Source organism: Poromitra crassiceps, assembly GCF_964638095.1.
Source record: "Poromitra crassiceps genome assembly, chromosome: 9".
NCBI classification, from domain to species: Eukaryota; Metazoa; Chordata; class Actinopteri; order Beryciformes; family Melamphaidae; genus Poromitra; species Poromitra crassiceps.
Window position 1 is genome coordinate 1 of NC_139630.1, and position 515,000 is coordinate 515,000.

General features: G+C 44.2%; 1 long non-coding RNA gene and 1 pseudogene across 2 annotated transcripts; both read left to right on the forward strand.

The window, feature by feature from the left end:
• The first annotated feature begins 2,882 nt into the window (after positions 1-2,882).
• LOC310782962 (GTPase IMAP family member 7 pseudogene) lies at positions 2,883-365,163 on the forward strand (annotated as a pseudogene). Its single transcript has 4 exons — positions 2,883-2,939; positions 74,239-74,291; positions 363,800-364,469; positions 365,115-365,163. The product of its transcript is annotated as a GTPase IMAP family member 7 pseudogene (transcript).
• Positions 365,164-416,334: 51,171 nt separating this feature from the next.
• On the forward strand, positions 416,335-417,943 carry LOC310782037. The gene is made up of 3 exons (XR_014553012.1): positions 416,335-416,464; positions 417,413-417,461; positions 417,890-417,943. It is a non-coding gene; the product is annotated as an uncharacterized lncRNA (long non-coding RNA).
• Positions 417,944-515,000: the final 97,057 nt, after the last annotated feature.

Sequence of the window (515,000 nt, forward strand, 5' to 3'; positions counted from 1 at the left end):
AGAGGAGGGCGACTACACAGGCCCTTGGGACTGGCAAACAACAGATCCCTGTCATTTCCCCAACTCAGACCAGCACCAGGCGCCCGAGCAGCGGCAAGACAGGCCTGGTAGCGTAGGTAATAGTGGGGACATTAAGGAGGAGTGGTCCGACCCAGAACATGGGACTAAAGCAAAAGTGATGCTAAAAATTATAAAGGCAGCTCACCATTTAGCCTACGTCACTCAGGACACTCCTCCACCAGGGATAAGCAAAATTACAAGAACCCTCCTAGAGTCTATCAGACCATCTGGTCCCACCCCAGAGTTGAACCAGATTCTAGAGGGACATGCGAGAAACTGGGAAATGGCCACCATAAGGAGTCTGCAGAGTCACTATTTGACAAGGATGCAGGCTGAGATTAACACCATGCCACAGATGACCGTTTCAGAATGGCATGGGCCTTTTCAGACAGCAACAAATTGGGCAAAAAGAGCTATGACCTCATTGCAGTTTCACACCATTAAAACAGCAGAGGCCATGATAGAGGCAAAGGTCAGGAGTGCAATAACCACAGTGTCATCCGTGGGAGAGGCATTGCCCCCACAACAGGTAGCAGAATCGTGCAAGCCTACAAGAGCCATTATGCTTAATGTCAGGGATGAAGCCCCAGTAGAGAACATCCACACTGACTATGACACACCCTCGTCCGAATATGACAGCTCTGCAGCATTTAACCAGAGACTGGAAGTAGGATCAGGGCCTTCGGCCTCGCTTGTACACAGAGCAGAGGTCAGACACACCTGCTCAGTCAGGTGGCGCACAGACCAGACTAACAGTCAAAGGCCCACCAGGCATGCCTCCACACCTAACAAGTACAGGGACTGGACTCTAACCACCAATGCAGAGTGGTTACTCCTAGGGGACTCTAACTTAAAAAACATACACAAGTTTAGATGCCCCAAGCTACAAATTGATAGCTTCCCTGGTGCCCACTTTGGCCACGTCCCAGCCCTCATGACCCATACAACTGTCTGTACAGAGGTCACAAAGGTCATCCTGGCCATGGGAATCAACTGCCATGCCTGGATAGACAGACCCACCCTGTACAGACAGATGATAGAAGCGGTCAAAGCTCTACAAGAGAGATTCCCCCTGGCAAAAATATGGGTGCCAATGGTAAGCTATTCACAGCACCTGCCACATCAGTCTGCAGAGATGCTGGAATACCTTAACCACATCATAACAGAGAGACTGAGAGCCATACCCCTGCTGCCATCTCAGCAATTTTCGACACAGGGAGATCATGTCCACTGGACCAAAGGCACAGCTCAAAGAATGTTAGAGCATTGGCTTAGACACATTCAATAAGAAGGATATTCATCCACTTATTAAAAGGATATACATCCACAAAAAGCCAACACAATGCTCTCATTCTTTCTCTACCTCTCGGGCACAACACACACAATCTGTGTGTTGGAGTCACTCACAGGCCTCCAATTAAGAAACAGCCAAGCACTATAAAGCCAAGCACTATAATTTGTTTCTTAGAGGGCATTACTTACTGGTATACACCAGAGTCATTAGCCGTAGTACTACGATGTAACTAAAATGGAACAGGGGGTCCCATTCTCACTTCAACTCAGTAAAAAGTAGACGTCTCAAGGAACATGTATAGGGAACAGGGACCTAGTGATGGGACACTCAGGGCAGTGTTGTCGTGAGTGTGCACGTAGTCTGGCAACAGACTGCCGCGGTCGAGGCCTTTAGCTTCAACTGCAAATCTTCCCCCATACCTAACCCTAACCCTAACCCTAACCCTAACCCTAACCCTAACCCTAACCCTAACCCTAACCCTCGTGACAACCCATCCACTCTGCTTTCCTGTTGGCTGTTTACCCAGATAAATTACACTATAGAGTCACCTCCTGTGTCTTTGTGACATGGGCATTGCCTGCCACAACGCTCCCTTTGTATACGGCGTCAATGGAATTTAGGAGACCAGAAGAGTACCATTTCATACTATTGGCAGAGCCTGGAATGTATTTAGTCCATTAATCTCTAGTTTAACTCACTTGAGCCCTGTTCGAAACATTCCCTATTACAGAAATAGTCGACTATAGTGTGTTTGGCATGTTTTACTAGTGTCTGAATTTTCAACTTTGCCATGCATCGCCATAGCCACGCTGTTCGTAACTGAATATTGACTGTGATGTCTTCAGGGCCGGACTCTCATCAAGCATGTGAAGTTTGAGGCAGATTTGACCATGTAGCCTACCCCCGGGTTACAAACCACTTTCTGTGTTGCAAGCAGGGGTACTATATCTATGTGCGTGTCAAAATTGCACCAAATTTGCCACTGCACTAAATACGTGTGTGTGTGTGTGTGTGTGCACGTGTGTGTGTGTGCGAAGGTGTGTTTGTTTGTGTGTGTGTGTGTAGGTTTGCGTGTGTGTGTGCGTGTTTGTGTGTGTGTGTTTGCGTTCATGCTAACTGCCAAAGAGCCCCTGGCACAGATACCTACCACCTCACCCCACCCCCTGCGCTAGCACAACAGCACATTTTGCAACAGGCACAGGCACGTATACACAATATCAACTCAGGATACACACAGTCAAAGCCAACAGGGGAAGGAAGGGGGGGGGGTGGAGTGTGGTAGAGGCAGAGGGAGAGTCGGGCGGGTCTTGCCCCTGCCATCCTGCATTTCAGAAGTGGTGGTGTCTGTGTGCATGTGTGTGTGCGTGTGTGTGTGTGTGTGTGTGTGCGTGTGTATTTTGGTCCGCTTGGTCCTCCTACTGGTGTGGTTACAGGGGCGTGTTTTAAGGGAGAGCTAGGAGGTTATAAAAAAAAGGGATACAGTGAACTGAAAATTAAACTATTCAGGAGAAAGACATCGACACTGACACATCACAGATCAACTGCCTTTACAAGACAAACATGGCCAGCAAACATTCTCATCCTCGTAAGTTTATTTGGGTGATTATTTGATTTTGGGCACTTTCATGTCTGATTTTTTTTCCATGTTGTTTTTGTTATACTTGCTTAGTGTGTTTTATTACTCGGCTAGACTTTATTATTCTCTTGGATTTTTTTTATCTACTTTTATATCAGAACAAGAATCAGTTTTACTGGCCAAGAATGTACACATACAAGGGATTTGACTCTGTTTTGCTTTGCTTTCAAAGTACCATACAAAAAGAAAGGTATGCATATTTTAAAAACGGCAAGGCAAAAGGGTATATTTAGACATTAGCAAAAATGTAAAGTAACAACCATCTACAGTAAGTGTGATGTAAAGTGTCTATTTTTTATTATGGATGAAACAATGTACATGTACAGTAAATGTATAAATAAGCTACACAGGATTGTAAAGGCTTACCCAGATGTTTCAAGATATTGCATGGTTTCATGACATTCAACGTTTAAAAAAGTGAACTTTGCTTAAATGGGACCTGCTCCATCTAAATGAGCTAATGTGTTTCTCTTGAAACGCGATTTTACGAGGAAATGTTTATTTTGGCCGTTTTGGCCGTTTTTGTTTTACCTGATTCTAGTCAAATAAAGCCTTGGCTTTCATTCTGTGTAAAGATTATTCTGAAATAATAAATATAGTTTTTAGGCTCTTAAAAGGAGGAGTGAGAATGTGAAAGTATACTGTTCTGCCCTGCTCTCTGCTGCCTCAGTTGCCAGTTGCCAGATAAAGTGGGTTATAAGTACTTGTCAATGGTAGGCTTACTACTACTGCAGGATTTAAAACGCTGGTTATGAAGTTAGTCAGGGTTGTATTGTGGAGTTTTGTTATTGGTTTGTTATTTTAGACTAGTTTGAGCAGTTTGTGTAACGTTAAACCTATTCAAAATCTGCCGCCGTGTGGACTATTCTGAAACGGCCTGGCAACCCGTCTCCCTCATGCCTCTGTCTCTCCCTCCTTCTCCCTCCCTCTCCTATACACCTTCGTCCACTAACATGATTGATGAACATGTTCTCTGTGTAACAACAGGACCAGCTGTTATCATGTCCATGTATGTACTGTATGGATTTCCCTCTGGCAATTTCCCTCTGGCGTGTTTTAGAAAAAGAAAAAAGAAGCGAATAGAAAACGGAGAAAAGGAGAAAAGGCGAGTGTTTGTCATCTCATCTGTCAGTTTTGGCAGGCTGTGAAGTCCAGCGACAGGTGACTGATAAATTAACCATGAAGTTGCGCGATGAAGACATTACTCATCTTTTAAATTCAATTCCTGTTAGAGGAGCAACCACACAGCAATTGGACAGCTATAATTTCAGATTATTTCACCACTTCGTTAGCTGCTGATGATGAGGGAGAGGTGACTGGTGCGCGACTCTGACAGCGGCTCCATCTCGCAGTCGGGCTGTCCGGGGGCGAGCTCTGATGATCGTGGTGATGATGATGAGAGCGGGGAGGAAGATACCACTCGTTTCTGACCTGATGGCGACATGCAATATGTCAGATTACACTGAGACAGCATGGGAGTAGCCTACAAATGTGACTGCAAACTTTAGGCTACAGCAGCAGTCTTGTTACAAGTGCTTCACCCCGGACAAGATGGTGAGAAGAGCAACCAAATTAAAGAAATTAGTAATGCTATAGACTACATGATCTAATTAATTGATTAATTAATTAATGTATTTATTTGTTTGTTTCTAAAGCATACATACGGCAACATACGGCCGTATGCGGCCCGCGGGCGCCCCCTGGGTGGCCCGCGATGGAATTGCAAAAAAAAAAAAAAAAAAAAAAAAAATTACAGTGCACCTATACGCAACATGCAAGATACCCGCTGAATAAGTGTCCAAATGTTCATGTCATTCTGGCCAATACTCTTTATGTTATAGCATTTCAGTCTGGAATATGGAATATCTTTCAATAATAACTTTTAATAACTTTTGACTCTGAGGAAGACAGACTTGTCTGTCGAAACGTCAGTCAGCCCCTTCTATTAAAACGTGCAGACGGAAAAGAGTGTTCCGGTGTCTTTACTTCCGGTAGTCTGTGTGAAGTGCGCAGGTAAAACATTACTTTATCTTTCAATAATATTTATGACTAAAAGGCTAAAAGTAATCTAATGTGTAAAAAATGACTGTTCTACATTGAAGTAGAAATTTAAATAATTAACTTGTTGGTTTTGGATTTATTTAGCTTCAAGAGTGCATTTTTGTTCTTGTGTGACCCTCAACACAGGCTTTTTAGAATCCCGGGTCACTTATGCTTAAATTAACCCACTCATATTCTGGTTTATTTCAAGAAAAACATTTTGGCTAGTGGAAATTCTAATTGGCTGGTAACTTTAAAATCTAGCAGCCATATTGGCAGGTGGTGAAAAAAGTTAATTTCAAGCCCTGCAGGGAGAGCAGGTGGTGACATAGGAGTGAGTGAGAAAAGGATCAAATATTGGTGGAGTGCCAATGACATCTAAAGACGTCAATTCAAATAGTAACGTAGAGTGCCAATGACGTCTAAAGACGTCAATTGCGTTTTTTGACGGTGGGACGTGGATCAAAGCCTGATGCATCTCCTGTAAAAATATGGTGGATGTTGAAGGTGTACAAGCTATTTTACGGACCCATTAGGTGGCAACAGTGCTCTCCAGATTTGAGAAAGGTGAGGAAAAACAGCAGAAGAAGCCCCGTGATGAAACGGAAACCGACCGATGCATTCTGGAGCCAGAGCCGTATAGATTGCTCTGGCTGGAGCTAACGTTAGCTGCGAACAGCAGCCAATCCGTTCCCACAACTGAGCCCCTCTGTCTCTGCTGCATAGTTTCTCCACACGATTAGCCGCCAGAAAAGCAGCACCCGACGCCGAAGGGCCAAACCATTCTCAGCAGTCCGGTTTGGCTTTTCGGTGTCGCGCTGGGAGCCGGCGCACAAAAACGGAGCGCTCCGAAAATAGACGCTGGGTGCGTTAGGCTGTGTGTTAGTGTGGGGATGAGATTCTCCCAGCTCCGCCGGCATGCAGGCTGTGTGTTGGTGTGGGGGTGAGTTTCTCCCAGCTCCGGCATGCAAGCTGTGTGTTGGTGTGGGGATGAGTTTATCCCAGCTCCATGCAGAGACGCAGGTAGCAGAGATTCGAGCAGAGCCACCAGAGACACTCCCACGGAGGAGGAGTTTGCAGTTGAGGGGGGTGGGGCACGCAGGGCAACACACAACTACACCACGTCACTACATCAGAAAATATTAGCTTCAGAGTCAGTGATGTGCTTGAAATGCTTCATTTCCCAAAAGGCTCATTATCTCAGCTTCTAGTTTAAAATGTCTGTTTTTAGTGAAAACAACCTATCTTCTCCGGCTGATAACTAAGGAACGGAAAATGATATCAATAAACTTTTTTTTGCTGATGATACAATAGAGTCTCATCGTTCTTTGGGCGTGTTCAGTGTTTACATAGTAATATCGCACAATATTCTGTGGGCCTCGAGAAATCACTGAAAACGCTCTGAAAGGGCTGGCACTGGGGGCATCCGTTTTCCAAAAGTGGCTGGCACTCAATGAGTTAAGACTGAATAATGACATCACAACTGTTAATTTAAAATGAGTTATTCCTCTAAACCTGGCTTCAAATGCCCAACATTTTTCGTGCTGGCGCCGTTCAGCCCTCAGCAAAAACTGGTAGCGAGGACATTTTTTGTGGCCCTCTCTATCATCAAAGTTGCCCATCGATGGGTTATGGCATGACAATATTTGTTCGGCCCCCGGCAACAATCTGGGTTTCTCATATGGCCCCCCATGAAAAATAGTTGCCCACCCCTGTTCTAAAGGCTATAATAGGCATAGTGTGTTTTCTTGATAATCAATGGACATGTGTTTATGAGCATCTTTGAGAGACAATGTGAGAAAAATTGTTTAATAGCAAAATAGCCTATAATATTGTTATAGAGAGAGACAGAGAGAGAGAGAGAGAAAGAGAGAGAGAGAGGGAGGTACAGGAGATTATAAGACAGGTGGTTTTGTGTGTGTGTGCATGTGTGTGTGTGTGTGTGTGTGTGAGTGAGAGAGAGAGAGAGCATCTGAGACATAAACATGTGAGGAATTAATTTCTTAGCTAAACAAAATAATAGCCTAGAGTCTAATGAACGTTTGTAGGGTTGTAAATCAATTGGTACCACATGGTGAATGTTATGTTCTGAACATGGGTATATCATATATCATATATATCATAATGGTATGTCATTTTGTATCTGACAAATATCTGGTTCTGCAGTTTGGATCAGCTCCCATATTAACGTGACCCTCCCCCCGGATCATAACACCACCTTACAGATTTTTAGCCCAATCTGACCTGGGGAGGTGTTTCCAGGACTTCCAGGAATTCCTGATAACCACCTTTACCTTCCAAGACCTTTCCCAGATCATAACACACTGCCATACACATTTTCAGCCCATTCAGACCTGGGGGAGTGGTTTCAAAGACTTTCAAGGTGGTTTCCAGGATCTTCCAGGAAACCACCTGGAATGTCCTGGAAACCAACTGGATCTTCCCATGACATTCCCCAGATCATAACACACAGCTATTTAAAAAAAAAACAGCCCAATCCAACCTTGGGAGGTGGTTTCCAGGACTTTCAAGGAAACCACCTGGAAAGTCCTGAAGACCATCTGGACCTTCCATGACCTTCCCCGGATCATAACACACTGCCATACAAATTGTCAGGCTAATCCAACCTGGGGAGGTAGTTTCCAAGACTTTCCAGGAAACTACCTGGAAAGTCCTGGAAACCAACTGGACTTTCCCATGACCTTCCCCGGATCATAACACACAGTCATACACATTTTCAGCCCAATCCTACCTGAGGTGTGGGCGTAGTAGTAGTAGCAGTAGAACTGATGAAATCACGCGAAGTTTGCAGACGACACAGCAGTCGTGGGGCTGATCTCAGGGGGCGACGAGACGGCCTACAGAGAGGAGGTGGGGGCCCTGGAACAATAGACCCTTCTCACGGGAGCCATTTTGTGTCGAGAAGCCAGGGTAAACACAGGTGCAAGCAAAACACTAATGAGGGTTTCCAAATCCCAATCATGGAAGTTGGAAACCCTCATTATTGTTTTGCTTGCACCTGTGTTTACCCTGGCTTCTCGACACAAAATGGCCCCCGTGAGAAGGGTCTATGGTGCCAGGACAACCACCTCTCTCTGAATGTCTCCAAGACCAACAAGATCATTGTAGACTACAGGAGGGGGGGGGGCGCGCACACCCCCCAATCACCATCAACGGCACAGTGGTGGAAAGGGTGGAGAGCTTCAAGTACCTGGGAGTCAACATCCACCAGGACCTGACTTGGGCCGGTCACACCGAGACTGTTGTCAAAAAGGCCCAACAGCGACTACACGGACTCAGGCGCCTGAAGAAATTTGGGCTAAGGCCAGAAATCCTTAGGGACTTCTACAGAGGCACCATTGAAAGCCTGCTGACTGGCTGCTTCAGCACCTGGTACGGGAACTGTACCACCATGGACCGCAGGGCGATACGAAGAGTGAGACGCGCGGCCCAGCACGTAACAGGATGTGAGTTGCCAGAACTGCATGAATTGTATAACCAGCAGTGCCTCAGGAGGTCCCTGAAGATCATCAAAGACACAAACCATCCCCACAACAGCCTGTTCTCCCTGTTACCCTCAGGGAGGAGATACAGGGTTCCAAAAGCACGCACAAATCGCTTGAGGGACAGTTTCTTCCCGCAGGCCACGAGACTCCTTAACATACACAAATAGTGTAGTAGCTGTACTGTACCGTACTGTAGCTGCTACCATTATGTATGTCTAATGTTTTTTTGTATGTTTAATTAGCTATAAGCTATTTGCACCTGTATGTCAAATACGTCAAATTTAAAATGTTTAAGCACGTCCAAAGTATGCACATGACATGTGCACCTATGTGCAGTGAATATGCCACTGTCTCTGACTTGTCTTATCACTCTACTGCCTTATTGCTTGTTGTGTCTCTTGTTGTTTTTGCACTCATATGCCCTGTTATATTTGTACTATGCTGTAAACGGAGTCCACAGCACAATAATTTCACACGTGATACTTGTACCACGGAGTGACAATAAAAATCTTGAATCTTGAATCTTGAACTCACAGATGACATCACAATTGCTTGAGTGACATCACTGATGACAACATTATTGATTGTTTGAGTGACATCACTGGTGACATCACCAATCACCAGCAGTATTAGCAGGAGTAGTAGTGGTGGTAGTGACAACTCAGAAAATATGTTATGTTTGAATGATTTCTCTAATAAATGTTTCAGAATTGATGTCAAACTTTGAGGCCGTTTTTTCTCAAAAACCGTTTGGAAACAGTCAAGACATAAACGGTTGTATCTCACTCACTCTTTGGAGGACAAATATACTTTTTATTTTCCCAGAAAGCTTACATTCTCCTCATCCCAACAGTGTATTAAACTCAAAATGTGTTTCGGGGTCAATGTGACTCAAAAAATGATGGAGCAGGTCAAATATAGTTACACTACAGCAGATAAGTTCCCATTAATACAAGAATTGTGCACTTTCTGAAAGAAACATGAACTTTCTCACATAATGAGTGAATACCATAAGGTTTACTTTCAGATGTGGATGGAAAAACCTAGCCTGACTCCACCAGACGGGGGCGGCATTGTTCCACAAATTCACAATCCACCTCAGTCTGGCCCTGGCCTCAGATAGGCGTTCAAACCGGCCGCCAGCCAGGCAAACCAATCAGCGTGAGCTATGGGGCGGGCTTTAGGCAAGACCGGGTGTGACGCCACCGAGACGCGCCTGTGCCTTGTAGTCTTTCACTCTGCAACATGGCCGCGGCGATGAACACCACCAAGGATAGCATAGATGAAGCAATAACAACAGTTATTTCTCAACTGGACATTATTTCTTCATTGAAAGACGAGCAAAGTACGGCACTGAAGGCTTTTCTGGGTGGAAAATATGTTTTCGCTCTCCTCCCGACTGGCTTCGGCAAGAGTTTGATTTACCAACTAGCTCCACTGGTAGTGAAAGAAATGAGGACGAAGCCCAATCCTATATTGATTATCGGGTCTCCGTTGGTTGCCCTTATAGCAGATCAAATCAAAGAGGCTATGAAGCTGGGACTCACTGCTATGCAACTCGGAGATAGTGACGGTCACGCCGATATCTCACGCCGATATCCTCCACGGGCGATGTCAGCTGGTGTTTGGTAGCCCTGAATCTTGGTTACTTAACGAGAAATGGCGGAATATGCTTTCCTCAGAAGTGTACCGTGAAAACTTAGTTGGCATTGTCGTCGACGAAGTTCACGTCACATACAAATGGTAAGTTAAACACCATTAGCTAATGGCTGTATAATGTTAAACTGTAAAACAGAACGCTGAAGCTAACAACTAGCGTTAGCTAACTACTACCAGCTTGTTCATAAATCAGGCTTACAGTATCATAGCTCAATGTAGCCCCATAACGTGACGTCCCTTTATACTGTACAGTAAGTACAGTCTAAAGCGGCGTCACGTTATGGGGCTAAGCTCAAAGATGAAGTGTTCTAACAATTATGTTGTAGCTATGTTGGGGTCAAACATTATATTCAAAACAATAAGTAAACATACACGTTTAACACTTGTTCTTACAGTGAGTATGATACTGTAATCGTATTGCTGTAACGTTATCAACTGTGACCGTTGTTAGTAAACTTAGTTATCAAGACTCATTGTAGGATCTAATTTTCTTTCAACCAGGGAAGAGGCAGCAAAAGGGGAGCCCGCCTTCAGAGAAAGCTTTGCCAGGCTTGGAGAACTTTGATCCATTGCCAAAGAAGGTGAGTTTTGAAATCCAACAACGCTACGTGATTAAGTACATGACTAATTTATAGTAATTCAGAAAAGGGGCATTGTTTGGGTGTGGAAGGGGGGCTGCATTGTGGTTAATCCTGCTGCCTTGCAAGGTTATGGGGAGGGCTGTATACAGTAGAACACAGACATTGAAATGATCGTTATGCTGGGGGGGGAGGGAGGGTTACTGTGTGTGGAAGCAGGGCTGCATTGTGCTGGCAACCTAGAACCCAGACATTGAAATTATCGTTATGTTGGGGGGAGGGGGGGGGGGGGGTTACTGTGTGTGGAAGCAGGGCTGCATTGTGCTGGCAACCTAGGACACAGACATTGAAATTATCGTTATGTTGGGGGGGGGGGGGTTACTGTGTGTGGAAGCAGGGCTGCATTGTGCTGGCAACCTAGTACACAGACATTGAAATGATCGTTATGTTGGGGGGGGGGTTACTGTGTGTGGAAGCAGGGCTGCATTGTGCTGGCAACCTGGGGAGGGTATTCCAGCTGCCTTGCAAGGTTGGGGGGGAGGGGTGTATACAGTAGAACAAAGGTAGTCCAATGATGGTTATATTGAGGGTGGGGGTGTTATTAGAAAAAACAGGTACCGTTTTAAGGCAGTTAGTGTCGTCAAAGTTGATGAATACAATTATTTGCATATGCTTTGTTTAAAGAAAATATATCTGGAAATACAGCATTCTTGACCTGAAGCTGCCAGATATCATACATCACCTAATTGTTGTCCTTTTCTCCATTTAGAATGATTATCTATTAATGACTGGTTGCTGATACATGTGTGAATTTATTTGTCTTTCAGGTGTACCTGTGTTAGCGTTGACAGCATCTGCTGATAACAAGAACAGAGGCCGTGTGACCAAGCTGCTGAATATGGAGACGGCAACTCAAGTGACTGTTAGCCCAAACAGGAAAAACATCAGGCTCGGACTGAGTCGGGTTCCTGCCGATAACTTGAACTGTATGGACTGGGTAGTGAAGGAGGTCAAACATAAGGGTCTATCAATGTCTCCCATCATAATCTATTGCAGATCACTTAAGGCAGTTGGAAAAGTGTTCTGCTATCTTAAAGCTGAACTGGGAGAAGATGGTTGGGTTGACAGAGACCAGGATCATAAAGCGGAGAACCTTCTGATAGGAATGTTCCACAGTAAGACAGGGGCAGTGGTGGCCCAATGGTTAGAGAAGCGAGCTTGTGACCGGAAGGTCGTCGGTTCAATCCCCGGGACCGGCAGGATAAATCTTGGTGGGGAAAGTGAAAAGGCAGCGCTTGCCCCTCCCTCATTACCACCACTGAGGTGCCCTTGAGCAAGGCCCTTAACCCCAACCGCTCCAGTGGAGCTGATCAGCGGCCAGCAGATCAGACTGTGGTTGTACTGGTCAGTTTCCAGGTATGAATGGGTGTGTGAATGTGAACAGGGCACTCCTGAAAAAGAGAGCATTGCTCTCAGTGAGACTTCCCCTGTATAAAAAAAAAAAAAAAAAAAAAAAAAACACTCCCACAGTACAAAAACCGAGTGTTGGCATCCTTTAACTGGGGAGCTGCAGAGTGGTTGTTGCAACAACAGCTCTTGGGATGGGCTTGAATTTCCCAAATGTTTCACATGTTGTCATGTATGGCTTGCCAGAGGATGTTGAAGATATTGTTCAACAGGTTGGAAGGGCTGGCAGAAATGGGTTGCAGTCACGTGCAGTTTTGTATGCCATAAAACAAACTTCAAGGGCTGATCCTGAAGTTAAAGGACTGATACACACAGCAACTAAGAGCTGCTTTAGAAAAGTCATTTTGAAAACCAGCCAACAAGTGTAGAGCCAGGACATGTATGCTGCAGCTATTGCCACTCTGTATGTGCATGTGCCTCTGCTGTTTGTGCAGAGCCTATCCCCAAACATGAGTCCATAGAACAAGATGTTACCATTCAAAGGAAATGTAGAGTTGTAACACAGGAGGAGAAATCTATGATCCGGGACATGTTAGAGGAATACATGAGCTGTCTAGCTAAAGACACTGCACATATCTACACTAGCAAGTCTCTATGCACTGGATTTGGGGCTGAACTTATTGATGCAGTTGTAGAACACAGCACACACATATTTGACTTGGCTTACATTGTCAGCAACCTTCCAGTATTCAGATTACAACATGCAAGAGAAATTCTGCAAATTATCAGTGAAGTATTTGGTGATATTGAGGATATAGAGCCTACTTCCCAAGAGGATAGCTTCACTGAGCCAGACATGGATTGTATGGGCTATTTTGATGAGGAAGACGAGGACTTTGAAATAGGATCACAGCAGAGCAGCTCAGACTCATATGACCATTAAGCAGGAGGCCATTATAGGCTCTTACAACACTCCTGAGTGGTGTCAACGCAAGCTGTGGACTGTCTTGTTCAGTTGACTTTGTTTAGCTGAATGAATGCTCATCATTAAAATGGTTTTGGTATGTAACTTGAACATAAGCGAGTGATTAAAGGTTAGTGTCGCTCAAAACTGTCTGTTTTTTTTTCTTCCAGGGATGCAAATTCATCACCTTTAGGTGACACTCACCTTTTTCATCCCCAAAAAAGTGAATTATTTGAGTGGTTTAGGTCACCCTTTTCACCATCCATGACTCTGCACCCCTGCTTTTCACCTGTTCAAAGGGATTGTTTCAAATCATTACGCTAGAAGCATTGATCAGAGTTTGCCATTTTACTTTGAGGACACATGGAATCCAACTTCCAGATGATGTACAAACATAACTTGTTCTGTAGAGTTACAAGCAAAAAACTAATGAAAACAAATTTGAAGTAAATCCAAGTAGTTACATATAAATACAAAAGTAAATCGGAAAGTCAATTAAGTAAATGCAAACAGAAATATTTACAGGCCTTCAAACTTCTGAATCTGAATAACTTGGCTGCCTTGCAAGGTTAGCATTATTGATCCCTGGGGTGAATATGAGTCATGCTACAGGTGCTCACACTCAGGTAGGGACAAATATAAACATCAAAAAAGAGTTATAGGAATAGACTTAAAAAAAAAACAAGTGGCAGAGCCTATATACATTGCATATGCATTCTACAATCCTTTTCAAGTACTCTGAATGCGAGGTACATAATATTTTCATATATACAGCAGTGTGAGTGAAAGTAATAATGATCATTAAGATGCATTTGGTTCAGTCATTAATGAACAGTAAGTGTAGATTGTTGATTGAAGCACAAATTGGAGTATTTACCAGTTATTGCACATTGAGTTTTACTGCACAATCAGATATACATTATCAAAAGTGTATTGTGGAAAGAGTCCAAGGCTATATTTTTGACCGACTCAGAGTGTCTTACGCTCTGAGAGAGGTGAGTTTGATGGCCACAGGCAGGAATGACTTCCTGCGATGCTCTGTTGTGCATCTGGCTGGGACCAGGTCTTGCACTGAACGTACTCCTGTGTTCGACCAGCTCATCATGGATTGGGTGGGAGAGTATGTAGTCATACCAAGGACTAACATTTTTTCACAATTAAAATCCACAGGATTAAATACAAATTGTTTAAAAATATAAATACAAAACTGAATGGGGAAAAAAATATAGGAAGTAAATACAAATAGAGATACATATTTATAGTTAAAGCCCCCCACACTTATGTTGCAAAAAGTAGACCGGGACACGCACATCCACACTGGGCCAGGGTGCTGGATCAAAAGGTAAACTTACAGTGAAAAAACGGTCTGCATACCAAGAGAGCTCCCGTTGGACACTTATGTTGTCTTATGTAAGTAAGTCTGAGTCTGTGAAACTTATGTAGTCCCTTTTTTAAATTGGGACACCCCTCCACTCCTTCAACTTGGACCTCATCCAGCCCCACAACTATCTGTCCTTCAGTTTTGAAATCAGGTTTCGGTTGAAGTGGGGGAAGGCTGTGAACTGTCTGCCTGGTTGGTCTTTGAACAGCTCGGCCTCTCTGACAACCTCAACAAGTGCTAGAATGTCCTCAGTCTGGTGACCTGCATGATGGATGCCACTGGACTTCGATATGCCCAGCTCAGTGTCTGTGATGTCCATCATGTCCTTTAGGACACCAATGGACTTGCTGATCCTGTCTGCTGCTTGCTCAGTCATGTTTGGGCCTGTGCGCTTCAGGAAGGATTTCAAAAAGTTGTTGAGGTGTTCCAGATGCAAATCTAAGGGGATATTCTTCCCCTTCCCTCCCCTCCCATTCCAGAACCTGTTCCAGGTGAGACTGTGTGCCAAGCGAGGGGAAAGAGTGGCATTGACCTGCAAGCTCAGCAGGAGTGTACTGTAGGCATATTGGCCCCTATCGTTGCATCGGCGCAGTTTCTAGGCCGAGCGGCAGGCGCAGATCAAAGCAGTGGGCGTGGAAAGGCGCACTTGATATCGTCGTGCTGGCGCTAGATGCAGCCCAAAGCATTACAACCACGCCTTTTAGGCGTAAAATTATGCACCGTCATGCTCATTGGATAAGTGCAATAAACGAATCGCACGCTTGCCTTTTTAGCTCCAATTCCAGTGATCCCGCAAAACCAGACGAAAGCCAAACGCTCTGCCCCCCCCCCTCCCTTCATCCAGCCTGTCTGTCTGCATTATAGGCTATTATTCCATATTATTATGCTTCTCAAACCAATCTAACTGCAGTTTCAATACTGCAAGCATGTAAATACGCTACACTATAGCAAGATCAAAGTGAAAATAATGTTCTATGCATCAGCTAGAAAAATATAGCCTATTAGATTGGTGAAAGTTTGTCCAGAAAGATATCATTTTCTCTCGCCTGCTGCAGGAAGGATGATGCACATAAATATACCCTACATTATGTCAAGTCATTGCATAAATGTGTTTTTATTGTAAAACTAAATGTGAAATAGGGCCAAGTTATTGGAGAGACATCACAGTATAGCAGATGCCATTAGAAGCGCGTTCCGAAGCGCGTTCCGCTGTTACTTCTCTAAATCACGTTAACTCGACAAGGGGTATATATAGGCCCAGGAGGACATATATGTTTCACATAGGGTGGTGTTTTCATTTCGAGGTTTTATTTGGTCCAATATTGAAATGTTGACAATGGCAGGCTGTGTTACCATTACACATTCATTTAGAACTACCTTTTATATCTATTTTGGCTCATTTGGTGGCTATTTAGTAGCGAAATGAAGAAACACAATGCATGCTGGGAACTCAGAGAGAGAGAGAGAGAAGGGTGACAGAGAAGAAGCAGTGAAGGCAGAGAATAGGCCTGCTTTTCAAAAGCGCAAAGCGCTAAATGTAGGCCAGCTCCCAAGATATGACTAGGCTGGTATTTAGCGCCGACACGCCCACTTTGGGACTGCGCCACGCCCATTCGGCCTAAAGCGCATTTGGCAGCCTAAAGCCTATTGCTATCTTGCCGAAACAGGCGCAAGGCACGTTTTTTTGCGGTTAAGGCCCGTAATAGCGCCGATGGCCTGTGGGAGAATAGAGCCCATTGTGTATGGCCGTAGGCCTTGTAGAATAACATTGCTACTGAATACAACCTCAGCAACCTCTCTCCATCTCCCTCCTTCACTGCATCCTGCATGTTGGACAGGAACAAGCCAAAGCTGAGTAACTAGGCCTGGCTGTATCAGGCACACCCATGGGAGGTACTGTTAAGCCATGTTGTTTTAGCTCATGGTTCTCCCTAGCCTTGCTGTACTTGTAGGTGACGGGACAACCTGGCATGAGGCATGGGAGGTTCTTATCCTGTAGAGGATGGTCGCTGGCACTATCTCTGACCCTGGTTACAATGTCTGAGATGTCATTGAGGGGGCGGCTTTAGCTCAGGAGGTAGAGCGGGTCGGCAAATGACGCAAGGGTTGGCGGTTCGATCCCCGCTCCCTCCCAGCTGCTGTCGTTGTGTCCTTGGGCAAGACACTTAACCCTCCTTGCTCCCGATGGTGTGTAGGCACCCTGCGTGGTAGCCTGCCGCCATTGGTGTATGAATGGGTGAATGTAGACTATCTACTGATTGTAAAGCGCTTTGGATAAAAGCGCTATATAAATGCAGGCCACTTACCAGGCCATTTCATTGAACATAACAAACCGGTTCACAATTTGAGACACAGCTTCATGCAGCCAGTGCCTTTTCACATCTGGTGAACCAGTCCTGATGTGGTCGGGGATGAAGCCCTCCGGGACATCTGTTGAGACATTTTTTAAAAAGCGATAATTACAATAACATCATTATTATGGAAGCAATAGACACAACAGAAGAGCCATGACACTTAAACAATTCAAAAATAATAATTTAGATGCTTATTAGGGCATAGATTCCAGATACAAAGTAATGATTTACTATAGAGCGGCTGGCAAATTAGCAGATTTATGTCATCATAAAAAGAAAAAGAAATCCTAGTAAAATGTTTGGAAATTGATAATGTCAATGTTTAGAAAGACTATATAGTGGAGTATGTGACCATAATTGAACTTTACTGTTTTGGTAATGACAATCAATTGTGTACCTGCGACTCGTTCAGTCCAAAATGTTCCATTGTGGCAGCCAGAAAGAGAGCAGCCGTGTCCTTTTGCACAATCTCTTTATATGGGTTGAATGCAGCATGTGGACCTTTTTTGGCATTGCTGCACCTGTAGGAAGATGAGAATAGGATGAAAAATAAGAAGCCAAAGAAGAATTTGAAGATGATGGCATGACCATCAGACTTATGCCAAATTCATGGTGGCAAGAGTTTGTTAATCGGACGCGGCGAGTGACATATATAGTAATAATAACTAATAATAACAATATTATGATAATAATCACTACAATAATAACTTATAGCGCTTCTCAAGAATTAAGTGCTCTTTCAAATTTATCGGGCCAAAAATTGGAACATGTTGCCCCTCCACTTAAAGTGTACAAGCAGCCAAGGTGTTTTCAAGAAGAAGGTCAAATTGTGGCTTCTTGAACAAGTCCTTGTCTAAGCTCTGATGTACAGCTTCTTTTGTGTATTTTGATATGTATGTTTCTCATCTCTCATTGCATAAATCATACTGTATGGAATGCTTCTGTTAATTATTTTATGTTTATATTGTTGTTGTTGTTGTTGTTGTTGTTGTTGTTGTTGTTGTTTTTTTATCTACCTGTTTTAGACAAAGGACCACAATGGAAATAAGTCTTGACTTTATTGTGCTTTATCCTTGATGTTATTCTTTGAGATCCGTGTCTGTACCTTGTTTAGTACACTGTATTTCAATTTGTAACCGTTAAATCAAATCAAATCATTTTCGCGTTGCAGATTATATCCTAACAAGGCAATCGTTACTATTATTACTACAATATTACGGTGATGGTGTTCAGACTCGCTTTCATGCATAGTGTGACTTATCTCGTGTAATAATAATCCCGGCTTCACGGTCGGCGTTTTACTGTGAGTGTGAGCTGCCTTTACAACAGCCTATTGTCGCTGGTGTCGAGGCCAGCCCCAGAACGGGCGCTTCTTGACAGGCATAGCTGCAAATTTAGGGCGCGGGCGGAGGGAGCAGACCCCACAGCTTGGCCAAAAGCATGCAACAAACGTCTCTGCATATTGTAACCACAAAGTTATTCACGCAGTTTTAACAAATATCGATTCCTCAGAATTTGCTTGCCAAAGCCTCCCGTTTTAAGATAACATTACTTCAGTAATCACGCGCACGCAACCGATTGCACCATGCCAAATATAATCAATAATATAATATAATACAGTGAAAGCAAGCCTATATTTCATAATGCTCAGCGAAATAGCCAAAATATCGCTATAACATATTTCATATCAGTCAATATTGACAAATATCACTCCTAACACAGAGATGTAACAAATTTAGGCCTTTAGGTAACAATTGCCTTTTTGATCCCCAGAGTGAATGAGGCTGAATGGCTCTGCCTCAGCTGAGCAGCCCGCATTTTACAGCATCACCGCATAGTTCACAGCACTTTTAGCCTGTTTTATCGCCTCATCTGGCGATATATATTCATTCCACTATTACTATCTTATCAAACTAGTCGTCATATTTGTACAAAAGGTTTATTTATATATATTTATATATTTGTAAGATCTTACCATAGATAGTAGATTTTATTTAAACATATCACTCTTGTTTAGAAAAATCCCCGGGGGATCCCCATGCATCTTTTTCACTCTAACTTGGCCATTTTCTTTAACAAGCAAAACTCGGGCATCTTGACCCAAAAAATTCAACAAACACTGTTGTTCTTAGACTATACACGCATTTTAACATTTTAACTTCTCATTTCCTGCCTGGCCCGGGCTGCTTTACTTGAGTATCCACTATTCAACCAAAAATGCTTCAATTTAACGTCAGCTTTCCATATTTAAATGGCCCAAATTTAGTCAATCAAACAAATCCTTCTGTTTAAAGCAAGCTTCTCATCTCCCACATCAACGCAGTAATTTATTAGCGCGTTTTCATCCAATCTGTCTTACAGGCCCTCTGAGAAACACACATTGATGCCAGGGTCCTCGCATTGTCCTGATGAAAACACAGGCCTAATCACACTACTTTGTGTGTTTTAAACAACTAAATAATTCTCTACCTTCTCATTCCCTTTTAGACCAGGCATGCTACAGGCTATTCCAATCACAGCCAAATTTCACAATCAGTATTACAATAGACAACCTGACTTACAGTATTAACTCACATTTTTTTGTCATAAAGTATATACTAAAAGCTACTTTCAACATGTGCTTTAAAACAACTCAACAATTATCTCTCTCATCTGGGTCCAATAAGCCTTTAAACCACTTTAGTTACCCCTGGGGGACTCCCCCCTTTAAAAAGTTTTAACATCCCCACTAGTGGCACAATTTGACAGTGTCAGACTAATGTCATCACTCCCAATCTGACGTTACCTGTAGTAACGTTCAGAATGTTGCTGTCATTGTGTAATGTCAATAGTCTGTCTTTATATCCACAGATTGGACTCTCCATTTGAGAGACTCAATGGCCGTTATTAATATCAGTCATTTCTGTGCCAGCCATTTTCTAAAAAATTAACACCCCCATATGTCTCAAATTTAAACCAGAGCCCACCAAAACATCCCGAAACTCAGCTCACCCCGCAAAAAGGCACTTTTCAGGTGGACCAGCACAGCGGGAAAAACCCACAGACTCACAGCGCCCTGTTCAAATGAGGTAACTCACCTCTGGGCCCTTGAAGCGGGTGCAGCGACCCAGGAGAGCCCCCCGCTGCATCGCGCATTTCCAGTCTGAGTTTGTGATCGCCATAATGTAGTTAATTCAGCTGAGTCTTGGAATGGAATGATGAGATCGGCAATACCACGCTTTTGAACATAAGCACTTTATTCAAGTACAGCCAATGGTATTTACAGGTGCCTGCAGTGCGCCTGGAGAACGGAGCAGCCAAATGTCGTTCTGCTTTATTGAACAAAGGACATAGGGTTTTATAGCTGATTTGCCACCAAATGTGATGTCACCACTAATCCTGCGCATACTAGTAACCTAATTACCCATTCAACTAGACAGACCTATGCATCCCATACGTCTGGCCCCTGGCTCCCTTCTTGACAGCACTTTTCCTGTCATCAATTCTCGATAGCATCCTGCCAGGCCTTCATAACCACATCAAGACCTCATCAACACACAAAGGACCCTTGCTTCCAACCCCCATAACTTCCTGCCATAGCTTCCTGAGAGAGCCATGTCCTCTGGCCGGCATTCATCAAAGAGTCCTATATGTGTGTGGTATTTCACAGTTAAATGCTATAAGGGTTTATCCATAGTTTAATACACTGTAACACAGTAAGTAAAAAAAATACTGCAGGTGCAAAGCAACTAAGCTAGCTAATACACGACCCCGGCCAGGGAACGAGTTTAGCTTAGGCTATCATAACTCAACAGCTAATACCTAGCTACAGGCTGGCTAGCAAGAGAGACTACCAAGATAGCAGTTTAAGCACGAGAGAAAAACTCTTAGCTTTTTGCAGTGGGTCCCGCCGTTTCTGGCGAAGAGGGCCAGTTTGACAAAGTCGCGCAGTCCTCGTCCGCCGCTCCTGTTGGGGTTGATGGAACACAAGGACACGGGTGTCACTACTGGCTAAGAGCTAACCGCAAGCTAGCGAGGGTTAAGAGAAGAACAGACATGTCGGTATGGCTGCTGGACCAAAGCAGAGTGACAATCTAGGCAAGATGGCGCGGACGTAACGTGGTGGTCACGGGGCGGAGCGGGTGGCAGCGCCATAGCCAGATGCCAATGACGTCTTCAGGCGCAATCGGTGGTTTTATAGGTGTCCATTTTTGAGAAAATAGACATCGTCCAGTTGGTGCGCTGCACGGAGCAGCTTGGCATAGTGTGAGAGTCCGAAGTTCGAAACAAAGTAAAACCCCACTGCGCCTGAACGCACGCAGTATTCTCCATGCAATGCAGGGAAACTCCTACATACATGGCATGGATGTCCATCTCTTTCCAAAACCTTGCGCGCGCACACACTCTCCCCTCTTCAGAATGCCACATTGATTTTCAACTATAGCCTACATTGCAGAAAACACACACACCTGATTTAAAAATGAGAATTATTTTGTCATGGTTTTACATTATTTACATAATTCCCGACCCTACAGGTCTGTGGTGTTAGGTGTATAACAGTAGATTACTTTTGAGAAAGTGCCGACCAGTAACCTCTTTACCTGCAATTGCACGCATGGAAAACCATGCTTCTCCACAGCGAGGATGGCATGACCACAGTCAATAGCTTAACCCGAGTGGACAATTCTGATATAGGCTATTGAAATAGGCTATAATTAAAATCTCACACATCCCTACCCTATTAAAGAAACTGATATTTTTATGTTATAGCCTATATCAGGGTTACTCAATTAAAATTCAAAGAGGTCCAGATAGAGAAAATGTCTTCAAGCGAAGGTCCAGAACAATGTAACGTAGCTTGTGTTATGATTCAGTGCAATTGAACTTATGCTACTTCAATGATTGCAGTAGCCTAATTGTACAATGTCTGTATGTAGACTGACTGTTAAATCACAGTAAACATCAACAATGTTTATTTACAGTTTTCATATTTAACTAGATTAATTATAAATAACTAGCATATTATAATAATAAATACATGTTATTTTCTCATTTCAAGTAAAATAATGGCTGCATTTAAAAAATAACATACAACAGAGTGCTTTGGAAAAATGTGCATCTTAAAATTAAGTGCTTTAATTTGAGAAAAATAAGTTCCCCATTTTCTTCCTTTTTTTAACTCCATTTCACATTTTATCAGTCAGTCTCTCAGCCAACAAACCTCCCTTTCTCTTGATAGAAGTGAGCTCCCACTCTGTCCGTCTGTCTATCTGCCTGCCTGTCTGTCTGTCTTTCTATCTACATGTATCTATCTATCGATCAGTTCGCAATGCAAACTTTGCATGCCGTTGGGCAGTGAATGTGTGTGTGCCCTCAGTCTGAATTTGAGTGTGTGTGTTGCATGTGTGGCGCTTCCATAGACAGCTGGTCAGATGAGCTGGTTTGGAACTGCTCATGAGACCAATGAATGAACATGAGTCTGTCTGCTCTGGATTAAAACTAAAGCTTTGTTTTCTTTTGAGCACGTGATGTGAAATTACTTCTATCTCTCGCATTTCTTGCCTCTCCTCTGTCCGTGTGTCACTCTCCCGCAGCAGCAGCAGCACAGCCTAGGGACGCAACAGGCAGAATCGATTCGCTTGTTGATTGGCTGAGTAGCGTGTGATGTTATGTCAATGACTGTCAATGATTTAAAGAGCATGCATTGGTCTGTGAGCTTCCTGGCAGATAAACGAGTACGGGTGGTGTGCGTAAAGGCTAGAAAAGCATGTGCCGGTTAAAATAGAAATGCTCCGTGAAAATGTAACTATTCAATGATTTGTAGGTTATAGGGCTTGGTCCGGATAGGACGGCGTCTGGGTCCGGATGCGGACCGGAATCCGGACTTTGAGGATCGCTGGCCTATATGAATGAAATGTCTAATTACAGTAAGCGCAGGCTTTGGGACATATATAACACCATGGGGATATCCAGTGCTAAGTACGCGGCACGGCAGCCCTTTGATGTGTTTCAAATGGAATATCGTTACATCACCACCAATTTTCGTTATCACAAGTTTTTTTTATTCATTTCTAATACTGTATCTATATTGAATTTGAACTTCTTCATCTGTCCCTTCGTCGCACCCGTACTTGTAGTCAACCCGTTCGGTTTCCTGTCTCCTGCTTGTGCAGGAGGCATGGAAGAGAACGACAGCAATACGCTTTTAAATGGCTCGTTTTACTTTAAAAGAACTCCCCAAATGGCACAGTGGACAAGTCAAGAGCCGTAGTTTGCACCTTGTGTAAAACGGAATTAAAATATCACCGAAGTACATCGAGTTTGAGGCGAGCAATCACCTAAAAGTAGCTAGCGGCGAGCTAGCAGCCAGCCAGCTAGCGCGAGACTCATCACTCATTCTGCCTTCAGAGTCGCGGATGCGCGGGTCCTCTAACCACTGGGAGGTCGGCTCCAATGGCTTCACGCAATATACCAACACGTTCTCATTCCGAGTGCGTAGCATATTGACGCTTTGTCCCGGTCCCTTGTGCGTTGCTTGTTACTAACACGGTACCCTTGAGCGACCAATGAAACAACTTGGGCTTTCCGACTAAACTCCAATGTAAACCCATGGAAGTCATCTTTGATGCTCATGGCAAGTGCTCCCCCATTAGTCAACTGCTCCCCCATTAGGGTCTGGGGGGAGGTTAGGTTTAGGCGTGGGGGGTGGGAGAGGTTAGGTTTAGGGTTAGGGTCTGGGGGAGGTTAGGTTTAGTCATGGGGGGTGGGAGAGGTTAGGTTTAGGGTTAGAGTCTGGGGGAGGTTAGGGTTAGGGTCTGGGGGAGGTTAGGTTTAGGCGTGGGGGCTGGGAGAGGTTAGCTCTTCCCCCCAGACCCTAACCCCTCCTTGCGATGTGATAAAAGTTTCTCAGTGAATTATAGTTGATTGCCTCACCGAATAATCTGCTGGTTACCCAATTGGCAGAATTTAATGTCCTGGGGTGGCTCGTCCATGCGTAATGATGTTTCTGCTCTGCACCGCATGGAGATTATGGTGCGATCAAGCGCAGCAAGTGTTTTAGTGCCTAAGAGGTGCTTTTCAAAGCTCTTAGTGCAAAGTAATTGTGCACTGCTGACTATAGGATAATGCCATCTATCCCCACATTTTAGCGCTGAAACATATGAAACATGTAGCACGCCTATTATGCCCAGTAGGATAACAGGCAGGCTTGTGCCCGCCCCCAATTTGCACTGGTGTGGCGTTAAACGAGCGCAAACGCTAAATTACCGCTTTTGCAAAGATAGGGCCCTTGGAGATGAAGCATTCTACCCTTAACACTAGGGCTGCCAGGTTTTCAACACCCCCTCTGCCCGTAGTAGTTGCCAGCCCGACCGCTGTGTAAAATGCATCTTAACAATAAAAAAAAATGACGCCCCCAATCCTCACTCTCTGACGAGAAGGGGCACACCTAAAATGTCCGCACTCAATTGTCACTCTCTGACGAGAAGGGGCACCTTTCTCTTCTGAAAGTGACGACTAGGGGTATGGGCATAACGTCGGACGCTTGACGACTTCGGAGTGAGAATTTGTTTCAACGACAGATAAAGAAAAGAATGAGAGAGAGGGGAGAGAGAGAGGGAGGCTCTGTGCACTGCAGACAGAGAGGGGGAGAGAGAGGGATTCTCCATATGGGCAGAGAGAGGCGGAGAGAGAGAGGGATTCTCTGTGCGAGCAGAGAGAGGGGGAGAGAGAGAGGGATCCGCTCCATGCCGCCAGAGGGGGAGAAAGCGAGAGGGAGGCTCCGTGCAGGCAGACAGAGGGGGATAGAGAGAGACACAGAGAAAGAGAGACAGAGAAGGAAAAGGAGAACGAGAGAGAGGGGAGAGAGACATGCTGCTGCTCTGCACTGCAATATACACTATAACACTGTCCAATCACAAACTGCACTGGTCTCTGTGACCGCGCTGGCCTTCCAAGGATTAAATTATTATGACTCTCTTACCTTTCATGACACAACTTTCAAACTTAGATAGATGGGGGCATGGTAAGTGCTGTCGCCTCACAGCTAGAAGGTTGTGGGTTCGATTCCCACCTGGGACGCTGTGAGCGCTGAAGGAGTGTGTCTCCGTCTGCATATCCTCGAGTGCGGGTGGGGTTGTCAAAAGGGCCTTTCTGTGTGGAGTTTGCATGTTCTCCCCATGCACCCTGGGTGTTTCCTTTCAGATAGGAACCCCACACCAAAACATGCGATATCCTGGTCGCTGATGTGGTGCCTCCTCTGGTCGTTCGGGGCGGCTGTTTGGAGGGGGGGGAACCCATTGGAATAGCGTGATCCTCCCACATGCTATGTCCTACCGGTGAAGCGTCCCCTGTCAGGTGAAAAGAAGTGGCTGGCTACTGCCCATGTCTCGGAGGGAGCATGGAGCCAGTCCCGCCCCCCCCCCCCCCCAATTGGCAGAGGGTGGAGCAGCAACCAGGATAAATAAATTAAAATTAGCACTAACGGGGGATAAAAACAGGCAGGGTCATATCTTTTATGGAGGTTGCTGCTCATTGAATCTGTTTCCATATTTCCCAGACTGATCTGTTGATTGCTACGTTGTTGTTATCCCCCCAGACCCTAATGGGGGAGCAGTTGACTAATGGGGGAGCACTTGCCATGAGCGTCAAAGATGACTTCCATGGGTTTACATTTAATCTGTTTCCCAGACTGATCTGTTGATTGCTACCTTGTTGTTATCCTGTTAATTGTTATTCATATCTGTTGCTCGTTGTTGTCTTGTTTTCTGTTGTACTCACACTGTTCGCATCTTTGGGTCCTTGAAAAGCACTATATAAAATAAATGAATTATTATTATTATTATTAATATTAGATGGAGAGAGCTTGTCTGGAGAGAGCTTGTCGACAGATGGTGTGTGGTGCCCCAACGACCTTCTGGGTTATGGGATAGGTGAAGGTGAATACTGCCCCCAATTTGCATTGTGTGCAGCCTTAAACAAGCGCAAAACAAGCGCAAATGCAAAATTACCGCTTTTGCGACGATAGGGCCCAATGTTGTCAGTCGCCCGATGTTGTCAGTCTGGTAACTCATATTTGGATGTGAACATTGTGACAACTCTTACAACAATAATGTGCTTATACAATTCTCCAACAGAGGAACAACAATCAAACAAAGCAGAACTGCGAATTGTGCTTGTTGGGAAGACTGGAGTTGGGAAGAGTGCATCTGGAAATACCATCTTGCAAAGGAAAAATGCTTTCATGTCTAGGCTGTCCCCTTCTTCGATAACAACAGAGTGCCAAAAGGAAACAGGAGAGTTGGAGGGACAATGTCTGGCTGTTGTTGATACTCCTGGTGTGATGGATACACAAACGTCAAAAAATGATGTGGTTAAAGAAATCGGAAAATGCATCTCCTATGCTTCTCCTGGTCCTCATGCGTTCCTGGTTGTGATCGCATTGGGCAGATTCACAGAAGAAGAACGGGAATCAGTCAAAATCATTCAGACCACCTTTGGTAAGGAGGCACAAGATTATACTCTGGCCTTGTTCACCCGTGGAGATGATCTGGTGTCTGAGGGACTTTCCATTGAGAGTGTAATTGGTGAAAGTGTCCCTCTTAAAGATGTTGTCAATGCTTGCCGTGGGGGATACCATGTTTTTGACAATAAAAATAAAGATCCCTCTCAAGTCACTGACCTACTCCAGAAGATTGACAAGATGCTTAAGATAAATGGAGGAAGCCACTACACCACTGACATGTTCCAAAGCGTGGAGAAAAGCATAAGAGAAGAAAAGCTACGCCTTCTGGCAGAAGATGATAAGTTGACAGAAGAAGAAGCAAGAAAAATAGCTGAGAAAGACAATCCATTCACCAAGAAATTGGTTGCTTGTTTGATGACTGGAGCAGGAGTTGCAGCTCTTGGAGGGGTACTTGGAGGTGCAATAGCTGGAGCTGAAGTTGGAGCTTTAGTTGGAACTCTTGGTGGTCCAGCGGGAACTATAGTGGGAGCTGTATTGGGGATTGCGGTAGGAGGAGCTCTTGGTGCAGCAGGATTTAAAGTTCATGATAAATGCATTACACAGTGAATGTGACCTGCTCTGACAAAATCAGTCACATTGACCCTGAAACACATTTTTAGTTTTATACACTGTCGGAAAGAGCAGAATGTAATATTTCTGGTGATATCAAAATGATCTTTGTATTCAAAGATTGAGTGAGATGCATTGCTTTGTCAATTTCAACACCCTCAAAGTTGGACAAAGTAAGCTAGTTCTGGCTTGTCACCCTAACTTTATGAGCTTCAAAACTATATTTAGCATTTCAATTTCACAATTATCTTTATGGTCCGTGTATCATCCGGTCAATAATTTAGTCCAGTGCATCCTGGTAGCTCACCTGGTAGCTCAGCCCTTCGCGCGGCCGACCCGGGTTCAAATCCAACCTGTGGTCCTTTGCCGCATGCCATCCCCTTTCTCTCTCCCCACTTGTCCTGTCTGCCTACTGTCCTATCTAAAATTAATAAAAATAAAGGCGAAATGCCCAAAAAATAATAATAAAAAAAACATTTATTGCAGACAGACCCTTTACACAGAATGAAAGCCAATGCTTTATGTTGCTAAAATCTGATGAAACCCCAAAACAGCCTAAATCAATATATTATCATACAATCATGTTTCTACACAAAAGGGCCTGTGCTATATACTGATTTAGTCTGACCAGGTCACATATTTCGAGGCTGAATAATTAGGCCAATACTTAAAACTGAAGAGGAAAATCTTGATAGTAGTTTTATTTTATTTTATTTTAATGTACTTTCTTTTGTTTGGCTTGATTTGTTCCTTTTCACAGACAATATTTTAAAATAGCCTGTTGGTTAAAACCCCTGTTCACATTGCCAGTGAATTGGTTGATGGGTATCAATATCCCCCCCCCCCATCTTTATTCAAGAGTGCAGTCTATCAATTTGACAGCATGATTTTATTGATTTCATGTTCAGTTTTTGTAAGGCTTTCCATCAAAACCCTGCATTCGCACTCAAATAGCCAAACTTAGCCAATTTAGATTTGCTCTGCTTCTGCTCACACTCTGTGCTTGCACTTATTGTTGCTTGGACATATTTCCTGCCCTCATAGTCAAAGTGCTTCTGTGTGCTTGTGAAACTTCTGCTCTTGGATTTCTTCTCTGTGCTTGGATTTTTTGCAAGCATAGAGTTTGAGCACAAGCAGAGCAAATCTAAGGGCTTAAAAAAGGGGGAGGGCATTTCGATTTTATTTTGAGTACTATGGAGGACAGGTATTTTATTTTGAGATAGGGAGTGCATATAATGTTTTTTTCCTTTCTGTTTTGCATTAGTTTGCATTGTGTTCACTATAGCCTATGTTTTATATCCACCCACCCCCCACGCAAATGGCTTCTCCCTATTTGGTCCTAATTCAATGTGTGCTGCTGGTTGCAGCTGAAGAGGCACACTTGCCTGGACTCTGGAGGACATCAATCCACAATAGCCTACCCACACGGGTAGGCTGTTGTTTTTTTGTTTTTTTTTTATTCTTCTTCTCCGCTAAAACTGTATGTACAGCAGAAACTGTAATGCGCAGCATAGCCAGACTGGGCACATAGATTGGAAATGTGACTCACTACTCAGAAACAAAAAATGACCCATATTGGCCAGATGGTGGCGCCATTTTGCGTTATGGTCCATATATTCTGAACCGTGAGGGCTATACTCAAAATTCCACTTCTCAGGGATTCCTTGGATCAAGATGCATCTATTCATATAGGCCACGCCCATTTGCATGTGCAAATTATTTTGCACAGATTTTCCGCCATTTTGAATTTGATCAAAAACCTACTTTTGCGAACTCCTCCAAGACCGTTTGGCCAAATCACACGGAATTTCTTCAGGGTCATCTACCCCGACCAAAAGTTATCAAAGGATTTTGGATACGTGAAACGGTTTTTAAATGATAAATGTCTAAACTTTTGCATATTTGCTTTTGTTCTTTTCCTGCCCTAAAAGTGTGTGGATCTCAGAAACCATACGCCCCCCATCACCCAAACTTTCCACACAGGTTCAGGACATCACCCACTACTCAGAGTAAAAAAATCACACCAATCCACCAGATGCTGATGCTATAACAGCCAATTTCAAGTTTTTCGGTCCATAACTTCTGAACCACGAACCGTAGAATCAAAATTCCACATCTATTGGTTTCTCTGGAGCATCCTGCATCCAACCTATTAGGCCACGCTCATTTCTGCCTGGTACATTTTCAGCCATTTTGAATTTGATCAAAAACCTACTTTTGCAAACTCCTCCTAGACCGTCTCGCCAAATCATACGATTTTTTTTCTGGGTCATCTATGGACTACCCCAACCTAAAGTTATCAAATGATTTTGGATACGTCAAACCGTTTTGAAATGATAAATGGCTAAACTTTTAATGAAACACACCCTGACATTAAATTGCGAACAACTCATTAACCAGTCAATTACAACTACTGCTGCTACTACTGCTACCACTCCCACTACTACTCTAGTACTTATATTACTACTACTGCTACTACTACTACTACTACTGCTTGGAAACCGTCAGGTCACCGGATCTCAACCACACTTTGTTTACTTGTGCACAGACCAACTCTGAATAAATGTGCACTATTCAGTGTCTATATTATCTGACATATACCCCCCAAGTCATCAGAAGCTTAGACCCCGCATCGCCGCTTGCGGCTATATTTTATTTGTATACTAATTTTTTTTCATTTCCCCTATTTACTTGAGGGGACAACATATTGAACTATGAACAGTGCGTTTGGGGTGGTGATAAGGGCACAAGCTACCATGCTGATATTGTGGTCAGTCATAATTGGGACTGTTTGGTGACTGTTATGTTTGTGTGGTACCCTGTCTTTGGGCGTCAGCGTGGGGGAGGGAGGCTGTTGCGGTTGTTGTTGTCTTTGTTGTCATTGTTTGCTTGTTTCTTGTTTTGTTTTTGTTTTTTAGTAACAGGGTCTCATAGAAATTGTATACTCTAAGCCAGCTCACACTGTTCTCTCTATGTCAGACTAATTTAAATGTGTTACATTGAACGTTCAAGGGATTGGTCATGTAATTAAGAGGGAAAAAATTATAATGTTTAAAAAAAAACAGAAAGTGGCTTTTGCTTTACTTCAGGAAACGCAACTGTCTAGTGAAGAGCATTTAAAACTTAAAACAGATTGGGTCGGCTAAATCTATTTTTCTTCTTATAACTCAAATAAAAGAGGCACTGCAATCGTTATAAATAAGAATATTCCATTTATACTTGAAAAAGAAGAGCATGATCCAGAAGGTAGATTCATTTTGATTACAGGCTCTATTCTTGGCCAGCATATTACTATCTTAAATGTATATGCTCCAAATGTGGACTCTCCTCAATTTATGTCACATATGGTATTGCTCTTTAATCAACATTGTAAAGGTCTTGGCCTCTTAGCTGGCGATTTTAATTGTATAATGAACATCAATCTAGCCAAGTCCTCCACCACACCTTTGACCAACTCAAGATCTTCTCGTACTCTGAAAAATATGTGCAAATACACAGGCCTATTAGACCTCTCTCCTGTATGGAGAGAGTTGCATCCCACAGTCAGGGACTATACATTTTACTCTAATCCTCATAAATCTTATTCCAGACTGGATTATTTTTTTATTCCCAGTAATTATATACACACAGTGAGCTCCTGTCAGATAGGCTCTATTGTGTTATCCGATCACTCTTGGGATCACAATTCCCAGATCTTCACATTGGAAATTTAACTCCTCGCTCCTGAATAATGTTGCCTTTTGTTCATTTGTCAGAGAAAAACTTTCACATTTCTGGGCAAGACAATCAATTCTCACCTGTCTCTCCTGCAACTATGTGGGATGCAGCTAAAGCCACTTTACGTGGTCATCTTATTTCTTATACATCCCTACAGAAAAAAATCTTAGCAAAAAAATGGAAGGATCTTGAGGAGGAGGTGATGTATTTAGAACAGCTACATAAAAGGTCTCCAACCGAAAGTAATTGGAATTTATTGATTAATGCAAAAACAAGGCTCAATTTAGATCATACTGGATTTGTACCTATCCAACTCTCTCCTGCGGTCTCCTTCAAGCCACGCCCCCTTACACCCTGTTCCCACAGAGGGATAGGTGTTACGTCACAACGCGCCTTTAGCATACTGCGCGTGATCTCTCTCACACAAGCTACCTGCGCCATTTTGTCTATTGTTTGCCATAGCAAGCTGTTTCAGCCCGAGATTCATCATGACCTGTTGGTCTGTGCTAACCATTTCAGCCCAGAATGTTTCAACAATCTGGGGCAGTACAATCAAGGTTTAGCCACAAAATTAACACTTCTAGCTGGAGCGACGCCAACCGTACGTGATCCAGCAACTGCAGAGGTGAATTCGGTAAGTCTAGGCATTTTGAGATGTCCTGTTTAGCGTAGCAACCGCTAAGTTAGCGATAGCTCGTTGCTAACGTTAGTTGTGGACACAACCTAGCATGCTGGTCCACGGACACTAATCTGATTGGCCGCTGCTAGCGTGCTGGTCCACAGACGCTAATCTGATTGGCCGTCGGGAGCCTGGGGCGGGCTCTCCCCCAGCGGCCAATGGGAACTGTTAGTCCTGAGAAACAGACCATTCCTGGGAAGCGACGAGATGAGGAAGTGAGAACTCCATCAGAACGAACGGGGTTGCTATATTTTCGACAAATTAATCCAGAATAATGTTTTATGGACCAGAGACACACGTTTTTAAGAGGTTACAGCTGCACGAATTGGGACCTTTAAAAAAGAATGTAATGATCGGGCGATAAAATCTGCTAGGACAACTCAGTGTTTGCTCACTTGTGACCCTCTTCTGATAAATAACACCTTCAGGGACTTTTACAAGACTCTTTACACTTCTCAGTGCACGGGTTCACTCTCTGACATTAGCTCCTACCTACATAGAATCACTCTGCCTACTGACACAGAGGAGGATCCTTAATTTATGAATGTGTCTTTTAGTCAAGAAAAGGTATGGGAAACTATTCAATCTATGCCCTCAAAGCACCAGGCCTTGATGGGTATTCGCTTGAGTTTTACAAGGCATTTTGGCCTGCGATTTGTCCGATCTTGATGCCTGTACTTGAAAACCTGTCTGATGGAATTCTGCCAGAAACATGGAAGATGGCTTCTATTAGTTTAATTTTAAAGAAAGATAAAAATCCTCTTGATTGCTCGCTCATATTTCCACCCAATTAGTTTACTTAATGTGGACTTTAAAATAGTAGCCAACTACTAGCTCGCAGATTAGAAAGATTACTTCCTCACCTTATTAAACTAGACCAGACAGGTTTTGTCGAGTCCAGATATGGTGCTGATAATCTGAGGCGAGTTTTTAACATTGTACACCATCTCAATACTCTTAAAACACCCAGCTTTGATTGTTTCCCTTGATGCAGAAAAAGCATTTGATCAAGTAGAGTGGCCGTTTTTATTTGCTGTTTTGGAAAAGTTTAATCTGGGCTCCAACTTAATTTCCTTAGTTAAACTCCTATACTCCGATCCATTGGCAGCTGTTAACACAAATTGACTGTTGTCTGAGAAATTCTCAGTAGACAGGGGGTGCAGACAGGGATGTCCTCTATCCCCTCTTTTATTTTCATTAGTTATTGAACCCCTAGCAGAGTCCCTCAGATCCAATAACAATTTTTGTGGTGTAAGAGGCGAGGTAGAGCACTGTATCCCGTTATACGCTGACGATGTTCTCTTATACTTGACCAATCCTGAGACCTTGATCCCAATAGTTCTGGATCCATTGCTTGTTATAGTAAGCTATCAGGCTATACAATTAATTTAGATAAATCAAAGGCAATGCCTTTAAACATTCCCTCTAAGGCCGACATGTTTGTGCCTTTTCCTTTTCACTGGTCAGAGAAAGGTTTTAAATATTTGGGTATTTCAGTTACTCCTGACCTCACAGATCTATTCAATGCTAATTATCCACCTCTGATTAAGAAAATTAAAGAAGACTTGGTTAAATGGTCGACTTTACCAACTTCCTTTTTTGGGAGAATCAATGTCATAAGGATGAACATTCTCCCCTGTCTGAACTACTTGTTCCAGAGCCTTCCCTGTTTTTTGTCTTCTACCTTTTTTTAAAGACTTAATCATCATATTTCTAAATATATATGGAAATACAAAAAGCAGAGAATTAAGTTTTCTACGCCTACTAAATCAAAAGACCTGGGCAGAGCTTCACTGCCAAATCTCCAGCTTTATTACTGGTCAGCTCAAATTAAAAACATGTCAAACTGGTTTTCGGACATGCATGACTCTTTATGGACTAGTATTGAATCATATGGTTGCCATCCAAAACTGCTTAAAGGAACACTCCGCCCATTTTCAAATTAATAACTCATTAACTCAAATCAACTCTCAATAACTGTCAAACTATTCATCATTCATCTAGTTTGACAGTTATTGAGAGTTGATTTGCGTTAATGAGTTATTAATTTGAGTTAGTTTGGACCAGTGTTGTCACTTGTCCACACTTTAACACTCAATAACTGTCAAATTAAATGACAGACTTCAAAACCGTTTACAGTTTTCTGATATACTACTGATGTTCTAAAGATACAAAGCTGGTTGAAAATGGGTGGAGTGTTCCTTTAAGTCACTCCCTTTTATTTATAATTTCGATCAGGTGGAGTCTCTATCAAGTAATATGATTGTATATAACACACTTTTAGTTTGGAGGGATGTGAGAAAATACTTAAATATTCCTAAATGTATTTCTATTTGGTCCCCTATTGCTCTCAACCCTGACAAACCCCCACAAATTGGAAATATTGGCCTCTTGACTTGGCTCCCAAAAGCCCTCTTTGATTTTTCTGGTCTTTTTTCACAGAACAATATAAAATTGTTTGAACAGATTAGAAATGGTTTTGATTTACCCAATAGGGATCGTTATACATTTTTACAAATAAGACACTTTACACAGTATCTCCTGAGGGAAGAAAAATTACGTCTGGAATTGTCAGAGATTGAGCTGATGAAAGGCAAAATTTCATATATATATGCTCTTCTGTCGATGGCCAGCTCATCTTCGTTTGACACTTTGAAGTCTGTCTGGGAACATGATCTTGGGGCCACGTTCAGTACAGAGAGCTGGTCAGCAATCTGCAATAAGATATTTCCTAAATGCACTCCTTTTAGTGTATCTGAACAAAATTATACATTTTTTAACAGAATCTATCTCACCCCTGTTCGCCTCCAGAAAATGTTCCCAGACACTTCCAATTTGTGTTTTAAATGTAAAGCTCATCCAGGAACTCTTATTCATTTATTTTGGTCTTGTGACAATATCCAAAATTACTAGAGAGATGTCCACTCTACTATTCAAAACATTATAGGAAAACAATTTACTATGCGTTCAGTCTTGTATCTTTTGAATTATGACCCAGTTATGAATTTTGACAAAGATACAGTCTCTTTTAAATGTTTTATTTTATTTAGCAATATCATTATTATGTTCTACTCCTCAAGTACCCTCTGTAAACATGTGGCTGTCACAGGTCTCAATATTCTTACCTCTAGAACAGTGGTTCTCAACTGGTGTAGCCTCAGGACCCACTATTTTCCTTGTCATGAAGTCGCAACCCAAATTTCAGATTTTTTTTTAAACCACTCAAATTTATTGCACAAAAAATTGTGTATTAAATTAATACACAATTCCTTCATGCACTGTTATAAACCTCAAATGAACAAAAAAGTGTAACAGAAGTGCAACTAGGGCTAAAAACCAATTGATATAAGGCAGACTTGAATTACAGGCCTATATGTTTTTAAATTTAAACAAGTCAAACTGGTCATGCTCAGAAAGTCTTATTTGAACTGTATGAAATATGAAATAAAAGGCAGACTTATCTTGAATTACATGCCTATATGTTTTTAAACAAGTTAATAATAATGATAATAATAATAAAACAAGTTAACCTGGTCATGCTAATCCAGTTTCAATAGTCTGAATTTAACTAATATGAAATAAAAAGGAATCACAGGCAAGCTATATGCTTTTTAGTTAAGCTGGTCATACATTTTAATTAAACTGGGGCCATGCTAATCCAGTTTCAATCATCTGAATTTAACTAAAAATTAAATATGAAATGAAAAGGCAGACTTCTCTTGAATTACAGGCAGAGCATATGCTTCGGCTTGTTAAACAAGTAAAACTGGTCAGGCTAATCCAGTTTCAATAATCTGAATTTAACTCAAATTAAATATGGAAAATGGTGGCCAATGTCCGCGACCCAATCAAAACGGCCCGGCGACCCACCTTTGAGAAATGCTGCTCTAGAAAAACTGACTTATGACCCACATCAGAAATCTGACACTTTTCAGAGAATATGGTCACCCCTGTGTTCATATCTAGAGAGATTCTGACTGAGACACCTTTACCTTTGTACTTGACCCTGTATACTATACTCTGTTCATTTAGTCAGTTTTATCATTTGTGTGTGTTTTTGTGTGTGAGAGAGAAAGATAGTTTTTTCTTTCTATTTGCTCTTGTCTATCATAGCGGAGCCGGGTCGACCGTTAAAGGCACTGTCACGTGCCCCAGTCATGTGTAACATATAACTTGGTTTCTGTTGTCAGCTCACTTTCCTTTCGCTGTTGATGTCACTTGTTTCATGTGGTTGTTTTGTCTTGTATCCTTTTTATTCAAAATAAAAAAATGTTAATGAGAAAAATAAAAAAAGCCTGATGTTTTTTTTTTAACATCTGCAGTGGGAGGGCAGAGAGAAAACTAGAACGACTGCAACGCAGACTTATGCCTCCGCCATTAGTTCATTCTTGAGTCCAAATTGCCATTTGAGGCAAATTGGAAGAAATTCCGTCAAGGCACTCCTGTGATGTTACGTTACAGAGCTTGGAAATTGGGTGTGTGAGGTCACAGTGACCTTGAACTTTGATCACCAAAATGAAATCACTTCATCCTTAAGTCCAAGTGGACGCTTGAGGCAAATTTGAAGAAATTCCATCAAGACATTCCTGAGATATCGCGTGAACAAGCTTGATAATGGCATTCGAGGTCACAGTGACCTTGACCTCTGAGAAACCAAAATGGAATCAGTTTATCCTTGCGTCCAAGTCGATGTTTGAGCCAAATCAGAAGAAATTCTATCAAGCCGTTAATGAGATATTGCGTTAACCAACTTGGGAATGGCGTCTGTGAGGTCACAGTGACCTTGAAGTTTGAACACCAAAATGTAATCAGTTCATCCTTGAGGCCAAGTTAATGTTTGAGGCAAATTTGATGAAATTCCATCAAGGCATTCCTGAGATATAGCGTTAACAAGCTTGAAAATTGCATTGGAGAGGTCACAGTGACCTTGACCTTTGATCACCAAAATGTAATCCTTTCATCCTTGCGCCCAAGTCGACGTTTGAGCCAAATTGGCAGAAATTCTATCAAGCCGTTCTTGAGATATCGCTTTAACGAACTTGGGAATGGCATTCATGAGGTCACAGTGACCTTGACCTTTGACCACGAAAATATAATCAGTTCATCCTTGAGTCCAAGTCGATGTTTGAGGCAAATTTGATGAAACTCTGTCAAGGCATTTCTGAGATGTTGTGCTAACAAGCTTGAAAATGGGGTTTGAGAGGTCACAGTGACCTCGGCCTTTGACCTTTGACCACAAAAAACGAATCAGTTCATCCTTGAGTCCAAGTCGATGTTTGAGGCAAATTTGATGAAACTCCGCCAAGGCATTTCTGAGATGTTGCGCTAAAAAGCTTGAAACTGGGGTTTGAGAGGTCACAGTGACCTTGGCCTTTGACCTTTGACCACCAAAATCTAATCAGTTTATCCTTGAGTCCAAGTCGATGTTTGAGGCAAATTTGATGAAAATTTGTGAGATATCGCGTTGACAAGATGGAAAATGGCGTTTGAGAGGTCACATTGACCTTGACCTTTGACCTTTGACCACCAAAATCTAATCAGTTCATCCTTGAGTCCAAGTCGATGTTTGAGACAAGTTTGATTAAATTCCGTCAAGGCATTCCTGAGATATCGCATTAACAAGCTTGAAAATGAAGTTTGAGAGGTCACAGTGACCATGATCTTTGACCACCAAAATCTAATCAGATCATCCTTGAGTCTAAGTCGATGTTTGAGGCTAATTTGATTAAATCCCGTAAATGCATTCGTGAGATATTGCGTTAAAAAGCTGGAAAATAGCATTTGAGTGGTCACAGTGACCTTGACCTTTGCCCTTTGACCACCAAAATCTAATCAGATCATCCTTGAGTCTAAGTCGATGTTTGAAGCAAGTTTGATGAAATTCCGTCAAGGCGTTCCTCAGATATCGCGTTACCAAATATCGGACGGACGGACGGACGGACAACCCGGATCCATAATGCCTCCGGCCTGGCTATCGCCGGCGGAGGCATAATAATATAAATGTCAGGGAGGACAGTTGATTATTTTAACGGTAGATCATATTTTACCCCACACCACATAAATAACGGACAGTCCCTAATTAGCTGTAATACAAATGAAAAATACTTGAGAACTTACCCCTGTCCCCAATGATCAAAGCAGCCTTGTTTTTGAGATGTTTATTCCTGATATCTTTATAAAGGTTTTGTAGAGAACTGAGATTTTTGGATTTTTTTTATATATATTTTAACACATTCAGTGCAAACAGTTTTTTTTTTACTGTAGGTAGCTTCTGCCAAGTTTTTTTTTTGAGGATTCTGGCTCATCTTTTAAGAGCCGAGGATTATTTTCTGCTAGGATTTTGTGAACACAAAATATCTCAAAAGAACTAATAGAATGTGTGCTTTCTCTGTCTAAAAGAGTTAGTTTGTAGAGTTAGTAGTTATGTAGGCATTAGCAGTTGAATACAGCATGGTTTCAGCATCTGAAAATTTAAGCTGAGATAAATGCCTTTTTGTGAAATTCGATAGAACAGTCACTTAAGCCATTTATTTTTGGCATCAGTAAGACGTCAGACATCTAAACAATAGTTTTGAACAGTAATTTCCTCCATAGCAGCACCCTCACCCCCCTCTCCTTCAAACTCCTCCCTCCGTGTGTGTTCTCCTCCTCCCTCCGTGGCTGCAGCGGGTGTGTCACAAGCGAGTTTCTGCTGTCTGTGCTGCCTGGCTGCCCCTCGTCGGGCGAGTCTGGATGGGCTCGCTCGTTTCTTGGGGTTTCGGTTGAGAGCTTTGATGAAGCTTTTGCGATTCTGGGCTTATTTATGCTGCGTGTTTCAAAGTGTGTTGCACCCAGTCTATTTTTGGAACCCCCCACCGTTGTACGCCACTGTTGTGAGCCAGCGCGAAAGCGTTTTCGCCAAACCATTCTACAGTATGAGAATGGTTTCCTCGCGCTTTCCCCTGCAGTTTTGGCTCGGCTTTTTCTAGTCTGGAGAGCACTGTCGCCACTTAGTGGATCGGTGGAATGGGTTGTACACGTTCGGTGGCTCCCATATTTGTATAGGAGATGTAAAAGGGTTGGATCCACGTCCCACCGTCAATTTTTTTTTTTTTTTTGACGAGTTGACTCGTCCACGGCAGTCAAGCGTTGGTTTCTGCTTGACGAGTTGACTTGTCCACGGCAGTGCACGTGTTAAATGTGTCAATCTGGTGCACTCTGAGAGCAAAAGGAAGAGGCTAGTAGATCTGTGATGAACTACACACATCACATTAACATCCTCTTCACTATGCTTCACTAGGCTTTAGAATTATGAAAAAATAATTGTCTCCTTATATTTTCTGCATGAATCACTATATAGCCACTTTCAGATATGGACTCAGGGTAGCTCAGGAAAATCATTCCATGGGCATTACCTCAAATTACCCTTTCAGACAAGAGGCATTTTTGCTTTCACACATGAGGAACACCTCTGGTGTAGAGTAGAGAATAGTGATTGTGGTAATGTTAAACGTTGGAAAAGGCGATCATACAGCTAGTTTGACAATCTCTCAAATACAAGACATATGGCTGGCCTTTGTACTGACTTGACGAGAGTTGGTGACACTGACCCGAAATGACGAAATTAGATCCCTGTTAAGACTGCTGGAAATAGCCCGGGGGAGATTGGCAGTCTGATCTTTCTTTAGGGATCATATAATGATGATATGGGTCGAAAACGGGAATAAAACTGTCTATTTACATAGAGGAACAGCACGCTGCCATGTGGCCCCGACGGAGCTCAATTCTAGGACTGGCTTGGACACTATTGATCTCCAAATAATGCCTAGGAGGCACAAAAATGCTGCGGAGAACACTGGGTGAGTCGTCAGTTAATAATTAATGTGAGGAGAGGGCTCCAGGTTAAAAAAGAAAACGACATTCACTGGTAGGATGATGCACATAAATGTAGCCTACATTATGTAAAGTCATTGCAGAAATGTGTTTTCATTGTAAAACTAAATGTGAAGTAGGGCCAATTTATTGGAGCAGACATCACAGTATAGCACATGACAGTAGAAGCGCGTTACGCTGTCACTTATCTAAATCACGTTGCATCGACGAGGGATATATATATAGGCCCAGGATCACATATATGTTTCACATAGGGTTGTGTTTGGATTTCACGATTTTATTTTGTCCAATATTGAAATGTTCTACAATACCATGTTGTGGGAACTTTACACATTATTTAGATCTATTTCGATGTACCTTTCTATCTATTTAGGCTAATTTCGATGCAATTTATTATGGAAATGGATTAGCCCAATGCATGCTGGGAGATTTCACATGTCTGGCCCAGAATCATCTCGTTTTCACTCGCCTTCACTGCACAGGTAGGATGATGCAATAGCCTCTGAATGTGGGCTCAGAACTGTCATGTTAGAAAAAACTGTTATGTTGTTAAAATATGTATGCAACTTATTTTTTCTGAGAGAGAGAGAGAGAGAGAGAGAGAGAACCGGCTAACCTTTTTTCAAGGAGTCCGTATTGTGCCTGTCAGATTGATGAGTAAGAGAGAGGGAGTGACACAGAGAGAAGGGACAGAGGAAAGGGCAGAGGAGTGCTCCGCGCAACCAGCGCACTGAATAGGCCTGGTTTTCAAAAGCGCAAAGCGCTAAATTTACGTCAGGTGGGAAGATATCATTAGGCCGGTATTTAAGGCCGAAACGCCCATTCTCGCCCATTCTGGGACTGCGCCATGCCCATTCCGCCTAAAGCGCATTTGGCGGCCTAAAGCCATGTTGATATCCACCCGAGGCAGGCGCAAGGCACGTTTTTTTGCGTTTAAGGCCCGTTTTAGCACTGAAGGCCTGTGGGAGAATAGGGCCCTATATGACACAACATGCCACCACATTTTCACAGCCGTGCTGGAACTATTATTAAATAGAGGGTGCTGTAAGGAATGTCAAAGAAAATGTTATGTTTTTTTTACTTTTATCCATATTTAGAAGAATATTTAATTTTAAATTAACATTAGGATTATACTGTTGTGATGTAATTATTCAGTATCTTCTCCTTTTCTCACTCACTTTCATGTAACCACCTGCTCTCCCTTTAGTCGTTTTACACTACCACTTGACGGATAGTGCAGCTACTGTAGGAGTTGTTTGTGATAGCCTATATCTAAAATAAATGTGTTTGTGCTCCTACAGCTAAATGACAATCTTACCTGCTGAAAAATTACTATAACATGCTACCTCACCTGTGCCTAATGCTCCCTGCATCACACAGCCTGCGCTTCATATCATTCTCACAACCAATCTATTATCTGACTGATCATGATCTTCAATAACAGTCATAACAAATTATCAGAGTTCATTATCAGACAGTCATGTTACTCTCACAGGCGGCAGCGGCATTAATAATGTTGCCTAAATGATCGATCACTGAAAAAAATCCTGTAGGTATTGATGATTTCACTGTAGAAACTTGGAAACGGCATGGCTGCGCTGGTCCCATTTCCACTTGGATGCGCGCGTGGAGAGACAGGGCGGTGAGAGCGCACAGCGCAGACCTTGCCGGTTTGTGATTTAATACACACACTGTTTACACTATCGTTTGTTTGTTTGTTTCTCTGTCTCACTGTGATTGTATCCCACTGTGATTGTCCCACTGTGATGTCATAAATCCCACTGTGACATCATCCGTGATGTCATAAATCCCACTGTGACATCATCCGTGATTTCATAATCCCCACTGTTGACATCATTAGTGATGTCATAAATCTGGGGCCTGTACTACGAATGTTCTATAAGAAGATCCAGGATCTGTCCCTTGATCTGGTTTGTCTAAACCAGATCAGCTCGATTGTAGTTAACTTGTACTACGGACCTCGTTTGCCAGTCGTTAACTCGAACCAGGTTTTTCTAATCAAGTTGACTGCGTGTGCACATGAAAATGCCCATGCACATGAGCTTGTGCCCGCAAAAGAGGCGTGGTTTTTAACAACTAGCCAATCACAATGCAATATGGACCGCTCAGCTCAGAACCGTAGCTTTTACAGCGCCAGACACGCCTATTTCCTAATTCATCAAAGCCATCTACTACTGTGTCAGAATTAAAATCCGCATTGGATATTATTAGTCTGTTCCCGAATGACTGTCTAAAGTTACCACTTTTATTCACATCAGTCATTTATTTGAAGAGCGGTCTCAATAAACTGCGAGTGGAAGCAATGTGTAATGTCTCAGTCCAAAATCCGTATGTATAGACCATTTAGGCTCAACGAATAATAATGATGTCATGATGTATTTAGTCGCACTGATTGAATAATTCCTATAGGCTATCAATAAAAAAAAGAATGATAATAAAATTAAAAGAGGCTTATGAACTGAATCGACACCGTACGTGCGGGCATAGATTTCATTTATAAAAAATAGCCTATTTTGTGGTCACATATATTGTCAGCAGAGTCGCATATCTCCATATTTCATATAATGATGCTGGAAATATGAAGTTCAATCACATCATACAGGCCAAAAGCAACACAGTTGCAGCTGCAAAATGCAGCAGTAGCCTAGATATGAATCATCTTAATATGGGATCGCCTGTGTGCAGGTGATCCCATATTAAATTGCTTAGATGTAGTAGGCTATTCCAGCATGTAGGCTATGACCATTTCAATTCCAACCCAACGTCAGTCTCAGCTCCGTTGCGCACACGGCACCGTGCGCTTTGGATACGTTTATGTAACCTTTTTATTCTGGTTTAGTGATATTTCTCTACTCACTATTCAGCTGCAATCGATCAGCGTGGTCAAACAACGTATATAGGCTACTTGAGAGCACAAAAATGAATATATAAAAACATATTCCAAAGTGGTAAGTAGGGCTTAATTAAAATAGCCAACAAGTGCAAGGCTTTAGTCCTTGATTAATTCAACAATACAATTTGTGCTCCTTCCTAGATGGGAAACTCGTCCAGAAAGGGGTTGGCCATTTTTCCAAACTGCTGATTCGATTGGTTCGTGGGTGGTGTATTTAAGGTATAATCTTATCCTTGCAACTTAACCTGCTGCGGACCAGGTTAAGTGTGAAGCATAAGTTGCTATGGAAATATATGTCGGTAAGAAGTTGACTCATTCATGGCCAGTTTAGGACTGCCAATATTTAGCTCAGGCCAAAGATTTTCATAATTGTTGGTCATCATTCAAGACCCACAATAAATTATCTATTAGCACCAAAGTGATTTGCAATACCTCAAAATGAAGATGTACGTCTCTGGGTTCACCAGAAAAAAAAGTGAGCTTTTAGCATGTTCTGTACTCAACTTATAGCCATTTATATACACCCTATTTTCACCAAAAAGGTCTCTCTGAGAACAGAAATGGGAGAAAAAGGCATTTTTGTAAAGGACACAATCTCAGGCAGAACTCGCTCTCAATTCTTTTATTTTGAACTGTATTGACATCAGACATGTAAATAGTATTAGTTATGACACAAATGACAAAATATATATATATATATATATATATATATACATGAAGTGCTTTTTTTACATTCAACAATACAGTTTACTCAGTGTGAATGTGTGTCTCTTTACATTACATTACGTCATTTAGCAGACACAGCAGTAGAGTAACAACACACACACACACACACACACACACACAGAGAGAGAGAGTTCTGTCCACAGCTGTGCTGGATCGCACTTCCTTCCCAGGGAACACTATTGATGTCCCCGCAAATTAGCATAGGAGGAGAACACCAAACTGATCAGCGTCTAGCCTCCTCTGCCTCTGCATCGTAACAAAATGTGTGGCGAGGCTGCCAAGCTTTACGGGCTAACCGAACTACAATTTTGTGTGATCTGTGTTTGAAAGAGCCTATAGTCACTTTCAATGTAATCCCGGCGGGTTGATGCACGGCGCAAATGCACTGTGAAAAATGGCTCCTGTCTGTTGGCTGTGGTTTCCTCATTCTCCTCCTCCTCCTCCTCTTGTTCCGCCTGCGACACAGGAACCGGGTCCGGCTTGGGTTTGGGACCAGGTGCTGGAACCGGATCGATCATGTTGGTCACGGGTTTGACTACCGCGAACAACTCATCCAGGTTCGCTGCCCTGCAGCAAGGCGACCAGCGCAGCACGCAGAGGGGCGTTTCAATGGCGTTTCTCCTACTCTGCAACAGGCAGCGTTTCTCCGCAACATCCTCCTCCCCCATTTCAAAACAATAGCTGCGTAGTTGTTTGTTCACGTGTTGTCAGCTTGTCTTTGAGGCCAGGGACCTGATACCATGTCACAGGCTGGGGAAGTCTTTGAACTACGCGCTGCACTAATAAAAACAAAAACACGTCAAACACGTCCTTGGCTGGGAGGCACATTCCTGATGAGACGTTAAAGACGTATTTGGCCATGAATGAGTTAACTTGCTTTGTAGTATGGCTAAACCAGGTTTAAACCCAAACTTAGCAGGATCAACCTAAATCTTGCTTTGTAGTACAGGGTCCAGATCAGCTCGATTGTAGTTAACTTGTACTACAAACCTTGTTTGCCACTAGTTTAGTGGAACCAGGTTTTTCTAATCGAGCCTAGAGCTCATGCACATGAAAATGCCCGTGCACATGAGCTTGTACTCATAAAAAGGGCGTTCTCTCCGACGTCTGACCAATCACAACATGGAGACGCCAAACACGTCATCGGCTGCATCTGGCAGCAGCAGCAGCAGCAGCAGAGCTGCATATTTCTCGCTTGAGGATATCTTTTATAAAGATCTAATAAAAACAAAGGGCAACACTGTTGCACATAATAAGCGGCGAAAGGAGGGCTGGCAAAAAATTGCAGATTGTCTAAATGCGTAAGTTATTCAGCTTGCTTGATTTCGCCACCAAAGCGCCAGACACGTCTATTTCCTCATTGAATGAATCCGCAAATAATTGGATATTCTTAGTCTGTTCCCGAATGACTGTCTAAAGTGATCACTTTTATCCACACCAGTAATTTCTTTGAAGAGCGGTTTCTACCTAATAATAGTAATCTATCTCAGTCCAAAATCCGTATGTATAGACCATTTAGGCTCAATGAATAATAATGATCTCATGATGTGTTTAGTCGCACTGACTGAATAATTCCTATAAGCTAATCAATAAAAAAAAGAATGATAATAAAATATAAAAATGCTTCTGAACTGAATTGACACGGTACGTGCAGGCATAGATTTCATTTATAAAAAATAACCTATTTTGTGGTCACATATAGGCTATAGGCTATTGTCAGCAGAGTCGCATATCTCCATAGACAATTGTCTATTATGTTGTGCTAGCAGGAGCGGGTTTGGTTATGAAATATGATTATTAATAATTATGAATTATCAATATTCATAAATTTATTAGATTTGACAGATAATATTGTATTCTCTGTAAGATTTGGGGCACCACTGTAGTTAGGGCTACACTAAAAGTCAAGTTATGACTATTTCAGACACCAAACCAAATTGTCATATCAGTCTCATAATTGTTGTGGAATGGTTTACCGGAGGAGTTAAAGGAAAGTAAAAATATTGTTCATTTTAAGAGAAAGTTGAAACACTTTATACTGGAGAAATATAGAACTGATGGTTAACTGTCTTTCGATGATGTATAGTTCAAATGCTAAAAATGTATATATGACGTATAGATCAAATGTAAAAAAAAAAAAAAAAAAAAAAAATTGCTTGCTGTTTTTGTTAACTCATTCTCTGCCAAAGACGTACCCGGACATACTTTTAACAATGGCGTTCTGTGCCAAAGACGTACTCGGATGTACTTTCATGTTTTGGCTGTTTACATTACATCAGCCTGTGACATTGTTTCAAGTCAAACTGATAAAAGGAACGCGCTAGTTTAGTATTTATGGGTGGAGCCTGTGGTCGAAACAGAGTCCGATCCAGAGTTCTCGGCTGGCGACGATGGCGAGGAAGACGCCAGCGTTTTTGTTATTGCTCCACGACGGAGCGCCATGGCGACGAAGGCTCCCCTTCACAGCGTTTCCTCTTGCCAGCTCTCCCTCTCAAGGGAGAGTTCTGTCACACTCAAGGGAGGGGGAATCACATGGATACGTCAAACCGCGTCCACACACCCGTCCCCAGCAACCAAGGCGAAACATGTGTCACATAAACATTTCAAAGTTTACAGCACTAACGTAGCTATTGTGTGATCTTCTGTGCTAACGTTAGTTATGAGAGGTAACGTGACAGCAGGTCACGTTACAGCACTCGTTATTCCTGTGTGTGTGTGTGTGTGTGTGAGAGAGAGAGAGAGAGTGTGTGAGTGTGACCACATAAGGGTTCGTTCCATTTGTTTATGCTTCTATCAAGCTAAGCTAAAAATCCACATGGCAACTGTAAAATACATTCTATTATTTTTTATTTTTTATTTATTTATTTGGGAAAACAAATACTGTATATGTCTGATGTGTCACTGAGGCAAAAAATAAAAGGCTCAAAAGAGAGTTCTGCTTGAAATGGTGTCCTTCACTAAAAACCTCTTTATCTCATATTTCTGTCCGAAGGAGGGCATTTTTAGTGAAAACAAGCTAACTTCCACTGCTTGTAACTAAACAAGGAAACATGGGAGTTTTTTACAAGGGGTAAGAAGAGAGTCTCTGCTTTATTGTGAGATATGTTGTGTAATTTTATTCCTAGCACAGAATATTCTGTGGGTCCTGGAAGATCAGGAAATATGCTCAAAATCCTGGCACTGGGAGCACACAGACCGAAATGACCCTGGCAGATAATTAGTTAATTTGTTCGTTTGTTTTTTTGTAATTAGACCATTTGGAAACTTTGTAATTTATAAGATGAACTGGGTTAGGGCATTTACAAGCTTATAGCTTCAGCCCTAACCTTTTCGGCCAGCATCGTATGTTTGTTTTGTTTTGCATGTTTGTTTTTTGTGATGTGGCGCGAAATAAACTTTATTCATTCATTCATTCATTCATTCATTCATTCATTCATAATGATATAATTGAAGTTAATTGAAGGGTCAAATTCCGTAAGCTTCTGTCACAGATTTCCACAGATAAAATACCTCATGAATAACAACCAAGATTCATAGAATTATGTAATAAAAAGATTTAATAAATCACAATATCAATTGACATTAACTCATTCACCGCCAAAGACGTCTTTGACGTGTTATCAGAAATAGCCATCCACGCCAAAGACGTGTTTGACGTGTTTTTGTTTTTATTAGTGCAGCGCGTAGTTCAAACACTTCCCCAGCCTGTGACATGTTTTCAGGTCCCTAGCCTTAAAGTCAAGCCGACAGCACGTTATCAAACACATACCGCAGCTGTTGTTTGAAATGAGGAAGAAGGAGGTAAGGAGGAAAAACAGAGAAACGCGCTTCCTTGTAGAGAGGAGAAACGCCATTGAAACGCCCCTCGGCGCGCTGCACTGCTCGCCTTGCTGCAGGGCGAACCTGGATTGCCTAGTCAAACCCGTGACGAACATGATCGATCCGGTTCCAGCAGCGCCTGGTCCCAAGGCCAAGCTGGACCCGTTCCTGTGTCGTGTCGCAGCATTCGTCCCAGCCCGAACGAGAGGAGGAAAACGAGCAGAGGCAGAGGAGGCTAGACGCTGATCTCAAACCAGTTAGGTGTTCCCCTCCTATGCTAATTTGCGGGGGAAGGAGGTGCGATCCAGCAGCAGCTGTGGACAGAACTCTCTCTCTGTGTGTGTGTGTGTGTGTGTGTGTGTGTCTGTGTCTGTGTCTGTGTGTCTGTCTGTCTGTCTGTCTGTCTGTCTGTCTGCACACTCACTCACACTGAGTAAACTGTATTGTTGAATGTAAAAAAAGCACTTCATATATATATATATATATATATATATATATATATATATATATTGTCATTTGTGTCATAATTAATAATATTTACATGTCTGATGTCAATACAGTTCAAAATAAAAGAATTGAGAGCAAGTTCTGCCTGAGATTGTCTCTTTTACAAAAATTGCCTTTTCTGCTGTTTCTCTTCTCCGAGAGACCTTTTTGGTGAAAACAGGGTGTATATAAATGGCTCTAAGTAGAGTACAGAACATGCTAAAAGCTCACTTTTTTTTCCTGGTGAACCCAGAGACGTACATCTTCATTTTGAGGTATTGCAAATAACTTTGGTGCTAATAGATAATTTACTGTGGGTCTTGAAAGATGACCAACAATTATGAAAATCTTTGGCCTGTGCTAAATATTGGCAGTCCTAAACTGGCCATGAATGAGTTAACATAATGATTAAAATATCAGTTCATCACATCTACTTCTACGACTAATAATCTACCACATCTATAGCTAATAACTAATATGAATAAACATAATATGAGTTGTGTGTGTGTGTGTGTGCAGTGATTTAAGTCTGCAGGTCTGGCGAGAGCAGGCTTGAATGTGTGTGTGTGTGTGTGTGTGTAAGTATGTGGGTGTTAATTTGCATTTGTGTGTGTGTGTGTGTGTGTGTGTGAGAGAGAGAGAGATAGAGCAGAGAGCTCTTGTGGAGTCTCCTATGTCACCTCAGGATTGGCTGAGGGGCGGGCTGATCGTGTGAAGACAGCCTCTTTTTTCAAAATGGCGGTTTTGCCAATTTTGGTGAAGAAGAGACAGGGAGATCGAGAGAGAGAGAGAGAGAGAGAGAGCAAGGGAGAGAGAGAACACGCTGATGGCATCAAATTCTCACAGATCGCTAACAGTTACATACATGATAACCGTAATCAACATACATGATAATGCATTTTAACCTAACTGCCCAGAACCATTAAACCATGAACTCTCACGCGGGTTGGTTAGGGAGAGTTGCTCTGCACGCGCCTCTGGGGTTGCCGTGGAGCGGATGGCATTGGTTTGTGGGAGCGATGGCCTGCAGCGCCGTTCACCCTGGCCTGGGAAAGCGTGCAGCGGACGTCTGATGGGGGTTGCAGAGCAGTGGTTGGTTCTCTGCAGCAGTGAGTTGGCTCTGCTTCGGTGCGCTCTTGTGGCCGGTTCTGCGGTCCTGCTGGGCTTATCTGAGCTAGGAGAGCGGCTGCTCTACGCACGAGTTTGAACGCACAGGAAGGGCTTTCCTTGCGACTTATAACACTAACCCGACTTAAATTAACTGAGATTAAGTAGATCTATCTCAGTTACGCATGCTATTTCTTATAGACTCAGGCTTTTCAGCCTATTTCTGCCTCTGGTGTTGCTGTCCTGAGGCCTGGTTCCTCTGGGCTTGGTCGCCTGCAGGGGGTGCAGAGATGGGGGGAGGGGACGTGCTGCTTCTGGGCACCTCCACCCCCTTCCCACATCAAGGTCTGACGGAATCAAAAGCTTACTGCGACTGCCTGCAAACAGTTTTTAAGGAGGTCACATATTAAAATAAGCATGCATGGTGGGCCAATCACAGCGTTCTGTGAGCTGGAACGTGCCCACCCACTATCGAGTTTGAGTTCAAAGGGTGTTGTCCCTTTTAGCTGCGGGGGAACCATTGTCTTTGATTAGGTTGAGAGATAAAACAATGGCAAACCCTTTGAGGGTCTGTGTCCAGCTGTGCTGGTATCTGTCACCCACTTGTGGGAGGTCTAGGTTGTGCTCTAGCCATCATTGTCTTTTCATGTGAGGTTACATTCAAATGTAGGTTCCATACACTCAAATGTCTTACGTTCAAATATATAAGTAATACAGTACAGTCCATAATGTGTGCATCACAACAATTACCTCTAGAATATTCGAGATAAATTAAATTAACACTAATTTGTATTTATTTATTTATTTATTTATTTATATTAGGCTATATTAAAAAAATCCCATTGGTCAAATCTAAACAGTAGTGGCTAAACTGAAAGTATGGGTTGGATGTCTTTTGGTGTTTTCTTCACAAAAGTGGAGAAGGAGGCAAAACAGCACTAGCACTGCAGCAGGTGCTCCTGCAGACCTGGAGGTGGTGTTGAACTTATCAGAATCAGGAACCTTCAGGTAGGCTACAATTCCAGGGCATAAAGTGAAACATGTAGGCTATATGCCTATTGCTTTCACATTAATGTCCTTCATGGGATTATCAGTAGGACTGCACAATACAGTTTAAAGTGGAGATGAAGCAGTTTGATTTTTTTGTATTTGCATTTAACCTCAGACAAGTCAAGACAGGACTCTTCCTTAAAGGCCCATTCCGTCGGTTCTGGCGAGAAATAAATGTGCACAAAGTGTTTTTTATTGGCAATGAGTGAATGCGCCTTGATGTAACTTAAAAATGGCGACCAGGGGCGTTTCTCTCCGACCAGCCGTTCAGAAGATACACGGAAATACTGCAGTTTCGAAGGGGTTAGCATTTCCTGCCACAGCTAGAGGATGTGACGTCTGCACGTTCTCGAGGCTCCCTCTTGCCCTGGCTCCGGCGTAAACGAAGAAGACGGCTAACAGGAAATAACTAGCGTTATGTTCGTCGCTAGCTGCTAGCAAAATGAAACAACACAGACTCTAGAAAAAGTCCACACTAAATAAATAAATAAATATTTATCTAATGAAGCCCGTCTGGCCAGACAGCAGCAATGTGACCGACATCGGGGGGAAATTAGAGTCAGGACTGTGTTTTCGGTTCATGAAGGAAACTTGCTGCTTGTAGTTACTGTAATGTGGTTTTGACCAGATAACGTTAGCTGCTTGCTAATGGATTTTCAAGATTCAAGATTTTTACTGTCACTCCGTAGTACAAGTATCTGACCACCTGGTCAGAAACTCTGCTAACATTACCGTCTTGTGTGAAGTAATGCAACCCTAATGTTACTACCGTTATGCTTATGGTCATGGAACATTATTGTTTGACTGCAGTTAGCTGCGGTGGTGAGTCTGCCTATTAGAACGATAACGTTAGCTTGATGCTATACGCTAACGTAGATGCTAACTAATAGATTTAGCTATATTTATAGAAATTACCACCAGCCCCACTAATAACGTTACTGTCTTGTGTTGATAATGAATCAACACAAGTCGGAAATATGCCTTACGTTAGCCTACTGTCTGTTATGCTTACGGTACATTGTTTGACTGTTCAGTTTGGTCAAGACGTACCAGGGAGAAGGCTCTGACTGCAGTTAGCTGCAGTGGGACTGCACATAGTAACGTTAGCTTGATGCTAATCGCGGCTAACTAATATTAATTTACATTTATAGAAATTACCACCGAGTTCCACTAATAACGTTACCGTCTTGTGAGGATAATGAATGTAACAGTCGTAAATACACCTAACGTTACTGTTATGCTTATGAAACATTGTTTGATTGTTCAGTTTGGTCAACTCCAGGCATTAGACGGTACTGTACATACAGGGGAAGCAGGGTAGTTCCTGGCTCACGGTAACGTGAATATCATATCCATTTCCCAGCAGCCAATGTAAGCCAAAACACGGCCAAACATGCCACAATAACGTTCGATAATTCATCCAGAAACCTTCCTGGGCATTTCGAGGGTGATCTGACCGATACATTGTCCAGGTTGCCGTTTTCAAGTGACTTTTATGAGTTAACGTTACAAAGCAAGCAACACCTCTGCTGTTGCCAGGTAAACTGCTTGTGCGCGTGCGAGTATGGTGCCCGCATGTCAGCTCGTTCAACGCTGCCTGCAGTTACACTAACGGCCACCGGTGTCAGTAATAGTGACAATTGACGGAATGGGCCTTTAAATTAAAGTCCCTGGAAACCAGAAATATTTCATTATTATTTAGCATTTTGAGTTCATCACATCACAGGAATCTATGTTAATAAGCCACCAGCCAAATTTGAACGATGATGAACGTCGCAAAGTATATAAATTTAGGTTTGACAGTCATGGCAAAAGTAATGAGAATCAATTATATTTTAGAGTGTATTTTCTCCCGCGGACTGTGTGGGCGTGTCCCGTCTGCAGCAGGGAAATGTCCCTCTCTCAGAGAAGGAAATAGAGATTGTGTGTGTGTGTGTGTGTGTGTCAGTGTGTGTGTGTGTGTGTGTGTGTGTGTGTTCGCGCGTTGCTCCGCGCATAGCGTACTGACTGACGGTCATCTGTCTATCTGTCTGCACGGGCGCACACACACACACTGACACACACACAGCAGCGCTGTGCACTCGCAGGCAGAGCAGAGAGCTCTCCCTCTCAAGGTTCCTACACACCGCCGACGAGTCTAAGCCATAAACTCGCAGATAGACAGATAGACAGATAGATAGATAGACAGATGATAGATAGATAGATAGATGTTGGTTCTTAAAAGAGCCTTTGTGTTGACGCAATGCATAGTTAGCTAGCTGCAAAAAGGTGTGGGACCACTAGAACTCTGAAGAGAGATGGAGGCAGAATGTGCGGGACTGCGGGTTGCGCGCGTGTACAAAGGTTATATAGAGCTTATGACGTCATAAGATTTTGCATTTGGGCACCTTGCGCACTGCTATCTTCAATGAGGAAGTACCGTGTAGAATCTTGTAGAAAAGTGTTGATTTTAAGGCTTTGGGTTGAAAGTAATGCATAATAATTTTGGAGGCACACAATTACTAACATAAGACCCTAAATAACATAGTTAGAACGTTTTTGTGGATTTTGGTTCCCAGGGACTTTAAGTTTGCTGTGAATCTTTTGTACAGAGGCATGTTTTTGTTTTTACGTCTTCATATTATCCTTGCAATGTTGAATTATATTAGTGAACAAATATGTAACATGTTGCAGGTAACATGTTAGCATTATAATCACCAAATCCCACTTCAAACTGCTCAAATTCTTTGCCGGCATGTGTGTCCGCGTGTGTTGGCCTGGTCTGCATGGTATCTAATGCCTGGCCTGAATTATGGTCCCAGTACGCCCCTGCATGCATACACACAACCACACAAAGTCCCAGTGATGATGTCATCAGTGAAATTGTATCGTCATAAATTGTAAAGCAGCTACGAGCAAGATTTTCGATTGTTATTAAACAGTATAATTACAATATTGATGCATCACATCTTACCTATAATAAGATGTGATCAAACCAGACCAAAGCCGTGTGAATCGGAGATTGCTCTGTTGATGATTATAGAGTCTGTGTCTGTCTAACCTTGCATCACTAGGGGGCTCTGTCTCTATCTGTCTACTGGCCGGAGTATCTGGACGAGTATCTGGCCGGATAAACCCGGAAGTGAAACGAAACGGTTCACGGCAGCTCCCTGCCTTCCGCATTTTTGCTCTGCCTAGCAACAGACCATAAACAAGGAACACGCCATGCAGGGGCTAGCTACTCTCGCGAACATCTCTTGTTATATTCTAACAGGTTTTTTGGAAGTTATTTTGTGGTTATGGCCGAAGTAGCGGCTCTAAACCATTTTATTTGATCTGCCCTGGCCACAGACTAACACTGGCTGATTCCCTCTGGGTTCAAGCGAGACTACTCAGCGTTGGTCTCGTCTACTATTACAGGATTCAAGATTCAAGATTCAAGATTTTTATTGTCACTCCATGGTACAGGTATCACGTGTGAAATTCTTGTGCTGTGGATTCCGTTTACAACATAGTACAAATATAACAGGGCATATGAGTGCAAAAACAACAAGAGAGACAACAAGCGATAAGGCAGTATAGTGATAAGACAAGTCAGAGACAGTGGCATATTCACTGCACATAGGTGCACATGTCATGTGCATACTTTAGACGTGCTTAAACATTTTAAATTTGGCGTATTTGACATACAGGTGCAAATAGCATATTCCTTATTAAACATACAATTAAACATTAGACATACGTAATGGTAGCAGCTACAGTATGGTACAGTACGGCTACTACACTATTTGTGTATGTTAAGGAGTCTCGTGGCCTGCGGGAAGAAACTGTTCCTCAAGCGATTTGTGCGTGCTTTTGGAACCATGTATCTCCTCCCTGAGGGTAACAGGGAGAACAGGCTGTTGTGGGGATGGTTTGTGTTTTTGATGATCTTCAGGGACCTCCTGAGGCACCGCTGTTTATACATTTCATGCAGTTCTGGCAACTCACATCCTGTTACGTGCTGGGCCGCGCGTCTCACTCTCCGTAGCGCCCTGCGGTCCATGGTGGTACAGTTCCCGTACCAGGTGGTGAAGCAGCCAGTCAGCAGGCTTTCAATGGTGCCTCTGTAGAAGTCCCTAAGGATTTCTGGCCTTAGCCCAAATTTCTTCAGGCGCCTGAGTCCGTGTATTTGCTGTTGGGCCTTTTTGACAACAGTGGCGGTGTGGCTGGCCCAAGTCAGGTCCTGGTGGATGTTGACTCCCAGGTACTTGAAGCTGTCCACCCTTTCCACCACTGTGCCGTTGATGGTGATTGGGGGGTGTGCGCCCCCCTTCCCCCCCTCCTGTAGTCTACAATTATCTCCTTGGTCTTGGAGACGTTCAGAGAGAGGTGGTTGTCCTGGCATCATTGTTCCAGGGCCCCCACCTCCTCTCTGTAGGCCGTCTCGTCGCCCCCCGAGATCAGCCCCATGACTGCTGTGTCGTCTGCAAACTTCACGATGGTGTTCGAAGTTTGAGTCGCCACGCAGTCGTGGGTGTAGAGGTCGTACCAGAAGGGGCTGGAGACGCACCCCTGGGGCGCTCCTATGCTGATGGTCAGTGGGGACCATCAGCCTGAGAACACCTGAAAACATTTATGATCTTTTAGTGATGAATTGAAGAATGAACAGTATACAGATAAATTAATTGAAAATGGGGGACCCTGATGTAAACAAGACAAACGTCTTTCTCTGGTCTGCATCCCCTTAACAATTGTGTGTAATGAGCCGTACTGTATTGTACCCATTCTGCAATCTATTAAATAAAGTTTTCATTCATTCATTCATTCATGTTGGTAGACACACGTAACAGTATCCTATAGATCCCCGTTATGAGGTCTGTTGATCAAAAGATCACCAAACGCTATATCGAAATCGGGTCTGAGCGGACGGGCAGCGACCATACAAAGGACAGCTTGTACAAGCTGGGGCTTCTCATCACCTGGACACATTTTATGGCAAAATTATCTGATAAACTGGCTGCGCATAACATTACTTATTTGCGGGAGTGCACGTACCACATACCTCAGTCAGACTCTGGCAAATCCAAATGACTAATAATATAAAACGTAGTAGTTACTGTATGTTACACGTGGCTAACGTTAGCTAGCTTCTGACATGTTTTTCTAGAATTCATTAGATCGTTAAATGCTCCCGTAATCTAGCTAACGTTACCTCGCTAACCCACTACAGCCGATGAGGAAAAGTCAGTCATTTATCGAATGTCTTTCTTACCAAACACAATTACGCTAGTTTCTGAGATAATATATAGTGTGGCATATACCTGTGAATAACATATTCTTACCTGGAAAGCGCTCTGGCAGAGGGGTCGAACCTGGCGTAGAACGCGTTGAGTTCGTCTGGCAGGGTGGGTGACGCGTTGGCGTTTTGCTGTCTTTCCCCTTTGAAGTCTGTGGCAGCATGGAGTCCTCTCCACAGGTGTCTGGGGTTGTTGGAGTCCAGTTTTGCCTCCAGCTGCCTTCCATATTCTCTCCGCGCTTTTTTTATTGTAGCTCGGAGGGCGTATTTCGTCTGCTTGTATTGTTCTGGCCTCCCGGACTTGAAGGCAGTGGTCTGGGCGTGTGCAGGTAAGATGTGATGCATCAATATTAAATTTAGACTGTTTAATAACAATCGAAAATCTTGCTCGTAGCTGCTTTAACATCATCAGTGATGTCAGGCATTGTGACATCATCAGTGATGTCATAAGAGTCCCACTGATGATGTCATAAGAGCAAAATCAAGTCCCAGGGGCAGACACTGAAATAAATCGGGATTTTGGCTTCAGACCCCCATCTTCAGCCATGAACAGCTGTATGTTACCAGCTCCAGGACAAGTGATCCAGCATCCCTGAAGTATGCCATCAAGGAGCAGCCAGGGCGATGCCACGCAGCTGCGTATGCGAGTTGCAGGGTGGGCGAGCCTGCGCAGTGGGCAAGCCTAGGCATCGAGCGGGCATAGCGCGCAAGATCGATGCCTAGTATCCAAAAACTAAACAGTTTTGCAGTCATTCAATTTGTTGAAAATCAGCGGAGTGTTCCTTTAATTCTTCATTATGATGTCTCCACTTAGCGCATTATTAGAAATAGGCATCGATTCCACCCTGCCGCTCGCATACGCAGCTCGGCCCCTGTGCAGGCTCAGTTGCTCCCTCGCCCACCCTACAGCTCGTCCGCTATGCGGGCTTATTGCTCTTATGGCATCACTGATGATGTCACAAACTGATAATGTCACAACTTTGCATCACTGATGGCATCACAATTGATCTTATCACATCACTGATGATGTCACAATGCCTATGACATCACCAGTGATGTCACAATGTACAATGCTCAAGTGACATCACTGATGACATAATTTCCAGGACAAAATTGAAACGGAGAGAGACAGAGGAGATGACATGCAGCAAAGCACCTCCGGTCGGATTCAAATCCATGTCGGCCACACGAAGGACCGAGCCTCCGTGGTTCACACGCGCCAGGTGAGCCACCAGGAAATAAAAGGAAAAGTAACCACATCAAAATCTGTGGTGAGGTGCCGACGACTGGCAGCAATAAGTTGAAAAAAGTGTTGCACACTGCATTTCTTTAAAGGATGATTTTACCAGTAAACAACCGACTTTTTATCATATATAATCTCGGTATCATAAGCACATGGGCAGTGTTTTGCCTTCTCTCTCTGTTTACCTAATTTGCACTTGTAGTCCCTGAGCAGGAGACAATCAAAAGGTACATTAAAAATAATTCATACAAAACACAAAATATCACACATCATACAAACAATATACAAGTACAACTGGTGAAATCACACTGCATTATTAACATACAACCACAACTCCTGGACAGTGGACAGCTAATCCATTTGTATGTGCCCTATGTTTAAATCCACCTAGAGATCCACCCTATTTGTGCATACATGTTTGTTTAGATTTTAAGTAATATTTCAATTTAATTTTAAAAGTATGGTAATTAGCACAATTCCTAATGGCTATAGGGAGGCTATTCCAGGTTTTTAAAGCTCTCACTGAAAATGCAGACTTTGCAAATGAACTGTGTCTGCGTGGAATAACACAGTCTCCTCTTGTAACTGACCTTGTTACTCTGGAGTCATTGTTCTTGATTTTGATGTATGCATTTAGAGGGGGAGGAGCTAATCCATTAAGGATTCTAAACACAAGGCACATATCTGTATACAGTTTAAAGCTGTCCATATTAAATAAATTGTACTTAGTAATAATATTAATATTACCATTGGGTTTTCTGTCCAGGACTTTCAGTGATTGCTTGTAAAGTGCTTCAACTGGTCGTAAGATAGTAACTCCAGTTTGAGACCAGCTGGTTAGACAGTAATTAAAATGAGAGAGTATCATGCATTATACATGCATGTATAATTTGGCTGCCTGCAGCGAGATATAAGGTCTTAAGTCAAGTCAAGTCAAGTCAAGTTTATTTATATAGCCCTAATTCACAAGCATGTCTCAGAGGGCTTCACAGAAAGTATGTCTAGCTGATTCTAGCTAACACAACAGTAACAAGAATATACAGAATAAAGATAACATTTGAACAATTGATAAAATAGAAAATATAGAAATGAAGAGAGAGCAGAGGAGAGAGCAGGATAAGGGGGAAGAGCAGGGGGAATGTGAGAGAGTGATGGGGTGGGGAGGGAATGGGAGATGTTGGAGGGTATAGGAGGTGGGGAAGGAGCAAGAGGAGAGAGCAGGAGAGGGGAAGGGGGAGGGGTGTGGGGGAGAAGAGAGCAGGGGGAGGGAGGAGGTGGGGAGAGAATGAGAAATATAGACGCACATCTTGCAAACGGACATATGTCAATTTCTAAGCAACCAAACTATGCCTAATTTAATTGGCTGCAAGCCTTTAGTAGTGAGTCCTTTTGTCAAATAAGCACATGTTCACATATAGAGCTTATGGGTGCCTTGCTTTAGGGAAGAGTGGGTGCCATGCTTTGAATAGTGGCAAAATACTAAGAGCATGGGTGCCATGATTTAAATAGTGGCAGAATATTGCCATGCTATGCCATGCTTTAAATAGTGGCGTAATATTGGAGGGGATAGAGTGGGTGCCATGCTTTGGAGTAAAATGTGTACTATGCTTTAGAGTAGTGGGGGAAGGGGGGAAGAGGAAGAACACCGGGAAGAGGAGAAAGCAGGAGAGTGGAGGAGGGAGGGAGAGCGGGGGGATGTGAGGGAGGAGAGGGGGGAGGTGGGGAGAAAATAGGAAATGTGGAGGAGGAGAGAACAGAGGAGGAGAGATGAGGGTGCAGGGGAGGGAGAGCCAGGGTAGAGGTAGGGTCTAGGGTTGGGGGAGGGGAGGGGAGGGAGTATGATACGGGCCCGGATTAGGGCGAGGGTGGGGAGAAATGGGAAATGTGGAGGAGGAGAGAACAGAGAAGGAGAGGTGGGAGGGTGCAGGGGAGGGAGAGCAGGGGGAATGTGAGAGGGAGGAGAGGACAGAGAGGAGGAGAGAACAGAGAAGGAGAGGTGGGAGGGTGCAGGGGAAGGAGAGCAGGGGGAATGTAAGAGAGGGGAGAGGACAGAGAGGAGGAGAGAACAGAGAAGGAGAGGTGGAAGGGTACAGGGGAGGCAGAGCAGGGGGAATGTGAGAGGGAGGAGGTGGGGAGGAAATGGGAAATGTGGAGGAGGAGGGAACAGAGAAGGAGAGATGGGAGGGTGCAGGGGAGGGAGAGCCAGGGTAGAGGTAGGGTCTAGGGTTGGGGGAGGGGGTAGGATACGGGCCCGGATTAGGGCGAGGGTGGGGAGAAAATGGGAAATGTGGAGGAGGAGAGAACAGAGAAGGAGAGGTGGGAGGGTGCAGGGGAAGGAGAGCAGGGGGAATGTGAGAGAGGGGAGAGGACAGAGAGGAGGAGAGAACAGAGAAGGAGAGGTGGGAGGGTGCAGGGGAAGGAGAGCAGGGGGAATGTAAGAGAGGGGAGAGGACAGAGAGGAGAGAACAGAGAAGGAGAGGTGGGAGGGTGCAGGGGAGGGAGAGAAGGGGGAATGTGAGAGGGAGGAGGTGGGGAGAAAATGGGAAATGTGGAGGAGGAGGGAACAGAGGAGAGGAGGGAGGGTGCAGGGGAGGGAGAGCCAGGGTAGAGGTAGGGTAGGTCTAGGGTGGAGGGAGTGAGTAGGATAAGGGCCCGGATTAGGGCGAGGATGGGGAGAAAATGGGAAATGTGGAGGAGGAGAGAACAGAGAAGGAGAGGTGGGAGGGTGCAGGGGAAGGAGAGCAGGGGGAATGTGAGAGAGGGGAGAGGACAGAGAGGAGGAGAGAGGCAGAGAAGGAGAGGTGGAAGGGTACAGGGGAGGCAGAGCAGGGGGAATGTGAGAGGGAGGTGGGGAGGAAATGGAAAATGTGGAGGAGGAGGGAACAGAGAAGGAGAGATGGGAGGGTGCAGGGGAGGGAGAGCCAGGGTAGAGGTAGGGTCTAGGGTTGGGGGAGGGGAGGGGGTAGGATACGGGCCCGGATTAGGGCGAGGGTGGGGAGAAAATGGGAAATGTGGAGGAGGAGAGAACAGAGAAGGAGAGGTGGGAGGGTGCAGGGGAAGGAGAGCAGGGGGAATGTGAGAGAGGGGAGAGGACAGAGAGGAGGAGAGAACAGAGAAGGAGAGGTGGGAGGGTGCAGGGGAAGGAGAGCAGGGGGAATGTAAGAGAGGGGAGAGGACAGAGAGGAGGAGAGAACAGAGAAGGAGAGGTGGGAGGGTGCAGGGGAGGGAGAGCAGGGGGAATGTGAGAGGGAGGAGCTGGGGAGAAAATGGGAAATGTGGAGGAGGAGGGAACAGAGAAGGAGAGGTGGGAGGGTGCAGGGGAGGGAGAGCCAGGGTAGAGGTAGGGTCTAGGGTGGAGGGAGGGAGTAGGATACGGGCCCGGATTAGGGCGAGGGTGGGGAGAAAATGGGAAATGTGGAGGAGGAGAGAACAGAGAAGGAGAGGTGGGGGGGTGCAGGGGAAGGAGAGCAGGGGGAATGTGAGAGAGGGGAGAGGACAGAGAGGAGGAGAGAGGCAGAGAAGGACAGGTGGGAGGGTGCAGGGGAAGGAGAGCAGGGGGAATGTGAGAGCGGGGAGAGCAGGAAGTGGCAGGGATTCAGGAAAATAGGGGAGAAGAGGAGAAGGAGCAGAGGGGGGAGAAGGAGGAGAGAGCAGGAGAAGGGAGGGGGGCGGTGGGATGTGGGGGAGGAAAGAGCATGGAAAGAGAGGAGAACAGGATGGGGGAAGAAGGGAAGAAGCGGGGGAAGGGGGAAAGAGAGAGGGGGGGAGAAGATCAGACAACTGACTACTCTAAGCATTAACCAGAGCTAACTGGGACATAGTATCTAGCAAATCTACAGCCTAATCTGGCCTATCCTTTTATAAGTTTAGACTGATACTGCTGGCTTGTGATAGCCCGCTCAGCAGTTCAGGACTAAATTTATTCACCAGCTATTAGATTTTCTATCTGAGCTACTGGATCGGCTGATGCCATATTATTAAATTAGGTCAAGTCTAAGTTTATACTGATACTGCTGGCTTGAGATAGCCCGCTCAGCAGTTCAGGACTAAGTTTATTCACCAGCTATTTGATTTTTATATCTGAGCTACTGGGTCGGCTGATGCCATATTATTAAATTAGGTCAAGTCTAAGTTTATACTGATAAAATTTTAGGATCTTATGATCCTAAAATTGGATAATCCAAATTTAACTGTTTTAACAACTTTGTTCACTTGTTTTTTTATGTTAGATGAGAATCCAAAATTATACCAAGGTACTTAAAATTATCCACAATTTTTATGTTTTCCATATTTATAGTCACATCTGGGTGTGCAGTACTATTGGACCTCTTAGAAAAGTTCATGCATACAGTTTTACTAGTGTTCAGGTGCAAACAAGAGTCAGCCAGCCACCCGGAAACACTGGTCATAGCCTTTGTTAATTTCTGAGCCACTTCCAGCCTGCTTTTCCCATGAACATACAACACCGTATCATCTGCATACATTTGAATATCCACCTCTGGACAGATAAGCGGCAGATCATTAATGTAAACACTAAACAAAAGAGGTCCTAATATTGATCCTTGGGGAACTCCAAAATTGTTATATAAAAAGTCAGACAGACTGTCCCCTATATTAACTTTTTGGCCTCTATGAGTTAAGTAAGATTGCATCCAGTTGATTGCTTCACTAGAGACATTATACATGGACAGCTTAGTCAAGAGCACATTATGTTTTACCGTATCAAAGGCTTTTTTAAGATCCAGAAATACTGCACCAACTTCACCTTTAAAGTCCAGTTGCGATTTAATACGCTCAATGAGACTGCAGATTGCTGTTTCAGTTGAATGGTTATTCCGAAATCCAAATTGCATCTGATAGAGCATGTTGCTCTTGTTAAAATGAGAAGTTAAATGCTCAGCAACCCATTTTTCAGCAACTTTAGAAATAGCAGGATAGTTATGGGTCGATAATTATTAGCATCTCTTGGATCTCCTGCTTTGAATATGGGAATAACCCTAGCACTCTTCCAAGCAGTGGGGAAAATTCCACTTTTAAATGATAAATTCAAAAAGTGAGTAATTGGGACAATCAAAGCTTCTTTGTGTTTCTTCAAACAAGGCCAGGTCAAAACCTGGCATAGGGCCGGTGTGCTCAGTAAAGTGCAGAACTCTGCCAAGGTGTATTGAGTCATTTGTGTTCAGTCTAAAATTTTGGCCCCTTGACACCAGATTAGAGGACCATTTACATTAAGATTAGACTGTTTTTCAGTCTTAACCATCAATTTGCTGAGTGAGTGGCACTGCTCTTGCCCAGATGTAGCTATATAGGTAAAACACTAATATTTTCTGACTCACCTCCACCACCACCTGCTGATGTCTATATTATTTAACCATCTCATTCTCTTTAACAGTCCAACATAAAATCTATCAAATAAAATTAAAGCAAGAGCTTGTCCTCAAATAAAATGAATGATCTGATCGGCCTTTTGAATGACGACGAGACCAGTTATAGAGCTGTGATTGACCACTTCTATAACTGGTGCTCAGATAACTCACTGATTTTAAACACAAAAAAGACCAAAGAAATGGTATTTGATTTTAGACGAAACCCGGTTTCTCTGTCCCCCGTGTCTATAAATAATTTACCAATTGAAATAGTACAGGAGTACAAATACCTGGGCACTATTATTGATAGTAAACTCACATGGAATGCCAACACCAATGCCAGGTCTGCAAAGGCCCAACAACGTCTCTACTTCCTAAGGAAACTTAGAAGTTTTAAAGTGGACAGAACCTTGCAGATACTGTTCTATAAGACCTGCATCCAGAGTGTTCTGACTTTCTGTATTCAGTGTTGGGGTGGAGCACTAAGTGTACAGAACAAAAATAAATTAGACAGGGTCGCTAAACTAGGAGGTAAGATAACTGGTGAACCAATGTGCAATATTACCATCATGTCAGATCAGAACACCAGGAAATTGGCGGAAAAGATCATAGGTGATCCACTGCACCCCCTATGGTCTGAGTATGCACTCTTACCTTCAGGGCGAAGGTACTGTATGCCCAGGATGAAAACCAAACGAGGCATTACATCCATCGTCCCACGCAGCATTCAGCTGCTTAACAAGCTTTAGCTCATAGCTGATTTCTTAGCACTTTGAATTTGCACCTTGCACCTTGTGCCTTATTGATCATGCAATTTTATGCTTTTTTATGATGTATGTATTCTATGCTTATATATTTTTATTTTTATATGTTGTGCTTTATGTGTGCCTGTGTTCTTTTTGGGCTCTCCCTGTGCATAACAAATTCCCTGAGGGGCAATAAAGGTTTCATTCATTCATTCATTCATTCATTCATTCAATATAGTGGAATTCAAAATAAAATAGTAGAATAAATTAAATTCAAGTCACTTTCAGGAGGAATACCAAAAACCTTGTGCAATGTCAACTGAGTTTAGCAGCAGTCCAACATAAAATCATCATCTTAACAGTACAATGATGTGCAATTTTCAGTAACAGTGCTCTTAATTTTGGAGAAAGACAAAATGCTCCATGTAAGATGGTCACACACATGGACTGTACACACATCATCCAGACACAAGACTGTTAGTAGCATTCACACCCAACATGGGTCCATGTGAAAGCGAATGCCCACTGGAATCGACTGGAATGAGGCACGCGACCTGTTTGGAAGAGTGTGCTGATGTCAAATGACGCTCCGCTGATGGGTAATGTGGCTAATATGTTAGCGGCTAACTGTTACTTGTCGTTACTTTACATGGCAGTAAAACGCCACCAAATGACCAAATTGATTTAACTGTTAACCATTTCGATTTCCACTTTCCATACGGACCGCCAGCATTGGTTAGTTTATAACGTGACTATATTTATAATGTTTATAACGTGCTCCAGCTTCCGGTTTATACTATCAGTCTGAATACAGCCAGGGGTTGGAGCTATTGCGCAACACCGCAAACCGGTCGGAGTACGTTATAAACGTTATAAATTGTCACAACGTTAACAACTAACCAATGCTGGCGGTCCGTATGGAAAGTGGAAATCGAAATGGTTAAAAGTTAAATCAATTTGGTCATTCAGTGGCATTTTACTGCCATGTAAAGTAATGACAAGAAACAGTTAGCCGCTAACATAAGCTACACATTTTTTGTTTTGTGACGATTGGGGCGCGTCGAGGCACGTAGCGACGTCATCGATTACGTCGACTCGCCGGGACAGTCTAGTCCGAGGAGCAAACGATTATTCCCATTCACAGCTGCTTTACATTAGGACAAAAAAGCCGATACATGTCAACTCCTCAAAAATCGAATCAATAAATTCCTAGTCGGATCGAGAGAGGCACCAGACGGTGAAATGTCTGACGACCGGCTCTTGTGGAACTCTCTGAACGAGCTAGCCACAATATTAGCCAGAGGTGCATTACCGCAACCTATTGGACTGGAGTGTGGAAAGACATTTCCTCGCCCTGAATCTGTGCTCAAATGCGGCGAGCCGGCGACAGAGTGGAATGTAAGGGCCCTGCTGTGCATGCTGCACACCGGCCCCAAAAAGCAGTATCTAGGCCATGTACATCTTTAGCTTTTGAGTTATTTGAAGAAGTAATGATGTTGTTAACTTCAGATAATGATATTTCTTGAATTCTAAATATTGGTTTAGAAAAGGAAGATCTCCATGCGGTAAACACTGTGCATGTGCTTATATTACCAAGATTATGAATGATACAAAGTGGGTTGATTACCGGTAAAGCCATCCTTTAAGTCAGATGCTATTTGCAGGTTATGATGAAGTTCATTCAGGAGCTTTATACATAAAATATGTCCAGATTAAGAATTTATGCAACATAAAAAAAAAATAACACAGTAACCCATCCGGGACTTGAACCCAGGTCTCTAGCATGGAAGCGCAACATTTTACCACATAAGCAGTGGCATGCTATAATAATAATAATAATAAACATGGGTTTTATATAGCGCTTTCCTAGGACTCAAAGACGCTTTACAAAAAAGAAACACTAAAGGGGCGGGGACGACGTAAGTGCAACAGACAATGGACAAACACGACCCAGTCACACAGGGATAGGCAGGGGGAGCTAAGAGAAGGCAGAGAAGAGATGGGTTTTGAGGCGGGATTGGAAGACAGTGAGGGAGTCTGATTCTCTAATGTCCGGGGGGAGAGAGTTCCAGAGCTTGGGAGCTGCCCTGGAGAAAGGTCTATCGCCAAAACTGCGGAGGTTGGATTTGGGGGTGGAGAGAGGCAGAGGTGGATCGGAGGGAACGGGAGGTAGGGGGAGAGGAGGTTGGTGAGATATGGGGGGGGGGGGCAGTTGGTGGAGAGCTTTGTAAGTGATGACGAGGATTTTGTAGGTGATCCGGGAGGAGATGGGAAGCCAGTGGAGTTGTTAAAGGACTGGGGTGATGTGGTGCCAGGATTTGGTGTGGGTGAGGAGACGGGCAGCTACGTTTTGGACCAGTTGGAGTCTATTGATGAGGGTGGAGTTGCTGCCGTAGAGGAGTGAGTTGCAGTAGTCCAGACGGGAGGAGATGAAGGCGTGAATGAGTGTTTCAGCAGCAGGGTGTGAGAGGGAGGACCAGATCTTGGCGATGTTGCGGAGATGGTAGAAGGAGGTTTTGACAATATGGCGGATGTGGGGCTCAAGGGAGAGGGTGGGGTCAAACATTACACCAAGGTTGCGTGCCTGAGGAGATGGGGAAATGGTGGTGCAGTGGCTGGTGAGTGAGGGCTTGTTGAGTTTGCTGAGGGTGGATTTGGAGCCGATGAGGAGGAGTTCAGTTTTATTGCTGTTTAGTTGAAGGAAGTTGTGTTGCATCCAGACTTTTATTGCAGACAGGCAGGAGTTGATATGGGAGAGGGGTGGGTTCTGAGGGGATTTAGTGCTGAAGTAGATGTGGGTGTCGTCGGCATAGCAGTGGAAGTTGAAGTGGCGGAGGATCTTACCAAGGGGGAGGATGTAGATGAGGAAGAGGAGTGGACCGAGAACGGAGCCTTGGGGGACACCGTGTGAGGCTGTGGAGGGGGCGGAGGAGTGGTTGAACTATATGAGCGGGGAACGTTCACAGACATAATTTATTTCATTCAAACCTTAATCCCGAAGAATCATTGATGTTTCTCTAACATTTTGCAAGTATAGTAGCGTGAGGAGGACATGTAAAGAGGGAAGGAGCGAGGGAGAGAGAACCAGATCTCAAAAGCAAGTTGGATGAACATAACTAACCTTTTTTTTTCTTTTTTTTTCTTTTACCTTTATTTAACCAGTTAACACATTCACTGCCAGCCTTTTTTTTTTTTCTGTAGGTAGGTTCTGCCAGAGGGTTTTTTTGAGGATTCTGGCTCATTTTACAAGAGCCGAGGATTATTTTCTGCTTGGACTTTGTGAACACAAAGTTCACAAAAGTACTAATAGAATGTGTGCTTTCTCTGTCTAAAAGAGTTAGTTTGTAGAGTTAGTAGTTATGTAGATATTAGCCGTTGAGTACAGCATGGTTTCAGCGTCTGAGACTGAAAGCTGAGATAATCGCAGTTTTGTGAAATTCAATCAAACAGGCAGAACAGTCACTTTAACCATTTATTTTTGGCATCAGTGAGAGATCAGACATCTAAACAATATAGTTCTGAACGCCCTCTCCTTCAAACTCCTCCCTCCGTGGGCGTGTCTGGTGGCTTTGAGCAGCGTTTGTCACAAGCGAGTGTTCTGCTGCTGCTGCTGCTGCTGCGAGTTTGAGCAGCCTCCCTCCCTGGCAGCGAGTGTGGATAGGGCTCACTCGTTTCTTGGGTTTGAGAGCTTTGATGAAGCTTTGTGCGATTCTAGGCTTTATGCTGCGTGTTTCAAAGTGTGTTTTCCACCCAGTCTATTTTTGGAATGCCCCAACGCCAGCTCCCAGCACGATAATGCGCGAAAGTGAAAGTGTTTTCGCCAATCCATTTTACAGTAGAGAATGGTTTCCTCGCGCGTTCCCCTACAGTTTTGGCTCTGCTTTGCTTTTAGTGTGGAGAGCACTGTCGCCACTTAGTGGGTCCGTGGAATGGGTTGTACACGTTCGCTGACTCCAATATTTTTATAGGAGACGTGGGGAGCGTTGATCCACGTCCCACCGTCAATTTTTTTTTTTTTTTTTAAGCCGAGATATCTCGTCATTGGCAGTGAACCGTTGGATTCTGTAAGCCGAGATATCTCGTCAATGGCAGTGAAGGTGTTAAGTCATTAACTCATTCCTGGCCATATACATCTTTAACGTCTTATCAGGAGTGTGCCTCCCAGCCAAATACGTGTTTGACGTGTTTTTGTTTTTATTAGAGCTTAGCGTAGTTCAAAGACTTCCCCAGCCTGTGACATGGTATCAGGTCCCTGGCCTCAAAGTCAAGCCGACAACACGTGAACAAACAACTACGCAGCTGTTGTTTTGAAATGGGGGAGGAGGAAATAACAGAAAACGGAGAAACGCTGCCTGTTGCAGAGTAGGAGAAACGCCATTGAAACGCCCCTCGGCGCGCTGCACGAGCTGGTCGCCTTGCTGCAGGGCAGCGAACCTGGATGAGTTGTTCGCGGTAGTCAAACCCGTGACCAACATGATCGATCCGGTTCCAGCGCCTGGTCCTAAACCCAAGCCGGACCCCGTTCCTGTGTCCCAGCCCGAACGAGAGAAGGAGGAGGAGAACAAGGACAACGCAGCAACAGACAGGAGCCATTTTTCAGAGCGCATTTGCGCCGTGCAAACCCGCCGGGATTACATTGAAAGTGACTATAGGCTCTTTCAAACACAGATCACGCAAAATTGTAGTTCGGGAAGCCCGTAAAGCTTGGCAGCCTCGCCACACATTTTGTTGTTGATATATATGCATTGCCAACGATGCAGAGGCAGAGGAGGCTAGACGCTGATCTCAGACCAGTTTGGTGTTCTCCTCCTATGCTAATTTGTGGGGAGATCAATAGTGTTCCCTGGGAAGGAGGTGCGATCCAGCAGCAGCTGTGGACAGAACTCTCTCTCTCTGTGTGTGTGTGTGTGTGTGTGTGTGTGTGTTGATGTTACTCTACTGCTGCAAGGCTGCTTTGGATAACAGTGTCTGCTAAATGACGAAATGTAATGTAATGTAAAGAGACACACATGGGCCCCGCGCACACACACACATTCACACTCACTCACACTGAGTAAACTGTATTGTTGAATGTAAAAAAAGCACTTCATGTATATATATATATATATTTTTTTTTGGTCATTTGTGTCATAACGAATAATATTTACATGTCTGATGTCAATACAGTTCCAAATAAAAGAATTGAGAGCGAGTTCTGCCTGAGATTGTGTCCTTTACAAAAATGCCTTTTTCTCCAATTTCTCTTCTCAGAGAGACCTTTTTGGTGAAAACAGGGTGTATATAAATGGCTATAAGTAGAGTACAGAACATGCTAAAAGCTCACTTTTTTCCCCCTGGTGAACCCAGAGACGTACATCTTCATTTTGAGGTATTGCAAATCACTTTGGTGCTAATAGATAATTTACTGTGGGTCTTGAAAGATGACCAACAATTATGAAAATCTTTGGCCTGAGCTAAATATTGGCAGTCCTAAACTGGCCATGAATGAGTTAAGAACAAATTCTTATTTACAATGGCGACCTGGCAGAAGGCACAAACTTTTGAGGGCTAGGGGGTAGGGGATAAAATAAATACAAAGTTGGTTTGAACAAATTAAAACACAAGTTAAAACACAGTTAAAACATGGCAAGACAAACAGAGCAAACAAAACAAACAGTCAGAGCAGACAGGCAGGGGATAACTACTAGCTCAGGAAGCAGTTGCAGGTGTCAGTGATAATGTCCATGATCATCATCATCAGGTCGAGTGGGTTCCTCGGGCAATGATGGATCTCCATTGTTCCCCCACCTGCATACACGTTCCAATTTCTCCTGCAGTCAGCCTGGTGTCCCGCCTTAAAGTGTCGACATATGTTAGTTGCTGTCTTCCCCTTCTTTTAGTTCTGTGTGTCGGCTCCCACAGTACCAGCTTCTGTGCTGCTAGCTCTGGATGTCTATAACAGTGAACAGCAAGCCTCAGCCGCCTGCATTGTATCTTCTCACTTAGCTTAGGCAGCTCTTGGTAAAGATCTACATTTGTGATATGGGTGCCAGGGTCGATGTTGAGGGCATACTTAAGCACCCGCGTGTAGCATCCGTTTAGTCTGTTGTCCCTCTGTTGACTCAAGGTCCATGTTTCAGAGCCATAGATCAACACTGACTCCACGGATGCAATGAACAGGGCAAGTTTGATTTTTCTAGAAAGGCATGTCCTCCTATGTTATGCAGTGAGTGGGGAGCTTTCCAGGCCAGGCCCTTCCTGACCCTGAGGTCCTTTTCTGTACTAGCCACCCATAGGTACTTAAAGTCATCCACCTTCTCCAGTGGATCCCCTGACAGAGTAGTAATGGGATTATCATCTCTGCTGTATTGAGTACAGTGCACTCGGTTCAAGAGTTCCTGGGCTTCTTTGATTTAATTTGATATTAACGCGAAATCAAGATCGGTTAGTACTTGGGCCTGCCTACTCTAACGTGGCTTGATGGTAAATCCAAGTTCATTCCCCTTGTCTCCAATGTCGTTCCTTAGTGCATAGTCCAGCACTATTATAAACAGATATGCTGCCAGTGTGTCTCCCTGTAGCACAGCTGTCTTAATTTGGAATTCTTCCATTAATCCGTCCGGAGTTTGCACTCTTGCTCTGGTATTCATGTACATGTCAGATATCACCTGAACTATTCGGGTAGGAATTCCGTAGGCAGTCAAGATTTTAATCATTTTCTGCCTGTTGTGTTGAAGGCCTTTTTGAACCCCATGACAGAGGGCAAGTTGTTCTTCCTGACCTCCTGAATGATTCTGCGGAGGGCAAGAACTTGGGCGCAGTTGTAGTCCTTTTGGGTCAGAACCCATTTTGATTATATCTCATCTTTCATGATATATAATCAAGCGCAGGGCATATTCTGTTTAGGATTAGTCTGTTATATAGCTTCGCAATGACTGGTGCTAGACTAATTCATCTATAGTTGTTAGGGTCAAGCATGTTACCAGACTTGAAGACAGGAATTATATTCATCAATGACCATGTCCCTGTCCATGAGCGAGGAATTGCACGTGTCCAGCAGAATGTCATCCAGGCTGCATAGTTCTGGTGGGATCAGATCTGGTCCTGCACTTTTCCCCACTTTTAGTTACTGTTTGGCCCTATTGAATTCTTTCGTGGTAAATGGACCATCGTAGATATTTAAATCTTCAAGGAACTATTCCTATTGTCCTCAGCCTCATCTCCCAGTAGATTTTTAAAGTGAACATACCAGTTTTCCAGCCTTTCTTCCTGGGTGTTGCCATGAATCTTTGCCACATTCCTCGTCCGTCTACCAGACACTTCATGAATTAGCTTCCATGCCTCACGATGCTGCTGATCGCCCCATGATCTTTGCACTCCCCCAATTTGTTCCTGCTAGGTATTTTTTCCTGAAGCTGGTTGTATTTTGAGTGCAGTACCTGCTTGGCTGAGTTCAATTTGTGTCTGTTGTTCTCATGAAGTGCATCGCTATGAAGATTTTGTATGCTTTTTCCACTTCCTCTCTAGCTCGAATTACATCTGGGTGTTTGGAGAATCTCCGCCTCTGTCTTTGTACCTACTTCGGTACAACTTCTGAAATCTCGGCCCGAGCCCTCCCCGACCCGTGACATGCAGACCCGTGCCCGAGCCGGCCCGGATGAATTAGTAAATGAATTGGCCCGAGCCCATTGCGAGGCCCGAAGCCAATATTATGATATAATGACACATCTCTCCCTCTCTCTGTCCGCTGCTGTACGGACGCACACAAGGCTTGTTTCTCTCTCTCTCTCTCTCTCTCTCTCTTTCTCTCTCTCTGTTCGGGAGCAGTCCGCTGCTGTACACCGACGGACACGCGGCACACACGCTTGTTTCGTTGTTTTTTACATACTGACAGCACGCTGTCTGTTGCTGACTGAGCGGAAAGCTACATGTCATGACATGAGTCCTGGCAGACTAACGTCACGTGAGGGTCTGTGTGTGACTGTGTGGCTGGGGGAGTGTATGTGCACTCCTCTTTGTCTGACTGCTCTGCTGTGTCAAATCAAGCGAGTAATACAACGTTCATTTATTTAATCATTGAAACGGCCCGGCCCTGGCCCGGCCCGGCCGAGACCTATTGATTAAAAAAAATAAAAAAACGAGGCAGGCCTCGGCCCCTATTGGCAGGCCCGAGGGCCCCGCGAGGGTACCCTCGGGTTTGCAGCTCTCTACTTCACAGTCACCAGGTTTTTATCCACCTTAAGGGCTTCAAACCTGTTGCATAATGTGAGAGTGTATTGATCCTGCAGTTCACATCTTTCGGAGAATGCCCTCCAGTCGTACTCAGTCCTGGCAGGTGTTTTAGACTTTGGTGCTCTGGGACTATCTTACCACCGGCTGTATTTTTGCGTTAGCGTCCGTTTTGCGCTGGAATAGCCATCTCACGCCATCTCGGCGCACATGTATGTATAGGCGTGTTTATGCCGAAAAGCATTGTGGAGGTGTGGTCATGCCCATAAAACCACAGCGTCACGTCAGCAGCTTCCTCCTTCACTGAGAGGGACTAGAGTGAGAGAGAGAAAGAGGGGGAGAGAAAAGATAGCCTAGATGGGGAGAGGGAGAGAGAGAGATATGTGAGGCTGCAGTAATATACTGCAGCGTACTGAGAGCTGTGTGATGCTGCTCTATTTGAAGAATTTGAATTTCGTTCCACCAGCACACATTTTATTAATCAGCTATTTTCTATTTGTTTCTATTAATATAATTTGTGCAGGCGCGAGTAGAGAGTGACATCCATGCCGTGCGTAAATGGATCCAAGCAAGGATTTCCTGCACTGCACGGAGATGTGGAGGCTGTCTGCACTCAGGCGTACGTCTGCACTAAGACTAGCTATTTCCTGGCGTTAAAATTGAGAGCACCCAAGGCGATTTTTTCTCACACATTGCGCTGGAACGCCTATTTTGAAATGGCAACTCCCAAACCTCTCTTTGCGCTCAGGCACATACCGACGGTATCTTCCCCACAGCACTAAATGACACTTGCGCAAGACACGTGATAGGCTAGAGTCCCACCAACACACCTGGGCCACCCCTACACCTGTGTCATCACAGCGCAAAACTGGACGGTGGAGGCAGACGATAGCTTAGATGCTGGGAAGATAGCAATAAGGGGCGCGCAAACGCAGCGCAAATGATAGCGCCGTACAACGATAGGGCCCTTACGCCTACATTCCACTAGGTCCGTGTTCGGTCCGTCTGCGCTGCGTCTGCGCAGCCGATACGTTTCCACTCTAATCATTGTGTCAACTCCCACCTACTCTGCTGCCTTGCGTGTCTACTCCGTCCCAGCTCCGACGATCCGGAGCTCTCTGAAAAAGATATGCAAGGCTTCTATTTTTCGCGGATGACGGAGCAAAGCTGCAGCAAGTTGGGCGGAGCCAGGAATGAAATCAACCGGGCAGAGGTGTTTACAGCATTCAATATCAAGCCAGAGGACAAACATGGATGAGGAAAAGTTAATACTTGAAGTGGAAAACCACAAAATAATATATGACACGACACATCCTTTTACAAGGACAACACCAAGCAAGTCCACCCCTCCTCTGCTTCTCCAGTTGGGAACAATGATATTCTGCCTGTTTGTTGTTGTATTTATCCCACATACAAATTGTCTCGCGCAATTTCACAGTGAGAACTTGTCGGTCTCGTCACTCCAGCTGTCTGGCGGAGCGGAGCCGTGACGTGCTCTGCACGCAGCCGGTTAGTGTTGGCGGAGCACAGAGCACGGAGTAAAACCGGAGCTCAGCCGCAACGCAGCGCAAATGCAACCAGTGCAATCCCGGCGTTAGTCTTACTTCCATGGTTACTATTCTATGGTCTGATCCTATTGAAAACGTGTTGTATGCTTCACTGTTCATTACGCTACTCTTCCACTTTTTACAGACTAGGTCGGATGTAGTCAACTAAATACTTTTCACCTGATGGACTCATCCAGGTCCATTTCTTACCACTTTTCTCCTGGAACTGTGTATTTGTTATGACCAACTCCTTTTCCTTTGCAAATTCTGCCAGGAACTCTCCATTCCTGTAAGTGATCTTATGGTAGGGATGCAGGGCATCACTCTCCTCTAGACTAGCGTTGAAGTCACCAGTGACAGACAATAAATTGTGCGGTGGTACACTGTCCACAGCTGTTCGGAGTTCGTCATATAACCTCTCAATGTCTTCCACTGGGCTTATATTGGTTGGTGAGTATGCAACTATGATTGTTGTGGCTGGGTTGCCCTGAAATGTGGCACTTAGAACTCTCTTGCTGTATGATTTTACACTTGTAAGTAGTTTTGCCACCAGCTCAGTGGCCTTGTGGTCTGAGTGTACCCGCTGAGACTGGGAAAGTCAAATAATGTGAGTTCGATCCCCGGCTGAGTCATACCAAAGACTATAAAAATGGGACCAGGGGTGAAAGTGCTTTGAATTTCTTACAGGAACTATACTACCCTTAACCTTCATCGTTTCATAATGTCCTCCTCCCGCCCCCAGCTTCATGCATCCCTGAACACACACATCCATTTTTTGAATGCCTGTATGGTGTAGAAATTAGAAACACTTGACAATATGTATAGTGAATTATTTAGGCCTGTTTAAACATGACAACAACAGACTCTCCTATGTGGACTATCATATCCTTTTTGACCAAAACATTTACCACACACTGAACAATTAAATTGTTTCGCTCCTGTGTGAAATATTATGAATAACCGCGGTAGGCTACATTGTATGCTTTGGTGCAATGTAGGATGATTTTGTCTTTCAATAATAATATCCTCATTGCAGCCTTGCTGTAGTTGTTGGTGTTGTTGCGGTTATTTGACTTTCTGACCACCCGCCTCAGTGCTTATTATGAGGCCAGAATAACAGATGCTGCCCTTGGCCATTGGGAAGGCTAACCATTTACTTTTGGCTTCATTGATTGTGTATGATTCAACTTTGTATCTATGATTTTATATTATTGCATGTTTTTGTAGATTGTTGGGACTTCACTGGCCTGGATCACACTGCTGGACTGGGGGGAATCAATAGCTGTGCCAAAAAAAGAAGAAGCTAGGCCTATGTGCTGTAGCCTATTGTATTTTTAATTTTACATTTTTTATATTTTTCATTTGCAAGTTCAACTGTCAGCTGAGCTCTTTTATTGAAGCTTTGGCTAAAGCCCTGAATTTTACAATGATGTTTTGAAATAAATATGTTTAAAAATCGTTTGTGTGTTAAAAGCTTGTGTTACGTTTTCATTAGCGTTAATATATTACAGTAACTTATTTTCAATGTCTGCTATCAAGAGCAATTTGGTTAGGCTTAATCCCTTAGTAGTCTCTGGCGTGCAAGATCCACCGGCGTGTGGAAATGCTCTGGTGCCTAGACAAATTCCCCGGGAACTATCCCGCAAAATAGTACTCAACTATGAGTTGAATAGCAAAATAGCCTTGGTGTTAGGCTATGGCTAAATAGCCTGCTGTCTTGTTCATATAAAATAAAACATATACTGTATGTATGTATAGTTATTATTCATATATAGTTTTATATGTATTAACCATATATGCCTGTATAGTGTCAATGCATACAAATGTACATATAAATAATTGTCATATGTGTCCATATACAATCTATTCATGTATGCACATATATGATTATATAGGACAAACATATATGGACCATATATGAAACGTTCCAATTCCATACATGTTCATATATTGTGATATATATGCACATATATGCACATCTATCCTGGATATAGGTGGATATATGTCAAATACAGATAAATACATACAGTTATACACAGGTAATAGTCATATATGTTCATATAAAATAAAACATATATGTATGTATAGTTATTATTCATATATAGTTTTATATGTATTAACCATATATGTCCATATAGTGTCAATGCATACACATGTACATATAATTAATTGCCATATGTGTCCATATACAATCTATACATGTATGCACATATATAATTATATAGGACAAACATATATGGACCATATATGAAACGTTCCAATTCCATATATGTTCATATATTGTGATACATATGCACATATATGCACATATATCCTGGATATATATGTGGATATATGTCGAATACTTATATAAACATATACTACATATATGTTTACTACATATATGTGCATATATGCCTCTTCCGTATTGTTTCTCTATTTTTTTAATGAAATGTTTTAACATATTGATTTTAAAATTATCTATTTTTCCTTGAGGGTTAGTGGCAATCGAAGTAAGGCTGGAAATAATTACATTGAATCAGCACTTCCTCCCTTCCTTCAAAATAAAATCATGTATTTCTCCCCACCCAGAGTGCTTCCTGTGCCTTCAGTGAAAATGGGAAATATCAAATCCAGAACGAAAAGTAAGTGTGTGTGTGTGCATGTGTTCAATGAAGGTAAGACTTGTCAGCTACAGTCACTTAACGTTGCCCCCTATAGGTGAAATGAACACCCCCCCTTTCAGCTCAGAGTACATCGCTGCACACCTGTACCAAGATTGGTCAGCATCGGCCAATGTGTTCCCTAGTTATGGCGATTTTTGTGAAATAGGCCTGAACGACAGAACTTTGGAAGTCAATTATATAATGGTGCCGTCTTTGACAACACCGCAAAATCGTCCACACATGTCTGTTTTAGTTTGGTGAAGATTGGACAAAATTTGGAGGAATTGCAAAAAATAATAATATTATTAACTCATTGAGTGCCAGCCACTTTTGGAGAACGGACGCTCCCAGTGCCAGAGTTTCAGAGCGTTTTCAGTGATTTCTCGAGGCCCACAGAATATTGTGTGATATTACTATGTAAACACCGAACACGCACAAAGAACGAGGAGACTCTCTTCTATCATCTGCAAAAAAAAGTTTATTGATCCCATTTTCCGTTCTTTAGTTATGAGCCGGAGAAGATAGCTTGATTTAACCAAAAACAGCCATTTTTTTCTAGAAGCTGAGATAATGAGCCTTTTGTGAAATTAAACATTTCAAGCACATCACTGACTCTGAAGCTAATATTTTCTAATGTAGTCACACCTCAAAAATAATTTCCTTCAATAAAACAGTGAAGGCCAGGGAATTTGTTTGGCAGAATCATATTTTTTAGCTGCAACCAGCAGCTGGCCCCTGCATGCGTTGCTGGTTGCAGCTTCTTGCTGGTCTTGATTTGCTGCTGGTGGGCATCGGATATTCTGGCTTGCGTTTGCCAATCCTGTCCTGCTGTCTGGGTCTGTCTGGGTGTTGTGTGCTGCTCTGGGTGACCCACCCCCCCACCCCCCCCCCCCCGCCTCAACTGCAAACCCCTCGTAGTGGGAGTGTCTCTGGTGGCTTTCTGCTGCTGTGCACAGTGAAGGGTGCTTTTTGTGCGCCACCTCCCAGGCAGCGCGACAAGGAAATGCCAACCCGGACTGCAGGGAAAGGTTTGGCTTTTCAGTGTCGGCTGCTGCTTTTCTAGTGGCTAATCGTGTGAAGAAACTATGCAGACAGACAGACAGAGGCAGAGGAGCTCAGTTGTGTGCGCGGATTAACTGCTGTTGGCAGGCACCGTCAGTTGCAGCCAGAACAATCTACATGGCTCTGGGCTGCAGCATGAGCGGTTTCTCTTTGAATCTCTTTGATTCAGGCTGTTTTCCAGACCTTTCTCTAATCTGGAGAGCACTGTCGCCACCTGATGAGTCCGTAAAATAGGTTATACAGCTTCAATAGCTACAATATTTGTACAGGACATACATTAGGCTTTGATCGACGTCCCACCGTCAAAAAAGGCAATTGACGACAGCTATCGTCAATGGCACTCTACGTTACTATTTACTTCGACGACAGGCGTCGTCATTGGCACTCAATGAGTTAATAATAATGATACAAAATAATAAGGTTATATCAATAAGCGTTAATTAATAGCTAATATGTCTCTTATAAGTGTTTATAAAGTGCTTATTAACATTATTATAAGTTTAATAAGACTATATAACTGTAAATAATAGTATCATAAACATCTTTATTGGTAGCTTATTAGACATTTCTAATTGCACATTTACAAGCCTTCTTTTGTTGCTTCATTAAGGTTAATAAATAGTTTATTAATTTATTAGCAGTTAAGCACAAATACACACATTAAGATGGCTCTTTAAAAACTTGTATTTTATTTCCAAATAGTGCAATAATGTAACATGAAAACTTAAGTAGGTTTAAAAATATATATATAAATGAAATAGTCTTTGTAGGAAATACATTAATTATTTGGTAAAAACTAACAAATCATAAAATCTACCATTTCCACCATTATTCTGATTAGTGGTGGGACTCGATTATAAAGAATAATCTAATTAAAGGCCGGCTTTACTGATTTTCAACCAGATTTGTGTCATCACAATGTCAGTAGTATGATTAGATAAGCAGCCTTTACCTCCCCTCACTCAACCCTCTTGGCTGTTGTCCCTTATCTTTCACATATTTAGTACACCGCTCTGACACGTTTTACGTTTTTACTTTTGTGTGTGCCGCCATGGTCCCGCCTCTAGGCGTCCTCCACGCCCCTCCACAGCTCCAAAACCAAAACAGTAGGCAGCCATCTTTTTCCACCGCATAGCCTGCTACGCTAGCTAACGTTAGCTAGCTAGCTCCTAAGAACCATGGCTGAAGGAAATATTTCTGGTGAAATTGAAGAGTTTGATATGGATGAAGACGCCGTGCGGGGACAAGTTCTGCCTCGTGCCGCTGCCGATGGATCGCTCTGCTACAGCAAAAGGCCAATTTCTTCTTGAAGAAGTCACTGTGTAAGGTGTGTAAGGTTGCATAAAAGTTTTGGACCATAGATCGTTGGGTTTTAGAGACTAATTTTACATGAAATTACAATAAAAAAGTTGAACCAAAGATGTATCTGTTATCGCTATTATAACGTACTAAGCATATAAGCATATAGTGGGCAATTGCAGAATTATGGCCAGATATTAGCTACTGTGAAACAACAATGTATAGCCACCCCATTATGTAACTTTTTCATGTCAATCCCTGAAGCATACTTTATTTGTACTCCTACAGCAACGTTTATCTTGGGTGATGTTGGCACTGGCATGCTGGAAGGTCTTGTGGATCTCCTTCAGGTGGACTGGTCTTCAGTCTCTCGTCCAGCAGCAGCAGATGTCATCGACGTCATCACCATCATCAAAGTCATTATCCACGTTATCGATGATTATTTATAAAAAATCTCATTGTGTAAATATTTTGTGAAAGCACCAATAGTTAGAGAAGGAAACCTCTCTTTGCATTTTATTTTGGTTGGTGTTTTAATAAAAGTACTTGTGCTCACATGTGGCTTTGATTTACCATTACAAATTTAGCCCAATTTGTAGAAAATTCAGATTTGAACAGGTCTAATGGCAAATATGGAATATCACCCAAGGAAATACCACGGTTTAATGCCAACAGACAAACCATACAGATTTGTTGTAATTGTCAACACAAAAAAGGAGCAGAGACACAGTATAACACAATGTACAACTTTTAGTCAAAGACAGGATTGAAAAATATAGTTCACTTGCATTCACCTCAGACAAGACTGGACACTACGTTTAAGTCTGAAATGTACCTAGATTTACTAGAAGAATTGACATTTCAGCTTGTCACCTGATGTCAGTACAGTACTAGGAGTACATTAACGTTAATATTTATTTTATCGTTAGGTCAAACACACCTTAACGTTATGAGTGCGGCCGTTTGTCCATGATCAAGTCTAGCATTTGGGTATATTCAGTGTGTGTGGAAAGGATAGATAGGCAATAGGCTAGCATTATTAGCACAGATATGTATGTAAAATGCTATTTACAGTCCATGGTCAAATGTTAGCAGTGACCACTGACAATTTCATTCACTCACCAAAAAAAGCAGAAACCACCCTTCTTTGAGGTACGGTTAATACAGCCAACTGCATCGCAAGAAGGCATATTTACTGTCCAATATTGACTAAAAGCCACTGTTAGGCATGCTGTGAGACTGGTGGATTTACGTGCGGATACTTAATGTCCAAGACACACTTGGTAAACTGAAGTCTCGATAACTAGGAACGCTGTAGCACTTGATAGCTGAGTCTGCAAAGTTCGAAGATGGGAACTGTGCAGAAGGTTGCCGTGAGGTTAGTCTATGAACAACTACAGAGGACCTGCAGAGCACACCCTTATAGTTCCCGGCTATGACATCACACTGCGTAGTGACAACATCAGTAAGGCCATCAGAGACATGATTTAAGACACTTATGAATCATGACATCATCACCGTCTGCGACATCATCAGAGTTCTATGACATCATAGTAGGAATGATGACATCATCCCAAACATCCCAACGCCAATACAACAACACAATAGCCTAACGTTAGCAGACACCGCAAACAGCCCCCTTGAAACAGGCTGAGCCAGTCTCGTTCTGGAGGGAACCCAACTGGATTCACGTTGGATTATGATATCAAGCCTTGATCCATTTTTATTTTACTTCTTAGCAGTGTGGATCGTACAGATATAGTCCTCCTCTTTGAAATGGCGACTGCAAACACCCAGATCGAAGCAAGCTTGGTAATGTAGCCGTTCTGTAGCTATGCTAATGTTAGCTATCCAGAGTAGCCAAGCAAAATGCCTTCTTCTTCTTCTTTGAGTTTTATGGCGGTATATATGTGCATTACCGCCACCTACTGGAGTTTGATATCATCCAAATGCCTGAGGGGTGGGCGTGGACTTAGAAAACCACGAGTCCAGTGCATTCTGGGAAGTGGAGGATTTCTGCACCCTGCACCTGCCCATTCCACCCCCCCCCCACCCCACAGAGTATATTTTCTTTGATTTATCAGGCTATGAACAACCGATTCAAAAAAATTCAACGGATTCCAACTCCATAGGTGCGTCACATTTAATAAATCTTCATATTCACCACGGTAAAGCCATCCTTTAATTAGTGGCTTTGTAATTAATTGAAATTAATCGCATTTTAATCGCATATGAATATTTGACATTTTTCAATTCAAATGGATTTTGGTATCAAAGTCAAAGGTCAAAGGTCGTTATATTGTTCCATTGCAGGGAAATTGGTTTGCAGCCAGGTAATATAAAACACACACATCATATAAAACATACAAATGTATAAAAAAAGAAGATAAAGGACAGAAGCCTAAAAACCTAAAAACAGGGCCATAGAGGCAGAGATACTTTAAAAAGTACAACAGGTAGCAGCATTGGCAAAAGTGCATAAGTGGGCAGTCTGTGCAAAAGGGCTGAACCAGAGAAATAAAGTGCTATCTGCTGTTCATCAGCTGAATCACAGCTGTGACAAAGGCGAGTTTGGTCCTCGTTGCGGGCACCCTCAACTGATGACCTGAGGGGAACAGCTCAAACGTTAAACGAAGGGGGTGATCTGGGCCCTCCAGGAGGGAAGTGGCTTTCCTCAGCAGCACCTGCCTCTCATACAGGTCTATGAGCTGGGCTTGGGTACTCCCAGAAATCTTGCTGGCCACTCTGACAAGGCTACGGAGCCTGTTCTCATTAGCCAGGGTCATGTTGCCAAACCAGGCCACAATACAGAACATAAGAACAGATTCAATAAAACTTCTATAGAAAAGGGCCATCATTACAGAAGAGACATTAAAGGAACACATTTTACTTAGGAAAAAAAGCCGCTACTGGACTTTTATGTGGCAGCAACATGAGAATCAAAACACAGTTTGTTGTCAAGAACAACACCCAGGTATTTATAGCTGTCCACAAGCTTGATGTCTGTGCCTTTGATGCAAGTAGGAGTAGGAATAGGAGGAGTCTTTCTAAAGCTGATGATCATGTCTTTAGTATAGACACATTTAGCTCTAATGGTGAAAACACACCGCACGCGACTCCTGCACGTAAGCTGAGCGGCGCGACCATTCGCGACCTTGTGCGCAGCCAGTTTTCATTAGGACACCATGTTAACAGATCTGTCAGTCCACACCGAATTGCGCGCAGCACGCAGCTCTGCTCAGCTCAGCGGACGCTCAGGGCGTGCAACTCAGCCTGGATTTCTATTTTCCTACACGGCCGTCTGCGCCTGTGAGCGACTCTGTCAAGCAGAACAGATCAGATCAGGGCAGAGAGTAACTCTGAAACCGTACATTTGTACGTCATAAAACAAATTTCAAAGTGAAATAATGTTTATTTACATTACATTACATTACGTCATTTGGCAGACGCTTTTATCCAAAGCGACTTACAATAACACATTTTTTGTCAGCAATAGAGCAATCAACTATGGAGCACAGTCTATGACAACTACAACTTCTGAAGGAACAGTGGTACAAGTTTAGGTTAGTGGTACAAGGTAGGTTAGAGAGAGAACGAAGTTAGATCAAGAAGGGCCCAGATGGAGCCTGAAAAGGTGTGTCTTTAGTCTTTTCCGAAAGATCGGCAGTGATTCAGCAGTCCTGACCGAAGGTGGAAGCTCGTTCCACCATTGAGGTGCCAGGGACGAGAAGAGTCGAGATCGGGATGAACGACTTTTGAGCCCCCGTAGCGAAGGAGGGGCGAGGCGACCTGCACTGGTGGAGGAGCGAAGGGAGCGCTGAGAGGTTTGGAACCTGACCATGGATTGCAGGTACAGGGGAGCTGACTGGTGTACTGCCCTGTAGGCCAGTACCAGTGTCTTGAATTTGATGCGGGCCGAGATGGGAAGCCAGTGGAGCTCCTGGAAGAGGGGAGTGACGTGAGAGAATTTGGGTTGGTTGAATACCAGACGGGCTGCAGCATTCTGAATGAGCTGAAGCGGTCGGATGTCGGTGGCAGGTAGGCCGGCCAGGAGCACGTTGCAGTAGTCCAGGCGGGAGGAGACAAGAGACTGGACCAGGAGTTGAGTCGCTTCTCTTGTGAGAAAGGGACGGATTTTGCGGATGTTGTAGAGAGAGAACATACAGGAGCGTGCTGTAGCAGCTATGTTGGCAGAGCAAGACAGCTGGTTGTCAAGGATCACCCCAAGGTTCTTAGCTGTTTGGGAGGGAAGTACAGTGGTGTTGTCAATGGAGATGGAGAGATCTGCGAGAGGGCAGTATTTTCCTGGGAGGAAGAGTAGCTCTGTCTTACCAAGGTTGAGCTTGAGGTGGTGGGCAGACATCCAGTCGCCAATGTCTTTGAGGCATGCAGAGATGCAAGCCTCGATTTGAGTGTCGGAGGGGGGGAAGGAAAGGAAAAGCTGGGTGTCATCAGCATAGCAGTGATAAGAAAAGCCATGAGAAGAGATCACATAGGCAAGAGATCTGATATAGAGAAGGAAAAGTAAGGGGCCCAGGACTGAGCCCTGGGGGACACCGGTGGTAAGAGGACAGGATCTGGAGAGGGACCCTCTCCATGTGACCTGGTATGAGCGGTTCGAGAGGTAGGAAGCAAACCAGGAGAGTGCAGAACCTGAAATGCCGAGGTCAGACAGAGTGGAAAGAAGGATTTGGTGGTTGACTGTATCGAAGGCAGCAGACAGGTCAAGGAGGACAAGAACAGAAGAGAGGGATGAGGCCTTAGCAGTGTGAAGGGCCTCTGTGACAGCAAGAAGAGCTGTCTCAGTGGAGTGAGATGCCTTGAAACCGGACTGCAGAGGGTCCAGGAGGTCATTTTGGGAGAGATAGAGAGAAAGTTGTTCGGACGCTGCTCGTTCGATGGTTTTGGAAAGGAATGAGAGAAGAGAGACAGGTCTGTAGTTGTGAATAGCAGTAGGGTCAAGGGAGGGTTTCTTAAGCAGAGGCTTGACTCTTGCAGTCTTTAGAGCAGGCGGAACAAGACCACAGGACAGAGAGGAGTTAATGAAGGTATTGAGGAAGGGAGATATGTTAGGTGAGATGGTTTGGGGGAGAGAGGAAGGGATAGGATCGAGGGGGCAGTAAGTGGCTTGGTTCGAGCTGATGAGTTTAAGCACTTCATCAGGAGAGAGGGGAGAGAAGGAAGGAAATCCAGGGACAGGGGGCCGAGGAGCAGGATTGGAGTCAGGAGTGTTAGTGAGGGTGCCTGGAGGATGGAAGGAGGAGCTGATGTCATCCACCTTTTTAGTAAAGAAGGTTAGAAAATCATCAGCAGAGAGGAAGGAGGGAGGGGGAGGGGAGGGAGGGTTGAGGAGTGTGGAGAAGGTGGAGAACAGTTTACTGGGATTGGATGCAGAGGACTGGATTTCAGAGATGAAGAAGGAGGTTTTTGCTTTAGAGACAGCATCAGTGAAGTTTGAGTGGATAAGGTGGTAGGAAGAGAGATCTTCAGGGAGATGTGATTTTCTCCATTTTCTCTCAGCTGCCCGAAGCTCAGTTCGATACGTTTGCAGAGATTCAGTCAGCCAAGGAGAAGGGGGAGAAGATCGGGCAGGCTTAGTGGTGAGTGGGCAAAGAGAATCAAGAGCGGAGGAGAGAGAGGAGAGAAGAGTGGTGGAAGCCTCGTCGGTGGACAGGAGAGCAAATTGCTCGGCAGGGGGAAGTAGGGAGAGGACGGTAGAAGAGAGGGAGTCGGGTGAGAGAGTTTTTAGGTTGCGTCGGGTGGTGGTAGAGTGAGGGGGAGATGGGTGGGAGGAGGGGAGCAGGATGGGAAGGGAGAAGGTGATAAAGTGGTGGTCGGATACAGGAAGAGGAGTCACAGTGAGATTAGAGGTGGAGCAGGATCTGGTGAAGACCAGGTCAAGCACATTCCCTGCTTTGTGAGTAGGAGGAGATTGAGAGAGGTAAAGGTCAAAGGATGAGAAGAAGTTAAGGAAAGACATAGATTGTAAGGTTACTGGCTGGATGTTGAAGTCTCCCAGAAGGATGAGTGGAGTACCATCCTCAGGAAAGACGGAGAGGAGGGTGTCCAGCTCGTCCAGAAAGTGACCAAGCGGACCAGGCGGGCGGTAGATTACCACAATGTTGAGCTTGATGGGTAGGGATACGGCAACTGCATGGGACTCAAAAGATGAGATAGACAGATGAGAGAGAGAGGTGACAGTGTAGGTCCATTTGGGAGAGATGAGGATACCAGTGCCTCTGCCACGGCCAGAGGTGTGCGAGAAGGAATAGGCGCTGCAGGAGTAGCAGTATTTTCAGGAATGATCCAGGTCTCTGTGAGAGCTAGAAAGTGGAGGGTTTGAGATAGAGCATGAGCCGAGATGGTCTCAGTTTTCTTAACAGCCGACTGACAGTTCCAGAGACCTCCGGCAATAGTAAAATGACTGTTTGCGCGTTTAGGGTGGGAGAGATTACCGGAGTTACTACACCTGAAGCAGCCGTGTCTACGGCGTCTGTGGGCTGAGGTTACAACAGGGATGGGAAGAAAACACATAGTTAGGTAGATGAGTAGGTAGAATAAGAGAGGTAGCAAAAAACCCTATTCTATGGCCTCTCTTGTCTTTGTGCCCGAGTCTTCGTGCCGTGAGGCTACGTGCCGCTTACCGCTGCCGCTGTAGACTGACAGTGTTCAGAAATACTGCTTCAACAGGGCTATAAGCCACGCCTATCTAATCAGCCCCCGTCATTCCCAGGTGGGTGATTGGCCTGGTGTCAGCTGAGAGCTATCAACCAGCTATCAACCAGCTGAGCCACAGGTTCACTCAGAGACAAAAACTAGCCTAAAAAACTACTACTTTTAGAATAAGGAGATAGCAGACACAAATAACACAGCCTAAGCACTTACCCACTGGAGCCAAAGTTAAATCACAGAGAGAGGTATCCACAGAAGAGCAGTTCTATGTCAGACAACTAAAATGTGCAAACTGACAAGACCTTTCTGCAGCAACACTTATATGCAGCCTATAAGCCACGCCTATCTAATCAGCCCCCTTCGTTCCCAGGTGGGTGATTGGCCTGGTGTCAGCTGAGAGCTATCAACCAGCTATCAACCAGCTGAGCCACAGGTTCACTCAGAGACAAAAACTCGCCTAAAAAACTACTACTTTTAGAATAAGGAGATAGCAGACACAAATAACACAGCCTAAGCACTTACCCACTGGAGCCAAAGTTAAATCACAGAGAGAGGTATCCACAGAAGAGCAGTTCTATGTCAGACAACTAAAATGTGCAAACTGACAAGACCTTTCTGCAGCAACACTTATATGGAGCCTATAAGCCACGCCTATCTAATCAGCCCCCGTCGTTCCCAGGTGGGTGATTGGCCTGGTGTCAGCTGAGAGCTATCAACCAGCTGAGCCACAGGTTCACTCAGAGACAAAAACTAGCCTAAAAAACTACTACTTTTCGAATAAGGAGATAGCAGACACAAATAACACAGCCTAAGCACTTACCCACTGGAGCCAAAGTCAAATCACAGAGAGAGGTATCCACAGAAGAGCAGTTATATGTCAGACAACTAAAATGTGCAAACTGACAAGACCTTTCTGCAGCAACACTTATATGCAGCCTATAAGCCACGCCTATCTAATCAGCCCCCTTCGTTCCCAGGTGGGTGATTGGCCTGGTGTCAGCTGAGAGCTCTCAACCAGCTATCAACCAGCTGAGCCACAGGTTCACTCAGAGACAAAAACTCGCCTAAAAAACTACTACTTTTAGAATAAGGAGATAGCAGACACAAATAACACAGCCTAAGCACTTACCCACTGGAGCCAAAGTTAAATCACAGAGAGAGGTATCCACAGAAGAGCAGTTCTATGTCAGACAACTAAAATGTGCAAACTGACAAGACCTTTCTGCAGCAACACTTATATGGAGCCTATAAGCCACGCCTATCTAATCAGCCCCCGTCATTCCCAGGTGGGTGATTGGCCTGGTGTCAGCTGAGAGCTATCAACCAGCTATCAACCAGCTGAGCCACAGGTTCACTCAGAGACAAAAACTAGCCTAAAAAACTACTACTTTTAGAATAAGGAGATAGCAGACACAAATAACACAGCCTAAGCACTTACCCACTGGAGCCAAAGTTAAATCACAGAGAGAGGTATCCACAGAAGAGCAGTTCTATGTCAGACAACTAAAATGTGCAAACTGACAAGACCTTTCTGCAGCAACACTTATATGGAGCCTATAAGCCACGCCTATCTAATCAGCCCCCGTCGTTCCCAGGTGGGTGATTGGCCTGGTGTCAGCTGAGAGCTATCAACCAGCTGAGCCACAGGTTCACTCAGAGACAAAAACTAGCCTAAAAAACTACTACTTTTCGAATAAGGAGATAGCAGACACAAATAACACAGCCTAAGCACTTACCCACTGGAGCCAAAGTTAAATCACAGAGAGAGGTATCCACAGAAGAGCAGTTCTATGTCAGACAACTAAAATGTGCAAACTGACAAGACCTTTCTGCAGCAACACTTATATGCAGCCTATAAGCCACGCCTATCTAATCAGCCCCCGTCGTTCCCAGGTGGGTGATTGGCCTGGTGTCAGCTGAGAGCTATCAACCAGCTATCAACCAGCTGAGCCACAGGTTCACTCAGAGACAAAAACTCGCCTAAAAAACTACTACTTTTAGAATAAGGAGATAGCAGACACAAATAACACAGCCTAAGCACTTACCCACTAGAGCCAAAGTTAAATCACAGAGAGAGGTATCCACAGAAGAGCAGTTCTATTTCAGACAACTAAAATGTGCAAACTGACAAGACCTTTCTGCAGCAACACTTATATGGAGCCTATAAGCCACGCCTATCTAATCAGCCCCCGTCGTTCCCAGGTGGGTGATTGGCCTGGTGTCAGCTGAGAGCTATCAACCAGCTATCAACCAGCTGTTCACTCAGAGACAAAAACTAGCCTAAAAAACTACTACTTTTAGAATAAGGAGATAGCAGACACAAATAACACAGCCTAAGCACTTACCCACTGGAGCCAAAGTTAAATCACAGAGAGAGGTATCCACAGAAGAGCAGTTCTATGTCAGACAACTAAAATGTGCAAACTGACAAGACCTTTCTGCAGCAACACTTATATGGAGCCTATAAGCCACGCCTATCTAATCAGCCCCCGTCGTTCCCAGGTGGGTGATTGGCCTGGTGTCAGCTGAGAGCTATCAACCAGCTATCAACCAGCTGAGCCACAGGTTCACTCAGAGACAAAAACTCGCCTAAAAAACTACTACTTTTAGAATAAGGAGATAGCAGACACAAATAACACAGCCTAAGCACTTACCCACTGGAGCCAAAGTTAAATCACAGAGAGAGGTATCCACAGAAGAGCAGTTCTATGTCAGACAACTAAAATGTGCAAACTGACAAGACCTTTCTGCAGCAACACTTATATGGAGCCTATAAGCCACGCCTATCTAATCAGCCCCCATTGTTCCCAGGTGGGTGATTGGCCTGGTGTCAGCTGAGAGCTATCAACCAGCTATCAACCAGCTGAGCCACAGGTTCACTCAGAGACAAAAACTAGCCTAAAAAACTACTACTTTTAGAATAAGGAGATAGCAGACACAAATAACACAGCCTAAGCACTTACCCACTGGAGCCAAAGTTAAATCACCGAGAGAGGTATCCACAGAAGAGCAGTTCTATGTCAGACAACTAAAATGTGCAAACTGACAAGACCTTTCTGCAGCAACACTTATATGCAGCCTATAAGCCACGCCTATCTAATCAGCCCCCGTCGTTCCCAGGTGGGTGATTGGCCTGGTGTCAGCTGAGAGCTATCAACCAGCTATCAACCAGCTGAGCCACAGGTTCACTCGGAGACAAAAACTCGCCTAAAAAACTACTACTTTTAGAATAAGGAGATAGCAGACACAAATAACACAGCCTAAGCACTTACCCACTAGAGCCAAAGTTAAATCACAGAGAGAGGTATCCACAGAAGAGCAGTTCTATGTCAGACAACTAAAATGTGCAAACTGACAAGACCTTTCTGCAGCAACACTTATATGGAGCCTATAAGCCACGCCTATCTAATCAGCCCCCGTCGTTCCCAGGTGGGTGATTGGCCTGGTGTCAGCTGAGAGCTATCAACCAGCTATCAACCAGCTGTTCACTCAGAGACAAAAACTAGCCTAAAAAACTACTACTTTTAGAATAAGGAGATAGCAGACACAAATAACACAGCCTAAGCACTTACCCACTGGAGCCAAAGTTAAATCACAGAGAGAGGTATCCACAGAAGAGCAGTTCTATGTCAGACAACTAAAATGTACAAACTGACAAGACCTTTCTGCAGCAACACTTATATGGAGCCTATAAGCCACGCCTATCTAATCAGCCCCCGTCGTTCCCAGGTGGGTGATTGGCCTGGTGTCAGCTGAGAGCTATCAACCAGCTATCAACCAGCTGAGCCACAGGTTCACTCAGAGACAAAAACTCGCCTAAAAAACTACTACTTTTAGAATAAGGAGATAGCAGACACAAATAACACAGCCTAAGCACTTACCCACTGGAGCCAAAGTTAAATCACAGAGAGAGGTATCCACAGAAGAGCAGTTCTATGTCAGACAACTAAAATGTGCAAACTGACAAGACCTTTCTGCAGCAACACTTATATGGAGCCTATAAGCCACGCCTATCTAATCAGCCCCCGTTGTTCCCAGGTGGGTGATTGGCCTGGTGTCAGCTGAGAGCTATCAACCAGCTATCAACCAGCTGAGCCACAGGTTCACTCAGAGACAAAAACTAGCCTAAAAAACTACTACTTTTAGAATAAGGAGATAGCAGACACAAATAACACAGCCTAAGCACTTACCCACTGGAGCCAAAGTTAAATCACAGAGAGAGGTATCCACAGAAGAGCAGTTCTATGTCAGACAACTAAAATGTGCAAACTGACAAGACCTTTCTGCAGCAACACTTATATGGAGCCTATAAGCCACGCCTATCTAATCAGCCCCCGTCGTTCCCAGGTGGGTGATTGGCCTGGTGTCAGCTGAGAGCTATCAACCAGCTATCAACCAGCTGAGCCACAGGTTCACTCAGAGACAAAAACTAGCCTAAAAAACTACTACTTTTAGAATAAGGAGATGGCAGACACAAATAACACAGCCTAAGCACTTACCCACTGGAGCCAAAGTTAAATCACAGAGAGAGGTATCCACAGAAGAGCAGTTCTATGTCAGACAACTAAAATGTGCAAACTGACAAGACCTTTCTGCAGCAACACTTATATGGAGCCTATAAGCCACGCCTATCTAATCAGCCCACGTCGTTCCCAGGTGGGTGATTGGCCTGTTGTCAGCTGAGAGCTATCAACCAGCTATCAACCAGCTGAGCCACAGGTTCACTCAGAGACAAAAACTTGCCTAAAAAACTACTTCTTTTAGAATAAGGAGATAGCAGACACAAATAACACAGCCTAAGCACTTACCCACTGGAGCCAAAGTTAAATCACAGAGAGAGGAATCCACAGAAGAGCAGTTCTATGTCAGACAACTAAAATGTGCAAACTGACAAGACCTTTCTGCAGCAACACTTATATGGAGCCTATAAGCCACGCCTATCTAATCAGCCCCCGTCGTTCCCAGGTGGGTGATTGGCCTGGTGTCAGCTGAGAGCTATCAACCAGCTATCAACCAGCTGAGCCACAGGTTCACTCAGAGACAAAAACTAGCCTAAAAAACTACTACTTTTAGAATAAGGAGATAGCAGACACAAATAACACAGCCTAAGCACTTACCCACTGGAGCCAAAGTTAAATCACAGAGAGAGGTATCCACAGAAGAGCAGTTATATGTCAGACAACTAAAATGTGCAAACTGACAAGACCTTTCTGCAGCAACACTTATATGGAGCCTATAAGCCACGCCTATCTAATCAGCCCCCGTCGTTCCCAGGTGGGTGATTGGCCTGGTGTCAGCTGAGAGCTATCAACCAGCTATCAACCAGCTGAGCCACAGGTTCACTCAGAGACAAAAACTTGCCTAAAAAACTACTACTTTTAGAATAAGGAGATAGCAGACACAAATAACACAGCCTAAGCACTTACCCACTGGAGCCAAAGTTAAATCACAGAGAGAGGTATCCACAGAAGAGCAGTTCTATGTCAGACAACTAAAATGTGCAAACTGACAAGACCTTTCTGCAGCAACACTTATATGGAGCCTATAAGCCACACCTATCTAATCAGCCCCCGTCGTTCCCAGGTGGGTGATTGGCCTGGTGTCAGCTGAGAGCTATCAACCAGCTGAGCCACAGGTTCACTCAGAGACAAAAACTAGCCTAAAAAACTACTACTTTTCGAATAAGGAGATAGCAGACACAAATAACACAGCCTAAGCACTTACCCACTGGAGCCAAAGTTAAATCACAGAGAGAGGTATCCACAGAAGAGCAGTTCTATGTCAGACAACTAAAATGTGCAAACTGACAAGACCTTTCTGCAGCAACACTTATATGGAGCCTATAAGCCACACCTATCTAATCAGCCCACGTCGTTCCCAGGTGGGTGATTGGCCTGTTGTCAGCTGAGAGCTATCAACCAGCTATCAACCAGCTGAGCCACAGGTTCACTCAGAGACAAAAACTTGCCTAAAAAACTACTACTTTTAGAATAAGGAGATAGCAGACACAAATAACACAGCCTAAGCACTTACCCACTGGAGCCAAAGTTAAATCACAGAGAGAGGAATCCACAGAAGAGCAGTTCTATGTCAGACAACTAAAATGTGCAAACTGACAAGACCTTTCTGCAGCAACACTTATATGGAGCCTATAAGCCACGCCTATCTAATCAGCCCCCGTCGTTCCCAGGTGGGTGATTGGCCTGGTGTCAGCTGAGAGCTATCAACCAGCTATCAACCAGCTGAGCCACAGGTTCACTCAGAGACAAAAACTAGCCTAAAAAACTACTACTTTTAGAATAAGGAGATAGCAGACACAAATAACACAGCCTAAGCACTTACCCACTGGAGCCAAAGTTAAATCACAGAGAGAGGTATCCACAGAAGAGCAGTTATATGTCAGACAACTAAAATGTGCAAACTGACAAGACCTTTCTGCAGCAACACTTATATGGAGCCTATAAGCCACGCCTATCTAATCAGCCCCCGTCGTTCCCAGGTGGGTGATTGGCCTGGTGCCAGCTGAGAGCTATCAACCAGCTATCAACCAGCTGAGCCACAGGTTCACTCAGAGACAAAAACTTGCCTAAAAAACTACTACTTTTAGAATAAGGAGATAGCAGACACAAATAACACAGCCTAAGCACTTACCCACTGGAGCCAAAGTTAAATCACAGAGAGAGGTATCCACAGAAGAGCAGTTCTATGTCAGACAACTAAAATGTGCAAACTGACAAGACCTTTCTGCAGCAACACTTATATGGAGCCTATAAGCCACACCTATCTAATCAGCCCCCGTCGTTCCCAGGTGGGTGATTGGCCTGGTGTCAGCTGAGAGCTATCAACCAGCTGAGCCACAGGTTCACTCAGAGACAAAAACTAGCCTAAAAAACTACTACTTTTCGAATAAGGAGATAGCAGACACAAATAACACAGCCTAAGCACTTACCCACTGGAGCCAAAGTTAAATCACAGAGAGAGGTATCCACATAAGAGCAGTTCTATGTCAGACAACTAAAATGTGCAAACTGACAAGACCTTTCTGCAGCAACACTTATATGGAGCCTATAAGCCACGCCTATCTAATCAGCCCCCGTCGTTCCCAGGTGGGTGATTGGCCTGGTGTCAGCTGAGAGCTATCAACCAGCTATCAACCAGCTGAGCCACAGGTTCACTCAGAGACAAAAACTAGCCTAAAAAACTACTACTTTTAGAATAAGGAGATAGCAGACACAAATAACACAGCCTAAGCACTTACCCACTGGAGCCAAAGTTAAATCACAGAGAGAGGTATCCACAGAAGAGCAGTTCTATGTCAGACAACTAAAATGTGCAAACTGACAAGACCTTTCTGCAGCAACACTTATATGCAGCCTATAAGCCACGCCTATCTAATCAGCCCCCGTCGTTCCCAGGTGGGTGATTGGCCTGGTGTCAGCTGAGAGCTATCAACCAGCTATCAACCAGCTATCAACCAGCTGTTCACTCAGAGACAAAAACTAGCCTAAAAAACTACTACTTTTAGAATAAGGAGATAGCAGACACAAATAACACAGCCTAAGCACTTACCCACTGGAGCCAAAGTTAAATCACAGAGAGAGGTATCCACAGAAGAGCAGTTCTATGTCAGACAACTAAAATGTGCAAACTGACAAGACCTTTCTGCAGCAACACTTATATGCAGCCTATAAGCCACGCCTATCTAATCAGCCCCCGTCTTTCCCAGGTGGGTGATTGGCCTGGTGTCAGCTGAGAGCTATCAACCAGCTATCAACCAGCTGAGCCACAGGTTCACTCAGAGACAAAAACTTGCCTAAAAAACTACTACTTTTAGAATAAGGAGATAGCAGACACAAATAACACAGCCTAAGCACTTACCCACTGGAGCCAAAGTTAAATCACAGAGAGAGGAATCCACAGAAGAGCAGTTCTATGTCAGACAACTAAAATGTGCAAACTGACAAGACCTTTCTGCAGCAACACTTATATGGAGCCTATAAGCCACGCCTATCTAATCAGCCCCCGTCGTTCCCAGGTGGGTGATTGGCCTGGTGTCAGCTGAGAGCTATCAACCAGCTATCAACCAGCTGAGCCACAGGTTCACTCAGAGACAAAAACTAGCCTAAAAAACTACTACTTTTAGAATAAGGAGATAGCAGACACAAATAACACAGCCTAAGCACTTACCCACTGGAGCCAAAGTTAAATCACAGAGAGGTATCCACAGAAGAGCAGTTCTATGTCAGACAACTAAAATGTGCAAACTGACAAGACCTTTCTGCAGCAACACTTATATGGAGCCTATAAGCCACGCCTATCTAATCAGCCCCCGTCGTTCCCAGGTGGGTGATTGGCCTAATGTGTCAGCTGAGAGCTATCAACCAGCTATCAACCAGCTGAGCCACAGGTTCACTCAGAGACAAAAACTCGCCTAAAAAACTACTACTTTTAGAATAAGGAGATAGCAGACACAAATAACACAGCCTAAGCACTTACCCACTGGAGCCAAAGTTAAATCACAGAGAGAGGTATCCACAGAAGAGCAGTTCTATGTCAGACAACTAAAATGTGCAAACTGACAAGACCTTTCTGCAGCAACACTTATATGGAGCCTATAAGCCACGCCTATCTAATCAGCCCCCGTTGTTCCCAGGTGGGTGATTGGCCTGGTGTCAGCTGAGAGCTATCAACCAGCTATCAACCAGCTGAGCCACAGGTTCACTCAGAGACAAAAACTAGCCTAAAAAACTACTACTTTTAGAATAAGGAGATAGCAGACACAAATAACACAGCCTAAGCACTTACCCACTGGAGCCAAAGTTAAATCACAGAGAGAGGTATCCACAGAAGAGCAGTTCTATGTCAGACAACTAAAATGTGCAAACTGACAAGACCTTTCTGCAGCAACACTTATATGGAGCCTATAAGCCACGCCTATCTAATCAGCCCCCGTCGTTCACAGGTGGGTGATTGGCCTGTTGTCAGCTGAGAGCTATCAACCAGCTATCAACCAGCTGAGCCACAGGTTCACTCAGAGACAAAAACTTGCCTAAAAAACTACTACTTTTAGAATAAGGAGATAGCAGACACAAATAACACAGCCTAAGCACTTACCCACTGGAGCCAAAGTTAAATCACAGAGAGAGGAATCCACAGAAGAGCAGTTCTATGTCAGACAACTAAAATGTGCAAACTGACAAGACCTTTCTGCAGCAACACTTATATGGAGCCTATAAGCCACGCCTATCTAATCAGCCCCCGTCGTTCCCAGGTGGGTGATTGGCCTGGTGTCAGCTGAGAGCTATCAACCAGCTATCAACCAGCTGAGCCACAGGTTCACTCAGAGACAAAAACTCGCCTAAAAAACTACTACTTTTAGAATAAGGAGATAGCAGACACAAATAACACAGCCTAAGCACTTACCCACTGGAGCCAAAGTTAAATCACAGAGAGAGGTATCCACAGAAGAGCAGTTCTATGTCAGACAACTAAAATGTGCAAACTGACAAGACCTTTCTGCAGCAACACTTATATGGAGCCTATAAGCCACGCCTATCTAATCAGCCCCCGTTGTTCCCAGGTGGGTGATTGGCCTGGTGTCAGCTGAGAGCTATCAACCAGCTATCAACCAGCTGAGCCACAGGTTCACTCAGAGACAAAAACTAGCCTAAAAAACTACTACTTTTAGAATAAGGAGATAGCAGACACAAATAACACAGCCTAAGCACTTACCCACTGGAGCCAAAGTTAAATCACAGAGAGAGGTATCCACAGAAGAGCAGTTCTATGTCAGACAACTAAAATGTGCAAACTGACAAGACCTTTCTGCAGCAACACTTATATGGAGCCTATAAGCCACGCCTATCTAATCAGCCCCCGTCGTTCCCAGGTGGGTGATTGGCCTGGTGTCAGCTGAGAGCTATCAACCAGCTATCAACCAGCTGAGCCACAGGTTCACTCAGAGACAAAAACTAGCCTAAAAAACTACTACTTTTAGAATAAGGAGATAGCAGACACAAATAACACAGCCTAAGCACTTACCCACTGGAGCCAAAGTTAAATCACAGAGAGAGGTATCCACAGAAGAGCAGTTCTATGTCAGACAACTAAAATGTGCAAACTGACAAGACCTTTCTGCAGCAACACTTATATGGAGCCTATAAGCCACGCCTATCTAATCAGCCCACGTCGTTCCCAGGTGGGTGATTGGCCTGTTGTCAGCTGAGAGCTATCAACCAGCTATCAACCAGCTGAGCCACAGGTTCACTCAGAGACAAAAACTTGCCTAAAAAACTACTTCTTTTAGAATAAGGAGATAGCAGACACAAATAACACAGCCTAAGCACTTACCCACTGGAGCCAAAGTTAAATCACAGAGAGAGGAATCCACAGAAGAGCAGTTCTATGTCAGACAACTAAAATGTGCAAACTGACAAGACCTTTCTGCAGCAACACTTATATGGAGCCTATAAGCCACGCCTATCTAATCAGCCCCCGTCGTTCCCAGGTGGGTGATTGGCCTGGTGTCAGCTGAGAGCTATCAACCAGCTATCAACCAGCTGAGCCACAGGTTCACTCAGAGACAAAAACTAGCCTAAAAAACTACTACTTTTAGAATAAGGAGATAGCAGACACAAATAACACAGCCTAAGCACTTACCCACTGGAGCCAAAGTTAAATCACAGAGAGAGGTATCCACAGAAGAGCAGTTATATGTCAGACAACTAAAATGTGCAAACTGACAAGACCTTTCTGCAGCAACACTTATATGGAGCCTATAAGCCACGCCTATCTAATCAGCCCCCGTCGTTCCCAGGTGGGTGATTGGCCTGGTGTCAGCTGAGAGCTATCAACCAGCTATCAACCAGCTGAGCCACAGGTTCACTCAGAGACAAAAACTTGCCTAAAAAACTACTACTTTTAGAATAAGGAGATAGCAGACACAAATAACACAGCCTAAGCACTTACCCACTGGAGCCAAAGTTAAATCACAGAGAGAGGTATCCACAGAAGAGCAGTTCTATGTCAGACAACTAAAATGTGCAAACTGACAAGACCTTTCTGCAGCAACACTTATATGGAGCCTATAAGCCACACCTATCTAATCAGCCCCCGTCGTTCCCAGGTGGGTGATTGGCCTGGTGTCAGCTGAGAGCTATCAACCAGCTGAGCCACAGGTTCACTCAGAGACAAAAACTAGCCTAAAAAACTACTACTTTTCGAATAAGGAGATAGCAGACACAAATAACACAGCCTAAGCACTTACCCACTGGAGCCAAAGTTAAATCACAGAGAGAGGTATCCACAGAAGAGCAGTTCTATGTCAGACAACTAAAATGTGCAAACTGACAAGACCTTTCTGCAGCAACACTTATATGGAGCCTATAAGCCACACCTATCTAATCAGCCCACGTCGTTCCCAGGTGGGTGATTGGCCTGTTGTCAGCTGAGAGCTATCAACCAGCTATCAACCAGCTGAGCCACAGGTTCACTCAGAGACAAAAACTTGCCTAAAAAACTACTACTTTTAGAATAAGGAGATAGCAGACACAAATAACACAGCCTAAGCACTTACCCACTGGAGCCAAAGTTAAATCACAGAGAGAGGAATCCACAGAAGAGCAGTTCTATGTCAGACAACTAAAATGTGCAAACTGACAAGACCTTTCTGCAGCAACACTTATATGGAGCCTATAAGCCACGCCTATCTAATCAGCCCCCGTCGTTCCCAGGTGGGTGATTGGCCTGGTGTCAGCTGAGAGCTATCAACCAGCTATCAACCAGCTGAGCCACAGGTTCACTCAGAGACAAAAACTAGCCTAAAAAACTACTACTTTTAGAATAAGGAGATAGCAGACACAAATAACACAGCCTAAGCACTTACCCACTGGAGCCAAAGTTAAATCACAGAGAGAGGTATCCACAGAAGAGCAGTTATATGTCAGACAACTAAAATGTGCAAACTGACAAGACCTTTCTGCAGCAACACTTATATGGAGCCTATAAGCCACGCCTATCTAATCAGCCCCCGTCGTTCCCAGGTGGGTGATTGGCCTGGTGTCAGCTGAGAGCTATCAACCAGCTATCAACCAGCTGAGCCACAGGTTCACTCAGAGACAAAAACTTGCCTAAAAAACTACTACTTTTAGAATAAGGAGATAGCAGACACAAATAACACAGCCTAAGCACTTACCCACTGGAGCCAAAGTTAAATCACAGAGAGAGGTATCCACAGAAGAGCAGTTCTATGTCAGACAACTAAAATGTGCAAACTGACAAGACCTTTCTGCAGCAACACTTATATGGAGCCTATAAGCCACACCTATCTAATCAGCCCCCGTCGTTCCCAGGTGGGTGATTGGCCTGGTGTCAGCTGAGAGCTATCAACCAGCTGAGCCACAGGTTCACTCAGAGACAAAAACTAGCCTAAAAAACTACTACTTTTCGAATAAGGAGATAGCAGACACAAATAACACAGCCTAAGCACTTACCCACTGGAGCCAAAGTTAAATCACAGAGAGAGGTATCCACAGAAGAGCAGTTCTATGTCAGACAACTAAAATGTGCAAACTGACAAGACCTTTCTGCAGCAACACTTATATGGAGCCTATAAGCCACGCCTATCTAATCAGCCCCCGTCGTTCCCAGGTGGGTGATTGGCCTGGTGTCAGCTGAGAGCTATCAACCAGCTATCAACCAGCTGAGCCACAGGTTCACTCAGAGACAAAAACTAGCCTAAAAAACTACTACTTTTAGAATAAGGAGATAGCAGACACAAATAACACAGCCTAAGCACTTACCCACTGGAGCCAAAGTTAAATCACAGAGAGAGGTATCCACAGAAGAGCAGTTCTATGTCAGACAACTAAAATGTGCAAACTGACAAGACCTTTCTGCAGCAACACTTATATGCAGCCTATAAGCCACGCCTATCTAATCAGCCCCCATCGTTCCCAGGTGGGTGATTGGCCTGGTGTCAGCTGAGAGCTATCAACCAGCTATCAACCAGCTATCAACCAGCTGTTCACTCAGAGACAAAAACTAGCCTAAAAAACTACTACTTTTAGAATAAGGAGATAGCAGACACAAATAACACAGCCTAAGCACTTACCCACTGGAGCCAAAGTTAAATCACAGAGAGAGGTATCCACAGAAGAGCAGTTCTATGTCAGACAACTAAAATGTGCAAACTGACAAGACCTTTCTGCAGCAACACTTATATGCAGCCTATAAGCCACGCCTATCTAATCAGCCCCCGTCTTTCCCAGGTGGGTGATTGGCCTGGTGTCAGCTGAGAGCTATCAACCAGCTATCAACCAGCTGAGCCACAGGTTCACTCAGAGACAAAAACTTGCCTAAAAAACTACTACTTTTAGAATAAGGAGATAGCAGACACAAATAACACAGCCTAAGCACTTACCCACTGGAGCCAAAGTTAAATCACAGAGAGAGGAATCCACAGAAGAGCAGTTCTATGTCAGACAACTAAAATGTGCAAACTGACAAGACCTTTCTGCAGCAACACTTATATGGAGCCTATAAGCCACGCCTATCTAATCAGCCCCCGTCGTTCCCAGGTGGGTGATTGGCCTGGTGTCAGCTGAGAGCTATCAACCAGCTATCAACCAGCTGAGCCACAGGTTCACTCAGAGACAAAAACTAGCCTAAAAAACTACTACTTTTAGAATAAGGAGATAGCAGACACAAATAACACAGCCTAAGCACTTACCCACTGGAGCCAAAGTTAAATCACAGAGAGGTATCCACAGAAGAGCAGTTCTATGTCAGACAACTAAAATGTGCAAACTGACAAGACCTTTCTGCAGCAACACTTATATGGAGCCTATAAGCCACGCCTATCTAATCAGCCCCCGTCGTTCCCAGGTGGGTGATTGGCCTAATGTGTCAGCTGAGAGCTATCAACCAGCTATCAACCAGCTGAGCCACAGGTTCACTCAGAGACAAAAACTCGCCTAAAAAACTACTACCTTTAGAATAAGGAGATAGCAGACACAAATAACACAGCCTAAGCACTTACCCACTGGAGCCAAAGTTAAATCACAGAGAGAGGTATCCACAGAAGAGCAGTTCTATGTCAGACAACTAAAATGTGCAAACTGACAAGACCTTTCTGCAGCAACACTTATATGGAGCCTATAAGCCACGCCTATCTAATCAGCCCCCGTTGTTCCCAGGTGGGTGATTGGCCTGGTGTCAGCTGAGAGCTATCAACCAGCTATCAACCAGCTGAGCCACAGGTTCACTCAGAGACAAAAACTAGCCTAAAAAACTACTACTTTTAGAATAAGGAGATAGCAGACACAAATAACACAGCCTAAGCACTTACCCACTGGAGCCAAAGTTAAATCACAGAGAGAGGTATCCACAGAAGAGCAGTTCTATGTCAGACAACTAAAATGTGCAAACTGACAAGACCTTTCTGCAGCAACACTTATATGGAGCCTATAAGCCACGCCTATCTAATCAGCCCCCGTCGTTCACAGGTGGGTGATTGGCCTGTTGTCAGCTGAGAGCTATCAACCAGCTATCAACCAGCTGAGCCACAGGTTCACTCAGAGACAAAAACTTGCCTAAAAAACTACTACTTTTAGAATAAGGAGATAGCAGACACAAATAACACAGCCTAAGCACTTACCCACTGGAGCCAAAGTTAAATCACAGAGAGAGGAATCCACAGAAGAGCAGTTCTATGTCAGACAACTAAAATGTGCAAACTGACAAGACCTTTCTGCAGCAACACTTATATGGAGCCTATAAGCCACGCCTATCTAATCAGCCCCCGTCGTTCCCAGGTGGGTGATTGGCCTCGTGTCAGCTGAGAGCTATCAACCAGCTATCAACCAGCTGAGCCACAGGTTCACTCAGAGACAAAAACTAGCCTAAAAAACTACTACTTTTAGAATAAGGAGATAGCAGACACAAATAACACAGCCTAAGCACTTACCCACTGGAGCCAAAGTTAAATCACAGAGAGAGGTATCCACAGAAGAGCAGTTCTATGTCAGACAACTAAAATGTGCAAACTGACAAGACCTTTCTGCAGCAACACTTATATGGAGCCTATAAGCCACGCCTATCTAATCAGCCCCCGTTGTTCCCAGGTGGGTGATTGGCCTGTTGTCAGCTGAGAGCTATCAACCAGCTATCAACCAGCTGAGCCACAGGTTCACTCAGAGACAAAAACTAGCCTAAAAAACTACTACTTTTAGAATAAGGAGATAGCAGACACAAATAACACAGCCTAAGCACTTACCCACTGGAGCCAAAGTTAAATCACAGAGAGAGGTATCCACAGAAGAGCAGTTCTATGTCAGACAACTAAAATGTGCAAACTGACAAGACCTTTCTGCAGCAACACTTATATGGAGCCTATAAGCCACGCCTATCTAATCAGCCCCCGTTGTTCCCAGGTGGGTGATTGGCCTGTTGTCAGCTGAGAGCTATCAACCAGCTATCAACCAGCTGAGCCACAGGTTCACTCAGAGACAAAAACTAGCCTAAAAAACTACTACTTTTAGAATAAGGAGATAGCAGACACAAATAACACAGCCTAAGCACTTACCCACTGGAGCCAAAGTTAAATCACAGAGAGAGGTATCCACAGAAGAGCAGTTCTATGTCAGACAACTAAAATGTGCAAACTGACAAGACCTTTCTGCAGCAACACTTATATGGAGCCTATAAGCCACGCCTATCTAATCAGCCCCCGTCGTTCCCAGGTGGGTGATTGGCCTGGTGTCAGCTGAGAGCTATCAACCAGCTGAGCCACAGGTTCACTCAGAGACAAAAACTAGCCTAAAAAACTACTACTTTTAGAATAAGGAGATAGCAGACACAAATAACACAGCCTAAGCACTTACCCACTGGAGCCAAAGTTAAATCACAGAGAGAGGTATCCACAGAAGAGCAGTTCTATGTCAGACAACTAAAATGTGCAAACTGACAAGACCTTTCTGCAGCAACACCTATATGGAGCCTATAAGCCACGCCTATCTAATCAGCCCCCGTCGTTCCCAGGTGGGTGATTGGCCTGGTGTCAGCTGAGAGCTATCAACCAGCTATCAATCAGCTGAGCCACAGGTTCACTCAGAGACAAAAACTAGCCTAAAAAACTACTACTTTTAGAATAAGGAGATAGCAGACACAAATAACACAGCCTAAGCACTTACCCACTGGAGCCAAAGTTAAATCACAGAGAGAGGTATCCACAGAAGAGCAGTTCTATGTCAGACAACTAAAATGTGCAAACTGACAAGACCTTTCTGCAGCAACACTTATATGGAGCCTATAAGCCACGCCTATCTAATCAGCCCCCGTCGTTCCCAGGTGGGTGATTGGCCTGGTGTCAGCTGAGAGCTATCAACCAGCTGAGCCACAGGTTCACTCAGAGACAAAGACTAGCCTAAAAAACTACTACTTTTCGAATAAGGAGATAGCAGACACAAATAACACAGCCTAAGCACTTACCCACTGGAGCCAAAGTTAAATCACAGAGAGAGGTATCCACAGAAGAGCAGTTCTATGTCAGACAACTAAAATGTGCAAACTGACAAGACCTTTCTGCAGCAACACTTATATGCAGCCTATAAGCCACGCCTATCTAATCAGCCCCCGTCGTTCCCAGGTGGGTGATTGGCCTGGTGTCAGCTGAGAGCTATCAACCAGCTATCAACCAGCTGAGCCACAGGTTCACTCAGAGACAAAAACTTGCCTAAAAAACTACTACTTTTAGAATAAGGAGATAGCAGACACAAATAACACAGCCTAAGCACTTACCCACTAGAGCCAAAGTTAAATCACAGAGAGAGGTATCCACAGAAGAGCAGTTCTATGTCAGACAACTAAAATGTGCAAACTGACAAGACCTTTCTGCAGCAACACTTATATGGAGCCTATAAGCCACGCCTATCTAATCAGCCCCCGTCGTTCCCAGGTGGGTGATTGGCCTGGTGTCAGCTGAGAGCTATCAACCAGCTATCAACCAGCTGTTCACTCAGAGACAAAAACTAGCCTAAAAAACTACTACTTTTAGAATAAGGAGATAGCAGACACAAATAACACAGCCTAAGCACTTACCCACTGGAGCCAAAGTTAAATCACAGAGAGAGGTATCCACAGAAGAGCAGTTCTATGTCAGACAACTAAAATGTGCAAACTGACAAGACCTTTCTGCAGCAACACTTATATGCAGCCTATAAGCCACGCCTATCTAATCAGCCCCCGTCTTTCCCAGGTGGGTGATTGGCCTGGTGTCAGCTGAGAGCTATCAACCAGCTATCAACCAGCTGAGCCACAGGTTCACTCAGAGACAAAAACTTGCCTAAAAAACTACTACTTTTAGAATAAGGAGATAGCAGACACAAATAACACAGCCTAAGCACTTACCCACTGGAGCCAAAGTTAAATCACAGAGAGAGGAATCCACAGAAGAGCAGTTCTATGTCAGACAACTAAAATGTGCAAACTGACAAGACCTTTCTGCAGCAACACTTATATGGAGCCTATAAGCCACGCCTATCTAATCAGCCCCCGTCGTTCCCAGGTGGGTGATTGGCCTGGTGTCAGCTGAGAGCTATCAACCAGCTATCAACCAGCTGAGCCACAGGTTCACTCAGAGACAAAAACTAGCCTAAACAACTACTACTTTTAGAATAAGGAGATAGCAGACACAAATAACACAGCCTAAGCACTTACCCACTGGAGCCAAAGTTAAATCACAGAGAGAGGTATCCACAGAAGAGCAGTTCTATGTCAGACAACTAAAATGTGCAAACTGACAAGACCTTTCTGCAGCAACACTTATATGGAGCCTATAAGCCACGCCTATCTAATCAGCCCCCGTCGTTCCCAGGTGGGTGATTGGCCTGGTGTCAGCTGAGAGCTATCAACCAGCTATCAACCAGCTGAGCCACAGGTTCACTCAGAGACAAAAACTCGCCTAAAATACTACTACTTTTAGAATAAGGAGATAGCAGACACAAATAACACAGCCTAAGCACTTACCCACTGGAGCCAAAGTTAAATCACAGAGAGAGGTATCCACAGAAGAGCAGTTCTATGTCAGACAACTAAAATGTGCAAACTGACAAGACCTTTCTGCAGCAACACTTATATGCAGCCTATAAGCCACGCCTATCTAATCAGCCCCCGTCGTTCCCAGGTGGGTGATTGGCCTGGTGTCAGCTGAGAGCTATCAACCAGCTATCAACCAGCTGAGCCACAGGTTCACTCAGAGACAAAAACTTGCCTAAAAAACTACTACTTTTAGAATAAGGAGATAGCAGACACAAATAACACAGCCTAAGCACTTACCCACTAGAGCCAAAGTTAAATCACAGAGAGAGGTATCCACAGAAGAGCAGTTCTATGTCAGACAACTAAAATGTGCAAACTGACAAGACCTTTCTGCAGCAACACTTATATGGAGCCTATAAGCCACGCCTATCTAATCAGCCCCCGTCGTTCCCAGGTGGGTGATTGGCCTGGTGTCAGCTGAGAGCTATCAACCAGCTATCAACCAGCTGTTCACTCAGAGACAAAAACTAGCCTAAAAAACTACTACTTTTAGAATAAGGAGATAGCAGACACAAATAACACAGCCTAAGCACTTACCCACTGGAGCCAAAGTTAAATCACAGAGAGAGGTATCCACAGAAGAGCAGTTCTATGTCAGACAACTAAAATGTGCAAACTGACAAGACCTTTCTGCAGCAACACTTATATGCAGCCTATAAGCCACGCCTATCTAATCAGCCCCCGTCTTTCCCAGGTGGGTGATTGGCCTGGTGTCAGCTGAGAGCTATCAACCAGCTATCAACCAGCTGAGCCACAGGTTCACTCAGAGACAAAAACTTGCCTAAAAAACTACTACTTTTAGAATAAGGAGATAGCAGACACAAATAACACAGCCTAAGCACTTACCCACTGGAGCCAAAGTTAAATCACAGAGAGAGGAATCCACAGAAGAGCAGTTCTATGTCAGACAACTAAAATGTGCAAACTGACAAGACCTTTCTGCAGCAACACTTATATGGAGCCTATAAGCCACGCCTATCTAATCAGCCCCCGTCGTTCCCAGGTGGGTGATTGGCCTGGTGTCAGCTGAGAGCTATCAACCAGCTATCAACCAGCTGAGCCACAGGTTCACTCAGAGACAAAAACTAGCCTAAAAAACTACTACTTTTAGAATAAGGAGATAGCAGACACAAATAACACAGCCTAAGCACTTACCCACTGGAGCCAAAGTTAAATCACAGAGAGAGGTATCCACAGAAGAGCAGTTCTATGTCAGACAACTAAAATGTGCAAACTGACAAGACCTTTCTGCAGCAACACTTATATGGAGCCTATAAGCCACGCCTATCTAATCAGCCCCCGTCGTTCCCAGGTGGGTGATTGGCCTGGTGTCAGCTGAGAGCTATCAACCAGCTATCAACCAGCTGAGCCACAGGTTCACTCAGAGACAAAAACTCGCCTAAAAAACTACTACTTTTAGAATAAGGAGATAGCAGACACAAATAACACAGCCTAAGCACTTACCCACTGGAGCCAAAGTTAAATCACAGAGAGAGGTATCCACAGAAGAGCAGTTCTATGTCAGACAACTAAAATGTGCAAACTGACAAGACCTTTCTGCAGCAACACTTATATGGAGCCTATAAGCCACGCCTATCTAATCAGCCCCCGTTGTTCCCAGGTGGGTGATTGGCCTGGTGTCAGCTGAGAGCTATCAACCAGCTATCAACCAGCTGAGCCACAGGTTCACTCAGAGACAAAAACTAGCCTAAAAAACTACTACTTTTAGAATAAGGAGATAGCAGACACAAATAACACAGCCTAAGCACTTACCCACTGGAGCCAAAGTTAAATCACAGAGAGAGGTATCCACAGAAGAGCAGTTCTATGTCAGACAACTAAAATGTGCAAACTGACAAGACCTTTCTGCAGCAACACTTATATGGAGCCTATAAGCCACGCCTATCTAATCAGCCCCCGTCGTTCCCAGGTGGGTGATTGGCCTGGTGTCAGCTGAGAGCTATCAACCAGCTATCAACCAGCTGTTCACTCAGAGACAAAAACTAGCCTAAAAAACTACTACTTTTAGAATAAGGAGATAGCAGACACAAATAACACAGCCTAAGCACTTACCCACTGGAGCCAAAGTTAAATCACAGAGAGAGGTATCCACAGAAGAGCAGTTCTATGTCAGACAACTAAAATGTGCAAACTGACAAGACCTTTCTGCAGCAACACTTATATGCAGCCTATAAGCCACGCCTATCTAATCAGCCCCCGTCTTTCCCAGGTGGGTGATTGGCCTGGTGTCAGCTGAGAGCTATCAACCAGCTATCAACCAGCTGAGCCACAGGTTCACTCAGAGACAAAAACTTGCCTAAAAAACTACTACTTTTAGAATAAGGAGATAGCAGACACAAATAACACAGCCTAAGCACTTACCCACTGGAGCCAAAGTTAAATCACAGAGAGAGGAATCCACAGAAGAGCAGTTCTATGTCAGACAACTAAAATGTGCAAACTGACAAGACCTTTCTGCAGCAACACTTATATGGAGCCTATAAGCCACGCCTATCTAATCAGCCCCCGTCGTTCCCAGGTGGGTGATTGGCCTGGTGTCAGCTGAGAGCTATCAACCAGCTATCAACCAGCTGAGCCACAGGTTCACTCAGAGACAAAAACTAGCCTAAAAAACTACTACTTTTAGAATAAGGAGATAGCAGACACAAATAACACAGCCTAAGCACTTACCCACTGAAGCCAAAGTTAAATCACAGAGAGAGGTATCCACAGAAGAGCAGTTCTATGTCAGACAACTAAAATGTGCAAACTGACAAGACCTTTCTGCAGCAACACTTATATGGAGCCTATAAGCCACGCCTATCTAATCAGCCCCCGTCGTTCCCAGGTGGGTGATTGGCCTGGTGTCAGCTGAGAGCTATCAACCAGCTATCAACCAGCTGAGCCACAGGTTCACTCAGAGACAAAAACTCGCCTAAAAAACTACTACTTTTAGAATAAGGAGATAGCAGACACAAATAACACAGCCTAAGCACTTACCCACTGGAGCCAAAGTTAAATCACAGAGAGAGGTATCCACAGAAGAGCAGTTCTATGTCAGACAACTAAAATGTGCAAACTGACAAGACCTTTCTGCAGCAACACTTATATGGAGCCTATAAGCCACGCCTATCTAATCAGCCCCCGTTGTTCCCAGGTGGGTGATTGGCCTGGTGTCAGCTGAGAGCTATCAACCAGCTATCAACCAGCTGAGCCACAGGTTCACTCAGAGACAAAAACTAGCCTAAAAAACTACTACTTTTAGAATAAGGAGATAGCAGACACAAATAACACAGCCTAAGCACTTACCCACTGGAGCCAAAGTTAAATCACAGAGAGAGGTATCCACAGAAGAGCAGTTCTATGTCAGACAACTAAAATGTGCAAACTGACAAGACCTTTCTGCAGCAACACTTATATGGAGCCTATAAGCCACGCCTATCTAATCAGCCCCCGTCGTTCCCAGGTGGGTGATTGGCCTGGTGTCAGCTGAGAGCTATCAACCAGCTGAGCCACAGGTTCACTCAGAGACAAAGACTAGCCTAAAAAACTACTACTTTTCGAATAAGGAGATAGCAGACACAAATAACACAGCCTAAGCACTTACCCACTGGAGCCAAAGTTAAATCACAGAGAGAGGTATCCACAGAAGAGCAGTTCTATGTCAGACAACTAAAATGTGCAAACTGACAAGACCTTTCTGCAGCAACACTTATATGCAGCCTATAAGCCACGCCTATCTAATCAGCCCCCGTCGTTCCCAGGTGGGTGATTGGCCTGGTGTCAGCTGAGAGCTATCAACCAGCTATCAACCAGCTGAGCCACAGGTTCACTCAGAGACAAAAACTTGCCTAAAAAACTACTACTTTTAGAATAAGGAGATAGCAGACACAAATAACACAGCCTAAGCACTTACCCACTAGAGCCAAAGTTAAATCACAGAGAGAGGTATCCACAGAAGAGCAGTTCTATGTCAGACAACTAAAATGTGCAAACTGACAAGACCTTTCTGCAGCAACACTTATATGGAGCCTATAAGCCACGCCTATCTAATCAGCCCCCGTCGTTCCCAGGTGGGTGATTGGCCTGGTGTCAGCTGAGAGCTATCAACCAGCTATCAACCAGCTGTTCACTCAGAGACAAAAACTAGCCTAAAAAACTACTACTTTTAGAATAAGGAGATAGCAGACACAAATAACACAGCCTAAGCACTTACCCACTGGAGCCAAAGTTAAATCACAGAGAGAGGTATCCACAGAAGAGCAGTTCTATGTCAGACAACTAAAATGTGCAAACTGACAAGACCTTTCTGCAGCAACACTTATATGCAGCCTATAAGCCACGCCTATCTAATCAGCCCCCGTCTTTCCCAGGTGGGTGATTGGCCTGGTGTCAGCTGAGAGCTATCAACCAGCTATCAACCAGCTGAGCCACAGGTTCACTCAGAGACAAAAACTTGCCTAAAAAACTACTACTTTTAGAATAAGGAGATAGCAGACACAAATAACACAGCCTAAGCACTTACCCACTGGAGCCAAAGTTAAATCACAGAGAGAGGAATCCACAGAAGAGCAGTTCTATGTCAGACAACTAAAATGTGCAAACTGACAAGACCTTTCTGCAGCAACACTTATATGGAGCCTATAAGCCACGCCTATCTAATCAGCCCCCGTCGTTCCCAGGTGGGTGATTGGCCTGGTGTCAGCTGAGAGCTATCAACCAGCTATCAACCAGCTGAGCCACAGGTTCACTCAGAGACAAAAACTAGCCTAAACAACTACTACTTTTAGAATAAGGAGATAGCAGACACAAATAACACAGCCTAAGCACTTACCCACTGGAGCCAAAGTTAAATCACAGAGAGAGGTATCCACAGAAGAGCAGTTCTATGTCAGACAACTAAAATGTGCAAACTGACAAGACCTTTCTGCAGCAACACTTATATGGAGCCTATAAGCCACGCCTATCTAATCAGCCCCCGTCGTTCCCAGGTGGGTGATTGGCCTGGTGTCAGCTGAGAGCTATCAACCAGCTATCAACCAGCTGAGCCACAGGTTCACTCAGAGACAAAAACTCGCCTAAAATACTACTACTTTTAGAATAAGGAGATAGCAGACACAAATAACACAGCCTAAGCACTTACCCACTGGAGCCAAAGTTAAATCACAGAGAGAGGTATCCACAGAAGAGCAGTTCTATGTCAGACAACTAAAATGTGCAAACTGACAAGACCTTTCTGCAGCAACACTTATATGCAGCCTATAAGCCACGCCTATCTAATCAGCCCCCGTCGTTCCCAGGTGGGTGATTGGCCTGGTGTCAGCTGAGAGCTATCAACCAGCTATCAACCAGCTGAGCCACAGGTTCACTCAGAGACAAAAACTTGCCTAAAAAACTACTACTTTTAGAATAAGGAGATAGCAGACACAAATAACACAGCCTAAGCACTTACCCACTAGAGCCAAAGTTAAATCACAGAGAGAGGTATCCACAGAAGAGCAGTTCTATGTCAGACAACTAAAATGTGCAAACTGACAAGACCTTTCTGCAGCAACACTTATATGGAGCCTATAAGCCACGCCTATCTAATCAGCCCCCGTCGTTCCCAGGTGGGTGATTGGCCTGGTGTCAGCTGAGAGCTATCAACCAGCTATCAACCAGCTGTTCACTCAGAGACAAAAACTAGCCTAAAAAACTACTACTTTTAGAATAAGGAGATAGCAGACACAAATAACACAGCCTAAGCACTTACCCACTGGAGCCAAAGTTAAATCACAGAGAGAGGTATCCACAGAAGAGCAGTTCTATGTCAGACAACTAAAATGTGCAAACTGACAAGACCTTTCTGCAGCAACACTTATATGCAGCCTATAAGCCACGCCTATCTAATCAGCCCCCGTCTTTCCCAGGTGGGTGATTGGCCTGGTGTCAGCTGAGAGCTATCAACCAGCTATCAACCAGCTGAGCCACAGGTTCACTCAGAGACAAAAACTTGCCTAAAAAACTACTACTTTTAGAATAAGGAGATAGCAGACACAAATAACACAGCCTAAGCACTTACCCACTGGAGCCAAAGTTAAATCACAGAGAGAGGAATCCACAGAAGAGCAGTTCTATGTCAGACAACTAAAATGTGCAAACTGACAAGACCTTTCTGCAGCAACACTTATATGGAGCCTATAAGCCACGCCTATCTAATCAGCCCCCGTCGTTCCCAGGTGGGTGATTGGCCTGGTGTCAGCTGAGAGCTATCAACCAGCTATCAACCAGCTGAGCCACAGGTTCACTCAGAGACAAAAACTAGCCTAAAAAACTACTACTTTTAGAATAAGGAGATAGCAGACACAAATAACACAGCCTAAGCACTTACCCACTGGAGCCAAAGTTAAATCACAGAGAGAGGTATCCACAGAAGAGCAGTTCTATGTCAGACAACTAAAATGTGCAAACTGACAAGACCTTTCTGCAGCAACACTTATATGGAGCCTATAAGCCACGCCTATCTAATCAGCCCCCGTCGTTCCCAGGTGGGTGATTGGCCTGGTGTCAGCTGAGAGCTATCAACCAGCTATCAACCAGCTGAGCCACAGGTTCACTCAGAGACAAAAACTCGCCTAAAAAACTACTACTTTTAGAATAAGGAGATAGCAGACACAAATAACACAGCCTAAGCACTTACCCACTGGAGCCAAAGTTAAATCACAGAGAGAGGTATCCACAGAAGAGCAGTTCTATGTCAGACAACTAAAATGTGCAAACTGACAAGACCTTTCTGCAGCAACACTTATATGGAGCCTATAAGCCACGCCTATCTAATCAGCCCCCGTTGTTCCCAGGTGGGTGATTGGCCTGGTGTCAGCTGAGAGCTATCAACCAGCTATCAACCAGCTGAGCCACAGGTTCACTCAGAGACAAAAACTAGCCTAAAAAACTACTACTTTTAGAATAAGGAGATAGCAGACACAAATAACACAGCCTAAGCACTTACCCACTGGAGCCAAAGTTAAATCACAGAGAGAGGTATCCACAGAAGAGCAGTTCTATGTCAGACAACTAAAATGTGCAAACTGACAAGACCTTTCTGCAGCAACACTTATATGGAGCCTATAAGCCACGCCTATCTAATCAGCCCCCGTCGTTCCCAGGTGGGTGATTGGCCTGGTGTCAGCTGAGAGCTATCAACCAGCTATCAACCAGCTGTTCACTCAGAGACAAAAACTAGCCTAAAAAACTACTACTTTTAGAATAAGGAGATAGCAGACACAAATAACACAGCCTAAGCACTTACCCACTGGAGCCAAAGTTAAATCACAGAGAGAGGTATCCACAGAAGAGCAGTTCTATGTCAGACAACTAAAATGTGCAAACTGACAAGACCTTTCTGCAGCAACACTTATATGCAGCCTATAAGCCACGCCTATCTAATCAGCCCCCGTCTTTCCCAGGTGGGTGATTGGCCTGGTGTCAGCTGAGAGCTATCAACCAGCTATCAACCAGCTGAGCCACAGGTTCACTCAGAGACAAAAACTTGCCTAAAAAACTACTACTTTTAGAATAAGGAGATAGCAGACACAAATAACACAGCCTAAGCACTTACCCACTGGAGCCAAAGTTAAATCACAGAGAGAGGAATCCACAGAAGAGCAGTTCTATGTCAGACAACTAAAATGTGCAAACTGACAAGACCTTTCTGCAGCAACACTTATATGGAGCCTATAAGCCACGCCTATCTAATCAGCCCCCGTCGTTCCCAGGTGGGTGATTGGCCTGGTGTCAGCTGAGAGCTATCAACCAGCTATCAACCAGCTGAGCCACAGGTTCACTCAGAGACAAAAACTAGCCTAAAAAACTACTACTTTTAGAATAAGGAGATAGCAGACACAAATAACACAGCCTAAGCACTTACCCACTGAAGCCAAAGTTAAATCACAGAGAGAGGTATCCACAGAAGAGCAGTTCTATGTCAGACAACTAAAATGTGCAAACTGACAAGACCTTTCTGCAGCAACACTTATATGGAGCCTATAAGCCACGCCTATCTAATCAGCCCCCGTCGTTCCCAGGTGGGTGATTGGCCTGGTGTCAGCTGAGAGCTATCAACCAGCTATCAACCAGCTGAGCCACAGGTTCACTCAGAGACAAAAACTCGCCTAAAAAACTACTACTTTTAGAATAAGGAGATAGCAGACACAAATAACACAGCCTAAGCACTTACCCACTGGAGCCAAAGTTAAATCACAGAGAGAGGTATCCACAGAAGAGCAGTTCTATGTCAGACAACTAAAATGTGCAAACTGACAAGACCTTTCTGCAGCAACACTTATATGGAGCCTATAAGCCACGCCTATCTAATCAGCCCCCGTTGTTCCCAGGTGGGTGATTGGCCTGGTGTCAGCTGAGAGCTATCAACCAGCTATCAACCAGCTGAGCCACAGGTTCACTCAGAGACAAAAACTAGCCTAAAAAACTACTACTTTTAGAATAAGGAGATAGCAGACACAAATAACACAGCCTAAGCACTTACCCACTGGAGCCAAAGTTAAATCACAGAGAGAGGTATCCACAGAAGAGCAGTTCTATGTCAGACAACTAAAATGTGCAAACTGACAAGACCTTTCTGCAGCAACACTTATATGGAGCCTATAAGCCACGCCTATCTAATCAGCCCCCGTCGTTCCCAGGTGGGTGATTGGCCTGGTGTCAGCTGAGAGCTATCAACCAGCTATCAACCAGCTGAGCCACAGGTTCACTCAGAGACAAAAACTAGCCTAAAAAACTACTACTTTTAGAATAAGGAGATAGCAGACACAAATAACACAGCCTAAGCACTTACCCACTGGAGCCAAAGTTAAATCACAGAGAGAGGTATCCACAGAAGAGCAGTTCTATGTCAGACAACTAAAATGTGCAAACTGACAAGACCTTTCTGCAGCAACACTTATATGGAGCCTATAAGCCACGCCTATCTAATCAGCCCCCGTTGTTCCCAGGTGGGTGATTGGCCTGGTGTCAGCTGAGAGCTATCAACCAGCTATCAACCAGCTGAGCCACAGGTTCACTCAGAGACAAAAACTAGCCTAAAAAACTACTACTTTTAGAATAAGGAGATAGCAGACACAAATAACACAGCCTAAGCACTTACCCACTGGAGCCAAAGTTAAATCACAGAGAGAGGTATCCACAGAAGAGCAGTTCTATGTCAGACAACTAAAATGTGCAAACTGACAAGACCTTTCTGCAGCAACACTTATATGGAGCCTATAAGCCACGCCTATCTAATCAGCCCCCGTCGTTCACAGGTGGGTGATTGGCCTGTTGTCAGCTGAGAGCTATCAACCAGCTATCAACCAGCTGAGCCACAGGTTCACTCAGAGACAAAAACTTGCCTAAAAAACTACTACTTTTAGAATAAGGAGATAGCAGACACAAATAACACAGCCTAAGCACTTACCCACTGGAGCCAAAGTTAAATCACAGAGAGAGGAATCCACAGAAGAGCAGTTCTATGTCAGACAACTAAAATGTGCAAACTGACAAGACCTTTCTGCAGCAACACTTATATGGAGCCTATAAGCCACGCCTATCTAATCAGCCCCCGTCGTTCCCAGGTGGGTGATTGGCCTCGTGTCAGCTGAGAGCTATCAACCAGCTATCAACCAGCTGAGCCACAGGTTCACTCAGAGACAAAAACTAGCCTAAAAAACTACTACTTTTAGAATAAGGAGATAGCAGACACAAATAACACAGCCTAAGCACTTACCCACTGGAGCCAAAGTTAAATCACAGAGAGAGGTATCCACAGAAGAGCAGTTCTATGTCAGACAACTAAAATGTGCAAACTGACAAGACCTTTCTGCAGCAACACTTATATGGAGCCTATAAGCCACGCCTATCTAATCAGCCCCCGTTGTTCCCAGGTGGGTGATTGGCCTGGTGTCAGCTGAGAGCTATCAACCAGCTATCAACCAGCTGAGCCACAGGTTCACTCAGAGACAAAAACTAGCCTAAAAAACTACTACTTTTAGAATAAGGAGATAGCAGACACAAATAACACAGCCTAAGCACTTACCCACTGGAGCCAAAGTTAAATCACAGAGAGAGGTATCCACAGAAGAGCAGTTCTATGTCAGACAACTAAAATGTGCAAACTGACAAGACCTTTCTGCAGCAACACTTATATGGAGCCTATAAGCCACGCCTATCTAATCAGCCCCCGTCGTTCCCAGGTGGGTGATTGGCCTGGTGTCAGCTGAGAGCTATCAACCAGCTGAGCCACAGGTTCACTCAGAGACAAAAACTAGCCTAAAAAACTACTACTTTTAGAATAAGGAGATAGCAGACACAAATAACACAGCCTAAGCACTTACCCACTGGAGCCAAAGTTAAATCACAGAGAGAGGTATCCACAGAAGAGCAGTTCTATGTCAGACAACTAAAATGTGCAAACTGACAAGACCTTTCTGCAGCAACACCTATATGGAGCCTATAAGCCACGCCTATCTAATCAGCCCCCGTCGTTCCCAGGTGGGTGATTGGCCTGGTGTCAGCTGAGAGCTATCAACCAGCTATCAATCAGCTGAGCCACAGGTTCACTCAGAGACAAAAACTAGCCTAAAAAACTACTACTTTTAGAATAAGGAGATAGCAGACACAAATAACACAGCCTAAGCACTTACCCACTGGAGCCAAAGTTAAATCACAGAGAGAGGTATCCACAGAAGAGCAGTTCTATGTCAGACAACTAAAATGTGCAAACTGACAAGACCTTTCTGCAGCAACACTTATATGGAGCCTATAAGCCACGCCTATCTAATCAGCCCCCGTCGTTCCCAGGTGGGTGATTGGCCTGGTGTCAGCTGAGAGCTATCAACCAGCTGAGCCACAGGTTCACTCAGAGACAAAGACTAGCCTAAAAAACTACTACTTTTCGAATAAGGAGATAGCAGACACAAATAACACAGCCTAAGCACTTACCCACTGGAGCCAAAGTTAAATCACAGAGAGAGGTATCCACAGAAGAGCAGTTCTATGTCAGACAACTAAAATGTGCAAACTGACAAGACCTTTCTGCAGCAACACTTATATGCAGCCTATAAGCCACGCCTATCTAATCAGCCCCCGTCGTTCCCAGGTGGGTGATTGGCCTGGTGTCAGCTGAGAGCTATCAACCAGCTATCAACCAGCTGAGCCACAGGTTCACTCAGAGACAAAAACTAGCCTAAAAAACTACTACTTTTAGAATAAGGAGATAGCAGACACAAATAACACAGCCTAAGCACTTACCCACTGGAGCCAAAGTTAAATCACAGAGAGAGGTATCCACAGAAGAGCAGTTCTATGTCAGACAACTAAAATGTGCAAACTGACAAGACCTTTCTGCAGCAACACTTATATGCAGCCTATAAGCCACGCCTATCTAATCAGCCCCCGTCTTTCCCAGGTGGGTGATTGGCCTGGTGTCAGCTGAGAGCTATCAACCAGCTATCAACCAGCTGAGCCACAGGTTCACTCAGACAAAAACTTGCCTAAAAAACTACTACTTTTAGAATAAGGAGATAGCAGACACAAATAACACAGCCTAAGCACTTACCCACTGGAGCCAAAGTTAAATCACAGAGAGAGGAATCCACAGAAGAGCAGTTCTATGTCAGACAACTAAAATGTGCAAACTGACAAGACCTTTCTGCAGCAACACTTATATGGAGCCTATAAGCCACGCCTATCTAATCAGCCCCCGTCGTTCCCAGGTGGGTGATTGGCCTGGTGTCAGCTGAGAGCTATCAACCAGCTATCAACCAGCTGAGCCACAGGTTCACTCAGAGACAAAAACTAGCCTAAACAACTACTACTTTTAGAATAAGGAGATAGCAGACACAAATAACACAGCCTAAGCACTTACCCACTGGAGCCAAAGTTAAATCACAGAGAGAGGTATCCACAGAAGAGCAGTTCTATGTCAGACAACTAAAATGTGCAAACTGACAAGACCTTTCTGCAGCAACACTTATATGGAGCCTATAAGCCACGCCTATCTAATCAGCCCCCGTCGTTCCCAGGTGGGTGATTGGCCTGGTGTCAGCTGAGAGCTATCAACCAGCTATCAACCAGCTGAGCCACAGGTTCACTCAGAGACAAAAACTCGCCTAAAATACTACTACTTTTAGAATAAGGAGATAGCAGACACAAATAACACAGCCTAAGCACTTACCCACTGGAGCCAAAGTTAAATCACAGAGAGAGGTATCCACAGAAGAGCAGTTCTATGTCAGACAACTAAAATGTGCAAACTGACAAGACCTTTCTGCAGCAACACTTATATGCAGCCTATAAGCCACGCCTATCTAATCAGCCCCCGTCGTTCCCAGGTGGGTGATTGGCCTGGTGTCAGCTGAGAGCTATCAACCAGCTATCAACCAGCTGAGCCACAGGTTCACTCAGAGACAAAAACTTGCCTAAAAAACTACTACTTTTAGAATAAGGAGATAGCAGACACAAATAACACAGCCTAAGCACTTACCCACTAGAGCCAAAGTTAAATCACAGAGAGAGGTATCCACAGAAGAGCAGTTCTATGTCAGACAACTAAAATGTGCAAACTGACAAGACCTTTCTGCAGCAACACTTATATGGAGCCTATAAGCCACGCCTATCTAATCAGCCCCCGTCGTTCCCAGGTGGGTGATTGGCCTGGTGTCAGCTGAGAGCTATCAACCAGCTATCAACCAGCTGTTCACTCAGAGACAAAAACTAGCCTAAAAAACTACTACTTTTAGAATAAGGAGATAGCAGACACAAATAACACAGCCTAAGCACTTACCCACTGGAGCCAAAGTTAAATCACAGAGAGAGGTATCCACAGAAGAGCAGTTCTATGTCAGACAACTAAAATGTGCAAACTGACAAGACCTTTCTGCAGCAACACTTATATGCAGCCTATAAGCCACGCCTATCTAATCAGCCCCCGTCTTTCCCAGGTGGGTGATTGGCCTGGTGTCAGCTGAGAGCTATCAACCAGCTATCAACCAGCTGAGCCACAGGTTCACTCAGAGACAAAAACTTGCCTAAAAAACTACTACTTTTAGAATAAGGAGATAGCAGACACAAATAACACAGCCTAAGCACTTACCCACTGGAGCCAAAGTTAAATCACAGAGAGAGGAATCCACAGAAGAGCAGTTCTATGTCAGACAACTAAAATGTGCAAACTGACAAGACCTTTCTGCAGCAACACTTATATGGAGCCTATAAGCCACGCCTATCTAATCAGCCCCCGTCGTTCCCAGGTGGGTGATTGGCCTGGTGTCAGCTGAGAGCTATCAACCAGCTATCAACCAGCTGAGCCACAGGTTCACTCAGAGACAAAAACTAGCTTAAAAAACTACTACTTTTAGAATAAGGAGATAGCAGACACAAATAACACAGCCTAAGCACTTACCCACTGGAGCCAAAGTTAAATCACAGAGAGAGGTATCCACAGAAGAGCAGTTCTATGTCAGACAACTAAAATGTGCAAACTGACAAGACCTTTCTGCAGCAACACTTATATGGAGCCTATAAGCCACGCCTATCTAATCAGCCCCCGTCGTTCCCAGGTGGGTGATTGGCCTGGTGTCAGCTGAGAGCTATCAACCAGCTATCAACCAGCTGAGCCACAGGTTCACTCAGAGACAAAAACTCGCCTAAAAAACTACTACTTTTAGAATAAGGAGATAGCAGACACAAATACCACAGCCTAAGCACTTACCCACTGGAGCCAAAGTTAAATCACAGAGAGAGGTATCCACAGAAGAGCAGTTCTATGTCAGACAACTAAAATGTGCAAACTGACAAGACCTTTCTGCAGCAACACTTATATGGAGCCTATAAGCCACGCCTATCTAATCAGCCCCCGTTGTTCCCAGGTGGGTGATTGGCCTGGTGTCAGCTGAGAGCTATCAACCAGCTATCAACCAGCTGAGCCACAGGTTCACTCAGAGACAAAAACTAGCCTAAAAAACTACTACTTTTAGAATAAGGAGATAGCAGACACAAATAACACAGCCTAAGCACTTACCCACTGGAGCCAAAGTTAAATCACAGAGAGAGGTATCCACAGAAGAGCAGTTCTATGTCAGACAACTAAAATGTGCAAACTGACAAGACCTTTCTGCAGCAACACTTATATGGAGCCTATAAGCCACGCCTATCTAATCAGCCCCCGTCGTTCCCAGGTGGGTGATTGGCCTGGTGTCAGCTGAGAGCTATCAACCAGCTATCAACCAGCTGAGCCACAGGTTCACTCAGAGACAAAAACTCGCCTAAAATACTACTACTTTTAGAATAAGGAGATAGCAGACACAAATAACACAGCCTAAGCACTTACCCACTGGAGCCAAAGTTAAATCACAGAGAGAGGTATCCACAGAAGAGCAGTTCTATGTCAGACAACTAAAATGTGCAAACTGACAAGACCTTTCTGCAGCAACACTTATATGCAGCCTATAAGCCACGCCTATCTAATCAGCCCCCGTCGTTCCCAGGTGGGTGATTGGCCTGGTGTCAGCTGAGAGCTATCAACCAGCTATCAACCAGCTGAGCCACAGGTTCACTCAGAGACAAAAACTTGCCTAAAAAACTACTACTTTTAGAATAAGGAGATAGCAGACACAAATAACACAGCCTAAGCACTTACCCACTAGAGCCAAAGTTAAATCACAGACAGAGGTATCCACAGAAGAGCAGTTCTATGTCAGACAACTAAAATGTGCAAACTGACAAGACCTTTCTGCAGCAACACTTATATGGAGCCTATAAGCCACGCCTATCTAATCAGCCCCCGTCGTTCCCAGGTGGGTGATTGGCCTGGTGTCAGCTGAGAGCTATCAACCAGCTATCAACCAGCTGTTCACTCAGAGACAAAAACTAGCCTAAAAAACTACTACTTTTAGAATAAGGAGATAGCAGACACAAATAACACAGCCTAAGCACTTACCCACTGGAGCCAAAGTTAAATCACAGAGAGAGGTATCCACAGAAGAGCAGTTCTATGTCAGACAACTAAAATGTGCAAACTGACAAGACCTTTCTGCAGCAACACTTATATGCAGCCTATAAGCCACGCCTATCTAATCAGCCCCCGTCTTTCCCAGGTGGGTGATTGGCCTGGTGTCAGCTGAGAGCTATCAACCAGCTATCAACCAGCTGAGCCACAGGTTCACTCAGAGACAAAAACTTGCCTAAAAAACTACTACTTTTAGAATAAGGAGATAGCAGACACAAATAACACAGCCTAAGCACTTACCCACTGGAGCCAAAGTTAAATCACAGAGAGAGGAATCCACAGAAGAGCAGTTCTATGTCAGACAACTAAAATGTGCAAACTGACAAGACCTTTCTGCAGCAACACTTATATGGAGCCTATAAGCCACGCCTATCTAATCAGCCCCCGTTGTTCCCAGGTGGGTGATTGGCCTGGTGTCAGCTGAGAGCTATCAACCAGCTATCAACCAGCTGAGCCACAGGTTCACTCAGAGACAAAAACTAGCCTAAAAAACTACTACTTTTAGAATAAGGAGATAGCAGACACAAATAACACAGCCTAAGCACTTACCCACTGGAGCCAAAGTTAAATCACAGAGAGAGGTATCCACAGAAGAGCAGTTCTATGTCAGACAACTAAAATGTGCAAACTGACAAGACCTTTCTGCAGCAACACTTATATGGAGCCTATAAGCCACGCCTATCTAATCAGCCCCCGTCGTTCCCAGGTGGGTGATTGGCCTGGTGTCAGCTGAGAGCTATCAACCAGCTATCAACCAGCTGAGCCACAGGTTCACTCAGAGACAAAAACTAGCCTAAAAAACTACTACTTTTAGAATAAGGAGATAGCAGACACAAATAACACAGCCTAAGCACTTACCCACTGGAGCCAAAGTTAAATCACAGAGAGAGGTATCCACAGAAGAGCAGTTCTATGTCAGACAACTAAAATGTGCAAACTGACAAGACCTTTCTGCAGCAACACTTATATGGAGCCTATAAGCCACGCCTATCTAATCAGCCCCCGTCGTTCCCAGGTGGGTGATTGGCCTGGTGTCAGCTGAGAGCTATCAACCAGCTATCAACCAGCTGAGCCACAAGTTCACTCAGAGACAAAAACTAGCCTAAAAAACTACTACTTTTAGAATAAGGAGATAGCAGACACAAATAACACAGCCTAAGCACTTACCCACTGGAGCCAAAGTTAAATCACAGAGAGAGGTATCCACAGAAGAGCAGTTCTATGTCAGACAACTAAAATGTGCAAACTGACAAGACCTTTCTGCAGCAACACTTATATGGAGCCTATAAGCCACACCTATCTAATCAGCCCCCGTCGTTCCCAGGTGGGTGATTGGCCTGGTGTCAGCTGAGAGCTATCAACCAGCTATCAACCAGCTGAGCCACAGGTTCACTCAGAGACAAAAACTAGCCTAAAAAACTACTACTTTTAGAATAAGGAGATAGCAGACACAAATAACACAGCCTAAGCACTTACCCACTGGAGCCAAAGTTAAATCACAGAGAGAGGTATCCACAGAAGAGCAGTTCTATGTCAGACAACTAAAATGTGCAAACTGACAAGACCTTTCTGCAGCAACACTTATATGGAGCCTATAAGCCACGCCTATCTAATCAGCCCCCGTCGTTCCCAGGTGGGTGATTGGCCTGGTGTCAGCTGAGAGCTATCAACCAGCTGAGCCACAGGTTCACTCGGAGACAAAAACTAGCCTAAAAAACTACTACTTTTAGAATAAGGAGATAGCAGACACAAATAACACAGCCTAAGCACTTACCCACTGGAGCCAAAGTTAAATCACAGAGAGAGGTATCCACAGAAGAGCAGTTCTATGTCAGACAACTAAAATGTGCAAACTGACAAGACCTTTCTGCAGCAACACCTATATGGAGCCTATAAGCCACGCCTATCTAATCAGCCCCCGTCGTTCCCAGGTGGGTGATTGGCCTGGTGTCAGCTGAGAGCTATCAACCAGCTATCAACCAGCTGAGCCACAGGTTCACTCAGAGACAAAAACTAGCCTAAAAAACTACTACTTTTAGAATAAGGAGATAGCAGACACAAATAACACAGCCTAAGCACTTACCCACTGGAGCCAAAGTTAAATCACAGAGAGAGGTATCCACAGAAGAGCAGTTCTATGTCAGACAACTAAAATGTGCAAACTGACAAGACCTTTCTGCACCAACACTTATATGGAGCCTATAAGCCACGCCTATCTAATCAGCCCCCGTCGTTCCCAGGTGGGTGATTGGCCTGGTGTCAGCTGAGAGCTATCAACCAGCTATCAACCAGCTGAGCCACAGGTTCACTCAGAGACAAAAACTAGCCTAAAAAACTACTACTTTTAGAATAAGGAGATAGCAGACACAAATAACACAGCCTAAGCACTTACCCACTGGAGCCAAAGTTAAATCACAGAGAGAGGTATCCACAGAAGAGCAGTTCTATGTCAGACAACTAAAATGTGCAAACTGACAAGACCTTTCTGCAGCAACACTTATATGGAGCCTATAAGGCACGCCTATCTAATCAGCCCCCGTCGTTCCCAGGTGGGTGATTGGCCTGGTGTCAGCTGAGAGCTATCAACCAGCTATCAACCAGCTGAGCCACAGGTTCACTCAGAGACAAAAACTTGCCTAAAAAACTACTACTTTTAGAATAAGGAGATAGCAGACACAAATAACACAGCCTAAGCACTTACCCACTGGAGCCAAAGTTAAATCACAGAGAGAGGTATCCACAGAAGAGCAGTTCTATGTCAGACAACTAAAATGTGCAAACTGACAAGACCTTTCTGCAGCAACACTTATATGGAGCCTATAAGCCACGCCTATCTAATCAGCCCCCGTCGTTCCCAGGTGGGTGATTGGCCTGGTGTCAGCTGAGAGCTATCAACCAGCTATCAACCAGCTGTTCACTCAGAGACAAAAACTAGCCTAAAAAACTACTACTTTTAGAATAAGGAGATAGCAGACACAAATAACACAGCCTAAGCACTTACCCACTGGAGCCAAAGTTAAATCACAGAGAGAGGTATCCACAGAAGAGCAGTTCTATGTCAGACAACTAAAATGTGCAAACTGACAAGACCTTTCTGCAGCAACACTTATATGGAGCCTATAAGCCACGCCTATCTAATCAGCCCCCGTCGTTCCCAGGTGGGTGATTGGCCTGGTGTCAGCTGAGAGCTATCAACCAGCTATCAACCAGCTGAGCCACAGGTTCACTCAGAGACAAAAACTCGCCTAAAAAACTACTACTTTTAGAATAAGGAGATAGTAGACACAAATAACACAGCCTAAGCACTTACCCACTGGAGCCAAAGTTAAATCACAGAGAGAGGTATCCACAGAAGAGCAGTTCTATGTCAGACAACTAAAATGTGCAAACTGACAAGACCTTTCTGCAGCAACACTTATATGGAGCCTATAAGCCACGCCTATCTAATCAGCCCCCGTCGTTCCCAGGTGGGTGATTGGCCTGGTGTCAGCTGAGAGCTATCAACCAGCTATCAACCAGCTGAGCCACAGGTTCACTCAGAGACAAAAACTCGCCTAAAAAACTACTACTTTTAGAATAAGGAGATAGCAGACACAAATAACACAGCCTAAGCACTTACCCACTGGAGCCAAAGTTAAATCACAGAGAGAGGTATCCACAGAAGAGCAGTTCTATGTCAGACAACTAAAATGTGCAAACTGACAAGACCTTTCTGCAGCAACACTTATATGGAGCCTATAAGCCACGCCTATCTAATCAGCCCCCGTCGTTCCCAGGTGGGTGATTGGCCTGGTGTCAGCTGAGAGCTATCAACCAGCTATCAACCAGCTGAGCCACAGGTTCACTCAGAGACAAAAACTCGCCTAAAAAACTACTACTTTTAGAATAAGGAGATAGCAGACACAAATTACACAGCCTAAGCACTTACCCACTGGAGCCAAAGTTAAATCACAGAGAGAGGTATCCACAGAAGAGCAGTTATATGTCAGACAACTAAAATGTGCAAACTGACAAGACCTTTCTGCAGCAACACTTATATGGAGCCTATAAGCCACGCCTATCTAATCAGCCCCCGTTGTTCCCAGGTGGGTGATTGGCCTGGTGTCAGCTGAGAGCTATCAACCAGCTATCAACCAGCTGAGCCACAGGTTCACTCAGAGACAAAAACTAGCCTAAAAAACTACTACTTTTAGAATAAGGAGATAGCAGACACAAATAACACAGCCTAAGCACTTACCCACTGGAGCCAAAGTTAAATCACAGAGAGAGGTATCCACAGAAGAGCAGTTCTATGTCAGACAACTAAAATGTGCAAACTGACAAGACCTTTCTGCAGCAACACCTATATGGAGCCTATAAGCCACGCCTATCTAATCAGCCCCCGTCGTTCCCAGGTGGGTGATTGGCCTGGTGTCAGCTGAGAGCTATCAACCAGCTATCAACCAGCTGAGCCACAGGTTCACTCAGAGACAAAAACTAGCCTAAAAAACTACTACTTTTAGAATAAGGAGATAGCAGACACAAATAACACAGCCTAAGCACTTACCCACTGGAGCCAAAGTTAAATCACAGAGAGAGGTATCCACAGAAGAGCAGTTCTATGTCAGACAACTAAAATGTGCAAACTGACAAGACCTTTCTGCACCAACACTTATATGGAGCCTATAAGCCACGCCTATCTAATCAGCCCCCGTCGTTCCCAGGTGGGTGATTGGCCTGGTGTCAGCTGAGAGCTATCAACCAGCTATCAACCAGCTGAGCCACAGGTTCACTCAGAGACAAAAACTCGCCTAAAATACTACTACTTTTAGAATAAGGAGATAGCAGACACAAATAACACAGCCTAAGCACTTACCCACTGGAGCCAAAGTTAAATCACAGAGAGAGGTATCCACAGAAGAGCAGTTCTATGTCAGACAACTAAAATGTGCAAACTGACAAGACCTTTCTGTAGCAACACTTATATGCAGCCTATAAGCCACGCCTATCTAATCAGCCCCCGTCGTTCCCAGGTGGGTGATTGGCCTGGTGTCAGCTGAGAGCTATCAACCAGCTATCAACCAGCTGAGCCACAGGTTCACTCAGAGACAAAAACTTGCCTAAAAAACTACTACTTTTAGAATAAGGAGATAGCAGACACAAATAACACAGCCTAAGCACTTACCCACTAGAGCCAAAGTTAAATCACAGAGAGAGGTATCCACAGAAGAGCAGTTCTATGTCAGACAACTAAAATGTGCAAACTGACAAGACCTTTCTGCAGCAACACTTATATGGAGCCTATAAGCCACGCCTATCTAATCAGCCCCCGTCGTTCCCAGGTGGGTGATTGGCCTGGTGTCAGCTGAGAGCTATCAACCAGCTATCAACCAGCTGTTCACTCAGAGACAAAAACTAGCCTAAAAAACTACTACTTTTAGAATAAGGAGATAGCAGACACAAATAACACAGCCTAAGCACTGGAGCCAAAGTTAAATCACAGAGAGAGGTATCCACAGAAGAGCAGTTCTATGTCAGACAACTAAAATGTGCAAACTGACAAGACCTTTCTGCAGCAACACTTATATGCAGCCTATAAGCCACGCCTATCTAATCAGCCCCCGTCTTTCCCAGGTGGGTGATTGGCCTGGTGTCAGCTGAGAGCTATCAACCAGCTATCAACCAGCTGAGCCACAGGTTCACTCAGAGACAAAAACTTGCCTAAAAAACTACTACTTTTAGAATAAGGAGATAGCAGACACAAATAACACAGCCTAAGCACTTACCCACTGGAGCCAAAGTTAAATCACAGAGAGAGGAATCCACAGAAGAGCAGTTCTATGTCAGACAACTAAAATGTGCAAACTGACAAGACCTTTCTGCAGCAACACTTTTATGGAGCCTATAAGCCACGCCTATCTAATCAGCCCCCGTCGTTCCCAGGTGGGTGATTGGCCTGGTGTCAGCTGAGAGCTATCAACCAGCTATCAACCAGCTGAGCCACAGGTTCACTCAGAGACAAAAACTAGCCTAAAAAACTACTACTTTTAGAATAAGGAGATAGCAGACACAAATAACACAGCCTAAGCACTTACCCACTGGAGCCAAAGTTAAATCACAGAGAGAGGTATCCACAGAAGAGCAGTTCTATGTCAGACAACTAAAATGTGCAAACTGACAAGACCTTTCTGCAGCAACACTTATATGGAGCCTATAAGCCACGCCTATCTAATCAGCCCCCGTCGTTCCCAGGTGGGTGATTGGCCTGGTGTCAGCTGAGAGCTATCAACCAGCTATCAACCAGCTGAGCCACAGGTTCACTCAGAGACAAAAACTCGCCTAAAAAACTACTACTTTTAGAATAAGGAGATAGCAGACACAAATAACACAGCCTAAGCACTTACCCACTGGAGCCAAAGTTAAATCACAGAGAGAGGTATCCACAGAAGAGCAGTTCTATGTCAGACAACTAAAATGTGCAAACTGACAAGACCTTTCTGCAGCAACACTTATATGGAGCCTATAAGCCACGCCTATCTAATCAGCCCCCGTTGTTCCCAGGTGGGTGATTGGCCTGGTGTCAGCTGAGAGCTATCAACCAGCTATCAACCAGCTGAGCCACAGGTTCACTCAGAGACAAAAACTAGCCTAAAAAACTACTACTTTTAGAATAAGGAGATAGCAGACACAAATAACACAGCCTAAGCACTTACCCACTGGAGCCAAAGTTAAATCACAGAGAGAGGTATCCACAGAAGAGCAGTTCTATGTCAGACAACTAAAATGTGCAAACTGACAAGACCTTTCTGCAGCAACACTTATATGGAGCCTATAAGCCACGCCTATCTAATCAGCCCCCGTCGTTCCCAGGTGGGTGATTGGCCTGGTCTCAGCTGAGAGCTATCAACCAGCTATCAACCAGCTGAGCCACAGGTTCACTCAGAGACAAAAACTAGCCTAAAAAACTACTACTTTTAGAATAAGGAGATAGCAGACACAAATAACACAGCCTAAGCACTTACCCACTGGAGCCAAAGTTAAATCACAGAGAGAGGTATCCACAGAAGAGCAGTTCTATGTCAGACAACTAAAATGTGCAAACTGACAAGACCTTTCTGCAGCAACACTTATATGGAGCCTATAAGCCACGCCTATCTAATCAGCCCCCGTCGTTCCCAGGTGGGTGATTGGCCTGGTGTCAGCTGAGAGCTATCAACCAGCTATCAACCAGCTGAGCCACAAGTTCACTCAGAGACAAAAACTAGCCTAAAAAACTACTACTTTTAGAATAAGGAGATAGCAGACACAAATAACACAGCCTAAGCACTTACCCACTGGAGCCAAAGTTAAATCACAGAGAGAGGTATCCACAGAAGAGCAGTTCTATGTCAGACAACTAAAATGTGCAAACTGACAAGACCTTTCTGCAGCAACACTTATATGGAGCCTATAAGCCACACCTATCTAATCAGCCCCCGTCGTTCCCAGGTGGGTGATTGGCCTGGTGTCAGCTGAGAGCTATCAACCAGCTATCAACCAGCTGAGCCACAGGTTCACTCAGAGACAAAAACTAGCCTAAAAAACTACTACTTTTAGAATAAGGAGATAGCAGACACAAATAACACAGCCTAAGCACTTACCCACTGGAGCCAAAGTTAAATCACAGAGAGAGGTATCCACAGAAGAGCAGTTCTATGTCAGACAACTAAAATGTGCAAACTGACAAGACCTTTCTGCAGCAACACTTATATGGAGCCTATAAGCCACGCCTATCTAATCAGCCCCCGTCGTTCCCAGGTGGGTGATTGGCCTGGTGTCAGCTGAGAGCTATCAACCAGCTGAGCCACAGGTTCACTCGGAGACAAAAACTAGCCTAAAAAACTACTACTTTTAGAATAAGGAGATAGCAGACACAAATAACACAGCCTAAGCACTTACCCACTGGAGCCAAAGTTAAATCACAGAGAGAGGTATCCACAGAAGAGCAGTTCTATGTCAGACAACTAAAATGTGCAAACTGACAAGACCTTTCTGCAGCAACACCTATATGGAGCCTATAAGCCACGCCTATCTAATCAGCCCCCGTCGTTCCCAGGTGGGTGATTGGCCTGGTGTCAGCTGAGAGCTATCAACCAGCTATCAACCAGCTGAGCCACAGGTTCACTCAGAGACAAAAACTAGCCTAAAAAACTACTACTTTTAGAATAAGGAGATAGCAGACACAAATAACACAGCCTAAGCACTTACCCACTGGAGCCAAAGTTAAATCACAGAGAGAGGTATCCACAGAAGAGCAGTTCTATGTCAGACAACTAAAATGTGCAAACTGACAAGACCTTTCTGCACCAACACTTATATGGAGCCTATAAGCCACGCCTATCTAATCAGCCCCCGTCGTTCCCAGGTGGGTGATTGGCCTGGTGTCAGCTGAGAGCTATCAACCAGCTATCAACCAGCTGAGCCACAGGTTCACTCAGAGACAAAAACTAGCCTAAAAAACTACTACTTTTAGAATAAGGAGATAGCAGACACAAATAACACAGCCTAAGCACTTACCCACTGGAGCCAAAGTTAAATCACAGAGAGAGGTATCCACAGAAGAGCAGTTCTATGTCAGACAACTAAAATGTGCAAACTGACAAGACCTTTCTGCAGCAACACTTATATGGAGCCTATAAGGCACGCCTATCTAATCAGCCCCCGTCGTTCCCAGGTGGGTGATTGGCCTGGTGTCAGCTGAGAGCTATCAACCAGCTATCAACCAGCTGAGCCACAGGTTCACTCAGAGACAAAAACTTGCCTAAAAAACTACTACTTTTAGAATAAGGAGATAGCAGACACAAATAACACAGCCTAAGCACTTACCCACTGGAGCCAAAGTTAAATCACAGAGAGAGGTATCCACAGAAGAGCAGTTCTATGTCAGACAACTAAAATGTGCAAACTGACAAGACCTTTCTGCAGCAACACTTATATGGAGCCTATAAGCCACGCCTATCTAATCAGCCCCCGTCGTTCCCAGGTGGGTGATTGGCCTGGTGTCAGCTGAGAGCTATCAACCAGCTATCAACCAGCTGTTCACTCAGAGACAAAAACTAGCCTAAAAAACTACTACTTTTAGAATAAGGAGATAGCAGACACAAATAACACAGCCTAAGCACTTACCCACTGGAGCCAAAGTTAAATCACAGAGAGAGGTATCCACAGAAGAGCAGTTCTATGTCAGACAACTAAAATGTGCAAACTGACAAGACCTTTCTGCAGCAACACTTATATGGAGCCTATAAGCCACGCCTATCTAATCAGCCCCCGTCGTTCCCAGGTGGGTGATTGGCCTGGTGTCAGCTGAGAGCTATCAACCAGCTATCAACCAGCTGAGCCACAGGTTCACTCAGAGACAAAAACTCGCCTAAAAAACTACTACTTTTAGAATAAGGAGATAGTAGACACAAATAACACAGCCTAAGCACTTACCCACTGGAGCCAAAGTTAAATCACAGAGAGAGGTATCCACAGAAGAGCAGTTCTATGTCAGACAACTAAAATGTGCAAACTGACAAGACCTTTCTGCAGCAACACTTATATGGAGCCTATAAGCCACGCCTATCTAATCTGCCCCCGTCGTTCCCAGGTGGGTGATTGGCCTGGTGTCAGCTGAGAGCTATCAACCAGCTATCAACCAGCTGAGCCACAGGTTCACTCAGAGACAAAAACTCGCCTAAAAAACTACTACTTTTAGAATAAGGAGATAGCAGACACAAATAACACAGCCTAAGCACTTACCCACTGGAGCCAAAGTTAAATCACAGAGAGAGGTATCCACAGAAGAGCAGTTCTATGTCAGACAACTAAAATGTGCAAACTGACAAGACCTTTCTGCAGCAACACTTATATGGAGCCTATAAGCCACGCCTATCTAATCAGCCCCCGTCGTTCCCAGGTGGGTGATTGGCCTGGTGTCAGCTGAGAGCTATCAACCAGCTATCAACCAGCTGAGCCACAGGTTCACTCAGAGACAAAAACTCGCCTAAAAAACTACTACTTTTAGAATAAGGAGATAGCAGACACAAATTACACAGCCTAAGCACTTACCCACTGGAGCCAAAGTTAAATCACAGAGAGAGGTATCCACAGAAGAGCAGTTATATGTCAGACAACTAAAATGTGCAAACTGACAAGACCTTTCTGCAGCAACACTTATATGGAGCCTATAAGCCACGCCTATCTAATCAGCCCCCGTTGTTCCCAGGTGGGTGATTGGCCTGGTGTCAGCTGAGAGCTATCAACCAGCTATCAACCAGCTGAGCCACAGGTTCACTCAGAGACAAAAACTAGCCTAAAAAACTACTACTTTTAGAATAAGGAGATAGCAGACACAAATAACACAGCCTAAGCACTTACCCACTGGAGCCAAAGTTAAATCACAGAGAGAGGTATCCACAGAAGAGCAGTTCTATGTCAGACAACTAAAATGTGCAAACTGACAAGACCTTTCTGCAGCAACACCTATATGGAGCCTATAAGCCACGCCTATCTAATCAGCCCCCGTCGTTCCCAGGTGGGTGATTGGCCTGGTGTCAGCTGAGAGCTATCAACCAGCTATCAACCAGCTGAGCCACAGGTTCACTCAGAGACAAAAACTAGCCTAAAAAACTACTACTTTTAGAATAAGGAGATAGCAGACACAAATAACACAGCCTAAGCACTTACCCACTGGAGCCAAAGTTAAATCACAGAGAGAGGTATCCACAGAAGAGCAGTTCTATGTCAGACAACTAAAATGTGCAAACTGACAAGACCTTTCTGCACCAACACTTATATGGAGCCTATAAGCCACGCCTATCTAATCAGCCCCCGTCGTTCCCAGGTGGGTGATTGGCCTGGTGTCAGCTGAGAGCTATCAACCAGCTATCAACCAGCTGAGCCACAGGTTCACTCAGAGACAAAAACTAGCCTAAAAAACTACTACTTTTAGAATAAGGAGATAGCAGACACAAATAACACAGCCTAAGCACTTACCCACTGGAGCCAAAGTTAAATCACAGAGAGAGGTATCCACAGAAGAGCAGTTCTATGTCAGACAACTAAAATGTGCAAACTGACAAGACCTTTCTGCAGCAACACTTATATGGAGCCTATAAGGCACGCCTATCTAATCAGCCCCCGTCGTTCCCAGGTGGGTGATTGGCCTGGTGTCAGCTGAGAGCTATCAACCAGGTATCAACCAGCTGAGCCACAGGTTCACTCAGAGACAAAAACTTGCCTAAAAAACTACTACTTTTAGAATAAGGAGATAGCAGACACAAATAACACAGCCTAAGCACTTACCCACTGGAGCCAAAGTTAAATCACAGAGAGAGGTATCCACAGAAGAGCAGTTCTATGTCAGACAACTAAAATGTGCAAACTGACAAGACCTTTCTGCAGCAACACTTATATGGAGCCTATAAGCCACGCCTATCTAATCAGCCCCCGTCGTTCCCAGGTGGGTGATTGGCCTGGTGTCAGCTGAGAGCTATCAACCAGCTATCAACCAGCTGTTCACTCAGAGACAAAAACTAGCCTAAAAAACTACTACTTTTAGAATAAGGAGATAGCAGACACAAATAACACAGCCTAAGCACTTACCCACTGGAGCCAAAGTTAAATCACAGAGAGAGGTATCCACAGAAGAGCAGTTCTATGTCAGACAACTAAAATGTGCAAACTGACAAGACCTTTCTGCAGCAACACTTATATGGAGCCTATAAGCCACGCCTATCTAATCAGCCCCCGTCGTTCCCAGGTGGGTGATTGGCCTGGTGTCAGCTGAGAGCTATCAACCAGCTATCAACCAGCTGAGCCACAGGTTCACTCAGAGACAAAAACTCGCCTAAAAAACTACTACTTTTAGAATAAGGAGATAGTAGACACAAATAACACAGCCTAAGCACTTACCCACTGGAGCCAAAGTTAAATCACAGAGAGAGGTATCCACAGAAGAGCAGTTCTATGTCAGACAACTAAAATGTGCAAACTGACAAGACCTTTCTGCAGCAACACTTATATGGAGCCTATAAGCCACGCCTATCTAATCTGCCCCCGTCGTTCCCAGGTGGGTGATTGGCCTGGTGTCAGCTGAGAGCTATCAACCAGCTATCAACCAGCTGAGCCACAGGTTCACTCAGAGACAAAAACTCGCCTAAAAAACTACTACTTTTAGAATAAGGAGATAGCAGACACAAATAACACAGCCTAAGCACTTACCCACTGGAGCCAAAGTTAAATCACAGAGAGAGGTATCCACAGAAGAGCAGTTCTATGTCAGACAACTAAAATGTGCAAACTGACAAGACCTTTCTGCAGCAACACTTATATGGAGCCTATAAGCCACGCCTATCTAATCAGCCCCCGTCGTTCCCAGGTGGGTGATTGGCCTGGTGTCAGCTGAGAGCTATCAACCAGCTATCAACCAGCTGAGCCACAGGTTCACTCAGAGACAAAAACTCGCCTAAAAAACTACTACTTTTAGAATAAGGAGATAGCAGACACAAATTACACAGCCTAAGCACTTACCCACTGGAGCCAAAGTTAAATCACAGAGAGAGGTATCCACAGAAGAGCAGTTATATGTCAGACAACTAAAATGTGCAAACTGACAAGACCTTTCTGCAGCAACACTTATATGGAGCCTATAAGCCACGCCTATCTAATCAGCCCCCGTTGTTCCCAGGTGGGTGATTGGCCTGGTGTCAGCTGAGAGCTATCAACCAGCTATCAACCAGCTGAGCCACAGGTTCACTCAGAGACAAAAACTAGCCTAAAAAACTACTACTTTTAGAATAAGGAGATAGCAGACACAAATAACACAGCCTAAGCACTTACCCACTGGAGCCAAAGTTAAATCACAGAGAGAGGTATCCACAGAAGAGCAGTTCTATGTCAGACAACTAAAATGTGCAAACTGACAAGACCTTTCTGCAGCAACACCTATATGGAGCCTATAAGCCACGCCTATCTAATCAGCCCCCGTCGTTCCCAGGTGGGTGATTGGCCTGGTGTCAGCTGAGAGCTATCAACCAGCTATCAACCAGCTGAGCCACAGGTTCACTCAGAGACAAAAACTAGCCTAAAAAACTACTACTTTTAGAATAAGGAGATAGCAGACACAAATAACACAGCCTAAGCACTTACCCACTGGAGCCAAAGTTAAATCACAGAGAGAGGTATCCACAGAAGAGCAGTTCTATGTCAGACAACTAAAATGTGCAAACTGACAAGACCTTTCTGCACCAACACTTATATGGAGCCTATAAGCCACGCCTATCTAATCAGCCCCCGTCGTTCCCAGGTGGGTGATTGGCCTGGTGTCAGCTGAGAGCTATCAACCAGCTATCAACCAGCTGAGCCACAGGTTCACTCAGAGACAAAAACTAGCCTAAAAAACTACTACTTTTAGAATAAGGAGATAGCAGACACAAATAACACAGCCTAAGCACTTACCCACTGGAGCCAAAGTTAAATCACAGAGAGAGGTATCCACAGAAGAGCAGTTCTATGTCAGACAACTAAAATGTGCAAACTGACAAGACCTTTCTGCAGCAACACTTATATGGAGCCTATAAGGCACGCCTATCTAATCAGCCCCCGTCGTTCCCAGGTGGGTGATTGGCCTGGTGTCAGCTGAGAGCTATCAACCAGGTATCAACCAGCTGAGCCACAGGTTCACTCAGAGACAAAAACTTGCCTAAAAAACTACTACTTTTAGAATAAGGAGATAGCAGACACAAATAACACAGCCTAAGCACTTACCCACTGGAGCCAAAGTTAAATCACAGAGAGAGGTATCCACAGAAGAGCAGTTCTATGTCAGACAACTAAAATGTGCAAACTGACAAGACCTTTCTGCAGCAACACTTATATGGAGCCTATAAGCCACGCCTATCTAATCAGCCCCCGTCGTTCCCAGGTGGGTGATTGGCCTGGTGTCAGCTGAGAGCTATCAACCAGCTGAGCCACAGGTTCACTCGGAGACAAAAACTAGCCTAAAAAACTACTACTTTTAGAATAAGGAGATAGCAGACACAAATAACACAGCCTAAGCACTTACCCACTGGAGCCAAAGTTAAATCACAGAGAGAGGTATCCACAGAAGAGCAGTTCTATGTCAGACAACTAAAATGTGCAAACTGACAAGACCTTTCTGCAGCAACACTTATATGGAGCCTATAAGCCACGCCTATCTAATCTGCCCCCGTCGTTCCCAGGTGGGTGATTGGCCTGGTGTCAGCTGAGAGCTATCAACCAGCTATCAACCAGCTGAGCCACAGGTTCACTCAGAGACAAAAACTCGCCTAAAAAACTACTACTTTTAGAATAAGGAGATAGCAGACACAAATAACACAGCCTAAGCACTTACCCACTGGAGCCAAAGTTAAATCACAGAGAGAGGTATCCACAGAAGAGCAGTTCTATGTCAGACAACTAAAATGTGCAAACTGACAAGACCTTTCTGCAGCAACACTTATATGGAGCCTATAAGCCACGCCTATCTAATCAGCCCCCGTCGTTCCCAGGTGGGTGATTGGCCTGGTGTCAGCTGAGAGCTATCAACCAGCTATCAACCAGCTGAGCCACAGGTTCACTCAGAGACAAAAACTCGCCTAAAAAACTACTACTTTTAGAATAAGGAGATAGCAGACACAAATTACACAGCCTAAGCACTTACCCACTGGAGCCAAAGTTAAATCACAGAGAGAGGTATCCACAGAAGAGCAGTTATATGTCAGACAACTAAAATGTGCAAACTGACAAGACCTTTCTGCAGCAACACTTATATGGAGCCTATAAGCCACGCCTATCTAATCAGCCCCCGTTGTTCCCAGGTGGGTGATTGGCCTGGTGTCAGCTGAGAGCTATCAACCAGCTATCAACCAGCTGAGCCACAGGTTCACTCAGAGACAAAAACTAGCCTAAAAAACTACTACTTTTAGAATAAGGAGATAGCAGACACAAATAACACAGCCTAAGCACTTACCCACTGGAGCCAAAGTTAAATCACAGAGAGAGGTATCCACAGAAGAGCAGTTCTATGTCAGACAACTAAAATGTGCAAACTGACAAGACCTTTCTGCAGCAACACCTATATGGAGCCTATAAGCCACGCCTATCTAATCAGCCCCCGTCGTTCCCAGGTGGGTGATTGGCCTGGTGTCAGCTGAGAGCTATCAACCAGCTATCAACCAGCTGAGCCACAGGTTCACTCAGAGACAAAAACTAGCCTAAAAAACTACTACTTTTAGAATAAGGAGATAGCAGACACAAATAACACAGCCTAAGCACTTACCCACTGGAGCCAAAGTTAAATCACAGAGAGAGGTATCCACAGAAGAGCAGTTCTATGTCAGACAACTAAAATGTGCAAACTGACAAGACCTTTCTGCACCAACACTTATATGGAGCCTATAAGCCACGCCTATCTAATCAGCCCCCGTCGTTCCCAGGTGGGTGATTGGCCTGGTGTCAGCTGAGAGCTATCAACCAGCTATCAACCAGCTGAGCCACAGGTTCACTCAGAGACAAAAACTAGCCTAAAAAACTACTACTTTTAGAATAAGGAGATAGCAGACACAAATAACACAGCCTAAGCACTTACCCACTGGAGCCAAAGTTAAATCACAGAGAGAGGTATCCACAGAAGAGCAGTTCTATGTCAGACAACTAAAATGTGCAAACTGACAAGACCTTTCTGCAGCAACACTTATATGGAGCCTATAAGGCACGCCTATCTAATCAGCCCCCGTCGTTCCCAGGTGGGTGATTGGCCTGGTGTCAGCTGAGAGCTATCAACCAGCTATCAACCAGCTGAGCCACAGGTTCACTCAGAGACAAAAACTTGCCTAAAAAACTACTACTTTTAGAATAAGGAGATAGCAGACACAAATAACACAGCCTAAGCACTTACCCACTGGAGCCAAAGTTAAATCACAGAGAGAGGTATCCACAGAAGAGCAGTTCTATGTCAGACAACTAAAATGTGCAAACTGACAAGACCTTTCTGCAGCAACACTTATATGGAGCCTATAAGCCACGCCTATCTAATCAGCCCCCGTCGTTCCCAGGTGGGTGATTGGCCTGGTGTCAGCTGAGAGCTATCAACCAGCTGAGCCACAGGTTCACTCGGAGACAAAAACTAGCCTAAAAAACTACTACTTTTAGAATAAGGAGATAGCAGACACAAATAACACAGCCTAAGCACTTACCCACTGGAGCCAAAGTTAAATCACAGAGAGAGGTATCCACAGAAGAGCAGTTCTATGTCAGACAACTAAAATGTGCAAACTGACAAGACCTTTCTGCAGCAACACCTATATGGAGCCTATAAGCCACGCCTATCTAATCAGCCCCCGTCGTTCCCAGGTGGGTGATTGGCCTGGTGTCAGCTGAGAGCTATCAACCAGCTATCAACCAGCTGAGCCACAGGTTCACTCAGAGACAAAAACTAGCCTAAAAAACTACTACTTTTAGAATAAGGAGATAGCAGACACAAATAACACAGCCTAAGCACTTACCCACTGGAGCCAAAGTTAAATCACAGAGAGAGGTATCCACAGAAGAGCAGTTCTATGTCAGACAACTAAAATGTGCAAACTGACAAGACCTTTCTGCACCAACACTTATATGGAGCCTATAAGCCACGCCTATCTAATCAGCCCCCGTCGTTCCCAGGTGGGTGATTGGCCTGGTGTCAGCTGAGAGCTATCAACCAGCTATCAACCAGCTGAGCCACAGGTTCACTCAGAGACAAAAACTAGCCTAAAAAACTACTACTTTTAGAATAAGGAGATAGCAGACACAAATAACACAGCCTAAGCACTTACCCACTGGAGCCAAAGTTAAATCACAGAGAGAGGTATCCACAGAAGAGCAGTTCTATGTCAGACAACTAAAATGTGCAAACTGACAAGACCTTTCTGCAGCAACACTTATATGGAGCCTATAAGGCACGCCTATCTAATCAGCCCCCGTCGTTCCCAGGTGGGTGATTGGCCTGGTGTCAGCTGAGAGCTATCAACCAGCTATCAACCAGCTGAGCCACAGGTTCACTCAGAGACAAAAACTTGCCTAAAAAACTACTACTTTTAGAATAAGGAGATAGCAGACACAAATAACACAGCCTAAGCACTTACCCACTGGAGCCAAAGTTAAATCACAGAGAGAGGTATCCACAGAAGAGCAGTTCTATGTCAGACAACTAAAATGTGCAAACTGACAAGACCTTTCTGCAGCAACACTTATATGGAGCCTATAAGCCACGCCTATCTAATCAGCCCCCGTCGTTCCCAGGTGGGTGATTGGCCTGGTGTCAGCTGAGAGCTATCAACCAGCTATCAACCAGCTGTTCACTCAGAGACAAAAACTAGCCTAAAAAACTACTACTTTTAGAATAAGGAGATAGCAGACACAAATAACACAGCCTAAGCACTTACCCACTGGAGCCAAAGTTAAATCACAGAGAGAGGTATCCACAGAAGAGCAGTTCTATGTCAGACAACTAAAATGTGCAAACTGACAAGACCTTTCTGCAGCAACACTTATATGGAGCCTATAAGCCACGCCTATCTAATCAGCCCCCGTCGTTCCCAGGTGGGTGATTGGCCTGGTGTCAGCTGAGAGCTATCAACCAGCTATCAACCAGCTGAGCCACAGGTTCACTCAGAGACAAAAACTCGCCTAAAAAACTACTACTTTTAGAATAAGGAGATAGTAGACACAAATAACACAGCCTAAGCACTTACCCACTGGAGCCAAAGTTAAATCACAGAGAGAGGTATCCACAGAAGAGCAGTTCTATGTCAGACAACTAAAATGTGCAAACTGACAAGACCTTTCTGCAGCAACACTTATATGGAGCCTATAAGCCACGCCTATCTAATCAGCCCCCGTCGTTCCCAGGTGGGTGATTGGCCTGGTGTCAGCTGAGAGCTATCAACCAGCTATCAACCAGCTGAGCCACAGGTTCACTCAGAGACAAAAACTCGCCTAAAAAACTACTACTTTTAGAATAAGGAGATAGCAGACACAAATAACACAGCCTAAGCACTTACCCACTGGAGCCAAAGTTAAATCACAGAGAGAGGTATCCACAGAAGAGCAGTTCTATGTCAGACAACTAAAATGTGCAAACTGACAAGACCTTTCTGCAGCAACACTTATATGGAGCCTATAAGCCACGCCTATCTAATCAGCCCCCGTCGTTCCCAGGTGGGTGATTGGCCTGGTGTCAGCTGAGAGCTATCAACCAGCTATCAACCAGCTGAGCCACAGGTTCACTCAGAGACAAAAACTCGCCTAAAAAACTACTACTTTTAGAATAAGGAGATAGCAGACACAAATTACACAGCCTAAGCACTTACCCACTGGAGCCAAAGTTAAATCACAGAGAGAGGTATCCACAGAAGAGCAGTTATATGTCAGACAACTAAAATGTGCAAACTGACAAGACCTTTCTGCAGCAACACTTATATGGAGCCTATAAGCCACGCCTATCTAATCAGCCCCCGTTGTTCCCAGGTGGGTGATTGGCCTGGTGTCAGCTGAGAGCTATCAACCAGCTATCAACCAGCTGAGCCACAGGTTCACTCAGAGACAAAAACTAGCCTAAAAAACTACTACTTTTAGAATAAGGAGATAGCAGACACAAATAACACAGCCTAAGCACTTACCCACTGGAGCCAAAGTTAAATCACAGAGAGAGGTATCCACAGAAGAGCAGTTCTATGTCAGACAACTAAAATGTGCAAACTGACAAGACCTTTCTGCAGCAACACCTATATGGAGCCTATAAGCCACGCCTATCTAATCAGCCCCCGTCGTTCCCAGGTGGGTGATTGGCCTGGTGTCAGCTGAGAGCTATCAACCAGCTATCAACCAGCTGAGCCACAGGTTCACTCAGAGACAAAAACTAGCCTAAAAAACTACTACTTTTAAAATAAGGAGATAGCAGACACAAATAACACAGCCTAAGCACTTACCCACTGGAGCCAAAGTTAAATCACAGAGAGAGGTATCCACAGAAGAGCAGTTCTATGTCAGACAACTAAAATGTGCAAACTGACAAGACCTTTCTGCACCAACACTTATATGGAGCCTATAAGCCACGCCTATCTAATCAGCCCCCGTCGTTCCCAGGTGGGTGATTGGCCTGGTGTCAGCTGAGAGCTATCAACCAGCTATCAACCAGCTGAGCCACAGGTTCACTCAGAGACAAAAACTAGCCTAAAAAACTACTACTTTTAGAATAAGGAGATAGCAGACACAAATAACACAGCCTAAGCACTTACCCACTGGAGCCAAAGTTAAATCACAGAGAGAGGTATCCACAGAAGAGCAGTTCTATGTCAGACAACTAAAATGTGCAAACTGACAAGACCTTTCTGCAGCAACACTTATATGGAGCCTATAAGGCACGCCTATCTAATCAGCCCCCGTCGTTCCCAGGTGGGTGATTGGCCTGGTGTCAGCTGAGAGCTATCAACCAGGTATCAACCAGCTGAGCCACAGGTTCACTCAGAGACAAAAACTTGCCTAAAAAACTACTACTTTTAGAATAAGGAGATAGCAGACACAAATAACACAGCCTAAGCACTTACCCACTGGAGCCAAAGTTAAATCACAGAGAGAGGTATCCACAGAAGAGCAGTTCTATGTCAGACAACTAAAATGTGCAAACTGACAAGACCTTTCTGCAGCAACACTTATATGGAGCCTATAAGCCACGCCTATCTAATCAGCCCCCGTCGTTCCCAGGTGGGTGATTGGCCTGGTGTCAGCTGAGAGCTATCAACCAGCTATCAACCAGCTGTTCACTCAGAGACAAAAACTAGCCTAAAAAACTACTACTTTTAGAATAAGGAGATAGCAGACACAAATAACACAGCCTAAGCACTTACCCACTGGAGCCAAAGTTAAATCACAGAGAGAGGTATCCACAGAAGAGCAGTTCTATGTCAGACAACTAAAATGTGCAAACTGACAAGACCTTTCTGCAGCAACACTTATATGGAGCCTATAAGCCACGCCTATCTAATCAGCCCCCGTCGTTCCCAGGTGGGTGATTGGCCTGGTGTCAGCTGAGAGCTATCAACCAGCTATCAACCAGCTGAGCCACAGGTTCACTCAGAGACAAAAACTCGCCTAAAAAACTACTACTTTTAGAATAAGGAGATAGTAGACACAAATAACACAGCCTAAGCACTTACCCACTGGAGCCAAAGTTAAATCACAGAGAGAGGTATCCACAGAAGAGCAGTTCTATGTCAGACAACTAAAATGTGCAAACTGACAAGACCTTTCTGCAGCAACACTTATATGGAGCCTATAAGCCACGCCTATCTAATCTGCCCCCGTCGTTCCCAGGTGGGTGATTGGCCTGGTGTCAGCTGAGAGCTATCAACCAGCTATCAACCAGCTGAGCCACAGGTTCACTCAGAGACAAAAACTCGCCTAAAAAACTACTACTTTTAGAATAAGGAGATAGCAGACACAAATAACACAGCCTAAGCACTTACCCACTGGAGCCAAAGTTAAATCACAGAGAGAGGTATCCACAGAAGAGCAGTTCTATGTCAGACAACTAAAATGTGCAAACTGACAAGACCTTTCTGCAGCAACACTTATATGGAGCCTATAAGCCACGCCTATCTAATCAGCCCCCGTCGTTCCCAGGTGGGTGATTGGCCTGGTGTCAGCTGAGAGCTATCAACCAGCTATCAACCAGCTGAGCCACAGGTTCACTCAGAGACAAAAACTCGCCTAAAAAACTACTACTTTTAGAATAAGGAGATAGCAGACACAAATTACACAGCCTAAGCACTTACCCACTGGAGCCAAAGTTAAATCACAGAGAGAGGTATCCACAGAAGAGCAGTTATATGTCAGACAACTAAAATGTGCAAACTGACAAGACCTTTCTGCAGCAACACTTATATGGAGCCTATAAGCCACGCCTATCTAATCAGCCCCCGTTGTTCCCAGGTGGGTGATTGGCCTGGTGTCAGCTGAGAGCTATCAACCAGCTATCAACCAGCTGAGCCACAGGTTCACTCAGAGACAAAAACTAGCCTAAAAAACTACTACTTTTAGAATAAGGAGATAGCAGACACAAATAACACAGCCTAAGCACTTACCCACTGGAGCCAAAGTTAAATCACAGAGAGAGGTATCCACAGAAGAGCAGTTCTATGTCAGACAACTAAAATGTGCAAACTGACAAGACCTTTCTGCAGCAACACCTATATGGAGCCTATAAGCCACGCCTATCTAATCAGCCCCCGTCGTTCCCAGGTGGGTGATTGGCCTGGTGTCAGCTGAGAGCTATCAACCAGCTATCAACCAGCTGAGCCACAGGTTCACTCAGAGACAAAAACTAGCCTAAAAAACTACTACTTTTAGAATAAGGAGATAGCAGACACAAATAACACAGCCTAAGCACTTACCCACTGGAGCCAAAGTTAAATCACAGAGAGAGGTATCCACAGAAGAGCAGTTCTATGTCAGACAACTAAAATGTGCAAACTGACAAGACCTTTCTGCACCAACACTTATATGGAGCCTATAAGCCACGCCTATCTAATCAGCCCCCGTCGTTCCCAGGTGGGTGATTGGCCTGGTGTCAGCTGAGAGCTATCAACCAGCTATCAACCAGCTGAGCCACAGGTTCACTCAGAGACAAAAACTAGCCTAAAAAACTACTACTTTTAGAATAAGGAGATAGCAGACACAAATAACACAGCCTAAGCACTTACCCACTGGAGCCAAAGTTAAATCACAGAGAGAGGTATCCACAGAAGAGCAGTTCTATGTCAGACAACTAAAATGTGCAAACTGACAAGACCTTTCTGCAGCAACACTTATATGGAGCCTATAAGGCACGCCTATCTAATCAGCCCCCGTCGTTCCCAGGTGGGTGATTGGCCTGGTGTCAGCTGAGAGCTATCAACCAGGTATCAACCAGCTGAGCCACAGGTTCACTCAGAGACAAAAACTTGCCTAAAAAACTACTACTTTTAGAATAAGGAGATAGCAGACACAAATAACACAGCCTAAGCACTTACCCACTGGAGCCAAAGTTAAATCACAGAGAGAGGTATCCACAGAAGAGCAGTTCTATGTCAGACAACTAAAATGTGCAAACTGACAAGACCTTTCTGCAGCAACACTTATATGGAGCCTATAAGCCACGCCTATCTAATCAGCCCCCGTCGTTCCCAGGTGGGTGATTGGCCTGGTGTCAGCTGAGAGCTATCAACCAGCTGAGCCACAGGTTCACTCGGAGACAAAAACTAGCCTAAAAAACTACTACTTTTAGAATAAGGAGATAGCAGACACAAATAACACAGCCTAAGCACTTACCCACTGGAGCCAAAGTTAAATCACAGAGAGAGGTATCCACAGAAGAGCAGTTCTATGTCAGACAACTAAAATGTGCAAACTGACAAGACCTTTCTGCAGCAACACTTATATGGAGCCTATAAGCCACGCCTATCTAATCTGCCCCCGTCGTTTCCAGGTGGGTGATTGGCCTGGTGTCAGCTGAGAGCTATCAACCAGCTATCAACCAGCTGAGCCACAGGTTCACTCAGAGACAAAAACTCGCCTAAAAAACTACTACTTTTAGAATAAGGAGATAGCAGACACAAATAACACAGCCTAAGCACTTACCCACTGGAGCCAAAGTTAAATCACAGAGAGAGGTATCCACAGAAGAGCAGTTCTATGTCAGACAACTAAAATGTGCAAACTGACAAGACCTTTCTGCAGCAACACTTATATGGAGCCTATAAGCCACGCCTATCTAATCAGCCCCCGTCGTTCCCAGGTGGGTGATTGGCCTGGTGTCAGCTGAGAGCTATCAACCAGCTATCAACCAGCTGAGCCACAGGTTCACTCAGAGACAAAAACTCGCCTAAAAAACTACTACTTTTAGAATAAGGAGATAGCAGACACAAATTACACAGCCTAAGCACTTACCCACTGGAGCCAAAGTTAAATCACAGAGAGAGGTATCCACAGAAGAGCAGTTATATGTCAGACAACTAAAATGTGCAAACTGACAAGACCTTTCTGCAGCAACACTTATATGGAGCCTATAAGCCACGCCTATCTAATCAGCCCCCGTTGTTCCCAGGTGGGTGATTGGCCTGGTGTCAGCTGAGAGCTATCAACCAGCTATCAACCAGCTGAGCCACAGGTTCACTCAGAGACAAAAACTAGCCTAAAAAACTACTACTTTTAGAATAAGGAGATAGCAGACACAAATAACACAGCCTAAGCACTTACCCACTGGAGCCAAAGTTAAATCACAGAGAGAGGTATCCACAGAAGAGCAGTTCTATGTCAGACAACTAAAATGTGCAAACTGACAAGACCTTTCTGCAGCAACACCTATATGGAGCCTATAAGCCACGCCTATCTAATCAGCCCCCGTCGTTCCCAGGTGGGTGATTGGCCTGGTGTCAGCTGAGAGCTATCAACCAGCTATCAACCAGCTGAGCCACAGGTTCACTCAGAGACAAAAACTAGCCTAAAAAACTACTACTTTTAGAATAAGGAGATAGCAGACACAAATAACACAGCCTAAGCACTTACCCACTGGAGCCAAAGTTAAATCACAGAGAGAGGTATCCACAGAAGAGCAGTTCTATGTCAGACAACTAAAATGTGCAAACTGACAAGACCTTTCTGCACCAACACTTATATGGAGCCTATAAGCCACGCCTATCTAATCAGCCCCCGTCGTTCCCAGGTGGGTGATTGGCCTGGTGTCAGCTGAGAGCTATCAACCAGCTATCAACCAGCTGAGCCACAGGTTCACTCAGAGACAAAAACTAGCCTAAAAAACTACTACTTTTAGAATAAGGAGATAGCAGACACAAATAACACAGCCTAAGCACTTACCCACTGGAGTTAAAGTTAAATCACAGAGAGAGGTATCCACAGAAGAGCAGTTCTATGTCAGACAACTAAAATGTGCAAACTGACAAGACCTTTCTGCAGCAACACTTATATGGAGCCTATAAGGCACGCCTATCTAATCAGCCCCCGTCGTTCCCAGGTGGGTGATTGGCCTGGTGTCAGCTGAGAGCTATCAACCAGCTATCAACCAGCTGAGCCACAGGTTCACTCAGAGACAAAAACTTGCCTAAAAAACTACTACTTTTAGAATAAGGAGATAGCAGACACAAATAACACAGCCTAAGCACTTACCCACTGGAGCCAAAGTTAAATCACAGAGAGAGGTATCCACAGAAGAGCAGTTCTATGTCAGACAACTAAAATGTGCAAACTGACAAGACCTTTCTGCAGCAACACTTATATGGAGCCTATAAGCCACGCCTATCTAATCAGCCCCCGTCGTTCCCAGGTGGGTGATTGGCCTGGTGTCAGCTGAGAGCTATCAACCAGCTGAGCCACAGGTTCACTCGGAGACAAAAACTAGCCTAAAAAACTACTACTTTTAGAATAAGGAGATAGCAGACACAAATAACACAGCCTAAGCACTTACCCACTGGAGCCAAAGTTAAATCACAGAGAGAGGTATCCACAGAAGAGCAGTTCTATGTCAGACAACTAAAATGTGCAAACTGACAAGACCTTTCTGCAGCAACACCTATATGGAGCCTATAAGCCACGCCTATCTAATCAGCCCCCGTCGTTCCCAGGTGGGTGATTGGCCTGGTGTCAGCTGAGAGCTATCAACCAGCTATCAACCAGCTGAGCCACAGGTTCACTCAGAGACAAAAACTAGCCTAAAAAACTACTACTTTTAGAATAAGGAGATAGCAGACACAAATAACACAGCCTAAGCACTTACCCACTGGAGCCAAAGTTAAATCACAGAGAGAGGTATCCACAGAAGAGCAGTTCTATGTCAGACAACTAAAATGTGCAAACTGACAAGACCTTTCTGCACCAACACTTATATGGAGCCTATAAGCCACGCCTATCTAATCAGCCCCCGTCGTTCCCAGGTGGGTGATTGGCCTGGTGTCAGCTGAGAGCTATCAACCAGCTATCAACCAGCTGAGCCACAGGTTCACTCAGAGACAAAAACTAGCCTAAAAAACTACTACTTTTAGAATAAGGAGATAGCAGACACAAATAACACAGCCTAAGCACTTACCCACTGGAGCCAAAGTTAAATCACAGAGAGAGGTATCCACAGAAGAGCAGTTCTATGTCAGACAACTAAAATGTGCAAACTGACAAGACCTTTCTGCAGCAACACTTATATGGAGCCTATAAGGCACGCCTATCTAATCAGCCCCCGTCGTTCCCAGGTGGGTGATTGGCCTGGTGTCAGCTGAGAGCTATCAACCAGCTATCAACCAGCTGAGCCACAGGTTCACTCAGAGACAAAAACTTGCCTAAAAAACTACTACTTTTAGAATAAGGAGATAGCAGACACAAATAACACAGCCTAAGCACTTACCCACTGGAGCCAAAGTTAAATCACAGAGAGAGGTATCCACAGAAGAGCAGTTCTATGTCAGACAACTAAAATGTGCAAACTGACAAGACCTTTCTGCAGCAACACTTATATGGAGCCTATAAGCCACGCCTATCTAATCAGCCCCCGTCGTTCCCAGGTGGGTGATTGGCCTGGTGTCAGCTGAGAGCTATCAACCAGCTATCAACCAGCTGTTCACTCAGAGACAAAAACTAGCCTAAAAAACTACTACTTTTAGAATAAGGAGATAGCAGACACAAATAACACAGCCTAAGCACTTACCCACTGGAGCCAAAGTTAAATCACAGAGAGAGGTATCCACAGAAGAGCAGTTCTATGTCAGACAACTAAAATGTGCAAACTGACAAGACCTTTCTGCAGCAACACTTATATGGAGCCTATAAGCCACGCCTATCTAATCAGCCCCCGTCGTTCCCAGGTGGGTGATTGGCCTGGTGTCAGCTGAGAGCTATCAACCAGCTATCAACCAGCTGAGCCACAGGTTCACTCAGAGACAAAAACTCGCCTAAAAAACTACTACTTTTAGAATAAGGAGATAGTAGACACAAATAACACAGCCTAAGCACTTACCCACTGGAGCCAAAGTTAAATCACAGAGAGAGGTATCCACAGAAGAGCAGTTCTATGTCAGACAACTAAAATGTGCAAACTGACAAGACCTTTCTGCAGCAACACTTATATGGAGCCTATAAGCCACGCCTATCTAATCAGCCCCCGTCGTTCCCAGGTGGGTGATTGGCCTGGTGTCAGCTGAGAGCTATCAACCAGCTATCAACCAGCTGAGCCACAGGTTCACTCAGAGACAAAAACTCGCCTAAAAAACTACTACTTTTAGAATAAGGAGATAGCAGACACAAATAACACAGCCTAAGCACTTACCCACTGGAGCCAAAGTTAAATCACAGAGAGAGGTATCCACAGAAGAGCAGTTCTATGTCAGACAACTAAAATGTGCAAACTGACAAGACCTTTCTGCAGCAACACTTATATGGAGCCTATAAGCCACGCCTATCTAATCAGCCCCCGTCGTTCCCAGGTGGGTGATTGGCCTGGTGTCAGCTGAGAGCTATCAACCAGCTATCAACCAGCTGAGCCACAGGTTCACTCAGAGACAAAAACTCGCCTAAAAAACTACTACTTTTAGAATAAGGAGATAGCAGACACAAATTACACAGCCTAAGCACTTACCCACTGGAGCCAAAGTTAAATCACAGAGAGAGGTATCCACAGAAGAGCAGTTATATGTCAGACAACTAAAATGTGCAAACTGACAAGACCTTTCTGCAGCAACACTTATATGGAGCCTATAAGCCACGCCTATCTAATCAGCCCCCGTTGTTCCCAGGTGGGTGATTGGCCTGGTGTCAGCTGAGAGCTATCAACCAGCTATCAACCAGCTGAGCCACAGGTTCACTCAGAGACAAAAACTAGCCTAAAAAACTACTACTTTTAGAATAAGGAGATAGCAGACACAAATAACACAGCCTAAGCACTTACCCACTGGAGCCAAAGTTAAATCACAGAGAGAGGTATCCACAGAAGAGCAGTTCTATGTCAGACAACTAAAATGTGCAAACTGACAAGACCTTTCTGCAGCAACACCTATATGGAGCCTATAAGCCACGCCTATCTAATCAGCCCCCGTCGTTCCCAGGTGGGTGATTGGCCTGGTGTCAGCTGAGAGCTATCAACCAGCTATCAACCAGCTGAGCCACAGGTTCACTCAGAGACAAAAACTAGCCTAAAAAACTACTACTTTTAAAATAAGGAGATAGCAGACACAAATAACACAGCCTAAGCACTTACCCACTGGAGCCAAAGTTAAATCACAGAGAGAGGTATCCACAGAAGAGCAGTTCTATGTCAGACAACTAAAATGTGCAAACTGACAAGACCTTTCTGCACCAACACTTATATGGAGCCTATAAGCCACGCCTATCTAATCAGCCCCCGTCGTTCCCAGGTGGGTGATTGGCCTGGTGTCAGCTGAGAGCTATCAACCAGCTATCAACCAGCTGAGCCACAGGTTCACTCAGAGACAAAAACTCGCCTAAAAAACTACTACTTTTAGAATAAGGAGATAGTAGACACAAATAACACAGCCTAAGCACTTACCCACTGGAGCCAAAGTTAAATCACAGAGAGAGGTATCCACAGAAGAGCAGTTCTATGTCAGACAACTAAAATGTGCAAACTGACAAGACCTTTCTGCAGCAACACTTATATGGAGCCTATAAGCCACGCCTATCTAATCTGCCCCCGTCGTTCCCAGGTGGGTGATTGGCCTGGTGTCAGCTGAGAGCTATCAACCAGCTATCAACCAGCTGAGCCACAGGTTCACTCAGAGACAAAAACTCGCCTAAAAAACTACTACTTTTAGAATAAGGAGATAGCAGACACAAATAACACAGCCTAAGCACTTACCCACTGGAGCCAAAGTTAAATCACAGAGAGAGGTATCCACAGAAGAGCAGTTCTATGTCAGACAACTAAAATGTGCAAACTGACAAGACCTTTCTGCAGCAACACTTATATGGAGCCTATAAGCCACGCCTATCTAATCAGCCCCCGTCGTTCCCAGGTGGGTGATTGGCCTGGTGTCAGCTGAGAGCTATCAACCAGCTATCAACCAGCTGAGCCACAGGTTCACTCAGAGACAAAAACTCGCCTAAAAAACTACTACTTTTAGAATAAGGAGATAGCAGACACAAATTACACAGCCTAAGCACTTACCCACTGGAGCCAAAGTTAAATCACAGAGAGAGGTATCCACAGAAGAGCAGTTATATGTCAGACAACTAAAATGTGCAAACTGACAAGACCTTTCTGCAGCAACACTTATATGGAGCCTATAAGCCACGCCTATCTAATCAGCCCCCGTTGTTCCCAGGTGGGTGATTGGCCTGGTGTCAGCTGAGAGCTATCAACCAGCTATCAACCAGCTGAGCCACAGGTTCACTCAGAGACAAAAACTAGCCTAAAAAACTACTACTTTTAGAATAAGGAGATAGCAGACACAAATAACACAGCCTAAGCACTTACCCACTGGAGCCAAAGTTAAATCACAGAGAGAGGTATCCACAGAAGAGCAGTTCTATGTCAGACAACTAAAATGTGCAAACTGACAAGACCTTTCTGCAGCAACACCTATATGGAGCCTATAAGCCACGCCTATCTAATCAGCCCCCGTCGTTCCCAGGTGGGTGATTGGCCTGGTGTCAGCTGAGAGCTATCAACCAGCTATCAACCAGCTGAGCCACAGGTTCACTCAGAGACAAAAACTAGCCTAAAAAACTACTACTTTTAGAATAAGGAGATAGCAGACACAAATAACACAGCCTAAGCACTTACCCACTGGAGCCAAAGTTAAATCACAGAGAGAGGTATCCACAGAAGAGCAGTTCTATGTCAGACAACTAAAATGTGCAAACTGACAAGACCTTTCTGCACCAACACTTATATGGAGCCTATAAGCCACGCCTATCTAATCAGCCCCCGTCGTTCCCAGGTGGGTGATTGGCCTGGTGTCAGCTGAGAGCTATCAACCAGCTATCAACCAGCTGAGCCACAGGTTCACTCAGAGACAAAAACTAGCCTAAAAAACTACTACTTTTAGAATAAGGAGATAGCAGACACAAATAACACAGCCTAAGCACTTACCCACTGGAGCCAAAGTTAAATCTCAGAGAGAGGTATCCACAGAAGAGCAGTTCTATGTCAGACAACTAAAATGTGCAAACTGACAAGACCTTTCTGCAGCAACACTTATATGGAGCCTATAAGGCACGCCTATCTAATCAGCCCCCGTCGTTCCCAGGTGGGTGATTGGCCTGGTGTCAGCTGAGAGCTATCAACCAGCTATCAACCAGCTGAGCCACAGGTTCACTCAGAGACAAAAACTTGCCTAAAAAACTACTACTTTTAGAATAAGGAGATAGCAGACACAAATAACACAGCCTAAGCACTTACCCACTGGAGCCAAAGTTAAATCACAGAGAGAGGTATCCACAGAAGAGCAGTTCTATGTCAGACAACTAAAATGTGCAAACTGACAAGACCTTTCTGCAGCAACACTTATATGGAGCCTATAAGCCACGCCTATCTAATCAGCCCCCGTCGTTCCCAGGTGGGTGATTGGCCTGGTGTCAGCTGAGAGCTATCAACCAGCTATCAACCAGCTGTTCACTCAGAGACAAAAACTAGCCTAAAAAACTACTACTTTTAGAATAAGGAGATAGCAGACACAAATAACACAGCCTAAGCACTTACCCACTGGAGCCAAAGTTAAATCACAGAGAGAGGTATCCACAGAAGAGCAGTTCTATGTCAGACAACTAAAATGTGCAAACTGACAAGACCTTTCTGCAGCAACACTTATATGGAGCCTATAAGCCACGCCTATCTAATCAGCCCCCGTCGTTCCCAGGTGGGTGATTGGCCTGGTGTCAGCTGAGAGCTATCAACCAGCTATCAACCAGCTGAGCCACAGGTTCACTCAGAGACAAAAACTCGCCTAAAAAACTACTACTTTTAGAATAAGGAGATAGTAGACACAAATAACACAGCCTAAGCACTTACCCACTGGAGCCAAAGTTAAATCACAGAGAGAGGTATCCACAGAAGAGCAGTTCTATGTCAGACAACTAAAATGTGCAAACTGACAAGACCTTTCTGCAGCAACACTTATATGGAGCCTATAAGCCACGCCTATCTAATCAGCCCCCGTCGTTCCCAGGTGGGTGATTGGCCTGGTGTCAGCTGAGAGCTATAAACCAGCTATCAACCAGCTGAGCCACAGGTTCACTCAGAGACAAAAACTCGCCTAAAAAACTACTACTTTTAGAATAAGGAGATAGCAGACACAAATTACACAGCCTAAGCACTTACCCACTGGAGCCAAAGTTAAATCACAGAGAGAGGTATCCACAGAAGAGCAGTTATATGTCAGACAACTAAAATGTGCAAACTGACAAGACCTTTCTGCAGCAACACTTATATGGAGCCTATAAGCCACGCCTATCTAATCAGCCCCCGTTGTTCCCAGGTGGGTGATTGGCCTGGTGTCAGCTGAGAGCTATCAACCAGCTATCAACCAGCTGAGCCACAGGTTCACTCAGAGACAAAAACTAGCCTAAAAAACTACTACTTTTAAAATAAGGAGATAGCAGACACAAATAACACAGCCTAAGCACTTACCCACTGGAGCCAAAGTTAAATCACAGAGAGAGGTATCCACAGAAGAGCAGTTCTATGTCAGACAACTAAAATGTGCAAACTGACAAGACCTTTCTGCACCAACACTTATATGGAGCCTATAAGCCACGCCTATCTAATCAGCCCCCGTCGTTCCCAGGTGGGTGATTGGCCTGGTGTCAGCTGAGAGCTATCAACCAGCTATCAACCAGCTGAGCCACAGGTTCACTCAGAGACAAAAACTCGCCTAAAAAACTACTACTTTTAGAATAAGGAGATAGTAGACACAAATAACACAGCCTAAGCACTTACCCACTGGAGCCAAAGTTAAATCACAGAGAGAGGTATCCACAGAAGAGCAGTTCTATGTCAGACAACTAAAATGTGCAAACTGACAAGACCTTTCTGCAGCAACACTTATATGGAGCCTATAAGCCACGCCTATCTAATCTGCCCCCGTCGTTCCCAGGTGGGTGATTGGCCTGGTGTCAGCTGAGAGCTATCAACCAGCTATCAACCAGCTGAGCCACAGGTTCACTCAGAGACAAAAACTCGCCTAAAAAACTACTACTTTTAGAATAAGGAGATAGCAGACACAAATAACACAGCCTAAGCACTTACCCACTGGAGCCAAAGTTAAATCACAGAGAGAGGTATCCACAGAAGAGCAGTTCTATGTCAGACAACTAAAATGTGCAAACTGACAAGACCTTTCTGCAGCAACACTTATATGGAGCCTATAAGCCACGCCTATCTAATCAGCCCCCGTCGTTCCCAGGTGGGTGATTGGCCTGGTGTCAGCTGAGAGCTATCAACCAGCTATCAACCAGCTGAGCCACAGGTTCACTCAGAGACAAAAACTCGCCTAAAAAACTACTACTTTTAGAATAAGGAGATAGCAGACACAAATTACACAGCCTAAGCACTTACCCACTGGAGCCAAAGTTAAATCACAGAGAGAGGTATCCACAGAAGAGCAGTTATATGTCAGACAACTAAAATGTGCAAACTGACAAGACCTTTCTGCAGCAACACTTATATGGAGCCTATAAGCCACGCCTATCTAATCAGCCCCCGTTGTTCCCAGGTGGGTGATTGGCCTGGTGTCAGCTGAGAGCTATCAACCAGCTATCAACCAGCTGAGCCACAGGTTCACTCAGAGACAAAAACTAGCCTAAAAAACTACTACTTTTAGAATAAGGAGATAGCAGACACAAATAACACAGCCTAAGCACTTACCCACTGGAGCCAAAGTTAAATCACAGAGAGAGGTATCCACAGAAGAGCAGTTCTATGTCAGACAACTAAAATGTGCAAACTGACAAGACCTTTCTGCAGCAACACCTATATGGAGCCTATAAGCCACGCCTATCTAATCAGCCCCCGTCGTTCCCAGGTGGGTGATTGGCCTGGTGTCAGCTGAGAGCTATCAACCAGCTATCAACCAGCTGAGCCACAGGTTCACTCAGAGACAAAAACTAGCCTAAAAAACTACTACTTTTAGAATAAGGAGATAGCAGACACAAATAACACAGCCTAAGCACTTACCCACTGGAGCCAAAGTTAAATCACAGAGAGAGGTATCCACAGAAGAGCAGTTCTATGTCAGACAACTAAAATGTGCAAACTGACAAGACCTTTCTGCACCAACACTTATATGGAGCCTATAAGCCACGCCTATCTAATCAGCCCCCGTCGTTCCCAGGTGGGTGATTGGCCTGGTGTCAGCTGAGAGCTATCAACCAGCTATCAACCAGCTGAGCCACAGGTTCACTCAGAGACAAAAACTAGCCTAAAAAACTACTACTTTTAGAATAAGGAGATAGCAGACACAAATAACACAGCCTAAGCACTTACCCACTGGAGCCAAAGTTAAATCACAGAGAGAGGTATCCACAGAAGAGCAGTTCTATGTCAGACAACTAAAATGTGCAAACTGACAAGACCTTTCTGCAGCAACACTTATATGGAGCCTATAAGCCACGCCTATCTAATCAGCCCCCGTCGTTCCCAGGTGGGTGATTGGCCTGGTGTCAGCTGAGAGCTATCAACCAGCTATCAACCAGCTGAGCCACAGGTTCACTCAGAGACAAAAACTCGCCTAAAAAACTACTACTTTTAGAATAAGGAGATAGCAGACACAAATAACACAGCCTAAGCACTTACCCACTGGAGCCAAAGTTAAATCACAGAGAGAGGTATCCACAGAAGAGCAGTTCTATGTCAGACAACTAAAATGTGCAAACTGACAAGACCTTTCTGCAGCAACACTTATATGGAGCCTATAAGCCACGCCTATCTAATCAGCCCCCGTCGTTCCCAGGTGGGTGATTGGCCTGGTGTCAGCTGAGAGCTATCAACCAGCTATCAACCAGCTGAGCCACAGGTTCACTCAGAGACAAAAACTCGCCTAAAAAACTACTACTTTTAGAATAAGGAGATAGCAGACACAAATTACACAGCCTAAGCACTTACCCACTGGAGCCAAAGTTAAATCACAGAGAGAGGTATCCACAGAAGAGCAGTTATATGTCAGACAACTAAAATGTGCAAACTGACAAGACCTTTCTGCAGCAACACTTATATGGAGCCTATAAGCCACGCCTATCTAATCAGCCCCCGTTGTTCCCAGGTGGGTGATTGGCCTGGTGTCAGCTGAGAGCTATCAACCAGCTATCAACCAGCTGAGCCACAGGTTCACTCAGAGACAAAAACTAGCCTAAAAAACTACTACTTTTAGAATAAGGAGATAGCAGACACAAATAACACAGCCTAAGCACTTACCCACTGGAGCCAAAGTTAAATCACAGAGAGAGGTATCCACAGAAGAGCAGTTCTATGTCAGACAACTAAAATGTGCAAACTGACAAGACCTTTCTGCAGCAACACCTATATGGAGCCTATAAGCCACGCCTATCTAATCAGCCCCCGTCGTTCCCAGGTGGGTGATTGGCCTGGTGTCAGCTGAGAGCTATCAACCAGCTATCAACCAGCTGAGCCACAGGTTCACTCAGAGACAAAAACTAGCCTAAAAAACTACTACTTTTAGAATAAGGAGATAGCAGACACAAATAACACAGCCTAAGCACTTACCCACTGGAGCCAAAGTTAAATCACAGAGAGAGGTATCCACAGAAGAGCAGTTCTATGTCAGACAACTAAAATGTGCAAACTGACAAGACCTTTCTGCACCAACACTTATATGGAGCCTATAAGCCACGCCTATCTAATCAGCCCCCGTCGTTCCCAGGTGGGTGATTGGCCTGGTGTCAGCTGAGAGCTATCAACCAGCTATCAACCAGCTGAGCCACAGGTTCACTCAGAGACAAAAACTCGCCTAAAATACTACTACTTTTAGAATAAGGAGATAGCAGACACAAATAACACAGCCTAAGCACTTACCCACTGGAGCCAAAGTTAAATCACAGAGAGAGGTATCCACAGAAGAGCAGTTCTATGTCAGACAACTAAAATGTGCAAACTGACAAGACCTTTCTGCAGCAACACTTATATGCAGCCTATAAGCCACGCCTATCTAATCAGCCCCCGTCGTTCCCAGGTGGGTGATTGGCCTGGTGTCAGCTGAGAGCTATCAACCAGCTATCAACCAGCTGAGCCACAGGTTCACTCAGAGACAAAAACTTGCCTAAAAAACTACTACTTTTAGAATAAGGAGATAGCAGACACAAATAACACAGCCTAAGCACTTACCCACTAGAGCCAAAGTTAAATCACAGAGAGAGGTATCCACAGAAGAGCAGTTCTATGTCAGACAACTAAAATGTGCAAACTGACAAGACCTTTCTGCAGCAACACTTATATGGAGCCTATAAGCCACGCCTATCTAATCAGCCCCCGTCGTTCCCAGGTGGGTGATTGGCCTGGTGTCAGCTGAGAGCTATCAACCAGCTATCAACCAGCTGAGCCACAGGTTCACTCAGAGACAAAAACTCGCCTAAAAAACTACTACTTTTAGAATAAGGAGATAGCAGACACAAATTACACAGCCTAAGCACTTACCCACTGGAGCCAAAGTTAAATCACAGAGAGAGGTATCCACAGAAGAGCAGTTATATGTCAGACAACTAAAATGTGCAAACTGACAAGACCTTTCTGCAGCAACACTTATATGGAGCCTATAAGCCACGCCTATCTAATCAGCCCCCGTTGTTCCCAGGTGGGTGATTGGCCTGGTGTCAGCTGAGAGCTATCAACCAGCTATCAACCAGCTGAGCCACAGGTTCACTCAGAGACAAAAACTAGCCTAAAAAACTACTACTTTTAGAATAAGGAGATAGCAGACACAAATAACACAGCCTAAGCACTTACCCACTGGAGCCAAAGTTAAATCACAGAGAGAGGTATCCACAGAAGAGCAGTTCTATGTCAGACAACTAAAATGTGCAAACTGACAAGACCTTTCTGCAGCAACACCTATATGGAGCCTATAAGCCACGCCTATCTAATCAGCCCCCGTCGTTCCCAGGTGGGTGATTGGCCTGGTGTCAGCTGAGAGCTATCAACCAGCTATCAACCAGCTGAGCCACAGGTTCACTCAGAGACAAAAACTAGCCTAAAAAACTACTACTTTTAGAATAAGGAGATAGCAGACACAAATAACACAGCCTAAGCACTTACCCACTGGAGCCAAAGTTAAATCACAGAGAGAGGTATCCACAGAAGAGCAGTTCTATGTCAGACAACTAAAATGTGCAAACTGACAAGACCTTTCTGCACCAACACTTATATGGAGCCTATAAGCCACGCCTATCTAATCAGCCCCCGTCGTTCCCAGGTGGGTGATTGGCCTGGTGTCAGCTGAGAGCTATCAACCAGCTATCAACCAGCTGAGCCACAGGTTCACTCAGAGACAAAAACTAGCCTAAAAAACTACTACTTTTAGAATAAGGAGATAGCAGACACAAATAACACAGCCTAAGCACTTACCCACTGGAGCCAAAGTTAAATCACAGAGAGAGGTATCCACAGAAGAGCAGTTCTATGTCAGACAACTAAAATGTGCAAACTGACAAGACCTTTCTGCAGCAACACTTATATGGAGCCTATAAGGCACGCCTATCTAATCAGCCCCCGTCGTTCCCAGGTGGGTGATTGGCCTGGTGTCAGCTGAGAGCTATCAACCAGCTATCAACCAGCTGAGCCACAGGTTCACTCAGAGACAAAAACTTGCCTAAAAAACTACTACTTTTAGAATAAGGAGATAGCAGACACAAATAACACAGCCTAAGCACTTACCCACTGGAGCCAAAGTTAAATCACAGAGAGAGGTATCCACAGAAGAGCAGTTCTATGTCAGACAACTAAAATGTGCAAACTGACAAGACCTTTCTGCAGCAACACTTATATGGAGCCTATAAGCCACGCCTATCTAATCAGCCCCCGTCGTTCCCAGGTGGGTGATTGGCCTGGTGTCAGCTGAGAGCTATCAACCAGCTATCAACCAGCTGTTCACTCAGAGACAAAAACTAGCCTAAAAAACTACTACTTTTAGAATAAGGAGATAGCAGACACAAATAACACAGCCTAAGCACTTACCCACTGGAGCCAAAGTTAAATCACAGAGAGAGGTATCCACAGAAGAGCAGTTCTATGTCAGACAACTAAAATGTGCAAACTGACAAGACCTTTCTGCAGCAACACTTATATGGAGCCTATAAGCCACGCCTATCTAATCAGCCCCCGTCGTTCCCAGGTGGGTGATTGGCCTGGTGTCAGCTGAGAGCTATCAACCAGCTATCAACCAGCTGAGCCACAGGTTCACTCAGAGACAAAAACTCGCCTAAAAAACTACTACTTTTAGAATAAGGAGATAGCAGACACAAATAACACAGCCTAAGCACTTACCCACTGGAGCCAAAGTTAAATCACAGAGAGAGGAATCCACAGAAGAGCAGTTATATGTCAGACAACTAAAATGTGCAAACTGACAAGACCTTTCTGCAGCAACACTTATATGGAGCCTATAAGCCACGCCTATCTAATCAGCCCCCGTCGTTCCCAGGTGGGTGATTGGCCTGGTGTCAGCTGAGAGCTATTAACCAGCTATCAATCAGCTGAGCCACAGGTTCACTCAGAGACAAAAACTAGCCTAAAAAACTACTACTTTTAGAATAAGGAGATAGCAGACACAAATAACACAGCCTAAGCACTTACCCACTGGAGCCAAAGTTAAATCACAGAGAGAGGTATCCACAGAAGAGCAGTTCTATGTCAGACAACTAAAATGTGCAAACTGACAAGACCTTTCTGCAGCAACACTTATATGGAGCCTATAAGCCACGCCTATCTAATCAGCCCCCGTCGTTCCCAGGTGGGTGATTGGCCTGGTGTCAGCTGAGAGCTATCAACCAGCTATCAACCAGCTGAGCCACAGGTTCACCTAGAGACAAAAACTAGCCTAAAAAACTACTACTTTTAGAATAAGGAGATAGCAGACACAAATAACACAGCCTAAGCACTTACCCACTGGAGCCAAAGTTAAATCACAGAGAGAGGTATCCACAGAAGAGCAGTTCTATGTCAGACAACTAAAATGTGCAAACTGACAAGACCTTTCTGCAGCAACACTTATATGGAGCCTATAAGCCACGCCTATCTAATCAGCCCCCGTCGTTCCCAGGTGGGTGATTGGCCTGGTGTCAGCTGAGAGCTATCAACCAGCTGAGCCACAGGTTCACTCAGAGACAAAAACTAGCCTAAAAAACTACTACTTTTAGAATAAGGAGATAGCAGACACAAATAACACAGCCTAAGCACTTACCCACTGGAGCCAAAGTTAAATCACAGAGAGAGGTATCCACAGAAGAGCAGTTCTATGTCAGACAACTAAAATGTGCAAACTGACAAGACCTTTCTGCAGCAACACTTATATGGAGCCTATAAGCCACGCCTATCTAATCAGCCCCCGTCGTTCCCAGGTGGGAGATTGGCCTGGTGTCAGCTGAGAGCTATCAACCAGCTATCAACCAGCTGAGCCACAGGTTCACTCAGAGACAAAAACTAGCCTAAAAAACTACTACTTTTAGAATAAGGAGATAGCAGACACAAATAACACAGCCTAAGCACTTACCCACTGGAGCCAAAGTTAAATCACAGAGAGAGGTATCCACAGAAGAGCAGTTCTATGTCAGACAACTAAAATGTGCAAACTGACAAGACCTTTCTGCAGCAACACTTATATGGAGCCTATAAGCCACGCCTATCTAATCAGCCCCCGTCGTTCCCAGGTGGGTGATTGGCCTGGTGTCAGCTGAGAGCTATCAACCAGCTATCAACCAGCTGAGCCACAGGTTCACTCAGAGACAAAAACTAGCCTAAAAAACTACTACTTTTAGAATAAGGAGATAGCAGACACAAATAACACAGCCTAAGCACTTACCCACTGGAGCCAAAGTTAAATCACAGAGAGAGGTATCCACAGAAGAGCAGTTCTATGTCAGACAACTAAAATGTGCAAACTGACAAGACCTTTCTGCAGCAACACTTATATGGAGCCTATAAGCCACGCCTATCTAATCAGCCCCCGTCGTTCCCAGGTGGGTGATTGGCCTGGTGTCAGCTGAGAGCTATCAACCAGCTATCAACCAGCTGAGCCACAGGTTCACTCAGAGACAAAAACTTGCCTAAAAAACTACTACTTTTAGAATAAGGAGATAGCAGACACAAATAACACAGCCTAAGCACTTACCCACTGGAGCCAAAGTTAAATCACAGAGAGAGGTATCCACAGAAGAGCAGTTCTATGTCAGACAACTAAAATGTGCAAACTGACAAGACCTTTCTGCAGCAACACTTATATGGAGCCTATAAGCCACGCCTATCTAATCAGCCCCCGTCGTTCCCAGGTGGGTGATTGGCCTGGTGTCAGCTGAGAGCTATCAACCAGCTATCAACCAGCTGTTCACTCAGAGACAAAAACTAGCCTAAAAAACTACTACTTTTAGAATAAGGAGATAGCAGACACAAATAACACAGCCTAAGCACTTACCCACTGGAGCCAAAGTTAAATCACAGAGAGAGGTATCCACAGAAGAGCAGTTCTATGTCAGACAACTAAAATGTGCAAACTGACAAGACCTTTCTGCAGCAACACTTATATGGAGCCTATAAGCCACGCCTATCTAATCAGCCCCCGTCGTTCCCAGGTGGGTGATTGGCCTGGTGTCAGCTGAGAGCTATCAACCAGCTATCAACCAGCTGAGCCACAGGTTCACTCAGAGACAAAAACTCGCCTAAAAAACTACTACTTTTAGAATAAGGAGATAGTAGACACAAATAACACAGCCTAAGCACTTACCCACTGGAGCCAAAGTTAAATCACAGAGAGAGGTATCCACAGAAGAGCAGTTCTATGTCAGACAACTAAAATGTGCAAACTGACAAGACCTTTCTGCAGCAACACTTATATGGAGCCTATAAGCCACGCCTATCTAATCAGCCCCCGTCGTTCCCAGGTGGGTGATTGGCCTGGTGTCAGCTGAGAGCTATCAACCAGCTATCAACCAGCTGAGCCACAGGTTCACTCAGAGACAAAAACTCGCCTAAAAAACTACTACTTTTAGAATAAGGAGATAGCAGACACAAATAACACAGCCTAAGCACTTACCCACTGGAGCCAAAGTTAAATCACAGAGAGAGGTATCCACAGAAGAGCAGTTCTATGTCAGACAACTAAAATGTGCAAACTGACAAGACCTTTCTGCACCAACACTTATATGGAGCCTATAAGCCACGCCTATCTAATCAGCCCCCGTCGTTCCCAGGTGGGTGATTGGCCTGGTGTCAGCTGAGAGCTATCAACCAGCTATCAACCAGCTGAGCCACAGGTTCACTCAGAGACAAAAACTCGCCTAAAAAACTACTACTTTTAGAATAAGGAGATAGCAGACACAAATTACACAGCCTAAGCACTTACCCACTGGAGCCAAAGTTAAATCACAGAGAGAGGTATCCACAGAAGAGCAGTTATATGTCAGACAACTAAAATGTGCAAACTGACAAGACCTTTCTGCAGCAACACTTATATGGAGCCTATAAGCCACGCCTATCTAATCAGCCCCCGTTGTTCCCAGGTGGGTGATTGGCCTGGTGTCAGCTGAGAGCTATCAACCAGCTATCAACCAGCTGAGCCACAGGTTCACTCAGAGACAAAAACTAGCCTAAAAAACTACTACTTTTAGAATAAGGAGATAGCAGACACAAATAACACAGCCTAAGCACTTACCCACTGGAGCCAAAGTTAAATCACAGAGAGAGGTATCCACAGAAGAGCAGTTCTATGTCAGACAACTAAAATGTGCAAACTGACAAGACCTTTCTGCAGCAACACCTATATGGAGCCTATAAGCCACGCCTATCTAATCAGCCCCCGTCGTTCCCAGGTGGGTGATTGGCCTGGTGTCAGCTGAGAGCTATCAACCAGCTATCAACCAGCTGAGCCACAGGTTCACTCAGAGACAAAAACTAGCCTAAAAAACTACTACTTTTAGAATAAGGAGATAGCAGACACAAATAACACAGCCTAAGCACTTACCCACTGGAGCCAAAGTTAAATCACAGAGAGAGGTATCCACAGAAGAGCAGTTCTATGTCAGACAACTAAAATGTGCAAACTGACAAGACCTTTCTGCACCAACACTTATATGGAGCCTATAAGCCACGCCTATCTAATCAGCCCCCGTCGTTCCCAGGTGGGTGATTGGCCTGGTGTCAGCTGAGAGCTATCAACCAGCTATCAACCAGCTGAGCCACAGGTTCACTCAGAGACAAAAACTAGCCTAAAAAACTACTACTTTTAGAATAAGGAGATAGCAGACACAAATAACACAGCCTAAGCACTTACCCACTGGAGCCAAAGTTAAATCACAGAGAGAGGTATCCACAGAAGAGCAGTTCTATGTCAGACAACTAAAATGTGCAAACTGACAAGACCTTTCTGCAGCAACACTTATATGGAGCCTATAAGGCACGCCTATCTAATCAGCCCCCGTCGTTCCCAGGTGGGTGATTGGCCTGGTGTCAGCTGAGAGCTATCAACCAGCTATCAACCAGCTGAGCCACAGGTTCACTCAGAGACAAAAACTTGCCTAAAAAACTACTACTTTTAGAATAAGGAGATAGCAGACACAAATAACACAGCCTAAGCACTTACCCACTGGAGCCAAAGTTAAATCACAGAGAGAGGTATCCACAGAAGAGCAGTTCTATGTCAGACAACTAAAATGTGCAAACTGACAAGACCTTTCTGCAGCAACACTTATATGGAGCCTATAAGCCACGCCTATCTAATCAGCCCCCGTCGTTCCCAGGTGGGTGATTGGCCTGGTGTCAGCTGAGAGCTATCAACCAGCTATCAACCAGCTGTTCACTCAGAGACAAAAACTAGCCTAAAAAACTACTACTTTTAGAATAAGGAGATAGCAGACACAAATAACACAGCCTAAGCACTTACCCACTGGAGCCAAAGTTAAATCACAGAGAGAGGTATCCACAGAAGAGCAGTTCTATGTCAGACAACTAAAATGTGCAAACTGACAAGACCTTTCTGCAGCAACACTTATATGGAGCCTATAAGCCACGCCTATCTAATCAGCCCCCGTCGTTCCCAGGTGGGTGATTGGCCTGGTGTCAGCTGAGAGCTATCAACCAGCTATCAACCAGCTGAGCCACAGGTTCACTCAGAGACAAAAACTCGCCTAAAAAACTACTACTTTTAGAATAAGGAGATAGCAGACACAAATAACACAGCCTAAGCACTTACCCACTGGAGCCAAAGTTAAATCACAGAGAGAGGAATCCACAGAAGAGCAGTTATATGTCAGACAACTAAAATGTGCAAACTGACAAGACCTTTCTGCAGCAACACTTATATGGAGCCTATAAGCCACGCCTATCTAATCAGCCCCCGTCGTTCCCAGGTGGGTGATTGGCCTGGTGTCAGCTGAGAGCTATTAACCAGCTATCAATCAGCTGAGCCACAGGTTCACTCAGAGACAAAAACTAGCCTAAAAAACTACTACTTTTAGAATAAGGAGATAGCAGACACAAATAACACAGCCTAAGCACTTACCCACTGGAGCCAAAGTTAAATCACAGAGAGAGGTATCCACAGAAGAGCAGTTCTATGTCAGACAACTAAAATGTGCAAACTGACAAGACCTTTCTGCAGCAACACTTATATGGAGCCTATAAGCCACGCCTATCTAATCAGCCCCCGTCGTTCCCAGGTGGGTGATTGGCCTGGTGTCAGCTGAGAGCTATCAACCAGCTATCAACCAGCTGAGCCACAGGTTCACTCAGAGACAAAAACTCGCCTAAAAAACTACTACTTTTAGAATAAGGAGATAGCAGACACAAATAACACAGCCTAAGCACTTACCCACTGGAGCCAAAGTTAAATCACAGAGAGAGGTATCCACAGAAGAGCAGTTCTATGTCAGACAACTAAAATGTGCAAACTGACAAGACCTTTCTGCAGCAACACTTATATGGAGCCTATAAGCCACGCCTATCTAATCAGCCCCCGTCGTTCCCAGGTGGGTGATTGGCCTGGTGTCAGCTGAGAGCTATCAACCAGCTATCAACCAGCTGAGCCACAGGTTCACTCAGAGACAAAAACTAGCCTAAAAAACTACTACTTTTAGAATAAGGAGATAGCAGACACAAATAACACAGCCTAAGCACTTACCCACTGGAGCCAAAGTTAAATCACAGAGAGAGGTATCCACAGAAGAGCAGTTCTATGTCAGACAACTAAAATGTGCAAACTGACAAGACCTTTCTGCAGCAACACTTATATGGAGCCTATAAGCCACGCCTATCTAATCAGCCCCCGTCGTTCCCAGGTGGGTGATTGGCCTGGTGTCAGCTGAGAGCTATCAACCAGCTATCAACCAGCTGAGCCACAGGTTCACTCAGAGACAAAAACTCGCCTAAAAAACTACTACTTTTAGAATAAGGAGATAGCAGACACAAATAACACAGCCTAAGCACTTACCCACTGGAGCCAAAGTTAAATCACAGAGAGAGGTATCCACAGAAGAGCAGTTCTATGTCAGACAACTAAAATGTGCAAACTGACAAGACCTTTCTGCAGCAACACTTATATGGAGCCTATAAGCCACGCCTATCTAATCAGCCCCCGTCGTTCCCAGGTGGGTGATTGGCCTGGTGTCAGCTGAGAGCTATCAACCAGCTATCAACCAGCTGAGCCACAGGTTCACTCAGAGACAAAAACTCGCCTAAAAAACTACTACTTTTAGAATAAGGAGATAGCAGACACAAATAACACAGCCTAAGCACTTACCCACTGGAGCCAAAGTTAAATGACAGAGAGAGGTATCCACAGAAGAGCAGTTCTATGTCAGACAACTAAAATGTGCAAACTGACAAGACCTTTCTGCAGCAACACTTATATGGAGCCTATAAGCCACGCCTATCTAATCAGCCCCCGTCGTTCCCAGGTGGGTGATTGGCCTGGTGTCAGCTGAGAGCTATCAACCAGCTATCAACCAGCTGAGCCACAGGTTCACTCAGAGACAAAAACTAGCCTAAAAAACTACTACTTTTAGAATAAGGAGATAGCAGACACAAATAACACAGCCTAAGCACTTACCCACTGGAGCCAAAGTTAAATCACAGAGAGAGGTATCCACAGAAGAGCAGTTCTATGTCAGACAACTAAAATGTGCAAACTGACAAGACCTTTCTGCAGCAACACTTATATGGAGCCTATAAGCCACGCCTATCTAATCAGCCCCCGTCGTTCCCAGGTGGGTGATTGGCCTGGTGTCAGCTGAGAGCTATCAACCAGCTATCAACCAGCTGAGCCACAAGTTCACTCAGAGACAAAAACTAGCCTAAAAAACTACTACTTTTAGAATAAGGAGATAGCAGACACAAATAACACAGCCTAAGCACTTACCCACTGGAGCCAAAGTTAAATCACAGAGAGAGGTATCCACAGAAGAGCAGTTCTATGTCAGACAACTAAAATGTGCAAACTGACAAGACCTTTCTGCAGCAACACTTATATGGAGCCTATAAGCCACGCCTATCTAATCAGCCCCCGTCGTTCCCAGGTGGGTGATTGGCCTGGTGTCAGCTGAGAGCTATCAACCAGCTATCAACCAGCTGAGCCACAGGTTCACTCAGAGACAAAAACTCGCCTAAAAAACTACTACTTTTAGAATAAGGAGATAGCAGACACAAATAACACAGCCTAAGCACTTACCCACTGGAGCCAAAGTTAAATCACAGAGAGAGGTATCCACAGAAGAGCAGTTCTATGTCAGACAACTAAAATGTGCAAACTGACAAGACCTTTCTGCAGCAACACTTATATGGAGCCTATAAGCCACGCCTATCTAATCAGCCCCCGTCGTTCCCAGGTGGGTGATTGGCCTGGTGTCAGCTGAGAGCTATCAACCAGCTGAGCCACAGGTTCACTCGGAGACAAAAACTAGCCTAAAAAACTACTACTTTTAGAATAAGGAGATAGCAGACACAAATAACACAGCCTAAGCACTTACCCACTGGAGCCAAAGTTAAATCACAGAGAGAGGTATCCACAGAAGAGCAGTTCTATGTCAGACAACTAAAATGTGCAAACTGACAAGACCTTTCTGCAGCAACACCTATATGGAGCCTATAAGCCACGCCTATCTAATCAGCCCCCGTCGTTCCCAGGTGGGTGATTGGCCTGGTGTCAGCTGAGAGCTATCAACCAGCTATCAACCAGCTGAGCCACAGGTTCACTCAGAGACAAAAACTAGCCTAAAAAACTACTACTTTTAGAATAAGGAGATAGCAGACACAAATAACACAGCCTAAGCACTTACCCACTGGAGCCAAAGTTAAATCACAGAGAGAGGTATCCACAGAAGAGCAGTTCTATGTCAGACAACTAAAATGTGCAAACTGACAAGACCTTTCTGCAGCAACACTTATATGGAGCCTATAAGCCACGCCTATCTAATCAGCCCCCGTCGTTCCCAGGTGGGTGATTGGCCTGGTGTCAGCTGAGAGCTATCAACCAGCTATCAACCAGCTGAGCCACAAGTTCACTCAGAGACAAAAACTAGCCTAAAAAACTACTACTTTTAGAATAAGGAGATAGCAGACACAAATAACACAGCCTAAGCACTTACCCACTGGAGCCAAAGTTAAATCACAGAGAGAGGTATCCACAGAAGAGCAGTTCTATGTCAGACAACTAAAATGTGCAAACTGACAAGACCTTTCTGCAGCAACACTTATATGGAGCCTATAAGCCACGCCTATCTAATCAGCCCCCGTCGTTCCCAGGTGGGTGATTGGCCTGGTGTCAGCTGAGAGCTATCAACCAGCTATCAACCAGCTGAGCCACAGGTTCACTCAGAGACAAAAACTCGCCTAAAAAACTACTACTTTTAGAATAAGGAGATAGCAGACACAAATAACACAGCCTAAGCACTTACCCACTGGAGCCAAAGTTAAATCACAGAGAGAGGTATCCACAGAAGAGCAGTTCTATGTCAGACAACTAAAATGTGCAAACTGACAAGACCTTTCTGCAGCAACACTTATATGGAGCCTATAAGCCACGCCTATCTAATCAGCCCCCGTCGTTCCCAGGTGGGTGATTGGCCTGGTGTCAGCTGAGAGCTATCAACCAGCTGAGCCACAGGTTCACTCGGAGACAAAAACTAGCCTAAAAAACTACTACTTTTAGAATAAGGAGATAGCAGACACAAATAACACAGCCTAAGCACTTACCCACTGGAGCCAAAGTTAAGGGACGGCTTTAGCTCAGGAGGTAGAGCGGGTCGGCCAATGACGCAAGGGTTGGCGGTTCGATCCCCGCTCCCTCCCAGCTGCTGTCGTTGTGTCCTTGGGCAAGACACTTAACCCCAAATTGCTCCCGATGGTGTGTAGGCACCCTGCGTGGCAGCCTGCCGCCATTGGTGTATGAATGGGTGAATGTAGACTATCTACTCATTGTAAAGCGCTTTGGATAAAAGCGCTATATAAATGCAGACCATTTACCATTTACCATTTACCATTTAAATCACAGAGAGAGGTATCCACAGAAGAGCAGTTCTATGTCAGACAACTAAAATGTGCAAACTGACAAGACCTTTCTGCAGCAACACCTATATGGAGCCTATAAGCCACGCCTATCTAATCAGCCCCCGTCGTTCCCAGGTGGGAGATTGGCCTGGTGTCAGCTGAGAGCTATCAACCAGCTATCAACCAGCTGAGCCACAGGTTCACTCAGAGACAAAAACTAGCCTAAAAAACTACTACTTTTAGAATAAGGAGATAGCAGACACAAATAACACAGCCTAAGCACTTACCCACTGGAGCCAAAGTTAAATCACAGAGAGAGGTATCCACAGAAGAGCAGTTCTATGTCAGACAACTAAAATGTGCAAACTGACAAGACCTTTCTGCAGCAACACTTATATGGAGCCTATAAGCCACGCCTATCTAATCAGCCCCCGTCGTTCCCAGGTGGGTGATTGGCCTGGTGTCAGCTGAGAGCTATCAACCAGCTATCAACCAGCTGAGCCACAGGTTCACTCAGAGACAAAAACTAGCCTAAAAAACTACTACTTTTAGAATAAGGAGATAGCAGACACAAATAACACAGCCTAAGCACTTACCCACTGGAGCCAAAGTTAAATCACAGAGAGAGGTATCCACAGAAGAGCAGTTCTATGTCAGACAACTAAAATGTGCAAACTGACAAGACCTTTCTGCAGCAACACTTATATGGAGCCTATAAGCCACGCCTATCTAATCAGCCCCCGTCGTTCCCAGGTGGGTGATTGGCCTGGTGTCAGCTGAGAGCTATCAACCAGCTATCAACCAGCTGAGCCACAGGTTCACTCAGAGACAAAAACTTGCCTAAAAAACTACTACTTTTAGAATAAGGAGATAGCAGACACAAATAACACAGCCTAAGCACTTACCCACTGGAGCCAAAGTTAAATCACAGAGAGAGGTATCCACAGAAGAGCAGTTCTATGTCAGACAACTAAAATGTGCAAACTGACAAGACCTTTCTGCAGCAACACTTATATGGAGCCTATAAGCCACGCCTATCTAATCAGCCCCCGTCGTTCCCAGGTGGGTGATTGGCCTGGTGTCAGCTGAGAGCTATCAACCAGCTATCAACCAGCTGTTCACTCAGAGACAAAAACTAGCCTAAAAAACTACTACTTTTAGAATAAGGAGATAGCAGACACAAATAACACAGCCTAAGCACTTACCCACTGGAGCCAAAGTTAAATCACAGAGAGAGGTATCCACAGAAGAGCAGTTCTATGTCAGACAACTAAAATGTGCAAACTGACAAGACCTTTCTGCAGCAACACTTATATGGAGCCTATAAGCCACGCCTATCTAATCAGCCCCCGTCGTTCCCAGGTGGGTGATTGGCCTGGTGTCAGCTGAGAGCTATCAACCAGCTATCAACCAGCTGAGCCACAGGTTCACTCAGAGACAAAAACTCGCCTAAAAAACTACTACTTTTAGAATAAGGAGATAGTAGACACAAATAACACAGCCTAAGCACTTACCCACTGGAGCCAAAGTTAAATCACAGAGAGAGGTATCCACAGAAGAGCAGTTCTATGTCAGACAACTAAAATGTGCAAACTGACAAGACCTTTCTGCAGCAACACTTATATGGAGCCTATAAGCCACGCCTATCTAATCAGCCCCCGTCGTTCCCAGGTGGGTGATTGGCCTGGTGTCAGCTGAGAGCTATCAACCAGCTATCAACCAGCTGAGCCACAGGTTCACTCAGAGACAAAAACTCGCCTAAAAAACTACTACTTTTAGAATAAGGAGATAGCAGACACAAATAACACAGCCTAAGCACTTACCCACTGGAGCCAAAGTTAAATCACAGAGAGAGGTATCCACAGAAGAGCAGTTCTATGTCAGACAACTAAAATGTGCAAACTGACAAGACCTTTCTGCACCAACACTTATATGGAGCCTATAAGCCACGCCTATCTAATCAGCCCCCGTCGTTCCCAGGTGGGTGATTGGCCTGGTGTCAGCTGAGAGCTATCAACCAGCTATCAACCAGCTGAGCCACAGGTTCACTCAGAGACAAAAACTCGCCTAAAAAACTACTACTTTTAGAATAAGGAGATAGCAGACACAAATTACACAGCCTAAGCACTTACCCACTGGAGCCAAAGTTAAATCACAGAGAGAGGTATCCACAGAAGAGCAGTTATATGTCAGACAACTAAAATGTGCAAACTGACAAGACCTTTCTGCAGCAACACTTATATGGAGCCTATAAGCCACGCCTATCTAATCAGCCCCCGTTGTTCCCAGGTGGGTGATTGGCCTGGTGTCAGCTGAGAGCTATCAACCAGCTATCAACCAGCTGAGCCACAGGTTCACTCAGAGACAAAAACTAGCCTAAAAAACTACTACTTTTAGAATAAGGAGATAGCAGACACAAATAACACAGCCTAAGCACTTACCCACTGGAGCCAAAGTTAAATCACAGAGAGAGGTATCCACAGAAGAGCAGTTCTATGTCAGACAACTAAAATGTGCAAACTGACAAGACCTTTCTGCAGCAACACCTATATGGAGCCTATAAGCCACGCCTATCTAATCAGCCCCCGTCGTTCCCAGGTGGGTGATTGGCCTGGTGTCAGCTGAGAGCTATCAACCAGCTATCAACCAGCTGAGCCACAGGTTCACTCAGAGACAAAAACTAGCCTAAAAAACTACTACTTTTAGAATAAGGAGATAGCAGACACAAATAACACAGCCTAAGCACTTACCCACTGGAGCCAAAGTTAAATCACAGAGAGAGGTATCCACAGAAGAGCAGTTCTATGTCAGACAACTAAAATGTGCAAACTGACAAGACCTTTCTGCACCAACACTTATATGGAGCCTATAAGCCACGCCTATCTAATCAGCCCCCGTCGTTCCCAGGTGGGTGATTGGCCTGGTGTCAGCTGAGAGCTATCAACCAGCTATCAACCAGCTGAGCCACAGGTTCACTCAGAGACAAAAACTAGCCTAAAAAACTACTACTTTTAGAATAAGGAGATAGCAGACACAAATAACACAGCCTAAGCACTTACCCACTGGAGCCAAAGTTAAATCACAGAGAGAGGTATCCACAGAAGAGCAGTTCTATGTCAGACAACTAAAATGTGCAAACTGACAAGACCTTTCTGCAGCAACACTTATATGGAGCCTATAAGGCACGCCTATCTAATCAGCCCCCGTCGTTCCCAGGTGGGTGATTGGCCTGGTGTCAGCTGAGAGCTATCAACCAGCTATCAACCAGCTGAGCCACAGGTTCACTCAGAGACAAAAACTTGCCTAAAAAACTACTACTTTTAGAATAAGGAGATAGCAGACACAAATAACACAGCCTAAGCACTTACCCACTGGAGCCAAAGTTAAATCACAGAGAGAGGTATCCACAGAAGAGCAGTTCTATGTCAGACAACTAAAATGTGCAAACTGACAAGACCTTTCTGCAGCAACACTTATATGGAGCCTATAAGCCACGCCTATCTAATCAGCCCCCGTCGTTCCCAGGTGGGTGATTGGCCTGGTGTCAGCTGAGAGCTATCAACCAGCTATCAACCAGCTGTTCACTCAGAGACAAAAACTAGCCTAAAAAACTACTACTTTTAGAATAAGGAGATAGCAGACACAAATAACACAGCCTAAGCACTTACCCACTGGAGCCAAAGTTAAATCACAGAGAGAGGTATCCACAGAAGAGCAGTTCTATGTCAGACAACTAAAATGTGCAAACTGACAAGACCTTTCTGCAGCAACACTTATATGGAGCCTATAAGCCACGCCTATCTAATCAGCCCCCGTCGTTCCCAGGTGGGTGATTGGCCTGGTGTCAGCTGAGAGCTATCAACCAGCTATCAACCAGCTGAGCCACAGGTTCACTCAGAGACAAAAACTCGCCTAAAAAACTACTACTTTTAGAATAAGGAGATAGCAGACACAAATAACACAGCCTAAGCACTTACCCACTGGAGCCAAAGTTAAATCACAGAGAGAGGAATCCACAGAAGAGCAGTTATATGTCAGACAACTAAAATGTGCAAACTGACAAGACCTTTCTGCAGCAACACTTATATGGAGCCTATAAGCCACGCCTATCTAATCAGCCCCCGTCGTTCCCAGGTGGGTGATTGGCCTGGTGTCAGCTGAGAGCTATTAACCAGCTATCAATCAGCTGAGCCACAGGTTCACTCAGAGACAAAAACTAGCCTAAAAAACTACTACTTTTAGAATAAGGAGATAGCAGACACAAATAACACAGCCTAAGCACTTACCCACTGGAGCCAAAGTTAAATCACAGAGAGAGGTATCCACAGAAGAGCAGTTCTATGTCAGACAACTAAAATGTGCAAACTGACAAGACCTTTCTGCAGCAACACTTATATGGAGCCTATAAGCCACGCCTATCTAATCAGCCCCCGTCGTTCCCAGGTGGGTGATTGGCCTGGTGTCAGCTGAGAGCTATCAACCAGCTATCAACCAGCTGAGCCACAGGTTCACTCAGAGACAAAAACTCGCCTAAAAAACTACTACTTTTAGAATAAGGAGATAGCAGACACAAATAACACAGCCTAAGCACTTACCCACTGGAGCCAAAGTTAAATCACAGAGAGAGGTATCCACAGAAGAGCAGTTCTATGTCAGACAACTAAAATGTGCAAACTGACAAGACCTTTCTGCAGCAACACTTATATGGAGCCTATAAGCCACGCCTATCTAATCAGCCCCCGTCGTTCCCAGGTGGGTGATTGGCCTGGTGTCAGCTGAGAGCTATCAACCAGCTATCAACCAGCTGAGCCACAGGTTCACTCAGAGACAAAAACTAGCCTAAAAAACTACTACTTTTAGAATAAGGAGATAGCAGACACAAATAACACAGCCTAAGCACTTACCCACTGGAGCCAAAGTTAAATCACAGAGAGAGGTATCCACAGAAGAGCAGTTCTATGTCAGACAACTAAAATGTGCAAACTGACAAGACCTTTCTGCAGCAACACTTATATGGAGCCTATAAGCCACGCCTATCTAATCAGCCCCCGTCGTTCCCAGGTGGGTGATTGGCCTGGTGTCAGCTGAGAGCTATCAACCAGCTATCAACCAGCTGAGCCACAGGTTCACTCAGAGACAAAAACTCGCCTAAAAAACTACTACTTTTAGAATAAGGAGATAGCAGACACAAATAACACAGCCTAAGCACTTACCCACTGGAGCCAAAGTTAAATCACAGAGAGAGGTATCCACAGAAGAGCAGTTCTATGTCAGACAACTAAAATGTGCAAACTGACAAGACCTTTCTGCAGCAACACTTATATGGAGCCTATAAGCCACGCCTATCTAATCAGCCCCCGTCGTTCCCAGGTGGGTGATTGGCCTGGTGTCAGCTGAGAGCTATCAACCAGCTATCAACCAGCTGAGCCACAGGTTCACTCAGAGACAAAAACTCGCCTAAAAAACTACTACTTTTAGAATAAGGAGATAGCAGACACAAATAACACAGCCTAAGCACTTACCCACTGGAGCCAAAGTTAAATGACAGAGAGAGGTATCCACAGAAGAGCAGTTCTATGTCAGACAACTAAAATGTGCAAACTGACAAGACCTTTCTGCAGCAACACTTATATGGAGCCTATAAGCCACGCCTATCTAATCAGCCCCCGTCGTTCCCAGGTGGGTGATTGGCCTGGTGTCAGCTGAGAGCTATCAACCAGCTATCAACCAGCTGAGCCACAGGTTCACTCAGAGACAAAAACTAGCCTAAAAAACTACTACTTTTAGAATAAGGAGATAGCAGACACAAATAACACAGCCTAAGCACTTACCCACTGGAGCCAAAGTTAAATCACAGAGAGAGGTATCCACAGAAGAGCAGTTCTATGTCAGACAACTAAAATGTGCAAACTGACAAGACCTTTCTGCAGCAACACTTATATGGAGCCTATAAGCCACGCCTATCTAATCAGCCCCCGTCGTTCCCAGGTGGGTGATTGGCCTGGTGTCAGCTGAGAGCTATCAACCAGCTATCAACCAGCTGAGCCACAAGTTCACTCAGAGACAAAAACTAGCCTAAAAAACTACTACTTTTAGAATAAGGAGATAGCAGACACAAATAACACAGCCTAAGCACTTACCCACTGGAGCCAAAGTTAAATCACAGAGAGAGGTATCCACAGAAGAGCAGTTCTATGTCAGACAACTAAAATGTGCAAACTGACAAGACCTTTCTGCAGCAACACTTATATGGAGCCTATAAGCCACGCCTATCTAATCAGCCCCCGTCGTTCCCAGGTGGGTGATTGGCCTGGTGTCAGCTGAGAGCTATCAACCAGCTATCAACCAGCTGAGCCACAGGTTCACTCAGAGACAAAAACTCGCCTAAAAAACTACTACTTTTAGAATAAGGAGATAGCAGACACAAATAACACAGCCTAAGCACTTACCCACTGGAGCCAAAGTTAAATCACAGAGAGAGGTATCCACAGAAGAGCAGTTCTATGTCAGACAACTAAAATGTGCAAACTGACAAGACCTTTCTGCAGCAACACTTATATGGAGCCTATAAGCCACGCCTATCTAATCAGCCCCCGTCGTTCCCAGGTGGGTGATTGGCCTGGTGTCAGCTGAGAGCTATCAACCAGCTGAGCCACAGGTTCACTCGGAGACAAAAACTAGCCTAAAAAACTACTACTTTTAGAATAAGGAGATAGCAGACACAAATAACACAGCCTAAGCACTTACCCACTGGAGCCAAAGTTAAATCACAGAGAGAGGTATCCACAGAAGAGCAGTTCTATGTCAGACAACTAAAATGTGCAAACTGACAAGACCTTTCTGCAGCAACACCTATATGGAGCCTATAAGCCACGCCTATCTAATCAGCCCCCGTCGTTCCCAGGTGGGTGATTGGCCTGGTGTCAGCTGAGAGCTATCAACCAGCTATCAACCAGCTGAGCCACAGGTTCACTCAGAGACAAAAACTAGCCTAAAAAACTACTACTTTTAGAATAAGGAGATAGCAGACACAAATAACACAGCCTAAGCACTTACCCACTGGAGCCAAAGTTAAATCACAGAGAGAGGTATCCACAGAAGAGCAGTTCTATGTCAGACAACTAAAATGTGCAAACTGACAAGACCTTTCTGCAGCAACACTTATATGGAGCCTATAAGCCACGCCTATCTAATCAGCCCCCGTCGTTCCCAGGTGGGTGATTGGCCTGGTGTCAGCTGAGAGCTATCAACCAGCTATCAACCAGCTGAGCCACAAGTTCACTCAGAGACAAAAACTAGCCTAAAAAACTACTACTTTTAGAATAAGGAGATAGCAGACACAAATAACACAGCCTAAGCACTTACCCACTGGAGCCAAAGTTAAATCACAGAGAGAGGTATCCACAGAAGAGCAGTTCTATGTCAGACAACTAAAATGTGCAAACTGACAAGACCTTTCTGCAGCAACACTTATATGGAGCCTATAAGCCACGCCTATCTAATCAGCCCCCGTCGTTCCCAGGTGGGTGATTGGCCTGGTGTCAGCTGAGAGCTATCAACCAGCTATCAACCAGCTGAGCCACAGGTTCACTCAGAGACAAAAACTCGCCTAAAAAACTACTACTTTTAGAATAAGGAGATAGCAGACACAAATAACACAGCCTAAGCACTTACCCACTGGAGCCAAAGTTAAATCACAGAGAGAGGTATCCACAGAAGAGCAGTTCTATGTCAGACAACTAAAATGTGCAAACTGACAAGACCTTTCTGCAGCAACACTTATATGGAGCCTATAAGCCACGCCTATCTAATCAGCCCCCGTCGTTCCCAGGTGGGTGATTGGCCTGGTGTCAGCTGAGAGCTATCAACCAGCTGAGCCACAGGTTCACTCGGAGACAAAAACTAGCCTAAAAAACTACTACTTTTAGAATAAGGAGATAGCAGACACAAATAACACAGCCTAAGCACTTACCCACTGGAGCCAAAGTTAAGGGACGGCTTTAGCTCAGGAGGTAGAGCGGGTCGGCCAATGACGCAAGGGTTGGCGGTTCGATCCCCGCTCCCTCCCAGCTGCTGTCGTTGTGTCCTTGGGCAAGACACTTAACCCCAAATTGCTCCCGATGGTGTGTAGGCACCCTGCGTGGCAGCCTGCCGCCATTGGTGTATGAATGGGTGAATGTAGACTATCTACTCATTGTAAAGCGCTTTGGATAAAAGCGCTATATAAATGCAGACCATTTACCATTTACCATTTACCATTTAAATCACAGAGAGAGGTATCCACAGAAGAGCAGTTCTATGTCAGACAACTAAAATGTGCAAACTGACAAGACCTTTCTGCAGCAACACCTATATGGAGCCTATAAGCCACGCCTATCTAATCAGCCCCCGTCGTTCCCAGGTGGGTGATTGGCCTGGTGTCAGCTGAGAGCTATCAACCAGCTATCAACCAGCTGAGCCACAGGTTCACTCAGAGACAAAAACTAGCCTAAAAAACTACTACTTTTAGAATAAGGAGATAGCAGACACAAATAACACAGCCTAAGCACTTACCCACTGGAGCCAAAGTTAAATCACAGAGAGAGGTATCCACAGAAGAGCAGTTATATGTCAGACAACTAAAATGTGCAAACTGACAAGACCTTTCTGCACCAACACTTATATGGAGCCTATAAGCCACGCCTATCTAATCAGCCCCCGTCGTTCCAGGTGGGTGATTGGCCTGGTGTCAGCTGAGAGCTATCAACCAGCTATCAACCAGCTGAGCCACAGGTTCACTCAGAGACAAAAACTAGCCTAAAAAACTACTACTTTTAGAATAAGGAGATAGCAGACACAAATAACACAGCCTAAGCACTTACCCACTGGAGCCAAAGTTAAATCACAGAGAGAGGTATCCACAGAAGAGCAGTTCTATGTCAGACAACTAAAATGTGCAAACTGACAAGACCTTTCTGCAGCAACACTTATATGGAGCCTATAAGGCACGCCTATCTAATCAGCCCCCGTCGTTCCCAGGTGGGTGATTGGCCTGGTGTCAGCTGAGAGCTATCAACCAGCTATCAACCAGCTGAGCCACAGGTTCACTCAGAGACAAAAACTAGCCTAAAAAACTACTACTTTTAGAATAAGGAGATAGCAGACACAAATAACACAGCCTAAGCACTTACCCACTGGAGCCAAAGTTAAATCACAGAGAGAGGTATCCACAGAAGAGCAGTTCTATGTCAGACAACTAAAATGTGCAAACTGACAAGACCTTTCTGCAGCAACACTTATATGGAGCCTATAAGGCACGCCTATCTAATCAGCCCCCGTCGTTCCCAGGTGGGTGATTGGCCTGGTGTCAGCTGAGAGCTATCAACCAGCTATCAACCAGCTGAGCCACAGGTTCACTCAGAGACAAAAACTTGCCTAAAAAACTACTACTTTTAGAATAAGGAGATAGCAGACACAAATAACACAGCCTAAGCACTTACCCACTGGAGCCAAAGTTAAATCACAGAGAGAGGTATCCACAGAAGAGCAGTTCTATGTCAGACAACTAAAATGTGCAAACTGACAAGACCTTTCTGCAGCAACACTTATATGGAGCCTATAAGCCACGCCTATCTAATCAGCCCCCGTCGTTCCCAGGTGGGTGATTGGCCTGGTGTCAGCTGAGAGCTATCAACCAGCTATCAACCAGCTGTTCACTCAGAGACAAAAACTAGCCTAAAAAACTACTACTTTTAGAATAAGGAGATAGCAGACACAAATAACACAGCCTAAGCACTTACCCACTGGAGCCAAAGTTAAATCACAGAGAGAGGTATCCACAGAAGAGCAGTTCTATGTCAGACAACTAAAATGTGCAAACTGACAAGACCTTTCTGCAGCAACACTTATATGGAGCCTATAAGCCACGCCTATCTAATCAGCCCCCGTCGTTCCCAGGTGGGTGATTGGCCTGGTGTCAGCTGAGAGCTATCAACCAGCTATCAACCAGCTGAGCCACAGGTTCACTCAGAGACAAAAACTCGCCTAAAAAACTACTACTTTTAGAATAAGGAGATAGCAGACACAAATAACACAGCCTAAGCACTTACCCACTGGAGCCAAAGTTAAATCACAGAGAGAGGTATCCACAGAAGAGCAGTTCTATGTCAGACAACTAAAATGTGCAAACTGACAAGACCTTTCTGCAGCAACACTTATATGGAGCCTATAAGCCACGCCTATCTAATCAGCCCCCGTCGTTCCCAGGTGGGTGATTGGCCTGGTGTCAGCTGAGAGCTATCAACCAGCTATCAACCAGCTGAGCCACAGGTTCACTCAGAGACAAAAACTAGCCTAAAAAACTACTACTTTTAGAATAAGGAGATAGCAGACACAAATAACACAGCCTAAGCACTTACCCACTGGAGCCAAAGTTAAATCACAGAGAGAGGTATCCACAGAAGAGCAGTTCTATGTCAGACAACTAAAATGTGCAAACTGACAAGACCTTTCTGCAGCAACACTTATATGGAGCCTATAAGCCACGCCTATCTAATCAGCCCCCGTCGTTCCCAGGTGGGTGATTGGCCTGGTGTCAGCTGAGAGCTATCAACCAGCTATCAACCAGCTGAGCCACAGGTTCACTCAGAGACAAAAACTCGCCTAAAAAACTACTACTTTTAGAATAAGGAGATAGCAGACACAAATAACACAGCCTAAGCACTTACCCACTGGAGCCAAAGTTAAATCACAGAGAGAGGTATCCACAGAAGAGCAGTTCTATGTCAGACAACTAAAATGTGCAAACTGACAAGACCTTTCTGCAGCAACACTTATATGGAGCCTATAAGCCACGCCTATCTAATCAGCCCCCGTTGTTCCCAGGTGGGTGATGGGCCTGGTGTCAGCTGAGAGCTATCAACCAGCTATCAACCAGCTGAGCCACAGGTTCACTCAGAGACAAAAACTAGCCTAAAAAACTACTACTTTTAGAATAAGGAGATAGCAGACACAAATAACACAGCCTAAGCACTTACCCACTGGAGCCAAAGTTAAATCACAGAGAGAGGTATCCACAGAAGAGCAGTTCTATGTCAGACAACTAAAATGTGCAAACTGACAAGACCTTTCTGCAGCAACACTTATATGGAGCCTATAAGCCACGCCTATCTAATCAGCCCCCGTCGTTCCCAGGTGGGTGATTGGCCTGGTGTCAGCTGAGAGCTATCAACCAGCTATCAACCAGCTGAGCCACAGGTTCACTCAGAGACAAAAACTAGCCTAAAAAACTACTACTTTTAGAATAAGGAGATAGCAGACACAAATAACACAGCCTAAGCACTTACCCACTGGAGCCAAAGTTAAATCACAGAGAGAGGTATCCACAGAAGAGCAGTTCTATGTCAGACAACTAAAATGTGCAAACTGACAAGACCTTTCTGCAGCAACACTTATATGGAGCCTATAAGGCACGCCTATCTAATCAGCCCCCGTCGTTCCCAGGTGGGTGATTGGCCTGGTGTCAGCTGAGAGCTATCAACCAGCTATCAACCAGCTGAGCCACAGGTTCACTCAGAGACAAAAACTTGCCTAAAAAAACTACTACTTTTAGAATAAGGAGATAGCAGACACAAATAACACAGCCTAAGCACTTACCCACTGGAGCCAAAGTTAAATCACAGAGAGAGGTATCCACAGAAGAGCAGTTCTATGTCAGACAACTAAAATGTGCAAACTGACAAGACCTTTCTGCAGCAACACTTATATGGAGCCTATAAGCCACGCCTATCTAATCAGCCCCCGTCGTTCCCAGGTGGGTGATTGGCCTGGTGTCAGCTGAGAGCTATCAACCAGCTATCAACCAGCTGTTCACTCAGAGACAAAAACTAGCCTAAAAAACTACTACTTTTAGAATAAGGAGATAGCAGACACAAATAACACAGCCTAAGCACTTACCCACTGGAGCCAAAGTTAAATCACAGAGAGAGGTATCCACAGAAGAGCAGTTCTATGTCAGACAACTAAAATGTGCAAACTGACAAGACCTTTCTGCAGCAACACTTATTTGGAGCCTATAAGCCACGCCTATCTAATCAGCCCCCGTCGTTCCCAGGTGGGTGATTGGCCTGGTGTCAGCTGAGAGCTATCAACCAGCTATCAACCAGCTGAGCCACAGGTTCACTCAGAGACAAAAACTCGCCTAAAAAACTACTACTTTTAGAATAAGGAGATAGCAGACACAAATAACACAGCCTAAGCACTTACCCACTGGAGCCAAAGTTAAATCACAGAGAGGTATCCACAGAAGAGCAGTTCTATGTCAGACAACTAAAATGTGCAAACTGACAAGACCTTTCTGCAGCAACACTTATATGGAGCCTATAAGCCACGCCTATCTAATCAGCCCCCGTCGTTCCCAGGTGGGTGATTGGCCTGGTGTCAGCTGAGAGCTATCAACCAGCTATCAACCAGCTGAGCCACAGGTTCACTCAGAGACAAAAACTAGCCTAAAAAACTACTACTTTTAGAATAAGGAGATAGCAGACACAAATAACACAGCCTAAGCACTTACCCACTGGAGCCAAAGTTAAATCACAGAGAGAGGTATCCACAGAAGAGCAGTTATATGTCAGACAACTAAAATGTGCAAACTGACAAGACCTCTCTGCAGCAACACTTATATGGAGCCTATAAGCCACACCTATCTAATCAGCCCCCGTCGTTCCCAGGTGGGTGATTGGCCTGGTGTCAGCTGAGAGCTATCAACCAGCTATCAACCAGCTGAGCCACAAGTTCACTCAGAGACAAAAACTAGCCTAAAAAACTACTACTTTTAGAATAAGGAGATAGCAGACACAAATAACACAGCCTAAGCACTTACCCACTGGAGCCAAAGTTAAATCACAGAGAGAGGTATCCACAGAAGAGCAGTTCTATGTCAGACAACTAAAATGTGCAAACTGACAAGACCTTTCTGCAGCAACACTTATATGGAGCCTATAAGCCACGCCTATCTAATCAGCCCCCGTCGTTCCCAGGTGGGTGATTGGCCTGGTGTCAGCTGAGAGCTATCAACCAGCTATCAACCAGCTGAGCCACAGGTTCACTCAGAGACAAAAACTCACCTAAAAAACTACTACTTTTAGAATAAGGAGATAGCAGACACAAATAACACAGCCTAAGCACTTACCCACTGGAGCCAAAGTTAAATCACAGAGAGAGGTATCCACAGAAGAGCAGTTCTATGTCAGACAACTAAAATGTGCAAACTGACAAGACCTTTCTGCAGCAACACTTATATGGAGCCTATAAGCCACGCCTATCTAATCAGCCCCCGTCGTTCCCAGGTGGGTGATTGGCCTGGTGTCAGCTGAGAGCTATCAACCAGCTATCAACCAGCTGAGCCACAGGTTCACTCAGAGACAAAAACTCACCTAAAAAACTACTACTTTTAGAATAAGGAGATAGCAGACACAAATAACACAGCCTAAGCACTTACCCACTGGAGCCAAAGTTAAATCACAGAGAGAGGTATCCACAGAAGAGCAGTTCTATGTCAGACAACTAAAATGTGCAAACTGACAAGACCTTTCTGCAGCAACACTTATATGGAGCCTATAAGCCATGCCTATCTAATCAGCCCCCGTTGTTCCCAGGTGGGTGATTGGCCTGGTGTCAGCTGAGAGCTATCAACCAGCTATCAACCAGCTGAGCCACAGGTTCACTCAGAGACAAAAACTAGCCTAAAAAACTACTACTTTTAGAATAAGGAGATAGCAGACACAAATAACACAGCCTAAGCACTTACCCACTGGAGCCAAAGTTAAATCACAGAGAGGTATCCACAGAAGAGCAGTTCTATGTCAGACAACTAAAATGTGCAAACTGACAAGACCTTTCTGCAGCAACACTTATATGGAGCCTATAAGCCACGCCTAACTAATCAGCCCCCGTCGTTCCCAGGTGGGTGATTGGCCTGGTGTCAGCTGAGAGCTATCAACCAGCTATCAACCAGCTGAGCCACAGGTTCACTCAGAGACAAAAACTCACCTAAAAAACTACTACTTTTAGAATAAGGAGATAGCAGACACAAATAACACAGCCTAAGCACTTACCCACTGGAGCCAAAGTTAAATCACAGAGAGAGGTATCCACAGAAGAGCAGTTCTATGTCAGACAACTAAAATGTGCAAACTGACAAGACCTTTATGCAGCAACACTTATATGGAGCCTATAAGCCACGCCTATCTAATCAGCCCCCGTTGTTCCCAGGTGGGTGATTGGCCTGGTGACAGCTGAGAGCTATCAACCAGCTATCAACCAGCTGAGCCACAGGTTCACTCAGAGACAAAAACTAGCCTAAAAAACTACTAATTTTAGAATAAGGAGATAGCAGACACAAATAACACAGCCTAAGCACTTACCCACTGGAGCCAAAGTTAAATCACAGAGAGAGGTATCCACAGAAGAGCAGTTCTATGTCAGACAACTAAAATGTGCAAACTGACAAGACCTTTCTGCAGCAACACTTATATGGAGCCTATAAGCCACGCCTATCTAATCAGCCCCCGTCGTTCCCAGGTGGGTGATTGGCCTGGTGTCAGCTGAGAGCTATCAACCAGCTGAGCCACAGGTTCACTCAGAGACAAAAACTAGCCTAAAAAACTACTACTTTTAGAATAAGGAGATAGCAGACACAAATAACACAGCCTAAGCACTTACCCACTGGAGCCAAAGTTAAATCACAGAGAGAGGTATCCACAGAAGAGCAGTTCTATGTCAGACAACTATAATGTGCAAACTGACAAGACCTTTCTGCAGCAACACTTATATGGAGCCTATAAGCCACGCCTATCTAATCAGCCCCCGTCGTTCCCAGGTGGGTGATTGGCCTGGTGTCAGCTGAGAGCTATCAACCAGCTATCAACCAGCTGTTCACTCAGAGACAAAAACTAGCCTAAAAAACTACTACTTTTAGAATAAGGAGATAGCAGACACAAATAACACAGCCTAAGCACTTACCCACTGGAGCCAAAGTTAAATCACAGAGAGAGGTATCCACAGAAGAGCAGTTCTATGTCAGACAACTAAAATGTGCAAACTGACAAGACCTTTCTGCAGCAACACTTATATGGAGCCTATAAGCCACGCCTATCTAATCAGCCCCCGTCGTTCCCAGGTGGGTGATTGGCCTGGTGTCAGCTGAGAGCTATCAACCAGCTATCAACCAGCTGAGCCACAGGTTCACTCAGAGACAAAAACTCGCCTAAAAAACTACTACTTTTAGAATAAGGAGATAGCAGACACAAATAACACAGCCTAAGCACTTACCCACTGGAGCCAAAGTTAAATCACAGAGAGAGGTATCCACAGAAGAGCAGTTCTATGTCAGACAACTAAAATGTGCAAACTGACAAGACCTTTCTGCAGCAACACTTATATGGAGCCTATAAGCCACGCCTATCTAATCAGCCCCCGTCGTTCCCAGGTGGGTGATTGGCCTGGTGTCAGCTGAGAGCTATCAACCAGCTATCAACCAGCTGAGCCACAGGTTCACTCAGAGACAAAAACTAGCCTAAAAAACTACTACTTTTAGAATAAGGAGATAGCAGACACAAATAACACAGCCTAAGCACTTACCCACTGGAGCCAAAGTTAAATCACAGAGAGAGGTATCCACAGAAGAGCAGTTCTATGTCAGACAACTAAAATGTGCAAACTGACAAGACCTTTCTGCAGCAACACTTATATGGAGCCTATAAGCCACGCCTATCTAATCAGCCCCCGTCGTTCCCAGGTGGGTGATTGGCCTGGTGTCAGCTGAGAGCTATCAACCAGCTATCAACCAGCTGAGCCACAGGTTCACTCAGAGACAAAAACTCGCCTAAAAAACTACTACTTTTAGAATAAGGAGATAGCAGACACAAATAACACAGCCTAAGCACTTACCCACTGGAGCCAAAGTTAAATCACAGAGAGAGGTATCCACAGAAGAGCAGTTCTATGTCAGACAACTAAAATGTGCAAACTGACAAGACCTTTCTGCAGCAACACTTATATGGAGCCTATAAGCCACGCCTATCTAATCAGCCCCCGTTGTTCCCAGGTGGGTGATGGGCCTGGTGTCAGCTGAGAGCTATCAACCAGCTATCAACCAGCTGAGCCACAGGTTCACTCAGAGACAAAAACTAGCCTAAAAAACTACTACTTTTAGAATAAGGAGATAGCAGACACAAATAACACAGCCTAAGCACTTACCCACTGGAGCCAAAGTTAAATCACAGAGAGAGGTATCCACAGAAGAGCAGTTCTATGTCAGACAACTAAAATGTGCAAACTGACAAGACCTTTCTGCAGCAACACTTATATGGAGCCTATAAGCCACGCCTATCTAATCAGCCCCCGTCGTTCCCAGGTGGGTGATTGGCCTGGTGTCAGCTGAGAGCTATCAACCAGCTATCAACCAGCTGAGCCACAGGTTCACTCAGAGACAAAAACTAGCCTAAAAAACTACTACTTTTAGAATAAGGAGATAGCAGACACAAATAACACAGCCTAAGCACTTACCCACTGGAGCCAAAGTTAAATCACAGAGAGAGGTATCCACAGAAGAGCAGTTCTATGTCAGACAACTAAAATGTGCAAACTGACAAGACCTTTCTGCAGCAACACTTATATGGAGCCTATAAGGCACGCCTATCTAATCAGCCCCCGTCGTTCCCAGGTGGGTGATTGGCCTGGTGTCAGCTGAGAGCTATCAACCAGCTATCAACCAGCTGAGCCACAGGTTCACTCAGAGACAAAAACTTGCCTAAAAAAACTACTACTTTTAGAATAAGGAGATAGCAGACACAAATAACACAGCCTAAGCACTTACCCACTGGAGCCAAAGTTAAATCACAGAGAGAGGTATCCACAGAAGAGCAGTTCTATGTCAGACAACTAAAATGTGCAAACTGACAAGACCTTTCTGCAGCAACACTTATATGGAGCCTATAAGCCACGCCTATCTAATCAGCCCCCGTCGTTCCCAGGTGGGTGATTGGCCTGGTGTCAGCTGAGAGCTATCAACCAGCTATCAACCAGCTGTTCACTCAGAGACAAAAACTAGCCTAAAAAACTACTACTTTTAGAATAAGGAGATAGCAGACACAAATAACACAGCCTAAGCACTTACCCACTGGAGCCAAAGTTAAATCACAGAGAGAGGTATCCACAGAAGAGCAGTTCTATGTCAGACAACTAAAATGTGCAAACTGACAATACCTTTCTGCAGCAACACTTATTTGGAGCCTATAAGCCACGCCTATCTAATCAGCCCCCGTCGTTCCCAGGTGGGTGATTGGCCTGGTGTCAGCTGAGAGCTATCAACCAGCTATCAACCAGCTGAGCCACAGGTTCACTCAGAGACAAAAACTCGCCTAAAAAACTACTACTTTTAGAATAAGGAGATAGCAGACACAAATAACACAGCCTAAGCACTTACCCACTGGAGCCAAAGTTAAATCACAGAGAGGTATCCACAGAAGAGCAGTTCTATGTCAGACAACTAAAATGTGCAAACTGACAAGACCTTTCTGCAGCAACACTTATATGGAGCCTATAAGCCACGCCTATCTAATCAGCCCCCGTCGTTCCCAGGTGGGTGATTGGCCTGGTGTCAGCTGAGAGCTATCAACCAGCTATCAACCAGCTGAGCCACAGGTTCACTCAGAGACAAAAACTAGCCTAAAAAACTACTACTTTTAGAATAAGGAGATAGCAGACACAAATAACACAGCCTAAGCACTTACCCACTGGAGCCAAAGTTAAATCACAGAGAGAGGTATCCACAGAAGAGCAGTTATATGTCAGACAACTAAAATGTGCAAACTGACAAGACCTCTCTGCAGCAACACTTATATGGAGCCTATAAGCCACACCTATCTAATCAGCCTCCGTCGTTCCCAGGTGGGTGATTGGCCTGGTGTCAGCTGAGAGCTATCAACCAGCTATCAACCAGCTGAGCCACAAGTTCACTCAGAGACAAAAACTAGCCTAAAAAACTACTACTTTTAGAATAAGGAGATAGCAGACACAAATAACACAGCCTAAGCACTTACCCACTGGAGCCAAAGTTAAATCACAGAGAGAGGTATCCACAGAAGAGCAGTTCTATGTCAGACAACTAAAATGTGCAAACTGACAAGACCTTTCTGCAGCAACACTTATATGGAGCCTATAAGCCACGCCTATCTAATCAGCCCCCGTCGTTCCCAGGTGGGTGATTGGCCTGGTGTCAGCTGAGAGCTATCAACCAGCTATCAACCAGCTGAGCCACAGGTTCACTCAGAGACAAAAACTCACCTAAAAAACTACTACTTTTAGAATAAGGAGATAGCAGACACAAATAACACAGCCTAAGCACTTACCCACTGGAGCCAAAGTTAAATCACAGAGAGAGGTATCCACAGAAGAGCAGTTCTATGTCAGACAACTAAAATGTGCAAACTGACAAGACCTTTCTGCAGCAACACTTATATGGAGCCTATAAGCCACGCCTATCTAATCAGCCCCCGTCGTTCCCAGGTGGGTGATTGGCCTGGTGTCAGCTGAGAGCTATCAACCAGCTATCAACCAGCTGAGCCACAGGTTCACTCAGAGACAAAAACTCACCTAAAAAACTACTACTTTTAGAATAAGGAGATAGCAGACACAAATAACACAGCCTAAGCACTTACCCACTGGAGCCAAAGTTAAATCACAGAGAGAGGTATCCACAGAAGAGCAGTTCTATGTCAGACAACTAAAATGTGCAAACTGACAAGACCTTTCTGCAGCAACACTTATATGGAGCCTATAAGCCATGCCTATCTAATCAGCCCCCGTTGTTCCCAGGTGGGTGATTGGCCTGGTGTCAGCTGAGAGCTATCAACCAGCTATCAACCAGCTGAGCCACAGGTTCACTCAGAGACAAAAACTAGCCTAAAAAACTACTACTTTTAGAATAAGGAGATAGCAGACACAAATAACACAGCCTAAGCACTTACCCACTGGAGCCAAAGTTAAATCACAGAGAGGTATCCACAGAAGAGCAGTTCTATGTCAGACAACTAAAATGTGCAAACTGACAAGACCTTTCTGCAGCAACACTTATATGGAGCCTATAAGCCACGCCTAACTAATCAGCCCCCGTCGTTCCCAGGTGGGTGATTGGCCTGGTGTCAGCTGAGAGCTATCAACCAGCTATCAACCAGCTGAGCCACAGGTTCACTCAGAGACAAAAACTCACCTAAAAAACTACTACTTTTAGAATAAGGAGATAGCAGACACAAATAACACAGCCTAAGCACTTACCCACTGGAGCCAAAGTTAAATCACAGAGAGAGGTATCCACAGAAGAGCAGTTCTATGTCAGACAACTAAAATGTGCAAACTGACAAGACCTTTATGCAGCAACACTTATATGGAGCCTATAAGCCACGCCTATCTAATCAGCCCCCGTTGTTCCCAGGTGGGTGATTGGCCTGGTGTCAGCTGAGAGCTATCAACCAGCTATCAACCAGCTGAGCCACAGGTTCACTCAGAGACAAAAACTAGCCTAAAAAACTACTAATTTTAGAATAAGGAGATAGCAGACACAAATAACACAGCCTAAGCACTTACCCACTGGAGCCAAAGTTAAATCACAGAGAGAGGTATCCACAGAAGAGCAGTTCTATGTCAGACAACTAAAATGTGCAAACTGACAAGACCTTTCTGCAGCAACACTTATATGGAGCCTATAAGCCACGCCTATCTAATCAGCCCCCGTCGTTCCCAGGTGGGTGATTGGCCTGGTGTCAGCTGAGAGCTATCAACCAGCTGAGCCACAGGTTCACTCAGAGACAAAAACTAGCCTAAAAAACTACTACTTTTAGAATAAGGAGATAGCAGACACAAATAACACAGCCTAAGCACTTACCCACTGGAGCCAAAGTTAAATCACAGAGAGAGGTATCCACAGAAGAGCAGTTCTATGTCAGACAACTAAAATGTGCAAACTGACAAGACCTTTCTGCAGCAACACCTATATGGAGCCTATAAGCCACGCCTATCTAATCAGCCCCCGTCGTTCCCAGGTGGGTGATTGGCCTGGTGTCAGCTGAGAGCTATCAACCAGCTATCAACCAGCTGAGCCACAGGTTCACTCAGAGACAAAAACTAGCCTAAAAAACTACTACTTTTAGAATAAGGAGATAGCAGACACAAATAACACAGCCTAAGCACTTACCCACTGGAGCCAAAGTTAAATCACAGAGAGAGGTATCCACAGAAGAGCAGTTCTATGTCAGACAACTAAAATGTGCAAACTGACAAGACCTTTCTGCACCAACACTTATATGGAGCCTATAAGCCACGCCTATCTAATCAGCCCCCGTCGTTCCCAGGTGGGTGATTGGCCTGGTGTCAGCTGAGAGCTATCAACCAGCTATCAACCAGCTGAGCCACAGGTTCACTCAGAGACAAAAACTAGCCTAAAAAACTACTACTTTTAGAATAAGGAGATAGCAGACACAAATAACACAGCCTAAGCACTTACCCACTGGAGCCAAAGTTAAATCACAGAGAGAGGTATCCACAGAAGAGCAGTTCTATGTCAGACAACTAAAATGTGCAAACTGACAAGACCTTTCTGCAGCAACACTTATATGGAGCCTATAAGCCACGCCTATCTAATCAGCCCCCGTTGTTCCCAGGTGGGTGATTGGCCTGGTGTCAGCTGAGAGCTATCAACCAGCTATCAACCAGCTGAGCCACAGGTTCACTCAGAGACAAAAACTAGCCTAAAAAACTACTAATTTTAGAATAAGGAGATAGCAGACACAAATAACACAGCCTAAGCACTTACCCACTGGAGCCAAAGTTAAATCACAGAGAGAGGTATCCACAGAAGAGCAGTTCTATGTCAGACAACTAAAATGTGCAAACTGACAAGACCTTTCTGCAGCAACACTTATATGGAGCCTATAAGCCACGCCTATCTAATCAGCCCCCGTCGTTCCCAGGTGGGTGATTGGCCTGGTGTCAGCTGAGAGCTATCAACCAGCTGAGCCACAGGTTCACTCGGAGACAAAAACTAGCCTAAAAAACTACTACTTTTAGAATAAGGAGATAGCAGACACAAATAACACAGCCTAAGCACTTACCCACTGGAGCCAAAGTTAAATCACAGAGAGAGGTATCCACAGAAGAGCAGTTCTATGTCAGACAACTAAAATGTGCAAACTGACAAGACCTTTCTGCAGCAACACCTATATGGAGCCTATAAGCCACGCCTATCTAATCAGCCCCCGTCGTTCCCAGGTGGGTGATTGGCCTGGTGTCAGCTGAGAGCTATCAACCAGCTATCAACCAGCTGAGCCACAGGTTCACTCAGAGACAAAAACTAGCCTAAAAAACTACTACTTTTAGAATAAGGAGATAGCAGACACAAATAACACAGCCTAAGCACTTACCCACTGGAGCCAAAGTTAAATCACAGAGAGAGGTATCCACAGAAGAGCAGTTCTATGTCAGACAACTAAAATGTGCAAACTGACAAGACCTTTCTGCACCAACACTTATATGGAGCCTATAAGCCACGCCTATCTAATCAGCCCCCGTCGTTCCCAGGTGGGTGATTGGCCTGGTGTCAGCTGAGAGCTATCAACCAGCTATCAACCAGCTGAGCCACAGGTTCACTCAGAGACAAAAACTAGCCTAAAAAACTACTACTTTTAGAATAAGGAGATAGCAGACACAAATAACACAGCCTAAGCACTTACCCACTGGAGCCAAAGTTAAATCACAGAGAGAGGTATCCACAGAAGAGCAGTTCTATGTCAGACAACTAAAATGTGCAAACTGACAAGACCTTTCTGCAGCAACACTTATATGGAGCCTATAAGCCACGCCTATCTAATCAGCCCCCGTCGTTCCCAGGTGGGTGATTGGCCTGGTGTCAGCTGAGAGCTATCAACCAGCTATCAACCAGCTGAGCCACAGGTTCACTCAGAGACAAAAACTCGCCTAAAAAACTACTACTTTTAGAATAAGGAGATAGCAGACACAAATAACACAGCCTAAGCACTTACCCACTGGAGCCAAAGTTAAATCACAGAGAGAGGTATCCACAGAAGAGCAGTTCTATGTCAGACAACTAAAATGTGCAAACTGACAAGACCTTTCTGCAGCAACACTTATATGGAGCCTATAAGCCACGCCTATCTAATCAGCCCCCGTCGTTCCCAGGTGGGTGATTGGCCTGGTGTCAGCTGAGAGCTATCAACCAGCTGAGCCACAGGTTCACTCGGAGACAAAAACTAGCCTAAAAAACTACTACTTTTAGAATAAGGAGATAGCAGACACAAATAACACAGCCTAAGCACTTACCCACTGGAGCCAAAGTTAAATCACAGAGAGAGGTATCCACAGAAGAGCAGTTCTATGTCAGACAACTAAAATGTGCAAACTGACAAGACCTTTCTGCAGCAACACCTATATGGAGCCTATAAGCCACGCCTATCTAATCAGCCCCCGTCGTTCCCAGGTGGGTGATTGGCCTGGTGTCAGCTGAGAGCTATCAACCAGCTATCAACCAGCTGAGCCACAGGTTCACTCAGAGACAAAAACTAGCCTAAAAAACTACTACTTTTAGAATAAGGAGATAGCAGACACAAATAACACAGCCTAAGCACTTACCCACTGGAGCCAAAGTTAAATCACAGAGAGAGGTATCCACAGAAGAGCAGTTCTATGTCAGACAACTAAAATGTGCAAACTGACAAGACCTTTCTGCACCAACACTTATATGGAGCCTATAAGCCACGCCTATCTAATCAGCCCCCGTCGTTCCAGGTGGGTGATTGGCCTGGTGTCAGCTGAGAGCTATCAACCAGCTATCAACCAGCTGAGCCACAGGTTCACTCAGAGACAAAAACTAGCCTAAAAAACTACTACTTTTAGAATAAGGAGATAGCAGACACAAATAACACAGCCTAAGCACTTACCCACTGGAGCCAAAGTTAAATCACAGAGAGAGGTATCCACAGAAGAGCAGTTCTATGTCAGACAACTAAAATGTGCAAACTGACAAGACCTTTCTGCAGCAACACTTATATGGAGCCTATAAGGCACGCCTATCTAATCAGCCCCCGTCGTTCCCAGGTGGGTGATTGGCCTGGTGTCAGCTGAGAGCTATCAACCAGCTATCAACCAGCTGAGCCACAGGTTCACTCAGAGACAAAAACTTGCCTAAAAAACTACTACTTTTAGAATAAGGAGATAGCAGACACAAATAACACAGCCTAAGCACTTACCCACTGGAGCCAAAGTTAAATCACAGAGAGAGGTATCCACAGAAGAGCAGTTCTATGTCAGACAACTAAAATGTGCAAACTGACAAGACCTTTCTGCAGCAACACTTATATGGAGCCTATAAGCCACGCCTATCTAATCAGCCCCCGTCGTTCCCAGGTGGGTGATTGGCCTGGTGTCAGCTGAGAGCTATCAACCAGCTATCAACCAGCTGTTCACTCAGAGACAAAAACTAGCCTAAAAAACTACTACTTTTAGAATAAGGAGATAGCAGACACAAATAACACAGCCTAAGCACTTACCCACTGGAGCCAAAGTTAAATCACAGAGAGAGGTATCCACAGAAGAGCAGTTCTATGTCAGACAACTAAAATGTGCAAACTGACAAGACCTTTCTGCAGCAACACTTATATGGAGCCTATAAGCCACGCCTATCTAATCAGCCCCCGTCGTTCCCAGGTGGGTGATTGGCCTGGTGTCAGCTGAGAGCTATCAACCAGCTATCAACCAGCTGAGCCACAGGTTCACTCAGAGACAAAAACTCGCCTAAAAAACTACTACTTTTAGAATAAGGAGATAGCAGACACAAATAACACAGCCTAAGCACTTACCCACTGGAGCCAAAGTTAAATCACAGAGAGAGGTATCCACAGAAGAGCAGTTCTATGTCAGACAACTAAAATGTGCAAACTGACAAGACCTTTCTGCAGCAACACTTATATGGAGCCTATAAGCCACGCCTATCTAATCAGCCCCCGTCGTTCCCAGGTGGGTGATTGGCCTGGTGTCAGCTGAGAGCTATCAACCAGCTATCAACCAGCTGAGCCACAGGTTCACTCAGAGACAAAAACTAGCCTAAAAAACTACTACTTTTAGAATAAGGAGATAGCAGACACAAATAACACAGCCTAAGCACTTACCCACTGGAGCCAAAGTTAAATCACAGAGAGAGGTATCCACAGAAGAGCAGTTATATGTCAGACAACTAAAATGTGCAAACTGACAAGACCTTTCTGCAGCAACACTTATATGGAGCCTATAAGCCACGCCTATCTAATCAGCCCCCGTCGTTCCCAGGTGGGTGATTGGCCTGGTGTCAGCTGAGAGCTATCAACCAGCTATCAACCAGCTGAGCCACAGGTTCACTCAGAGACAAAAACTCGCCTAAAAAACTACTACTTTTAGAATAAGGAGATAGCAGACACAAATAACACAGCCTAAGCACTTACCCACTGGAGCCAAAGTTAAATCACAGAGAGAGGTATCCACAGAAGAGCAGTTCTATGTCAGACAACTAAAATGTGCAAACTGACAAGACCTTTCTGCAGCAACACTTATATGGAGCCTATAAGCCACGCCTATCTAATCAGCCCCCGTTGTTCCCAGGTGGGTGATGGGCCTGGTGTCAGCTGAGAGCTATCAACCAGCTATCAACCAGCTGAGCCACAGGTTCACTCAGAGACAAAAACTAGCCTAAAAAACTACTACTTTTAGAATAAGGAGATAGCAGACACAAATAACACAGCCTAAGCACTTACCCACTGGAGCCAAAGTTAAATCACAGAGAGAGGTATCCACAGAAGAGCAGTTCTATGTCAGACAACTAAAATGTGCAAACTGACAAGACCTTTCTGCAGCAACACTTATATGGAGCCTATAAGCCACGCCTATCTAATCAGCCCCCGTCGTTCCCAGGTGGGTGATTGGCCTGGTGTCAGCTGAGAGCTATCAACCAGCTATCAACCAGCTGAGCCACAGGTTCACTCAGAGACAAAAACTAGCCTAAAAAACTACTACTTTTAGAATAAGGAGATAGCAGACACAAATAACACAGCCTAAGCACTTACCCACTGGAGCCAAAGTTAAATCACAGAGAGAGGTATCCACAGAAGAGCAGTTCTATGTCAGACAACTAAAATGTGCAAACTGACAAGACCTTTCTGCAGCAACACTTATATGGAGCCTATAAGGCACGCCTATCTAATCAGCCCCCGTCGTTCCCAGGTGGGTGATTGGCCTGGTGTCAGCTGAGAGCTATCAACCAGCTATCAACCAGCTGAGCCACAGGTTCACTCAGAGACAAAAACTTGCCTAAAAAACTACTACTTTTAGAATAAGGAGATAGCAGACACAAATAACACAGCCTAAGCACTTACCCACTGGAGCCAAAGTTAAATCACAGAGAGAGGTATCCACAGAAGAGCAGTTCTATGTCAGACAACTAAAATGTGCAAACTGACAAGACCTTTCTGCAGCAACACTTATATGGAGCCTATAAGCCACGCCTATCTAATCAGCCCCCGTCGTTCCCAGGTGGGTGATTGGCCTGGTGTCAGCTGAGAGCTATCAACCAGCTATCAACCAGCTGTTCACTCAGAGACAAAAACTAGCCTAAAAAACTACTACTTTTAGAATAAGGAGATAGCAGACACAAATAACACAGCCTAAGCACTTACCCACTGGAGCCAAAGTTAAATCACAGAGAGAGGTATCCACAGAAGAGCAGTTCTATGTCAGACAACTAAAATGTGCAAACTGACAAGACCTTTCTGCAGCAACACTTATTTGGAGCCTATAAGCCACGCCTATCTAATCAGCCCCCGTCGTTCCCAGGTGGGTGATTGGCCTGGTGTCAGCTGAGAGCTATCAACCAGCTATCAACCAGCTGAGCCACAGGTTCACTCAGAGACAAAAACTCGCCTAAAAAACTACTACTTTTAGAATAAGGAGATAGCAGACACAAATAACACAGCCTAAGCACTTACCCACTGGAGCCAAAGTTAAATCACAGAGAGAGGTATCCACAGAAGAGCAGTTCTATGTCAGACAACTAAAATGTGCAAACTGACAAGACCTTTCTGCAGCAACACTTATATGGAGCCTATAAGCCACGCCTATCTAATCAGCCCCCGTCGTTCCCAGGTGGGTGATTGGCCTGGTGTCAGCTGAGAGCTATCAACCAGCTATCAACCAGCTGAGCCACAGGTTCACTCAGAGACAAAAACTAGCCTAAAAAACTACTACTTTTAGAATAAGGAGATAGCAGACACAAATAACACAGCCTAAGCACTTACCCACTGGAGCCAAAGTTAAATCACAGAGAGAGGTATCCACAGAAGAGCAGTTATATGTCAGACAACTAAAATGTGCAAACTGACAAGACCTTTCTGCAGCAACACTTATATGGAGCCTATAAGCCACACCTATCTAATCAGCCCCCGTCGTTCCCAGGTGGGTGATTGGCCTGGTGTCAGCTGAGAGCTATCAACCAGCTATCAACCAGCTGAGCCACAAGTTCACTCAGAGACAAAAACTAGCCTAAAAAACTACTACTTTTAGAATAAGGAGATAGCAGACACAAATAACACAGCCTAAGCACTTACCCACTGGAGCCAAAGTTAAATCACAGAGAGAGGTATCCACAGAAGAGCAGTTCTATGTCAGACAACTAAAATGTGCAAACTGACAAGACCTTTCTGCAGCAACACTTATATGGAGCCTATAAGCCACGCCTATCTAATCAGCCCCCGTCGTTCCCAGGTGGGTGATTGGCCTGGTGTCAGCTGAGAGCTATCAACCAGCTATCAACCAGCTGAGCCACAGGTTCACTCAGAGACAAAAACTCACCTAAAAAACTACTACTTTTAGAATAAGGAGATAGCAGACACAAATAACACAGCCTAAGCACTTACCCACTGGAGCCAAAGTTAAATCACAGAGAGAGGTATCCACAGAAGAGCAGTTCTATGTCAGACAACTAAAATGTGCAAACTGACAAGACCTTTCTGCAGCAACACTTATATGGAGCCTATAAGCCACGCCTATCTAATCAGCCCCCGTCGTTCCCAGGTGGGTGATTGGCCTGGTGTCAGCTGAGAGCTATCAACCAGCTATCAACCAGCTGAGCCACAGGTTCACTCAGAGACAAAAACTCACCTAAAAAACTACTACTTTTAGAATAAGGAGATAGCAGACACAAATAACACAGCCTAAGCACTTACCCACTGGAGCCAAAGTTAAATCACAGAGAGAGGTATCCACAGAAGAGCAGTTCTATGTCAGACAACTAAAATGTGCAAACTGACAAGACCTTTCTGCAGCAACACTTATATGGAGCCTATAAGCCATGCCTATCTAATCAGCCCCCGTTGTTCCCAGGTGGGTGATTGGCCTGGTGTCAGCTGAGAGCTATCAACCAGCTATCAACCAGCTGAGCCACAGGTTCACTCAGAGACAAAAACTAGCCTAAAAAACTACTACTTTTAGAATAAGGAGATAGCAGACACAAATAACACAGCCTAAGCACTTACCCACTGGAGCCAAAGTTAAATCACAGAGAGGTATCCACAGAAGAGCAGTTCTATGTCAGACAACTAAAATGTGCAAACTGACAAGACCTTTCTGCAGCAACACTTATATGGAGCCTATAAGCCACGCCTAACTAATCAGCCCCCGTCGTTCCCAGGTGGGTGATTGGCCTGGTGTCAGCTGAGAGCTATCAACCAGCTATCAACCAGCTGAGCCACAGGTTCACTCAGAGACAAAAACTCACCTAAAAAACTACTACTTTTAGAATAAGGAGATAGCAGACACAAATAACACAGCCTAAGCACTTACCCACTGGAGCCAAAGTTAAATCACAGAGAGAGGTATCCACAGAAGAGCCGTTCTATGTCAGACAACTAAAATGTGCAAACTGACAAGACCTTTATGCAGCAACACTTATATGGAGCCTATAAGCCACGCCTATCTAATCAGCCCCCGTTGTTCCCAGGTGGGTGATTGGCCTGGTGTCAGCTGAGAGCTATCAACCAGCTATCAACCAGCTGAGCCACAGGTTCACTCAGAGACAAAAACTAGCCTAAAAAACTACTAATTTTAGAATAAGGAGATAGCAGACACAAATAACACAGCCTAAGCACTTACCCACTGGAGCCAAAGTTAAATCACAGAGAGAGGTATCCACAGAAGAGCAGTTCTATGTCAGACAACTAAAATGTGCAAACTGACAAGACCTTTCTGCAGCAACACTTATATGGAGCCTATAAGCCACGCCTATCTAATCAGCCCCCGTCGTTCCCAGGTGGGTGATTGGCCTGGTGTCAGCTGAGAGCTATCAACCAGCTGAGCCACAGGTTCACTCAGAGACAAAAACTAGCCTAAAAAACTACTACTTTTAGAATAAGGAGATAGCAGACACAAATAACACAGCCTAAGCACTTACCCACTGGAGCCAAAGTTAAATCACAGAGAGAGGTATCCACAGAAGAGCAGTTCTATGTCAGACAACTAAAATGTGCAAACTGACAAGACCTTTCTGCAGCAACACCTATATGGAGCCTATAAGCCACGCCTATCTAATCAGCCCCCGTCGTTCCCAGGTGGGTGATTGGCCTGGTGTCAGCTGAGAGCTATCAACCAGCTATCAACCAGCTGAGCCACAGGTTCACTCAGAGACAAAAACTAGCCTAAAAAACTACTACTTTTAGAATAAGGAGATAGCAGACACAAATAACACAGCCTAAGCACTTACCCACTGGAGCCAAAGTTAAATCACAGAGAGAGGTATCCACAGAAGAGCAGTTCTATGTCAGACAACTAAAATGTGCAAACTGACAAGACCTTTCTGCACCAACACTTATATGGAGCCTATAAGCCACGCCTATCTAATCAGCCCCCGTCGTTCCCAGGTGGGTGATTGGCCTGGTGTCAGCTGAGAGCTATCAACCAGCTATCAACCAGCTGAGCCACAGGTTCACTCAGAGACAAAAACTAGCCTAAAAAACTACTACTTTTAGAATAAGGAGATAGCAGACACAAATAACACAGCCTAAGCACTTACCCACTGGAGCCAAAGTTAAATCACAGAGAGAGGTATCCACAGAAGAGCAGTTCTATGTCAGACAACTAAAATGTGCAAACTGACAAGACCTTTCTGCAGCAACACTTATATGGAGCCTATAAGACACGCCTATCTAATCAGCCCCCGTCGTTCCCAGGTGGGTGATTGGCCTGGTGTCAGCTGAGAGCTATCAACCAGCTATCAACCAGCTGAGCCACAGGTTCACTCAGAGACAAAAACTCGCCTAAAAAACTACTACTTTTAGAATAAGGAGATAGCAGACACAAATAACACAGCCTAAGCACTTACCCACTGGAGCCAAAGTTAAATCACAGAGAGAGGTATCCACAGAAGAGCAGTTCTATGTCAGACAACTAAAATGTGCAAACTGACAAGACCTTTCTGCAGCAACACTTATATGGAGCCTATAAGCCACGCCTATCTAATCAGCCCCTGTCGTTCCCAGGTGGGTGATTGGCCTGGTGTCAGCTGAGAGCTATCAACCAGCTATCAACCAGCTGTTCACTCAGAGACAAAAACTAGCCTAAAAAACTACTACTTTTAGAATAAGGAGATAGCAGACACAAATAACACAGCCTAAGCACTTACCCACTGGAGCCAAAGTTAAATCACAGAGAGAGGTATCCACAGAAGAGCAGTTCTATGTCAGACAACTAAAATGTGCAAACTGACAAGACCTTTCTGCAGCAACACTTATATGCAGCCTATAAGCCACGCCTATCTAATCAGCCCCCGTCTTTCCCAGGTGGGTGATTGGCCTGGTGTCAGCTGAGAGCTATCAACCAGCTATCAACCAGCTGAGCCACAGGTTCACTCAGAGACAAAAACTTGCCTAAAAAACTACTACTTTTAGAATAAGGAGATAGCAGACACAAATAACACAGCCTAAGCACTTACCCACTGGAGCCAAAGTTAAATCACAGAGAGAGGATTCCACAGAAGAGCAGTTCTATGTCAGACAACTAAAATGTGCAAACTGACAAGACCTTTCTGCAGCAACACTTATATGGAGCCTATAAGCCACGCCTATCTAATCAGCCCCCGTCGTTCCCAGGTGGGTGATTGGCCTGGTGTCAGCTGAGTGCTATCAACCAGCTATCAACCAGCTGAGCCACAGGTTCACTCAGAGACAAAAACTAGCCTAAAAAACTACTACTTTTAGAATAAGGAGATAGCAGACACAAATAACACAGCCTAAGCACTTACCCACTGGAGCCAAAGTTAAATCACAGAGAGAGGTATCCACAGAAGAGCAGTTCTATGTCAGACAACTAAAATGTGCAAACTGACAAGACCTTTCTGCAGCAACACTTATATGGAGCCTATAAGCCACGCCTATCTAATCAGCCCCCGTCGTTCCCAGGTGGGTGATTGGCCTGGTGTCAGCTGAGAGCTATCAACCAGCTGAGCCACAGGTTCACTCAGAGACAAAAACTAGCCTAAAAAACTACTACTTTTAGAATAAGGAGATAGCAGACACAAATAACACAGCCTAAGCACTTACCCACTGGAGCCAAAGTTAAATCACAGAGAGAGGTATCCACAGAAGAGCAGTTCTATGTCAGACAACTAAAATGTGCAAACTGACAAGACCTTTCTGCAGCAACACCTATATGGAGCCTATAAGCCACGCCTATCTAATCTGCCCCCGTCGTTCCCAGGTGGGTGATTGGCCTGGTGTCAGCTGAGAGCTATCAACCAGCTATCAACCAGCTGAGCCACAGGTTCACTCAGAGACAAAAACTAGCCTAAAAAACTACTACTTTTAGAATAAGGAGATAGCAGACACAAATAACACAGCCTAAGCACTTACCCACTGGAGCCAAAGTTAAATCACAGAGAGAGGTATCCACAGAAGAGCAGTTCTATGTCAGACAACTAAAATGTGCAAACTGACAAGACCTTTCTGCACCAACACTTATATGGAGCCTATAAGCCACGCCTATCTAATCAGCCCCCGTCGTTCCCAGGTGGGTGATTGGCCTGGTGTCAGCTGAGAGCTATCAACCAGCTATCAACCAGCTGAGCCACAGGTTCACTCAGAGACAAAAACTAGCCTAAAAAACTACTACTTTTAGAATAAGGAGATAGCAGACACAAATAACACAGCCTAAGCACTTACCCACTGGAGCCAAAGTTAAATCACAGAGAGAGGTATCCACAGAAGAGCAGTTCTATGTCAGACAACTAAAATGTGCAAACTGACAAGACCTTTCTGCAGCAACACTTATATGGAGCCTATAAGCCACGCCTATCTAATCAGCCCCCGTTGTTCCCAGGTGGGTGATTGGCCTGGTGTCAGCTGAGAGCTATCAACCAGCTATCAACCAGCTGAGCCACAGGTTCACTCAGAGACAAAAACTAGCCTAAAAAACTACTAATTTTAGAATAAGGAGATAGCAGACACAAATAACACAGCCTAAGCACTTACCCACTGGAGCCAAAGTTAAATCACAGAGAGAGGTATCCACAGAAGAGCAGTTCTATGTCAGACAACTAAAATGTGCAAACTGACAAGACCTTTCTGCAGCAACACTTATATGGAGCCTATAAGCCACGCCTATCTAATCAGCCCCCGTCGTTCCCAGGTGGGTGATTGGCCTGGTGTCAGCTGAGAGCTATCAACCAGCTGAGCCACAGGTTCACTCAGAGACAAAAACTAGCCTAAAAAACTACTACTTTTAGAATAAGGAGATAGCAGACACAAATAACACAGCCTAAGCACTTACCCACTGGAGCCAAAGTTAAATCACAGAGAGAGGTATCCACAGAAGAGCAGTTCTATGTCAGACAACTAAAATGTGCAAACTGACAAGACCTTTCTGCAGCAACACCTATATGGAGCCTATAAGCCACGCCTATCTAATCAGCCCCCGTCGTTCCCAGGTGGGTGATTGGCCTGGTGTCAGCTGAGAGCTATCAACCAGCTATCAACCAGCTGAGCCACAGGTTCACTCAGAGACAAAAACTAGCCTAAAAAACTACTACTTTTAGAATAAGGAGATAGCAGACACAAATAACACAGCCTAAGCACTTACCCACTGGAGCCAAAGTTAAATCACAGAGAGAGGTATCCACAGAAGAGCAGTTCTATGTCAGACAACTAAAATGTGCAAACTGACAAGACCTTTCTGCACCAACACTTATATGGAGCCTATAAGCCACGCCTATCTAATCAGCCCCCGTCGTTCCCAGGTGGGTGATTGGCCTGGTGTCAGCTGAGAGCTATCAACCAGCTATCAACCAGCTGAGCCACAGGTTCACTCAGAGACAAAAACTAGCCTAAAAAACTACTACTTTTAGAATAAGGAGATAGCAGACACAAATAACACAGCCTAAGCACTTACCCACTGGAGCCAAAGTTAAATCACAGAGAGAGGTATCCACAGAAGAGCAGTTCTATGTCAGACAACTAAAATGTGCAAACTGACAAGACCTTTCTGCAGCAACACTTATATGGAGCCTATAAGCCACGCCTATCTAATCAGCCCCTGTCGTTCCCAGGTGGGTGATTGGCCTGGTGTCAGCTGAGAGCTATCAACCAGCTATCAACCAGCTGTTCACTCAGAGACAAAAACTAGCCTAAAAAACTACTACTTTTAGAATAAGGAGATAGCAGACACAAATAACACAGCCTAAGCACTTACCCACTGGAGCCAAAGTTAAATCACAGAGAGAGGTATCCACAGAAGAGCAGTTCTATGTCAGACAACTAAAATGTGCAAACTGACAAGACCTTTCTGCAGCAACACTTATATGCAGCCTATAAGCCACGCCTATCTAATCAGCCCCCGTCTTTCCCAGGTGGGTGATTGGCCTGGTGTCAGCTGAGAGCTATCAACCAGCTATCAACCAGCTGAGCCACAGGTTCACTCAGAGACAAAAACTTGCCTATAAAACTACTACTTTTAGAATAAGGAGATAGCAGACACAAATAACACAGCCTAAGCACTTACCCACTGGAGCCAAAGTTAAATCACAGAGAGAGGAATCCACAGAAGAGCAGTTCTATGTCAGACAACTAAAATGTGCAAACTGACAAGACCTTTCTGCAGCAACACTTATATGGAGCCTATAAGCCACGCCTATCTAATCAGCCCCCGTCGTTCCCAGGTGGGTGATTGGCCTGGTGTCAGCTGAGTGCTATCAACCAGCTATCAACCAGCTGAGCCACAGGTTCACTCAGAGACAAAAACTAGCCTAAAAAACTACTACTTTTAGAATAAGGAGATAGCAGACACAAATAACACAGCCTAAGCACTTACCCACTGGAGCCAAAGTTAAATCACAGAGAGAGGTATCCACAGAAGAGCAGTTCTATGTCAGACAACTAAAATGTGCAAACTGACAAGACCTTTCTGCAGCAACACTTATATGGAGCCTATAAGGCACGCCTATCTAATCAGCCCCCGTCGTTCCCAGGTGGGTGATTGGCCTGGTGTCAGCTGAGAGCTATCAACCAGCTATCAACCAGCTGAGCCACAGGTTCACTCAGAGACAAAAACTTGCCTAAAAAACTACTACTTTTAGAATAAGGAGATAGCAGACACAAATAACACAGCCTAAGCACTTACCCACTGGAGCCAAAGTTAAATCACAGAGAGAGGTATCCACAGAAGAGCAGTTCTATGTCAGACAACTAAAATGTGCAAACTGACAAGACCTTTCTGCAGCAACACTTATATGGAGCCTATAAGCCACGCCTATCTAATCAGCCCCCGTCGTTCCCAGGTGGGTGATTGGCCTGGTGTCAGCTGAGAGCTATCAACCAGCTATCAACCAGCTGTTCACTCAGAGACAAAAACTAGCCTAAAAAACTACTACTTTTAGAATAAGGAGATAGCAGACACAAATAACACAGCCTAAGCACTTACCCACTGGAGCCAAAGTTAAATCACAGAGAGAGGTATCCACAGAAGAGCAGTTCTATGTCAGACAACTAAAATGTGCAAACTGACAAGACCTTTCTGCAGCAACACTTATATGCAGCCTATAAGCCACGCCTATCTAATCAGCCCCCGTCTTTCCCAGGTGGGTGATTGGCCTGGTGTCAGCTGAGAGCTATCAACCAGCTATCAACCAGCTGAGCCACAGGTTCACTCAGAGACAAAAACTTGCCTAAAAAACTACTACTTTTAGAATAAGGAGATAGCAGACACAAATAACACAGCCTAAGCACTTACCCACTGGAGCCAAAGTTAAATCACAGAGAGAGGAATCCACAGAAGAGCAGTTCTATGTCAGACAACTAAAATGTGCAAACTGACAAGACCTTTCTGCAGCAACACTTATATGGAGCCTATAAGCCACGCCTATCTAATCAGCCCCTGTCGTTCCCAGGTGGGTGATTGGCCTGGTGTCAGCTGAGAGCTATCAACCAGCTATCAACCAGCTGAGCCACAGGTTCACTCAGAGACAAAAACTAGCCTAAAAAACTACTACTTTTAGAATAAGGAGATAGCAGACACAAATAACACAGCCTAAGCACTTACCCACTGGAGCCAAAGTTAAATCACAGAGAGAGGTATCCACAGAAGAGCAGTTCTATGTCAGACAACTAAAATGTGCAAACTGACAAGACCTTTCTGCAGCAACACTTATATGGAGCCTATAAGCCACGCCTATCTAATCAGCCCCCGTCGTTCCCAGGTGGGTGATTGGCCTGGTGTCAGCTGAGAGCTATCAACCAGCTATCAACCAGCTGAGCCACAGGTTCACACAGAGACAAAAACTTGCCTAAAAAACTACTACTTTTAGAATAAGGAGATAGCAGACACAAATAACACAGCCTAAGCACTTACCCACTGGAGCCAAAGTTAAATCACAGAGAGAGGTATCCACAGAAGAGCAGTTCTATGTCAGACAACTAAAATGTGCAAACTGACAAGACCTTTCTGCAGCAACACTTATATGGAGCCTATAAGCCACGCCTATCTAATCAGCCCCCGTTGTTCCCAGGTGGGTGATTGGCCTGGTGTCAGCTGAGAGCTATCAACCAGGTATCAACCAGCTGAGCCACAGGTTCACTCAGAGACAAAAACTAGCCTAAAAAACTACTACTTTTAGAATAAGGAGATAGCAGACACAAATAACACAGCCTAAGCACTTACCCACTGGAGCCAAAGTTAAATCACAGAGAGAGGTATCCACAGAAGAGCAGTTCTATGTCAGACAACTAAAATGTGCAAACTGACAAGACCTTTCTGCAGCAACACTTATATGGAGCCTATAAGCCACGCCTATCTAATCAGCCCCCGTCGTTCCCAGGTGGGTGATTGGCCTGGTGTCAGCTGAGAGCTATCAACCAGCTGAGCCACAGGTTCACTCAGAGACAAAAACTAGCCTAAAAAACTACTACTTTTAGAATAAGGAGATAGCAGACACAAATACCACAGCCTAAGCACTTACCCACTGGAGCCAAAGTTAAATCACAGAGAGAGGTATCCACAGAAGAGCAGTTCTATGTCAGACAACTAAAATGTGCAAATTGACAAGACCTTTCTGCAGCAACACCTATATGGAGCCTATAAGCCACGCCTATCTAATCAGCCCCTGTCGTTCCCAGGTGGGTGATTGGCCTGGTGTCAGCTGAGAGCTATCAACCAGCTATCAACCAGCTGAGCCACAGGTTCACTCAGAGACAAAAAGTAGCCTAAAAAACTACTACTTTTAGAATAAGGAGATAGCAGACACAAATAACACAGCCTAAGCACTTACCCACTGGAGCCAAAGTTAAATCACAGAGAGAGGTATCCACAGAAGAGCAGTTCTATGTCAGACAACTAAAATGTGCAAACTGACAAGACCTTTCTGCAGCAACACTTATATGGAGCCTATAAGCCACGCCTATCTAATCAGCCCCCGTCGTTCCCAGGTGGGTGATTGGCCTGGTGTCAGCTGAGAGCTATCAACCAGCTATCAACCAGCTGAGCCACAGGTTCACTCAGAGACAAAAACTCGCCTAAAAAACTACTACTTTTAGAATAAGGAGATAGCAGACACAAATAACACAGCCTAAGCACTTACCCACTGGAGCCAAAGTTAAATCACAGAGAGAGGTATCCACAGAAGAGCAGTTCTATGTCAGACAACTAAAATATGCAAACTGACAAGACCTTTCTGCAGCAACACTTATATGGAGCCTATAAGCCACGCCTATCTAATCCGCCCCCGTCGTTCCCAGGTGGGTGATTGGCCTGGTGTCAGCTGAGAGCTATCAACCAGCTATCAACCAGCTGAGCCACAGGTTCACTCAGAGACAAAAACTCGCCTAAAAAACTACTACTTTTAGAATAAGGAGATAGCAGACACAAATAACACAGCCTAAGCACTTACCCACTGGAGCCAAAGTTAAATCACAGAGAGAGGTATCCACATAAGAGCAGTTCTATGTCAGACAACTAAAATGTCCAAACTGACAAGACCTTTCTGCAGCAACACTTATATGCAGCCTATAAGCCACGCCTATCTAATCAGCCCCTGTCGTTCCCAGGTGGGTGATTGGCCTGGTGTCAGCTGAGAGCTATCAACCAGCTATCAACCAGCTGAGCCACAGGTTCACTCAGAGACAAAAACTCGCCTAAAAAACTACTACTTTTAGAATAAGGAGATAGCAGACACAAATAACACAGCCTAAGCACTTACCCACTGGAGCCAAAGTTAAATCACAGAGAGAGGTATCCACAGAAGAGCAGTTCTATGTCAGACAACTAAAATATGCAAACTGACAAGACCTTTCTGCAGCAAAACTTATATGGAGCCTATAAGCCAGGCCTATCTAATCAGCCCCCGTCGTTCCCAGGTGGGTGATTGGCCTGGTGTCAGCTGAGAGCTATCAACCAGCTATCAACCAGCTGAGCCACAGGTTCACTCAGAGACAAAAACTAGCCTAAAAAACTACTACTTTTAGAATAAGGAGATAGCAGACACAAATAACACAGCCTAAGCACTTACCCACTGAAGCCAAAGTTAAATCACAGAGAGAGGTATCCACAGAAGAGCAGTTCTATGTCAGACAACTAAAATGTGCAAACTGACAAGACCTTTCTGCAGCAACACTTATATGCAGCCTATAAGCCACGCCTATCTAATCAGCCCCCGTCGTTCCCAGGTGGGTGATTGGCCTGGTGTCAGCTGAGAGCTATCAACCAGCTATCAACCAGCTGAGACACAGGTTCACTCAGAGACAAAAACTTGCCTAAAAAACTACTACTTTTAGAATAAGGAGATAGCAGACACAAATAACACAGCCTAAGCACTTACCCACTGGAGCCAAAGTTAAATCACAGAGAGAGGTATCCACAGAAGAGCAGATCTATGTCAGACAACTAAAATGTGCAAACTGACAAGACCTTTCTGCAGCAACATTTATATGGAGCCTATAAGCCACGCCTATCTAATCAGCCCCCGTCATTCCCAGGTGGGTGATTGGCCTGGTGTCAGCTGAGAGCTATCAACCAGCTATCAACCAGCTGAGCCACACGTTCACTCAGCGACAAAAACTAGCCTAAAAAACTACTACTTTTAGAATAAGGAGATAGCAGACACAAATAACACAGCCTAAGCACTTACCCACTGGAGCCAAAGTTAAATCACAGAGAGAGGTATCCACAGAAGAGCAGTTCTATGTCAGACAACTAAAATGTGCAAACTGACAAGACCTTTCTGCAGCAACACCTATAAGCCACGCCTATCTAATCAGCCCCCGTCGTTCCCAGGTGGGTGATTGGCCTGGTGTCAGCTGAGAGCTATCAACCAGCTATCAACCAGCTGAGCCACAGGTTCACTCAGAGACAAAAACTAGCCTAAAACACTACTACTTTTAGAATAAGGAGATAGCAGACACAAATAACACAGCCTAAGCACTTACCCACTGGAGCCAAAGTTAAATCACAGAGAGAGGTATCCACAGAAGAGCAGTTCTATGTCAGACAACTAAAATGTGCAAACTGACAAGACCTTTCTGCAGCAACACTTATATGGAGCCTATAAGCCACGCCTATCTAATCAGCCCCCGTCGTTCCCAGGTGGGTGATTGGCCTGGTGTCAGCTGAGAGCTATCAACCAGCTATCAACCAGCTGAGCCACAGGTTCACTCAGAGACAAAAACTCGCCTAAAAAACTACTACTTTTAGAATAAGGAGATAGCAGACACAAATAACACAGCCTAAGCACTTACCCACTGGAGCCAAAGTTAAATCACAGAGAGAGGTATCCACAGAAGAGCAGTTCTATGTCAGACAACTAAAATGTGCAAACTGACAAGACCTTTCTGCAGCAACACTTATATGGAGCCTATAAGCCACGCCTATCTAATCAGCCCCCGTCGTTCCCAGGTGGGTGATTGGCCTGGTGTCAGCTGAGAGCTATCAACCAGCTATCAACCAGCTGAGCCACAGGTTCACTCAGAGACAAAAACTTGCCTAAAAAACTACTACTTTTAGAATAAGGAGATAGCAGACACAAATAACACAGCCTAAGCACTTACCCACTGGAGCCAAAGTTAAATCACAGAGAGAGGTATCCACAGAAGAGCAGATCTATGTCAGACAACTAAAATGTGCAAACTGACAAGACCTTTCTGCAGCAACACCTATATGGAGCCTATAAGCCACGCCTATCTAATCAGCCCCCGTCGTTCCCAGGTGGGTGATTGGCCTGGTGTCAGCTGAGAGCTATCAACCAGCTATCAACCAGCTGAGCCACAGGTTCACTCAGAGACAAAAACTAGCCTAAAAAACTACTACTTTTAGAATAAGGAGATAGCAGACACAAATAACACAGCCTAAGCACTTACCCACTGGAGCCAAAGTTAAATCACAGAGAGAGGTATCCACAGAAGAGCAGTTCTATGTCAGACAACTAAAATGTGCAAACTGACAAGACCTTTCTGCACCAACACTTATATGGAGCCTATAAGCCACGCCTATCTAATCAGCCCCCGTCGTTCCCAGGTGGGTGATTGGCCTGGTGTCAGCTGAGAGCTATCAACCAGCTATCAACCAGCTGAGCCACAGGTTCACTCAGAGACAAAAACTAGCCTAAAAAACTACTACTTTTAGAATAAGGAGATAGCAGACACAAATAACACAGCCTAAGCACTTACCCACTGGAGCCAAAGTTAAATCACAGAGAGAGGTATCCACAGAAGAGCAGTTCTATGTCAGACAACTAAAATGTGCAAACTGACAAGACCTTTCTGCAGCAACACTTATATGGAGCCTATAAGGCACGCCTATCTAATCAGCCCCCGTCGTTCCCAGGTGGGTGATTGGCCTGGTGTCAGCTGAGAGCTATCAACCAGCTATCAACCAGCTGAGCCACAGGTTCACTCAGAGACAAAAACTTGCCTAAAAAACTACTACTTTTAGAATAAGGAGATAGCAGACACAAATAACACAGCCTAAGCACTTACCCACTGGAGCCAAAGTTAAATCACAGAGAGAGGTATCCACAGAAGAGCAGTTCTATGTCAGACAACTAAAATGTGCAAACTGACAAGACCTTTCTGCAGCAACACTTATATGGAGCCTATAAGCCACGCCTATCTAATCAGCCCCCGTCGTTCCCAGGTGGGTGATTGGCCTGGTGTCAGCTGAGAGCTATCAACCAGCTATCAACCAGCTGAGCCACAGGTTCACTCAGAGACAAAAACTAGCCTAAAAAACTACTACTTTTAGAATAAGGAGATAGCAGACACAAATAACACAGCCTAAGCACTTACCCACTGGAGCCAAAGTTAAATCACAGAGAGAGGTATCCACAGAAGAGCAGTTCTATGTCAGACAACTAAAATGTGCAAACTGACAAGACCTTTCTGCAGCAACACTTATATGGATCCTATAAGCCACGCCTATCTAATCAGCCCCCGTCGTTCCCAGGTGGGTGATTGGCCTGGTGTCAGCTGAGAGCTATCAACCAGCTATCAACCAGCTGAGCCACAGGTTCACTCAGAGACAAAAACTAGCCTAAAAAACTACTACTTTTAGAATAAGGAGATAGCAGACACAAATAACACAGCCTAAGCACTTACCCACTGGAGCCAAAGTTAAATCACAGAGAGAGGTATCCACAGAAGAGCAGTTCTATGTCAGACAACTAAAATGTGCAAACTGACAAGACCTTTCTGCAGCAACACTTATATGGAGCCTATAAGCCACGCCTATCTAATCAGCCCCCGTCGTTCCCAGGTGGGTGATTGGCCTGGTGTCAGCTGAGAGCTATCAACCAGCTATCAACCAGCTGAGCCACAGGTTCACTCAGAGACAAAAACTTGCCTAAAAAACTACTACTTTTAGAATAAGGAGATAGCAGACACAAATAACACAGCCTAATCACTTACCCACTGGAGCCAAAGTTAAATCACAGAGAGAGGTATCCACAGAAGAGCAGATCTATGTCAGACAACTAAAATGTGCAAACTGACAAGACCTTTCTGCAGCAACACCTATATGGAGCCTATAAGCCACGCCTATCTAATCAGCCCCCGTCGTTCCCAGGTGGGTGATTGGCCTGGTGTCAGCTGAGAGCTATCAACCAGCTATCAACCAGCTGAGCCACAGGTTCACTCAGAGACAAAAACTAGCCTAAAAAACTACTACTTTTAGAATAAGGAGATAGCAGACACAAATAACACAGCCTAAGCACTTACCCACTGGAGCCAAAGTTAAATCACAGAGAGAGGTATCCACAGAAGAGCAGTTCTATGTCAGACAACTAAAATGTGCAAACTGACAAGACCTTTCTGCACCAACACTTATATGGAGCCTATAAGCCACGCCTATCTAATCAGCCCCCGTCGTTCCCAGGTGGGTGATTGGCCTGGTGTCAGCTGAGAGCTATCAACCAGCTATCAACCAGCTGAGCCACAGGTTCACTCAGAGACAAAAACTAGCCTAAAAAACTACTACTTTTAGAATAAGGAGATAGCAGACACAAATAACACAGCCTAAGCACTTACCCACTGGAGCCAAAGTTAAATCACAGAGAGAGGTATCCACAGAAGAGCAGTTCTATGTCAGACAACTAAAATGTGCAAACTGACAAGACCTTTCTGCAGCAACACTTATATGGAGCCTATAAGGCACGCCTATCTAATCAGCCCCCGTCGTTCCCAGGTGGGTGATTGGCCTGGTGTCAGCTGAGAGCTATCAACCAGCTATCAACCAGCTGAGCCACAGGTTCACTCAGAGACAAAAACTAGCCTAAAAAACTACTACTTTTAGAATAAGGAGATAGCAGACACAAATAACACAGCCTAAGCACTTACCCACTGGAGCCAAAGTTAAATCACAGAGAGAGGTATCCACAGAAGAGCAGTTCTATGTCAGACAACTAAAATGTGCAAACTGACAAGACCTTTCTGCAGCAACACTTATATGGAGCCTATAAGCCACGCCTATCTAATCAGCCCCCGTCGTTCCCAGGTGGGTGATTGGCCTGGTGTCAGCTGAGAGCTATCAACCAGCTATCAACCAGCTGAGCCACAGGTTCACTCAGAGACAAAAACTCACCTAAAAAACTACTACTTTTAGAATAAGGAGATAGCAGACACAAATAACACAGCCTAAGCACTTACCCACTGGAGCCAAAGTTAAATCACAGAGAGAGGTATCCACAGAAGAGCAGTTCTATGTCAGACAACTAAAATGTGCAAACTGACAAGACCTTTCTGCAGCAACACTTATATGGAGCCTATAAGCCACGCCTATCTAATCAGCCCCCGTCGTTCCCAGGTGGGTGATTGGCCTGGTGTCAGCTGAGAGCTATCAACCAGCTATCAACCAGCTGAGCCACAGGTTCACTCAGAGACAAAAACTAGCCTAAAAAACTACTACTTTTAGAATAAGGAGATAGCAGACACAAATAACACAGCCTAAGCACTTACCCACTGGAGCCAAAGTTAAATCACAGAGAGAGGTATCCACAGAAGAGCAGTTCTATGTCAGACAACTAAAATGTGCAAACTGACAAGACCTTTCTGCAGCAACACTTATATGGAGCCTATAAGCCACGCCTATCTAATCAGCCCCCGTCGTTCCCAGGTGGGTGATTGGCCTGGTGTCAGCTGAGAGCTATCAACCAGCTATCAACCAGCTGAGCCACAAGTTCACTCAGAGACAAAAACTACCCTAAAAAACTACTACTTTTAGAATAAGGAGATAGCAGACACAAATAACACAGCCTAAGCACTTACCCACTGGAGCCAAAGTTAAATCACAGAGAGAGGTATCCACAGAAGAGCAGTTCTATGTCAGACAACTAAAATGTGCAAACTGACAAGACCTTTCTGCAGCAACACTTATATGGAGCCTATAAGCCACGCCTATCTAATCAGCCCCCGTCGTTCCCAGGTGGGTGATTGGCCTGGTGTCAGCTGAGAGCTATCAACCAGCTATCAACCAGCTGAGCCACAGGTTCACTCAGAGACAAAAACTCACCTAAAAAACTACTACTTTTAGAATAAGGAGATAGCAGACACAAATAACACAGCCTAAGCACTTACCCACTGGAGCCAAAGTTAAATCACAGAGAGAGGTATCCACAGAAGAGCAGTTCTATGTCAGACAACTAAAATGTGCAAACTGACAAGACCTTTCTGCAGCAACACTTATATGGAGCCTATAAGCCACGCCTATCTAATCAGCCCCCGTCGTTCCCAGGTGGGTGATTGGCCTGGTGTCAGCTGAGAGCTATCAACCAGCTATCAACCAGCTGAGCCACAGGTTCACTCAGAGACAAAAACTCACCTAAAAAACTACTACTTTTAGAATAAGGAGATAGCAGACACAAATAACACAGCCTAAGCACTTACCCACTGGAGCCAAAGTTAAATCACAGAGAGAGGTATCCACAGAAGAGCAGTTCTATGTCAGACAACTAAAATGTGCAAACTGACAAGACCTTTCTGCAGCAACACTTATATGGAGCCTATAAGCCACGCCTATCTAATCAGCCCCCGTTGTTCCCAGGTGGGTGATTGGCCTGGTGTCAGCTGAGAGCTATCAACCAGCTATCAACCAGCTGAGCCACAGGTTCACTCAGAGACAAAAACTAGCCTAAAAAACTACTACTTTTAGAATAAGGAGATAGCAGACACAAATAACACAGCCTAAGCACTTACCCACTGGAGCCAAAGTTAAATCACAGAGAGAGGTATCCACAGAAGAGCAGTTCTATGTCAGACAACTAAAATGTGCAAACTGACAAGACCTTTCTGCAGCAACACTTATATGGAGCCTATAAGCCACGCCTATCTAATCAGCCCCCGTCGTTCCCAGGTGGGTGATTGGCCTGGTGTCAGCTGAGAGCTATCAACCAGCTATCAACCAGCTGAGCCACAGGTTCACTCAGAGACAAAAACTCACCTAAAAAACTACTACTTTTAGAATAAGGAGATAGCAGACACAAATAACACAGCCTAAGCACTTACCCACTGGAGCCAAAGTTAAATCACAGAGAGAGGTATCCACAGAAGAGCAGTTCTATGTCAGACAACTAAAATGTGCAAACTGACAAGACCTTTCTGCAGCAACACTTATATGGAGCCTATAAGCCACGCCTATCTAATCAGCCCCCGTTGTTCCCAGGTGGGTGATTGGCCTGGTGTCAGCTGAGAGCTATCAACCAGCTATCAACCAGCTGAGCCACAGGTTCACTCAGAGACAAAAACTAGCCTAAAAAACTACTACTTTTAGAATAAGGAGATAGCAGACACAAATAACACAGCCTAAGCACTTACCCACTGGAGCCAAAGTTAAATCACAGAGAGAGGTATCCACAGAAGAGCAGTTCTATGTCAGACAACTAAAATGTGCAAACTGACAAGACCTTTCTGCAGCAACACTTATATGGAGCCTATAAGCCACGCCTATCTAATCAGCCCCCGTCGTTCCCAGGTTGGTGATTGGCCTGGTGTCAGCTGAGAGCTATCAACCAGCTGAGCCACAGGTTCACTCAGAGACAAAAACTAGCCTAAAAAACTACTACTTTTAGAATAAGGAGATAGCAGACACAAATAACACAGCCTAAGCACTTACCCACTGGAGCCAAAGTTAAATCACAGAGAGAGGTATCCACAGAAGAGCAGTTCTATGTCAGACAACTAAAATGTGCAAACTGACAAGACCTTTCTGCAGCAACACCTATATGGAGCCTATAAGCCACGCCTATCTAATCAGCCCCCGTCGTTCCCAGGTGGGTGATTGGCCTGGTGTCAGCTGAGAGCTATCAACCAGCTATCAACCAGCTGAGCCACAGGTTCACTCAGAGACAAAAACTAGCCTAAAAAACTACTACTTTTAGAATAAGGAGATCGCAGACACAAATAACACAGCCTAAGCACTTACCCACTGGAGCCAAAGTTAAATCACAGAGAGAGGTATCCACAGAAGAGCAGTTCTATGTCAGACAACTAAAATGTGCAAACTGACAAGACCTTTCTGCAGCAACACTTATATGGAGCCTATAAGCCACGCCTATCTAATCAGCCCCCGTCGTTCCCAGGTGGGTGATTGGCCTGGTGTCAGCTGAGAGCTATCAACCAGCTATCAACCAGCTGAGCCACAGGTTCACTCAGAGACAAAAACTCACCTAAAAAACTACTACTTTTAGAATAAGGAGATAGCAGACACAAATAACACAGCCTAAGCACTTACCCACTGGAGCCAAAGTTAAATCACAGAGAGAGGTATCCACAGAAGAGCAGTTCTATGTCAGACAACTAAAATGTGCAAACTGACAAGACCTTTCTGCAGCAACACTTATATGGAGCCTATAAGCCACGCCTATCTAATCAGCCCCCGTTGTTCCCAGGTGGGTGATTGGCCTGGTGTCAGCTGAGAGCTATCAACCAGCTATCAACCAGCTGAGCCACAGGTTCACTCAGAGACAAAAACTAGCCTAAAAAACTACTACTTTTAGAATAAGGAGATAGCAGACACAAATAACACAGCCTAAGCACTTACCCACTGGAGCCAAAGTTAAATCACAGAGAGAGGTATCCACAGAAGAGCAGTTCTATGTCAGACAACTAAAATGTGCAAACTGACAAGACCTTTCTGCAGCAACACTTATATGGAGCCTATAAGCCACGCCTATCTAATCAGCCCCCGTCGTTCCCAGGTGGGTGATTGGCCTGGTGTCAGCTGAGAGCTATCAACCAGCTATCAACCAGCTGAGCCACAGGTTCACTCAGAGACAAAAACTCACCTAAAAAACTACTACTTTTAGAATAAGGAGATAGCAGACACAAATAACACAGCCTAAGCACTTACCCACTGGAGCCAAAGTTAAATCACAGAGAGAGGTATCCACAGAAGAGCAGTTCTATGTCAGACAACTAAAATGTGCAAACTGACAAGACCTTTCTGCAGCAACACTTATATGGAGCCTATAAGCCACGCCTATCTAATCAGCCCCCGTTGTTCCCAGGTGGGTGATTGGCCTGGTGTCAGCTGAGAGCTATCAACCAGCTATCAACCAGCTGAGCCACAGGTTCACTCAGAGACAAAAACTAGCCTAAAAAACTACTACTTTTAGAATAAGGAGATAGCAGACACAAATAACACAGCCTAAGCACTTACCCACTGGAGCCAAAGTTAAATCACAGAGAGAGGTATCCACAGAAGAGCAGTTCTATGTCAGACAACTAAAATGTGCAAACTGACAAGACCTTTCTGCAGCAACACTTATATGGAGCCTATAAGCCACGCCTATCTAATCAGCCCCCGTCGTTCCCAGGTTGGTGATTGGCCTGGTGTCAGCTGAGAGCTATCAACCAGCTGAGCCACAGGTTCACTCAGAGACAAAAACTAGCCTAAAAAACTACTACTTTTAGAATAAGGAGATAGCAGACACAAATAACACAGCCTAAGCACTTACCCACTGGAGCCAAAGTTAAATCACAGAGAGAGGTATCCACAGAAGAGCAGTTCTATGTCAGACAACTAAAATGTGCAAACTGACAAGACCTTTCTGCAGCAACACCTATATGGAGCCTATAAGCCACGCCTATCTAATCAGCCCCCGTCGTTCCCAGGTGGGTGATTGGCCTGGTGTCAGCTGAGAGCTATCAACCAGCTATCAACCAGCTGAGCCACAGGTTCACTCAGAGACAAAAACTAGCCTAAAAAACTACTACTTTTAGAATAAGGAGATCGCAGACACAAATAACACAGCCTAAGCACTTACCCACTGGAGCCAAAGTTAAATCACAGAGAGAGGTATCCACAGAAGAGCAGTTCTATGTCAGACAACTAAAATGTGCAAACTGACAAGACCTTTCTGCAGCAACACTTATATGGAGCCTATAAGCCACGCCTATCTAATCAGCCCCCGTCGTTCCCAGGTGGGTGATTGGCCTGGTGTCAGCTGAGAGCTATCAACCAGCTATCAACCAGCTGAGCCACAGGTTCACTCAGAGACAAAAACTAGCCTAAAAAACTACTACTTTTAGAATAAGGAGATAGCAGACACAAATAACACAGCCTAAGCACTTACCCACTGGAGCCAAAGTTAAATCACAGAGAGAGGTATCCACAGAAGAGCAGTTCTATGTCAGACAACTAAAATGTGCAAACTGACAAGACCTTTCTGCAGCAACACCTATATGGAGCCTATAAGCCACGCCTATCTAATCAGCCCCCGTCGTTCCCAGGTGGGTGATTGGCCTGGTGTCAGCTGAGAGCTATCAACCAGCTATCAACCAGCTGAGCCACAGGTTCACTCAGAGACAAAAACTAGCCTAAAAAACTTCTACTTTTAGAATAAGGAGATAGCAGACACAAATAACACAGCCTAAGCACTTACCCACTGGAGCCAAAGTTAAATCACAGAGAGAGGTATCCACAGAAGAGCAGTTCTATGTCAGACAACTAAAATGTGCAAACTGACAAGACCTTTCTGCAGCAACACTTATATGGAGCCTATAAGGCACGCCTATCTAATCAGCCCCCGTCGTTCCCAGGTGGGTGATTGGCCTGGTGTCAGCTGAGAGCTATCAACCAGCTATCAACCAGCTGAGCCACAGGTTCACTCAGAGACAAAAACTCGCCTAAAAAACTACTACTTTTAGAATAAGGAGATAGCAGACACAAATAACACAGCCTAAGCACTTACCCACTGGAGCCAAAGTTAAATCACAGAGAGAGGTATCCACAGAAGAGCAGTTCTATGTCAGACAACTAAAATGTGCAAACTGACAAGACCTTTCTGCACCAACACTTATATGGAGCCTATAAGCCACGCCTATCTAATCAGCCCCCGTCGTTCCCAGGTGGGTGATTGGCCTGGTGTCAGCTGAGAGCTATCAACCAGCTATCAACCAGCTGAGCCACAGGTTCACTCAGAGACAAAAACTAGCCTAAAAAACTACTACTTTTAGAATAAGGAGATAGCAGACACAAATAACACAGCCTAAGCACTTACCCACTGGAGCCAAAGTTAAATCACAGAGAGAGGTATCCACAGAAGAGCAGTTCTATGTCAGACAACTAAAATGTGCAAACTGACAAGACCTTTCTGCAGCAACACTTATATGGAGCCTATAAGGCACGCCTATCTAATCAGCCCCCGTCGTTCCCAGGTGGGTGATTGGCCTGGTGTCAGCTGAGAGCTATCAACCAGCTATCAACCAGCTGAGCCACAGGTTCACTCAGAGACAAAAACTAGCCTAAAAAACTACTACTTTTAGAATAAGGAGATAGCAGACACAAATAACACAGCCTAAGCACTTACCCACTGGAGCCAAAGTTAAATCACAGAGAGAGGTATCCACAGAAGAGCAGTTCTATGTCAGACAACTAAAATGTGCAAACTGACAAGACCTTTCTGCAGCAACACTTATATGGAGCCTATAAGCCACGCCTATCTAATCAGCCCCCGTCGTTCCCAGGTGGGTGATTGGCCTGGTGTCAGCTGAGAGCTATCAACCAGCTATCAACCAGCTGAGCCACAGGTTCACTCAGAGACAAAAACTCACCTAAAAAACTACTACTTTTAGAATAAGGAGATAGCAGACACAAATAACACAGCCTAAGCACTTACCCACTGGAGCCAAAGTTAAATCACAGAGAGGTATCCACAGAAGAGCAGTTCTATGTCAGACAACTAAAATGTGCAAACTGACAAGACCTTTCTGCAGCAACACTTATATGGAGCCTATAAGCCACGCCTATCTAATCAGCCCCCGTCGTTCCCAGGTGGGTGATTGGCCTGGTGTCAGCTGAGAGCTATCAACCAGCTATCAACCAGCTGAGCCACAGGTTCACTCAGAGACAAAAACTAGCCTAAAAAACTACTACTTTTAGAATAAGGAGATAGCAGACACAAATAACACAGCCTAAGCACTTACCCACTGGAGCCAAAGTTAAATCACAGAGAGAGGTATCCACAGAAGAGCAGTTCTATGTCAGACAACTAAAATGTGCAAACTGACAAGACCTTTCTGCAGCAACACTTATATGGAGCCTATAAGCCACGCCTATCTAATCAGCCCCCGTCGTTCCCAGGTGGGTGATTGGCCTGGTGTCAGCTGAGAGCTATCAACCAGCTATCAACCAGCTGAGCCACAAGTTCACTCAGAGACAAAAACTAGCCTAAAAAACTACTACTTTTAGAATAAGGAGATAGCAGACACAAATAACACAGCCTAAGCACTTACCCACTGGAGCCAAAGTTAAATCACAGAGAGAGGTATCCACAGAAGAGCAGTTCTATGTCAGACAACTAAAATGTGCAAACTGACAAGACCTTTCTGCAGCAACACTTATATGGAGCCTATAAGCCACGCCTATCTAATCAGCCCCCGTCGTTCCCAGGTGGGTGATTGGCCTGGTGTCAGCTGAGAGCTATCAACCAGCTATCAACCAGCTGAGCCACAAGTTCACTCAGAGACAAAAACTAGCCTAAAAAACTACTACTTTTAGAATAAGGAGATAGCAGACACAAATAACACAGCCTAAGCACTTACCCACTGGAGCCAAAGTTAAATCACAGAGAGAGGTATCCACAGAAGAGCAGTTCTATGTCAGACAACTAAAATGTGCAAACTGACAAGACCTTTCTGCAGCAACACTTATATGGAGCCTATAAGCCACGCCTATCTAATCAGCCCCCGTCGTTCCCAGGTGGGTGATTGGCCTGGTGTCAGCTGAGAGCTATCAACCAGCTATCAACCAGCTGAGCCACAGGTTCACTCAGAGACAAAAACTCACCTAAAAAACTACTACTTTTAGAATAAGGAGATAGCAGACACAAATAACACAGCCTAAGCACTTACCCACTGGAGCCAAAGTTAAATCACAGAGAGAGGTATCCACAGAAGAGCAGTTCTATGTCAGACAACTAAAATGTGCAAACTGACAAGACCTTTCTGCAGCAACACTTATATGGAGCCTATAAGCCACGCCTATCTAATCAGCCCCCGTCGTTCCCAGGTGGGTGATTGGCCTGGTGTCAGCTGAGAGCTATCAACCAGCTATCAACCAGCTGAGCCACAGGTTCACTCAGAGACAAAAACTCACCTAAAAAACTACTACTTTTAGAATAAGGAGATAGCAGACACAAATAACACAGCCTAAGCACTTACCCACTGGAGCCAAAGTTAAATCACAGAGAGAGGTATCCACAGAAGAGCAGTTCTATGTCAGACAACTAAAATGTGCAAACTGACAAGACCTTTCTGCAGCAACACTTATATGGAGCCTATAAGCCACGCCTATCTAATCAGCCCCCGTCGTTCCCAGGTGGGTGATTGGCCTGGTGTCAGCTGAGAGCTATCAACCAGCTATCAACCAGCTGAGCCACAGGTTCACTCAGAGACAAAAACTCACCTAAAAAACTACTACTTTTAGAATAAGGAGATAGCAGACACAAATAACACAGCCTAAGCACTTACCCACTGGAGCCAAAGTTAAATCACAGAGAGAGGTATCCACAGAAGAGCAGTTCTATGTCAGACAACTAAAATGTGCAAACTGACAAGACCTTTCTGCAGCAACACTTATATGGAGCCTATAAGCCACGCCTATCTAATCAGCCCCCGTTGTTCCCAGGTGGGTGATTGGCCTGGTGTCAGCTGAGAGCTATCAACCAGCTATCAACCAGCTGAGCCACAGGTTCACTCAGAGACAAAAACTAGCCTAAAAAACTACTACTTTTAGAATAAGGAGATAGCAGACACAAATAACACAGCCTAAGCACTTACCCACTGGAGCCAAAGTTAAATCACAGAGAGGTATCCACAGAAGAGCAGTTCTATGTCAGACAACTAAAATGTGCAAACTGACAAGACCTTTCTGCAGCAACACTTATATGGAGCCTATAAGCCACGCCTATCTAATCAGCCCCCGTCGTTCCCAGGTGGGTGATTGGCCTGGTGTCAGCTGAGAGCTATCAACCAGCTGAGCCACAGGTTCACTCAGAGACAAAAACTAGCCTAAAAAACTACTACTTTTAGAATAAGGAGATAGCAGACACAAATAACACAGCCTAAGCACTTACCCACTGGAGCCAAAGTTAAATCACAGAGAGAGGTATCCACAGAAGAGCAGTTCTATGTCAGACAACTAAAATGTGCAAACTGACAAGACCTTTCTGCAGCAACACCTATATGGAGCCTATAAGCCACGCCTATCTAATCAGCCCCCGTCGTTCCCAGGTGGGTGATTGGCCTGGTGTCAGCTGAGAGCTATCAACCAGCTATCAACCAGCTGAGCCACAGGTTCACTCAGAGACAAAAACTAGCCTAAAAAACTACTACTTTTAGAATAAGGAGATAGCAGACACAAATAACACAGCCTAAGCACTTACCCACTGGAGCCAAAGTTAAATCACAGAGAGAGGTATCCACAGAAGAGCAGTTCTATGTCAGACAACTAAAATGTGCAAACTGACAAGACCTTTCTGCACCAACACTTATATGGAGCCTATAAGCCACGCCTATCTAATCAGCCCCCGTCGTTCCCAGGTGGGTGATTGGCCTGGTGTCAGCTGAGAGCTATCAACCAGCTATCAACCAGCTGAGCCACAGGTTCACTCAGAGACAAAAACTAGCCTAAAAAACTACTACTTTTAGAATAAGGAGATAGCAGACACAAATAACACAGCCTAAGCACTTACCCACTGGAGCCAAAGTTAAATCACAGAGAGAGGTATCCACAGAAGAGCAGTTCTATGTCAGACAACTAAAATGTGCAAACTGACAAGACCTTTCTGCAGCAACACTTATATGGAGCCTATAAGGCACGCCTATCTAATCAGCCCCCGTCGTTCCCAGGTGGGTGATTGGCCTGGTGTCAGCTGAGAGCTATCAACCAGCTATCAACCAGCTGAGCCACAGGTTCACTCAGAGACAAAAACTCGCCTAAAAAACTACTACTTTTAGAATAAGGAGATAGCAGACACAAATAACACAGCCTAAGCACTTACCCACTGGAGCCAAAGTTAAATCACAGAGAGAGGTATCCACAGAAGAGCAGTTCTATGTCAGACAACTAAAATGTGCAAACTGACAAGACCTTTCTGCAGCAACACTTATATGGAGCCTATAAGCCACGCCTATCTAATCAGCCCCCGTCGTTCCCAGGTGGGTGATTGGCCTGGTGTCAGCTGAGAGCTATCAACCAGCTATCAACCAGCTGTTCACTCAGAGACAAAAACTAGCCTAAAAAACTACTACTTTTAGAATAAGGAGATAGCAGACACAAATAACACAGCCTAAGCACTTACCCACTGGAGCCAAAGTTAAATCACAGAGATAGGTATCCACAGAAGAGCAGTTCTATGTCAGACAACTAAAATGTGCAAACTGACAAGACCTTTCTGCAGCAACACTTATATGCAGCCTATAAGCCACGCCTATCTAATCAGCCCCCGTCTTTCCCAGGTGGGTGATTGGCCTGGTGTCAGCTGAGAGCTATCAACCAGCTATCAACCAGCTGAGCCACAGGTTCACTCAGAGACAAAAACTTGCCTAAAAAACTACTACTTTTAGAATAAGGAGATAGCAGACACAAATAACACAGCCTAAGCACTTACCCACTGGAGCCAAAGTTAAATCACAGAGAGAGGAATCCACAGAAGAGCAGTTCTATGTCAGACAACTAAAATGTGCAAACTGACAAGACCTTTCTGCAGCAACACTTATATGGAGCCTATAAGCCACGCCTATCTAATCAGCCCCCGTCGTTCCCAGGTGGGTGATTGGCCTGGTGTCAGCTGAGAGCTATCAACCAGCTATCAACCAGCTGAGCCACAGGTTCACTCAGAGACAAAAACTAGCCTAAAAAACTACTACTTTTAGAATAAGGAGATAGCAGACACAAATAACACAGCCTAAGCACTTACCCACTGGAGCCAAAGTTAAATCACAGAGAGAGGTATCCACAGAAGAGCAGTTCTATGTCAGACAACTAAAATGTGCAAACTGACAAGACCTTTCTGCAGCAACACTTATATGGAGCCTATAAGGCACGCCTATCTAATCAGCCCCCGTCGTTCCCAGGTGGGTGATTGGCCTGGTGTCAGCTGAGAGCTATCAACCAGCTATCAACCAGCTGAGCCACAGGTTCACTCAGAGACAAAAACTTGCCTAAAAAACTACTACTTTTAGAATAAGGAGATAGCAGACACAAATAACACAGCCTAAGCACTTACCCACTGGAGCCAAAGTTAAATCACAGAGAGAGGTATCCACAGAAGAGCAGTTCTATGTCAGACAACTAAAATGTGCAAACTGACAAGACCTTTCTGCAGCAACACTTATATGGAGCCTATAAGCCACGCCTATCTAATCAGCCCCCGTCGTTACCAGGTGGGTGATTGGCCTGGTGTCAGCTGAGAGCTATCAACCAGCTATCAACCAGCTGTTCACTCAGAGACAAAAACTAGCCTAAAAAACTACTACTTTTAGAATAAGGAGATAGCAGACACAAATAACACAGCCTAAGCACTTACCCACTGGAGCCAAAGTTAAATCACAGAGAGAGGTATCCACAGAAGAGCAGTTCTATGTCAGACAACTAAAATGTGCAAACTGACAAGACCTTTCTGCAGCAACACTTATATGGAGCCTATAAGCCACGCCTATCTAATCAGCCCCCGTCGTTCCCAGGTGGGTGATTGGCCTGGTGTCAGCTGAGAGCTATCAACCAGCTATCAACCAGCTGAGCCACAGGTTCACTCAGAGACAAAAACTCGCCTAAAAAACTACTACTTTTAGAATAAGGAGATAGCAGACACAAATAACACAGCCTAAGCACTTACCCACTGGAGCCAAAGTTAAATCACAGAGAGAGGTATCCACAGAAGAGCAGTTCTATGTCAGACAACTAAAATGTGCAAACTGACAAGACCTTTCTGCAGCAACACTTATATGGAGCCTATAAGGCACGCCTATCTAATCAGCCCCCGTCGTTCCCAGGTGGGTGATTGGCCTGGTGTCAGCTGAGAGCTATCAACCAGCTATCAACCAGCTGAGCCACAGGTTCACTCAGAGACAAAAACTTGCCTAAAAAACTACTACTTTTAGAATAAGGAGATAGCAGACACAAATAACACAGCCTAAGCACTTACCCACTGGAGCCAAAGTTAAATCACAGAGAGAGGTATCCACAGAAGAGCAGTTCTATGTCAGACAACTAAAATGTGCAAACTGACAAGACCTTTCTGCAGCAACACTTATATGGAGCCTATAAGCCACGCCTATCTAATCAGCCCCCGTCGTTCCCAGGTGGGTGATTGGCCTGGTGTCAGCTGAGAGCTATCAACCAGCTATCAACCAGCTGTTCACTCAGAGACAAAAACTAGCCTAAAAAACTACTACTTTTAGAATAAGGAGATAGCAGACACAAATAACACAGCCTAAGCACTTACCCACTGGAGCCAAAGTTAAATCACAGAGAGAGGTATCCACAGAAGAGCAGTTCTATGTCAGACAACTAAAATGTGCAAACTGACAAGACCTTTCTGCAGCAACACTTATATGGAGCCTATAAGCCACGCCTATCTAATCAGCCCCCGTCGTTCCCAGGTGGGTGATTGGCCTGGTGTCAGCTGAGAGCTATCAACCAGCTATCAACCAGCTGAGCCACAGGTTCACTCAGAGACAAAAACTCGCCTAAAAAACTACTACTTTTAGAATAAGGAGATAGCAGACACAAATAACACAGCCTAAGCACTTACCCACTGGAGCCAAAGTTAAATCACAGAGAGAGGTATCCACAGAAGAGCAGTTCTATGTCAGACAACTAAAATGTGCAAACTGACAAGACCTTTCTGCAGCAACACTTATATGGAGCCTATAAGCCACGCCTATCTAATCAGCCCCCGTCGTTCCCAGGTGGGTGATTGGCCTGGTGTCAGCTGAGAGCTATCAACCAGCTATCAACCAGCTGAGCCACAGGTTCACTCAGAGACAAAAACTAGCCTAAAAAACTACTACTTTTAGAATAAGGAGATAGCAGACACAAATAACACAGCCTAAGCACTTACCCACTGGAGCCAAAGTTAAATCACAGAGAGAGGTATCCACAGAAGAGCAGTTCTATGTCAGACAACTAAAATGTGCAAACTGACAAGACCTTTCTGCAGCAACACTTATATGGAGCCTATAAGCCACGCCTATCTAATCAGCCCCCGTCGTTCCCAGGTGGGTGATTGGCCTGGTGTCAGCTGAGAGCTATCAACCAGCTATCAACCAGCTGAGCCACAAGTTCACTCAGAGACAAAAACTAGCCTAAAAAACTACTACTTTTAGAATAAGGAGATAGCAGACACAAATAACACAGCCTAAGCACTTACCCACTGGAGCCAAAGTTAAATCACAGAAAGAGGTATCCACAGAAGAGCAGTTCTATGTCAGACAACTAAAATGTGCAAACTGACAAGACCTTTCTGCAGCAACACTTATATGGAGCCTATAAGCCACGCCTATCTAATCAGCCCCCGTTGTTCCCAGGTGGGTGATTGGCCTGGTGTCAGCTGAGAGCTATCAACCAGCTATCAACCAGCTGAGCCACAGGTTCACTCAGAGACAAAAACTAGCCTAAAAAACTACTACTTTTAGAATAAGGAGATAGCAGACACAAATAACACAGCCTAAGCACTTACCCACTGGAGCCAAAGTTAAATCACAGAGAGAGGTATCCACAGAAGAGCAGTTCTATGTCAGACAACTAAAATGTGCAAACTGACAAGACCTTTCTGCAGCAACACTTATATGGAGCCTATAAGCCACGCCTATCTAATCAGCCCCCGTCGTTCCCAGGTGGGTGATTGGCCTGGTGTCAGCTGAGAGCTATCAACCAGCTGAGCCACAGGTTCACTCAGAGACAAAAACTAGCCTAAAAAACTACTACTTTTAGAATAAGGAGATAGCAGACACAAATAACACAGCCTAAGCACTTACCCACTGGAGCCAAAGTTAAATCACAGAGAGAGGTATCCACAGAAGAGCAGTTCTATGTCAGACAACTAAAATGTGCAAACTGACAAGACCTTTCTGCAGCAACACCTATATGGAGCCTATAAGCCACGCCTATCTAATCAGCCCCCGTCGTTCCCAGGTGGGTGATTGGCCTGGTGTCAGCTGAGAGCTATCAACCAGCTATCAACCAGCTGAGCCACAGGTTCACTCAGAGACAAAAACTAGCCTAAAAAACTACTACTTTTAGAATAAGGAGATAGCAGACACAAATAACACAGCCTAAGCACTTACCCACTGGAGCCAAAGTTAAAACACAGAGAGAGGTATCCACAGAAGAGCAGTTCTATGTCAGACAACTAAAATGTGCAAACTGACAAGACCTTTCTGCACCAACACTTATATGGAGCCTATAAGCCACGCCTATCTAATCAGCCCCCGTCGTTCCCAGGTGGGTGATTGGCCTGGTGTCAGCTGAGAGCTATCAACCAGCTATCAACCAGCTGAGCCACAGGTTCACTCAGAGACAAAAACTAGCCTAAACAACTACTACTTTTAGAATAAGGAGATAGCAGACACAAATAACACAGCCTAAGCACTTACCCACTGGAGCCAAAGTTAAATCACAGAGAGAGGTATCCACAGAAGAGCAGTTCTATGTCAGACAACTAAAATGTGCAAACTGACAAGACCTTTCTGCAGCAACACTTATATGGAGCCTATAAGCCACGCCTATCTAATCAGCCCCCGTCGTTCCCAGGTGGGTGATTGGCCTGGTGTCAGCTGAGAGCTATCAACCAGCTATCAACCAGCTGTTCACTCAGAGACAAAAACTAGCCTAAAAAACTACTACTTTTAGAATAAGGAGATAGCAGACACAAATAACACAGCCTAAGCACTTACCCACTGGAGCCAAAGTTAAATCACAGAGAGAGGTATCCACAGAAGAGCAGTTCTATGTCAGACAACTAAAATGTGCAAACTGACAAGACCTTTCTGCAGCAACACTTATATGGAGCCTATAAGCCACGCCTATCTAATCAGCCCCCGTCGTTCCCAGGTGGGTGATTGGCCTGGTGTCAGCTGAGAGCTATCAACCAGCTATCAACCAGCTGAGCCACAGGTTCACTCAGAGACAAAAACTCGCCTAAAAAACTACTACTTTTAGAATAAGGAGATAGCAGACACAAATAACACAGCCTAAGCACTTACCCACTGGAGCCAAAGTTAAATCACAGAGAGAGGTATCCACAGAAGAGCAGTTCTATGTCAGACAACTAAAATGTGCAAACTGACAAGACCTTTCTGCAGCAACACTTATATGGAGCCTATAAGCCACGCCTATCTAATCAGCCCCCGTCGTTCCCAGGTGGGTGATTGGCCTGGTGTCAGCTGAGAGCTATCAACCAGCTATCAACCAGCTGAGCCACAGGTTCACTCAGAGACAAAAACTAGCCTAAAAAACTACTACTTTTAGAATAAGGAGATAGCAGACACAAATAACACAGCCTAAGCACTTACCCACTGGAGCCAAAGTTAAATCACAGAGAGAGGTATCCACAGAAGAGCAGTTCTATGTCAGACAACTAAAATGTGCAAACTGACAAGACCTTTCTGCAGCAACACTTATATGGAGCCTATAAGCCACGCCTATCTAATCAGCCCCCGTCGTTCCCAGGTGGGTGATTGGCCTGGTGTCAGCTGAGAGCTATCAACCAGCTATCAACCAGCTGAGCCACAAGTTCACTCAGAGACAAAAACTAGCCTAAAAAACTACTACTTTTAGAATAAGGAGATAGCAGACACAAATAACACAGCCTAAGCACTTACCCACTGGAGCCAAAGTTAAATCACAGAAAGAGGTATCCACAGAAGAGCAGTTCTATGTCAGACAACTAAAATGTGCAAACTGACAAGACCTTTCTGCAGCAACACTTATATGGAGCCTATAAGCCACGCCTATCTAATCAGCCCCCGTTGTTCCCAGGTGGGTGATTGGCCTGGTGTCAGCTGAGAGCTATCAACCAGCTATCAACCAGCTGAGCCACAGGTTCACTCAGAGACAAAAACTAGCCTAAAAAACTACTACTTTTAGAATAAGGAGATAGCAGACACAAATAACACAGCCTAAGCACTTACCCACTGGAGCCAAAGTTAAATCACAGAGAGAGGTATCCACAGAAGAGCAGTTCTATGTCAGACAACTAAAATGTGCAAACTGACAAGACCTTTCTGCAGCAACACTTATATGGAGCCTATAAGCCACGCCTATCTAATCAGCCCCCGTCGTTCCCAGGTGGGTGATTGGCCTGGTGTCAGCTGAGAGCTATCAACCAGCTATCAACCAGCTGAGCCACAGGTTCACTCAGAGACAAAAACTCGCCTAAAAAACTACTACTTTTAGAATAAGGAGATAGCAGACACAAATAACACAGCCTAAGCACTTACCCACTGGAGCCAAAGTTAAATCACAGAGAGAGGTATCCACAGAAGAGCAGTTCTATGTCAGACAACTAAAATGTGCAAACTGACAAGACCTTTCTGCAGCAACACTTATATGGAGCCTATAAGCCACGCCTATCTAATCAGCCCCCGTCGTTCCCAGGTGGGTGATTGGCCTGGTGTCAGCTGAGAGCTATCAACCAGCTATCAACCAGCTGAGCCACAGGTTCACTCAGAGACAAAAACTAGCCTAAAAAACTACTACTTTTAGAATAAGGAGATAGCAGACACAAATAACACAGCCTAAGCACTTACCCACTGGAGCCAAAGTTAAATCACAGAGAGAGGTATCCACAGAAGAGCAGTTCTATGTCAGACAACTAAAATGTGCAAACTGACAAGACCTTTCTGCAGCAACACTTATATGGAGCCTATAAGCCACGCCTATCTAATCAGCCCCCGTCGTTCCCAGGTGGGTGATTGGCCTGGTGTCAGCTGAGAGCTATCAACCAGCTATCAACCAGCTGAGCCACAAGTTCACTCAGAGACAAAAACTAGCCTAAAAAACTACTACTTTTAGAATAAGGAGATAGCAGACACAAATAACACAGCCTAAGCACTTACCCACTGGAGCCAAAGTTAAATCACAGAAAGAGGTATCCACAGAAGAGCAGTTCTATGTCAGACAACTAAAATGTGCAAACTGACAAGACCTTTCTGCAGCAACACTTATATGGAGCCTATAAGCCACGCCTATCTAATCAGCCCCCGTTGTTCCCAGGTGGGTGATTGGCCTGGTGTCAGCTGAGAGCTATCAACCAGCTATCAACCAGCTGAGCCACAGGTTCACTCAGAGACAAAAACTAGCCTAAAAAACTACTACTTTTAGAATAAGGAGATAGCAGACACAAATAACACAGCCTAAGCACTTACCCACTGGAGCCAAAGTTAAATCACAGAGAGAGGTATCCACAGAAGAGCAGTTCTATGTCAGACAACTAAAATGTGCAAACTGACAAGACCTTTCTGCAGCAACACTTATATGGAGCCTATAAGCCACGCCTATCTAATCAGCCCCCGTCGTTCCCAGGTGGGTGATTGGCCTGGTGTCAGCTGAGAGCTATCAACCAGCTGAGCCACAGGTTCACTCAGAGACAAAAACTAGCCTAAAAAACTACTACTTTTAGAATAAGGAGATAGCAGACACAAATAACACAGCCTAAGCACTTACCCACTGGAGCCAAAGTTAAATCACAGAGAGAGGTATCCACAGAAGAGCAGTTCTATGTCAGACAACTAAAATGTGCAAACTGACAAGACCTTTCTGCAGCAACACCTATATGGAGCCTATAAGCCACGCCTATCTAATCAGCCCCCGTCGTTCCCAGGTGGGTGATTGGCCTGGTGTCAGCTGAGAGCTATCAACCAGCTATCAACCAGCTGAGCCACAGGTTCACTCAGAGACAAAAACTAGCCTAAAAAACTTCTACTTTTAGAATAAGGAGATAGCAGACACAAATAACACAGCCTAAGCACTTACCCACTGGAGCCAAAGTTAAATCACAGAGAGAGGTATCCACAGAAGAGCAGTTCTATGTCAGACAACTAAAATGTGCAAACTGACAAGACCTTTCTGCACCAACACTTATATGGAGCCTATAAGCCACGCCTATCTAATCAGCCCCCGTCGTTCCCAGGTGGGTGATTGGCCTGGTGTCAGCTGAGAGCTATCAACCAGCTATCAACCAGCTGAGCCACAGGTTCACTCAGAGACAAAAACTAGCCTAAACAACTACTACTTTTAGAATAAGGAGATAGCAGACACAAATAACACAGCCTAAGCACTTACCCACTGGAGCCAAAGTTAAATCACAGAGAGAGGTATCCACAGAAGAGCAGTTCTATGTCAGACAACTAAAATGTGCAAACTGACAAGACCTTTCTGCAGCAACACTTATATGGAGCCTATAAGGCACGCCTATCTAATCAGCCCCCGTCGTTCCCAGGTGGGTGATTGGCCTGGTGTCAGCTGAGAGCTATCAACCAGCTATCAACCAGCTGAGCCACAGGTTCACTCAGAGACAAAAACTAGCCTAAACAACTACTACTTTTAGAATAAGGAGATAGCAGACACAAATAACACAGCCTAAGCACTTACCCACTGGAGCCAAAGTTAAATCACAGAGAGAGGTATCCACAGAAGAGCAGTTCTATGTCAGACAACTAAAATGTGCAAACTGACAAGACCTTTCTGCAGCAACACTTATATGGAGCCTATAAGCCACGCCTATCTAATCAGCCCCCGTCGTTCCCAGGTGGGTGATTGGCCTGGTGTCAGCTGAGAGCTATCAACCAGCTATCAACCAGCTGTTCACTCAGAGACAAAAACTAGCCTAAAAAACTACTACTTTTAGAATAAGGAGATAGCAGACACAAATAACACAGCCTAAGCACTTACCCACTGGAGCCAAAGTTAAATCACAGAGAGAGGTATCCACAGAAGAGCAGTTCTATGTCAGACAACTAAAATGTGCAAACTGACAAGACCTTTCTGCAGCAACACTTATATGGAGCCTATAAGCCACGCCTATCTAATCAGCCCCCGTCGTTCCCAGGTGGGTGATTGGCCTGGTGTCAGCTGAGAGCTATCAACCAGCTATCAACCAGCTGAGCCACAGGTTCACTCAGAGACAAAAACTCGCCTAAAAAACTACTACTTTTAGAATAAGGAGATAGCAGACACAAATAACACAGCCTAAGCACTTACCCACTGGAGCCAAAGTTAAATCACAGAGAGAGGTATCCACAGAAGAGCAGTTCTATGTCAGACAACTAAAATGTGCAAACTGACAAGACCTTTCTGCAGCAACACTTATATGGAGCCTATAAGCCACGCCTATCTAATCAGCCCCCGTCGTTCCCAGGTGGGTGATTGGCCTGGTGTCAGCTGAGAGCTATCAACCAGCTATCAACCAGCTGAGCCACAGGTTCACTCAGAGACAAAAACTAGCCTAAAAAACTACTACTTTTAGAATAAGGAGATAGCAGACACAAATAACACAGCCTAAGCACTTACCCACTGGAGCCAAAGTTAAATCACAGAGAGAGGTATCCACAGAAGAGCAGTTCTATGTCAGACAACTAAAATGTGCAAACTGACAAGACCTTTCTGCAGCAACACTTATATGGAGCCTATAAGCCACGCCTATCTAATCAGCCCCCGTCGTTCCCAGGTGGGTGATTGGCCTGGTGTCAGCTGAGAGCTATCAACCAGCTATCAACCAGCTGAGCCACAAGTTCACTCAGAGACAAAAACTAGCCTAAAAAACTACTACTTTTAGAATAAGGAGATAGCAGACACAAATAACACAGCCTAAGCACTTACCCACTGGAGCCAAAGTTAAATCACAGAAAGAGGTATCCACAGAAGAGCAGTTCTATGTCAGACAACTAAAATGTGCAAACTGACAAGACCTTTCTGCAGCAACACTTATATGGAGCCTATAAGCCACGCCTATCTAATCAGCCCCCGTTGTTCCCAGGTGGGTGATTGGCCTGGTGTCAGCTGAGAGCTATCAACCAGCTATCAACCAGCTGAGCCACAGGTTCACTCAGAGACAAAAACTAGCCTAAAAAACTACTACTTTTAGAATAAGGAGATAGCAGACACAAATAACACAGCCTAAGCACTTACCCACTGGAGCCAAAGTTAAATCACAGAGAGAGGTATCCACAGAAGAGCAGTTCTATGTCAGACAACTAAAATGTGCAAACTGACAAGACCTTTCTGCAGCAACACTTATATGGAGCCTATAAGCCACGCCTATCTAATCAGCCCCCGTCGTTCCCAGGTGGGTGATTGGCCTGGTGTCAGCTGAGAGCTATCAACCAGCTATCAACCAGCTGAGCCACAGGTTCACTCAGAGACAAAAACTCGCCTAAAAAACTACTACTTTTAGAATAAGGAGATAGCAGACACAAATAACACAGCCTAAGCACTTACCCACTGGAGCCAAAGTTAAATCACAGAGAGAGGTATCCACAGAAGAGCAGTTCTATGTCAGACAACTAAAATGTGCAAACTGACAAGACCTTTCTGCAGCAACACTTATATGGAGCCTATAAGCCACGCCTATCTAATCAGCCCCCGTCGTTCCCAGGTGGGTGATTGGCCTGGTGTCAGCTGAGAGCTATCAACCAGCTATCAACCAGCTGAGCCACAGGTTCACTCAGAGACAAAAACTAGCCTAAAAAACTACTACTTTTAGAATAAGGAGATAGCAGACACAAATAACACAGCCTAAGCACTTACCCACTGGAGCCAAAGTTAAATCACAGAGAGAGGTATCCACAGAAGAGCAGTTCTATGTCAGACAACTAAAATGTGCAAACTGACAAGACCTTTCTGCAGCAACACTTATATGGAGCCTATAAGCCACGCCTATCTAATCAGCCCCCGTCGTTCCCAGGTGGGTGATTGGCCTGGTGTCAGCTGAGAGCTATCAACCAGCTATCAACCAGCTGAGCCACAAGTTCACTCAGAGACAAAAACTAGCCTAAAAAACTACTACTTTTAGAATAAGGAGATAGCAGACACAAATAACACAGCCTAAGCACTTACCCACTGGAGCCAAAGTTAAATCACAGAAAGAGGTATCCACAGAAGAGCAGTTCTATGTCAGACAACTAAAATGTGCAAACTGACAAGACCTTTCTGCAGCAACACTTATATGGAGCCTATAAGCCACGCCTATCTAATCAGCCCCCGTTGTTCCCAGGTGGGTGATTGGCCTGGTGTCAGCTGAGAGCTATCAACCAGCTATCAACCAGCTGAGCCACAGGTTCACTCAGAGACAAAAACTAGCCTAAAAAACTACTACTTTTAGAATAAGGAGATAGCAGACACAAATAACACAGCCTAAGCACTTACCCACTGGAGCCAAAGTTAAATCACAGAGAGAGGTATCCACAGAAGAGCAGTTCTATGTCAGACAACTAAAATGTGCAAACTGACAAGACCTTTCTGCAGCAACACTTATATGGAGCCTATAAGCCACGCCTATCTAATCAGCCCCCGTCGTTCCCAGGTGGGTGATTGGCCTGGTGTCAGCTGAGAGCTATCAACCAGCTGAGCCACAGGTTCACTCAGAGACAAAAACTAGCCTAAAAAACTACTACTTTTAGAATAAGGAGATAGCAGACACAAATAACACAGCCTAAGCACTTACCCACTGGAGCCAAAGTTAAATCACAGAGAGAGGTATCCACAGAAGAGCAGTTCTATGTCAGACAACTAAAATGTGCAAACTGACAAGACCTTTCTGCAGCAACACCTATATGGAGCCTATAAGCCACGCCTATCTAATCAGCCCCCGTCGTTCCCAGGTGGGTGATTGGCCTGGTGTCAGCTGAGAGCTATCAACCAGCTATCAACCAGCTGAGCCACAGGTTCACTCAGAGACAAAAACTAGCCTAAAAAACTTCTACTTTTAGAATAAGGAGATAGCAGACACAAATAACACAGCCTAAGCACTTACCCACTGGAGCCAAAGTTAAATCACAGAGAGAGGTATCCACAGAAGAGCAGTTCTATGTCAGACAACTAAAATGTGCAAACTGACAAGACCTTTCTGCACCAACACTTATATGGAGCCTATAAGCCACGCCTATCTAATCAGCCCCCGTCGTTCCCAGGTGGGTGATTGGCCTGGTGTCAGCTGAGAGCTATCAACCAGCTATCAACCAGCTGAGCCACAGGTTCACTCAGAGACAAAAACTAGCCTAAACAACTACTACTTTTAGAATAAGGAGATAGCAGACACAAATAACACAGCCTAAGCACTTACCCACTGGAGCCAAAGTTAAATCACAGAGAGAGGTATCCACAGAAGAGCAGTTCTATGTCAGACAACTAAAATGTGCAAACTGACAAGACCTTTCTGCAGCAACACTTATATGGAGCCTATAAGGCACGCCTATCTAATCAGCCCCCGTCGTTCCCAGGTGGGTGATTGGCCTGGTGTCAGCTGAGAGCTATCAACCAGCTATCAACCAGCTGAGCCACAGGTTCACTCAGAGACAAAAACTCGCCTAAAAAACTACTACTTTTAGAATAAGGAGATAGCAGACACAAATAACACAGCCTAAGCACTTACCCACTGGAGCCAAAGTTAAATCACAGAGAGAGGTATCCACAGAAGAGCAGTTCTATGTCAGACAACTAAAATGTGCAAACTGACAAGACCTTTCTGCAGCAACACTTATATGGAGCCTATAAGCCACGCCTATCTAATCAGCCCCCGTCGTTCCCAGGTGGGTGATTGGCCTGGTGTCAGCTGAGAGCTATCAACCAGCTATCAACCAGCTGTTCACTCAGAGACAAAAACTAGCCTAAAAAACTACTACTTTTAGAATAAGGAGATAGCAGACACAAATAACACAGCCTAAGCACTTACCCACTGGAGCCAAAGTTAAATCACAGAGAGAGGTATCCACAGAAGAGCAGTTCTATGTCAGACAACTAAAATGTGCAAACTGACAAGACCTTTCTGCAGCAACACTTATATGGAGCCTATAAGCCACGCCTATCTAATCAGCCCCCGTCGTTCCCAGGTGGGTGATTGGCCTGGTGTCAGCTGAGAGCTATCAACCAGCTATCAACCAGCTGAGCCACAGGTTCACTCAGAGACAAAAACTTGCCTAAAAAACTACTACTTTTAGAATAAGGAGATAGCAGACACAAATAACACAGCCTAAGCACTTACCCACTGGAGCCAAAGTTAAATCACAGAGAGAGGTATCCACAGAAGAGCAGTTCTATGTCAGACAACTAAAATGTGCAAACTGACAAGACCTTTCTGCAGCAACACTTATATGGAGCCTATAAGGCACGCCTATCTAATCAGCCCCCGTCGTTCCCAGGTGGGTGATTGGCCTGGTGTCAGCTGAGAGCTATCAACCAGCTATCAACCAGCTGAGCCACAGGTTCACTCAGAGACAAAAACTTGCCTAAAAAACTACTACTTTTAGAATAAGGAGATAGCAGACACAAATAACACAGCCTAAGCACTTACCCACTGGAGCCAAACTTAAATCACAGAGAGAGGTATCCACAGAAGAGCAGTTCTATGTCAGACAACTAAAATGTGCAAACTGACAAGACCTTTCTGCAGCAACACTTATATGGAGCCTATAAGCCACGCCTATCTAATCAGCCCCCGTCGTTCCCAGGTGGGTGATTGGCCTGGTGTCAGCTGAGAGCTATCAACCAGCTATCAACCAGCTGTTCACTCAGAGACAAAAACTAGCCTAAAAAACTACTACTTTTAGAATAAGGAGATAGCAGACACAAATAACACAGCCTAAGCACTTACCCACTGGAGCCAAAGTTAAATCACAGAGAGAGGTATCCACAGAAGAGCAGTTCTATGTCAGACAACTAAAATGTGCAAACTGACAAGACCTTTCTGCAGCAACACTTATATGGAGCCTATAAGCCACGCCTATCTAATCAGCCCCCGTCGTTCCCAGGTGGGTGATTGGCCTGGTGTCAGCTGAGAGCTATCAACCAGCTATCAACCAGCTGAGCCACAGGTTCACTCAGAGACAAAAACTCGCCTAAAAAACTACTACTTTTAGAATAAGGAGATAGCAGACACAAATAACACAGCCTAAGCACTTACCCACTTGAGCCAAAGTTAAATCACAGAGAGAGGTATCCACAGAAGAGCAGTTCTATGTCAGACAACTAAAATGTGCAAACTGACAAGACCTTTCTGCAGCAACACTTATATGGAGCCTATAAGCCACGCCTATCTAATCAGCCCCCGTCGTTCCCAGGTGGGTGATTGGCCTGGTGTCAGCTGAGAGCTATCAACCAGCTATCAACCAGCTGAGTCACAGGTTCACTCAGAGACAAAAACTAGCCTAAAAAACTACTACTTTTAGAATAAGGAGATAGCAGACACAAATAACACAGCCTAAGCACTTACCCACTGGAGCCAAAGTTAAATCACAGAGAGAGGTATCCACAGAAGAGCAGTTCTATGTCAGACAACTAAAATGTGCAAACTGACAAGACCTTTCTGCAGCAACACTTATATGGAGCCTATAAGCCACGCCTATCTAATCAGCCCCCGTTTTTCCCAGGTGGGTGATTGGCCTGGTGTCAGCTGAGAGCTATCAACCAGCTATCAACCAGCTGAGCCACAGGTTCACTCAGAGACAAAAACTAGCCTAAAAAACTACTACTTTTAGAATAAGGAGATAGCAGACACAAATAACACAGCCTAAGCACTTACCCACTGGAGCCAAAGTTAAATCACAGAGAGAGGTATCCACAGAAGAGCAGTTCTATGTCAGACAACTAAAATGTGCAAACTGACAAGACCTTTCTGCAGCAACACTTATATGGAGCCTATAAGCCACGCCTATCTAATCAGCCCCCGTCGTTCCCAGGTGGGTGATTGGCCTGGTGTCAGCTGAGAGCTATCAACCAGCTGAGCCACAGGTTCACTCAGAGACAAAAACTAGCCTAAAAAACTACTACTTTTAGAATAAGGAGATAGCAGACACAAATAACACAGCCTAAGCACTTACCCACTGGAGCCAAAGTTAAATCACAGAGAGAGGTATCCACAGAAGAGCAGTTCTATGTCAGACAACTAAAATGTGCAAACTGACAAGACCTTTCTGCAGCAACACCTATATGGAGCCTATAAGCCACGCCTATCTAATCAGCCCCCGTCGTTCCCAGGTGGGTGATTGGCCTGGTGTCAGCTGAGAGCTATCAACCAGCTATCAACCAGCTGAGCCACAGGTTCACTCAGAGACAAAAACTAGCCTAAAAAACTACTACTTTTAGAATAAGGAGATAGCAGACACAAATAACACAGCCTAAGCACTTACCCACTGGAGCCAAAGTTAAATCACAGAGAGAGGTATCCACAGAAGAGCAGTTCTATGTCAGACAACTAAAATGTGCAAACTGACAAGACCTTTCTGCACCAACACTTATATGGAGCCTATAAGCCACGCCTATCTAATCAGCCCCCGTCGTTCCCAGGTGGGTGATTGGCCTGGTGTCAGCTGAGAGCTATCAACCAGCTATCAACCAGCTGAGCCACAGGTTCACTCAGAGACAAAAACTAGCCTAAACAACTACTACTTTTAGAATAAGGAGATAGCAGACACAAATAACACAGCCTAAGCACTTACCCACTGGAGCCAAAGTTAAATCACAGAGAGAGGTATCCACAGAAGAGCAGTTCTATGTCAGACAACTAAAATGTGCAAACTGACAAGACATTTCTGCAGCAACACTTATATGGAGCCTATAAGGCACGCCTATCTAATCAGCCCCCGTCGTTCCCAGGTGGGTGATTGGCCTGGTGTCAGCTGAGAGCTATCAACCAGCTATCAACCAGCTGAGCCACAGGTTCACTCAGAGACAAAAACTCGCCTAAAAAACTACTACTTTTAGAATAAGGAGATAGCAGACACAAATAACACAGCCTAAGCACTTACCCACTGGAGCCAAAGTTAAATCACAGAGAGAGGTATCCACAGAAGAGCAGTTCTATGTCAGACAACTAAAATGTGCAAACTGACAAGACCTTTCTGCAGCAACACTTATATGGAGCCTATAAGCCACGCCTATCTAATCAGCCCCCGTCGTTCCCAGGTGGGTGATTGGCCTGGTGTCAGCTGAGAGCTATCAACCAGCTATCAACCAGCTGAGCCACAGGTTCACACAGAGACAAAAACTTGCCTAAAAAACTACTACTTTTAGAATAAGGAGATAGCAGACACAAATAACACAGCCTAAGCACTTACCCACTGGAGCCAAAGTTAAATCACAGAGAGAGGTATCCACAGAAGAGCAGTTCTATGTCAGACAACTAAAATGTGCAAACTGACAAGACCTTTCTGCAGCAACACTTATATGGAGCCTATAAGCCACGCCTATCTAATCAGCCCCCGTTGTTCCCAGGTGGGTGATTGGCCTGGTGTCAGCTGAGAGCTATCAACCAGCTATCAACCAGCTGAGCCACAGGTTCACTCAGAGACAAAAACTAGCCTAAAAAACTACTACTTTTAGAATAAGGAGATAGCAGACACAAATAACACAGCCTAAGCACTTACCCACTGGAGCCAAAGTTAAATCACAGAGAGAGGTATCCACAGAAGAGCAGTTCTATGTCAGACAACTAAAATGTGCAAACTGACAAGACCTTTCTGCAGCAACACTTATATGGAGCCTATAAGCCACGCCTATCTAATCAGCCCCCGTCGTTCCCAGGTGGGTGATTGGCCTGGTGTCAGCTGAGAGCTATCAACCAGCTGAGCCACAGGTTCACTCAGAGACAAAAACTAGCCTAAAAAACTACTACTTTTAGAATAAGGAGATAGCAGACACAAATACCACAGCCTAAGCACTTACCCACTGGAGCCAAAGTTAAATCACAGAGAGAGGTATCCACAGAAGAGCAGTTATATGTCAGACAACTAAAATGTGCAAACTGACAAGACCTTTCTGCAGCAACACCTATATGGAGCCTATAAGCCACGCCTATCTAATCAGCCCCTGTCGTTCCCAGGTGGGTGATTGGCCTGGTGTCAGCTGAGAGCTATCAACCAGCTATCAACCAGCTGAGCCACAGGTTCACTCAGAGACAAAAACTAGCCTAAAAAACTACTACTTTTAGAATAAGGAGATAGCAGACACAAATAACACAGCCTAAGCACTTACCCACTGGAGCCAAAGTTAAATCACAGAGAGAGGTATCCACAGAAGAGCAGTTCTATGTCAGACAACTAAAATGTGCAAACTGACAAGACCTTTCTGCAGCAACACTTATATGGAGCCTATAAGCCACGCCTATCTAATCAGCCCCGTCGTTCCCAGGTGGGTGATTGGCCTGGTGTCAGCTGAGAGCTATCAACCAGCTATCAACCAGCTGAGCCACAGGTTCACTCAGAGACAAAAACTCGCCTAAAAAACTACTACTTTTAGAATAAGGAGATAGCAGACACAAATAACACAGCCTAAGCACTTACCCACTGGAGCCAAAGTTAAATCACAGAGAGAGGTATCCACAGAAGAGCAGTTCTATGTCAGACAACTAAAATGTGCAAACTGACAAGACCTTTCTGCAGCAACACTTATATGGAGCCTATAAGCCACGCCTATCTAATCAGCCCCCGTCGTTCCCAGGTGGGTGATTGGCCTGGTGTCAGCTGAGAGCTATCAACCAGCTATCAACCAGCTGAGCCACAGGTTCACTCAGAGACAAAAACTCGCCTAAAAAACTACTACTTTTAGAATAAGGAGATAGCAGACACAAATAACACAGCCTAAGCACTTACCCACTGGAGCCAAAGTTAAATCACAGAGAGAGGTATCCACAGAAGAGCAGTTCTATGTCAGACAACTAAAATGTGCAAACTGACAAGACCTTTCTGCAGCAACACTTATATGCAGCCTATAAGCCACGCCTATCTAATCAGCCCCTGTCGTTCCCAGGTGGGTGATTGGCCTGGTGTCAGCTGAGAGCTATCAACCAGCTATCAACCAGCTGAGCCACAGGTTCACTCAGAGACAAAAACTCGCCTAAAAAACTACTACTTTTAGAATAAGGAGATAGCAGACACAAATAACACAGCCTAAGCACTTACCCACTGGAGCCAAAGTTAAATCACAGAGAGAGGTATCCACAGAAGAGCAGTTATATGTCAGACAACTAAAATATGCAAACTGACAAGACCTTTCTGCAGCAAAACTTATATGGAGCCTATAAGCCAGGCCTATCTAATCAGCCCCCGTCGTTCCCAGGTGGGTGATTGGCCTGGTGTCAGCTGAGAGCTATCAACCAGCTATCAACCAGCTGAGCCACAGGTTCACTCAGAGACAAAAACTAGCCTAAAAAACTACTACTTTTAGAATAAGGAGATAGCAGACACAAATAACACAGCCTAAGCACTTACCCACTGAAGCCAAAGTTAAATCACAGAGAGAGGTATCCACAGAAGAGCAGTTCTATGTCAGACAACTAAAATGTGCAAACTGACAAGACCTTTCTGCAGCAACACTTATATGCAGCCTATAAGCCACGCCTATCTAATCAGCCCCCGTCGTTCCCAGGTGGGTGATTGGCCTGGTGTCAGCTGAGAGCTATCAACCAGCTATCAACCAGCTGAGACACAGGTTCACTCAGAGACAAAAACTTGCCTAAAAAACTACTACTTTTAGAATAAGGAGATAGCAGACACAAATAACACAGCCTAAGCACTTACCCACTGGAGCCAAAGTTAAATCACAGAGAGAGGTATCCACAGAAGAGCAGTTCTATGTCAGACAACTAAAATGTGCAAACTGACAAGACCTTTCTGCAGCAACACTTATATGCAGCCTATAAGCCACGCCTATCTAATCAGCCCCTGTCGTTCCCAGGTGGGTGATTGGCCTGGTGTCAGCTGAGAGCTATCAACCAGCTATCAACCAGCTGAGCCACAGGTTCACTCAGAGACAAAAACTCGCCTAAAAAACTACTACTTTTAGAATAAGGAGATAGCAGACACAAATAACACAGCCTAAGCACTTACCCACTGGAGCCAAAGTTAAATCACAGAGAGAGGTATCCACAGAAGAGCAGTTATATGTCAGACAACTAAAATATGCAAACTGACAAGACCTTTCTGCAGCAAAACTTATATGGAGCCTATAAGCCAGGCCTATCTAATCAGCCCCCGTCGTTCCCAGGTGGGTGATTGGCCTGGTGTCAGCTGAGAGCTATCAACCAGCTATCAACCAGCTGAGCCACAGGTTCACTCAGAGACAAAAACTAGCCTAAAAAACTACTACTTTTAGAATAAGGAGATAGCAGACACAAATAACACAGCCTAAGCACTTACCCACTGAAGCCAAAGTTAAATCACAGAGAGAGGTATCCACAGAAGAGCAGTTCTATGTCAGACAACTAAAATGTGCAAACTGACAAGACCTTTCTGCAGCAACACTTATATGCAGCCTATAAGCCACGCCTATCTAATCAGCCCCCGTCGTTCCCAGGTGGGTGATTGGCCTGGTGTCAGCTGAGAGCTATCAACCAGCTATCAACCAGCTGAGACACAGGTTCACTCAGAGACAAAAACTTGCCTAAAAAACTACTACTTTTAGAATAAGGAGATAGCAGACACAAATAACACAGCCTAAGCACTTACCCACTGGAGCCAAAGTTAAATCACAGAGAGAGGTATCCACAGAAGAGCAGATCTATGTAAGACAACTAAAATGTGCAAACTGACAAGACCTTTCTGCAGCAACATTTATATGGAGCCTATAAGCCACGCCTATCTAATCAGCCCCCGTCATTCCCAGGTGGGTGATTGGCCTGGTGTCAGCTGAGAGCTATCAACCAGCTATCAACCAGCTGAGCCACACGTTCACTCAGCGACAAAAACTAGCCTAAAAAACTACTACTTTTAGAATAAGGAGATAGCAGACACAAATAACACAGCCTAAGCACTTACCCACTGGAGCCAAAGTTAAATCACAGAGAGAGGTATCCACAGAAGAGCAGTTCTATGTCAGACAACTAAAATGTGCAAACTGACAAGACCTTTCTGCAGCAACACCTATATGGAGCCTATAAGCCACGCCTATCTAATCAGCCCCCGTCGTTCCCAGGTGGGTGATTGGCCTGGTGTCAGCTGAGAGCTATCAACCAGCTATCAACCAGCTGAGCCACAGGTTCACTCAGAGACAAAAACTAGCCTAAAAAACTACTACTTTTAGAATAAGGAGATAGCAGACACAAATAACACAGCCTAAGCACTTACCCACTGGAGCCAAAGTTAAAAAACAGAGAGAGGTATCCACAGAAGAGCAGTTATATGTCAGACAACTAAAATGTGCAAACTGACAAGACCTTTCTGCAGCAACACTTATATGGAGCCTATAAGCCACGCCTATCTAATCAGCCCCCGTCGTTCCCAGGTGGGTGATTGGCCTGGTGTCAGCTGAGAGCTATCAACCAGCTATCAACCAGCTGAGCCACAGGTTCACTCAGAGACAAAAACTCGCCTAAAAAACTACTACTTTTAGAATAAGGAGATAGCAGACACAAATAACACAGCCTAAGCACTTACCCACTGGAGCCAAAGTTAAATCACAGAAAGAGGTATCCACAGAAGAGCAGTTCTATGTCAGACAACTAAAATGTGCAAACTGACAAGACCTTTCTGCAGCAACACTTATATGGAGCCTATAAGCCACGCCTATCTAATCAGCCCCCGTTGTTCCCAGGTGGGTGATTGGCCTGGTGTCAGCTGAGAGCTATCAACCAGCTATCAACCAGCTGAGCCACAGGTTCACTCAGAGACAAAAACTAGCCTAAAAAACTACTACTTTTAGAATAAGGAGATAGCAGACACAAATAACACAGCCTAAGCACTTACCCACTGGAGCCAAAGTTAAATCACAGAGAGAGGTATCCACAGAAGAGCAGTTCTATGTCAGACAACTAAAATGTGCAAACTGACAAGACCTTTCTGCAGCAACACTTATATGGAGCCTATAAGCCAGGCCTATCTAATCAGCCCCCGTCGTTCCCAGGTGGGTGATTGGCCTGGTGTCAGCTGAGAGCTATCAACCAGCTATCAACCAGCTGAGCCACAGGTTCACTCAGAGACAAAAACTAGCCTAAAAAACTACTACTTTTAGAATAAGGAGATAGCAGACACAAATAACACAGCCTAAGCACTTACCCACTGAAGCCAAAGTTAAATCACAGAGAGAGGTATCCACAGAAGAGCAGTTCTATGTCAGACAACTAAAATGTGCAAACTGACAAGACCTTTCTGCAGCAACACTTATATGCAGCCTATAAGCCACGCCTATCTAATCAGCCCCCGTCGTTCCCAGGTGGGTGATTGGCCTGGTGTCAGCTGAGAGCTATCAACCAGCTATCAACCAGCTGAGACACAGGTTCACTCAGAGACAAAAACTTGCCTAAAAAACTACTACTTTTAGAATAAGGAGATAGCAGACACAAATAACACAGCCTAAGCACTTACCCACTGGAGCCAAAGTTAAATCACAGAGAGAGGTATCCACAGAAGAGCAGATCTATGTAAGACAACTAAAATGTGCAAACTGACAAGACCTTTCTGCAGCAACATTTATATGGAGCCTATAAGCCACGCCTATCTAATCAGCCCCCGTCATTCCCAGGTGGGTGATTGGCCTGGTGTCAGCTGAGAGCTATCAACCAGCTATCAACCAGCTGAGCCACACGTTCACTCAGCGACAAAAACTAGCCTAAAAAACTACTACTTTTAGAATAAGGAGATAGCAGACACAAATAACACAGCCTAAGCACTTACCCACTGGAGCCAAAGTTAAATCACAGAGAGAGGTATCCACAGAAGAGCAGTTCTATGTCAGACAACTAAAATGTGCAAACTGACAAGACCTTTCTGCAGCAACACCTATATGGAGCCTATAAGCCACGCCTATCTAATCAGCCCCCGTCGTTCCCAGGTGGGTGATTGGCCTGGTGTCAGCTGAGAGCTATCAACCAGCTATCAACCAGCTGAGCCACAGGTTCACTCAGAGACAAAAACTAGCCTAAAAAACTACTACTTTTAGAATAAGGAGATAGCAGACACAAATAACACAGCCTAAGCACTTACCCACTGGAGCCAAAGTTAAAAAACAGAGAGAGGTATCCACAGAAGAGCAGTTATATGTCAGACAACTAAAATGTGCAAACTGACAAGACCTTTCTGCAGCAACACTTATATGGAGCCTATAAGCCACGCCTATCTAATCAGCCCCCGTCGTTCCCAGGTGGGTGATTGGCCTGGTGTCAGCTGAGAGCTATCAACCAGCTATCAACCAGCTGAGCCACAGGTTCACTCAGAGACAAAAACTCGCCTAAAAAACTACTACTTTTAGAATAAGGAGATAGCAGACACAAATAACACAGCCTAAGCACTTACCCACTGGAGCCAAAGTTAAATCACAGAAAGAGGTATCCACAGAAGAGCAGTTCTATGTCAGACAACTAAAATGTGCAAACTGACAAGACCTTTCTGCAGCAACACTTATATGGAGCCTATAAGCCACGCCTATCTAATCAGCCCCCGTTGTTCCCAGGTGGGTGATTGGCCTGGTGTCAGCTGAGAGCTATCAACCAGCTATCAACCAGCTGAGCCACAGGTTCACTCAGAGACAAAAACTAGCCTAAAAAACTACTACTTTTAGAATAAGGAGATAGCAGACACAAATAACACAGCCTAAGCACTTACCCACTGGAGCCAAAGTTAAATCACAGAGAGAGGTATCCACAGAAGAGCAGTTCTATGTCAGACAACTAAAATGTGCAAACTGACAAGACCTTTCTGCAGCAACACTTATATGGAGCCTATAAGCCACGCCTATCTAATCAGCCCCCGTCGTTCCCAGGTGGGTGATTGGCCTGGTGTCAGCTGAGAGCTATCAACCAGCTGAGCCACAGGTTCACTCAGAGACAAAAACTAGCCTAAAAAACTACTACTTTTAGAATAAGGAGATAGCAGACACAAATAACACAGCCTAAGCACTTACCCACTGGAGCCAAAGTTAAATCACAGAGAGAGGTATCCACAGAAGAGCAGTTCTATGTCAGACAACTAAAATGTGCAAACTGACAAGACCTTTCTGCAGCAACACCTATATGGAGCCTATAAGCCACGCCTATCTAATCAGCCCCCGTCGTTCCCAGGTGGGTGATTGGCCTGGTGTCAGCTGAGAGCTATCAACCAGCTATCAACCAGCTGAGCCACAGGTTCACTCAGAGACAAAAACTAGCCTAAAAAACTACTACTTTTAGAATAAGGAGATAGCAGACACAAATAACACAGCCTAAGCACTTACCCACTGGAGCCAAAGTTAAATCACAGAGAGAGGTATCCACAGAAGAGCAGTTCTATGTCAGACAACTAAAATGTGCAAACTGACAAGACCTTTCTGCACCAACACTTATATGGAGCCTATAAGCCACGCCTATCTAATCAGCCCCCGTCGTTCCCAGGTGGGTGATTGGCCTGGTGTCAGCTGAGAGCTATCAACCAGCTATCAACCAGCTGAGCCACAGGTTCACTCAGAGACAAAAACTAGCCTAAACAACTACTACTTTTAGAATAAGGAGATAGCAGACACAAATAACACAGCCTAAGCACTTACCCACTGGAGCCAAAGTTAAATCACAGAGAGAGGTATCCACAGAAGAGCAGTTCTATGTCAGACAACTAAAATGTGCAAACTGACAAGACCTTTCTGCAGCAACACTTATATAGAGCCTATAAGGCACGCCTATCTAATCAGCCCCCGTCGTTCCCAGGTGGGTGATTGGCCTGGTGTCAGCTGAGAGCTATCAACCAGCTATCAACCAGCTGAGCCACAGGTTCACTCAGAGACAAAAACTCGCCTAAAAAACTACTACTTTTAGAATAAGGAGATAGCAGACACAAATAACACAGCCTAAGCACTTACCCACTGGAGCCAAAGTTAAATCACAGAGAGAGGTATCCACAGAAGAGCAGTTCTATGTCAGACAACTAAAATGTGCAAACTGACAAGACCTTTCTGCAGCAACACTTATATGGAGCCTATAAGCCACGCCTATCTAATCAGCCCCCGTCGTTCCCAGGTGGGTGATTGGCCTGGTGTCAGCTGAGAGCTATCAACCAGCTATCAACCAGCTGTTCACTCAGAGACAAAAACTAGCCTAAAAAACTACTACTTTTAGAATAAGGAGATAGCAGACACAAATAACACAGCCTAAGCACTTACCCACTGGAGCCAAAGTTAAATCACAGAGAGAGGTATCCACAGAAGAGCAGTTCTATGTCAGACAACTAAAATGTGCAAACTGACAAGACCTTTCTGCAGTAACACTTATATGCAGCCTATAAGCCACGCCTATCTAATCAGCCCCCGTCTTTCCCAGGTGGGTGATTGGCCTGGTGTCAGCTGAGAGCTATCAACCAGCTATCAACCAGCTGAGCCACAGGTTCACTCAGAGACAAAAACTTGCCTAAAAAACTACTACTTTTAGAATAAGGAGATAGCAGACACAAATAACACAGCCTAAGCACTTACCCACTGGAGCCAAAGTTAAATCACAGAGAGAGGAATCCACAGAAGAGCAGTTCTATGTCAGACAACTAAAATGTGCAAACTGACAAGACCTTTCTGCAGCAACACTTATATGGAGCCTATAAGCCACGCCTATCTAATCAGCCCCCGTCGTTCCCAGGTGGGTGATTGGCCTGGTGTCAGCTGAGAGCTATCAACCAGCTATCAACCAGCTGAGCCACAGGTTCACTCAGAGACAAAAACTAGCCTAAAAAACTACTACTTTTAGAATAAGGAGATAGCAGACACAAATAACACAGCCTAAGCACTTACCCACTGGAGCCAAAGTTAAATCACAGAGAGAGGTATCCACAGAAGAGCAGTTCTATGTCAGACAACTAAAATGTGCAAACTGACAAGACCTTTCTGCAGCAACACTTATATGGAGCCTATAAGCCACGCCTATCTAATCAGCCCCCGTTGTTCCCAGGTGGGTGATTGGCCTGGTGTCAGCTGAGAGCTATCAACCAGCTATCAACCAGCTGAGCCACAGGTTCACTCAGAGACAAAAACTAGCCTAAAAAACTACTACTTTTAGAATAAGGAGATAGCAGACACAAATAACACAGCCTAAGCACTTACCCACTGGAGCCAAAGTTAAATCACAGAGAGAGGTATCCACAGAAGAGCAGTTCTATGTCAGACAACTAAAATGTGCAAACTGACAAGACCTTTCTGCAGCAACACTTATATGGAGCCTATAAGCCACGCCTATCTAATCAGCCCCCGTCGTTCCCAGGTGGGTGATTGGCCTGGTGTCAGCTGAGAGCTATCAACCAGCTGAGCCACAGGTTCACTCAGAGACAAAAACTAGCCTAAAAAACTACTACTTTTAGAATAAGGAGATAGCAGACACAAATACCACAGCCTAAGCACTTACCCACTGGAGCCAAAGTTAAATCACAGAGAGAGGTATCCACAGAAGAGCAGTTCTATGTCAGACAACTAAAATGTGCAAACTGACAAGACCTTTCTGCAGCAACACCTATATGGAGCCTATAAGCCACGCCTATCTAATCAGCCCCTGTCGTTCCCAGGTGGGTGATTGGCCTGGTGTCAGCTGAGAGCTATCAACCAGCTATCAACCAGCTGAGCCACAGGTTCACTCAGAGACAAAAACTAGCCTAAAAAACTACTACTTTTAGAATAAGGAGATAGCAGACACAAATAACACAGCCTAAGCACTTACCCACTGGAGCCAAAGTTAAAAAACAGAGAGAGGTATCCACAGAAGAGCAGTTATATGTCAGACAACTAAAATGTGCAAACTGACAAGACCTTTCTGCAGCAACACTTATATGGAGCCTATAAGCCACGCCTATCTAATCAGCCCCCGTCGTTCCCAGGTGGGTGATTGGCCTGGTGTCAGCTGAGAGCTATCAACCAGCTATCAACCAGCTGAGCCACAGGTTCACTCAGAGACAAAAACTTGCCTAAAAAACTACTACTTTTAGAATAAGGAGATAGCAGACACAAATAACACAGCCTAAGCACTTACCCACTGGAGCCAAAGTTAAATCACAGAAAGAGGTATCCACAGAAGAGCAGTTCTATGTCAGACAACTAAAATGTGCAAACTGACAAGACCTTTCTGCAGCAACACTTATATGGAGCCTATAAGCCACGCCTATCTAATCAGCCCCCGTTGTTCCCAGGTGGGTGATTGGCCTGGTGTCAGCTGAGAGCTATCAACCAGCTATCAACCAGCTGAGCCACAGGTTCACTCAGAGACAAAAACTAGCCTAAAAAACTACTACTTTTAGAATAAGGAGATAGCAGACACAAATAACACAGCCTAAGCACTTACCCACTGGAGCCAAAGTTAAATCACAGAGAGAGGTATCCACAGAAGAGCAGTTCTATGTCAGACAACTAAAATGTGCAAACTGACAAGACCTTTCTGCAGCAACACTTATATGGAGCCTATAAGCCACGCCTATCTAATCAGCCCCCGTCGTTCCCAGGTGGGTGATTGGCCTGGTGTCAGCTGAGAGCTATCAACCAGCTGAGCCACAGGTTCACTCAGAGACAAAAACTAGCCTAAAAAACTACTACTTTTAGAATAAGGAGATAGCAGACACAAATAACACAGCCTAAGCACTTACCCACTGGAGCCAAAGTTAAATCACAGAGAGAGGTATCCACAGAAGAGCAGTTCTATGTCAGACAACTAAAATGTGCAAACTGACAAGACCTTTCTGCAGCAACACCTATATGGAGCCTATAAGCCACGCCTATCTAATCAGCCCCCGTCGTTCCCAGGTGGGTGATTGGCCTGGTGTCAGCTGAGAGCTATCAACCAGCTATCAACCAGCTGAGCCACAGGTTCACTCAGAGACAAAAACTAGCCTAAAAAACTACTACTTTTAGAATAAGGAGATAGCAGACACAAATAACACAGCCTAAGCACTTACCCACTGGAGCCAAAGTTAAATCACAGAGAGAGGTATCCACAGAAGAGCAGTTCTATGTCAGACAACTAAAATGTGCAAACTGACAAGACCTTTCTGCACCAACACTTATATGGAGCCTATAAGCCACGCCTATCTAATCAGCCCCCGTCGTTCCCAGGTGGGTGATTGGCCTGGTGTCAGCTGAGAGCTATCAACCAGCTATCAACCAGCTGAGCCACAGGTTCACTCAGAGACAAAAACTAGCCTAAACAACTACTACTTTTAGAATAAGGAGATAGCAGACACAAATAACACAGCCTAAGCACTTACCCACTGGAGCCAAAGTTAAATCACAGAGAGAGGTATCCACAGAAGAGCAGTTCTATGTCAGACAACTAAAATGTGCAAACTGACAAGACCTTTCTGCAGCAACACTTATATAGAGCCTATAAGGCACGCCTATCTAATCAGCCCCCGTCGTTCCCAGGTGGGTGATTGGCCTGGTGTCAGCTGAGACCTATCAACCAGCTATCAACCAGCTGAGCCACAGGTTCACTCAGAGACAAAAACTCGCCTAAAAAACTACTACTTTTAGAATAAGGAGATAGCAGACACAAATAACACAGCCTAAGCACTTACCCACTGGAGCCAAAGTTAAATCACAGAGAGAGGTATCCACAGAAGAGCAGTTCTATGTCAGACAACTAAAATGTGCAAACTGACAAGACCTTTCTGCAGCAACACTTATATGGAGCCTATAAGCCACGCCTATCTAATCAGCCCCCGTCGTTCCCAGGTGGGTGATTGGCCTGGTGTCAGCTGAGAGCTATCAACCAGCTATCAACCAGCTGTTCACTCAGAGACAAAAACTAGCCTAAAAAACTACTACTTTTAGAATAAGGAGATAGCAGACACAAATAACACAGCCTAAGCACTTACCCACTGGAGCCAAAGTTAAATCACAGAGAGAGGTATCCACAGAAGAGCAGTTCTATGTCAGACAACTAAAATGTGCAAACTGACAAGACCTTTCTGCAGCAACACTTATATGCAGCCTATAAGCCTCGCCTATCTAATCAGCCCCCGTCTTTCCCAGGTGGGTGATTGGCCTGGTGTCAGCTGAGAGCTATCAACCAGCTATCAACCAGCTGAGCCACAGGTTCACTCAGAGACAAAAACTTGCCTAAAAAACTACTACTTTTAGAATAAGGAGATAGCAGACACAAATAACACAGCCTAAGCACTTACCCACTGGAGCCAAAGTTAAATCACAGAGAGAGGAATCCACAGAAGAGCAGTTCTATGTCAGACAACTAAAATGTGCAAACTGACAAGACCTTTCTGCAGCAACACTTATATGGAGCCTATAAGCCACGCCTATCTAATCAGCCCCCGTCGTTCCCAGGTGGGTGATTGGCCTGGTGTCAGCTGAGAGCTATCAACCAGCTATCAACCAGCTGAGCCACAGGTTCACTCAGAGACAAAAACTAGCCTAAAAAACTACTACTTTTAGAATAAGGAGATAGCAGACACAAATAACACAGCCTAAGCACTTACCCACTGGAGCCAAAGTTAAATCACAGAGAGAGGTATCCACAGAAGAGCAGTTCTATGTCAGACAACTAAAATGTGCAAACTGACAAGACCTTTCTGCAGCAACACTTATATGGAGCCTATAAGCCACGCCTATCTAATCAGCCCCCGTTGTTCCCAGGTGGGTGATTGGCCTGGTGTCAGCTGAGAGCTATCAACCAGCTATCAACCAGCTGAGCCACAGGTTCACTCAGAGACAAAAACTAGCCTAAAAAACTACTACTTTTAGAATAAGGAGATAGCAGACACAAATAACACAGCCTAAGCACTTACCCACTGGAGCCAAAGTTAAATCACAGAGAGAGGTATCCACAGAAGAGCAGTTCTATGTCAGACAACTAAAATGTGCAAACTGACAAGACCTTTCTGCAGCAACACTTATATGGAGCCTATAAGCCACGCCTATCTAATCAGCCCCCGTCGTTCCCAGGTGGGTGATTGGCCTGGTGTCAGCTGAGAGCTATCAACCAGCTGAGCCACAGGTTCACTCAGAGACAAAAACTAGCCTAAAAAACTACTACTTTTAGAATAAGGAGATAGCAGACACAAATACCACAGCCTAAGCACTTACCCACTGGAGCCAAAGTTAAATCACAGAGAGAGGTATCCACAGAAGAGCAGTTCTATGTCAGACAACTAAAATGTGCAAACTGACAAGACCTTTCTGCAGCAACACCTATATGGAGCCTATAAGCCACGCCTATCTAATCAGCCCCTGTCGTTCCCAGGTGGGTGATTGGCCTGGTGTCAGCTGAGAGCTATCAACCAGCTATCAACCAGCTGAGCCACAGGTTCACTCAGAGACAAAAACTAGCCTAAAAAACTACTACTTTTAGAATAAGGAGATAGCAGACACAAATAACACAGCCTAAGCACTTACCCACTGGAGCCAAAGTTAAATCACAGAGAGAGGTATCCACAGAAGAGCAGTTCTATGTCAGACAACTAAAATGTGCAAACTGACAAGACCTTTCTGCAGCAACACTTATATGGAGCCTATAAGCCACGCCTATCTAATCAGCCCCCGTCGTTCCCAGGTGGGTGATTGGCCTGGTGTCAGCTGAGAGCTATCAACCAGCTATCAACCAGCTGAGCCACAGGTTCACTCAGAGACAAAAACTCGCCTAAAAAACTACTACTTTTAGAATAAGGAGATAGCAGACACAAATAACACAGCCTAAGCACTTACCCACTGGAGCCAAAGTTAAATCACAGAGAGAGGTATCCACAGAAGAGCAGTTCTATGTCAGACAACTAAAATGTGCAAACTGACAAGACCTTTCTGCAGCAACACTTATATGGAGCCTATAAGCCACGCCTATCTAATCAGCCCCCGTCGTTCCCAGGTGGGTGATTGGCCTGGTGTCAGCTGAGAGCTATCAACCAGCTATCAACCAGCTGAGCCACAGGTTCACTCAGAGACAAAAACTCGCCTAAAAAACTACTACTTTTAGAATAAGGAGATAGCAGACACAAATAACACAGCCTAAGCACTTACCCACTGGAGCCAAAGTTAAATCACAGAGAGAGGTATCCACAGAAGAGCAGTTCTATGTCAGACAACTAAAATGTGCAAACTGACAAGACCTTTCTGCAGCAACACTTATATGCAGCCTATAAGCCACGCCTATCTAATCAGCCCCTGTCGTTCCCAGGTGGGTGATTGGCCTGGTGTCAGCTGAGAGCTATCAACCAGCTATCAACCAGCTGAGCCACAGGTTCACTCAGAGACAAAAACTCGCCTAAAAAACTACTACTTTTAGAATAAGGAGATAGCAGACACAAATAACACAGCCTAAGCACTTACCCACTGGAGCCAAAGTTAAATCACAGAGAGAGGTATCCACAGAAGAGCAGTTATATGTCAGACAACTAAAATATGCAAACTGACAAGACCTTTCTGCAGCAAAACTTATATGGAGCCTATAAGCCAGGCCTATCTAATCAGCCCCCGTCGTTCCCAGGTGGGTGATTGGCCTGGTGTCAGCTGAGAGCTATCAACCAGCTATCAACCAGCTGAGCCACAGGTTCACTCAGAGACAAAAACTAGCCTAAAAAACTACTACTTTTAGAATAAGGAGATAGCAGACACAAATAACACAGCCTAAGCACTTACCCACTGAAGCCAAAGTTAAATCACAGAGAGAGGTATCCACAGAAGAGCAGTTCTATGTCAGACAACTAAAATGTGCAAACTGACAAGACCTTTCTGCAGCAACACTTATATGCAGCCTATAAGCCACGCCTATCTAATCAGCCCCCGTCGTTCCCAGGTGGGTGATTGGCCTGGTGTCAGCTGAGAGCTATCAACCAGCTATCAACCAGCTGAGACACAGGTTCACTCAGAGACAAAAACTTGCCTAAAAAACTACTACTTTTAGAATAAGGAGATAGCAGACACAAATAACACAGCCTAAGCACTTACCCACTGGAGCCAAAGTTAAATCACAGAGAGAGGTATCCACAGAAGAGCAGTTCTATGTCATACAACTAAAATGTGCAAACTGACAAGACCTTTCTGCAGCAACACTTATATGCAGCCTATAAGCCACGCCTATCTAATCAGCCCCTGTCGTTCCCAGGTGGGTGATTGGCCTGGTGTCAGCTGAGAGCTATCAACCAGCTATCAACCAGCTGAGCCACAGGTTCACTCAGAGACAAAAACTCGCCTAAAAAACTACTACTTTTAGAATAAGGAGATAGCAGACACAAATAACACAGCCTAAGCACTTACCCACTGAAGCCAAAGTTAAATCACAGAGAGAGGTATCCACAGAAGAGCAGTTCTATGTCAGACAACTAAAATGTGCAAACTGACAAGACCTTTCTGCAGCAACACTTATATGCAGCCTATAAGCCTCGCCTATCTAATCAGCCCCCGTCTTTCCCAGGTGGGTGATTGGCCTGGTGTCAGCTGAGAGCTATCAACCAGCTATCAACCAGCTGAGCCACAGGTTCACTCAGAGACAAAAACTTGCCTAAAAAACTACTACTTTTAGAATAAGGAGATAGCAGACACAAATAACACAGCCTAAGCACTTACCCACTGGAGCCAAAGTTAAATCACAGAGAGAGGAATCCACAGAAGAGCAGTTCTATGTCAGACAACTAAAATGTGCAAACTGACAAGACCTTTCTGCAGCAACACTTATATGGAGCCTATAAGCCACGCCTATCTAATCAGCCCCCGTCGTTCCCAGGTGGGTGATTGGCCTGGTGTCAGCTGAGAGCTATCAACCAGCTATCAACCAGCTGAGCCACAGGTTCACTCAGAGACAAAAACTAGCCTAAAAAACTACTACTTTTAGAATAAGGAGATAGCAGACACAAATAACACAGCCTAAGCACTTACCCACTGGAGCCAAAGTTAAATCACAGAGAGAGGTATCCACAGAAGAGCAGTTCTATGTCAGACAACTAAAATGTGCAAACTGACAAGACCTTTCTGCAGCAACACTTATATGGAGCCTATAAGCCACGCCTATCTAATCAGCCCCCGTTGTTCCCAGGTGGGTGATTGGCCTGGTGTCAGCTGAGAGCTATCAACCAGCTATCAACCAGCTGAGCCACAGGTTCACTCAGAGACAAAAACTAGCCTAAAAAACTACTACTTTTAGAATAAGGAGATAGCAGACACAAATAACACAGCCTAAGCACTTACCCACTGGAGCCAAAGTTAAATCACAGAGAGTGGTATCCACAGAAGAGCAGTTCTATGTCAGACAACTAAAATGTGCAAACTGACAAGACCTTTCTGCAGCAACACTTATATGGAGCCTATAAGCCACGCCTATCTAATCAGCCCCCGTCGTTCCCAGGTGGGTGATTGGCCTGGTGTCAGCTGAGAGCTATCAACCAGCTGAGCCACAGGTTCACTCAGAGACAAAAACTAGCCTAAAAAACTACTACTTTTAGAATAAGGAGATAGCAGACACAAATACCACAGCCTAAGCACTTACCCACTGGAGCCAAAGTTAAATCACAGAGAGAGGTATCCACAGAAGAGCAGTTCTATGTCAGACAACTAAAATGTGCAAACTGACAAGACCTTTCTGCAGCAACACCTATATGGAGCCTATAAGCCACGCCTATCTAATCAGCCCCTGTCGTTCCCAGGTGGGTGATTGGCCTGGTGTCAGCTGAGAGCTATCAACCAGCTATCAACCAGCTGAGCCACAGGTTCACTCAGAGACAAAAACTAGCCTAAAAAACTACTACTTTTAGAATAAGGAGATAGCAGACACAAATAACACAGCCTAAGCACTTACCCACTGGAGCCAAAGTTAAATCACAGAGAGAGGTATCCACAGAAGAGCAGTTCTATGTCAGACAACTAAAATGTGCAAACTGACAAGACCTTTCTGCAGCAACACTTATATGGAGCCTATAAGCCACGCCTATCTAATCAGCCCCCGTCGTTCCCAGGTGGGTGATTGGCCTGGTGTCAGCTGAGAGCTATCAACCAGCTATCAACCAGCTGAGCCACAGGTTCACTCAGAGACAAAAACTCGCCTAAAAAACTACTACTTTTAGAATAAGGAGATAGCAGACACAAATAACACAGCCTAAGCACTTACCCACTGGAGCCAAAGTTAAATCACAGAGAGAGGTATCCACAGAAGAGCAGTTCTATGTCAGACAACTAAAATGTGCAAACTGACAAGACCTTTCTGCAGCAACACTTATATGGAGCCTATAAGCCACGCCTATCTAATCAGCCCCCGTCGTTCCCAGGTGGGTGATTGGCCTGGTGTCAGCTGAGAGCTATCAACCAGCTATCAACCAGCTGAGCCACAGGTTCACTCAGAGACAAAAACTCGCCTAAAAAACTACTACTTTTAGAATAAGGAGATAGCAGACACAAATAACACAGCCTAAGCACTTACCCACTGGAGCCAAAGTTAAATCACAGAGAGAGGTATCCACAGAAGAGCAGTTCTATGTCAGACAACTAAAATGTGCAAACTGACAAGACCTTTCTGCAGCAACACTTATATGCAGCCTATAAGCCACGCCTATCTAATCAGCCCCTGTCGTTCCCAGGTGGGTGATTGGCCTGGTGTCAGCTGAGAGCTATCAACCAGCTATCAACCAGCTGAGCCACAGGTTCACTCAGAGACAAAAACTCGCCTAAAAAACTACTACTTTTAGAATAAGGAGATAGCAGACACAAATAACACAGCCTAAGCACTTACCCACTGGAGCCAAAGTTAAATCACAGAGAGAGGTATCCACAGAAGAGCAGTTATATGTCAGACAACTAAAATATGCAAACTGACAAGACCTTTCTGCAGCAAAACTTATATGGAGCCTATAAGCCAGGCCTATCTAATCAGCCCCCGTCGTTCCCAGGTGGGTGATTGGCCTGGTGTCAGCTGAGAGCTATCAACCAGCTATCAACCAGCTGAGCCACAGGTTCACTCAGAGACAAAAACTAGCCTAAAAAACTACTACTTTTAGAATAAGGAGATAGCAGACACAAATAACACAGCCTAAGCACTTACCCACTGAAGCCAAAGTTAAATCACAGAGAGAGGTATCCACAGAAGAGCAGTTCTATGTCAGACAACTAAAATGTGCAAACTGACAAGACCTTTCTGCAGCAACACTTATATGCAGCCTATAAGCCACGCCTATCTAATCAGCCCCCGTCGTTCCCAGGTGGGTGATTGGCCTGGTGTCAGCTGAGAGCTATCAACCAGCTATCAACCAGCTGAGACACAGGTTCACTCAGAGACAAAAACTTGCCTAAAAAACTACTACTTTTAGAATAAGGAGATAGCAGACACAAATAACACAGCCTAAGCACTTACCCACTGGAGCCAAAGTTAAATCACAGAGAGAGGTATCCACAGAAGAGCAGTTCTATGTCATACAACTAAAATGTGCAAACTGACAAGACCTTTCTGCAGCAACACTTATATGCAGCCTATAAGCCACGCCTATCTAATCAGCCCCTGTCGTTCCCAGGTGGGTGATTGGCCTGGTGTCAGCTGAGAGCTATCAACCAGCTATCAACCAGCTGAGCCACAGGTTCACTCAGAGACAAAAACTCGCCTAAAAAACTACTACTTTTAGAATAAGGAGATAGCAGACACAAATAACACAGCCTAAGCACTTACCCACTGAAGCCAAAGTTAAATCACAGAGAGAGGTATCCACAGAAGAGCAGTTCTATGTCAGACAACTAAAATGTGCAAACTGACAAGACCTTTCTGCAGCAACACTTATATGCAGCCTATAAGCCACGCCTATCTAATCAGCCCCCGTCGTTCCCAGGTGGGTGATTGGCCTGGTGTCAGCTGAGAGCTATCAACCAGCTATCAACCAGCTGAGACACAGGTTCACTCAGAGACAAAAACTTGCCTAAAAAACTACTACTTTTAGAATAAGGAGATAGCAGACACAAATAACACAGCCTAAGCACTTACCCACTGGAGCCAAAGTTAAATCACAGAGAGAGGTATCCACAGAAGAGCAGATCTATGTAAGACAACTAAAATGTGCAAACTGACAAGACCTTTCTGCAGCAACATTTATATGGAGCCTATAAGCCACGCCTATCTAATCAGCCCCCGTCATTCCCAGGTGGGTGATTGGCCTGGTGTCAGCTGAGAGCTATCAACCAGCTATCAACCAGCTGAGCCACACGTTCACTCAGCGACAAAAACTAGCCTAAAAAACTACTACTTTTAGAATAAGGAGATAGCAGACACAAATAACACAGCCTAAGCACTTACCCACTGGAGCCAAAGTTAAATCACAGAGAGAGGTATCCACAGAAGAGCAGTTCTATGTCAGACAACTAAAATGTGCAAACTGACAAGACCTTTCTGCAGCAACACCTATATGGAGCCTATAAGCCACGCCTATCTAATCAGCCCCCGTCGTTCCCAGGTGGGTGATTGGCCTGGTGTCAGCTGAGAGCTATCAACCAGCTATCAACCAGCTGAGCCACAGGTTCACTCAGAGACAAAAACTAGCCTAAAAAACTACTACTTTTAGAATAAGGAGATAGCAGACACAAATAACACAGCCTAAGCACTTACCCACTGGAGCCAAAGTTAAAAAACAGAGAGAGGTATCCACAGAAGAGCAGTTATATGTCAGACAACTAAAATGTGCAAACTGACAAGACCTTTCTGCAGCAACACTTATATGGAGCCTATAAGCCACGCCTATCTAATCAGCCCCCGTCGTTCCCAGGTGGGTGATTGGCCTGGTGTCAGCTGAGAGCTATCAACCAGCTATCAACCAGCTGAGCCACAGGTTCACTCAGAGACAAAAACTCACCTAAAAAACTACTACTTTTAGAATAAGGAGATAGCAGACACAAATAACACAGCCTAAGCACTTACCCACTGGAGCCAAAGTTAAATCACAGAGAGAGGTATCCACAGAAGAGCAGTTCTATGTCAGACAACTAAAATGTGCAAACTGACAAGACCTTTCTGCAGCAACACTTATATGGAGCCTATAAGCCACGCCTATCTAATCAGCCCCCGTCGTTCCCAGGTGGGTGATTGGCCTGGTGTCAGCTGAGAGCTATCAACCAGCTATCAACCAGCTGAGCCACAGGTTCACTCAGAGACAAAAACTTGCCTAAAAAACTACTACTTTTAGAATAAGGAGATAGCAGACACAAATAACACAGCCTAAGCACTTACCCACTGGAGCCAAAGTTAAATCACAGAGAGAGGTATCCACAGAAGAGCAGATCTATGTCAGACAACTAAAATGTGCAAACTGACAAGACCTTTCTGCAGCAACACCTATATGGAGCCTATAAGCCACGCCTATCTAATCAGCCCCCGTCGTTCCCAGGTGGGTGATTGGCCTGGTGTCAGCTGAGAGCTATCAACCAGCTATCAACCAGCTGAGCCACAGGTTCACTCAGAGACAAAAACTAGCCTAAAAAACTACTACTTTTAGAATAAGGAGATAGCAGACACAAATAACACAGCCTAAGCACTTACCCACTGGAGCCAAAGTTAAATCACAGAGAGAGGTATCCACAGAAGAGCAGTTCTATGTCAGACAACTAAAATGTGCAAACTGACAAGACCTTTCTGCACCAACACTTATATGGAGCCTATAAGCCACGCCTATCTAATCAGCCCCCGTCGTTCCCAAGTGGGTGATTGGCCTGGTGTCAGCTGAGAGCTATCAACCAGCTATCAACCAGCTGAGCCACAGGTTCACTCAGAGACAAAAACTAGCCTAAAAAACTACTACTTTTAGAATAAGGAGATAGCAGACACAAATAACACAGCCTAAGCACTTACCCACTGGAGCCAAAGTTAAATCACAGAGAGAGGTATCCACAGAAGAGCAGTTCTATGTCAGACAACTAAAATGTGCAAACTGACAAGACCTTTCTGCAGCAACACTTATATGGAGCCTATAAGGCACGCCTATCTAATCAGCCCCCGTCGTTCCCAGGTGGGTGATTGGCCTGGTGTCAGCTGAGAGCTATCAACCAGCTATCAACCAGCTGAGCCACAGGTTCACTCAGAGACAAAAACTTGCCTAAAAAACTACTACTTTTAGAATAAGGAGATAGCAGACACAAATAACACAGCCTAAGCACTTACCCACTGGAGCCAAAGTTAAATCACAGAGAGAGGTATCCACAGAAGAGCAGTTCTATGTCAGACAACTAAAATGTGCAAACTGACAAGACCTTTCTGCAGCAACACTTATATGGAGCCTATAAGCCACGCCTATCTAATCAGCCCCCGTCGTTCCCAGGTGGGTGATTGGCCTGGTGTCAGCTGAGAGCTATCAACCAGCTATCAACCAGCTGTTCACTCAGAGACAAAAAATAGCCTAAAAAACTACTACTTTTAGAATAAGGAGATAGCAGACACAAATAACACAGCCTAAGCACTTACCCACTGGAGCCAAAGTTAAATCACAGAGAGAGGTATCCACAGAAGAGCAGTTCTATGTCAGACAACTAAAATGTGCAAACTGACAAGACCTTTCTGCAGCAACACTTATATGGAGCCTATAAGCCACGCCTATCTAATCAGCCCCCGTCGTTCCCAGGTGGGTGATTGGCCTGGTGTCAGCTGAGAGCTATCAACCAGCTATCAACCAGCTGAGCCACAGGTTCACTCAGAGACAAAAACTCGCCTAAAAAACTACTACTTTTAGAATAAGGAGATAGCAGACACAAATAACACAGCCTAAGCACTTACCCACTGGAGCCAAAGTTAAATCACAGAGAGAGGTATCCACAGAAGAGCAGTTCTATGTCAGACAACTAAAATGTGCAAACTGACAAGACCTTTCTGCAGCAACACTTATATGGAGCCTATAAGCCACGCCTATCTAATCAGCCCCCGTCGTTCCCAGGTGGGTGATTGGCCTGGTGTCAGCTGAGAGCTATCAACCAGCTATCAACCAGCTGAGCCACAGGTTCACTCAGAGATAAAAACTAGCCTAAAAAACTACTACTTTTAGAATAAGGAGATAGCAGACACAAATAACACAGCCTAAGCACTTACCCACTGGAGCCAAAGTTAAATCACAGAGAGAGGTATCCACAGAAGAGCAGTTCTATGTCAGACAACTAAAATGTGCAAACTGACAAGACCTTTCTGCAGCAACACTTATATGGAGCCTATAAGCCACGCCTATCTAATCAGCCCCCGTTGTTCCCAGGTGGGTGATTGGCCTGGTGTCAGCTGAGAGCTATCAACCAGCTATCAACCAGCTGAGCCACAGGTTCACTCAGAGACAAAAACTAGCCTAAAAAACTACTACTTTTAGAATAAGGAGATAGCAGACACAAATAACACAGCCTAAGCACTTACCCACTGGAGCCAAAGTTAAATCACAGAGAGAGGTATCCACAGAAGAGCAGTTCTATGTCAGACAACTAAAATGTGCAAACTGACAAGACCTTTCTGCAGCAACACTTATATGGAGCCTATAAGCCACGCCTATCTAATCAGCCCCCGTCGTTCCCAGATGGGTGATTGGCCTGGTGTCAGCTGAGAGCTATCAACCAGCTGAGCCACAGGTTCACTCAGAGACAAAAACTAGCCTAAAAAACTACTACTTTTAGAATAAGGAGATAGCAGACACAAATAACACAGCCTAAGCACTTACCCACTGGAGCCAAAGTTAAATCACAGAGAGAGGTATCCACAGAAGAGCAGTTCTATGTCAGACAACTAAAATGTGCAAACTGACAAGACCTTTCTGCAGCAACACTTATATGGAGCCTATAAGCCACGCCTATCTAATCAGCCCCCGTCGTTCCCAGGTGGGTGATTGGCCTGGTGTCAGCTGAGAGCTATCAACCAGCTATCAACCAGCTGAGCCACAGGTTCACTCAGAGACAAAAACTCGCCTAAAAAACTACTACTTTTAGAATAAGGAGATAGCAGACACAAATAACACAGCCTAAGCACTTACCCACTGGAGCCAAAGTTAAATCACAGAGAGAGGTATCCACAGAAGAGCAGTTCTATGTCAGACAACTAAAATGTGCAAACTGACAAGACCTTTCTGCAGCAACACTTATATGGAGCCTATAAGCCACGCCTATCTAATCAGCCCCCGTCGTTCCCAGGTGGGTGATTGGCCTGGTGTCAGCTGAGAGCTATCAACCAGCTATCAACCAGCTGAGCCACAGGTTCACTCAGAGACAAAAACTTGCCTAAAAAACTACTACTTTTAGAATAAGGAGATAGCAGACACAAATAACACAGCCTAAGCACTTACCCACTGGAGCCAAAGTTAAATCACAGAGAGAGGTATCCACAGAAGAGCAGATCTATGTCAGACAACTAAAATGTGCAAACTGACAAGACCTTTCTGCAGCAACACCTATATGGAGCCTATAAGCCACGCCTATCTAATCAGCCCCCGTCGTTCCCAGGTGGGTGATTGGCCTGGTGTCAGCTGAGAGCTATCAACCAGCTATCAACCAGCTGAGCCACAGGTTCACTCAGAGACAAAAACTAGCCTAAAAAACTACTACTTTTAGAATAAGGAGATAGCAGACACAAATAACACAGCCTAAGCACTTACCCACTGGAGCCAAAGTTAAATCACAGAGAGAGGTATCCACAGAAGAGCAGTTCTATGTCAGACAACTAAAATGTGCAAACTGACAAGACCTTTCTGCACCAACACTTATATGGAGCCTATAAGCCACGCCTATCTAATCAGCCCCCGTCGTTCCCAGGTGGGTGATTGGCCTGGTGTCAGCTGAGAGCTATCAACCAGCTATCAACCAGCTGTTCACTCAGAGACAAAAACTAGCCTAAAAAACTACTACTTTTAGAATAAGGAGATAGCAGACACAAATAACACAGCCTAAGCACTTACCCACTGGAGCCAAAGTTAAATCACAGAGAGAGGTATCCACAGAAGAGCAGTTCTATGTCAGACAACTAAAATGTGCAAACTGACAAGACCTTTCTGCAGCAACACTTATATGGAGCCTATAAGCCACGCCTATCTAATCAGCCCCCGTCGTTCCCAGGTGGGTGATTGGCCTGGTGTCAGCTGAGAGCTATCAACCAGCTATCAACCAGCTGAGCCACAGGTTCACTCAGAGACAAAAACTCGCCTAAAAAACTACTACTTTTAGAATAAGGAGATAGCAGACACAAATAACACAGCCTAAGCACTTACCCACTGGAGCCAAAGTTAAATCACAGAGAGAGGTATCCACAGAAGAGCAGTTCTATGTCAGACAACTAAAATGTGCAAACTGACAAGACCTTTCTGCAGCAACACTTATATGGAGCCTATAAGCCACGCCTATCTAATCAGCCCCCGTCGTTCCCAGGTGGGTGATTGGCCTGGTGTCAGCTGAGAGCTATCAACCAGCTATCAACCAGCTGAGCCACAAGTTCACTCAGAGACAAAAACTAGCCTAAAAAACTACTACTTTTAGAATAAGGAGATAGCAGACACAAATAACACAGCCTAAGCACTTACCCACTGGAGCCAAAGTTAAATCACAGAGAGAGGTATCCACAGAAGAGCAGTTCTATGTCAGACAACTAAAATGTGCAAACTGACAAGACCTTTCTGCAGCAACACTTATATGGAGCCTATAAGCCACGCCTATCTAATCAGCCCCCGTCGTTCCCAGGTGGGTGATTGGCCTGGTGTCAGCTGAGAGCTATCAACCAGCTATCAACCAGCTGAGCCACAGGTTCACTCAGAGACAAAAACTCACCTAAAAAACTACTACTTTTAGAATAAGGAGATAGCAGACACAAATAACACAGCCTAAGCACTTACCCACTGGAGCCAAAGTTAAATCACAGAGAGAGGTATCCACAGAAGAGCAGTTCTATGTCAGACAACTAAAATGTGCAAACTGACAAGACCTTTCTGCAGCAACACTTATATGGAGCCTATAAGCCACGCCTATCTAATCAGCCCCCGTCGTTCCCAGGTGGGTGATTGGCCTGGTGTCAGCTGAGAGCTATCAACCAGCTGAGCCACAGGTTCACTCAGAGACAAAAACTAGCCTAAAAAACTACTACTTTTAGAATAAGGAGATAGCAGACACAAATAACACAGCCTAAGCACTTACCCACTGGAGCCAAAGTTAAATCACAGAGAGAGGTATCCACAGAAGAGCAGTTCTATGTCAGACAACTAAAATGTGCAAACTGACAAGACCTTTCTGCAGCAACACCTATATGGAGCCTATAAGCCACGCCTATCTAATCAGCCCCCGTCGTTCCCAGGTGGGTGATTGGCCTGGTGTCAGCTGAGAGCTATCAACCAGCTATCAACCAGCTGAGCCACAGGTTCACTCAGAGACAAAAACTAGCCTAAAAAACTACTACTTTTAGAATAAGGAGATAGCAGACACAAATAACACAGCCTAAGCACTTACCCACTGGAGCCAAAGTTAAATCACAGAGAGAGGTATCCACAGAAGAGCAGTTCTATGTCAGACAACTAAAATGTGCAAACTGACAAGACCTTTCTGCACCAACACTTATATGGAGCCTATAAGCCACGCCTATCTAATCAGCCCCCGTCGTTCCCAGGTGGGTGATTGGCCTGGTGTCAGCTGAGAGCTATCAACCAGCTATCAACCAGCTGAGCCACAGGTTCACTCAGAGACAAAAACTAGCCTAAAAAACTACTACTTTTAGAATAAGGAGATAGCAGACACAAATAACACAGCCTAAGCACTTACCCACTGGAGCCAAAGTTAAATCACAGAGAGAGGTATCCACAGAAGAGCAGTTCTATGTCAGACAACTAAAATGTGCAAACTGACAAGACCTTTCTGCAGCAACACTTATATGGAGCCTATAAGGCACGCCTATCTAATCAGCCCCCGTCGTTCCCAGGTGGGTGATTGGCCTGGTGTCAGCTGAGAGCTATCAACCAGCTATCAACCAGCTGAGCCACAGGTTCACTCAGAGACAAAAACTCGCCTAAAAAACTACTACTTTTAGAATAAGGAGATAGCAGACACAAATAACACAGCCTAAGCACTTACCCACTGGAGCCAAAGTTAAATCACAGAGAGAGGTATCCACAGAAGAGCAGTTCTATGTCAGACAACTAAAATGTGCAAACTGACAAGACCTTTCTGCAGCAACACTTATATGGAGCCTATAAGCCACGCCTATCTAATCAGCCCCCGTCGTTCCCAGGTGGGTGATTGGCCTGGTGTCAGCTGAGAGCTATCAACCAGCTATCAACCAGCTGAGCCACAGGTTCACACAGAGACAAAAACTTGCCTAAAAAACTACTACTTTTAGAATAAGGAGATAGCAGACACAAATAACACAGCCTAAGCACTTACCCACTGGAGCCAAAGTTAAATCACAGAGAGAGGTATCCACAGAAGAGCAGTTCTATGTCAGACAACTAAAATGTGCAAACTGACAAGACCTTTCTGCAGCAACACTTATATGGAGCCTATAAGCCACGCCTATCTAATCAGCCCCCGTTGTTCCCAGGTGGGTGATTGGCCTGGTGTCAGCTGAGAGCTATCAACCAGCTATCAACCAGCTGAGCCACAGGTTCACTCAGAGACAAAAACTAGCCTAAAAAACTACTACTTTTAGAATAAGGAGATAGCAGACACAAATAACACAGCCTAAGCACTTACCCACTGGAGCCAAAGTTAAATCACAGAGAGAGGTATCCACAGAAGAGCAGTTCTATGTCAGACAACTAAAATGTGCAAACTGACAAGACCTTTCTGCAGCAACACTTATATGGAGCCTATAAGCCACGCCTATCTAATCAGCCCCCGTCGTTCCCAGGTGGGTGATTGGCCTGGTGTCAGCTGAGAGCTATCAACCAGCTGAGCCACAGGTTCACTCAGAGACAAAAACTAGCCTAAAAAACTACTACTTTTAGAATAAGGAGATAGCAGACACAAATACCACAGCCTAAGCACTTACCCACTGGAGCCAAAGTTAAATCACAGAGAGAGGTATCCACAGAAGAGCAGTTCTATGTCAGACAACTAAAATGTGCAAACTGACAAGACCTTTCTGCAGCAACACCTATATGGAGCCTATAAGCCACGCCTATCTAATCAGCCCCTGTCGTTCCCAGCTGGGTGATTGGCCTGGTGTCAGCTGAGAGCTATCAACCAGCTATCAACCAGCTGAGCCACAGGTTCACTCAGAGACAAAAACTAGCCTAAAAAACTACTACTTTTAGAATAAGGAGATAGCAGACACAAATAACACAGCCTAAGCACTTACCCACTGGAGCCAAAGTTAAATCACAGAGAGAGGTATCCACAGAAGAGCAGTTCTATGTCAGACAACTAAAATGTGCAAACTGACAAGACCTTTCTGCAGCAACACTTATATGGAGCCTATAAGCCACGCCTATCTAATCAGCCCCCGTCGTTCCCAGGTGGGTGATTGGCCTGGTGTCAGCTGAGAGCTATCAACCAGCTATCAACCAGCTGAGCCACAGGTTCACTCAGAGACAAAAACTAGCCTAAAAAACTACTACTTTTAGAATAAGGAGATAGCAGACACAAATAACACAGCCTAAGCACTTACCCACTGGAGCCAAAGTTAAATCACAGAGAGAGGTATCCACAGAAGAGCAGTTCTATGTCAGACAACTAAAATGTGCAAACTGACAAGACCTTTCTGCAGCAACACTTATATGGAGCCTATAAGCCACGCCTATCTAATCAGCCCCCGTCGTTCCCAGGTGGGTGATTGGCCTGGTGTCAGCTGAGAGCTATCAACCAGCTATCAACCAGCTGAGCCACAGGTTCACTCAGAGACAAAAACTTGCCTAAAAAACTACTACTTTTAGAATAAGGAGATAGCAGACACAAATAACACAGCCTAAGCACTTACCCACTGGAGCCAAAGTTAAATCACAGAGAGAGGTATCCACAGAAGAGCAGATCTATGTCAGACAACTAAAATGTGCAAACTGACAAGACCTTTCTGCAGCAACACCTATATGGAGCCTATAAGCCACGCCTATCTAATCAGCCCCCGTCGTTCCCAGGTGGGTGATTGGCCTGGTGTCAGCTGAGAGCTATCAACCAGCTATCAACCAGCTGAGCCACAGGTTCACTCAGAGACAAAAACTAGCCTAAAAAACTACTACTTTTAGAATAAGGAGATAGCAGACACAAATAACACAGCCTAAGCACTTACCCACTGGAGCCAAAGTTAAATCACAGAGAGAGGTATCCACAGAAGAGCAGTTCTATGTCAGACAACTAAAATGTGCAAACTGACAAGACCTTTCTGCAGCAACACTTATATGGAGCCTATAAGGCACGCCTATCTAATCAGCCCCCGTCGTTCCCAGGTGGGTGATTGGCCTGGTGTCAGCTGAGAGCTATCAACCAGCTATCAACCAGCTGAGCCACAGGTTCACTCAGAGACAAAAACTAGCCTAAAAAACTACTACTTTTAGAATAAGGAGATAGCAGACACAAATAACACAGCCTAAGCACTTACCCACTGGAGCCAAAGTTAAATCACAGAGAGAGGTATCCACAGAAGAGCAGTTCTATGTCAGACAACTAAAATGTGCAAACTGACAAGACCTTTCTGCAGCAACACTTATATGGAGCCTATAAGCCACGCCTATCTAATCAGCCCCCGTCGTTCCCAGGTGGGTGATTGGCCTGGTGTCAGCTGAGAGCTATCAACCAGCTATCAACCAGCTGAGCCACAGGTTCACACAGAGACAAAAACTTGCCTAAAAAACTACTACTTTTAGAATAAGGAGATAGCAGACACAAATAACACAGCCTAAGCACTTACCCACTGGAGCCAAAGTTAAATCACAGAGAGAGGTATCCACAGAAGAGCAGTTCTATGTCAGACAACTAAAATGTGCAAACTGACAAGACCTTTCTGCAGCAACACTTATATGGAGCCTATAAGCCACGCCTATCTAATCAGCCCCCGTTGTTCCCAGGTGGGTGATTGGCCTGGTGTCAGCTGAGAGCTATCAACCAGCTATCAACCAGCTGAGCCACAGGTTCACTCAGAGACAAAAACTAGCCTAAAAAACTACTACTTTTAGAATAAGGAGATAGCAGACACAAATAACACAGCCTAAGCACTTACCCACTGGAGCCAAAGTTAAATCACAGAGAGAGGTATCCACAGAAGAGCAGTTCTATGTCAGACAACTAAAATGTGCAAACTGACAAGACCTTTCTGCAGCAACACTTATATGGAGCCTATAAGCCACGCCTATCTAATCAGCCCCCGTCGTTCCCAGGTGGGTGATTGGCCTGGTGTCAGCTGAGAGCTATCAACCAGCTGAGCCACAGGTTCACTCAGAGACAAAAACTAGCCTAAAAAACTACTACTTTTAGAATAAGGAGATAGCAGACACAAATACCACAGCCTAAGCACTTACCCACTGGAGCCAAAGTTAAATCACAGAGAGAGGTATCCACAGAAGAGCAGTTCTATGTCAGACAACTAAAATGTGCAAACTGACAAGACCTTTCTGCAGCAACACCTATATGGAGCCTATAAGCCACGCCTATCTAATCAGCCCCTGTCGTTCCCAGGTGGGTGATTGGCCTGGTATCAGCTGAGAGCTATCAACCAGCTATCAACCAGCTGAGCCACAGGTTCACTCAGAGACAAAAACTAGCCTAAAAAACTACTACTTTTAGAATAAGGAGATAGCAGACACAAATAACACAGCCTAAGCACTTACCCACTGGAGCCAAAGTTAAATCACAGAGAGAGGTATCCAGAGAAGAGCAGTTCTATGTCAGACAACTAAAATGTGCAAACTGACAAGACCTTTCTGCAGCAACACTTATATGGAGCCTATAAGCCACGCCTATCTAATCAGCCCCCGTCGTTCCCAGGTGGGTGATTGGCCTGGTGTCAGCTGAGAGCTATCAACCAGCTATCAACCAGCTGAGCCACAGGTTCACTCAGAGACAAAAACTAGCCTAAAAAACTACTACTTTTATAATAAGGAGATAGCAGACACAAATAACACAGCCTAAGCACTTACCCACTGGAGCCAAAGTTAAATCACAGAGAGAGGTATCCACAGAAGAGCAGTTCTATGTCAGACAACTAAAATGTGCAAACTGACAAGACCTTTCTGCAGCAACACTTATATGGAGCCTATAAGGCACGCCTATCTAATCAGCCCCCGTCGTTCCCAGGTGGGTGATTGGCCTGGTGTCAGCTGAGAGCTATCAACCAGCTATCAACCAGCTGAGCCACAGGTTCACTCAGAGACAAAAACTTGCCTAAAAAACTACTACTTTTAGAATAAGGAGATAGCAGACACAAATAACACAGCCTAAGCACTTACCCACTGGAGCCAAAGTTAAATCACAGAGAGAGGTATCCACAGAAGAGCAGTTCTATGTCAGACAACTAAAATGTGCAAACTGACAAGACCTTTCTGCAGCAACACTTATATGGAGCCTATAAGCCACGCCTATCTAATCAGCCCCCGTCGTTCCCAGGTGGGTGATTGGCCTGGTGTCAGCTGAGAGCTATCAACCAGCTATCAACCAGCTGTTCACTCAGAGACAAAAACTAGCCTAAAAAACTACTACTTTTAGAATAAGGAGATAGCAGACACAAATAACACAGCCTAAGCACTTACCCACTGGAGCCAAAGTTAAATCACAGAGAGAGGTATCCACAGAAGAGCAGTTCTATGTCAGACAACTAAAATGTGCAAACTGACAAGACCTTTCTGCAGCAACACTTATATGGAGCCTATAAGCCACGCCTATCTAATCAGCCCCCGTCGTTCCCAGGTGGGTGATTGGCCTGGTGTCAGCTGAGAGCTATCAACCAGCTATCAACCAGCTGAGCCACAGGTTCACTCAGAGACAAAAACTCGCCTAAAAAACTACTACTTTTAGAATAAGGAGATAGCAGACACAAATAACACAGCCTAAGCACTTACCCACTGGAGCCAAAGTTAAATCACAGAGAGAGGTATCCACAGAAGAGCAGTTCTATGTCAGACAACTAAAATGTGCAAACTGACAAGACCTTTCTGCAGCAACACTTATATGGAGCCTATAAGCCACGCCTATCTAATCAGCCCCCGTCGTTCCCAGGTGGGTGATTGGCCTGGTGTCAGCTGAGAGCTATCAACCAGCTATCAACCAGCTGAGCCACAGGTTCACTCAGAGACAAAAACTAGCCTAAAAAACTACTACTTTTAGAATAAGGAGATAGCAGACACAAATAACACAGCCTAAGCACTTACCCACTGGAGCCAAAGTTAAATCACAGAGAGAGGTATCCACAGAAGAGCAGTTCTATGTCAGACAACTAAAATGTGCAAACTGACAAGACCTTTCTGCAGCAACACTTATATGGAGCCTATAAGCCACGCCTATCTAATCAGCCCCCGTTGTTCCCAGGTGGGTGATTGGCCTGGTGTCAGCTGAGAGCTATCAACCAGCTATCAACCAGCTGAGCCACAGGTTCACTCAGAGACAAAAACTAGCCTAAAAAACTACTACTTTTAGAATAAGGAGATAGCAGACACAAATAACACAGCCTAAGCAGTTACCCACTGGAGCCAAAGTTAAATCACAGAGAGAGGTATCCACAGAAGAGCAGTTCTATGTCAGACAACTAAAATGTGCAAACTGACAAGACCTTTCTGCAGCAACACTTATATGGAGCCTATAAGCCACGCCTATCTAATCAGCCCCCGTCGTTCCCAGATGGGTGATTGGCCTGGTGTCAGCTGAGAGCTATCAACCAGCTGAGCCACAGGTTCACTCAGAGACAAAAACTAGCCTAAAAAACTACTACTTTTAGAATAAGGAGATAGCAGACACAAATAACACAGCCTAAGCACTTACCCACTGGAGCCAAAGTTAAATCACAGAGAGAGGTATCCACAGAAGAGCAGTTCTATGTCAGACAACTAAAATGTGCAAACTGACAAGACCTTTCTGCAGCAACACTTATATGGAGCCTATAAGCCACGCCTATCTAATCAGCCCCCGTCGTTCCCAGGTGGGTGATTGGCCTGGTGTCAGCTGAGAGCTATCAACCAGCTATCAACCAGCTGAGCCACAGGTTCACACAGAGACAAAAACTTGCCTAAAAAACTACTACTTTTAGAATAAGGAGATAGCAGACACAAATAACACAGCCTAAGCACTTACCCACTGGAGCCAAAGTTAAATCACAGAGAGAGGTATCCACAGAAGAGCAGTTCTATGTCAGACAACTAAAATGTGCAAACTGACAAGACCTTTCTGCAGCAACACTTATATGGAGCCTATAAGCCACGCCTATCTAATCAGCCCCCGTTGTTCCCAGGTGGGTGATTGGCCTGGTGTCAGCTGAGAGCTATCAACCAGCTATCAACCAGCTGAGCCACAGGTTCACTCAGAGACAAAAACTAGCCTAAAAAACTACTACTTTTAGAATAAGGAGATAGCAGACACAAATAACACAGCCTAAGCACTTACCCACTGGAGCCAAAGTTAAATCACAGAGAGAGGTATCCACAGAAGAGCAGTTATATGTCAGACAACTAAAATGTGCAAACTGACAAGACCTTTCTGCAGCAACACTTATATGGAGCCTATAAGCCACGCCTATCTAATCAGCCCCCGTCGTTCCCAGGTGGGTGATTGGCCTGGTGTCAGCTGAGAGCTATCAACCAGCTATCAACCAGCTGAGCCACAGGTTCACTCAGAGACAAAAACTCGCCTAAAAAACTACTACTTTTAGAATAAGGAGATAGCAGACACAAATAACACAGCCTAAGCACTTACCCACTGGAGCCAAAGTTAAATCACAGAGAGAGGTATCCACAGAAGAGCAGTTCTATGTCAGACAACTAAAATGTGCAAACTGACAAGACCTTTCTGCAGCAACACTTATATGGAGCCTATAAGCCACGCCTATCTAATCAGCCCCCGTCGTTCCCAGGTGGGTGATTGGCCTGGTGTCAGCTGATAGCTATCAACCAGCTATCAACCAGCTGAGCCACAGGTTCACTCAGAGACAAAAACTTGCCTAAAAAACTACTACTTTTAGAATAAGGAGATAGCAGACACAAATAACACAGCCTAAGCACTTACCCACTGGAGCCAAAGTTAAATCACAGAGAGAGGTATCCACAGAAGAGCAGATCTATGTCAGACAACTAAAATGTGCAAACTGACAAGACCTTTCTGCAGCAACACCTATATGGAGCCTATAAGCCACGCCTATCTAATCAGCCCCCGTCGTTCCCAGGTGGGTGATTGGCCTGGTGTCAGCTGAGAGCTATCAACCAGCTATCAACCAGCTGAGCCACAGGTTCACTCAGAGACAAAAACTAGCCTAAAAAACTACTACTTTTAGAATAAGGAGATAGCAGACACAAATAACACAGCCTAAGCACTTACCCACTGGAGCCAAAGTTAAATCACAGAGAGAGGTATCCACAGAAGAGCAGTTCTATGTCAGACAACTAAAATGTGCAAACTGACAAGACCTTTCTGCACCAACACTTATATGGAGCCTATAAGCCACGCCTATCTAATCAGCCCCCGTCGTTCCCAGGTGGGTGATTGGCCTGGTGTCAGCTGAGAGCTATCAACCAGCTATCAACCAGCTGTTCACTCAGAGACAAAAACTAGCCTAAAAAACTACTACTTTTAGAATAAGGAGATAGCAGACACAAATAACACAGCCTAAGCACTTACCCACTGGAGCCAAAGTTAAATCACAGAGAGAGGTATCCACAGAAGAGCAGTTCTATGTCAGACAACTAAAATGTGCAAACTGACAAGACCTTTCTGCAGCAACACTTATATGGAGCCTATAAGCCACGCCTATCTAATCAGCCCCCGTCGTTCCCAGGTGGGTGATTGGCCTGGTGTCAGCTGAGAGCTATCAACCAGCTATCAACCAGCTGAGCCACAGGTTCACTCAGAGACAAAAACTCGCCTAAAAAACTACTACTTTTAGAATAAGGAGATAGCAGACACAAATAACACAGCCTAAGCACTTACCCACTGGAGCCAAAGTTAAATCACAGAGAGAGGTATCCACAGAAGAGCAGTTCTATGTCAGACAACTAAAATGTGCAAACTGACAAGACCTTTCTGCAGCAACACTTATATGGAGCCTATAAGCCACGCCTATCTAATCAGCCCCCGTCGTTCCCAGGTGGGTGATTGGCCTGGTGTCAGCTGAGAGCTATCAACCAGCTATCAACCAGCTGAGCCACAGGTTCACTCAGAGACAAAAACTAGCCTAAAAAACTACTACTTTTAGAATAAGGAGATAGCAGACACAAATAACACAGCCTAAGCACTTACCCACTGGAGCCAAAGTTAAATCACAGAGAGAGGTATCCACAGAAGAGCAGTTCTATGTCAGACAACTAAAATGTGCAAACTGACAAGACCTTTCTGCAGCAACACTTATATGGAGCCTATAAGCCACGCCTATCTAATCAGCCCCCGTCGTTCCCAGGTGGGTGATTGGCCTGGTGTCAGCTGAGAGCTATCAACCAGCTATCAACCAGCTGAGCCACAAGTTCACTCAGAGACAAAAACTAGCCTAAAAAACTACTACTTTTAGAATAAGGAGATAGCAGACACAAATAACACAGCCTAAGCACTTACCCACTGGAGCCAAAGTTAAATCACAGAGAGAGGTATCCACAGAAGAGCAGTTCTATGTCAGACAACTAAAATGTGCAAACTGACAAGACCTTTCTGCAGCAACACTTATATGGAGCCTATAAGCCACGCCTATCTAATCAGCCCCCATCGTTCCCAGGTGGGTGATTGGCCTGGTGTCAGCTGAGAGCTATCAACCAGCTATCAACCAGCTGAGCCACAGGTTCACTCAGAGACAAAAACTCACCTAAAAAACTACTACTTTTAGAATAAGGAGATAGCAGACACAAATAACACAGCCTAAGCACTTACCCACTGGAGCCAAAGTTAAATCACAGAGAGAGGTATCCACAGAAGAGCAGTTCTATGTCAGACAACTAAAATGTGCAAACTGACAAGACCTTTCTGCAGCAACACTTATATGGAGCCTATAAGCCACGCCTATCTAATCAGCCCCCGTCGTTCCCAGGTGGGTGATTGGCCTGGTGTCAGCTGAGAGCTATCAACCAGCTGAGCTACAGGTTCACTCAGAGACAAAAACTAGCCTAAAAAACTACTACTTTTAGAATAAGGAGATAGCAGACACAAATAACACAGCCTAAGCACTTACCCACTGGAGCCAAAGTTAAATCACAGAGAGAGGTATCCACAGAAGAGCAGTTCTATGTCAGACAACTAAAATGTGCAAACTGACAAGACCTTTCTGCAGCAACACCTATATGGAGCCTATAAGCCACGCCTATCTAATCAGCCCCCGTCGTTCCCAGGTGGGTGATTGGCCTGGTGTCAGCTGAGAGCTATCAACCAGCTATCAACCAGCTGAGCCACAGGTTCACTCAGAGACAAAAACTAGCCTAAAAAACTACTACTTTTAGAATAAGGAGATAGCAGACACAAATAACACAGCCTAAGCACTTACCCACTGGAGCCAAAGTTAAATCACAGAGAGAGGTATCCACAGAAGAGCAGTTCTATGTCAGACAACTAAAATGTGCAAACTGACAAGACCTTTCTGCACCAACACTTATATGGAGCCTATAAGCCACGCCTATCTAATCAGCCCCCGTCGTTCCCAGGTGGGTGATTGGCCTGGTGTCAGCTGAGAGCTATCAACCAGCTATCAACCAGCTGAGCCACAGGTTCACTCAGAGACAAAAACTAGCCTAAAAAACTACTACTTTTAGAATAAGGAGATAGCAGACACAAATAACACAGCCTAAGCACTTACCCACTGGAGCCAAAGTTAAATCACAGAGAGAGGTATCCACAGAAGAGCAGTTCTATGTCAGACAACTAAAATGTGCAAACTGACAAGACCTTTCTGCAGCAACACTTATATGGAGCCTATAAGGCACGCCTATCTAATCAGCCCCCGTCGTTCCCAGGTGGGTGATTGGCCTGGTGTCAGCTGAGAGCTATCAACCAGCTATCAACCAGCTGAGCCACAGGTTCACTCAGAGACAAAAACTCGCCTAAAAAACTACTACTTTTAGAATAAGGAGATAGCAGACACAAATAACACAGCCTAAGCACTTACCCACTGGAGCCAAAGTTAAATCACAGAGAGAGGTATCCACAGAAGAGCAGTTCTATGTCAGACAACTAAAATGTGCAAACTGACAAGACCTTTCTGCAGCAACACTTATATGGAGCCTAGAAGCCACGCCTATCTAATCAGCCCCCGTCGTTCCCAGGTGGGTGATTGGCCTGGTGTCAGCTGAGAGCTATCAACCAGCTATCAACCAGCTGTTCACTCAGAGACAAAAACTAGCCTAAAAAACTACTACTTTTAGAATAAGGAGATAGCAGACACAAATAACACAGCCTAAGCACTTACCCACTGGAGCCAAAGTTAAATCACAGAGAGAGGTATCCACAGAAGAGCAGTTCTATGTCAGACAACTAAAATGTGCAAACTGACAAGACCTTTCTGCAGCAACACTTATATGCAGCCTATAAGCCACGCCTATCTAATCAGCCCCCGTCTTTCCCAGGTGGGTGATTGGCCTGGTGTCAGCTGAGAGCTATCAACCAGCTATCAACCAGCTGAGCCACAGGTTCACTCAGAGACAAAAACTTGCCTAAAAAACTACTACTTTTAGAATAAGGAGATAGCAGACACAAATAACACAGCCTAAGCACTTACCCACTGGAGCCAAAGTTAAATCACAGAGAGAGGAATCCACAGAAGAGCAGTTCTATGTCAGACAACTAAAATGTGCAAACTGACAAGACCTTTCTGCAGCAACACTTATATGGAGCCTATAAGCCACGCCTATCTAATCAGCCCCCGTCGTTCCCAGGTGGGTGATTGGCCTGGTGTCAGCTGAGAGCTATCAACCAGCTATCAACCAGCTGAGCCACAGGTTCACTCAGAGACAAAAACTAGCCTAAAAAACTACTACTTTTAGAATAAGGAGATAGCAGACACAAATAACACAGCCTAAGCACTTACCCACTGGAGCCAAAGTTAAATCACAGAGAGAGGTATCCACAGAAGAGCAGTTCTATGTCAGACAACTAAAATGTGCAAACTGACAAGACCTTTCTGCAGCAACACTTATATGGAGCCTATAAGCCACGCCTATCTAATCAGCCCCCGTCGTTCCCAGGTGGGTGATTGGCCTGGTGTCAGCTGAGAGCTATCAACCAGCTATCAACCAGCTGAGCCACAGGTTCACACAGAGACAAAAACTTGCCTAAAAAACTACTACTTTTAGAATAAGGAGATAGCAGACACAAATAACACAGCCTAAGCACTTACCCACTGGAGCCAAAGTTAAATCACAGAGAGAGGTATCCACAGAAGAGCAGTTCTATGTCAGACAACTAAAATGTGCAAACTGACAAGACCTTTCTGCAGCAACACTTATATGGAGCCTATAAGCCACGCCTATCTAATCAGCCCCCGTCGTTCCCAGATGGGTGATTGGCCTGGTGTCAGCTGAGAGCTATCAACCAGCTGAGCCACAGGTTCACTCAGAGACAAAAACTAGCCTAAAAAACTACTACTTTTAGAATAAGGAGATAGCAGACACAAATAACACAGCCTAAGCACTTACCCACTGGAGCCAAAGTTAAATCACAGAGAGAGGTATCCACAGAAGAGCAGTTCTATGTCAGACAACTAAAATGTGCAAACTGACAAGACCTTTCTGCAGCAACACTTATATGGAGCCTATAAGCCACGCCTATCTAATCAGCCCCCGTCGTTCCCAGGTGGGTGATTGGCCTGGTGTCAGCTGAGAGCTATCAACCAGCTATCAACCAGCTGAGCCACAGGTTCACACAGAGACAAAAACTTGCCTAAAAAACTACTACTTTTAGAATAAGGAGATAGCAGACACAAATAACACAGCCTAAGCACTTACCCACTGGAGCCAAAGTTAAATCACAGAGAGAGGTATCCACAGAAGAGCAGTTCTATGTCAGACAACTAAAATGTGCAAACTGACAAGACCTTTCTGCAGCAACACTTATATGGAGCCTATAAGCCACGCCTATCTAATCAGCCCCCGTTGTTCCCAGGTGGGTGATTGGCCTGGTGTCAGCTGAGAGCTATCAACCAGCTATCAACCAGCTGAGCCACAGGTTCACTCAGAGACAAAAACTAGCCTAAAAAACTACTACTTTTAGAATAAGGAGATAGCAGACACAAATAACACAGCCTAAGCACTTACCCACTGGAGCCAAAGTTAAATCACAGAGAGAGGTATCCACAGAAGAGCAGTTATATGTCAGACAACTAAAATGTGCAAACTGACAAGACCTTTCTGCAGCAACACTTATATGGAGCCTATAAGCCACGCCTATCTAATCAGCCCCCGTCGTTCCCAGGTGGGTGATTGGCCTGGTGTCAGCTGAGAGCTATCAACCAGCTATCAACCAGCTGAGCCACAGGTTCACTCAGAGACAAAAACTCGCCTAAAAAACTACTACTTTTAGAATAAGGAGATAGCAGACACAAATAACACAGCCTAAGCACTTACCCACTGGAGCCAAAGTTAAATCACAGAGAGAGGTATCCACAGAAGAGCAGTTCTATGTCAGACAACTAAAATGTGCAAACTGACAAGACCTTTCTGCAGCAACACTTATATGGAGCCTATAAGCCACGCCTATCTAATCAGCCCCCGTCCTTCCCAGGTGGGTGATTGGCCTGGTGTCAGCTGAGAGCTATCAACCAGCTATCAACCAGCTGAGCCACAGGTTCACTCAGAGACAAAAACTTGCCTAAAAAACTACTACTTTTAGAATAAGGAGATAGCAGACACAAATAACACAGCCTAAGCACTTACCCACTGGAGCCAAAGTTAAATCACAGAGAGAGGTATCCACAGAAGAGCAGATCTATGTCAGACAACTAAAATGTGCAAACTGACAAGACCTTTCTGCAGCAACACCTATATGGAGCCTATAAGCCACGCCTATCTAATCAGCCCCCGTCGTTCCCAGGTGGGTGATTGGCCTGGTGTCAGCTGAGAGCTATCAACCAGCTATCAACCAGCTGAGCCACAGGTTCACTCAGAGACAAAAACTAGCCTAAAAAACTACTACTTTTAGAATAAGGAGATAGCAGACACAAATAACACAGCCTAAGCACTTACCCACTGGAGCCAAAGTTAAATCACAGAGAGAGGTATCCACAGAAGAGCAGTTCTATGTCAGACAACTAAAATGTGCAAACTGACAAGACCTTTCTGCACCAACACTTATATGGAGCCTATAAGCCACGCCTATCTAATCAGCCCCCGTCGTTCCCAGGTGGGTGATTGGCCTGGTGTCAGCTGAGAGCTATCAACCAGCTATCAACCAGCTGTTCACTCAGAGACAAAAACTAGCCTAAAAAACTACTACTTTTAGAATAAGGAGATAGCAGACACAAATAACACAGCCTAAGCACTTACCCACTGGAGCCAAAGTTAAATCACAGAGAGAGGTATCCACAGAAGAGCAGTTCTATGTCAGACAACTAAAATGTGCAAACTGACAAGACCTTTCTGCAGCAACACTTATATGGAGCCTATAAGGCACGCCTATCTAATCAGCCCCCGTCGTTCCCAGGTGGGTGATTGGCCTGGTGTCAGCTGAGAGCTATCAACCAGCTATCAACCAGCTGAGCCACAGGTTCACTCAGAGACAAAAACTTGCCTAAAAAACTACTACTTTTAGAATAAGGAGATAGCAGACACAAATAACACAGCCTAAGCACTTACCCACTGGAGCCAAAGTTAAATCACAGAGAGAGGTATCCACAGAAGAGCAGTTCTATGTCAGACAACTAAAATGTGCAAACTGACAAGACCTTTCTGCAGCAACACTTATATGGAGCCTATAAGCCACGCCTATCTAATCAGCCCCCGTCGTTCCCAGGTGGGTGATTGGCCTGGTGTCAGCTGAGAGCTATCAACCAGCTATCAACCAGCTGTTCACTCAGAGACAAAAACTAGCCTAAAAAACTACTACTTTTAGAATAAGGAGATAGCAGACACAAATAACACAGCCTAAGCACTTACCCACTGGAGCCAAAGTTAAATCACAGAGAGAGGTATCCACAGAAGAGCAGTTCTATGTCAGACAACTAAAATGTGCAAACTGACAAGACCTTTCTGCAGCAACACTTATATGGAGCCTATAAGCCACGCCTATCTAATCAGCCCCCGTCGTTCCCAGGTGGGTGATTGGCCTGGTGTCAGCTGAGAGCTATCAACCAGCTATCAACCAGCTGAGCCACAGGTTCACTCAGAGACAAAAACTCGCCTAAAAAACTACTACTTTTAGAATAAGGAGATAGCAGACACAAATAACACAGCCTAAGCACTTACCCACTGGAGCCAAAGTTAAATCACAGAGAGAGGTATCCACAGAAGAGCAGTTCTATGTCAGACAACTAAAATGTGCAAACTGACAAGACCTTTCTGCAGCAACACTTATATGGAGCCTATAAGCCACGCCTATCTAATCAGCCCCCGTCGTTCCCAGGTGGGTGATTGGCCTGGTGTCAGCTGAGAGCTATCAACCAGCTATCAACCAGCTGAGCCACAGGTTCACTCAGAGACAAAAACTAGCCTAAAAAACTACTACTTTTAGAATAAGGAGATAGCAGACACAAATAACACAGCCTAAGCACTTACCCACTGGAGCCAAAGTTAAATCACAGAGAGAGGTATCCACAGAAGAGCAGTTCTATGTCAGACAACTAAAATGTGCAAACTGACAAGACCTTTCTGCAGCAACACTTATATGGAGCCTATAAGCCACGCCTATCTAATCAGCCCCCGTTGTTCCCAGGTGGGTGATTGGCCTGGTGTCAGCTGAGAGCTATCAACCAGCTATCAACCAGCTGAGCCACAGGTTCACTCAGAGACAAAAACTAGCCTAAAAAACTACTACTTTTAGAATAAGGAGATAGCAGACACAAATAACACAGCCTAAGCAGTTACCCACTGGAGCCAAAGTTAAATCACAGAGAGAGGTATCCACAGAAGAGCAGTTCTATGTCAGACAACTAAAATGTGCAAACTGACAAGACCTTTCTGCAGCAACACTTATATGGAGCCTATAAGCCACGCCTATCTAATCAGCCCCCGTCGTTCCCAGATGGGTGATTGGCCTGGTGTCAGCTGAGAGCTATCAACCAGCTGAGCCACAGGTTCACTCAGAGACAAAAACTAGCCTAAAAAACTACTACTTTTAGAATAAGGAGATAGCAGACACAAATAACACAGCCTAAGCACTTACCCACTGGAGCCAAAGTTAAATCACAGAGAGAGGTATCCACAGAAGAGCAGTTCTATGTCAGACAACTAAAATGTGCAAACTGACAAGACCTTTCTGCAGCAACACTTATATGGAGCCTATAAGCCACGCCTATCTAATCAGCCCCCGTCGTTCCCAGGTGGGTGATTGGCCTGGTGTCAGCTGAGAGCTATCAACCAGCTATCAACCAGCTGAGCCACAGGTTCACACAGAGACAAAAACTTGCCTAAAAAACTACTACTTTTAGAATAAGGAGATAGCAGACACAAATAACACAGCCTAAGCACTTACCCACTGGAGCCAAAGTTAAATCACAGAGAGAGGTATCCACAGAAGAGCAGTTCTATGTCAGACAACTAAAATGTGCAAACTGACAAGACCTTTCTGCAGCAACACTTATATGGAGCCTATAAGCCACGCCTATCTAATCAGCCCCCGTTGTTCCCAGGTGGGTGATTGGCCTGGTGTCAGCTGAGAGCTATCAACCAGCTATCAACCAGCTGAGCCACAGGTTCACTCAGAGACAAAAACTAGCCTAAAAAACTACTACTTTTAGAATAAGGAGATAGCAGACACAAATAACACAGCCTAAGCACTTACCCACTGGAGCCAAAGTTAAATCACAGAGAGAGGTATCCACAGAAGAGCAGTTATATGTCAGACAACTAAAATGTGCAAACTGACAAGACCTTTCTGCAGCAACACTTATATGGAGCCTATAAGCCACGCCTATCTAATCAGCCCCCGTCGTTCCCAGGTGGGTGATTGGCCTGGTGTCAGCTGAGAGCTATCAACCAGCTATCAACCAGCTGAGCCACAGGTTCACTCAGAGACAAAAACTCGCCTAAAAAACTACTACTTTTAGAATAAGGAGATAGCAGACACAAATAACACAGCCTAAGCACTTACCCACTGGAGCCAAAGTTAAATCACAGAGAGAGGTATCCACAGAAGAGCAGTTCTATGTCAGACAACTAAAATGTGCAAACTGACAAGACCTTTCTGCAGCAACACTTATATGGAGCCTATAAGCCACGCCTATCTAATCAGCCCCCGTCGTTCCCAGGTGGGTGATTGGCCTGGTGTCAGCTGATAGCTATCAACCAGCTATCAACCAGCTGAGCCACAGGTTCACTCAGAGACAAAAACTTGCCTAAAAAACTACTACTTTTAGAATAAGGAGATAGCAGACACAAATAACACAGCCTAAGCACTTACCCACTGGAGCCAAAGTTAAATCACAGAGAGAGGTATCCACAGAAGAGCAGATCTATGTCAGACAACTAAAATGTGCAAACTGACAAGACCTTTCTGCAGCAACACCTATATGGAGCCTATAAGCCACGCCTATCTAATCAGCCCCCGTCGTTCCCAGGTGGGTGATTGGCCTGGTGTCAGCTGAGAGCTATCAACCAGCTATCAACCAGCTGAGCCACAGGTTCACTCAGAGACAAAAACTAGCCTAAAAAACTACTACTTTTAGAATAAGGAGATAGCAGACACAAATAACACAGCCTAAGCACTTACCCACTGGAGCCAAAGTTAAATCACAGAGAGAGGTATCCACAGAAGAGCAGTTCTATGTCAGACAACTAAAATGTGCAAACTGACAAGACCTTTCTGCACCAACACTTATATGGAGCCTATAAGCCACGCCTATCTAATCAGCCCCCATCGTTCCCAGGTGGGTGATTGGCCTGGTGTCAGCTGAGAGCTATCAACCAGCTATCAACCAGCTGTTCACTCAGAGACAAAAACTAGCCTAAAAAACTACTACTTTTAGAATAAGGAGATAGCAGACACAAATAACACAGCCTAAGCACTTACCCACTGGAGCCAAAGTTAAATCACAGAGAGAGGTATCCACAGAAGAGCAGTTCTATGTCAGACAACTAAAATGTGCAAACTGACAAGACCTTTCTGCAGCAACACTTATATGGAGCCTATAAGCCACGCCTATCTAATCAGCCCCCGTCGTTCCCAGGTGGGTGATTGGCCTGGTGTCAGCTGAGAGCTATCAACCAGCTATCAACCAGCTGAGCCACAGGTTCACTCAGAGACAAAAACTCGCCTAAAAAACTACTACTTTTAGAATAAGGAGATAGCAGACACAAATAACACAGCCTAAGCACTTACCCACTGGAGCCAAAGTTAAATCACAGAGAGAGGTATCCACAGAAGAGCAGTTCTATGTCAGACAACTAAAATGTGCAAACTGACAAGACCTTTCTGCAGCAACACTTATATGGAGCCTATAAGCCACGCCTATCTAATCAGCCCCCGTCGTTCCCAGGTGGGTGATTGGCCTGGTGTCAGCTGAGAGCTATCAACCAGCTATCAACCAGCTGAGCCACAGGTTCACTCAGAGACAAAAACTAGCCTAAAAAACTACTACTTTTAGAATAAGGAGATAGCAGACACAAATAACACAGCCTAAGCACTTACCCACTGGAGCCAAAGTTAAATCACAGAGAGAGGTATCCACAGAAGAGCAGTTCTATGTCAGACAACTAAAATGTGCAAACTGACAAGACCTTTCTGCAGCAACACTTATATGGAGCCTATAAGCCACGCCTATCTAATCAGCCCCCGTCGTTCCCAGGTGGGTGATTGGCCTGGTGTCAGCTGAGAGCTATCAACCAGCTATCAACCAGCTGAGCCACAAGTTCACTCAGAGACAAAAACTAGCCTAAAAAACTACTACTTTTAGAATAAGGAGATAGCAGACACAAATAACACAGCCTAAGCACTTACCCACTGGAGCCAAAGTTAAATCACAGAGAGAGGTATCCACAGAAGAGCAGTTCTATGTCAGACAACTAAAATGTGCAAACTGACAAGACCTTTCTGCAGCAACACTTATATGGAGCCTATAAGCCACGCCTATCTAATCAGCCCCCGTCGTTCCCAGGTGGGTGATTGGCCTGGTGTCAGCTGAGAGCTATCAACCAGCTATCAACCAGCTGAGCCACAGGTTCACTCAGAGACAAAAACTCACCTAAAAAACTACTACTTTTAGAATAAGGAGATAGCAGACACAAATAACACAGCCTAAGCACTTACCCACTGGAGCCAAAGTTAAATCACAGAGAGAGGTATCCACAGAAGAGCAGTTCTATGTCAGACAACTAAAATGTGCAAACTGACAAGACCTTTCTGCAGCAACACTTATATGGAGCCTATAAGCCACGCCTATCTAATCAGCCCCCGTCGTTCCCAGGTGGGTGATTGGCCTGGTGTCAGCTGAGAGCTATCAACCAGCTGAGCTACAGGTTCACTCAGAGACAAAAACTAGCCTAAAAAACTACTACTTTTAGAATAAGGAGATAGCAGACACAAATAACACAGCCTAAGCACTTACCCACTGGAGCCAAAGTTAAATCACAGAGAGAGGTATCCACAGAAGAGCAGTTATATGTCAGACAACTAAAATGTGCAAACTGACAAGACCTTTCTGCAGCAACACCTATATGGAGCCTATAAGCCACGCCTATCTAATCAGCCCCCGTCGTTCCCAGGTGGGTGATTGGCCTGGTGTCAGCTGAGAGCTATCAACCAGCTATCAACCAGCTGAGCCACAGGTTCACTCAGAGACAAAAACTAGCCTAAAAAACTACTACTTTTAGAATAAGGAGATAGCAGACACAAATAACACAGCCTAAGCACTTACCCACTGGAGCCAAAGTTAAATCACAGAGAGAGGTATCCACAGAAGAGCAGTTCTATGTCAGACAACTAAAATGTGCAAACTGACAAGACCTTTCTGCACCAACACTTATATGGAGCCTATAAGCCACGCCTATCTAATCAGCCCCCGTCGTTCCCAGGTGGGTGATTGGCCTGGTGTCAGCTGAGAGCTATCAACCAGCTATCAACCAGCTGAGCCACAGGTTCACTCAGAGACAAAAACTAGCCTAAAAAACTACTACTTTTAGAATAAGGAGATAGCAGACACAAATAACACAGCCTAAGCACTTACCCACTGGAGCCAAAGTTAAATCACAGAGAGAGGTATCCACAGAAGAGCAGTTCTATGTCAGACAACTAAAATGTGCAAACTGACAAGACCTTTCTGCAGCAACACTTATATGGAGCCTATAAGGCACGCCTATCTAATCAGCCCCCGTCGTTCCCAGGTGGGTGATTGGCCTGGTGTCAGCTGAGAGCTATCAACCAGCTATCAACCAGCTGAGCCACAGGTTCACTCAGAGACAAAAACTCGCCTAAAAAACTACTACTTTTAGAATAAGGAGATAGCAGACACAAATAACACAGCCTAAGCACTTACCCACTGGAGCCAAAGTTAAATCACAGAGAGAGGTATCCACAGAAGAGCAGTTCTATGTCAGACAACTAAAATGTGCAAACTGACAAGACCTTTCTGCAGCAACACTTATATGGAGCCTAGAAGCCACGCCTATCTAATCAGCCCCCGTCGTTCCCAGGTGGGTGATTGGCCTGGTGTCAGCTGAGAGCTATCAACCAGCTATCAACCAGCTGTTCACTCAGAGACAAAAACTAGCCTAAAAAACTACTACTTTTAGAATAAGGAGATAGCAGACACAAATAACACAGCCTAAGCACTTACCCACTGGAGCCAAAGTTAAATCACAGAGAGAGGTATCCACAGAAGAGCAGTTCTATGTCAGACAACTAAAATGTGCAAACTGACAAGACCTTTCTGCAGCAACACTTATATGCAGCCTATAAGCCACGCCTATCTAATCAGCCCCCGTCTTTCCCAGGTGGGTGATTGGCCTGGTGTCAGCTGAGAGCTATCAACCAGCTATCAACCAGCTGAGCCACAGGTTCACTCAGAGACAAAAACTTGCCTAAAAAACTACTACTTTTAGAATAAGGAGATAGCAGACACAAATAACACAGCCTAAGCACTTACCCACTGGAGCCAAAGTTAAATCACAGAGAGAGGAATCCACAGAAGAGCAGTTCTATGTCAGACAACTAAAATGTGCAAACTGACAAGACCTTTCTGCAGCAACACTTATATGGAGCCTATAAGCCACGCCTATCTAATCAGCCCCCGTCGTTCCCAGGTGGGTGATTGGCCTGGTGTCAGCTGAGAGCTATCAACCAGCTATCAACCAGCTGAGCCACAGGTTCACTCAGAGACAAAAACTAGCCTAAAAAACTACTACTTTTAGAATAAGGAGATAGCAGACACAAATAACACAGCCTAAGCACTTACCCACTGGAGCCAAAGTTAAATCACAGAGAGAGGTATCCACAGAAGAGCAGTTCTATGTCAGACAACTAAAATGTGCAAACTGACAAGACCTTTCTGCAGCAACACTTATATGGAGCCTATAAGCCACGCCTATCTAATCAGCCCCCGTCGTTCCCAGGTGGGTGATTGGCCTGGTGTCAGCTGAGAGCTATCAACCAGCTATCAACCAGCTGAGCCACAGGTTCACACAGAGACAAAAACTTGCCTAAAAAACTACTACTTTTAGAATAAGGAGATAGCAGACACAAATAACACAGCCTAAGCACTTACCCACTGGAGCCAAAGTTAAATCACAGAGAGAGGTATCCACAGAAGAGCAGTTCTATGTCAGACAACTAAAATGTGCAAACTGACAAGACCTTTCTGCAGCAACACTTATATGGAGCCTATAAGCCACGCCTATCTAATCAGCCCCCGTCGTTCCCAGATGGGTGATTGGCCTGGTGTCAGCTGAGAGCTATCAACCAGCTGAGCCACAGGTTCACTCAGAGACAAAAACTAGCCTAAAAAACTACTACTTTTAGAATAAGGAGATAGCAGACACAAATAACACAGCCTAAGCACTTACCCACTGGAGCCAAAGTTAAATCACAGAGAGAGGTATCCACAGAAGAGCAGTTCTATGTCAGACAACTAAAATGTGCAAACTGACAAGACCTTTCTGCAGCAACACTTATATGGAGCCTATAAGCCACGCCTATCTAATCAGCCCCCGTCGTTCCCAGGTGGGTGATTGGCCTGGTGTCAGCTGAGAGCTATCAACCAGCTATCAACCAGCTGAGCCACAGGTTCACACAGAGACAAAAACTTGCCTAAAAAACTACTACTTTTAGAATAAGGAGATAGCAGACACAAATAACACAGCCTAAGCACTTACCCACTGGAGCCAAAGTTAAATCACAGAGAGAGGTATCCACAGAAGAGCAGTTCTATGTCAGACAACTAAAATGTGCAAACTGACAAGACCTTTCTGCAGCAACACTTATATGGAGCCTATAAGCCACGCCTATCTAATCAGCCCCCGTTGTTCCCAGGTGGGTGATTGGCCTGGTGTCAGCTGAGAGCTATCAACCAGCTATCAACCAGCTGAGCCACAGGTTCACTCAGAGACAAAAACTAGCCTAAAAAACTACTACTTTTAGAATAAGGAGATAGCAGACACAAATAACACAGCCTAAGCACTTACCCACTGGAGCCAAAGTTAAATCACAGAGAGAGGTATCCACAGAAGAGCAGTTATATGTCAGACAACTAAAATGTGCAAACTGACAAGACCTTTCTGCAGCAACACTTATATGGAGCCTATAAGCCACGCCTATCTAATCAGCCCCCGTCGTTCCCAGGTGGGTGATTGGCCTGGTGTCAGCTGAGAGCTATCAACCAGCTATCAACCAGCTGAGCCACAGGTTCACTCAGAGACAAAAACTCGCCTAAAAAACTACTACTTTTAGAATAAGGAGATAGCAGACACAAATAACACAGCCTAAGCACTTACCCACTGGAGCCAAAGTTAAATCACAGAGAGAGGTATCCACAGAAGAGCAGTTCTATGTCAGACAACTAAAATGTGCAAACTGACAAGACCTTTCTGCAGCAACACTTATATGGAGCCTATAAGCCACGCCTATCTAATCAGCCCCCGTCGTTCCCAGGTGGGTGATTGGCCTGGTGTCAGCTGAGAGCTATCAACCAGCTATCAACCAGCTGAGCCACAGGTTCACTCAGAGACAAAAACTTGCCTAAAAAACTACTACTTTTAGAATAAGGAGATAGCAGACACAAATAACACAGCCTAAGCACTTACCCACTGGAGCCAAAGTTAAATCACAGAGAGAGGTATCCACAGAAGAGCAGATCTATGTCAGACAACTAAAATGTGCAAACTGACAAGACCTTTCTGCAGCAACACCTATATGGAGCCTATAAGCCACGCCTATCTAATCAGCCCCCGTCGTTCCCAGGTGGGTGATTGGCCTGGTGTCAGCTGAGAGCTATCAACCAGCTATCAACCAGCTGAGCCACAGGTTCACTCAGAGACAAAAACTAGCCTAAAAAACTACTACTTTTAGAATAAGGAGATAGCAGACACAAATAACACAGCCTAAGCACTTACCCACTGGAGCCAAAGTTAAATCACAGAGAGAGGTATCCACAGAAGAGCAGTTCTATGTCAGACAACTAAAATGTGCAAACTGACAAGACCTTTCTGCACCAACACTTATATGGAGCCTATAAGCCACGCCTATCTAATCAGCCCCCGTCGTTCCCAGGTGGGTGATTGGCCTGGTGTCAGCTGAGAGCTATCAACCAGCTATCAACCAGCTGTTCACTCAGAGACAAAAACTAGCCTAAAAAACTACTACTTTTAGAATAAGGAGATAGCAGACACAAATAACACAGCCTAAGCACTTACCCACTGGAGCCAAAGTTAAATCACAGAGAGAGGTATCCACAGAAGAGCAGTTCTATGTCAGACAACTAAAATGTGCAAACTGACAAGACCTTTCTGCAGCAACACTTATATGGAGCCTATAAGCCACGCCTATCTAATCAGCCCCCGTCATTCCCAGGTGGGTGATTGGCCTGGTGTCAGCTGAGAGCTATCAACCAGCTATCAACCAGCTGAGCCACAGGTTCACTCAGAGACAAAAACTCGCCTAAAAAACTACTACTTTTAGAATAAGGAGATAGCAGACACAAATAACACAGCCTAAGCACTTACCCACTGGAGCCAAAGTTAAATCACAGAGAGAGGTATCCACAGAAGAGCAGTTCTATGTCAGACAACTAAAATGTGCAAACTGACAAGACCTTTCTGCAGCAACACTTATATGGAGCCTATAAGCCACGCCTATCTAATCAGCCCCCGTCGTTCCCAGGTGGGTGATTGGCCTGGTGTCAGCTGAGAGCTATCAACCAGCTATCAACCAGCTGCGCCACAGGTTCACTCAGAGACAAAAACTAGCCTAAGAAACTACTACTTTTAGAATAAGGAGATAGCAGACACAAATAACACAGCCTAAGCACTTACCCACTGGAGCCAAAGTTAAATCACAGAGAGAGGTATCCACAGAAGAGCAGTTCTATGTCAGACAACTAAAATGTGCAAACTGACAAGACCTTTCTGCAGCAACACTTATATGGAGCCTATAAGCCACGCCTATCTAATCAGCCCCCGTCGTTCCCAGGTGGGTGATTGGCCTGGTGTCAGCTGAGAGCTATCAACCAGCTATCAACCAGCTGAGCCACAAGTTCACTCAGAGACAAAAACTAGCCTAAAAAACTACTACTTTTAGAATAAGGAGATAGCAGACACAAATAACACAGCCTAAGCACTTACCCACTGGAGCCAAAGTTAAATCACAGAGAGAGGTATCCACAGAAGAGCAGTTCTATGTCAGACAACTAAAATGTGCAAACTGACAAGACCTTTCTGCAGCAACACTTATATGGAGCCTATAAGCCACGCCTATCTAATCAGCCCCCGTCGTTCCCAGGTGGGTGATTGGCCTGGTGTCAGCTGAGAGCTATCAACCAGCTATCAACCAGCTGAGCCACAGGTTCACTCAGAGACAAAAACTCACCTAAAAAACTACTACTTTTAGAATAAGGAGATAGCAGACACAAATAACACAGCCTAAGCACTTACCCACTGGAGCCAAAGTTAAATCACAGAGAGAGGTATCCACAGAAGAGCAGTTCTATGTCAGACAACTAAAATGTGCAAACTGACAAGACCTTTCTGCAGCAACACTTATATGGAGCCTATAAGCCACGCCTATCTAATCAGCCCCCGTCGTTCCCAGGTGGGTGATTGGCCTGGTGTCAGCTGAGAGCTATCAACCAGCTGAGCCACAGGTTCACTCAGAGACAAAAACTAGCCTAAAAAACTACTACTTTTAGAATAAGGAGATAGCAGACACAAATAACACAGCCTAAGCACTTACCCACTGGAGCCAAAGTTAAATCACAGAGAGAGGTATCCACAGAAGAGCAGTTCTATGTCAGACAACTAAAATGTGCAAACTGACAAGACCTTTCTGCAGCAACACCTATATGGAGCCTATAAGCCACGCCTATCTAATCAGCCCCCGTCGTTCCCAGGTGGGTGATTGGCCTGGTGTCAGCTGAGAGCTATCAACCAGCTATCAACCAGCTGAGCCACAGGTTCACTCAGAGACAAAAACTAGCCTAAAAAACTACTACTTTTAGAATAAGGAGATAGCAGACACAAATAACACAGCCTAAGCACTTACCCACTGGAGCCAAAGTTAAATCACAGAGAGAGGTATCCACAGAAGAGCAGTTCTATGTCAGACAACTAAAATGTGCAAACTGACAAGACCTTTCTGCACCAACACTTATATGGAGCCTATAAGCCACGCCTATCTAATCAGCCCCCGTCGTTCCCAGGTGGGTGATTGGCCTGGTGTCAGCTGAGAGCTATCAACCAGCTATCAACCAGCTGAGCCACAGGTTCACTCAGAGACAAAAACTAGCCTAAAAAACTACTACTTTTAGAATAAGGAGATAGCAGACACAAATAACACAGCCTAAGCACTTACCCACTGGAGCCAAAGTTAAATCACAGAGAGAGGTATCCACAGAAGAGCAGTTCTATGTCAGACAACTAAAATGTGCAAACTGACAAGACCTTTCTGCAGCAACACTTATATGGAGCCTATAAGGCACGCCTATCTAATCAGCCCCCGTCGTTCCCAGGTGGGTGATTGGCCTGGTGTCAGCTGAGAGCTATCAACCAGCTATCAACCAGCTGAGCCACAGGTTCACTCAGAGACAAAAACTCGCCTAAAAAACTACTACTTTTAGAATAAGGAGATAGCAGACACAAATAACACAGCCTAAGCACTTACCCACTGGAGCCAAAGTTAAATCACAGAGAGAGGTATCCACAGAAGAGCAGTTCTATGTCAGACAACTAAAATGTGCAAACTGACAAGACCTTTCTGCAGCAACACTTATATGGAGCCTAGAAGCCACGCCTATCTAATCAGCCCCCGTCGTTCCCAGGTGGGTGATTGGCCTGGTGTCAGCTGAGAGCTATCAACCAGCTATCAACCAGCTGTTCACTCAGAGACAAAAACTAGCCTAAAAAACTACTACTTTTAGAATAAGGAGATAGCAGACACAAATAACACAGCCTAAGCACTTACCCACTGGAGCCAAAGTTAAATCACAGAGAGAGGTATCCACAGAAGAGCAGTTCTATGTCAGACAACTAAAATGTGCAAACTGACAAGACCTTTCTGCAGCAACACTTATATGCAGCCTATAAGCCACGCCTATCTAATCAGCCCCCGTCGTTCCCAGGTGGGTGATTGGCCTGGTGTCAGCTGAGAGCTATCAACCAGCTATCAACCAGCTGAGCCACAGGTTCACTCAGAGACAAAAACTAGCCTAAAAAACTACTACTTTTAGAATAAGGAGATAGCAGACACAAATAACACAGCCTAAGCACTTACCCACTGGAGCCAAAGTTAAATCACAGAGAGAGGTATCCACAGAAGAGCAGTTCTATGTCAGACAACTAAAATGTGCAAACTGACAAGACCTTTCTGCAGCAACACTTATATGGAGCCTATAAGCCACGCCTATCTAATCAGCCCCCGTCGTTCCCAGGTGGGTGATTGGCCTGGTGTCAGCTGAGAGCTATTAACCAGCTGAGCCACAGGTTCACTCAGAGACAAAAACTAGCCTAAAAAACTACTACTTTTAGAATAAGGAGATAGCAGACACAAATACCACAGCCTAAGCACTTACCCACTGGAGCCAAAGTTAAATCACAGAGAGAGGTATCCACAGAAGAGCAGTTCTATGTCAGACAACTAAAATGTGCAAACTGACAAGACCTTTCTGCAGCAACACCTATATGGAGCCTATAAGCCACGCCTATCTAATCAGCCCCTGTCGTTCCCAGGTGGGTGATTGGCCTGGTGTCAGCTGAGAGCTATCAACCAGCTATCAACCAGCTGAGCCACAGGTTCACTCAGAGACAAAAACTAGCCTAAAAAACTACTACTTTTAGAATAAGGAGATAGCAGACACAAATAACACAGCCTAAGCACTTACCCACTGGAGCCAAAGTTAAATCACAGAGAGAGGTATCCACAGAAGAGCAGTTCTATGTCAGACAACTAAAATGTGCAAACTGACAAGACCTTTCTGCAGCAACACTTATATGGAGCCTATAAGCCACGCCTATCTAATCAGCCCCCGTCGTTCCCAGGTGGGTGATTGGCCTGGTGTCAGCTGAGAGCTATCAACCAGCTATCAACCAGCTGAGCCACAGGTTCACTCAGAGACAAAAACTAGCCTAAAAAACTACTACTTTTAGAATAAGGAGATAGCAGACACAAATAAGACAGCCTAAGCACTTACCCACTGGAGCCAAAGTTAAATCACAGAGAGAGGTATCCACAGAAGAGCAGTTCTATGTCAGACAACTAAAATGTGCAAACTGACAAGACCTTTCTGCAGCAACACTTATATGGAGCCTATAAGCCACGCCTATCTAATCAGCCCCCGTCGTTCCCAGGTGGGTGATTGGCCTGGTGTCAGCTGAGAGCTATCAACCAGCTATCAACCAGCTGAGCCACAGGTTCACACAGAGACAAAAACTTGCCTAAAAAACTACTACTTTTAGAATAAGGAGATAGCAGACACAAATAACACAGCCTAAGCACTTACCCACTGGAGCCAAAGTTAAATCACAGAGAGAGGTATCCACAGAAGAGCAGTTCTATGTCAGACAACTAAAATGTGCAAACTGACAAGACCTTTCTGCAGCAACACTTATATGGAGCCTATAAGCCACGCCTATCTAATCAGCCCCCGTTGTTCCCAGGTGGGTGATTGGCCTGGTGTCAGCTGAGAGCTATCAACCAGCTATCAACCAGCTGAGCCACAGGTTCACTCAGAGACAAAAACTAGCCTAAAAAACTACTACTTTTAGAATAAGGAGATAGCAGACACAAATAACACAGCCTAAGCACTTACCCACTGGAGCCAAAGTTAAATCACAGAGAGAGGTATCCACAGAAGAGCAGTTCTATGTCAGACAACTAAAATGTGCAAACTGACAAGACCTTTCTGCAGCAACACTTATATGGAGCCTATAAGCCACGCCTATCTAATCAGCCCCCGTCGTTCCCAGGTGGGTGATTGGCCTGGTGTCAGCTGAGAGCTATCAACCAGCTGAGCCACAGGTTCACTCAGAGACAAAAACTAGCCTAAAAAACTACTACTTTTAGAATAAGGAGATAGCAGACACAAATACCACAGCCTAAGCACTTACCCACTGGAGCCAAAGTTAAATCACAGAGAGAGGTATCCACAGAAGAGCAGTTCTATGTCAGACAACTAAAATGTGCAAACTGACAAGACCTTTCTGCAGCAACACCTATATGGAGCCTATAAGCCACGCCTATCTAATCAGCCCCTGTCGTTCCCAGGTGGGTGATTGGCCTGGTGTCAGCTGAGAGCTATCAACCAGCTATCAACCAGCTGAGCCACAGGTTCACTCAGAGACAAAAACTAGCCTAAAAAACTACTACTTTTAGAATAAGGAGATAGCAGACACAAATAACACAGCCTAAGCACTTACCCACTGGAGCCAAAGTTAAATCACAGAGAGAGGTATCCACAGAAGAGCAGTTCTATGTCAGACAACTAAAATGTGCAAACTGACAAGACCTTTCTGCAGCAACACTTATATGGAGCCTATAAGCCACGCCTATCTAATCAGCCCCCGTCGTTCCCAGGTGGGTGATTGGCCTGGTGTCAGCTGAGAGCTATCAACCAGCTATCAACCAGCTGAGCCACAGGTTCACTCAGAGACAAAAACTAGCCTAAAAAACTACTACTTTTAGAATAAGGAGATAGCAGACACAAATAACACAGCCTAAGCACTTACCCACTGGAGCCAAAGTTAAATCACAGAGAGAGGTATCCACAGAAGAGCAGTTCTATGTCAGACAACTAAAATGTGCAAACTGACAAGACCTTTCTGCAGCAACACTTATATGGAGCCTATAAGGCACGCCTATCTAATCAGCCCCCGTCGTTCCCAGGTGGGTGATTGGCCTGGTGTCAGCTGAGAGCTATCAACCAGCTATCAACCAGCTGAGCCACAGGTTCACTCAGAGACAAAAACTTGCCTAAAAAACTACTACTTTTAGAATAAGGAGATAGCAGACACAAATAACACAGCCTAAGCACTTACCCACTGGAGCCAAAGTTAAATCACAGAGAGAGGTATCCACAGAAGAGCAGTTCTATGTCAGACAACTAAAATGTGCAAACTGACAAGACCTTTCTGCAGCAACACTTATATGGAGCCTATAAACCACGCCTATCTAATCAGCCCCCGTCGTTCCCAGGTGGGTGATTGGCCTGGTGTCAGCTGAGAGCTATCAACCAGCTATCAACCAGCTGTTCACTCAGAGACAAAAACTAGCCTAAAAAACTACTACTTTTAGAATAAGGAGATAGCAGACACAAATAACACAGCCTAAGCACTTACCCACTGGAGCCAAAGTTAAATCACAGAGAGAGGTATCCACAGAAGAGCAGTTCTATGTCAGACAACTAAAATGTGCAAACTGACAAGACCTTTCTGCAGCAACACTTATATGGAGCCTATAAGCCACGCCTATCTAATCAGCCCCCGTCGTTCCCAGGTGGGTGATTGGCCTGGTGTCAGCTGAGAGCTATCAACCAGCTATCAACCAGCTGAGCCACAGGTTCACTCAGAGACAAAAACTCGCCTAAAAAACTACTACTTTTAGAATAAGGAGATAGCAGACACAAATAACACAGCCTAAGCACTTACCCACTGGAGCCAAAGTTAAATCACAGAGAGAGGTATCCACAGAAGAGCAGTTCTATGTCAGACAACTAAAATGTGCAAACTGACAAGACCTTTCTGCAGCAACACTTATATGGAGCCTATAAACCACGCCTATCTAATCAGCCCCCGTCGTTCCCAGGTGGGTGATTGGCCTGGTGTCAGCTGAGAGCTATCAACCAGCTATCAACCAGCTGTTCACTCAGAGACAAAAACTAGCCTAAAAAACTACTACTTTTAGAATAAGGAGATAGCAGACACAAATAACACAGCCTAAGCACTTACCCACTGGAGCCAAAGTTAAATCACAGAGAGAGGTATCCACAGAAGAGCAGTTCTATGTCAGACAACTAAAATGTGCAAACTGACAAGACCTTTCTGCAGCAACACTTATATGGAGCCTATAAGCCACGCCTATCTAATCAGCCCCCGTCGTTCCCAGGTGGGTGATTGGCCTGGTGTCAGCTGAGAGCTATCAACCAGCTATCAACCAGCTGAGCCACATGTTCACTCAGAGACAAAAACTCGCCTAAAAAACTACTACTTTTAGAATAAGGAGATAGCAGACACAAATAACACAGCCTAAGCACTTACCCACTGGAGCCAAAGTTAAATCACAGAGAGAGGTATCCACAGAAGAGCAGTTCTATGTCAGACAACTAAAATGTGCAAACTGACAAGACCTTTCTGCAGCAACACTTATATGGAGCCTATAAGCCACGCCTATCTAATCAGCCCCCGTCGTTCCCAGGTGGGTGATTGGCCTGGTGTCAGCTGAGAGCTATCAACCAGCTATCAACCAGCTGAGCCACAGGTTCACTCAGAGACAAAAACTAGCCTAAAAAACTACTACTTTTAGAATAAGGAGATAGCAGACACAAATAACACAGCCTAAGCACTTACCCACTGGAGCCAAAGTTAAATCACAGAGAGGTATCCACAGAAGAGCAGTTCTATGTCAGACAACTAAAATGTGCAAACTGACAAGACCTTTCTGCAGCAACACTTATATGGAGCCTATAAGCCACGCCTATCTAATCAGCCCCCGTCGTTCCCAGGTGGGTGATTGGCCTGGTGTCAGCTGAGAGCTATCAACCAGCTGAGCCACAGGTTCACTCAGAGACAAAAACTAGCCTAAAAAACTACTACTTTTAGAATAAGGAGATAGCAGACACAAATAACACAGCCTAAGCACTTACCCACTGGAGCCAAAGTTAAATCACAGAGAGAGGTATCCACAGAAGAGCAGTTCTATGTCAGACAACTAAAATGTGCAAACTGACAAGACCTTTCTGCAGCAACACTTATATGGAGCCTATAAGCCACGCCTATCTAATCAGCCCCCGTCGTTCCCAGGTGGGTGATTGGCCTGGTGTCAGCTGAGAGCTATCAACCAGCTATCAACCAGCTGAGCCACAGGTTCACACAGAGACAAAAACTTGCCTAAAAAACTACTACTTTTAGAATAAGGAGATAGCAGACACAAATAACACAGCCTAAGCACTTACCCACTGGAGCCAAAGTTAAATCACAGAGAGAGGTATCCACAGAAGAGCAGTTATATGTCAGACAACTAAAATGTGCAAACTGACAAGACCTTTCTGCAGCAACACTTATATGGAGCCTATAAGCCACGCCTATCTAATCAGCCCCCGTCGTTCCCAGGTGGGTGATTGGCCTGGTGTCAGCTGAGAGCTATCAACCAGCTGAGCCACAGGTTCACTCAGAGACAAAAACTCGCCTAAAAAACTACTACTTTTAGAATAAGGAGATAGCAGACACAAATAACACAGCCTAAGCACTTACCCACTGGAGCCAAAGTTAAATCACAGAGAGAGGTATCCACAGAAGAGCAGTTCTATGTCAGACAACTAAAATGTGCAAACTGACAAGACCTTTCTGCAGCAACACTTATATGGAGCCTATAAGCCACGCCTATCTAATCAGCCCCCGTCGTTCCCAGGTGGGTGATTGGCCTGGTGTCAGCTGAGAGCTATCAACCAGCTATCAACCAGCTGAGCCACAGGTTCACTCAGAGACAAAAACTTGCCTAAAAAACTACTACTTTTAGAATAAGGAGATAGCAGACACAAATAACACAGCCTAAGCACTTACCCACTGGAGCCAAAGTTAAATCACAGAGAGAGGTATCCACAGAAGAGCAGATCTATGTCAGACAACTAAAATGTGCAAACTGACAAGACCTTTCTGCAGCAACACTTATATGGAGCCTATAAGCCACGCCTATCTAATCAGCCCCCGTCGTTCCCAGGTGGGTGATTGGCCTGGTGTCAGCTGAGAGCTATCAACCAGCTATCAACCAGCTGAGCCACAGGTTCACACAGAGACAAAAACTTGCCTAAAAAACTACTACTTTTAGAATAAGGAGATAGCAGACACAAATAACACAGCCTAAGCACTTACCCACTGGAGCCAAAGTTAAATCACAGAGAGAGGTATCCACAGAAGAGCAGTTATATGTCAGACAACTAAAATGTGCAAACTGACAAGACCTTTCTGCAGCAACACTTATATGGAGCCTATAAGCCACGCCTATCTAATCAGCCCCCGTCGTTCCCAGGTGGGTGATTGGCCTGGTGTCAGCTGAGAGCTATCAACCAGCTGAGCCACAGGTTCACTCAGAGACAAAAACTCGCCTAAAAAACTACTACTTTTAGAATAAGGAGATAGCAGACACAAATAACACAGCCTAAGCACTTACCCACTGGAGCCAAAGTTAAATCACAGAGAGAGGTATCCACAGAAGAGCAGTTCTATGTCAGACAACTAAAATGTGCAAACTGACAAGACCTTTCTGCAGCAACACTTATATGGAGCCTATAAGCCACGCCTATCTAATCAGCCCCCGTCGTTCCCAGGTGGGTGATTGGCCTGGTGTCAGCTGAGAGCTATCAACCAGCTATCAACCAGCTGAGCCACAGGTTCACTCAGAGACAAAAACTTGCCTAAAAAACTACTACTTTTAGAATAAGGAGATAGCAGACACAAATAACACAGCCTAAGCACTTACCCACTGGAGCCAAAGTTAAATCACAGAGAGAGGTATCCACAGAAGAGCAGATCTATGTCAGACAACTAAAATGTGCAAACTGACAAGACCTTTCTGCAGCAACACCTATATGGAGCCTATAAGCCACGCCTATCTAATCAGCCCCCGTCGTTCCCAGGTGGGTGATTGGCCTGGTGTCAGCTGAGAGCTATCAACCAGCTATCAACCAGCTGAGCCACAGGTTCACTCAGAGACAAAAACTAGCCTAAAAAACTACTACTTTTAGAATAAGGAGATAGCAGACACAAATAACACAGCCTAAGCACTTACCCACTGGAGCCAAAGTTAAATCACAGAGAGAGGTATCCACAGAAGAGCAGTTCTATGTCAGACAACTAAAATGTGCAAACTGACAAGACCTTTCTGCACCAACACTTATATGGAGCCTATAAGCCACGCCTATCTAATCAGCCCCCGTCGTTCCCAGGTGGGTGATTGGCCTGGTGTCAGCTGAGAGCTATCAACCAGCTATCAACCAGCTGAGCCACAGGTTCACTCAGAGACAAAAACTAGCCTAAAAAACTACTACTTTTAGAATAAGGAGATAGCAGACACAAATAACACAGCCTAAGCACTTACCCACTGGAGCCAAAGTTAAATCACAGAGAGAGGTATCCACAGAAGAGCAGTTCTATGTCAGACAACTAAAATGGGCAAACTGACAAGACCTTTCTGCAGCAACACTTATATGGAGCCTATAAGCCACGCCTATCTAATCAGCCCCCGTCGTTCCCAGGTGGGTGATTGGCCTGGTGTCAGCTGAGAGCTATCAACCAGCTATCAACCAGCTGAGCCACAGGTTCACTCAGAGACAAAAACTAGCCTAAAAAACTACTACTTTTAGAATAAGGAGATAGCAGACACAAATAACACAGCCTAAGCACTTACCCACTGGAGCCAAAGTTAAATCACAGAGAGAGGTATCCACAGAAGAGCAGTTCTATGTCAGACAACTAAAATGTGCAAACTGACAAGACCTTTCTGCAGCAACACTTATATGGAGCCTATAAGGCACGCCTATCTAATCAGCCCCCGTCGTTCCCAGGTGGGTGATTGGCCTGGTGTCAGCTGAGAGCTATCAACCAGCTATCAACCAGCTGAGCCACAGGTTCACTCAGAGACAAAAACTCGCCTAAAAAACTACTACTTTTAGAATAAGGAGATAGCAGACACAAATAACACAGCCTAAGCACTTACCCACTGGAGCCAAAGTTAAATCACAGAGAGAGGTATCCACAGAAGAGCAGTTCTATGTCAGACAACTAAAATGTGCAAACTGACAAGACCTTTCTGCAGCAACACTTATATGGAGCCTATAAGCCACGCCTATCTAATCAGCCCCCGTCGTTCCCAGGTGGGTGATTGGCCTGGTGTCAGCTGAGAGCTATCAACCAGCTATCAACCAGCTGAGCCACAGGTTCACTCAGAGACAAAAACTCGCCTAAAAAACTACTACTTTTAGAATAAGGAGATAGCAGACACAAATAACACAGCCTAAGCACTTACCCACTGGAGCCAAAGTTAAATCACAGAGAGAGGTATCCACAGAAGAGCAGTTCTATGTCAGACAACTAAAATGTGCAAACTGACAAGACCTTTCTGCAGCAACACTTATATGGAGCCTATAAGCCACGCCTATCTAATCAGCCCCCGTCGTTCCCAGGTGGGTGATTGGCCTGGTGTCAGCTGAGAGCTATCAACCAGCTATCAACCAGCTGAGCCACAGGTTCACTCAGAGACAAAAACTAGCCTAAAAAACTACTACTTTTAGAATAAGGAGATAGCAGACACAAATAACACAGCCTAAGCACTTACCCACTGGAGCCAAAGTTAAATCACAGAGAGGTATCCACAGAAGAGCAGTTCTATGTCAGACAACTAAAATGTGCAAACTGACAAGACCTTTCTGCAGCAACACTTATATGGAGCCTATAAGCCACGCCTATCTAATCAGCCCCCGTCGTTCCCAGGTGGGTGATTGGCCTGGTGTCAGCTGAGAGCTATCAACCAGCTGAGCCACAGGTTCACTCAGAGACAAAAACTAGCCTAAAAAACTACTACTTTTAGAATAAGGAGATAGCAGACACAAATAACACAGCCTAAGCACTTACCCACTGGAGCCAAAGTTAAATCACAGAGAGAGGTATCCACAGAAGAGCAGTTCTATGTCAGACAACTAAAATGTGCAAACTGACAAGACCTTTCTGCAGCAACACTTATATGGAGCCTATAAGCCACGCCTATCTAATCAGCCCCCGTCGTTCCCAGGTGGGTGATTGGCCTGGTGTCAGCTGAGAGCTATCAACCAGGTATCAACCAGCTGAGCCACAGGTTCACACAGAGACAAAAACTTGCCTAAAAAACTACTACTTTTAGAATAAGGAGATAGCAGACACAAATAACACAGCCTAAGCACTTACCCACTGGAGCCAAAGTTAAATCACAGAGAGAGGTATCCACAGAAGAGCAGTTATATGTCAGACAACTAAAATGTGCAAACTGACAAGACCTTTCTGCAGCAACACTTATATGGAGCCTATAAGCCACGCCTATCTAATCAGCCCCCGTCGTTCCCAGGTGGGTTATTGGCCTGGTGTCAGCTGAGAGCTATCAACCAGCTGAGCCACAGGTTCACTCAGAGACAAAAACTCGCCTAAAAAACTACTACTTTTAGAATAAGGAGATAGCAGACACAAATAACACAGCCTAAGCACTTACCCACTGGAGCCAAAGTTAAATCACAGAGAGAGGTATCCACAGAAGAGCAGTTCTATGTCAGACAACTAAAATGTGCAAACTGACAAGACCTTTCTGCAGCAACACTTATATGGAGCCTATAAGCCACGCCTATCTAATCAGCCCCCGTCGTTCCCAGGTGGGTGATTGGCCTGGTGTCAGCTGAGAGCTATCAACCAGCTATCAACCAGCTGAGCCACAGGTTCACTCAGAGACAAAAACTTGCCTAAAAAACTACTACTTTTAGAATAAGGAGATAGCAGACACAAATAACACAGCCTAAGCACTTACCCACTGGAGCCAAAGTTAAATCACAGAGAGAGGTATCCACAGAAGAGCAGATCTATGTCAGACAACTAAAATGTGCAAACTGACAAGACCTTTCTGCAGCAACACTTATATGGAGCCTATAAGCCACGCCTATCTAATCAGCCCCCGTCGTTCCCAGGTGGGTGATTGGCCTGGTGTCAGCTGAGAGCTATCAACCAGCTATCAACCAGCTGAGCCACAGGTTCACACAGAGACAAAAACTTGCCTAAAAAACTACTACTTTTAGAATAAGGAGATAGCAGACACAAATAACACAGCCTAAGCACTTACCCACTGGAGCCAAAGTTAAATCACAGAGAGAGGTATCCACAGAAGAGCAGTTATATGTCAGACAACTAAAATGTGCAAACTGACAAGACCTTTCTGCAGCAACACTTATATGGAGCCTATAAGCCACGCCTATCTAATCAGCCCCCGTCGTTCCCAGGTGGGTGATTGGCCTGGTGTCAGCTGAGAGCTATCAACCAGCTGAGCCACAGGTTCACTCAGAGACAAAAACTCGCCTAAAAAACTACTACTTTTAGAATAAGGAGATAGCAGACACAAATAACACAGCCTAAGCACTTACCCACTGGAGCCAAAGTTAAATCACAGAGAGAGGTATCCACAGAAGAGCAGTTCTATGTCAGACAACTAAAATGTGCAAACTGACAAGACCTTTCTGCAGCAACACTTATATGGAGCCTATAAGCCACGCCTATCTAATCAGCCCCCGTCGTTCCCAGGTGGGTGATTGGCCTGGTGTCAGCTGAGAGCTATCAACCAGCTATCAACCAGCTGAGCCACAGGTTCACTCAGAGACAAAAACTTGCCTAAAAAACTACTACTTTTAGAATAAGGAGATAGCAGACACAAATAACACAGCCTAAGCACTTACCCACTGGAGCCAAAGTTAAATCACAGAGAGAGGTATCCACAGAAGAGCAGATCTATGTCAGACAACTAAAATGTGCAAACTGACAAGACCTTTCTGCAGCAACACCTATATGGAGCCTATAAGCCACGCCTATCTAATCAGCCCCCGTCGTTCCCAGGTGGGTGATTGGCCTGGTGTCAGCTGAGAGCTATCAACCAGCTATCAACCAGCTGAGCCACAGGTTCACTCAGAGACAAAAACTAGCCTAAAAAACTACTACTTTTAGAATAAGGAGATAGCAGACACAAATAACACAGCCTAAGCACTTACCCACTGGAGCCAAAGTTAAATCACAGAGAGAGGTATCCACAGAAGAGCAGTTCTATGTCAGACAACTAAAATGTGCAAACTGACAAGACCTTTCTGCACCAACACTTATATGGAGCCTATAAGCCACGCCTATCTAATCAGCCCCCGTCGTTCCCAGGTGGGTGATTGGCCTGGTGTCAGCTGAGAGCTATCAACCAGCTATCAACCAGCTGAGCCACAGGTTCACTCAGAGACAAAAACTAGCCTAAAAAACTACTACTTTTAGAATAAGGAGATAGCAGACACAAATAACACAGCCTAAGCACTTACCCACTGGAGCCAAAGTTAAATCACAGAGAGAGGTATCCACAGAAGAGCAGTTCTATGTCAGACAACTAAAATGGGCAAACTGACAAGACCTTTCTGCAGCAACACTTATATGGAGCCTATAAGGCACGCCTATCTAATCAGCCCCCGTCGTTCCCAGGTGGGTGATTGGCCTGGTGTCAGCTGAGAGCTATCAACCAGCTATCAACCAGCTGAGCCACAGGTTCACTCAGAGACAAAAACTTGCCTAAAAAACTACTACTTTTAGAATAAGGAGATAGCAGACACAAATAACACAGCCTAAGCACTTACCCACTGGAGCCAAAGTTAAATCACAGAGAGAGGTATCCACAGAAGAGCAGTTCTATGTCAGACAACTAAAATGTGCAAACTGACAAGACCTTTCTGCAGCAACACTTATATGGAGCCTATAAGCCACGCCTATCCAATCAGCCCCCGTCGTTCCCAGGTGGGTGATTGGCCTGGTGTCAGCTGAGAGCTATCAACCAGCTATCAACCAGCTGTTCACTCAGAGACAAAAACTAGCCTAAAAAACTACTACTTTTAGAATAAGGAGATAGCAGACACAAATAACACAGCCTAAGCACTTACCCACTGGAGCCAAAGTTAAATCACAGAGAGAGGTATCCACAGAAGAGCAGTTCTATGTCAGACAACTAAAATGTGCAAACTGACAAGACCTTTCTGCAGCAACACTTATATGCAGCCTATAAGCCACGCCTATCTAATCAGCCCCCGTCTTTCCCAGGTGGGTGATTGGCCTGGTGTCAGCTGAGAGCTATCAACCAGCTATCAACCAGCTGAGCCACAGGTTCACTCAGAGACAAAAACTTGCCTAAAAAACTACTACTTTTAGAATAAGGAGATAGCAGACACAAATAACACAGCCTAAGCACTTACCCACTGGAGCCAAAGTTAAATCACAGAGAGAGGAATCCACAGAAGAGCAGTTCTATGTCAGACAACTAAAATGTGCAAACTGACAAGACCTTTCTGCAGCAACACTTATATGGAGCCTATAAGCCACGCCTATCTAATCAGCCCCCGTCGTTCCCAGGTGGGTGATTGGCCTGGTGTCAGCTGAGAGCTATCAACCAGCTATCAACCAGCTGAGCCACAGGTTCACTCAGAGACAAAAACTAGCCTAAAAAACTACTACTTTTAGAATAAGGAGATAGCAGACACAAATAACACAGCCTAAGCACTTACCCACTGGAGCCAAAGTTAAATCACAGAGAGAGGTATCCACAGAAGAGCAGTTCTATGTCAGACAACTAAAATGTGCAAACTGACAAGACCTTTCTGCAGCAACACTTATATGGAGCCTATAAGCCACGCCTATCTAATCAGCCCCCGTCGTTCCCAGGTGGGTGATTGGCCTGGTGTCAGCTGAGAGCTATCAACCAGCTATCAACCAGCTGAGCCACAGGTTCACACAGAGACAAAAACTTGCCTAAAAAACTACTACTTTTAGAATAAGGAGATAGCAGACACAAATAACACAGCCTAAGCACTTACCCACTGGAGCCAAAGTTAAATCACAGAGAGAGGTATCCACAGAAGAGCAGTTCTATGTCAGACAACTAAAATGTGCAAACTGACAAGACCTTTCTGCAGCAACACTTATATGGAGCCTATAAGCCACGCCTATCTAATCAGCCCCCGTTGTTCCCAGGTGGGTGATTGGCCTGGTGTCAGCTGAGAGCTATCAACCAGCTATCAACCAGCTGAGCCACAGGTTCACTCAGAGACAAAAACTAGCCTAAAAAACTACTACTTTTAGAATAAGGAGATAGCAGACACAAATAACACAGCCTAAGCACTTACCCACTGGAGCCAAAGTTAAATCACAGAGAGAGGTATCCACAGAAGAGCAGTTATATGTCAGACAACTAAAATGTGCAAACTGACAAGACCTTTCTGCAGCAACACTTATATGGAGCCTATAAGCCACGCCTATCTAATCAGCCCCCGTCGTTCCCAGGTGGGTGATTGGCCTGGTGTCAGCTGAGAGCTATCAACCAGCTGAGCCACAGGTTCACTCAGAGACAAAAACTAGCCTAAAAAACTACTACTTTTAGAATAAGGAGATAGCAGACACAAATAACACAGCCTAAGCACTTACCCACTGGAGCCAAAGTTAAATCACAGAGAGAGGTATCCACAGAAGAGCAGTTCTATGTCAGACAACTAAAATGTGCAAACTGACAAGACCTTTCTGCAGCAACACCTATATGGAGCCTATAAGCCACGCCTATCTAATCAGCCCCCGTCGTTCCCAGGTGGGTGATTGGCCTGGTGTCAGCTGAGAGCTATCAACCAGCTATCAACCAGCTGAGCCACAGGTTCACTCAGAGACAAAAACTAGCCTAAAAAACTACTACTTTTAGAATAAGGAGATAGCAGACACAAATAACACAGCCTAAGCACTTACCCACTGGAGCCAAAGTTAAATCACAGAGAGAGGTATCCACAGAAGAGCAGTTCTATGTCAGACAACTAAAATGTGCAAACTGACAAGACCTTTCTGCACCAACACTTATATGGAGCCTATAAGCCACGCCTATCTAATCAGCCCCCGTCGTTCCCAGGTGGGTGATTGGCCTGGTGTCAGCTGAGAGCTATCAACCAGCTATCAACCAGCTGAGCCACAGGTTCACTCAGAGACAAAAACTAGCCTAAAAAACTACTACTTTTAGAATAAGGAGATAGCAGACACAAATAACACAGCCTAAGCACTTACCCACTGGAGCCAAAGTTAAATCACAGAGAGAGGTATCCACAGAAGAGCAGTTCTATGTCAGACAACTAAAATGTGCAAACTGACAAGACCTTTCTGCAGCAACACTTATATGGAGCCTATAAGGCACGCCTATCTAATCAGCCCCCGTCGTTCCCAGGTGGGTGATTGGCCTGGTGTCAGCTGAGAGCTATCAACCAGCTATCAACCAGCTGAGCCACAGGTTCACTCAGAGACAAAAACTTGCCTAAAAAACTACTACTTTTAGAATAAGGAGATAGCAGACACAAATAACACAGCCTAAGCACTTACCCACTGGAGCCAAAGTTAAATCACAGAGAGAGGTATCCACAGAAGAGCAGTTCTATGTCAGACAACTAAAATGTGCAAACTGACAAGACCTTTCTGCAGCAACACTTATATGGAGCCTATAAGCCACGCCTATCTAATCAGCCCCCGTCGTTCCCAGGTGGGTGATTGGCCTGGTGTCAGCTGAGAGCTATCAACCAGCTATTCACTCAGAGACAAAAACTTGCCTAAAAAACTACTACTTTTAGAATAAGGAGATAGCAGACACAAATAACACAGCCTAAGCACTTACCCACTGGAGCCAAAGTTAAATCACAGAGAGAGGTATCCACAGAAGAGCAGTTCTATGTCAGACAACTAAAATGTGCAAACTGACAAGACCTTTCTGCAGCAACACTTATATGGAGCCTATAAGCCACGCCTATCCAATCAGCCCCCGTCGTTCCCAGGTGGGTGATTGGCCTGGTGTCAGCTGAGAGCTATCAACCAGCTATCAACCAGCTGTTCACTCAGAGACAAAAACTAGCCTAAAAAACTACTACTTTTAGAATAAGGAGATAGCAGACACAAATAACACAGCCTAAGCACTTACCCACTGGAGCCAAAGTTAAATCACAGAGAGAGGTATCCACAGAAGAGCAGTTCTATGTCAGACAACTAAAATGTGCAAACTGACAAGACCTTTCTGCAGCAACACTTATATGCAGCCTATAAGCCACGCCTATCTAATCAGCCCCCGTCTTTCCCAGGTGGGTGATTGGCCTGGTGTCAGCTGAGAGCTATCAACCAGCTATCAACCAGCTGAGCCACAGGTTCACTCAGAGACAAAAACTTGCCTAAAAAACTACTACTTTTAGAATAAGGAGATAGCAGACACAAATAACACAGCCTAAGCACTTACCCACTGGAGCCAAAGTTAAATCACAGAGAGAGGAATCCACAGAAGAGCAGTTCTATGTCAGACAACTAAAATGTGCAAACTGACAAGACCTTTCTGCAGCAACACTTATATGGAGCCTATAAGCCACGCCTATCTAATCAGCCCCCGTCGTTCCCAGGTGGGTGATTGGCCTGGTGTCAGCTGAGAGCTATCAACCAGCTATCAACCAGCTGAGCCACAGGTTCACTCAGAGACAAAAACTAGCCTAAAAAACTACTACTTTTAGAATAAGGAGATAGCAGACACAAATAACACAGCCTAAGCACTTACCCACTGGAGCCAAAGTTAAATCACAGAGAGAGGTATCCACAGAAGAGCAGTTCTATGTCAGACAACTAAAATGTGCAAACTGACAAGACCTTTCTGCAGCAACACTTATATGGAGCCTATAAGCCACGCCTATCTAATCAGCCCCCGTCGTTCCCAGGTGGGTGATTGGCCTGGTGTCAGCTGAGAGCTATCAACCAGCTATCAACCAGCTGAGCCACAGGTTCACACAGAGACAAAAACTTGCCTAAAAAACTACTACTTTTAGAATAAGGAGATAGCAGACACAAATAACACAGCCTAAGCACTTACCCACTGGAGCCAAAGTTAAATCACAGAGAGAGGTATCCACAGGAGAGCAGTTCTATGTCAGACAACTAAAATGTGCAAACTGACAAGACCTTTCTGCAGCAACACTTATATGGAGCCTATAAGCCACGCCTATCTAATCAGCCCCCGTTGTTCCCAGGTGGGTGATTGGCCTGGTGTCAGCTGAGAGCTATCAACCAGCTATCAACCAGCTGAGCCACAGGTTCACTCAGAGACAAAAACTAGCCTAAAAAACTACTACTTTTAGAATAAGGAGATAGCAGACACAAATAACACAGCCTAAGCACTTACCCACTGGAGCCAAAGTTAAATCACAGAGAGAGGTATCCACAGAAGAGCAGTTATATGTCAGACAACTAAAATGTGCAAACTGACAAGACCTTTCTGCAGCAACACTTATATGGAGCCTATAAGCCACGCCTATCTAATCAGCCCCCGTCGTTCCCAGGTGGGTGATTGGCCTGGTGTCAGCTGAGAGCTATCAACCAGCTGAGCCACAGGTTCACTCAGAGACAAAAACTAGCCTAAAAAACTACTACTTTTAGAATAAGGAGATAGCAGACACAAATACCACAGCCTAAGCACTTACCCACTGGAGCCAAAGTTAAATCACAGAGAGAGGTATCCACAGAAGAGCAGTTCTATGTCAGACAACTAAAATGTGCAAACTGACAAGACCTTTCTGCAGCAACACCTATATGGAGCCTATAAGCCACGCCTATCTAATCAGCCCCTGTCGTTCCCAGGTGGGTGATTGGCCTGGTGTCAGCTGAGAGCTATCAACCAGCTATCAACCAGCTGAGCCACAGGTTCACTGAGAGACAAAAACTAGCCTAAAAAACTACTACTTTTAGAATAAGGAGATAGCAGACACAAATAACACAGCCTAAGCACTTACCCACTGGAGCCAAAGTTAAATCACAGAGAGAGGTATCCACAGAAGAGCAGTTCTATGTCAGACAACTAAAATGTGCAAACTGACAAGACCTTTCTGCACCAACACTTATATGGAGCCTATAAGCCACGCCTATCTAATCAGCCCCCGTCGTTCCCAGGTGGGTGATTGGCCTGGTGTCAGCTGAGAGCTATCAACCAGCTATCAACCAGCTGAGCCACAGGTTCACTCAGAGACAAAAACTAGCCTAAAAAACTACTACTTTTAGAATAAGGAGATAGCAGACACAAATAACACAGCCTAAGCACTTACCCACTGGAGCCAAAGTTAAATCACAGAGAGAGGTATCCACAGAAGAGCAGTTCTATGTCAGACAACTAAAATGTGCAAACTGACAAGACCTTTCTGCAGCAACACTTATATGGAGCCTATAAGGCACGCCTATCTAATCAGCCCCCGTCGTTCCCAGGTGGGTGATTGGCCTGGTGTCAGCTGAGAGCTATCAACCAGCTATCAACCAGCTGAGCCACAGGTTCACTCAGAGACAAAAACTAGCCTAAAAAACTACTACTTTTAGAATAAGGAGATAGCAGACACAAATAACACAGCCTAAGCACTTACCCACTGGAGCCAAAGTTAAATCACAGAGAGAGGTATCCACAGAAGAGCAGTTCTATGTCAGACAACTAAAATGTGCAAACTGACAAGACCTTTCTGCAGCAACACTTATATGGAGCCTATAAGCCACGCCTATCTAATCAGCCCCCGTCGTTCCCAGGTGGGTGATTGGCCTGGTGTCAGCTGAGAGCTATCAACCAGCTATCAACCAGCTGAGCCACAGGTTCACACAGAGACAAAAACTTGCCTAAAAAACTACTACTTTTAGAATAAGGAGATAGCAGACACAAATAACACAGCCTAAGCACTTACCCACTGGAGCCAAAGTTAAATCACAGAGAGAGGTATCCACAGAAGAGCAGTTCTATGTCAGACAACTAAAATGTGCAAACTGACAAGACCTTTCTGCAGCAACACTTATATGGAGCCTATAAGCCACGCCTATCTAATCAGCCCCCGTTGTTCCCAGGTGGGTGATTGGCCTGGTGTCAGCTGAGAGCTATCAACCAGCTATCAACCAGCTGAGCCACAGGTTCACTCAGAGACAAAAACTAGCCTAAAAAACTACTACTTTTAGAATAAGGAGATAGCAGACACAAATAACACAGCCTAAGCACTTACCCACTGGAGCCAAAGTTAAATCACAGAGAGAGGTATCCACAGAAGAGCAGTTCTATGTCAGACAACTAAAATGTGCAAACTGACAAGACCTTTCTGCAGCAACACTTATATGGAGCCTATAAGCCACGCCTATCTAATCAGCCCCCGTCGTTCCCAGGTGGGTGATTGGCCTGGTGTCAGCTGAGAGCTATCAACCAGCTATCAACCAGCTGAGCCACAGGTTCACTCAGAGACAAAAACTAGCCTAAAAAACTACTACTTTTAGAATAAGGAGATAGCAGACACAAATAACACAGCCTAAGCACTTACCCACTGGAGCCAAAGTTAAATCACAGAGAGAGGTATCCACAGAGGAGCAGTTCTATGTCAGACAACTAAAATGTGCAAACTGACAAGACCTTTCTGCAGCAACACTTATATGGAGCCTATAAGGCACGCCTATCTAATCAGCCCCCGTCGTTCCCAGGTGGGTGATTGGCCTGGTGTCAGCTGAGAGCTATCAACCAGCTATCAACCAGCTGAGCCACAGGTTCACTCAGAGACAAAAACTAGCCTAAAAAACTACTACTTTTAGAATAAGGAGATAGCAGACACAAATAACACAGCCTAAGCACTTACCCACTGGAGCCAAAGTTAAATCACAGAGAGAGGTATCCACAGAAGAGCAGTTCTATGTCAGACAACTAAAATGTGCAAACTGACAAGACCTTTCTGCAGCAACACTTATATGGAGCCTATAAGCCACGCCTATCTAATCAGCCCCCGTCGTTCCCAGGTGGGTGATTGGCCTGGTGTCAGCTGAGAGCTATCAACCAGCTATCAACCAGCTGAGCCACAGGTTCACACAGAGACAAAAACTTGCCTAAAAAACTACTACTTTTAGAATAAGGAGATAGCAGACACAAATAACACAGCCTAAGCACTTACCCACTGGAGCCAAAGTTAAATCACAGAGAGAGGTATCCACAGAAGAGCAGTTCTATGTCAGACAACTAAAATGTGCAAACTGACAAGACCTTTCTGCAGCAACACTTATATGGAGCCTATAAGCCACGCCTATCTAATCAGCCCCCGTTGTTCCCAGGTGGGTGATTGGCCTGGTGTCAGCTGAGAGCTATCAACCAGCTATCAACCAGCTGAGCCACAGGTTCACTCAGAGACAAAAACTAGCCTAAAAAACTACTACTTTTAGAATAAGGAGATAGCAGACACAAATAACACAGCCTAAGCACTTACCCACTGGAGCCAAAGTTAAATCACAGAGAGAGGTATCCACAGAAGAGCAGTTCTATGTCAGACAACTAAAATGTGCAAACTGACAAGACCTTTCTGCAGCAACACTTATATGGAGCCTATAAGCCACGCCTATCTAATCAGCCCCCGTCGTTCCCAGGTGGGTGATTGGCCTGGTGTCAGCTGAGAGCTATCAACCAGCTGAGCCACAGGTTCACTCAGAGACAAAAACTAGCCTAAAAAACTACTACTTTTAGAATAAGGAGATAGCAGACACAAATACCACAGCCTAAGCACTTACCCACTGGAGCCAAAGTTAAATCACAGAGAGAGGTATCCACAGAAGAGCAGTTCTATGTCAGACAACTAAAATGTGCAAACTGACAAGACCTTTCTGCAGCAACACCTATATGGAGCCTATAAGCCATGCCTATCTAATCAGCCCCTGTCGTTCCCAGGTGGGTGATTGGCCTGGTGTCAGCTGAGAGCTATCAACCAGCTATCAACCAGCTGAGCCACAGGTTCACTCAGAGACAAAAACTAGCCTAAAAAACTACTACTTTTAGAATAAGGAGATAGCAGACACAAATAACACAGCCTAAGCACTTACCCACTGGAGCCAAAGTTAAATCACAGAGAGAGGTATACACAGAAGAGCAGTTCTATGTCAGACAACTAAAATGTGCAAACTGACAAGACCTTTCTGCAGCAACACTTATATGGAGCCTATAAGCCACGCCTATCTAATCAGCCCCCGTCGTTCCCAGGTGGGTGATTGGCCTGGTGTCAGCTGAGAGCTATCAACCAGCTATCAACCAGCTGAGCCACAGGTTCACTCAGAGACAAAAACTAGCCTAAAAAACTACTACTTTTAGAATAAGGAGATAGCAGACACAAATAACACAGCCTAAGCACTTACCCACTGGAGCCAAAGTTAAATCACAGAGAGAGGTATCCACAGAAGAGCAGTTCTATGTCAGACAACTAAAATGTGCAAACTGACAAGACCTTTCTGCAGCAACACTTATATGGAGCCTATAAGGCACGCCTATCTAATCAGCCCCCGTCGTTCCCAGGTGGGTGATTGGCCTGGTGTCAGCTGAGAGCTATCAACCAGCTATCAACCAGCTGAGCCACAGGTTCACTCAGAGACAAAAACTTGCCTAAAAAACTACTACTTTTAGAATAAGGAGATAGCAGACACAAATAACACAGCCTAAGCACTTACCCACTGGAGCCAAAGTTAAATCACAGAGAGAGGTATCCACAGAAGAGCAGTTCTATGTCAGACAACTAAAATGTGCAAACTGACAAGACCTTTCTGCAGCAACACTTATATGGAGCCTATAAGCCACGCCTATCTAATCAGCCCCCGTCGTTCCCAGGTGGGTGATTGGCCTGGTGTCAGCTGAGAGCTATCAACCAGCTATCAACCAGCTGTTCACTCAGAGACAAAAACTAGCCTAAAAAACTACTACTTTTAGAATAAGGAGATAGCAGACACAAATAACACAGCCTAAGCACTTACCCACTGGAGCCAAAGTTAAATCACAGAGAGAGGTATCCACAGAAGAGCAGTTCTATGTCAGACAACTAAAATGTGCAAACTGACAAGACCTTTCTGCAGCAACACTTATATGGAGCCTATAAGGCACGCCTATCTAATCAGCCCCCGTCGTTCCCAGGTGGGTGATTGGCCTGGTGTCAGCTGAGAGCTATCAACCAGCTATCAACCAGCTGAGCCACAGGTTCACTCAGAGACAAAAACTTGCCTAAAAAACTACTACTTTTAGAATAAGGAGATAGCAGACACAAATAACACAGCCTAAGCACTTACCCACTGGAGCCAAAGTTAAATCACAGAGAGAGGTATCCACAGAAGAGCAGTTCTATGTCAGACAACTAAAATGTGCAAACTGACAAGACCTTTCTGCAGCAACACTTATATGGAGCCTATAAGCCACGCCTATCTAATCAGCCCCCATCGTTCCCAGGTGGGTGATTGGCCTGGTGTCAGCTGAGAGCTATCAACCAGCTATCAACCAGCTGAGCCACAGGTTCACTCAGAGACAAAAACTCGCCTAAAAAACTACTACTTTTAGAATAAGGAGATAGCAGACACAAATAACACAGCCTAAGCACTTACCCACTGGAGCCAAAGTTAAATCACAGAGAGAGGTATCCACAGAAGAGCAGTTCTATGTCAGACAACTAAAATGTGCAAACTGACAAGACCTTTCTGCAGCAACACTTATATGGAGCCTATAAGGCACGCCTATCTAATCAGCCCCCGTCGTTCCCAGGTGGGTGATTGGCCTGGTGTCAGCTGAGAGCTATCAACCAGCTATCAACCAGCTGAGCCACAGGTTCACTCAGAGACAAAAACTTGCCTAAAAAACTACTACTTTTAGAATAAGGAGATAGCAGACACAAATAACACAGCCTAAGCACTTACCCACTGGAGCCAAAGTTAAATCACAGAGAGAGGTATCCACAGAAGAGCAGTTCTATGTCAGACAACTAAAATGTGCAAACTGACAAGACCTTTCTGCAGCAACACTTATATGGAGCCTATAAGCCACGCCTATCTAATCAGCCCCCGTCGTTCCCAGGTGGGTGATTGGCCTGGTGTCAGCTGAGAGCTATCAACCAGCTATCAACCAGCTGAGCCACAGGTTCACTCAGAGACAAAAACTCGCCTAAAAAACTACTACTTTTAGAATAAGGAGATAGCAGACACAAATAACACAGCCTAAGCACTTACCCACTGGAGCCAAAGTTAAATCACAGAGAGAGGTATCCACAGAAGAGCAGTTCTATGTCAGACAACTAAAATGTGCAAACTGACAAGACCTTTCTGCAGCAACACTTATATGGAGCCTATAAGCCACGCCTATCTAATCAGCCCCCGTCGTTCCCAGGTGGGTGATTGGCCTGGTGTCAGCTGAGAGCTATCAACCAGCTATCAACCAGCTGAGCCACAGGTTTACTCAGAGACAAAAACTAGCCTAAAAAACTACTACTTTTAGAATAAGGAGATAGCAGACACAAATAACACAGCCTAAGCACTTACCCACTGGAGCCAAAGTTAAATCACAGAGAGAGGTATCCACAGAAGAGCAGTTCTATGTCAGACAACTAAAATGTGCAAACTGACAAGACCTTTCTGCAGCAACACTTATATGGAGCCTATAAGCCACGCCTATCTAATCAGCCCCCGTTGTTCCCAGGTGGGTGATTGGCCTGGTGTCAGCTGAGAGCTATCAACCAGCTATCAACCAGCTGAGCCACAGGTTCACTCAGAGACAAAAACTAGCCTAAAAAACTACTACTTTTAGAATAAGGAGATAGCAGACACAAATAACACAGCCTAAGCACTTACCCACTGGAGCCAAAGTTAAATCACAGAGAGAGGTATCCACAGAAGAGCAGTTCTATGTCAGACAACTAAAATGTGCAAACTGACAAGACCTTTCTGCAGCAACACTTATATGGAGCCTATAAGCCACGCCTATCTAATCAGCCCCCGTCGTTCCCAGGTGGGTGATTGGCCTGGTGTCAGCTGAGAGCTATCAACCAGCTGAGCCACAGGTTCACTCAGAGACAAAAACTAGCCTAAAAAACTAGTACTTTTAGAATAAGGAGATAGCAGACACAAATAACACAGCCTAAGCACTTACCCACTGGAGCCAAAGTTAAATCACAGAGAGAGGTATCCACAGAAGAGCAGTTCTATGTCAGACAACTAAAATGTGCAAACTGACAAGACCTTTCTGCAGCAACACCTATATGGAGCCTATAAGCCACGCCTATCTAATCAGCCCCCGTCGTTCCCAGGTGGGTGATTGGCCTGGTGTCAGCTGAGAGCTATCAACCAGCTATCAACCAGCTGAGCCACAGGTTCACTCAGAGACAAAAACTAGCCTAAAAAACTACTACTTTTAGAATAAGGAGATAGCAGACACAAATAACACAGCCTAAGCACTTACCCACTGGAGCCAAAGTTAAATCACAGAGAGAGGTATCCACAGAAGAGCAGTTCTATGTCAGACAACTAAAATGTGCAAACTGACAAGACCTTTCTGCACCAACACTTATATGGAGCCTATAAGCCACGCCTATCTAATCAGCCCCCGTCGTTCCCAGGTGGGTGATTGGCCTGGTGTCAGCTGAGAGCTATCAACCAGCTATCAACCAGCTGAGCCACAGGTTCACTCAGAGACAAAAACTAGCCTAAAAAACTACTACTTTTAGAATAAGGAGATAGCAGACACAAATAACACAGCCTAAGCACTTACCCACTGGAGCCAAAGTTAAATCACAGAGAGAGGTATCCACAGAAGAGCAGTTCTATGTCAGACAACTAAAATGTGCAAACTGACAAGACCTTTCTGCAGCAACACTTATATGGAGCCTATAAGGCACGCCTATCTAATCAGCCCCCGTCGTTCCCAGGTGGGTGATTGGCCTGGTGTCAGCTGAGAGCTATCAACCAGCTATCAACCAGCTGAGCCACAGGTTCACTCAGAGACAAAAACTCGCCTAAAAAACTACTACTTTTAGAATAAGGAGATAGCAGACACAAATAACACAGCCTAAGCACTTACCCACTGGAGCCAAAGTTAAATCACAGAGAGAGGTATCCACAGAAGAGCAGTTCTATGTCAGACAACTAAAATGTGCAAACTGACAAGACCTTTCTGCAGCAACACTTATATGGAGCCTATAAGCCACGCCTATCTAATCAGCCCCCGTCGTTCCCAGGTGGGTGATTGGCCTGGTGTCAGCTGAGAGCTATCATCCAGCTATCAACCAGCTGAGCCACAGGTTCACTCAGAGACAAAAACTAGCCTAAAAAACTACTACTTTTAGAATAAGGAGATAGCAGACACAAATAACACAGCCTAAGCACTTACCCACTGGAGCCAAAGTTAAATCACAGAGAGAGGTATCCACAGAAGAGCAGTTCTATGTCAGACAACTAAAATGTGCAAACTGACAAGACCTTTCTGCAGCAACACTTATATGCAGCCTATAAGCCACGCCTATCTAATCAGCCCCCGTCTTTCCCAGGTGGGTGATTGGCCTGGTGTCAGCTGAGAGCTATCAACCAGCTATCAACCAGCTGAGCCACAGGTTCACTCAGAGACAAAAACTTGCCTAAAAAACTACTACTTTTAGAATAAGGAGATAGCAGACACAAATAACACAGCCTAAGCACTTACCCACTGGAGCCAAAGTTAAATCACAGAGAGAGGAATCCACAGAAGAGCAGTTCTATGTCAGACAACTAAAATGTGCAAACTGACAAGACCTTTCTGCAGCAACACTTATATGGAGCCTATAAGCCACGCCTATCTAATCAGCCCCCGTCGTTCCCAGGTGGGTGATTGGCCTGGTGTCAGCTGAGAGCTATCAACCAGCTATCAACCAGCTGAGCCACAGGTTCACTCAGAGACAAAAACTAGCCTAAAAAACTACTACTTTTAGAATAAGGAGATAGCAGACACAAATAACACAGCCTAAGCACTTACCCACTGGAGCCAAAGTTAAATCACAGAGAGAGGTATCCACAGAAGAGCAGTTCTATGTCAGACAACTAAAATGTGCAAACTGACAAGACCTTTCTGCAGCAACACTTATATGGAGCCTATAAGCCACGCCTATCTAATCAGCCCCCGTCGTTCCCAGGTGGGTGATTGGCCTGGTGTCAGCTGAGAGCTATCAACCAGCTATCAACCAGCTGAGCCACAGGTTCACACAGAGACAAAAACTTGCCTAAAAAACTACTACTTTTAGAATAAGGAGATAGCAGACACAAATAACACAGCCTAAGCACTTACCCACTGGAGCCAAAGTTAAATCACAGAGAGAGGTATCCACAGAAGAGCAGTTCTATGTCAGACAACTAAAATGTGCAAACTGACAAGACCTTTCTGCAGCAACACTTATATGGAGCCTATAAGCCACGCCTATCTAATCAGCCCCCGTTGTTCCCAGGTGGGTGATTGGCCTGGTGTCAGCTGAGAGCTATCAACCAGCTATCAACCAGCTGAGCCACAGGTTCACTCAGAGACAAAAACTAGCCTAAAAAACTACTACTTTTAGAATAAGGAGATAGCAGACACAAATAACACAGCCTAAGCACTTACCCACTGGAGCCAAAGTTAAATCACAGAGAGAGGTATCCACAGAAGAGCAGTTCTATGTCAGACAACTAAAATGTGCAAACTGACAAGACCTTTCTGCAGCAACACCTATATGGAGCCTATAAGCCACGCCTATCTAATCAGCCCCCGTCGTTCCCAGGTGGGTGATTGGCCTGGTGTCAGCTGAGAGCTATCAACCAGCTATCAACCAGCTGAGCCACAGGTTCACTCAGAGACAAAAACTAGCCTAAAAAACTACTACTTTTAGAATAAGGAGATAGCAGACACAAATAACACAGCCTAAGCACTTACCCACTGGAGCCAAAGTTAAATCACAGAGAGAGGTATCCACAGAAGAGCAGTTCTATGTCAGACAACTAAAATGTGCAAACTGACAAGACCTTTCTGCACCAACACTTATATGGAGCCTATAAGCCACGCCTATCTAATCAGCCCCCGTCGTTCCCAGGTGGGTGATTGGCCTGGTGTCAGCTGAGAGCTATCAACCAGCTATCAACCAGCTGAGCCACAGGTTCACTCAGAGACAAAAACTAGCCTAAAAAACTACTACTTTTAGAATAAGGAGATAGCAGACACAAATAACACAGCCTAAGCACTTACCCACTGGAGCCAAAGTTAAATCACAGAGAGAGGTATCCACAGAAGAGCAGTTCTATGTCAGACAACTAAAATGTGCAAACTGACAAGACCTTTCTGCAGCAACACTTATATGGAGCCTATAAGGCACGCCTATCTAATCAGCCCCCGTCGTTCCCAGGTGGGTGATTGGCCTGGTGTCAGCTGAGAGCTATCAACCAGCTATCAACCAGCTGAGCCACAGGTTCACTCAGAGACAAAAACTCGCCTAAAAAACTACTACTTTTAGAATAAGGAGATAGCAGACACAAATAACACAGCCTAAGCACTTACCCACTGGAGCCAAAGTTAAATCACAGAGAGAGGTATCCACAGAAGAGCAGTTCTATGTCAGACAACTAAAATGTGCAAACTGACAAGACCTTTCTGCAGCAACACTTATATGGAGCCTATAAGCCACGCCTATCTAATCAGCCCCCGTCGTTCCCAGGTGGGTGATTGGCCTGGTGTCAGCTGAGAGCTATCATCCAGCTATCAACCAGCTGAGCCACAGGTTCACTCAGAGACAAAAACTAGCCTAAAAAACTACTACTTTTAGAATAAGGAGATAGCAGACACAAATAACACAGCCTAAGCACTTACCCACTGGAGCCAAAGTTAAATCACAGAGAGAGGTATCCACAGAAGAGCAGTTCTATGTCAGACAACTAAAATGTGCAAACTGACAAGACCTTTCTGCAGCAACACTTATATGCAGCCTATAAGCCACGCCTATCTAATCAGCCCCCGTCTTTCCCAGGTGGGTGATTGGCCTGGTGTCAGCTGAGAGCTATCAACCAGCTATCAACCAGCTGAGCCACAGGTTCACTCAGAGACAAAAACTTGCCTAAAAAACTACTACTTTTAGAATAAGGAGATAGCAGACACAAATAACACAGCCTAAGCACTTACCCACTGGAGCCAAAGTTAAATCACAGAGAGAGGAATCCACAGAAGAGCAGTTCTATGTCAGACAACTAAAATGTGCAAACTGACAAGACCTTTCTGCAGCAACACTTATATGGAGCCTATAAGCCACGCCTATCTAATCAGCCCCCGTCGTTCCCAGGTGGGTGATTGGCCTGGTGTCAGCTGAGAGCTATCAACCAGCTATCAACCAGCTGAGCCACAGGTTCACTCAGAGACAAAAACTAGCCTAAAAAACTACTACTTTTAGAATAAGGAGATAGCAGACACAAATAACACAGCCTAAGCACTTACCCACTGGAGCCAAAGTTAAATCACAGAGAGAGGTATCCACAGAAGAGCAGTTCTATGTCAGACAACTAAAATGTGCAAACTGACAAGACCTTTCTGCAGCAACACTTATATGGAGCCTATAAGCCACGCCTATCTAATCAGCCCCCGTCGTTCCCAGGTGGGTGATTGGCCTGGTGTCAGCTGAGAGCTATCAACCAGCTATCAACCAGCTGAGCCACAGGTTCACACAGAGACAAAAACTTGCCTAAAAAACTACTACTTTTAGAATAAGGAGATAGCAGACACAAATAACACAGCCTAAGCACTTACCCACTGGAGCCAAAGTTAAATCACAGAGAGAGGTATCCACAGAAGAGCAGTTCTATGTCAGACAACTAAAATGTGCAAACTGACAAGACCTTTCTGCAGCAACACTTATATGGAGCCTATAAGCCACGCCTATCTAATCAGCCCCCGTTGTTCCCAGGTGGGTGATTGGCCTGGTGTCAGCTGAGAGCTATCAACCAGCTATCAACCAGCTGAGCCACAGGTTCACTCAGAGACAAAAACTAGCCTAAAAAACTACTACTTTTAGAATAAGGAGATAGCAGACACAAATAACACAGCCTAAGCACTTACCCACTGGAGCCAAAGTTAAATCACAGAGAGAGGTATCCACAGAAGAGCAGTTCTATGTCAGACAACTAAAATGTGCAAACTGACAAGACCTTTCTGCAGCAACACTTATATGGAGCCTATAAGCCACGCCTATCTAATCAGCCCCCGTCGTTCCCAGGTGGGTGATTGGCCTGGTGTCAGCTGAGAGCTATCAACCAGCTGAGCCACAGGTTCACTCAGAGACAAAAACTAGCCTAAAAAACTACTACTTTTAGAATAAGGAGATAGCAGACACAAATACCACAGCCTAAGCACTTACCCACTGGAGCCAAAGTTAAATCACAGAGAGAGGTATCCACAGAAGAGCAGTTCTATGTCAGACAACTAAAATGTGCAAACTGACAAGACCTTTCTGCAGCAACACCTATATGGAGCCTATAAGCCACGCCTATCTAATCAGCCCCTGTCGTTCCCAGGTGGGTGATTGGCCTGGTGTCAGCTGAGAGCTATCAACCAGCTATCAACCAGCTGAGCCACAGGTTCACTCAGAGACAAAAACTAGCCTAAAAAACTACTACTTTTAGAATAAGGAGATAGCAGACACAAATAACACAGCCTAAGCACTTACCCACTGGAGCCAAAGTTAAATCACAGAGAGAGGTATCCACAGAAGAGCAGTTCTATGTCAGACAACTAAAATGTGCAAACTGACAAGACCTTTCTGCAGCAACACTTATATGGAGCCTATAAGCCACGCCTATCTAATCAGCCCCCGTCGTTCCCAGGTGGGTGATTGGCCTGGTGTCAGCTGAGAGCTATCAACCAGCTATCAACCAGCTGAGCCACAGGTTCACTCAGAGACAAAAACTAGCCTAAAAAACTACTACTTTTAGAATAAGGAGATAGCAGACACAAATAACACAGCCTAAGCACTTACCCACTGGAGCCAAAGTTAAATCACAGAGAGAGGTATCCACAGAAGAGCAGTTCTATGTCAGACAACTAAAATGTGCAAACTGACAAGACCTTTCTGCAGCAACACTTATATGGAGCCTATAAGCCACGCCTATCTAATCAGCCCCCGTCGTTCCCAGGTGGGTGATTGGCCAGGTGTCAGCTGAGAGCTATCAACCAGCTATCAACCAGCTGAGCCACAGGTTCACTCAGAGACAAAAATTCGCCTAAAAAACTACTACTTTTAGAATAAGGAGATAGCAGACACAAATAACACAGCCTAAGCACTTACCCACTGGAGCCAAAGTTAAATCACAGAGAGAGGTATCCACAGAAGAGCAGTTCTATGTCAGACAACTAAAATGTGCAAACTGACAAGACCTTTCTGCAGCAACACTTATATGGAGCCTATAAGCCACGCCTATCTAATCAGCCCCCGTCGTTCCCAGGTGGGTGATTGGCCTGGTGTCAGCTGAGAGCTATCAACCAGCTATCAACCAGCTGAGCCACAGGTTCACTCAGAGACAAAAACTCGCCTAAAAAACTACTACTTTTAGAATAAGGAGATAGCAGACACAAATAACACAGCCTAAGCACTTACCCACTGGAGCCAAAGTTAAATCACAGAGAGAGGTATCCACAGAAGAGCAGTTCTATGTCAGACAACTAAAATGTGCAAACTGACAAGACCTTTCTGCAGCAACACTTATATGCAGCCTATAAGCCACGCCTATCTAATCAGCCCCTGTCGTTCCCAGGTGGGTGATTGGCCTGGTGTCAGCTGAGAGCTATCAACCAGCTATCAACCAGCTGAGCCACAGGTTCACTCAGAGACAAAAACTCGCCTAAAAAACTACTACTTTTAGAATAAGGAGATAGCAGACACAAATAACACAGCCTAAGCACTTACCCACTGGAGCCAAAGTTAAATCACAGAGAGAGGTATCCACAGAAGAGCAGTTCTATGTCAGACAACTAAAATATGCAAACTGACAAGACCTTTCTGCAGCAAAACTTATATGGAGCCTATAAGCCAGGCCTATCTAATCAGCCCCCGTCGTTCCCAGGTGGGTGATTGGCCTGGTGTCAGCTTAGAGCTATCAACCAGCTATCAACCAGCTGAGCCACAGGTTCACTCAGAGACAAAAACTAGCCTAAAAAACTACTACTTTTAGAATAAGGAGATAGCAGACACAAATAACACAGCCTAAGCACTTACCCACTGAAGCCAAAGTTAAATCACAGAGAGAGGTATCCACAGAAGAGCAGTTCTATGTCAGACAACTAAAATGTGCAAACTGACAAGAACTTTCTGCAGCAACACTTATATGCAGCCTATAAGCCACGCCTATCTAATCAGCCCCCGTCGTTCCCAGGTGGGTGATTGGCCTGGTGTCAGCTGAGAGCTATCAACCAGCTATCAACCAGCTTAGACACAGGTTCACTCAGAGACAAAAACTTGCCTAAAAAACTACTACTTTTAGAATAAGGAGATAGCAGACACAAATAACACAGCCTAAGCACTTACCCACTGGAGCCAAAGTTAAATCACAGAGAGAGGTATCCACAGAAGAGCAGATCTATGTCAGACAACTAAAATGTGCAAACTGACAAGACCTTTCTGCAGCAACATTTATATGGAGCCTATAAGCCACGCCTATCTAATCAGCCCCCGTCATTCCCAGGTGGGTGATTGGCCTGGTGTCAGCTGAGAGCTATCAACCAGCTATCAACCAGCTGAGCCACAGGTTCACTCAGCAACAAAAACTAGCCTAAAAAACTACTACTTTTAGAATAAGGAGATAGCAGACACAAATAACACAGCCTAAGCACTTACCCACTGGAGCCAAAGTTAAATCACAGAGAGAGGTATCCACAGAAGAGCAGTTCTATGTCAGACAACTAAAATGTGCAAACTGACAAGACCTTTCTGCAGCAACACCTATATGGAGCCTATAAGCCACGCCTATCTAATCAGCCCCCGTCGTTCCCAGGTGGGTGATTGGCCTGGTGTCAGCTGAGAGCTATCAACCAGCTATCAACCAGCTGAGCCACAGGTTCACTGAGAGACAAAAACTAGCCTAAAAAACTACTACTTTTAGAATAAGGAGATAGCAGACACAAATAACACAGCCTAAGCACTTACCCACTGGAGCCAAAGTTAAATCACAGAGAGAGGTATCCACAGAAGAGCAGTTCTATGTCAGACAACTAAAATGTGCAAACTGACAAGACCTTTCTGCAGCAACACTTATATGGAGCCTATAAGCCACGCCTATCTAATCAGCCCCCGTCGTTCCCAGGTGGGTGATTGGCCTGGTGTCAGCTGAGAGCTATCAACCAGCTATCAACCAGCTGAGCCACAGGTTCACTCAGAGACAAAAACTTGCCTAAAAAACTACTACTTTTAGAATAAGGAGATAGCAGACACAAATAACACAGCCTAAGCACTTACCCACTGGAGCCAAAGTTAAATCACAGAGAGAGGTATCCACAGAAGAGCAGATCTATGTCAGACAACTAAAATGTGCAAACTGACAAGACCTTTCTGCAGCAACATTTATATGGAGCCTATAAGCCACGCCTATCTAATCAGCCCCCGTCATTCCCAGGTGGGTGATTGGCCTGGTGTCAGCTGAGAGCTATCAACCAGCTATCAACCAGCTGAGCCACAGGTTCACTCAGCGACAAAAACTAGCCTAAAAAACTACTACTTTTAGAATAAGGAGATAGCAGACACAAATAACACAGCCTAAGCACTTACCCACTGGAGCCAAAGTTAAATCACAGAGAGAGGTATCCACAGAAGAGCAGTCAGACAACTAAAATGTGCAAACTGACAAGACCCTTCTGCAGCAACACTTATATGGAGCCTATAAGCCACGCCTATCTAATCAGCCCCCGTCGTTCCCAGGTGGGTGATTGGCCTGGTGTCAGCTGAGAGCTATCAACCAGCTGAGCCACAGGTTCACTCAGAGACAAAAACTAGCCTAAAAAACTACTACTTTTAGAATAAGGAGATAGCAGACACAAATAACACAGCCTAAGCACTTACCCACTGGAGCCAAAGTTAAATCACAGAGAGAGGTATCCACAGAAGAGCAGTTCTATGTCAGACAACTAAAATGTGCAAACTGATTTACGTTGTTGATTGCCCCTTTGGAAGTGTGAAAAGAGAGAAAGAGCAGTTGGACAGGGGGAGCGGCTTCTAGGGGCTCGTTGCCTGCAGAGTAAGAAGTAGAGAGCTAGGACTCACCTTCTCTCTACAACAGCACGCATTGGGAAAACGGGAGGAGAACAGACTTAAATATGATGCAATTGCATTTTATAACGCCGAAGGTAGCCATTAACAGTTATCCCAAACATATTACTTTATATATTTATGTCGTTATTTACTACCCATGATAACGAAGACAGTAGATCTGGGGCAAAATATATAGCGGACGAGCAGAGCGCGCAAAGTGAGCTGCGCTCTCTCTGTGGACACTTTACCCCTAGAACACTAACGTGATTTAAAGTCACACCATCACTAACGTCGGGTGTATTTCACTCGATGCAATATACCCCATAAAACATACTTCTTATCAAAATATCTTAAAGTACAACAATACATGGCAAATTGAGGTACTCTTCTTTTGTTTTTAAATGTGAAATATCACAAAAAACACAAAAACGTTTATTATAGGGGACAATATAAAAAATATGTCAAATTTGGGAAAAATAAGGTAATCGTTATAAAAAATCCCCCCCCCCCCAAAAAAAAAACAGGCGCTCTTAACACGTTCCCTGCCGTCGACGAGTTGACTCGTCAAGCAGAAACCAACGGTTGACTGCCGTGGACGAGTCAACTCGTCAAAAAAAAAAAAGAGGAATATTTGGAGGAGGTTCACAAAGATAGGGAAAGGTTTAGAGAGATGACAGTCCCAGCTGATATTCCACCTATCGGTGAAATAGAGAGCCAGTGTGATGATAGCCCACCAAGGTGGAAAGAAGTTCAAGAAGTAGTGAGACGTGCAAGGGCCTATTCAGCCCCGGTTCCTAATGGAGTCCCCTACCGGCTGTATAAGAGTGCTCCAGATGTGTTGCAGTTTCTATGGAAGCTGATGAAGGTAGTCTGGAAGAAGCAGGTTATTCCTAAGGCGTGTCGTAGAGCAGGGGGAATCTTCATTCCTAAAGAAAGTGACTCGTTAGAGATAAGTCAGTTTAGACCTATCAGTCTACTTAATGTTGAAGGGAAGGTTTTCTTTAGTGTTGTGGCACAGAGGCTGTCTAGTTATCTAGAAAATAATAGGCTAATAGATACTTCGGTGCAAAAGGCTGGAATTTCCCGGCTTCTCCGGGTGCTTAGAGCACACCAGCATGATCTGGCATCAAATCCAGTCAGCTAGGTGTGAGAAGAGAGACCTGCATGTAGTATTCTTGGACCTGGCTAATGCTTTCGGGTCAGTGCCGCATAGTCTGTTATGGGAGGCCTTTGATTTCTTTAGAGTGCCAGGTAGTATAAAGAGCTTAGTTAAAGCCTACTTAGATATTCAACTCTGCTTGACCACAGAAGAGTACACTACAGCTTGGCAGCAGCTGGAGATAGGCATTATGGCAGGGTGTACAATTTCCCCATTAGCTTTTACCATGGCAATGGAGATCATTATTAGGGCTTCAAAATGGGTAGTGGGTGGAGAAAGGCTGCAGGGAGGGCTGCGGCTCCCTCCAATTAGGGCATACATGGATGACATGACAACTATGACGTCAACCGCTCCATGTACTAGCAGATTGTTGGATAAGTTAAATAGTAATCTGCAGTGGGCTAGAATGAAAGTGAAGCCAAGTAAGTCCAGGAGTATTTCAATCATTAAAGGGAGGGTAGTAGGTAAGACGTTTGCTATAAATGATGAGGTGGTGCCTACAGTGTTAGAGAAACCAGTCAAGAGTTTGGGAAGATGGTATGATGCAAGTATCAGTGATAAGGGACAGTTTGAGGAGGTGAGGCAGGAAATGATTCAAGGTATTTCAAGTATAGACAAGTCAGGGCTCCCAGGGAAGTTAAAGTTGTGGTGTTTGCAGTTTGGATTGTTGCCTCGGTTGATGTGGCCACTGACAGTGTATGAGGTTCCCCTTTCAAAGGTAGAAAAGCTAGAAAGGATGATTAACTCATTCATTAGCAAATGGCTCGGAGTCCCACGCTGCCTAAGCAGTGTAGCCTTATATGGGAAAGGCAAATTGGAATTGCCATTATCTAGCCTGACAGAGGAGTTCAAGTGTGCTAAGGTTAGACTGGAAATGACTCTGACTCAGTCAAATGATCCAGTGGTTAGGAGTGTAGTGCCCACAGTTAAAACAGGGAGGAAGTGGAACCCAAAGGAGGCAGTACAGCAAGCACAGTCAGCTTTTAGACACAGGGATATCATAGGTCAGGTGCAGCATGGGCGTGGAGGCTTAGGGTTGTGCATAGGGAAACCTGTGTGGAACAAGGCATCAGTAATAGAAAAGAGGAAGATGGTAGTTGAAGAAGTACATAGGCAAGAGGAGGCAGTAAGATGTACTAAGGCAGTGTCGCAGGCAAAGCAAGGACAGTGAGAGTGGGACTGGGAGAGTGTAGAGAAGAGAAAGTTGAAGTGGAGAGAGTTGTGGAGCATGGAGGCCAGCAGAATTAGATTTATTCTAGGGGCTACTTATGATGTGCTGCCATCTCCCCAGAACTTAAATCAGTGGTTGGGCGAGGATGGTGCCTGCCCGTTGTGTTCTAGTGTATGTACACTGAGGCATATACTGTCAGGGTCTAAGGTCAGTCTCTCCCAGGGGCGATACACCTGGCATCACAATCAGGTGTTGAAATGTTTGGCAGCTGCAGTTGAGGAAAAGCGGCTAGAAGTAAATTCTCTAGTTGCTAGCAAAGAGACTAGACAGATCAAATTTGTACGTGAGGGAGAAAAGATTAGACCAACTAAGGCAGGGGTGGGCAACAATTTTTCATGGGGGGCCACATGAGAAACCCAGATTGTTGCCAGGGGCCGAACAAATATTATCATGCCGTAACCCATGGATGGGCAACTTTGATGATAGAGAGGGCCACAAAAAAAATTCCTCACTACCAGATTTTGCTGAGGGCTGAACGCGCCAGCGTGAAAAATTTGGGGCATTTGAAGCCAGGTTTAGAGGAATAACTCATTTTAAATTAACAATTGTGATGTCATTATTCAGTCTTAACCACCAATATTTGATCCTTTTCCTCACTCACTCCTATGTCACCACCTGCTCTGCCTTCAGGGCTTGAAATTAACTTTTTTCACCACGTGCCAATATGGCTGCTAGATTTTAAAGTTACCAGCCAATTAGAATTTCCACTAGCCGAAATGTTTTTCTTGAAATAAACCAGAATATGAGTGGGTTAATTTAAGCATAAGTATCAGTAAGTGGCCCGGGATTCTCAAAGCCTGTGTTGAGGGTCACACAAGAACAAAAATGCACTCTTGAAGCTAAATAAATCCAAAACCAACAAGTTAATTATTTAAATTTCTATTCAATGTAGAACAGTCATTTCTTACACATGAGATTACTTTTAGCCTTTTAGTCATAAATATTATTGAAAGATATTCCATATTCCAGACTGAAATGCTATAACAGAAGAGTATTGCCCAGAATGACATGAACATTTGGACACTTATTCAGCGGGTATATTGCATGTTGCGTTCAAGTGCACTGTAAAAAAAAAAAAAAAATTGTGTGCAATTCCATCGCGGGCCACACAGGGGGCGCCCGGGGGCCGCATACGGCCCGCGGGCCGTATGTTGCCCATGTATGAACTAAGGTCAGGCACAAGTTAGGGCAGCTAAGTGTAGGTGGAGCCTGGGAAATTAGGGTTGACTTGAATGAACAGCTAGTCATCCCAGCATATCGTCGGTGTCGGGCCAGGACCTCGAATGTCACTTTTTTCTCTTTCTTACTTTTTGTCATGAATCAATGCCATTGGTCACCCTTCACGTCTCTGTGTGGTTTTTAACAAATGCAACCAATGGAAAAGCATTAAAACGAGCTTGTGAGTAAATCTCGTAACGCCATTCGCCCTCAATCTGTCAGTCAAACCTCGAAATCCCCCCCCTACCTCTGTGTGTACCCCCCCACGCAGGACACTAAACCCGGAAAAGACACACGGCAGACGCGCTGTGTATTTCTCATATCGTTTTGACTCATCCTGGCTTCCTCTGACGTTAATATATCAATCAAATGTTTTCCAGTTATTCCTAGGCTGCAAACTTGTTTTAACATGCAAATCGGAGTGCTTTCTGACGAGAATAAAGTAACGTTAACGTTACGTTATGTCAGACTATTTCTCACCCCATGCGAAAGCCCCAAATTGGCCATGAGAGGCGAGGGGCAATCCTGCTGCTCCTGCGCGCGCGCGCGCGGCCTGGAGCTTGGGGGCTCGTGCATGAGGATGCGGCTGCCTCCCGCTTGACTGGCCATGGAAAGCGCTTCCAAGTCGGACTGATAATATAAACAACATCATTTGAGCTTATCCAGGTCAGATATTTATGAAGTAATGACACATTCAGCGGGAAACTAACTATAATTAAGACATGTGCCAACTTTGACGACATTTGGTTCAGTAGTTTAAGAGCAAACAGGTTTTTTTTACTTCCTGAAAAGTTTCTGTTTTGGAGATTCGAGGTCCTGGAACGACAGCAGCGATATATAGTTAGCACCCGGCTACGTCCGGACTTGTTACTGTGGTCTGAGGTAGAGAAGAGAGTTTATTTTATCGAACTCACAGTCCCGTGGGAAGATCGAGTTGAGGAGGCTTATGAGCGCAAGAAAGCTAGGTATGCTGAAATGGCAGCAGAGGCAGAGCAGCAAGGTTGGAGGGCTCAAGTGCGGCCTGTAGAGGTGGGCTGCCGTGGTTTTGTGGCAAAGTCCGTTATTGCCTTACTAACTGAGTTGGGCATTCGGGGACGGAGCCTGAAACTTGCGGTTAGCAACATGTCTCAGGCAGCAGAACGAGCAAGTGAATGGCTGTGGATAAGGAGGAAACATGCTGGCTGGGGAGCTCGCTAAGGTCAGATTGATTGTTTGTTGTTGGTCATGATTAACGGTCTGCATCAACAGGGCTGAATCATTGACAGTGGTGGTGTAGTTAGGGATTGTTTGTTGTTGGTCATGATTGACGGTCTGCATCAACAGGGCTGAATCATTGACAGTGGTGGTGTAGTCAGGAATGTCATACCGAACCGACCTGGATAGCTAGGCTTAGATAGTGAGGTAATATGCAGTTGTGCAGTGGTAGCATGGAGGGGGGTGTTTCCAGGACGCTGGATTACACCGTTAAGCCTTCTTGAGGTGTCGTGGGCCTAACTTAACGAAACGTCGGTGAAGGAAGGTGCCCACTTGAAAACCCCAATGACATGCTTCATACTGCTGTTGGCTAGGGTAGGTAACTGGTGATTTGTGTCTTGTTTATTAGTTTGTTAGCCTGTTAGCTTGTTTTATTCTGGATTGGGCTTCTAAATGTGTTTTCCCTCGGATTTTGGCACAAGGGATAGTAACATCTTGTCCTGTGTATTAATTAATTATATTTGCACCCCATTATCATGAACTACGTGTGGCTAATAAGCAAGCTAAGAGTTCATTCATAAGTTAATTAACCTGCACTACACCTGCACTACAAGGAAGTATGTCAGTAGGTCATCAGGTGTAAACAAAGCCGCCATGATGCCGCGCTGGAATTGAATCGCGCATTCGGCTACCTACCAAAAAACAAAGGAATCAACTATATGCTGTCGAAAAAGAGAAAGGTTGACACGGAATGCAGGCAGTTTCAAGAGAAATGGAAAGAGCAGTATTTGTTTTGTGAAGTAAATGGGTAAATGAGTCGAATTGATTTTAGTAAAAAAAAAAAAAATCCGGCCCCCATGAGGTCTCAGTTGAACAAATCCGGCCCTCTACCTAAAATGAGTCTGACACCCCTGCTCTATAACTAACGTCGGGTGAAAATCACCGAACACGTAGCCGGTAGAAAAAACCATGAATGGGAGCAGGGAAACAAACCTACATTCAATGACGTCAGTGAGCATCCTGAAGGTACCTAAGGACCCGCCCACCTCAGACAGCAGCAAGACAATGAAAATCACGTGAATTAAATTGTCCGGGTGAAAATCACCTGACGTTAGTGTTCTAGGGTTAAGCGCCTTCTGCGCGGAGGTGCGCTGCGTGGCGCATATGCGCAGGTTCCGCGTACCGGTGTGTCCCCACCATAAGAAGTCATCCACCACTGGTCCGTGCTGTGATTCATCCTCATCAAGTAGGCTAGCAATGACAGAATCATCTGCAAATTTGATGATACTGTATATACAATATACGTCTCTGAAAGTGTATGTGGCTACGATGAACGTCTGCCACATGGAGATTGATGGCAGTCCGGTGGGGAGCCTCTTCCTCACCTCACGGTTTATGAAGGGTGTTAACAGGTGGACGATGGACACAGAGCGTTTTTCCAAAATAGTACTTGGTCACGGTGCTGGAGAAACTTCTGGTCCTGCCTTGAGCCGTGGACACTGTTGACTTGAAATACCTGTCGATGAAGGCCACACGGTTGGTCCTGTCTGGCAAGAGGGTTGATGACTTGATTGCCCTGTCTTGTATGGTGTTTTCTGATGACAGGCGGGGGGTCACACTTTGGCCTGGTCCGCTTACCAGCCTAAGAATTTCTATGCCAGCTCCAGGTCTATGGTTGTAGACCTGTCAGCTTTCTGCCCCTCTCCCCTTAATCCATGCCTTCATCACAACCCGGCTCGATTATTGCAATTGATTGTATGTTGCATCGATCACTCTGCCGCTTACAGCTAGTGCAAAATCCGGCGCTCGACTCCTCACCGGCACCAAAAAAACGCGACTGCATTAAAATGGGCTGGCCCCACCGTACCTCACTGAGCTCCTGCACCACCATACCCCATCCAGAGCCTTAAGGTCAGCTGACCAAATGCTGCTGGAGGTGCCCAGGACCAGGCTCAAGACCAGAGGGGACAGAACCTTTTCGATAGCAGCCCCTAGGGCTCTGGAAAAGCCTCCCCTTCCACATTAGATCAGCCCAGAGCCTTGTGGCTTTTAAATCCCTGCTCAAGACTTACCTTTTCTCCCTGGCCTTTGACCTGAGTTGAGCCTGTCTCCTGACAACCAAATTGCTGTTATATTGGGTTTATTTTATCAATTGTTTTTGTTGCACTTTGTATTGCACTTTGCTTGGTACCAGTGTATTTTGTACTTGTTGTTTCTATACTTTTGTTTTCATTCCGTACTTGTACTTGCACTTGTTGTTTCTATACTTTTTTGTTATTATCTGTGAAGCACTTTGGTCGGCTACTGGTCGTTGTAAATGTGCTCTATAAATAAACTTGACTTGACTTGACTTAACTCGGAGGAGGAGTATGTACTATGCCTGTGCGGGCGCTCCTGCCCTACGTGGGCAGAACGCGTGCACTGCGCACCTCAAATCAGCTCTTGGTATGCTTTGGGCCCTAGGCCCTGGGTAGGGCCCTGTCCACAAAACGCTTGTCGCACTGGATAGTGAAGGCCATTGCCTTGGCCTACTCTGTTGCGGGACAGGTTCCCCCGGAGGGTATCAGGGCCCACTCCACGTGACATGTCATGATGTCATAGGCGTTGTTGCGGTGTGTCGGTGGAGGACATGTGTGCTGCGTCCTCATGGTCCACTCACCACACCTTTTGTGAGGTATTATAGTCTGGATGTGACCAGCGTGCCCTTCGCGCACACGGGTTGCCATGAGCACTGGCCATGTGCCCCGTGTTGCCATCCATAGGTCTCAGGGGTCACACGAGGTGCTTCTTTGCAGCAAGGATGGTTGTATGTCAGTAGTGTAGGTAGGGTGTGGCTATATCTGCATTTTTAAAAACGCCAAAAACGAGTGGGCGTGGCCGGGGGCCCCTACGTCATCAAGGGGTCGTGGCCTTACAGAAACGCCAAAATCGAGGAGGTGTGGCTGGGGGTACCTACGTCAGCAAGGGGGGTGGGTCAAGCCACCCCATGATGACGTAGGTGCCCTCCGCTCCACCCCTAGGGTTTTGAGGGTTTTGTGAAGTTTTAAGAAGTGGGTCAGGTAGCTGTAATGGGTGACTGATCTCTCAGGGGACATCTGGAATATCCTCTCTCACATTCCCTCTGCTCTTCTCCCTTCTCCTGCTCTCCCCTCTGCTCTCTCTTCATTTCTATTTTTCTATATTATCAATTATCTATTAACTAAATTATTATTATTACTAAATTAACTATATTATCAAGTAATGTTATCTTTATTCTGTATATTCTTGTTACTGTTGTGTCAGCTAGAATTAGCTAGACATTTATTTTTTATTTTTATGTGAAGCCCTCTGAGACATGCTTGTGAATTAGGGCTATATAAATAAACTTGACTTGACTTGACTTGCAAGCACAATAGGGTTTTTAAGATTTTACGATGTCATAAAACAGGTGGCCTGTGTTTTTCTTTTTGGAGTGAGGATGTATCATTGTGTAAGATTCCATTGATGATTTCCCTGCCTCTCAAATGCAATCTTACACAATGCATGGCCCCCACAGTCTGCATCTAAACGTGACGACACCCAAAAACATCCCGAATAGTTAAATGCTTTTCTTTCTTTTTAACACGGCCAAATGCTATTTGGTCATTCAGGATATTGTAATTCTATTTGTAGGGATTTTTCATCAATAGGCTATATTTCCCCCTCACCTCCTCAGGCAAAGAGCGCATGGGGCTGCATCCTGTGTGTCTGTGTGTGTGACACGCGTGGCTCCCTCCGGCCCCCATGCAGGCAACAGTTTTTTTTGTATCACGGCCAAATAGCATTTGGCCATTTAGGAACTAATAAACTACTACAGTATTTGTTCACACCGGTGAACATTGGCGATTTTCTAAGATTGGCTGCATTGAAGCAGGAATAGCCTACAATTTCAATGCCTACAGACTCCACTGCTCACTGATTCCACTGCTCACTGAAGTGTTTCTCTAACTCACCCCCGGCCCCGGCTCCCCCCTCCCATCCCCACGTTGTATTGCTTTATTAGGGCCGTCCTGTATAAAGCCTACCAAGGCTGTCTGCACAATCACCCCAGTTTTAAATAAACTTGTTTTGCAATCAGTGTTGTCTATAGTTACTGCTAAAAAACTGCTAAAAACGATGAGTGTAAGAATGATATGTTTTTTATCGAAGAGGTGCGCATAATGTCTCGCGGAGTGAGCGCACAGTTTTTCACCCCATGTCCCCTCATATCCTTTGCGTGTCTGTCAAGGGATATATAAGCACCCAGCATCAAGTGAGGATCTAAGTCAGGGTGCCACAGGACTATAGCCTATATATTTTGTGAAGTTTATATATACTGAAAGTAGGTTTTTGATCAAATTCAAAATGGCGGAAAATCTACCACACATAAATGGGCGTGGCCTAGTAGGTTAGATACATGATGCTCCAGGGAAACCAGTAGATGTGGAATTTTGATTTTACAGCTCGCGGTTCAAAAGTTATGGACCGACAAACGTGAAATTGGCTGTTATAGCGCCACCATCTGGTGGATTAGTGTAATTTTTTTACTCTGAGTAGTGGGTGATGTCGTGGACCTGTGTGGAAAGTTTGGGTCATGGGCGGTGTATGGTTTCTGAGATCCACACACTTTTAGGGCAGGACAAGAACAAAAGCAAATACACAAAAGTTTAGACATTTATCATTTCAAAACGGTTTCACGTATCCAAAATCCTTTAATAACTTTAGGTCGGGGTAGTTCATAGATGGCCTTGAAGAATTTCCGTGTGATTTGGCCAAACGGTCTAGGAGTTCGCAAAAGTAGGTTTTTGATCAAATTCAAAATGGCGGAAAATCTAGGCACACGCAAATGGGCGGGGCCTATATGAATATATGCGTATTGATCCAAGGAATCCAGGAGAAGTTAAATTTTTAGTATAGGGCACACGGTTCAGAAGATATGGACCATAACGCGAAATGGACTGTTATAGCGCCACCATCTGGCCGATATGGGTCATTTTTTGTTTCTGAGTAGTGAGGCACATTTACAATCTATGTGCCCAGTCTGGCTATGCTGAGCATTACAGTTTCTGCTGTGCATACAGTTTTACCAGAGAAGAAGAATAAAAAAAAAAAAAAAAAAATCAGAACAGATATCCACGCACTTCGTGCTTGGACCCCTAAATATAGCCGCAAGCGGCAATGCGGGGTCCAAGCTGCCGGTGACTTGGGGGGTATGTGTGTCTGTGTGTGTGTGTGTGTAACACAATGTAATATTAATCCAAAAATGCACATAATCAGTCTTTTTGGAAGGAAAAGAGGTAGCCGGCATTACTTTCCAAACATGACCACCGACCTCTTTTCCTTCCAAAAATACCAATTATGTGCATTTTTGGATTAATATTACATTGTGTCGTGAGTACCCGAAGCACAACATGTATTTTGGCACCGTGAGATGTGTGTTTTGGTGGGTTTTAACAGCTGTACCATTACCCTCCATTCTATGGCGATACTAACTATACTTCACGACTGTAGCTCATTGTAAACTGCGCAGACAATGCCGGTAAGCAGAGATGGGAAGTAACGAAGAACAAATACTTTGTTACTGTACTTAAGTAGATTTTTCGAGTATCTGTACTTTACTTGAGTATTTAATTTTCTGACGACTTTTTACTTTTACTCGTTACATTTTAACACAAGTATCTGTACTTTTACTTGTGTACATTTTCAAAACAGGTTTGTTACTTTTGTTTAAATGCACAAGAATGTAATTTAAAAACGAGTAGAAACGGGAGAACGGAGCAGAAGTAATAGATAAAAGCTCATTCCAGCTCCGCCAATAGTATGACTTGGCACTCCTCCGGAGCATGGACAAAGAAGCACAAAGAAGAGAAACACAGATGTTCTCTGAGGGGAGACACACGCAGACATTAGGGGCCGTGCAGACAGCCAGCACTTATTAGCGCTCGTCTTTTTGCAATTGATTCTCTATAAGTAAGCGCTTAGTGTGCATCTCTTTCAAGAAGCATTTCATCGCGTTTAAAAGCTGGTGGTGTTTTTTTTTGTGCAGCGCTTGTCGTGGATAATTCTATATGAATATGTCGAAATAATAGGACAACCTCTCAGTCGCTGCGAAGATATTAATCTGTTTAATTATAACCACACATGAGCATTTATAGGCAGCTTTGCACGCAAAGCCCAAGTTCCCACAATGAAAGGAAACCACACCACCTAGCTAATCGTCCCTCAGGGACCTTGTTGTTGACCACTTTTCACCTAGAAACGATTTCACTGTTCCATGCCTGTGCATCATCCAAAAATTCTTCCACATATCCTCCCTTTCTGACCTTTAGGTCAGATCTGAGTTTGGACAATGGATTTTTGCATACTCACATGCCTGGCTCAAAGTTAAACCGCCGTTCCCTTTCATGACATAAAAATGACAATGTTATATATTGGAATATATGACCTTATATTAACAGGTGTTACAATCTGTAAAATATAGGCTATATTAAGAATAAAATGAAATAATAAAAAATTACAATAATAAAAATGAAAAATGATTAAAAATAAAAGTAAACCACAATCTTTTCAGAGAAATATGTCTATACAATCATCATTCCCTCCCTTATAGACCTATTTCTCTAACATACTGTTCTTTAAGCATTGCAATTGTTTTTTCAAATTAACATGAACCTTAAATTAATATACCCAAATATGTATGGCATACTGGGATATGAAAACAAAAATACATGGGCACCTCTTTTCCAATGCCCCTTAATCTATCTTTTTAATCCTTGGTTTAGACTACAAAACTTCAACAATAATAAAACAAAAACTAAAAATAAAGTCAAAATAATAAACATATATAAGGATGTCTTTGATTAAGTATTCAGATATAGACCACCCTGTTATAAGTCTAGTCAAGTCAAGTCAAGTTTATTTGTATAGCACATTTCATACACAGTGGCAATTCAAAGTGCTTCACATAAAATGGTTGACAGGAAAATTAAAGAAAAGAAGAGAGTAAAACGGACATTTAAAAGCATCACAACAAAACTTTAAAAAAAGAGTATAAAAAGTGCATTAAGCAACTTCATTAAGCACACAGGAAAATAAACGAAAAGAAGAAATAAAATGGACATTTAAAAGCATCACAACAAAACTTTAAAAAAAGAGTATAAAAAGTGCAATAGGCAACAGGCGCGGCAGTTGCAGAAAGAGCTAACTTACTCATTGGGTTTGCATAGTAGCTGTCAGCAGTTAAAAGCGACGGTAAACATAAAAGTCTTTAGTCTATTTTTTAAAGTAAGTAAGGTTGGGGCAGATCTGAGGTCTTCAGGCAATTTGTTCCAGCTAGCAGAATCATAGTGGGTAAATGCAGCCTTCCCATGATTTGATTTGATCCTAGGGACAGTTAATAAGCTGGACCCTGTTGACCTATGAGTTCTAGATGGTTTGTAGCGTGGGAGCAATTCAGCTATGTATTTTGGGCCTAGGCCATTAAGTGATTTATAGACTAATAACAGTATTTTAAAATCTATTCTCTGACACACTGGCAACCAGTGTAAGGACTTAAGAACTGGAGTGATATGATCAGCTTTCTTAGTCTTCGTTAGAACTCTAGCAGCAGCATTCTGAATGAGTTGAAGTTGCCTAAGTTCTTTTTTGGAGAGACCAGAAAAAAGGCTATTGCAGTAGTCTAACCTACTATAAATGAAGTTTATAGTTTTTCTAGATCCTGTCTGGACATGTACCCCCTAATTCTTGCTATAATTTTAAGATGATAAAAAGCAGATTTTCTAATTGACTTAATGTGGGAGTTAAAGTGGAGATCGGAATCAATAATAACTCCAAGATTTTTGACTTGATCCTTAGGCTTCAGGGATCGAGCCTCAAGGCGTGCAGTGATTTTAAGCCTTTGTTCTTTGGGGCTAAACACGATCACCTCAGTTTTGTCTTCGTTTAGCTGTAGGAAATTCTGGCACATCCAGTTATTTATTTGATCAATGCACTGGCACAATGATTCTATGGGGGCATAGTCAGCTGAGGAAAGAGTTATATACAACTGAGTGTCGTCTGCATAGTTATGATAGGCTACTTTGTTTTTTTGCATAATTAGGCCTAGAGGGAGCATATAAAGGTTGAAGAGAACGGGCCCCATAATGGATCCTTGAGGCACCCCACAGGTCACCCTAGTTAGGTCAGATGTGTAATTGCCAATGGAGACGAAGTACTTCCTGTCTTGAAGATAGGACTTGAACCACTGGAGGACCGTACCCGATAGCTTAACCCAGTTTTCCAGTCTGTCCAATAAAATTGAGTGGTCAACAGTGTCAAATGCAGCGCTAAGATCCAGTAGCACTAGAATCCAATTTTTGCCTGAGTCTGTGTTCATTCTGATGTCATTTATGACTTTAGTAGGCGCAGTTTCAGTGCTGTGATGGGGGCGAAAGCCTGATTGGAGTTTATCTAGTAGATCATTTGAGGTTAGGAATCTATTGAGTTGTAGGTAAACAACCTTTTCAATTATTTTGGCTATAAAGGGGAGATTAGATATTGGTCTGTAGTTACTGATTACCGATGCATCAAGGCTACGCTTTTTTAGTAGGGGTTTAATAACTGCAGTTTTCAGGGACTCAGGAAAAGTGCCTGTCACAAGGGATCTATTAACTATTTGCAATAGGTCCGACGACAGACAGTTATAAACGCTTTTAAAAAAGCTTGTTGCACGAAGATGATTTAAGGCCTTGCACAGTTTCCTCTAAGATGTTGTGGTCGATAACGCTGAACTGGGACAAATTTATCGACCTAGGGATCTGCGGGTAGGATGATGTCACAGCATTTCTTGGTGTGGAGCCACTAATAGCCTGCCTGATATTAATAATTTTATCCGTAAAAAAGGCAGCAAACTCATTACATTTGACAGTAGAGAGGAATTCAGGTGCTACACAGAGAGGCGGATTAGTCAGTCTATCAACTGTGGCAAATAGAGTGCATGCATTGTTCACATTTTTGTTAATTATGTCGGAAAAGAACGATTGTCTGGACCTTTTCAGTTCGAGGTTGTAGGAGTGAAGGCTTTCTTTGTAAATATCATAGTGAATGTGAAGATTAGTTTTCCGCCATTTACGCTCAGCTTTCCTGCAATCTTTCTTTTTGCATCTAACGGATGCAGAATTTCGCCAGGGTGCTTTAATTTTGCCAGACAGCAATTTTAATCTAACAGGCGCCACACTATCAATAGTATTCAGAATTGTTGATTTGAAGTTATCAAGAATCTCATTGACAGAAGCTGACGTGGAAGGAGATAAAGACAATGTCTCCATAAACAGCGCGCTGGTGCCTGCATTAATGTCTCGTCTTTTAACGGTTTGTGACCTATTAATGATCTCAGGGGAGATTTCCATTTCAAAAAAGACACAAAGATGGTCAGACAACGCAACATCAATAGTCGACACAGAGGAGGACTTGAAGCCCCTAGTAATAACTAAATCCAGGGTATGGCCTCGGTTGTGAGTAGGCCCTGAAACATGTTGAGACAGATCAAAAGTATCAAGTAAGATATTCAGTTCTTTGGCAAAATTATCCGTCAGGTTATCAATATGAATATTGAAATCCCCAGCAATAGATATACAGTCATGTTCAATGAAAATTAAGGAGAAAAGATCAGCAAATTCAACGAGAAAGCTGGCTGAGTATTTTGGTGGTCTATAGATATTCAGCAGTAACACAGTGGTTGAGCATTTCAGAATAGCAGCAAGGTATTCAAACGATGGAAAGTCTCCAAATGTTACCTGCTTACATTGAAACATATCAGAAAAGACAATCGCTACTCCCCCCCCCCCCCCCCCCCCCCTCTTATCAGCTCTGGGAGTGTCAATGAAGCTATAATTGGGCGGTGCTGATTCGGACAGAACAGCCACTCTGTTGTTCATATCGAGCCAGGTTTCGGTGAGGAACATTAAATCCAGATTATGACTGTTAATCAGATCACTGATGAGGAGAGATTTATTTGACAGCGACTTAACATTAAGGAGTGCAGCTTTAATATTTTTAGAGCCTGGAACTTGTATTGTTTGCTTCACAAGGGGAATGGCGATTAAGTCTGATTTAGAAACAGATCGTGTTGGGGGGAAAGTATTATGTCTGTATGAAATCAAGACTGGTATCGAAGCATTGGATCGATAGACCAATAGTGGTTTATCGCAGCCAGTTCCACTTCTAGTGTGTGCTGGCGCAGTTCCTTTATAAGGCTGTGGGACCTTGTTTCTATGGGGACAGGCCGGGATGGAGGGGTCTGGCGTCGGGCTGGTCAACGCTTGCGGACTTGGACCACAGAGGACGGGGCAGATTGGGGGGGTCTTGGACCGGCGGGGGTGGGGCGCGTCGACTCTTGCGGGACTGCAACCACAGCCGACTCTGCCGACTCGGGGTCGGTGGGTCGGGGGTGGGTCGAGGGGGTGTGGGGGATGGCGGAGAGAGGGTGGGTGGGGGGGGGGAGCAGGTAGGTTGAGGGGGATGTGAGGGAGGGGACTGTGGGGGGGCCAGGTTCGGGGTCGGGAGTGCTGGGTCGGGGGTGGGTCGGGGGGGCGTGGGGCATGGCAGTATGGGAGAGGGCTGGAGGGCATGTGAGGGCGTGAGGGGTGTGGGGGATGGCGGAGAGAGGGTGGGTGGGGGGGGGCGGGGAGCAGGTAGGTTGAGGGGGATGTAAGGAGGGGGGCTGAGGGGGGGCCAGGTTTGGGGTCAGGAGTGGTGGGTCGGGGGTAGGTCGGGGGGGCGTGGGGCATGGCAGTATGGGAGAGGGCTGGAGGGCATGTGAGGGAGGGGACGGTCAAGGGGCCAGGTTCAGGGTCGGGAGGGTAGAACGAGGGGGCTTAGATGGACAGGGGGACTGGGGGATCATAGACAGTCCAAAGCTTATCAGTTCGTTCATCCTGCTGGAGAATGGAATGGGGGAGGGGGGTGGGGAGAGGTGGAGGAGCAAAGAGGTAGAGGAAAGGGCAGCGTCCTCCGCTTCATCCAGGAAGGAAGATGTAACTGGGAGTTCGCAGAGGGGTGTAGAGGCCCGGAAGGGGGGGGGGGAGAGCAGAGGCGAGGGGGAGGGGGGGGCAGTGCCCTCCTCTTCATCCTGGAGGCAGAGAGGAGGAGAGGAGGGGGAGGAGGCAGCGTCCTCCGCTTCCTGTAAGGAAGGCGTCATGGTTGGTAGTTGATGAACTGGGAGGTCACAGAGGGGTGTAGGGGCCGCGAATGGGGGGGGGGAATGGGATAAGATAGAGCAGAGGGCAGGAGAGGAGGAGGGGGCAGCGTCCTCCACTTCATCCCGGAAGGACGTCATGGTTGGTTGTTGATGAGCTGGGAGTTGGCGGGGGGAGTAGAGGCTCCGAAGGGGGGGGGGATGGGCTGATATCGCCTGCATGGCAGAGGATATTTTGTCTAGTGGGCTGGCCTCGAGTTGTGGCAACAGGGATTGGTGTTGATGAGACGTGTCCACTGGCAATGTGACCTCGCTGCGAGGGTTGGAGATAGTGGAGAGGATGGGGGGCTCATTCCTGGCCATGGAGTAATCAGATGTTGGGTGATTGATGTTGAAGATAAGATTGGCAGTGAACAGCCTTGTGCCATCCCTGTTGAGTCGACCATTATGATTGTAGAGATGGCTACGATCCCAGAAGAGATTGAAGTTGTCAATATAATTCACATTATACTGAGGGCAGACATTTGAAAGCCACGTGCTTAGGCTTAGGGACCTGGTGAACTTATTGACTTTGTATCCATTGGGGGGCAGGGGACCACTGATAAATGCCTCAATATTGAGTGAGGCTAGGAGCTTCAGTAGGTCTAGGAAGTCACGTTTTAGTGTTTCTGATTGCTGTTTCAGAATGTCGTTGGCTCCGATATGCCGGGTAATCTTGTTTAGGGAGCTGTGAGTAGACAGGATTTCAGGAATTTTCTCTGTTATGTCACAGATCATCTTATCAGGGAAACAGAGTGTAGCGGTATTGTTTTTAATCCCAATGCTCTTGATAGCCTTTGAGGCTGTGGCCTGCTAGCTCTTGATAGCCTCCTAGCTTTGGGGCTACCTAGGTTGTCGGATAGCCGATGGGCCAGTCCAATATCCATATTGGCAGTCGATACAGGGCTACCCAATAGCGGTTGAAATCTGTTTACCAGCTGTAGGGACATCAGTGGTGGAGGAGCAAAACTCTTCTTTCCACTTCTCACAACAATCCATGGTTGATCAGTGCTAGTGCTAACAGGGGCTATAGTAGCTAATGCAGGCCAGCCCGTGGCTGAGCTAATTTCCGGGTGATAAGAGGCAGTCTCTGAGGGACCAGGGATCACTAATCTTTTCAGCTTCGCTCCCTTGACATTCCAGAGGACAGTATCAGTTTGTTTCCTCGAGATAGCACAGGCTTGGGAGGCAATGTTTTCGGGAACATGAGTGGGCAGTTTACCCAAGGATGTGGGAGCTAGCAGACTGTTAGCATTCGTGGTATCTGTGATGGAAGATACATTACCCGATGAGGGAGTAGCTAACGCTAAGTTAGCATTCGGCATCGTAGCTTCTGTGAATCCATTGGAAAGGGAGCTCTGAGGCTGTGTAGAGGTAATCCCAGTGTCTTTCAAACAATAGATGGTAGTTTCCAGTATTGCAATCTTTTAAAGGTGGCCAGTACATCCTTTACAGGGCGACATGCCCTTAGCGGGGACAGGGTCCCAAATCCACACCAGGCAGGCTGGTAGATAGAGGCCGCAGGAGATAGCAAAAGCAGGCAAGCGATAGATAGCAGCGGAGCACAGCTTGTACACGGCCGTACACGCTGAAGGCTGAATGGAAAAAAATATATATAACATATTCCTATATACTGGTATAATGGCACACTACCTGTGTGTGTCTAGTATATATTTCTCTAACCCACTGTTCTTTTCAAATAAAAATGAACCTGAAACTATCTTGATGACGACAACCTCATGGGCCCCACCCACTCTTCCAGTGAGCTATTTCCATCTATTTCCTTCTCCACCCCTTGGGGATAAACACATCAAGTCTCTGGTTCTTTATAGACTATATAAAAAATAATAAAATGACAAAATAACGACTAAATATAAAGTAATTATAACAAAATTAAAATAACGGTACAACTGTGTGCATATATATGTATATATATTAGATAATGACCAGCAACTCACCACCTGTCTGTGTGTATCAGTGTGTGTGTGTGTGTGTGTGTGCTGGAGCACTTGGCATATACCCAACCCCCATGCTGTTGACTCTTGTGCTCTTCCGGTGCAGAGAGAGAACTTCTTCTGGCTTGGGGCATACAGGGACGACACTGGTTTTCACTTTTTGTTCTGCTATTTGGGGTGATCTCTCAGATCCTCCAACCCGAGAGCCGGCCCAGCGCAGATTGTGCCAATTTTACCTGACTGGCCACTTTCCTCTCAGCCAACAACACAGATGACTTCAGCCTTCAGTGTCTCCGCCCCCTTTTCACAGTACTCTCTCCGGCTCATCATTTAACTGTCATTCATTCGAATATGGCAATGTCGGGGTCCTGTTGTGTATATAAGTGTTTATCTCAGTGCATTGCTCCGATCATTACACATAAGCTTGGTAATACATATATACATACACACAGCATCCACAAGCAACTACATTTCCACCAACCATCCCATGTGTGTATCCCATGTGTATACCAAATATATTCAAAACCTCTTCACTTACCAGCATTTCACAATTGAGACCTATTTTAAAAATTAATCACATAGACCAAAAATGTTTGTCATCAACTCTAACTGAAACAAAAACACTCCTTCAACATATCAACAATTCATTTCATTACTCTTTGTTGATTTAGACCACCTCCTCCAAAAACATCATACTGACTTCAATCACCAGAACCAGGATACGTGCAGGTCTGTAGTACATATTGCTGATTCTGGCAATGTGCCCATCAGTTCAATGCTAAATGTGAAAATTATATCTATCACATGCACCTCTGCATACAACTATGAATTGATTATACATATCACTGGACATAAACGCATCAAATAATTCATCTCTTACAATAAACAAAACACATGACCTTATCATCCAGACACAGAATACATCTGTCAATTTGACACTCAGACAAACATAAAACATTAGACATATACATTCAATTCACATAACTTGACATGACCCACAAACATGTGACATGACATAACACAAAGACAATTAGATTACAGTAGCTCGGAGGAAGGAGCTGCATGTCTGTAGTAGCCCCCCCCCCCTTTTTTTTCCAATCCACTGTGAAGAAGATTGCCTCATACTGTATAGCAACAGCAGCAACAGGCGAGAGAGAATTGCCGGCCAACGCTCTCCCGTCTGCTGTTTTAAATCCTTTGCACAAAGTTGATGCAATATCGTCCTCTTCTTTTTAGGCGCAAGTAGACGTATTGTCCTCTTCTTTACGCGCAAGTAGATGTCAGACAGTCCGATAGTTCAATTGTATTCCACTTTGCCAGTGTCCCGTGGGACCATGGCACAACACAGTTAGTTACTCACCGGCACATGGCGATACCATGTTGACCAATCTCTACTCACAGCTCATCATCTGAGTCCATTGAGTCCGTCTCTCCAGGCATAAGATCACCAGTAGTGCCACACCCATTGTCATCTGTCAGGCAAAACGTTCATGAGCATTCTTCACATCTTTAAATATTTCACAACAACCCTACTAACCCACATACCATTCTATTTTATTATTGTTGTAATGCCTATTATCGAAACCAACTCCCCATAAACCCTTGGGAGTGAACTAATTCCAAACTAATTTTTCATAACTCTTTCTGTCTTTTAAACATACTGAAACATTTTCCTCTCTGGCCTTCCTTTGCCCCACTATTTTCTTTTTGACCTCCTCAAACCATTTATTTTCCTTGCTTCTTTTTCAAAACTGTACATTTCTAGAATTTGCTTGACCACAATTTTGGTTCAACTTTTTTTTACATAGTTTAGACTCTATTCTCCTAATTTATCTTAACTTATCTATATACTCATATTTAAGTTTGTTTGTTGTGAAATACTCATCTTTCATCTTTCTTGGTCTGGCCCCTCCTTTGACTGTGTCCTCCACTTCCTGTCCCATTTCCGTTCCGTGAGCAGCTTCCTCAGTCACTGCTCTCTATTGAAGTTACAGTCCAGTTCAGTTTGAGTGCTCATCTGATGTATGACCCCTTGATGACAGATGGAAGTCATACAGCAGCCACAAATCACCACTCAGGTCAATGACATTTGCCTGGTTTGGGACAGGAAAACAGGTGACAGCACCAGGTGCCAACAAAAATAAAATGCTCCTATTTGATGTAACCAATTGTCTATTTACAATATTTGTTGCTGTTTAATGTTCAGAAAAGAAACCCAAAAGTTACCCCTGTCCTGTAGTTGTGTCTTCTGGTGGGGTCATCACGCTTGTGACCCTTTCGTTTTTAGTGTCTCCCCATCCTCTGCAAATAGGGTTAGGGTTAGGGTTGGTCATAATCACTTAAGCTGTTAGTATGCATGCTGAGTGTATCCTTGTACACATGCTGGGTGTATTCATTTACAATGATGCAGAAAAGAATAAGCTCTTGATTATGACCACTTAATAGCGCATGCTGCGTGTACAGACTATATGACACATGTTTCTTTCTCCTGTAACTTCATTCACTCATATAGGCAATTGTAGTTATTTGACTCCAAAAACTTCCAAAACTCCTCCCTCTCATCCTTGTCTCTATCATGTTAGTAGAGAGGATGATATAATATCTGATCTATGTATACACATTTATTTTAATTTTCAACAGTGTAGGGACTAGCTATTTACTAATTAATTAGTCACTGGTTTTTAATTTCTTTTGCATTATGTTGTCACTTAAACTGACATTATGGCAGTATGTGACCTTTTCTGCCACACTGACAACATGTCAGCGGGGTGGTCTTCCTCTGTGGACAGCCGGCACGGAAATGCCCTATCTCCCCACAATGAAAACATGACTGCCGCTGCAAGCATGCAATCCGTGAGGGCTTGTTCATTTTAGCTATTAATTGCTTTTTCTTTATTCACTTTCTCCTCTTTCGGCATTGGTTATTGTTGTTTGGCATGGCCGATATCCATCCCCCAAACGATATTCCTATCCTGGAGGAATGTAATTTGGATCTATTTTTGGCCCCTTAACTGTTGGGTCTATCTTATCTAATATTAACAACCTCATATATATTTCCCTCGTAACGAGTGTGAACGAGGGAAGAAGGTCCATTCTCAACCAACTGCATCTCCACTGCATCTCCGATATATTTTTGCAGTTGCAGTTACTGTACATATTTTCTTCCTCTTTGGACCATACACCACTATAATGTGAGGATTCCTTTAGGATTGTCAGTGTATGTGGCTATCACAAATATCTGATCTCTTTAATTGTCAGTACAGTTGCTCCACAGACTAGGAGGGGAACCTGCTTCTCATTGGTTAAACCGTCTCGCTTGAGCTTCTAACTGGTCAAACTGGCTCCGAAAGGCGGAAGGAGCATTTGGCAGCAAGCCTGTTTCTAACAATAGCTTTTCAGAGAGCACCACTCCACACACACTGGACGTGGAAGTCACAGGAGGGGAGGGGGGATGAGCGCTGCTCCTTCCATTCAATACCATTCACACTTAATAGCAAGAAAGGGCACCATTGAGCCCCCTTGACATTTGCTCGGCCCTCACAATTTTTTAACTACGTCCCTGTATTTTGGCAATTTACAGTAGCCTGCACTTAAGACAGTATTGGCTCGCTCCTCTGCTGTTCTCACTAATCTCAACGCACAAAATTAATTACCAGCTTTAACAAGAGCATGATAGCAACATAGCACAATACTAAAATAACGCAATAATTACTCACAATATTACTCACTGCTTGCTCTTAGAAAGAGTAACATTTACAAACAAATTTATTTTCATGAATTGGCCTACAACAGCTCATCAGATTATTACTAATTATCATACACTATGTCAGACTTAACACGCATGTCCTATCATGCACATACAAACAACCATATCAATGTGCGGTGATGTATTGATGTAGCCTGTGTTAAACATCCAAGTTTGCTTTTTACATGCAGTTATTTACATGCATTACATGAGTTATTCTTTCACACTTATTATTTATTTACAATGCATACGATGTTGCAGTGTGCATTAGCCGGGCCCGTATTTGCAAACATATAGCAGCAGAACCTATAGTCTACATAGACTAATATTTATTTATGACAATACTACTCATAATTATTTTGCCCACTCATAATGACTGCAATTTTCTCTCAGACTCGCTTCTGGTCTGTTATAGACGTGGCCACTTTTCAACGAGTCTTTTTCTAGTTATACCTTAACTTCACTGGTTCTGACCTTCAGAGCTCTTGAAGCGGTAACCTCGTTAATTGTATAATATACCTAATACTCAGTTATTACAGTCGGGGTTATCTTTTTGCCTCCTTTTAAATCCCCAGGGCTTGAAGATTCTTGCCTTTGGCCTTCGATCGGAAACTTATTTACATGAATGCTGTCCTCAGCCCATTCACTTGCCACTTTTGGCCTTCGATCGGAACTTATTAGGCTATTCTACTTCGATCGGCAACTTATTTACAAAAATGCTTTCCTCAGCATTCTCTTGCCACGTTTGGCCTTCGATCGGAAACTTATTTACAGGCTATTCAATAGCACAAAGTTTCATACCGGTAGTTTAAATTTGTTAAAACACACAAACAGTTTTGTGTGAGTGAGATTCCCCTTCTGCAGCGAGTGTCCTATTTCGTGGGTCTTTTTCAAAGTCGGAGCAACCTGTCGCCGCTCACTTTCATGGTGTGTGTGACCCACATAATCATTTAATAATTAATAATCAATAATTAATAATTGGCTTAAATGCCTTACCTTTTTCTTTGGCTGTCACACACCACAAAATCAACGCAGCTCAGGTCGGCAAAAGGATGCTCCGGCTTTCAAAACGCCCCACGTTGGGCGCCATTTTATGTTGTGGATAATTCTATTGCTGCGAAGATATGAATCTGTTTAATTATAACCACACATAAGCATTTATAGGCAGCTTTGCACGCAAAGCCCAAGTTCCCACAATGAAAGGAAACCACACCACCTAGCTAATCGTCCCTCAGGGACCTTGTTGTTGACCACTTTTCACCTAGAAACGATTTCACTGTTCCATGCCTGTGCATCATCCAAAAATTCTTCCACACGCTCTGAGGAAAGTTTAACAGGAAAAGCGCCCTGCTCCTCTTCACTCCTCCCACCTCGAGTCTTCTCCCAGGAGAGAAAGATTTTCATCTCGCTGCTGCCAGAGTTGCCAATAATCTGGCTTTTCCAAGCGTTGTTTGTTAAATAACTGCTCCCTGCGTGCATGGCTCCTTATGGTGTTGTCCTAACACATACATTCAGTTTGTGCACTGTCAACATTCAGCTAATATGGAATATGGTGGTGTTCTAACACCAGAGACAGTTCTGTCTTAATAATAAACCTTGAATATAAAGTGATCAACCTGTGGACATTCAGTTCCTTATCGATTAGGTATCAGTATCATATCAGTCTCGAGTATTGTGATACTGCACTTTGTAAGGGACACCTTGTATCCAGCAGTTAAACTTGTCTAACTATTTGCACATTCATATATCATGGAAATATTAATGAGGGAGGACTAGATATTATTTTAATGGGGGGGGGGGTTTGTGTGGAAAAACCATAGCACACTATTTAAAGTAGAGTTTTAAGATGTGTAAAACATTTGTAGGGGATCTTTCTTTTATCCTCAAATTATATTCTATGATGTGAGGTTCAGTCATTCAGAAAGACACTGTAAAATACTTTGGTGTATCTTGGTTATGTGGGGGGATGTGGCAAATGAGCTTAACTCCCGAAAAAGTGGTCTATCCTTTTAATTGATATCTAATTCATGTTTTACAGCCCTTGCAATAATGCTAATGGTATTGGTGATTCAAACTACTTCTGTAAGTGTATCTGTAATGTAACAGTGAAACTACATCAATACAACTGTTCCTCTACTTTCTCTAATTGTTAACTTCTTGTAAATTAAATTATGCCAATGCTGAATAATGCCCTCAGGACCCCTGATGGTCCCTGGACCTCACTTTGAGAACCACCGATCTAGTTCTTCAGTATTCATCTAAAATGGCGCAAATTGTGTCTCAAAGTGAGGTCCAGGGACCAGCAGGGGTCCTGAGAGGGCATTATTCAGCATTGGCATAATTTCATTTACAAGAAGTTAACAATTAGAGAATGTAGAATGTAGAATACGGTTGTATTGATGTAGTTTCACTGTTACATTACAGATACACTATGATGAGAGTGATGTCTCCTCCTTCTTTATTTCACTTACACACAGAGAGGATGAGAGTAAGGAATTCTGATCACCAATACCATTCTTATTATTTTAAGGGCTTTAAAGCATTAAGGGGAGGGCAGCTATTCTTATTTGTAAAATAAATAAATAAGATAAATAAATATTTTTCATATTCTGGGCTTTTCATAAAAGATCCAGTGCTATTGTTCCGGAAAGCCCAGGCCAAACCATGCCACTCGCTGTCATATAGTGAGATAATGCTTTTTGGCCCTTTCTCCTCAACAGTTGTCACAATTGTCTACCTGTGTGATTATATTCTGTGTAAACTGCCTCATTCAACACTGCCTTGATGAAGGCCAAGTGTGGCTTTTTATTTTGTTCTGAAATGAACTAAGGCTTTAAATAAAGGGTTTTATCTGAGAAGACTGCCTTGGTAAAGTCATTTTAATATAGCTTTTTTTTTTTAGCTTTCATCCTTCTGGGAGACTTCAACATCCAGCCAGTAACCCTACAATCTCTGCCTTTCCTTAACTTCTTCTCATCCTTTGACCTTTACCTCTCTCAATCTCCTCCTACTCACAAAGCAGGGAATGTGCTTGACCTGGTCTTCACCAGATCCTGCTCCACCTCTAATCTCACTGTGACTCCTCTTCCTGTATCCGACCACCACTTTATCACCTTCTCCCTTCCCATCCCCCTCCCCTCCTCCCATCCATCTCCCCCTCACTCTACCACCACCCGACGCAACCTAAAAACTCTCTCACCCGACTCCCTCTCTTCTACCGTCCTCCCCCTGCCGAGCAATTTGCTCTCCTGTCCACTGACAAGGCTTCCACCACTCTTCTCTCCTCTCTCCTCCGCTCTTGATTCTCTTTGCCCACTCACCACTAAGCCTGCCCAATCTTCTCCCCCTTCTCCTTGGCTGACTGAATCTCTGCAAACTTATCGAACTGAGCTTCGGGCAGCTGAGAGAAAATGGAGAAAATCACATCTCCCTGAAGATCTCTCTTCCTACCACCTTATCCACTCCAACTTCACCTCTGCTGTCTCCAAAGCGAAAACCTCCTTCTTCATCTCTGAAATCCAGTCCTCTGCATCCAACCCCAGTAAACTGTTCTCCACCTTCTCCACGCTCCTCAACCCTCCCTCCCCTCCCCCTCCCTCCTCCCTCTCTGCTGATGATTTTGTAACCTTCTTTACTAAAAAGGTGGATGACATCAGCTCCTCCTTCCATCCTCCAGGCACCCTCACTAACACTCCCGACTCCAATCCTGCTCCTCGGCCCCCTGTCCCTGGATTTCCTTCCTTCTCTCCCCTCTCTCCCGATGAAGTGCTTAAACTCATCAGCTCGGACCGAGCCACTTACTGCCCCCTCGATCCTATCCCTTCCTCTCTCCTCCAAACCATCTCACCTAACATATCTCCCGTCCTCACTACCTTCATTAACTCCTCGCTGTCCTCTGGTCTTGTTCCACCCGTTCTAAAGACTGCAAGAGTCAAGCCTCTGCTTAAGAAACCCTCCCTTGACCCTACTGCTATTCACAACTACAGACCTGTCTCTCTTCTCTCATTCCTTTCCAAAACCCTCGAACGAGCAGCGTCCAAACAACTTTCTCTCTATCTCTCCCAAAATGACCTCCTGGACCCTCTGCAGTCCGGTTTCAAGGCTTCTCACTCCACTGAGACAGCTCTTCTTGCTGTCACAGAGGCCCTTCACACTGCTAAGGCCTCATTCCTCTCCTCTGTTCTTGTCCTCCTTGACCTGTCTGCTGCCTTCGATACAGTCAACCACCAAATCCTTCTTTCCACTCTGTCTGACCTCGGCATTTTAGGTTCTGCACTCTCCTGGTTTGCTTCCTACCTCTCGAACTGCTCATACCAGGTCTCATGGAGAGGGTCCCTCTCCAGATCCTGTCCTCTTACCACCGGTGTCCCCCAGGGCTCAATCCTGGGCCCCTTACTTTTCCTTCTCTATATCAGATATCTTGCCTATGTGATCTCTTCTCATGGCTTTTCTTATCACTGCTACGCTGATGACACCCAGCTTTTTCTTTCCTTCCCCCCCTCCAACACTCAAATCGAGGCTCGCATCTCTGCATGCCTCAAAGACATTGGCGACTGGATGTCTGCCCACCACCTCAAGCTCAACCTTGATAAGACAGAGCTACTCTTCCTCCCAGGAAAAGACTGCCCTCTTGCAGATCTCTCCATCTCCATTGACAACACCACTGTACTTCCCTCCCAAACAGCTAAGAACCTTGGGGTGATCCTTGACAACCAGCTGTCTTGCTCAGCCAACATAGCTGGTACAGCACGCTCCTGTAGGTTCTCTCTCTGCAACAACCGCAAAATCTGTCCCTTTCTCACAAGAGAAGCGACGCAACTCCTGGTCCAGTCTCTTGTCACCTCCCGCCTGGACTACTGCAACGTGCTCCTGGCCGGCCTACCTGCCACCGACATCCCACCACTTGCCATTCCGCTCATTCAGAACGCTGCAGCCCGTCTGGTAATCAACCAATGCAAATTCTCTCACGTCACTCCCCTCTTCCAGGAGCTCCACTGGCTTCCCATCTCGGCCCGCATCAAGTCAAGTCAAGTCAAGTCAAATTTTATTTATATAGCACGTTTCATACACAAAGGCAATTCAAGGTGCTTTACAAAAAAATAATCGAAAAAACAAGCAGCAAAGCAATGCACATATAAAAAAAACACATAAAAAACACAGCCGACAGTTTTAGTTAAAATATATACTCAAATTAACAAACATGAAACATTATTTCTGTTTTAAATAAGTTACAAGGCATTCTTCAGTATTATTATTACATGTACAGTCCATTTGTTGGAAATGTACAGGAAAAAAAATAAAAAATCACAGGCAGAGAGAGGCAGTAGTTTAGTAGCAGTTAAAAGCAAGAGTAAACATAAAGGTCTTTAGCTTGGATTTAAAAATAGGCAGAGTAGGGGCAGATCTAATGTGTTCAGGGAGTTTGTTCCAGTTATGAGAGGCATAGTGGGAGAACGCGGCTTCACCATGTTTTGATTTGGTCCTCGGGACAATTAGTAGACCAGTGCCTGAAGATCTCAGGGATCTGGATGGTTCATAGTGTAGAAGCATTTCAGAGATGTAGTGTGGGCCTGACCCGTTGAGAGATTTGTAAACTATTAGCAGAATTTTTAAGTCTATTCTCAGATTTACTGGCAGCCAATGCAGGGATTTGAGAACTGGTGTAATGTGTTCAGCTTTCTTGGTTCTTGTTAGAACTCTAGCAGCCGCATTCTGAATGAGCTGTAGTTGTTTAATAGCTTTTTTGGGAAGACCATTGAAAAGACTGTTGCAGTAGTCTAGCCTGCTAGAAATGAAAGCATGAATTAGTTTTTCAAGATCTTGTTTGGACATATAGGTCCCTATTCTCCCACAGGCCTTCGGCGCTAAAACGGGCCTTAAACGCAAAAAAACGTGCCTTGCGCCTGTTTCGGGAAAATAGCAATAGGCTTTAGGCTGCCAAATGCGCTTTAGGCCGAATGGGCGTGGCGGAGTCCCTGAATGCGCCAAAGTGGGCGTGTCGGCGCTAAATACCGGCGTACTCGTATCTTCCAGCCATCTTCCGACCTGGCCTACTTTTAGCGCTTTGCGCTTTTGAAAAGCAGGCCTAAAGCAGGATTCTGTGCACCGGGGACAGGAAAGTGAATGGAGAATACAATATATAGAAAAAAATACTTTAGAATACAATAGAATATAAGATTGCAACCCTTCTCAGGCTTTGGGTGAAGCTGTAATGCAGTTTCATAAATTTAGTTTAGGCTATCATAATAATCCCCATTTATGTGTAATATAGCTCTACGTTTTATTACCCCCCCCCCCCCCGAAATTAGCTAGGCTACTAATATTACTAATATTCCTAATTAATATGTATTATTATTTCATTCAGATAATTGACATTATAGGCATGTACCGTAAAATACCAATTAGAAGCCGACTTCCAAATTGCCGCGGGTCCCATATATAAGCGGGGTCTGGAAACATATTTTGTACATAAAAGCAGGTCCCAATTTGACGCCCGGTTAGTTTTTTCAATGTTTTCTTTTTACCTTTGCGACATCCTGTTGAATGCATCTCCCAAACACAACGAAGAAGAAAAATCGGATGAAGAATACGAACAACGAGGAAACGGGAACAACGAGGAAAAAAAACACATGCACGAAACTTGCTGATCAAAATTTGTTTTCCCTCAACATCTGATGATTCTGAAAATTGTGTAGGCATTTCCTGAAGATTTTTATACACTAAAACCGACATCTCTGGTGTAATAATTATTTTGAGAAATGTGCCTATGGTATATTTCCCTGCCAGCGGGCATAGAAGTCCGCTTCTAATTGGTATTTCACCGCTCTTTCACATGTGCGCTACTGAAGAGGGTGCTCCGTGAGTGATGAACAGCGGAGGAGGCAGCGCATGCAACAAATAATCTGCTCACATGATGATCATGTTCTCTCACCTTCAGCGGAGAAAATTTAGTGGTAAATACCGGTAGGTCACAGTTCAGCTCAAATTTTATTTGATTTCATGTACAGGCCAGAACTGGCATGCAATGTGCTCTGCTGCGCTGAGAGGGAGGCGCGGCTCTCCCCATAGACAAGCAATCGTGTGGGGTGCTGACTGTAGCCAACTCATTAAAATAAATGGTTTAAATAAACAATTTCATACTATTTACAATCTTTGCTGAGCAATATTTTTGTACAAAAATAATTAAAGCAGGTCCCAAACTGCCGCAGGTCCCATATTGACGCGGGGTCTGGCTACATATTTTGTCAATTAACGCCGGGCTAATAATTGGTATTTTACGGTATTTACATGCTTGCAGTATTTTAAATGCAGTTAGATTGCTTTGAGAAGCATAATAATATGTAATAATAGCCTATATATGGAGATAGACAGACCGGATGAAGGGAGGGGGGGGCGGCGGAGCCCTTGGCTTTGTCTGGTTTTACCGGATTTGTCCAGGAATTGGAGCTTAAAAGGCAAGCGTGTGTCTCTTCCCTGCAATTCTCCAATGAGCGGACAATGCATAATTTTACGCTTAAAAGGCGTGGTTATAATGGTTGAGGCTGAGTTTAGCGCCGATACCAAGATATCAAGTGCGCCTTTCCACGCCCACTGCTTTGCGCTGCGGCTGGCGCTCGGCCTAGAAACTGCGCCGCTGCAACGATAGAGCCCATAGCCTCTAATCCTTGCTATATTTTTTAGATGATAGAAGGCAGATTTTCTTATAAGCTTGATGTGGGAGTTGAAATTTAGATCAGAGTCAATAATAATGCCAAGATTTTTTACCTGGTTCTTTGGCTTCAAAGATAGGGATTCGAGGTGAGCAGTAACTTTGAGCCTATCTTCTTTTTTGCCGAAGACAATTATCTCTGTTTTGTCTTTATTAAGTTGGAGAAAATTCTGGCACCTCCAATCATTAATTTGCGCAAGGCACTGACACAGTGTCTCTATGGGGGCATAGTCATCCGATGAGAGGGCTATGTAGAGTTGGGTGTCATCTGCATAGCTATGATAAGCTATTTTGTTTTTTTTGCATAATTAGGCCCAGAGAGAGCATATAGAGGTTAAACAGGACAGGACCTAAAATTGATCCTTGGGGTACCCCACATGTCATTTTGGTTTGGTCAGATGTGTAGTTGCCAATGGACACAAAGTAGTTCCTGTCTTGCAGATAAGATCTGAACCACTCTAGGACCGTGCCGGAAAGCCCGACCCAGTTTTCCAGTCTGTCCAATAGAATTTTGTGGTCAACCGTATCAAAGGCAGCGCTGAGGTCTAGTAACACTAAGATTGAGATTTTACCTGAATCAGTGTTCATTCGGATGTCATTTATAACTCTGATAAGCGCAGTTTCGGTGCTATGATGGGGTCGGAAGCCTGATTGGAAGGGATCTAGGAGGTCATTGGAGGATAGAAAGGTATTGAGTTGTTGGTAGACAGTTTTTTAGAGTATTTTGCTAATAAAGGGAAGATTTGATATTGGTCTGTAATTGCTGATTATAGAGGGGTCGAGGCTATGCTTCTTTAGCAAGGGCTTAACAACTGCAGTTTTTAGAGATTTTGGAAAAATGCCTGTAAGAAGAGAGGTATTAATTATCTTCAGTATGTCGGTCGCCAGGCAACTGTAGACATTTTTTAGAAAGCTTGTTGGCAGGGTGTCTAGGCAACACGATGAGGATTTAAGGCCTCGTATCGTTTCTTCTAGTTTCTTGTGGTCAATGACATTGATCTGAGTCATGTTAATTAAGCACCTATTCTGTGGGTGCGGCGGAGCCACATTTGTTCTTGATGTGGAAATAGTTAGTCTGATATTTATAATTTTATCCCTAAAGAAGGTCGCAAATTCATTGCATTTGACATTGGATAGAAGATCAGGGGCAATTTGTGGGGGGGGGTTTGTCAGCCTGTCAACATTGGCAAAAAGAGTGCGAGCGTCATTGGTGTTTTTGCTGATAATGTCGGAGAAGAAGAATTTTCTGGAATTTTTTAGTTCCTGGTTGTAGGAGTGAAGACTATTTTTATAGATGTCATAATCGATGTGAAGTTTAGTATTCCGCCATTTGCGCTCGGCTTTCCTACAATCTCTTTTTTTGTTATTTACAGAGGGAGCGTTTCTCCATGGTGCTTTTTTCTTACCGGAGATTAGTTTAGATCTAATGGGAGCTACAGCATCAATAGCCTTTAGGGTTTTAGAATTGAAGTTATCTAGGAGATCATTGACAGAGGCTGAGGAGAGGAAAGGGGGGGGGCAGGGAGAAAGCCTCCATGAACCGTGTGCTAGTGCTCTCGTTGATGTGACGCTTTTTGATGGTTTTTGACCGAGTAAGAGCGATAGGGGTGATCTTGAGTTCAAGAAAGATACAGAGATGGTCGGACAGAGCAACATCACTAGCTGAAAGAAACGATGACTCAAAGCCCTTGGTGATAAATAAATCTAGGGTATGGCCTCGATTGTGAGTGGGCCCAGAGACATGTTGTAACAGGTCAAAAGTGTCAATCAAATTCAAATCACTGGTACTGGCCTACAGGGCTGCACACCAGTCAGCTCCCCTGTACCTGCAATCTATGGTCAGGTTCCAAACCTCTCAGCGCTCCCTTCGCTCCTCCACCAGTGCAGGTCGCCTCGCCCCTCCTTTGCTACGGGAGCTCAAAAGTCGCTCATCCCGATCTCGACTCTTCTCGTCCCTGGCACCTCAATGGTGGGACGAGCTTCCACCTTCGGTCAGGACGGCTGAATCACTGCCGATCTTTCGGAAAAGACTAAAGACACACCTCTTCAGGCTCCATCTGGGCCCTTCTTGATCTAACTTCGTTCTCTCTCTTTCTTTATAAAAAAAAAAAATTACTAACCTAAACTTGTACCACTAACCTAAACTTGTACCACTGTTCATTCAGAGTTGTAGTTGTCATAGACTGTGCTCCATAGTTGATTGCTCTATTGCTGACAAAAATGTGTTATTGTAAGTCGCTTTGGATAAAAGCGTCTGCCAAATGACGTAATGTAATGTAATGTAATGTAATTAAGACACAATAATGTATTGGAATGTTTTTCCTCTCCTATATCTGAAAGAAGGCTCCCAGCAAACACAATTACATCATGATGATTATAGGGGCGGCTTTAGCTGAGGAGGTAGAGCGGGTCGGCCAATGATGCAAGGGTTGGCGGCTCGATCCCCGCTCCCTCCCAGCTGCTGTCGTTGTGTCCTTCGGCAAGACACTTAATCCTCCTTGCCTCGTATGATTGGTATGAATGTAAGACATGAATGGTATGATTGGTATGATTGGTATGAATGGTGTGAACGAATAATGATTCTGTGAAGCGCTTTGAGCCTTGGAAAGGTGCTATATAAATCCAATCATTATTATTATTATTATTATGATGATGTTCTGATATCATCTTTCAGTGACGACTAGGACAAATCACAGCCGATTTGGGGATCATTTAGACATCTACACAGGAATGTCAAGATGACGTCGAAATATGACATTACCATAAATAGGCATATTCAGTTATTCTGCTATGTACACAGTGTGTATTCAGCAGCGTTATACATAATTATATCCAGATAAACCTTTATTCTACATTTTCAAAAAATAAAACAGTTACCTGGCCATGGTTTGAACCCAGGACCTCCAGCTTTGGTGTCTGCTACTCTACCCTTACACCATCCTTCCACAGCAATGACAAGGCACGGATGTAACCTTATTATGGCATAAACTTGTTTTTATTCAAACGTGGGTGTCAAGTCTTTGTGGATCGGGCATTACTGTGTGACATCTAAACCAACTATGTATTATGCTACAGCAGATGCAGAACCCCAAAACACATTAACCCCACCCAAAATGCTACATTCCAACTTCCAGTAGTAGTAGTAGTAGTAGTAGTAGTAGTAGTAATAGTAGCAGAAGTAGTAATAGTAGTAGTAGTAGTGTTGGTAGTAGTGGGAGTGGTAGCAGTAGTAGCAGCAGTAGTTGTAATTGACCGGTTAATGAGTTGTGGGCAATTTAGTGCTGGCGTGTGTTTCATTAAAAGTTTCGAGATTTATCATTTCAAAACGGTTTCACGTATCCAAAATCCTTTAATAACTTTAGGTCGGGGTAGTCCATAGATGACCCAGAAAAAGTTTTGTGTGATTTGGCCAAACGGTCTAGGAGGAGCTCGCAAAAGTAGGTTTTTGATCAAATTCAAAATAACGGAAAATCTACCACACAGAAATAGGCGTGGCCTAGTAGGTTAGATGCATGATGCTCCAGGGAAACCAGTAGATGTGGAATTTTGATTCTACAGCTCGCGGTTCAGAAGTTATGGACCGACAAACGTGAAATTGGCTGTTATAGCGCCACCATCTGGTGGATTGGTGTAATTTTTTTACTCTGAGTAGTGGGTGATGTCGTGGACCTGTGTGGAAAGTTTGGGTCATGGGGGGTGTATGGTTTCTGAGATCCACACACTTTTAGGGCAGAACAAGAACAAAAGCAAATACACAAAAGTTTAGACATTTATCATTTCAAAACAGTTTCACGTATCCAAAATCCTTTGATAACTTTAGGTCGGGGTAGTCCATAGATGGCCCAGAATAATTTCCGTGTGATTTGGCCAAACGGTCTAGGAGGAGTTCGCAAAAGTAGGTTTTTGATCAAATTCAAAATGGCGGAAAATCTAGGCACATGCAAATGCGGCCTATATGGATAGATGTGTATTGATCCAAGCAATCCAGGAGAAGTGGAATTTAGATTATACGCCTCACGGATCAGAAGATATGGACCATAACACGAAATGATCTGTTATAGCGCCACCATCTGGCCGATATGTGTATTTTTTTGTTTCTGAGTAGTGAGGCACATTTACAATCTATGTGCCCAGTCTGGCTACGCTGAGCATTACAGTTTCTGCTGTACATACAATTTTACCGGGGAAGAAGAATAAAAAATAAATAAAAAAAAATCAGAACAGATACAATAGGGATCCACGCACTTCGTGCATGGACCTCTAATAATAATAATAATAATAAACCGGCAGAAAAACAATAGGGTGTCAGCCCCTTCAGGGCTTGAACCCCTAATAAGCTTTATTTGTATAGCACCTTTCATACATAAAATGCAGCTCAAAGCACTTTACACATTAAGAATAAACAAAGGTAATAAAAAGATGAAGTAAATACAGAACAGAACAATTACACAGACCAGTAAAACAGTAAAATTAAAAGACATCCATAAACACAAATAAAACAGGAGATAAAAGATCAGATTAGCTAATTAAAAATAATAAAAGATAACAACAATTAAAAGCAATGGTAAAAAAGTGGGTCTTAAGGTGCTTCCTAAAACTTTTCAAAGATGGAGATTGCCTTATGTAATAGGGAGTCTGTTCCAAGCTGAAGGTGTGTATAAAGGCTGCTTCGCCATACTTTTTAGAGGTAACTTTTGGAATGCTGAGCAGACCGGCACCAGAGGACCTAAGGGAGCGACTAGGGGTGTATTCAGACTATTCGGGTATTATAAACAAGTAAAATAATTTTAAAATCAATCCTCAGTGTTACAGGGGGCCAGTGCAGAGATGCTAAAACAGGAGTTATGTGATCTCTCTTCTTGGTTTTAGTTAAAACCCATGGCTGCCGCGTTCTGAACTATTTGTAGCCTGTCAGTACTTTTTTTGGGAAGACCAGTCAAAAGGGCATTACAGTAGTCAAGGCGTTATGAAGAGTTTGATAAGTTACTTTGATAAGTACTTAGTTTAAAGTACCACATGCTATTTGGATGGCCAATTCAGTACCACTTTTCGCCAATAGGTGTCAGGCATAATCACATAATAGGTGGGGTTTATATACTTTAAACTTTTTTTCTGTCTTTCTTTTCTCTTTTTCTCTCTCAAAAATCTCACTTGAGATGTTGTGTGTGTGTGTATGTGTTTTCAAAACACATTAAATTAACACATTAAATGCACTAATACAACTCAGTACAACTTACCATGTTTTAGTTTTTAGTTTATTTTATTTACAGTATTTACAGTATTTTCAGGTTTTGAATAATAATTAACAATTAACAATACTTCACAAGTATAGGAATCTTACAATTGTATTTGTGAATTAGTGAATTAGTCGCTTAACTATATATTGTTTGTCTGATCTGGGGCACATCCAATGTGCCAAGTCTGCCTATGCCAGTGATAACAAGGTTTGTTTTAGAGCAAAATTATAGTCATCATTACAAGGACTGATCTGGGGCACCCCAAATGTGCCAAGTCTGGCTACGTCAGTGATAACAAGGTTTGTTTTAGAGCAAAAGTATAGTCATCATTACAAGGACTGATCTGGGGCACCCCAAATGTGCCAAGTCTGGCTATGTCAGTGATAACAAGGTTTGTTTTAGAGCAAAATTATTGAGAAAATGGCCTTGCATGTTGAATTTGTGGTAATTTGGTAATTTGTGTCAGTATAAAATACATTTGTTTGATACATCTGTGAATCAATTAATCCAATGAAGTATGTACAATGAAGTATGTACACATACAAGGAAATTGGATCCGGTTCGCTTAAAAACCGGAATCACATAAAACAAACAAGAATCACAGAGGATAATTAAACATGAACTAATACAATACAATATCAAGTGTATGAAAGAGTGTCTATTTTGATAAGCTATTAAAAAGTTATATACAGATATATACAGTTATAGGCACTTATGTATATGAGAGGGGTCAACACTCTTGACTCTAGGTTAATTGACATTAAGTATTAAGTAAATATTGTCTATTTATTAGTTATAAAACTCATCAGCTGAAAACTGATCAGCAGTTCCATCGCGGGCCACACAGGGGGCGCCCACGGGCCGCCAGTTGAGTATCACTGGTCTAGTCTGTCCGGCGCCATCTGAACATTTATTCAACTTTTCTTAACTACTGGAAATTACCCTGTTAGACCTTAGTGAAATATGCTTACTTCACAGAGTGTTTACATTTCCCTCCTGTCTAGCGAACATTTAATCAATGCAAACAATTGTTTGCAAGCCGTTCCTACCTGATGAAGGAGGTGAGACACACACAGCAGCATTGTGTTGAATTACATGGTAGTTGGCACAATTGCAGTGGGTCTGTGGGGATTTATTTGTAATACTAATAATAATAATAATAATAATAATAATAATAATAATAATAGTAATAATAATAATAATAATAATAAAAAAATAAGAAGGATCAACACAATTTATTTGTCCACATAATGACCATTATATGAAAGGAAAAGCAGCCCACAAATGACAGCCAATGAGAAAAGGAGAACATAATGATATTAAGACTGAATAATGATATCACAACAGTCTCATGCTAAACACTCTCCTGTTGGACTCCACATGTGTATCAATATTCTTTCTAGTCATTAGTTGATAGTGTTTCTTTGTTCCCTCTGGTGTATTCAGAGCAGAGAGAGAGTATGATGATTCAACAGGGATGAGAGTGAGAAAAGGAGCAAATATTGATGGTTAAGACTGAATAATGACAACACTACAGTGTTATCCTAATATAATTTAAAATGTGATATTATCCTCTAAATCAGCATCAAACAGCCCAAATTTTTCGGCCGGCGCCGGCATCAGTGGGGCCCATACTATGTCCTGTCATGGGGCCCAAAATCCCTGGCGGCGCCCCTGACCCTAACCCTAACCCTAACCCATTGTTTACTGTTTAAACATTGTTTCTAAGCCTGACAAAAACAATGACGATGCATCAAGAGGTATAAAACAGAAAAACATTGACACAGCCAACTGATATGTATGATTGTATGTATGTATGTATGTATGTATGTATGCACTAGCCATTAAAAACAACCTGCTTGCAAGTATGCAAGATTGCAAGTATGCAAGTATGCAAGTATGCAAGTATGCAATTTACAATAACTTAGAATAACCTGAAATTACACATTGTGTAATTAGTATCGCATAGTCGCATAGTATCTGTTTTACGTGACATGTAAAACCTTTCAACAAGTCAGAACATGAAAACTCATGTTTGACTATTATTGAGGAGAGGAGAGGAGAGGAGAGGAGAGGAGAGGAGAGGAGAGGCAAAGTTGAATTATGTTATGTTATTTAGAATGGTGCTATTATTGTTGACATATTGTAAGTGTGATATACATTTTAATTTGATAACAATTGTATTACAAAGATTATTATTATATACCATCTGGAAACATTAGTTCTGCCTGTGTTGTTCCTACTTGGTGCTTGTCTACAAAACACAAAGTCTCACAGTATATTAACCAATACTGTGTGGAGGATCACATAGTATTGTAACAAAAACACGATTAAAAACACGATTTCAGACGGACAAGCCCGTCTTTATTGTCACACGATTACACATCAACACATGCACGGACGGCCACAAACACATACATGCTGACGGTGGCCGGTGAAATTTGTCCTCTGCATTTAACCCATCCTGGCTTGTCCTTTCCTCCGGGGGGCAGGCCAGGAGCAGTGGTCGCTTTTCTCGTACAGCGCCCGGGGACCAACTCTGGATGTTGTCGTCACTGGTCGGATTACGATGACGATCTGATCTTCTGCATGTTTTTAGGGTGGGGGGTTATATATGGAGGAACCCCCCTGGGGGAGCACGGGGAGAACATGCAAACTCCACACAGACAGAGAAAGGCCCTTACGACGAGATACCCCACCTGGGCAGTAGGCACTGAAGATATGGGAGGGAACACAACCACAGCGCTCACAGTGTCCCAGGCGAGAATCGAACTCAGGACCTTCTGACTGCGAGGCGACAGCTCTACCACTGAGCCACCGTGCCCCCAAGCCAAGTGTTTAGCAGCAATTCAGACAGAGAACAGTATTTAGAACATGTTAACTCAAACGCGGAACTCGGAGGGGGTCATTAAACTAAACCCCCGTGTCACCTATGGTGCCAACATTTTACAATGTAAAGCAATGTAGTTCACACGCGCACCAACTCTAGTACTCATCACATAACATTGCAGATAACTAATATCGCGTAAATGACGTAACACATCACTAATCTCCAAAAACACAGTGTTGAAAACACACTACCCTAGTGCATGCTGGGGAACTCTGCTCTCGGGGAGAACGTTTGAGAGACTGCCAAACGGCCGCATCTGGCCCGCGGCCAGACTTTGAACATAGTCTGTATTCAATCGTTTTCAATTCAATTGAAAACAGTCTGTATTCAATCCCCCTCAAACTGTATTGATCAAATATGTATCAAATATCTGTATTTTTAGGTTGAATGGTGATACGCAATAGCTTATAGCTTAATAGCTTTATAGCCTATCAAAAAACAAAAATGCATACTATCACAATTGGATCCGGAGTGGGAAAAAAGCAGTATAGCTGTACTGTATAGCACTAGAACAATAGGCTAGTTATCCCAGTTGTTGCGGATAGCTAGCTTGCACCCGTGTGGTTAGCGTCCGTGTGCTAGGTACTTAGGTGCCGTCTACTACGTGTAAGAGCGCGTGCGTTACTCCGGCTGGGGTAACGTTAGATAGATAGTTAGCTAGTTACCCCGCTAGCCGGGCGCTTCTGGCTCATACGACCGCATTAGCGCCCGGCGAACGTCACGCATTTCCCATTTTACACTGTGCCATTTTCACGTCTAGGTCTAAAAGCCGGCTCCAACCTGAGTCTTCACGTGAAGTGAAGACGCTATCCGATGCAAAACATCCTCTTCTTTTAATGACACCTAGTTGTTGCATCCAAATTGTTGCATAACATCCACTTTTCTGTCTTTTAAAAACCGAAAAGCATTTATTTGGAGCACCTCAAGCAACCCGGAAGTCGTTGTTCCGGGTTGCTTCAGATCAGAGAAGAAGAAGAAGCGGCGCTCCAAATAAATGCTTTTCGGTTTTTGAGAGACAGAAAAGTGGAAAAGTGGAGCGCTAATGCGCTCGTATGAGCAGGAAGTGCCCGGCTAGCGGGGTAAGTTAACTAGTTGCTCAGTGCAGCTAGCGACTAGCTCAGCTAGCAGCTAGCTTGTAGCACTCCAGCTATCTTGCCGTTACAAGCTACTGTTAGAGGTTAGCTTGCACGGTATAACTCCCGCTAAATTCCTGGTACAGTCAGCGGGCCTTGTGGCGAGTTAGCTTCGCTGAACTCGCACATGGACCGAGCGGCCATGAGACAGGGAGGGACAGCCAGGGGCTGTGTTAGCTGTCAGGCTACTCTGGCGAGTCGCGACGGCCACAGGGAGTGTGTGTTCTGCCTCGGGCATGACCATGCTACAGATGCCTTGCTGAAGGCTGACTTTTGCCAGGCCTGCAACGGTTTCACCCTGGGCGAGCTGCGGGAGAGAGCTTCGCTCTTTCTCCAGGGAACAAGGCTCAGCCATGCACCTCCAGAGGGAGGCGTTGCCGACGGGTCCGACCGCTCGGTCGGAGAGGAGTTGCCCGACGAGCAGGTCTCACCGGTCCAGCCTGAGCAGCAGTCGCAGCGAGGCTCCAATTTCAGTTGGGGGGATGAGCCCATCGATCCCGTGTTGCGGCAGGGTGGGCTCTTCCAGTACGACCCCATAGTCGCCCCCCCCCTCTAAACGCCTCTCAAGGGGAGCTGTCAGGCGAGGAGGATTGGGACGGTTTAACCATCGTCTCCTCTCTGGCAGGGGCCCGCTCGGTAACGAGCGTCAATGAGCCCTACCAGAAGCAGTTTCAGGGGGTGATGTCTAGGGCCTCGGCGAAGCTCGGCATCGCTCGGACCGAACCACCCCGCCCCCTGAGTCAGTGCTGCTGGGATGTTACTCCCAGCCACGCCAGGCACCACAGGCGCCCCGCCCAAAGCCCCTCTTACCCGTCTATATAGATGTGGTGCGAGCGGTGCAGATGGGGTGGGAGAAGCCTCAGGAGGTCAAGCCGCTCTGCGCAGGCATGACTCCGTGGTCGGCGTTAGAAGGGGGGGATAAGCTCGCCTTGGCCGCAATGCCTACCCTCGAGGAAATGGTGGCCAGACACCTGGCCCCCAATCCCGCGAGGCCCGCCTTGCCGTCGAGGGCGTGCCAACTAACGGCCAGGCTGGCCGAGAAGGCTTACTTGGCGGCGGGCCAGTCCGCGTGCATTGACCAACAACCGGGCTATCCTGCAGGGTTACTAGGCGCTGCTCATGCGGGAGATGCAGGGTGACCCCGCCCCCGAGCTATTTGCAGAGCTCGGGTTGGCCACGGATTGCGCCTTGCGTATGATCAACTGCTTGGCGCAGAACAGCGGCAAGGTCATGGCCTTCTCCGTTCTGACGCACCGTCACCTGTGGCTTAACCTCACCCAGCTCGCTGAGCAGGAGAAGAGGAGGCTACTGGGGGTCCAGATCTCTCAGGGGGGACTCTTATGTCCTTCCGTGGAGGATTGGGCACAGCGGTTGGAGATGCGGCAGCGAGATTCCGTGGCGGTCAGGACCCTCATGCCTAGGAAGCAAGGAGGGGGGGATCGGCGGTTCCAGGTGCAGGCGCGTTCGCAGAGTCGCCCTCCGTGGCCTCCAGCGCCGCGAACCACCCCAGACCCGCGGATACGACTCCCACCTAGGGCACCTCTACTGGAGGCGCCCCACCCAGCCGCACTGGGCTCGTCCTGGGTCCCACGGCAGGCCATGGTGAGCCGTCGTTGGAGCTCAGCGCTCAACTTCGGTCCGGGACTCAGCAGGGGCCTACCCAGCCCGTCGCTTGCCGGTGCGTTACGCCCGGCGGGGACGGCAGCTTGCCAAGGCTTCGCCTCAGGGCCAGCCTTCGGCTTGTAGCTTTAGGGACTAGCCCCCCGTCCTCGGTGCCCAAGGCCCGAGTTCTACAAATTTGGGCCAGGTTCGGTCGTGCCCACGTCGATCTCTTCGCATCGCAGCGCGCGACACACTGCCCATTGTTGTTCTCGATCCAGGAGGACAGCCCCCCATTGGGACACGACGCACTAGCGAACGTGTGGCCATGGGAGGGGCTCTATGCGTTTCCACCGATCCCCCTGATCCGTCAGGTGTTGGACAGGGTGAAGGAACAACGTCTCCGGCTTGTTCTAGTTGCCCCGTTCTGACCCAGGCAGACATGGTTTGCAGACCTGGTCTCCCTGACACAAGGCCCGCCCTGGGTGTTGCGGTGCGGGCCGATCTCCTGTCCCAGGCGGAGGGGGAGGGGTTCCACCCCTCCCCAGGCAGGTGGAAGCTAGCAGTCTGGCTCCTGAACGGGAAAAGTTGCTAGCCCAGGGCTTGCCCGATAATGTGGTATGCACTATTCAGAGTGCTAGGGCTGCTTTGACCCGCACTCAGTACATGTACAAGTGGCGGGTCTTTTCGCGTTGGTGCACGAGTGAGGGTGTGGATCCAGTGAACTGCAGTGTGCGACCAGTTCTCTGTTTCCTTCAGAGCCTGCTTGACGCGGGTCAGTCGCCGCAGTCGCTTAAGGTGTACGTAGCCGCGATTTCTGCTTGCCACATGGGAATTGAAGGGAGCCCCGTGGGGGCGTGCACTTTGGTCTCGCGCTTCATGAAGGGGGCGCGTAAACGACGGCTGCCGTCGCGGGCCGTTTTTCCCAAATGGGACCTGGTTACGGTGCTGGACGGGCTAACGGGTCATCCGTTTGAGCCCTTGGACTCCGCCGATTTAAAGGTTCTGTCTTAAAGGACGGCTTTCCCATGGGGAATATGAAGATATATTAAATCTCACGCCCCTAAGGAGTTTGAATCCGTTGAAATTTTCGAAATTGGTTGTTCAGAGCCTGAGCAATCCACCATCTCTCACATATTTTTGGCCTCTCCGACGCGTTTTACGTCAGCGAGGCCAAGTCCGCCTTGCGGAAGACGAGCACCAGTGAACTACAAGTGTTGTGGGGGTGTGCTGCCATGGTTCTGCCTCTAGGGGTCCTCCACGCCCCTTCACATGTCCTGAAGAAAAGCAAAAGGCAGCCATCTTTTTTCACCGCATAGCCTAGGCTAGCTAATGTTAGCTCCCCATAGCTCCTTGCAAATAACCATATCTCGGGAACGGAAGCACCCACAGACACGGGACTGGCGGCATTGGAAAGCTCGTTAAATTTTACATCTAGTAGAAGGTGCGTTGAAGTTAGGAAATCAACGCTGAGCAATGTACCCTTTTTTACACGAAATAGTGACAAAATCAGATGCTCATAACTCCTAGGAAAATGCCTTAAAATGCATGAAAAAAATTTTATGAGGACATCTCCCGACATATACTACCGTTTAAATTTGGTGCAATTTGGAGGCTAATTTTTTTTTTTTTTCTTCTTCTTTGAGTTTTATGGCGGTTGGCAAACATATATGTGCATTACCGCCACCTACTGGAGTTTGATATCAGCCAAATGCCTGAGGGGTGGGCATGGAATCGAAGGCCACACGAGCCCAGTGCATTGTGGGAACTGTAGGATTTCGGCACCCAAGGTGGGCCCCTTTCCAAGGATCGCTTATCACACTGGATAGTGGAGGCGATCGCGTTGGCATACTCTGCCATGGGTAAGGTAACTCCGGAGGGTATCAAGGCGCATTCTACGTGAGGTGTTGCGACATCCTCTGCGTTATTGCGTGGTGTTTCGGTGGAGGACATGGCCTCATGGTCCTCTCATCACACGTTTGTCAGGTACTACAGTCTCGACGTGTCCGGTTTGCGGTTCGCGCACGCGGTACTGTCGGTGGCAAGGAAGTAGTATCGTTGCCACTCAATGTGTCAGACGGTCAGGCATGAACGTTGCCGTACGGCCGTGGTTCACCGACGCCTTTCGGGTCGCCCTGTGGGGTGCTCCCGGCAGCAAGTGCGGTTGAATTAGGCACTAGAGTGAGAGCTTGAGTTCGAAACGAAGTAAAACGTTAGGGTTGTACTACAACCGAGGTTTTACGAGTGAGAACGAGAGCTCTCACTACCCAGCCTTGCTGCGTGGATATCCTGGAGCTGACAGGACGTGACGTAGTCACGTGGGTGAGGTGGGTTGCCATGTCAGCCCCAGGTGGCACCACGCCACCTACAGGTGGGTGGACGGTTTTAATGTAAAATGTAAATTTTGTGGAGCAAAATGACAATCTTCCATTGGCTGCGTAGCAGCGAACTAGGCACTAGAGTGAGAGCTCTCGTTCTCCCTCGTAAAACCTGGGTTGTAGTACAACCCTAACGCTTTTTTTGTGTTTTATTCCTTTTGATCAATATTGTTTTGTTGTATTGTCTTGCACAATTCTACTTTTATTGAATCAATAAAGATATCAAATCAAATCAAAAATTATTGCAATCTGCTACGAGACGAGAAGGAAAAGACTCATGGACCCTGACTGAAAACAGACAGAACGTTTGTATTCATGTAATAAAAACATGTTTAATAATAGCCTGATGAGTCTCAGTCAGACTCCTCAGGCTATTAGAGCCGCGCTGAGTGATGCCACTCTGTTTGAAGTTGAATTGCACCAGCACACATTTTATTTATCAGCTTTTTTTCATTTGTTTCTATTAATCTATATACATCGAATCCGAGCAATTTAGTCTGATAATTCATGAGATAATTGTGAGTATCCATTTTTTACTGCCAGCATTCATAATTTTCCCCTTGGCGCACAAGCCGCACATAAAGACACATATACGCTATTAGGCTATTGCTTTAACACTAGAAAGGCCGTCAAAGGGGTCACGTGACCCCTGTGAGTTAAAATAAAATATATCTTTGCACTCGATCGAGTTCCAAATCCCTACTTTCTTGACTTTTCCTAAATATGTCTGTTGTACCACCCTGCGTTCATACATTTTCAAAATCAGACCGGGATAAGATATATTCCTATGTAATTGCAAAAAAAATATTTTTCCAAGGATGCAATGCTCTTTTTCTCTCAGCAGAGGTCGCAAGGGGACATTCTCCAAGGATGCAATGCTCTTTTTCTCTCAGCAGAGGTTGCAAGGGGACATTCTGAAGTGAATAAGATTGATATCTATAGATAGATAGATAGATATATATATATTGTTTGATATTGTTGTTGAGACATGACTAATAATGATATGTGATATTATGGGTATGAATTACGAACATGACAAAAATGCCCTGTATTAGACACAGAGAGAGATCAAAGAGATAGATACAGTAGATAGGCAGACAGACAGATGAACGGACGGAAGGGCGGGTGAACGGACAGACAGAGAGACAGACACTGTACATGTGCAGTTATGTGCATATGGAAATTAACATTACCGTCCCAGCAAACATCGTCTTGACCATCGTCACCAGAAGATAGAATTGTGGTTTGGCATCTACCATCTAAGTCTGACGTTCTCTCCACGTTCCTCCAAAGTAACGTTTAGACTGTCACTTCAAAACAAAAAATATTGATCTCATATTGCTTTGAAAACACCACATGTAGGTGTCTTTTGTGTATTTGTTGAATAAAATGACATTTGATTGACAATTTAAATGTTATGTGATCAGATAGTCACAGTGTACTCCACCTGCAATGACGACTTTTATTGAACGCCCTTTTCTTTTTTTAATATGGAAACACGTTTATGTCATATAAGTGCAGTGTCTCTTGCTATGGGCTTGTATTTATCACAAACTTCCTGAATCCTGTGGTATTGTCCCATTTATCTTGCCGTAACTAAATGCAGTGTTGTGGGTTTTGAATGTGCTATGCTGTCTGCTAGTCACGTTGGTTACATTATCGTAAATTATATAAATATACCTGTCTCATCGCTGGTTGAAATCATGAAACAGAATTAGCGAGGCAGCTAGCCTATCAATGCAACATGTCATGTCAGAATGCCAAGTGCTCAATGTTAAGTATCTCATGACCAAATCCGTAGTATTTGTAACTAAATCCGTGGCCTAATGGATAAGACACATGACTGCGAAGCGGCGCCGCAGGTTCGAATCCGCGACCGGGTCATATTTTTTCGATGTAGCAAAAATCGTTGAATCTGGAGGTACAGTAGGCTATCTGCAATGCTGCTGCATGCACACTGTGCAGTTTTGTATCTGAATATCTGAATATAGCCGTTGTGGGAGCGGCATATTTCAAGGTTGTGGGGAAGTAGACGAATTACGTCGCTACGATGTTTGGGATATACTTTTAGACCCTGACTAGATGTAGTGGTTTGACGTGCAGCAGACGGTCGTTATACGTGAAAATGTTTGTTGGGATCCTCCATTTTCCTCTGTGGTGAATTATTTCTCCAATCGCTCTCTCAACTGACTTGGTTGAGCACAAAGCCATCAAACCCTCTCTTTAGATAGAGATCTCTCCCTAAATCGCGTTCTCTCCCACATCTAAAGTCACTCTCCGAGTCACCCTGTCCTTTTGTGTTAGGATGACGTCATCATTCCTACTTTGACGTCGTCATTCCGACTATGATGTCATCGATCACTGATGATGTCATGGTTCATAAGTCTCTTTCATGCCTTTCGCTAGTGATGTCATAGCACAGGTGATGTCATGTCTCTGATGATGTCACAAACGGTATGATGTCATAGCACAGGTGGTGTCATGCTCGGATCTATAAAGGCCTGTTCCGGCAGGCTCTCGCGAGTGATTCATAAATTCACATCAAGGATCATACCAATCTCTGCAACGTCTGCAACCTGCAACTTCTGCAACCAGCAACTTCTGCAATCTCTGCAACCGTTCCCAAAACCTCGAACAGTGCAGCCCCAGCTATCAAGCTATCAAGTTCCACAACTCCCCTGCTCTTGGAGAGTGTCTTGGCCCTCAACTACCCGCGAATAGATCCACATGTCTAACACCGATCCTGACATTTTGGAGCTGCAGGGATGGAATTCTATTCAAATGCGAAATGTACTGGCCGGGGGGGGGAGGTGTAATTATGTGTGAAGTGGGAAGGACGCAATGGTCTCTCCCCAGATCGGCAGAGGGGTTGGAGCAGCGACCGGGGCAAGTAACAGGGGAGAAGATGGGGGGGGGGGGGACATAATGTAAAGAGAACATACCCCAGCAAACATTTTCACGTATAACAACCGTCTGCTGCACGTCAAACCACTACATCTAGTCAGGGTCTAATTATATATCCTAAATGGAAATCTTAGCGACGTAATTCCTCTACTTCCCCACAACGAAAGAAAAAAGATGGCACCTCATGGGGGATTCGATCCTGCGGCGCCCGCTTCACAGTCCTGTGTCTTATCCATTAGGCCACGGAATTAGTTACAAATACTACGGATTTGGTCATATATAGAGATACTTAACATTGAGCACTTGGCATTCTGACATGACATGTTGCATTGATAGCCTAGCTGCCTCGCTAATTCTGTTTCATGATTTCAACCAGCGATGAGACAGGTATATTTATATAATTTACGATAATGTAACCAACGTGACTTTAGCAGACAGCATAGCACATTCAAAACCCACAACACTGCGTTTAGTTACGGCAAGAGAAATGGGACAATACCACAGGATTCAGGAAGTTTGTGATAAATACAAGCCCATAGCAAGAGACACTGCACTTATATGACATAAACGTTTTTCCATATTAAAAAAAGAAAAGGGCGTTCAATAAAAGTCGTCATTGCAGGTGGAGTACACTGTGACTATCTGATCACATAACAGGTAAATTGTCAATCAAATGTCATTTTATTCAACAAATACACAAAATACACCTACATGTGGTGTTTTCAAAGCAATATGAGATCAATATTTTTTGTTTTGAAGTGACAGTCTAAACGTTACTTTGGAGGAACGTGGAGAGAACGTCAGACTTAGATGGTAGATGCCAAACCACAATTCTATCGTCTGGTGACGTCGCGGTCAAGACGATGTTTGCTGGGATGTGCAGTGCAAGTAATTCTGCTGTGTGTGTGTGTGTGTGTGTGTGTGTGTGTGTGTGTGCATGTGCGCGTGTGTGTGTGTGTGTGTGCGCGCGCGTGTGTGCGTGCGGAGGGAGGATACTACTTCTACTAGCAAAGTTTTTGTTTTGTGCAGTATGTGTGGTATCAACCAACCAGACAGACAGACAGACAGACAGACAGGATAGATAGATAGATAGATTTTCAGCGTCCTTCTCACCTTTTTCCACCTAACCAGTTTGCATTCCTGAATAATAACAATAAGGCCTACGACGTGATAAGTACCCTAGCCTACAGTACTAGACACTGTGGGTGGGGCTGTTATGATCATTGTATTCACTGAGACACCAAGAGCTATAAATTAGCCCACAGGTAGCTGAGTAGTTGAGCAGTCTGTGTTCATTATTTACAATGCGTCCTGGAGGCAGGAGCAGAGAGCGCTACAGACGGAGACACTGGACGCCAGAGCAATTACTGGCCTTTATACAGAGTGTTTCAGAGGGGGAATCTGATGGCGAAGCAGAGGAATTGGCATGCGACCTAGAGAGTGATGATGAGAGAGATGATGATGGAAGTGGCGTTGTTATAGAATCTGATTCAGGTTCAGAATCAGAACCTGAGGCGACCACATCCATGGAAGAGACATCACCATCCATGCAAGAGACAGCACGAGATAGTACCGTATGGATTGAACAACCCCCTGGCTGTTCGAGAGGCAGAGCACCAGCAGCCAACATCATGAGAGAACCTCCAGGGCCCACACCTCACGCCAAGGAAAATATCACAAATCCACTGAGCAGTTTACTGTGTTTGCTTGACACAGAAATGTGGGAACAGATTCTAAAGTATACTCAGGCCGAGGCTGACCGAAACAATGCTGATATGTTCAATGTGACAATGGACCAACTAAAAGCATTTGTGGGTCTGGTTTATTTGAGAGGTATTACCGGTGGCAAAAGCCAGAAACTGGATGACTTCTGGTCTGCTGAAATGGGAAATCCTGTTTTCAAGGAGACAATGTCTCGCCAGAAATTCAAAGATATCATGCGCTATCTACGCTTTGATGACAAGAGCACAAGGGCTGCCCGCCTTGTCGAGGACAAATTTGCGATGATATCAGAGACATTTGATCGATTTGTGAAAAACAGCACTGCTTCTTACACGCCTGGGGAGAACATAACTGTTGATGAACAATTGTTCCCCACCAAGACGCGCTGTCGTTTCACACAGTACATGGCCAATAAACCGGATAAATTCAGCATAAAATTCTGGGTAGCCGCTGATGTTGAAACCAAATACATGTTGAATTCCCATCCCTATCTAGGGAAAGACAACAGTAGGCCACCTGGACAGCGCTTATCGGACAATGTTGTGCTTCGTCTGATGGAGCCATTCCTGGAGAAAGGAATAAATGTAACGACAGACAATTACTTTACCTCGTTACCACTGGCAAACACTCTTTTGGCGCACAAAACCACCATTGTTGGCACAATGAATAGAATCAGACGAGAGATGCCCCCGTGTACAAAGGCACAGATGGAAAGATTTGCCCCCAAGGTGCTGAGGGCTGGACAAGCCACACTCACCGTTTACCAGGCAAAACCACGGAAAAACGTCTGCCTCCTCAGCACAATGCACCAGACCGTTTCAACTGACAATGGCCCCAAGAAACTGCCCGAAACTGTTTCCCACTACAACAGCACTAAATATGGTGGTGAAAGAGCTGGTGAAAGAGCTGTGTGCGCCTCAGAGAAGGGCCAGGGCTGTGCGATCAGTGGCACCATCAGTGGCACGTCGTAGGCTGCTTGAAACTCCTTCCCCTCCTACCAAACGAAAAAAGTGTCAAGTCGCCAGATGCAGTGGTAACAAGACTTGTGACATCTGTGAGGCATGTAGGCGACTTGTCTGTGGGAAATGTACTAAGCCACCAACACCAACACCAAAGATCTGCTGCGAATGTTGATCAGAAGACAGCCAGTTGAGCCAACTGTGCTGAACCGAAAGATAAAAAAAGACTGCTGTCACGAAAGACATTTTTCACCTAGTTCATGCAAAGTCAGCTGTATTTTTTTGTTTAATTTTACTGAATGTCAATGCACATTGTATTGTATGCTGCAGTAGAACCTACAAAATAAACCTGAACTTGCCCCAAGTTTCAAAATCAGCTTTTTGTATATTTATTGTTTATATAATGTATTATGTGTTTAGCTTTATTCAACATACACAAACTTGTGACATCTGTGAGGGACCATTTCAAGGTTCAAGGTTTTTAGCAGTGAAATTTGGGCCGTGGCCATTCTTGAGCCAGGTCGTAACACAGACCGATAAATAAATACATACAGACAGACAGACAGACAGACAGACAGACAGGTAGATACAGACAGACAGTCAGACAGACAGACAGGCAGACAGACAGACAGACAGGATAGATAGATAGATCAGACAGGCAGACCTTCTCACCATTTCACACAAAATTACACCCCCCCCCCCCCCGGCCAGTACATTTTGCATTTGAATAGAATTCCATCCCTTCACACAAAGGACAGAGAGACTCTCTCAGATTCCACACAAGAAGCGCCATCTAGTGATCATTATGTGCAAATGCACAGCCTCTCATTCAAATGACTTAGGGGTCACTCGACCCCTGTTGTGGCCCTGATAGTAGGTAAAAATGGCCCGGCTTTTCTAGTGTTAAGGGCTGCGGCCGGGTGCGACAACGAACATGCAGCCGACTCTGCTGAGCTCATTTTTGAGCTCATATTTGTAGTGAGCAATGCCCATTGCCCAGGCGGTTAAACACAAATTAAAACGCCCTTGGCCTTTTTATCTTTTTTATTCTTTTGAGCGGTGAGTGGGAGCGGGTGAAATCTGTATTGAGCGGGGAGCCGTCTGGAGCGGAGGGGCCATGAGCAATGGAGCAGGTGGAAAGGGCCGCTCGATGCCCCTCCGCTCACATGCTCTGGTGTAGATATATGGCCAGCAGATGATTTCTGAGAATAATTTCTAATTTAATGAATATGCAAATCTTCAGGAAATAAAGCAACAAACATAAAGTTAACTTACAGTACTGTGCAAACTTATTTAACAAATATTACAATATTTAAACAGGATTTATTCTATTAAACATTAAATTACGGCAGCTTTTAAGCAACTATCAGTCCGATCGAAAACATATGAACATGGAGCTTAGATGAGAAGTATTCAAGACTCTGTGGAGATCGTCTTTACTGTATATATCACACCATGGTCCATGTCCAATCTGAGATGCATCTAAATGATTTAAATGGAATTTAAATTAGATTATGGAGAGAGCACTCTTTTTACATCAGTCTGAGCAAAGTTTGAGATGCTAATTTGAGCATCATTTAAGACTTTTTTGAGATATCTTGTATAGCTCAACAGAGGTCTGATCTGAGACCAATCTGAGATGTATCTAAAAATCTGAGATTGAATTTAAATGAGATTGTTATTTTTATATTTTTATAAAAAAAAGAGAAACATGAGACATAAGCAGTAATAAAAAATGGTGTACCACACTTATCTCATTTCTGTCTAGGAGAAAGAAAGGAGAAATCGAAGCAAACACAATCAAAGGAGGAACTGCGGATTGTGCTTGTTGGGAAGACTGGAGTTGGGAAGAGTGCATCGGGAAACACTATCTTGGGGAAAAAAGTTTTCATCTCTCATGTGTCCTCTACCTCATTGACGCAATGCTGCCAAAAGGAAACGGGAGAGTTTGGGGGGCAACCTCTGGCTGTTGTTGATACGCCTGGTGTATTTGACACCGAAAAATCAAATGACGATGTTGTTAAAGCAATTGTAAAATGCATCTCATTTGCTTCTCCTGGTCCTCATGTGTTCCTGGTCGTGCTCCAGGTGGGCAGATTCACAGAAGAAGAACGGGAATCAGTCAAACTCATTCAGACCACCTTTGGTGTAGAGGCACATCGTTACACTATGGCCTTGTTCACCCGTGGAGATGATCTGAAGGCTGAAGGAGGTGCCATCATCAGATTCATTGATGAAAGTCCAACTCTTAGCAACTTCATCAGGGAATGCGTTGGGGGATACCATGTTTTTGACAACAGGGATACAGATACCTCCCAAGTCACTGACCTACTGCAGAAGATTAACAATATCGTTCAGAAAAATGGAGGAAGCCACTACACCAATGGAAAATTCCAAGAAGCTGAGAAAGCCATAAGAGAAGAAAAGCAACGCCTTCTGTCAGAGGATCCTAAGTTGACAGAAGAAGAAGCAAGAAAAAGAGCTGAGAAAGACAATTCATTCATCAGGAAATTTCTTGCTTATGTGATGACTGGACCTGGAGCTGCACGTATACTTGGAGCAGTAATAGTTGGAGCTGAAGCTGGAGCTGTTGTTGGAGCTCTTGGTGGTCCAGTGGGAATTGCAGTGGGAGTTGGAGTGGGAATTATGGTAGGTGTAGGTATTGGTGCAGCAGGCTTTCAAGTTCATGAGAAATGCATTACACAGTGAATTAGCAATATTTCCCATCTGAATAATAAGGCCATACTTAAAACTAAAGAGAGGGAAATCATGCTAGTAAAATATTTTGTTTATTTGATTGTACTTTATTTTGTTGGCCTTGATTTGTGCCTTTTCACAGACAATAGTTGAGTTATAGCCTGTTGGTTACAACCTGTTCACATTGCCAGTGAATTGGTTGATGGGTATGCAGATTTGTCCTAATCTTTATTCAAGAGTCTTGTCTATCAATTTGACAGCATGATTTATTGATCCCATGTTCAGATTTTGAAAGGCTTTCCATCAAATCCCTGCCCTACTTGCGCTTAGATTTGCTCTGCTTGTGCTCACACTGCTTGCACTCAAATATATTGTTGCATGGACAGATTTGCTGCCCGCATAGATCCAATAGAGTTTGAGCACAAGCAAATCTAGCACAACCGGGGGCTATTTGAGTACGAGGGTGGGGTTTGAGGGAAATCATGCTCTCGAATTAAGATATGGAAAAATCTTCATAGATGGGTCGCTCTATTCCTGAATGTAGGCCAGAGGCTCTGATCGCATTTATCTAGCCAGCTGCCAGCTACAAGGTTTTGTATGGGCTAATCATCAGAGGTTGAAGTAACTGAATACAAGTACTCAAATTACTGTAATTGAGTAGCTTTTTAGACGGTGCAACCGGTCGATGCATGACTTTGTATGCACCTGCAGTTCACCTGAGATGGATTCGCCCAGGTCAACTGCTGAAGTACCTGTAGTCACCTGTAGGTCAGCAGTTGACCTGGGCAAATCTATCTCGTGGAAAAAGCATGTGAAGTGATGGCACTCAACTGGAAATGATGTCACGCAATTGCTCGACTGTGATGTCATCAGGTAGTTCTTCTGTTGTGTTTTATGGCAGTTGGCACCCTTCCATGTTGCATTACCACATCCATCTACTGTCTCCCTACCTTCTGAACACAATGTTAACATGCTGTTACCATGCTGTATTCCCTGGATTTGAGAGGACACTGGCGTGTTTTGTCGCCGCTTCTCAATCCAAGGCAAAACCTGTGTAGTAATCGCTGCTATGTTTTCACTGCAAGCTGGAATAGGTGTTATCATCTGTTAACATCGCTTTCTCTGCACCGATCGTTAACTGGCAGTACCTCCACTGGACAAACCAACGCTACCTGTTGCTAGCAGCACCTACGCTAGCCCTGGCACCACCAATGAGCTAGCAAACTCCTACTCTCTATCGTGAGACACTGCCCTGGACAGCCTCTCAGCTCTCCCGGTGAGCCTTTGTCGGCATCGGACCGCTACACTCTTAGTTAACCGCCAACTAGCTGTCCTCCAGACAGTGAGCGGCTAGTGTGGCTAACACCAGCAGCTAACATCAGCTGCTGCCCCGACTGCCTTGTCTGCCTCATCATCGCATTGTTTCAGTGACATCCTGTACTGTTCAACGTTACATCCAGCAAAACTTCACTCACTTCCGATCATCTGCCATGCTGTGGACCATCATATCGTGTCTGTCACTCCACCTCTGGTCAACACATCGAGGCTTAATGCTACTTCTTCCCCGGCAGTCATGATGCTGAAATACTCAACCGCACAACTTCTGAAACTCAACAACCTCTCAACCCCTCTCTGTATCTCAACCATTAAAACTCATGGACTCCTCCGTTGGCCCTGTTAACAGAGCCTCGTGCAGAAAGTTTATTCACTCCCATACTGTCCACTCCACCAACTCCATCGCTGAGTGCACCGTCGCAACCCCATTACGTCACCATCGCAACAAACAGCACGTCCACCCCACCTCCCTACATCCACTGACCAAAGCAAACCAGCCCACCCGCACACAACCACATGTCAAATTCGCACTTTTCAACACCCGATCTCTCAACACCAAGGGCCCCATCCTCAACAAATTCATTACTGACAATAAACTGGACTTTCTCTGTCTAACAGAAACATGGCAACAACCAATGGATTACTTTTCTCTCAATCAAACCACACCCTCTGGATACAGTTACATGGACAAACTTTGCCAGGACGGCCGTGGAGGCGGAATAGCTACACTTCATCACCAGACAATAAATACAACTGCATTATCCATCCCCACCCCCTCCTCATTTTCAACACCTCACCTTCAAACTACCTGGTCCTAAACTCCTGGTCACTGCTGTCATCTACTGCCCCCCCACCAAGTCAAACCCCAAATTTATTTCTGACCTCCCAGAATTCCTAACCCAGCTCTGTGCCATATTACCATCTGTTCTACTACTAGGCGATTTCAACAGACATGTCAACTCCACAAACTGCAAAAACACCACAGAACTCCTGGACATATTACACTATTTGAACATCACCCAACACATTGACTTTCCCACCCATAACAAAGGACACACCCTCAACCTCCGGCATTTCCTTCACCAACCTTTCCACCACTGACCTCACCATCTCTGACCACCTGGCTATCACCCTGGAGATCAACATCCCCCCTCACTTCGTCAAACAGCAATGGACCATAACCTTTTCGAAACCTCAAATCCATCAACCATTCCTCTCTCTCCTCCACCTTAACTAACGTCATCTCCAACACCATCCTCACCCTGAGCGTCTCCCCCACCAACCTGGTCAACATCTACAACGACACACTCTCCTCCTGTCTTAATGATATTGCCCCCGGCAAAACCAAACCTGTCTCCTTCACACACTGACCAACTCCTTCAACTCAAAGCCAAGGGCTGTAAACTGGAACATCTATCCCCAAAAACCGGACTCACTGTTCACCTGGACGCCTACAAACTCCACCAACAACAATACAAAGAAGCACTCAACAATGCACGATCTTCACACTACTCCCATTATTCGAACTGGGTCTAACAACCCCAAAATGCTTTTCTCCACCATCAACAAACTGCTCAAGCCCATGGACATGACCAGTACATGCAACTTCCTTCTATCATTTTTCCAGACAAAAATCAACACAATACATAACCAGTTGGCTGCCCCCCCCCCCCTACCTCTCTGATCTCCACCCCCGCCACGCCCCCACTCACAGCCTCAGGTCCGGAGACACTAACTGCTTGAAGATCCCCAGGACCAAGCTCAGTTGCTGCACCCTCCCTCTGGAACACTCTCCCTCACCCATGATTGCCCCAGTTGATGTTTTATCTACCTTCATTGTCCTTACTTTATTTTACCACTACAAATGTACTTATTAAATGATTTTATTCTGTGTGTAAAGTGACTTTGAGTATCTAGAAAAGCGCTATATAAGTTGAATGTATTATTATTATTATTATTATTATTATTATTATTCTGTTCCCCTTTCTCACTCCATCCTCTTCTCAGGTAGTTGTGCTGGGGAGCCTGTCTATATTCCTACAGCCCTATGTTCCCACAGCCCTATATTCCCACAGCCCAGTTTCCTCAGTTTAATAATAAAACCAGAACGACTGCAACGCAGACTTATGCCTCCACCATTAGTTCATTCTTGAGTCCAAATCGCCATTTGAGGCAAATTGGAAGAAATTCCGTCAAGGCACTCCTATGATGTTGCATTACAGAGCTTGGAAATTGGGTGTGTGAGGTCACAGTGACCTTGAACTTTGACCACCAAAATGTAATCAGTTCATCCTTGAGTCCAAGTGGACGCTTGAGGCAAATTTGAAGAAATTCCATCAAGACATTCCTGAGATATCGCGTTAACAAGCTTGATAATGGCATTCGAGGTCACAGTGACCTTGACCTTTGATAACCAAAATGGAATCAGTTCATCCTTGCGTCCAAATCGATGTTTGAGCCAAATCAGAAGAAATTCTATCAAGCCGTTAATGAGATAGTGCGTTAACCAACTTGGGAATGGCGTCCGTGAGGTCACAGTGACCTTGAAGTTTGACCACCAAAATGTCAGATCAGTTCATCCTTGAGGCCAAGTTAATGTTTGAGGCAAATTTGATTAAATTCCGTCAAGGCATTCCTGAGATATGGCGTTAGGGTGAAAATGATGTTGGAGAGGTCACAGTGACCTTGACCTTTGATCACCAAAATGTAATCCTTTCATCCTTGCGCCCAAGTCGACGTTTGAGCCAAATTGGCAGAAATTCCAGCAAGCCGTTCTTGAGATATCGCTTTAACGAACTTGGGAATGGCATTTGTGAGGTCACAGTGACCTTGACCTTTGACCACGAATATCTAATCAGTTCATCCTTGAGTCCAAGTCGATGTTTGAGGCAAATTTGATGAAACTCCGTCAAGGCATTTCTGAGATGTTGCGCTAACAAGCTTGAAAATGGGGTTCGAGAGGTCACAGTGACCTTGGCCTTTGACCTTTGACCACAAAAATCTAATCAGTTCATCCTTGAGTCCAAGTCAATGTTTGAGGCAAATTTGATGAAATTACGTCAAGGCATTCGTGAGATATCCCGTTAACAATGACCTTTGACCTTTGACCACCAAAATCTAATCAGTTCATCCTTGAGTCCAAGTCAATGTTTGAGACAAGTTTGATTAAATTCTGTCAAGGCATTCCTGGGATATCGCGTTAACAAGCTTGAAAATGGCGTTTGAGAGGTCACAGTGACCTTGACCTTTGACCTTTGACCACCAAAATCTAATCAGATCATCCTTGAGTCTAAGTCGATGTTTGAGGCAAATTTGATGAAATTCCGTCAAGGCGTTCCTCAGATATCCCGTTAACAAACATCGTACGGACGGACATACGTACGGACGTACGTATGGAAGGACAACCCGGATCCATAATGCCTCCGGCCTGGCTATCGGCGGCGGAGGCATAATAAAGAATTTCATCTGTCTTTCAAACATTTTCATAGATGAAAATACAAGTTTAGAAAAAATATCGGTAACACTTTCCTTTTATATATATATAGCACCTTATAATGCTGTATAACTATAGTTATACAGCATTATAAGCCATTATAAGTATGCTGTTATGCGTTATAGACATGGGCTTCATAGAAAGTGTTACCAAAATGTCCTACTCCACCATCAATAGCTGTGGCTGGAGGCATTATGTTTTTGTGTTGTCCGTACATATGTTTTTTTTTTTTATAATATATTTATTTGAGATCAGAATTTAGCAAAGTTGTATACAAGGTACAGACAGAGCAGTGACATTTGTTCTCTCTTTTTTTCTTGGAGTGCAAAAGTCACAGACTGGAGCACATTGTCCGTACATATGTACTGTAGTATGTCCATCCCGTCCATTCTCGTTTCAATCATGAGAGACCAGTGGGTAAGATTTAACAAGCTAACTTTATTCAGCAAATGGCATGGCAACTAAGTTTGGTGTATGACTCCATGATAAGATGACGCTCCTCTTGTGGTGAGAGAGGAGGGCATCGGTGCAGACTAGGATAGAAAATCCCCCCCGTATAGGAAAGTCTTCAGGAGTCAAGACGTTGGTGGTGGACTGGGGAGGTGGGTGGGGTGAAACAACAGCTCCAGTGAAGACGTTCAGCCCGAGATGCGACCCAGAAGAGAATGGTGACGTGCGGTAACCTCGGCTATATATACTACGCCCGTCCTGTTCGGTGATTGTCTCAGCAGACGGGGATCGACAGATGTCATATTTGACAGATGTCATGGGCTGATTAGATATTGAGAATATGGAGGAAGGGGGGCGATGACACATTGTAGGGTGACATAACTGGATCTTCATGCTTGAACCTCGGTCAGAGACCCCACTAGTGTGATATCTCAGGAACAACTTGATGGAATAGCTTCAACTTTGGTACCAACGTCCACTGGGACTCAACAATAAACTGTTTAGATTTTGGCGGTCAAAGGTCAAGGTCACTGTGACATCAAAATGCTCCGCCACATTTGCATTACCATGATATCTGAGGAACGCCTTGACAGAATCCCTTAAGATTTGGTACCGACGTCCACTGGGACTCAACAATGAACTGTTTAGATTTTGGCAGTCAAAGGTCAAGGTCACTCTGAGATCACGATGCTCCACCCCATTCGCGTTAATACAATATCATAGGAACGCTGCAGTATATTTCATACTAATTGCCGGCTTATAGTATAACTATATGATATATAGTAACTCTGTTCATTTGACTGTGAAATGCCAGATATAGGACATAGAGGAATGCAGACTAAAGCTATTTTCACACATGAACTCCGGATCAGGTGAGGGTTGCTCCCCACTGAGCCTGCCCCGGATGATACGTGAAGTGTACCCTTTCACACATGAGGCATGTTCCATTCTCACATGAGTAGCTCCTCCGCAGAGTTTGTATAGTAGAGAGGGGGAGGGGGAGGGGGAGGAGGAGGGGGTGGGGGTGGGGGAATTTGGGCATGACCACACAATGGGGAGTTGTGAAAACTAAAAATACATAATGGGCGATAACTGCCTAACATTCATGGCATATAATCGCGCATAACGTTAGTAAGTAATTAATTAAACAACCCTACAACTCACGCCCAGATGCATCATTTCCTCGAGTCGCAAGCACTACAAACAAAACAGGTCTTTGCTATGTTCAGTACAGAATACACGAAGCTAGACGTTTTTACCTTCAAAATAAAATAAATGTTGTATTACTTAGTAACAAAAAATCTGAATGTCGACTCACTACAGGTTTAAATTGACTTTTCGAAGGGAGCAGATATTCTTCCAGTTTATCTCCGTTCTGTATCTTTCGAAACACACACAAAAAAACATTACACGTGCATTTACTTTATTTAAGTGTAGTCGTAGACTGAATTTCAATCATGGAAGACCAAATAAGGCATTAATAGAGCACCCCATGCTGTCATACCCCTCAGCCCAAATGACGTCACTAAATGACGTCACCATCTCCGACATCAACTTCTCCATGACGTCACCTTTGCAGTGCGACGTCAGTTGCCCAAATGACATCAGTTATGACATCATAAATGCCCTTCTCCCAAATGACATCAGTTATGACATCATAAATGACATCAGTTATGACATCATAAATGCCCTTCTCCTGGTACTATATAAAGCCCCCATCACCACAGCTTAAATCACACTTGTGCAGTCATCACTCACCTTGTGTCAGCATCACGCATTCATCCAGCATCTCCAGAGCAAAAAGCTTCATCCCACCACCTCCCCAGATCACCACCAATGTCATGACTCCTGTTGGAAACAAATCCCCTTAGGGGGGATGTCCTATCTCATACAGCACCGACGCCCTCTCTCATAAGCAAGAGGAGCGTCACATCATGGAGTCATACGCCATACTCAAACCGTCTATTCTGATTCAATAAAGTTTGTTAAAATTATATTAACACATTGAATGCCAGCCATGTTTTCATTCCTGTAGGTAAGTTGTGCCAGGGGTGTTTTTGACGATTCTGGCTCATTTTACAACAGCCGAGGATTCTTTTCTGTTAAGAATTCATGAACACCAATCATCTAAAAATAACTAATAGAATGTGTGCTTTCTCTGTCTAAAAGAGTTAGTTTGCAGAGTTAGTAGTTATGTAGATATTAGCCGTTGAGTACAGCATGGTTTCAGCGTCTGGAAATTTATTCAGAGATAAATGGCTTTTTGTGAAACAGTCACTTTAACCATTCATTTTTGGCATCAGTAAGACCGTCAGACATTCTAAACAATAGTTTTGAACAGTAATTTCCTCCATAACAACAGGAAACACCCCTCTCATTCAAACTCCTCCCTCCGTGTGTCTTCTCCTCCTTCCTCCTGGCTGTACAGCGGGCGTGTCAGAAGCGCTTTTGCTGCTGCCTGCCTGTGTGCCTGCCTGCCTGCTTGCCTGCGTGAGGACGCTCCTTGTGCGAGTCAAGATGGGCCGGGGAATGTGTGGGCGATGGGCAGATGTTGATTCTGGCCTTTCTGAGGTGTTTCAAAGTGTGTTTCACCTATGATCTATTTTGCAAATCGCTCTCCGCTCTCTGTGTGCTGCTGCCGGTGCGCGGCCGCTCTCAGGCAAGACAAGTCTTGAATGGATTACTGTAAAATCGCCACGGCATTTCCTTGAACGGCTTGGTCCCGCGGCAGTTTTTTCTTTGATTTCGGTCGTCTGGGGGAGCACTGTCAACACTTAGTGGGTCGGTAAAATAGATTATACACATTATCTTGCTCCAATAGTGATCTCGAAGATGTAAAAGTTGTTGATTGATGTCCCACCGTCAAAAAAAAAAAATGTTTATGTAAGACGAGTAAACTCGGCTCTGGCACTTAAGCGTTGGATTATGTAAGACGAATTATTTCGGCTATGGCACTTAAGGTGTTAAGAGTCTCTCATGATTGAATTGCCATTATTGCGAAGGTTATACCTGGAAGTTTTCGTTTTATACTGCCTGACTTGACGCTACTTGGAATTTGCGGTTCTGCCATTGAATCTTCACAAACGCTGTGTAAACGTTAAATCAAAGACATGAACGCAACCAGATCCAGATACCCTACCTAGCGATGTCCAATACTGGGAAGCGGGACGACCCTCGCGTCCAAAAATGCTTATTAAATGTGTGTGCTGTGCGAAGCAGACATGAAATCAGATCAGAGCCATGAGCCTTTCAATCCATGATGGGAGGATTAAGAGGTTAGGGAAGTGACCGCTGACCTACAGTATCTGTGCAGCCTGGGTCCAGTCCATCTTCTCCCTGGCTGTGTGATAGAGGTATGACAGCAACATCCTCCATGGCTGTGGACACAATTGATGAAATGCTGACTCCATCATTGTGTCATTAAGCAGTAAACAAGAGGGAGAGAAATGTGTCAGTCATTTTGAACTGAAAAGTTACATGAATCAAGACAGCCAACACAATAATTGAAAATACAGGCAGAGCCAGGCAGGGTCTTTGTAGATAAATAAGCTGCCACACACTTCTAGTGGCTATGTGATTATTGAGAATGATCGTTTTTATGAGCAACATAGCCTACTTTGTTATTGTGTTTTTAGGACTATGCTGCATATTCTGCCTTCAACGTTATATGACAATATATATGGAGGACCCACAGAGTCGTTTGAAATGTAATGAAATGTTTCCTTAATCACTATCTAATTGTACATTTAAAAAGAGTCATTTCAAAATGAATTCGCAAATGAAGGATTAATCCATCAATAGTTCAATTTGAAAATGGATTTTCAAAATCACCTATTAAAAAGTCAATTTAAAAATGGAATTACGAATACATCTTTTAATTGAGCATTTAAAAGGTCAATTCCTTATTCCTATTTGAAATTGCATTTTGGAATTGCTTTTCAAATTGCCATTTGAAATTGGGATTTGAAATTGCATTTTGAAATGCTATTTAGCCATTGCACGACTCTTTTGGCCTTGGCCTGGCAAAACTGTGCAAAACAATGCAAATTAGACATGTATTTGAAATCCAATTTGAAGGACCAGAAGAGTCATTTGGAATGTAATGAAGTGTTTCCTTAATCATTATATAATTGTACATTTAAAAAGAGTCATTTCAAAACGAATTCACAAATGAAGTATTAATCCATCAATAATGAAAATGGATTTTCAAAATCACCTATTAAACAGTCAATTTAAAAATGGAATTACAAGTACATCTTTTAATTGGCCATTTAAAAGGTAATTTTCTTATTCCTATTTGAAATTGCAATTTGAAAATGGATTTGAAAATGAAACTTCAAATTGCGATTTGAAAATGGATTTGGAAAATGCAATTTCAAATCCATTTTTAAATCGCAACTTGAAATCCCAATTTCCAATGCCATTTCACTTCCAATGACTCTCCTGGTCCTTGTCTGTGCAAACTGTGCAAATCAATGCAAATGAGCAAATGACCTATGTAACAAGGTCTCTGATTGGATAGAGCTTGTTGTGTATGGCCCCACCCATTCAGTTGACCAGACAAAGGATTTGCAAGGCAGCCATCTTTTTGCAGTGTACTATGAGCAGCACAGCCTCTCGCCACCAAGGCATGACCACAGCCAGCCGGCAGAGCCCGGGCAGAGCCAGCAGCTTACTCCCTCCTCCATTCTTCAACTCTTGTAACAATGTCCGACATTTCACGGATACTCAGGGTGAAATGGAGTGCAGACGGCCGCCGGATCATCCTCCACTTGCGCCGGTGGAGATGCCTTCTACCTCGGCCATCTCCAGCATGGACAATAGGCACCCTGTTGACGGTAGGTGTAATGGCGCTCAATGTAACTAGCCCCGCTAGGAGCAACATAACGTTACAATGCTTAGATGTATTTGACTGGAGTACTTATTTTGTGGGGTTATGTTAGTTGTGGAAATATTCATGTGAAGTTCTAGCAGTTACTACGTTAGACGTTGGTTAAGTTGATGTTCCCATATCCCGCGCACGGTCACAGATTCAGGCCTAGTTAGCAGAAACCCACACACACTCGGCTTCATTGCCTTGCGGGGCTCGGAGCTGAGTTAGCAATGTTCATCTGTAGCTGCGGTGCCATTGATTTGAGGCGGCCAAACAAAATAATCGCTAAACAACATCAGCAGAGCGGTAGCCACCTGGACAGGTTAGCCATTGGAAGTTAGCAAACATGTTTAGCGTTAGTTCTGCAACAGCTAATCTAGTTAGCTAGCATTAGCTTGCTATAGCTTTATGTGTAGCCACTCTCTATGGGGGTAAACTTGTTGATTAGATTGGGGTTATCGTAATGATGTGGTTCAGCAACAGACTTGCAAGTTAAGGCTCATTTTATATTCCATTTCCATATAAAAATAAATGCGTCCGTTTCAAACGGTGTAATCGTCACTGCCCACATACTTCCATGCGTCTTTGGTGTCATTAGGCATTAAGAGGACAGAGATAAATAGAAACAAAATGAACGCAGAGTGTTGTCTTTAGTGTAGAGTATTGTAACGTGTCAGGAAATATACTGAGGCGCTCTTCTCATACAGTATATGATTTTTATTAACAAAACCGAACAGTACCTAGCCCGCTTAATTGGGCCTTTGGAAGGCAAAATAGTAATTAACTTGAAAGGAATGTTTAGCCTGTTTAAGTGATCATATAAACAACTAATCAATGTTGATACCATATGCTAATAGATAAAGATGATGATGATAGAGTAGACTAAATGCTTTGAATTCCTTAGATATGGCTGTACAGGGTTCTAAGCAAACTAAACGCATAGCACTGATCCAGTCACAGCTGTAGCGTTCTGCTAACTTAATACTCTGCTCTGGTCGCCACTGGCGAGTGTGATGTTAGGTCACACACAAACACACACACATAACGTTATTTATGTTATGGTTGTAGTAAACACCACCGGGAACAGAAGTGAAACGGCAACAGTCATTAATAAAGATTTTTTTTATACTTATATACACTACTTGTTTGCTTAAGTCAAGTGTTAACCCCACCAAGTCACTATTCAGTAAATAAAAGAACATCTTGCTGAAGTTGGCAGAATCTTTTCACCATATTCTGGCAGGACTACTCCTGGTATCCACTGCAACGCGGCAAGACATCGGTCAAGCTACACAAGAACATACTTGTGTTTGGACAACACTACTCAGATGCTAGTACCAACAGCAGAAGAGAAAGACACACTCAGTGCAGCTGGCAATGGGGAGCAAAAACTTACTTTTTTTGGTAAGTAACTTAAACAGCATAATTATAGACTGTAAATATTTCTGACGCATCTAGGAACCAACCATATCTGTCAGTGGGCCAAATCTCATGTCTCTGTTGTATACAAACTCACGGGAATTTGCAATGAGGTAGAGAGGAAAAGAAAAAATAAACCATAATATAGCTGCAAGCGGCGATGGGCGAGATTCAAGCCTTGCGCAGATGACAAAGCTTCTGATTCTGACTAGGACATCCTCCTTGATATATCTGACAAGTTTCGCGATCATTGGACAAACAGGTGTGGAGTTACAGCCTTTTTATGTTAAGCCACGCCCATTTATGGCGTTTATGGCGCCCCCTTTTGGTCGAATTGCACAAAATTTGACACACATGGTCTAGGATGGTCTCCGAAGACCTCCTGCAAGTTTCGTGAAGATTCCTTAATCGGTCATGAAGTTATGACAATTTAGCTGTGAGGCCACGCCTTCTCTCAACTTTAACGATCAATATCTCCGAAACTAAAGTAGATTTTCAAAAAAGCAAAAAGCACGGTTGTAGAGCTTGCTCCAAAGATGCTTCCTGGCGATTCTGGTGCAAATCGGTCCAACGGTCTAGGAGGAGATGCAAAAAATGTGTTTTCCAAACTTTTCCAAATATCTCAAAAAATTTCCAGACGGACATTGAGGGTCCTTATGGCAAACTTGTAGAGCAGGTTCACCTGAACATCTGGAAAGAAAAAGTTAGAAAATCGGACCAACGGCGTGGAAGTTATGGCCTTTAATGTAAAACCGTCGATTATAGCGCCACCTTCAGGCCGATTCGAAAAATCTTTCTTGAGCAGCTACCAGCCAACAATATCTGTCATTGGGCCAAATTTCAGGTCTCTACCATTTACCAACTCACGGGAATTTGCGTTGGGGCAGATGAACAACAAGAATAAATATAGCCGCAAGCGGCGATGGGCGGGGTTCAAGCCTTGCGCAGATGACAAAGCTTCTGATTCTGACTAGGACATCCTCCTTGATATATCTGACAAGTTTTGCGATCATTGGACAAACAGGTGTGGAGTTACAGCCTTTTTTATGTTAAGCCACGCCCATTTCTGGCGTTTATGGCGCCCCCTTTTGGTGGAATTGCACCAAATTTGACACGCATGGTCTGGGATGGTCTCCGAAGACCTCCTGCAAGTTTCGTGAAGATTCCTTAATCGGTCATGAAGTTATGACAATTTAGCTGTGAGGCCACGCCCCTCTCAACTTTAGCGATCAATATCTCCGAAACTAAAGTAGCTTTCAAAAATCCACCAATCACAATTGTAGAGCTTGCTCCATAGATGCTTCCCTGCGAGTCTGGTGCAAATCGGTCCAACGGTCTAGGAGGAGATGCAAAAAATGTGTTTTCCAAACTTTTCCAAATATCTCAAAAACTTTCCAGGCGGACATTGAGGGTCCTTATGGCAAACTTGTAGAGCAGGTTCACCTGAACATCTGGAAAAAAAAAGTTTGAAAATCGGACCAACGGCGTGGAAGTTAAGGCCTTTAACGTAAAACCTTCGATTATAGCGCCACCTTCAGGCCGATTCGAAAAATCTTTTTTGAGCACCTACCAGCCAACAATATCTGTCATTGGGCCAAATGTCAGGTCTCTACCATTTACCAACTCACGGGAATTTGCGTCGGGGCAGATGAACAAGAATAATAATAATAATAATAAATATAGCCGCAAGCGGCGATGGGCGGGGTTCAAGCCTTGCGCAGATGACAAACCTTCTGATTCTGACTAGGACATCCTCCTTGATATATCTGACAAGTTTTGCGATCATTGGACAAACAGGTGTGGAGTTACAGCCTTTTTTATGTTAAGCCACGCCCATTTCTGGCGTTTATGGCGCCCCCTTTTGGTCGAATTGCACAAAATTTGACACACATGGTCTAGGATGGTCTCCGAAGACCTCCTGCAAGTTTCGTAAAGATTCCTTAATCGGTCATGAAGTTATGACAATTTAGCTGTGAGGCCACGCCCCTCTCAACTTTAACGATCAATATCTCCGAAACTAAAGTAGCTTTCAAAAATCCACCAATCACGATTGTAGAGCTTGCTCCATAGATGCTTCCTGGCGAGTCTGGTGCAAATCGGTGCAACGGTCTAGGAGGAGATGTCAAAAATGTGTTTTCCAAACTTTTCCAAATATCTCAAAAACTTTCCAGGCGGACATTGAGGGTCCTTATGGCAAATTTGTAGAGCAGGTCCACCTGAACATCTGGAAAAAAAAAGTTTGAAAATCGGACCAACGGCGTGGAAGTTATGGCCTTTAACGTAAAACCTTCGATTATAGCGCCACCTTCAGGCCGATTCGAAAAATCTTTTTTGAGCACCTACCAGCCAACAATATCTGTCATTGGGCCAAATGTGAGGTCTCTACCATTTACCAACTCACGGGAATTTGCGTTGGGGCAGATGAACAACAAGAAGAAGAATAATAATAATAAACCGGCACAAAAACAATAGGGTTTCAGCCCCTTCAGGGCTTGAACCCCTAATAATTTATTCGGATTTACAAAAACAATAGGGTTTCAGCCCCTTCAGGGCTCGAACCCCTAATAAATGGGAAACGGAAGGTGCGATGGTGATTCCGGGCCTCGTACCGCTACTTTTTCACCCCGAGTCCAACGCCGCCATCCGTGAGTCTCTACGAGTTACGGTTGCGGAGATACGTTGCTGTAGCGCCCCCCATAGGCAAACAATAGCACCCCCTACAGGCCAAATGACACTTTCTTTTCTGAAATCAGCTCAGAAGTGTCAAGTGTCATACAAGAAGGAAGGCTGGCCAAAATGGCAATGAATCAGCACTTCCTGCTGCCCTTCAAAATCAAACAATTTAGAAGGTACAAGTACTGAATGCTGCTATAGCGCCCCCTTTTGGTGGAATTGCACCAAATTTGACACGCATGGTCTGGGATGGTCTCCGAAGACCTCTTGCAAGTTTCGTGAAGATTCCTTAATCGGTCATGAAGTTATGACAATTTAGCTGTGAGGCCACGCCCCTCTCAACTTTAGCGATCAATATCTCCGAAACTAAAGTAGCTTTCAAAAATCCACCAATCACGATTGTAGAGCTTGCTCCATAGATGCTTCCTGGCGAGTCTGGTGCAAATCGGTCCAACGGTCTAGGAGGAGATGCAAAAAATGTGTTTTCCAAACTTTTCCAAATATCTCAAAAACTTTCCAGGCGGACATTGAGGGTCCTTATGGCAAATTTGTAGAGCGGGTCCACCTGAACATCTGGAAAAAAAAAGTTTGAAAATCGGACCAACGGCGTGGAAGTGATGGCCTTTAATGTAAAACCGTGGATTATAGCGCCACCTTCAGGCCGATTCGAAAAATCTTTTTTGAGCAGCTACCTGCCAACAATATCTGTCATTGGGCCAAATGTCAGGTCTCTACCATTTACCAACTCACGGGAATTTGCGTTGGGGCAGATGAACAAGAATAATAATAATAATTTATTCGGATTTACAAAAACAATAGGGTTTCAGCCCCTTCAGGGCTCGAACCCCTAATAAATGGGAAACGGAAGGTGCGATGGTGATTCCGGGCCTCGTACCGCTACTTTTTCACCCCGAGTCCAACGCCGCCATCCGTGAGTCTCTACGAGTTACGGTTGCGGAGATACGTTGCTGTAGCGCCCCCCATAGGCAAACAATAGCACCCCCTACAGGCCAAATGACACTTTCTTTTCTGAAATCAGCTCAGAAGTGTCAAGTGTCATACAAGAAGGAAGGCTGGCCAAAATGGCAATGAATCAGCACTTCCTGCTGCCCTTCAAAATCAAACAATTTAGAAGGTACAGGTACTGAATGCTGCTATAGCGCCCCCTTTTGGTGGAATTGCACCAAATTTGACACGCATGGTCTGGGATGGTCTCCGAAGACCTCTTGCAAGTTTCGTGAAGATTCCTTAATCGGTCATGAAGTTATGACAATTTAGCTGTGAGGCCACGCCCCTCTCAACTTTAGCGATCAATATCTCCGAAACTAAAGTAGCTTTCAAAAATCCACCAATCACGATTGTAGAGCTTGCTCCATAGATGCTTCCTGGCGAGTCTGGTGCAAATCGGTCCAACGGTCTAGGAGGAGATGCAAAAAATGTGTTTTCCAAACTTTTCCAAATATCTCAAAAACTTTCCAGGCGGACATTGAGGGTCCTTATGGCAAATTTGTAGAGCGGGTCCACCTGAACATCTGGAAAAAAAAAGTTTGAAAATCGGACCAACGGCGTGGAAGTGATGGCCTTTAATGTAAAACCGTGGATTATAGCGCCACCTTCAGGCCGATTCGAAAAATCTTTTTTGAGCAGCTACCTGCCAACAATATCTGTCATTGGGCCAAATGTCAGGTCTCTACCATTTACCAACTCACGGGAATTTGCGTTGGGGCAGATGAACAAGAATAATAATAATAATTTATTCGGATTTACAAAAACAATAGGGTTTCAGCCCCTTCAGGGCTCGAACCCCTAATAAATATAGCCGCAAGCGGCGATGGGCGGGGTTCAAGCCTTGCGCAGATGACAAAGCTTCTGATTCTGACTAGGACATCCTCCTTGATATATCTGACAAGTTTTGCGATCATTGGACAAACAGGTGTGGAGTTACAGCCTTTTTTATGTTAAGCCACGCCCATTTCTGGCGTTTATGGCGCCCCCTTTTGTTCGAATTGCACAAACTTTGACACACATGGTCTAGGATGGTCTCCGAAGACCTCCTGCAAGTTTCGTGAAGATTCCTTAATCGGTCATGAAGTTATGACAATTTAGCTGTGAGGCCACGCCCCTCTCAACTTTAGCGATCAATATCTCCGAAACTAAAGTAGCTTTCAAAAATCCACCAATCACAATTGTAGAGCTTGCTCCATAGATGCTTCCCTGCGAGTCTGGTGCAAATCGGTCCAACGGTCTAGGAGGAGATGCAAAAAATGTGTTTTCCAAACTTTTCCAAATATCTCAAAAACTTTCCAGGCGGACATTGAGGGTCCTTATGGCAAACTTGTAGAGCAGGTTCACCTGAACATCTGGAAAAAAAAAGTTTGAAAATCGGACCAACGGCGTGGAAGTTAAGGCCTTTAACGTAAAACCTTCGATTATAGCGCCACCTTCAGGCCGATTCGAAAAATCTTTTTTGAGCACCTACCAGCCAACAATATCTGTCATTGGGCCAAATGTCAGGTCTCTACCATTTACCAACTCACGGGAATTTGCGTCGGGGCAGATGAACAAGAATAATAATAATAATAATAATAAATATAGCTGCAAGCGGCGATGGGCGAGATTCAAGCCTTGCGCAGATGACAAAGCTTCTGATTCTGACTAGGACATCCTCCTTGATATATCTGACAAGTTTCGCGATCATTGGACAAACAGGTGTGGAGTTACAGCCTTTTTATGTTAAGCCACGCCCATTTATGGCGTTTATGGCGCCCCCTTTTGGTCGAATTGCACAAAATTTGACACACATGGTCTAGGATGGTCTCCGAAGACCTCCTGCAAGTTTCGTGAAGATTCCTTAATCGGTCATGAAGTTATGACAATTTAGCTGTGAGGCCACGCCTTCTCTCAACTTTAACGATCAATATCTCCGAAACTAAAGTAGATTTTCAAAAAAGCAAAAAGCACGGTTGTAGAGCTTGCTCCAAAGATGCTTCCTGGCGATTCTGGTGCAAATCGGTCCAACGGTCTAGGAGGAGATGCAAAAAATGTGTTTTCCAAACTTTTCCAAATATCTCAAAAAATTTCCAGACGGACATTGAGGGTCCTTATGGCAAACTTGTAGAGCAGGTTCACCTGAACATCTGGAAAGAAAAAGTTAGAAAATCGGACCAACGGCGTGGAAGTTATGGCCTTTAATGTAAAACCGTCGATTATAGCGCCACCTTCAGGCCGATTCGAAAAATCTTTCTTGAGCAGCTACCAGCCAACAATATCTGTCATTGGGCCAAATTTCAGGTCTCTACCATTTACCAACTCACGGGAATTTGCGTTGGGGCAGATGAACAACAAGAATAAATATAGCCGCAAGCGGCGATGGGCGGGGTTCAAGCCTTGCGCAGATGACAAAGCTTCTGATTCTGACTAGGACATCCTCCTTGATATATCTGACAAGTTTTGCGATCATTGGACAAACAGGTGTGGAGTTACAGCCTTTTTTATGTTAAGCCACGCCCATTTCTGGCGTTTATGGCGCCCCCTTTTGGTGGAATTGCACCAAATTTGACACGCATGGTCTGGGATGGTCTCCGAAGACCTCCTGCAAGTTTCGTGAAGATTCCTTAATCGGTCATGAAGTTATGACAATTTAGCTGTGAGGCCACGCCCCTCTCAACTTTAGCGATCAATATCTCCGAAACTAAAGTAGCTTTCAAAAATCCACCAATCACAATTGTAGAGCTTGCTCCATAGATGCTTCCCTGCGAGTCTGGTGCAAATCGGTCCAACGGTCTAGGAGGAGATGCAAAAAATGTGTTTTCCAAACTTTTCCAAATATCTCAAAAACTTTCCAGGCGGACATTGAGGGTCCTTATGGCAAACTTGTAGAGCAGGTTCACCTGAACATCTGGAAAAAAAAAGTTTGAAAATCGGACCAACGGCGTGGAAGTTAAGGCCTTTAACGTAAAACCTTCGATTATAGCGCCACCTTCAGGCCGATTCGAAAAATCTTTTTTGAGCACCTACCAGCCAACAATATCTGTCATTGGGCCAAATGTCAGGTCTCTACCATTTACCAACTCACGGGAATTTGCGTCGGGGCAGATGAACAAGAATAATAATAATAATAATAATAAATATAGCCGCAAGCGGCGATGGGCGGGGTTCAAGCCTTGCGCAGATGACAAAGCTTCTGATTCTGACTAGGACATCCTCCTTGATATATCTGACAAGTTTCGCGATCATTGGACAAACGTGTGGAGTTACAGCCTTTTTTATGTTAAGCCACGCCCATTTCTGGCGTTTATGGCGCCCCCTTTTGGTCGAATTGCACAAAATTTGACACACATGGTCTAGGATGGTCTCTGAAGACCTCCTGCAAGTTTCGTGAAGATTCCTTAATCGGTCATGAAGTTATGACAATTTAGCTGTGAGGCCACGCCCTCTCACAACTTTAACGATCAATATCTCCGAAACTAAAGTAGCTTTCAAAAATCCACCAATCACGATTGTAGAGCTTGCTCCATAGATGCTTCCTGGCGAGTCTGGTGCAAATCGGTGCAACGGTCTAGGAGGAGATGTCAAAAATGTGTTTTCCAAACTTTTCCAAATATCTCAAAATCTTTCCAGGCGGACCTTGAGGAAACTGGGGGGTACTTTGAAGAGCAGGATCACCTGAACGTGTGGAAAAAAGTTTTTTGAAAATCGGACAAATGGCGTGGAAGTTATGGCCTTTCAAAGTTTGAAATTTGAACCCCTAATTATAGCGCCCCCATCAGGCCGATTCACAAAATATTTCTGGAGTATCTAGGAACCAACCATATCTGTCAGTGGGCCAAATCTCATGTCTCTGCAGTATACCAACTCACGGGAATTTGCAATGAGGCAGAGAGGAAAAGAAAAAATAAACCATAATATAGCCGCAAGCGGCGATGGGCGGGGTTCAAGCCTTGCACAGATGACAAAGCTTCTGATTCTGACTAGGACATCCTCCTTGATATATCTGACAAGTTTTGCGATCATTGGACAAACAGGTGTGGAGTTACAGCCTTTTTTATGTTAAGCCACGCCCATTTCTGGCGTTTATGGCGCCCCCTTTTGGTGGAATTGCACCAAATTTGACACGCATGGTCTGGGATGGTCTCCGAAGACCTCCTGCAAGTTTCGTGAAGATTCCTTAATCGGTCATGAAGTTATGACAATTTAGCTGTGAGGCCACGCCCCTCTGAAATTTAGCGATCAATATCTCCGAAACTAAAGTAGCTTTCAAAAATCCACCAATCACGATTGTAGAGCTTGCTCCATAGATGCTTCCCTGCGAGTCTGGTGCAAATCGGTCCAACGGTCTAGGAGGAGATGCAAAAAATGTGTTTTCCAAACTTTTCCAAATATCTCAAAAACTTTCCAGGCGGACCTTGAGGAAACTGGGGGGAACTTTGAAGAGCAGGTTCACCTGAACATCTGGAAAAAAAAAGTTTGAAAATCGGACCAATGGCGTGGAAGTTATGGCCTTTCAAAGTTTGAAATTTGAACCCCTAATTATAGCGCCCCCATCAGGCCGATTCACAAAATATTTCTGGAGTATCTAGGAACCAACCATATCTGTCAGTGGGCCAAATCTCATGTCTCTGCAGTATACCAACTCACGGGAATTTGCAATGAGGCAGAGATGAAAATAAAAAATAAACCATAATATAGCCGCAAGCGGCGATGGGCGGGGTTCAAGCCTTGCGCAGATGACAAAGCTTCTGATTCTGACTAGGACATCCTCCTTGATATATCTGACAAGTTTTGCGATCATTGGACAAACAGGTGTGGAGTTACAGCCTTTTTTATGTTAAGCCACGCCCATTTCTGGCGTTTATGGCGCCCCCTTTTGGTCGAATTGCACAAAATTTGACACGCATGGTCTGGGATGGTCTCCGAAGACCTCCTGCAAGTCTCGTGAAGATTCCTTAATCGGTCATGAAGTTATGACAATTTAGCTGTGAGGCCACGCCCCTCTCAACTTTAACGATCAATATCTCCGAAACTAAAGTAGCTTTCAAAAATCCACCAATCACGATTGTAGAGCTTGCTCCATAGATGCTTCCTGGTGAGTCTGGTGCAAATCGGTCCAACGGTCTAGGAGGAGATGTCAAAAATGTGTTTTCCAAACTTTTCCAAATATCTCAAAAACTTTCCAGGCGGACATTGAGGGTCCTTATGGCAAATTTGTAGAGCAGGTCCACCTGAACATCTGGAAAAAAAAAGTTTGAAAATCGGACCAACGGTGTGGAAGTTATGGCCTTTAACGTAAAACCGTCGATTATAGCGCCACCTTCAGGCCGATTCGAAAAATCTTTTTTGAGCAGCTACCTGCCAACAATATCTGTCATTGGGCCAAATGTCAGGTCTCTACCATTTACCAACTCACGGGAATTTGCGTTGGGGCAGATGAACAATAATAACAAGAATAAATATAGCCGCAAGCGGCGATGGGCGGGGTTCAAGCCTTGCGCAAATTGAATACCTAATAGTCCTTGAGGCAAATTTGTAGAGCACAAAACCACCTCGGAGGCAAGATGTAAGGTACTTAGCTGCAGCTAGTCTCTTAAAACAGACTGTCTCATCCTACATCCGGCGAATGCAGCTAAACAGTCTGTACGTTACACCCCCAGAACATGCACAAGGAAGTTGGGAAAAAAACCTTCAGACTGGAAGGAAGTTCGACAGAATCTGACCAATCACGACACGTGTGTCCACGAAAAAAGAATTCTGATTGGACTAATGAGTGGAAGACCCGCCTTAAGAAAATTCTGATTGGACTAATGAGTGGAAGACCCGCCTTTCTGCTTCCCATTCCGGTTGGCACATGCTTCTCCCCCACGAATTACAGACGGTATGGCGGAAGCATTTGAAAATTGTGGAAATTAACTCGTCTGTTCTAAGAGACTAAGCTGCAGCCGCATCTAAACGACACACAACGACACAACTCACACCCTATCTCTCTCGGAAATTGGCCATGATGTTGTTTGTGATTTTCACGAAGTCATACATCAAGGACAGGCTGATAAAAATAGCGGGGACATGGGCATTAATTTCCATTTCTTAGAAAATGTCAACTTTTCTCTGATTGGATCAAAATTGGCGCCGACCTCAAACTATCCAATCAGAGAAAAGTTGACATTTTTTAAGAAAGGGAAGGTCCAATGGCGATCCCTGTAAAGGACTATGTATTTTTTCACCCCGAATCCAATGTCGCCATCCGTGAGTCTCTATGAGTTACGGTTGCAGAGATACGTCCGCCCAGCCTGCAGGACTACAGGAGAGAGATAGAGGACAGTGGGGGGTTGGGGGTTTCAAGTCACTGAACAAACACTCTATTTCAGTCATTGTTGTCAGAATATAGAGCCATTTAACACTTATTTGAACACAAAAACATCGCTGAATGTAGTTTTAAGTAGTTATGGGTCGGCCTATGTGAGTAGATGCGGAACATCCCAAGGAATCCAGGGAAAAAATAAGTTTGATTATAGACCCTACGGTTCAAAAGTTATGAACAAAAACATAAAGTGGGCTGTTATAGCGCCACCATCTTGTCAATTGGTGGAATTTTTTCGTGGATAATAAAAGACTCCGCTGTGAACCTCCCTAACAAGTTTTGTAGCTGTACCTCGTATGGTTTCTGAGATAGAGCTAATTGAATGCGTTATTTTTCTCAACATCATTCTCTCTACCCAGGATGCAACACTCCTGCTCAGAGTTGCTCTTAAGCTCTATTTATCTGGTCAAATCTCACCGGATTCCTGTTTCCAGTACAATTTTAGCATGTGGTTTTTAACAAAGAAGAGCTGGAGCTGCTCAAAACATAATATGCGAATGAAAGTGAGACCATGAGGGATATACCACTTGTAATACAGGTGTAGGTATGTCTGAAGTCCATATAATAGCGTGCGTGCGTCAAGTCAAGTGTCAATACAAGACGTCAGGCTGGCCATAATTCCAATGAATCAGCACTTCCTGCCGCCCTTCAAAATCAAACAATTTAGAAGGTACAGGTACTGAATGCTGCTATAGCGCCCCCTTTTGGTGGAATTGCACAAAATTTGACACACATGGTCTAGGATGGTCTCCGAAGACCTCCTGCAAGTTTCGTGAAGATTCCTTAATCGGTCATGAAGTGAGGACAATTTAGCTGTGAGGCCACGCCCCTCTCAACTTTAACGATCAATATCTCCGAAACTAAAGTAGCTTTCAAAAATCCACCAATCACGATTGTAGAGCTTGCTCCATAGATGCTTCCTTGCGAGTCTGGTGCAAATCGGTCCAACGGTCTAGGAGGAGATGCAAAAAATGTGTTTTCCAAACTTTTCCAAATATCTCAAAAACTTTCCAGGCGGACATTGAGGGTCCTTATGGCAAACTTGTAGAGCAGGTTCACCTGAACATCTGGAAAAAAAAAGTTTGAAAATCGGACCAACGGCGTGGAAGTGATGGCCTTTAACATAAAACCGTCGATTATAGCGCCACCTTCAGGCCGATTCGAAAAATCTTTTTTGAGCACCTACCAGCCAACAATATCTGTCATTGGGCCAGGTTTCAGGTCTCTACCATTTACCAACTCACGGGAATTTGCGTTGGGGCAGATGAAAAATAATAATAATATATTCGGATTTTGAAAAACAATAGGGTTTCAGCCCCTTCAGGGCTCGAACCCCTAATAATAATAAACCGGCACAAAAACAATAGGGTTTCAGCCCCTTCAGGGCTTGAACCCCTAATAATAATAAACCGGGTGAAAAACAATAGGGTTTCAGCCCCTTCAGGGCTTGAACCCCTAATAAATGGGAAACGGAAGGTGCGATGGTGATTCCGCACGGGCCTGCTAAAGCTACTTTTCCACCCCGAGTCCAACGCCGCCATCCCTGAGCCTCTACGAGTTACGGTTGCGGAGATACGTTGCTGTAGCGCCCCCCATAGGCAAACAATAGCGCCCCCTACAGGCCAAATGACAATTTCTTTTCTGCAATCAGCTCAGAAGTGTCAAGTGTCATACAAGAAGGAAGGCTGGCCATAATGGCAATGAATCAGCACTTCCTGCCGCCCTTCAAAATCAAACAATTTAGAAGGTACAGGTACTGAATGCTGCTATAGCGCCCCCTTTTGGTGGAATTGCACCAAATTTGACACGCATGGTCTGGGATGGTCTCCGAAGACCTCCTGCAAGTTTCGTGAAGATTCCTTAATCGGTCATGAAGTAATGACAATTTAGCTGTGAGGTCACGCCCCTCACAACTTTAACGATCAATATCTCCGAAACTAAAGTAGATTTCAAAAATTCCAAATTCAGGATTGTAGAGCTTGCTCCATAGATGCTTCCTGTCGATTCTAGTGGAAATCGGTCCAACGGTCTAGGAGGAGATGCAAAAAATGTGTTTTCCAAACTTTTCCAAATATCTCAAAAACTTTCCAGGCGGACATTGAGGGTCCTTATGGCAAATTTGTAGAGCAGGTCCACCTGAACATCTGGAAAAAAAAAGTTTGAAAATCGGACCAACGGCGTGGAAGTTATGGCCTTTAACGTAAAACTGTGGATTATAGCGCCACCTTCAGGCCGATTCGAAAAATCTTTTTTGAGCACCTACCAGCCAACAATATCTGTCATTGGGCCAGGTTTCAGGTCTCTACCATTTACCAACTCACGGGAATTTGGGAATTTGCGTCGGGGCAGATGAACAAGAATAATAATAATAATAATAAACCGGGTGAAAAACAATAGGGTTTCAGCCCCTTCAGGGCTTGAACCCCTAATAAACCGGGTGAAAAACAATAGGGTTTCAGCCCCTTCAGGGCTTGAACCCCTAATAATAATAATAATAAACCGGGTGAAAAACAATAGGGTTTCAGCCCCTTCAGGGCTTGAACCCCTAATAATTATAGCTGCTGCGCAGCAATGGGTCGTGGCCGGGCAAGTCTCAAGTCTTTTAGCTATAGGCCAAGTCACGTCTCAAGTCTTTAGTCACAAGTCCAAGTCAAGTCTCAAGTCTCTTATGGATGAGCTTTCTATCATCTGCTGCATGCAATCCAGTCTGCTTAGAACACTGCCGTTCATGACAGGGCTTGGGCAGAAGGCAGAGCTGATGTTATGGAGAGGAAGGCTGAGTGATTTATAGATGACATCATCAGTGATGTCACAAAACTGATGACATCACTGATGACATCATCAGTGATCAGTGGATATTCAAGCTTTATTTAGCAAGAATTTGCATTAAAGTACCATTTACAGTCAAACATTTTGATTCACTGTGGGCTCAATTTTTGATCTATCAAATATCTGTTTGATAGTTTTGTGGAGGACAGTCTAACGATGCAGATGCTGGAGTTTGGTGTCGTTTGAAGAAAAAATGTGGGAGGAGTAGGGTTTAATTAGTTTTACAGTTTTTGCAGTTTTGCGGTCTTTAGACTTCATAATTGGCCATAGGTTGCAGCGTACAAAAGTTTCTCCTCATTTGGGCACACATTTCGGTGAAAGTGCCAAAGCCATAGCCCATATGCCTGATTTGTTATGAATTTTCAAAGTTTGAAACTTTAGACGGTCGCTGTAGCGCCACCATCAGGACTAATGGCGCCAAAGTCACGTCAACTCAGTTTGGCATGGGACTGGACCTTTGTGCAAAGTTTGGTTTATATTCATGCATGGGAAGTCTGACTTCCTGGGAGAAGAAGAATAATAATAATACAGGCAAATACAAGCAGTGGCCCTGCCGCTTCGCTGGCCCGGCCACTAATAATAATAATAATAATAATAATTATAGCTGCTGCGCAGCAATGGGTCGTGGCCGGGCAAGTCTCAAGTCTTTTAGCTATAGTCCAAGTCACGTCTCAAGTCTTTAGTCACAAGTCCAAGTCAAGTCTCAAGTCTCTTATGGATGAGCTTTCTATCATCTGCTGCATGCAATCCAGTCTGCATAGAACACTGCAGTTCATGACAGGGCTGGGGCAGAAGGCAGAGCTGATGTTATGGAGAGGAAGGCTGAGCGATTTATAGATGACATCATCAGTGATGTCACAAAACTGATGACATCACTGATGACATCAGTGATCAGTGGAGATTCAAGCTTTATTTAGCAAGAATTTGCATTAGCTGTTTAAAGTACCATTTACAGTAAAACATTTTGATGCACTGTGGGCTCAATTTTTGATCTATCAAAAATCTGTTTGATACTTTTGTGGAGGACAGTCTACCAATGCAGATGTTGGAGTTTGGTGTCGTTTGAAGAAAAAATGTGGGAGGAGTAGGGTTTAATTAGTTTTACAGTTTTTGCAGTTTTGCGGTCTTTAGACTTCATAATTGGCCATAGGTTGCAGGGTACAAAAGTTTCTCCTCATTTGGGCACACATTTCGGTGAAAGTGCCAAAGCCGTAGTCCATATGCCTGATTTGTTATGAATTTTCAAAGTTTGAAACTTTAGACGGTCGCTGTAGCGCCACCTTCAGGATTATAGGCGCCAGATTCACGTCAACTTAGTTTGGCATGGGACTGGACCTTTGTGCAAAGTTTGGTTTATATTCATGCATGGGAAGTCTGACTTCCTGGGGAGAAGAAGAAGAATAATTATAGCTGCTGCGCAGCAATGGGTCGTGGCCGGGCAAGTCTCAAGTCTTTTAGCTATAGTCCAAATCGCGTCTCAAGTCTTTAGTCACAAGTCCAAGTCAAGTCTCTTATGGATGAGTTTTCTGTCATCTGCTGCATGCAATCCAATCTGCTTAGATTAGAACACTGCCATTCATGACTGGGCTGGGGCAGAAGGCAGCAGGTTAAGTACACGGCAGTTGAACACATCACCCACCCAGTCCTACTCAGCCAGGAAGGATGACATCATTGATGACATCATCACTGATGACATCATTGCTCAAGTGACATCACATCATTAGGTAATTAGGGCAATTACGATGCTCTTTAGGCTATACATTCAAAATACTGTCAAAAATTCAGTTTTTGACATACAATTCTTAGACTTTGCACACTTCAACTACTCTGACAGCAAAATATTGTCAATTTTTTTCATGGAGATTCAAGCTTTATATAGCAAGAATTTGCATTAACTGTTTAAAGTACCATTTACAGTAAAACATTTTGATGCACTGTGGGCTCAATTTTTGATCTATCAAAAATCTGTTTGATACTTTTGTGGAGGACAGTCCACCGATGCAGATGCTGGAGTTTGGTGTCGTTTGAAGAAAAAATGTGGGAGGAGTAGGGTTTAATTAGTTTTACAGTTTTTGCAGTTTTGCGGTCTTTAGACTTAATAATTGGCCATAGGTTGCAGCGTACAAAAGTTTCTCCTCATTTGGGCGCACATTTCGGTGAAAGTTGCAAAGCCGTAGCCCATATGCCTGATTTGTTATGAATTTTCAAAGTTTGAAACTTTAGACGGTCGCTGTAGCGCCACCATCAGGACTATAGGCGCCAAATTCACGTCAACTTAGTTTGGCATGGGACTGGACCTTTGTGCAAAGTTTGGTTTATATTCATGCATGGGAAGTCTGACTTCCTGGGAGAAGAAGAAGAATAATACAGGCAAATACAAGCAGTGGCCCTGCCGCTTCGCTGGCCCGGCCACTAATAATAATAAACCAGAGGAAAAACAATAGGGTTTCATCCCCTTCAGGGCTTGAACCCCTAAATATAGCCGCAAGCGGCGATGGGCGGGGTTCAAGCCTTGCGCAGATGACAAAGCTTCTGATTCTGACTAGGACATCCTCCTTGATATATCTGACAAGTTTTGCGATCATTGGACAAACAGGTGTGGAGTTACAGCCTTTTTTGTGTTAAGCCACACCCATTTCTGGCGTTTATGGCGCCCCCGTTTGGCCGAATTGCACAAAATTTGACACGCATGGTCTGGGATGGTCTCCGAAGATCCCCAGCAAGTTTTGTGAAGATTCCTTAATCGGTCATGAAGTTATGACAATTTAGCTGTGAGGCCACGCCCTCTCACAACTTTAACAATCAATATCTCCGAAACTAAAGTAGATTTCAAAAATCCACCAATCACGATTGTAGAGCTTGCTCCATAGATGCTTCCTGGCGATTTTAGTGGAAATCGGTCCAACGGTCTAGGAGGAGATGCAAAAAATGTGTTTTCCAAACTTTTCCAAATATCTCAAAAACTTTCCAGGCGGACATTGAGGGTCCTTATGGCAAATTTGTAGAGCAGGTCCACCTGAACATCTGGAAAAAAAAAGTTTGAAAATCGGACCAACGGCGTGGAAGTTATGGCCTTTAACGTAAAACCGTCGATTATAGCGCCACCTTCAGGCCGATTCGAAAAATATTTTTGAGCAGCTACCTGCCAACAATATCTGTCATTGGGCCAAATTTCAGGTCTGTACCATTTACCAACTCATGGGAATTTGCGTTGAGGCAGATGAACAACAACAACGACAAGAATAAATATAGCCGCAAGCGGCGATGGGCGGGGTTCAAGCCTTGCGCAGATGACAAAGCTTCTGATTCTGACTAGGACATCCTCCTTGATATATCTGACAAGTTTTGCGATCATTGGACAAACAGGTGCAGAGTTATGGCCTTTTTTGTGTTAGGCCACGCCCATTTCTGGCGTTTATGGCGCCCCCTTTTGGGCGAATTGCACGAAATTTGACACACATGGTCTAGGATGGTCTCCGAAGACCTCCTGCAAGTTTCGTGAAGATTCCTTAATCGGTCATGAAGTTATGACAATTTAGCTGTGAGGCCACGCCCTCTCACAAATTTAACGATCAATATCTCCGAAACGAAAGTAGATTTCAAAAATCCACCAATCACGATTGTAGAGCTTGCTCCATAGATGCTTCCTGGTGATTCTGGTGCAAATCGGTCCAACGGTCTAGGAGGAGATGTCAAAAATGTGTTTTCCAAACTTTTCCAAATATCTCAAAAACTTTCCAGGCGGACATTAAGGGTCCTTATGGCAAATTTGTAGAGCAGGTCCACCTGAACATCTGGAAAAAAAAGTTTGAAAATCGGACCAACGGCGTGGAAGTTATGGCCTTTAACATAAAACCGTTGATGATAGCGCCACCTTCAGGCCGATTCGAAAAATCTTTTTTGAGCACCTACCTGCCAACAATATCTGTCATTTGGCCAAATGTCAGGTCTCTACCATTTACCAACTCACGGGAATTTGCGTTGGGGCAGATGAACAAGAATAATAATAACAAGAATAAATATAGCCGCAAGCGGCGATGGGCGGGGTTCAAGCCTTGCGCAGATGACAAAGCTTCTGATTCTGACTAGGACATCCTCCTTGATATATCTGACAAGTTTCGTGATCATTGGACAAACAGGTGTGGAGTTAAAGCCTTTTTTATGTTAAGCCACGCCCATTTCTGGCGTTTATGGCGCCCCCTTTTGGTCGAATTGCACAAAATTTGACACACATGGTCTAGGATGGTCTCCGAAGACCTCCTGCAAGTTTCGTGAAGATTCCTTAATCGGTCATGAAGTTATGACAATTTAGCTGTGAGGCCACGCCCCTCTCAACTTTAATGATCAATATCTCCAAAACTAAAGTAGCTTTCAAAAATCCACCAATCACGATTGTAGAGCTTGCTCCATAGATGCTTCCTGGCGAGTCTGGTGCAAATCGGTGCAACGGTCTAGGAGGAGATGTCAAAAATGTGTTTTCCAAACTTTTCCAAATATCTCAAAAACTTTCCAGGCGGACATTGAGGGTCCTTATGGCAAATTTGTAGAGCAGGTCCACCTGAACATCTGGAAAAAAAAAGTTTGAAAATCGGACCAACGGCGTGGAAGTTATAGCCTTTAACGTAAAACCTTCGATTATAGCGCCACCTTCAGGCCGATTCGAAAAATATTTTTTGAGCACCTACCAGCCAACAATATCTGTCATTGGGCCAAATGTGAGGTCTCTACCATTTACCAACTCACGGGAATTTGCGTTGGGGCAGATGAAAAACAACAGGAAATATAGCCGCAAGCGGCGATGGGCGGGGTTCAAGCCTTGCGCAGATGACAAAGCTTCTGATTCTGACTAGGACATCCTCCTTGATATATCTGACAAGTTTCGCGATCATTGGACAAACAGGTGTGGAGTTACAGCCTTTTTTATGTTAAGCCACGCCCATTTCTGGCGTTTATGGCGCCCCTTTTGGTCGAATTGCACAAAATTTGACACGCATGGTCTGGGATGGTCTCCGAAGACCTCCTGCAAGTTTCGTGAAGATTCCTTAATCGGTCATGAAGTTATGACAATTTAGCTGTGAGGCCACGCCCCTCTCAACTTTAACGATCAATATCTCAGAAACTAAAGTAGCTTTCAAAAATCCACCAATCACGATTGTAGAGCTTGCTCCATAGATGCTTCCTGGCGAGTCTGGTGCAAATCGGTTCAACGGCGTGGAAGTTATGGCCTTTAACGTAAAACTGTTGATTATAGCGCCACCTTCAGGCTGATTCGAAAAATCTTTTTTGAGCACCTACCAGCCAACAATATCTGTCATTGGGCCAGGTTTCAGGTCTCTACCATTTACCAACTCACGGGAATTTGCGTTGGGGCAGATGAACAACAAGCAGAAGAAGAAGAATAATAATAATAAACCAGCACAAAAACAATAGGGTTTCAGCCCCTTCAGGGCTTGAACCCCTAATAATAAACCGGCACAAAAACAATAGGGTTTCAGCCCCTTCAGGGCTTGAACCCCTAAATATAGCCGCAAGCGGCGATGGGCGGGGTTCAAGCCTTGCGCAGATGACAAAGCTTCTGATTCTGACTAGGACATCCTCCTTGATATATCTGACAAGTTTCGCGATCATTGGACAAACAGGTGTGGAGTTACAGCCTTTTCTATGTTAAGCCACGCCCATTTCTGGCGTTTATGGCGCCCCCTTTTGGTCGAATTGCACAAAATGTGACACACATGGTCGAGGATGGTCTCCGAAGACCTCCTGCAAGTTTCGTGAAGATTCCTTAATCGGTCATGAAGTTATGACAATTTAGCTGTGAGGCAACGCCCCTCTCAACTTTAACGATCAATATCTCCGAAACTAAAGTAGCTTTCAAAAATCCACCAATCACGATTGTAGAGCTTGCTCCATAGATGCTTCCTGGCGAGTCTGGTGCAAATCGGTTCAACGGTCTAGGAGGAGATGCAAAAAATGTGTTTTCCAAACTTTTCCAAATATCTCAAAAACTTTCCAGGCGGACATTGAGGGTCCTTATGGCAAATTTGTAGAGCAGGTCCACCTGAACATCTGGAAAAAAAAAGTTTGAAAATCGGACCAACGGCGTGGAAGTTAAGGCCTTTAACGTAAAACCCTCGATTATAGCGCCACCTTCAGGCCGATTCGAAAAATCTTTTTTGAGCAGCTACCTGCCAACAATATCTGTCATTGGGCCAAATGTCAGGTCTCTACCATTTACCAACTCACGGGAATTTGCGTCGGGGCAGATGAAAAACAGCAAGAATAATAATAAACCGAGTGAAAAACAATAGGGTTTCAGCCCCTTCGGGGCTTGAACCCCTAATAAATATAGCCGCAAGCGGCGATGCGGGGTCCAAGCTTCCGGTGACTTGGGGGGTATATGTCAGATAGTGCACATTTATTCAGACTTGGTATATGCACAAGTAAACAAAGTTTGGTTGAGATCCGGTGACCTGACGGTTTCCAAGCAGTACTAGTAGTAGTAGTAGTAGCAGTAGTAGTAATAGTGTTGGTAGTAGTGGGAGTGGTAGCAGTAGTAGCAGCAGAAGTACTAAGAATAGTAAATGGTAAATGGTAAATGGACTGCATTTATATAGCGCTTTTATCCAAAGCGCTTTACAATGTGCCTACATTCACCCATTCACACACCGAAGGCGGCCAGCTGCCACGCAGGGTGCTGGCACAGCCATCGGGAGCAATTTGGGGTTCAGTGTCTTGCCCAAGGACACTTCGACGTGCGGACTGGAAGAGCCGGGGAACGAACCACCAACCTTCTAATTAGTGGACAACCCACTCTACCTCCTGAGCCACAGCCGCCACTAGTAGCCAATAGTAGTAGTAGTAGCAGCAGCAGCAGTAGTAGTGGTGGTTGGCTGTTATAGCGCCACCATCTGGTAGATTGGTGTAATTTTTTCCTCTGAGTAGTGGGTGATGTCTTGAAACTTGAAGTAGTACTTGGATAGAAAGCAGTTTTTGTGTACAATATCCCTTTAAGTATCTGGACAGAAAGTGGTATTTGGGTAGAAGTACTTCTCTGGCTCTGCAGATACATATAATATGGTCTACAAAGTTAAATACAACAGTCTGGATAGCTCACTTGGTAAAGCACATGACTTATGCTAACTAAAGACCATTGCCGCTCAAATTTCAAACCCCACGTGGGATGAAAAACTTTCAACTTCAGACAGGTAAGTCAGTAACAGTAATTAAAACCCCACATGCTGCCTCCTTATTTTGCGGTGTTTTATGAACTTTTTCAATATCTTGGAAATGTTAGCTGGAGATTGCGTGGCTGTGTTCAAGAACGTGTTTTGCAACAGGAGAGGTTAGTTCTTGTCTCATGATGGAGCTTTTGTGTTCTGAAATCAGAATTTTCAGTTGTCATTGTGTCTTTCCCACACACACATCAAACCATAGGGCATAGTGGCGTCCACTACAGAAGGCTGATGGGGTTTATCCCTGAAATTGCTTTTGGTGACTATAGCCAGCACCCTGCATGGCAGCTTGTCATGCAGTCCATTTACCATTAAGGACATTTTTGTATTACACACATAATGCACCACTTTACATTAAAGGATGCCCTGAATGGAGGTGTTTGAACTAATTGGTGTGGGTTGTGCTGTTACAATGAGCACATGAGTGACAAGGATAATTCAGATTGAATTCTCTTTTTGGACCTTTCACATGTGAAGACACAATAATGTATTGGAATGTTTTTCCTCTCTCATCTGAAAGAAGTCTCCCAGCAAACACAATTACATCATGATGATGTTCTGATATCATCTTTCAGTGACGTCCAGGACTAGGCCAAATCACAGCCGATTTGAGGATCATTTAGACATCTACACAGGAATGTCAAGATGACGTCGAAATATGACATTACCATGAATAGGCATATTCAGTTATTCTGCTATGTACACAGTGTGTATTCAGCAGCGTTATACATAATTATATCCAGATTAACCTTTATTCTACATTTTCAAAAAATAAAACAGTTACCTGGCCGTGGTTTGAACCCAGGACCTCCAGCTTTGGGGTCTGCTACTTTACCCCTACACCATCCTTCCACAGCAATGACGAGGCACGGATGTAACCTTATTATGGCATAAACTTGTTTTTATTCAAACGTGGGTGTCAAGTCTTTGTGGATCGGGCATTACTGTGTGACATCTAAACCAACTGTGTATTATGTTACAGCAGATGCAGAACCCCAAAACACATTAACCCCACCCAAAATGCTACATTCCAACTTCCAGTAGTAGTAGTAGTAGTAGTAGTAGTAGTAATAGTAGCAGAAGTAGTAATAGTAGTAGTAGTAGTGTTGGTAGTAGTGGGAGTGGTAGCAGTAGTAGCAGCAGTAGTTGTAATTGACCGGTTAATGAGTTGTGGGCAATTTAGTGTTGGCGTGTGTTTCATTAAAAGTTTTGAGATTTATCATTTCAAAACGGTTTCACGTATCCAAAACCCTTTAATAACCTTCGGTCGGGGTAGTCCATAGATGACCCAGAAAAAGTTTTGTGTGATTTGGCCAAACGGTCTAGGAGGAGCTCGCAAAAGTAGGTTTTTGATCAAATTCAAAATGGCGGAAAATCTACCACACATAAATGGGCGTGGCCTAGTGGGTTAGATACATGATGCTCCAGGGAAACCAGTAGATGTGGAATTTTGATTCTACAGCTCGCAGTTCAGAAGTTATGGACCGACAAACGTGAAATTGGCTGTTATAGCGCCACCGTCTGGTGGATTGGTGTAATTTTTTTACTCTGAGTAGTGGGTGATGTCGTGAACCTGTGTGGAAAGTTTGGGTGATGGGGGGTGTATGGTTTCTGAGATCCACACACTTTTAGAGTAGGAAAAGAACAAAAGCAAATACACAAAAGTTTAGACATTTATCATTTCAAAACGGTTTCACGTATCCAAAATCCTTTAATAACTTTAGGTCGGGGTAGTCCATAGATGTCCCAGAAAAATTCCCGTGTGATTTGGCCAAACGGTCTAGGAGGAGTTCGCAAAAGTAGGTTTTTGATAAAATTCAAAATGGCGGAAAATCTAGGCACACGCAAATGGGCGGGGCCTATATGGATAGATGCGTATTGATCCAGGGAATCCAGCAGATGTGGAATTTTGATTCTACGCCTCACGGTTCAGCAGTTATGGGCCAATACGTGCACTCGGCTGTTATAGCGCCACCATCTGGCCAATATGGCTAATTTTTTGTCTCTGAGTAGTGGGGCACATTTCCAACCTATGTGCAAAGTCTGGCTACTGTACCCCTTACGGTTTTTGCCGTGCATACTGTTTTAGCGGAGAATAAAAATAATAATAATAATAAACGGAACAGATACAATAGGGATCCACGCACTTCGTGCTTGGACCCCTAATAAACCGGGTGAAAAACAATAGGGTTTCAGCCCCTTCAGGGCTTGAACCCCTAATAAACCGGGTGAAAAACAATAGGGTTTCAGCCCCTTCAGGGCTTGAACCCCTAAATATAGCCGCAAGCGGCGATGGGCGGGGTTCAAGCCTTGCGCAGATGACAAAGCTTCTGATTCTGACTAGGACATCCTCCTTGATATATCTGACAAGTTTTGCGATCATTGGACAAACAGGTGTGGAGTTACAGCCTTTTTTATGTTAAGCCACGCCCATTTCTGGCGTTTATGGCGCCCCCTTTTGGTCGAATTGCACAAAATTTTACACACATGGTCTAGGATGGTCTCCGAAGACCTCCTGCAAGTTTTGTGAAGATTCCTTAATCGGTCATGAAGTGAGGACAATTTAGTTGTGAGGCCACGCCCTCTCACAAATTTAACGATCAATATCTCCGAAACTAAAGTAGATTTCAAAAATCCACCAATCACGATTGTGGAGCTTGCTCCAAAGATGCTTCCTGGAGATTCTAGTGCAAATCGGTCAAACGGTCTAGGAGGAGATGTCAAAAATGTGTTTTCCAAACTTTTCCAAATATCTCAAAAATTTTCCAGGCGGACATTGAGGGTCCTTATGGCAAATTTGTAGAGCAGGTCCACCTGAACATCTGGAAAAAAAAGTTTGAAAATCGGACCAACGGCGTGGAAGTTATGGCCTTTAACGTAAAACCGTCGATTATAGCGCCACCTTCAGGCCGATTCGAAAAATCTTTTTTGAGCACCTACCAGCCAACAATATCTGTCATTAGGCTAAATGTCAGGTCTCTACCATTTACCAACTCACGGGAATTTGCGTCGGGGCAGATGAACAAGAAGAACGAGAAGAATAATAATAAACCGGAGGAAAAACAATAGGGTTTCAGCCCCTTCAGGGCTTGAACCCCTAATAATAATAAACCGGCACAAAAACAATAGGGTTTCAGCCCCTTCAGGGCTTGAACCCCTAAATATAGCCGCAAGCGGCGATGCAGGGTCCAAGCTTCCGGTGACTTGGGGGGTATATGTCAGATAGTGCACATTTATTCATACTTGGTATATGCACAAGTAAACAAAGTTTGGTTGAGATCCGGTGACCTGACGGTTTCCAAGCAGTACTAGTAGTAGTAGTAGTAGCAGTAGTAGTAATAGTGTTGGTAGTAGTGGGAGTGGTAGCAGTAGTAGCAGCAGAAGTACTAAGAATAGTAAATGGTAAATGGTAAATGGACTGCATTTATATAGCGCTTTTATCCAAAGCGCTTTACAATTTGCCTACATTCACCCATTCACACACCGAAGGCGGCCAGCTGCCACGCAGGGTGCTGGCACAGCCATCGAGAGCAATTTGGGGTTCAGTGTCTTGCCCAAGGACACTTCGATGTGCGGACTGGAGGAGCCGGGGAACGAACCACCAACCTTCTAATTAGTGGACAACCCACTCTACCTCCTGAGCCACAGCCGCCACTAGTAGCCAATAGTAGTAGTAGTAGTAGCAGCAGCAGCAGTAGTAGTGGTGGTTGGCTGTTATAGCGCCACCATCTGGTAGATTGGTGTATTTTTTTCCTCTGAGTAGTGGGTGATGTCTTGAAACTTGAAGTAGTACTTGGATAGAAAGCAGTTTTTGTGTACAATATCCCTTTAAGTATCTGGACAGAAAGTGGTATTTGGGTAGAACATACTGTCAATACGACAAGTACTTCTCTGGCTCTGCAGATACATATAATATGGTCTACAAAGTTAAATACAACAGTCTGGATACCTCACTTGGTAAAGCACATGACTTATGCTAACTAAAGACCATTGCCGCTCAAAGTTCAAACCCCACGTGGGATGAAAAACTTTCAACTTCAGACAGGTAAGTCAGTAACAGTAATTAAAACCCCACATGCTGCCTCCTTATTTTGCGGTGTTTCATGAACTTTTTCAATATCTTGGAAATGTTAGCTGGAGATTGCGTGGCTGTGTTCAAGAACGTGTTTTGCAACAGGAGAGGTTAGTTCTTGTCTCATGATGGAGCTTTTGTGTTCTGAAATCAGAATTTTCAGTTGTCATTGTGTCTTTCCCACACACACATCAAACCATAGGGCGTAGTGGCGTCCACTACAGAAGGTTGATGGGGTTTATCCCTGAAATTGCTTTTGGTGACTATAGCCAGCACCCTGCATGGCAGCTTGTCATGCAGTCCATTTACCATTAAGGACATTTTTGTATTACACACATAATGCACCACTTTACATTAAAAGTCTGCCCTGAATGGAGGTGTTTGAACTAATTGGTGTGGGTTGTGCTGTTACAATGAGCACATGAGTGACAAGGATAATTCAGATTGAATTATATTTTTGGACCTTTCACATCTGAAGACACAATAATGTATCGGAATGTTTTTCCTCTCATATATCTTTCAGTGACGTCCAGGACTAGGCCAAATCACAGCCGATTTGGGGATCATTTAGACATCTACACAGGAATGTCAAGATGACGTCGAAATATGACGTTACCATGAATAGGCATATTCAGTTATTCTGCTATGTACACAGTGTGTATTCAGCAGCGTTATACATAATTATATCCAGATTAACCTTAATTCTACATTATCAAAAAATAAAACAGTTACCTGGCCGTGGTTTGGACCCAGGACCTCCAGCTTTGGTGTCTGCTACTCTACCGCTACACCATCCTTCCACGTCAATGACAAGGCATGGATGTAACCTTATTATGGCATAAACTTGTTTTTATTAAAATGTGGGTGTCAAGTCTTTGTGGATCGGGCATTACTGTGTGACATCTAAACCAACTATGTATTATGCTACAGCAGATGCAGAACCCCAAAACACATTAACCCCACCCAAAATCCTACATTCCAACTTCCAGTAGTAGTAGTAGTAGTAGTAGTAGTAGTAGTAGTAGTAATAATAGTAGCAGAAGTAGTAATAGTAGTAGTAGTAGTGTTGGTAGTAGTGGGAGTGGTAGCAGTAGTAGCAGCAGTAGTTGTAATTGACCGGTTAATGAGTTGTGGGCAATTTAGTGTTGGCGTGTGTTTCATTAAAAGTTTTGAGATGTATCATTTCAAAATGGTTTCACGTATCCAAAATCCTTTAATAACTTTAGGTCGGGGTAGTCTATAGATGACCCAGAAAAAGTTTCGTGTGATTTGGCCAAACGGTCTAAGAGGAGCTCGCAAAAGTAGGTTTTTGATCAAATTCAAAATGGCGGAAAATCTAACAGACAGAAATGGGCGTGGCCTAGTAAGTTAGATGCACGATGCTCCAGGGAAACCGGTAGATGTGGAATTTTGATTCTACGGCTCGTGGTTCAGAAGTTATTGACCGACAAACGTGAAATTGGCTGTTATAGCGCCACCGTCTGGTGGATTGGTGTACTTTTTTTACTCTGAGTAGTGGGTGATGTCGTGAACCTGTGTGGAAAGTTTGGGTGATGGGGGGTGTATGGTTTCTGACATCCACACACTTTTAGGGCAGGAAAAGAACAAAAGCAAATACACAAAAGTTTAGACATTTATAATTTCAAAACGGTTTCACGTATCCAAAATCCTTTAATAACTTTGGGTCGGGGTAGTCCATAGATGACCCAGAATAATTCCTATGTGATTTGGCCAAACGGTCTAGGAGGAGTTCGCAAAAGTAGGTTTTTGATAAAATTCAAAATGGCGGAAAATCTAGGCACACACAAATGGGCGGGGCCTAGATGGATAGATGCGTATTGATCCAAGGAATCCCTGAGAAGTGAAATTTTTAGTATAGGACACACGGTTCAGAAGATATGGACCATAACGCGAAATGGTCTGTTATAGCGCCACCATCTGGCTGATATGGGTCATTTTTTGTTTCTGAGTAGTGAGGCACATTTACAATCTATGTGCCCAGTCTGGCTATGCTGAGCCTTACAGTTTCTGCTGTACATACAGTTTTACCGGAGAAGAATAAAAAAAAAAAAAATCGGAACAGATACAATAGGGATCCACGCACTTCGTGCATGGACCCCTAATAAACCGGCACAAAAACAATAGGGTTTCAGCCCCTTCAGGGCTTGAACCCCTAATAATAAACCGGGTGAAAAACAATAGGGTTTCAGCCCCTTCAGGGCTTGAACCCCTAATAAACCGGCAGAAAAACAATAGGGTTTCAGCCCTTTCAGGGCTTGAACCCCTAATAAACCGGCACAAAAACAATAGGGTTTCAGCCCCTTCAGGGCTTGAACCCCTAATTACAGTATTTTCCATGTAGTGAGGTCTCCAGACCAAATTTCAAGCAGAAGGCCACTCATGCATAACCCAATCACCCCCTGACGTCAGTCAAGTTCTAGTATGACGTGGTCAGTCAAAGTCCAAGTATGACGTCTGCAATGATGTCAGACGTCAGTTAATTCTCATATATATAGCAAGGGTTCTACGTCACCTCTCTCTCTCTGGCCGATCATAGCAGAAGCTAGCTTCACGGCAGTCCATCTCCCCTGAAGCCATCCTCCGAAGTGTTGTTTTGCCCCACCCACCTCCCCAGTTTGTTAAATCCTACCAACTGGCCTCTCATGATTGAAGTGCAGTTAGGGCCATATTAAATCGGTTCTATTTTATTAATTAAAAAACGTTTTATTTTCCAAATTAAAAATGTTCCGTTTTAATTTGGGGGTCAGGATCGATATATTTTTTTTATTACTGGCCTCTTTTATTACTGGTTATCAAAGTGAAAACCAAGTTGTGAGGTAAGGGTCCCACGCAAGACCGGGCCTATTTTACAAGTATGAAACCATTTAGGTTACTACAATAATTGGATCCACTTTTGATTTTGATAATCAGGCCCACTCTTATCATTTTCAGCAAAACTATGGAAAATTCTACAATATGTCACATGTGTCACAGTTGATTCAGTTTGTATTACCAAATTACATGATTCTGTCATTTTCTTACATTTTGCAGAAATCATATGGTCCTAACTAGTATGGCCTCTTTGAACATGTTTAACTTGATTAACTTATCTTATCGCTTCATCTGCAGAGGAGTTCAGAAGTCATATCACGGCAGGCTATCCAAAGCTGAATGACTGTGGGGGGTTTGAGATTTTGAAAAGGTCAGGGATGACCAGGAGCAAAAAGCTTTCTCTACTGCCATGCCCAAGCACAGGGTATACCATTAGATCAATCAAGACACACATCAGGACTGCCATCATCTACATACGTCCGATGCAAAAAGACATTGATACAACACCTGTAAGTTTGAATGGATTTACTGATATTTTCTGTTGAAAATATTGGTATTGTCCTGTCGATGATGACAAACCATAATCTACATTCTCACAATAGGTGGCACCTGAGTCAGCTGTATCTGGGCCCAAGGAAAAATGTTTGACTTGTGGAGAAGACAACTTTTTCAGTGAACTTAAGGATCATGTCAAACATTGCAGGTAGGCACACAACACTACATGTGGACTTTAAAAATATGTAGTATTCACCTTATGTAGCCCTGCCCACTTGACCCAGTTGTGTTATGACTTCCTGTTCAAAACACTGTCTGTTTTACCTGCTCACTAGTACTGTACTGTCACAGGAAGTGCAATCACAATAGGAAGTAACTGGCTGACCCCTGTGTTGAAACATAAAGTGAAAAGACCCTTTTCACGGTGGCCATTTTGTGTTGAAAAGGCAGGACCAACACAGGTGCAAGCAGAACACTAATGAGGGTTTCCAACTTCCAATCATGGAATTTGGAAACTCATTAGTGTTCTGCTTGCACCTGTGTTGGTCCTGCCTTTTCGACACAAAATGGCCACAGTGAAAAGGGTATATAGTGGGCTGCGACCAATATTCAATCACCTCCACACAGGTGTGCTGTAGGTCACAGACAGTTCACTTTGCTGATTAGGCTCTTCCTAATGCAGTTTGCTCCATTCAACACCCCGACCTCATGTGGTATTTCATATTACTGATTTGACCTGAGATTGATCTTCGTTTATGCTGTTAAGGGTGTTTAGTGCTGTTGTCGATCACATTTTGAGTTGTCTAACTGTGCTCGTCTGTCTCTGCTGTATATTTCTGCTGCAATACTGGTGAGTTTTAGTTTTGTGCTTTTACTTGCTTTCTTGTGGTTTAAAAATAGTCTTAGAATAGTATCGGGCTATTGAGTGGCCCATCGAGACACAGCTGACTGTGATCAGGTGATCCCAGCTTGTGTGAAACGATCGGCTGATTGGCATGGGCGGGGCCTAGAACCTCTGTAGATGTAGTATTTCTTAGCATAGTCAGTCTACAGCGGCAGCGGTAAGCGGCACATAGCCTCGGGGGACGAAGACTCCCGCACAAAGGCTTTCTGCGGGAGTCCATCGAGGGGAGGCCAGAGAATAGGGTTTTTTGCTACCTCTCTTATTCTACCTACTCATCTACCTAACTATGTGTTTTCTCCCCATCCCTGTTGTTACCTCAGCCCACAGACGCCCTAGACACGGCAGCTTCAAGTGTAGTAACCCCGGTAATCTTTCCTACCCTAAGCGCGCTAACAGTCCTTTTACTATTGCCGGAGGTCTCTGGAACTGTCAGTCGGCTGTTAAGAAAACTGAGACCATCTCGGCTCATGCTCTATCTCAAACCCTCCACTTCCTAGCTCTCACAGAGACCTGGATCATTCCTGAAAACACTGCTACTCCTGCAGCTCTCTCTGCTGCTTATTCCTTCTCGCACACCCCCAGAGCCTCTGGCCGTGGCGGAGGCACTGGTATCCTCATCTCTCCCAAATGGACCTACACTGTCACCTCTCTCTCTCATCTGTCTATCTCATCTTTTGAGTCCCATGCAGTTGCCATATCCCTACCCATCAAGCTCAACATTGTGGTAATCTACCGCCCGCCTGGTCTGCTTGGTGAATTTCTGGACGAGCTGGACACCCTCCTCTCCGTCTTTCCTGAGGATGGTACTCCACTCATCCTTCTGGGAGACTTCAACATCCAGCCAGTAACCTTACAATCTCTGCCTTTCCTTAACTTCTTCTCATCCTTTGACCTTTACCTCTCTCAATCTCCTCCTACTCACAAAGCAGGGAATGTGCTTGACCTGGTCTTCACCAGATCCTGCTCCACCTCTAATCTCACTGTGACTCTTCCTGTATCCAACCACCACTTTATCACCTTCTCCCTTCCCATCCCCCTCCCCTCCTCCCACCCATCTCCCCCTCACTCTACCACCACCCGACGCAACCTAAAAACTCTCTCACCCGACTCCCTCTCTTCTACCGTCCTCTCCCTGCTTCCCCCTGCCAAGCAATTTGCTCTCCTGTCCACTGACGAGGCTTCCACCACTCTTCTCTCCTCTCTCTCCTCCACTCTTGATTCTCTTTGCCCACTCACCACTAAGCCTGCCCGATCTTCTCCCCCTTCTCCTTGGCTGACTGAATCTCTGCGAACTTATCGAACTGAGCTTCGGGCAGCTGAGAGAAAATGGAGAAAATCACATCTCCCTGAAGATCTCTCTTCCTACCACCTTATCCACTCCAACTTCACCTCTGCTGTCTCCAAAGCAAAAATCTCCTTCTTCATCTCTGAAATCCAGTCCTCTGCATCCAACCCCAGTAAACTGTTCAAGATTCAAGATTCAAGATTCAAGATTCAAGATTCAAGATTCAAGATTTTTATTGTCACTCCATGGTACAAGTATCACGTGTGAAATTATTGTGCTGTGGACTCTGTTTACGACATAGTACAAATAGGCAACAAGCAATGAGCAATAGGCAATAAGAAATAGGCATCAATAAGCAATACTAAGCAGCAAAAGGCAATAAGGCAGAATAGCGATAAGACAAGTCAGTGGCTTATTCATTGCACATAGGTGCACATGTCATGTGCATACGTTAGACGTGTTCAGACATTTTAAATTTGACGTATTTGACATACGGTGCAAATAGCATGTACCTTATTAAACATACAATTAAACATTAGGCATTGTGCATACGACGTGTTCAGACATTTTAAATTCGACGTATTTGACATACAGGTGCAAATAGCATGTACCTTGTTAAACATACAATTAAACATTAGGCATACATAATGGTAGCAGCTGCAGTACGGTACGGTACGACTACTACACTATTTGTGTATGTTAAGGAGTCTTGTGGCCTGCGGGAAGAAACTGTTCCTCAAGCGATTTGTGCGTGCTTTTGGAACCCTGTATCTCCTCCCTGAGGGTAGCAGGGAGAACAGGCTGTTGTGGGGATGGTTAGTGTCTTTGATGATCTTCAGGGACCTCCTGAGGCACCGCTGGTTATACAGTTCATGCAGTTCTGGCAACTCGTCTCCTGTTACGTGCTGGGCCGCGCGCCTCACCCTCCATAGCGCCCTGCGGTCCATGGTGGTACAGTTCCCGTACCAGCCGGTGAAGCAGCCAGTCAGCAGGCTTTCAATGGTGCCTCTGTAGAAGTCCCTGAGGATTTCTTTCCTTAGCCCAAATTTCTTCAGGCGCCTGAGTCTGTGTATTCGCTGTTGGGCCTTTTTGACCACAGTGGCGGTGTGGCCGGCCCAGGTCAGGTCCTGGTGGATGTTGACTCCCAGGTACTTGAAGCTGTCCACCCTTTCCACCACTGTGCCGTTGATGGTGATTGGGGGGGGTGCGCCCCCCCCTCTCCTGTAGTCCACAATGATCTCCTTGGTCTTGGAGACGTTCAGAGAGAGGTGGTTGTCCTGGCACCATTGTTCCAGGACCCCCACCTCCTCTTTGTAGGCCGTCTCGTCGCCCCCCGAGATCAGCCCCACGACTGCTGTGTCGTCTGCAAACTTCACGATGGTGTTTGAAGTTTGAGTCGCCACGCAGTCGTGGGTGTAGAGGTCGTACCAGAAGGGGCTGGAGACGCACCCCTGGGGCGCTCCTATGCTGATGGTCAGTGGGGAGGAGGTGAGGTTGCCCACCCTCACCACCTGGCGGCGGTCTGTCAGGAAGTCCAGGATCCAGTCGCACATCGCTGTGTTTAGTCCCAGGTCCCTGAGTTTGCTTACCAGCCTGGAGGGTACTATGGTGTTGAATGCTGAGCTGTAGTCCATGAACAGCATTCTTACATAGGTGTCCTTCCCCTCCAGGTGGGACAGGGCGGTGTGGAGCATGTGTGCTACTGCATCCGCTGTGCTCCTGTTGGGGCGGTATGCAAACTGTAGCGGGTCGTGGTCCGGGGGGAGTGTGGGGCGGATCTTTGATATGACCAGCTTTTCAAGGCACTTGCTGACTATTGGCGTGAGGGCTATTGGGCGCCAGTCGTTGAGGCTGGTCACTTTTTGCTGTTTGGGAATGGGGATGATTGTTGCTGCCTTGAAGCAGGAGGGAACTCGTCGGAGGGAGAGAGACTGGTTGAAGATGTCTGTGTATACGGCTGCCAGCTGGTGGGCGCAGGCCTTGAGGACCCGCCCGGGGATGCCGTCCGGGCCGGCCGCCTTGCGTGGGTTGATACGCAGGAACGACCAGCACACTTCGTCCTCAGTGATGGTGAGAGGGCGGTCTGGATCTGTGGGGGTTGGGAGGTGGGGGGGGTTGGTGGTTAGGTGGGAATGGGAGGGGGTGGGGTGCTGAGGGGTGGGGGGGGGGAGGGGAGGAGGGGTTTTGGTGGGGGCGTGGAGAGGAGGGAGGGTGGTGCTCGGGGGGGGGAGGGAGGAAGGGTGGTAGGGGGGCGGAGGGGGGGGGGGTGATGAGGGGGGAGAGGTGGCAGGGGGGGGAGGGGAGGAGGGGGGGAGGGAGGTGGCAGGGGGGGAGGAGAGGGGAGGAGGAGGGGTGGTGGGGGGGGAGGAGAGGGTGGGAGGTGATGGGGGGGAGGAGAGTGGGAGAGGGGTGGGAGAGGGGGGGGGAGGAGGGGAGGCGCTCTGGCAGAGGGGTCGAACCTAGCGTAGAACGCGTTGAGTTCGTCCGGTAGGGTGGGTGACGTGCTGGGGTTCTGTCGTTTCACCTCTTTGAAGTCTGTAGCAGCATGGAGACCTCTCCACAGGTGTCTGGGGTTGTTGGTGTCCAGTTTTGAATCCAGCTGCCTTCCATCATCTCTCTGTGCTTTTTTAATAGCGGTCCGGAGGGCATATTGTGCCTGCTTGTATTGTTCTGGTGTGCCTGAACTGAAGGCGGTGGTCCTGGCGTGTAGGGCAGCCCTGACGTCGCTGTTGACCCAGGGCTTTTGGTTTGGCATTATTTTGACCCTCTTTGTGGGGACTATGTCGTCGGTGCACTTCTTTATAAAGCATGACACCGTCTCTGCGTACGCGCCCAGGTCTCCCGCCGCTTTGAACTCCTCCCATGCTACTTGGTCAAAACAGTCCCTCAGGATGTCGTCTGATTGGTCTGACCAGCAGTGGGCGGTTCGGAATGCCGGGGGCTGTTTTTTCAGTTTGTGTTGGTACCTGGGCACCAGCAGGATGGAGGCATGGTCTGATTTGCCGAAAGGTGGGCGGGGTACGGCCTTGTAGCCATGGTGGATATTTGTGTAACATTTATCCAGTGTATTTTTGCCTCGGGTGGGGAAATGGACATGCTGGTACAGCGTGGGCATTCTAACTCTCAGGTTTGCCCTGTTAAAATCACCAGTCACCACCAGGGCCATTTCCGGTTGTTTTGCCTCCTGTGCGCTGATCGCTCGTTGCAGCTCCTTCAGTGCGACCATGGCGTTTGCTTGTGGAGGGACGTATACCCCCATTACGGTTACTGTCGTGAATTCTCGTGGAATCCAGAACGGCACGCATTGAAGCATTACATATTCAAGGTCCTCCGAGCAGTATCTCCCAATGACTGTGATGTTTACACACCAGTTTACGTTAATCATTAGATTACATCTTACCGGATCGTTCGTTTCTGTCTCCACTGAATACACTGAATCCTGGTAACGCGATAGAATGGTCCGTTGTGTCAGGAGTAAGCCAGGTTTCCGTTAGTTCACAAAGCTTGTTTTCCAAAGATTGGACATTTGCCAGGAGGATGCTGGGCAGAGGTGGCTTGTCCGCGCGTCTTCTTAAGCGGGCGAGTAACCCTCTTCGCTTACCTCTCCTCCGGTGCTGTTTTACGAGTTCAGGAAATTCCATAAAGTCGGGAGCTTGCCAGTTACTGTTGGAATATATCCGTTCGTTCCTGATTTGGATCAGCGCGGCCCTGTTATATTTTATCCCGACGCTGGTATCCGCGTCCGCGTCCTTGCCCTCCTCCATTGTGGGGAAGCGGGTGTTGTTGTAGCGAACAACGGGCGAACAAGCGAACAAAGAGCGAACAAAGGGGTCCCGCCGTCCGTGCAGTTTCTTGCAAAGAAAAGTGCGAAGACGCCACTATCTACACTATTCAAAACACTGTTATATACAATAGGTATTTACAAAGCGAGTCGAAGCAACAAAATCAAAACAAAACGCGTTTACATTAGAATAAAAAGCCTATTTATCTATGAAGTCACGGAGCTCCCAGCGAGTCACCCTCTCCCGGCGCCGCCATCTTCTACCGTTTGAGATACTTTCCTGTCGACTGGTCCAAATACAGGTAGGACGCTTTGCGGTGGTGGTTTTAGCGTAACCTATGTGGGGTTTGGCGTAACCTATGTGGGATTCGAAATAACGAAGGTTATGCCAAACCCCACATAGGTTACGCTAAAACCACCACCGCAAAGCGTCCTATCTGTATTTGGCCAGTCGACAGGAAAGTATCGCGGGACTTCACGAGACTTGGTGACCGAGATCACGTTTGAGGTAATTTGATCCCTGTGCGACTCCAGGAAACAGCCTTTGGCGAAATATCACTCTGGTGGTTCTTGACGGATCAGATTATGGCCATATGTGGCGAAAACGGGAATAAAAATAGCTATTTAGATGCAGGAAAGACAGGCTTCCACTTGGCCCCAAATCAGCTCCATTTTACGACTGACTTGGACGCTATTGATCTCAAAACAACGCTAGGACGCCCAGAAACGCCGCGGATATCACTGGGTGAGTGGCCAAATCATAATTAATGCCAGGAGATGGGTCCAGGTTAAAAAAAAACGAAATTCTCCTTTAAGCTGGTCTCTCAACGCAAATCAACTAAACTTTGAGGAATACGAGGTCCGGGGAACCCCCACCCTCTGCCCAGACGGATCTTTCGCCGCGGGGTACGGGAAGACAACAGCGATTGACCCTAGGCTGTGACGTCATGAAAATTGAGATGGGCGGTCAGTGAATTTGAACTGTGAAAAATGGATTATATCTTGGATTAAATCATATAAATTTCCACTGATCTGCAAAAGAAATGAACTAAGTTGGGATCCAGAGACTTGACACCTGTTGTTGACTTTTTGGTCTGTGTGACCCTGGTCTGTGTGACGTGAAAGGAATTCAGGCAACCAAAACATTTCCATTCTAATCTGGCCTCCTCCGACCTGCCAAGGACGCAGCAATTTCTCCCCTGATATTTTGTCTGCAACTGCGAACGACCCCTTCCCCCAGCCACCCCCCCCCGCCCTGACATCTGACACCTGAACTTTGGACTGAATAGATAGAGGCCATCTCCACAGGCTCAGACCTACACACACACAGACTCATGGACCCTAAGGACTCATAGGCCAACACACATGGTCATGCACGCACTCCCCCAAACCCCCGACCCCCTCCCCTAAACCCCACCCCCCGCACCATGTCCGACCGTCTCTATCAGCTCCCGCTGCCCTAACCCCCCCCCCCCCCCCCCTCCCTTTCTTTCTTTTCTAACCAAGCCGTCAGTATTGGAGTAGTTTCGGACTGTAATCCCTGTACTTTTTTCAACAAATGGATTGTACCTGTATAATATTGAAGTGTGCCTTGTTACTCGTTCAAAACAGTAATAATGTTTCATGTTTCATGTTGCAAATCTGAGTATATTTAGAAACCATTACTGCCGGCTGCATATGTATGTATGTATGTATGTATTGTTTGTGTGTATTGTATTGTATGTAGGTATGTCCACGTATGTCCTGTTTGTTTTGGGGACTACGGATGGAAATTAGCCTCGTGCCATGTGCAACGTGTTCGAGCCTCGTGCTCGAGTCTCGTGCTAAATCCGGCAATTTTTACACTCTGATTATGTTCTTTGTGTCCATTAATTTTGCACTGTCCCGTCTAAATAAACAAATCAACAACTGTCAACTGTCTTGTTCCACCTGCTCTAAAGACTGCAAGAGTCAAGCCTCTGCTTAACACATTGAGTGCCAGCCGTTTTTTCGCCAGGGGGGTTTTTGAGGATTCTGGCTCATTTTACAAGAGCCGAGGATTATTTTCTGTTAAGACTTCGTGAACACCAATCATCTAAAAAGAACTAATAGAATGTGTGCTTTATCTGTCTAAAAGAGTTAGTTTGTAGAGTTAGTAGTTATGTAGATATTAGCCGTTGAATACAGCATGGTTTCAGCGTCTGAGAAGGAAAGCTGAGAAAAATGCAGTTTTGTGAAATTCAATCAAACAGGCAGAACAGTCACTTTAACCATTTATTTTTGGCATCAGTGAGACATCAGACATCTGAACAATAGTTGTTTTCAATAATGGAGGAATAATACAATAATAAAATTAATAAATGTCAAAATAAATACAAAACAAGAGCAGACCACAGGTCACTCAGCTTTTTTTTTTTTTATAGTTTTTTTTTTTTTCGGTTAGTGATCAAACCGGTTTGGGCTCGTACACCGAATCCAGAACTGCTCCAAAATGTAATGGGTACTTCCTTGGCCCATGTTACACCCATCCACAAAGTTACATGAAAATCGGCAGGTACTTTTTATGTATTCCTGCTAGCTAGCAAACAATCAAACAAAGAGCAAAAACAATCCCTGGCAGGTTTTTTTTTTACGACCCATGCCTACTCAGCGCCGCTGAGCAAGGTTCTTGTCTGAGTGGTACTCCTCATAGCAGCTACCCCTGAGTAATGAGACCCTACATTTGACACACATGTAGCGTGTCTCTCTTCTAAGATCTTTCTTTGCACAAATGCTACACCTCCTCGTTGGGGCATCTTTTTTGGGTGTGGCTGGTATGAGGACCATTACATGGCCCGCTAGATTGACCTCCAGCCTGCATTGAGGGTCCAGGTATGGTCGCCGGGGCATGGTTGCAGGTTGGTCACTGCCCCCCGCCCCCACCTCCTCCCCGCCACCCCCCACCTCCTCCCTGCCACCCCCCCGCCAGCCCCCACCTCCTCCCCGCCACCCCCCACCACAGGTCTGGTCCATGCACCGACAACACTCAGGATGAAATCCACCAATGTTTCACACTTTCTCTGGCGTTTAGCTGGGTGTTTAGCTTTGTACAGAACAAAGGCGTTATAAAAAGAGATCTGAAACATGTACATGACAAATTTGAAGGGCCACCTGGATGTCTTCCTGGCAAACGGATAGTACGCGATGTTCTGGTCCAATCTGTCGACCCCATTCATGTACTTGTTGTAGTCTACAACACACTTGGGTTTTGTGTGTGGGAGCCTCTCTCTGCTGCCTTTCTGCCTGACCTGCACCGTCTCCATCGTGTCGTCGTGCAGAGTGGAAACCATTTTCACGATTCTTTTATCTCGCCAGGCCAGAACCATGGTGCCACCATTGTGGCGCATGACCGTTTCCCCCAGCTTCACGGTGTGGTTGGTGACCATGGTAGCAGGTGGCTCACCCCGGTTCCTCCTCAGAGTGCCACAGACATGTGTCTGACACTCCAGCAGCTGTGCACACATTGAAACAGAGTTGTAGTAGTTGTCCATGTATAGGTGGTAACCCTGCCCTGCCAAGTCCCCGAGGAGGAACTCCACCGTCTCGCCTAGGGTGGACCGCTCACCACAGTACGGCTTCATGCTGTAGCAGTAACCTGTCTGGGAGTCACAGAGGATGTAGGACTTTATCCCATACTTTATGGGTTTCTGTGGGTTGTACACTTTGAAGGCCAACCGCCCACGCCACAGGAGCATCCCCTCATCAATACTGATGTTTTGACTCGGTGTGAACATGGCTCTGAACTTTTCTAACAGGTCGTTCAAAACTGGCCGGACCTTGAACAACTTGTCTGCACCATCAACATCAAAATTGTTACTGAAATGGAGGAATCGTGTTAGCAGTTGAAAGCGGTTGCGAGACATGGTTTTGTTGAAGTGGGGGGTAGCAGTCAGTTCATTTGTGGACCAGTACATGGCCAGTTTAGGCTTCTGGACGATCCCAGTGAGGAAGTATAGTCCCAAGAAGCTCTTGAGTTCTGCCACTGAATGTTCTGAATGTTCTGCCTTGAATGTGGCAGAGCCTCACTGACCTGACTGATGCACTGGTGTGCATACAAGTTAGTTTGGACTACAATGGCCTGGAGCAGCTCATCGTCCAGGAAGAGCTGGAAGAAGTCAACTGGTTTAGCAGCAGCACCACCACTATGAGGACCCGGTTCTGCTGTGAAGGGGATGTGGGTTGGCTCCCAGTCAACGTCACTCCAGCCTGGACCTGCAGGCCGTTTCCCACTTCCAGCTCCACTGCCACAATCTGCAAATTATAGAAATACATAATTACCATAAAATAGTGTTTTTTATATGTGTGGTACTGAATGCTGGCTGGAACCTGTGATGTGAAAATAAACCTGATTCTGAAGTGTGCTCTTACCCATTTTCCTGGCACCAGAGGCTGTGGCACCAGTACCGCTACAGCTGGCTGCTACAGGCTCATCTTCAGACTGTTCAGAGTCTGAAATAAAGTAAAATGAATTGACTGACTGCTGGCTTTTGTATAGTCATAGTAATTACATTTCCACAAGTTACACAAGTCATCTCAAACATCGTCTTACCACTGCTCTCTGGAGCTTCGCTCCTCGACGGGGCCCACTCCTCCTCAGAATCCTCCGCGTCTGGAGAAGACGTGAGGTCACTCGACTCGGACTCAGTCAGCCCTGCAGCCGCAGCCGCGACATGCAGAGGCTCACCCCGTTCATCATCCGAGACCTCGGAATCGGTCTCCGGCACAAGCTCGTTTCGGACGGAAAAGAAATCCAGCAGTGATCTCTGATCGGCCGATCGCTTGCGTGTGGCCGCCGAAGACCGCTTGCGTTTGGCCGGCATGGCACAAACACGCCACCCGCTCCCAACTAAACTGAAATAAAACAACTACTGCTACGACTAGATCAAACTGAACTGAAATAAGGCTAATCTACCGGCTACCAACTCGATCAAACTGAACTAGAATAAACTGAACTAGAATAAAGGCTAAATACTAAAATGAACTGACGCTAACGCTAAATGTGCTAAGCTAACTACAATGAACACTAACTGTAACTACCCGCTAACTAAGTATCTAAACTAAGTCTACTATAAAGACTATACTAAACACTACTACTGTACTAACAACTAACAAACTAAATCAACTACGCTAACCAACTCGCTCTAAATCTGACGCTAAATTGCTGAAATTCTCTATGTATAAATCGCTATGTAATGCTGTCTGTCTCTATCTATTACCAACCTACTTCATTCCTTATATAGAAATCTTTGTTAGAGTACTTCCGGGGCAGCGGGAGAGGTCGGATCCACATTCACATATTGCCCAAGGGCGCCAGCTAGTGGAAACCACTGAAAAAGCTGTAAGACGAGATATCTCGTCTTTGGCACTCAACGGTTGGATTATGTAAGACGAGATATCTCGTCCTTGGCACTCAACGTGTTAAGAAACCCTCCCTTGACCGTACTGCTATTTACAACTACAGACCTGTCTCTCTTCTCTCATTCCTTTCCAAAACCCTCGAACGAGCAGCGTCCGAACAACTTTCTCTCTATGTCTCCCAAAATGACCTCCTGGACCCTCTGCAGTCCGGTTTCAAGGCTTCTCACTCCACTGAGACAGCTCTTCTTGCTGTCACAGAGGCCCTTCACACTGCTAAGGCCTCATCCCTCTCCTCTGTTCTTGTCCTCCTTGACCTGTCTGCTTCCTTCGATACAGTCAACCACCAAATCCTTCTTTCCACTCTGTCTGACCTCGGCATTTCAGGTTCTGCACTCTCCTGGTTTGCTTCCTACCTCTCGAACCGCTCATACCAGGTCTCATGGAGGGGGACACCGGTGGTGTCCCCCAGGGCTCAGTCCTGGGCCCCTTACTTTTCCTTCTCTATATCAGATCTCTTGCCTATGTAATCTCTTCTCATGGCTTTTCTTATCACTGCCACTGCATGAAAAGCCTGTTATGCGGGCCAATGCAGAACTGCAAAACGTTAGCTATGCAGCACTTTCTGGCACTTTGCAGCTAGCACAGAATAATCCCACTTATTACCACATATACCTCAATAGATTACCCCCCCCCCCCCAGCCCCCTACTGTGGGAGGCTTTTATATGTCAATGGGCATGTTGTGATGCAAATCACAACACCCCCCCTCCCCTATCCTGGTCCAGGATGAGGGGCTTTAACACCTCAGGATGAGAGAGTTAGAGAGAGATCTTGAGCCCAAAATGTAAATTAATTAATTTTAACCCGCACCATACACTTTAAAAGTTCAACATTCAACTTTCAAAGTCAAGTTAAACTGTTTTTATTTATAAAATGCACAGTAGTATAATACAAGGTCATTCTGAAAAATGAAATTATGACAAGGCAAGCAATTACAGAAGAATGCATTCACCTTCTTCTGAAATAAGTTTATAATGTAAGGTTCAGTTAATATAAGAACAAAGCAAGAACAATAAGGTACAGGGTCCATACAGCTTTTGAAGAGTAAAATTCAAGCACTTTCACAGGATTTGAAGCTATGCTTCCTTGTAACGTCATCACGTTATGGGACCTTCACATGATCTCCCAGAGCAATCCAGATGGGTCTCGCGAGAGCTCGTAACGTGATCGCGGAAGGAGGAGATGTTGGTTTGCTGCTCTGCTGCCTATCGATGCCTGCTAACCATGGCTGATATCGACACGGACAGCCCACAGGAACGCAATACCAAGCTTTCGGTAAGAATATACATTAAATAATGATTTAAGGAGGATTCTAGGATTTAACATTAGATTAGATTATATTTTGAAGCGGAGCCTTTGTTGTCGCACACGTGACATCACAGCTGCGACCAAACATGGCTGCTGCCAGTCTGTTGTTTTTCAGTTTCAGAATGATCAAAAAGCTACTGTAATTTGCAATCCATGTCCCACACAGGTTCCGAGAGGAGGGGAAACCTCTAAGCTGGCATTACGTTAAATCAAAGCTGGCGATGATGCAGTGGATATGTTTGTTGTTTGTGTTAGCGAGTTTCGTTAGCATTTAGCTCGTAGCGACAAACTAAGACAAACTTTTACATTTACAGTCTGTGGCTTGTGATCAAACAGCCCCACAAAAGCACTTAATACACAGAGGTGGCGTAAACTTATAGAAACTAATGGAAACCCCTTTACCCGAAATGAAACATCCAGGGATTGTGTATTTAACTCCAAAAAACCACTCGCTAACGTTAAGCTAACCGCGCTAGTTAGCGTTAGCTGCTGGACCACTGAGCTAAATAAGTGCTGGACAGAGCAATCTTAACAGGCTCTAACTGCTTTCTAGCTGTAAATAATTTGTGGTAACCTTTTCCTTAAGTTATGCAGAGCAGCAACCTTTGGAAATAGCATATTTAGAGCGGAGTTTCTGGACTTGGTGAGTGTTATGTGACGCGCGTGGGGGGAAATGGCCCTCGTTTATCAGCGGAGGTAAACCAATAATACAGCATGTTTTTCTGTAGCTGTGGTCAGGAGGGAACAACTGACTGATATCAGATAGGCTATTTCATTGTCCACCTTCAAACTGATATTGATCTAAGGCATTTATCATATCTACTCTATATCTCCAGAGGAAATCTACTACAGTACCACGTCACACTTAAAGGAGAACTTCAATGAATGCTTCACAATTTTCCTCTTTTTTTACAGAATATCTCATAGCAGTGTCCCCTCTGCACCTCCTTGCCAATAGGCTATGGTAAGTTCATATTTTTGTCATATTATTGTTTATCTGTTATCATAATGTACCTAATGCATGTTTAATATGATGCTATCTGGGCAGATAACACTTATGACTTCATTCACCAAGCCAGGCTGCAGCTGTACAGCAGTTTCTTTGTTTCTTTGGTGTTGTTTTTGCTGTACAGCAGCCAGGCTGGCTGAGTGATGTCACTGGTGTTATCTGCCCAGATGGCTTTTTATTGAGCGCGTGCCAGCTGCTTTACAAAAACCAGTTTAGATGCAGCTATGTGTGGGAAAAACAAAACAAGATAATCCTATTGCTTCATACCCCTCTCACATATTAATGTGAAGTGGTCTCCAACCTGCACTGTGCTCTTTTAAGTGCAATGAACTGACTGGAAACTTTATCTTACATCTAATCTTTTCAATGTTTTTTCTCATGAGCCTGTTCACACTCCGCAGACAGCTCTACTTGCCTGACGTGGCCGGTCTCCATTCGTCCAAACCGGAGCAGCGCCAGCTGCATACTGCATGTAGCTACACTGACTATCGGCAAGTACCTCATACTACTTCACATCAAAAAATTACAACTATCTCATATCAGAGCACTCTGGACAGAGCGTGACCGATTTTCCACAGTCAGAAAATATAACGAATAAAATATGATGCATTATTATTCATTAAACCATCCAGCATTATATAAGAATTAAAAGCTCCTTCTACCACTGCAACTACCAACAGAGAAAGAATGAAAATAAAACAAGACAGACTGCCTCTGTCCCCTTGCTCTGACCAGTGTTGCCAGATCTTGCCAGAGAAACAACCAACCAGGTTAAGCTCCAGCCCGTCTGAGACCCTTCTCCCTGCCTTCCTCAGATGCCTGAGCTGGAGTAGCGGGCTGGAGTAGGTTGAACACCTGGTTGCTTGTTTTTCTGGTGAGATCTAGCTCGTAACACTGGCTCTGAACGCACTGAAACTGAATTTCTGTTCATCTGACAGTTCAGATGATGCTCCAACCATTTTTGATTAAATTTATGAACGCACAAATAAATAGCAAAACAATCAGCTGGGTCATGATTACTTTTAACTCATTAACCCATGTTCGCATAATTTAGTTATCTCTGTGTGTGGGCTCTACTAGGCTGCGTGCGAACCACATACCCTTTACAAGGATTAAACCTAAGTGTACTTCTCTCTCATACGCACACACATACACGGAACCACTGCTCTAGTGTGTCTGTAGATATCTGTATATTTTATATGCTTATATGGAAATGTGATGTTATGGAGCTGTATCGTACCAGAGAGTGAGACTAAGACAAAGGACAGTCTTCCATGGCACAATTCTGAAACAATTTTGTATTTATAACATACTACTTTAATTGTTTTTCAGCTGCCTGTAAAACGTGGTATGAGACTGTACGCCGGACCTTCCACTTCAGCCAACCTGGGCTAGAGGGGAAGGGGACAGCCGCAAAGATTTCGTGCTCGAAGATTGAGGGTAAATAAGGGACTTACTAGACTAGGCATTAAAGGGAGAGTGCGGATTATTGGACATAATGTTTTATGAACTCCATACCAGCTGTAGAGTGTCTGGGGAGCTGACTTGCTGATCCATGATTCCCGTAGGCGGAGCTCTAGCTTGATCTGAGTGGAGGAAAAACCGAGTCCCGGAGGACACTCTAGGGTCACAGAGTTATCAAGTTTTACTCCTAAAGAAAGCATGCATGTGCTATGACATCTCATTTCAACAATAAAACCGCAGTCTTGCTGTTGATCAGACCGTGCTATTTATTGGCACTACTTTCTGGCTCTGCACTGCATCCGCGGTGGTCACTATAACGCTGTGTACAGGTGTTTCAGACACAGCACGCTCTGTAGCCTTGACTTCTGTTGTGATGAAGGTATTTGAGCGTATTGTCTGTGATCACCTGTCCAATGTTGAGATGGACAGCTTCCAGTTCGCTTATCGTGCCAACAGGTCTGTCGAGGATGCTGTGTCTCTGTGTCTCCACAGCATCCTACAGCACCTGGAGGCCCCCGCCACTTACGTTAGAGTTTTATTTATCGATTTTAGCTCTGCGTTTAACACGATCGTGCCCTCCAAACTATTTGATAAACTTATGGCTCTAGGGATCAATCACTCTCTATGCCTTTGGATTCTCGACTTCCTGTCTAACAGGAAGCAAGTAGTTAGAATAGGCAACATGCTCTCTCGAACTATGACTCAACACCGGGGCCCCTCAGGGTTGCGTTCTTTCAGCCCTTCTCTTTGCACTTTATACCAACGATTTTATTTCCCACTCTCAATTTGTTTCGTTTTTTAAGTATGCGGACAACACTACGGTGGTCGGGTATATTAAAAACGGTGATGAATCTGCCTACAGGGCCGAAGTGGCAGCCCTAGTCAACTGGTGCACTTTAAACAATCTTGTCTTAAATTTAGATAAGACCAAGGAAATGATTATTGATTTCCGCAAAAGCGGCTCAGTGCCCCCCTCTCTGGTCATTTGTGACCAGCCCGTCGACAGGGTTGACAGCTTGAAATTTCTGGGCACCACCATATGCCGCTCCCTGAAATGGGAAGTCAACACTTGTAACATTGTGAGCAAAGCCCACCAGAGGCTTCACTTTCTGAGGCAGCTCAAGAAGTTTGGTGTGTCTGGGGAGGCGATGGCTCACTTCTACAGAGCCACTGTGGAAAGTGTCCTCACCTTCTCAGTCACAGTGTGGTACGGCTGAGTAACTTCGTCAGATCGACCTGGAATGGGCAGAGAGAGAGGGGAGAGAGAAAGAGGTGGAGCAAGAAGACGCAGATCAACAGAGTTGGAGAGTTACTGCTGCCGAGTAGCCTAGCCTATATTAGGCTATGTAATTTTTATTTATTTTTTAACTGACAACATTGTTAGATTTAGGTTTTAACATTGTTAGTCTCTCGTACCATGGGATTTGGTGCAGTGCTCTTCTACTGAAGAGCACTGCAGTGACCAGGGTAAGAGAGACTACAGTAGGCTACCTAAATCTAACAATGTTGTCAGGTAAAAAAATAAAAATAGATACATAGACTATATTCTCCCGGTAGCTCTCCAACTCTGTTGATCTGCGTATTTTCTATTCTCTTCTCTTCATCCTCTCTCCTCTCTCTCTGCCCATTCTAGGTCAAGGTCAAGGCTAGCTCCTCATCTGTGTATTCAGGTTCATAAAGACATCCCCTCGAATCTGGTGTAAACGGCATATATTCATTGCTTTCATAGTCAAGACATGTTTAGTATGTTTTAGTAGCCTGTTTACAGAGTGCGCTGTGTCTGAAACACCTGTACACAGCGTTATAGTGCGGAGCCAGAAAGTAGTGCCAATAAATAGCACGGTCTGATCAACAGCAAGACTGCGGTTTTATTGTTGAAATGAGATGTCATAACACATGCATGCTTTCTTTAGGAGTTAAACTTGATAACTCCGTGACCCTAGAATGTCCGTCGGGACTAGTTTTTCTCAACTCAGATCAAGCTAGAGCCCCGCCCACGGGAATCATGGATCAGCAAGTCAGCTCCCCAGACACTCTACAACTGGTATGGAGTTCATACAACGTTATGTCCAATAATCCGCACTATCTTTAAGATTACGTGATCTTTTACTTTGAAGGTAATTGTTATTGTTACTGCACCGCATGAGGGAAACTAGTTAGTTGTTTAGCAGTTACTGACTGCGTCTGATTGTGTTTACAGCTCTTCACATTGAGGGCAAGCATGCTGACTGCGAGTGAAAAGGAGATGTGGGGAGGCGTCATACCAGATCTGATGTCGGATGAGAAGGACGGCACGGTAGCTGGAGTCGATGGATGGATTGTGCGGCCACCATCTTTTCGCAGCCACGAGCTCAGTGACTTGTGTGCTGTACTCCAGGGCAGGCTGGACGCCATTCCTGTCCACCCAGCTTCCCACATGACACGCCGCCCTTCGCGGCTTGGGGGACCATTTTCGGACAGACTTGCCCCCCGAAAAATGGAGCCAGAGGCCAAAAAACACTGCGTTCCCACTGGTCCTTGAAATCCTTGAAAGTTTGTGGATTTGGGGGGAGAATCTAGGCTTTAAAAGTTTGTGAAAATAGACATGTGTCCTGGAAAACTCTTTGTTGCTTTTTTCCCAGTAAGAGCTGGTGTGTGTGTGTTATGAAGAAGCGCATTTCCTGTGTGGATTTGATGTTGAGGAAGGCGTGTTTTTGTTATTTCATATTTTGAGATTGTGCATTGTTTTACAATTTATTTTTACAGTGTGCTGTGGTTTATATTAAAAGCTTTTCCTCAATATTCCTTGATTTATGTATTTTTTCCCCTCTCCCAATACATTGATCTCATTGCAGTGTAAAATGTGTATTTAGACAGAATTTATTATTATGAAATTCATTTATTATTAATAAAAGCAGCATTGTGGGGGGGCGGGGGGTTTACGTGGGGTTAGGACCTGAGCCAATCGGTGTTTATCTATCCACCCACGTGGGGGTAGGACCTGAGCCAATCGGTGTTGATATCCACCCACGTGGGCTTAGGCCCTGAGCCAATCAGCGCTGACCTATAGAATTGTACCAACCAGTCAGTTTCAGCTGTTTGTAGTTGTCATCCAATCATTACCTTCCTATATAGCCAGAGACTCCAATAGTGTGACTGAGGTGAGCCTTTGATGCCCCCATCAAAGGTGTTAAGTAGTGTCCTCTGTCATTTTCACACCTCATGAATGGCCCGCGGGGGATCTGAAAAGGGCTCTATTTGGGTTTATTTGGGACTGGAATAGTGGTGAATAGTACCGAATAGTGTCTGCATATTGTGCTCTAATTGGTCATATGCTGGCCCGCATAGCAGGGATTTCATGCAGTGTGCTATGCTGATGACACCCAGCTTTTCCTTTCCTTCCCCCCCTCCGACGCTTTTTTTCTTTTTTTTTTCTTTTCGTTTATTTGGATGGGACAGTGCAAAAGTAATGAACACAGAAACCACAGAAACAGATAGTAAAACCTGGAACATAGTAAAAATGTAAAAATTTCCGGATTTAGCACGAGGCTAATTTCCATCCGTTGTCCCATAAAACATAAAAACACAAAAAACATAGAGTGTAAAACGTAGAACATAATAAAAACATAGGTAGCAGCAGTACACTCTAAAATACATGGCAGCAATTACACTTTGAAAAATAAAAATACATAATAATAATACACACAAAAAGAGAAGAAAAACATACTACCTGTGGACACATGACTGGTTTGTTTTCAGCCATTTTTTAAGTCCACCTTTAAAAGCGGCAAGGGTGGGGCTGTCCCTTATGGAGACGGGGAGACTATTCCATATTTGGCTACCTTTTACCGATAGGACTTTTTGACCAAACATGGTCATTCTGCGATGGACCTTACAATCACCTCTGGTGTCTGATCTAGTGCCGAGTCCAGTGAGTCTATTTTTTTGTATGAATTCCTGTAGCGGAGGGGGAGCTAGTCCATGTAGGCATTTGAAGAAGAAACAGGCACTCTTTAAGACCTTGAGATTTTCAAAGCTCAGGAATTGATGTTGTTCCAGAATGTTACAGTGGTGGTATGACAAATGTTTTCTAGCAAATGCCTTGATGGCTCTGTAATATAGCTGTTCAATAGGTTTTATGACAGTGGCACCTGCAAACGACCAGTTTGTGAAGCAGTATTATAAGATATGTTTTAGCTGCATCAACTGTTAAGAAAGGCCGGATTTGTCTAAAATTAACTAAATTAAAATGAATTGTACTTTTCATTTTTTTTATGTGTTTCCTGAAGGAAAGGTTCGAGTCCAAAATGACTCCGAGGTACTTGAAATGGGAGACCAATTCCAATTCCCCCCCCCCCCCCCCCAGAAACACATTGGACCTTGTGATACCAACTGGTCGTTTGCTGAACATCATGCATACATTTTTTTTTGTATTTAGCAACAGGCATGTGTTTTGCAGCCAGTGTTGGACCTCTACCAATACATTTGTGACACACCTTTTCAGGCTCCATCTGGGCCCTTCTTGATCTAACTTTGTTCTCTCTCTTTCTTAATTAAAAAAAAAAAAAAAAAAAAAAACTAACCTAAACTTGTACCACTAACCTAAACTTGTACCACTGTTCCTTCAGAAGTTGTAGTTGTCATAGTCTGTGCTCCATAGTTGATTGCTCTATTGCTGACAAAAAATGTGTTATTGTAAGTCGCTTTGGATAAAAGCGTCTGCCAAATGACGTAATGTAATGTAATGTAATGTCGTCACTGCTGTGCTTTTTTGGAGCACTCACACAAACGGCATAGCCTTTAAAGATACATGACTCAACTGTTTTAGTGTAGCTATATCGCTTACATTCTTGAATTGAAAACTTAAATGAGAATGACAATTTGATGCGCATATACTGTGGTATGTATACCACTGTATACTGCTATTCAAACCGTTTTCGTCAGTTGAATGATTCACAATTGAATAGTAGATAGAAATCTTGAGATATGGTAAGAAAGTACATATTTTCCTTGACGTCCTGTGTTTCATTTATATATGTATACCAAATGTACTTTGTCTTTTACTTTGAGTGTGTGGTTTCCAAAATATTAAATATAATGTATTTTACAGGTCGGCAAGTGAGACCAGCAGAGCACCCCTAAACCTCCCAGAATTTCACGGTGTCCACCCGCTATGCCGACCACCCGCAATGCCAACCTTAGGTTTAGGCGTGGGGGGTGGGAGAGGTTAGGTTTTGGGTTAGGGTCTGGGGGAGGTTAGGTTTAGGCGTGGGGGTGGGAGAGGTTAGGTTTTGGGTTAGGGTCTGGGGGAGGTTAGGTTTAGGCATGGGGGCTGGGAGAGGGGAGGTCGGAACAGTGAGAGGTCGGAACAGCGACATGGAACCGAATTTCACCACAGCCCATATTAATTGGACAGTGATTCATCCACAGATGCTCCAACAGAGATTGTAGACCTAACAGATGAGCCAATGAAGGTAACCTGTTAGACCTTTTATAAATTGGATTTTCCATCCTTTTCAAATTTGTCACAAAAACATGTAGGGTCCTATTTAGCTATGTAGACTATCTGCAGCCCATAGTTTGTAGTTTGTAGTTTATTTATTTGCAGAGTGAAAACAAGACAATAAAATATACACATCAATGACAGCTGTACAATAGAAAGGATACATGTGCAGGGAGAGGTAAAAAAGCCCAGGGGGCTTATAGGGAACCTCCACCTAAATAAACAAAAATATACATTACATAGTAGTCAAGGAAGTATAGGTAGGATGTGAATGATGTAAGTGTGTGTGTGTGTGTGTGTGTGTGTGTGTGTGTGTGTGTGTGTGTGTGTGACCTCCGCTGACGTCTCCTACAACGCTGGTCTCATCTCAGGAGATATGTCCGATTATAAAGTAGCAGCCCATTGTCTAAGGAGGACTGTCAAGGAGGCAAAGCGCCGTTACAAGGACAGGGTGGAAACTGATTTTAATGCGGGGGACCCCGCCCGAGTGTGGAATGGTCTCCGTACCATTACTGACATTAAAAACAAGCCTTGCATGGTGGGCAACGACCCCTCCCTTGCGGAGGAATTAAATACTTTTTACGCAAGGTTTGAGACGAAAGGCGACAACTCCATGGCTTTAATAGCCGATGGCGCGTCTAATGTCAGAAATGGGGAGCCTCCTTTCACAATCAGGGAGTGTGATGTGAGGAGGATGTTCAAGGGGGTAAACGGGAGGAAAGCTGCGGGGCCTGAGCAGATTCCTGGGAGGGTCCTAAAATCATGTGCCAACCAGCTAGCCCCTGTTTACACAGACATTTTTAACACATCTTTTGCTCAAGCTGTTGTCCCCCTTTGCCTTAAGCGGTCCATCATAGTCCCTGTGCCAAAAAACAATAGTCCATCATGCCTGAACGATTACCGCCCAGTGGCACTGACCTCAGTGGTCATGAAATGTTTTGAGAGGCTAGTAAAACCCCACATTTGCTCGACCCTGCCGAGTTCATTTGACCCCCTCCAGTTCGCTTATAGAACAAATAGGTCTAGAGATGATGCCATCACCAACCTTCTGCACACCTGCCTTACCCACCTGGACAAGGGGAGGGGGAACTATGTGAGGATGCTGTTCATCAACTACAGTTCAGCATTCAATACCATAGTCCCCCTCAACCTGGTGGCTAAGATGACGGCACTAGGGTTCAACACCCAATTATGTAATTGGGTGCTGGACTTCCTCACCGGTTGCCCCCAGGTTGTGCGGGTGGGCGGCGGGGTCACCTCCAGTTCACTGACCCTCAACACAGGCGCCCCCCAGGGGAGAGTCCTGAGCCCGCTGCTCTATAACATCTACACACATGACTGTGTGGCCTCTGACAGTTCAACCGCTGTCCTTAAGTTTGCTGACGACACCGTAGTGCTAGGTCTGATCTCCGATAACAACGAGGAGGCTTACCTGAACCAGGTATCAGACCTGGCACTATGGTGTCAGTCCAATAACCTGTCCCTGAACATCAGCAAAACAAAAGAGATGGTGGTGGACTTCAGAAGGAAGAAGGGCAGCGGGTACACCCCACTGACCATCGGTGGGGAGCCTGTGGAGAGGGTCAGCAGTTTTAAATACCTAGGGATGTACGTCAGTGAGGACCTCACTTGGAGTCTGCACTCTGAGCATATGCTCAAGAAGTCCAGACAACGCCTATACTTCCTCTGCCGGCTGAGGAAGTTTAAGGTCGCACCATCCATCCTGAAGACCTTCTACTCCTCAGCCGTCAAGAGTGTCCTCACTGGGTGCATCTCCGCCTGGTATGGGAGCTGCACTAAAAGGGACCAGGTAGCCCTACAAAGGGTGGTGCGCTCAGCTGAGCGTATCACCAGAGTGTCTCTGCCCACCCTGCATGACACCTATTCTAAGCGGATGAGAGCAAGAGCTCATAAAATAATGAAGGACGCCACACATCCCAACTTTGGCCTGTTCACCATGCTGAGGTCAGGGAGACGCCTTTGTAGCCTGAAGGCAAAAACGAAAGGCTCAAGACAAGCTTCTTCCCCCAGGCTGTTCGCATGCTAAATGCCAGCCACTAGCAGCATTAGGACCACACAACATTTACTTTTTATTTTTTAAATATGGCACTTTATTTCTATTTTTAATTAAAGACAGGACATGACGATACTGTATAGCACTTTACGATCAGCACTTTATGTCTCTTATATGTTCTGTGTCTTTTATTGTTTTTACTGTTTTTTATTGATATCTACCTTTTCTGGCACATTGCAGAGACCAAGTCCCATTGCATTTCACTGCATGTTTTACACTGTATTTCTGTGCAAGTGACAAATAAAGTATCCTTGATCCTTGATCCTTGATCCTTGGCACAGAAGCAAAGCAATGTACTGTTTGGGTAAGGCTAGCAGCAAAAAAATTCCAACTAATGGAAGGCCCACCTAAAAACTCACTATCGGTTTAAGTATCCATAGAATTTCTGTATTCCAAAGTATGCCACGTACTGTATTTTTCCGCAAAGCCCTTTCTGACCAAAACAGTGATCTGCGGAATAATCCAGTGCACCATGTGCGTAGGAATACAAAAGTTCTACGGACACTTAAACGGATGGTGAGTTTTTAGGTGGGCCTTCCGGTAAGTGATTAAAATACGCTTGGCTGCTAGCTGGCCCCACTCACAGCAGTACATTCCTCCCCTTCTGTGCTATGGCTGCTGTCTTTCTCCAAACTGGGAGCGTGCTGCCTGCCGTCTACTGTAGGTAATACACGACTACCAGTACTGCATACAGCCCCACATCTAATCTGAACTATCCCTTTAACATAGCATCTCAAGAGATGAATGGCAGTAATTGTCTTGTTTTTAATTTTCACAACAGGATGACCTGCAGAAGAAATCCTCTGAAGAGGAGGAAAGACGGAGAAAGGTATGAGCTGTTGCAAATTATATAGCTGTTGTCAAATGTAAGTGTGCGTGTCAAGCTCTCAAATTAGAATCTTTCTTATGTGATTGTTACCTGAATACGGTTAATAATAATAATAATAATAATAAATTGTATTTATCATGCACTTTTCATTTAAGATAAATCTCAAAGTGCTACAGAGTAAAAACAGAACCATATAAAGTTAGGTTAGTTAGGTTGTATCACTGTTGCCTCACAACTAGGGGTGTCAAAAATAATCGATTATAAGATGCATCGCGATGCGGACCTGCACGATTCTGCATTGATTCACAAATATCAAAAATCGATTATTAATTATTATTATTATTTTTTTTTTTATATAATCAAATAAAATATAATGGAAGTACATGTAGTTGTTTATTTTAATTATGGATCATAATACAATGCAATTCTAAATGCACTTTTATTTTAAAAGTAGCCACACAGTGAGAAAAAAGAAAGTGAGAAAAAAAATCATGTATTAGGGGGAAAAAGTGATGCATCGATTTAAGATGCATCGAGATGCATCGAGATGCATCGATAATCGTTATCGAATCGAATCGTAGCGAATCGAATCGTAGCCCTCTGAATCGTAATTGAATCGAATCGTGAGGGCAGTGAAGATTCACAGCCCTACTCACAACACGTTTGAATATGTCATTGGGCTTTTATTTATTTATTTATTTATGTATTTATTTATTTATTTATTTATTTATTTATTTATTTATTTATTTCGGTCATGGCAATAAAAACATTTCATAAAATAAAACAAAAAAAGTACAAACAAACAAGGCTGTTAGACCGAAAAGGTGTAGGCTGAAGCTATAGCTTATAGCGCCTACCCTACTTACTTAACTCATTGAGTGCCAGCCACTTTTGGAGAACGGACGCTCCCAGTGCCAGAGTTTCAGAGCGTTTTCAGTGATTTCTCGAGGCCCACAGAATATTGTGTGATATTACTATGTAAACACTGAACACGCACAAAGAACGACGAGACTCTATTCTATCATCTGCAAAAAAAAGTTTATTGATCCCATTTTCCGTTCTTTAGTTATGAGCCGGAGAAGATAGCTTGATTCATCCCAAAACAGCAATTTTTTTCTAGAAGCTGAGATAATTGGCCTTTTGTGAAATTAAACATTTCAAGCACATCACTGACTCTGAAGCTAATCTTTTCTAATGTAGTCACACCTCAAAAATAATTTCCTTCAATAAAACAGTTTAGGCCAGGGAATTTTGTTTGGCAGAATAATATTTTTTAGCTACAACCAGCAGCGCTGGCCCCTGCGTGCGCTGCTGGTTGCAGCTTCTTGCTGGTCTTGATTTGCTGCTGGTGGGCATCGGATATTCTGGCTTGCGTTTGTCAATCCTGTCCTGCTGCCTGGGTCTGTCTGGGTGTTGCGTGCTGCTCTGCGTGCCCCCCCCCCCCCCCCCCCCCCCCCCCCGCCCCGCCCCGCCTCGCCTCAACTGCACACTCCTCCTCCTGTCTGTGGTGGCTCTCTGCTGAGTTTGCTGTGCGCACAGTGAAGGGACATCGACATCCTGCTTTTTTACAGCGTTCCGCGTGTGTTTGTCACCGGCAACGATGCTTCCACTTGAGAATAATAACAACTCCACGGTGTGGATGTGCGGATCTGCTGTCGCAACCGACACGGAGCGGCTCAATTGTGGGAGCAGATTGGCTGCTGCAGGCACAGCTGCAGTAACGTGCTTCAGCATATCGATGCATACGGATGCGATGCGATTTCCGTTTCCATAACGACTTCTTCTTTGTTTTTTCCTTGCCTTTCTGTTATGTGGAGAGCACTGTCGCCACCTAAGGGTTCTGTAAAATAGGTTAGACACATCCAATAGCTATAATATTTGTACATCAGAGGCAGAAGGCTTTGATCGACGCCCCACCGTCAAAAAACGCAATTGACGAACATGTCCGTCCTTGGCACTCTACGTTACTATTTGAAATGACGAACATGTCCGTCCTTGGCACTCAATGAGTTAAGCAAGCTATACAAACAGAAAAATGATTATCGAATAATCAATTATAAACAAAACAGAGACAATAATTCTCAAATTCAAATAATTACAAAATTACCCGTATATACATACATACACACATATATTTAAGCAATATATCACGAGAGCAAGTGTGTTGTGATGAATATATCACACTGATAAGCTGTTATCCCACGAGGCCGCAGGCCGAGTGGGATAACAGCTTATCAGTGTGATATATTTCACAACACACGCTGCTCGAGTGCTATATTGCTTTTATAAAAGGGTTCCAAGTATAATAATATAATAATAATAATACTATAAATCCGACTGGCATTTTATTCTGATAGACTCAGTTGAAACACTACTGAAGGCGGGACCTCTAGCAAGAAGATAGACCTGCGGGTGATTTGATTGGATCGTTCTGGAGACTGAAGTTGACATTGGCCAATCCTGGCGCTTGGCTGAGAGCAAAGCCCGACCAGGGGCCGGTTGCACCAATGGCGGCGATTGAGCCAGAAAGACAGTCTGAATGAAATTGAATGTAACGTTCCCAATTCTATGTATTAACTTCTAAAAAACTATCGGCAACATTTTGGAAGGCTAAGCCACACAACTAGTTAGTTATAATCTAACGTCGTGCTTTCAAAGACAGCGAACTGGCGGTGTTACGACGAACACGGCTCAGTTGACCGCAGTTACGACGATGACGGTCAAAAAGGTCTCCGCGGAGATCTCTGCACTCTGCAGTGACCAGTTGGTGCAACCGGCCCCAGAGCCGTATGCCGACAGCAAGTAACGTACTTTTAGTAAGAGAGTTGCGCCATCATGCGTCCATAATGACTCATTGTACAAAGACTTGAAGGACTAGTGACCCTCCATACAGCAGATCAGGAGAAAGCTGTTTGGCTCGAGCGCAGTGCTGCCATTTAGTAAGAGAGTTGCCCATGGCCATGGGTTATTGAACTCGGTTACTGGAATTATACAATGGCTGTGAACCAATCAGATTGCTTGATTTGAGGTACCCATTTTATAAATATATATATATAGGCTATCTCAATAATTATTATCATTATAATCATTATTATAATCACAATAATCACTTTGATAATTATATTTAATTTAATTATAAAACTAAATTTTTGGCTAGAAAAGCTGAGCTGTTGGATCGAGCAACACTCAAGACTTTGGCAGGAGCATTAGTTCAATGCCATTTTGATTACGCTGCCACCTCCTGGTATAATAGTACACCACAGCGCCTTAAAAACAAACTACAGACTGCCCAAAACAAATTAATTAGGGTGGTGTTAAAGATACCTCCACGCACTCACTTAGTGCCAGCTTTCTTTCAGCAACTAAATTGGCTGCCAGTTGAGAAAAGAGTCATTCAAATCAAATTGGGTCTGACTCATAAGATTGTGCATAATAAGGTTCCCAAATACCTCTCTAATTACTTTAATTGTTTCAGAGATATTCACAATTATGTTACTAGAAGAAGCTCTACTGATTTTGTTCTTTTTAGATTTAAGACCCTAATGGGAAAAAACACATTTTTATACTCTGCAGCAATCGAGTGGAATAAGCTCCCTGTGTCTCTGAAACTTATTGAAGAGGAGGGACGTTTTAGACGGGCCACAAAGAAGTGGCTAGCAAATGGTCTGTCAGAGTAGGGATCTGGCGCAACCTGTATTGTGTCGAGTTATGCTGTATGTTTTTGTTTTGTTTTATTGCATATTATGTAAATTAATTATTGTATTGGAATGTTGTGAAGTGAATTAATTACTTTTTGTATTGAAATGCTGTCTTTATGTCATTTGTACGCGTAAAATTGTTAATAGTGTATTGTAGCTTGTTGGACCTGCCAGTCTTGGCATCACCCCCCTATCCCCCTTCCTCAAGCCCCGCACCCCAATAGGATCACAATGGAAATAAGCCTTTGGCTTTATTGTGTACTTAATGTTAATGTATCTGTCTTAATTTGGAGCTTTTTTATGTGGATTTTACATTGTGTCAAATAAACTACTACTACTATTTCATTACAATATACAATACAATACAATATGTACAATATACAACTGTCCAGAAGTTAATATACACCATACACAGATTAACTAAGACAGACATGTTTCATTATCTCTTGCCACATTGTAGACCAAATTATTAATTGATTAATCAAGAGCATGGTCAGTAGATTAACTGATAAAGACAGTGAACATTGCACCCCTATTTTCTTTACTCATTAGAATTTTCTAGGCCATACTGGTTGAGAATGGCTGGTGTTCCTGAGGCAGACGACGGTATACCCCTCAAATTTAAATACCCCAGTGGCATTACTAGGACAAGAAGATTTATTCTATCTGAATCCATTCAGGTTTGTAATTTGTCCACTATTTTATCGTATTATAGGTATATGTATTGTATTATATTGTTGTATTACTGTGCAGTGTATCCAGTTTTAAACATGAGTGTTTGTTCATTGCAAATATTTTCTTTGTGTTTCATTATGTACTATAGATATTGTTTGCCTTTGTGGGAGAAGTAGAAGATGCCACAGAATATTTCCATATTCGGCATGCCCTGTCACTAACAACTCTCAATAGCAACATGTCTGGAACACTTATGGAGAACAACATCCGTGGGTCACAAACACTCTATGTACACTGGATTCAACCCGATGATCCTGAGGTGAGAGCCGTGATTTTCAGCCATGTAACCTTTGTTGAGTGTTTAGAGAGGCCAATGAAAAAAAAACAATGGATCACTTATACATAAAACTTATCCAACATTCTCTGCTACTTGGTATTAGGATTTGCGTTGACACTGAATTTGATTGTATTTTTCTCATTTCACAATTAAAATAAATGTTTACTGTCCGTCATTTCCATATTGATGGAAAGCCATCTGGCTGCATTCTTAGACCATCTACCCAAGTCATGTCCCTACTATAATCATGCCGTGTACAAATTTAATTATGCAAGCACTCTTGTGTTGATATCTCATTGCAGTTTGTCCCAGCACTTGATTCCACAAATCAAGTTGAATCCCCCGATGTCAACAACCACTTAACAGCTACCAGCTCTCCTTTGACATCACCCCTACATCACCCTGTCTTCACCTGGGCTGTGACATCACCTGTTGCTTCACCTGTGCATCACATGTCTTTCTCTCCTGAAGGGTATGTTGTTTTGCAAATGCATGGTTTTTAGTAACGTAAGTAAATGGCATTGAAATTTTGGAAGTGTAAGTAGACTGTGTACGATGTAAGCACATAAATGTAATAACTGGGCTGGCTCTCAAAAATCAGGAGAGAGATGAACTGAGAAGTTAACACATCTTTATTTGGAGAGCACAAGAAGACTGCAACCAGTTACAGCAAGGCTAGGGGACACTGTTATTGGCTGGTAATCCAAAAAGTAACATACCAACTGCATTTGCACATTAAAACCACAAGGTGGCAAACAAGACCACTCTTATTGAATAATTATAATATATTTTCATTCTGTTAAGTCATTAACAATGAATTACTTCATTTATTGGAAGGTCACAGTTAAAGGCCCATTCCATTGGTTTTGGCGAGAAATAAATGTGCACAAAGTGTTTATTATTGGCACTGAGTGAATGCGCCTTGACGTCACTTAAAAATGGCGACCAGGGGCGTTTCTCTCAGACCAGATACATGGGAAAATCACAGTTTCGAAGTGGATAGCATATCTCGCCACAGCTAGAGGATGTGACATCTCGCGCGTTCACGCGCAGAGGCAGCTCCTCCAGGAAACAGCAATAAATACAACCGTAGAAGAAGAGCGGGACAACCAACAGGCAAATGTTTAGCGAAGCAATGGCGTCCGTGAGCAGCAGCAAATGACCAGCAGGAACTCAGAGCCCACTAAAAGCTCAACCAAAAAAGAAAAAGCCGCAAGTTTTATCCAGCGAAGCCCGTCTGGCCCATAAACTTGCATCTGGAAAATGGAACAAAACCCGAATCACCATCGGCTATGCTTTTGCCCCATGGAGAGACCTTCGCTCGGTTCTGAAGATAAAGTCAGACCCCGATATGGCTCATTTCCTATTGAACTGGTAAGAACACATTTACAAAGATTTAGTGAATTTGATTTTAGCGTCATAGAAGAGGATATCCTTTACTTAGCAAACTAACGTTTGCGGGGGACTCAGTCATATATGCAATAGTAACGCTAGCTATTTATAACACTACCTGGTTGTAGCTGGTAGCTGTTTGGAGCCGAACGCGACTCGGAAAAAGACTGAAAAATATAGTGTTTCTGACTAGCATGCTAACGACGTTGTCACGTTAGTTTGTTGTCCATACTAATACTAGCGGTGTTGGAGTTTACTGTGTTCTCAGACTTTTTTTGAGCCAAAAGTGACGCATAAACTGTAAGCTTGCAACGTTAGCTTGTTGTGTTTGTTTGGAGCCAGGAGACTTTATAAAGAAGCTCGGCCGTAGCGTGGTTGCATGGTCTAAGCATTCCCAATCTGACTAGCGTTACATTTATTTTCTAGCTACAAGAAGCTGAAAAGTAAGGGGCCAGCAGCGTCAACTCCAAGAAAGAGGAAATCTCTTCAATTGACCCTCCAAACATCACCTATTGGAGAAGAATCTGCCCGTTTAGTTTGTTTTCCCTTTCAAACTACCAACATATCTGCATGATCAATAAGTAAAATCTACATACTCTGAAAAATGCTCATGATTTGTCAGCATTGTACAGCTGGATTATGTGTGTACCACAGCTGCACACACAGATAATTGATTGGTTGAAACTAAATTGATATCTCAACAGGGAGGATTTTGGAATAGCTGGGGTTGATCCACTGACTGAGGAGCAAGTTTCGGATCCTTTGGAAGAAAGGTATGTGCAAATTTGTAATGAATTGGCCAATTTCCCCCAAATCAAATCCCCTTCTGAGATTCAACATTGTCCTATTGTGTGTCTATTATTATGTGTACTCATAATTTTTTTTGGAATGTGTAGTATCCAATCCTTGCACCTTTCGGAGAAGTCCTTTGTAGTGGATGAAGAACAGGCGAACAACCTTATGAACAGCATGTAAGTTGAGAACATATCACATAATCCCCTCGTCTCACATGTCTCTATTAGAGTGTGTTATTTAATATTTTTTCTATTGTAGAATAGAATTCGAGGAAGACCCTGACCCAAGAGATCCTGACTATGTCCCACCTATCTGTCTGCAGTATGTATTTTCATAAAGTAGAGGTATATCGTCAAACATTGCCAGCTCAATGCCAACAATTAAAAAAAGAAGCTATCACCCCACTTATCATGTATACTTGAGCCAGCAGCGATGCATTTTAATCTAATTATCTCCCCACAGAGCTGTCGCAGCAATACAGACAGAGGTGGACAAGCTTCCTCTAATTGACGTTGAGGAAGAAGTACTGGACATACATGACCGTGGGGATGAACCAGACCTTCCCGACGAGCCTGAGGAAACAACAGGGTGTGCCATGCCCTCCTTTCCTGGGACAGAGCAAGTCCTGCTTGAAGATGACCTCATTTGACCAGCGGGCTTGCATTGCCTACAACCGCTGCTTGACACAGCTGGCCACGTTCCTCCAGCTACCCATCCAGAAATGCTTTTACAGAGACAAGCATACGGGTGTTGAGTGTGATAGTGTTCCACCCTTTCAGTTGAAACTCAAGTCAAGGGGTTCAGCAACCATTGTGGAGTGGGTGAGTTTATATTCTGAATGTTATCTAATTGCACTGGCACGTAATGAGTGCACATGATTTCCACACACTTTGGTAATTTACCTTTATTTATTGTTTGATATAGAACTTTGATATTGATGTTCATGGAGTTGACTAGACCATGTGTATTCCCTGTCTCAGTTTTGTGAACACAGGCATAAGCTCTGGATGTGGAACAGCCAGCCGCTCCTGAAGGGTAGAATGCAAGGAGGGGACTTCATGATGGCCGCAAACATCCTCCTTTCTGGCAATAACTATGCCAAGATCAAACTGCTATTCCGCTACATGAATATGGGGGTGGTGGGGAATACAGGGCGAGTACTGTGTGACATCGATCAAGGAGTTTTGGGAGGAGAGGAGGGCTGCGGTCATTGAGCGCTGGAGCGCAAAGGACAGCGTTGTTGCCCTGGGTAAGTAGCACACTGCATTGCATAACATGTCCATTATCAATTACCTGTATGTGGCCCCATCGTTTTTGGATTCTTTCAAATAAATATCTGCAATATGGAATGTCATCTGAAGGAAATCTAACTCTGGAAATGCTACGAAAATTGCTTTGCAGCTTTGATAATGCACACGATCTGCTTGCCAGGTGCTAACATGCATGTTTTTATATTTTTAAGCTGATGGAAGGATGGACTCCCCTTAGATGTATTTGTTCAATTACTCTTTTTGATTTGTTTACTAAACATTTTTTCAACAGGCACATGATTATTTCACGGTACACTGACAATTTTCTCCGTAGGTCACTGCACGCAGTACTGCACCTACACGACCATGGAAAATGACTCAAGGGATATCATCAGTGTGGTGACAATTGACAAGAGGGAGACCGACTGAAATAGTGTGGTCATGGAGAAGCGCGCCTTCATCCATACCTTTGACCAGCTACTGAAAGAGTTGAAGATCAAGGAGATTGTGACAGATGCACATACGCAGATTTCAGCTCTGATGAGTGAGTATAGACTAAAAACAGAGACACAACATCTGAGATTTCAATAGCTGCATTATGTGTGGAACATGCCAGAAATAATATCTTCTTTGGGGGGGTAAATGAGTTTGTGGTGTCTAATACAGTTTCAAAACCCTGGGGGATTTTATAATCTATATTTAGAGTGTTGCTAACCTTACATTTGCTTATTCTAGACCCAGTGACCGGGAGGTACAAGGACTTTGGTGTTACACATTCACTGGACATCTGGCACGCTGCAAAAAGTCTGCACAAAAAACTAACCGCAGTAAGAGTGTAAATTAGTTTCCATTAGGCTCGTCATTTCCATGAGTATGGAAACCAAACGTTTCTCACGACACCGTACGTAACCAAAATGTGTCTGGTTTTTGTTGTTTCTTTTTCGTAGGCTGCCAAGATATCTGGTCAGTCGGACGTACTTGTCTGGAAGAAGGATATTGTGAACCACTGGTATTGTTCCTAGAAGGCGGACAACCGTGAAGAGTCCATGGTGAGTCTAATGGCATTTCTCAAGGCTATACTAACCACTGTGAAAGGAAGCATCTCCCTCTTGTTAAGAGTTGATTTTGCTTTGATTCTCTGCACACTGGGCAGGGGGCTGTGGACATTGTGCATGAGATTCCCCTATCGTATTTCTTTGCTGTGCTTATGTGTGACATGAAATGTGTTTTAATACAGCATTTGCTAGCCAAACATGAGACTGGTAGTGGCTGCAGACGTCTATCAAATAGGCTAGATAGTTATTGTCAAAACTTCATCTGATTGCAGGACTTGTGGAAAGCCGCGATTCACCATGTCCGGGGGAAACACGAATGGATCAATGGAAGGTGTCAACATGAACCACTGGATGAGGCGCGCCGGACCAAAGACTACATGGTTTCTGGGTCCAAAGCACACGAGGCAGTACACAGAATTGTGCTCAACAAGCGCTGGCTGAAGGATGTTGATAAGTTTCTGGCTTTTCGGTAAGACTAAACACCCACCTCTTGTCTACCAAAGCTTATCAACATTTTTAATTATTACAGGAAGTGAATGTGGAAATATTAATATTACATCAATATTGTCAGTACGACAGGGTTGTGCAACATGCATATGTAAAGTGGTTTTCTCTTGTTTTTGAATTCTTGAATTGTTTTCTCTCTCTGCACGACAGCTCAACACAAGATCTGGAATCCTTCCAGAACCACATTTTGATGTATGCTGGCAAGCGGTATGCTTTTTCTCCTCCAGTATATGAAGCAAGAACACTCCTCGCTGTACTGGACTACAACCATCACAACCACCGGCCAGTGTATGTCAACAAGAAAGGCGAAATCTCGTAAGACATACGTTTGGTTATTAAAAAAAATATTTGGGGGTTCCGGTGACGTCACCACCGAGGATGGCAGCCTAGAACAAGAGCTCCTCCGTAAGAAAATTGAATTCGCGGGAGGTACGGTGGTGCAGTGGTAAGCACTATCGCCTCACAGCTCGAAGGTCGTGGGTTCGATTCCCACCTGGGCCGATGTGAAACACTGAAGGAATGCGTGCCCGTCCGCATGTCCTCGAGTGCCCACCACCCGGGTGGGGTCGGCAAAATGGCCTTTCTGTGTGGAGTTTGCATGTTCTCCCCGTGCCTCCCGGGGGTCTCCTTCATATAGGAACCCCCTTCACAAAAACATGCAACATCCTGGTTGCTTATATGGTTCCTCCTCTGATCGTTAAGGGCGCCTGTTCAGAGGGAGGGGAACTGGTTGGAATAGCGTGAACCTCCCACGTGCTATGTCCTACCGGTGAAGCTTCCTCGGGCAGGTGAAAAGAAGTGGCTGACTTGACTGCCCATGTCTCGGAGGATGCATGGAATCAGTCTCGGCCCTCCCCAGATCGGCAGAGGATGGAGTAGCAACCAGGATTGAGTAATTCAAATGAGCACTAAACGGGGGATAAAAATGGGATAAAAAATCGGGGGGAAAAAAACATAAAAAAAAAAAAAAAAAATTAATTTGCCCGTAATACTTTCAAATAGAACATTTCCTGATAAATACTGAATGTCAAAGGCGGCGAAGTCGGGGAAATTGCAAAGGAACAACAAAAATAGGCCTGAGTCAGCCAACAAAAAAGATATGGAAGGAAAGTCTTCTGACGCTACACGTGTGGAGCAACATGGCGGAGCACAGGCTAACCCTCACACAGAAGAAGTTGCTAGCTTGGCGAGAGTCCTGGAGGAAATAAGAGACTTTCGGAAAGATACGAAACAGCAACTCGACGATATTAAGTCCGAGCTAGTTAACGTTAATCAGAAAATAGCAGAAGCTGAAACAAGGATAGGCAAAGTGGAAGACCGCGTCCAGAATGTGGAACAAGTGTTAATGAAGATGATCAAAGTCATGTGCCAACAAGAAACCAAATGAATCGACCAGGAAGGGAGATCTCGACAAGAGAATTTAAGGATTTATAACGTGCCGGAGGGGGCAGAGAACCGTGAACGCACGGAGAATGGACAACGTAAATCTATGGTGGAGTATGTTGAAAAGTTACTCCGGGATACACTGGGACTTCCCCCGTCCATGGCTCTGGATATCGAAAGGGCACACCGCGCACTCGCCCCGAGACCCAAAGAAGGAGAAGACAAGCCAAGATCGATAATACTCAAATTCCTCCGCTATAAAGTAAGAGAAGAGATCCTACGCAAAGCCTGGGAGAAGAAGAAGGTGTTACTGGACGGCAGACAAATATACTTTGATCAAGATTACGCGCCAGCAGTCCTGCAGAAACGCAAGGAATACGCTGAAGCGAAAAAAATACTGAAGCAGAAAAACATTTGTTTCCAGACTCCCTTCCCTGCTAAACTGAGAGTCTTCTATGGTGAGGACGACACACAACTGTACGAGACAGCAGAGGAGGCGACCGCTGACATGGCCGACAGGGGATACGATGTCAGAGTTACCACAGCGAAAGAGAGCCTGGCCGAGCAGTTGGCGCACACCGCCTGGGAAACAGTGGAGTCGACAACGCAGAGCCGTGCGGGGAGGGAGAAGGAACGAGAGCGAGATAAAAGCATCAAGGACAGGCTGCGCGTCTACAGGAGACGGGACACTTCCCCGCGAGGAAAAGGAAAGAGATGAATAACTTTTCATAAAGTTGGTAAGATAAGCAGGCTATAAAGATGGATAAGGCGAGAAGATTTTATAGCCTATAGTATATTTTTCCCATTTTTGGTTACTTTTTTGCATTCATTTCCCCCGATATAAAGTGAGAAAATGTATACAGGAGGATTACACAGAGACCTTCTGCCTGTGTAATGGACAGTGACTGTTTTGGGTTAGGCAAGGAGGGCCCTCATCCTAGGAGAGGTTCTCCCTCACAGTTAGTTCATACTAGCCCAGTCCAGGGTCAGCTAGAGACCCCAGCCTTGGAACCACACCTTGTTCACGTTATGTTCTTATATGTTGTTTTGTTGTTTATTCAGGGAGTAAAGATACCAAGTTTTATTTTGCTTATTATAATGACACATTTACAATCAATGGTCCATGGCCACAGATAAGTTAAATTTTATTTCCTTTAATGTAAATGGAATGTTGAACCCAATCAAACGCAGTAAAATTATATCTAAAATGAGGAAGGAACAAGCTCAAATAGTATATTTGCAAGAAACGCACTTGGATGATAACGAACATGTAAAACTGAAAAGAATGGGTTTCACTAATGTGTTTTTCTCTTCATATAAATCAGGACATCGTAGAGGAACTATAATTCTCATATCACGCAAGGTAAACTTTGAAAAGGTATTTGAAATGGGAGATAAGGAGGGTAGATTCATCTTGGTGAGGGGGAAGATAGATGGGAATCCAATTACCCTCTTGAATATATATGCACCCCCAGGAAGTGATTTTGTTTTTTTTCAAAAAATGTGTAATATAATGGTAACAGAGACAAGAGGTTTATGTGGAGGGGACCTGAATTTACATTTACAACCAAGATTAGACTCCTCTAGTAAAAAAACCAATGTCACAAAATCTCTATACAGAAAAGTGAATACACTTTTTAAGGAAACTGGTCTAATTGATGTATGGAGAGACTCTTTCCCTAACAGAAGGGACTACACCCACTATTCTGCCCCTCACTCCGTATATACAAGAATAGATTATTTCATAACATTTGGAAGAGATAAAGATAAGATAACTAGCTGTGGAATTGGGACAATAGATATTAGCGACCACGCCCCTATATATCTCACGGTTGACCTTAATTTGAGACCAAAAAACAATACATGGAAACTGAACTCTGGCCTTCTAAATGATCCACATTTCAAGGAACAGATCAAAAAAGAAATCAAGACATACTTGGAGCTCAATGATAATGCAGAGACCTCGCCTCCCATTTTGTGGGACGCTTTAAAGGCTGTTCTAAGAGGGAAAATTATAGCAATATCCTCATATAAGAAAAAGTTAAGGGAAAGCAGATTAAATTATCTACAAAACAAACTAAAGGAACTAGAAAAGAAACATAAATTAAATTTGGCACAGGACATACTAGAAGAAATTAAAATAATTAGGAATGAAGTTAATGACATAGCCACACAGGAAATTAAGACAAACCTGATGTATCTTAAACAGAGATATTACGAAAGTGGATCTAAATCAATGAAAATATTAGCATGGAAACTAAAAAAAAAGGAAGCAGAAAATACAATTCATAGAATTAGACACCCAAGAACACAAACAATTAAGACTAAACTGAGTGATATTTTGGAGGCCTTTGAAGCGTTCTACAAAACATTATATTTTGAAGTTCCAGGGGAGGGCTTGACTCAGATTGATGCTTTCCTGAATTCACTAGACTTACCGACTTTAAATGAAGAACAAAACGGAAAGATGATCGCTAGCATAACTGAAAAGGAACTGAATGCTGCGATTAGCAGGCTTAAGTCAAATAAATCACCGGGATCGGATGGATCAGAATGGTATAAAGAATTCAGAGAGGAATTAATGCCTGTTATGCTTTCCACATTTAATTGGGTTTTAAAAGAGGCACGGACACCGCCTAGCTGGAAGGAGGCAATAATCTCAGCTATACCAAAAGAAGGCAAGGACCAGATGGAATGTGGATCGTTTAGACCGATATTGGTTCTTAACATAGATTATAGACTGTTTACTTCCATTATGTCCAAACGATTAGAGGAGTTCCTACCAATACTGATACACAATGACCAGACAGGTTTTATACAACAACGTCAAACACAAGACAACATACGAAGGACACTACATATCATGGACCATATTAAAAAAAATAAGGTTGAGGCATTAGTTATAAGTGTGGACGCCGAGAAGGCATTTGATTCGGTGAGGTGGAGTTTTCTATATAGAGTGTTACATCGATTTGGCCTACACGAATCAATTATTAAGACCATACAAGCATTGTATAGAAATCCCACAGCTAGAATTAAAATTAATGGATATTTATCTAATAGTCTTACACTAAGAAGAGGTTCAAGACAAGGATGCGCTTGGTCTCCATTACTCTTCGCTTTATACCTCGAACCATTAGCCCAGTATATAAGACAAAATAAAGAGATCAAAGGAATTATGATTAAAGGGATAGAACATAAATTGGCCTGTTATGCAGACAACATTTTGATTTTTCTGGGGCAACCAACAAACTCATTACCTGAGTTAATGAAAGCAATGAAACAGTATGGTCAATTATCAGGATATAAAATTAATATAGGCAAAACACAATCACTAGCATATAACTATAACCCACCAGAAATAATTGTAAGTAAATACCCCTTGACATGGCAAACAGAATCATTCAAATATTTGGGCATACATTTACCAAAAGATTTGACCAAACTATCAGAATACAACTACCTACCCTTAAATAAAAAAATCAAAGAGGATATAACAAGGTGGAACCTAATTCCTTGTTTTAGTCTTAGTTCAAGAATCGAATCCATCAAGATGAATATATTACCCAGACTGCTCTATTTATTCCAGACCCTACCGATATGAGTTAGCCAAAATCAATTCAATGAGTGGGACAAAATGCTGTCAAGATATATATGGCAAGGCAAAAGACCTAGGGTTCGCCTTAAAACCTTGCAACTAAGCAAAGAAAAAGGGGTTGGGGTTTACCAATTCTTAGGGACTACTACTATGCAGCACAGATGAGAGCCATGATATGTTGGTGTAACCCCTCATACTCGGCTCAATGGAAAAGCATTGAGGAGAAGGTATCTTCCATTCCCCTACAGGCAATCCTGGCAGATAACCTACAAAGCAATATGGTAAACGCAATTGACAACCCATGGGTAAGACTCACTCTCAAAGTATGGAAAACAGTGATAAAAGAATATAAACTTGAGAAAGGTATTATTATTCTCAAATGGTGTGCATATGATTCTGACTTTACTCCGAACAAATTTGATTCCAGATTTAAAGATTGGGCCAATAAAGGAATAACAGCAATGTGTGGGGTAATGGAAGAAGGATAATTTCCCAGCTTTGAACAGCTTAAAGAGAAATACTTGCTAGAAAATCAAGACTTCTATCGATATCTCCAACTGCGACATTACTTTGAAAAGAAGATAAAAAATTTAAACGAAGCAAACACAGGCATATTAGAAATTTTTAGAAAAGCATACAATTCGGATATCAGTAGTAAAACTATATCTTGCATATATAGATCCTTGTTAAGTCTGAAAGGACATTCTACCTCATATATAAGAGAAAAATGGGAAAATGAAGGAGGAATGGCTATATCTGAGGAAGAATGGACAACAATGTGGGGATATCAATGGAAGTCTACTAGATCACAAATATGGAGGGAATTCACATGGAAATGCATCATTAGATATTTTATTACACCATCTCAGAAAGCTCACTATGATAATAACTCATCTTCTTGCTGGAGAAACTGTGGAAGTCAAATAGCACATCACTATCATGTCTTTTGGGACTGCCCTGTTATCATTGGTTATTGGAAACAGATTCACGAAGCTATACAGGAGGTTTTCGAATGTGTAATACCCCTAGATAGTAAAACAATGTATTTCGGTATATCAGAAGACTGGTTGAAAGAAGACAGATATTTGATTAATATATTGCTGGTAGCTGGTAAAAAAGCTCTCACCAGGAAGTGGTTATCACAGGAAAGCCCTAAAGTGAAAGAATGGATGAATATTACGATGGATATATATAAGATGGAAAGACTAACTGCTGTTATCAATCATAAAGTAGAACAATTTACCTCAAGATGGGAATGCTGGGTTCAATATATAACACCCATTAGGCCAGATTTTATTTTTTTGGATCCAAGATGAATGTACAATGAAAAGTCGACTCCCTGCTCTATATGTTTTGTTTTTTGTTTTTGTTTGTTTGTTTTGTTGCTGCTGTTGCGGCTGTTGTGGTTTTGTCTTTTCTTTTACGGTATTTGTTTAAAAAAAAAAAAATCTATGGCAGTACATATCTACAATGTATACAATGTAACTAAGAATGTATAATAATCTGTCAATAAAAAGTAAATTAAAAAAAAATATATATATATATTTGGTCGCATGCATAATTCTGAGCTAAAAATTTCATGACAGGAGTACTGAGGGTGCCAGCATATCTATTTATTATTTCAGACAACATCGAAGCTATAGCAAGAAGTCCAAACGCTACCGGGTCCAGAGTGTGAAGGTGGCCAAGGACTTCAGCTACATCCCTCAACTACAGCGCCACATCCTGAGGACACGTTTCACCGCTCCAACTGGACTCCCAAGACGGAGAGGTCTGAAGCCAGCACGGAGTCTGGGACCTATTACAGGGGTTCTGCCCCCTCCAACAGCTGAACTGGTCAAGGCACAGATCCAAAGAGGACAGGTATGTCAACCGCCATCCTAAAAGTCATCCCTGATCTCTCACAAGGAGCCACCGAGTTTCAATATGATAACAAACAACACATACGTTTAATTTGTCTGCCATGTAATTCCCTTTAGACATGCTGTACATCAGTGGTTTTCAGAATGTTACCACGCCAAGGACCCATAAACTCACACAAATTAGACCACAGACCTCAATAGCAGTAGTACTTTGTTTACTCATTGTGGCACTTGTGATATATATATATATATATATATATATATATATATATATATATATATATATACAGTATATATATATATATATATATATATATATATATATATATATATATATATATATATATAGGAAATAAACTACTGTGTTTTAGCTGGGGAACATCTGGGGACGCCACTTTGAGAACGTTTGAGACATTCACCTCTTCCTGCAGAATCTAATATTATGTGGATTGGGTCAGCACTGATTTCATTGGCTCAATTTGAGTCACTGCTATAAAATAATACCCTGCAATAATGACAGGATGGTTACACATGTATGCTGATTAATTGTCTACTTTTGTTTAGTCTTTGTGCTTGGAACCTGCACCCACTTGGTTTGAGAAATGCTGGTGTTGGTTCTAATATCTCTTTATGTCTCTCTCTCCCTGTGAAGGACATGGCTTCGGCATCTTGGACGGGAGACTGCGAGAAACAATAAAGGCTTGACAGTATTGTTTACTGTTCCTCGAATTGTTTATTGCACAAAACTTTATAAATACTTTGTAACAAATCAAATTCACATGTGCAAAAAAAAGGTAGACAGAGACTTTGTCTCTTGTCCATGTGTTAGAAAAAAAAAGATTGTTTACAACACCAGAAATTGTTTATTAGACAAAACTGTAAGTACTTTGTAAGAAAAAAAAATCACATGTGCAAAAAAAAGGTAGGCAGAGACTTTGTCTCTTGTCCATGTTTTAGAAAAAAAAAAAAGATTGTTTACAGCACCACAAATTGTTTATTAGACAAAAGTTTGTAAGAAAATAAATTCACATGTGCAAAAGAAAAGGTAGGCAGAGACTGTCTGTCCGTGTTTGAGAAAATAAAATAAAAATGTTGGGAAAAAATATCTTTCCTTTCAGTTATTGCACTGGCCGAGAAACACTGAACAGCAGTCTCTTTCTGTTGTATAGCCTAACCCTAATTGAAATGTATTTTTGAGGTACAGAACACACGCAAGAAGATGTCAGGATATTGTCAAATTGAAATGTCTTTTTGAGGTAGAACAAAAACACACAAAGGGGAAAATTCACCTAAATGGTGCTTCTTTGTATCCGACATAATTCCCAAAGGGGTCAGGATATTTGTCTCTGACCCGCCACACACAGCAGCTAGGTATGACTTGCCAGTTCCCCCTCCCCAGACGTCCGTGTTGACAGACATTGAACTGGCGGTAAGCTGAGTACCGGTACTGTTTGTTATCAGCCCCTAGGTCCTGGCTGTCGTCTAAGGATAGAATGTCATTCCATGTGTGCCGGGCCAAACGCAGGATGCCCTCGTCCAGAACGTACAGCGCCATATGGGCTGAGACACCTCTCTGGAGTCTGACGGCAACATTTGTTCTCAATTTCTGTCGGCATACGCCGGCAGTTTGTGCATCTGCACCATGCTGGCTGTCCTCTGTCTGGCAGTTGTGGTCCTGGTTCGGCTGCCCGGTACCCCTGGAAGGCGTTCAACCACCATCTGGAGGACTTCATCCCACTGTTGCTGGCTCAGTTGTTGCAATTCAGCCTGCATATTGAGCAAGAATAACACGTTTAGAATGGCTTCCCCCACCCCCCCCCCCAAAAAAAAATATATCTCACAAACCTCCATCTCTGCTCTCCTGTCAGCTGTCATCCCAGCAGCCCGTGCTCTGTCTGCCTCCTCAGTGGCTCTTCGCCCCCCCGGGCGTGCTGCTGCAGCTCAGCCTTGAGAGCTCTCCCCCCCCCCCGCCCCCCCCGGCCCTTTCCTCTACCTTTACCCTTGCCCTGCCCCCGCCCCCTCCCCCCCTTGCCTGCATTTCCTTTCTTCCCCCTCCCCCTCCCCCTCCCCCTCTCCACTGAAGACTCACTATCACTGCTATCACTACTCCCCACTGAGCAAGAATACGTCCAAAGAACGTCATATGAACGTAATTTTTGGACGTCCCAAAGAGCTCCACCGAGGAGCCAGACTGGAAGTTTTTATGACGTCTTTTCATGACGTCTTCTGAACCTCCAAAGTTTGACATCCATAGGATGTCATCAGAATTACTTCTTCTGAACGTCTAATATTAGACGTTCAGAGGATGTCTTCTGAACAACGTCTTCTGAACGTCTTTGTTGGACGTCTAAAATATGTCTACTGAGGAGCCAGAATGGACGTCTTTTTATGACGCCTTGTCAACGTCTGTTGTTGACGTCCTGAATACCTCTTTATAAAAGTTTAAAAATAAGTTCAAATGTGGTTATTTTTTGGACGTCTTGTAACGTGACGTCTTTTTAGACGACACCTTTTAGACCTCCACATGTATACTGCTATACAAGACAATCTATACAAAGTTGGCCTTACTTACAAATAACAATTTATCAAACTATTTAATTATCACTTACATTTATTTGAACGTCATAATCCAGGACAGACAACAGTAATAGTAATAACATTAATATACACATATATACATATCGATATATTGCGATTTCCTACTTTTTCAACTGCAAATGATGTCCCCAAAGGAAAACTTTGTCAACATCTGGTTTATATAAGAACAATTTTCCAGTCTGTACATCTGACTTCAACCATTTTATTGCAGCAACATTGTCAAGTTGACAGACCAACAACTTTCATAAAGTCATGTCATAGTTGCATGCACTTGACAAACTGAACTGTTTGTTGCAGTCTACTTACGGTCCACCTTAACTGGATGTGTGGACTACTGTACTTAGGTAGCTTTTGAACAATGCTACTTCACTTCACTTCACTTGCACAAAACATATTGTGCAGCCCATTCAGTAACTAGGGAATTTGTAAAATACTGTTATGACAAAACTGTTACTGTTAAAACAAAATGAAAAGATGCTACAGTTTGTTTACTGCTGGCCTTGGAACTAAAGTTTATAAAAAAAAAAGAAGAAGAAAAAAGCAAAAACCTCCTATGAATGACCTCCCTTTCTGGCTGGTGCATGTTTGAGGTGCTCTGCAGCATGTTGGCGGATAACCTCCTCCGTTGCATCCTTATTCCATTTCAGTACAGCAGCTGCAAGAGTTGAAAAAGACAAAAATTATAAATGTGCAATTTTAGTCTAATTCTCTTGTGCTCTGGCCTCTGGGTTGAAATAGGTATCGCTGTTATCTACTTGGAAGAAAGCAGAAGTTCAAATAATAAAAACAAACCCTAAAAACTACATCAAGTGTGTTTTCATTTTCATCTCTGTGGGCAGTGGTGGCCTAAAGGTAGGAAGCAAGCTCGTGACAAGAAGGTTGTAGGTTCAATACCAAAAGAGTGGGTAAAGTGAAAAGCAGCACTTGCCCCTCCCTCATTACCACCACTGAGGTGACCTTGAGCAAGGCCCTTAACTCTGACCGCTCCAGTGCAGCTGATCAGTGGCCAGCAGATCAGACTGTGGTTGCTGGTCAGCTTCCAGGTGTGAATGTGTGTAAGAATGTGAACAGGGTACTCTTGAAAAAGAGACCATTGCTCCCCCTGTATAACAAAAAAAAGGTAACAGTTTTCTTCCCCTATGCAACGTGAAATATGGGCTTACCTTTTAGTGCTCTGTAATGGTTGGTGGTCTCCAGACCCATCTTCTCTTTTTTCCCTTTCCCCTTCATATTGAAGTTGGCCATGAGGGAATTATTGAAGAGCCTGAAGAAAAATAAATGTGATTTACACAGAGGTGGGAGTAAGTCACACATATGCAAGTCACAAGCAAGTTTCAACCTTTAAGTCTCAAGCAAGTCTAAAGTTAATGTGAGAATCAAGCAAGCAAGTCCAAATCACTGCTCTATGTAAAGACATTGTTCAGGCCGGGCAAGCAGATGACAAGTCAAGCCACACTGTATGAAATTCTGACCCGTTTCCACATTTAAAGCTGCTGTAAGTGATTTCCTCATTTTGCATAGTTCCGGTGGCATTTTCAGCACTGCAGTTAGCAGTCCCCCCCTACAGCATTGGCTTTCGGCCTGTGAACACGCACAGAGGACCGCCACTTTGTAGAGTTCTGTCTCCTGATTGGATAAGGTGGGGAGGCTCCCAGAAAAAAATCAGTTTTGCTGCGGGGCGGAGGGACTGAGAGATCCATGTCATTGACCAAATAATTTATATTAGTGATAGCTGTCAGAATGTCGAGCTGTTTTACACTTATTTTAACCAAAAATATCACAGCAGCTTTAACTCAATTAAAACACAGTGGTCAGATGTCTGATGAGAGAGAATGCAGATGTCTCTTTGTGTGTGTGTGTGTGTGTGTGTGTGTGTGTGTGTGTGTGTGTGTGTGTGTGTGTGTGTGTGTGTGTGTGTGTGTGTGTGTGTGTGTGTGTGTGTGTGTATGAGAGAGAGATTATTGAAAACAGTTCATGAAACATACCGGTCAAGGACTTTGTGGACACAGTCCTTTAGATCCTTCCCTCCAATTCGGGCAAGTTGCAGCACCTGGAAAAGGTCCATTAAAAAACAATTTTCAGAATATTAAAGACCCCCTAAAGTCATGCTTCAAGATGTGTATAAAATACTTTGAATAATAATTTGTGTCTGATGGTTTTTCCCCACAAAAAAGTTAAAACCCCTCCGCACCCTCTTCTCTACTGTCAAGAAACGAATCCAATCCCCCGGACAACACCACACTTTGCTCCCCTGATCTCAGCAATGCCTTCCTCCACTAACAAAATCTCCCAAATCAATAGCTACTGCCTCCATCACCAACTCCTCCACCCCCACCCCCACTAATCTTCCCTTTGGCCGATTACACGCCCCCCTCTTCTCTGCAACATTAACCTGCAACATGCTCTTTAAATCCCGACTCCAAACCTACCTGTTATCCCAAGCTTACAACCTCCCCTACCCTTAACCACCTCTTCCTACCTCGCCACCCACATTTTACACCTCCCTCTCTTCTGTCTGGCCACTGTCCCTCCCACACACTCCCTCCTTCCCCTCTGTTTCCATATATCCCTAATCAACGTGAGTTACTTGTATCTGTTGCCTGTTGTTATCTTGTTTTCTATGTACTCATACTGTGTCAGCATCTTAGGGTAATTGAAAAGCACTTTATAAAATAAATGAATTATTATTCTTTATTATTAATTATCTTGTTAAAATCCTTAAAATGGCTTCCCCTCCCTCTTTTTCATTTAAAAATCCAAAGCAACCAATCAGGGTTATCTAGATTCTAGAACATAACTAGCCAATCACAGCATACAACACATGCTTTTCAACACATTCTCACTCATTACAAAGTGACGACAAGGGTTCCTGACCGATTAAAAATGTGTTAACTGCTGAATACTGGACAGGGATTGGCTCCAGGATTCGTGATGTCACGAATCTTGCCTGTTGAAAACGGCCTTGGCTGGGTTTCCCAAAAGCTTCTTAGCGCTAAGAAGCTTCTTAGACCCTTCTTAAGGCTCCACGGGAGGGGTCTAAGAAGCTTCTTAGTACTAAGATACTTTTGGGAAACCCGGGCCTTTTCAGTTAGCTCTGATAAACGTTCCACTTTCAGCAGACGATTGTGGAAACAGCCTTCTAGTGTCAAACTCTGCACAGACATCATTCTGCACAGTGAAGCTCAAACATCTAACAAGAAGAAAAACTGATTTTTTACTTTAGGGGGGCTTTAAAAATGTACTTCTTCAATGCTATACTCCAGTAGGCCTATATACGCTCGTTCCCCATGAGTGCACTGGAGCAATGCATTTATCCATTAACCGAAAACATTTGGAACAAGGGCACTACTGTTATTACTTTCAGACTCTTGTTAATCCTACCAGGTTATTAAAAGTGTTGCTGTCCTCAAGGTGTAGCTCCTCTCTCTGGAAGTCCTCCATGGTGTCCAACCTCTCCACATGGGTGGCTGAAAGGGCAGGCGCACTTCGGCAAAGGTTTTTGATGTCCGTGTGCATGTCAAACAATTTCTCCAAGACTCTTTTCTGAAATTCTGAAATAAAAAAGAACACAAATGTTGATAGTGATGACTTTCTGTAATAGTCATTGAGGATGTTCGACTGAGTGTAAGTTCTGTATTTTACTAAGACCAAAACTGGCCTAACTAAGTAGCACAACGTTAATTGCTAATGTTAGCGCAGTTGGCCTGCCGACAGCCATATCTGGAATAAATACAAATATATTTTCTTAAGCGGTGCAGAATACTGCATTCGCTTCTAGGAGTGACACGGCTTTTAGGGGTCACCTGACCTAACCATAACTCTAGGGCACAAACCTTTTGTGCCCAAGGCACACCTGTATTCATATCATGAAAAATAATCTGGAAATGTTTTTTATTTACTTCACAAATGTATTTACTTAACTAGTGACATCATTTTAGATGTTTCATAATAAGTCTATAGCTGGTTGAGTCCCCTTTTAGTTAGGCAGGTTGTCACAAAATCCCACGGCACACCTGGCCTTGCCTCACAGCACACCATTTGGGAACCACTGCCCAAGGGGTACGCATCCCCCAGTTTGACCTGCATTCATCAACAACTACTACATCCCCATATACAGTGAAAGGAAAGATATTGCAGTATCCCTTTAATTATCTAAATTCAGCAATTGAAACAATTAATGGTTTGACAGCTCAATTTGAAACACTTTAGCACTTACTTGCTTCGGGCATTGGGAATCCGGCTGGTGCCCTCTGAGACCCTGCATCTGTAGTACATGTAAAACAAAAGTGTTCAGGAAATTACCAAGTGACATTTCTGAGAGAGAACAGATTTGGGCCCCAAGACGCAGTTGTCAGAAGTTTGCATACACTTAGGTTGAGGTCATAAAAACTAATCCAAAAGATTCCACGTTCAAAAAATGTGTTTGCTCAGCCGGTTAGAACATGTAATTTCTGCATGACAAATATTTAAAAATAAACTTTTTTTTAAAGACATTACTTCACTTAAATGACAATATCACAATTACAGTGGGTCAGAACTAATCATTGAATTGCAAAGCGTTTTGATGGATACTTGAAGCAGGCTTTGAACAACTCACCATGCCTCAGCCTGACACTGTCCCCGCCCCTGGAGCTGTTGTTTTGCCTGGATCCACCACTGTCCCTGGAGCTGTTGTTTTGCCTGCCACCACTGTCCCTGTTTTGCCAGGGGTTGACACTGGGACTGTTTAACCTGGTGCTGACACTGTGCCTAGAGCCATCTGTGGGCCTGGAGCCACCGCTGAACCTGGGGCTGACACTGTGCCTGGAGCCATCTGTGGGCCCGGAGTCACCGCTGGACCTGGGGCTGAGTCTGTGCCTGGAGCCACCGCTGGGGCTGGGCCTGACCCTGGGACTGACACTGGGCCTGGAGCCACCGCTGGGGCTGGGGCTGAAGCTGGGACTGACACTGGGCCTGGAGCCACCGCTGGACCTGGGGCTGAACCTGGGACTGACACTGGGCCTGGAGCCACCGCTGGGGCTGGACCTGACCCTGGGACTGACACTGGGCCTGGAGCCACCGCTGGGGCTGGGGCTGAACCTGGGACTGACACTGTGCCTGGAGCCACCGCTGGACCCGGGGCTGAACCTGGGACTGACACTGGGCCTGGAGCCACCGCTGGGGCTGGGCCTGACCCTGGGACTGACACTGGGCCTGGAGCCACCACTGGGGCTGGGCCTGACCCTGGGACTGACACTGGAGCAATCAATGAACCTGGGGCTGACACTGGGCCTGGAGTGCCTGGAGCCACCGCTGAACCTGGGGCTGACAATGGAACTGGAGCCATCTCTGGACCTGGAGCCATCTCTGGACCTGGAGCCATCTCTGGACCTGGAGCCATCTCTGTGCCTGGAGCCATCTTTGTGCCTGGAGCCATCTCTGGATCTGGAGCCATCTCTGGACCTGGAGCCATCTCTGTGCCTAGAGCCATCTTTGTGCCTGGAGCCATCTCTGGACCTGGAGCCATCTCTGGACCTGGAGCCATCTCTGTGCCTGGAGCCATCTTTGTGCCTGGAGCCATCTCTGGACCTGGAGCCATGTCTGGACCTGGAGCCATCTCTGGACCTGGAGCCATCACCGTCATGTGTAGAGACTGAAAAACACACAAAGCATGTTCTTAGATTTAACATCACTAACACGTATCACAAACTAACAGGTGACTGGTTTAATGTGACAAATACTCACTTGGTGTGATAATTTCCCTAGCCAGGCCACCATGTTCCACCGGGATGGATAAGCGAGGATTTTCAGAGCCTGAAACATTTAAATGACCCTGTAGCTACTTTCAACCTGTGTATATTAAATAATTAATTACTATATTTATTAAATTGTGATCAATACTCACAAGGAGGCTTTACTTTTGATGGTGGAGGGGGAAAGGGGTCCATGCTCTCCTGCTCCTCCTCCTCAGAATCTTTTAAGAGTGCAATTCAAAATGTGATATAAAACATGTTCAGGCCCAGTTTCTCCCCAATAAATACAATTTCAGATTCCTAAATTAATTGATAAAACATACCAACAACATAATCATCCAATTTTAGGTTACGTTTTCTTTTCCTCTTCGTAACCACCTCGTCCATGTCATCATCTCCTTGGCTGGACTCGGCTTGGCTGGTCTGATTGTAGTCATTGCATTCTTTTTCCTCAGCTAGAATTAACATATTTCAACTGTAAAAACCATTTGACCCAGCATATTTTTATTTTTTTGCTGAGGAATGAAACCATTCATTAATCAAAACCTACCTGATCTTGTTTTTATTTTGATAAACTGGAAGGTCATCCAGTCATCCTCGGGGTTCTGCTTCTTCTTGAAAGCTGCTTCTAGTACCTTTACATTCTTTGAATTTGGCCATCGCACGATTTTCTTCTTTTGGTCTATCCAATTTTCGGGAACTGTACCCTCTGTCTCTTTTCCATTCTCCACCCACACAGCCTTGGCATACATGATCTGGAAAGGACAGTATATGTTACTTTCAGGTTTGACATTTTAATTTATCCACAGCAGTTTGTAGTGCTGGAGATTTGTATCATGTGCTAGGCTGCGTTAAAGAAAAAGAATATCCAATTGATATTTAATAAAATCTGCTCTATTCATAAATCCCAATATCGATATTTTAATATAATGCTTTTTCCCGTGGATGCATGCAGTTTTAACCCTGTTACGAGATTTCGTCTCCATGTGTAAATATATATATTTTTAACAATACACCAGGTTAGAGGGTTCGTTGTACAATTTACAGGAACAGTTCTTTGAGAATCTCTAATATCCAAGCCAAATTGGTATTGTAACTGAAATATCGAATGTTAACGTAAATTGATTCGGGACAGTGTGTGGGAATCGCATTGGGAAATCAGTGGTGACACCCACCCCTATTTGTACGGTCCCTAGGAATCAAACCCAAGACCATTATTGATATCACCTTGTTCTACCAATTAGGCTACACACAAACACATTTCTACAATAATTACCTATGACATTATTATGAAATATTTTTCATTGCAATCATTAACATGTTACTGAGCAGGTCAAGATGTTAGTGTGCAGGTCAATATGTTACCGTGCAGTTTAATGTGCAGGTTAAGATGTTACTGTGCAGGTTAAGATGGTAATTAGTTAATGAAGAGAGTTTAGAGTTAAATTAAACCTTTACAAGTGGTGTTCCACACCATGGCGAAGGGGTATGAGGACATAACCACCAGTTTCTTGCGGGAGGCAGGCCACCTTGCGGAAGAGATCCTTTTCACGCAGTAGTCCTCTTTCCATTCGGCCCTGCACATTACCTGTGCATACGATATTTAGGAGTTTGGAGCTGCATGGTTGTTCAAATAATGGTGAAGTGTGGCGCTGGTGCAGAATTTCACACATCAAAGTGCCGTCTGCATTCTTTGCCCGAATGAAAGCAAAGCTCTCATCTCTCAAGAGAAAACAACGGTATCTTTCTTTGACAGAAACAAACACTTTAGGCTGTGTTTTGCACTCGTCCACTTCTGCATGTTCCATTTCTGCCAAACGCCTGAACACAGCAGAGAAGGCCTCCTCCGAAGATGTGGAATCCTGCAATATTGAAAATATTTATTTATTTATAATATTATTTATAATATTTATATATATTGAAAAATATAAATGAATCAAAAGGCTGGTTTGAGTCTCAAACCTACATTTGACGTATGCAGATTTGCAAGTTGTGAAAGACTACATTGGAAGATGAGATAACAGGCTAAGCTCACTGTTTTAAATGGTAAACCCCAATTACAATAAAGTAGGCTACAAGCAATGTCAGCCCTAATACCTCACATATAAAGTAAGTTTGTAGTTGGGGACATTTGTCTAACTGTCATTTGAAGTTGTCTTAGCAGATCCATAACAGTTTTCCCTGATAATGTAGTTAGTGCCTTTCTAAAACATCAGCTATAACCAGGTTACCTGGCTTTTGCGAAATCTGGACGTTCACATGCATTAACTACAGTCCTGCAACTATGCCATGCCCCCTGACATTATGGACTGTATACTAGAGCCTATCGTCTAGTCACGTTGAATTGTCATAGAATGAATGAAAACTATGAAACCTCGACTGGATTTCTGTGTCACGTCTGTAAGTCTGCATGTGCTGGATGCTAACGCTAAGAGTTAGTAAAGTAGAGACAATAGTACGTTACAGTACTAAACGTATGTCCTTCCAAATCTATTGTGGTAATCTCCATAGCAACACTCATTTGGCTGAAACAATGTGCTGCCGTTTCTACATCTACGTCTAACTTCGCTATTTTCCCCTCCTTTGCTTATTGACAACTATCGTTAGTGTACTGAATTCAAACTATAAGTTTGACTTTACTTACTTCATCACTGGACATGGTGCTTTTAGTCGCTAAAAGTTGGAGAAAAAAACGGTTGCAGTGTTTTTTGCGAGGCTGATTCAAGTCCACACTGCGCCTGCGCGGTCTCCAACTCTGGAGCTGCTGTTGAGGCGCGTTCCCGGATGGGTACGCACGCGCTCTGGCACATGCAAGCGCCTGGGTGCAGTTCCCCTAATGGCTACCGGCGTCAGTAATAGTGAGTTTTGACGGATTGGGCCTTTAAGGAAAGCTGTGTTGCTTTAAATCATCTTTTCTGTGGTGTTTTTACATCGGTTTACATTTGGGCCACCATTGGGGTACACAAAGTGTACTTTGTCCACAAAGTTTTGGGGCTGGGTGGTTTATGGGTTCCAGTGCTTGAAAATATTATCCTGCTCTATCCCTGGGATTTTTTGGTGGGGGGGGGGGGACTACCGTGACCAGCCCTTTGGTTTTCATTGTCAGCAAATCTCATGAAAATACAAAAAAAGAGGGTATTGAGACAGTCCACATCTCTGGGAACGCCCATACAGGCTCTAGGAATGCCCACAATCGACGCTGGTTAGCTGGCTCAGCCTGGCTGGGGCGTGGGCAGGGTGGGGTAAAAACCCCCGTTCTATCCATTCAGCAAAGCACCCCTAATCGATACTGTATCGATATTTCCCATATTGATGCATTCAGTAACACTCAACACTCAGTAGTTTTGACTAAATTTGTCCACTAACTTATCAGTATAAAGTGATGTACATATTATTACACTATCTGGGTGGTACACAGTGTGTTGTATCTTAAGCTCTATTATTTAATTTTGAGTAAATTCTGTAGAATATCGCAATATATCGCAATATATATTGCATCGCAATATATCGTGATACAATCGTATCGTGACCCAAATATTGTGATACGTATCGTATCGTGAGATCCTTGCCAATACCCAGCCCTATCTAATAAGTTGGCCAATTGTATGTAACATAAAGAATAAAGCAAACAATAATGTCTAAGAATGCCAAAAACCTGTAACTGGCTCATTAAACTTGCATTCCATCATAACGTTTAGTCTCGCTTGCCAGACTCTAGGTCCTAGGATAACGTTAATGTCCGCGGGTCTTCCCCCGGCCCCTCTGACATTCCAGGCCGGCAGGCAGCAAATTTGCCTCGGATTCTCTGCTCCGCTCCACACAGAAGCAGCTGGCTGCCTAATCCTCTGGGGATCCCACTCGCGTAGCGCCACAACAGGCAAAATCCCACTCGATTTAGGGGCAGAACATGCCAGGATTGTCAAATCAAATCGACATGCTATGGCCCGCCTCTCAACCCTCTGTCATCTCAGACAAGATTTGTTTACAGTCTGAGACCTCTCCGACCCACGTGCCACTTGGGTTCCGTTCAGCTTTAACCACTTATTGGTTGCTGATATTTTGGTTGATTTTTACATTTGAAATGCTTGTTTTGTGTGTGCAGGTTTGCGGAGGGCCTCAACACCCTTGGACTCCTGCAGGAGATGAGGGCACACCCAGATCTGTTCCAGAGCATGTTTGTGGAGGATTTGACACCTTTGAATTCTCGTGACCTCGCAGCACTTTTTCACGTCACCCTCTCAGAACCAGGGACAGCAGCAAGAGATGCTGAAAACAGGACTCTAATCTTCTGGAGGGATTTGCTCATCGATGTTCAAGGTACACACCCTGATAAAATGAATTCTTAATATGATGATAAATGAGGTGAAAATGGACTCATTACTCATTGTAGTTGCTGTGAAGAGGAAAGGACAAAAAAAACTGTTTGTTCTTATCTAAATATTCTGATATTTTACCCACAATATAAATTTGTCCATTCAGTTTTAAATTGTAATGGCATATCTGTCCATGCATCCAAGCAGACAATTGTCCAAGTCCCTCTGATCTGAGTCCCAAGCGAGTCTCAAGTCAATTGGTCCCGAGTCTCAAGCAAGTCCCAAGTCTTTCCTTTTGTTGGCAAGTCAAGTCAAGTCAAGTCACACTGTTATTTCAAGTCAAGTCTCGAGTCGAGTCACAGGTTATGTCAAGTCGAGTCACAGGTTAGAAAAAATGACAAGGCAGAGATTATTTAGGCTGCAGACGTGCACGTTCACTTTAATACGTGCTTGTTGCCAAGCAACACACTTCTCTCAGACGCTCGGCTGATCTTGTCACAAGTCTGAGTCGAGTTTCGAGTCATTTTCTTCCAAGTCCAAGTCGAGTTTCAAGTATTTACCTTCCAAGTCCGAGTCGAGTCGGAAGTCGTCAAATTTGTGACTCGAGTCGACTCGAGTCCAAGTCCCTATGACTCGAGTCCAATTGTCTGCATCCAAGGGTTGCAAGATGAACAATGAGGCACACTATGCAGCATTTTCACACACTATAGAAGTGTGTGGCGGTGGATTCTGATTCCTCTTATTAACCAGCTTAGTCTTGCCACTCTCTCTCCCCATTCACTGTCTAGCTCCCTTGACTACTGGGCTGCGTTCCAATACCCATACTTCCATGCTATTTAGTAGGCAAAAAAAAGAATTAGTATGTCCCAATACATAGTATGTCAGATGCAGTATGCCAAGAGTACCAGGATGTTGTACTACATCAGCTCGTATGGATCGGAGTATGGATCGATGCATGCTGCGCCAGCCAATCTGCCCCACAATCCTTTGCGCAGCGGAAGTTACGTCTTTTTCTTCTTCTTCTACTATTGTTTTATGGCGGTTGGCAAACAGCTTATTGTGCATTACCGCCACCTACTGGAGTTTGATGAGAAGTTACGTCGCTCTGACTGAGCTGCGTGTATAATCCACGCCCACCTCCTCGACGCGGTGAACACGTCAATAACTATGATAAAAACACTGACAGAAATATGCACGTTATTATACTGTTAAGAATTAGACTGCATGTAAGTATCATCACATCAGTTTATTAGAAACAACAACATACATTACAGGGTTAGGGTTAGGGTTAGGGTTAGTAACAGCAACAGAGCTCTCCGGAGCCTCCGATGGTGCGCACGTCTCTGGACAGCTTGGCGAGAGGCGATGCTGCTGCTCAAATATGTATTTAGATCTCCAGGCATTTTGACAGGTTTGAGCACAAACAAACTCAAATGTGGCATATTTTATTTAAAAGAAAATCTTTGTGTTACTGTGACTGGGTGGAGAAATGATGGTCTCGACCTAGTTTCAAGATGAAGACCAGACACGCTGCCTCACGCCACACGTAATCTAGAGACATAGCGACCTCAGCATCACATGTAATCCTAGCGTGACGACAAGTGCAGTAATCCCAGCGTGACGTTCGCGTGACGCACTTGTGACACCGTTAATGTCGTCAGTGCAGTAATCCCAGCGTGACGTCCACGTGACGCACTTGCCTAGGTGACGGCGTTAATGTCGTCAGTGTCGGCAGTATTTATAGCCACGCCGGGCGCACCACAGTCCTTGTTCCCTGTCCTCTAGCCGCTGCACTAAGCTGATCTAATTCCTTCTCTGGAAGCCGCGTTTCACTTCTCAAGCTGCCCATTCCTCCAGATCCTGCTATCAAGCCATCCGCATTCACGAGACCTTCCTCCAGATTCCGCTATCAAGCCATCCGCATTCACGAGACCACTCACCGTTCTCTCCTGCATCATGTCGAGCTGCGAAGACGAAAACTTCGAGGCGCAGTACCAATTCGAGCTTGAGGCATCCAGTTCCGACGAGGACTTGCCCGTCGAACCATCCATGCCCGGGCACGGGCTGCAACAGGCAAGCGGACGGCAGCAGGCTTCGGCAGCACCAAACGCATCCCAGACGGAGGACCTCATCGCCAAGAGCAGGCAAGCGGGGCCGGCGCGCAGCAGAGGTAGGGCGCGCGGCCGAGGAAAGAAAGCAAACGGTGCCAAGTCACGAGGACAAGTAACAACTCGCAGTCGCGCAAGGGGCGAAGTGGAGAGCGCTCCGGGCACGGGCACGAGCACTCGGGGGCGCGGAGGGAAGCAAACGCGCGCCCCCGTGAGGAGCGCAGCGGCCCCGGCAATAACTCGCAGGCGCTCCGGGCCCGGAGCTTGCCGCAGCCATGCAATCCTCATTTTCAAGTCTCATCCATCCCTGTTCTTTCGGGCTATCAAGCCATTCAGTCTCCAAGCGTCAGCTGTTCGGATCCTGCTAATCAAGCCATCGTAAAGCGCAGGCCCTGCTCGATCATCGTTCTCAGCACGTCCACGCTCGAGGCAGGCGCAGTCCCACGACGCGGTCGGGGAATTCGGCTCCCACGATTAAACGCTGTTCCAGCCGGGACAGCTGCAGCATCGTCAGAGCGCAGGGAACGCCCGCGGAGCGCGTCCCGGACAGCAGTCGAGCGCAACGGTAATGTAATCACCTATTAAATACATAACAGTGTCATATCATTTTAGCAACCAAATCTTAATTTTAAATCATTTCGGCGTGCTTCAAAAAACAATCTAACCATTCCCTGCGGTCCGCACGTCGGGCGCAAAGGAAACGAGCCGGGCATAAGTAGCAATGCATTCATCATAGTGAATGAATGATCTCTTGACAATCTCCGTGAACTGGTCGTTATATCCTCGCCTACAGCTAAAGAAAGACGGCAGAGCTACATTAAATGTCTCTTAATCCAATAACGTGAAATTAAATAACCTGGTGCATTCGAGAGCAAAATGAAGAGGCTAAATCTATGGAGAACTACACACATCTCTAACGTGTTAAATAATTAGGCCTAAACAATTAATATTAAATGTATTCACACATCGTGCTCAAATTGCATTTATTGAGACAATTTACAATAGTTAATAGCCAGCCAGAATCATTGCAAATGGATGTTCAAAGCATCAGTTAGCAATAGCAGTCAGTTAATCAATGCCTAATGACAGCCAGATTCTGTTTTAAACTTTAAAAACGTTTCCCTTTCTCCGAGTCGATGCTCCAGTCATCCAGTCAAATCAACAGAAGCCATGCTGCTCATTGAATATACTCATTAAATGGCAAACCAAGTGAGGTCACAGTAGCCCACGATTTGGATATTTAACCGTGCGGCGGGGCGATGCCCATCATCGGTATACGGCTCCACATATAGGCCTACTCTCATTCCACGGTAACAATGCTGCAAGTTAAAAATATCCATTCAGCGACTATTGGTGTCCAAGCTTCTCCAGGCATCGCCGGGCCGTCATCACCGTGCGTCACCGCATCCTTGCATCATTCATAATAATAATCCTTCTTGGTATCATGCCGCTTGCGGATCGTCAGTCATATCAATCAGGCTGAGAGACCTCCTGCATCCCTCTATCTCCGCATCAATCACGCGTCAATGCCATAGCTTCAGCACCGGGTTGCCTCGGAAAAGTCATTAATCGCATTCCGGCATTAATCCCATTCATCTAGCGAATCGAGCATCTAGCGTCCATAATGCTGTATGCCGGAAGGGGCGTTGGGGCGTTAGTTCATGCATGCCACAATGGCTAATATTTGAACGTGCTACCCTGCTGGCCAAGATTTCCAGAGTTCAAGTGCTAAATAGCCTAAGCATCATCGATTTATTCCGTCGCGTAAGCAGGACCGGTCACAAGTGGCACTTTAAAAGGCCTACACGGGATCATCCCCACAAATTATTGGCCCGTAATATCCAGCTCAGGGCAGACCTAGTCACATGGTGCATTCGCATTTAGCTCTGCCCACTCATTCAGTTCTGGTCCTTGCAACACAATACGGCTGAGGGGGCTAGAAATTAAATTCATTGTCTCTGACTAAGCTGAATGCTTAGTCTCGCTGTCGACGAAACTGGAAATCAAATCCATTGCCACTGTCTAGGCCGAAATCAAGTCACGTCTCTGATTAAGCTGAATGCAGAGTCATGGCCGGTGACGAAGCCGGAACCAAATCCATCGTCTTCAAACGGACGTTCCAAAACGCAACCACCTTAAGCAGCATGGCAAAGGCAAACCCGCGCAGCAGCACTTTTTCATCGCATTTCATTGGTGGTGGTCTCCCCGAAATTATAGCGCCAGCAGTAAGCCGCCGTAAGTCGCTCGTTGCGCAGGGGCAAGTCTAAAGTCATAGCGCAGCAGTAGCAATGCTCCAAAGTAAGTCAGTGGAACAGCGTGGTCTCCCCGAAATTATAGTGCCAGCCGTAAGCCGGCGCAAGTCCCTCATTGCGCAGGGGGGGGTCTAAAGTCACAGTCCAGCAGTAGCAATGCTCCGGAGCAAGTCGGTGGAGCGCGGAACAAGTGTTCCCTTCCAGCGCTCTCCCCGAAGTTATAGCGCAAGGGGGTGCTAAAGTCATATATATAAACTTTATTCCAGACTTAGGTCCATATAAAATACGTATACAAACACAGACAGTACAATGAGAAACAATTAAAATAAAATAAAACCACACAACAATTAGATTTAAAACACATACAAGCAGCTATTGCCGTGCTTCGAGAAGTGCAACATAAATTTTGCGTCACTTCGCGCAGGCACCCGCGAGGGCCATAATAACTCCATTCTCCGACTGGCTAAGTCGACGCATAAAACTGTAAATAAACTGTCTCAGAACAGCGCGGAAAGCGAGCACATTACTGCTCACAATCACATGGCTAGCACCGTCCATCTCGGATGCCTGAGTAAAATCCTAAATGCACCATTATATTATATACTATCCTGAGCAAAATCCTAAATGCATCATTACATTATATACTATATTATAGCGCCGGGGGGTGCTAAAGCTATAGCGTCAGCAGTAGTTATGCTCCAAAGTAAGTCAGGTGCAACAGTAGTAAGGCTGCGCAGTAAGCCGGTCGAACATGCGTTCCTCTTCCAGCGTCACGCAGCAGTAGTAATGCTCAGAATTAAGCCAGGTGCAGCAGTGGTAATGCTCTGCAGTAAGCCGGTCGAACAAGCGTTCCCCTTCCAGTGCCGCGTGCGCGTAAGTCACTGGAGCCGGTCTAGGTTGTAGTGAGTCCAAAATGTTAATACAGCGCGCCGCAGTAAACTGGCTCCACCCAGCGCCCGCTGTATCGCTGAGGCCAAGCCGGTCAGCGGTTTTCGTAAGTCGCTGTAGAGACTGAGCGCACCGACGTAAGCTGCTTGGCAAACAAGTGCTCGTTCTATCCAGCGCCCGCCGTATCGCCGAGGCCAAGCCGGTCGGTGGTTTTCGTAAGTCGCTAAAATATGGGCCGCTGGTCCTCGTCAGCCTACGCTGCCTACGTCCGACCAGAGCAGGCCGCCATATTGTCTGCCCAAAGATCTCTCCTCCCCTTGGCGTCATATGGTAAGCATGGCATCCATTCCTGCATTCCTCGCAATAGCTTGTTACTTCGCATTTCGTTGGTGGTGGACTCCCCGAATCGGTGTCGATCTAACTGATTAAGCGTTCTAGGTGTCGAGCAGCCTGCAAGTGTTCGGCGTTGAACAGCCCGCAACAAATCACTAATTCCGACCACGGTAGACTACTCGAAGTGTTCTAGGTGTCGAGCAGCCTGCAAGTGTTCTAGGTGTCGAGCAGCCTGTAGTCACACCACTAATTCAGACCCCAGCAGACTACTCAAAGTGTTCTACGTGTCGAGCAGCCTGTGAATGTTCTAGGTGCCGAGCAGCCTGCAAGTGTTCCGGGTGTCGAGCAGCCCGTAGTCTCCCCACTAATTCAGACCCCAGTGGACTACTCGAAGTGTTCTAGGTGTCGAGCAGCCTGCAAGTGTTCCAGGTGTCGAGCAGCCTGTAGTCAGGGGGGGGGGCTCAATTCAAATCTCAACGCTGAGGCAACATCACTAATTCAGACCTCAGTAGACGACTCAAAGTGTTCTAGGTGTCGAGCAGCCTGCAAGTGTTCTAGGTGTCGAGCAGCCCGTAGTCACATAACTAATTCAGCAAGACCTCAGTAGACGACTCGAAGTGTTCTAGGTGTCGAGCAGCCTGCAAGTGTTCTAGGTGTCGAGCAGCCTGTAGTCACATAACTAATTCAGCAAGACCTCAGTAGACGACTTGAAGTGTTCTAGGTGTCGAGCAGCCTGTAGTCACATAACTAATTCAGCAAGACCTCAGTAGACGACTCAAAGTGTTCTAGGTGTCGAGCAGCCTGCAAGTGTTCTAGGTGTCGAGCAGCCCGTAGTCACATAACTAATTCAACAAGACCTCAGTAGACGACTCAAAGTGTTCTAGGTGTCGAGCAGCCTGCAAGTGTTCTAGGTGTCGAGCAGCCTGTAGTCACATAACTAATTCAGCATCACTAATTCAGACCTCAGTAGACTACTCGAAGTGTTCTAGGTGTCGAGCAGCCTGTCAATGTTCTAGGTGTCGAGCAGCCTGCAAGTGTTCTAGGTGTCGAGCAGCCTGTCAATGTTCTAGGTGTCGAGCAGCCTGCAAGTGTTCTAGGTGTCGAGCAGCCTGTAGTCTCCCCACTAATTCAGACCCCAGTAATCTACTCGAAGTGTTCTAGGTGTCGAGCAGCCTGCAAGTGTTCTGGGTGCCGAGCAACCCGCAGTCAGTTTGGGGGGGGGTTCAAAGCCGAACTATGCCAATGCCGAATTATGCCGGACTGGTCGATCATCCCGCGCCCGCGCATCGCGGTGACCTCGCCCGGTCGATGGTTTCCGTAAGTCGCCGTGCTGCCGAGCCAACCGGTCGGCGACAAGCGTCGCCTTCCGCCCAGCGCCCGCTGTATCGCGAGGCGAGCAGACCGGTTGGCCTTTCAGGTTTCTCTCTTTTGGGGGGTTCTCCGAGCAGATGCCCTCCCGCCTCAAAAAGAGAGGCATCTTGCCACGGAGTCACTACGCCAAAGAATCAGTTGCCATGCTGCCACGCCATCAGAATGAATGCCATACCGCTTCAGGCCATGAATCCTATCGCCATGCCATACTTTAATAAAGCTTGCTGATTAACCTTACCCTCTGGTCTCTCATGATTGAAAGGTATTTGGTCGATTTTGCATTTAATGGATTCAAATAGTAATCTTCTCGAGTATAATACGTTTATTGATAAATACAATGTGAATTGCACAAAAATACAATACTCGGTGGTTATTAAGGCAATTCCACAAGCAATGATGAATACGGTTAAAGGGATGTTGCTGTATAATGTTTTCGTTCCACAGCTACCTTCGTATTGACGGTAGGAGAAAAAATGCACAAACACATTTCTAAAAAGTACTCTTCTGTAATATTTCCTTTACCAATAAAAAGGAAAAATCTGTTAAAAGATTATCCTGAAGAGATAAGAATTAGAATTCAAACTAGATACCTCACTCTCCCCATCCCACCAAAAGCTAAAGACACTCACTTTAAAGTAATTAATGATATTTATCCATGTAATGAGTTTCTGAGACAAAGATTTAACCTTGATATGAACAACTGTAGATTTTGTGATTCTGATATTGAGACTGTAGAGCATATGTTTTTTGTTTGTAAGTACTCTAGATCTTTTTGGGATTTGTTTCAAAATTGGATATCTGAAAAAGACCCTCAATCGCCCAATTTAGAATATAATGATATTAAATTTGGAGTTATAATGAAAGATAAACAAATTAAAATGATGTACAATAGTTTAATTATTATGGCTAAACAATTTATTCACCGATGTAGATTTCAAACTGCCAGACCCATGTTCTTAGTATTCATGAATGAGATAATTAACTTTAAGAAAGCCTTGAAATATGTTCAAACCAAACAAGCATGGAGTGTGTACCAAAACATGCATATCTTGATTCCTGTTTAGAACTCTGACTTAATGTTTTTGCTCTATTTATTTTATTTTGTTGTTTATTTGATTGTCTGTTCCAATTTTGTAAATGCTTAGTCTGAATTTATTGTATAATGTACTGTTTGTTATTGCCAAACTTTGTTGATTGAAAAAAAAAAAGAAAAAAAAGTGGCGCTGCGGACGTCGGCGGAAGTGAGCAAGAGGTCGGAGTTCAGGAAGCTCACGTGACGACAGATGTAGTGTGTCCCAATAGTATGCATTTTGCATGCATGCTGCACACTACAATCCATACTTTGTGAGGGCAGCGGCAGTACATACTACAAGAAATAAGTACAAGTATGGGTATTGGAACGCAGCCCATGTCTCTCTCCCTAGTGGAGCCAGGGAGGAGGAGCCAACTTTGTTTTCAAACTGCAACTGAGAAAATCTTACATAGTATGCCTTAAAAGAGATTTTCACAGGGTTACCACGGGTCCTTGAAAGTTTGTGAATTTGAAAAATAAAAATCAAGGCATTAAGATTTTGAAAATAGACATGGGTCATTTAAAGTGCATTCAATTATCTCTCTGTTTAACTTGCTGTGAGCTTCTGCTTGTTTTCATTATAAAAATTGTCCATATTCTAACCGTAAATTAATTAATTGCAGTTGGAGAATGTGACCCCTTGATCTTGGAGAACATGCTCGAGTTTGCATCTGGGTCCTCCACTGTACCTCCAATGGCTTCCTCCTTCAGCCCACACTTGAAATCCTTCCAGAAGAGTTGGGCAAGATTTTCCCAGAAGCAAACACATATTATTTTAAGATTGCCAGTCCACAAAGATTTGACTCAAAGAAAAAATGTGGGAGGGTCTTCTTGAAAGACCAACTTTTGGTGTAGCTTAGACCAGTGGTTCTCAACATGGGGTTCAGGGATTTCCAAGTGGTCCTCAGCAAATTGAAGTGTTACATTGATTCCATTATTTCACTTAGAAGAGGTTAAATAGAAAATTTAGAATGTTTTTATTATAGTTTGTTTTTATTATAGTTTGTTAGCTATCTAATTACAGTACAGTCATACAACTAGAGAAAATACAGTATCATAACAATATTATCAGATGTGGGTCGAAGAGACAAAATCTAATCAAATAGGGACCATTGGGCTTATGTGGACTAAATCTGGGGTCCTTGACATGAAAAGGTTTGGGAATCACTGGTTCAGCCATCCAGCAGTTTCATTGGGCACTTTTATCAAGTTTAAAAGAAAAACATGTTTTTCCTCCCGTCTTCTCCCCAATTCCCCCTGCTGTACTGGTCATTGCTCCACCCCCTCTGCCAATCTGGGGTGAGTTGTAGACTTTTCACCGGCAGGAAGTAGTGTGTAGGAGGTCAGTGTCTTCCCCCCCGGTTTCATGTGCACTTTTATTAAGTTAGAAAAAAAAATCCCCTCCAGTCTTCTCCCCAATTGCACTTGGCCAATCTCCCCCTGCTGTGCTGGTCATTGCTCCACCCCCTCTGCTGATCTGGGCCGAGTTGTAGACTTTTGCCGGCAGGACGTAGCAGGTAGGAGGACCGTGTCTTTCCACCCAGTCTCCACCCAGATTTTTTTTTTGTATCAGTTTATGTTAGCTCTCTACTTACAGTACAGTCATACAACTAGAGAAAATCACATTGCGTGCTCGATTCCTAGGCTTGTCCGCTCTGCCCTACGCGGCCTCGCCTCCCCTGCAGCTCGACCACTGTGGGCTCAGTTGCTCTTATGACATCACAGATGACCACTGCATGTCGGAGCCTCGCCTGCTCTATGACATTGTAATTGGGGCAATCACCTAATTAAAAAAATCCAGCTCAGTCAGGTCACCTGCACAGTCCAGGTTTTTGAAGCCACCTACTTATACCCCCATCACTTATATAGCCTCTGACATCATCTGACATCATCACTGATGACATCACTTTGAAAATTGAAACCGAGAACAGAGATTTCCCACATGCTCCCTTTTATAATAAATATAATAGGATAACAATAGGATGGTTTGTCATAGACAGGACAATAACAATAATTTACAACAGAAAATATCAATAAATCCATTCAAACTTACAGGTGTTTTGCATCGGACGTATGTAGATGATGGCAGTCCTGATGTGGGTCTTGATTGATCTAATGGTATACCCTGTGCTTGGGCATGGCAGTAGAGAAAGCTTTTTGCTCCTGGCCATCCCTGACCTTTTCAAAATCTCAAACCCCCCACAGTCATTCAGCTTTGGATAGCCTGCCATGATATGACGTCTGAACTCCTCTGAACTGTTTCATGCCAGAGTCTATATTATGCCATTTATAAGTGTTGTCCAAACACAACTATGTTCTTGTGTAGCTTGACCAACATCTTGCCGTGGTGCAGCGTCAACTGACATGAGAGTAGGTGGCAGAATTTTCATATTTGGGTGAACTGTTCCTTTAAATGTCACTAATTTGTAAGCAAGGATCTTAACATTGCAAATAACATCTATGTCTATCTTTCTGTTTTTAAGAAAGTGGTTGCCATCTAATTTTGGAATGAAAGTTAAGTAATGTGCCATTTAATTATTGTTGGTTTTACATGGAGACAAGATGTTCTGTTACGAATTGAGATCGAATCTACCTCTATTTTTATTTTCCAAATTTGATTATTTTCATTTTAATTCAAGACCACCTTGTTGGCATGTTTAAAGTGAACACCACATGAGGTGAAGTACGGGTCCCACACAAGACCGACTGCTGACCTTGACTCTAAATAAAATTGACCATGTTTTGTCAAAACAAGTCTAATTACTTTCTTTGGGTTTTAAATGAGACATCCACTTAAAAAAACTGTGCTGAGATGAAGCTCTTATTGCATCAAGCCTTAGTATAGCATGATAAATATGAAAGGTTTACCCTCTTGGGGGGGTAACATGCTTATATCAAATGGTTCCATTGGTGAAAACAGTTTTACTCCAAATGAATGTGCCAATGGATGGTAAGTAAAGTGCTTAAAAGGCTATCCATATAGAACACAAAGAACAAGTTTGAACATGTGACTTGGGGACAAGACTTGGAGAATTCAATGCTGAAAAGTGCATTCATCCAGAGATACATTCATTAATTTCACAGAGGGTACTGAAGGCTTTCCCTTGGAGTTAGGCGGAGGGGGGGGGGGGGGGGGCAGCTGTTAATTGATGCTGTAAATCTCATTCATCCTAAGCTTAAACTATGTTGTAAATTAACAAAATAGAATGTTGAGAGTGCACTTCTTATATAGCAGTACATTTCCTACCTTCAATGAAGTAAAGCACCATCACCACTAGAAATATATTTTTGTGAAAGCTGAGTGTGTTAACCCGTGTAATGTAACCCTAAAATGTGAACAAAAGATCAGTATAAACTCTTAATCTTTTGTAGCTACCATGTGTTTATTATATACAGTATGTGCCTTGCGAGGCACGGGAGAGCTGTAGCCTACTGTTTTACCCACCCTTAATTAGATGTGCCATGTATACTTTTATCCATATACTTTATAACTTAATAACTAAAGGAATAGTTGAATAACTTGCGCATTTAGACAATGTGCAATTTTTTGCCAGCCGTCCTTTCTGTGATTATTAGGCCTAGGCTATGTGCAGCAGCATGTTGCCTTATGTTTTTATTAGGCTACATCTTTGAATTCTTCATATTTCCTTAAGATAACCATAGGCTATTTGTTCCTCCAGCTGAAGTATTAATTTGTATTTGCTCCCAAGCATGTTTGACCCTGCCGATTGCAGCTGAACGCTGTGTGGATAAATATTGTCATGTAGACTATTTGGGTTTAGCTCTAAGCCAATAAAGGCTACCAGAAAAACCAGATACAATGTGGGATAAATGTCAACCTGGCAGCAAACACACTCAACCACAGAGTAACAGTCCAATAACAAAGCTTTATTTATAACAGCATCTTTAAGAAAAACAGGAAACTTTACCAGGCAGGATGTAAGATCTCACTCCCCATAAGGGAGAAACCAGACTATTGGCCAGTAGCCACACTATAAATTGGTACACACAACCATCAAATGATGCAAAACACATCAGGATAAGAGCACATCACTGCAAACCACTGAATTGCATAAAGACCCGTCACACACTACAGTACACAGTGGGTCGCACGGCACATGAGCACAGCACGTCTAGTTCGAGTAGGGATAAAAATGGACACAGCACATCTAAGGGTGGGCCAAACAGTAACAGCTCTCCCGTGCCCGGCAGCTGCGCAAGTTGCCCAGCCTCATCTCTGCCCCCACTATAATAAAAGGCACATAATAAACACACCGTAAAGAGTGTATACTGAACTTTCATAGTCGACAAGTTAGGAATTAATTGACAGGTAGGAAACACCAGCGGCGGCGGGCCGAAGGCTAGATAGAGCAAAGCTGGATAGCGGCGGTGACAACTTGTGATCCTGCCAGCCCGAGCTCAAGAGGCAGCAGATCCCCTCCAAACCAGGGATCGGACGGACCCACTCCACCTTCTTTCATAATAATACTTTCTCAACACCACTGATCTTTTCTTCACACCGGCAGCCCTAACTGACTGCGAATGCACCCACCCGCTCCCGGAGTGAACACAGCAGCCACAGTACAACAGCATGCTCCCCAGAAGAAAGTCACAGTGTCTCGCTCTCCCGTTTTGTCTCAGAGTCCCACACGGCTGTGTAATCAGTCACACATGATGCTCATGCCGCCGGTGTGATGTGATAAGTCACAGTTCATACCACACTATCACTAAATCACCTGCGTAAAAAGGTTACCACGTCTCCAAAGCGCACTAAGGTGCTCTGTGCAAGAGCTGCTATTTTTTATCAATGAAACACCCGCACCGTGTTGATTCAGAGCCTATATTTCTAATGTTAAATCTATATGATCTAAATAGGATTACGGATGTTGGACATTTAGACTGAGATTACTCGCAAAAAAGACAATGCTGGTTTTAGGCTATGCTGCTGTATGCTCATGGTCATGGAGGCAGAAACGGCAGCAGAAATCCACTGACTGATTTGAACCAAGGCGGTAACTTTAGACAGTCCTTCAGTAACAGACTCATATCCAACGCAGACTTTGATTCTGACATACAGTAAAGCTCTGCTAACACTATGATGTGTGCTTTCAAGGAATGAGGAAATAGACGTGTCTGATGCTGTAAAATCTGGAGCTGTCCATATTGCATTGTGATTGGCTAGTTGTTACAAGCCACGCCTCTTTCGTGGGCAGGAGCTCCTGTTCATACACAACAAAGCCAAGTGTCTAAAAGCTCTCTAGCCAATCAGAGACCTTGTTACATAGCTCATTTGCATTCATTTGCACAGTTTGGACAGACAAGGACCAGGAGATTCATTGGAAGTGAAATGGCATTTGAAATTGGGATTTCGAGTTGCGATTTGAAAATGGATTTGAAATTGCATTTTCAAATCCATTTTCAAATCGCAATTTGAAGTTCCATTTTCAAATCCATTTTCAAATTGCAATTTCAAATAGGAATAAGGAATTTACCTTTTAAATGGCCAATTAAAAGATGTACTCGTAATTCCATTTTTAAATTGACTGTTAATAGGTGATTTTGAAAATGCAGTTTCAAATTGAACTATTTATTGATGGATTAATACTTCATTTGTGAATTCGTTTTGAAATTACTCTTTTTAAATGTACAATTAGATAATGATTAAGGAAACACTTCATTACATTCCAAATTACTCTTCTGGTCCTTCAAATTGGATTTCAAATACATGTCTAATTTGCATTGTTTTGCACAGTTTTGCCAGGCCAAGGCCAAAAGAGTCGTGCTATGGCTAAATGGCATTTCAAAATGCAATTTCAAATCCATTTTTAAATCCCAATTTAAAGGTCCCAATTCGTGCAGCTGTAACCTCTTAAAAACGTGTGTCGCTGGTCCATAAAACATGATTCTGGATTAATTTGTCGAAAATATAGCAACCCCGTTTGTCGTGACGGAGTTGTCCCTTCCTCGTCCCAAGAAAGGTCTGTTTCTATAATATATTCAGAACTAACAGTTCCCATTGGCCGCTGAGGGAGAGCCCGCCCCAGGCTCCCAGCAGCCAATCAGATTAGCGTCTGTGGACCAGCACGCTAGGTTGTGTCTACAACTAACGCTATCGTTAACTTAACGTTGCTACGCTAAAGAGGACATCTCAAAATGCCTAGACTTACCGAATGCACCTCCGCAGTTGCTGGATCACGTACAGTTGGCGTCGCTCCAGCTAGAAGTGTTAATTTTGTGGCTATAGACAAAATAGTGCAGGTAGCTTGTGTGAGAGAGACCCGCGCAGTATGCGTGAGGAAGCTCGTGACGTCCCAATTCCCCTCTGGGCAAACGAAGCGTTTGGGGGTGTGGCTTGGAGGAGACTGCAGGGGGAAGCTGGATAGGGACAAATCCAACTGTGGCAGTTCTGAGCTTGTGACCACTCATTACAGGGAGGGCTGACAGCAGTATATATGCATTTACAAGTAAAAACAGCTTTTGCACGGAATGGGACCTTTAAAATTCCATTTTCGAATGCATTTTCAAATTGCAATTTCAAATCCCAATTTCAAATGGCAATTTGAAAAGCAATTCCAAATTGCGATTTCAAATAGGAATAAGGAATTGACCTTTTAATTCCATTTTTAAATTGATTGTTTAATAGGTGATTTTGAAAATCCATTTTCAAATTGAACTATTTATTGATGGATTAATCCTTCATTTGCAAATTCGTTTTGAAATTATTATTTTTAAATGTACAATTAGATAATGATTAAGGAAACATTTCATTACATTTCAAACGACTCTTCTGGTCATGAATACAATAACGGTCATAAATACAATAACTGTAGCTAGTAGTAATGTTCACTTAAAACTTGCACCGGTACTAGCACCCATGTCCTGCAGACCAAGATCGCTTCATGACACTTGTATTATGTTCTCTCTTGACAAGATCCTTGTAGATTTGTGTTGTGTTGTCTCGTCATACTGTAGCTTGGTCAATGCCATTTACAATCTGGTTAAACAATGCTAACCTTAAGTAGCTGGCTATACTGTCTCAGTAACGTTAAAAACAGCAACTTAACATTACCTGTTGATGTCAGCTGTGTCAGCTGACTCCCGCTGACGATCCTTCCAACATTTGATAGGATTTCTCTCCTTAGATCCCTGGTATCCTGATAAAATAACCAAACATTTCCTCATTAAGCCCAGATTGGATTCAGCAGGGGGAGGATACCTCAGCATGGACGCTCTGCTGGACTGAAGGGCAACTACAGAGATGATGTTATCGTTTGCTAATTCAAATATATTTTATTATGTTTTAAATGTTCTGTTCCTGAAATATACTTCTAGGTCATTGGGTGACCTGCAAGTGAGGAAACTTCACTTCAATTGAAAGATAAACATTTCTCCCTCTCTGCAGGGGGACAGGCGGCCCTGAAGAGGTTAATGTTCGAATGGTCTAGCTGATAAGTTGCACAATGCTTTATTTGCGACAAGCTTTCATGTTGATCCCTGTTTACTGCAGGTCTGGAAAACATTACATAGGTTCTCTGTGGGACGGTCTCCTTGGCCGACTGGTTAGCGTGTTCGACCTTGATGTGAGGAGGAAAACAGCACTATATGAGTTGGAAACCTAATAAGTGATGTTTTTACCATGCGCTGACCTTTCCCCCAGAGGAGATGGGGCCTGCTTTCCGGTGTGTCTACCAGTGGATGAGACACAGCCCATGTGAGAAGAGGGTCCCGGGTTCGAATCTCATTGGGCCAGGTTTTGGTCTCTGGGAATATTAGATGCTCAGTAGAATGTAAATTGGTTATCTTATGATAGAGTGTGTTTAGGACAGTTATGGAATGTTTTCTGATGTTGTATTTTTGTGTGTTGAATAACTTCAATTTGCTTTACTTGCTACACAAGGAGGGCTATAATATTTAGATAAATATTAGCCTATTGTTACTGCTGCAACTTTAGGTTGGGAAATAAATGTATAGTCAAAATAGTAAGGATATTAAGGTTGCATCTGCCGACCGAATTGGCAGGTGGTCGTCAGATTAGTTGATAAATGGTAATTGATAATTGATAAGTGTCCTCGTCCTGATCAGAATAAGGATGAAGCTGCTTTTTCTGTTGTGTTGAGATTTGAAACTATCTCTTCTCTTTTTACACCTCCTAGAGGTGGTTTTAGACCAAGAGATAGTGGGTTTGAGCTGTATGAAAATTGGTCCAGCTTCAGACTGCATATAGTTGAATTTGGTTCTATCCAGGATGTAGATTAGATTGTCTAGTCTAAAGTAACCATAGATAATGTGTTACAGGATTTTTAATAGAGAAAAATAGCTAAATTAGCTTACCCAAATTATAGGAGTTAAAATAGGAATTTAAATGTGTCAAGCTGGTAATATTAGCAAATGTATTGACAGTTGTTTTGGTAGATAGAGAAGTTAATAGGTGACTAGTATTCAGTAAGGGTTAGTGCATGCTGAAGTGCCACGTCACGTGATGCGGACCACAGAGGGGGAGAAAACACGCCTACCATAAGAGTGACAGAAGGAGAGATCGCCTAACTACCAATGTCCGCCCAGAAGTGAAGGGTGTCACCAGATGGAGGAGGAGCCTTCGGGGAGAGACCAGCCTATACCAGAAGACAACGCCCCCAAGGAAATGCACTTTATAAGCCCACGCTCAAGAGAATGAATTGGTCGGTTTTCAAATGTCTCTTTCTTGATTTGCTACATATCAGCTGTTAGGAAAGACCACTGGAAATCCACCCTGAGATCTCTGAGGGGTAATTTGTATCACTTGACTTGCTCTGTATCATGATTTATGCAATATTCTCTATATAAAATAATGTTTTAAATATCAGAATTGCTTGTCATATTGGTTTTTCATATATCTGGAATTAATTGGACACGCTGGAAAGGTATTAACATATGTTCTGACTTCTGACCGGTGCGGGCAGTTCTGTCTAGGTTGGACCGGCACCGAAAAATCCTTTCCTATCACATTGCATCCCTCAACTCATTCAAGTCTACTTTTACTTAATTAATAATCGATAAGACTTTATCACCCACTAAAAACTCTTGTGATGATTCACTGGCATTTAAACATGGCGGAGTGGGCCTTGGGCAGACAGATCAGGAGACAGACCAAAGTAACAGAGTCCGAGAGCAGAGGATTACCCAATCAGCGAATACGTCCCGCCTTATGGTCCAAAAATTAAATACGCAATTAAATGAATAAAAAACACCATGAAATAAATAAAAAACACAATGAAATAAATAAAAACGGCAATTAAATAAATAAATGTATTTATTTATTTAATTATGTTTTTTTTTTTTCATTGGGTTTTGTATTTATTTCATTGGCCTTTTTATTTATTTCATTGGCATTTTTATTTATTTAATTATTTATTATGATTTAATTTTTGGACCAATGTACTTGAAAAGTCATCATGAAATAGATAAAAGTGGTCATGAAAAGTCATCAAGAAATCAATAAAAGAGGCAATGAAAAGTCGCAATCAAATAAATAAAAATGCAATGAAATACAAAACCCAATGAAATAAATAAATGCATTATTTATTTAATTGTGTTTTTATTCATTTAATTGGGATTTCTATTTATTTCATCGTGTTTTTATTTATTTAATTGGGTTTTTATTTATTTAATTGTGTTTTTGATTTATTTTATTGCATGTTTTATTTATATCATTGAGTTATTTATTTATATCATTGTGGTATTTCATATATAATCGTTGGGCCCATACGCTTCCATACATCTAAGCCTAGCTATCCAGGTCGGTTCGGTATGACATTCCTAACTACACCACCACTGTCAATGATTCAGCCCTATTGATGCGGGCCGTCAATCATGACCAACAACAAACAATCTTACCTTAGCGAGCTCCCCAGCTAGCATGTTTCCTCCTTAGCCACAGCCATTCACTTGCTCGTTCTGCTGCCTGAGACATGTTGCTAACCGCAAGTTTCAGGCTCCGTCCCCGAATGCCCAACTCAGTTAGTAGGGCAATGACGGACTTTGCCACAAAACCACGGCAGCCCACCTCTACAGGCCGCACTCGAGCCCTCCAACCTCGCTGCTCTGCCTCTGCTGCCACTTCAGCATACCTAGCTTTCTTGCGCTCATAAGCCTCCTCAACTCGATCTTCCCACGGGACTGTGATTTCGATAAAATAAACTATCTTCTCTACCTCAGACCACAGCCACAGTAACAAGTCCGGACGTAGCCAGGTGCTAACTATATATGCTGCGATGACTAGCTGTTCATTCAAGTCAACCCTCATTTCCCAGGCTCCACCTACACTTAACGGTTACACCCTGCCTTTTCGAAACCCCCCCACTCCGAAGATCGACCTCCATTCTTCGTAATGGAGGGGTTTCCCATTTCTTTTAAAGGCACCGCTATTCAGAATGGGGACATCCCCTCCATTTCCAACCCCCCCACTCCGAAATTGATTTTCAAGTCCATATTTCTCAGAGTTTCCTGCATCAAACACTGCAACTCATTGTTTTTTATTGAAAATATGCATAGGCGGCACTAGACCATTGGGAATGTGGAAGCTAATTTCCTCAGATTTTCATAAAACAAAATCAGTTCAACCCGACTGGCATTCACAAAGAACGTCCTGTCTTCATCTTGCTAATATATGACTCAATGAACCTTATTCAACTGTGAGCATTTGACTCAAAGTTACAATTAATTTTTTTCAAACACTTTTCAATGTATGGATGTGGGCGTGTGTAACAGCTCACCTTTAGATGTGTAGAAAACATAATTTATGATTAGATCCTGTCGGCTGTCAGGATATATAAATAATACGTTGAATATGCTGCTGTTGGATTACGCATTTGACAAACTTAACAAACTGTGTGGCAAGACAACATGAATGAACAATGTTTAGTGATTGTAGAGAAATCTCTGTGCACCTGCAGAAAATGAAAACTGCGAACCAGGAATGCGCAAGACCACACCTGGTATTTAGACCAGCAGAGTGGAAAGTCTGTGTGCATAAAAATAAAAACACTGCTCTGGGCCAGATACACGCTTAACTAGAGTGTGCGTTGTCAAGATGTAGCCTATTTCTTTGCGGAGTGGGGGAGAAAGCAAGCGGGACAGCTGTGCAGTCCCTGAGCAGCGGCTTGCGCAATTCTGAACAACACAGAGTGCAAACATGTCTGTGAACCACAGCTGATTTTAGGATGTATCCAACGTTCACATTCCTGTAGCCTATCTATCTGAATGCAGCAGGCTCGTGTTTACTGCTATAGCGAAATTATATGAAGACAGTGACATATAATAATAAAAATAAAAAAAAACAATGAGTTGAAATGTTTATTTCAAGCTGCAGGAATGCAGGAAACTCTAAGAAATATGGACTTGAAAATCCATTTCGGAGTGGGGGGGTTTCGGAATGGGGGGGTTTCTGAGTGGGGGTGTGTCGGAACGGTGGTGTTTCGGAATGGAAGGCGGTCCCCACACTTAACTGCCCTAACTTGTGCCTGACCTTAATTGGTCTAATCTTCTCTCCTCACGTACAAATTTGATCTGTCTAGTCTCTTTGCTAGCAACTAGAGAATTTACTTCTAGCCGCTTTTCCTCAACTGCAGCTGCCAAACATTTCAACACCTGGTTGTGACGCCAGGTGTATCGCCCCTGGGAGAGACTGACCTTACACCCTGACAGTATATGCCTCAGTGTACATACACTAGAACACAACGGACAGGCACCATCCTCGCCCAACCACTGATTTAAGTTCTGGGGAGATGGCAGCACATCATAAGTAGCCCCTAGAATAAATCTAATTCTGCTGGCCTCCATGCTCCACAACTCTCTCCACATCAACTTTCTCTTCTCTACACTCTCCCAGTTCACCCACTGTCCTTGCTTTGCCTGCGACACTGCCTTAGAACATCTTACTGCCTCCTCTTGCCTATGTACTTCTTCAACTACCATCTTCCTCTTTTCTATTACTGATGCCTTGTTCCACACAGGTTTCCCTATGCACAACCCTAAGCCTCCACGCCCATGCTGCACCTGACCTATGATATCTCTGTGTCTAAGAGCTGACTGTGCTTGCTGTACTGCCTCCTTTGGGTTCCACTTCCTCCCTGTTTTAACTGTGGGCGCTACACTCCTAACCACTGGATCCTTTGACTGAGTGAGAGTAATTTCCAGTCTAACCTTAGCACACTTGAACTCCTCTGTCAGGCTAGATAATGGCAATTCCAATATGCCTTTCCCATATGTGACACTGGCTGTCGTTTTGACCCTCATCTAGGCCGAGGTCATTTTTCTGATTTTTACAGATTCTGAAATGGCAGACTGTAAGCTTTCAAATGATGTGTCACACATTGTAATCTGAAAAAAATTGAAGGAGATATGCTTATTTGATTGTTAACACTCTGGGGAGGTCTGGGGAGGAGAAAGTGAGAAATCACCTCTCAAAGATTGTGAACTTTTTCACACCTGGGGCAGCCAGGCAAGGGGGGAGTGAACAGTGGCTCCTCATTTACATTGACCACTCCCAAACCATTAAGCAGTCTCTGTCAGTCCACTGAGAATTACAGATGGGAGAGTGCACACAACCCAGTGACAACCCCCCCCCCCCACACACACAAACACACTTCTCCTAAGTTTATTTGTTTATTTGTTTATTTAAAAAGGATCCCCATTAGCCGCCGCCGAAATGACCGCTAGTCTTCCTGGGGTCCAAACACAATACACATTACGTTACAAGCAATTGTAAACAGTAGACAGTAAAGTGCAGTAGTAAAATACCATATTAAAGATTATAAGAAATATTAAATGCATTACAATACAGGGAAATCACAGAAAAACATAGTAAAAATCGATACAAAGTAGGATAGAAAAACAACAATAGTTTGGTCAGCTAATTCTATAGCTGACCTATTGCGCACACAATTTATCTAAAAGACACTACTATTCAAAACATAAAATTCCCAAGTAGTGTTAAAGTGTAGTCCTGAGCATCAGTGTGTGTTTGCTGGTGTTTGAGAGTGCAGCTGGGATCTTAACTTCCTTTTAAAACCAACCCTCCCATGAATGGAGGAAATAGTTAGGAGTGAACAGTGAAAATAAACTACAAAAATATTATCCTAAAAAGGCATTTATTATAACAAAAGGCATTTCATATAAAACCAATATTCAGTAATACCAGAGATGCTCACAAGTCATTTTTTGCAAGTCAAAGTCAAGTTTAAAGTCTTTGGTCATAAGTCCAAGTCAAGTCTCGGGTCTTTTGGTCACAGGTCCAAGTCAAGTCTCAAGTATCTTATCGCTTAGTTCACACAGACAAGCTACGCCTTGCCTTGCCTCAACCCATGCGTACGCCGAGCTGGGCGTGAACCTGTTACACGCTTTTGTGATCACACCGCAGTCCTTTTGCACGCCGAACCTGGAGCCGAGTCACAAGCGCCTCTCCTCTCTCCCGACTGTATTTGTTCACGTGTTGTCCAGAATTGTCATGGGTAGCCTCTAGGTAAAATAAATCTGATATATTTAATGTTCTATTGATGCTGGATATGTATAACCAGGTCTGACTATAGTCGGACATTTTAGAGAGGTGATCTTGCAAGAATATGTGCTGGCACAACAACATTGTCCATGCTTCTTCGGTCGCTATTCTCTCTCATGAAGATTTGTTTGCCGACAGGGAGAAAGCCCCACGTGATAGCCACCCGTCAATCTCTCTCTCGCTCTCTCTCTCTGCTCAATACTGTTGTAGAAACTCAATTTTATTTTGAAATTCAGTTGACTTTGCCAGTTCCCACGGATATTGTCGCGTTTTTCTTTCATGGCTTGACAGAAAAGCCTGCCTGCACGCGCCTTGTCGGCGTGAAAATAGAACTCTCGCCTATTCGATAAAATCGGCAAGGCACAGGCAAGGCGTGGGTACACGCAGGGTTCACGCTCAGGTGCCCGGTGTACACAGCCTCGTTGACTAAAACGGATGCCTATTTAAAAGCGTGGGTAAAGGCAAGGCATAGGCAAGGCTTGGGTCGTCGGTGTGAACGAAGCCTCAAAATAGAACTCACGCCTATTCGATAAAATCGGCAAGGGACAGGCAAGGCGTGGGTACACGCAGGGTTCACGCTCAGGCGGCCGGTGTACACAGACTCGTTGACTAAAACGGACGCCTATTAAAAAGCGTGGGTAAAGGCAAGGCATAGGCAAGGCTTGGGTCGCCGGTGTGAATTCAGCCTATGGATGAGCGTTCTATCATCTGCTGCATGCCATCTGGCCTGCTTAGAACACTGCATAGCTAAAACTAAGGAATTCAAAGCATGTACTGTATTATCCTCACTCCTTTATCTATTAGCATACAGTATCAGCATTGATTGGATGACATCAGTATAGATTTCCTTAATGTTAATGCACCCAAAAAATAATATAAAAAATAAACATTGTAAAAGTAAAAAAATTACAAACGACAGGACACGACAGGAAGTGCCTTGCTATCCAGATCGGTTGTGTATGACATTCTTAACTAAACCACCAGTCCTACTTAACTAAAAGTTAAGTAAAAAAATATCAAAATAACTTTTTCAAAAGCTCAAAAACGTTTGCGGCATTGCCAAACCCCCCCGGAGCAGGGTGGGGTCTTGAACGAGTCAAGTGGAGTGAGAGGGTTTTTTCAGGCTGGCTAGCGAGGCCTCCCAGCCTGTAGACATGCAGGTGGAGGGCATGTGATGTATTGTGCTTCATCAGAACAGAATTCTTTGATCTTCTCAAAAAGATACTTCTGCTGGTAGTCCAGGCGGAGTCTGCACAGGAAGAGGCTTTAATGGCGGACGGGCATCTGCGTTGCATAGCAGCTGAAACTCGACTGGTTCTGCTTCACAGTGTTCTCGGGCGACAACCACACCAGGTCTCTGCGCATCAAAGCTGTAAAAGAAAGAAATATGGCACATTTAAAATCTTAATAAAATAAAATAAAATAAAATAAAATAAAATAAAATAAAATAAAATAAAATAAAATAAAATAAAATAAAATAAAATAAAATAAAATGGGCATGAAAATGGGAATGGGAATGATAATTACCTGAATGCTGGTAACTCTTTATCTGTGGCAGTTTTCTGAAGTATTTTGTCAGGTGGTGTTGTAGGTTTCAAAACACACAGTGCCATTCTCTCGTCCGACAAGCTGGGGGATGCTCTCCTGTTTGCCACAGGAGAGCTGTCATGCACAACCTTTTCGATGTCGGCCAAAGTGCACACTTTGCGCTTCCTGAAACACTGCTTGATCAGTCCAAAACACCAGTCGGTGCCAAACTTGGTGTGGCCTACAATCAGGAAGTGAAGGCTCAGCTTGAAGCTGAGTTTGTGCATCGTTCGCCAGACGTAGTATCAAATAACAAAGTTGTTTTTGTTTTGACCACTGCAGTTGTCACAGTGAAGGTCCATGTCTGTTTCTCCAACTCCATATTTCTTGAAAAAATTATGCAGGTAATTGATGACTGCATTGCTTCCCTTGCCTGATGCCATGCCCTCATCAATCAGGTAATTCACTTGCTTAGGCATGCCTTCACAGTGGACACCAAAAAGGCCACACTTGCGTGTAGTCAAAAAATAGACAGGGCCAGGCTGTTGTGGGTCAGACAGGTAGTGCACCTGAGAGACGGAGAGATAGGAAAAATATGAAATACAAACTGTAATCTGTGTGTGTGTGTGTGTGTGTGTGTGTGTGTGTGAGAGAGAGAGAGAGAGGTGTGATAAGATAAAAATGTATTCTCATCTGTTGTGCAAAATCAAAACTATAGTGCATGGTGATCGGCCTGGTTGCAGGTTTTGTCTTGCCAAATGACAGCTGCAACTCGTCACAGGTCTTTCTACAGGCGGCAGTCATCTACTGATAAAGTTTGCGCTCCCTTGCAACAGAGTCGAGATGCACTTGCTGCTTCTTGACACTGTCAGATTTCAACTCATCTGGTTTGTTGATGCTCTGGATCATTCGGTCGTTGTTTTTTAGGAACTGCCAGCACAGATCCGTTTTAGGTTTGGTGCTTGCAATGTGAGGGACCAGTGACTTCCACAGCCTTGTGAAGCTGCACTCACCAACCGCACGCTGCCCTGCAAACACAATGTTTTTATTAGCATCACTGTACTTTACTTATCAAAAATAGATCACATAGAATAGTCTAATGGTTAAAGAGATGTGTGTGTGTGTGTGTGTGTGTGTGTGTGTGTGTGTGTGTGAGAGAGAGAGTGAGAAAGTTTGAATAGTAATACAAACTTACCAAGCTGTTCCATAGCATCTTTGTACAGGCGCCAGACTGAAGCTTTAGAGGCAGAAGTTGGCAGAAGCTTAGCACTAAAGTCTCTATGCCCGGCATGGCGCCCAGGCGGAGGAATAGCGTGGTCCTCTGCATAGTTTGCTATGAATGTCACCACTCTTTTGATGTTATCATAGCCTAGGTAATTCTTGTTTGTGCGTGGTTGTGTCTTCCTCTGCCGTGCGACCAATCCATTCTCTTTGTAGGATTTGATAAGTGCTTTCAGAAGCTTTGTGCTGATGCTGGAATAAACAAAATAAAAAATTAAGAATCAATCAGATATATTATATATTTGTTTTATGTTTTATATTTTGTGTAACCTAACAGCTGTATTCCATAGTCTGTATTTTGTGCCCTTGTTTTATTTGCCTTATAACATCAAGGGACAAACATTGCAAACTAGCTTAGGCTATAAATGTCAGGATATACATATAACAAAGACTGTTTCCTGTGAATGCTCTGTTTATGTATCTGTCCCTATAGAAATAAACTTTCAATCTGTTTCAATAAACTCTTTCAATAAACTAAATCTGTTTGCTTGCAAGGTTAGAATAACACTAGCGACTATCAGCTTACAAAGAGTATTTCTTGTCTGTTAGATACATCAATTCACTAGACAACGAGTGATCTCGTCTGTTAGATAGATCAATTCAATAGGCAACAAGTAATCTTGTCTGTTAGAGAAATCAATTCAATAGGCAACGAGTGATCTCGTCTGTAAGATAAATCAATTCACTAGGCAACGAGTAATCTCGTCTGTTAGATAAATCAATTCACTAGGCAACAAGTAATCACTTCTGTTAGAGAAATCAATTCAATAGGCAACGAGTAATCTCGTCTGTAAGATAAATCAATTCAATAGGCAACGAGGAATCTCGTCAGTTAGATGAGGAATTCCCTGCGCCTCCCACTCCCTGCTGGAGTGGCCCCCCTTTTATTTTGTTTTTGGAGAGGGCGTGTTTACAATTTTGCTCTATTTGGATGCTATCTGATCCCTCTGTAGTAGCAGCCCTGCCTATTAGATGAGCCAGCTGCTATGTGTGTGCACACAGTCACACTTCTTTCCCACACCATTTCGTTTAATTTCAAAACATTTGACTTGCAGCATCGGCCCTCCTCAGCACACAATAAAATCCATTATTATTACACTTATCATTTCAAAACATTTTGCATGGAATATAGGCTATTCCAGCATACAATTAAAATCCAATATTATTGAGATTACATTTACCACACGTTTGGGTCGTCTTCACACCCTTCAGTACTTTATGCATTCTTTAACCTTTCATGATGATTCAACCGGCTAGTGATCAACTCTCTATGTGTCAACACAATACATTTCAATGATGCAATTCAATTTGTGCTGTTCATGTGACATATTATGGTTATAGCATTGTGACTTTGACACAGCATACAGTAGATAGAAAAACTTTGTTTCAGTGCTCACATGTGTACTTATGTGAAATGTGATAGCATGCATATAGAAATACATTGTCTCCTCCGTCGGCCCTGCCTCCACTGCAGCAGCCGGTCAAGAAAAAGTTCATTCCAAGTTCAGTTATGCCAACAACACACATAGCATAACACATAACTAGTTTCCCTCACACCTTGCAGTAACAAAAAATACCTTCAAGTTAAAGGAACAGCTCACCCTAAAATCCAAATTACATATTTTTCTTCTTACCTAGGGATGGGTATCGTTAAGGAATTAACGATACTAGTCATTTTTAAGGGAAAAAAACACTGAAACAAATAGGACTGGTTGTTGTCGGTTCTTTTCGTTATTTTTAAGAGGAGAAAGGGGAAAAGAAGAGACAAATTAAGAACAGAAATTGCTTTATTTTCTCACACGAGTAGCAAACTGCAACAGCATTGTTTTCTTTCTTTTAACAAAACACTTAAGACTATGTTTGCCATGGTGAAGGGGTTTGTGCTTGGACCAGCAGTAGAGGAAGGAGGGGTTGGAGTGGGACTGGGCTGGTTCATAGTGCAGGATCAGTTTTAACAAAAAATGCAAAATCTTAATGGGTGCATTTTTATTTTTTATTTAAATATCCTAAAATCTCGTACCACCACTGTGCCAATACCAACATTCAGCTAGGTAAATAAATATAGCCGCAAGCGGCAATACAGGGGTTCAAGCCTATTGACCCGAAGGGGCTTGAATATCTGTCATAACTGTCATTGGGCCAAATTTCAGGGATTGGCCCAGTGGTATGGATGGTTAAAAAAACAGGAAATGAGGTGTTGGTTATATCGCCAAACTTTGGTAGATTAATAAAAATGTTGTTTCTGAATTGATGGCATTGTGACATCATCAGTACCCATGACATTATCTCTTCTCTTCTTTTTTGATGTCATATTCGACCATGACATCATCGGCAAGGACATCACGACAGATGTGATGTCCTTGCCGATGATGTCATGGTCGAATATGACACCCAAAAATTAGATCTGTAGGTCAGCATTTGACCTACAGATGACCTAATGATGTCACGAGTGAGTGAGTCAAGTGAGTGAGTCAAACTGTAGCTGGATGTCACCTCTGATGATGACACAATGGCATTGTGATGTCATATTGCGGTGATGATGTCATCAGAGAAGTGCCGTCCAGAAGCGGCCAGGAGTCCAGCCGGACCCTGAGGCCCGTATATGCCTTGAATGTGAGCCGACGGATCATGCTTGATGAGGAGCATTTGTAACAGGAAGTGTAAACACAATCGGAAATTCTGATTGTGTTTACACTTCCTGTGACTCATAAACCTAGTCTGACTCATATGTGAGTCAAACTAGGTTTAACCAGGTGAGTCAGACAAGTTGGAGAAGGTAAAACAGCCGGCGTCTTGAACAGGAAGTCGTGACTAAAGATGCAGCGGTATAATTTTTTGACGGTATGATAACCTTGGAGAAAATTACCACGGTTTCACGATATCGCGGACCTTTATGTATTCTTGTCAAATCTGGGGGGGGGGGGGGTTTGCCATTGAACAAAATGTCTTTTATTTTTAAATAACATAATAGAACATTAATTTGGAACACCAGTAAAGATTGTATGTTAAGTTAACAGTATAAAATACTTATTTTCACTTGAACATTTTTTAAATAAATGGGGCCCTATCTTCCAACAGGCGCTTGCCGCTATTCCCTATTAGCGCTTGTGCACCTGTTTGCGCGTGGCTTAAGGCAGGGAAGATAGCAGTCCGCCTTGCGCCAGTGTCCAGGTGTTATGGCGAGTTTTGCACCCCAGCGCCGGCAGCATCCCCTCCTCACGGGAGCATATTGTAATGATGTATACAGAAATGTAACTGTTTAAAAGTGATACAGTAGACTGCACAGTGGCAGTGAATTTTTGCTTTTTTATTACCTTAAAGTGATAGTACTCCAAATGTGTTCTTTCGCTCGGGAGTAACACTGATGAAATCTTCCATCATGCCTCGAATGTTAGCATCAGCTAAGCGCCCGGCCCCGGCTAGCGGGGTAACAGTGCTGCTACAACTTGCAGTCGCAGCAGTTGCATTTGTGGAAAGTTTCGCCCTTTTACTGCCGCTGGCTGCCGGTGGCGGCTTCACAAAGAAATCCTAAATTCGGGTTTGCTGCTTTGCTTTTTTTGATGCCATGACCATCACAGTTAAGTGTGTGCGTGTGCTGTGCTCTCTGACTGCTCTGTCCTCTCACTCCTCATTCACTGTCAATGTGGCCCACCTTGTTTTTCGACAGGAAGTAAAATACATAAAATAGGAATAATTTAACTACTTAAGACATATTATTAGCCACTTACTGAAATCAAAATATTGTTAGAATATGAACATAACCAACAAAAATTAAATGAAACTTTTTTTAAACAATTAATTTTATTTTTTATTTGTTAAAGTGCAATACTTCCAGCATCCACCAGAGGATGCTGTAGCACCCTCAGCACCCCCACTTCCCACGGCCTTGGGTACGGATTCATGCCAGGGTGGTGGTGGGAGTGGGTCATCAATTGACGTTTGTCCTCGGCACTTTCGCTGATAGTATGATTGTACTGTACCTGCTCGCAGTTATTGGGGCACGGAGGGGGTTTGGGTATTCACTGTTAGAATAATTTGAATAGCTTTAGGTCATTTATGCTGCCACAGATACGACAGCTTATTCCTGCTCACCTTCCTCCGCCTTTCGGGGCTTGCGGGTGTTAACGAGGGCTGCACTGTAACTCCCAGGAAACTTAACTGCCTCTCGATCCAGGCAGTAGCCAGCACCGGTGTTAATGCCTTCGGGAGTTGTTGTTTCACCGGAAACTTTTTCAGAACCCGAACTATGTACTTCAGAAGGGGGAATCCGAATGCGTTTCCACAGTGGCTCTCGGATGTAAGCACTCCATTCTTAAAAAAATGCCGTTCAACAGGGTTATGAGTCGGATCCAGCTCCCAGGATCCCCAGAACAAACGTAACAATGTTTATCATGTCCTCCGGTAGCCAAACAACTCCTGAAGGCTCTCTCTCTCGGAACACTGCTGCTCGTCCAGGGGCTGCACCGAGTCAGAGAAGTCCGTGTGGGGCTCCATACCCAACACCAGGTGTTGTGGGGTTGGGTCGTGGGGAAGCCATTGTTCTTGATACAATCTCCCACTTTGGATCGCCTGTTTAAATGCAGCACAGATCATAGCGACCAGGCACATTGTCCAAACCACACTCCACAGCATCATTTTGCATCTACTGCATTAACGGCGGCAGTTACGACGAGTGTGTAGCTCAGATGTTTAAATTGTGCTGCGAGCCTTCACCTGCTGCCGCCACACACACACACACACACACACACACACACACACATACACACACACACACACACACACACACACACACACACACACACCATTATATCCTTCATACTTTTACCACCCACAGCCCTCCACATTAACAATGGCCTGCTACAACCAACAGGCAACGCTTTTCTGCACTGGCCATATGCTAGGGTTCGACCTAGCCTTGTTTTAACAGATGTCCATCTTTGAAGATAATTCTTAGTAGCTGTGAATATTTAATATGTCAAGCACAAGTCCCTTTAATCTCTCTCTTTTTTTCTTTTCTTTTTTACTTCAATGCTTATATTTATATGTAACCAATGCCATTTGTCTTGTACCCTAGTCCTGTTAGGCGGGTGGGGATGGGTGGGGAGGAGGGGAGGGAGGGATGTTTGAAAAAGAAAAAATGGAAGGACAATACAGCTCAAAATGTACTGCTGGTACAGCTGCCCTTCTTCACTCTTTATATTAATAATATTTTCTTTCCTTCTGAGCACTGTAACGTCAATTTTTATGCTGACGACACAGTTGTGTACTGTACTGGAGCGACACCTGCACAGGCAGTCACAAGGCTTCAGACTGCCTTTGACCGTCTTCAGCAGGCCCTGTCTGACATGAAATTGGTCTTAAATGCCAAGAAAACAAAATGGCTGATGTTCTCTAGAACCTCTACTAGCAATGAAAATCTGAGTATCCGCACAGTGCAGAACGAGCCAATTGATTGTGTTTCTTCATATACCGTAAATTCCGGACTATAAGGCGCACCGGTGTATAAGCCGCACCTTCAAAGTTGACTATTTTTTTCTTATATAAGCCGCACCGGACTATAAGCTGCGGGTGTTTTAACACATTGAATGCCAGCCATGTTTTCATTCCTGTAGGTAAGTTGTGCCAGGGGTGTTTTTGACGATTCTGGCTCATTTTAGAACAGCCGAGGATTATTTTCTGTTAAGAATTCATGAACACCAATCATCTAAAAATAACTAATAGAATGTGTGCTTTCTCTGTCTAAAAGAGTTAGTTTGCAGAGTTAGTAGTTATGTAGATATTAGCCGTTGAGTACAGCATGGTTTCAGCGTCTGGAAATTTATTCAGAGATAAATGGCTTTTTGTGAAACAGTCACTTTAACCATTCATTTTTGGCATCAGTAAGACCGTCAGACATTCTAAACAATAGTTTTGAACAGTAATTTCCTCCATAACAACAGGAAACACCCCTCTCATTCAAACTCCTCCCTCCGTGTGTCTTCTCCTCCTTCCTCCTAACAGCGGGCGTGTGTGTGTGTGTGTGTGTGTGTGTGTGTGTCTCCAAACTCCTCCCTCCGTAGGTGTGGCTTTGCAGTGTTTTGTCACAGGCGAGTTTCTGTTGCCTCACAGATCCTAAAAAAAGAGAAGGGAATCGCAGGAGCGGGGAAGAGGAGAGGAGAGGAGAGGCGAGGGGGGGGGGGGGTTAGACACGGGAGAGAAATTCCTTCGCGATCCCCTTCTTCCAATCTTGAGGCAGCCTACTCCGCTCTGCTGCTGCTCCTCTGGGCTGCTGCTGCTGGCGGCTCTCGGGCAGTCTGGCTTACTGTAAAAACGGGCTCGTTCGTTTCCTTGAGGTGTCGGCTGAGAGCTTTGAAGAAGCTTTTGCGATTCTGGTCTTATTTATGCGCAAAGGTACTCGAGTGTGTGTGTGTGTGCGCGCGCGTGTGTGTGTGTGTGTGTGTGTGGGGGGGAGGGGATCTCTGTCCGTTCTGTGTGTGTGTCTCGGGGCTCCTGACTGTAAAATCGCCAAGCCTGCTTTTGGTGTACCGTGGCTGTGGCTTCTCTCTGTATCTGTCGCCACTTAGTGGTCGGTAAAATAGATTACACACATGCTCTTGCTCCTATAATTATCTCGAAGATGTAAAAGGGGTTGATTGATGTACCACCGTCAAAAAAAAAAAATCTTTATGTAAGACGAGTTAGTCCGTCCTTGGCACTCAAGCGCTGGATTATGTAAGACGAGTTAGGTCGTCTATGGCACTTAATGTGTTAATGGGTTTTTTTTTTTTTTTTTTTTTTTTTTTTTTTTGTGTTTTAATGTTTAATTACCATATGTAATGCTCCCATTTATTAACATTTCAACAAAACAACATAACACAACACCACCTGTGTTGTTATTTACAGTGCACACAGTGTCATACAGTGTCATACAGTGTGGTGAAAAGAGGGCAAGAGAGGAAATTAAAACAGAAGTGGCTTTATAGTTAGAAAGAGTGCTAAAAAAGAGATTTTTTTATTTTTTTTTATTTTTTTTTGGAAAAAATCCATAGATAAGCCGCACCGTTATAAGCCGCAGGGGCCAAAAAAGGCCAAAAAACGGGAAAAAAGGTGCGGCTTATAGTCCGGAATTTACGGTAAATATCTTGGTATTTGGTTGGATGCAAAACTTTATTTTCGCGTTCACATTGACCATCTAACAAAGAAATTAAGGAGGAAAATTGGTTTTCTATACAGAAACAGATCTTGTTTTTCTCTCTGTACCAGAAGAGCAATTGTACAGTCTCTATTATTGTCTGTCCTGGATTATGGGGATGTTGTGTACATGCACGCCCCACCTACCATCTTAAAACCCCTTGATGCTGTGTACCACAGCGCTCTGCGCTTTATAACAGGTGACGGTTATTTAACGCATCATTGTATTTTGTATGATAAGGTGAACTGGCCCTCCCTGTCATCTAGACGAAAGCAACATTGTCTCTTGTTTATTTACAAGGCTATGATTGGACAACTTCCTTTGTATTTGTGTTCACTTCTAAACCAGGTTAATACAAATTATCAGACACGCTCACGATCTCACATTAGACTGTTAGTCCCGCGAGTGAGATCTGAGCAAGGAAAGACTGCATTTTCTTTTTATGCACCAGATGGATGGAATCGGCTCCAGGACACTTTAAAATTGGAGCAACTGATCTCCCTGGAATCATTTAAAGTACTCCTCAAAACCACTGTACGTGAAGAGTGCACTTGTTTTATCTAAACTGTTTTATCATCTCTGTCTGTACATTTCTGTATGTGTTCTTTGTAACAGGGCGCTCTTGTAAATGAGAGTTCGCTCTCAAGGGCCCTTCCCTGTATAAATAAAGGTAAAATAAAAAATAAAATAAAAATAAATAAAAATAAATAAGTTCAGATTAACTCATTCATGGCCAGTTTAGGACTGCCAATATTTAGCACAGGCCAAAGATTTTCATAATTGTTGGTCATCTTTCAAGACCCACAGTAAATTATCTATTAGCACCAGAGTGATTTGCAATACCTCAAAATGAAGATGTACGTCTCTGGGTTCACCAGGAAAAAAAGTGAGCTTTTAGCATGTTCTGTACTCTACTTATAGCCATTTATATACACCCTGTTTTCACCAAAAAGGCCTCTCTGAGAAAAGAAATTGCAGAAAATGGCATTTTTGTACAGCACACAATCTCAGGCAGAACTCGCTCTCAATTCTTTTATTTTGAACTGTATTGACATCAGACATGTAAATATTATTCGTTATGACACAAATGACAAAAAAAATATATATATATATATATATATACATGAAGTGCTTTACATTCAACAATACAGTTTACTCAGTGTGAGTGAGTGTGCAGACAGACACACAGACAGACAGACAGACAGACACACACACACACACACACACACACACACACACACAGAGAGAGAGAGAGAGAGTTCTGTCCATCGCACCTCCTTCCAAGGGAACACTATTGATCGCCCCGCAAATTAGCATAGGAGGGGAACACCCATCTGGTCTGAGATCAGCGTCTAACCTCCTCTGCCTTGCATCGTTTTCCTCCTCTCATTCGGGCTGGGACGAATGCTGCGACACAGGAACGGGTCGGGCTTGGCTTTGGGACCAGGCGCTGGAACCGGATCGATCATGTTCGTCACGGGTTTGACTACTGTGAACAATCCAGGTTCGCCCTGCAGCAAGGCGAGCAGTGCAGCGCGCCGAGGGGCGTTTCAATGGCGTTTCTCCTCTCTACAAGGAAGCGCGTTTCTCTGTTTTTCCTCCTGCTAATTTCAAAACAACAGCTGCGGTATGTGTTTGATCGCGTGTTGTCGGCTTGCCTTTCAGGCTAGGGACCTGAAAACATGTCACAGGCTGGGGAAGTGTTTGAACTACGCGCTGCAGTAATAAAAACAAAAACACGTCAAACACGTCATTGGCTGGGAGGGCTATTCCTGATAACACGTCAAAGACGTCTTTGGCCATGAATGAGTTAAAGGGAAAAAAGTATATCTATATTACATGTGTACAGTACTCGCATACATACACCTACACACTGTACACCCATCCAGACAGACACATACTGTATGACCCATGACCATTTATGCACTTTTCAAGAAATTATCAGGGCCCTAACTCCCCTTCCATTTCAAGTTCACAAAAATGTCAAGGACATATGTGACCCCTACAAAAAATGAAAGCAAAACAGAGGTTTAGAAGCAAAAATAAATACCAACTTTACATCATTCACAACATGAACACACGTCACAAACGTCACAAATAATCATCGGACCCCTACCTAGAACATAATGACCAATTACTCAGAGTTCCCCTCATTAGGCAATACTTCACCCACATCATTAGGCCTAACAAAATTCAAGAATGCCTCCCATACCTTTTAAAAAATATGAAATTTTCCTTTGACCAGATATGTGATCTTTTCCATTATAAGACAAAATGACATTTATATAATCCATTGGCCTAGTCTAGGCCTGATGACACTTTTCCAGGCAATGATTTCTTATTAGGAATCTAGGTTTCATTGAAAATGGTGTAGCCTGGAATATTACAGTATAATATGGTAAATGGTAAATGGCCTGCATTTATATAGCACTTTTATCCAAAGCGCTTTACAATGAGTAGATAGTGTACATTCACCCATTCATACACCGATGGCGGCAGGCTGCCACGCAGGGTGCCTACACACCATCAGGAGCAAGGAGGGTTAAGTGTCTTGGCCAAGGACACAACGACAGCAGCTGGGAGGGAGCGGGGATCGAACCGCCAACCCTTGCGTCATTGGCCGACCCGCTCTACCTCCTGAGCTAAAGCCGCCCATAATATGGCTGGATATTTGTGCCAGCATTTTATTTTTGCAAACATGCTGCTGGTGTAGATAGTGGAAACAGAGGGGGATGCTGCATGGTTCAAGAACTACTATAATGATCATAAGTGTACCTCCTACATCCGTTATAGGCCTCTTTTGAGATGTGGTGGTGTTCAAATTTTGACTCAAGATCCTCACACCTTCTATCAGGGGTGTCAAACTCATTTTAGTCCACAGGCCACATGCCAATTTGTGGCCTGCTCTGAGAAAATCAGTCACATTGACCACAAAACACATTTTCAGTTTTATAGACTATTGGAAAGAGGAGAATCTAAGATTTCTGGTGATATCAAAATGATCATGGTACTCCAAAGACTGAGTGAGATACACCCCTTTATGTCTTGTCTGTTTGAGAAAAAACTGCCTCAAATTTGGAAAAAATTAAGCTAGTTCTGCTTGTCACCCTAACTTTATCAGCTTCAAAACTATATTTAGCATTCGGATTTCACAATAATCTTTACACAGAATGAAAGCAGGCTTTATTTTACTAAAATCTTACAAACATTTTCTTATAAAATAATGTTTCTACACAAATGGGCCTCTGCTACATGTCACTGATTTTGTCAGAGCAGGTCACATTTGGTCTCAAGTGGGCCAGACAACGAAAATCAATGCATAATAACCTATACATAACAACACCTCCAAATGTTGCCCAACTTGCCATTTCTTTTAGTGTAAATAATTACAGGTACATTGTAGAACACATTTTCACATAGGGTTATGTCAGCTACCATCAAACAAATCAAATCTGCTGTCTGCAACTGTGCATTATAATTGACAGCAACTGTTCAATTCTCTATAGTCTAGGGTACATCCCGTGGGCTGGATTGAACCTTCTGGAGTGCCGGTTCAGGCCCCCGGACCATATGTTTGACACCCCTTAGTAGCATTTCCTTTGTATAAATGTGTTTGACTCATAGTAACGTTGCCACAGGGAAGATGTCGCAATCTCTCCACATGGGTAAACAAGCTGGAGTTGATACTTGGCACTGAATGTGAGACCAGCCATCCTGAGTTTCATCGTAATCTGCCAACAAGTCTCTGTTGAAACATGTTTTCAACCTGCTCGACGCAGGGTTCAGTACATTCCTGGCATTCCACCACCAAGACTTGGGAACCTTACTGGACCCATCTTGCAGGTGCCAGTAAAGCCTGTGCAGTGTTTCCCCATATATTTTGAGTTGTTTTTGTGGGTGGCCCGCAGTAGGACAAAGAGTGTTTGTTAACAACGTTGTTGTGTAGGTAGGTCTATTAGTCTATCTCTCTGTCCCTCTCTAGCTCTGTTGTGTCCATTGTCCCGGATGACCACCCCACTTCAGATAGCAACGTCACTCACACCTCGCGGCTTGGGGAAAAAATAGAACAGACGCGCAACAGAGCGGCAGCGCACTCTGCGGCGCAGCGCGGGCAGTGCGGATGGTCAGATCAGTTAACATGGGTGCCAATTGAAAGCTGGCTGCGCACCACGACGCTGTGCTGCGCTTATGTGTCCTGTGTGTTTTGGCCGTGAGTGTGGTATGGCTGTTACAAGTTAAAATACTTTAAAATGCTCAGCGCAATGCATGGAGTAGTTGCATCGCTCATGGGCCAGGCAGTCAAAGCAAGCATGAGGCGGACTTGTTTTGAGACCCTTTGAAACAGACCGACGCTTCTCGCTGTGATGTGTGATTTCTTGGTTGCAGACAGAGGTTGCAGACTTTCCGAGTGGTAGATGGGGCCGCCTCCCCATGTGCATATTAACGAATCACGATGCATTTAATCGGTGACGTGTCTTGAAAATGTTGGGGTTGTCCTACAACCCAGGTTTTACAAGTAAGAACGAGGATCCTCACACTATGCCCAGCTGCTCTCAGCAGTCCATTTTTTCAAAATTGACCCCTATAAAACCATCCATTGCACCTGAAGGCATCATGGCATCTGACTATGACACAGCCACCCGCTCCGCCCCATGACCAGCACGTCACGTCCGTGCCATTAGCCCAGATCCTCAGTCAAAGCGTCCAGCAATCTGCTATTCCGAAGAAATCAGCAAGGCTAGATATGTGAGAATCCTCGTTTTTTGTTTTTATTATTACTTTTTTATTTTACAATTTTCAGAACAAAAACAGACTCAGACAAAACAGAACAGAACAAAACAAAACCAAAAATATATACATATAACAACATTCCAATGTTACAGCGTTGTGCTATCAGCCACATCAAGTGCTTATTGTGCTTGTAAGAGATGTGCGTAGGATCCCATGCAAGGGGTCCATGAAAAGTCAGTTCGGCAAGTTACTTGTCGCTTTCAACCTCCTCTAAGTAGGCCAGAAATGGGTCCCAGATAGCCGAGAATTTCACAAGAGAATTGGTCCTCAGGAACCGGAGTCTCTCCATACGTACAACCAAAACCATGTCCGTCAGCCACAGCTTAAAATAAGGTGGAGAGGAAGACCCTGTGTCAGAGATTTCTGCACAGCCGTACTGAGGAGCAGAGAGGATTCCGAGCAGCCAAAGATGGTGAGTTCCGCCTCCGGCTGAATGGTTATTTTATAGGCCTTAGAGTACCAATCAAACATTTTGGCCCAAAATCCAGACAGTGAAGGGCAAAACCAAAAAGCATGGGATAGTGTACCCTCTGACCCATAATCCTTGTTCTTAACACGTTCACTGCCAATGACGAGTTGACTCGTCAAAAAAAATCCAACGGTTGACTGCCAATGACGAGTTGACTCGTCAAAAAAAAAAAAAAAAAAAATTGACGGTGGGACGTGGATCAACGCCCCCCACGTCTCCTATAAAAATATTGGAGCCACCGCACGTGTACAACCCATTCCACCGAAGTAGTATAATAGGGTGGGTACTATAGAGATTAACGGAAAGAACTCATTTTTTTAGGTGGGCGTGGTTTTGGGCACCTATACGTCATCAAAGGGGCGTGGCTTCTTTTTGTGAAAAGTCCATTTTTCAATAGTTCCTCAAAAAGGGCACTTCTCCATTTCGCCCTGTTTTTAAACCAATATGTGAAAAGTCCATTTTTCAGTAGTTCCTCAAAAAGGGCACTTCTCCATTTTAACCTGTGTTTAAAGCCATTTTGAACAAAAAGGCTTTAATTCGCTACTCTCAAAAAAGGGGCAATTCTGCATTTTCCCCTCATAGCAGCAGCTCCCAGCAGTAGCGTTTTTTTTTCGATATTTAATTATCACCCCCTATCAGCAGAGCGTTGCAACATGATGTTTTTTTTAACACGGGCAAAAGTTTTAACCATAGACAAATGTAATTAGGCCATTTAACAGCTATTTGTTAAATGGATCACGGTATACCGCATCACGCTTTTTGATCTCGGCCAAATACATTTGGCCCATTTTAGGAACTGAAACTAGTATTTTGTTAACAGCGGCGACCATTTTCACAATCTCAATCAATCTCTGACTCACCCATAGAGACCCAGGCTTCCCCTGCCAGCCCATCCCACCCCATCCCCCACGTTTTATCACTTCCGTTTTAAATAAACTTGTTTGTTTTTGACCGTCAGGTGGGGCGTTCCCGACAGCACGTAACGCCCCCTTGAAAGCTATGAATATCGGCGAGATCAGGTGGGCGTTCCCGGCAACACGTGACGCCCCTTGAAAGCTATGAATAGCTGCTTGCTCACGTATTTCTCTGACTCACCCATAGAGGCCCCACAGGTTCCCCCTGACAGCCCATCCCACCCCATCCCCCCTTATATCCTTTGCGTGCCTGTCAAGGACACACAGACCTAATATTTTTTATTTTATTTTTTTGTCCACCATTCAAATATTCCATAATTGCATCTTGTGCATGCAAATATTCCATAATTGCATGTTGTGCAGGCTATCTTATACTGTTTCGATAAAAGTTAGGCATAGCAAAGCATTCTGGGTATTCCCAAGGCTATTCTGTAGATTCCCTACGTGCAACACACACACACACACACACACACACACACACACACAGCCAGCCCCCAAACACAGCCAGCCACAAACATAGCGCGCATTAGATTGTGGGCTATGTGTGGGCAGTTTCTCCATCTCAGACCACATCCCAGATCACAGATTTCCCCCACTCCGGATCCAATTGTGATGTGACATCACCATGATAATTTTGATAGGCTATAAGCCTATTAAGCTTTGAATTAAATATGATCAATACAGATTGAGGTGGATTGAATAGCTACAGACTGTTTTTTCAATTGAATTGAAAAACGATTGAATACAGACTATGGTGTATGACTATGCCATTTACCCGTCTCTCAACCAGACCAGAGTTTCCCAGCATGCACTAGTGTGTTTCAACACTGTGTTTTTTGGAGATTACTTATGTGCTACGTTAGTTATGTCATATGGCAGTAAAATGCCACTGAATGACCAAATTGATTTATCTTGATTTTTTATTTAACACCAGCGTTAGTTTGTTGTTTATGCGTATGCAATAACGGATGCGTTATTATATTTACTGGCTATGGTTATTTCGAACCCCACATAGGTTACGCCAACCTATGTGTCCTATCAGAGTTTGTTACGTTATTGTACAGTACAATAAACAAAACAACATGATAGCATCAGCTGCATCACTATACGTGTGAGCGTAAGTATTAATGGTTTGCAACTTGTTTGTGTTGTACAGCATTTGGTTCAAACATATGGCGACATTGAATCAGTGTTAGCTTAGCGCTAGCTAGCTAGCATACACTACGATCTGTGAATAGAATTGGCCTGGTCTTGGTCGATATGACCAAAAATTGATATAACGTTAGAGTAGCATGGACCCCTCTCGTTATGACAACCCAGACCCCGGATATCCGTGACCTACGGGTATTATTTCAAAATATGGAATATGGAACGTGAACAAACATCTTAGTTTTATGTATCTGTTGTGTGATTGGACCCATTGTTTTTATTTTTCGTATTTTTATATGATTATTTTAATAGTTACTAACTATTAATAGTAACTAACTAGTCCTCCACACAGAATTGGTTAATTTACTGTGAGACTTTATCTTTCTCACTAGACTTTCCAAACGTTAACACACATCAAACACAACAACTCTTTCCCACTACACTTTCCAAATGTTAACACACGTCAAACACAACAACTCTTTCCCACTACACTTTCCAAATGTTAACACACGTCAAACACAGCAACTCTTTCTCACTACACTTTCCAAACATTAACACATGTCAAACACAACAACTCTTTCTCACTACACTTTCCAAACGTTAACACACATCAAACACAACAACTCTTTCTCACTACACTTTTCAAACATTAACACATGTCAAACACAACAACTCTTTCTCACTACACTTTCCAAACATTAACACATGTCAAACACAACAACTCTTTCTCACTACACTTTCCAAACGTTAACACACATCAAACACAACAACTCTTTCTCACTACACTTTTCAAACATTAACACATGTCAAACACAACAACTCTTTCTCACTACACTTTCCAAACGTTAACACACATCAAACACAACAACTCTTTCCCACTACACTTTCCAAATGTTAACACACGTCAAACACAGCAACTCTTTCTCACTACACTTTCCAAACATTAACACATGTCAAACACAACAACTCTTTCTCACTACACTTTCCAAACGTTAACACACATCAAACACAACAACTCTTTCTCACTACACTTTTCAAACATTAACACATGTTAAACACAACAACTCTTTCTCACTACACTTTTCAAACATTAACACATGTCAAACACAACAACTCTTTCTCACTACACTTTCCAAACATTAACACATGTCAAACACAACAACTCTTTCTCACTACACTTTCAAACATTAACACACGTCAAACACAACAACTCTTTCTCACTACACTTTCCAAACATTAACACATGTCAAACACAACAACTCTTTCTCACTACACTTTCCAAACATTAACACACGTCAAACACAACAACTCTTTCCCACTACACTTTCCAAACATTAACACACATCAAACACAACAACTCTTTCCCACTACACTTTCCAAACATTAACACACATCAAACACAACAACTCTTCCCCACTACACTTTCCAAACATTATGCGTTTCTAAGAGTTGGGGTCAATATCAATCTAGAATCTAGATTGATTTGATTCACTAATTTGGCGTTCTCTTATGCAAAATATCCAACATCCAATATCCAGAAGTAGTGATTACTACACAGAAGTAACTTTAGTTCCACCATTTGCTATTTGCTTCAAATATAATTTGGATCAGTTGTAACTTTGACCATTTCTAACAATTTCTAGACAGTGAATTTACACAAGCACTTGAGTGAAATTCATGTGAATTCAATGTGAACATGCATGAGCTGTGATTGAATGAACGCAGATTGTCAGATTTGTATACCAAACCCTTATCCTGGTGCCTGCAAGGGTCGTCTATACCACTAATGTTAGCCAATATGTGTTACAATATTGGGCTGGTTTCATAGACCTGGCCCAAAAGTACATACATACATGTTAGTTAGTCATAATAGTCAAACATGGTTTTTAATGTTCTGACTTGCTGAAATGTGTGCTGCATATATACATGTTAGTTACACATAATAGTCAAACATGGTTTTTCATGTTCTGACTTGCTGAAATGTGTGCTGCATATATACATGTTAGTTACACATAATAGTCAAACATGTTTTTCATGTTCTGATGTGCTGAAATGTTTTACACGTCACGTAAAACAGTTTTTAAAACAGTTAATTAGCCTACACAATGTGTAATTTCAGGTTATTGTAAGTTATTGCATAGTTGCAATCTTTCATACTTGCATACTTACAAGTGGGTTGTTTTTAATGGCATGTGATTTGCGGTTCTAATTACCCAATGTGTAATTTCAGGTGATTGTAAGTGTGTCATACATACATACCTACAAGCCTACATATCAGTTGGCTGTGTCAATGATTTTCTGTACCTCGTGGTGCGTCATCATTGTCTTTGTCAGGCTTAGAAGCAATGTCTAAACAGTAAACAGTTTATGACAAGTGGTGGCAGCATGCTATGCTACTACACAAGACGTGTTATGGTACATAAATAATATGTAGCGTGTAATAATCTGTAGAACTCTGTCAGAGTTCTACTCTGTCATTATTTTTACATTTGACTTTGAGAACTATGATGAACTGTTAGTCAGTACTCTGTACTGATGTACAAAAGTAACAAGATTGAGGTTGTGAAATCTTCAACCGGAATAAAAAACTGGATATAATACAACTGAATCAGTTAGGCCAAACTATTATCAGTCAGGTCGGTAATGACCGGGTGAAATTATATGAGTATTGTCCATTGTGTGTATGATACAACTTTGTTTATCATTCTGCCCCTCACACTATACAGTCTGTATTTAACTCAACACACTGTACCTGCCCCTTGACCTCGGAGGGGAAGAAAGGATATTGCCAAGGGTAGTGTCATAAGCTGATAGCAAGGTGTGATGATCACAAGCATTGTCATAAATATTGTGGTAAATGAAATTGGTAAATTGGTTAAGCAAAGCAAGTAATGCTTTTGCAATGAAGTTTGTAAGATGATATTCATAACTATTAGTTATATGTATTTTCTGAGATTTGGTTATATTAACTTATTATTAGGGGTCCAAGCACGAAGTGCGTGGATCCCTATTGTATCTGTTCCATTTATTATTAGGGGTCCAAGCACGAAGTGCGTGGATCCCTATTGTATCTGTTCCGTTTATTATTAGGGGTCCAAGCACGAAGTGCGTGGATCCCTATTGTATCTGTTCCGTTTATTAGGGGTCCAAGCACGAAGTGCGTGGATCCCTATTGTATCTGTTCTGATTATTATTAGGGGTCCAAGCACGAAGTGCGTGGATCCCTATTGTATCTGTTCCGTTTATTATTAGGGGTCCAAGCACGAAGTGCGTGGATCCCTATTGTATCTGTTCCGTTTATTATTATTCTTTTTTTTATTCTCCGCTAAAACAGTATGCACGGCAAAAACCGTAAGGGGTACAGTAGCCAGACTTTGCACATAGGTTGGAAATGTGCCCCACTACTCAGAGACAAAAAATTAGCCATATTGGCCAGATGGTGGCGCTATAACAGACCCTTTTGCGTATTGACCCATAACTGCTGAACCGTGAGGCGTAGAATCAAAATTCCACATCTGCTGGATTCCCTGGATCAATACGCATCTATCCATATAGACCACGCCCATTTAAGTCTGCTAGATTTTCCGCCATCTTGGACTTTCTCAAAAAAAAAAAAAACGAACTCGTCCTAGGCCATTTGCCCGAATGAGCGCAAACTTTTTGTGTGTCATCTCTGGACTTCCCTGATTCAAAATCTTAGAAAGAATTTGGATACGTGAAACCGTCTTGAAATGATAAATGTTTAAACTTTTGATGACACATGCCCTGACACTAAACACACACAAACACACACACACACACACACACACACACACACACACACACAAACAAACAAACAAACAAACAAACAAACACAGACACACACACACACATATACTAAAATGGCCACCACGGCTGTACTTCATCTCCCAGAGTGCTTCACTCCACACACAGGTGTCATACACACATACGCACGCACGCATGCACACACACACACACACATGCACACACACACACACGCGCACACACACACACACACACACACACACACACACACACACACACACAGCCCCTGGTGCAAGAGATGAGCCAGGGAATGGGATTACTCTCACAAAAAACTACACTTCCCAAGATGCAGCAGCAAAATGGCCGCTCATTACCAGATTGAGGACACCTGAAAAGGAATACATTCTCTCAGTCATGCTTCAAACAAACAGACAGCAACCAGAAGCACCAAGCTCTACTCAGAGTTTAATTTCAAAGACGCCAATGGTCGGTGAATATGTTTACATTCCTGTTGTTTTAAAATGCTGCTTAAATGTTTGATGCAATGCTGCTTAATTTATTTGTTAAATTGCTTCAATTGGAAGGAACCATTGTATTGCAGCACTGATTTCGTTTTTGTGTTTGCATCTTTGAATTCATATTGTGTTTTAGTTTAATAAGTTAAAAGCATAAGTTAAAAGTATAAATTACGAAAGAATAACACAAAGTTAAAAATGTTAAATTTATGTTTAAAACGCTACTAAAAATGTGGACATGAATGTACCATGTTAATGTTAATGTTTGAACTTGAAGTGATTGGTTGCGCCTTTACTGATCTGTAGATATCCACTGTGCCAATGGTGCCCTGTTGAATCTAAACTCTGAAGCTGAATTGGTGAGTTATTGTTTGTGTGTTTGCATCCCCCCCCCCCCCCCCCCCCTGGGAAGATGGGTGGAGCTATGGGTATAGAAATTTGAAATGTATTCCTATCTTGTGTGTTTAATTAAAGCCAAGTAAGATGTTAAGAGTTTTGGCCTTAAAGGGACACTCCACCGAAAAACAATGCTGATTTACTTTGCACATCTCACACATCCGAAAACAGTTTCGCAGGCATTCATTTAGTTTGACACTTATTGAGTTGATTTGTGAAAGGTATAGTTTGGTTTATTTGAAGTGTGGTACTATGCGGTACTTGTAATGTCTAAACTTTTAATGCCACCTGCTGTGACACCCCCCCCCCCCCCCATTCCCACACACACACACACACACACACACACACACACACACACACATGTGTGAGCCACCTAATTGACTCAGGGCTTGGAGACTCGGACTCAAATTCCCATAATCCATCACTCCCTGGGTGGCTATTCACATGCAACCAGCACCATTCTGAATGAAGGACGCCACTTCGAAAAAGTAAGTCTACTATCTTTTTTTGCACCCTATGCCACAGTAGTGACATTAGATAAAACATACAATATCATGCAAAAACAAAATGCCACCTACTGAACCTTGGCCTTGAATCTTTGAATTTGAATTACATACTCCAGATTTTCTAAAGTCAACCTATATGCAAATAGTGTCATGTCAATGTGAAGTTATAAAAGCTAAACATACTACTTCCTATGACTAATTTGTCTGTTTATGCCATGCTCTTCCACAGATCAACATCACTTGCAAAGTAATCAAACTGGTAAAACCCACAACTGAAGCAACAACCTGAGCCGGCACCACCATGAATACAACAACCTTCCTCCTCATTGACGCAACTGGAACCATTGACCTAGCTGTGTGGGGGTACTGTAAACCTGACATTGACGACTGGTACCACCTGACCAACCTATCCATACATGCATACAAACCAATACATATCTGACAACCACCCCAACCACAACATCAACACCCACCACTGCACTTGAATCATACACAGAACCACCACCACCCACCACTCAAAGCATCTATGGTGAAGTCTCTTCTGCCACCGTCACAAACAAGTACTTCTGTTTTTGGCACCTATCACTACTGTAAACTTTGACTCACTCACATACAAATGTCACAAATGCAATCAACGCCATAAAACAGAAACCGCAAAACACATATCCAATTATCTCTGTCCATCAATAACCAGGAAACATCATACACCATCCCACTCGCACTTATCACACCACTGCTTACAAAATCACCAACTCAAATGACTACAGACGAAATGGAAGAAGCTATCCTCATGCTCAATCACATCTGAGTTGACATAATAGACAAATCATAGCCCTGACTCAGACTTGACTCCAAGACTCGACAGTCCCTCCACACAGTCCAGAAACCCCGACTCAGCCCCACACAAGGACAAAATGGATTGATATATTTATTTTTACTTTAAGTTTTTCATTTCATAAAAACTATTATTTGCAATAAAAACTTATTGTTTGAATCATATATCTGCCTCCTTTGCTGTCTTTTGTCACAGTTTTTTATGCATTATATCCTAACTCCTTTAGTCAACCTTGAGCTTACACTTTTATTGCCAACTTGTAGATGTCCACTGTGCCCAAGCTTACCCTTTTAAAACATCTGAATAACAGACAAGTAACTTGTTAACTGATAACCTATTAAGCCACTAACAGTTTGACTTAAAGGGTGATTTACACAACCTGAATATTAATCTTGTTATACCTATACAGAGACACTATGTAATAGTTAGGATTTTACATTAATTTCAAGACAAATGGTTCAAATTCTGGCCTTGTGCTTATGCAGACCAGATTTATGACTACCACCACTACTACAAAAGCACTGGCTTTTCATTGTGACAACCAATTACTTATATCACCATTCAGGAACAGTTTGTTTAATCCTTTCCTCACTGAGCACATCTATAACCATGATCAGAAGTGTACAGTAGAAGCAGCACACTATCTTCATCCAATGGACTCGGAACACCACAAAAGCAACACCTCAGTAAGCTGTCCACTCATGGCTAACACATCTAAGCTTATCAGGAAGCTAGGATTTGAAATTATGACAGTTTGCCTAGAAAAAGTCCATTGCTTAATAAGCCTCTTTGACAGCCACCAAATGGCTTACCACCACCACTGCTACTTACTACATATTACTTGCAAACTTGGTACACTTGTGCACATATCAACTCTGACTAAATGTGCAATTCAGTGTCTATATTATCTGACATATAACCCCCAAGTCACCAGAAGCTTGGACCCCGCATCGCCGCTTGCGGCTATATTTTTTATTTTTATTTTTATTATTCTCCGCTAAAACAGTATGCACGTCAAAAACCGTAAGGGGTACAGTAGCCAGACTTTGCACATAGGTTGGAAATGTGCCCCACTACTCAGAGACAAAAAATTAGCCATATTGGCCAGATGGTGGCGCTATAACAGACCCTTTTGCGTATTGACCCATAACTGCTGAACCGTGAGGCGTAGAATCAAAATTCCACATCTGCTGGATTCCCTGGATCAATACGCATCTATCCATATAGACCACGCCCATTTAAGTCTGCTAGATTTTCCGCCATCTTGGACTTTCTCAAAAAAAAAAAAACGAACTCGTCCTAGGCCATTTGCCCGAATGAGCGCAAACTTTTTGTGTGTCATCTCTGGACTTCCCTGATTAAAAATCTTAGAAAGAATTTGGATACGTGAAACCGTCTTGAAATGATAAATGTTTAAACTTTTGATGACACATGCCCTGACACTAAACACACACACACACACACACACACACACGCACACACACACACACACACACACACACACACACACACACACACACACACACACATACAAACAAACAAACAAACAAACAAACAAACAAACACAGACACACACACACACATATACTAAAATGGCCACCACGGCTGTACTTCATCTCCCAGAGTGCTTCACTCCACACACAGGTGTCATACACACATACGCACGCACGCATGCACACACACACACACACATGCACACACACACACACACACACACACACACACACACACACATGCACACGCGCACACACACACACACACACACACACACACACACACACACACACACACACACACACACACACAGCCCCTGGTGCAAGAGATGAGCCAGGGAATGGGATTACTCTCACAAAAAACTACACTTCCCAAGATGCAGCAGCAAAATGGCCGCTCATTACCAGATTGAGGACACCTGAAAAGGAATACATTCTCTCAGTCATGCTTCAAACAAACAGACAGCAACCAGAAGCACCAAGCTCTACTCAGAGTTTAATTTCAAAGACGCCAATGGTCGGTGAATATGTTTACATTCCTGTTGTTTTAAAATGCTGCTTAAATGTTTGATGCAATGCTGCTTAATTTATTTGTTAAATTGCTTCAATTGGAAGGAACCATTGTATTGCAGCACCGATTTCGTTTTTGTGTTTGCATCTTTGAATTCATATTGTGTTTTAGTTTAATAAGTTAAAAGCATAAGTTAAAAGTATAAATTACGAAAGAATAACACAAAGTTAAAAATGTTAAATTTATGTTTAAAACGCTACTAAAAATGTGGACATGAATGTACCATGTTAATGTTAATGTTTGAACTTGAAGTGATTGGTTGCGCCTTTACTGATCTGTAGATATCCACTGTGCCAATGGTGCCCTGTTGAATCTAAACTCTGAAGCTGAATTGGTGAGTTATTGTTTGTGTGTTTGCATCCCCCCCCCCCCCCGGGAAGATGGGTGGAGCTATGGGTATAAAAATTTGAAATGTATTCCTATCTTGTGTGTTTAATTAAAGCCAAGTAAGATGTTAAGAGTTTTGGCCTTAAAGGGACACTCCACCGAAAAACAATGCTGATTTACTTTGCACATCTCACACATCCGAAAACAGTTTCGCAGGCATTCATTTAGTTTGACACTTATTGAGTTGATTTGTGAAAGGTATAGTTTGGTTTATTTGAAGTGTGGTACTATGCGGTACTTGTAATGTCTAAACTTTTAATGCCACCTGCTGTGACACCCCCCTCCCCCCCCCCCCCATTCCCACACACACACACACACATACACACACACACACACGTGTGAGCCACCTAATTGACTCAGGGCTTGGAGACTCGGACTCAAATTCCCATAATCCATCACTCCCTGGGTGGCTATTCACATGCAACCAGCACCATTCTGAATGAAGGACGCCACTTCGAAAAAGTAAGTCTACTATCTTTTTTTGCACCCTATGCCACAGTAGTGACATTAGATAAAACATACAATATCATGCAAAAACAAAATGCCACCTACTGAACCTTGGCCTTTAATCTTTGAATTTGAATTACATACTCCAGATTTTCTAAAGTCAACCTATATGCAAATAGAGTCATGTCAATGTGAAGTTATAAAAGCTAAACATACTACTTCCTATGACTAATTTGTCTGTTTATGCCATGCTCTTCCACAGATCAACATCACTTGCAAAGTAATCAAACTGGTAAAACCCACAACTGAAGCAACAACCTGAGCCAGCACCACCATGAATACAACAACCTTCCTCCTCATTGACGCAACTGGAACCATTGACCTAGCTGTGTGGGGGTACTGTAAACCTGACATTGACGACTGGTACCACCTGACCAACCTATCCATACATGCATACAAACCAATACATATCTGACAACCACCCCAACCACAACATCAACACCCACCACTGCACTTGAATCATACACAGAACCACCACCACCCACCACTCAAAGCATCTATGGTGAAGTCTCTTCTGCCACCGTCACAAACAAGTACTTCTGTTTTTGGCACCTATCACTACTGTAAACTTTGACTCACTCACATACAAATGTCACAAATGCAATCAACGCCAAAACAGAAACCGCAAAACACATATCCAATTCTCTCTGTCCATCAATAACCAGGAAACATCATACACCATCCCACTCGCACGTATCACACCACTGCTTACAAAATCACCAACTCAAATGACTACAGACGAAATGGAAGAAGCTATCCTCATGCTCAATCACATTTGAGTTGACATAATAGACAAATCATAGCCCTGACTCAGACTTGACTCCAAGACTCGACAGTCCCTCCACACAGTCCAGAAACCCCGACTCAGCCCCACACAAGGACAAAATGGATTGATATATTTATTTTTACTTTAAGTTTTTCATTTCATAAAAACTATTATTTGCAATAAAAACTTATTGTTTGAATCATATATCTGCCTCCTTTGCTGTCTTTTGTCCCAGTTTTTTATGCATTATATCCTAACTCCTTTAGTCAACCTTGAGCTTACACTTTTATTGCCAACTTGTAGATGTCCACTGTGCCCAAGCTTACCCTTTTAAAACATCTGAATAACAGACAAGTAACTTGTTAACTGATAACCTATTAAGCCACTAACAGTTTGACTTAAAGGGTGATTTACACAACCTGAATATTAATCTTGTTATACCTATACAGAGACACTATGAATGTACCATGTGGAGTATCTAGTAATAGTTAGGATTTTACATTAATTTCAAGACAAATGGTTCAAATTCTGGCCTTGTGCTTATGCAGACCAGATTTATGACTACCACCACTACTACAAAAGCATTGGCTTTTCATTGTGACAACCAATTACTTATATCACCATTCAGGAACAGTTTGTTTAATCCTTTCCTCACTGAGCACATCTATAACCATGATCAGAAGTGTACAGTAGAAGCAGCACACTATCTTCATCCAATGGACTCGGAACACCACAAAAGCAACACCTCAGTAAGCTGTCCACTCATGGCTAACACATCTAAGCTTATCAGGAAGCTAGGATTTGAAATTATGACAGTTTGCCTAGAAAAAGTCCATTGCTTAATAAGCCTCTTTGACAGCCACCAAATGGCTTACCACCACCACTGCTACTTACTACATATTACTTGCAAACTTGGTACACTTGTGCACATATCAACTCTGACTAAATGTGCAATTCAGTGTCTATATTATCTGACATATAACCCCCAAGTCACCAGAAGCTTGGACCCCGCATCGCCGCTTGCGGCTATATTTATTATTTTTTTTTTTTCTTCTTCTCCGGTAAAACTGTATGTACAGCAGAAACTGTAATGCTCAGCGTAGCCAGACTGGGCACATAGATTGTAAATGTGCCTCACTACTCAGAAACAAAAAATGACCCATATCGGCCAGATGGTGGCGCTATAACAGACCATTTCGCGTTATGGTCCATATCTTCTGAACCGTGAGGCGTAGAATCAAAATTCCACTTCGGCTGTATTCCCTGGATCAATACGCATCTATCCATATAGGCCACGCCCATTTGCGTGTGCCTAGATTTTCCGCCATCTTGGACTTTCTCAAAAAAAAAAAAAAAAACTCGTCCTAGGCCATTTGCCCGAATGAGCGCAAACTTTTTGTGTGTCATCTCTGGACTTCCCTGATTTAAAAACTTAGAAAGAATTTGGATACGTGAAACCGTCTTGAAATGATAAATGTTTAAACTTTTGTGTATTTACTTTTGTTCTTTTCCTGCCCTAAAAGTGTGTGGATCTCAGAAACCATACACCCCCCATCACCCAAACTTTCCACACAGGTTCACGACATCACCCACTACTCAGAGTAAAAAAATTACACCAATCCACCAGATGGTGGCGCTATAACAGCCAATTTCACGTTTGTCGGTCCATAACTTCTGAACTGCGAGCTGTAGAATCAATATTCCACATCTACTGGTTTCCCTGGAGCATCATGTATCTAACCCACTACGCCACGCCCATTTCTGTGTGGTAGATTTTCCGCCATTTTGAATTTGATCAAAAACCTACTTTTGCGAGCTCCTCCTAGACTGTTTGGCCAAATCACACGAACCTTTTTCTGGGTTATCTATGGACTACCCCGACCTAAAGTTATTAAAGGATTTTGGATACGTGAAACCGTTTTGAAATGATAAATGTCAAAAAGTGTGTGGATCTCAGAAACCATACGCCCCACATCACCCACCTTTCTACATAGTTTCAATACATCACCCACTACTCAGAGGAAAAAATTACACCAATCCACCAGATGGTGGCGCTATAACAGCCAACCACCACTACTACTGCCGCTGCTGCTACTACTACTACTACTATTCTTAGTACTTCTGCTGCTACTATTGCTACCACTCCCACTACTACCAACACTACTACTACTACTATTACTACTACTGCTACTACTACTACTACTAGTACTGCTTGGAAACCGTCAGGTCACCGGATCTCAACCAAACTTTGTTTACTTGTGCACATACCAAGTCTGAATAAATGTGCACTATCTGACATATACCCCCCACACACACACACACCCACAATGTCACAAACATATATATATATATATATATATATATATATATATATATATATATATATATATATATATATATATGTGTGTGTGTATGTGTGTGTGTGTGTATATATATATACGTGTGTATATATATGTATATATGTAGATACAACGCCCATACTGACCACAATACTGACCACCATGCCCTGACTGACCACCACGCCCTGACTGACCACAACGCCCTGACTGACCATCACACCCTAACTGACCACAACGCCATAGCTGACCACAACGCCCATACTGACCACAATGCCCATACTGACCACAACGCCCATACTGACCACAATGTCCATACTGACCACAACGTCCATACTGACCACCACACACATACTGACCACCACGCCCTGACTGACCACCACGCCCTGACTGACCACAACGCCCTGACTGACCACAACGCCCTGACTGACCACAATGAAACCACAGAGAAACTGGGGTCAGATATAACCTCTTCAGAGACATTCACTGCCTCTGAGTTAGGCCCTGCCCACTCCAGGGCAACTTCACAGCAGCCACATAAGTCATTCAGGTCAGGCCAGTCAGACCACATGCCAAAGCCAGGGGAATGACTGTCCAGCTTCCCGCTAGGTTTCGTCTTGAATCCCAGGAAGTTAGGATCTGACCCATATGCCAGGGGGACCTTGCATCTTTTTAGGTCAATGAACAGAGAAGCTCTGGTGAGCTCTCTGACATATTGGTCATCACTGTTCAACATATTTAAAAGATGGCTCCACAAGCCCTGAGATGCCAAGTTGACTTGAAAATGTCATTTACACCCTGATTCTAGCTTAAATGTTCACTGTAGCAAGGTTGTACCTTAGTTGGTGTAATTCCGCCGCTAGCTCCAGTGCACATTGCCAAAAGTGGTGCGCCTTTGCACTTATCAAGTCTTACTAAATGTGCACTATTTGGTGTCTGTCACATTTAACCCCCAGGTCACTTGGTGCACTTGTTCACATAATCTCTGACTAAATGTGCACTATTTGGTATATCTGATGTCTAACTCCCAAGTCCCCAGAAGCTTGGACCCCATGCGCGCGCGTGTACACATACACACACACACACACACACACACACACACACACACACACATACATACACACACACACACACACACACACACACACACACACACACACACACACAAATACACACACAAATCAACTCTCAATAACTGTCAAACTATTCATCATTCATCTAGTTTGACAGTTATTGAGAGTTGATTTGAGTTAATGAGTTATTAATTTGAGTTAGTGTGGACCAGTGATGTCACTGGTCCACACTTTAACACTCAATAACTGTCAAATTAAATGACAGACTTCAAAACAGTTTACAGTTTTCTGATATACTACTGATGTTCTAATGATACAAAGCTGGTTGAAAATGGGCAGAGTGTTCCTTTAAATAAAGTCATTTTAAGTCACAACTGTAAAATAGCTGATAGCCCCTATATCCGAAAACACAATTTGTCACTCATTGAGCCAAGTAATATTATGTCCAAGAAAGACTACAGTGAAACCACTTTACAGACAAGCTTGTTCTGAAGAAGAAAAATAAAAACACAGGTTGCCAGCCGGGCCCAGTGGCCTGGCCTGCAAAAAAAAAAAAAAAAAAAAAAAAAAAAAAAATGATGGGCCCCCCTGACGAGTGGGCCCGTGGCGGCCGCACCCTCTGCCCCACTGCTGGTATGATTACAGTATTTTATTTTTCACTGCAAGAAAATCTAGCCTACTATTAAGAAATAGCCTGTGAGAACTGTCAATTGCTTGAGTCTCACAGACAATGCGAGAGTTGGCAGAATTCTAACCTATTACTTTTGGGCATGTCACACAGCTGTTCACTTTACATTGATTTAAATGTGTCGCACATGTAAACACCAGATCGTATTAATCACTTCCCATGTAAACACTTGCCCCGAAATCTTCAAAGCGATTGATTTCAATCAGATCAAAAGTGTGCATGTAAATGCAGCTAGTGAGTAATACATGTTTCAGGTCAGGTGCAATGTTATAATACACAACAAATCCCCCCTTTTTTAACCTCTAATGTAATGTAATTTTTGGTTTTATATGTTGCAAAATGTATTCAGTACCCACTATTTTGTTTGTTTTACAGGTTGGAATTATATCATTTAATTTAGCCTGAAGATGGCAATTTTGGATCCAACTATTGGAAACCATTTTGGTACCTGATTTTCTGCCATATTATGGAATATAAGTATTAGATAGTCCTGGTATTTAATATTAAGAAGATATATGAATAGAGTCAGAGGAGATTAGTATCACTTGGTTCCTTTCATGCCATTGTCTATTGTGTTTATAGTTTGATAGATCAAAGATGAGTTTAATGTTACACTCCAGATCAGTAGGTGGCAGTACTCCCACCAAAAGAAGGAGAAGAGGACTTAGTGTCATGTGACATCGTTACAAGCAGACTTGCTCAGGAAGCACAAAGGTGAGGCAGCTCGAATGTGTTACACAATAAGTTATTTCCTTAAAGGAATCTTTTGGTCTATGGAATGTGTAACTTGTACTGCAATGTTGTTGTCCAAAGTTTTGAACTGATAAAGCATGATGATGAACATAGTGCTATATATGCAACTAGATGATGTAAACTATATCTTGTATGTAATGTATACCTGCTGAAACATAAAATGGATTATTTTTATTTGGATGTTATTGATTTTGTAAATGTCTAAATACAATCAATGTACTCTTAGTATTGGCATTATATGATATGAGGTCACACAAATTGCAACAAAAAAATATCTTTCCACTGTCCTGGTCCTATCCTTCACAGGCCTGCTGTTAGGGTCATTAGGATGATTGGGAGCACCTGGGCCCAGTGCACTCATTGGGCTCAAGATCATCTTCAGATCTTGCAGTTTCTCTCCTCATAAATCTGTTAATTTGTTTCATATATTAACTAGTTATATTTCTTTATTTATATTATTATTGTAACTTTTACTTTGGTCTATGACTCCACTCATATTTTACAATCATAGACTATATAAACATATGGAAGTAAGAAATAAATGAGGGGAGTCATATACCAAAGTAAAAGCAATATCTTTTTTAAAGGTATACTGTAATTCAGGGTTCAGCAACCTACAGTATAGGTGCCACCTTTGGCACGTGAAGGGTCGCACGGCAACACACAGTAGCAATAAGTGCCAAATTCAGATTTTTGTGTACATTTTTGGAAGTGCCCTGTCAAATTACCTAATAAACAACCATTTGCAATTACACAGCATGTTCTTTAGGATATTTACAGTAATGACCCACTCTCTGCCTCTGATTGATTGCTTTCCATGGTAGCAGCAGACCAATCTAGTAAGACGCCACTCCCTTATAGATTGCTCTGCTGCTGCCATGGAAGGCAACCAATCAGAGGCAGAAGTCACCAGACAATTGTCCAAGTCCCTCTGATCCGAGTCCCAAGCGAGTCTCAAGTCAATTGGTCCCGAGTCTCAAGCAAGTCCCAAGTCTTTCCTTTTGTCGGCAAGTCAAGTCAAGTCAAGTCACAATGTTATTTCAAGTCAAGTCTCGAGTTGTGTCACAGGTTATGTCAAGTCGAGTCACAGGTTAGAAAAAATGACAAGGCAGAGATTATTTAGGCTGCGGACGTGCGCGTTCATGTTAATACGTGCTTGTTGCCAAGCAACACACTTCTCTCAGACGAGCTAGAGACAGCTGACAGACAGCTCCAACTCAGCTCAAACTTATAGAGTTGTATTCAAAGCATAGAAACGTTATCACAGCTCAATTTAACAGCGCCAACACAAGCAGTTTGATCACAAGTGCAATCAGTAGCCTACTGAATGCGATGGCAGACTGCGCACTGCGGGCAGTTGACGAAGTCAGGAAGACATTGAAAGATCTTCTGACGCATCAGCTTAAAACCCGCCGACGAGCGGAGGTCCTGCGCTCAAAACGTCTATTTTACAGCACATATCGATCGATATTTTTGGAGAAGATTCCGGCCGCATCACGCGCAGATCAAGATGAGACAGCTGTCAGTGAGTAGCTACATGTACGCATTTGGGTGTAACTTTTACGCCTGCTCCATACACAGACGCAGCGCATACAGGGTGCACTAGTCATAAAATTAAGTTAGTCGTAACTTTGAGTTCTACATCGGACGTAGCGTGTAAACCTAGGCGTACGCCCAGCTGGTGCACTCGGCTGATCTTGTCACAAGTCCGAGTCGAGTTTCGAGTCATTTTCTTCCAAGTCCGAGTCGAGTTTCAAGTATTTACCTTCCAAGTCCGAGTCGAGTCGGAAGTCGTCAAATTTGCGACTCGAGTCCGAGTCCCTATGACTCGAGTCCAATTGTCTGGAAGTCACTACCATAAATATCCTATATATATATATATGGCTCTGGGCAGCAGAAAGCAGATAAAACATGCCAGCGCAGAAGACATAGAAAGACCGTGCTGAGTATTTCGTATAGTGCTTTCATTTCAATGTCCTGATTTTAGTGTGACATGCTGATTGATGAGCACGATTAAAAATGGCACTTCATATCAAAAAGGTTGCCGACCCGTGCTGTAATTCATAAGATTTCAGCTTTGTTTTCTTGGGTGATACCTATAGTTGATGAGTGTTAATTGCACATGAGTTCCAAACTATTATGTGACATTTCTCAGTTTGGATATTAACCACCTGTAATGCAAGCAGAAACTGGAAAAAAGTAACTTGTTGCTCTGAGGTGTGAGAAACCTACAGTAACCTGCAGAGTGAGTCTGTTGTGTTAACTCTGCTCACCCTGTATCACCAGACACCAAATTCTTAAATGCATACTGAAAATGTAAAGGTTTCATCAATGTGCTATAGACTCAATCACCATTTTGCTAACTCAATATCAGATATAGTGACTTAACAAATATTTATTTAAATGAAAATATTTGAGATTATAACTTTAAAACTATTAAACACAATCTATATATTAAACAAACAGAACAAAATGTGCATCAGTGAGGAGGGAGAGAAATCGAATAGTCTGAAGCTCTGCTTTGAAGTGATCATACAGAAAATGTCATCTAAATAAATGTCTGTTAAGTCACTATATATCTGATAGTAAGTTAATACAATGGTGATTTAGCATATGGTCCATTGATGGACGCTTTTGTATTTTCTGTATTGTAGCATCATGAACTTGGTGTCTCTGGTGACACAGGGTGGGCGGAGCTAACACACAATACTCACTCTGTAGGTTACTGTAGGTTCCTGACAACTCTTGGATGAAGTAGGATAACAAGCTACTTTTTTCCAGTGTCTGCTAGCATTATGGGTGATTACTATGGCCAAACAAACTGAGTGATGTCACATAACAGTTTGGATGTCATCTACAATTACCACTCATTGCAAATAGGTGTGACCCAAGATAACAAAACTGAAATCTTCTGTATTATCACTTTTTTTTCTTCAATTTGTGTGTGTGTGTGTATATATATATATATATATATTTAGGGGTCCAAGCACGAAGTGCGTGGATCCCTATTGTATCTGTTCCGTTTATTATTATTTTTCATATTCTCCGCTAAAACAGTATGCACGGCAAAAACTGTAAGGGCTACAGTAGCCAGACTTTGCACATAGGTTGGAAATGTGCCCCACTACTCAGAGACAAAAAATTTGCCATATTGGCCAGATGGTGGCGCTATAACAGACCATTTCGCGTTATGGTCCATATCTTCTGAACCGTGAGGCGTAGAATCAAAATTCCACTTCGGCTGTATTCCCTGGATCAATACGCATCTATCCATATAGGCCACGCCCATTTGCGTGTGCCTAGATTTTCCGCCATCTTGGACTTTCTCAAAAAAAAAAAAAACGAACTCGTCCTAGGCCATTTGCCCAAATGAGCCCACACTTTTTGTGTGTCATCTCTGGACTTCCCTGATTTAAAATCTTAGAAAGAATTTGGATACGTGAAACCGTCTTGAAATGATAAATGTTTAAACTTTTGTGTATTTACTTTTGTTCTTTTCCTGCCCTAAAAGTGTGTGGATCTCAGAAACCATACACCCCCCATCACCCAAACTTTCCACACAGGTTCACGACATCACCCACTACTCAGAGTAAAAAAATTACACCAATCCACCAGATGGTGGCGCTATAACAGCCAATTTCATGTTTGTCGGTCCATAACTTCTGAACTGCGAGCTGTAGAATCAAAATTCCACATCTACTGGTTTCCCTGGAGCATCATGTATCTAACCCACTAGGCCACGCCCATTTCTGTGTGGTAGATTTTCCGCCATTTTGAATTTGATCAAAAACCTACTTTTGCGAGCTCCTCCTAGACCGTTTGGCCAAATCACACAAAACTTTTTCTGGGTCATCTATGGGCTACCCCGACCTAAGGTTAGTAAAGGATTTTGGATACGTGAAACCGTTTTGAAATGATAAATCTCTAAACTTTTAATGAAACACACGCCAACACTAAATTGCCCACAACTCATTAACCGGTCAATTACAACTACTGCTGCTACTTCTGCTACCACTCCCACTACTACCAACACTACTACTACTACTATTACTACTTCTGCTACTATTACTACTACTACTACTAATACTACTACTACTACTACTACTACTACTGGAAGTTGGAATGTAGCATTTTGGGTGGGGTTAATGTGTTTTGGGGTTCTGCATCTGCTGTAGCATAATACATAGTTGGTTTAGATGTCACACAGTAATGCCCGATCCACAAAGACTTGACACCCACGTTTGAATAAAAACAAGTTTATGCCATAATAAGGTTATATCCGTGCCTTGTCATTGCTGTGGAAGGATGGTGTAGGGGTAAAGTAGCAGACACCAAAGCTGGAGGTCCTGGGTTCAAACCACGGCCAGGTAACTGTTTTATTTTTTGAAAATGTAGAATAAAGGTTAATCTGGATATAATTATGTATAACGCTGCTGAATACACACTGTGTACATAGCAGAATAACTGAATATGCCTATTTATGGTAACGTCATATTTCGACGTCCTCTTGACATTCCTGTGTAGATGTCTAAATGATCCCCAAATCGGCTGTGATTTGGCCTAGTCCTGGACGTCACTGAAAGATGATATCAGAACATCATCATGATGTAATTGTGTTTGCTGGGAGCCTTCTTTCAGATATATGAAAGGAAAAACATTCCAATACATTATTGTGTCTTCAGATGTGAAAGGTCCAAAAAGAGAATTAAATCTGAATTATCCTTGTCACTCATGTGTCCAGCTCAGTGGCCTTGTGGTCTGAATGTCCGCCCTGAGACTGGGAGGTCGTGAGTTCGATCCCCGGCCGAGTCATAGCAAAGACTATAAAAATGAGACCCATTTGCCTCCCTGCTTGGCACTCAGCATCAAAGGGTTGGAATTGGGGGGTTAGATCACCATATGATTCCCGAGCGCGGCGCTCACCGCTCCCCCAGGGGATGGGTCAAATGCGGAGAACAAATTTCACACATTGTGTGACAATCAGTGGGACTTTACCTTT